Raw genomic sequence first — 483,001 nt, forward strand, 5'->3', positions numbered from 1 at the left:
CCCTGGGAGCCGCCAAGACCCTGGCTGGGGCGGTACGACGGAGCGGGCGCGGGCTTTGACACGGCGGGACGCACAGGCGCCGGCGCCGATGACGAGTACTTGGAACCGCTCGACTCTTGAATACGCTTGTGAATATGCTCGGGGGTCACGTCGAGCTCCGAGCGCGCCTGGATAACGAGCGTTGCGTTCTTGAGGAACTTGTTCTGAACCTGCGCTAGGTGAATGTCTGTTGTTAGCTGGATAGAGAGAAGACGAGCTCACGGAACAGGCCCTTGCGCGACTCGGGAACGCCTTCGCCGCACCAGGCGATCAGGACGAAGCGGTCGAGCGAGCGCTAAAGTCAGACGTGTCAGGTAAAGCGCTCACACTAGGGTCCTGCACGCGTGCAAAGCCGTATTGAATACTGTTGTCAGTGCCGTGAACGGTGAACCTGGGCTTACCGGCCGTCCATGAACTCGTCCGAGAAGTCCTCGAGGCCCTCGCCGGTGGCCTGGACCTTGAGCTCGTTCCCGGACTGGTTGAAGATGGCCCAGTCATAATCAGCCGAGCCATCGATGATGGCCTGGTATGTGGGCTGCAGGTCTGGTGCTGTAAAGCTGACCGACATGATGGATGAAGGTGAGCGATGATGAGGAGAAGAGAAGTAGAAGAGTCGTGCAGTCGTTGGTGGTGCATCGCCCGCCACGCAGCCAGAAGGCCGGTGACGTCTGTACAGCATCGGCCTGTGCTTACGTAAATTCACGTGGGTTTCATAAGACGACGGCATGCAGCCAGGATCTCGATACGAAGCGCGCCATGACGACGTTCTCGGACGTTCCACAATCAGCGCGACAGTCGACCTTCCCCGGCTCCTCGTCTCTTACAACATTGCGCAGCTCACGGTCTCATAAACCGAGTCCTCTGACTGCTCTCCCATCAACCTCACAACCGCGGCTCCATCATGCCTCTCAACTACTCCAAGTGGGACAACCTCGAGGTGAGTCATAGCGAACCGATGAAAGGGGCCACGACTGATCCCAGCTCTCCGATGACTCGGACATCGAGGAGCACCCAAACGTCGACAAGCGGTCGATGATCCGCTGGCGCCAGCGCGACATTCACGAGAAGCGTGAACAGCGCCGCCTCCTCATCGCCAAGCTCAACTCGGAGCTGGAGCTCAACGGCGTGCTGCGTCCGCGCATCGTGTCGATCCTCGACGGTGTTAAGGGCAAGGGTGTGACGCACTACCGGGCCGTCCAGCGGCGGATCAAGGAGCAGCCTTCGCCTGAGAAGCCGGCGACTGGCGCGCCCAACCAGCCGACGTACGACATGATGATGGGTCAGCTGCTTTCCGACGTGTGGCGCGAGGCGGCGTGGCTCGTCGACGGCGAGGCCAAGGTCGAGAACGGCAACGTAATGAAGGGCGGGAAGAAGGTCGACGAGAAGAGTGGGGAGCCGGCGTGGGCGAGCGAGGCGACCGTGCCCGACTCCAAGGCGGAGCTTATGGCGCAGGCGCTAGCCGAGCGGCTGGACTGGCATGTCAAGGCGCTCGACAAGCGCGATGCCGACGTGCGCCAGGAGATCAAGAAGGAAGAGGAGGAGGGCAAGCGGAAGATCACGAGCGACGATATTCGGGATGGCTGGAGCAGCTCGACTGTGAACAAGCCAGCGCCGAGCCCGCTCGACAAGCCCAAGCCCAAGCCTAGCTCGCCAAAGAAGGAGACGGTGCAGGAGATCGAGGTGCTGAACCCGGGAGCATCAGTGAGTTGGTGCTATTCGACTGGAACTGACCGCAGTCATCTAAGGCCACAGCCCAGGCCTCAGTACCAGCGGAGGAGGAGGATGAGTCCGAGTACGGGACGATGACGCCTGCGCTGCGCAAGTTCGTCGACATCCCCTTGGGCGCGTTCGAGCAGACATACGCCTTCATTCAGAATGACTCGTCGGTGCTTACGGAGAAGGCGCACAACGCAGTTCTGCTCGAGGCGTTCGAGGCGGAGCGCAAGGGAAACAAGGACCTGGCGCGGCGCTGCGTCCACCAGAGCTTGATCATCAACTACTGCCGGGAGCTGGGACGCGACGGCGTGGGCCTCTTCTTCCAGCGCATGATTTCGCGCAATCCAAAGTCGCTCAAGATGTTCGCTGACGACTTTGCGCGCACGTACGGCCACATTGAGCGGCGGAGCGTTGAGCTCGCGAAGGAGGCTGAGGCGGACGACGGCGACCGGGAGCAGATCCAGCTCGTCGCCGAGGACCCCAACATGAAGATTGGCTTCAACTTGCCGGATGGGCCGCCGCCGGCCGAGCTGCGTGTTGAGGGCGAGGGCGCCGAGGAACTGGACATGGAGCAGGTGCGCGCGTTCCTCCAGCGCAAGTGGGAGCTGTTTGAGGCGTTCCCGCCGGCGCTCAAGAAGGCGCTGCAGACGGAAAAGCTGGACGAGGTCAACAAGGTCTTGGGCAGCATGAGTGTGGCCGAGGCCGAGGATGTCGTCGAGAAGCTGCAGGAGGGCGGCATGCTGAGCTTCAGCGAGAAGGGTGTGCGTGACATGACGCAGTGAGGTTGGTGTGTATTCTTAGTGCATAGTCGGGCGACATGAGCATGGATGTGAAGTTTAGTGGACTTGGCACGGTTCGATGTGGTTGGCATGCCTTCTCTTGGATCTGGAGATCTGGAGGCGACATCAAGGGAGAGGTTAGAGGAGCTCGAAGCCGAGGCTCGAGAGATGCGGCGTCCCCGACGTAAAGCAAGTCTGTGCGGCTCAGAATTTTGCGCCGTCGCTTTCGTGCGCCTCCAGGTGGATGGTTCGGTCGCTCAGACGCGATCAGACGACGACCGTGCTCTCGCCTCTAAATCTGAGCATCTGACTGTGGCGCTGTCGATGCTTCGTGGCGAGCTTCGCAGCCGCCCCGTCGGCCATTACTCACACGTCGCCCTCTCCCTCTCTTCTCTCTTCGCCCCATGCCCTCGCCCCACGTCCAGGCTATGCTGTCTCCCCACTCGCCCGCGATCGTGGCGCACGTGAGCCATTGTCCTGTCCGTGGCCTTGGCTTGCATGCTACATGGTTTGTGGCGCTGGCGATGGCGCTGGCGCACGGCGATTCTGGCTGTGAAGATCCCAATTCATGGCCGAGCGCACGTGACTCTAGTCATGGGCAGGGGTGCATGAGCGCACGAGCGTTAGGAGTTTGGGAAATGGGAGAAACGAAGCCACGTCCGAGCACACAGTTGGGCGATGGGCCATGGGCATGGGGCCATGGGGGACATGGCCTTGGCAACTAGTAGTCATTCTGTGACGCCGATGTAAACAAACTCGCCTCGCTACAGGGTTGATTGACGAGGAGCGAGACCCCGGGTCCGGGTCGGGGACCACGGGTGTAGCTTCCAGATACCGACTGCTTACAGTATAAGGCTGAGGGCGCAGGCTAGGCTGGTGAGGTGAATGGCAGTGAAACCATTCATGCATGCAGCATGCAGCATAGGAGCAGCGCTGCCACCTTCCCAACTGGGAGGTGCTGGAGGATTGGGAAGGAATCGAGACACAAGGCGTCGCAGCTCAGGACGCGTCGATGAGGAATGGGATGGACGCGTCTGCTTTCCCTTTAAGATCCCAATTCAGCTGCGTGTCTGCGTGTTTTTGGCGGGCACCAGTTCGGCCAATGTTTACTGGCGCCCTGGAGCTGGAGCTACTGTAGAGCCAGGTAGCGGACCAGCACCACAAAGTTTGCGGGGGACGCGTTCCGCGCGGATCGCGGCATGCTTATGGGCATCACAGCATGACGCGTAGAAGAGTAGAGTATCGAGCGTCGACGCCGAAGGATTCCAATGCCATCCAGTGTCGGGATTCCAGATGCTGTGCTCGAGCTGGGGGTGCAGTTCCGAGGATCCGAAACTCGATGCTGGGCGACGGGGGGGTGGGGGGGGGACAGGGGAGAGGGGGAGAGAAAGAGGCGGAAAGGGGTTTGGGTCGAGTTTGGAGAGGGCCGAGGGGATATATCGCATTGGACGGATTGTAATGAGCCCCTATCGCCACGTCTAAACACCAGGCACACGACCAAAACACGCCCCCCGCTCGACCCGTTTGCTTTTTCTCTCGTCGCGCGGCATCTGGCCCGCCATGAGATCAAGACATCAAGCATCAACAACCCTCACAGGCCTCAGAGCTCAGTCCAGAGCGTGGGGACTGGGAAATTGTAGGACAGGCTGCAGGGATGATGGTTCGAATGCGGTCATGGACTTTGGATGCACTACGACTGGAGCGTGCGCAGCAAATGGATCAGGACCCGAGGAATTGCTCTTTCAAATCAGTCGCGTCCGTCTCCGTCTCCTCTCAACTCTATGATCTCTGATCCCTCTTCTCTCTTCTCTCAACCTTTCAAACTACGGCCCCTTGTCCTCTCTTCTCCTTCTCCTCATTCTTTCATCATCCTTCATTACTCGATTCCTCACGTCTTCTGTACACACATTCTCTCTCTCTCGTTCTCTCTTCTTCATCAATCCCAACTCCGACGACAGTAACGCCTGCCCCTCCCCCAGACATCACTACTCCGGTGATCCCTCCTGCTCCTTGCCCTTCTCTTTTCTCCACTTCACGACAATCCTCCTCTCCTCCATCGACAATCCCCCACGCCGCTCGATAGATCAACCCCCGCCGCCCCCGCCGCCCCCGCCGCGCCCTCACCATGGCATCATCTCAACCACCACGACACGCGCCGACGCCCTCCATGTCCAGCGCTCACTCACACACGCCCTCATTCTCGAGCGCGTTTTCCACTCTCCCACCAGTCCCATCAAGTCACGGACACAGTCACTCGCCTTCCCTCACCTCTAACCACGCCCACACCTCTTCCCTCGGACATGGGCCTGCTCCCTCTACTCCGTTCACCCCCAATCTCGGTCATGGACATTCACCAAGCATCGGTCACGCCCCGCCTCTTACTCCCATCAAAGAACTTGCCAGTGCGCGCTCGTCTCCAGCGAGGCCACGCGCACCCTCAGCCGCTGCCGCGCATCAACGCGAGGCCGAGGAGAGCGGCGCGCCCACCAGCGGCATGTACGCGAAGAGTGGCTTCTGGGACGACGACAGCGACGAAGGCGACAAGGACCGCACATCAAGCTGGCGTGCCCGACTCAGTGGCAGCACAAGCTCCAACACCGGCGACCGTCGCAGCGTGAAGAGCACCAAGAGTTCAAAGAGCGGCGGTGGGCGCTCACGTAGCAACACCATGAGCGGGATGGTGAGCCCCTCGCCATCCGTCGAGGCTGGCCCATGGCCTTGGATGCGCAAGTCGCACCAGGCAGCTTCCTCTGTCAATTCCCCAAGCCACGGTCGCGGTTTTTCGCAGTCGCAAACTCACGTCCGTGGGCCCTCGATGGCCGACAGCGTCGGAGTGGCGTCCCGGCCGCAGAGCACACAGCGACCCCCAAGTACTCAGCAGCCCTTCCCGGCGGCAAGTCCATCCCCCGCCTTCCCCTCCCCAGGGTCCACATTTCCAAGCTCCGCGACCTACTCTTCTACCGGACTCCCCTCGCATCCTCCGTTGCCCGAGGTGCCGCAGCTCAAGCAGCGCAAGAGCAAGACACGGCTTCGCTTGCGTAGCAAGACGGCGCGTCAGAACGAGCAGGACAGTCAGGATGTGCGTTACATTGTTTTCCGCGGGTGACATGTCCCATACTGACAGCAGCTCAAGACACCCATTGCCCGTCCCCCGTTATCGCCGTTGATTAACACCGGTAACATCCCCAAGCGCGCGCCCACTCCCTTGGAGAACAAGGCGCCGGATGGAAAGAAGCAGTCGGCGTGGAAGCGTGGAATGGAGCGACTGTGGCGTTCAAAGTCGGCTGGCAACATGCGTGAGCAGTACCGCCACGCCGAGCAGGAGAACCTTCCTCCAGTCCCCTCCCTTCCTCTCGAGCACGCTCGCGACAATGCTCGCACCCGTCTCGCATCGCAGGCAGCGGCCCCAGCGTCGCGGCCCATGTCACCAGCTGCCCCGCCCGCGGCTCTCTCTCCGCCGCTTGCATTGTCACCGGACCAGTCCGCTTCGTATCTTTCCTCCCCCAGCTTCAACGGCAGTGGCGCGCTTGTCCGTGCACACTCGCATCGCAGTGACACCGGCGATGACTCGATACTCGCGCAGCTCGATGAGAAATACCCCTCATACCGCGCCCTTTCACCCAGGTCCAACATGCTTGGCGTGGATGACATGGAGAACGACCCTTTCGCCTCTGCTATTGACTACTCGCAGCCCCAGCGCCAGCGTCGCCCTTCCCGCTCACCGCTGCCGCAAGAATTCTGCGTCCTCCCCTCTCCTCCACCACTACTCGAGGAGCTGGCAGGGCCGCGGCACTCGCCCAGCTTGACCAACCTCAAGCAGTCTCTTGTACCTCGGCTCCGCAAAAGCAAGAGCATGGGGATTACGCGACGGCCCTCGAGTATACTCAGCGCGTTTCGCACAGGTGGCGAGAATGGGCGCGTGTCGCGGGGTGCCTCGCCCATCCCCTCCCCGGCTATGCGGCCTTCGCCTCCTGACCGCGTCCCAGCCCTTGACGAGTTGGTGGCAGTAGCTATGCGCCAGTCGCCGCTCGAGCCCCCCCGGCCCCTGTTCTATGACAGTTTCGACCTCGGCGATGACGGCAATGAGAAAGATGAGCCGCAGCTGTTGCTTGAACCACTTGAGCCACAGGAGTGGATGGATGCGGGGGACCAGCCGTCGACAACCCAAGTTTCGCGGTCGGGCTCTCCCCATGTGCACAGTATGCCAACGTCACAGGCACCAGACCTGTCGATCGACGTCACGGGCGGCGCGGCATCAGTCTCTGGTTCATCCATCGAGCTCATCACTCCTCAAGTCTCGCACCCAGGTGGCTGTGGACGATTCTCTCCCTCCCAGTCCTCCAGCGAGGCTCTCGAGCACAGTCGAGCATTCGACACGGATGCTCTCTCGACGCCGACTGCAGGGGTCCAGGAAAATTGGGGAGGACAATGCCACTCGCGAACGCAAAGCGAGGAAGCCTTGGCACGGGCGCTTGCCGCGCACAGTCGGAATGAGAACCTGACTCGGGATGATCGGTCCGAGACGTGTCCCTCAACGTTTGGAACTCAGTCTTGGGAGGCTGCAATTGCCGCATTCCCCACCATCGACGACCACGTCAACAACCACCCGTTCCACATCTACAGCGGCCCCGGCGAGCGCGAGAGCCTTGCTTCCAACGCTGCAGTCGCACCCACCGACTCGTGTACCCACAGCTTCGCTTCTCACACTCCCCTCTCCCGTTCAAACGACCACGCGGAATCCTCCGGTAACGACCCGGCTGCCGACACCAACAGCGTTATGTGGTCGTCCTGGCGCGACGTGCCCCACCGCCGTGCATCAGGACAGAGCGAATCGTCCCGCGGTAGCAGTCACGGCAGACGTGCGCGCACAGCGGAGAGCACTTGGGATGACTCAGACTCGGACACAAGCGAGAGCGAAGACGAGGACGTCCCCTTGGGCAGCCTGCACCCCGGTGCCGCGGCCGCGCAGCAGCAGCGCCTAGCTGACCAGAAGAAGCGCCGCGAGGCTCGCCGCGCACAGCGCGCTCTGCGCGAAGCCAAGAAGGAAGGCGAGCTGCGCCGTGCCGCGACTTCCGCTACCACCAAGTCGCGTCGTCAATGGAACGGTGAAGGTGTGCATCCGGACGCGTTAGTCGGGCAGCTCGAGAGAGTCGCGATCGGCAAAGCGCCACCCATCCCTTCGCGCGCTTTGCGTCCCCCGCCGTCCGAGCGCAGCGACCGCAGTAACTCAAACACGCCGTCGTTATCGCGTTCGACGACCGTGGGTCGGAGCACAAGCGGTCACAGCGCCCGTAGCGGTGCAAGTGGGCACCGCATCCCATCCGATGGCGACCGTTCGGCGGCACTTAGCCGTGCCACATCCATCAACTCATCCGCAACGCGCAAGCGCTCGCAATCCAATGCGGGGCGCATGCCAATGCCGTCTGCACCAACAGAGCCGACACCCGTGCGTCGTGCCACCGCCGTGCGCTGCCTCGTCACGCACGGCACGGACGTCCGGCCAATCAACCTGGACGCGTATCCCGAGACAACGGCGCGGGACGTCCTTGCCGGCGCGCGTGCGCGTGGCGACATTTCCGACGGGAGCTGGGTCGTCTTTGAAAGCTTTGCTGAGCTCGGCCTAGGTGAGCACTTCCTATTGAGAACCGCGAGCTGACAACAGAACGCCAGGTCCGCGAGCACGAGCTTATTCTCTCCGGCGTGACCAAGGGTTGGGACGCCACTGCGTCAAATGCGCTCGTCATCCGTGAGATGCCGGCGCACAACGTGTGGAGCCGCAACATCCCCGACACGCCGCCGATGGTGAGCGGTTGGGTGCAGCTCGAGACCAAGCCGGGCAAGTGGGCCAAGAAGTGGCTCGACGTGCGCGGCGGCCAGGTGTTTCTCAGCAAGAACGAGAAGGGCAAAGATGAGGTGCATATCAACACCCTCTTCTCGGACGTGTACACTGTGCGCAAGAGCCGCCAGGCGCCAATGCCATACACGTTCGCGCTCAAGAGACTGGACGCAGCGGCCTCGTTCCAGGAGCCGAGCGAGTACATCTCCTTCTTGGCTGCCGATGACGCCACGGGCTGGAAGCTGCACAGCGCCATCTTCGCGAGCCGCTCCTTTGCAATGGCGCAGGCCGACCCCGGCGTGCGCGCACGCCTCAACCCGTCAGCACACTCCCATTCGCATCCCCACACACCGCCTGCCCCTGCCATCCCCATGGGCCCGAGCCTGGCCAAGCACACCGGCCTTCATCGCTCTCCTACCGGTCACACCACTCACGGCGCCCACAGCTCGCGGCCTCGCCCCCGCCTGTCGGCCGGACATGGTCCCACGGGTGGCCAGCCCTTGGTCGACCTCAAGGCTGAACAGTTGGCCGGTTTCACCGGTCATGGACTTCTGCGTAGCAACCACCAACTGTAATATTGTGCTTGTACCATATGTATATCAGTCAGAAGATGTGAACACTGCTACTGCACTCGTGTGTGAAGGAGCGCACAACTCAGCGCTGCACAATTTGTCACATGGAGGAATGCATCTGGATCAAAAGCACGCTCCGCAGAGGCGGCCTGTACACTACTGGCCACCTGGACTGAACATACTCTGACCGTAGAACGGCTGCCCGGGCGCGGCGCCAAATGAGTTGGGCCCTCGGCGCTGGTCGTGACCCAGCGGCTGGTGTTGGGGAGGAGGCATGCTGCCGAAGCCAGGCGGGGGCGCGCCGGGTGCGAGGTCGGTCTGCCGCATCTCGCCGGGGGCACCGAGCATACTCGGACCGCCAGGCGCACCAAAAGGCGTCGAGCCACCGACGGCCAAGTTACCCATGCCGGACGTGACACCAGCCATGGAAGACGAGCCGTAGGCTGGAGGCCAATTGGAGGCACCTGTCCCCCAAGAAGGGTTGCGAGCAGGAGTGACCGACCACCGACCACCACCGATCGCTGCTCCTCCGATGGGGCCAGCCATCGGTTTGTTCCACGACGGCGCGGCGCGGCGCGTGTCTGGCACAACCTCGTCGCCGCCGAGGGCAGCGGAACCCAGCACCTTGTCGGGCTGGGTGGGCGACCGTCGTCCGCTCCTGATCGCGCCGTGAGGAGCCCCGGCGCCAGGCGCAGCGGCGGTGGCCGCTGGAGGGGCTTCAAACAGGCCTGGAGGCCGTGAGCCAATTGGTCCGGGAGGAGGAGGGCCGATAGGCTGCGCGATGGGTTCACGCGGCACAAAGTCGTCCTCGCTCGGCGAGAACAGAGCACTCGGTCCAGAGGCCATGCGCTGTCCAACGGCGCCCGCGCGGAACGGCTCGTCGGCGGGCGTCCGGGTGGGAGTTGCCGGCTTGCCAAGATAGCCCACGCCCAAGGCCTGGCGAGGAGGGTCAACGAACGCATCGAAAGCACTGTCAGGTGTGGCGCCGAAGCTCCGAGGCAGCGCAGAAGAAGGTGAGCCCGTCAACGAGGCCGGACCACCAAACATCTGCCCATTCGTCGGCGGCCCGCTGAATACGGGCGAGGTCGCGCGATACGACTGGCGCGTATAGCTTGAGCCGGGAGCGAAGCTGAAGCCGGGCGGAGGGGCCTGGGTCGCACGAGTCGGCATCGACGGCACAGGCTGCGCCTGCGGGAATGTCCCAAACTGCGGTGCCTTGGGGGTGAGACGCGACGAGAGAGGTGTGCGCCCGGAGGTAGGAGAGGGTGACTGGACCATAGACGAGCCTGGGACCTGAATGGGCGCCGGGCTCATACCAGGAGGGCTTGGTCCATTGCGCGCACCGGGTGGAGGAGGAACGGAGGTTTTACGGTTAGCTGCGACGCCGGGAGAAGGACGGATGGGGGTGGCCGCAGCAGCCTTCGCCCGCTCGGCGGCGGCGGCCTTCTCGGCCTTCTCCTTGTCCGCGGCGGCCTTTTCGCGCGAGGCCTGCTGCGCAGCGAGAACCTTGCGTTGTTGGCTCGCTTCCCGCCGCTGCTTTTCAAGGCGCTCTTCCTCAAGCTTGGCTTGTCGCTCCTTTTCAGCCTTCTCGCGCGCCTCACGGGCGATGCGCTCCTTCTCGGCCTTCTCCTTGCTGAGCCGTTCCTTCTCCTCACGTTCGCGGCGCTCCTTCTCCTTGGCCTCGCGTTCGCGTGCCTCGCGCTCCTTCTTGATCTTCTCCTCGCGCTCGCGTTTCTTGCGCGCGGCTTCTTCCTCCCGGGCGCGCTCCTCCTCTTGGCGCTTGCGACGCTCAGCCTCCTTGCGAGCAGCCTCTTCCTGGGCGGCACGCTTAGCAGCCTCGCGGCGAGCGCGCTCCTCCTCCTGCCGCCGCTGACGCTCTTTGGCATCCTCGGCGGCCTTGGCTTCGGCAGCCCGCGCCTCCTCGGCGGCGGCGGCCTCTCGTGCGGCACGCTCATCGTCCTGGCGTTGCTTCTGGGCCCTAGGCTGTCAGCATGAGCGATATGATGCCACTCACTTCTTCTTGTCGCGCTTCCGCTGCGCCTCCTTGGCCTTCTTCTCCTGTTTGGCTCGCTGCCCTTCCTCCTCTGCTTCGAGTTCGCGCAGGAGCTGTTCCTCTCGTTCTTTGGCAACGCGCTCGCGATAGGCGGTGAGGACGCGAGTCTCAAACATGCGCGCGGCGAAGATAGCGAACATTCGACGACCGTCCTCCATTCGCTGAGATTCGGAGATGTCATCCTCCTCATCATCCTCATCCGTCTCCTCCTGGAGCTCACGCGCGTTGAGCTCCTCGCGAGCTACACGCTTGACAGCTAGCTGCTCCATCATTTCCAGGAACTTCGCCCCGTCGTTCTTGAGCATGTCATCGGCAACCGTGATTATGCCCTTGATTGTGGCGAGGTTCTTGCCAAAGCCGAAGAAGTCATCTGACCCCTCGGGTCGCGAAGCATGCGCCTTGGGCTTGCGAGCGTAGTCAGTGTCAGCCTCCTCGGACGCAAGGTCATCCTCGTCGATCTCCTCCTCGTCTTCGTAGTCGTCATCCTCGTAGTCCTCGTCGCTTTCGTCCACGCTTGGATGATGTGACGAGTTGGGCGCGAGGTGATCGAGCTTGAGAAGTTGACCGCTGGGATCGATCTCGACACTTCCTGGGAATGGCCCCGCACCCGGTGGTGGAGGGCAGTCCTGGCTGGCCATCGCCGCACGTTGATGGGATGTGTACTGCTCCAAGTCGGCGTAGTAGCCGTGGTAGAGTTGCTCCAACTCCATCTCGATGTTAACCTTTTTCCGGCCGCACACTGCACATCCGCACGAATGGCGCTGCTGCTCCTTCATGCGCTTGAGCACAGATTCCTTCTCGAGCTGAAGAAGGTCTCTACGCTCCGCATCGCTCAACGCGAGCCAGAACTGAGTGATAGCCTCGCGTTCCTCAGGAGATGCAGCAGTCCAAATCTTTGCTGGTTGCGCAGGCGCCGCTGCCTTGCCCTTATTTCCGAGCTTGGGGGGCGGAGGGTGCGTGTGGTTGTGGTGCGTGTGCGGCGTGGCGGTGACGGGAGCTTTCCCAGCGGCACGCACAGATCGCGCCGGAGGGTTGGCCGCCGCAACGGGCGCATGGGTCATCGGCTGCTTGCCGGCGGCACGCGAGCTTGGCGCGGGCTGAGCGGATGGGGCAGATGCGACGGGCGGTGGAGGAGGATGAAGCTGGGGTTGAGGGAGAAGAGGTTGGGGTTGCGGCGGTACCGGTTGCCGAGGAGGCTGCTTGACTGCAGGAGGCGGAAGCGTCGCGGGGGGCGGTTCAACCGGCTGCGTCGCCTTCTTCTTCTTCTTCTTGTTCTTCTTCTTTGGCGCCTCGCCGTTGGGCTGGACCAAACCAGATTCGGGCTCCTCATCAAAGTCGTCCTCCTCATCGTACTCGTCTTCGCGGGCGGGGGCGTCGGGGTGATTAGGATGATTGTGGAAACCCAAGTCCTCGGCGATGCTGGACGGCATGTGCGCTCTACCGTTCATGGGGTTCACCGCCTGGAAACCTATTCCGTGGCTGGCAGCCTGCACGATGCGCTGCGCCATGGCGTAGAGGTCCTTTTGCGTCGCATGAGGGTCATTTGATGGGTTGCTCTGCCCGTTGAAAGGAATGGCCTCGCGTATGAACTGGCGCACATGCGTTGGGAGCGTCGACCAGTACGGGTCGTCGTCGCCGTACGAATCGTAGTGCATCCTGCGAAAGAGCTCGTTGGCGGTTTCCAAAAGCTCGTCGTGTCCTATGCCGACAGAGGGTGAGAAGCCGGTATCGAACGGGTTATCGCCCGGTGGAGGGCCGAGGGGATGATCGAAGGCGTAGCTGGCAAAGGTCAAGGGGTCGGGAGGAAGACCGCGGGTGCGCGCGGCGCTGGCAGCGGCGTTGGCAACGGCTGCGGCTGCGGGGTCAATGCCGAGCTTGGCGACAGCGTCTTCGTAGTACGGCTCGAGAGCCGCCGCTGAAAAGTCGGCAGCGGGATTGAGAGCAGGGCGGCCCTCGGCGAACTGGGCTGATGAATGCAGTTCGTCGTCAACAGCGGCGAGGGCAGCGGAGTCGAAGCTCTGTTGCTTTGCCGCCTTTGCCGCCTTCTTGGCCTTCTTCTTGGCCGACTTTGACAAGGCGGGAGGGTCTGCTGACGCTGCAGGGGCCTGAGAGGACATGCGCGGTGGAGACTGAACTTGTTAGCACGAGAGCGAGAGAGGCGAGGGCGAGGACCCAGCCGGACGTGGTCTACCGGCGGTGCGATTATGGCGCGGGCGCGCAGTGCACGGAGGGCACCTACCTAGCTACACCGTGTGCACCCTCGAGGTTGGGGGAGACACGGAAGTTGGTCGGACGAGCAGTCTGAAGATCGAAGGGTGCGTCGACCGGCGGGGGCAAGTGGCCAACGTGCGGAGGTTTAGGTGGAGTTGAGGTGTGTAAGGTTGGGTGACAGCGCACGCGGGGGAGGAGCGTGCGGGGCGGTCGAAGGAGGTCGGAGGAGTAGGATGGGGGGCTGGTAGGGGCGAGAAGAGAGGATGCCTGATGAAAGGCGAAGGTTAGGTGACTGGAGAGGGAGGAGGATGTGATGGTGAGGGAGGATGACTTGATCGTGCGCGACGCTGCACAGTCGTCGCCCTAGCCTTGCACTGCCGGACACCTTCCCCGCGTACGGTGAGCCCACGCCCAGCAGCTCTCGCCACCTGCTCCGGCGTTTTCAATTCTCCGCCACGTGGAAAGTCCTTACATAATGACCTCCACCAGCGACCTCCACCATTGAGTCCACCGGAATCTCGCGACTCTGCCCAACTTCTCAATTAGACGACTGTAGCAGCAACAACCATGCGCTCCTCACTGCGTCTAGCCCAGGGTGCAAAGCAAGCTGCGAGTTTTAGTGCTCAAGGGGCGGAGGTGCACGCAACGCCCGGTCCTTACGTCTGGCGCAGCGCTGCAACACCAGGCCCATCATCAGGTGAGCTGCGTCCTGGATCGCGATGTTAAGCTGCGCTAACAACAGGTCGGCTTTCCGGGCGTTCCATCGCTGTAAAGGACAACATCTCTTATGCAGGTGCGCCCACGACATGCTCGTCCCGCATTTTAGAGGGATATATGCCGCCCTACACTGCGACTTGTGTGCAGCGCCTCATCGATGAGGGCGCGCACATCGTGGGCAAGACGAAGATGGATGAGTTTGGGATGGGGTGAGGTCATACATGCGGGGCAGTGGCTGACCGCAGCTCTGAGAACACGCACATGCCCAAAGGTTGGGGGCCGGTACCCAACCCATCTGGTCCGCCAGGCGAACCTCGCTCAGTAGGAGGTAGCTCGGGTGGTTCGGCTGCGGCGGTGGCAGATGGCAGCGCATGGGCGTGAGTTGCGAATCTTGGCTTTAGACTAATCTCAGCGCGCTGGGGACAGACACGGGTGGCTCAGTGCGCCTGCCGGCATCATTCTGCGGGGTCGTGGGTTTGAAACCCAGCTACGGCATGATCAGCCGGTACGGCGTGGTGTCGTATGCGGACAGTCTTGATTGCGTGGGCGTACTAGGCTCAACGATCGATGTCGTGGAGGAGGTTTTCGGCGTACTGTCTGTTCCAGATGAGCGGGACATGACATGCGCGACCGCGGCAACTCGCGAACGCGCCGCAAGTATCGCCGCGGCCGCCCCATCGAGCATGCAGGGCCTGCGGATCGGGTTGCCAGTGCAGACGCACGTCCAGGGCGCGTACCAGCTCCCGCCAGCTCTGCTGGAGCACCTCAAGTCCCAGGGGGCGGAGCTGGTGCCCGTTGACATCCCGGCGCTCCGCCTTTCACTTCCGGCGTACTATGTGCTCGCGACGGCGGAGGCAGCGTCCAACCTCGGCCGGTTTGGCGGGTCGTGGTGGGGCTCAGCGTGGGAGCGCGCGCGCGACGACGAGAGCGGTACCGAGCGCCGGCGCCGCATTCGCTCCGAGGGGTTCGGGTATGAGGTCCGCAAGCGCATCATGGCCGGCACGCACACGCTCACGGCGGACGCATTCAACAATTCGTATCTCAAGGCGCTAGCGCTGCGGCATGATTTGAAGCAGCAGTACTCGGACGTGTTCGCCCTCGCGCATCCCTTGCGAGGAGAGGGGAGGCAGGGCGGCGTGCACGTCCTCCTCCACCCCACAGCTATCGGCCCGGCACCACGCCTTCACGATGACGGGAGCGGTGATGATGCGCGCTACGAGTACCTCCAGGACGTCCTGACTGCCAGTGCCAACCTGGCCGGCCTGCCCGCCATGAGCGTTCCGGCTAGTCGCGTGGACGGGTGGCCCGTAGGTGTGAGCATCGTAGGGCAGTGGGGCACAGAAGACGTGGTGTTCCGCGCAGGACGAGGTGTTGAAGCGTGGGTTCAGGCGAGCGCCTCATCATAGTCCACCTCCAGTAACCTCATCCTCCCGCTCCTCTCCAGCCCACCCCTACTATATCACTCTAGATGCACATGCATAATCTACACTTGCCGCTCGAAGAACGTCTCAAACTCGCCCTGCACGAACGCAAATACCTCCCTGGCTCCACGGAGCCCTAGCGCACGCGCCTCGTCAAACTGAAGTCAGCGCAGCGGCTCCTGATCACCCACCTGCTGCCGTGTGAACGTCCCCTCAGCCTCAATCCAGACGCTCTCGACCTCCTCAGCCTCGTCCTCCATCCTATCCTTGGCACTCGAGATACCAGTACCAAACGCCCAACCGAAGCCGAAGCGCGCATCGGCCGCAGCCTCCTCCTCCGCACTGGGGTCCAACACATACTCGCCGTCCACGAGAGCAACGCCGACGGCGAGAGGCACTGCGCGCATGCCAACAGACCCGGCGTGCATCGCAGCCAGAGAGGCGGCGTTGAACGCGGCCGCGCGCGGCACCATGCCGCCGGAGAGGGTCGGCGTCCCCTGTGGTGGAGGGAAGGTTGATGGGGGCCAAGATGTCGTTTTCTCTCCGATCCATGGTGGGGACGACGAGGCTTGGGGTGCGGCGGGAGTCAGGCTCTGGACGACGAGCTGGACGAGCGAGCGGGGGAAGCGGTTCAGCGTGAGAATGGGGGCGAAGGAGGCGCGGAGGGCGTCTTCCAGCGCGCGGGAGGGCGTGGCGCCAATACCGTCGAGGGGGCGGTGGATGACCTCGAGCGTGGCCGCGTCTACGCGCTCGTCGCGAATTCGCACCTCGATAGGTCCGGTGAAGGAGGCGAGGGCGGCGGCGGGACCTGTGGTTCAAATGGAGCCATAAACGGAGCGGCGGCGAGAGGAGGGGAGTGTCAGCTTCGTCACGATGGCAGGGCGGCTTCACTCACCGAATTCAAACCTCCCCGAGCCATCGGCGCGGTCGAGCTCGCCGATTGCCACACGCATGGGGCGGAGTTCGTAGTTCGTTCGTCCGTCTGGCCGCATCTTATGGTGAAGAATGTTGTTGACAGCATCTTCGTTGGCGCTGGAAATCGTGCACCTCCACCGGTGGAGGTCAAGCCACGTGACTCGGATGTGTCTGTTTTCTGATTTTATGCAATGGGTGGATTTTCGAAAATGGTCATGATGACGACGATTGCTAGCACGTCCATATATGTGAATGATTTATCGCATTTTGTCCAGGCTTGCTGTATTAACACCTAGCTTTGGACCCTGATTCCCCGACATAGCAGCCAGATTCCGCGATATTGCATCCGTGTTTTCCCTGGCCTCATCGAATGACATAAATACTGCTGTCTCACAACTGTGCTATGCACGACTTTGTTGCGACAGCCTCCACATACTGTTACCGTTCACTCCTCCATGGTTCAACGCCATTCGAGGGAACAATGTAGCTTACGCTCCACAGGCGCTGTTGGATCCATTTGGCATCGCCTCACGACGCCCCCATCACTGATTTGAAAACATTGAAATCTGGTGTGTGCGCCTTGGATGATACGATCTTTGTTCTTCGCTCCCCACTCACTCTCACTCTCTCACTGATATATTGCATCCCAATGGTCACCTGGGCTCGTTGATTCATCATCTAACTCCCCAACTCCTCATCTCACTCGCATCTCCCACTTCCCCACCACTTTCCATCCATCCATGGACGTCGACGACATCCCCCGCCCCCACCCCGCCTTGGTGGGTCGCCGTTCACGAGGCCGGCCTGCCGCGCAGTATCAGGATCGCACTACGCCTCCCATCGCGCAGGATTCAGATGAATGCCAAGACGTCGATGATCAGGATGACAGCCCTCCCCCCTTTGCCGAGTTCATCACGGACAGCGTTTCTCCCGTTCCTTTGCAGAAGACCAACCTCAAAAGGCGTCGCATGGCTGATATTGAGCCTACTCCCATTGCTGAGTATGATGATGGCCCCCTAGTTGTGCCACATGGCTTTCGCTCTGTGGTTAGGGCCTTATATCACCTCGACCGTGCCAGCTCTCACTCTTCGACGATCTACGAGCTTCACTCACTGCCACTGCAGTTTGACTTGTCGGTGAGTCAAGTCCCAGCAGGAACACGCCACTAACGCTCAGCCATGGGACTGGAACGCTGCCAACAACAGTGCAATCCAATGTGATGTTCGGCTTAAGTGGCAAACTTTCGTGGGTCTCTTTCCGACAGACTTTCGTTCGCGTCGAGTCGTCGTATCCGTGGCATCTGGATCATTCGACTCGTTTTCAGATGGGTCACTGATCTTGTTTCGAGGAAACTTTCGGTGCAGCGGCAAGTGCAAGGCCCTCCCTCCCACCCATTCTGGGACTGGTGACACATTCGAAAGTTTCGACCAGTACCGCGGGGATGGCGAAGATGTTGAGATGTTGGAGTCCCCACGCAAAGCGGGGGGAGCTTCTTTGTGCAACGCGATTCTTACTGTAAGCACCACGCATACGGAATGGCTGACCCCAAGATTGAGATGACCCTGGATAACATTCGGCAAGGGGTTGTTCAGTGGTGGGAGCCTCTCAACCACCCGAAGCCCCGCCGCAATGTGGAGTTGTCGATGTCGCACTTCGTTCGAGCTGCACTGTTTCATGTTGCGTCGTCGTATCGAATGACTACGTCTTTTTTAGCCAAGTGTAGGTGGGCTACGTTGCCTAAGCTGATTTCGTCGCAGGGTTCGAACGTTCCATCTCTGAGGAGCCTTACTTCAAAGAGCTACAAACGATGGCCCCTCATCGCATGCCGGTAATGAAGCACTTTAAGTCAGTCTGGGCGGCGGCGACTAGTCGGAGTCGCCTAGCAAAGCTTCCACTTGTTGCACTGGATATTATCCACCAGCGTAATCCAAGTAGATTCATTCTGTGAGTTCCAGTGCAGTTACGAGTCTGCGAATGCACTTCGCCAGCCCTCCCCCATGGTTCAGCATCCTGACTCTAGCTTCACTGTCATCCCGGCCACCCCGAAGACCAAGTTTTACGCTGAAGCCGCCATGGTCTCCAATTTTAGCCTTGAGGCCGCCATCATGTTCGCGCCGTGCAACGGAATGTTTTTGGACTCATCGTTCAAGAACAAGGCCGGGGGGAAAACGCCTTTGACCATGCTGGTGACTGTCAACCAGCATAACCGAATGGTACCAAGTGAGTGGCTTTCGTTTATTCGCAATGGGACGATAGCTGATCAACGAGTGGCCACTATGGTCCACACGAATGCGATCCGTCCTGCGTTCGTCAACTTTCTGAAGGCATTCGCAAAGGCAGTGCAGCAACATGCCCGTCGGATCGTGGCTCGAGAAGTCAACCATGTCCTCGTGCTCGACGCTGTCGAACAGGAACAGTTCCTGATGCGGTGCGACGACATCGCCGAAGAAGGATGGGTCCCCGCCTTCGGCATGATTGACGCTCATGACGGTGAACGCAATGCCATTGAGGAGGTGTTTCCGGGTATGCCAATCCGCCTGTGCCAGTTCCACCTCATTGCCGCAGTCCGCAAGAGGTTCCGGCGCATCTTCGGAGCAGTAACACCTCAGAACCAGGGCTCTTTCTTGGCGCTTCAAGCATTTCGCACCTTGCAACGATGTCCCGTCGAACAAGAGTTCGACCGGTACTATGGTATCTTCAGGCGCACCATTCACGACATCGACGACGACCCTGAGACTTGGGACCAAGTCGATAGGTATCTGCAAGGGGAATGGTTGGCTCCTCGGTGGCGCTCATATTGCATGGACTACGGTCTGCCGCCGTGGGTCACACGGGATGGGCCGTGGTCGACGAACAACTTCGTGGAGTCTGCGTTCAACGTTTTCGATCGAATCTTCTTGGACTGTCGCGCGAACAAACGGTGAGTTAGTGAGATGGCACACGCTTATAACAGCGTTGATCGTTTGGTTGACATTCTAATCACGGAATACTTCCCTTGGTACGAAGCGAATCAGCATAAAGAACCACGCTTCGACCGGATCCACGCTGCGGCTGTCCGGAACGGCCTCCTGCTCTGGCAAACAGATAGCATTCGTGTGGTCGATATGTCTATCGCGCGAGACCAAGGAGATCCAGCCTATTCCCAGGATCACCCCATCTACGTCGTTCAGGCCCAAGCAAAGAAGCTCAAGCTTGGTTCAGGCACTGTGGGGGTGGCTGCTCGCACTCGGGGCCGTGAGATTTGCTCGTGCAACAAGTGGAAACAGACGGGCAAACGGTGCATGCACATGTTCGCCGTCTTCAAGTACCGCATCACGGGGCCCTGCAATGAGTACGAGACCAAGATCGAGGCGGCAATGGAGCGATTCCACTTCCCAAAGGCGGATCTTTCCCCCGAACCTTTGCGGGATTTCGATCGGCCATATTCCAGTGACGGGGAGGCCAGCCCGGACGACGACCCCCTAGAACAACAGTGGGGGAAGTACGTTCATCACCCTAAACGACTGTTCGATTTTGACTTCGATGGTTCCCCAGTGACTTCGTTCCCTGTCAAAGAGAGCCGGCCTTCGCCTAGGAAAGGCGATCTGGTAACCCCCAAACCTGAACGCAGCGAGTCTCGAATGGACGTGGACGAGCCCGATTCACCCGCCGAAACACCGACCATGTCCCTCGAACCTCCCCAGCTGTCCGATGAGCACATTCTTGCGCTCGAAGAGGAAGAGAGGACACAGACGGAGCGCTACGGGCACATTCGCCGAAACAAGAGTGACATGGGGGAGCCTTTCGGAGTGTCTTCGGGACGACCCCTCAACCGTCATCCGAACCAACCATGGCGGACTGGGGATCCCACTCGAAAGCACAGTAAGCGTTATGACAAGCGACTGCCACGGCAGATGCCTTTCATCCCCTTTGCCGGCGCAACCAACCCACACGGACTGTCCTGCTATGCCGACACCATGCACATTATGCTGTACATGATTCCTCGTGTGCGGACTCGAATCTTGGCAATGACCGAGTCTGAGTTGAACCAGCCTTACCTTTTCGAACTTCATAATATGTTCAAGGGCTGGGACGCGGTCGAGCATTACAACCAGCCTGAGCTTCTGGACATCATGTCTAATACTATTTGTGTATACCCTGGTATGTGCATTCCAGTGGCGGCACTGACACGCTAGGTGGTCCCCTGGTTGACGACCCTGGGATTCAGCAGGACGCCTCCGAAGTTTTCCTCCGCGTAGTCACATACCTCACGCGTTCTCTGACTGGAATCGATCTGTGCGAATACCTGCAGGTTACTGCTAAGTCCACTCGAACGTGTCCTAACTGCCAATCGTGCGACGGAAGTGACCAGGTCGGATCGGTGTCGATTGGGCTGGTCCTCAGGGCCCCACCAGCAAACACGAAGTCTGCCTCGAGTCAGGATGGGCGGCTGAGTTTACTCGACCTTTTCGGCCTTCAAGACTCAATTATGGGTGACAGCGGAGCCCTTGTCTGTGGACGATGCAACTTCAGCGGACCGGGGTTCGTCATGAAAGACGAGATCATATCACTCCCAACGGACTACCTCGTCATCCATTTATCAAGGGGTTACGATTATCCTGCCACTTTCGACATTCCATCAGTGTTTACCGAACCGACAACCCAACGTTCGTTTGGAGTGGTTGCTATCGTTATGAGGGAGCACGTTACCGTCTCTCAGGGACATTTCGCCATTCTGGTCTGCGATAAGAAAAGCCAGAGCTGGTGGAAGATCAACGGTACTGTCGTCGTTCAGACCTTCGGTCCCAACGCGTCATTCGGACTCAATTGCTACCCAGTGTTCCTTCTTTGCGAGGCCCGCCTCCCGGTACCAACTGTTCCCGATCGCACATCTGTCGGCAGGAGGCCACCCGCGAAACGTCAACGCCAGGATGTCACGAGCTCCAAGGACACGGTGCTCTTCCCCACCCAATATGCCCAACCAACAATGGAATCGTTGTTGAAGTTGTTGATTCTGGGGAATAACAGGAAGGCTCCTCGATTGATCGACGCAACCCTCCGATTCAAGAACCTGCAAAGTCTAACTGGGCTGTACAAGCAGGTTGTGAGCCTCGGACAGCGGGGGCTTCCTCACAGTTACCTTGACGATTGGCGCAAGTATGCGATTACAGACGACTGGTACTCCAATATCTTCATCAATCACGTACTGCGGAACCTGGAGGCTTGCACGAAGTTCACGAACGGACGACCTCAAGGAAACCCCGAAGTCGAAATCGTCTACCAGGCATCGGGACTGCCTAATGGATGGTTCGTGGATAAGTCGCTCATGCCGTTCCATTCTGGTCCTTGGAAAAGTCTACCGTGTTCCTTTCTGGATACCGCAGGAGAATGGACCAAGAAGTGGTACGTGCTGCCTTTCCAACCTTTGGTCGGCCTACACTTTTGCACCGTCGCACTGCATGGTCCAGAACGGCTGCTTTATGTCCTGGATAGACTGCCGGGCCTGTCCTCTAATCTGAGCAAACCGACCCCCATGCATGTGAGCATTCGCGTCCTCGTCATGCCGTGCTGACAACAATAGACTTTGTTCGACTCATTCACCACTCGATTCCGCCACGAGAGGGACCAACTCCGACTCCAACCCCCGGATTTCACCATATTTGGCAATACTGAAGTATGTTTACGAGATTGAACCTCTACTGACTGACCTAAAGCAAAACCGGTCGCATATTCCATGGCCTGCCCAACCGGACTCCAGTAGCTGTGGTCCACTTTCCACGGCCGGAGCCATAATGATGTTTCAAGGAGTGAAGCCTGAGGGGACGACCATGAACGTCAAATCCGGAACGGCTTCGATGGACGAATGTCGTGGAATCCGTCACAGCATTGCTGCCTTGTTGCTGGCCTCCGAAGTCCTGATTCGGGGTGTCTCCCACTGGAAGCAGCTGGCCGAGACGATGAACATCCATCCTGAGGACCTGGAGGTGATTGAACGGTACTTAGAAATGATTCCTCAGATGTTCGGTATGTAGCATAACATGTCATTATCGTAGGTGTTTCACGTCCGTGTAAGAGAGTGGCCTCGATTGTCGTAGGTGTTCCACGCCCGTGTAAGAGAGTGGCCTCGATTGATACGATGTAGAAGGGTTGTCATCACAGTACAAATACACTCAGTCCAAGTCCATCTTGCCCTCAGGCGGTGCCGTGGCCAACTCCATCTCAGGATGTAGTTCCGCTCCTTCTTCGTCTTCCGAGTCTATGAAGACCTCGGGTGGAGGGGGCTCGACATCCTCCTCCATAGTCAACTGAGGCACTGGAATATCTGCGGTCAGTGCTAATATGTAGGTCACGTACGTTGTGCTTCGGGAAATCGCGCGCATACGGCGTGTCGGTACTCGAGGAGGCAATTTGTCAATGCAGTTAAGTGACGGCTATGATGCGACTCCCGTTGTTGCAAAGTGCTTTGCAGTTCGTTCAATTGCGTCTGGAGAGTAGCGACTTGATTGCCGTGCAACGCAGCAGCTTCGATCTGCGGACCTGAAGTGGCACCTGCAGACTCAGGTTGATTCTGCATTTGATGCAGCAGGTCCACCATGAAGAAGGTGTTGCCGTCGAACTCTTCGGTCACGGCCGCGAACTTGGTCTGAAGGGCTTGAAGTTTGGCACGGGTTTCGTTGTGAGAAGCCGACTCCGCTGCCAAATTGTGGAGGCAGTTATCGTGTTCGGCAGCCAGATTCGTGAGCTGCTTCTCGTGCTCTGCGGCCTTCGAAACGGCGGCATCGCGCTCTTGTCGAAGCCGCTTCATACTTTCGTGGTACGTGCCAAGGCTGGAGCGCAAAGATTGATTCTGACCAGCTAGTTGGGAACTGTATTCTTGGACCTGGGTCGCCCAAGCCACGGCTTCGTCGCGTTCGTGGCGCCTCTCTGCCAATTCGACAGCAGCTTCGTTGAGGAGGGACCCCATTTTGGACTCGTGGGCACTGTTGTTCGACTGATGCTCCTTCAGGACTGAAAGGCCCCGAATGTATATGTCCTCTGAATCCGCATCATCCTTAGATGCCCAAGTCGATGGCCAGGTCGGCTTATTGAGCGGCGCGGCCACCGATGCTGAGCCTTTGCGCGAGGAAGATTCGGGGTGCATCGGTGGCTTGACGGGTGGAACTACCAAGGTCGGCTCCTTGGATGAGTGGTATTCGGGGTGCAGGAGCGGCTTGGAGAGGGGTTCGGTCGCGGAAGTCGAGCCCTTGCGCGAGTGAGTTTCAAGATGCGGGGGAGCAGCTTGTTGCAGGTAGGGCTTTCGATAAAGGACACTTGCCCCCCCCACGCCTTCGGCTGTCAAGGATCTGGGTGGAAGCTTAACACCGCTTTCTTCAAGCCTTCGCAGGAATTGGGTGCTTGGAAGGCGAGAACCCTTTCGCGGGAACTTTGAACTAGCTTCCCTTTGACCCTCAGGCGAATGAGGCCGCTTCGGACGGAGTGATGAGGTGCCTAGTCCGATGTTGCCGAACTTCTTCATGTGTGTTGACCCCACTTCTGCGCGGCCTTCAATTCCCTGGATCGAAGATGGTGCCACCACCGAAGCCATCGGTGCAGAGTGTGCTGAGAGGTCTTTCGGCTTCAGGAATGATGAGGGTGCCTCCACCAGGGCCTTCGACTTGGGCGACGGAGCGCCGGTGATACCCTCAGGACCTTTTGCAGTGTCGACTGGTGCATTCGAAGAGTCGTCCACGGGTTTTGGCACGTCCGAATACAGCATGCTGTCATCCGAAACAAAGAAGGGAGCGCTCGAAACCTTCTTGAATGGGTCTGGGCCACCCATAGACACGTCCGAATCGTCCTGGGGTGCAACCGATGCCTCCCTGGGAGCGTCCTGGCCTGCCGTATACTTGGCTGCAGCGTCCTTGGTGGGGTGCGAATCTTCCGCCACGAGATCCGAACGTTCGGGCGGCGCTGCAGCAACCTCCTGAGGACGTTTCGAGGCACCCAACAGGGTATGGGATTCTCCCATGGGTACATCCGATTCCTGAACGAGCTCCTTCGAATGCTCTGGTTGAACAGGCACAAGGAGATCCTTCCCGGACTCCTCCATTATCGGTGTGATGGTCATTGACTGCACCCCCTGGACGATGGGGAGAGCGATCCGCTCCCTGATGAACGATGGCGCTGGAGGTGGAGGGGGGAGCACGCGAAGGTCCTCAGGCAGATAGAGATCGCTACGTTCAGGCGAGGCAGGGGGGTCAAGATGGGCAGGAGCAGCAGATGCCGATGTTTCAGTCGGAAGAGCAGCCGGAGGAGCCAAGCGAGCAGCAGGACGTGCAGGATCTGAAGGCGGCATAGGGGGCGCAGGCGGCGGAGGCGGTGGAGGAGGATGACGACGAGTGGGAGAAGTAGGGCCGGTAGGAGTTGGGGAAGCAGCTGGAAGAGGCGGTGGGGCAAGTGGAGCAGTGGGACGTTCGGAAGGAAAGAGGGCATGAGTCGGAGCTTGAGGCGGCGAGCCAAATGATAATGGGTCCTGTTCGGTAACATGGCCCAGGGGAGCCTCTTTGTTGGGTTCTGATTCGAACATCTCCGTGAAAGAAAGGTTGGTTGCACCTTCCATTACGACGTCCTCCATCGCCATGTCGACTTCGCCTTGAGGATCTAGAAAGTCGGCCGCTTCTGCAATGTCTGGGCCTGCGGGAGGCAGGCGAGCAGGTAGCGGGGAGGGACTTGCAGACGGAGAGGCCGAGACAGAGGGAGAGGCCACCTTATCGACTTTCACCTTGGTCACGCCGCACCCTGTTGAACCTCGGGTGTAGCAGCTCCAGCAAGCTTGGAGCAAAATGCCTGCCACCATGGGTTTCCACGCGTAAACGATGGTGGGTTGCTTAAATTTTGTCGCCAAGGGGCAAACAAGGCTAGGAGACCTATGCTTCAGCGTTTAAAACTTCGAAGTAACCTACGTGTAAATGAATGCGGGAATGCACCCAGAGTGGCATGTTGCACGTGGAGAGGGGTCTGGTTCTCCCGTCATGTCGGCCATCTGGCTGTGCTCGACCTTGTTCGGGCGACAGCGAATCATACGAGTGCCGGACAGGAGCGGCAGCTCAATGGGCTTGGATGGGATGTAGCGCTCAAGCCCGTATTGCCGCGCTTCCTGTGGATAAAGCCAGTCATGGCTATGATACCATGGCTGGACGGTGGTGAGGGGATCGTTGCCATGACCCAAGCGCGTCAGGTAGTCACGCAGAGCACCTTCGGATCGCCATACATCGTCAGTCGCCCAGTGGCTGTCGAAGAACTCTTGACCGCACTTGAAAAGGGAGTCATAGTAGCCCTTCTGGGAGGGAGGTAGCTGACCCACAGAAACAGGAAGGACAGGGTCGAGGGGTTTGGCAGGAATATTGGTGCCGGACTGAGATGCAAGTTGAGATGCAGCTGGGGATGCGGGCTGGATCGGGTTGGCCCCCGTCGCCGCAGTCTTGGGCGTCTTGGGCGTCTTGGGGGTCTTGGGGGTCTTAGGGGTCTTGGGGGCCTTGGTAATCGTACCACCTGCCGTGCCCGATTTGCCGGTGGCAGGAGAAGTGGGGGCGGCGGGCTGGCCAGGAGGCGAAGAGCCGGGCTTGTCAGAATCAAGCTCGTCTACGTCGTCGTCCCTCTGTCCCCCCTGTGGCTCTGGCGATGGCGAGAGCGACCAAGGTGCATGGGAAGGTTTGCGAAACCTGGGCCGGCTAGGACTTGGAGCCGGTGCTGTCGGTGCGCTAGTACTTGCCGCTGGAGCGGCAGTTGCGGCAGAACTTGCTGCTGCTGTCTTGGAGGTCTTGGCGGTCTTGGGAGCGACGGGCTTGCGGCGGCGAGGGGCCATGATGAGTGGGCGGATGGATGTAGGGGAGGTGGGTAGACGAAGGGTTGACCTTGGGGTGGTTATAAGGTCAAGCCGATGAGCGTGTGAACAATGTTATGAGATGAGAGAGATGACAATGGAATGCACCCGAGTCAATCAATCATGGTCAGCTTGTTCAATGATTGTTCGGGTAGAGGTGGAGCGGAGCGGAGCTGATTGTTCAGATCTGGGGCGTTCCGTGCCTAGACGGCTTCTGGGTGAGCCGTTCCGCATTCGGGAGGGCGCATCGTAAATCGCAACATTGCCATGACAGATACGAACCACGTCGAATAAAGCATAGCCAACACGGATGCCTGAGGTGAGTTGGGACATGTATAGGTGAGAAGTGTAGTGCATCTCGTTGCCAGTCGAATGCGCATGTGACGTGCTGGGGGCGAAAGGGGAAAGTTGGATCAAAAGGATTGGGATGTGACAATGAAGGAGGGAATGTGAGTGTGGAAGCTCGAGATGTATATTTGATGCGGTGGAGAAACACCGACGAAGTGGATAAATATCTATAAAAGCACTTTAAAAATTGTTTCGCCGATTGCTATATGTTGTGACCGATGTCGCTCATTCCATAGCACAGCAATCTGCATATGTACTACTTTTCGCTTTTTCCGTCTCTGACTGGACCGATTGCCTTCAGTTGTCGGCTTCCATGTCCATCATCATTGACTTGGGGGGGGGACACTGTCCCCCTGTATACTGTGTCATTGACAATGACATTGCAAGGGGGGCACTTGGTTCTCATCTTGCTCGAAGCCCGAGCAGTATTCGAGACAAACTGGAGGTCTACCGCTAATGGGTGCTCCATCGTTTGGGCAAATGCAAGGAGATGTCGAGAGCTCGGATCCCAGAAGTCCGCCCATTACGTGGACGTGGCAGTGTCAAAGGAGAGGGAGCGTAAGCGTTACTGACACTCCTGCCACTATCAAGCTAAGTCGGCATAGTGTAGACCTCCACGGCCGAGGCTGCCTCACCTCCACATACGCGTCAGTGACATTCGAACGATGCCGGCGCCCAGTCCTGGTTGTGCCATCGGCTACGTGCGAGTGTGGGTGGCAAGATGAATCCCATAATTCTACGGCTTCAATTACACAGGGAAATGGCGTTCACATTCCTTGAGCGCGCTTCTCGTCCGATTCGCTCGGCGCGATTGCATGACCTGCGGACACTGTGCCGCCCACCGTTGAACTGCAGCGTGCGGAGGACGGGCGCTGTCGGGGTGGGCTTCAGCCGCGGCGCGATCGTGGCGGACATCGCGAAGCGGCGGGGCGGGCGGGGCGGGCGGGGCGGGCGGGGCGCCGATGCCGCGGTGTGTGGGAGGGTGCACACATGATGCGAGGGAGGGCGGCGGGCTTGCGACAGGCTCCTGGCGGCGCTGGCTCGTAGTCTAAGTGCCTTTGAGATCAATTACAGAGTAGGCCTTAGATCGTGTGCCAAGAAAGCCTGTGGTCAGCCGCGACTTCATGCTTCATGTGCCGAAGCCACTCACTTGGACGGTTGGAGGGACTTGACGGGGTCGAAGGAGAGCCCGTCGACATCGTCTACCTCTATCCAGCGCTTGGCGCGCCGTAGGGCGTCGCCGAGACGCGAGCCCCGCGCTGGAATGCTGACTTCGACATCGTCGGTGAACGCCGGGATGTGGGGTGCGATTATGGAGACGGAGGACGCGGAGGGGGACGAGACAGCGGAAGGGCTGGGTGTAACGGCAGCCGTAGAGATGGTGGAAGGAGCGACAGGAGTGGCAGTAGATGTTTCGGCGCCGTGAGAGGAGGCGCTGGAGTTCGAGGCGGCGCTGGAGCGGCGGCGGAAGTGGAAGGGAGACATTGCGGTTCAGAGTTGGAAGGAGTAGGGAGGATGAGGCCGCGCACTCCAACCTCTCCTCTTATCTCTTTTACTGTGATCTGTACTGCTTGGTGGCGTGAGTGCCCAGAACAGCGAGGTCACGACGAAGTGTGATTCGCGGGGAGCGGGGGTGGAATGCGGGGCTCTGTGCGTGTGGGGAGTTAAGCGGTGGCGCAATCCTCTTGGCACTTGGCCAAAGACGCGTCCGAAGGGAGATAACAGCCGAGGTGCAATGAGGCTCAACTGATCACAGAGTACAATGGGCGACGGAGACTGCATTGTCATTCGCACTCTTTATGTGCTCGAGCCTTGGCACGTCATCTCACGCCCGCATTGAAGGCGGCATGACGATGCGGGCATGCTGGGCGGCAGGGGCGGAGCGTGCGGTTGGAAGTTACATGGATGTTGTGGGCCTTATCTTGTCGGCATCGGAGAACGCCGGCGAGTTGCCCCGCTAGATGCTCACGATTTCAACCGCCGAGTTGTACCCGCGGCCAAAGTTACAGCCAGACGTCTCTGCAGGAAGGACGTTTGTGTCGCGCTTCGCCGCCAAAGCCGCCGCCGTCGCCATGCGCGCCGCGGGCCATTCCGCGTTGTTCAGCGCGTTGTTGTTGGGATGTGAGCATGGCGAGTGGCTGAGCGACCTGTGCGCCTGCCTTGCTTCTTTTTCCCCGTCGGTGCTCGCAAATGTAATTATGGGCGGCCAGAGCCCTCCGACCTCGAAGACAACCGAGGCAAGCGGGCGAGGTATGGTGCGACATGGCACACGAGATCATTCCAGTCGAGTCTCAGTATTCCGGTGATCTGTCGAGCTGTCGATCGATAGAACAGAATCAAGCACCAGGGAGGAGGGCGATCTGGCGATCCTAGCGAGTGGAATCTTCGACAGCACGCATCGGCATTCCTCCCACATCTGTTTGTTCCGCTGATCGATCTCATCGCGATCGCTGATCGCATGATCGAGCTCATTGCTTGTGGATGCGTGCGTTTCCAGCATTCTCGTCACGTGACGGAACAGGAAGCACCTGAGTATGTATTTTCTGCTGTTTCCACACAAGGTGCCCGTGGGCGTAGATACGCCGACCATCGTCAGTGCAGATCGAGCCCCGGTTCGGACGTAAAAGAAGAGAAGCAGAGTCGCCCCGGACTCGAGCTCGACCCACCCCTCGCTTCCATTACAGTCGTATGCTGGCATCAACACTGCTCTGCCACGGCCCATGTGTGCGTTTCATCTAAAAGCGGAAGCGACCAAGCGCGCTCCGGGGATTTCTATGCCAGTCCGAAGAAGCAAGTGCTCCGCTTTATTATAGGAGCCGCGAGTGCACGTGGGCGATGGGAACAGGTAGCGGCCCCCCGCAACACCAACTGGAAGCTTGGTGACGTGCTGATATGAAACCCGGCGAGGGGGTGATTCACTAGCTGAAGCTAATCAGACATGCCGGCCACCTGCCGAGAATCTAGTTTCCCAAACGCACATCAGTGGTGGCGATGTCGCTCATTGTCTCCAGCTCGGCGACCGCAGACCGAAGACTGCCGTCCATGCCGCTTCGGGGACGGGCTCGCCGGACGCTGGTCGGACGCGACGTGATGCAGCATGCTATGCGGGGCGGTGTGCTGGCTGTACACTCTACACGAGGCTGTGAGTCAGCGAGATCGGTTGGAGCGAGCCGAGGGACGAGGGAGGGTGAGGAACGAGGAACGCAATTGATCATCTGATCACGGGATCACCAGACTGACGCGGGCACGCGGGACTGGGATGGCCTTGCGTTCGAAGTTATGTGGAGGCGGCAGTGGCTAGGCGTGGGCGTGGAGCGGCGCTACATTGCCGTTGCCGCATGACTTGGTGTACCGCGCATGCGGTATATCTAGACCGCGAGTCGAGCCTGGTCGAGCCATCCTCTCCACTACCAGAGCTACTTCCTCCTTCACATCTTCGTAGCCTACAATGACCTTCGAGACAGAACCACTCCTCGGCCCCGGCTTCGTCCGCCGGGCAGAAGAAGTCGAGAGTGAGCGCCGCAATTCGACTGCCTCCGCCACCTCCACACACTCGCGCACTTGGGGATGGCGCGACGACGACCCAGTCCCTGCACCAGCGCCCGAGCCCGTGCACGACACGGTCGGCGCCACGACAGTTGCTAAGAAGCCCAAAGGTCTCGCCGCGCTCGTCAAGCGCTTCAACGACATAGGGCGTGACCGTCGGCGCCACGAGAGGGAGTGGGCCAGGCCGTGAGTTTGTTACACCGCGCCAAGGCAACAGCGGCTGACGACAGACCCGTCTTCGGCACCGTGTACGGATTCTGCTAAAACCCGGCGAGCCTGGCCGACGGGCGAACCTAACCTCTGACGACCCGACGACTGCTGTACAACTTGTAGCCTGTTGATGTAATAATTGCCTTTGCGCTTGCTTGGCTTGAGGCCGCCTCTCTCCGTCACTGTTGCGGTCAGGTTGAAGCAGCCTGTCGATGCCTATGCACGGCCCATCACCATACCCCGGCCAGCTCTTCCGTCCGCGCCGACTAAGCTCTTCTGGCGCACATCTCCAACGAGACACGAAATAGCCGGATGCAAGACACTGCACATCGGCCTGCGCCGTCATTGACTCACTGTCAGACCGCCACTGATCGTCCCCCTCATGGCCCCGCCTTCTGGCCCTGCAAATACACCGATCACGCGTCAGCTGACGTACATTTGGCGTCATGCCTCTCGTCTGCATGCTTGCTGGCGCGCTCCGTGTCCAAGTAGCGTTCCAGATCGACGCCAAGTACTCGGCCAAGCATGACGCACCAGCGTGACTATTTTTATGCGGACTCATGCGCGGCCGAGTTACGGACGTCCGGTGCCTCATGCCATACAGACATATGCGAGGTGCTCGCTGCGCGCTGCACGCGTGCAACCATCCGTCCAGAACAGGCTCGGCGGCGTGCACATGACAAGCATATGTGCACTTCGCGCTTCGAAATGCAAGGCTGTTTGGTATTGCGTTTGCAACGGGAGCGAGACGGAGTCACCACCCAGACTGCCCGTGCTCCTTCATCCACTCCCCGTTCAGCTGCATCGGCTACTAGCGTAACCAGCTTGCCATTCTACACGCCAGTCTCGAGCAGGCCTGAGGTCAAGCCGCAGGCCACCTCGAGACGAGGCAGAAGAGCGCGAACTAGATCTGCTGACCGATGAGGACGGGCGTAAGACGCCGAGGTGGAGGGTGCCGAGAAGCCGACCACCTCGGACTCCGAAAGATCTGCTTTCGCGCCGTGTTGACACCGGCACTCCTTCTGCGACTTGCGTTGCTAATATCGCGAAGGGAACCGGGTGCGAGATCGCGAGTATCCACGCACTACATCTGGAGAAGGCCCTCCATTCGATGGCGGGCACGTCATGACCGCGCGATAGGTGAAGCTGGAAAGCAGAGGATGGCTTGTTTGTACCGCTGTTGGACACGGGGCAAGCTTATTCATCGGTGTAGAAAGGCCAGGTTACACGGTCTGTTGTCCGGCGCGGGCTGGGACACTGCCTCGTACTCTGGTCATTAGCACTGCGCGCAAGTATGGAATGGCTGGGTACTCGAAGTGAAGGCAGTGCAGAGGCGTTGTGCGGGTTTCACTCTGATAGAGGAGATCATATTATGCTCCCCGGAAGCCAGGATGTCAAGACAAAGGCCGCCGTCGTAAGTCGACTGTGGCGAACGAGCTGCCCGGATCGTCGTGGATTGAGGCAGGTGACCGGTGAACCATGAGTGCGGCTCGCTGCAGATCACTTACAACGATAGCTCGTTGCTCGACGTGCGCAGAAAGAATGTCCGTGTCTCCATCGGGGCCAAACTGGTGAGTCAAGGACCCTTCAGTAGGGAAACGTCGAGATGTCGACAGACGGCCCGCGAGTTGCCCATGAATATTAGCAGATGGGCTGGTTCAAGGCAATCGCAGCACAGTGCGACGTATATGCATTGAGGAGAGTCATCCTCATCGAGAGGCCCGAGTCGACGTAGTATTAATTTCCTGCAGCCTGGTCCCAGCGAGTGATCTTCCTTACGTAGCCGTGTGATGAGGTAGCAATGTATTGTGCATTGGCGCGGGGCGGTGGGGCCTTGCTACTGAGACAGCAAGCGATGTTGGCTGACCTCACTTAGAGCAGTCTGAGTCGCTCGAGGCTGATTCAGATGCCCACGTCTGTACAAGTGTGATTACATTGTCGCGGCGCCGCCTTCGGTACCAGCGATACCCACCATGTGACCCACACATCGTCAGCACTGAACTGTCATGTTCATGCAAAACCAGCTCATCATGTCATGCATCTTTGGTACTTCTGCATGATTGAATAAATCTGTACAGCCAATAGTATATACAGCGCTGTTGTTACCCAATAATGACCAATGTGTGTATCTCCCAGTCTCTTAGACTTGCCTGTCATCAACAATGCCGGGCCTTGCTGGACACGAGTACCATGCCCCACTGGGTGTAGTCTCTCGCCACAAGAAGGTGTCGCAGTGTTGCGGATGCCAGTCCGTGACACCAATTTGGGACATGGATGCAAGTGGTTGGCGTTGGGTATGAATCGGCGCCGTTGTTGAAGATGTGGCCGTCAAGCTTGATCTCGGGGAACATCTCTTGAAGCTGCCGTGACGTGAACCGATTCACATGCCAGGGCGGTCACATGGCGACGCCTTCGTGGACAGAGCTCTCCCGCAACACTTCAACACGCGAGAAGCCCTGCTGGCGTTGGCTTAAGAGGATCTTCAGCTGTCGTGTAGTTGATGTCGCAGATACAAGCCAGGCGGGATCCTGTGTCAAGCTCCTTGAGAATGCAGCCGACAGAGTAGATGTGACTCTCCTCATCGAGCACCGAGTATCCAGTGGCATCTCAATTTCCACGGCCCTCCTCCTGCATGAAATCACTGAGGCCAAGTCTGCAATGAAGATTGACGCATCAATCAGGAGGCTGTTCTCGGTAAGCCTGCCGATGCAGAGAATGTTGCCAGGCTTCAGATCTCTGTGCAGGACGTCGCGCTTGTGGAGTTCGTCTACTGCCTTGAGATCCGGAGGACGGTACACAACGTTGACCTGCTCGAGCGTACACGGACGAACTGCTTGAGCGTACACATACAAGTCTTGACAAGCCAAGGGAGAGCATGCAGTGATGATGTGTGAAAGAATGTGTAGGAGCCTGTCATATGGGGTGGACGGGACCTTGCGTTAATGGAGTCTGAACAGGAAGCCGAGGACGCAGTGATGGGCAGGACGGGGGTTGACCGGCCCGCATGTTTGGGCAACCCTTGAGAAAACATTAAATCACAAGGATAACAGAATCGACATGGGTGACTGGTCCGACTACAAGTTTATATTACTTCAGCGCCGTCTCCTCCCAAACATCCTCGCCTGTGCTGACAAGTACACGGTCGGCAGTGCCACACCCCCTTTCGCTAAGATGCCCCAGCCTCAGAGCGTTAATGGTCGTCCTCTCCACTTCAGCGGGAATGTTGACATGCTCGTCCCCACGCGCAAGGCTCTTTCGCAGTATCATCGGAGTTCGAGCCTTGCGATGGGTCAGAGGATGAGTACTCAACGGCCGCCACGCCACAATCATAGGGGAACAATGCCAAACGTTAGTCGAGCACTCATATACTTGCGCAACACCGCCGGACGCCAGCCGCGGCGTGCGCTCCACGCCCATCGCGGTGAACACCCCAGCCCCCTTAACCCCAACCGAATCCAGCCGTGCATAATACAACAGTATCGCCTACTTCTTCGCCGCCCTGCCGTCAGCGCCGCGCCGTTGGCCCGAGACTCACTCCTCGCCGCCCTTGTTCCTCATGATGGTAAGCTTGCCCGCCGACGCAGCATTCACCATCTGGCGCTCGATCGAGTTGTTGATTGTGCTAGACAGTTTCTGGGGTCAGCGTGTCTCGTCCCATGCCTCTCCTCGGTCTCCGTCTCGAGCTTGGTCTCGCTCCGTCGCCTGCTGCCCTCACACACCTTCTGCGTCGCACGCTCGCGCACATGCTGGATCTTTTTGGGCGGCGCATCGCGCTTGCCCTTCTTCGTGAGGCCGCCCTTCTTGCGGCCGCCGCTCGGCGCCTTGGACTTGAGTTTGCCTGCGCCTTGGGCCATGGTGGATGGTGATGTCGGAAGAGAGATCGAAATCCTTATGTTGGGTGGCAAATTTTGGTCCCGCATGCCGGAGGTGGAGGCGGAAAATGTTGATGGATTGAGCAGGGAGTGTCGTTGGAAAGACACCACGCATCATGGCGGCCAAGGCGGACAAGGGGTTCAAGTACATCATCGGTGCGTTCAGTGGGTGAGGCGCTGACGCCAGAGCACATGGAAGAGGATGATGCGGCGACGCGCGCGCTCCCCGAGTGGGTGCGGCTCGAGTGAGTAGCCGCGAGCCGCCTGGTCTGACAGCAGGTACGCGCACATGCTGCAGCTTGTGGGCCCTGCGTCTTCGGTGTGCTTTACGTCGCTGAGCGCGTCCTCTGTGCCCCCGCTCGAGGCCTACCTCAAGTCCAAGGCTGAGGGGGACAAAGCCGTGCTCGCGACGGAACCCGTGCTGCGGTTTTTGGAAGCGCAGAACCCACCGATCCCGCAGGCGCGCGTGTGCTTGCTCGATCCGCGCGCCGAGGCCGCCATCGCGCCGGAGGACGCGGACGCGTTCGACGTGTTCCTGTACGGCGGGATCCTCGGGGACGACCCGCCGCGCGACCGTACCGGCGAGCTGCGGCGGCTGGGCTTTGCCGGGCGCCACCTCGGGCCCGTGCAGATGACGACGGATACGGCGCTCGGCGTGACCAAGATGGTGGTGGAGGACGGGGTGCCGCTCGACAAGATCCCGTTCACCGACTTCCCGACCATCACGTTCAACAAGTACGAGAGCATCGAGATGCCGTTCCGCTACGTCCAGGACGGGGCGGGGCAGCCGATCCTGCCGCCCGGCATGAAGGAGCACCTCAAAGCCGACTTGAACCGGACGATTGATGACTTCTAGGCCGAGCTGAGCATAGATGCATGTACTAGTACTCTGTCTACATTCGCGCTTGTTGGCCCTGCGCGCTCTCGCTCCGTGTCAACGCGGCTACGTGCGCCGACTCACAGCCACCTACTTGAGCTTGTCGCTGGGGTCAGCACCCTCCACACCGCAACTTACGCAAGGTACTTGTCCCAGTCGTCCTTGCCGAACGACGACGACACAGTGCCGTCCTCGAGGCCGTTGAGGAGCACAGTCGGCGTGAAGTGGATGCCGTTCTGGCGCCCCTCGCGCGCTGCTGTCAGCCCGCCGCAGGACACACATACCGAGATACTTGAGGTCCATGAACATGGAGCTCCCGCCATTCGCCTTGTCGTGGACCTGGAGCTTGTCGATCCACTCGCCGGCGGCCTTGGAGCGCGGCCCGGCGGGCAGGCGGCCGTGCTTGTCGAGGATGTCGAGGGCCACGTCGACGTACGCTTGCTGGCACTGCAGCGGGGTCTTGTCTTTGACCTCTTTGTTGAACCAGGCGTCTTGGATGGCGAAGGCGGCCATGAGGTACTCCCAGAAGAGGTCGGGGTGTTGGTTGCAGAAGACGAGGATGGCTTCGCAGGGGAATGCGGAGAAGTAGTGGCTGGTGTGAGTGCGGCCACGCCGCCCGAGCAGCGAGGGCGGCGAGGCGGGTAGTCTGGAACCAAAGTGGGCGCAATACGGTCTACCAGTGAGGCGCGCGCGTCTCGTCGCGACAAGCACCTGCTTGGTGCCTGCGACGTCTTTGCCAATCTAGTAGCCTCTGCTCATCCAAAGCCTCTGCCGACATCTACCTCTCCTGCTTGCCCACTCACAAAGGCTGCGCATAAATGCGCACCACGAGCTGCAGCTTGCCATGGTACTTGCCGCCCTCCCGCACATGGGGGAGGACATTCGCCTCGAGCGACTTGGCCATTTTGTACGAGAACGGGCAGAGGGGCTCGAGGTATCTGTGGTCAGCATGCACTGTGCCGTGGCCCGCCGCGAGACACCACTACCGCCACCGCCGCTACTGCCACTGCCACTGCCACTGCCACAACCCGCCGCCACCACCCGCCAGCCGGCTCCGCTGCCACTCACACATCCAGCGTCTGGTCGCCGGTGCCTGTACGCAGGAACGAGAGGGAGGTGGGGAGGCCCATTGTGATCTGGAAAGTGTTGAGTGAGTGAGTGTGTGTGTGATCTGTGAGCGAGTATTAATGGCCGGTGTCTGATGGCGGATTGCGTCATAGCCGTTTTCTTCAAAAGCCGGATGTTCGGAATCCCACCCTTGCCCAACTGTCCCCAACAGAAGGGGGTACGAGATACATGGCTACAAGAAATCTACAGTCTATCCTGCTCTCCGGTGGCTGACCAGCGGCCTTCGACCAGCGGCCTTAGACCAGCGGCCTAGGACCAGCTAGAACTGGAAGTGGAACTTTTGCCCGCCGCCGCCGCCGCCGCCGCCGCCGCCTCCACCCGGGAACCCACCCTGGAACGCCTGCTGGAAGAAGAACGGCATCCCTCCACCTCCATGGTGCGCGAACGGATTTCCGCCCTGTCCGCCAGACGGGTCGTTCGGGTCGTCGCCATTATCGTACCGCTGCCGCAGCTCGGGATCGCTCAGCACCTCGTACGCCTCGTTGAGCGCGGCCATCTTCTCCTCGCTGCCCCCCACGTCGGGGTGGTTGACCTTGGCGGCCTTGCGGAAGGCCTTTTTGATCGCGCGCTCGTCGGCGTCCCGCCCCACCCCGAGCACCTTGTAGTAGTCTTTGCGCTTGCTGAGCTTGAGGAGGCGCTCGGCCCTCTGCAGACGCGCCATGATGTCCTGCGACCGCCGCCCCGACTTTTCGAACGCGGCTTGGAACGCCGCGACGGCTTCGTCCCACTTCTCGGCCTTGAGCAGCTTTTCGCCGCGATACACCAGCGCGGCCTCGTTCGTCTCGTCCATACCCAACACTGTGTCGCACCAGCTTCCGAGCTTGGACGCGTAGTCGCTCGCATCGACGAGCGCACGGCATCCGAGCGCATACACTTCGAGGCGGGTGGTGCTGCGCGCCCGCGCATCAAACTGGGGCGGGACGGCCCCCGCCGCCTCCGCCTCGTCGAGCATGCGCTCGAAGCGCGCAACCAACCCCTCTTCACCGCGGAGCAGCGCGATCGCGCGCCGCGCGTCCCCCGCCTTCCCAGTGGAAAAGTTGCGCGCCTTCGCGAGATCGCGCTCGAACCCGCGCATGCGCTTGTGCAGGGTGCGGCACGCGCGCGAGTCGGGGTCGTACAGCAGACACTTTTTGAGCTCGGCAACAGCCGTCGCGGGCTCGAGGAAGACGAAGGCGAGGTGCGCGAGCCGCACCCGCAGCTCCTGCGAAGCAGGGTCGAGCGCCGCGAGGCGGCTGAGGTCGGCGTATGCGCCGTCGACGTGCCCGCGCGCCGTTTCGCAGCGCGCGCGCAGCGCGCGGAGCGCGCCGCTATTCGGGGCGACTTTGAGCGCCTGCGTCGCGTGATCCACGCACGCGTCCCATTTCTGCCGCGCCGCGTCCGCTTCGGCCGCTTTCGACGCCGCGAGGGCGCCCGCGACCGCGTGCGCGAGCTCGGCGCTCGCGTCGTCCCGCTTGCTCTTGTGGAAGAGCGCGAGCTCGCGTGCCGCGGCGTCGAACGCGCCGTCTTGTGCGTAGATCTTGGCCTTTTGGAAATGGGCTTGCGCGAACTCGGGGTTCAGCGACAGGATCGCGTCAAAGTCTGCGAGCGCGGAGGCGTGCCGCCCCAGCGAGAGGTAGGCTGTCGCGCGCTTGTAGTAGTTTGCGTACGAGGGGTCCGAGGCTGGCGTTAGTGGCGCCGCGGGGCGCGTGGAGACGCACCGATCGCTTCAGAGTACGCGCGGGCTGCGTCGGCGTACGCGCCTTGCGCGAGGAGGGTGTTGCCCTCCGCCGCGGCTTCCGATGCGGTGCGGCCTGACGCGTCGGCCAGGGCTGGCGCCACGAGGGCGAGAATGGAGAGGGTGAGAGCTCCGACCCGCATGGCGGTATGTTGTGAGGAAAACGCGCGATGGGGGAGAGGGTGTGCGAGGTTGTCTGCAAGATGGAAACGGAGGATAGCTCGCTCGCTGGTGGACATTGTTGCCCTCCACCTCATCGAGTGGAGACGGGAGTATTTTTCCCACGGGCTGACGTGGCATCTCCGGGTGGCAATTCGACAAAGTTCGAGCAAATTGGAGTGTGGCGGCGAGGCGGTGATGACCAGGTTCGTCGGTCAACCTTCGCCCCGCGCTCCGCCCCCCAATCGCACTGGGAACTCTGATTCTGTGCATGACATCAAGAAATGAACAGCGCATGACCGCATCACCGTCATTCTGTACCTCGTCGACTCCCTAGCCGGCCTCCTCTCTGTCCGCGTCTCGCGCTATCGCTGCTCGCGGCCCGCCGCCGCATCTCGTGCCGCCGCCCACCCCCGACTAAAAGATGGAATGCATGAAACGACCGTTTAGGCACCGTCAGCCCAAGATGAAATGAGGACACGCGCACAGCCGGATGTAATGGTTTCTATGAGTCGTGTGCGCGTCGGCAGTGCTGGGTTGGGATGGGGGTAGATGGTGGGATAAGGTTTTTTTCTCGTTTATATGCTACTTCTATCGGTGCGGCGTGTGGCGGAGATCTTGCCGACCTCGCCGCCGCTGCCGCTGCCGCCGCCGGCCTACGCGTACGCGAGCGCAACGCTTACTTGTGCTCGACGCCCGAGTCGGACACCGCGCCGTTCTCCTCGATGATGCCGACCTTCTGCGCGACACCAGCGGCGTTGCGGTAGAAGGCGACGTCTTCGCCCGCCTCGATGAACTTGCAGTAGCGGTGGGCCTTCCAGAAGGACACGAACATGTTCTCGGGGTTGTAGTGGTAGTGGGGGCCGAGGAACTTCTTGAGGGCCTCGGTCGCCTCCCACGCGTTGTAGTGGGGGATGCGCGACGAGGTGTGGTGCGCGACGTGCGTCTCGGTGATGCCGTGGAAGAGGTAGGGGCCGACGGGGCCGAGGCAGTTGCGGTCAATGGTCGCCAGGGCGCCACGGGCAAAGGTCCAAGTCTTCTCCGAGTAGTGGGGGAGAACGGGGTCGGTGTGCTGCAGGAAGGTGATGAAGACAAGCCAGTGGTTCACCCAGAGGTAGGGGATGAGGTAGATGCGAGCCATCTCGGCAAAGCCACGGTAGTAGACAAAGACGCCGAGGGCGGCGGCGGTGAGAACAACACCAATGTCCGAAGCAATGATCTGCCAGAAGTGCGAGGGCTTGAAGATGATCGACGACGGCTGGAAGTGGTTGGTCATCTTGGGGTACCAGAGCTGGCCGGACGCGTTGCGGATGAGGTACATGGGCCAGCCGAAGAGCTGGTGGAGGATGGCACCGTAGAGCGCACCGATAGGCGACTCCTCGAGGGCCTCACGAAGCTCAGCCTGGCGCCAAGCGGGGACGTTGATGCCCTTCTTCTCCTCCTCAGTCTTGGGGGCCTGGATGCCGAGCTGCTCGCGGGTGCGGGGAACAAAGACCTCGTCACGGGTAAGGTGGCCGGTGGCGGCGTGGTGACGGCCGTGCGAGATGCGCCACGAGTGGTAAGGCACAAGAAGGATCGAGTGGAGGACCCAGCCGACGGCGTTGTTGATCGTCTTGGACTCGGAGTAGGCCTGGTGGCCGCATTCGTGGGCGATAACCCAGATACCGGTACCGACCATGCCGGCAAGGACCTGGTAGGTGAACCAGAGGCCGATCTTGGCGGCGGTGTGGGCAACCGAGCCAAGGTTGCTGCGATGTTAGCGGCTGGCCGCAGGAGCATGCATCAGAGACCCATGAGAGCAAGTCCGAGCATGATGCTGCCATGAGGGGGACTTGGGGTGGTGGAGCAACGATTGTGCCTACGGTTGCCTTGTCTTGGCACGCAGGCACGGCGAGGTGGGATGAAAAAGCCACATGATGGCTCCACTCGACCCCCGCGTCGCTGGATTCCCGGTCCCTCCACCGATATCTGATGGGAAATACTCACAAGCGGCTCAAGAAGGAGTCAATGTGGTAGGCGCCGTAGACGAGGGCGGCGAGGAGGACAAAGTCCTGGAGGACGTAAAGCGACGACTTGAACGCCGAGCGCTTGTAGCAGTGGGCGCTGGGGTGAGCGTGGTTCTGGGTGTAAAGTTTAATCGGACGGAATCGCAAAACGAGGTCCTGTGTCCGTCTCGTCGTCACCATGACGGCCCGCGGCCCACCGTAGTTGGCACGCGAGGAGCACCGCCATCAGGCGTCCCTTATCGGATTGATTAGAGTGATGGGTTTGCCACCGACGCCGTGGCTCACGCAAGCCATCCGACATCCGCCTCTGCGCCATGGGGGGGGGGCAAAGGGCACTCACGGAATGGCGTCCAAGAGCTGCTTGACGGTAAAGTTGGGCACGACAAACTTCTGGCCCTCGGTGAGCTCGAGGTCCTCGGCTTCACGGAGGAGCTCGGCCTTGTCGGCAGCACCTGGCTTGTCGACGTTACGCTGGCGCAGGGTGGCGGCAGACATTGTGGGGTGGGTTGAGGGGAGGGGGTTGGAGGGTGGCGGCGATGCCTTTTGAGGGTGAGGGGGGAGCGGGGGTGGTCGTGAGAGAAGAGAAGAGGAGGGGGTCGGGGGATGAGGATGGGGATGAGGATGGGGATGAGGAGGAGGAGGATGGAGAGAGATGGAGAAGAGGAGTAGAGGTCGAGTTGTTTTAAAATCTCGCGCGTGCATTCGATTCGGGGGAGGAGACTGCGCCCGGTCCCGGTGTGGGCCGGGCTGGACCCAGTGCCCAGTGCATCCTCCCACCCGGGATCAATTCTTGGCCGGTGCCGGTGGTGGACTGCCCCAAGACATTGTGCCTGTTGCTCCCCTCAATCCCCCTCTGCTCCTCCACCTCGCGTCCCTCGGGTCGTTCCCTGCGTCCCCAAAGCTGCCCGCCCCCTGCACCTCCCGTCGCTCGGCACTCGAATTTCACCGCACCCATTTTCATGGACCAGACGTGGGGCTCTGGCTGTTGAGTCTCTTGGTCTGCACGTCGCTACCCCGCATTCCTGCTTCTCAGCTCGCTCACGCTCTCGCTCTCGTGATACAGATCGTATCTACAGTACTACTGTAGCTCCGGCTTCTTGTATTCTTATATTCTCATGCCTCAACATGACTCCATGACCCATGATCCATGATCAATGATGATACCCGGTCACCGTGTCGAGCATGACCCGAGGCTATCCGATGACGAGTCGGGCTTACTTGCACTGCATAACAAGTCGGGTGGTGGAATACGCTTGTCATTCGCAAGATTCTCGATAGTCGTTCACCAAGTCATGCATATACATATGCAGTGTAGAAGAGGATGCAAGTGTGTGCTGCAACCCTGCAGCCGCCCATAATCATCATCAAGTTGATGCCCCCGCCCCCCCCCCCCCCCCCCTACTCCGTCACCACAAACTGGTTCCAGTCGATACCAGCAATCCACTCCGCAAACGACGTGACCATAGGATCAAATCCCTGCAGCTCGAACCCGGCCGCGGGCTCGAAGCCGCTGAACAAACCCGCCGACAGCGTGCCGGGGACCACCCCCGCGACCCCCGTCTTGGCAGCGACGGCTTTCGCGGTCGCGGGGCTCGGGCCGTCGGGGGTGATTGTGGGCCGCGGCGCGTGATTGGGATTGAATGGGCGGCGGACCAGCTCGGCGCGCCACCGCCGGATCGTCTCTCGCGCGGCGCCGACAGATGCGATCGCGATGCGCGCCGCCACCTGCCCCCCGCCCCCTTTTAGGCGGCGCAGCGTGTCGTCGACGGAACGCAGGAGGAGATTCCACACGGGCTCGCGGGGCGGTGGGAGGCGCCAGAGCTTGAATGACGTCGCGTGTATCTCCAGCGCCATAATCACGCCGCGCATCGCGTATGCAAAGGTCAGTGTGGTCGGGTACAGGACGTCCTTCGTGGGCAGGTTGGAGACGGCGGCAAGCATGCACTCGGTTGACTCAGCGTTCAGGGGGCCGTGGACGCTCATGAATGTTTGCAGCGATTCGCTGCCCGCTTCACCCGTGGACACGTCGTAAAAGTACTGCGGCGTAAAGTTGTCGCCGAGGGTGAAGTGGAGCACCATGCCTGATATCAACAGGTCCAAAGCGCAGTTTTCAAAGTCGAGCCAAGCGGCAAGTGGTGAAACAGACAAAATGGCCCCGCGTCGAGCGCACAGCGCCTTGCTGGCGTTTGTAAACTCGATGCGTGCTGTATCCATGCGGGCCAATTGCTTGGATTCGGGATCGCCGCTTCGCCGGGCGTCGCCCATATCGACAACACACTTCTTCATTACGATCCACGCTCGACACCGGAGAATGATGGCATGACAGCCAGCCTTGGCCTGATTTGACAGCGAGGGTGATGCGCCAATCTCAGCTTCCAGTTCGTCGAGCTCTTCCACAGAAGGTAGCTGGAGAGCCGCGCTCTGGACGTAAAAGGCATCATCGTCATTGAGTAGTGCCCCTCCGAGGAGTGCCGATGCGCAGACGCGACTGATTCTCGACTCAAACGTGTCGTCCTGCGCTGATTGAAGTGCCCTCGTCGCCAAGTCGCGGTATACCGTGTTGTCCGGCAGCAATGGCAGAAACCAGGCAGCGAGAAGCAGTGCTGCACTGAGGTATTCGCCTCTTGGATCGGCAATGAGCTGTCGGCAGTACCACGCTGTCCAGGTTGCTACCTTGTCTGCGTTTGTGGGAGAAATGGGGAACGCGGCATGCTGAAGGGCGAGGTCGCACAAAGCCGCCTCAAGGAAAAGAAGGGTGTAAGAAGTCGCTCCGGCGCGGCGTAGTTTCCGCACTTGTGCGATCGTCGGTGTGAAGGGCAGCCACCATGTCACATGATCTTGACACCTACAGTCAGTCACAACAGTCATGTAACTCAGCGCACCATTTCGAAGCGATTTCTGCATGCTCATCGCTAACCAAGTCATCGAACTGGACGTCTGGGACGTCCATAAGACATGGGTGCTTGGGAAGCTTGCCGGCTGTGCGGACGTAGAAGTCATTCATGAGTGTGAAAGGAAGGTAGCGGGGGAAGAAGCGCTGGTAGTCGTCGACGCTCTTTGGATGAGTATGCAAGTCGACTTTGACGGGCACATTGGGCTCTTCGGTGATTGGCATAATTGGCGGAGGCGGAGTTGGAGCAGTGGTGAGGGTGTGGAGGTGGGCATAGCGATAGGTTGCGTCGAGGATGCAGGGGACGTCAAGTCGACGGCATCGGGTGCAGCTGTCTTCTTGAAGGAGGGTGACGCCTCCCTCGAGACGCTGAGAAGAGGAAGGGAGTTCGCATCGACGTTTTCCGCGCTTGCAAGCGATGCATGTACGAGCTGCATGAGAGCGGGCGCTGGGTGCACGAGGCATGGCGGTGATAATGGGGTGATGATTGTTGTTGCCGACAAGTCGAGGAAGTTTTGGAGGGTGAAGCTAGAGATGTCATGAGAGGAGGAGCATTTAGAGAGATGGCAAGGGGTTGTAGAGTACCAGTGAGGGGGAATAGAGGATGAGTAATAAGAGTAATTACAAGGAAAGCGATGGAGAGATCAACTTGTGAGACAGATGGAGGCGGAGGGAGGATGATGGATGTCGCCGAGGTTGACCCCGATGACCGGGACGGCACACGGCACTCGATTTGATCCCGCCTCATCCCGCCTGGAGCGGAAAGCGGATCAGCAGAGGGAGAGGAAAGACCGAGCCGAGAGAGCACGTGACATGTACCTTTGGAGACCCACGTGGAGGCCATGGTTACGTCATTGCTTGTGTAATAATTAATGGGATAGGTTTATATTAGAGGAAAAAGATTCCGCTGACTTCCGCTCCTTGTACTGGTGCCCCACTTCCGCATTTCATTTCCCGCTTCCGACCGGGCGCCGAGAAAGCTCCCTGCTTCTCACTCCGCCTCCGACCTTGCCCCGGGCCATTCTTTCCACCCAGCCCGCTCCTGCTTTCGCTCGCTCTCGGCCCCCTCCCTCCGTCCTGCCTGCTCTTTCTTGTGCATTTTCTGCCAGTGGTCCCACGACGCCCATGCACATCAAACCTGTTTCCAAGACGATCAGTTAGTTGGTAGTAGGCCGTAAGGCGTCTCCACTCGGCTTGGGACTCTTCCAACACGACACCTCATTAACCTCGTCGAGCCCATCGGTCATCATCTACCCTTCGCAACTGTGCAATTCAACAGCTTTGCAGCGCAGCAAGAGGACACCACCCACGTCCCTCCCACCCGACACTCCTCCGACCGACACACGACGTCGCGTCATCACCATTTCGGTCCCTTAGTCAATATTCTTCTTTTTCCATCTCGCTCACTCATCCTCACACGAGACACACGAGACACCCGCATCTTGTTTTCCCACCCAACACTCTTCCGCATCCATACAATCTGTGGATCTGTGGTCCGTTCATCACCGAGCAGAGCTACAAAGAAAGTGCTTGAACGGCCCGCATTACTATCTACACATTCACTAGGATAATCGCCCACATTATCGCACAGATACCCGACAAACAGTCGCACAGACAAGCCCCTTCCGCAATCCGCCTCGCTCTCACCCGGCCAAGTCCGCCAAGGCTCCCATCCTCCGGCCCCTCCTGCAATCCCCTTCCGCGTAGCTCTTGCACCCCCCTCCGTCCCTCCTCTCTCGGCCGCTGTGCCCACCCCCCGGCCACCTCACATTGCATTCATTCATTCATCCTCCATCTCCTCTCCTCTCCTCTCCTCTCCTCTCCTCTCCACTCCACTCGTTGTCATCTCCCATCAACCACCCCCACCCTCTCCATCTCCCCCCCCCCCCCCCCACTCTCTCCCCCCATGCCTCGCTCACATGCTGCACGCACTTGCACAGCATGCAAACGAGGTAAACGACGATGCGAGCTCCCAACAAGCTCACAGCGTCTCGAGGGTGGTGTCCCCCTCGCTCCCAGTGACGCCTGTGCTCGATGCCGTCGTTTGAAATCAGTCTGCGTACTCGATGGCACCTATCGATATGCCCACCTACACACCCTCACTCCTTCCTCGGCATCCGCAGCAGGTGACGACGGGTCTCCAAACGGCAAATCTCACAACTCGTTAATGTCTCATCCCCGCAATCTCGAGGAATATGAAGGCTACTTCCCCCGCTTCCTCCCCCTCAGTCTCATGCGCGAGTTCCACCGACAGGCCCTCGAATCATATCAGCCTCCCCCCATTCGTGACCCTCCTCCCGAGTCCATTCTCGATGAACTCGTATCCGATGAGTTGGCACAGGAAGCAGCGATATGGTAAGTGTCAAATTGCGATCCCGCACGCGTGTTGGGCCAGCGCGCAAACGCGATGCGATTACTAACACCCAGGTGCTCTGAGCGCGTCCCCTTGTGGGTCCCATTCACTCCGCCCATCATGGAGCTACGACGACTCCGCCAGAGCGCAGGGGGTGCATCTCCCTCGTTACTCTACCTGGAAGCGGTCCAATACCTTGCCGCGGCAGAGTTTAGTGTCATTCCGCACCAACTGTCCGATCCCCTGTACACCCTTGTGCGCTCATGCCGCGCCGACCTCTTCCTGAAACCCACCGACATCCACGCACCCCAAGTCTTGCTCTTTGCAGCGACGTTTGTGGGCTTGAACGAATCCGTCTCCGACAGCCTCAATCCCCCGGCCGCGGAGATGGCCGCCTTGGCCCTCCGCTCGTCCAAGACGGTAGGGTTGCAAGGGCGAATCTCACGCGTCCTCGCCGCTACGCACGTTGCGGTGGGCTATCTCGGCGACGACGACAACTATTTTGCCAGGTATTCCAGTCTCGAGCTCCCTACAATGGCTGAGCTAGTGGCGCTTCAGGTGCAGGTGGAGGGCGCCAAATTGACGCCAACCCAACAAACGGGCTGTTTGGCTGTCGTCCTACGCTGCCGAGCATGGATACACTTCACAAGGTGTATTACGCAGTGCGCCGAAGCAGAACGCGACGAGGAACCCACGCGCCTCGCGTCTGTCGACGATGCCCGGTCGAAATGGAGGGATGCCTGCTTGGCACTCGACGCCGAACGCACAGCCTTGCTGGAGCACACTCCATCCATTCTTGCCTGGCTCGAGTTGGAAAATGCGGCGCTTGACCAGGTGTTGTCCGGTATCGCTTTACAGGTCACTCTAGGCTGGGGCTTTACCCCAGACTTTTTCCACGATGTCATCAAGAGGACGGCGGGCTCGGCCAATCTACAGGCCTTCATCGCCATTCATGGACCGACATTAGCCGAGACAGCAGAATGTGCGCTAGCCTCGACGTCCAACCTTCCTCGCGGCGAGCTATACCCCACGGCTCTGACGTGTACGTATGGAGTGCGCGCCTTCCTCACCGGCCTCGAAGTGCACGCCGGTTGCCTCAAATTCTGGGGAGTGGGGCCACCCCGCGAGGTTGTGTGGAGGTCGGTGATGCGCGGCGCAGCGGAGACGATCCGCCAACTCAAGGGGGGCGGCATGGTGGTACGCATCTCGAATGCCGTAGCGGCTGCCGTGCGCGAAACAATCCCGCGATGGAAGGCGCAGGTCGTGAATCGCACTCAGCACGCACCGAGACGCGCAAGTCCCCCGTCCGACGTAAAGATGGATGGGTCGACATATGGCTCCAACCACAATAGCGACGGCTCGGACCAGGCGACGGTCGCGTCGTTTGCCGAGTGGATCGCAGGTATCGACTGGCACCAGTCCAGCAACGACGTCGCCACGCCCATGTCGTTTGGAAGTGGCAGCTCCACGGGGTATTGAGAGGGAGGGAGAAGGAGGTTGATGTCGGGGATACGCCGTTTCGCCAGATTAACGGAGACCGGGGCGACATGGAGGAGACGAGGGAGGACGTAGCTTAGCAGTGTATATTTACGCGTAATCTGTGCAGCACACTGCGTCTCGGCCTCGGCGTAGGCCAGTTTTACGCCGGTGGACTGTGCGCGTCTGAGTGTCCACCATGCCCGCGTCGCAGCGTCGCTGACCATCCCCGGCCCCCGTTTCCAATCACCGACTGACGCCATTGACATCTGCCAGAACATCTGGGGTGCATACCAACTGGGCACACCGCCTCGCGTGGTCCGCAATGCTGCCCCACCTCCACACGATGGTGCACAACATCGTTCGAGCTGGCTGTCCAACCGCCTCACAGGGTGGGCCTTCACTCGTCCAAAGACATCCGCTTCGTAGCTGTCAAGCGTAATTCACACCCCGGGCAGTGCCGAGCGCGCTACAGTGTCGCGCTAAGCGGCGCTCGTCGAGCTCGCCTCGCTTGGGGCGCTTCCGCTCACGCACCGAGTCCGCGCCTGCACGACCCTCTGCTGCACTCTGTGCACCCCCGCGCCCGGGGTGGGCATGCTCCGATAGGGAGGGGCGATGCAGAGGAACCCGAGAGGTTCAGCCGGCTCCGACGTCCAAAGTGTCGGCTCCGGAGGTTTTCACGCCGCCAGGTACAGATGTCTAGATCAGGAGGTACGACTCTGCACTTCGCACTACGCACCTCGCAAGCCGTGTCGTCGATGCTGCCGTTCTCCGCTGGAGTCTGAGATCACAAGCTTTGTTAGTGCAAGTGCGGTAGTCACACGCTGCTGCGCCAACTGTGTCCCTCCGCTCATCACCTCGCACAACATGTGACCGTTCCTGTGGGCGACGCTATGCGTCCCCGATAAGCGGTGCAGAATAAATACATGAACTTTGCAGAATGGCTTGCACGCACCGATGCTAGATGCCACTTCGCAACGGTCGATCAGACGCATGCCACTGCCCAAGCTATAAATCAGCTATAAATCCACGCTCTCGTCCTGTCCAATGCATCCCACCCCCCAATCCCCACAATGCCACCCTCAGCAAAACGCGACTACCAAGCGCGCATGGCGCACACCGTGCTCATGTACTTGTACATGCTGCTGTTCATGGGCTCGTTAGTCGTGTCGAACCTCCTCGGCATCTTCAAGGCGCCATGGACGCCGTACCGCGCCAGCATGAGCCACATCAGCCCACAGGCGGCCGACGCCGCGTCCTACGCCAACTCGGTGATGGACGGCATTACCCTCGTCTACTGGTTCATCTTGTATGCCTCCGCCTCGCTCCGCTAACCCAGCTTTGTGTGCCAGCACACGCGCCGCGCGCTGCACGTCTGGGTGCAGCTGCTCGCGTACGCGGCCATCTGCGCGGCCAACCTCGGCCTGGGCGTGACGCTCGAACGCGCGGCGTTCGAGCCCTGGTTCCGCGCCGCCGCGGTGCTCGCGTGGGTCAAGGCGGGCCTCGCCGTCGTCTTCGCCATCAATGTTGCCACATACACCGGCGTCGTGCACGGCAAGCCGGGGTTCCGGCGCGAGTTCGCCCCAGCGTGGCGCGACGGCGTGCCGCGCCGCCCGCCGGCGGCGCGCGGCGCGCAGATCGCGCAGATCGTCCTCCTCTCCCTCCTTCTCGCGTACACCTTCGCCGTCTTCGTCTTGCAGTGTATCCTCGTAGACGTAATGCGGGAGGTACGCCGGCAGCGTGAGTCCCGCCCCAACGCCGCTGACAGCAGGCAACACGGCGCTGCTGTACGTGCTCCTCGCGGCGCAGGCCGCGTTCTGCGTGTATCTCGCCTTCTACCTTTTCCTGCGCCGCGCCGACCCATTCTCCCGCTTCGTGAGCGTGCTGGCCGACACGGCGGTGTTGGCGCTGTGGGCCGCACTGATCGCCGCGCTTGCGGGTGCAAGCGTCGCCGTCGTCGTAGCCGGGATCGACGGCGGCACGCTCCAGGCGATCCTCGCGTTCGTATGTGCCGGGCTCACCCTCGCCATCGTCGCGTTCGAGGTCATATACACTGCTGTGCGCGGCGGCCAGGGGAGGTGGCACAGGCGGTTCGCCACTCCGCCGGAGGTGGACGAGGTCGAGTTTGAGATGACGCGCACGCCCAAGCCCAGCCGTGAGACCAGCCCTCGCAAAGAGGGCGAGGGACCGCCGACGCTCAGCTACGTGTAGCTTTACCCACTTAGAAATGCGAGTCGGCCCACTATAATCCACTCGTAAAGCCAGAATTAGCCTCGCAGCTGAATCACTACAACAGTTTGTAGCTATAGCACACCTAATCAATCCTCCATACATACATTTGAAGACGCGCCAAGATGGCCGATGGGAGTTCCCGCAGCCAGTGTGGCGGTGGCGGCGGATGATTGGCGCCCTGTCCATCACTTGTACCTGACGCCTGGACTTGTGCTCACGGCATCACCAGGTTTTGGTTAATTACTAAATGGCCAAGCTGCTGCCTGCCACATGTTCCGGACCTTCTGGGCGTGCTGGGCATCGCGTCACCTGGTGCTCGTCTGACCAGACTTGCGCGGCCATCCCTGTATCCCCGGATCCATCCCAGTCCCGGGTACTGTGCAGATCACACTTGATATTGTTTGCCGAGGCTGTCGGTGCCAACAGCATACTTCCGGCCGTCGCCCAATTAGCCCACCCTTCGGACCAGTCACGGATGTATCACCTGTCCTTGACAATGCGGGGAGAGCTTACGCCAGGCCCGACCCAGTATGGGGTGCATGTATCTCTGCCCGTCATCTGGACACTCACCAATACTCATGCTCGCAGGTGTTAGCGGGCTGCCGACGCCCGACGCCGACGACGACTGCCGGAGCGCGCGCACGCCCAAGCCGGGCGAGCACGCGGCCTTCGCGACCCTCGAAGACGCTGGGATCGACCTCGCCGCGCTCCCCCTGCCTTATCTCGACGTGCGTAGCGCACGTCCGCCGCTCATCCCAGAATTACCCGTACCCCGCGTTCGTCCTCGTCCCCGGCGTGCCCGTCAACAAAGAGAAGCACGGCGGCACATTCAGCCTGCACAACATCCAGCTGCTGAGCCCGATCTGGAGCAATCCCTGCTGGCGCCGCATCAGCGGCGGGTGCGAGAACCTCCTCGAATGCTTGTCGGCGGAGAGCGCGCGCCGGCTGAGCTTCTGGCTCAGCGGCGCGTTCGGCGCGTTCACCAGCACGAGCTGGAGCGCGCGGCGCGCGGAACATGCCGACGAAAACAACCCCATGTGTGCGCCGCCGACGGTGACGCTCGAGTTCGAGCTCGGCGCCCGCACGCGCCTCACCCTCGCCAAGACGCTGTTTCCGCTCTACCAGACCGGCCCGGACGGGCGCAGCCTCATCTCCACCCACATCCTCGCCGTCATCACTGCGACGCCGCATGGGCGCCTCGAATTCGCGCCCCGGCCCCTGCCGTCGCCGGCGCTGTCGACTGACAGCGGCCCGACTTCAAGCTCCGCCGTTCCCGCGGAGGCACCCGCCGACGAGCAGGGCAAACTGCTGTACCTCCGGCACGACGGCAGCTGGGCGCCGCGCCGCCAGCGCACCGGGCGCGTCAGCAGCTGCAACTCCCTGCTCGAAACTAACGATTGGGCGCGCTCGCCCCTGGGCCCTAGGGAACAATGGCCGACCAGCCTGCAGCTCGTCGGTATGTTCAGGAATGAGATGGTTGCCCAGGCTCAAGCCATTGGAGGTGGTTCGGGCCGCAGGGCCGGGGGGCCGGGAGTGGGGAAGTGGGGGAGCCCAACTTTGTGCTGATGCTGACATCAGTCTCCTTCGTGATGAACATCCCGTTCCCCGGGTCGATGTGGTGGGGCGAGGACATGTGTCTCGTCTACAACCAGCTGTATGCCGAGGCGCTGCCAAACCACCCACACCCGTTCGGGCAGACGGGCACAGCAAGTTGGGCTGAGCTCTGGCCGGCGCTCGGCAGCCTCAGCGAGCTCGTGCTGAATGGTACCCCAGTCGCTAAAGAGGATGGTGGGTACACGTCAGACGTAGCTGAGACAGACCTCTGTCTTGTGGCCGATGCGGACGGCCATGTCCGCGAGATGTATCGCCTAAACATCTGGGTCCCCATCAAGAGCGGGAAGCGCACAGAGGCACTCATCCATCTCTGGGACGATCGCACCACCAAAGTCGTTTCTGGGCGCCGCGCCCTACTGCTATATACGCTGTCGGAACGCGCCTCGACCTGCCGCACAGTGGGGGACTTCGACCGTGCTGTCCTGGAGACGGTGGAGCCGAATCCGCGCGACCTCCCCTTTGCGCTCCTCTACCATGTTGAGCGGACCAAGACGGACGCGGCTGGCCCGCGCGAGCGTACTTTCGTCCGTCTGCGGTACGCCGGAGGCGTGGGCGTGCCGCACGAGCACCCCGCGGCGCCGCTCAGCCTTGACGTGCCCATGGCCTTGCCGGATGGCGAGGACGCCGGGAGCCCGCAGCCCCGTACGCAGACGGCTCTTGGTGAGTAATGGGCGGTTTGGTGTGGGGAACCAACACTGAAGTCTCAGAACCCTGGCCATTCGCGGAAGCCATCGAGACTGGCAAGCCAGTATTTGTGCCAGATTGCTCCGGCATTGTCGAGGGCTTCCCCGTTCGCGTGTGGGACGAGTTGCCGACGTCCGCCATCGTCATCCCAATAGTGCGGTTTACCGATGCCGATCTGCCCTCGACAGTAATGGTTGTCGGGTTGAGCGATCGCCTCCCCTGGGACGGGGTATACCAGCAATTCTTGCGAGAGTGAGTGTGCCCCGCGATTGTGCTGATGCAGACTACGCCTGGAGCTTGCGTCGCACTACGCCGCCGTCAAGACGCACGAAGATCTGCTCGCGCGACGGCGGGAGGGTGCTGCTCGCGCAGCCGTGCAGAATCTCTCCTTCGCGGCTCTGCGCCACGAATTGGCCGCGATGCTCGGGCTCATTGCCGGACCGCTTGATGACGCGCTGGACGCGACTGCCGACGGGCCCGCACGCACAGCGCTGGAGACGAGCCGACGAAACCTTCTGCGCTTTGCGCGTGGTCTCTCTGCGCTCACGGAGATGAGTAGCATCGACTCGAGGCGGATCAAGGGTTCTTTCTCGCCCGTCAACTTTGGGAAGCTCGTCGGTTCTGCCGCGCAGACATTCCGCCCGCCGCCCGATATTGATTACCTTATAGAGTGCGACACGGGGCCGCACGACGTCTTCGTTGATCGCGATAAGCTTGAGCGTGTGCTCTTCACGCTCGTTGGCAATGCGTTCCGCTTCACCTCCTCTGGTCAAGTCCGCGTGCGTGTGTTTTACGAGGGCCAGGCCGCGGTACTCGCAGTCGAGGACACCGGAGTCGGGATGGACGGCCGCACTCTTGCCCTCCTCAACTCGCCCCTCACTGTGCAAGAAGGCATTGATGCCCGTCTAGTCTCTCTCACGCACGCAATCACACTGGCGCGGATGCACGGCGGCAGCCTTCACGCCGAGTGCCCGCCGACCGGCGGGAGCAGGGTGACGCTCACCCTCCCTTTGGGCAGCGACCACTTGCCGCACGAATGCGTCAACGTTCCGCTCGGCCCGATCGATGTGCTCAAGGCTTTCCACCAGAGTGTGATGGATGATCTTGCGCACTGCCAGTGGGGCTGGGTGGGCAGTGCCGTGCCGCCTGATCCGGCTCGCAGCTTCCAAAGAGCCATCGAGGGTGGCGAGGAGCTGCCCGTGAGCGTGCAAATCGACCCTGAAGATGTCGTGTTGATCGTTGACGCCACACTAGAGATGCGGCAGTACCTGCGCGGCATCTTTGCACCGTTTTGCCACGTCGTCGAGGTGACGAGCGCGGCAGACGCGCTCAAGCACATGGAAGAGTCAGCCTTGGACAAGGCGCCTGACCTGGTGATCGCGGATGCCCACTTGTCCGGAGTTAGTCCTGTACAGGCTGAGCTGACCTCAGATGTCTGGGTTCGACCTCGTCGCGGCGCTGCGGCAGGGCAGCAGATTACAACAGATGCTTCCTGTGATAATGATGACAGGTTCCCGAGAGGAGGCTCTCCCCGAGGTCGCATACGGCGCCGACGACTATCTCGCGCGTCCGTTCGGGGCTCGGGAACTCATCACTCGTGCTCACATGCAGCTGCAACTGGGCAAAAAGCGACGTGCGCTGGAAGCGGCCTACGCCCAGCGAACACAAGAGCTGCGTATCCTCAACGACGCGATCCCCGTCGGCATCTACCGCACCACCGCCGACGGGTGGTTTGTGTATGCCAACGCGATGTGGTATGAGCTCACAGGCTACCCGCGTGGCAGGCAAGTTGTGAACTGGGGCGACTACGTGGTTGAGGCCGACAAGGAGACCGTGCGACAGCGATGGTCCGAGTTTCTTTCGGGCCCGGCCCGCAGCGTACACGGCGAGGTCCGCTTCGTGTCCGGGCGCGTGTGCAGCTATACCTCGCTGCGGCTCGATGGGATCGCTGGCGCACCAACCGGCATTCTCGGCTGCGTCGTCGACATCACGGACCGCATCAAAAACGAAGAGCTTCAGAAACAGCGCGTGGAGGAAGCACTCCGCCGCCAAGCCGAGGCGGAGGAGGCCAAGCGCCAGCAGGAGGAGCTAATCGACATCACCTCACATGAGATCCGCAATCCCATCAGCAACATGATGCAGTGCGCGAGTCTCGTGCGCGGCAATCTCCTCAAACTCCAGGGCGAGCTTACACGTATCGGATATGCCGCGCCCGCCCTCGCCGCCATAGAAGACGACCTCGAGGCGCTTCAAAACATCTATAACTGCGGACTCACGCAGGAGCGTATCTCGAACGATGTGCTATCCCTTGGCAAACTCCAGCTCGGCCGGCTCGAGATCTTCCACGTCGCCACCGACATAGTGCGCGAGACCAGCAAACTCGTCGGCGTCTTCCAGGCTGAAGCAAAGATGAACCTCGTTGATCTGAGCCTGGACATCGGGACAGGGTTCGAAGACATGGGCGTGCGCGCTGTCATGATCGATCCTGTGCGGTACTCGCAAATGTAAGTCCATTTACAGGCATACCTAATATCCAGTGTTACCAACTTGGTGTCCAACGCAATCCGGTTCACGTCCAACTCGCCCCAGCGGCGCGTCAGGGTGATGTTGGACATTGGCGCCTCCCCACCGGACGAGGGAACCACCACCAAACCGTCTCGGACGGCTGCGTCGAATGGTCCGCTGTACCTCTTCTGCAGCGTATCGGACACCGGGCCGGGCATGACGCCTGCGGAGCGTGCGACCCTGTTTCAACGCTTCTCCCAAGCATCGGCCAAAACGCACACCGTTTTCGGCGGATCTGGGCTCGGCTTGTTCGTCTGCAGGAAAATTACGGAACGCATGGGTGGGCGCATCGATGTCGAGTCACATGTTGGGCAAGGCAGCCGATTCCAGTTCTTCTTGCGCGTTGAGCGTGCCGCCGCGCCGGCTACCCCGCCAGGGCTGGTTTCCGGCAAGCGTGAGGTATCCGCACATGTCCTGGTCGTGGAGGACAACGTCCTCAACTGTAAAGTGCTGGACCGGCAATTTAGCAAGGTCGGCATTCGCGTCGAGAGCGTCGGAAACGGTTTGGAGGCGCTGGGCCGCCTCACGAAGAGCCAGGCGCCCGGCGCTACCGACGACGAGCGGTTCGACGTTGTGCTCATGGACCTCGAGATGCCTATCATGGATGGGTACACGGCCACGCGGCGGTTACGCGAAGCCGAGGCGGTAGGGAGCGTGCTCCCGACGGCGGTGATTGCATTCAGTGAGCCGGAGGTGGTATCGCGCTGACATCAGCCGGGAATGCGCGGCACGCGCAGATTGGCGAGAAGATGGCCGACTTTGATGATGTCGTGGTCAAGCCGTACCGGATTCACGAAATGCTTGATCAGATCGAGCGCGCTGTGCGCGAGGGTCCCAAGCGGCGGCCACTGCGGCATGCAGTCAACGGAAGAGCGTAGGGGCGGCAAAGCGTGGGTTGCGAGGGCGAGCACACTACCAATCATGACCTCAAGAGCCCCCTGCGCCAAGACTGGGCAGGAATTAGTGTTGTATTTCTATGTATCATATGGATGTACTTGTCTTATCTAGGAGCAGAGTTGGCAATGTTGTTTAAGTTACGACGCACTTGCTTATTGCGGCAGACCATCTTCTCATATCCCACGCTCGTCAAAGGGCGGCGGGGCCTCCGGCACACGACGCCTTGACATCGCGACGAGCGCGTGAGCGCGTTTGCTCCAGCATACCATCATGGTGGTGGGCAGAGCGGTCTCAACACGGAGACGCCCGAGCTCGGAGGTTGGTGAAAAGGCCCTTCGGACTCCTGCCCCAGTCCCAATACTATCATCACCGACCGGCTATATTGTCACCGACCCCGCATCCACAAATGTCACCCCGAGGCGGTGGGCATCTTCTCTGTTCTTGCGATCCACTCCTCTGAATCAACCTTCTATTCTCTCTCACTTACACTCCTTTACCATGCCCGCTATTCCCTACGCCCAGTGCTACGCCAACGCCTCGAGCTTCAAGGGCCGCACCGTCGTCATCACTGGCGCCGGGTCGGGCTTTGGCCGCGCGACCGCGATCGACTTCGCGAAGCATGGCGCGCGCGTTGTCCTCGGCGATGTCGACGAGAAGGGGATGCGCGAGACGGTCTCGCAAATCGAGCGCGCGCACGGTAGCAATGTCGTTGTCTCACGCCGTTGCGACGTCACAAACTGGGACGACCAAGTCGCTCTCTTCGCGGCCGGCGCCCAGGCGTTTGGCAGTATCGACGTTGTCCTCCCCAACGCCGGCATCAACGAGATGGGTCGCTTTGACCCTCGCGAGGACGGCGACGTGACCAAGCTTACCAAGCCCAACCTCAAGACGCTCGACGTCGACCTCACTGCTGTCCTGTACACCACCCGCATCGCGCTCTGGTACTTCGTCAACGACAAGCGCAGCGACCCCGGGGTGCGCGCCATCATCTTCACCGGCTCCATGTCCACCTTCTATGGCTCCGAAGGCGTCATGTACGGCGCTGCTAAGGCGTAAGTCAGAACGGGCCGGCGATCTACACCCTAGCAAGTGTCGGATAAGCTGACCTCAGGGGCATTCTCGGTATTCAGAAGGGCATTGAGAAAGTTGCTCGTGAACTCAACATTCGTGTTGCCACCGTCTGCCCATATTTCTCCAGTGCGCCAGCTTGTACGGGGTCCACTGACTTGCAGAGACCGCTATCCTCACGTCCGACTTTGTGCATCCCACCCCGAAGTTGGGGTACGCCAAGGTCGAGGACGTCGTGTCCGCGTTTGTCGCGGCCATCACAGACTCGGACCCCAAGACGAACTTTGGCTGCTACCTCATCCCGGACCAGTGGGGCGTGTACCGCATGAACTCGCACGGGCAGTTGTAAGTGGAATGCCGTCCGAGAGGCAACCAGAGGGGGCATTGCAATCCGCGCTACAATGGATCCCAGCTAACTTCAGTATTGGCGCCGAGGGCGCGCGTCGTACCAGGGAGGAGATGAAGGCGCTGTTGAGCAAGGGTAAGCTGTAGTTGTAGAGTAAACATGCAGTCACACAATATCAGGTAGCAGCCGAGCCGCTGGTCAAGTTCGAGTACCCGTGCGGTCAAGCGTGGCCGGCAGCAGAGATTTAATGCTCGCGCGAGCGATCACATAGCTCTGTGATATGCATGGCAACCTTTAGCTTCATCACATGAAAGACCGAGAGGTAAGAGCTTGGCCATCTTATCACGGGTATGGTGACCGTCATCTCGGAACAAGATGGAAATGTGGCGCCGATCATCTCCGATTTCCGATCGTCCACATCCTTATCAGGCAACGGCAGGTGGTGTCTCATGTTTCATCCACACATCGCTCTCGCTCCTTGCCACTACGTCTCTGCCGCCTCATCCTGAATCCCTTCTACTCGAAAGACTCTGCCACCGATCTCTGAGTCTCTGACGCTGTGACGCAATGAGTTCCGGCTCGTTAATCGCATCCGCACCTGGCTCACACGACCAGCACATCAACCCCCCCATTCTTCCATCACCGACGTCCGCCACCCTCTCAACCCTCGATCACTCTGCCTATCCGCACATATTTGAGGGCGTACTCAGCTACGCAACTCCCGAGACCCTTCTTGTGGTGGAGCGCACAGGCCGAGGCGTTCGCGAGCTTGTGCACCCACATCTCTATCGACACATCGCCTTGGAAGCTAGCGCACATGGCCGCGGCGCCGTTGTCCGATTGCCTTGCGAACCATATCGCGTTCTCAGCTCGTGGAATGACTTCCCGAAAAGAGACGAACGTGATGACGGCGACTGGGGAGATGAACCTTTGCGGGCGGCGTTGGCAATGACACAATGCATCGATCTTGGCGCGCCCGTCCGGTGGCAGACAGCACATTTTCCCGCCCCCGCACTCCAGATATTACGGACAAGCCTCGCCTCTGTTGCTTACTTTCCGCCATGGCCTCCCTCGCCTCCTCGTGCGGTCTTAGCTCCCAAAGGCTATCGGGCCTTCTCCGACTGGGAGCGTGTGCGCGCGCGGGTCTTCGTCACGCACATGGACCTCCACACATCGCCGGCTCAGCCGTCTTGGCTTTATGATCTCGAGTACAGCGACGAGGAAGAGGGATCACAGTTCTATGCGTCGCGTCCCAGCACCGTGCTCCAGGTGCGAATGCCTCCCGAAACACGACGGCTTGTGCTACACCTGCACTGGGCGGGCGCGCTGCGCCCAGGAATCGACATCCAGATCTCCCCGCAGGGCCTAGAGGAGCACGCAGACGTCGTGGTCGTCCTGCACCCACCAGCAGCGGAGAACACGGCCGACGAAAGTGCTGTCGACGAAGGGTGGTTCGCCACGCTCCTGCAGCACCTCGTCAAGGTCGCTGTGCAGCGGCGCGCGCGCATCGCGATCGTGGGCGTCGAGGCGTGTTCTGAGCCTGATTTGGGGATGCGCCAGCGCCCTAGTTATGTGCCCAAGTGGCAGCGCAAGCCGCACAAACCCCAGTCGCCCCGCCGCGGAGAGGATCTCGTCGCTGCTGTCGCTCGCCTCCTTAATGGCACGTGCGAGCGCGCATGGTGCGACGTCACCGGAGAGCAGATGGAAGCATGCCGGGCCATGTGGGCGCTCGGGGCATCTGATGTCGAGGGGCTGAGTGGCCAGATCCGCCTTCTGAGTGCAGAGGAGTGGGCTCGCACAGCCGATCCGCGGGAAAGTGCGCCAATGCCCATGGCAAGCCGCGTCGGCGCCGCGTCGCGTATGGAGTAGTGGGATGCATCTTCATAGTGGGCATGACATATTGCTTGGCAAGACACGGCCGGACCCGGTGCCGCCGAGGTGGTGAGCGCTGGCGACGCTTACGGCGTCGCGCATTACGCGTCGGTCGTCAGGCCGATGGTCACGAGGGATGCGAGGAATGAGTGAGGCGGACAACACCGAATGCCGCAGGGACTTGTTATCGCCTCACACCGGCAACCATCTACTCACATCCGGACGATGCCCACGGGAGAGTGGCATTCAACTACGGCGTTGACGCTGCATCCATCCTCTCATTGTTCTTCCTCCCAACCATCATCACAACAGTCCCCATCAACAATGACTATCGGCGCCCTTCCTGAAACTATGAAGGCGGTCGTCCTTGAGGCGCCGCACAAGGTTGCCGTCAAAGACGTGCCCACCCCCAAGCTTGAGAAGCCCACCGATGTGATCGTCCAGACCACAGTGGCGGGACTTTGCGGCTCTGACTTGCACATCTACCGCGGTCACCTTCCCATCCCCCTTCCCATCACAATCGGGCACGAGGTCGTCGGACGCATTGTCCAGGTCGGCGACGAGGTCAAGAAGTGGAAGGTCGGCGACAATGTCATTGTGCCGTTCACGGCGACATGTGGTGCGTACCCTGCGAAGCTGAGGTCCAGCCAGTAGCCCTCGCTGCCCCATATGCTGATGCCAGGCGACTGCTTCTACTGCAAGAAGGGCCTCATGGCTCGCTGCACCACCGGCATCACCTTCGGCACGGGCCGCGGCCTCGAGGGCTGCCAGGCCGAGTACGTTCGCGTGCCCACTGCCGACACGTTCGTCTTCCCGCAGCCGGACGACATTCCCGCGTCCACCCTGCTGCTCATGGCCGACATCTTGCCGACGGGTTACTTCGTCGCGTCGGGCGGCAAGCGCCTGCTCATGGAGAGCTTGGGGCAGCCGATGAGCGGCGACATTGTTAAGGATGTCGAGGCGAAGAAGGAGGGTGTGTGCGTCGTTATCGGCTGCGGACCTGTTGGTCTGTGCGCCATCTCGTCGGCCATGCGCATGTTCGAGAAGGTGTTCGCGACGGACCTCGCGCCGCACCGCCTCGAGGCGGCCAAGCGCCACGGTGCCATTGCCCTCCAGGACGATGAGCTCAAGGCCGCCATTATGGAAGCGACGGACGGCCGCGGCGCCGACGTCGCGCTCGAGGTTGTCGGCCACGCCAGCGCCATGACCAAGGCCATTGAGCTCGCGCGGCCCTTCGGCATTGTCTCGAGCTGCGGCGTCCACTCGGAGCCCATCACCTCGAACGGCTACATGCTCTTCCACAAGAGGTACGTCTGTCGAATCGCACCGCTCACACCAGCCTCCGCTTCCAGTGGGGCCAGTGCTCTGTGCCTACTTATTTCCCCGGGGCGTTGGGAGTGCTGCGCGACAACAAGGAGATCTTCGCTCAGTTCATCGAGCAGAAGATCGACTTTGCCAAGGCCGAGGAGTACTACGCCCTGTTTGAAAAGAACAAGGTTGGCAAGACTGTCTTCGTGCTCGGAGATGAAGGTGTCTAGTCTGGTCGTAGCGTCGCATTCAGAAGCTTTGGGGATTTGTGATGCATGCTTGTGGACATGTGAGTGTGAGCACAGTTTGGCTGGTCGTGGAGCGACAGACTTCTCTCCCCGACAGCATGTCGCTCCCAATTGATCACCGTGTTGAGCGCGTCGCCCGCGGCGACAGTCTGCATCAGCTTCATTCTCGCTCCAAAAGGGTAGGCTGAGCAACTGAATACTCTACTGACGAGAGTGGGATTCGAACCCACGTCCGAAGACTGCGGATGTCAACAAATGAACACCTGAACACAGCGCCTTAGACCACTCGGCCATCTCGCCGTGGAGGAATGTGCAAACCGGGAGTCTATGAGTCCTGCCGGGAGAGAAAGATGTGAGCCAGTCGACGACATGCATACCCTGCGCTGACGGAATGGAACTGCGTCGAGTCGGCGATCGGCGAAGCTGGCACCATGTGTCTCGCGCGTGCTGATTGGCTTGACGGAGTTGGGCGGTTGTGTGTCACTGTCAGCCGGCATGTTGTCGATAACCGGTGTTGGTCGCGCCCCTCATTCACCCACTGCTCCTCAGACTCGGACAATGACTGAGCACGCCGCCTCAACAACCGGGGGCAAGGCTACTCCCAAGGTGCTGGCGTTCGACGTCTTCGGTACCGTGGTGGACTGGCACTCGTCAATCGCACGCGAAGTGGAGGCTGTCGTGCCGGGCATTGACGGGGACGCGTTCGCGCTCAAGTGGCGCGAGGGATACGCACCGGCAATGGCCGCAACAATGGCGTCTGGACAGTTCAGAGTGCTGGATGAGCTTCATATGGACATCCTACGCAAGATCGCGCCGCGGGGCCTGTCCGAAGAGCAGCTGGCGGAGCTGAATCGCGCGTGGCATCGCCTCGACCCGTGGCCGGAGTCGGTAGCGGCACTCGAGCGGTTGCGCACACGCTTTGTCATAACGCCGCTGTCCAACGGCGGCATCGGACTGCTCACATACATGGCTAAGCGCGCCGGCTTGCCGTGGGACGTGATCCTCAGCGCTGAGGTATTTGGCGCGTACAAGCCCGACCACCGCACATACCGCGGCGTCGCGCGCGTTCTCGGCGTGAGCCCGGCGGAAGTGATGTTGGTCGCGGCACACCATACCGACTTGGACGCGGCGCAGGACGCGGGCCTCCAAACCGCGTACATCGAGCGCCCATACGAATTTGGCCGTGCGAGGACTAAGGACGTGACCCCACAGCCCCGTCACACCCTCCACTTCTGCGACCTGGCCGCGCTCGCCGATTACTTTGGTTGTTAGAATATTCCAAGCACGCTAAGCACGCTGTGTATGTATGAACGGGGCAGGATGTAGGCGGAGCCCTTGTGCATTGCGAGGAGGTAGTCGGGAGTAGGGGCCAGAGGAGGCGAGCTCAGCAAGGCAGACGTCACCTGCGCTCGCTTGAACGGTTGAGCAGTGTGCTGTGTCAGCACTTGACCGCATACCACATTCGAATGTAGCCCTCCGATCCTCCGGATGTTGCTGATGAGGCACGTCGATCCGCTCGTCTGATCTTCCGCCAGCAAGGCTTGGCAGCATCCGCGAATCAGGCACTCTTTTCGCGCTCTCCGTCGAACTCTTTCCCTCCCAAGTCGTCGCTAGAGCTTGAGCCACCAGCCAGCGCATCTCGAGATCTGGGGTGGCGAGCGATGGATCTTGACTCGAGCGTTCCGCTGGAGTGCAGCACTTGACTTGACACGTCGGACAAGCGGCGCCGAGGAGCCGTCTACTCGGGAGTATGCATCCGGTGATCAGATCGCCGCCGTATCTACTCACTTCAGCACTGCTTCTCTTCTCTTTTGCATCTTTCTCATCCCACTCTTCATCGACACGAACTGTCACCAGTCGGGATGAAGATTCTCGCCATCTCCTACGGCACCGAGGGCGACACCCGCCCCATGGCAGCGCTGTGCCGCGGTCTCATGGATGCAGGTCACGAGGTTATGCTGCTCGGCGACGCTCCTGGATTGGTGACGGCCAAGGCGCTGGGTGTGCCCAACATGCCTTTGCAAGGCGACCTCCAGGAGCTCATGCGGACTACGGCGGCGGATGCGACCGGTCCGAAGCTTATCCGACACACCGGAGAGCACACGAGTGCGTGGATGACTACCGCGCTTGCCCAGTTCCCCGTCGACCTCGTGCTTGCCGGCGGCATCAGCGTGTTCGTCGCTGAGTCCGTGGCCGAGGGCACCGGCACCCCAATTATCCAGACTGTCCTCACGCCGGTTGCGACGCGCACGCGCGAGTTCGTGTCGCCCATCATGGCTGGGCTGCGCCTGCCGCGCTGGGGGTGGCTCCACCTGATCACCCACTCCCTTGTGTGCTGGTTGACCTGGACGATCTTCCGCTCCGCCACCAACGCCGCGCGCAAGGAGCACGGAATCCCTCCAAGAGGAAAGCGCCGCACGGGCGATCCGCAGGTGTACGGGATTTCACCCGCCCTCCTCCCTCGGCCCGCCGATTATCCCGACAACGCACTCTACGCGGGGCAGTGGGTGCCGCCGTCCGAAGGCTACTCGCCTCCGCCCGAGCTCGAAGCCTTTCTCGCCGCGGGCGAGAAGCCCATCTACGTCGGATTTGGGAGTATGGCTGGCGTGAGCAGCGACTTCCTCGCAAAGCTTCGCGATGTCATCGGGGATCGTCGCGTGATCTTTGGCCGCGGGTGGAGTACAGTTAGCGACCTCCCTCCCAACTTCTTCATCGTCGGGGATGTCCCCCACGCGTGGCTGCTTCCACGCTGCGCCATGGCAATCCATCACGGCGGCAGCGGGACCACACACTCAGCTTGCGCCGCAGGCGTGCCGTCCATCATCCTTCCCACGGTCGCAGACCAGTATTTCTGGGCGCGGCACATGGCCGACATCGGCGTCGCGAAGCACGAGCTCCGGATGCACAACCTCGACATGAAGAAGCTGCGTGCCGCGATTGCATTCGCAGACACCGACGAAGCCCAGGAGCGCGCGCGGGCACTTGGCGAGAAGATGCGCAAGGAGGACGGAGTAGCCACAGCTGTCAAGGCCATCGAAGCTTTCGCACGGAAGTAGCACCGCGGGAAAGAGCCATGTGACGGCGCAGGCCGCCGTACAACATGATGCAACCACACATGTGGGTGAAGCGTGTGGAAATAACATTGCGTCGTCTGTAAGACCGGCCAGGCATCTATTTCTCTCTGACGTCCACTACGTGTCTCCTAACTCCGGGCAACCCGCATTTCGAGCGCGCCCGGGGATCACACGCGAAGGTTGACGGTGTTACTCTACAGTCGAACAACCGAGACTACGTGTGTCTTCCAGATCTGGAACTTACCCTTTGACTCTTAGCGTCGCAGGTACCGACATGCCGACTCGGCGATCGGCGATCGGTAACTGTCATGTCGTCATGCTCACTTCATCACATTGTGCGCTTCTCGTTTAAACCACATGCTCCTCTTTACCGCACCGCGCGTTCGCTGACAGAATTCATCGGGCAACGGCGGAGATGCCGTGACGCCCTTCATATTTGTAGGAGACTCCTCGACCCCATCCACCCCGCACCCCACAACAATGTCGCACGACGGTCTAGCCCTCATCCAGCCCGACGCCGCCAAGCGGCACCTCGAAATGGCGAATCTCCCCCTTCTTCCAGCCGCGGAGGACGCGTATGTCGTGGCGGTGCGCGCGAGCGCCGCCTGCCGCGGCGAGCTGGGGTGGGAGAACGCCGACCCCCACCTCTTCACGCACCGCCCGCAGCGCGTGCCCGGTCCCGAGGGCGCCGGCGTCGTCGTGACAGCACCCGCGGGCGCCGAGTTCCAAGCGGGCGACGAAATCATGTGGGCGCTCGACGCATGGGCGTCGGGCTCGATGCGGGAATACACGGCTGTGCCGGTCGGCGCGGCGGCGCGCCGCCCGAAGGTGTCGTGGGCCGAGGCGGCGGCTATACCGCTCAGCGCGGAGACGGCGTGGCAGGGCCTCTTCGAGCAGGGGGGTCTCAAGGCCGTATTTGACGGGCAGGCGAACGCGGGTAAGCGCGTGCTCGTGACTGGTGCAAGTGGGAGTGTTGGGTTGTGGGCGCTGCGCTTCGGCTCGGCGGCTGGTGCATACATGGTGGGAGTGGGGAGCGGGGCGCGTGCCGGCGAGATGCGCGCCAACGGCGCCGCCGAGGTCGTCGACTACACGACGACCAGTGTGGGCGAGTGGGCGAGGCCGGGGCAGATCGACCTCGTCCTCGATTGTTCGGGCATCGACCAGGTTGGCGCTTGGGCGGCGCTCAGAGACGGCGGGACATTTCTTTCCGTCGTGTAAGTCGTAGGCGGCTGTGAACGAGATATCTGCTGACGCCAGGACGGACCCCGTCGAGACGCAGCCCGAGGGCAAGAAGGCCACGGCCCAGTGGTACCTTGTACGTACACGCGTGCCGGAATTGGCGCAGATTGCCGACCTCGTCGACGAACGGGGGTGGCTTCCTGCTATCGATAGCGTACACGAATTCAACGCGTTTCAGGCCGCGTACGACCGCGTCGACGGTGTTGCGACAGGAAAGGTTGTTGTGTCGATTTCAGCCGACTCTTAGGAGGTTGATTGTGGCGCCTGCGTGAAGGCCTCTCCATTGTAAGGGCTCTATGTAATCTGTCCCAAAAAGCTCATGTCATACATGGATGGCATTGCTATCAGCGCGTCGTCTGTTTGCCCATCTATGCTCTCTACTGGCACTGCTTTGACTCTCAACGAATGGACTCCATCTTCCCCGCCCATCCAGTTTCCATGGTCTCAATTGCAGTACGCTCTGGGCCTAGATAGGCACGAAACTCGTCGAGAGTCATGAAAGTGATCCGAGACAAAGCCTCCAAAGCCTCCGGCCCCGCCATCCTGGGATTTCGCCCCATTGTGCTCCTGCAGAAGTGACGGAAGCGCCTGACAAGCCCGTCCCACACCCCTTCTCCCTCATTAGGCTCCCATCCTGGCCACCCATCAAAGATTTCGATTCCCGCCACAGTAGGACTATGTCCGTCCGCAATGTGCAGAGCGACAGCGTATCCCAGGATTCGGAGCATGTGATCGACTCCAGCGCTACGGCTTGCGTGGTCGACAACTGGAGTGTCGGCCCGATGGAACACCAACACCATTTCCGGCGCACTCACTGGGCACAAGGCGAATTCGTCGGGGCGAGTATCGTCCAGATGCACCGATATGTTGATGACCGCGCGGCGCAGGTCGACCTTCCCGGCGCTCGGCCATCTGAGGAGAGAAGGCGCCTGCCACTCGGCGTAGAACATGTGGGGGAGCGGGGTGAAGAGAACCGTGGTGTCGGGGCTGGCTGCCACAGCGCGTGTGGCTCCGACAAACGATGAGTCCAAGGCACGCTCGCCGACAAGATTATGCATGAAGCGCACGGTGAGGCGGGACGAGTCGAGCGACGGTGCGATAAAGATATCGCATGCGTCGGGAAGAGACGTATCGTAACGGGTGCACGAAATGCGACGTGGTTCGGGACGGAGCGTACGGACGCCTACGAGGTCCACAATGCGGACGCGGCTGAGGTCATGCGCGGCGGGGTTAAAGACCTCGCCTCGCGCCATGCCTTCGAAAGCGGGGATGCGGCCAGATGGCGAGGATACGATCACGGGCATCTCAAGACAGTCGCGCGCCAGCGAGTTGGTAGAAGAGCTTACGGTTCTCTCGTCGGCTGCAGAGGTTGCGGCGGCGATTATGATGCGGCCAGCGATGAGCTGCGTGTCCGCCTTGGCGCGGAACTCTTTTGAGGCTGCGCGGAGGCGTAGAAGCGCATCGCGTGGCGCGAGGTTGATCACGAGGTTGACTAGGTGTGGGTAGATGTCTGCGTCGAGCATGGCGAAGCCGAGAGGTAGTGAGGTAGAGGAATATAGGATTGTCGAGGTGCTACTGAGCAGCGGGAGGATGCGACTGATGTGAGCCGAATACGTTCCGTGGCAAGGCTGGATGCATGCACCCGGGCCTACTCTTTCCGCTCTCCAAACCTGCCAGAGTGGCAATTCCAGACAGAAGAGATCTGACGCGCAAGTAGTACCTGTGGGAAAAAAAAAAAAGCAGCAACGATTACAAATGCTACGTGTGAGCGTGTAGGCTGACACTGTGCTGTAAGCAGATCGGGCCGGGAAAGGGGATGACCATGCAAAAAGAACACCCAACGATTCCAGGTGTGTGAATCGAACGCGCGAAAGGCGGCATTTTCGTATTGGCACGACGTCATTGCATAGCAAGGAGGCGCCTCACCACGTGGCTCAACAGGGGCGATGGTTGTGTGTACGGGGAGTGTAGGATGTTTGCCCTGAATGCCGAGCCTTGCTTCCCCTCGTCCAGTTCCTCATCCCACACACCTTCCTCCCCCCCCCCTCCCTCAGTCAATTCACTCGACCCATCCCTCTTCTTCTTCTTCATCCTCCTCCTCCTCGTCTTTCATCTCGTCGTCAACATCACTGACGTCCTCCTCGACGCTCATATCACTTCCCCTCATCCTCCTCCTCCTCCTCCTTGCCCTCCTCTTCCTCTGCTATCCCAGCGCTACCCATTCTCACCCTTCTCCTCATCTCTCATCTTCCCATTCACCTTCCGCCATCCCTCCCCCTCCCCGCTACCTCAAACACACTCGTTGACCCTCCTCCTACCCAAGCCGCCATGACCCGCCCAACGGCAAAGGCGGCTATCGCGACTTTGCTCGCCTTGGCCGCCCCCGCCCTCGCCCAGCTCGACCAAACTAGTGGCTGTCTCTACCTCACTGGAAGCTCGCTATGCCCAGGCTGTACGCTACCGTTTCCTTCCTCTCGCTGACATGCAGTCGAGGGGTCGTACGTGGCTGTCGAGAACCAAACCGCCGCCTACCCATTCTTCTCTCGGGTTTACGACATGCAGGACTTTGATCGTCTTGGCCTCCAGTACATCAACAGCGTTGGAAGTACCAAGCTCGACGACATCATGGGTTGCAACAATGCCGACTCAACCGTGATTCGTTACGAACGCACTGTTCTTTGTGGAGTTTGGACCAGTTCTCCAGGCTCCTTGGCTTGCATTCAATACTACCGTGAGTTGAGGCAGTTGTCAGTGTTAGGGGCACTTGCCTTGCGAGGCGAGCAGCGAGTGGTTCCAGCGGGCAGTGTGACGCGGACGGAACGGGCGCAACGGTGGCAGAATTGCATCATGTTTGAGGTCTTGACGAGTGGGCCCCATGATCCTGAGAGCACAGAAGCGAGACGTCGTGCAGCCGAAGAGTTGTCGCTTGAAGAATGGACAAAGTCATGGGACAGTTTGTGTCGCACAGCGCTGCTCCAGCTCTGCAGAGTTATGCGGGGGTCTGCAGCATGCATGCTATGAGGAGTTTATCTACTTTGCACGGCTCCCCCGCCCAAGTACCTGGCTAACAAACAGAGGGACCGACGGCCGTTCTTCCTAAGCAAGTTTGCGCCACCACATGCGACCAGAACCGCCAGTCGATGCAGGATATTGCATCCAACTCGACTCTTTGCGGCAGGGACCGCACGGGGGGTGCGCGCGACAACGAGATTGCAAACGACTACGCTGCGTGCACCGCTGGAGCTTCCACCAACACCGCGACCTGTGTCTCCGGCGACATGAACGAGCACAACTGCGGCTTCGCCAGTTCATCTTCGCAGGTGTGCACGTTCTGCTCTACTACTCCCGAAAAGTGCTGCACTGAGCGTGAGTTGTTATGTGTGCCCATGGTTACCTGATCGACACTTCGGGTGCCTGTTTGCACTGCACTGGCCCTATATTGACGCTATCAGCCAGCTTTGACATCAGCGGCTTATGTGGTCTCGACGCAACCGCGTTGTCTTCCTCGGCTGCCGCCAACACTGCCACGGCCTCTGCCGATGCATCGCGACCGAGTACCGCGAGCAAGGGTCTTTCCGGCGGTGCTATCGCCGGAATTGTCGTTGGTGTCGTGGGCGGTATTGCCTTGGTGAGTTAAAATTTCATCCCTCCCAAGATACTAGGTCGTTGCTGACTTTCAGATCGCCTTCCTGGCATTCTGCTTTTGGCGCCGCAAGCGCAATAACACCAAAGCAAATGGTCGACTTCTCGCATCGCCTGAGGAGAAGAACCATGGCACTGGCTGGGGCAAGTCCACCCCCGACACTCCCGCCCAAAACTCGCCCGAGATTCGGGGCGGTACCATCAGCGAGGGTCCTATTGAGCGTTCTCACACCAACACGACTCTTCCTGCGGGTGCAGCCGCCGCAACAGGGGCGGGTGCTCTTGCGGCCACCAATGTTGGGCATGCTGCGCACACTGGCGTGCCGGCAGCGACCAACTTCTCCTCCGCTCCTCCTCCATCTGGCGCTCCCGCTACCGGCAACGTCGCTTCTCACCCATCTGTAGCCGGTTACTCCTTGGGTGTTGGCGCTCGTGACAATGAACCCCACGCTATTGGCACTCCTGGTGTCGGCTCCGTTGGCCATGTTTCCGGCACTCATGCCACTGGTTCGTCGCACGGCCACGGCGGTGCTCTCGCTGGTGCCGCTGCGGCCGGCGCTGCCGCTGCGGGTGTTGGGGCTCTCGCTGCCAATAAGCAGCGTCGCGATGCCCCGTCGCCCCCTACCAAGCGCAATTTCTCGCCTCCTGCGCCTACCAACGCGCCCCATCAATCGCTGCCTCAGGCGCAACCTTCGATCACTCCCACGGCCGATGCTTTCCCCCACGTCCCGTCCTCGCCCCCTAGACCTCTGCCCGCGCCCCCGACAAACACTTCTCCTAGGTCGCCTCAGTCGGCGTACACGCACACTCCGACGTCTCCTCCTCAGACTTCGCCACCTCGCGGCCCCTCGAGTATCTCCGCACCCAAGGCGGCACTCGCTGCCGCCCCTTTGATCGGCGCTGCATCCCAGCCGGCACCAGCAGTTCCTGCCTCTTCGAGCGCTGCCAATATGGCCGGAGTTGGAGCCGGTGCATCTGCTGCCGCTGCCGCATCTGCCGCGGCAGGCGCGGACACGACTCGCCTGCCTCGCCTCGAGCTTCCCAAGGGCAGTGGCGTGTGGATCGAGGAGGGCTCGCGCGTTGTTGCGCAGCATCCCTACAATGCTGCGCTCGTCGACGAGCTCAGCCTCGTACCCGGCATGCTCTTGATCGTCCACGAGATCTACGATGATGGGTGGGCGCGTGGTGTCGTCGACGCAGGCGGAGACCCCAACCAGGTGGGACGGATCGGCCAGTTCCCTACAGTCTGTGTTGCCAAGGCATAGACATATCGGACGACCCGCCTGTATCGAACGTTGTAGTCACGTACCACCTGCTCGCCTAATCTATGGACCTTGATGCGCCGCGACGAGACTGCAGTGTTGCATCTGAATGACTAACATTTCTACACGAATCGCCTCAGCACTTCCTCGCTTACTCCAGCACTGATACGCACCCGCTCCTCATACTCCTCCCAGACGATCTGTCTGCTCTCGAGCCCACGCAGCGCCCTTCCCAACGCCGGCGACCGCCAGGCTTTGGCGTTGGCGAAGCGAAAGTGTCGCCCTAAGCCGGTCGCCACATGCCCGTCAAACCACCCATCTCGACACGCCATGCTGCGCCACGCGGGAAGACAGTCCCAACCAAACTCCTCAGGTAGCACCAACACCGAGTCGAGGATGGTTCTGAGCATTACTCGAGCCGCTGCCACAATGTCTTCCGTCTCCACCCCTTGCAGATCCCGCGGAAGGGACAGATCACGCCAAGTGCACTTCTCCACACCGACAAGAGTGACGGCCACACCCTGTTCGATAACGCGGTTCATGAGTGCGTAGCAGAGGTTGCCGAAGAGGCCGTGGGCGCGCAGCGGGTCATGGTACGTGTCCGGCACATCGGACTCGGCGATGCTCGGGGTGCGTGTGTGCCCGATCGGAGAAGTAGCGGTGTGGCCGGACGAGCGGCGGGGACGCTTGGCGGGGCGGGTGGGACTTCGGGACAGGCGGCGGCGGCGGCGAGGGCTCGACGCCGGCCCGGTCGACCAATCTCCTATGGCTTCGACATCGTCGATCGGCGATTCCAGTACAGGACGGATTGGATTGAAGAGGACGACGATGTCGGCATGCAGCGCAACCTCGCCGATGGTGACATCGGCGTATCGCACCCGCGGATAGGTGGGATCCCACGACAGATGCAGCACCAGCCGCCGCGTGCCCTCCGGAGGGTCGATGTATAGTCCCGGAACGTCGTCTTCCTCGTGCCACCGTGGATGCGTGAGGTGGAGGTAAGCGACGTACACGCCGTCGCCGACCGGCTCCCACCGCTCGGGCGGCAGCCACTCCCCGCCTTGCTCGACTATGCGTGCGGGCGCATCGGGGAAGCGTGGCATCGGCCATGTGCGGTATGCGAGCGGGTGCCGCACGACGCGGAGGGAGGGAAACGCGGCCGGGCGCCCGTAGCCGTACGCCGCACACAGGTCGAGGACGCGCGTGTGCGCCAGGTGCCCGGGCTCCTCATCTGTGCATGGCCGCAGCGCGCGGAGACATGTGAAGGGAGGTTCGGGCGCCAAGACGTGCCCGCAAAAGCGGCCGGCGCGGAGCGTGACGTGTCGGTAGAGGAGCGGGGTGAGGCGCGCATGCAGCGATCGGCAGGTGTGCGAGAGGCGGCGCAGCGTGGATGAATCGGCGTGCGTGATGACGGCGTCTAGGAGGTGCGGATAGGCTGACGCGTCCAAGGCGCGCATGTCGGAGACGAGAGGGGAGTGGAGAGGAGAACACAGGAGACCGTTGAGGAAAAGGAGAGAGAAATAACGAGCACGGCAGGAAGCGAAAGAACGCGCGATGCTGCGGAAGATCTTTGGTTCCACGACATGATCGGCAGCGGGGTCTCCACAAACCCGATCCATCTACTCGATCTCACACTCAATCGTCCTCTCTCGCACGTGTCTGGTTTTAGTTACACTTGCTCTAACAACTCCTCGACGATTGACGCCGCAGCGTATCCGCACATCCTCGACCAGATCATCCTTTTCTCGCCGTATGCCGCGCTCATTGCACTGCGCGGCGCGTGTCGCGACCTCCGCCGGCGCGCCGACGAGCAGCTGCTGAAGCGACACGTCGTTGTCAGCTGTGGTGCCACGGGCGCTCCTTGGCAGATCCGCCTTCCGGTCTTTCGCGACTGGAATGGCGGCGCTATCAAGCTCGAGTGCGACGTTGTCGACCTCGTAGGCATCACCGCGTCCAGCCTCCTCCAAAGGTCGCCCAAGATACCGACTCTTCGGTTCATGTACAACACCAAAGGCGACCGTGATATCAAGATGGGTTCAGTGCCTAACAGCGCAATGTGGTTGGAGGTACCGATTGACACATTCGTTGTGTTTGCGCCGCTTCCTTACATACTCAGGAACACACTGCCCCGCCCCGCGCGCAGGCCGCTTCGTCGTGTGGTGCGCAACATTTCACTGCACCCCGACGACGAGTTTGAAGGCCACCCGAATGCTTGCATTGACAAGCTTAATCTGCTGGAAGAGTCGGTCTGGGTCTTCCACCTTGCGAAAGATCCCGTACGGGCGGCTTCGCCGTGGTCCGGCGAGAAGCAGAGGATGGGACTCGGCGCAATGCTGCGCCGGACCTTCGATTGTGTACGCGAGGAGGTGGCCGCGGGCGCCAGGGTCGTGGTCGTCGGGCTCGACTCCGTGCCGCCGTTCATCGTCAAGAAGTTCGAGAGGTCCGCTTTCAAGCTACTTGCCAAAGTCATTGGTCGGGATGCGGACAAGGTGGAGCAGCTTACCTTTCCTGAGTACCGAGCGCGCGTAGGCCTGGAGCGCGCGCATCTGGAGATGGAAGTGAGTCGATAGTGCCAGCTCGCTCTTCTCCTTGCGATCTAAGACTGTACTGAGATGGCTGCATCCGCCCCAAACAAACTGTACTTGATGCAGATGGTTCTAGCGAGGTCGACACTTGGGATAGTCACTCCCATGGCCGCTCGAGATCTCCGAGGTCCGCTGGGCGGAAGCTTTCTTAAGGTGCAGACACATAATGCAACAGACACTTGGCCCCGGATATGACTTGATGATAAACTTCCCAAAGATGTTCAATGTGACTCGCACGTCGACGTTTCCGCGAACCCATCTCCTCTCTACCGCCACCTATCTCTACCACGACCTATCTCACTCCGATCTCTCCACAAACGCAGAGACCGCCGATGGCCACAGGGCAAAAGGCACGGGCTCAGTCGTGACTTCGTGATCTCCCGGTCTCAAATACGCATGACCACTTTTGAAGTTGTGCAGCGTGTCGCATGAGAGCATTGAGCTAGCTGTTCTGGAATATGAGGGGAGAGAGGACGGAACCTGTTGAAAGTCGCTGTCCAGATACTACAATACGGAGCCGGAGTGGCAAAAGATTGTGCGCTGGCTTAATATAAAACGTGAGCCAAAGTGAGTGGATTGGATGCACGAGCCGTTCTCTTCAGTCTAAACTTATGTCTTCGCGTCCATCTCTCCACGCTAAAGAGTCTCTGCGACCCTCGGACAATGCCTGGCGGGCACACCGTCGCAAGTGAACATGGTCAGTTTTGTGATGGCGAGATGATTGTGCCATCCTCATTGCCAGATCGGCTATGCACACTTCACATCATCCTACATGGCGTTCTTCATCTCGCGCAGCTGGTGCATGACCTTGATCGGGTCATTCTCCCCCGTCGCCTTGCTATATGTCAGCTCATGCACACACACAAAACTCACATCTCCTCTGGGCGGTCGAGACGCATGAACACGTTCCACTCCTTTTCATCACCGATCGTCGACTTGCCCGTCGTGCACTTGTCCTTCTGTGCTGTCTCGTACAGCCTGAGTCCGGTCAGCAAGTGCTTAGTCACAGCCACCTCGTACTCACTGCCTCAGTTTGGCGTTGTTCGGCTCGATGGTAAGCCCGAACTTGGCCGAGCCGATGGTGTACTCGTGGCCGTTGTAAACGAGGGTGTCGTCGGGCAGGCGGCCGAGCTTTGTGAGAGCTGCGTGCATCTCAGCAGCGTTGCCTAATGTGAGCATTTGCGAATGTCATGGAACGAACCCTCGAAGAAACGGCCACAACCTGCGAGGAAAAGTGTGTCGCTGCGAGTCAGTTCGGCAGGTGGATGCACCGGCGGGGGAAGGTGCTGTGGGTGCCCACTGTACTACCTCCTCCATTCCACTCACCCCGTAAACACTCCCCGCTGCCCGGTCTTCTTGTCCTCGAGGAAGAACGCGATCGAGTCCTGGGTATGGCACGGCGTAGAGTGGCACCTGGGATCAGCTCTGTCCCCGCCTGGTATAGGACGCACGTAACGTTGATGTTGTCGCCGATGGTGAATTTGTCCCCGTCACCGACGATCTTGTTGGTGCCTGGCGACTTGTCCGAGCCCGCGTACGCCGTCAAGCCGGGGTTGAGCTCGAGCTGGTGTGAGCGACGCCGAGGAGTGGCATAAGTCAACACGTACAAACTTGGCGTTGCCGCCTGAATGGTCGGCGTGGTGGTGAGTGGTGATGAGCGTCGTGAGCTGGTGTCAGCGCGTTCATCCATCACCCACCTTCACGCCGTGTTCCTTCGCGGCGGCGGTGAGCTTTGGCGCGTCAAAGGGGTCGACGACGGCACCGGTCTGCGATGGCTCGTCAATCACGAGATACATCCAGTTGTCGGAGCGGGCCTGGACGGGGATGACCTGGGATTAGGTGGACTGCGGAGATGGCTCGCAGCGTACCTTCATGGTGGTTCTGGCTGTCAGCTACCACACCTGGGAGGCCGCATGTTGGCCAAACACACCTAGCTGATGTGGAGAAGAGACGCTTGTTGAGACGGGTGAGGGGACGGAGCATGGATGATGGTGCAGACACAAGACTGAACTGTGAGAGCGGCGACGTGTGGTGGACCTCCACTCTGCCCACATCCACTCGCAGTACGCCGATGACGAACCGGGGGCAAGGTTTCCATGTCACCCTCATCTTGCCCAAATTTGATCCCGCCAGACCGAATCCAGCGACCCCATCTGGGTCCAGGCACGACTATTCATTCCTCAATTCAATCGCGTCTCGCCCCTAATCCCCCCTATCCGGCTTTCCCAACACGCTGCTCCATTTTGTAATCTCTCCAATCTCCTCCATCTCCATCTCCCTCTCCCACCCATGCTCGGCCTCAAGAAGAAGCTCTCGGCCCTAGTTCCCACCGACGTGCGGCCCCTCTTCGCTATTGCTGACCGCAGGCGCGCTCCAGCCTCCAAAAGGCGCTGACGGTCGAGTGGGACGGGGGGCACAAAGCCGTGCTCGTCGACCTCGCGCCGCCGGAGGCGCACCCCGACGTCGAGATGGCCGGCTTGAAGAAGCAGTACGGGCGCCTGCCGGACGAGGACGAGGAGGAGGCCATGTTCCGCGCATGGGATGCGGCGGAGGAGGAGCGCGCGCGCCAGCGCGAGAAGGAGGCGCGCACCCGCCGCATGGTGCAGGAAGCGCTTGGGGCGCCGCGCAAGGCCGAGAGCGTGCTCGGCCTCGACGCGAGCGACTTCCAGCCGCCGTCACCACGCGAACCCGCTGCGCGTCCGGAAGAGCGCCGGAGCAACAATCCCTTTGCCGCGCCGTACCGCCACGACGAGGGCGTCGACGCGTACATGCGCGATCGGCGGCCCGCCGCGCTCGGCAAGACGTGGGCGTGGGAGGGGCGGAGCGGCGAGCCGAGCCCCACCACCAGCAGCGGGAGCCGCTCGAGCGGGTCCAGTGGCGACTTGGCAGCCCATCCCGAGAACCCCTTCCGGTAACGAGCGCGCTTCGCAGATCACTGGTGGCGATAGCCGAGCTCGGACCTGCTTGATGCCCCCCTCCGCGGCCCGTCCACAACCCCCTCCCGCGATCCCCCGGACACTCCCGCCTCCACTGATAGACGTGCACTGCACTTGGCTGCCTCGACCAGCCGCGCTTGATCAGATTTTCCTGTTGTACTCCATATTCTACTGTTTCTTGTTGCGTTGCAAAAATCATGCTGCACAGGGATTCGGCGCTCCGCGATCCGCGACACTCCTGACGGCGATCACCTTGCCAAGACCACTGCGCACACGTCCGTGGGACACACCTCGTCGTCCAGCCCCGTAACCAAACGTCCTCTCGCGCAACCATCGTTCCAGCAGTGCATGGCCTACAGCTATGGACCAATGTGCCATGTCCCACTTGGGCATTCGTCGCATCGGGGCGGTCGTCGCGTGTCGTGTAATCGCCAGCGAGAGAGCTCAACGCAGCTTCTTGTCCTCAAAGTAGACCTTGAGGTGCCGCATCTGCCACACGCCAGCCGCGAGCAAGATGCAGATCTGCATGATGACATACCACACCGCCTTGGTGTTTGTCGCCTCGCTCGCGTCACGGAACGTCGCTTCGACTTCGCGCATGTACCGCTGCTCGCGCTGGATGTCGGCGACCTTCTGGTTGAGCTCCTGCAGCTTGGTCGCGAGCGTGTCTGCGTGTTGCTTGTCCCCGCTGCTGTCAGCTGCGTCACGCACGCACTCACGATGCGTCGAGCTTGGACGACCCCACCGTGATGTCGAGGTACATCTTGATGTGCTCGGTGCCGGACATCCACCCGCCCGTCAAGTTCGAGTGCAGGCAGATGTTGTGGTCGGCTGGCGTTAGCGCCGAGGCGGAAGGGGCGCACCGGCATCAGACGAGGCAAAGGTGAAGCGGCCGGCGTGCGGCCCGCGCGTGTTGACGACCGTGTTGCCGGAGAAGAGGTCCTATGTGTGAGTGAGAGGCGAGAAGCGGAGCGCCGGGAAGACGTACCTCAACGTTGACCGTGATCCCGAGCTGCGGGTTCGTGGTCCACTGCTTCGTCGTCTCGTCCCACAGGAGTGCACGATAATGTCCTGATGTGAGCGAGGCGTTTGAGAATGCCAGGTGGCCACGATACTCCAAATTAGGCCATCTCCCGTCCCAACGCACCTTCGACAATAGTGTCCGACGGCAGCTCCTCGAGGAAACACCGCTTCTCGTTCGACTCGAAGTAGAAATGCAGCGCCTGCATGTGTGACGTTGATGATGATGGCGAGTGGAGCGACGAGCGATGAGCGACGGACGGCGAGAAAAGCGCAACACAAGAAAAGCATCAGCATAACAGCAACGGCGAAGCGTCAAACGCACCTGCACGGCAGACAGCAATGGCACGGCGGCCAGGAGGAACGAGGCCAGCCTCATGATGGTGGATAAATGGGATGAAGTAGATGTCGAGATGCGACTGACGCGTGGGATGGACGTGTCACTTGGGCGATCGTCCCACGTGGCTTTCATTAGCTTGGGCATTAAGAGTGCAGCAATAGGCCGTCAAATCGCAGCAACCTAATGTCTGATTAACGGAAATTACTCCTCCCTGAGCCAAACAACCGCAGCCATTGGACAAACCCTCCCACGCCCCCCGCCGCACTTTTGCGTGCACGCGTCCGCAGCCGCATACTCCTACATCGTGGTACAGATACAAGCGCGACTACAGTACAACAATGTCTCGTGGTTGTGGTGTGCGCGGACATGGAGGCGGGCGAGGAACATGGTTTCACGCCGGACGGCCAGGCTGGCAATGAGGTGCGGCTAGGCACCAGTACGGTTATGCGGTGGCGGTGGCGCATCGCCGTCTCATGTACTGTTGAGGCGGAAGCGGCGCTTGAGTGCGCACGCGCGAGGTTCGTGCAGGACCTCGACGGGGCCGGCGGTGTCAATGCCGGTGTCGGCCGGGAGGATGGCGCGGGCGCTGGCGCGCGAGCGCGACGCGACGCTACCGAGGATCCACTCGTGTTCGTGCTGCTCGGCCTCACGCATCCACTGGAGACAGCGGCGGTCGATGGGCGCCGTAGGCGCATGTAGGCTCGCGGCTTTGGGCGTCAGGTCGGATACGAGGGGGGTGGGGGACGGGGAGGAGGCGGCGTCGATCGAGGCGGCACGGGCGTGGCGTGGTCGCTCGTATTTTCGGAACCAGAGGTGAGCTGTCGACATAGGGGAGGGGGAGGGTGCGGTGCTGGGGCTCGAGATCGAGCTCGAGCTCGGCGTCGAGCTTGAAGAGCCGGGAGAGTAGCGCGAGCCTGAAGACGAAGTGGATTGGAGGCTTTGTAGAGACATGGAACTTAGGCGCCACGACGAGGAGAGGTAGGGCGTTTGGTCAACGAAGAAGGGGTGGCTGGAAAGGCGGGGCGCCGAGGTCGGCGGCGACGGCGCCGCCGCCACCTTGGGCGTGTATGGGTACGCGTTGTACGAGGGGGAGTATGGCCTCGCCATGGCGGGGTGCGAAAGAATTACAGGATTCACAGAGAAAAGATGCAGGCGATGGCCAGCTATATTACTCTACTTTACGCTTGCGCTGTGCTACGCGGCGCGGCTGCGAGGCTGCGCGCGTCGCACGATGCGTGGCGACGGCAACGAGCATTGTCCGCTGACCTTGCCGCTCGATCGCTGGCATACTGTAAAGGTTGTCGGTGGCAAGGGCATTGTCGGGTAGGACGGTGGACGGGAGGCGGGTTGCAGGAGCGTCGCAAGAATGACGAGAGACGTCCCGATGCATGTTTCATGTCTGATGTCGCCCAGCATGCCCAGCACGCCGGGGCGACATTAGTCTGGGCGTGTTGCCGTGCGGGAGGCCGTGTTACGGCGAGACAGAGGCGAGACAGAGGCAAGACAGACGGCATCATGCCGGCATGTATTGTGGCTCCTCGAAATGCCATCTGCCATCTCGCATCAGCGTGCGCATCGGATGGATGTCGGTCGTCGGGGCATTTCTCGGGCGGAGTGATAAACTGCCACTCGTGGAAAGTACACCTGGACCTGCGGGACTAATTTTGGCGTCTATCTTGATCAAAACGCGAATTACTCAAACCATCTCTTCTTTTCTTTCTCTACCTCCTCCATTCTCCGCTGTCATGTGATGGCTAGTCTCGGCATCCCCTCTTTGCTCGCCTTCACCACTCACACGTCATCACTGACTCGACGCGTCTGCGTCCTCCCCCCCCCTCTCTCTCTCACCCCCCCTCTCCTCTCCTCTTCTTTCCTCACCACGCGCATTTGCCTAGAGCCCACCTCGTTCACGGGGGGCCCTTACTAGTCGCCTGGAAGATCAACGGCTTAGGTCTAGACAACCTGTGTCGCGTCTGCTTGCAGGCGCGGCCGGCGGATCCTCGTCCACCCTCGTCTGCCCTCGTTCTGGGCATATGAGGACTAAACGAGGCGAACATCTCTTCTTCTGTCTTGCGTTTCTGTATGTCGTACTCTGGCTCCGTTGCATGTGTGCATGTGTGGATATGAGCGGGTGCGGAAATTTGCTCCAGGGTTGCGACGAGCTGTCGTGGTCGGGTAAGGGATGAGGCGACGACGCGCGGAAGCAGGGCGTATACTCTTGAGTGCGCTCCTGGCTACACTTTTCTCCGAGACTGGACAGCAGTGGATCAACCCGATGGTTCTCCTACTATTCGGAGCGTAAAAAGCTGTCCGGGATGAGATTGGGCCCGTCGGGACTGCTGCCGCGCAGATGCCGCGCGACCACGCCTTGGCCTCGCAGTATGCGTGGCTGTGAGTTTTCGGCTGGGGTGCAGGTGTTCGATTACTCTGAGCAGATGGGAGAGGTGGACTCACACCTGCCTGTCTCAACGCTTGATGTGCATGTGTGTTTATGTGATCGCTGTCGATTCGACCATGTGGCCTGGTGGCCATGTGTCCATTTGGCAAGGTCTACTGTAGTGCTACATGGTTTGGCCTACTCAACTTCAGACGCGAAAGCGATAATAGACGTGACAGATCTGCACTGTCACGACGCGACTGATCTTCGCCCCCAGTGCCGGTCCCTCTTCCCCTCGCGAGCTGCCGGCCAGCGTGACTAGGTCAGCTCACCGTACCACCATCGATTCGTGACACCGTCTTGAAACCGGCCCGGTCAGAGGGGAAACAGGGAGCTTGCTCCGCGCTTCAACAGAGGCAGAGCCAAGAGCCAGAGTGAGGGATCCAAAGACTGGCGGCAACACGCCACCGCACGCACGAACAGTCACATACAATGCATACAATGAGTCAATGAAGAAAGAAAAAGTCGAATCCCCATCCCTAGTCCTCCCCCAGCAATGTGCGCCGCGTCTCGTCAAACCACATGCGGCGCTTTATGTAGTGCACAACCACCGTGCCACCCCTCAAGTGGGGATCGCCGAGGTATCGTTGTGCGAACGTCGGCTTGGCCGCCATGAGGGCGTCAACGCGCTCCGCCATGTCCGCGCGCGTGTGCGCGTGAAGCGTGCCAGCCTCGTCTCGCAACTTGCTCATCGCCGAGCCCTCGACGAGCGCCTCAGCCGCCTCGTCAAAGCTCAACCCGCGCAGTGGAGGACGGTAGTGATGTCCAAAGTGCGACACGGTGCTGAACGCGTCTGCGCTAGCTGGATACGGGCGGCGATCGGCTTCAGTCGAAAAGCTCAGCGAACGCTCAGCACGCACACGCGCCACTTCGTCGGGGAATAAGAAGCCGTGGCTGTACACCGTCCCCGCCTTGGGGTGGTCGTAAATCCATGTGCGCTCCGAGAACCACAGTATCTTCTCCTTGTCCGGGTGTGTACGTAGCCACTTTGACACGAGCTTGTCCTCCTTGCCGTGGATATGGTCGCGCAAGTCCTCCGTGTCACGGATGTACTCGACGAGGTCGCGCGACAGAGCGTAGCACTCTCCTGCCATGAAGCGCTCGCGAACGAGATAGCCCCAGTAGGTTTTGTTGCGCGGAGTCACGCGCAAATGTCGTTCCAACTCGCCGAGCATGATGAATGCGTCGTCGTCGGCCTTGGCAATGTAGTCAGGCTTCTTCTCGCCGCGGTAAATGGGCATAGGCTCCTCGCCGCGCTCGCGCTGCGCCGCAAACTCCAGTGCGCTCGCCTCAGACCGCGGGTACGACGGGTACTCGTAGTCGGGAACCGTCGCGTTGTCGGCCGCCCAGGAAAGGAAGGTGTACGTCTTTCCCTGGTTCATGTTCTCGTCCGTGTCAAGGATAACAATGTCCTCGTATTCTAATGTCAGCGGCACTGTCACGGGGGAGCCAACTCACCTTCCACCTCCGCATCAACCATATGCTTGAACTGCGGTCGTGGGCGGCCCATGATGAAACGGAGACGAACACCCTCGGTCCCCGGGGTGCGTGATCGTGGATGTGAGGCGTAGCTTTGGCGGATGAGATTGCGACGATCCACACCAACGTCGTAGGTGAAGACGGCGACATAGACCGTGGTCGGCTCGAGGTCATCAACGCGCGGACCACCATGCAAGTTCTCGCGATGCGGCGCGTAATCGTAGCCCGGATATGGCCATAGTTCGTGTTGGGCGGACAGAGGCTTGACCACCGAGAGCGGAGGAAGGTAGCCCCCAAGCGCGTCATTGTCCCAGTCGGCGTCTTGGATTGAGAAAACGGTCGGGTAATCCTGCATGGCGTACTCACGCCACGGCAAAGCGGCCTTGTCCGGATCCAGGATGTATTTGATGCTGCAGCCGAGGCAAACGGCGAATATTGCGAACACGAAGAGGAATAGCACGACAGCCCATGGCTCGTTCTGCACAAAGTCGGCGGCCTGCGCAAGGTATTCCGACCCAAAGACGGTACGAGGCTTTCGTCGGGTGGTGGTAAGGTAAATCCTTTCCCGGTCGTAGCCGCCGCGTTTCCTGCTGCTGCTGCTGCTGCTACTGCCGCCGTTGCTGCTCGCGCCGCCGCTCAAAAGCGCCGTGTACTCGTACTCGCGAGGGTTGGCCATCCTGTTGAAAGGCGCGAGAAGCCAGCCCCATCTTCGTATCCCAAAGGGCAACCTGGACGGTGCTTTGCGTAACATTGGCCGCACAGGTGGTGGGCGCCCGTGAGCGCGCCACCACCATCCTGACGTCGTTGTTGGAGAGTCGTCGTCATCACCCGCCGAGCTGTCAGAGTAAGAGCGGGTGCCCGTGCCCCAGCTCATCTCCTCGCTTGCCGACAATGAGGTTCGCGGTGTGCTGCCGTGGCCGCTAGACGCGTGCCCGACATAGTCGAGGGATTCGCGGAAGGAAGGGGGAGGAGTCGAAAGAGGAAGAATGTGATTAGGATCTTGTGGGAGGGGCAGTAGTTCTGAAGGCGTGGCCGATGTGGGCAAGACGGTGGCCGGAATGGGTAATGGAGAGAGGACTGGGGGTATGGACGCGCTGTGCGCCCGCGCGGGCAGAAGACGTTCTGGGGCCTCGTTGTTAGCCGATGATGGCGCGTTTGTGGATATGGATATGGACGCGGGCATGGCGCTGCGAGGGTGGAGGTGTTGATTGCTTGCGGGTGACGCAGTCGAGCGAAGCGGCGCGTCATCTGGTTCGCGCTCGTCGTCACTTTTTGACCTCTTGCGTTCCTGCTGCGTCGACAGCGCGCGACGCGCGCTCAACCAGTCGACACCGCTGGAACCAGTGGAAGGGGAAGGTGGGGGATGGCCGTTGCTGCTGCGGCGAGTTGAGGAATTTGATCGCGAATCACCCGACATTGGCTCCTGCATGAGCGAGGAACGGCGACGAGTTGGATTGGACGTGGAGGTGCGACGGCGATGGAAGGCCGAGAAGGCGGCGCCGGGGCCTTCATCAAATGAGGCGACAGTTGGCGAGAGGGCAGAGGTGTACGAGTCATGGTCGGGCGGGGAAGGCGCGGCACCCCCGCCGCCGCCTCTGACGGCGCTGGGCATCCGAGGAGAGGACATGACCGAGGTGTTGTACGAGGTACAGGCCTGCACCGGACCCGGTGAGGAGAGGACCGAAGACTGGGAGTGAGAGCTCGCGGCGGTGGGGTGTGGAGGGGAGGGGACGGAAAGGGTCAAGGAGGGGCGTGAGGTGGTCGATGGAGCGGTCGCGGTGGTAGTCGTAGCCGTAGTCGTCGTGGTGAAGGATTAAAAGGGGGCTTAGGAAGAGAATGGTCGAAGTGAGTGAGCGAGTGTGTAGTAGTGTTTGTGTTTGTGCTGCGCGGAGATGGCGATGGCGAAGAGCGACCAAGATTCGATGATGAAGAGATGGAGAGATGCGAGTTGGAGCAGTTGGAGGTGCGCAGCAGCAGCGGTGCAAAGGGAATCCGCCCCTCGCCCATCCCCGCCTCGCCGCCTCGCCGCCTTGCTCCCACCCCACCCCACCACTCTGCCTCCGTCACTGTGCCTAGCCTCTCCACTCATCCCCATGCCGGCCCCAGCCCCATTGCCGTCTACCTCGGCGTTGCCTGCAACTCGATGGCCATCGAACAAACGATCGTGCAGCACGTGCGGGATGTGCATTGTGTTTGGCCGGCGTCCAAGGGAAGCCCCGGTGGCTGTCGGCTGCTCTCGCGCTCTCTCACGAGCTGGTCCAATCGCCCAGCATGCCCAGGGCGCAAGGGAGGGCTTGAGCACCATGCGGCAGACGCCGTCAAACCAGTATCGTGGCTGATGCGATGGACGATACGAGGTGCTACGGAGCGCACGGCCATGACCTGAATCTCTGCCGTTCTGCACGTCGTCGCTGCTCACGATCTCTCGGGCTCTCGCCGTCGAAGCCTTTGTCCATCGGTGTGTACCATAATGACAGCGCGCACCCCGAGATGGATACCAGTTTGTCCCTGAGTGTTCCTCCAGGCCCAAGGCCCAAGGCACGCTCTTCCACATGCACGCTTCGTCCAATCCATCCTCTACTAAATAATGCACTCGGACGCCGCAAACCCGCAGACTCGGCGAGCCTGGTGCAGGTGAGAGAGTCAGCAACGCCAACTGCCGGGCTCCTATACGGACAGGACAGCCTGTACGGACTGTGCAGCGAAATAAGCACGCTAGTTTGCTTCGCGCTGTGCCTGTGTGCGTGTTTAGTCAACTTTCCTGGCGAACCCAGGCGTGACTTCGTCGAACACCTCAACACCTTCAGATCCACTTCACGTCTATCCCTCGAAATCCACTTCCAATCCTTCACGTCTATCCCATACATTGTATGCGTCTATCAACTTAAACAGCGACCTCGAAGCGGTCGGCCGCAGACTCGTTGCCCTCCTCCCAAGCGGCGACCTTGACGGAGCCGTTCTTCTGGACGATGACCTCGAGGATGAGCTGCTTGCCGTCGGCGACCTTGACTTCGACGGCGCCCAAGCACATCTTCTTCTGGAGGACACCTGTCCTGACCTCCTCGGGCTCGTCGTCGCTGAACTCGTCCTCGTCGTCCTCGTCCTTCGGGGGCGGGTCCATCTTCTCGACCTTGACGGCGTCCTTGCCCTCCCAGACCTCGACGGCGACGCGGCCAGCGCCGGCCGCGACGGGGATCGCCACTCGCCTCCGCGCGGGCAGGGGCGCGCCGACCTCCATGATCTTGACGAGCTCGTCGCCCTCGGCGCCGGGGAGCGCGAGGCCGATCGGCGCGGCCGAAGTGGGGAGCGGGTTGGCGGCGAGCGCCAGCACGTCCTCAACCTTGAGGCGCGAGTCGAGGTGCGCGAGGTGCAGCGCCTGCAGGGCACAGCCGATGGCGATCACCTCGGACGGGTCGCACGCGGACGTGACGGGCACGGTGGGGGGGACGAGGTAGGAGAGGTGCTGCTGGAGGCCGGGGAAGAGGGTCGAGGCGCCAGCGAGGAGGACCTCGTCGATCTGGCAGAGCTCGAGGCCAGCCTCCGAAACAACCGACTTGAGCTTGTCGCCGACCTTGGAGTAGACAGACGAGACGAGGCCGTCGAAGCGGATGCGGTTGACGGCCGTCGAGAGGTCGTAACCGTCCTTGAGCGACTCGACAGCGCAGGTGGCCGCACCCGACGAGGCCGAGAGCGAGCGCTTGGTGTGCTCGATAGCGAGGCGGAGCTTGGCCTCGGCGCGCTTGTCCTGCGCCGACGAAGACTCGGAGCAGGGCAGCTCAAGGGGGATCTTGGTCTTCTTGGTGAACTCCTTAGCAAAGTGCTTGATGAGGTGGTCGTCAAACTCGCGGCCGCCGAGTTTGTCGTCACGGCCCTTGCCCAGAACGGTGTACTCGCCGTCGGCGACGGCAATCACCGAGATCGAAAGCGAGGTCTCGCCCATGTCGAGAACAGCAACCTTCTTGTCGCGCACCTCCTCCTCGCCGGCGTTGCCCTCCTCGGGCGAGCCAAGGAGACCGCGCTCCTTGCGCTCCTCGGGCATGCCGACACGGTAGCCAACGAGCACGGCGGCGGCCTCGTCAAGAACGTCGATGACGTTGATGCCGGCCTCCTTGGCGGCGTCCTCGAGCGCCTTGGTCTGCTCAGGGGTGAACCAGGTGGGGGCCGAGACAACGCAGTGGGTGGGGGTGGAGCCGAGGAAGTCAGTCGCCGAGGCGAAGAGGTTCTGAAGGAAGAGGGTGGTGATCTCGGGCACGGTGATGGTCTTTTTCGCGGGCGTGGGCTCCTGGGGCACGGGGGTGGCAGTGCCCGAGGGAGCAGCCGAGGCGAAGCGCGAGGCCGGGGTGGAGGCGGGCTTCGGGGGAGGAATCATGATGTCGACGGTGTACGCGGGGGTCTTGGACTCGGGGATGAGGGGCGCGGCGAGGATGGCAGTGTGGTCGACCTCGTCGTAGGTGTGCCCAAGGAGGTTGCGGAAGCCCATGATGGTGTTGTGCCCGTTCTTGACGAGGTGCTGCTTGGCGCCGTTGCCAATGTACACCTGGTCCTCGACGTACGAGATGGCGCAGGCGATCTGGCGCTCGCCGTCCTCGTTGGCGATGCACGACGCATGGCCCTCCTTGTCAATGACGGCGATGGACGCGTACGACTGGCCAAAGTTGATACCGAGAATGACTGGCTCCGACCTGGGATTAGCTGCTGCGTGTATCGGTTGGCGCGAGCTTGTGCCATCGCAATGTCCGGGCGCGCGCGCGCGCGCGCTCGCACTGGGAGATGCGCGGACGAGCCGTGTTTAGTTGCACACACATTTTTGCGATGAGAACAGGAAGAGGTAGAGGAAAGAGAGAGTGGCGGAGAGAGGGGGATGGTCGCTCCTTGTGATGTTGATGCTGTGCTTGGCGGAGAGAGCCAGAGACACGAGCTTTTGGATGGTTAGAGGTGGATGAGGGTAGGGTGGGTCCGTTGCTCGGAAAAAGTTGTCAACTGCTTGTACCGCAAATCCGTCATTAGCATCACCACACAACCCTGTGAGCAAGTGCCACACTCGCAATCCCTCGGGTTTAGCATACCACGCGAGATTCACGTGCCGTGAAGTGGAGACCCCGCATAGCTCACTTGAGACCTGAGACGTGTGTGGGGGTTTGTTTCAGTGTTCAGGGGCAGGGGGGCTAAAGGGGAACCCGAGTGTCCAGGTTAGAAACGCCACTGTCATGCCCTTCATCCTTGTTCCCTTTACACTCTCTCCCATCCTCCATCATCATCTCATGCCGCTCATCCCTTCCATCTACGCACCACTCTCCACTGTCCATCACCTCTCTCGTGAATTGTGGCGCTGCACATGGGTGAATGATGATGGAATCAAGTGTGACAACGGGGGGAGAGACGGGTGAGCCCCTATGATCCTGTTAATCACGAGCCTGATGGCCTGATGGATTTGATCCATACGATCCGTCATCCTTGTTGGCGCCTTCTTTTCCTCCCTGGAACAATGTTGGAGGGCGTGGGATTGGTGCTCTGCCTCTTTCCACACCTCATGTCATGGCGCCATGTCTCGGTGCCCTCACATGTTGCCCGCAGCCCGCTCGGATCACTCGGAGGCTAGCAGTTCACTGGGTCGCACATCTGGCACATCTGGCACATCTTGGTACGCCAAACACATGTCTATGGTACCGAGAAGTGCGATTCCCTGTGGTGGCCCCCCTGCGTTGGTATGAAGAGTAGGTCCGTGCTGGCGACGAGGAGGAGGAGGAGGAGGTAGAGGAGAGTACGGGAGGATGACAAGGCGAGGAGCGGTGAGGAGGAGGCATCTCACAAAGCCGAGGACCGAGCGCCGCTTGAACCGCCCAACAAGTCATCTGCTTCGCCGCCACCCCTGCCACCCTGCCACCCCGCACTAGCGTCCCGCACGCGCCTCCTCCATTCCCCTTTCCATCCCCTCCACTTGTCGCTAGCGGTTCACCGCCATCTGCCGTCTGCCATTCTGCTCGCGACACTCGCTCTCGCTCTCACTCTCGCTCTCTCCGCTCTCTCCGCTCTCTCCGCTCTCTCCAACTCTCTCCCTCCTCCATGGCCCCCGGACCCCACGACCCGCTCGCTCTCCCTCAATCCCTCGTCAACTAGCATTCCTTTGTCCACTTGACTTGCCTCAACAATCTCGCCCTCACTCATACATCTCTGCACCGTCCACCGTCCTCCGGCATCCTCCTGTCATCCCATCTTCAAATCTCCACGCCCCTCCCTGTCGACCTCCTCCTCCTCCTCCTCCTCCTCCTCCTCCTCCTCCTCCTCCTCCTCCTCCTCCTCCTCCTCCTCCTCCTCCTCCTCCTCCTCCTACATTGCTTCGTCAAAGCCGTGCCCTCAACCTCCATCCCTCCGAACACGTTGAGCACACTCAGCAACTCACTGGTCCACTTCACCTCCACCATCCTTTGCTCACAACTCCCCGGCCCGCTACGCCCCTCTCCTCCAACCAAGTCCTCAGTCTCGCCTCTCCTTCATCTCGACACGTTGTCATCACTTGCCTCTAGCACCTGTTCCCTCTGCTCTCTGACCCCTTCGGGCTGGTAGCTACTTCCGCACCCTCGCGAGCGCAAGCAGAGTGTACAGCGCAGAAGTAAGACATATCCATGTCGACTCCCCATTCCCCAGCATGGAGGCATACCAAAACCTTCCCATACGCGACGCAAGAGCGCACGGGCAATGAACCGTACGTGGGCAGGGTGGTATGGCAGAAGCGCGGCAGGCCCTACATGCGCGCAAGCTCACAGCAACAGGTCATTGCGAGAACGGCGAGGATTGGACGCTCTTCCCTCTCCGCGTCCGCCATTCTCCTACAGCCGTTCCGCCAACACAACTCCTCGGAGCGCACATCACGATTTGCACACCAGCGCCAGTTCAACGTCAATACGGCCTCCCCAGTCTCCAGCCCCCAGCCTCACCCCCAGCATGGCCAGCCTCACGCCGAGCCAAGCTCCCAGCTTTACGCCGAGCTTCACTCCAAGCTTCGCTCAAAGCACCGACTCGCGGCGGGGCTTATTCCGACGCACTCACCGTGTATCGACCTCCATCTCACCCCCAACATCGATTTCTATCTCACAGACACAGTGGCAACCCGCCATGCCCTCGGCTATACTGAGCGGGGAAGATCAGCGTCCTGCGGCTGCACCTCGTTCGGTCTCAGACTCTGTCATGCCCACGCTTCAGCTAAAGCCTAAACTTCAGCGTAAGAAGTCGAACGCCTCGCTTCTCTATCAAGGTCTTGGACGTGGCTTGTCACGCGTAGGTAGTGTTATGCGCCGTGGAGGTGGTGGCAACAACAACAATAACAACCCCATTGCGCCCGCCGCAGATCCGCAAACTCCCGGGTGCAGCACGGCGCCGAGCAGCATGGCATCGTCACATTCCACAGGAACCAAAGGTCGCAGGGCACCAAAACGCAGCGTCAGCACCACGCTCCAGGATTTGTGTGAGGAGGCGGAGAGCGTGCCCGAGAGAGACGCAGTCGGTAGCGAACGACCAGTTGCGGTCCAGCGGTCTGCTCCACTTTCAATCTACCTGCCACCGCCGCCTCCAGAGAAGGCAAACGGCGTCAGCCGTCCCTTTAACGTACAGGTGAGTGAAGCAATCGTCATCTGTGGCTGACCTTAGCATGAGCTGCACATCACACCAGAGCTCGACGGCCTCCCTGCCGAGTGGCTCGAGTCGCTCAAAGCGCAGGGTGTGACAGAGCACGACCTCCTTCTGATCACCAGTGCGCAGCGCCGCCAACGTGCCGTGCCTCGCCATCCCATCATTCGCACCGTGACTCCAATTGACACCAGCCGGCCTGCCTCGCCAGGGACACCCAGAATCTCGAGCGCAGCAACATCAGCTTCGCCCGTGAAGACGGAATCGTCTGCGTCCATAAGTCCTTCCAAGGGCGCAACGCCCCCCAGCAAAGGATCGTCGTCGCCCCAAGCTCGGACCGCAACCCCAGGGCGCACAACTTCTCCTGTGTCCGCTTCCTCGGCGCGAATTCCATCGTCGAAACTGACTGTCCCGGTACAGCAACCACGGGGAAGAGGCCGCGGAAGAGCCTCCAACAGCACAGCTCCACCGGTAGCGAACCGCCGAAGTCTCAGCGCACCTCAAGGAGCCACCGTCAAGCGCTCGGCGAGTCTTTTGGGCAAGCTCCTGGACGACATAGACTCGAAGAGCTCGAGGCCATCGAGGCAGATTTCTCGGGCGGAGCCGCTGTTTCCTCTCGCCGGAGAGAACGAGGAAGAGGTTAGCGAAGCCTCGTCGCGTCCGGCGTCTAGTGTTGACGATCAGCTGCAGCGACGTCTCTCGGATGACCTGCGCGGCTTTCACGATATTTCGATTCCAGGTGAAGATGGGTGGGCTGCCAGCATTTTGGCCGCTTGGGACAGGGACAACACACTTGTGCATGAGGTCAAAGGACTGGCACCGCCTGCCCTCGCGCGTCGCTTGACTCAAGAGGGCCCTCACCGGCCACAGCCTATGCCAACCCCAGAACCGGAGGCAGTAGCTTTCACCTCGGCACCAAGCCGGACACCGACGCCCGACGCCCCGAGCTACGTTGGTAGACTTAGCAAGCCGCGTTCGGTGTCGTCGCTGGCGATCCCGTCTGTGGATGTTGACGACGTAGATGACTCAGGCAGCAGCTTCTACATCCGCCGGCGGTCGAAGAGCTTTAACCAAGACATAGTCGACCGCAGCACCCTGTACTCCCCGCCCCCGCCGCCTCCTCATCCACAGCATGACGGCTCAAACGCTGGTGACACTCCACCTACCGCATTCCGCTCCCCACATGGGGGAAGACTAAGAGCCTCGCGGGACTCGTTTGGAGTTGCTCATTCCATAAGCACACGAAGCAGCTTCGTTGCCACCTCGATCGCCAGTCAGCGAAGCCAGGACAGCCGTTATCGTCGTCAAAGCGACGTGTCTTTGGACGAGCGCTTGCGCCCAGCAGACTCGCGTGCGTCTCCTGAGCCATCGCCGTCACGATCATCTAGCGAGCTCAACCTTGGCACACCGCCTACGTCCGATTTGCCAGCGGGTGGTAATGCCTCGACAACCCAGAGCGACTCGAAGGACTATTCATTGATCCACGAGCGCCTCAGCGTGGCTTCGGCGGTCGAAGTTGCCCGCTGCAGACCTGTGAGCATGCCAACAGCGCCGGCCGACCAGCCGACCTCCGTTCCCATCGAGCACCACGAAACGCGCCACCTCTCGCTCCAGAGCGACCGACATGGTCTCCTACGTGAGCACCCCGAGGCTCCTTCGAGCATCGAGTCGCCCATCTCGACCATGGTGCACCGGTACTCGCCGATCGACGAGGATTTCTATGACCAGTATCTGGGCGTGGGGTGGTGTGCAGCGTGCACCAGCTCGCAGAACCAGGGCATTGGCAACCTGCCGGCCGCAAGCTCGTCGGCCCTCGGTCTGAGCCTCAACACCCCGCTCGAGCATACCTGCACCCTCGGATTGGGGCGGCACGCCAGTGTGCGCTCGCAGGCGTCTTCGTACGGCGCCGACCGGGCGTCTGTCCTCAGCGTTGGCGGCACCAGCCAGCTCAGCCGCATGAGCTCCATTGCCAGCAGCACGCATTCGTACAACCTCCACGAAGTCACAGTACATCGCGCTTACACGCGGGTGCTCCGGCGCGTGCCCGAGCGCAGCGAAACGCAACACAGCTCCGATGCTCCCAGCGAGCTGGGTGGCTGTGGTGGCAGCGAGGCCGACATGAGCGCCGACATGAGCGCCGATATGAGTGCGATAAGCGCTGATAATTGGCACAGTGCGCGGCAGAGTATCCAAAGCGGCTCGAGCGCGATATCTGCGCTTGAGGAGGCGGCGTGGCGCGTCGCTATACGCGAGGGGTGTGTCTGATCTAGTGGTATTCCAGTCGACGACGATAAGACAGTGGTATTACAGTAATGGGAGGCCCGAGTCAAAATGGACCATGTTGGAAGTTTCTGTTTGTTCAAACGGATGTAATAGGGTATACAATGCATGTTGCTGCCAAAGGATAGAGGAAGATGATGACACTGACATTGCCAATCGTCAAACAGCTCTAACTAACGATGCTCTCGCGCGTACTCGACAAACTCGTCAATAGTCGACGGCCACGCGGCTGGCGTCAGCGCAGTGCCAGGTACGAACAGCGACTCACCCGACTCATCGTACTCCTTAAATTCGGCGTCGATAGTGCGCACGAAGTCGATAAATAGGCTCCAAGTGTCCTTGCTCACGGCCTTGTTGCGGCTCTTCTGGAAGTCGAGCCACAGCTGGAACCCGCTCTCACCGAGGAGGCTTGGATTCTTCGTGGCTGGTCCACTGGGCGACTGGCCGGCCTCGACGTGGCTCAGTGCGGACGGCTTGGCAGCCATTGCCGGAGGGATGAACAGCTGCCACATGCTGAGGGCTGAGGTCAGTGGCACGGATCGACGGAGAGACTCGGGATGACGCCAAAGAATAGGGCCGAGCACACCATGGGCTAGACGTACCAGTGTCGAGGGCGAGCACGCGTGCACCCTCCGCTTTGCTCAAGTCGAATGTGTGCATGTACACCTTCTTGAAGTAAGCTGCGTCCGTGTTGAGCTTCTTTCGCAAGTGCGGCAGCGCAGCCTTCATCTTTGTCACCGAATCGATGCTGCCGTCAGCGGCAGCTCGCCGACACAGAATGTGTCGCGGATTATGTGTCAAACACACCCGGGATCGATATCCGTCCAGCCCGACACGAACGGCTCTTTAGCAAACTCGCCGATCGACTTGGACCCGAGGTCGCTCGCAAGGCAGAACAGCACGATGTCACTCTCGGGATCGATGTCAAGCTCTTGACACAGATTCATGAATCCCTCAATTGTGATGAGGTTGCGGCTTGGATCTGGAGTGAGCGATCCAGCCATAACTGATCGGCACAACCAGTCAGGTTCTCCTGATCATCTTGTGGCACCGGCCTCGCTCGCCACACTCACCCTTGAACCGCTCCCAAATGTCGCCGACCTTCTTCGCGTTGCCTGCGGTCGAGCTGCTTGGCGCACCGCCACCAGAGTTGAAGTACTCATCGATCGCTACGTTGAGTATCCACCTGTACTTCTTGAGGGCCCGTTCAGCATCCTTAGCACTTCTGTTAGCTGAACTCAAATGTTCAGATGGGAATGCGTTCACAGCGGACAGGCATAGCACAGGTCCGGAACCACCCGAACGAGGCGTATGACCGCCAATGTGGACTGGCATGCTGTGCAAGGAAGATGCGACATGGCGGACTGGTGCGTGGTGCGAACGCGTACAGGGAGTCTTATCGGCCGCAAGTGAGACTCGATCGTCTCCGCTACCTCCTCACTATCAACCCTTCCCGGCGCATATACTGGCATACGGCACGGATATGCGCGCACTCACTTGGCACCCGTAATATCGCGGAACTCGGAGATGAGCGCCTTCTCCTGACTCTTGGTGAGGGCACGGGACTGGCGTCAGCCATGCTCTTTTGGTGTAGGAGAGACGGGCGCACCATGGTGGAAGTGAGGGCCGAGCCAGGCGGGGCGGAGACGGGGGTTGGAGATGAGGGGGAAGGCTGCTGAAAGTGCAGGCGTCGAAGCCAGATGACCACCGGGATGGAGAGGGAGAGGGCGAGTGCGGTGAGAAGTAGAGTGTCAAAAGAGGTGGTGGCCATCCAGATATGGAGGCGGACGAGATGGGGCAAAGGAGGAGATGGGGATGGAGAGACGAGGAGATGAGATGATGCAGCGGAGAATGCTCAATGATCGATGAGGTCGCTCGCTGTCCGCTGTCCGGCCTCCACCGGGCCCTCGGCGCGTGCCATCGCCATTTCATTATCTCTCTCAATTAATCAGGATTATTTATCCTCAGTATCGCGTGGTTATAGCGTGGCAGCATGGCTCAACGTTCAGTCCCGCGTGCACTTTGACCCTGAAACACCCCCCTGGTTTGAGGCACACGCCCACACGTCCCACGACCTCCACCCCTCCACCGTGGCGCGCTCTCCTCTTTCAGGCGCGTCCCCGTTGCTCCCCTTCCCTGGCGTGCCCTCCTCCTCCCTCCCCACTCCCTCCACGCTGCCCAACGCTCGACGCTCAACGCTCAGTGCTCTCCTCTCATCCTCGTCTCCGTCTTTCTCACTCGCTCACTCTCATCCACATCCTCACCATGGCCGCCGTCGCTCCCCCCGTCCCCGTCCCAGCAGACGACATCGTCGCCTCTTCCTATGTCGGCTTCGACTGTGCGTAGCCATCCCCTCCTGCCAGTGCCACGCCTCTTCCTCAAGCGCGTCTGCTTACACTCAGCTATCACGCGCCAGATCGAGCACAAGCTCCTGAAGCGCGGCTTCCAGTTCAACGTCATGGTCGTCGGTACGTGTCGCGCGTCAAGCGTGGTGGTGATGGAGACAATATTTTGTCTTCTGCGCCAGTGCAAGGAAGGAAGAGCGCATCTCAAGGGCTAACTGGTAGGCCAGACGGGTCTCGGCAAGTCGACCCTCGTCAACACTCTCTTCGCGTCGCACCTCGTCGACTCTAAGGGCCGCACTGAGCCGGACCTCGGCTCGCGCGCCACCACTGAGATCCACGTCAAGAGCCAAGGTGAGTCAAGAGTCGCAAGTTCACATCACGTCGAGCTCGGCCATGACCCGGCGGCCCGTGCATGCGCGGCACGGTGCTCACCGCAGCTATCGTTGAGAACGGCGTCCGCCTCAAGCTCAACATCATCGACACCCCGGGCTACGGGGACCTTGTCAACAACGACAACTGCTGGGAGCCGATCATCAAGTACATCAAGGACCAGCACTCGGCATACCTCCGCAAGGAGCTCACCGCTATGCGCGAGCGCTTCATTCCCGACACGCGCATCCACTGCTGTGTTTTCTTCATCTCGCCCACAGGCCACACCCTGAAGCCTGTAAGTTGGCTCGCTCGTCTCTGAGATGGAAGAAGCCACGCTGACAGCAGATTGACATCACCGTGTTGAAGAAGCTTTCGGAGATTGTCAACGTCGTCCCAGTCATCGCCAAGTCGGACTCGCTCACGCTTGAGGAGCGCGCGCTCTTCAAGCAGCGCATTATGGCTGAGCTTCAGTACCACCAGATCCGCCTGTACCCGTTCGACGGCGACGAGCTCGACCCCGAGGAGCTCGAGCTCAACGAGCGCGTGCGCGACATGCTCCCCTTTGCCGTTGTCGGCAGCGAGCGTAACGTTGTGATCGACGGCAAGCCCGTGCGGGGGCGTCTGCATCGGTGGGGTGTTGTCAACGTCGAGGATGAGAACCACTGCGAGTTTGTCTACCTGCGCAACTTCCTCACGCGCACCCACCTCCAGGACCTCATCGAGACCACGTCCCAGATCCACTACGAGACCTTCCGCTCCAAGCAGCTGCTTGCGCTCAAGGAGTCGTCGGCCCGCCAGGCCCAGCAGACCCCCACCCCGGGTGTCGCCTAGGCGTAGTAGAAGGAGGAGCGCGGTTTAATTGTTCGGGCCGCGGAAAACGTATTCTAGTAACTATTCGAGACACCCGGCGTGGAATACCAGTTTGTGTGATGCACTTATGACCTGATGCGATGTGGAATTGAGTGTATGTGCGTGTGTGTGTGTTGTGCACGGTGTGGAGTTGCGGCGCACCACGCAAGTGAGACGTCGCGGAAAGTGAGCTTAGATGTGTCGTCGCCAGTGGCATTACGGTGATGGTGAACAACATCTACAATCTGGCCTCTTTTACAAGTTTGAGTCCGCCTGCCTTCCCTCAGCCTCGGCGATAGCAGCCACGAGCCCCGCCGCATCCGGCGTCCTTGCAACCGCATCAACTCTCCACCCGCCTTCGCGTAACGCTGCCTCGGTCGTCTCTCCAATCGCTGCAACGCGGGTTCTCCCCTCCACTCCCTCGCGCAGCCTGAACCCCGCCGCCTCAAGGTGGGGCAGCACGAATCCGGCAGACGACGGCGAAAAGAGGGCAACCCACCCCGGCTGCGGCGGTAGGGCGCGCACAGCTGCGGCGAGGCCGGGCGCCTCGCGTGTCTCGTACACCTTGACGCGCTCGACGGCGCGCCCCGCCCCGCGCAGGCTGTCCGTGAGGAGCGGCAGCGTCTTGTCGCCCGCCAGCACGAGGTATGGTCTATACCCCGCGCCCACCGCGTCCCCCGAGCGCGAGGAGCGTGGCGGCGCTGCGAGGATAAGCGGCGCGAGCGCGGCGGCGCTCACGGCCGTCGGCGCGGGCGACGGGACGAAGGCGGGGGGAAGGGAGGCGTGCGCGAACACGCTGTGCACGGCGGGGCCGGGCGACCAGACGGGCACGGCGGACCATGGTTCTGGAATTAGAGGTAGTCCGGGGATGGCTTACCATCTAGCGCGCCTACGCTCGCGGCGACGGCATCGGCCGCGCGGATCCAGGCTTCGGCTGCGCGGCGCGATGTAATAATTACCGCCTCCCAGGCGCCGCCGCCGCGCGCTAGCACCGGCTCTAATGCGTCGGGAAGGAGCGTGTCCTCCAGTGCGGGAAGAGATGTTACTTCGTAGCCCGCGGCCGCGAAGGCCGGCATGTACGTGTCTCCCAGGGCTGGCTTGCGGAAGAGGAAGACGCGCATTTGTGAGATGGAGACAGAGTGTTAAGCCGAAAGGCGGCTGTCCAACCCCCACGGGACGGCCTGCCCCACGCTATCCCTGAAACGTAATCAATCAACCCCACTTTAACCTACTCTCTTTGAGCTCGGCGATCGGCAACCCGCGAGCCAAGCATGAGGCAACACAACAAAAGAGAGAGGGGTGTGTGGATGCCAAGGCCGTTAAAGGATGTCATCATGGAGGCGGGGTTTCCGACGGTCCAATCTGTAGTCAGGCACGTTTGTTTGCCACAGTGCATCTGAATTTACGACACGAAGCCGTTGAAATCTGCTGGTTGCAGACCTCAGCCGGGATTCGAACGCTCGAAGCGGTGAAATCTACTGGCTGCAGACCCCACCGGGATTCGAACGTCGTACCTTCAGATGACTGCTAGCAGCTCTAAGCCGCTTAGCTATCACCTTTGGGGGCCACACAACAGTGATCACTTTCGGGGCCATAAGTAGTGCATCATGGGTAAACAGCGTTCATGTCCACTTCATAGTTTGCTCTGGGCAAATCACCTTGCCGCACCACACTTGTCACATGCATGGCAAAATCGGGCCTCAATGCTGCTCAGTGCTGTCCAAGGACTTGGAAAATGGCTGTGATAGGCATGAGACCAACCCCAGAGCGCATACTGACCGCATCATGCAGAATGGCTTCAAGAGCAGGCAAACCCAGAGACACTTCTAACTATGGCTCCCCTTGCGGCGACTCACTAGGTCGGCAATCGCTGTCGCATGTAGTTGTGCCCTCTTATTGCACGACTTGGCGTACTGTCAGGCCTTGCGTCGTATGGAAAGGCGGAGGCTGGGGAATGGTTGAGCGCAAAGGTGTCCGTACACCGGATGAAGCCCCACCACCCGATGACTCGAAGTCGATAACTGTGATAGACATAGCAATAAGCAATAAGACTATGATACATGACGGGTAGAGGACGAGGCTGGAAAGTCGAGAACGCTCTAGGGAGGTAACTCACCCTAGGCACTCGTCGACCTTCAAGGTCATGTCCACGCAGAGAATGTTCATCGCATGGCACGACGTCGCCATCGCGAGGGCCGTCGATCGCGAACTTTACGTGTTGTCCCCCTCTGACGACCAAATTGATGGGCTATGCATACATGCATGTACATACAATCCGCAATCAGCTGCCGTCTTGCGTGTCGATCCTTCTACTCTGATGCTCTATGGCTTGTCGACCCTGGCGCGCGCGGCACGCATTCGAGGGGTGCGCAACCGCGTCATGAGGCGCTGCATGGGGCGGAAGACGAGGCGCGCAAAGCCGGGTGCAGCGCCGACGCTCACAGCGACACGGAGGGGCATGAGAGCCTGGTGGTCAGCACTAGTCCGCTACGAGGTGTGGAGTAACAGAGATGATTGGGCATGCAACAGAATCCCGGTGGACTAGACACCAAGGCCCTCTTCCTTTCCACCGGCATCACTCGCGCAGCGTCTTCCGGCCGCTCTCACTCGAACTCACCTTGACAACAACATAGGCGGCGACCGCATCCGCGACGGCGCCGGCGGCTTCTCTCCCGAGCCCGCCTTCCACCGCGCTCCCCTTCTCGAAGCCGAACAACCCGTACTTGCGCCCGACCTTTTCCACGCGACGACTGCCCTCATCGTACCAGCCGCGCGTGACGTGCGCCATGCTTGCCCACGGACCCTCGACGTCCTCGCCTGTCGTCTTCTTGGCCATGTTGTGCAGGTAGTGGAGGAAGGCGGAGCCGGCGCCGAGCGCGCTGAAGATGTAGAAGAGGATGACGAGGGGAGCGAGCGCGGTGAGCTCATGCAGCACGAGGAAGGAGGCGAGGAGGGAGGGAAGGGGCACGCCGGTGCGCGCGCTGAGTCGTGCAAGGGTTGGCGCGTAGGCTGCGAGCTTGGAAGGCAGCTTGCGGCCGGCGACTATTGGTGGTGCGGAGGCGACGGCGGTAGAAGTGGAGGAGGAGGCCTGTTTGGAGGCGGTGGAAGGAGAAGAGGAGGTGGACAGACGCGGGGCAGGCGCAACGGTGCTCGCTAGTCGTGATGGGAAGGATGGAGAGAGGCGGGGTCGAGAGGCGACGACGGGGCGCGCAATTGCGCGGCGGGCGCCGAGCGCCAGAGTCATGCCTGGGCGAAGCATGGGGACGGCCTCGATGTTCCAGGGAGTGGAAAGGGGAGAGAAAGAAGGAGAGTAAGAGGCGATGGAGTGGGATGGTAAGTTGAAGAGAGAGCAAGTGGATGTGACGATGAATGATGAGTGTGAACAGAGAGTGTGGGCCTTGGGCCTTGGGCCAATCGCCGTGGAGGCAAAAGCGCTCTGCTGCGGTGAGTTTTGCCCACGCTCCACCCAGCATCCCGTGGAGGCTGGAATACCCGGCAGGCCCTGGATAGACAAACTACAGTTACACCTCGTCACGGGGGCCAACCACCAGAGCCCAGTTACTACGCCCACCACCCTCCCCCCGGCTTGCCCCTCCGTCCCGCTCTCGTCCGAAACGACGGTCCGCGCTTCGGGATCCTGACAGCCGGCAGACGCGTCCGCTCCACCCCGGCCCGCGGGAATGTCAGCGCGCTTCTCCCCCTCGTCCCGCTTTGTTTGAACGTTGAACTACTGCCGCACACAACAGTTCGATGACATGAAGATACTGTACAGCAAGTCGTACAAACAAACATGCAGCATGGCTGCTGACCTCGTCTAGTTCCGCAAAATGCTGGGCGGCAGCCGCGCACCAGCCATGAGAACGGCTTTGAGCCATCCCACATTCACGAGCTTGCCACTCGCTCGCTGCGATTTGGTGAGGGTACGGCCGTCCCGGTCTTCGACCACAACAAGGTCATGCTTGACTGCGACCAAGTCACCAGGTAGAGTCCCAGTGATCGTCACCCGCGCCCCCATGGCTCGGAGGCAGAACGGCAGCAGCGTGTTGATTTCATCATGTCCCTTCCAGGACGTGCGTGCGGGGATCCAAAGGACGCTACTCCCTGCAAGCGGCTGACGCACCGCCTGTGCAGTTTTCGGATTCCATGACGCCGACCCCCATGCAGTGTCCACCACCTGGACTGCTGGTTCGCGCAGGAGGGCAGATTCGCCTGGTGACACAAGATATGCTCGCCAGTCAACATGACCTTTGAGAGAGTCATCGACGTAGCGTGGCGAGAGTACCGGAACGCCCGCAGCGAGCGACGACATGAGTTTAGATGACACGGCGCGCTTGGGTCCAAGTGACACCAAGTAGGGAGTTCCTTGAGCACTGATCGCGTGCCCGTCTTCGGTGATGTCAAACAGGTCTGTCCAGTCGTTCGCAACAACACCGCCGTTCCGTTGGATTTTCTTGGCAACAGCGTCCTTCTCCTCAGAACCTGTCACGATGAACACCTTTCCAGCGAAGGCAGCAATGCTGTCGGGGAAGCGCTTGTCAAGCTCCTCACGAGGCACCCGGCGATTCGAGAAGCGGCGAACGATGTCTAGGCCGAGAACGAGGAGGTATTTGCTTTGGATTCTGTGCACCTTGTTGTTGGCGTTGACAACTCGTATATCACCTTGTCCATCGTACTGCTCCACTAGGTGGAACATGTGACTGGGGTTTTTCTCGCAGACTGGCTCGCCCGGTCGCAGCTCGAGGAGCCGCATCTGTTCAAATTCCACACACTCCGTGTGGCCATCATCGAACATGATGTGATGGCCACTAGCATCGCGGGCCACGACCGTGCCAGCGTAGAAATCGGTGCTGTCACGCCACTGCGCGAGCACGCGAAGTGGCGGGATATCTGGCGGCGCAGCCACAGCCTGAGCCCCTTTTGTACGCGAGGCCGAACTTGCAGGCCGAAGGGACCTGGGTCGGGCCCCAGCGGCGATCGTCCGGGTCCGCTTGTTGGGTTTGGGTGGAGGTGCACGAACAGAAGTGGACACAGCTTCCTTTCTGGGCCGCTTGCTCAGTTTGGGCTTTGGGGGCGTTGCGGGCGCTCTCTTAGCTTTGCCCTTCGAGGGACCGACCGCAGCCTCAACCGGGCGGTAGGTGGAATCCTCCACGTCCTCCGGCGCTGAGCTGCTAGACTCTGAGAACTCGGGAGATGAGGAGCGCGTCTTACGCTTGTCACGCACGGGGCGGCTTCCAGCTCGTGATGTCGCTCGCTCATTTGGAACTGCAGTTGTGTGTCGCATGCCTACAGGCGTAGACTTGCTGCGCGCGATGGGAGCACCTAGTTGTAAAGACGGCAGGGAGGTAATGAGTTCCCCTGCTAACGATTGCTGGTCCTCGCGCTCAAGTGTGCCGGGAAAGGTTGTGTCATCGGGATCATCGGGGGCCGAGCTGCTTGAGGTCGATGAGGTACGCATGGAAGAAAAAGGCTCAGCTCGCGGAGCGGACGATGAATCCGGTCGCGAGGCGTCATCGGCACTGGCTGCGGAGGCTGATGCTTCCTGCGTTCCAGATCCGCCATGAGAAGGCGGGCTGCCACCTTCAGGGTGCGACAGCGGAGTTGGAAGTGGTCCTTCAGATGCTTGCAGTTGGTGAGGTACGTGAACGCGAGATGATGGGATGGCCGATGGGCGATTATAACGCTTGCCGTACTTGTAGGGGCTACGGCGCGGCCGCTGTGCGGGGAGCAACGATTCTTTTGAACTTTCCGGCTCCAGCGGGCGCTTCTTTGTTGGGGTCAACATTGTTGTCGCTGTTTCTTCTTGAGTCCTGCAATGATTGATCGGGGCCGGCTGTGGAGCAGGAATCACGGATGTGCTGGCAGCTGCGCGTGCTGATCGACGGGGTCGCTCAACGCTTGAAGGAGGAAGGATTGGGGGAAAAGGGTCACTGGCTGCTGCTGGAAGTGACCCGTCAGAGACATGGCCTCCGGCGTCCACGAAGGTAGGCTCTAGCTCGCCATCGAGTTCACGAGGCATGTCAGTCGAGTCGCGACTCGTAGCGGTTGTGCTCCTCGCACAGTTGCCTCTACTCTCGGCCAAAGGAGACGAGGAAGGAACCGCACCGGAAAGCTGCCTGAATGGTGATGATGTGGAGGGAGGGAGAGATTTGACCTGCGTTGCGACAAATGTCTCATGTTGCGGAGACATCTGGCCTGGCGCACCAATATCCTCGTCGTCGGGCATGCTCTCCTCCCATAGCTCAAGCGAAGAGGGCACTGCTGCTGACCGTGCGTTGATGCTCGCAAAGTGACCGCGTGGGACGGGTGAGGACGGTGGCGGTCGATCGTCAGAGTTGAGCTGTGTCTGGGAGCCTTCCGAGATGACAGTGTTCAACTGAGTCTGACTGATGCCGGATCCTTGACCAGCAGCAAAGAGCCTCGGGGCTGTGGGAAGAGGGCTGGAGCTGTTGGGCTGCTCCGCCGTCGCGCTGGGGTATACCTGGAGGACTGCGGAGTTACTATCCTCAGCGACCTCCCCAGCATTCTGATTGGTTTTACCGGTCCCGCTGTGCTTATCACTGCCGGCCTCCTGTGTCACATTATGATCGTCCTCGTTGAGGAAAGTCGGTTCCTCTGTGTAACAGGCCGGATCGCCTTCAGCTGAGAAAGTCTGCTTCGGGGACAGCGATGTCGCCCTCATCGTGGTTTCAAAACGTTCGCGAGGCTTGAGGGGGCGGGTCGGCAGCATGTCGTCTGCAAAGTCACTACTTTCATCCGGCGAGGGGGAGCGATTTTGAGCAGTGCGAAAGTTACCAATTGGGCGGGTGAGAGGAGTGGGCGAGGGTGAGGGCGAGGGTGAGGGAGGGGGGCGAGCAGACGATGACGGGCTGCCGACCTTCGTGAGGGACGGAGTTGGGCGATCAGTGAGCTTGTTGGTCGGCGAAAGACGTAAAGGTTGTGTGGTCTTGGCGGGTGTGGTTAACATGGTCGCGTGTCGGGATGGAGATATAAGCTGGCGAGTAGATGATGTGATGCCGCCTGGCACCGACTGGGTAATGGGACGGAGGGGCGCGACAAGTGAGCGTTTCGAGGCGCGAGTCGGTGTGCTGGCCGCCTCAGGATTTGAGTTCGGAGGCGTGGAGATGTCAGACCCGCCACTACTTCCCCCGTCGTTGATCTCGCTCTGCGCCGAGTCAACCTCATCTTTCTGGGAGTCGTTTGCGAACTCTGGGGTCTGGGATACCAAATTGGTAAGTGTAGATGACTTGCCGGACGCTGGGGGCGGCGGCTGAGATGTCTGCGCCGGAGGGTGGGAAGAGGGGGCAGGCAGTGAACTCACGGCCTGGGGCTGAGGCTCCTCCTCGATATGACCCAGAGAGGAGCGACGGAGAGACGAGCTAGGTGGTATGGGAGCTGTATTGCTTTCCCATGCGATGCTGCCATCCGACTCGGGCTCCTGGGTGAGATCGGAGGAAGGTGCGACGAGCGGCGGATGGGGAATGATGGGCGTGGCGCGAGGGGTAGGGGCGGCACTCGGCCCGCTTGGAACGCTTGATGCGTACTGTTGCTGAAATTGCTCGAAGATGGCGGCGCTCATGTGCGCCGCCGACGTTTGCGACGACCCTGCCACTGGTGGTTGCTGCGTTTCGTCCTCAAGCGACATGGCTGCAGATGAAGGAGTCGATTTGAGCTTTCGCAGTCTGCGAAGCGTAAGCAAAGGGCTTCGTTTGAGCCAAAAAGAAAAGACAACGTGTAGATGTGGTCCACTCACCCAGTGGACCGCACGCCACTGCGGAAGGTAGGGACGGACATGACGAGATGATAAGAATGGACAGTGCGGACGCGCCCAGTCAGAGAAGTGTGCGGAATGTAGGAGTGCGCATTCTAAGACTTAAAAGCGCGTTAATGTCTTAATGTCGTAGATGCGGAATGCGGCGTTGATGAAGCAGAGTGAAGAGATGATTGATGGCGAGGATGAAATCGACGAGTTCAAGTGATTGATGATTGAGCGACCGACATCGAGTCCATTGGATCGGTGATCGTGTTGCACCCGTGTTTCACAACAACATGAGCGGACATTGCGGCATGCCCGCCCGCTATCGCCGCAGAGTGGAGGTGTACAGTAAATAATTGTGGCAATCTCTGCAACTGCCTAGCTAGCTAGCTAGCTATCTAGCTAGCTGCAAGGTGTCGAGATGTCAAAGTGTGAAGTGTGAAACTATTGGCGTGTCATACTCGCTGATTGCGCTTCCTTTCGTAGCACGCTCTCCTGCTCTGCTTCCAACTCCGCTCGTCTCGTCCACTGGAGCCGCGGACATTACTGGATCTCCGCTGTCGTGTTCATAATCAACAAGCGCGTCTCCATTTCAGCATCTCGAACATCTTGCCTCCCACTTTGGTCGTCTGGACCGCTTTCAAGACGTTACGTCCCACTCTTTTCCGCCGACTGTTACGCCCGTATAGGCTAAGGTTAGCTCACTGACACAGCTCTAGCTAACTGCAGCAGGCATCGACATACGCGCGCGATGCCCGCCGATGTCGCTCAGGACGCTCTCACATCCGCCGCTGGTGCGCGCGGCGCCGGCGGCAAGGTGCTAGGCGATCTGTACAAGTGCGTTGCTTTTGGCCGTCGCTGACTCAGATCGACGGGGAATGAGGCGGTCGACGCCCTCGCCTTCCTTCACATGCTAGAGAGACTCAAGGTAGCGTATGGCTGTGTCGCGTCTGACATCAGCTCGAGAAGCGTGCAGGCTGGGTCCGGGAAGGGGTGAGGCGGACACTGGTGGAGAGCTGACGGTCAGGTGAAGAAGCCGGAGAGGTGGGCTACTGCTTGCGATTGAGCTGATCTTAGCGTCTCCGATCACATGTGCCGCATGGCGATCATGGCCATGATGGTCCCGTCCACTGCTGAGCGGCCGCTGGACATCCCACGCTGTGTCATGGTACGTATTGCAGAGCTTCAGCGTCGGTAGGCTGAACTGACCGCAGATGGCGCTGGTACACGACCTCGCCGAGGCCTAGTAAGCTCCCTCACTCTTGCGGTCCCCTGATAGCAGTGTCGGCGACTTTACGCCTCTCGAGAATGTTCCGGGCCACGTCAAGGCGGAGCTTGAGGCGAAAGCCATAGACTCGTTTCTGGACGAGATGCTGTCTGGCGATGGAAATGCGCAGGCGCGCGCCCGCTTCCGCGCTCTGTGGGAGGAGTACGAGGCACGCGAAACGCCTGAGTCCAAGCTGGTCAAGGACCTCGACCGACTTGAACTCGCCCTCCAAGGCGTAGAGTACGAACGATGTGAGTTAAAAGCGCGCTCAAGCTGACGGGGCAGCCCAAGGTATTGACACTTTGCACCCATTCTTTGGCAGTTCCATTCGTGAGATTCTGGCTCGTGTCAGGCGCTGATCTCAGCGCACCTCGAGCATCCAAGCATACGGAAGTGGGGTGAGGCGCTTATGGAGGAGCGCAAGGCGTTGTGGGAGGAGCGAGGGCGGGGTGAGGAGGAGCAGCGCGAGCTGAGAGGTGCGCGTGTTGGCGCTGCGACTGATGCCAAGAAAAGGGCCAGTGGCAAGTAGGCTAGCGATCGAGAAGTGATCTCAATTCAGCATAGCATGCCCTGCATTACATCTGTTGTATCTACGGGCGTGAGCCATTGAACAATTAGCGTGCCGAGGCTGCCGGGGGATTATTAGGTGATTCCAGCCATGCGACACATGGCTATTAACTGATCTGCGATCTGCGAGATGCAGACCAGGTCACCACAACACCCAGCGCGCGCCACCGACTTTGTGCATGACGATGGGTTGATGGATGGTGGAAGTCGGGAGTCGGCAGACCCGAGCCCGGACCGGGATTAGGGATTAGGCAATATGGCAGAACCGACGATGCAGATGAGTGACGATTACACGTGCTCACGATTGGCCGACGGTTCGGTCATGTCATGTCTTTTCCTGGCCCGAGGGAGGTGGGCGATCACTAAGCTCACCCAGGCAAAGTGACGTGTGTTTAACTCGGTCAAGCTTGGCACGTAGAACTGCATGGAAACTTTTTCTCTCGTGTTTGCAGACATCAGACATGGCAGTGATGAACAGCAGCGACAGTGACGAGGATGGGGATGATGACAGCGCGGGGGTTTGTTATGATGGCTGAGACGATCGAGATGACACACGGGGAATGCGTTGGAGAGAATGCCGGATGGGGGGATATAGCGCTTTTCTGATTGGGGGGAGACGACCTCCACTCTAGTCTCTGGGCGGGACCGGACCCCACTTGACCGGGCCGCCGTGGGTCTCTCTGTGGCGCTCTCTCATACTCTGCGGTGGGCAGCTCCCACGTAGCGACCACTTCTTGAGTGGGCATTTCCACTCCTCACCTTTCTGTTTCCTCTCTTTCTCTCTCATCACCACTCACAAAGGTAAGCTTGTCCCTACACCGTCCCTCTCCCTCACCCCTCCCTCCTCCCCCACGGTCACCGGCATGATCACCTTGCGCCCACCTCATCCTCATTACCAACCCTCTTTGGTCACCCATATCGCGCCGGCGGCCTCGACATCGGCTCGTGGTCGGTGGCAGCGCCACCGACACTTCATGACCAACATAGCAAAGATACTGACACATAGCAAAGATGTCTCTTCGTGCCACCTCTGCTCTTCGCAACGTCGCGCGCCGCGCCGCGGTCGCCCCTCGCGCCGTTGCGCCCGTCATGGTCGCTCGCCGTCACAACTCGGGCGTAAGTGACACTCTTTTGTGCCCGGATAAGACAGACTAACGCGGCAGCAGGCTCCCCCTCCCCCTCCTCCTCCCAAGTCGGGCGGTAACGGCATCTTCATTGCTCTCGGTGTTGCGGCCCTCGCCGGCGGTGGCTACTACTTCTACTCGCAGCAGGAGGGCGGCGCTGCGGCCACGGCTGAGAAGACCAAGGAGGACTACCAGAAGGTCTACAATGCTATTGCTGCTGGCCTCGAGAAGGAGGGCTACGATGATGGCTCGCTCGCCCCCGTCATCCTCCGTCTCGCCTGGCACGCTTCGGGCACCTACGACAAGGAGACCAAGACTGGCGGCTCCAACTACGCCACCATGCGCTTCCCCTCCGAGGCCGGCCACGGCGCGAACGCCGGTCTCCACGTAGCCCGCGACTACATGGAGAACATCAAGAAGCAGTTCCCCTGGATCTCGTACGGCGACCTCTGGACTCTTGGCGGTGTCGCCGCCATTCAGGAGACTGGCGGCCCCACCATCCCTTGGCGCCCCGGCCGCATTGACGGTGTCGAGGTCAACCAGACCCCCGACGGCCGTCTCCCGGACGCCTCGCAGGGCTCCAAGCACCTCCGCGACATCTTCTACCGCATGGGCTTCAACGACCGTGAGATTGTCGCCCTTGCCGGCGCCCACGCCCTTGGCCGCTGCCACGTCGACCGCTCCGGCTACGACGGCCCGTGGACCTTCTCGCCCGTGACCTTCTCGAACCAGTTCTACGACGTGAGTAGCCGACCGGCCTTTTGAATCAGCTAACCTGCAGCTCCTCCTCAACGAGCCCTGGCAGTGGAAGAAGTGGAAGGGCCCTGCGCAGTACGAGGACAAGGTGAGTTTGCTTGTTGAAAGTCATGGAGTATCGAGGAGAGTAGGGTGGCATCGAGTAGGGTGGTATCGATGGAGAGTGGGGAGGAGCGGAAGCAAATTGGAACGGAATTTCGGCCAATTCCGATTCCTCCACCTTCACCATCGTCCTCACCATCATTGTCCTACCCTTTATCGTCCATACATGTCTTCCAACCATCCACGACGCTCGCGCGCAAGTCATGCTGACTAGCTAGAAGACGCGATCCTTGATGATGTTGCCTACCGATATGGCTCTTGCGTAAGTACGGACGCGCCAGCGGCCACTTACACGCAGCACCGACCCCAAGTTCAAGCCTGTCGTCCAGGAGTACGCCAAGGACGAAGAGACGTTCTTCAAGGACTTTGCCAAGGCCTTTGCGACTCTTCTCGAGCTTGGTGTCCCCGAGGAGCAGTGGAAGGGCAAGCAGCCCATGACCATCGACACGGCGTAATCTGTAGCTATACCACCGGTGTCTGAGATCATGAGTGGATAGCATGTGGATCAGTGCATAAACGTACACGTGTCGTAGGTTTTTAGGAATAAAATGGATAAATGAAGTATGGACGTTCCGGAACCTCCAGCGTTTAGATGGCGATGTGTTTTTACATCTCATGCATGTATGCATGTACAACTCGCCATCCTCTTATCCTAACTCGTCGCCAAGATGGATGGATGCCCACCCAACATTGTAGTGCAAACAGTTGAGTCCCGGTAGTATAGGCAGTCCAGAATCTCAACCTTTCCGCTTCACGCCACCCACCTGTAACATGACTCGACTACTCTTGCCACTCGCCGCGTAGATGCTAATGTCTGATCCTCATATCATTCACGGCAACGCCAGCTGACAGATGCAGCGCCATGGCCACACATGGAGGCTGATTGCAGGAACCTCCAAGCTAACAAGACCCAAGGTCGCACTGGCGGAGAACGCAGATCAGCAGAACCAAGCACTACCAGGTCAAGTGGTAGTGGACGAAATATCTCCATGCAGACGATGATATTTCCAGGTTTTCATCCAAAACCAAGCTATTCTCCCCATGCACACTTGACAATCGTCCAGACGCACACAAGTTTCAGCACGCGACTTGCGCACTCGAGCACACATTTCATTTGACGTGTTTCTGCCAACGTAATTCAAGAGATGCAGCGTCAGGCCACATTGCAGACCAAGCTGCAGTTGGACGCGAAAACGTCAAGACTCCAATTTCGTCGCTCGCCTGCCCGGGTAATGTTGTTTGGGGTCAGGAAAGTGCAGGAAAGTGAATCCCGCCCATCCCGTAATCTCGGCACCGGTCCATGCCGCGAGGGGAGCGCGTCCTCTCCTGCTGGATTGGCGCGGTGCTACCGTGCTCTGCTTGTTCCACCTGCTTCGCTCCAGCTCCTCTTGCATGCATTGAACACGCGAATGCGCGGCGGCTCGCTCACGGCTTTCCTGGCTGGATCATGACGGGGAGCACAGGGTAACTCCAACGAGGGAAACGACGGGTAGGAAGCTTGGTGCCCCGTCGCCACGCCCACCGCTGCTGCTTCCGTCATGCTCTTCTTGTCCTTGTCATTGCTCGCCTCGACCCTCCTGTTCTCCCCCCCCCCCCCCCCAACCTCCCCCGCGTCTCATTCTTGCATCCGACGCCGCGCCTCATCCCAGGCGGTGTCTCAGCTTCAGTCCGCACTCCTCACCCGGAAGGACGCGCCGCCGACACTCTGTTCCAGCCGCCGGCAGTGCGCAAAACGCCATTCGCACACACTTGCACTTCTCACTTTCTTAACCTGTTCAGCACCGCACGCTCGCATACACACGTCCACGCCTACGCATACGCCCACGCTCCCATACACGTCGTCTTCCACGTCCTCTCCCACGACCACGCCCCCCCTCCGCTTCACCCCCCATGCACATTCCTTTGCTACCAAAGCACCCTATAGTGCGGCCAACAGCAACATTCCTCTTTCTCGCACTTATCCTTTACTCTCTTCTCGCGCACTGGCAGCAGCACGGGGGCGGGAGACCAATGTTTGACGAGAGCCTCGAGCACAATGCTTATGTGCATGAAGAAGACCGCCCGCCTCCAGACACGCAGGTCGGTGCGGTCGAGACACCTCACAAGCCCATGACTCCGGGGGGAGACACGCGCAAGGTTGTCGCGCACTTCATGGTAAGCGATCTTCGACGAGGGCTCTAACAGCAGCTCGGTAACACGTACCCCTTCACCGCGTTGAACTGGGAGGAGACGTTCGATCTAGCCGAGGAGAGCGGGCTGGACGGGCTCATCCTCAATCTGGGACGGGAGGAGTGGCAGTTCCGGCAGGCGCGTGCGGCCTACCTCATCGCCGCGAAGCGCCTCAAGGCGCCCGTTCTGGGCCGCAGCCCGATCCGGCTTGCGCTGTCGCTCGACCTCAACGTCATGTCGTCGAGCGAGTGGAGTGACGCCGTCGCCCTCACCACCAAGATCGCCGGCCTCATGGGCTCGCCCGCGCAGCTGATGCACAACGATCGGCCCGTCCTGACCGCCTTCGATGGCCACGCAGCCAGCTGGGGTGGCAAGGGGTGGAAAGGCTTCTTCGATGAGCTGCACCAGAAGATGAGGTTCCATGTCTCCTTCTGGCCAGCGTGGTTCCAGCCGCCCGACGATTTGATCGATAACATGCTCATCGACGGGCTGTTCTCATGGAATGGTGCTTGGTGAGTACATTAGGTCGCGACGTGCAAGAATGCTGGAGTGGAAGAGATTCCATGCTGTCTGTGAGAGACAGCTTCTCAGCGCGGTGTCCACCTTCCTCCTCTACCTCCCCTCTCCCACCCCTCCCCGGCACACCAACTAACTCCAGGCCCATGGGCAACCGACACATTTCCCTCTCTCACGACGACATGGCCTACATTGCGTCCCCGAAGCCCTTCATGGCGTCCGTCTCCCCGCTCTTCTTCACACACTACGGCAAGACTGGCGAGTGGGCCTTTGATAAGAACTGGATCTACCGCTCTGACGACCTGCTCTACCCGAGCCGGTGGGCATCCATCCTCGCCTTGTCGGACGCGCGGGCTCCCGAGATTGTCCAGGTCATCTCGTGGAACGACTATGGCGAGTCGCACAACATTGCGCCCGTGCTCGGCGCCGAGCCGGGCAGCAGTGCTTGGACGCGTGGCATGGACCACGTCGCGTTCCGAGAGATGACCGCATACTTTGCGCGGCGGTGGCGCGACGGCGAGCCTGAGGTCGCTGATGAGCTGGTTGTTTGGATGTGGTATCGTACCCACCCAAAGACGCTGGAGGCATCCAACGACAGTGTTGGGCGGCCGGATCACGCCAACTGGGCGCTCGACCTCATCAACGCCGTCGTACTTGTTCCTGCTGGGCTGGAAGACGTTGAGCTTATCGTCACGAACGGGCCTTCGGGCCATGGCGGCAAACACGCCAAGCACCTCAGCTCCGGGAAGTCCAATGCTGTCACCATCCCATTCCAGGCGGGGAGCGTGCACTTTGAGGTCAAGTCGAAGTTGGGCACACACATGCGGCACGCGGCGCACGAAATCTACCGCAAGACAGAGCAGTACAACTTCAACATGTGGTCCGGGGCGTGGCGGGCCAAGGTCCCGCGGGTTACCAAGGAATGAAGGAGGAGAAGGCGGAGGCATCGGCGCGATGCGGGAGCAGGACCACAAGTCGGCCGAGGCGATCTCAGCATGTCGGGCATGACGAATGATAGACGTTAGATTGTAACACTGTATCATTGCATTGAAGGTCTGAGCTATCACACGCAAGCTCTAGTTCTCGAGAAGGCGCCACTCCTTCGTAATCGCGAGCGGTACGTCGCTCTCCACTTCCTCCGCCCCCACTCCCTCAGGTCGGGGAATCGTGCGGACGCTAACACTCCCATCATCCACACGCACGACACGCGCGAGCACGACCCGCAGCTCGGGGCTGTACGTAACCATATTGAGCTCGGTAGCCTTGTGTCAGCACGTCCCTACTCAATGCATACCTTGTACGCCGCGACGTCGCCGACGCGAAGCCGCAGCGCGGGCGGGAGCGCATCGAAGGTGCGCTCCGCGCGCGCGAACAGCGCCGCCGCCGCGGCCTCCTCTGCCGTCCACTCCCGCTCCTCCTCGTCCTCTTGCGCATACACCGGCGACGCGCGCGTCGCCTGGTGGCGCAGGCTGCGCCGCGCCTTTGCCTCCGCCTCAGCTAGTGCCTGCACCTGCGCCCTCTGCGCTTTGGCAACCGCGGCCGTCTTGGCCGCGCGCGCGTCGGCGCGCCGCCGGTCGTCGTCCTTCTTGAACGCAAACTCGCGGGATGTGACGAACACGTTGCTTGGCAGCGCATCCATCTCGCTCGGGGGCACGAATCGGCGCTGCGTGGGCATGGTAACGCGGATGGGTGTGGCGGGGGGCGAGGGCGTCGCGGGCGCCTGCGCCTCGCTCGTCGGCCCCGTCTCGCGCTTCGAAGCCGCGACCTCTCCCGGTCCAGCCCCTGCTCCTCCAGCGCCCGCTCTAGCTCCTGCCCCGGCGGCGGGGCTGGCGCTGCTCGCGTCGTCCTCGTACACCACCCGCGTGGCCGCCACGCCGAGCATAGCGTCGCGGAACCCGCGCTTCTTATTGGGATTCGCGATGTCGCGGGGCACGAAGGCGGGGTCTACCCGCGTTGTCGTCACTTGCACGGCGGCGGCGGCGTTGGCACCAGTTTCGATCGGAAGCGCGCCGGCCGGGGAGGAGGGAGCGGAGAGAGCGGCGGCAGCGGCGGCGGCGCGCTCACGGTCGCGCTTGATGCGCCGCCGCACGTTGCGGTTGTGCGTTTTGCCGCTGCCCTGGCCTGGTGGGGCGGTGGGGATGGGGCGAAGAGCCGTGGGGAAAGTGTGGGAGATGGAGACCGCTGTCGCCGAAGTGGATGACGAGTCTGAAGTCAAGAGCGCATTCCGCGACCTGAGACGGGGACAGGGGGCAGCAGCGGTCGCAGATGGGTGTATTCCGCTTGAGCTGGATGACTTGGACGATCTGGACGATCTGGACGAGCTCGATAACCTCCACGGGCCGGACGAGGTGGATGGACTCGAGCTGGATGACACCGAGCTGGAGCTTGATGAGAGGGAGCTGGACGAAACAGAGCTAGACGAGACGGAACTGGACGAGACGGAGCTCGAAGAGGCAGTCTCCGTGTCCGAGTCGGACAACGATTCGCTTTCGCTTGAGCTTGAGCTTGACTCAGAGCTCGACACGGACGAGGACGACACGCTCGAACTCGAAACATTTCTCGTCTGGCTCCTGGACCTTGACCGCACACCGCCGTCAGCTTTACGTTTGCGCGGCGAGTCGCGCTTGGCACTACGCTTGCGCTTCGCCCCTGCTCCCAGGCGCACGCTGGCGTCAGCTTGTCATCCTCCTGGGCACAGCACTGGCTACACACACGCTGTCGCGTATGTTCCCGGAATGCAGCCAACAGTGCACACTTCTTCGAAGCACATGTACTCACGTCACGATGTCGTCGGGGTTGAGAATATCGGCGGCCGTGTCGGGCAGGAGCTCGAAGCCATCGATCTCCAGGAGTAGATCGGTGCCGCGCACCGCGCCGCCGATGAGAGCCAGCGCGACGCCTTCGGCGAAGGCGCCGATCGTTACGCCCGGTTGAAGTGGGAGCACGACCTTGCGCTCGGGGAGAGGCGGGAGGATGTGTAGCTTCACGCGCATGGTGTGGATGTACAGTAGATTGCGAAATTGAAGATGTTGACATCCAAACATTCCATGGGGCCCCGTGCTATTGGCCGTGCTTACAAGACAGAATACAAACGGCAACAAAATCGAGGAGGCCAAACCGGAGGGACCTGATAAAGACCTAGGGTGAGGTCGTTCTGCATTCGGCGCTCGAATCGACACACCTTGCGAGCCCGCAAACAAATGCGCCTGCCTAGGTGCCCGTTCTTTCACTAGACGCATCGCCTATGATTTTGTTACTATTTGGGTAAACATTGATGTCAATCCCCTCCATGAGTTCGTAATACAGACGGCTCTGATGGTGATTATGGGCCACGCCACAAGTAACCTACAGCTTATGCTCAGAGCAGCTTCCGCGTTTATCCTGCTTCTATTGCGCAGATCCTCAATCGATGGTGTTACGTGCCAACAGCCTATCTGTGAATACAGTCAAGCAGATTCTGCTGTGGTAGGTGTCCTTTGATATTGGGCTTACGGGATGAATGAGGTGTATCGATTGCGGACGCAGCTGTTGAGTGCAACCTCCTGCGTACGTGGGTTGCGTGTGCACGGGCTTTGACACCACGCGGCGGGTGAGAAAAGACGTGAGGCCACTAAGAACTTTAATGCACTTCTCACTGTAGCAACTCTCAATTGCTTGCCAGCAGCGGCTGCAAACGCTACACCCGGGCCCATAGCTGCTACTCAACCCTCGATCCTGCGTCGATCTTTTATTACTTATTCATTGCGGCGCTTAAAAGACACGGAACCTTTGATTGCTCCAAAAGACATGGTGTCTTTGATTGCGATGGGCAGGGTTCGCAAATTGTGTCACCATACTCGAATCATAAGGTGTCTCTGACCGGTATCTCTGAACGGTGTCTCTGAGCGGTGTCGGAAGCGCTCTGAGCGGGTCTCAAATACGTCGGAATGGCGTTGAAGCGATTCAAAATGCCTCGAGGTGATCCGACATTTGAGCTGGAGATCCGAACCACCTCGAACTGCCTCGAGCCACCTCGAACTGCCTCGGGTGGCCCCGAACATGCGAGGCACCAGCTACATGCATGCAGTGCACTTTTCCAGCAAGCGTAGCGAGAGGGAAAATTTCATGGTGGAATAGTCAAATTATTCAGGGATAAAAGGTTGTGCCCTCGAGATAAAGATCGAGTTGTTCGACCGATAAGAATGGGCGCGAAACGCTTTGACGAGCCCCTCTCCCCATTTATACGATGCGTCGGCTTCACGCAATCAGCACCCGCGTCGCACAATCATGCCCCGTTTCCAATTACAATGGACAGCCATAACAAAACGACATCAACCAGGAGACGGTCTGACATAACGTAGTATACATAATACAAGCCCAATGTCACTCCCCTGCTCAGAAGTACACGGTCGCACCGACAGTGGCTGAGAGCCCGATGTCGATGTGATTGCGACGAGCTAAGCAGAAGGAGGCCATATCCTCAGCCTCTTCCTCATTATGACCTGCCCCCACTCCACTGTATCCGTTGAAAACAATGGTTGCAATGATCAAACCCGACTCGCAGGTCGTAATTTCCGGAACTAATGCTTTGTAGCGGTCCCCTGTTACCTTGATACGGCTGCGGTGGACGCCCATCACGCTGCGCGCGGTGCGACCCGCCTCGCTAAGGTAGCTTATGGCGCTTCGTTCAGCCGCCGCCCTCGCAGTTGCCCTTTCCTTGGCCCACCCCCACCCGATGGTGAGAGAGCCCACGGAATCCGTCAGCTCCAACGAGGCCTCCCAGGAACCGTGCAGCGAGCGCTCGGTGACCACGAAGCAGCACTCGTTGCGGGAGGATAGTGCGTGTAGAAGAGCTGTTGGACTCTGGAGCCGAGCGGGGGACGAGGAAGAGGGTCCTCGGTAGGAAGCGCCCCACGCAGGAGGATTGTCGAGGAAGTCCAACGCCATGTTGCGCTGGGGAGATCCAAAGCGAGGTGCATCTGGGCTTGAAGAGACGGCCTCCAGAACCGAGGGAACAAGAGGGAGCAGCGCGAGCGACAGAAAAGTTGTCAACGCGTGAGCCTCCAAGAGGCAGTGAAGGTGATATACCACCACCTCCAAAAGCCCTGCTGCCATGGACGCGGAAGACCAGTACGCGCGTTCTCGCTCGACGAGGGTGTTGAGACCCATCCTCCTGAGCAGCCACGATTGGCACGAGTTGTGGATTAAGAACTCGTTAACCGCGTCCAAGAACGAGCCGTGGGACCCGTGCATCTTTTGATCGCGCAGTGGAAGAGCGCGCTCAAGGATGTTGTAAGCGTAGAGATCGTAGGCCTTGGACCCAGGCTCTTCCTTCGGATGCTGAGGGTTCGACGGGTTTCCTCGCCAACCTCGGAACAACTGGGCGTAGTGTGCCCCAGCAACGGATGGCAGGTAGGGGACAGGGGCGTCGAGGATGTTGGGCAGGTAGAGCGTCCTGCACCAGTCATACCGAGTTTTTGTAAGTTTGTTGGAAGAGTTCCTCGTCGTGATATCCTCAGGCTTCTCTCGGTGGTCCCACGCCACTGTTTGCCTGGTGTACCAGGGCTTGGGGTGCGTGGTGAGGAGCTCCACCGGGCTCTCCTGCGGGAGGGGACTTGGCGGGACAGCGCTCTGCATGGGGGCTGCGGTGCAGAACGCTGGGTCAGGAAGAGCTTTGAGGCGCCGCTGGAACTCGGACGACGTCCAATCGGGGGAAGGTGTCCTAGCAGGGGAGGATGGCGCCCGCGATGGTGACTGGTTGGGGGCCGGGTCGTTCACGTCGCTCGCAGGCGGTGACAGGTCGGAGACGGATGAGAAGGAGGAAGGGAGGGAAGGCGTCTGCGACTGCCTCAGTAAAGAGCCGGACTTGTCGCTGTGTCGGGCGGCCGTCGCCGGTTGGGGTCGACAGTATGGAGAAGAACGCGGCTTTGAGGGCCCGCGGTCCACTACAACCGCAGGACAACTGGGCAAGAGCTCACGCAGCATGGCATTCGCGGCGCCTCGTGCCCGCCAAATTCTGGTCTCCAGCGGCAGCGCAAGATCGAGGCCGGAAAGGACGTTGTGGTGGAAGGTCTCGTACACGAGGTCGATGATCTCCTCTGTGCGCTGCACCGTGAGGTGGGCCCTAAAGCTGTCAGCTATAGCTCACTCAGCAGATCGCCCAACATCCTTTCCGTTACTCACTGCAGGACCCGATCCGTGATCTCCAGGTGCTGTTTGGCGAAGAGTTCCGCCCTTTTCGTCCTCTCCGCCTCCTCCGCATCTGCATCTTGTCGTGCTTCGTCCCACGGCGCGGGATAGTCGAAGTGGCTTGAGTCTTCGGAGAGCGAAGCCGGCAGAAAGGGCGATGACATTCGTTGGAACGGAGAAAGACAGGAACTGAGAGAGGTGGAAGAGGGAGGAGGGGTGAAGAAAATCGACAGGTGTGATGAGAGATGAGAGATGAGAGATGAGAGATGTCCAGAAGAAGGAGGAAAGAAGAGCAAACGAGTGTTGCAATGTTTGTTTGGGAGGCGTGGGCGGCCACCTTCCTCGTCTAGGAGTTGCGACTGAGCAGCAACCATACTTTACTGCTGCTGGGCTGCCTCAGGTCCTCGCAACATAACAGGTAATAATTAGTGGGGAGTTACGGGAGATACAGGGCGATGGAAGGGAGCAGCAGCGACGAGAGCAGGGAGCAAAGCCAGTGATCAAGGGATGGACGAAGGCATCTGTCGTACCTTGGATAAGTGAGCATACGGCTCGCGCACCGAGTGATGACGCCAGTAGCCGGCGGAACTCAATCGCGCCACTCAACAATGTGCCTGCGCCGCCGGTCTTCCGCAGTCCACTTGCTAGCTTGCTAGTATGACGGAGGGCATGATCTGCGCGTCAACTGGGCATCTCAGCGCCACACAAAGCACGCCGTGAGCTGCAGGAATGCAGTGGTTCACCCTAACCGGGCAGCATCAGGCCACCTCCGCCAGCTAGTACCTTGGCTGTGTAGTGCCTTAAGACGACTCCCGTTCACACACTCAGCTAACACCAAAGGAGGAGCAACTAAGCGGGAGAAGATCAGACTGGGGAGTGATTGGGATAATCAGGGGGAGGAGAGCACCGGTCCTGTGTGGCGGCCCAGTATCAGAACAGCCACACTTACCGGGCGACACGTCAGGCTCCGCCACGATTACGGACTTGGGTCAGAGACGAAGAGAAGCCAGACGCTTGCGCTCTTCCCAACTCACGCACTCCGACTTGTGCAAGACGCCGGAGTGAGGATGGCATTTCGGGGAGCGGCGTTTTCGGGGAGTGTCAGTAGTAGTGGCAGGGGCCGCAACGACGTCTAGCGGCGTGCTCGCGAGGGATCGAGAGAGCGAAATCAGCTCGGTTGCACAACATTTCCCTGGCGTGTGCTGATGAAGGATGATCTCGTGTTGCATGTATGTCTCGACCAGACGGAGAACAGGGAAGGAGCTGTGAATCTCTTGAGGAGCCATGGGACATGATAGGCATGGTATGGTCAGGCATTAGGTTCGGGCGGAGGGGTGTGTGCGGAATAATGGAACATGCGGCACGCGGCTCCCCCCCTTGTACGTCCAGCGGTCATCGCTGACTGGAGCGAAACAGATGCCGGGTGCTAGTTTGAGGTCCGCCCCATCGCGGTTTATGCACCGCTCTGCTCATGATCAGCACACTGAACCGCTGAACGACCTCGCACGAGTTTCACTATGTAAAATAGCAGTTAGCGAGGAGAAGACGGGGGTTATCAACTTTGTAATATGTGAAGGCGAGATTCCGACGTTGTGGGCAGGCTGATCATGCCACCGGCGAATCGTCTTGATGAATTCTGGAACGATGATGGTGAGTGAATGGACGTCAGCCTCGGCAGCGGTGAGCCTCCTCCGCAGCGAAGGTATCTCCACCGTTAGTGACAGCTGCCTCTTGGCTTGGTTGGTCAGTAGCAAATTAGACCATGTACTTTGTTGGAAGTCTATGAAGTAAAGTCCACCGAAGTTTGCGATGATGAGGTGACCAACGATGGGTGCCAGAAAATGTCACGTGACATATCAGGACATGAAGAAGGAAGGAGACGTGTAGAGTGACCATCAAGCAACAAGACACTGGAACGGGGGGAAGCGGAGAACGATCAGCACGATCGACGCGGAGGCCCCAAAATAAAATGGGGAGGGAATCTCACTATCTACTTCATGCACGCATGTGATAAGCTCTATCCCGTGATTTTTGCTGGGTGTGATGAGTGAGAGTGGGGAGCCACGCATGTACACTGTCGTTCGGGTATGTGGTAAGCTTGCTCGTAATCTCACAAGATCGCACACTCTCGAGCTCCCAATGTATCAAGGAGTGGAATGTGGATACATCCCGGGCACGATCTGCACCGATGTCAGTCGCATTCCCTGGCCGGCAGCCGGCCTCTGCTGATCTCCTTCCCCGTCGTACCGTTGTGCGCGTCGTGCACAACAAGGATCTACGATCCCCTCACCCCCGCTCATAGATCCCCGAGCCCATGTACGATTCGAGCAGTCATATTTCATAATTACTCTATGCGCTCCACCGACACAGCAACATTGGTCTTGGAAGTGGCTCCAGGAGAGAGGGCCGTCGAAAGAGGCTGCTTCCGGCATCGCAAGTACTATGTCTGGGCCAGGCAACATCCGGGTCTGCGATCTCGAAGTGCTCTCTACGCTCTGTATTTCCTCGGTTGGAAGGAGCACATTGTTAGATGTGACAATCACGATAGCCTCGGCCAACGAAGTTGCCAGCTTGTACAGAAGCTCACTCGGCATACAGTACCGAATACCATCCTTGGATGGAAGAGGTAGTGATTGGATGTATGCGGTAGTGATTGGGCTTATAGACGCCGAAAACATGTTCTCACCAGGAATGCAATGATAGCCTAGCTTACTGGTCATGACCCAGTCCATCGCGGCTAGATCTTGCATGGTATTGACAAAAGTCCGAGGATCGCCTGTCATCATCTGACGATCGACATCAACATGCCACTCCATTCGCCAGCTTCGCGCCTCCGTACCTCGCTCGCGACATTCCTACCTCGGCCAATGGTACATGTTGGTGGCGATAATTTACAATGGTATTATTGTATCAATGCAGGGGATATACGACTGGCACCGTGCCAGGTCCCGTCAAGTCACCACATATGGCCAAGGTAAGCAGAGTCTGCCCACAGTTGCCTTGCCGCCTATCTCGCCGACACGACGGGCGCAGAAAGTGTCGGTGTCGCGGGCGATCGCACAGGCGTCGAGGCCGGCGCGTTCTTTGCAGCCGCGGCGGCAGCGGCCTCCTCCTTCTCGCGCTGCATCGCCTCAGCCCATGCGTCGTATGCGTACTCGATTGGCTTCGCGAGGTACACCTCGTCAGCCGTTACCGAGTGATCGCTCGCGGCGTCCGATGTCTTCTTCGGCGCGCCGCCCAGGAACATCTCATTCGGGTCAAAGTCGTCTGCTGTCAGCAAGCTCACACCGAGTATGAGAACACTCACTGTCTTCATCAGGCACTGCGCGGCGCTTGCCGAGCGCCTTGCGACTTGGTCGAGGTATGCCCTCCTCTCCACCCGCAACGGCGGCATTGCCGTTGCTCGTCGGGATCTCGCCCGAGCTTCCACTTCCGTCTCGCGCGAAGGAAGCCCTGGAGCCATGCTCATTTGCAGCCAAAACAAGGTTGGGATTGCTGTTGACCGACCGGAACTGCTGCGCACCCGGGTTGGGGAGCGGGCGCGGGCCGGGCACTCGTGCTCCACGGCCAAGCGGTGAGCCTGAACGCGGAGGCGACTGGCCCGCGCCGATCTTGGGCGGCATTGGGAGGCTCCGACCGGGAGAAGGCGAGCGCGACCGTTTTGGTTCGAGGGTCAGCGCAGCCACATGGGCAGCCATAGCGTCAACGTGGCTGCCGTGCGAGCTGTGGCCGTGGCCAGAGTCTGTGGTCCTCGGGGAGCGGCCAGTGTCTGGCAATGCCTTGCCCGCCCTGGACGGTGACGGTGAGCGCGACGTCGTCGCAAGTCCCTCATTAGGGGCCGCAAGCATGTCCATCTGTTGGCGTCGATCCATGCGAGTGTCTGTCTTGCTGCGCTCCTGAACCTCGCGCATTTGACGCTCCTCAATGCACCGCTCTGAGAGATCATCGTACTCTCTAAGAGTGTCCGAAAGGTGACTGTGCGCTTTGAGAAGGATCTCAAGGGCAGATTCCTCCGGAGTAGCCAACGTCCCCTGCTCGGCTCTGGGGATCGAGTCTGCTACCCGGCGTGACTTCTCCGCCTCTGATTGTGCCCATCCCATCTGGCTGTTAAGCGACTCCAACTTCTTGAGGGCCTTCCGCTGCATTTCCTAGACATCAGCATCTTCAGATCTCGACCAAGCACTCACGTGTAGCAACACGTTTGCCTCAAAGTTGTCAGGTCGGGTGAAAACGCATGCCTCATGAAGTTTGTTGGCTGTAGCCAGCGCCCTATTGCACTCATCAAACAACCGGCGCATGTCGTCGTCATGATCCGGCAGAACCGAGTAAGGAACTCCGCCGAGCTGTGGCGGCGAGCCACCCGGGCCGCGTGCGCTGTGCTTGCCTCGCGACAGCGGCTCCGATGCAGGTCGGGAGAGAACAGAGGGTGCAGGCGACGGGAGCGGGGATCTCTGACCAGGGGCCATCGACGTGATGACGGGGAGAGGGAACTCAGTGCGCTCCTGACGATCGTCACGGGGACGGCGATGCTCGGGGGTGATTGGAAGATAGTCGTCAGGCAGAGGTGTGCCCTGCTATGTTAGCATGGCCACCGAGCGCACTCGACGAGCATTGCACTCACAAATTCGGGGTCTCCTGGGCGCTTGACTTTGTTCCACAACTCGAGCAGATGTTCGCAGCTACGGTTGGCATGGTACGTGTAGGTGACGCCGGAGACAATCTCCATGGTCGTCTTATACGTTGACTGAGAGACGGGTGGATCAGCCTTCTGCTTGAGAATGCGCTCGATCGTGTCAAGCAATTTGCGGCTGGTGGCATGTCCTGTTGGTGTTAAACACGGGCGGGTATGAGCTGCGGAGACACTCACGATGGAAGTCCTTCGCGGAGATGTTGCCCATGGCAATGAGCCATACTCTTGACGCCATACGGCGCTCACTGTCGGTGCCATTCTTGAATACCTTGCGGATGCTTCTTGCGGCTTCGCGGCCTACCGCATCATTGTGCTCCGAGCCATTGATGCGGTCACACAGTTCCAGGACATCAGGAAAGGTCGTTCCACGAGTGCTGCACAGTCTCCCTAGCGAATGTCAGCACAGACCGCCCATCCTCTCTCGTTGGACAAGATAGTGTACTCACGGACAGCGGACGAGACGTCGTCGTCTTCGGGGCCATCGTCGCGTCGCAGATGAAGATTAAGATCGAGGCCTCGGGAGCGGAGACGAGAATCCTCGAAGCCGTGGCCCGTCGAGCTGGCGTGGCCAAGGGCCGAGGGAGCGCAGGGCGCGCCGTGAATGGACGGTGGCTGTGCATTGCCGTGAACAGACTGTGGGGGCTGTCCATGAATCGAGCCCTCGGTGAACTCGTCGCCGCTGGGACGCGCAACGTTTTCCATTGACGCTTGAGGAAACTGGGTTAAGAAGGGCGAAGGGACGCGATCCAAAGCGGCAAAGGTGGAGTCCTTGTTCTTAGCCTCTTTGGCGTCTTTGCTCTTTCTATCCCCCACGCGTTTCCAGAAGCTCTGCTTCTCCTTCTTGGGTTTAGGGGGCTCCGGAAGCATGGGCTGCGGTTTGCTCATGTCGGACGAGTAGGACTGCACGAGAGGCGATGTACGGGTCTGTGTAGGTTCACGAGGCTTGTTGAGCATTCCACCAAGATGGCCCGGACCCCCTCCCAACCCCCCAACCGCCGTGCCAAGGGCGCCACCGCCGCCTTCGTGGTCGGAACCGCGGCCGGATTGGGACGCCGAGCTGTAACCTCGTGTTCTGCTGGGTGCGTACGCGTCGAGGTCAGCTCCATAGCCTGGGCCTGGGCCTGGCGGTGGCGGTGGTGGTGGGAGGGTGGGGATACTGTGAAGACTGTTCTGGCTCATGTGACTAACGCGTGCTGGAGGTGTCGAAGCACCATATGCGGTGGGTGAAGGGGGGCGGGCGCCAGGCGGAAGGCTGTAGAAGTGCTGCTGCGACGAGGGTGGAGTAGGCTGCTGCGATCCATAGGGGGAGGCGTAAGGGGGTTCCGGTCCCGGCGCGTTGGCAAGCTGCAGAGCGCGCTGGGACTGTGCGCCCGCGAGCCATCCGTCAATCGAGCTCGAGTCGGTGCCTCTGCGCGATCGTGACGCGTAAATGGGAGCGGGATGGTCGTTATCGTCGTATGGATTTGCTTGCTGCATGGCCTGGATTTCTGCAAGAGTTGGTGTATGAGTTTGTGGTGGAGCGCGTGTGTCGCGGGAAGGACGAGGTGGAGGGGGAACGGGAGGCGCAGCAGCACTGCCATGAAGTGGCGTGACCGATGTCGGGGTCATGTTTGCTGCTGCCGATGCAGCAGCGTCGTCGAGTGGAAGTTGATGAGAATGGTGGCGGCCCACGTCGACTGGGAATGGAGTGACATTGCTATTGTTGTTGACTAGGTGTCGTCTGCGTGTTGGGTCGTGGTGAATTCGACTTGGCTGCGGTTGTTGGAGTGGCGCAGACGGTGGTGGTGGGAGAGAGTCTGGGATGGGGAGGGGGTCTATGCCAGTGGGCTTTGAGTTGCGGAAGAGCTTCTTGAGGCGGCTGCCCCCAAGCCCGTCAGCCATGTTGAGGATGAGTTGGGGTAGTGAATGACAGTGGATGTGATGATGATGGTGAGGATGATGACAGTTGAAGAGTGAGGATTGTGAGACTGCGAGAGTCGGGGGAGTGGGCGAGGTGGGCGATGTGGGCGAGGTGGGGAGGGAGTAAGGAGAGCGTGAGGAGGAGAGGGGGGAGTGATGATGGTGGTGGAGATGGAAGTGGTGGTGGCCGAGGGGGTTGAGAGAGTGAGAGTGAGAGGAGGACGAATGACGACGAGGTGTGAGAGTTGGCTGCAGGCGACGACGAGGGAAGGTGGACATGTCTACCTACCACTCAGCGAGGCGGTGCCGCGCGCCGTGCGGGGCGAAGCCTCGGACCCCAGGGCTCAGAGGGTGGCCAGGCCGAGGGCGCAAGGGGCGCAGGTCAGAAGGACGTGGCTCCTCTATCTTCCCTGAATCTCTCAGACTCCCCTCTACGCTTAAAGGGGGAGGCGGAGAGCTTGATTTGGTACTAATCTCCAGATCTTGCATTCTAATCGATTCAACTCTCCCAATTAGAGTTGTATTACATGAAACTCGCATGAGCGGAGTGGGTCGCTGCACGTGATGCAACTCGACGTACCATGTCACGTGACACTCTCACACTCCACCTCCAGTACCTCAGTGCCGCAGCAACCTCGCGAGTGAACTCTACAACACATGCGCTCAACTGCTACCGAACAACAAAATACGACGAAGTTCTCTTTCCAACCGTGGAGATACTCTCGTTGAGTATGTGACCACCGCTGGGGATGTGACCACCGCTGGGGAGATCCATCACTCACCCACCGTAATCACGAAGACGCTTCGCCTGCGGCAAGATCAGCCTGCGCACAGCGCCAGGTTCCCGGCTGCACATATTAACAAAGGGGATTACGCGCCTCTTCTCCTCGCCAACTACTTCTTGCAGAGTGAGACTGGCGCGTATTTGTTCAGCGATCCAGTGTGCTGCATGTGCAGACCGTGAAGAGGCCCACAGAGCGGTGCATAAACCACGATCAGGGACACGGACCTTAACTGGCACCCGGCATCTGTTTCGGCTCCAGCCAGGCCAGCCAGCGATGGCCGCTGGCCGCTCGGGGGTAAGCCGCCTGCCGCATGTTTCATCATTCCCCGCACAATCCGCTCCGCCCGAGCCGAATGCCAAATGCATGCCCATGGTACGCAGACCATGGTCACCTGCTCTCGACGCTGAGTAGTTGTTCCTCGCCAGCTCCCTCCCCTTTCTCCGTTGGAAACTGCACGCAACGCGAGATCATCCTTTATCAGCACGCAAGTGGAATGTCGTGCAACCCGAGCAGGTCCCGCTCTCTCCATCCCTCGTGGGCACGCCTCTTGATTGCTGGAATTGCCATTCTCGAGTAGCTGTGCCCCCGTGCCCGTTCCTTCTTGCGACTTCCACTGCCACACTGCCACTACCATGATCGACTACCCTTTATCGCCTACCATCCATTGGGTATGCCCAGACGGGCCACCCTCGCCCCCGCGTCCGTGCAAGTCGGAGTGCAAGGTTGGAGAATGCGCAAGCGCCAGGCTTCTGTTCTTCTCTAACGCACTAATTCTACCGGAGACCGATGTTGAGGCCGAGACTGACGAGACGCCAGCCACGAGTGGCGGTCTAGCTGATGTTCAAAGATTGTGCTCACGCGATGGGGAGCCACAAATGACCAATGCTCCCCCACTTGTTCCCCTCATTTCGCCCCAGTTTGAACCTCCCCCACTGAGCTTCTCCTTCTTCTGTCTTAACTGAATTAAGAACGGGGTTTAGAGCGCAAGTACGACCGGGACTAGACCAATTTGTTCTGGCCAATCTGTTCTTCTCTAACCCATAAACCTCGACAGGCCGAAATGCATTTAGAAAGTCGATTCCGATTCCCGCTCAATATCGGCCCATTCGACTTGAGCGCCCTCGCTACCGCTGCAAGCAAGCTTCCATGGCTCAGTCTGCCGTCCTTTCCAAGTTTCGGCGCCATCAGCCCCTCGGAAACAGATCAAACCTCCCCGCAGCCAAGAGCCATCACTCATACCGTAGCCCCTACCACCAGTGACTACGCTCGGGACGGCTGCGAGCGTAGCTGACATCGAGGGATCTGACTCAACTGACTCGGAGGCGCTCACCCCGTTCGCCGCGACTACATCACCGTCGAAGCGTTCCATGTCCTAATCAATGCAAGGGACGCGTCGCCGCTCGCGTCGTGGCGCGAGCGTGTCCATCACCACTGGGTATATATCAGAGCGTCCTCACTCTCCACTTACAGGACTCACTTCAACACTCACTCTCATACTCTCTCGCAACAGCTCACAATGGGTCCGCGCAAGCACGCCACGGGTGACAGTAAGCCCCGGTCCACCGACAACACTAACATAGTACCCGTCATCAAGCATATCCACAAGAGTGGCATCGAGCCGGCCGACCTCGGCATTGATGGTGACTCTGTGCACGATCTCGGCTTGAGTGAGTCGACAACATGCCACGCTAATAGTAGCCATTACCCCAACGCTCACGATCACCAACGAGAGCGAGGGGCCTCTCTCGCAGATCGGCGAAAGCAGCGCCAGTGCCACTACTTCGGATGCCGCCCCTGCCACGCCTGCTACTTCGACCAACGCTGATGCTGCCACTGACCCTTCAGTCACTGCTGGCATGGCCGTCGCCGCATTTACTCCTTTGGCCCAAGGCTCCACCCGCCCCCTCTCAACCCTTGACATCGACGCTGGTGTCCCTAGCTCTGCCCCAGTGCCCACCGCGCAGTTCGTCCAGGCCGACGCCCACAGCCTGGTCCCATCCCGCCTGCCTATGGGCAACGACTCGCTGGCCGGAACCCCGGCCCTCTCCTCCACTCCCGGTAACAGCTCTTCTCCTAACAACTCCTCTCCTGGAGCTACCGAGGGCTCCTCCAGCTGCTTCGGCACTCCTCCCGCCATCCGTCTGAGTGCACCTACTCATCTGCCCTCCAATCCGCACGCCAACACGGTAGGCACGTCCCGCCGCTCTTGGCGCCGCAGCCATGTCTGGGCTTCCCCAGTGCTCTCAGCGACGGAGGAGGAGCCGGCACTCCCCACTGGTTCTGACTCGAGTCCCAGCGCTTACTCCGACACCAGCCTACTCCGCGGTCACCGCAACACATCCGAGGACCGCGGCCCGGGGCCCGTATACTTGCCCCTCGGCTCGCGCAGCACACTCTCGCTTACGCCCTCGGTGAGCATCTCGAACCGCGCCAACTCAACGCCGTCGCCCTCCCATTTGTCCTCGACCCCTCCCATCGACGCGGCGCTGGGAAATGCCGACGAAAGCTCACACTCGCTCGCTCCTTCGGCGAGCATCTCGACCCGCACGGCTAGCTCGACGCCGTCGCCCTCCAACTCGTCTTCGCCCCCCCGCTCCACCGGGGCGACGTTTGTGACCGCTGGGAGCTCAAACTCGCTTCCTCCTTCGGCGAGCATCTCAAACCACGCGCCCAGCTCGACGGAGGGCCTCACGCCCTCCCACTCGCCGGGGCACTCGTCGGCCGCGACATGCGCACCAGCCGGTGGCAACTCTGTCACGCATACCTCCGCCGACATCGAGACCCGCCACAACGCTCAACAAGCGCTGCGCGACCTAGACCCCGTCACAGCGGATCTTCTCCTTACGCGATCCATAGGGCGCCAGAACTATGCCGACATCGGGATTGGCTTTCCGAGTGCCCCGCCCTCTGCGCCCGTCGTGGAAACGCGCGGCCGCAGCGGTGGCTCGCGCGACCTCTCAACGCCAGCGCGCATCCTAAGCGACACCCTGGAGCGCAGTCTTCGCACACCGGCCGCCACGCGTCTGCTCGACGCGGCCGACCTTGCCGCCGCGCTTGAGGAGGGTGCAGCGCTGCGCCACTCGCCGATGAGCGAAGATCAGCTTGCGGCGCTCGAGGCCGATCTGCAGCGCGCGGAGCGCGCACTCACCATCCACGAGGGCGTGGATATGGCACACGCCGTCACCGAAGAGCTCCTCCACCTGCGTGCTGAGGCTGAGGGCGTACGCCTGAGCCCGCCTCACCGTGCGTGGCGGCACAGCATGGCGCGCCTTCTGCCGGCGCTGCTGCCGCGCGAGTGGCGGCACCCACGCGACAAGAAGGGCAAGAGCAAAGGCAAGAGCAAGGGCAAGGGCAAGGGCAAGGGCAAGGGCAAGGGCAAGAGCAAGAGCAAAAGCAAGGGCAAGAGCAAAGGCAAGGGGAAGGGCAAGACCAAGGCGCGCAAATCAATTATTCGCGTGCAGCATGAGCATGAGCGCGCGAGCGCCGTGGTCGCGGCGCAGGCGGCGCGCGGGGACGAGCCCTCTGGCACAGACAGCAGTGACGAGGAGTACGGAACTGGCAGCGCCGATGTGTACACAGACAGCGAGGACGCCGATACGAGCTCAAGCGCGAGCGTGTCGGACGCCGGAGACAGCGAGTGGACAGGCGCATGCTCGGGCGACACGCATGGCGTCTTTGACTTCGAGTTCTCCGAGGACGAGGACGGCTCGATTCCGCGTCCCGCCGCGCACACCACCACGCCGCCCGGCTCGCCGAGCCTGCATGTCTCTGACTCCCCGGGCCCTCCCGATACACCGACGCCGCCCTCGCGTAGCCACATCCACATGCCCCGCCCGCTGACAGCGGGCGACACCCTCACGTCCCGCATTCCCGCCCGCCCGCCCACCGCGCGCTCAAACCGCGAAGACCGCAGCTCGGCGCCTTCGCCCCCGCACCGCGTGGCGCACCGCGCCGTGTTTCCGCGCAATTCCCCAGGCCAGCCGCGCCGCGCCACGCCCACGCCCAACTTCGACGCGGACGGGATGTACTGCCTCACACGCCAAGTCACGCGCGAATACGACCCGCTTACAGGCCAGCGCATCCGCACGCACGTCGCCGAGCAGAGCACGGCCGCGCACACCGAGCGCTTCGAGGCCCCCGGCGGATCTGCCGCGCCGTTCACCGACCAAAACCTCCAGGCGCGCAACACCCACAGGCCGTTCGGCCACCCGCTGCGCCGCTCGCGCTCCTCGGGCGACGAGTTTCCTCGCGCCTCCATGCTCTACGTCCCGGGCGTGATGCGTACGCCCCCGCCCGCCGCGTTCCTCCGCACCGATGCCGGCACGACGTCGCTTGAGGGACCGTGGGTTTTCCACAGCCCAAGCCCGCCGCAGATGCCAGATTTCTCTCCGCCTCAGGACTACGTGTACGGGAGCCACCTGTTGGCTTTGAACCGGCAGGGCCTGCAGAGGGGGGGCCAGTACCGCCAGCAGCATGTGCAGTGCCCGCACCATGAGCATGACCAGCAGCATGAGCAAGGTCAGAACGGTCAGAATGGTCAGCATTTCCAGCGCACCCATAGCGACAACGGCTATTACGAGCTTGCGCACGCCAACGAGGCCGAGCAGGTGAGCAACAAGAAGAGTCACAAGTTCAAGCGCCTCCGGATCATGTTCGACCCGCGCCGTATCTTGTCCATGTGGAAGTAGACAGAGCGCATAAGCAAACGAGCCACGACCACATACCATGTAGATAGCCGAATCCCACCCGACGCACACGCAGATCAGATGTACATGCATGCAGATGCTAGTTCTTGCCAAGGATGGCGGCCATGAGCTCGAGGTCGTCCATCTCCTCCTCGTCCTTCTTCGGCGTGCTTGCTGCGTCCGCCACGGGTGCCGCTGGCGCGACTGGTGCGGGCTGGATCGCGGAGAGCAAGTCGCCGGCCGCGACACCCGCACGGACAGGCGGCGGAAGGCGCCAGCGCGCAGCGTACGCCTTCCCTCCTGTGAACCCGCCCGCTGGCACTGACCCTGGCACGACGTCAGCCGTCCACACCTTGGGCTTGCGGTGCTTGAGCGTCGGCACGTGTCCCGTCTGCGTCGCGGTGCCGGCGCGCGAGGCCGCCGTCTCGTCAAGAATCCGCGCCTCCTTGTCAAAGGTCCGTTGCTGGGGTCAGCAAAGGCAGAGCATGGCGGGCGCCATGGAAAGACTCCTTCCAGTCTGGTCGCCGATCGCCACCAATCAATTCCAACTCACGTGTTCTGAGCGCTTGAACTCGGCACCGTACGCCACGGCCTCACCCTGCGCGGCCAGGGTCGCCATCTCGTGCGCGGCACGGAGGGCGATAAACTCGTCCGTCGCCTGCTTGTACGCATGGCTCAAGCTCAGCCCCTTGGCGTGAAGGTTGAGCGTGAACTCGACCGTGTCCTCGATGGTGGGGTATGCGCCGCGCTGGCTGAGCGCAGTCCACGCGGCGCCGTCGACGGCAGTCGACAGGCGGACCGTGTCGGCCTCGACAAGCGAGTGCGGGCGCAGCGCCTCGAACGGGAAATCGGCGAAGAACTGGCGCCGCACATGGTCCGCGGCATACACGATGTCGCGGGGCCGCTGCTTCGGCTCGCGCGTGTGGCGCGCGCGCGCGCGCGACGCATGCCCCTCGCGCCGCGCGTCGAACTCGGCGTCCGTCGGCAGGTCGTCGTACCCCTTGCCCTCGTGTGGCCTGTTGCGGCGCGTCGCGCGCCGCAGCGGGATCGCCGGCGGCGGGTTGTTGATCACAGGCGCGTACCATGTTGGCGGCTTAGCGACGAGCGTACTCGCGATAAGACGCGACATGGCCGCCGGGACCTGCGTGGGGATGTAGCGCACCATGGCTGAGGCTCGATGCTCGGTGCTCGGTCGATGTGTAGTAAAAGTCGGACGGAGACGCTGAAGCCAGACAAGAGCGGCCGATTGGAGAAAGTAGAAATCAAATGCGGAAACTAATCCACGTGGCAATCGTCACCATCGCCTGGGTGTACGGCGTGCAGGACGCGCGTTCAGTGACGCCTACGACAATCTCGCTGCTTCATCAACAATCACTCCTCCAGCTCCATTCTAGCCGCCATGTCGTTTCAACGGAAACAGGAGAAGGACTACACTAAGGAGGTCAATGACCTCGCTCCCGAGGCTGAGGCGCTTGCGAAGGTGAGACATAACCACTGGCAGAGCTGACAACAGGGCGGCAAGCTGAGTGAGGCAGTCGACCGCATCTCGGCGCTGGAGAAGCAGACGCGCAACGCCTCCGACATGTCCTCGACCGCCTCTTTGCTCACCCTTCTTGTCCGCCTCTGCTGGGAGCAGAACGACCTCGACACCCTCAACGCCCAGATCGCCATAATGTCCAAGAAGCATGGGCAGCTCAAGGAGGCTGTTGTGCGTATGGTCGACGAGGCCATCCCGTACCTCGACATACTGGAGGAGCGGGGCGAGAAGAGCAAGCCCAAGGGTGGGCGCTGGCTTGAGCTCCTCCACACCCTGCGCGACACAACCGAGGGCAAGATCTACCTCGAGCTCCAGCGCGCTCGGCTCACGGCCCAGCTCGCAGCGTATCACGAGTCTCTGGCGGAGTCGGCGCCAAAGGAAGACGCCGCGCAGCGCGAGGCCCGGAAGAAGAACGAGGCAAAGGGCGATGAGAAGGTCAAGAAGGAGCCCGTGACGGCGGAGGATCACTACAACGCCGCAGCGGATCTCATGAGCGACATCCAGATTGAGACATACTCGTCCATGGACAAGCGCGAGAAGACAAACTTGTGAGTGCTATTTGGGTGTGTTTGAGCGGCGAAGCTCGATACGGAAGGAAGGCTCGGCACGGAAGAAGACTGACCCTCAGTATCCTCGAGCAGATGCGCCTCGAGTCGCTCCGCGGTAACTGGAACAAGGTCCGTGTCGGCAGCCGCAAGATCAACCGCGTCTACCTCAAGGACAAGGACGCGACCGACCTCAAGCTCCGATACTACGAGCTCATTGTCCACCTTGCCCTCCAGGAGGACAACTACCTGGAGGTTTGCAACGCGTACCAGGCCGTGTGGGACACGCCGGAAGTCAAGGAGGACGAGGCGCGCGAGCTTGGCGTGAGTTCGCTCTTTCTGACACTTCAACGCTGACACCCAGGTCATCGAGAACATAATTATGTATGTCGTGCTGGCTCCCTACAGCAACGAGCAGAGCGACATGCTGCACAAGCTGTATGCCGACCACAAGCTGGAGAAGGCGCCCTTGCACTAGTAAGTCCCTTTGCCTACCCACATCTATCCCGCTCCGCCGCTCCTGCTCACACCAGTGCGCTCCTTAAGTGCTTCGTGACGAAGGAGCTCATGCGCTGGCCCGGCATCGAGGACCTGTACGGCCCCGAGCTGCGCAAGTCGCCCGTCTTCGCGCCCGATACCACGCTCGGCGTTAAGACGGGGCCGCAAGCTGACGAGGAGCGCAAGCCAGACCGCACGGTCTCGCCCGGCGACGCGCGGTGGGACGCACTGCACTCGCGTGTGGTCGAGCACAACATTCGCGTCATCGCAGCATATTACAGCCGCATCACGCTGCAGCGGCTGACGGAGCTCCTTGACCTGCCTGCGCTCACCACTGAACGGACACTCTGCAAGCTCGTGACGGACAAGACGGTGTATGCGCGGATCGACCGGCCGGCGGGCATCGTCAGCTTCCAGCGGCCGCGCAAGACCAACGAGACCCTTAATGCGTGGAGCACGGACATCTCTAAGATGCTCAGTTTGGTCGAGAAAACGAGCCACCTCGTCTCCAAGGAGTATGCGATGCACGAGGCAGCGCAAGCGGGCCGCAAGAAGGTCAAGGCGTAGCAGTGTATTTTAGACTTCTAGTAGACAGCAGAGAGAGACGACAGACAGACAGACATGCATGCATAAGTGTACGAGCCCGTGACAACCGGAGACTAGTGTTACAACTGGAAAGCGCTAGCGACGTAGATGGCCCGCTGCGCCTCTGATCTGCCCGCCGACAGCGCCGACGGCATTGCCCACTACGCCTTTGAACTGTCCTGCGCCGACGCTCCCGGCCTTGATGTGGCCCTTGAACTGGCCCCACTTGCCAGGCTTGTGCAGTCCGTGCTGCCACTGGCTTACGTCGCCGAGGCCGAAGGGGGGCTCCGGCTCCAATTCGTCCTCATCTTCATCTTCGCCCGAGTCAGATGGAATGTGGGGCTGGCGCGACGCCATGATGCTGCTTGTACCCTTATGGCTGGAGGATTGGGCCGCAAATGCGCGCGCCTGCGCCAGACCCACGTATCGCGGCGTGCCCTCCGACAGGCTGAGCGAGGTAGCGCGCGACAGGTGCCCGTTGCGCCGCGGCATCGAGGAGAGCATCGTGCCATGCTGCGAGTTCCGCGGCGACACACTCGACGGCACTCCTGCCTTGATGACCGCCATGGGCGAGGTGCGCGACGACAGCGAGTTCTTGCGCGAGCGCGTCATATCCGACACCATCGGCAGTGGGCCGGAGATGTGCGGATTTGAGTCAAGATCCTTGGGACTGGAACCTATCGGATCGGTCAGCCGCCTGGGGTGTGCTGCCGCAGCAGACGGCCCGGCGGTCAGCCACATGTCGCTGGCCGATGTGGCTCGAGAGCGCGAAGTAGCGCTCATAGAGCGCTGGTGGAATCCATGCATTGTCGATGAGGTAGTCAAAGTCGACATTCGATCGCGGTACGCCGATTCGCGGCGCTCGTAAATGCGGCTGACAGACGAATCCACAGTCGGCGGTGCACGTGGGATGAAGCCAGAACTGCCGCGGTGGGTGACCTCAGTCCCGCTGCGGCTCGTTGTAGACCCCGAGCTCATCGCACTGTGCCGTTGAGAGGAACGGCGGTCGGACCCGCTGCTCACTGAGCTCATGCCCTCGACGCGCGCGAACTCCTCTGCTAGCGCGTAACTCTCGCCGTACGCTGCCAGCTGATCGGCGAGCGTACGACTTGACAGTTCAGAGTTGGGAAGCTGCGCAATACTCAACACGTCTCGTTCGTCCTGCTCACGTGCGTCACAGGCCTCTGCATGATTCGAAATCTTGCGCTGTGGTGGGCGAAGAGGCCGTCCCTCGTGAATCGGTCCGTCCAGCGTGGACCGCTGGGAGGATGACCGCTGCGATGAGGACCGTTGCGACGCCGAACGGTGTGGTACGCCACGCGGTGGGGTCGGCGTAGGCGAAGACCTCTGTGAGGCCGAACGCTGTAGAGGAGACCGCCGCTCTGGTACATGCGAAGCTAGGAGTCTCTCCGACGGCAGAGATGAAGGGCCTGCACGCTCTGAAGGCAATCCGGAGCCAAGGGCGGCCATGGTCGCCGCCTTGATCGAACTCTGTCGCGTACGATTAGTCTCAGGAGTATCGGGCAGCAGCCCAAGAGATCTCAAGTCAGTGTCGGGAGGTACACGGTTGCTGCCGGAGCCTGGAGGTGTCATCAATCTTGACGACGGAGGTGTGGAAATGGAGTCGGTGAGCTGCGAGCTCACACTCCCACCACGGAAGTGGCTGAGATTCCCGTCGGACCCAGGAGGGAGGAGGGTGTCCGCGGTGGAGTTGCGGTTGAATACAGCATTGCCAACTGGCATGGCGCCCTCGCCCGCGGTGGGCGATGGTGGGGCGATGTCCAAGGCATGCGGAGGCGCGGTAATGGTCACATCGCCCTCGTCCTCGCTATCCTCGAGACGAGCTTTGTCTTCGAACGGCGAGGGTTCCGTGGCAGGTGTGGTGCTCACACCAGCGACCTCATCAGATTCACCTAGTGAAGCGCTGTCGCTAGATGGCCCGCCGAGTTCACCGGAGGTGTCCGTTGGTGGTGAATTTCCACTGGGGACTACCCTAGATCTTCGCCTCGCCGCTGTCGAGCCAGGCATGGCAGGAAGGGAAGGCATGCGGCGTGGCGCATCTCTCGAGATAGGCTTTCGCACCACCTCGGTGACACTTCGCCGCACGGACGCCTTCCGCGCATCCTCGTCACTCTCTTCTCCCCATGTGTTTGCCAAGGGACTGGGGCTGATCACCCCACCGACGTTCCTGCGGCGCGAGTCCCAACCTCGCTCATTTGATGCAGGTGGCGGTGGAATACTCGTTGCTGGACGTTCGGAAGACATACTGCGCGAGGAAGGGCTTGTGGGTAGATCGCCAAAGAAGCGCGTCTTCGTGACTGGCGCGGAGATGGAGGCTGCAGCCTCGAGCTGGTCACCAAGCCGTAGGACGTCCGTGGCCATCTGCATCATTTCAGGATCCATGCTCGCCCTTTTGAGGCGCGCAATGCTCTCCTCCAACTGCTCAGTGGGAACTGGGCGAGGGAAGGACGGTTCTTGACGCTTCGGTGGACTAGGGCTACGGGAATGTGGCGACTGCCCGCGTCGGAACAGCTTCAGTAAAGCGCGCTTCTGCGACTTGGTGCGCTGTACCGTCTCCGTGGTCCTGTTGCGCCCTCGGCCGAAGATACCAGACGAGGGAGTGATCGGTGACGTCAGGTCTGATTCTGTGATGGACGGCGAAGAATCCTTCTCGGTCTTGCGCATCGCCGTGCGGAATGCTACACCAGGGTGTGCGGCCTTCTCGAGTATGGAAGGGAGGGACGGTCTTCTTGATGACTTTAGAACGTTGTAAGACGAAGATGGGGACAGGGTTGGGTTGGACGGAGATTCCTGATCGGGGACGGGCGTTTTGATGCCACTGCCGTTGGGGAGGCTGGGTCCTTCGTCATCCACTATGCTGTTGGAGGCTGGCGATATGGGGGATGGGGATGGGAGGGCGCAATTGGGACCATCGACGTCAACGGCTGGTGTTGGCACCAATGACAGTTCTGGTCTGCCGGATGGGGTAGTTGTGCCATCGCTGAGGAAGCTGGCAGCGCGGGTAGTCGAGCTGCTGTCGTCTGGCGATGGAGCACTGGTCCTTCCTCCTCGGAAACCCATCTCAAGGCTGGAGCGGAACAGGCGAGCCTTTTCGGAGGCGACGCTGACCATGCTGCTAGCCCGCTCCTTGCCCTTCCGCGATACTAGCACGTCCGTTTCGGACGCGGTACCTGCGCCGTTGATGCCCCCCGCGTCCGCTCCGTGCACGCGCGCAGACGCATCCGGTTCGGAGACAGCAGACATCGAGGACCCAGGCCGCTCGTGGACGTGAGACCATAATCGGATGGCGTGTACAATCTCGTTATACCCGCTGATCTCTGCCAAGTCTTCCGGTGTCAGGCCATTCTTGTCCAGCTTGTCGGAGACAGCGCCACACCCCAGAAGAATCTGGACAACGGCTTTGTGCCCATTGGCCGCGGCAAAGTGGAGAGGAGTCGAGCCTGCTGGTCAGTGCGCCGCGCGCCTGTCACCGCCAAGCGGTCACTCACCGACTGTTCCAACGGCGGGAACGTTGTTCCCTCGTTTGCCGTTGTCTGAGTAGCGTCGGGGAAGACGAGGGGCGTTGACGTCTGCGCCGCGGTCGATGAGCATACGCACTACGCTTACGCTGCCGCCCGAGCACGCCGCATGGAGGGGGAGACAGCCGTGCAATAGCGAATTGACCGGCTGGCCGTGCGTCAGGGCGTAGTGCACGAGTCCAAGGTTTCCGCTCGCGGCAGCCGAGTGAAGTTCGAGATTTGGGTCTGGTGAGCGCAAAGGGGGAGCATGGTAGTGAGGAGCGACACGCGAGGGGTTGATGGCGAGCGATTCAATGTCAGTTCATGAGACGGCGCGCGGAGGAAGAAGAACGTGTGAATGGTGGCAAGGGTGCTGGGTACACGGGGTAGGGCACATGTTGGCTCCGAGGCCGGGCATCGCCGTCCCCATTGCCATACCCGAAGTCTCGGCGATGCTGCCGGTCGATCGGAGATCGGCGCCAGCCACTTGGGTCTCCTGCAGCGTTGCCGAATCGCTGGCATCTCGCCGTGCGCATCCTTCTTCGGGTCCGAGAGATCAAGTCCAACTCACAGTCTAGCACGACGTCGTACTTTGCTTCGACCTTCTCCGATTTTGTATTGCTGGAGGGCATCCGGCCTCGGAGCGCTTCTAGCTTTGTGGCCGTGTTGACCGTAACGCGCTCGGCAGCCGACTGTGAGCCGACGGCCGAGCCCCCTACTGGGGGCATGGCAAGTTGAGAGTGGGCAAGGAGCGGTGGACAATAGGGCGCCGCGCTGCGTGCGCTTCAAGTGCAGCAACAGCAGGCGGCGGCGAGAGTGGGATGGGTGGGGGAAGGTGGCGGGTCGGCGTGCTGTGTGTATGTGTGTCACGAGCGCGAGGTGAGAAAGATGGTGTGGGCGATGCCGGGAGTCTTGAGAGCGCCGAGCGAGTGTCGAGAGACGAAAGAGATGAGAGTTGAGAGTTGAGAACGAGAATGTCGGGGGTGATAGCTGGCTGGCTTGATCACTCTGCGGTGTGGCCTTGGGCGGGATGGCCTGGGTGGCTTGAGCACGGATACTAGAGTGACAAGGGGAAACCGTCTCGTTTGACGAAATGGACAGGCCAGTGGCGTTGGGGTGGTCAGGTCTCGTCGACCAACGTGGCGAGGGGGATGGAGGGTGCGATGAGGAGATGGGTAAGAGTGGAGAGGAGAGACAGAGAGATGGTGGCCACGAAAGGTATGGGGCTGGGGATGCGTCTGCGAGTTGATGCCACCCATAGCCGCCCAGAGCCAGGACGCCGGGGGTGCAGAGTGCAGAGAGGCCGGCGGTCAGTCGAGTCTCCTGTTGGATCTAATGTGTGCCTGGCGAGCGACGCCCTTCACAGTCACATTTAGCCCTCCTCTTCATCATTCACCGGATCACCGGATCCACTGGCCACCCCATGCCCCATGCCCACATCTCCATTCGCCACTCAGATGTCCAGAACATGCACAACACCACTTCACAATCACAGATACATGTCATGCCGTCTCCTTCATAGCTCATCCCACTCATTCTTGCTGCACCTCGTTTCGCAGCGGGAGGCCGTTATCGTCATGCCTCAGGGATTGTTCCGAGGCATTCTCGTTCCCAGACCGACGCCGCGCCGCGCCGCACCGCGCCGCCATCATAGATCAGAGCGCAATGGCGCGGCGGGGGCGTGGGACTGCTATGATGCATGTCTTTTGCATCATGCCCCGGGCCCATATGTCCCATGCCCCATGCCCCAACGCCCATGGGCCATGATCTAGCCTTCGTCGTCCGCCTGCACGCCTGCCAGCTACAAGCCTGCAGCCTTCGGAGGTACGGAAGTGCGTACGACGCCGTAAGCTTAAACGAACGTGGGCTCTCGTCATTCCACCATGATCACGGGATGTGGGCTCGACTCCGTCATCCATGCATGCTCAAAGGCTACTAACTGCGTAAGAAGGCACAACACATGCAAATGCCTGGCTTTTATCATCCACGCGTGCTGTAGAATCCTGCTTTCGGAGTTCCGAGCCCAGAGAAATACTCCGAGGCGAGGATGGGGACTGGCAACGCACTTCAAGATTGCCTAAATCTTGTAATGTCTTCGGCGTGACGAGCCTCGAGGATGGACGTCGTCAAGCATCAGGTCCAACTGTCAAGATGTCACTTGACGTGCGGCATGCTCGCCTCACGGCAATTCTGTTTCTTTTCCAGCGCCTAGGAATGAACAAGGAGCCTAGGCGCCCCAGCCGTACCTACGGCGCTCGCTCGATCGCTCGGCTGGGTTAAATCCAGCGATGGAGATCTGCCAAGCCTCACCATAGCACCCGTCAGTCCATCTTGTTAGTGCCTCCTCTGACAATCTCGCCAAACGCCCCTCCGCACTCGCACGCCAGCTCGTGTGCAGCCTCGACTCGGCGCTGGCCTCATCAGGCGTTTGGCCCTCCCCGCTGCCACCGACCTAACCCAGCCACCCCCAGGCCAACCTCCCCCACCCAGCCACTTCCAACCACTACCACCAAACAAGTAGCTAGCAGCCGAAGGCAGCTGGGGAGGGAGATCATTGCCACAAGGGCAGGCCAGACGGGGCAGCAGGGCTGGTCGTGCGGCACCTACGTCTCACACCTGTCCTCCACAGCCCCGTGCGCACAGATCGTCATGATAGGCCAATGAAATGATACATCCCGCTCCCCATGCCATGCTACGCTTAGCGGGCAACAATGCCGTCGAAGCGCTGCTTGAACCAGGCGACGGTCTGGTCGGGCTTGACCTTGTGGGTGGCGCCGACGCGGCCGCCCTTGGACTTGCGGCGAGCAACGCGCATGCCGGGGCGGCCCATGATGACGTAGAAGTCCATGCCGAAGATACCGATTCCGGGGTCGTACTTGATGCCGAGGTCGATGTGCTCGTCGATACCGAAGCCAAAGTTGCCGGTCTCGGAGAAGTTACGGCGACGGAGCTCGTACTCCTTGACCTTGAGGGCGCGCTCAAGGACCTCCTCGGCCTTGGGGCCACGGATGGTGACGTGCACAGCGATCTTCTCGTTACGACGGATGGAGAACGAGCGGACGGTGTAGCGCGCCTTCGAGGTCACAGGGGTCTGACCAGTGAGCTGCTCCAGCACCTTGGCGGCACGGGTGAGACGGTCACCGGACTCGCCGACCGAGATGTCTGCCTGTCAGCGGGGCCTCGCAGGGCGCGAGGCGCAGCGCCGCGCTGCGCTTGGCGCGCGCGAGAAAACGCACTGATGACGAGCTTCTCGATGCGGAGCTCCTTCATCGGGTTGACGGCGGTCTTAGCGTCGGCCTGGATGTGAGTGACTACTCAAAACTTGACTTTGGTTTCACTTTGGTCTTCGAGGTTGCGCGCGCGTCCAGTCTGTCCTCCAGCCGTCCTCCATCGTCTCTCTCCCCATCACTGAACGAGCGAAGGCCTCGTCACAACTGGTGCGCAAACCAAGCTATGCTCGCTCGTACGACGGCACTCCTCTCGTCCAACCAAATCCGCCACCCTTCCCTCTCCACAGACTCGCGCGCAACCTTCGATCGGCCCGCGAGCGTCTCGCGCGCATACGCGTATCGCGACGTACCATTTTGAATACTGGGGTTAGTGTGATGCAAGACGAGGGTTGTGCGTGCACTTGTACTCACTGTTCTTGAGGGGATGGAAGTACCAAATCGCTGCTCCCAGGCCAAGTCCGCCAGCGTCGGCCAGCCAGGCAGGGTCGGCGGAGGCGCAAAAGGCTCCGCAGGGTGGGTCCTCATTTGATTCCGTGGATAGCTTAAACCCGAGCCGATAGTTTCGATAGTTTCTGTGCCTGAGGCGGATGTTCGCCGCGGGCAATCTCCGGCTTTGAAGTTGGTGGCAAATGACGTTTACTGAGTGCCTGATCGCCTTGCAATCCAACCTGCATCTCCATCTCCCACATGTCCTGGACGTCACTACACCCGCCTCGTCCGCTTGCTCACCACTTTGCTTTCGAGTTAAATCAATATAATGGTGCTATAGAACATGAGAGGCCGTCACGGTAGCTCTCGGGTGTAGACCGCCTCGTATTTTGCATGACACGGCTCCTACACTCTCAAGCCGGATTGTACGCAACTGGCCCCGACAATCCAATGCCCCGGCACACAGCCTTTCCAACTCCAGGCCCAGGTCGCCTTAAGCGCGAGTACACCCATAACATATTGAGGAACATGATCGAGTGATCAGTCTGTCGAATTGTCATGCTAGCGTGTTCTGACGCCTCGAGTAACGTCGAGACCATCTAAGAACTCTTCAACAGCGAGGGAAGGACCTCCACCTCACCTCAGAAATTCATTTCGTCATCACTCCCAACCCCTCCCAGACACGACTCTACCCATCACACACCATGGCGTCTCCTCCTAGCAGCAGCAAGGGCAAGGGCAAGGCGACCGCAGCCTCCGACACGGACGAGTACCAGCACGTGCACGAGTCGCACCACAGCATGGGCTCCGAGATCCCGTGGCCTGTGGTGCGCGCCGAAGAGATCGCCGACGCGATGGAGCACCGCGTCCACTTTCTCGACGACACGAAGGGACGCACACAGGCGTGTCTGAGCGAGATGGGTGCGTGTCTTCGTATCATTTACATTGCTGACGCCAGCCGGCATCGAAACAGGCATGGGGATCCACAAGGTCTCGCTCGCGCCACACACCGAGAGCACGGTGCTTCACAGCCACGTGGGCGAGAGCGAGTGGCTGTACATCCTGAGCGGGAGCGCGACGCTGCGGCTCGCCCGCAGCGTCGGGGACGTCGAGGACTTGCGGCCGGGGCCAGAGGGCGGCGTGCATGTCGAAGAGACCGTGCTGCACGCTGGCGACTACGCCGGCTTCCCCGCCGGCAACCCCAAGGAGCGGTGGGCGCACTCGCTGCGCGCTGGCGACGAGCCCTGCGAGTACCTCCTCGGCGGGGAGCGCAAGAGCATCGACGTGATCACGTATCCGACGCTCGGGAAGACGTTGGTTAGCCACGAGGAGAGCGGGGCGGAGGCCATGTTTGTTGGGCGGAGCGATTAATCAGATGGGAATGTACAGTCACCTGCCATGCCCACCAGCCATGAGGTCATGGCTTGCCAGCAGGACAAGTAACCCACATTATCAGCCACTGAAATTGACATCGACTTGTTCTCCTTACTTGCGTTCTTGCCTTCTCATCTGCTCAACAGTAACACCAACACCTCGTCACCATGACCTTCAACCCCCTCGTCAAGGCCGCCGACATTCAAGCAGGCCTCAAACAAGCCTCGCACTTCCTCAACGACAACGTGTCCAAGCGCACTCTCTGCCTCTCGGAGCTCGGTGCGCACGCGCCCTCCAAATCTCACACCAGCGGGCATGACCGACCTTGGGGTCCACTTCGTCTCCCTGCCCCCCAACAAGTCCGGATGCGTGCGTCGCTCTGACTCTCTAACCCCCTAACATCCTACAGGAGCTTCATCACCACTACGTTGACTCAGAGTGGTTCTACATCCTCCGCGGCAGCGGCAGGCTCCAGCTCGCCCCCTGTGTCATGGAGTCTTCAGAACGCAGCGGCATGGCGCCGCTCCCCGGCGCCGTGGAAGTGCGCGAGGTGGAAGTGGGGCCGGGCGACTTCGCGGGTTTCCCCGGAGCTGTGGCGGGCACGGGGCGGGCGCAGGGCGAGACGCCACTTGCGCACACATTCGTGGCGGGCACCGAGGGTATGGATTACCTCGTGGGTGGGACGCGCAATGCGTTCGATGTGTGTGTGTATCCGCTGTGAGTTAGGAGGGGAGGTGTGGGCGAGCTGATGGCAGCAAGGGCAAAACGCTCCTGCGCGATGTTGTCGGCGGCGCGCGTGCGATAGCGGATTATGGTGCGCTGCATGATGTTCCTGCGGCTGCGATGGCGGCGGAGCAACCGAAGTAGGGGATGCATTCCTCAGTACGATAGATTGTTGTGTGGCTCTGGGGCAGCACTCGCAGGCTCCCGTTGGCACGCAGGGGCTAGGTTGGCAGTGCCTCATACAGTTGAGAAACAATTCCCACATTGCGCGTCCACATGGAACAAACCGCGTACTGTCGGGTCCCATGGGCGCGACATTTCGCATAAACATTCCACTGTTTTAGAATGTGCGGCAGAGGGCACCGGCAGGTGGGACACACCGAGTTGTGTGCGTGTGTCGAGGGAGCGCCAAGTGCACGGGAGCTGAAGCAGGGCTGCTTGCTGACATCCCCCAATCGGTGTTAGCTGTCATCAGCACCTCCTGGCAATCAGTATGCGAGACCCGCGTGCGAGGCAGCCACTTGGCTTGGCCGACCCCTGTTCAGTGCAAGCACCATCGACATAGAACCTGCAATGACTTCATCCTCTACGCCTTGCCAGCCTGCTGGCGCGCCTCGTCACCGTGGACGAGGACACAGGGCCCGCCAATAACAATCTCCTCGGAGAGGTTGTGCTTCTTAATGAAGGCCTCGATCTCGTCGTTCTCCGCGCCGGGCTGGAACCAGATGCTGTGCGGCTTCTTGGCCGGGTCGGCGTAAAGCTTCTGCAGGTACTCGTAGCCGAGCTTGGGCGAGATGATCATCGAGATCGACGTGTTGGTGAGGTCGGGGAGCGCGGTCTGCGATTAGCAGGAGGGCGGGGTTGCAGGGCACCAAGACACAAGGACTCACGGGCGACTCAACAACCTTCAGGCCCTCGACGGGCTTCGAGTTGTCGAAGCGGTCCGAGGCCGGACGCACGGGCGTCACATCCATCTTGCGCTCCTGGTACCACTTGATGAGCTGATGTTAGCGGTGGCAGAAGGAGTGTGTGTGAGAGATGCGCGAAGGGATGGGCGTATAAGTCGAACGGACAACCCCAGGCCCAGCTCGTTTTTGGCCGATGTGCAATCCATGCAGTAGATGTACCACCTCAAGCAACTTTACTCCCCGCTGATGCATCTCGGCCTCGTCGGCTCCGCACTCACCTTGTTGTCGAACTTTGCCGGGTCCTGGAGCACACGGCCGACGACGGCGTAGCGCTTGGCGCCCATGAAGCGCTTAGCGGCGGCGGGGATGATTTTGATGGTGTGGGGGTCGACGTGGCCCATGGTGCTGTTTTGTGGTGTGGGTGAGGTGAGGAGAGGAGAGTGAGGCGGATGAGTAGAGTCGAGGGACGAGAACGAGTTGCGGGATGTGCTGGCGTCACCGAGGATGGAGGCGGATGAGGCCCCACCGGGTATGGCATTCGGCCTCGCCTAAATTAATTCCGGGCTGCCGGTAAGAGGACAGCTGTCACCATCGATTCCTATTAGCATTCGGAATTGAGAGGGCCCTTGGCTAATCAGTGGTGGCATCGTGGGAAAGTGTCCGTAACAGTGAGAGGGGAGCTTGCGATGCGAGAGCGAGAACGAGAACCAGGACGTTCAAAGACAATGGCAAGCAGTCAGCCACGGGAGAGTAATCTGCTGTAGACGGGTATGATACGAAAAGAGGCTTGGGTGGGGACATGACAAGATTGAAGGTAGACGGAGTGGGAGGCGGTAAAGGCGCCATGATGGAGAACCCCATCCTCCGCGGTCGGGTCGTCTCGAGATCGGTAAAGTCGCTCTCCCCTCACTGCCGTGCAATGCGTCGGTGGCTGCGCACTGAATCTCGCTTGGGTGTTAGAGTTGACCCGGAGCTGTGACAACCCCGACATCCGTTCTTGAGGCTCAGACCAGACCGTGTGGAAGCCACTACTTCGTGTGGCATGCGGACTGGAGGTACTACCAGTCTCACGCTGCGTTCTCATGACGATGCAACTCCTGCTTTCTGCCCAATGCCAAGGGCCCCGGTTCAGCCATGGCGATATCGCGTGCAGGTCGGCCGGGCAGCACGCGGATCAACGTCCAGTTGATCCTTCCATCCTCCGTCTGTGCCTTACTAAACTGACATCAGCGCGCCGTACCTCTCGATCAGCAAACATTCTGCACTCTTCCGCTCCGAACACACCAATGATAGTCGTCGTCGGCGAGACAGCTGCGCAGGTTCATCTGGATGTGTAAGTCAAGGAACCGAATATGCTTCAGCAGACGACATCGGATGGCTGCCCCACATGTGGCTACCGCACAAACATCACCATCCTACAGTCACTCCCGGATGGAATCACGTGCCGAACCCCATCCCCAGCGCCTCCTCGCGGTGCTAACACCTCACACCAAGAGTGGATGCATTCATGCCTCGCAGCCCCCGATGTCATGCCAGAGTGCCACCGCCCTCGTTTCAGAACCAACCTTGCTTGGAAGGCCGGATCTTGCCCCCGACAGTCCTGAACTCGCCATGTGGACTCAGGTCGGCGCCGGCGCGGGATTTGATAAGATTTCTTGGCGGTGGGCCCCCATGTGGTTTCTCAAAGCGCAAGAAGCAAGTCCTTAGCCACGTAACTAAGCCAGCCCACTCAACGGCGACCCAACTAATGAACTGTACATCGCCAAGACAAACTACATGAGGCATGACGTCGTTTAGCCTGCTGATGGACGGTTCCGCATGGACACGGCTTGGCGACGACGAACACTCGTCTGTTCAACGTTCTGCCGCTACTCTAACCATTGACATCGAGCTGGAGAGAGCAGGCACCATGTGGTCTCGTCTTGGCGGTGGGCGTTGCGCCTAACGTCGAGTGATGTCTCGGTCACAGCAGCGCTCGACGCAGCTCACGGTGCCCCTGCTCCGGGGAACTCTGAGCCCCATCCCAATGGCCCCAGTGAGCCCCAGTCCACTCAGCTGCCCATCTCATCCGGCGAGCCGGCCCCCGCCCTCCTCGGCCCACTTGATCTGGATCATTCAGACCAGACATAAAAGGAGGCGAGCGCTCTCTGACTTCCCCATCCCTCAACACAATGCGCATCGCCTACTTTGCTCTCCTTGCGTCTCTCGCCTCGCAGGCTGCGGCCTATGCCCCGGTCGACGAGCGCGGCCTCGCCTCGCCCGTCCTCGACGTCCGCGCCCCCCACCTGGACTTTGCCCCAATGCACCTCGCTCGCGACAATGACGGCAAGCACTCTTCGCCCCAGACCAACATGTACGCGGCCGCCGACCCTAGCGGTGCCGACGCCGCCATCTTCGGCGTGCAGAGCACCGAGAGCGGACCCAAGATTCTTGCGACCGGCCTCTCCGACGAGCGCAAGGCTGCCATTGAGGCCCTTCTCCCCGCAATGGGCGTGAGCGGCAGCGCCGGAAGCATCACCGCTATTCCCGGCGCTGAGGGTGACCCAGCCAAGGTCCTCATGCTCACTGGTGTCGGCAAGGAGCTTAATGCTGAGGCTGTCCGCCGTGCGACCGGTGTCGCGACCCGCACTGCCGCCGGCACCGCCAAGGTGGCCGTCATGATGCCGATTGACGACCCCGAGCTTATCCAGGCCGTGGCGGAGGGTGCGTCGCTCGGCGCGTACTCCTTCAACCGCTACAAGACTCAGGGTGCCCGGGACCCAGTTTCCGAGATCGTCATCGTCACCCAGGGCAACGAGGACGCCGTGAACAAGGCCGCCGTCCTCGCCAAGCACGTCAAGGCGGCGCGCGACCTCGCCAACATTCCGGGCGCCGACCTGTACCCCGAGACGATGGTGGACCGCGTCAACGAGGCGGTTGCAGGCTTGAACGGCGTCCAGGTCGAGGTCTGGGACGAGAAGCGTATGGAGGCCGAGGGCATGGGCGGCATCGTCGCCGTCGGCAAGGGTTCCACCCGCCCACCCCGTCTCATCAAGGTGACGTACAACCCCGCCGAATCGCGCGGTCACGTCTCCATCGTCGGCAAGGGCATCACCTTCGACACGGGCGGTATCTCGCTCAAGCCCTCGGCGGGCATGTGGGAGATGAAGGGCGACATGAGCGGCTCTGCGACGGCGCTGCACGCTGTGCTCGCGGCGGCCGAGCTCGGCATCCCAACCCGCATGACGGCGTGGATGTGCATGGCCGAGAACATGCCCGACGGCGGCGCGATGCGCAACGGCGACGTCCTCAAGTTCTACAACGGCAAGACTGCCGAGGTGTGGAACACGGATGCCGAAGGCCGCCTCGTCCTCGCGGACGGCCTGTCGATCGCCACCACCGAGAACCCCGACCTCCTCATCGATGTCGCGACCCTCACGGGCGCGCAGGTCGCCGCGCTGGGCTCGCGTACCGCCGGCCTCATGGGCGACAAGAAGGCCGTTGACGCTGTGCAGGCCGCCAGCACCGCTACCGGCGAGCCATTCCACTTCATGCCCTTCCCCGAGGAGATGTTCGCGGACATGGTCTCCAACACCGCCGACTACCGCAACATCGGGGCTGTCAGCAACGGCGGCATGCAGAAGGGCGGTATCTTCCTCAGCCACTTCGCGGGCGACGCCGGCAACTGGGCCCACCTCGACGTTGCTGGCCCCGCACTCAACTCCGGCGGGCCTTGGGGCTTCACCTCGGCCGAGGGCACTGGCTTCGCCATGCGCACCCTTGTCAAGGTTGCCGAGCAGCTCAACGCTTAGGCTGGCGGTTGAAATTGGAGATGCCGGGAGACGCAGTCTGAAGTAAAGGATTAGAATAGCCGCTGTTATAGTTCATGCACGGTAGTGTCATTTTACACCAGCGGCTACGTTGAGACATGATACGTACATACTGACGGATTTTACCAGCAATATCCCTCCACCAACTATGGCCCCGGGCACCCATTCCCTCGTATCCTTAGGAATTCACGGAAGGGGGGAAGCCGTGCTCGGAACTGCTGTAGGTCGGTTCGAGGGCCTGCGTACAGCCTGGAATCCTACACGAGGCGCTTGTATTCTGCCACGCCTAGGAGAGCTCCCAAGATGGAAGCTCAAGTTCAGCGGGGCAAGCTCTGAGTCGTGCTATCGGTAGGATAGGATACAGACGAAACAATTGTTACAGTACGTCTACAAAGTAGAGGTATTATATACAAGTTGGTACGTCTAGAAAAACTGCAGAACTGCAGCACAGTGAAGAGGCTCAGTGTCATGACAATGACATGTACTTCGATATGACTTATTTCGACATGTCGTGACAGATTCCGGGCTGCAAGAAAGGCAGTAGATGGCAATCTTGGAGGCATCCGGGCTGCCCGGGGTACGGTAAGCTCCGGGTAGTGGTTGTAGCGTGGCCTGCTCTGCGATTTTCGTACGGCCCTCAGATCCCATCACCTCGTACGAATCTGTCGCCCTGGTGATCGCAACGATTACCTGGAAGGAACCGTAGAAATAACGCTGCTGGGCGGCGAACTTGGCACCAGCGGTACCCATATCGGTACCGCCTGTCCAGTATCGTCACATACACTGGCGACGTTGTGAGTGAGCATACTGACAAAGGAAGGTACACAAGGTCAAACCACTCAAGCGTACACGGACAAGTCTTGATGAGCTGCAGAAGAGAGTGTGGTAATGCCTTGTTGAAGAATGGTAGAGGAAATGCATGACAGTGTACGAAAGAGATATACGAGCAGTACAATGCAGATATAGAGATCACTACCGAGTCTGCTAGAGCGATCCCCCTTATGTAGCCGTCCTGTGAGGTAGCGGCATGACGTGCGTATCGCGGAGTCTACATTCGGGTATCCTCCCAGGTAAAGTCTTCCTGGCAACAATTCGATCAAGCCTAAGCCGGCGACACTCCGCAAGCCGGTCCCCTTCCTTGCCCGGACTCCTCGATACGTGCAATGGCAAGAAAATGGATGGAACACCCTCTTGCCTGTCGTCGTGGCGTCCTCGGTCGGGTAGGCTCGTCTGCAGTCCACGAAGCTACAACGTAGCGAACTTCTGAGCCTCCTAGGTAGAACGTTGCAACGAACACTGATTGGCTGCAGTGGGTACATTTTGCAGAGCATCGAGAGCTATCATAGCCCCAGAACACTGCAGCCCCTCAGCTATGGTGTTGGCTCGCAGGTTGCCAAAAGCATCCCACCACAATGCCGATCGATTCTGCAAGGCATCGCAATCAAGATTCAGAAAGTGTGAAGAGTTAGAAACAGCAATTGACATGACCTGCATTGGCCTTGTACTCCCCTGAGACCCACACAACCACAGCGTAAGCCATCCGTCCGTCCAGTTGCTCGTCCAATCTCTCCAACAAAGTTGGGCAGGCTCGCTAGCACGGATGTAGTGCGGGGGATGCCTACCGCCCGATATCTGATGATAGATCAATCTCGCACGCTCGCATTACCCATTTAACTCGCGCTCTGGTTCCTAGCACGTAAGTAGTGCACACGACGGTTAGGCGTCATTGATCATTGAGGCTTTCACATCCATTGTACAGTATCCTCACGATTGCCGATCGTCGATCGGCAAGGAATGTGGGAAATGTGGGGCGCACGTGCAAGGGCCGTGTGGCGTGGATCGACGAACGCAGTGGATTTGCGGGTGCAGATCGACAATCACAGAAGTAGAGGAAAGGGGCTGGGGAGCTGGGGCGCTGATGTACTCCTTCCGCACGTTCGATCGACAGTTGGCACGGGGCCGGAAGATGTGCGCGGCGTGCGACACGGAGGGACCTGAGGAGGAGGACTTCACGACCCTACAACCCCACAACCCCGCGACAGCGTTGGGGTCCGCCGCGTCCATTCTCCCACGGCGGCAAAAGCGAAGCGCCTTCTGGCATCAGGTCGAACTGGGAGTCGAACCCAGGCTACAAGAACTAATGAATCAGAATCTTGTGTACTGACCGTTATACGATTCAACCGATGGTCATGACGGGAGATGAGCCCCAGTGCCGCCGCCCGGCGGCAGACACGCGAGAGATGGGCGGCGACGATGTGGCGGGCGATGAGCTGGTGCATCGGACAGCGGGGCGCTGACGGGGAGCGGGCTGCCAGAGGCTGGCCAATGCAAGCTGGGCGTTACCGAGTGTTCATTCCGTAGTCGAGTCAATGTAAGCCTTTACAGGTGGCGCAAGGCGGCTGGTGGAGTATTATCTGCGGCGTGACAGACAGGCGCACCGATGGCTGCGGCACGCCTGGTGCTGAATATCTCGCGAAGACGCGCTGGGCAAACGGCACAGCTGATCACGTCATCCCATCACGCGCCACTACGCGTTCAGACGTGTTTTAATCTGGCGACATGAGCAGTGCCGAGGCGTCACGACCACGAGCTGGTCAAGACACTGCACGCCGTTTTAGACCGTTTTTGCCTCGCTCTCTTCGCCTTATGTCTGACGACTTCGACTTCGGCAACGCGGCCCCTCGCGGCGACGACTCCTGATGTTTCGTACCCTGTGGAAACTCTGTAGATCGGCAGCGGCATGTCAGTCCATGCCGTTGCTTACGCCAGCACAGGCGGATAGAACAATGTCGACGCGACCGCGACGCGGCGCGGATATGGCATTCCGTCAACCCAGGAAAGACGAGATGCCGCGCTCTGTTAAACATGAGCGGAGGATGAAGCGAACTCCGTTCTCGTCAGCTTATGAAGTGTTTCCACTTTTGTGCTGTGCTTCCGTACTTGGCCCTAAGCCGGGGTCGCGTAAAAGACTGACTTGCAGGACTCCAATGAACACGTCCAGATCTGCGTACGCCGGGCAGCGCCGGTTGATGTCCCGCCATAACCTTGTTACCCTGCAGCGATCTGTCCTGGTGCTGGTCCTTACCATTGAGCTGGCCCAGGGTGTCGGAACGCTCCGGCGTCGCGTCGCTCACGTACCTCTCATGTACCTCAAGTCACGTCCGTGTCCCGATTCCAACTCCTTAGGGCGAGCGAGGAGGGGGAGGGAGGGATGAGGAGAACCAAGCTGCGTCGGGGAGCGTGCGCGGTAATGAGGTGCGAGTTACACCGCGCCATCTCATCATTCGCGCCATCTGTGCGGGGCGCTCGCCATCAATCGACCATACGAGCCACTGACGCACCAACCGTGCAAGTACCAGCCGTTTATAAAAGACCCCCAAACTGCTCACACGAGCATGTGACCGCTGAGTGCAGACCCCATTTCTCGATGCTGTGGGGACGTTTCGCGTTTTGGAGGATGTCTTGCAGTGAGGTTTACGTTGAGGAGGAGTGCACATGACCGTGAGGAGGGCAGACGATGCGGTCATGGCGCAAAGGCGCGAGAGGGAGAGTGGAGAAGAGCCTCGAAGCGGGCCAGAGGCTGGCTGGGCCTCTAGGAGAGGCAAGGGGGAGGGAGCAGAGCCGCCACAGAGATGGATGTGGATGATGTTTATGATGAACTGATCGGAGGTGGCAGATTGGCAGAGGCTAATTCCGGTAATTGCAGTGCTTTGCTAGACACGTCCCATGGGACTCGGTGGCGGGCGGAACCAAACAACTCACCCCGTCAAAGAGTTTCATCCCTGTCTAGGACCCTGAATCCAGGGCAGTCACCTGCGGGCGCTCTGTGGGAGCTGCGGGCTGCGGACGCAGACGACGCGCTTGCTTTTCCTTTTGCTCCCTCCTCTTCTCCTCCGACTCGGTACTCGTACTGCCAATGTCGTCGCTCCACTCCCATCGGTTGGTATGCACATGACAGCAAGCCCTCGCTCTCTCGCTCTCCGGGCAACTTGCCCCTCACTTATCCCTCGCCTGCCCCCTCCCCCGCTCGGAATCTATCGACCCAGCATATGTACTCGTTGTAGCAGGCCGGGTTGTACGTCGAGTGAACAGGCAACAGTGGATGGTGGGAGGGGTTGGAGATGTCACGGCACGACCGAGAGTGACCTTTTCCCCTGATCTTGTCACTTTGCTCTCGTCGCTGTCACTCAACAACCATTTCTCTTGCCTCTTGCTCATACACCGCCTCACGTCTCACACGTCTCACTCGTCTCGCTGCTCAACCTCAACTGTCACCCCTCGCTCACTGTACATATTCCCATTGCCACCGTCTCCGCCGTCCGCTTCGCCCCTTGCTTGTTCATTTCGCAACAAAATACCCCTCTACATCCACTCCATCTACTCCATCCGCTGCATCCGCTCCACGCACTGGCTTGCATCATCTCACGATCTGCATTCGCCAGCGTGTGTATAATAGTCGTCGAGTGCACGGCCCCCCACCCCCCCACGCCACGCACACACACTCCACTCGACTCCACCTCCACCCCCTTCTCTCGGCAATCAGCGCTGGCCGCTTTCGTCAAGCAAAACAACCTCCTTCTGAAATACTCTCTCCTTCACAACAACACAATATCCATCTCATCCTCTGCCCTCGCTCCACTGCTCTTGCCCTGTCCGCCCACACCGCCCGCCCACTCCGGACAACGCACGCCGCTGCTCGGTTCGACTGACGCCACCACCCGCCGTCTCCTGTCCGGTTGTCGCCCTCGAGGTCCGTGATCTCCACACAGACCTGCAGTGACAACGACGAATCTGTGCCTCCCGTTGCGCAAGGACGCAAGAACACTGCTTCTCGCTCCTTCTCCCTCTCTCTGCCCCCCACTGCCCGCCCCCCGCCGCCTCCCGGACGCCTACCGCCTGCCGCCGGTCTCGCTACTCTCTCCTCGATCCATTCCTTGCACCACACTTGGTTGATACCTCTGCGAGCAAAAGTTTCTTGTCAGCGCGCTCCACAACAAAGACAACGTACCACTTCAACGTCCGGCATACCGGTCACCTCGACAACCCATAAAAGTCTTCAGCGTTACAGTCACAGTCAAGCTCTTCACCTGCTTCAAAAGGCCTCCTACCGCACACCAGCACTATAATGGTCGGCAGGTTCTCGCTCCCGAGCCTGCCGAGCATCCCGGCACTGTCGGATCTGCTCGATACTTCGCCCCAGGTCTTCTATCCACCCTCACGCCCCGCCTCGCGCTCCTCGACAACCGCAACATCCACCGTCTCCTCGTCGACCGTCTCATCATGTCCATCATCGCCCCGCCGGCGACCGGTGCCGTTCCCGGATGACCGCAGCGTCCCTCCATTGCCACCACCGCCGTTCTGGGCTGGTGCAGCACATCCGCATACGGACGCACCACTTGGCGCGCGCGAGAAGCCAGTCAGCCAACTGCCTCGGCGGTTGTCGTCTTTGGACCCAGCCGGCGAACAGCAAAGACGGCCGATGCGCCCAAGTCACCGGAGAAGTCATAGCGCCGCCCCCACGTCCTTCACGTTTGCACCTTCCACAGCGCCACCATTGCGCGTCGAGACGCGCGGATTACACCCGTCTGCGTCAGCCGCCTCCCTCCCAACTCTAGCTGAGGACGATGCCGCAAGCGCAAGCCCGAGCGTGCTTATGCCTCCACCACCTATCGAAACTGAGCGGCCAGCGAGAGGACACAGCAGACGCTGGTCGTGGATGGAGCCGGCGCCTATGGAGACTGCGCGCCGTCGAGCCCAGTCGAGCGTGACAATGACCAGCGTTCCCGGCATTGGGACTTTCGTCGAGCCCCCGCTCCCAGAACGTCTGCGGCGGAGACACTCGCAGATCGTCGGCCTCCCGAGCGCCCCGGTTCTATCGAAACCTCCGACACCAGTGTGCCCTCCGACTGTTCGCTCACGCCGCGGCAGCATTGCTTCTATCACATTCCCAGACGGGGTGGTGGCTTCACCAACACCAGTGCAGTCCTCTATAAGCGTGAGCGACGTGGCGGCGCTCGCCACCTGGTCCGAGGAGCCGGTGTCGCCGAAGCCTTCCCGGCGGCGCGACTCGGTCGCCAGTCCCAGCGAGAGCCTGCGCGCACGCCTGCGCACACTCAGCAAGCTTGAAGGACGAGAGTGCCCATCCACGCCACCACGGCGGCGCAACACCCTCGCGTCACCGCACAGCACAAACGTCACCCCCGGACACGGCACTCCCGCGACGCCCGGCAGCTCGACGCCCACGACAAGCTCGCACTCACACATGCCGCCGCCGTCGCCGACGCCGACACGCCGTCGCATCATGCATCGGCACACACTCTCGCTGCCGTTCGGCGAGGACTCGCGGCCCACGACGAGCCGGCTGCGTCAGCCCGCGCAGCTTTCCATGGCGCCGGGACTTGAGGACCTGCCGCACCGCCCCCGCTCGCGCCCCGTGAGCATGCTCGGCCCGCCGTCGCCCCTCCTCGCCTCGTCCCCCGGCAGCCTCGTGAGCGACACCGGCTCGTCCTCGCCGACTGCGAGCATCGAGAGCCTCACCCTCTCGCCCGCGTGGCTGAACCTCAACCTCACGCTGTCGGCACAGCAGAAGCGCTCGAGCGTCAGCTCGGAGCGCAGCCGCGAGCGCGAGCGTCACGCGAAGCGCAGCTCCATTTCCAGCATCGCGTCTGCCGCGTCACGCCGCGGATCACATGCCAGCGCGTACGACTGGCGCCGGCCGCCGCCGTCCGTCGCCCCCCGCCCGTCCGTGTCTGTTTCGGACGAGGCTGAGGGCGAGCGGTTCCTCGACTTTGATGATATTTAAATTGCGCTTCCTGTCCATTTCTTTACCTACACGCACGTCACGTTGTTGTACATGACCCCCACGATTGAATGCATGTTTGTCACTCGGCAGAAGGGAGGATTCATACATCTCCGTGGGCGCACAGACGGCTGACCCCGCCAGAAGTCAGAAGCCAAGCGCGGACACGTGTGAAGCGCTACTCACTTGAAAACATACACACACGTAGACAACACTACAACGCGGAGCAACGTAGGGCAAGATACACAGCGACTACTTCTTGGGCGATTTGAAAAATGAGGTGATCGACTTCTGCCCGCCCTTGTCCTCCTGCGGTGCGGGCCGCGCAACCTTGGTCTGTCTCCCCCCGCGGCGCTCAGCCTCACGCTTACGCTTGCCTGGAGCGCCCTGTGAGCTCTGCGAGCCCGCCAACTCGGCGTCGACGTCAATCACCTCCGGTGTGGGGTTGACGTCGAGACGGGACTCGGGCTTGGCCTCGTCCTGCGAGGCCTCGAGGGTAGGCTTGGCGTCGGGCGTGATGGTGGGCGAGGCGTCTGCCGCAAGATCTGGCTTCGCCTCCGATTTGATGTGTGGCTTGTCCTCCTCCTTCGTATCTGGCTTGGCCTCCGCCTTGACGTCCGGTTTAGCCTCTGCTTTGACAGTGGGTCTGACCTCCTCCGCCTCTCCCATCAGGTCCGCCCTCGTGACGGGTTTCGGTGGCGGCTTTCCTGGCGCCGCCGATGCCTTCTTTGGCGACTGCTTCGCAAAGAAGCTCTTGATCCCGTCCTTCCTCTCTGCTACGGGGAGTATGTACGAGGGGTCGCTCTTGCCGATCTTCCCTACCTCTGGGACAACAGGATACCTTTTGTCAGCTCTAGACCACACGGCTGGCAGAGACTCACGCCGTAATGCCCTTGTAGCTGACAAGCAAGTCGGCCGTGCCGCCCTTGCCCTCCTTCCACCCCTGTGGCTCGACCCCGAGATCCAGCCAGCGTTCCACATCCTCCTCACTCGTGAGGATGCACGGCATCCTGTCGTGCAGCCAGGCGATGTCGCCCGCTGGTACCGTCGTAAGGATCGTGAATGTGCTCAGCGGCACGGGGTTCCCGGTGGGATAAGGTTCCCGGTCGTCGTCTGGCCCCGGCACGAACTTGGACGGTACGGGGTCGACGTAGGTGACGGAATCCCACAGCCCAGCGAAGAAGAGTATTGGCGGCTCGCTCGCCTCGCCACCTTCGGGAAGGGGAAGGCGGGCAAAGTGCGCGACCTTGGAGCTCCCCTTCTTCTGCCACTCGTAATACCCCTGTGCCGGGATCACGCAGCGCTTGTATCCTTTAAGCGCGTGCCACATCCCAACCGACGACGGGTCGATGAGCGCCTCGGAGCGCGCATTAATCGTGTTCAGCGGCCCGGTTGGTGGGTGCTTGGTCCAGTGCGGGATGAGGCCCCACTGCATGGTCTCAATCATCGCCCCTCCAGTCGCGGGGGTCGCGGCGGAGAACGGGCGCCCGCTGTCGGGGAGCAATGTTGTAGCTGGCGTCAGAGCTGAGAGAGACAGGCGGAACTTCACCTCGGCCAGAAGTCACGTTCGCGCTCCCACTTCAGCCCACAGGTGCAAGCCACTTCTCCTTCCGGGCCGCCGCCTCGCAGGCGCATCGGGCGTGACCCTTGACCGCCGTCGTCATCATGGCCGTCGCCGTCGCCGTCGAAGCGCCGGGCGCGGAAGAGACGGCCATACTGCCCCTGCAAGTCGTTGAGAAAGGCGAGGTGCGCTGCGCCCATTGCGTAGCGTCCGCACATTGTGAGTGTGAGTCAGTGAGCTTTGAGCCTCGAAGGGAGATGAGAAGGAGGAGGTGCCGACATTCCTCGACGCGTCCGGTACAGTCACCCCAAGTGGAGGTGCGGAGAACGCGGAGAACGAGGATGTCCACTCCGCCCACGTGCAACGTCATTCCAAGCCACGGCGTAGCATGACGTCAACGAAGATGTGCGCACACCATGCTCCACTCGTAACGCTGACGCCGAGCGCCGAGGTCATCGAGCTGCGCTTTCGAGCAGCCCGCTCGCCACTCAGCTAGCAGCATATATGGTGAGCGCACACAGAACCTCGATTCCCATCTCCTCTCTCATCTTCATCTTTTTCTCAATCTCTCATCAACTTTACTCAACACCAACCAAGCACCATGTCTGACCTCGGCCGCCGTGACTTTAAGGACAAGGTGGGACTACCTCCTCATTCAGCACTGACTCCAGATCGCCGCCAAGCTTAAGCCTGAGAGCCAGAAGACCTTCACCGAGAGCGCAGGCGACAAGGCTGCCGGCAAGATGGACGCCGCCGCGAGCCGAATGCAGCCGCAGCACCACAAGAGCCTCACGCAGAAGATCGGGGACGCGTTCACTAGGGACAACTCGAACCGCCGTGCGGTCTAAACATGTGCCGCGTCTCGGCAGTCCCGTTATGCTCACGCCTGGTCGGTGGATCTGCGGAGGATAGTAGCGAGTCGGTATAATCGCGGAGGATAGGTCCGAGGACGACAGTTCGTTTCATGTCTATTTATGCAGATTGAGTTTTACGGCCTGGAGCCCATCACGACCTATCTCGATGAGACGGGTGATGCTGATGGCGAGCGGGGCTTCTCTGCGGCACGAATGGCGGGGAGGGGAGAGGGGGGAGTTAGTGATAGGAACGGACATGGCTAACTATACCACGATGCCCGTCAACGACGCAAGCGAGTGCCGGGGGAATCGCCGAGGCCCCGAGGGATAGCCGAGGGATAGCGAGCGAGGAACCGGCATGGCGAGCAACATGATGCACGGTAATGCGGTAGTACGGGTGTTCGGTGCAGGGATTAGACACTAGTAATATGGGAGGTTGGCAGCTATATTACAGGTGTACAGACAACCGCGCTATACCCAGTGTCCGTGTGATCGCGTGTGCCTCGTGTGACTCGGCCTACTGCCGGACATGCCGTGCACGGGGTGCGGCCAACCGTGCGGGACTTCCAATGTTCTATGCACCGTACATCCGGTAGATCGCCTGGCCGCGTCCAGACCACATCATCAGGTGATCCACATCCGTGCCAGTCATGCCAGTCAGCCATAAAGCCATGGCGCCGCCGGATCCCGGAGCAATGATGCAGCACTTGTTTGATCCACCTCATCTTTAAACGCAGCACGCGGCACGCGGCAACGCTCGCGCCCTCCTCGCCTTCCCCGTCGTTCACACTTCGCCCCAGCCGCCCCGAGGTCGAGCATTCCATATATTGTCCCACCGCCGTGAACTGGCCATCCGTCTCTCTTTATCGTCCTCTCTCCTTCTCGTCCTTTCCTCGACTTTACGATGGCAGACTACTCCAACGCCGAGATCTCCTCCCACACAAAACCCGCCCTCATCAACTATGTCGCGGCCATCTTTGCAGCCATAGGCTCGTTCCTCTTTGGCTATGTGCGCCCAACCCCCTCCCTAACAAGGCTGACAGCAGGACTCGGGCATCATCGGCAGCGTGATCAGTGAAGGCTACACCCATTTCTGGGACTACTTCAACCCCAGTGACAGTGTGAAAGGCGCCATCGTCTCCGTGTTTGCGGGCGGGGCATTCTGTGAGCTCGACTCAGCCGGTCTCTTCCATGGGCCGACCGCTGATCCCAGTCGGAGCACTAGTTGCAGGCCAAACCGCCGACCGCATCGGCCGCAAGCGCACGATCCAGCTTGGCTCCCTTATCGCCATCATTGGCTGCACACTCCAGACTGCGGCGATCAACAACGCAATGCTCATCGTGGGCCGTCTCATTGCTGGCCTATCCATCGGCGTCCTCTCGATGATTGTGCCCGTCTACCAGGCAGAGCTCTCGCCACCACACGCGCGCGGCCTTCTCTCAGGATGGACCCAGTTGATGATCTCGGCGGGCTTTTTCGTTGCCAACTGGGTTGGCTTCGGTTGCGAGAAGATCAATGGGCAGGCCCAATTTCGTGTACCTCTTGGCATCCAGATCGTCCCAGCAGTATTCCTTCTCTTGTAGGTCTTCGTCTTCTGACCTCCTGGGAGTCCACTAACACCAGGGGGATGTTTGTCCTGCCCTACTCGCCCCGCTGGCTCGCCTCCGTTGGCCGCACCGACGAGGCACGCGACACTCTTATCCGACTGCACGGCGGGCGGCGGAATGCGCGCCTCGACGTGGTCGAGGCCGAGGTTCAGAAGATGCTCGCTCAGATCGAATGGGAGCGCGAGAACGTATCTACCAATTACCTTGATCTCATTCGCAACCGTCCTAACCTTCACCGTACGCTCTGTGGCGTCCTTGTCCAGGCCATGTGCCAGTGGACGGGCGTTAACGTGAACAACTACTACTTCTCGACTATCTACGGGATGCTCGGCTTCAGCGGGACGCAGCAGCTCATGATCTCTGGCATCTCGGGCGCCTGGGGCATGATCGTGACCTGGATCTTCATCACATTCATCGTCGACCGCATCGGGTGGGTGATGCTTTTGAGCTGAAGTTAAGAATTCGAGGCTGACTCCAGACGTCGCAGACCGCTCATCATCGGTTCAGTGCTGCTTGCAGTCTGCATGGCGCTGCAGGCCGGTACAAACGCGCCGTTCTCGAATGCCAAGTCGCGTGGCGAGACGTACGCCAACAAGAGCATGGGCATCGCCGGCATCTGGGCCGTCTTCATGTTCTCGTGGTGCTTCTCGTGGTCCTTCGGCCCCGTGAGCTGGATCTACCAGTCTGAGATCTTCCCCATGCACATGCGCGCGCTGGGAACAAGCGTGTCAACGGCCTCCAACTGGTGAGCACAGCGCTGATTAGGAGCGAGCTGACAGCAGGCTTAACAACGTTATCATCGCTCAGATCACGCCCTTCGCATTTGCCAAGCTCGGCTGGCGTTACTTCCTCGTGTACGCGTGCACCTGTGTCAGCAACGCCATCGTCTCGTACTTCCTCTTCCCCGAGACCAAAAACAAGACGCTTGAGGAGATCGGGTTGCTGTTTGTGAGTTCCCCTCGATCTTTAGCGTGGCTGCGCTGACAATCAGGGCGACAAGGACGTGTACGTCCATCGCCCGACACTGGAGAACGAGAGCAAGTCGTCGGTTGAGCATGCCGAGCACATCTCTGCTTGATGGACAACCTGAAGTGGACATTAGTAGCGTACATTGTGATCATGTGTGTTTTTGTAGTGCAGAAGACGTAGCGTGTGAGTGCATTGTGTGTGGTGGTGGGCATCAAATCGCAGTGGATAGCTCCACGAACTTGCCGTGCTTGTCAAGCTCTGGCCCAGCAGCTGACAGTTTGGTGTCACCAGTTGCTGTATCGCCGGATCGCCGGCACGCCAGCCGCATGTTCTTCCGATAAACTGCATCCTTACGGTGCATAGCACCCCCTCAGCTTCGACCGTCCTAGAGCGCAGCCTCAACGTCCGAGACCTTGGTCGAGCGGGCAGGGAACCACTGGATTTTGCCTCCAGGCCGAATGAGGAACTTGGAGAAGTTCTAGCATGAGCTCCGTCCTGCAGCATTCTCACCCAGTCGATGTCCTGGACGGGCGGCTCGGCATGGCTCTTGAGGTACTGGAACAGCGGCGTCGCCTCGGGGCCATTCACGTCGCCCTTGCGCGCAATGGGGAAGGTGACGCCGTAGTTCCCCTGGCAGAAGAGGAGGATCTCGTCGTCCGTCCCCGGCTCCTGCGCCTTGAACTGGGGTCAGCGCCTCCGTCTCGCCCCTCTCTCTCGAACACGGCAGCACCCACCTGGTTGCATGGCTGGCCGATGATCTCGAGCTTGCCGGCATACTTCTCGCTGAGCGCCTGCAAATCCTTGTATTGCGGGGTGAGGCCGCAGCGGCTCGCGACGTTGACGATGAGGATGTTTTTGTCCTTGTGGTCGCCGAGCTTGAGCTCGCCCTTGGACGTCTGGAGCTGGGGTTAGCGGAGAGAGCGCTGCAGCGCACAGAGTACGAGTACACGTCGGCCATGGTGCGGTAGGCGCGGGCGAGGCGGGATGGGAGGCGTATGGATGGGCGGAGAATGGCGACGGCGAGTGCTGAGACAGTGAGCGTGATGAGCGGAACGCACGTCATCTCTGCTCATGACATGAGTGACCGCCGGTGGAGGCCGAGGCCGAGCAATCTGCCCCCGGCCGGAGCCACGTGACATTATTTGAGCTGCCACGCCACGTCCCTGCCCGTCCCAATATCGCGATCATCTCAACCTCCGTCTCTCCATCATAATCACCATGGTACGTGCCGGCGTGCGCGACGTAGCGACGGCAGACCGCTTGCTGATCCCAGGCCGACGTTAAGCGCCCTACTTCGCCCGGATCCGCCGCCTCGGGCTCGGCCTTTGCCGTTGCGCGCCCGCACGGCGCCAACGCCGTCCGGTGAGTCCTAGTCGCGCGAACGCGTGTCGGAGTAGGAGTCGATGCTGACGCTGTCCTCTTCTGATATCGCACTGCGTTGATTGCTGCACCCCGTATTCCTCCACGTCTCCGCCTTGCCTTCGTCGTCTGGTCGCATGCCGCGTCCGTCGCTCGCCTTCGCTTCATCACGTTGTGCCCTCACTCGCGCGCCCTCGACGACTCCAATCCCCGCGTCATTCGCGCATTCGCGCCCCTCGAACGCTACCCCCTGCTTCGGATCCGCATGCAGTCGCCGTGCCCCCGCTGCCCCCCGTCCAACGTCGGCGCGTGCGGCCGGCGCCGGCGGCTCGAGCAACACCATGCTCAAGCTTTACACTGACTCCGGCGATGTTGGCCTCAAGGTGTGAGTGTTGTGCGATACAGAGAGAAGCCACTTCTGCTGCCAGTCCGCTCCCAATTTTGTTTTCCGCCTTGCTAACCCCAGCGACCCCTTTGTCGTCATTGTTCTCGCACTCTCCTTTATTGCGTCCATCTTCTTCCTGCACATCGCCGCCAAGATTGTGCGCGTTTTCACGAGCTAGATCTGGGTTGTACATGCATTCGTTTCGTGGCTTCTAGACCACGGGGTACAACGTTGTCACAATCTTTGACGAGCTGATTCTCTGATGACCTCTAGGTCTATCCTCTAAACGTCGTCCGCGATCCGCGAGCAACTCAGCGGTTCATGACTTGCTGCAGCAAGATGCCCGCCCCGCGCAGCAATCCTCGTTCCCCTTCAGGCACGCTGTCGTCGATCTCGACACGCCGGTTCCAGCCCATCGCCTCGGCCTCGCCGTCGTCCTCGTTGCTCTCAGCCATTGTTGCGAGCGGCCCCTGTGGCTGTACCACACCAGGAAGAGAGTGCCACTTCATCTCGGGAGACGTCGATGGCGGTGAGCGGATTGTCTTGCCGGGGTGAACGCCCAGTCCCAGCCCCCGACCCCCATGGTACATTGACGCCCCAGCGCGGGGCGCGGGCTGCCCAGAGTGGGGTACAGCCGCCATTAGCCGATCGAGGAAGACCGACGACGATGGGTCGCTGGGCTGCCAGTCTGGATGCGTGGCCTTGAAATGCAGGAAGCTCTTCTCCATTTTGTTGTCGTTAACGTTGCGAGCAGGCGCGGGAGGAGCTGTGGGCGGGGCGGCCGTCGCGGGTCGAGCGCTCAATCGCCTCCCCATACCAACAGGCGTTGTCTCCTCCACTGCAGCGGCTGCCGCAGCAGCTTCCGGCCCGATGTTGCCAGGCCGATGGAAGTCGAAGACGGCAAAAGAACACACAAAGCCGAGGTCCTCGACGTGCACTGTGAACTCACGGAAAAAGTCGATGATTGCGCCGCTGGATGGTGCCAGGCTGAACCAGAGGATGAAAGGGGTCAGGAGGACCGAGACAATCTCCTGGACAAAAATCATGACCTTGAGCGCAAATAGCTGGCCAAAGTCCGCCAGCACAGTCGGCGAGTGTAGTTTGCCTTCCCACTCGAGTGGAAGGTAATGCGTGTATCGAACAACTTCGCGCATGAGATATTCCGGGTCGAAAACAAGGGTGTCCTCGGGAATCATTCCGCGGGCAACGGCCATGATGATCCCAAAGATGCCAAGGTAAAAGACGACAGATCGGTGCGGCGTGATCTCGAAATTGAGCGCCAGGTCGGTGTCGAGGATGGATACGACAGCGAGCACGGCGGCAAACGCGCCTGCAATGAAAGCGACAAAGCTGGAGTCAGTCAGAGTACCGAGCCGCGCACTTACCGCATCACTAATGCGGTGCGCTCCTTGGGGAACTGATCAATGTACTCCTTCGCAATGGGGTAGCTCTGGTTAAGGCGGCGTTCAAAGAGATGAGGAAGCTCGTTGAACTCGCGGAACTTCCACTGCGCGTAGAGGGTGTACTGCCGGCCGCCCATGGAGGAGGGATTTTTGTGATACTCCTGCACCGTCAGCCCGATGGAGAGGCAATACAAAGCTTACCTCGAAGTAGCGGAAGAAGGAGTAGACGAGGATGTACAACACGATCACCGGCGCGAAAAGAAGATTAAGCACGCCCGCAAGGGCAAAGCGGCGTTGAAGACTATGGTCAGCTCCCGAGAATAATGCCTTAGCTCACATCTTGACCAGATCTTTGCGGCCCTTGCCATGCACCACCTCCTTGCGCACTTCGCCCGTGGGCCCGAAGAGGAACGAGAACAAGCAAACCCGGAGATTGTGCTCGAGGGCTAAAGTGAGGACGTTCCCTCCGAATGTCAGGTACTGCATCTCGTCCATTCCGGCAGTCTTGGGAAGCGTTGCCTGTGGAGGTCCTCGAAGGAGGGCAGGCGGGAGGACTTTTCGCACGGATGCGGGCAGCGGGATGCGCACGCGTAGATCCAACAAGTCCTTGTTGAAAAGCGCGATGAGGTAGTTCTCTTGACGCATGACACGGCTGGTATCAGCGCACGGCCCCTTGAAGAGCTCACTTGGCGATGTCATGCGCGTCTAGCTTGGCCTTTGGCTCCCCGCGGCCTACCATAGTCACCAGTGCATTGGCACCGCCATTAGAAAGCGAGGTGACAGGGTTGTCCTTCTTTACGTCGTTGATAAGGCGCACGATCGTAGGCCACGGCACGGTCTGGATGTCGGACTGGCATTAGCCAACCATTGTGGGATTTTGGGCTTACATCTTCCACGCCGAGCAAGTAAGTGTAGAAGCGCCACAATGCGTTGAGGCGCGGGATGTTTCGGATAAAGAACATGAGGCGCAGCACGAAGAACGCACACCCGGAGATGAAGAAGACCCAGTTAAAAAAGCCGCCGCTGTCGTCAGCCAAGCAGCTCACTATTTCCGCTGCTCAGCTTACCGTATCATGCACCGGCTAACAAGGACATCGTTGAGCCGCCCATGCTCGCCAAAGTCTGAGTGAAAGCTGAGCAGCCGCCCATAGTCGACGCAGCTCGTAAGAAACTTGAAGAAGCCGATCACGAAAGCGATCGTACTACTGTCAGCTGGTTCGACTATGACAGCTCACATCAAGTTGAGAACCTGTGCGAGCACGATGCACCAATACCCCTTGTTCTTGTAGTACTCGTAAACTTCCTGGAGGAAGGCATCGAGGTTAACCACATTCGCCCACGCCCACAGCGCCTGATTGTACTCGCTCAACCCTGCCTTCCTCACGCTCGGCCTTGACCGGTCAGGCTCGCCGCTGGGCACGGAGTAATACTTGTGCTTTCCTCGTCCCTTAGCCCGCCTGGAGGGTCCCGGAGTGGGCGGAGTGGGAGGATGAGGTGGGGCGGGGTCGGAAGTGCTGCTCGGAGTTGGAGGCTCGGTTGACACCGTGGCGGTGGAGGCGTGTGACTCGACGCGGTGCAAGTCCTGTAACGGCGCTTTGGGCCGCTCGGGTGACCCTCGCCGGCTGGGACTCGAGCTACTGGGACTTGGCCGCCGTCTCCATGGTCCCGGCGAAGGACTTGTAATGCGCCCCTTCCCCTTTATGGCACTCGCCTGGAAGAGCAGCGACCGCGGCGGTTCGTCGTCGCTGCTCGTGTCCTCGGCGGGATTCCTCCCAAAGGGGTCGCGCGGCGTCGGTGTCGGTGATGTCGGTGGCGAGCGAGTCACCGTATCACTCTGCAGTTCACGGAGCAGTTCTGTGCTCGGCGAGTCCAGGGGGTCAAGAGGGACCCTATCCCTTGACTGTGAGCGGTCGCGGGGATAGGATGACTGGGCGACGGAGGCGTAGGGGTTGAGGAGATTGAGGAGGGAGTTTGCCGGAGGGCTGGGCATTGTCTCCTCGTTACACGGGCTACGGAGCGGTCGATGGATGGCAGATGACGAGAGGGATGGCGCTTGGTGGCGTGGAGAGACATAAAGACGACGCGACTCGGTGGCCACGCTCGCGCGGTTGCTGATGGTATGGATGGTGACGCACCCCGCGGGGTCGGGTGGCAAATGACGCTCAGCTCACGCGAGGTTAGGCGTACCAGTCCCTTTCTCATCTGCGTGCCTAGATTGATTAGGCGTCCGACGCGTCGCGCGAGATGAGCTGGATGACTGTATGCGCGTCTGATGATTTGGTCTTGACCTTCCTTCAACTCCGCTCACATCGATCACATCTCGAGTATGACAGAAGCCATGGACATCGACGAGCCCACACCGGCGCCGGCTCCACCCGCCAACGCCATGGCAGCGCTCATGGCTGGTGCTAAGGCTAAGGGCAAGCAGAAGGAGACCGCGGTGGACGCGCGCGAGGGCCTGCCATGGTGCGTCATCACATTGACTGGGCATCGGGGTGAGCTGACAACAGGGTTGAGAAGTATCGTCCGGAGAGCCTCGACGATGTTGTATCGCACCAGGACATTACTGCTACATGTGAGTAACTTTGTGACGACATGGCTGACGACAGTGGAGAAGTTCATCGAGGCCGGCCGATTGCCACATCTCCTTCTCTATGGGCCACCAGGTGAGATCCTCAGCGACTAACGAGGCTGACAGTCTAACGGTAGGTACTGGAAAAACGTCCACGGTGCTCGCACTCGCACGTCGACTATACGGCCCAACATTCAGGAAGCACATTCTTGAGTTGAACGCGTCCGACGACCGCGGCATCGACGTCGTGCGTGACCAGATCAAGAGTTTTGCGGCGACCAAGGTGCTCTTCTCGTGAGTTGTCCTGTGCAACAGCGCTAACGCCCAGCAAAGGTGGTTTCAAGTTGATCATCCTCGACGAAGCAGACATGATGACCCAGGCTGCACAGGGCGCCCTCCGCCGGGTCATCGAGCAGCACACAAAGAACGTGCGGTTTGCGATCCTCTGCAACTACGTGAACAAGATCACACCGGCCATCCAGAGTCGTTGCACGCGTTTCCGCTTCTCCCCGCTGCCAGAGAAGGAAGTGGCGCGTAAGGTCGATGAGGTGGTTGAGAAAGAGGGCGTCACCTTGACAGCGGACGGGCGGGCAGCGCTGCTGAAGCTGGCGCGCGGCGACATGCGCCGTGCACTCAACGTGCTCCAGGCGTGTCATGCTGCGTATGACAACGTCGACGAGACGGCTGTGTACAACTGCACGGGCAACCCCCACCCAGAGGACATCAGGGCGGTTGTAGAGAGCATGATGTCTGACGAGTTTGGGACAGCATTCTCCCGTGAGTTACTGCTGCAGCACTCGCTAACAGAAGGCATCACGGCTCTCAAGGCCGAGAAGGGTCTCGCACTGCAAGACCTCATTGCGGGCGCTTACGACTTCCTAGAGACAGTTGAGCTGCCCGTTCAGTCGCGAGTGTACCTCCTCGACCATCTCGGGCAAGCAGAGTACGTTCCCTGCGCCGGATGCGCTGACGCAGACATCGCTTGTCTCTCGGTGGCTCAGAGAAGATGCAGCTTTCGGCATTGCTTGGCGCATTCAAGGTCGCCGTCGAGCTATCGCAGAAGAAGGCGTAGATCCGGCTTCAACTGTATATGCATGCACACTGTAACGTACAATCGACCTCATTACACAATTAGGCTGGCACTAGAACAAGAAGTCGTCGTCGTCGACCGTCGCTAAGAACGATGGCGCACTGTCGTCACGGAAAAGACCGCCGCTCCGAGGTGGGGCTGGGCCAAGCGAGCCCATACCGCCGAGAGAGCCGCGGAACTTGGAGAACTCCGATTGCAAGTCGCGGTTGCTCCCACGCATGCTCATGCTGAGCTTGCTGAGACGAGTGACCTTCGGCCCAAAGTCGGCGTCGAGACTCTCCCGCGCGGCTTTGGGGAAAGCCTCAGAGTCCAGCGTGGGCAAGTCGTCGTCCTCTCCTTCCCCTTCTCCTTTTAGCGCTTCCGAGATCCACTGGATAATGGCATTGACCTTGGCCTCGGCCACGTTGCAACGCATCGCCATGTTCTTGTTGCTCTCCGTGAGCATGCGGCAGTTCTCGTCGAGACGCAGCGCATACACCGTCTTCACGCGCATCTTCTCCTCGAGCCGCTGGTACTTGTCTGTCCACTCGCGCTCGACATCTTGCTTGACCTTGCGCGACGGTTCGCGCAGGTGTCGCTCGTAGTCGGCCGCAATCATCCGCAGCTGACTGACCTCCTCTTGTAGTTCGAGAATTTTGGCGTTGGGCTCCACAGGCCGGGCGTCCAGAGCAGCCTTCAGTCGCTCGATCTCCTCAGCCTGTTCTTGGGCCTTCAACTCCGCCTCATGCAGCTGCTCGCGGAGGATGGCCTCCGGTTGCGCCATATCGACATGGTACTTCAACTTGGCAGGGCTGAGAGGTCGTGCGGCGGGAGTGCCGGGCACGGCCAGATTGTCGACAGAGGACGAGGTCAGAATCAAGCTCATCAGCTCGTTGAGACGCGATGACATCTCCTGGCTCTTGGCGTTGTCGCTCTTGCTGGACATGGAGGGGTTGTCAAACTCCCTCTCGCGCAACTGTGATTTGAGGTCGGCGATCTCGTTCTGGTACTGTTGAATGAGTGCCTCGGGGTCTACAACCTCCTTGCGCTGCGCCGAGAGCATGACGCGTTTGAGGCCTTGGGCAAAGTTGAGGGTGGAATTAGACTCAGCCATGTTGATAACGGCAGGCGAGATCGTGCAGATGACAGAGATTAGAGCGTCGCCCGAGAGCGATGGTTGCAGCAGACGAGTGCTGGTTATCAGCCGAAGATGTGTACATAAACTTACAGCTTGCTGTCGCGGTAGGGGACGTGCTTGACGTCGCGGTTAGACGCCATGTCTGCAAGCTTCGAGATGACCAGCTTCAGCGTGAGCAGCCTGGTGTTAGTCACGTTGCGACATCGCAGCTGCAGCTTACGACTGGTTGATGTGCCTGCCCTCGACATTGCGCTCTTTGGAGCTAGTGTGCTTCTCCGAACCCGCCAGGTCGATGATCGACAGAGTGCTGATGCGGGTCGCCTTGTCGCGGCCCGGCGTCTTGGATCCGTCCATGCCCGTACGCGACTCAATAGTCATTCTGAACACACAGTGAGAACGGGACGAGCGTGCGTTCCAGTCGGTGCCGCCGACTTTGCGACGCTCCTCGCCCATGCGCAGAAGTCTGCGCACCTCGTCTTCTGTGCGCACACCGCACTCCGTAAGACCGTTGATGACAACCTCGCCCTTGCGCCGGCCTTCGCTGAGAGTGAGCTCCCGGCCGTCAGGTGAGAGAAGGTCGATGATCGTCTCATTGTACAGCTCGAGGTACGAGGCGCGGAGGAGCCATTCACGGTCAGGGGAGGCGCGGATCTGCTGGAAGAGGTCGGCAATGGCAAGCGGAATAATGCCGGGGCTGTGCGGAGCGCCCGTCAGAGTGAATGTCTTGCCCGACGCCGTCTGTCCGTATGCGAAGATGACGGCATTGTAGCCCTCCATAGCAGCTAAATGTCAGCGTGTAGTCACCGTGACAACTTACAAAGGACGTGCGCTCGGGCCGCCGTCGCGTACGTGCGCGCGTTATCAGTCTCAGGATCGATAATACGGTCTGTGATGAGCGTGACGACCAAACAACAACACACCAAAGAACCACTCCTTCTTGTCGCGGGCGGCGTCGCGCACTACTGCGGGCTTGATCATGCGTAGGTCGTATGCTGGGGTGACCCATGCGATCTGAGAGCTTTGTCGAAGCTCAGCCTCCGAGGGCGGCCGCACACTTACGATTAGCCAGCGTTTCCTTTCCTGCTTGTGAACTTACCGGATAGACACGAGGACACGCTCGCTCTTTGCAAGGCTTGGGGTCGGCTCCAGGTTCTGTAGCACGTTGGCAGTGTGGTTGGACTCGTTGGTCCACACATCCTTGGTGTCAATGGGAAATGGGATAGGTCGCCCCTTTGACGGCCCGTTCGATGACCCAAGCCCCGACGCAGGTTTCGGCTTGACGAGCACCCGTGGCCTGGCCTCGGGGGTGGTGGGGGCCTTGACCTTTATCTTGGGGCGATCCGGCGCGGGGCTGAGCATAGAGGAGGGAGAGTCGGGAAGGTTGTCGTTGTGCGAGCCCAGCGCGGCTCGGGTAGTGCCCAAGACTCTAGGAGTGATGGCCGACCTTGGACGAGATGACATCTTGACCTGTGGTGATCCCGTGGGCGTTGCGCGTGCAGAGACGAGGGACGACATCGTCGATGCAGTGAATGTGAGATCGGAGGGTGGGAGATGTGTGATTGAGGAGAGATGGAGAGATGGGGAGGGCAATGTAGTGGAGTGACCAGCCACCTGTGTGGACACAAGATGCGAGTGGGGTGCGAACGACAAGGCACTCTGAGATGGGCCCGAGGCGAGGTAGAGTTGGCGACGAGAGGAAAAGAGCAATGTCCAGAGATCCAGAGAGCAGTTGGAGCGGCGAGAGCGAGCGATAGAGGCCAAAGAGAGGAGAGAGAGTGGCCAAACAGAGTTTGCTCGGGTGTTGGATGGACGTGACTGCAAGACGTCAAGCCCCAGGGATCCTCCGGTCAACTCCATGTTTACGTTCTTCTCCTCCCAACCCTGTGGAGAATTTGGTTCCGTCAAATCATTCGCGTCCCGCCTCAGGCCCTGGACTCTTCACCACCATACATGGACTACATCTGGGCTTGGAAATGCATACGTTGCTGAAACAGTCCACTCACCATCATCTGTGGACTTGTTCATACGGGCACATCCGCGCTCGCCGTAAATGGTGAAGTCGCGTCCGACTGAAGAGGCAAGTGCGCGCCTGCTAACCACGTAATGACCATCCCGCCTTGTTACGGCAGCGCGCTCTCCGATATCTGTCTCAAACTCTCCTGCCCGAGCAACTATACCGGCCTCTGCATACCCCTCATATTGCGCACTGCAATGTCTGGGCTGGGCGCAACACTGTAGGGAACACAGTGAGGTTCCCAGCAGAGGTAGCGGGAGAATGATGCCGTCAACAAGCGACATATGCAAGAGTGTTCAACGATTAGTAAATGCTGGGCATCCTACTCCATCATCATATTACGCTGCTGGCTATTGGTAGTCTTGGATCGCACGTTTCGACTCCTGCGACATTTTAACTACGTGTTTAAAGAACTATCCAAGATCTCGGAGGTGAAAGGCTGTTCTAATGTACCAGTCCGCCAGTGGGATGGAAGCACGAGGCTTCCAGTGAAAGAGGTCATGAACCAATCTTGTGGCATACCTGGAGGCCGATCTGGGGTGTCGCCCGCTGGTCAACATGCTGCTTGGCACCTGTTCCACGGTGTCGGAAGATTCACACCTTGATTGCAGTGGCATAATCGATGGAGTCACCGCACGGTAAACGTAGACTCCATCTAGCTGTCGCATGTCGGTCGCATGTGACATGCTACCAGTCGTGATTTTCCACATGGGCGACGTCGCTCGGCGACCTTCAACCACTGTCCGTACACGTCAAAATTTACGTCTCGCAACTATTGAATGTTCTCATGACGTACACGCAACGCCCGCAGACGTTAGTCACGCACAGTTGCTGTATAATGCTGGCTATCTTCGACACGCTGCGCCTTCGGTCTGGTGGTCTGTAACCCAGTGGGAGACTGATAGGTTGAGAGATCAAGGTGCACACTACTTACACTGCTCCCCGCGCTACGTTCAGTTACCGCTTCAAGACGTCACGCTTTCATCTGCACCAAGTGCCTCTGTCATGCATGTGCCTCCTCGCTTCCATCATCTTAGCGTTGCGGGGACAGGAACCCGCCTCGGTCACTGGACTCTGTCGATGACGAGTCACTCGGTGACAAGTAGCATGCGTCGCCTTGTCTTATCTGTTGGGTGATGACACCGGGCCATATCGGCGATCAAGCGCGTAGATCCATCGGCACGAGGGCTATCTTCCCAAGCCACGGAATTCTGCTGTTTCAGCATGCCCTTCCAGATTTCCAGAGAGGACTTTAGATCTGAGGGGTACGATACTGGGCCAAACGTCTTGTCCGGGCGTCCTCGCCCAAGTACGACCGCAAACTGGGCCAGCTGCCAATGGGGTGCAGCGTCATCTCACCGCCCAGGGGGCTACCACTCAGTCAGGTCTCAGCCGTCTGCTTTACCCTCTGGCGGTCGGCGACAGCAGACACGTCCGACGTCAAGTGCCACTTCACCATCCAGGAAAACGCACCTTGACCTCATTCTCCGCCCACCACAGTGGGATGAGGGGAGCGCCAAGCGCCGGTCCTGTAGCCATCTAAGTATGCTCGAAACCGCAGGAGGCGGAGGCAGCTTCCAAAGCTAAGACGCATAGCCCCAGCTCCCCAGCACCCTGGAGCCCACCCATCAACTCTGATCTGAGGCCCTCCCGTCCCCACCTGAGAATTTCATTTCCCCACAGACCAGATGAGCGGTACAAGGCCCGACCTTGTGTCCGAGTCTCTGCCTAAACCTTACTGCTCCGTTAACTGCGTCATTGTCTTTAGCCCATGCCAGTACTAGTCTCAGGCCAAAAGTTCTAGACAACATGACGACGCTGGCGGACACTCGCCGTGACCCTGGATCCATCGGAGCCGCGCCCGCAACTAGCTTCGGAGGGGCCATGCCGCCGTTCATCCCGACGAGGGGGGCATGAATTCTTGAGCTAACTAATTCCCTTCGTGTACAGGAGCTTCAGTTAGCCCAGCCCTTCCGTCATGTCCAGCGCCAGCGGGCTGTAGCGATGTGAGTCGGTTCGCTCGCGACATGACGGCCGGCATCTCGGTGGCTTCGGCAGTTTCAGAGTCAGAGGTCACCGACATGCCGACAGGGCGCCGAGTTTGCATCCGGATCAATTTGGGGGTGCAAGCGGGGCGGATATACACAGCGCCTTGTGCTTGTAGCTCCCGGATCCCCGGAGGCGTGGAGAAACGCCGGCGCACAGGGCGGAAGTACAGTGGAGACGGGGTGGGGGAGAGGTGGGGCGGGCGCCATGCGGTAATGCGATGCACGAGGGTTTGAGCTTGGACGATAACGTTGATGGCATGATGCGCTACCGAAGGTACCGAAGATTACGAGAGAAAGAATTGCCAGAATCAGTCGAAGCAGAAATTGTCGCCGAGATATGGGTGGGGCCGCTTTTGGTGGGCTTGGCAACGACCGCGGCCACGGCATCAAGCAAGCTTGTACGCATGAAGAACTCTGCCTATGGGCGCGACAGCATGGGGCCAGTGACGACTGTTCGCTTCAGAAAGGGGTCGGTTGAGCACTGCGACCTCGGGAGCAGGGGGTGGAATGAGGATTCCCGTTTTGTGCGTAAGAGAACCGAAGGGAGACGCCACAGTGCACAAGTGAGGAGCACTAGACAACCGCTTCCAAAGAGGCGTTCGAGAGGCCGCAGCGCGCAGCCTGCTACCATGGCCAGAACGCTGCCGACCTGTCACCAGATCTTGCTGATTCACGGTGAGCGCGTGAAGCCATGAGGTCTCATCAGCTCCCCGATTCAATAGAATAGCTGCGGAGAAAAGATTATCTCAGTCCAGGCCCCCATCAAAGCCCACCTCCCTGGCACCAGAAGCCCGGATTAGCCTTTACCTGCAAATGCCTGGGCCCAGGTGCCATGCCATGATGGCCTAAAGCCGCAATGGCGCATATGCTTACTCGATTCTCCGACTCAGGCCCCAGGCCCAGCGCAGGGCGGTGAACGACCTCCGCCCTATACCCCACCCCCGTTCCTTATCTGTCCCTTATCCATCATTTTCAGTGCCCCCGGCTCGGCTCAAGTCCGTCGGGCCCGCATTGTGCGTTTCTGAATTTGTGCTAGTTGTGCATGATTAATCGGGGGCCAGTGCAGCGGAGTGCGCCGCGGGCCTGGGCACGAGGGCAAGGGCGAGGGACGGGCACCGAAAAGGTATCCCAAGCATGCCGCCGGCACGGTCACGGCCCAACATGCCTCCTCCAGACACCCCGAAAAATCTGGGCGTCCAACGCTGACGCTGGCGCACCACTGCTGCCTAGCGATCCCTAGCGAGCTGAAGAACGTGCAGATGTTGCGGTGGCAGTGGCAGGCATGACTGGCGTCCCGAATGAGATATAAACCCCGCTCGAGACCGTCGAGAAAGGCCATCACCATCTCAATCTCGGACTACCACACCACCGCTTGACGCGCCACAGTTCTCTACACACCAAGCTCTACAGCACCCACCACCAACCAACAACCAACATGTTCGCTCTTGTCTTCGCTACCCTCGCGGCTCTTGCCACCGCCGCCCCCATCTGCGCTCCCGCCGCCGAGCAGTCGCAGGCCGCTGCTCCCGCCCCCGTGCTCGCTGCCACCGACGGCAACACCACCACCTCGAGCACCACCGGCTCCTCTACTGGTGACGCCACGTACTACGCCGTCGGCCTCGGCGCGTGCGGCTGGACCAACACCGACTCGGAGATGGTCGTCGCCATGAACGCCCCCGACTGGGCTGCCGGCAAGCACTGCGGGCAGTACGTCCAGATCACCGGCCCCGCCGGCACTGCGACCGCCAAGGTCGTCGACCTCTGCCCCGGCTGCGCCTCGGGCGACCTCGACATGTCCCCCGTCCTCTTCGAGGCCGTCATCGGCGACAAGGGTATCGGCCGCGCCAAGATGGACTGGAGCTTCACCGGCCAGGTCGACTCGGCCGCCGCCCCCAACGCCCACGCCCTCGCTGGCCTCCAGTAAGCGCTGAGCGCTTAATCGACCGCTGGACGAGTCACTTTCGCGCTGGACGCACCGCGCAGGACGCATAGCGCTGGACGCATATTTCGCATCTCACCCGGCCCCGAGGGCCTATCTCTTCATCATTGCACTTCTCACCAGGCATTAGAAACTAGACGCGCAGAGCGCACACCACACTCGTTGTACCCATGCATTTATAAGTGTATCGCACGATATTTGGTGACTGGAGGCGGTGGGTGGAAACGGTGGAAACCGGGTGCACTGACACTTACTTCAAGTGATTTCACGCGGAGGAGTGGACAGCCGAGGCAGGGGACTCCCGTGGTGGGCGTGATCCGCAAATAGATCAGACCACTGCTCACCAAGACGAGGGATGTGACTACAATACACCGTCTCGGAATTGATATGTGTTTCCCTTGTTTTGTTGATCGCCGAGGTGCTTAGAATATGGCTGGATGATGGATGAGGAATCCGCCCAGGCACGGACCGTAGTCTCCGCAGCGTCACCACGCGTGACATGCTGGATGCGCCTCCTCTCATGTCGACGCGTCGCAGCGGGAGCGGCGTATCCTGCACTCCTACTATACTGCGACACTGCGGAGAGGAGGGCATCAATTCATCCCCAGGGCCCCGACGCCATGTCGCGCCATGTCGCCGCCACCCTGTGTTTCTGCTCTTTGACTCCCTCACCTCTGTGCAGTACGCCACTGTCATCGTCCCGTTAGTGAATTTGCTGACCGGTCCTTCTACAGAGCAGCGCATCAGGTCTGTGAGAGTCAGATCGGCGAAACCTCGACTTGGGCTGTGCTCGGGTGTCTTATCCTGATTATGCTGATAGCCGGATCAGCCGGGGTCCGCGGTATGAGAACGCGACGCGTCGTGCACGGCACCACGAACCAGAATTCTGGAATGCGTGACGCGTCTCACTTGGGTTCGGCTCACCAGCGATGAGCAACAACCACTGGCAAAGAAATGTCAGCCCCAGGGTGCATGCTGCGTGGTGGAAGCTTCTTGTTCGTACCGCACGCCGTGTGAAATGCGGATCGGGACAGGGCTACCGATACAGTGCATAAGATGTCAATGCAAGGTTTTGCTTTGTGAGGTGGTGTTTGATGACGTTAAGGATGTTGAGCAGCGACAGAGCGGAACGCACGGTCGAGCCTACCTTCTTCGCTTTCCCCGCTCGCCCATCTACTTTGCCTCGTCAATCTTCTTCTTCTGAGCGTCGGTGCAGTCCCACAGCTTTTTGAGTGCGCCCCCGCATTCGGCTTGCACCACCTCGTCCGACTTGGATCCGTGCTTGTCCAGACAGGTGCGATACGCCTCGATGTGAGTAAAGCATGCTCGCTTCATTTCTGCGAGGTAAGGCACGCTAGTGTCAACTGGGGACTGCATGATGTCTCGACGTAAGTGAACTACTAACCTCTCATCGGCGCACTTGGTAAGCGCTCGGCCCTGCTCCCTGCAAATGGTTCCCCAGTCGCCGTGCTGGTTTGCCTGCACGCACTGAGGTTAGTATTTGATGTGAGAAGATGAGTTTTCTCACGTTCTGATACTGCGCCATTTGGTGGGCGCACTCTAGCAAGTTAGCGGAGAAGTATATACTTAAGGCAGCTCACTGGATGCCACTGCGTCGAAGGAAAAGTCCATTGCTAACGTTTGCGTGTACACAGAATGGAGATTGAGGCGGCTGAAGATGGAGCTTGACCGGTTGATGGTGGTGGAGAGTGAAACACGGCGAGGTGAGGAATGTGAGACTGGGGCGGTGGAGGCGGATAGCGGGAGCAAAATCAATTAGGCGTGCAGAGAGCAGGCAGTTACGTGAGCCTAAATACGGAAAGGCGGGCGGACTCAGGGCCCATGAGGGCGCGTGTCGTGTGTACCCTGAATGTGGGGTGTCATGGGTGATGAGGGGTGCGAACTTGGACAATGGTCTATTTGGACTTGTATTAATCTCAAATACACTTGAATAGATATCTTGAATTGCCTCCAACTAGTCCACTCATCTGATCTCCCTCTTCCATCAATCCATCCACTCGATCCTCTCCTACTCTTGTTCTCTTAACGCGCACAACTCTCTCTTCTTCTCGCACGTCTCCCCCCATCCGCTCATCTCCTCTCCCTCATCTAATCCATCTTCAAGGTCGTTTACCACTGCACTGCTGCCTTGTTCTTGTACCTCCCTCTCTCAACACCCACCCACAAGGAGCGCTGGGCCACCGCTCCCTTGGACGCGTCCTCACCATGAGTACCGCTCCACTATCCGTGTGCCCTCGCAGTGGTGTCGATGCCGCTGCGGCTTCCGGTCCTGCTCCGAGTAAGGCCGTCCTCAAAAGCTCTCGGGCCCGCCCGATCAAGACGCAGCGCGGCTGGGGCAACCTTCCAAGCCATCCGCTCCAGTACGTACCTGATCCGAATCGCCACCACCAACACCATAATCACCACTACCATCATCCGCTTCCAGCGCCCGCAAGCACCGCTGACAGGCTGACTGATCCTCACTGAGGCCATCAAGAATCTCAACCTTGAACATGCCCATCGTGTACCAGAGACGGCCCATTTCGCTGCGCTCGCCATGGTCCGTCGCAATTGGCTCTCGGAGATGCGGCTTGTCTCGAGCGGATGGTCCCAGACCGGTGAGCTTAACGTCCAAGATCCCACTCAAGAGGGCTAACGAGCTAGTAAAATCGCATCCTTTCTGGGGAGAACTCATCACAACGATGCGTCCGGAGTTGGCGGGCGTTTCAGGCAGCCCGACATTCCACACCGCGCACATGATGACCAAGGATGTCTGTTTCGCCTGTCGCATCTCTTGTCCATCACGCCGTCATCTCAAAGCGTTATACCGCGTCCCGGCGCTAAACATGCGGCCTCTCCCTACATGCGATGTCCACTTTGGCCAATTCTGTTCGCAGTGCCTTCGCGTGCAGAATGCCGACTTGCGTGCCGAGCCCAACCATTTCCTCCGCCGACCGGTCTATGGAGACGTGGACGAGCACGGCATCCCTCGCAACTGTGAGGGTTTGCTCTGCGCCCCGTGTCGAGACATCGCCTTCAATGCGGCGCTTCGCCGCGACCTCGAAGCCTGCTCACGGGGAGGCGCCGTTCGGGGACTCGACAACCCGTGGATGCAAACAGTTGCCTACAAGGAGCACGTCTTTTTTGGCGTTGGCCGCTCCGACTTCATGGCACGCCAGGCTGTAGATGACTGGTTCCTCCTGCAGCATACGCCATACAACCAACTCGTTCAGGAGATCGGCACCGTCCAGGCCATTCTCCGCAAGCAGAAGGTCTTGCTCTACGAAAGTAGAGTCATTCAATCGGCACCACTAGAGCTGGCCCAGATTTCGAGGATCGTCTGGAGCGTGTTTGACGAGGAAGACCAGGTCGCTTTCGACCTGTCACGCCTGTGTCGTCTCTGGGTCCTCGAGATGGAGAACAAAGCCTACGGTGATTACGAGTATCGCCTCGACGTGGAAAGGATGAGGCACAACATGAGTGCCACCGCATTATGGCCGTGGCTTCGTGAAAAGGCGGTACAGCGTGCTGTCGAGCTTTGGGCCCAAGCCCGCTTCCTCAACGGGTACTGGGTCATGCCCTCGGACGAGATTGAACAAATGCTCGACCCCAGCCAAACCGTCCACACGCCTCTTCATGAGATCGCGTGCAATGTCTCCCGAACGTCGGAGTACGGCAATCCACTGGACCGCTGGCATCACGGGACTGGCCGATTCCGGTACCACTCGAACCTCCCCGATGCGCGTCACCGCGAGCGTCAGATTGCCCAACAGTTTCTTCCTCCAGATCGCCTGTTGCAAATGATGAACATGCGCTTCATCGAAGTCGTTGCTCTGCGGATGGACGCCGCTTTGGCGGAGGTTGTCAGGCCATTCACGCGCCTCCCGTATGATGAGTTCGATCGCATTGAAGCACACCTCGATACTTTCACAGTGCCGCAGATCATCACTTTGCTGGAAGAGCCGTACCCTTGGTTCGAAGCCGAAGACCCGACGGGCCGGTGGCCCATCACGATCTTCCCCCTTCCTCCCGCCTCTAACGTGACCGCGGCATCAACCATTTCCGAGGAGGAGGAGCCAGAGGAGCAAAGTCTCGCCAAGGAGGACGACGTGACGTCTGAGGGGCAGCAGCGTGGGGCAGGCAGCGATGTCGACAACAAATCCCGCCAAGACGATGGACTCCCAAAGCCAAGCCACCAAACCGAGCCTATTGTCGAGGTCGTGGCCAGCACGGACGACCTTCCGAACTGTTACGGAATTGTTGATGGTTGGAGCACTACATCAAACGAGCACGGCGAGTATGGCGCAGTCGAGGACCACGAGGATTGTGTGAGCGATCGCAGCGGACTAGAGTCGGCTGCCGATTGGAGCAGTCCGTCCTCCAGGCTGAGCAGTTTGAAGCAGTCGGATGATGAGGCGGCCTCGCACGCGCCTGGACAACGGAGTAGACTCGGGTCTGGACAGACATCGCATTCTGGCGGCTCGTCCAACACTGCGTTAATTACTCCGGACGATAGCCCCCCACTGCTCGCTCACGAGCGCATCCGAGTCGCAGAGGACGACGACGCCACAACGGATACGACTCCCATCGCTTCGTTGAGGGTTATCACGACTTCACCAGGTAGTTCACCAAGACTTGGTAAGCGCAAGTCGCCCGACGACGACGACTTGATTCGTCCGCCCCGTAACGTCGCGTCGATAGGCACGCCGTCCCGCCCAGATGACTGGAGCAGTCGTGATACCGCCTCCCCGGCTACATCACCGAGACTCGGGAAGCGCAAGTCGCCCGACGATGACGAGCTGGTTCGTCCGCCTCGCAAGTGCGGATTGAACGGCGTGCGGTCACGCTCGGCCAGCCCGAGCAGCTGCGATGACACGGAGGAGGATGGTGTGGAGGGCTCTGACAAGATGGAGCAGCATCAGGGAAAGCCGACTTCGGCCAGCACCGAAATTTCAGGCGTGGACCAACCGGCGGTAGATGCTGCCATGAACCACGGGATGACCAAGAACGAGGCGAAACTCAACGCCGACGCTGGCAAGCGAGACTCTGAGTCGTTGTCGATCAAGGACGAAGGCCTTTCTGAGGCGCTCTCGTCGGCCCAAGATTCACCTTCCGGCGTCGTTAAGGTTGCCCGCGCAGTTGGTGTCCCGGAGGGGGCCTGGACTCGCGCTGAGTCGGAGTGCTCGGAGCTTTACGACTCACTCTCCGAGGCCTCTATGGACTCCGACAAGTTGGCTGAGGTCCCGTCTGTCCCGCCACCGTGGGCCAAGCTCGGCCCGGGCGTCGAGGACCTTTTGGAGAGCACGTGGTACCGCTCGCGTGAGCTGCTGCGGATATGTCGCTGTGGCATCTGCATGCGTGCGAAGTATGCTGCTGAAGCGATGCGTCAGAATTATGATGTGGAAGACGACATTATGATAATGCCCCCCCTGCGGATTGCGTAGGTCTTAGGACGGAAACTTGGGCATGTGTTGTTTAAGCTGTATGTTATATACGTGATGCACTTGCGTAGAAGTGCACTGTTGACGAGTCCTATGGCAGTGCAAGACTTGAACTAATCGCCTCTGCGTGCGCGAATCGAACGGAGCAGTGCAACGGCCGTGAGTGGAGGTGCGGGGCCAAATCGACTTGTGACGATTTTGTTTTCGCGCAATTCTTAAATGCTGCCCGCTGGTCGTTGCAGCTTGCCAGCACAATACACATCCAGTGTCTCCGCTAGTCGTCTCCATCCCGGCCGTTTTTTGAGACCCCTCAGCTCGCTGTTTTTCGAGCTTTCCGGACGACCCAACCGACCCCGTCGAGCGTATCCTCCGGCAGCTCTCCTCTGCGCTACGAAGCTACAGCCACACTCTCTGGTCGACTCTCCGCTCCATCCCATTCACTATGTCCGACGCCGAAGCACCCGCGAAGCGCCAGCGCACGGAGGAGGACGCGATGAACGACGGAGGCCCCAGCACGCGCGGCAAGTTCCAGGGCGGCCGCGGGCGCGGCCGCGGCAAGAGCTTCGGCCAGCGCGGCGGCGGATACAAGGGCCCGAACCGGGGGGAGCGGATGAAGGACAAGGGGCGCGAGCGTGGGCGGTTCCCCAGCAAGCCGAAGCTGGTGAGTCTCCGGCTCTTGTTCTCTGCGTTGAGGAAGGTGACGGTGAGGGACTGACACCAGAATGAGGAGGAGATGATGAATGCCGAAGCGCCGGTGGCTAAGACGGAAGAGGATGGCACGCCCAAGGAGAAACGGCTGCCGAAGAAGCGTGCGGCCGTGCTCGTCGGGTACTGCGGCACCGGGTACCACGGGATGCAGATGTGAGTCGCTGGAGGCGCGGACGCGAGTGTGGGCGTGCGCGAGCACATGGTGTGTGTCACCGGTCACGCGCCGATGTGGCCCGCCGCAAGAGTCCGAGCCAAGAGCGAGATGGGAGAGAGGAAGTGTGCGGGGCGATTGCTAACTTCCAAGCCAGCCCCACGACCCCCTCACCATCGAGGGTGACATCTTCTCGGCCCTCGCCAAGGCCGGTGCCGTGTCGCCAGAAAATGCCGTCGACCACAAGAAGGTCGATGTGCAGCGTGCTGCACGCACGGACGCGGGCGTGCATGCCGCCGGTAACTGGTGAGTGTGCAAAAGAGCCTGAGCTGGTTCGGGAAGTATCTGTGCTGCCAGCGCGCCAGCGCCAGCTCTGCGCTGGCAACGAGTCTTCAGTTACGGAACGTTCCTCCGTCGATGTGTTCACTGCTAAACACTCAGCATCTCCCTCAAGATGATTCTTGACCCGCCCGTCCCGCCTGAGTTCCCAGACCTTACGGCCTACGTCAACTCGTTCCTACCCGCTCAGATCCGGATGTGGGGCTTCGTGCGCGCCATGAAGTCCTTCCAGGCGCGCACGGCCTGCGACTCGCGCGTGTACGAATACCTGCTGCCGTCGTACTGTCTCCTCCCGCCCGCCTCGACGGACCCCTTTGCCCAGACGCTCGACGAGACGTCTCCCGGGTGGAAGGAGCCTCTCAAACAGGCTCTCGAGTTCGTCGACGCCGCTCCCCCCTTGACCGCGGGTGCGGAAGGGGAGGAGCTTGACCCAAAGCTGCGTGGCGAGTTTGAGCGCCGTCGCGGGTGGCGCGTTGACGAGGAAACGCTCAAGCGCTTCGATGCCCTCATCCAGCAGTACAAGGGCACGCATAACTTCCACAACTACACTGTGTACAAGGCGTTCGACGACAGGTCTGTCAAGCGGTACATGATCCGGCTGGACGTTCGTCCTCCAGCTGTGTATGGCGAGATTGAATGGATTTCGGTGCAGATCCACGGACAGAGCTTCATGCTTCACCAGATTGTGAGTCTTGAGATTAGATCGCATCTTAAGAAACCGCTAGCTGACATCAGCGTAAAATGATCTCAATGGCGATCCTTGCCTGCCGCACAGGTACACCCCCTTCGCTCATCCCCGAGACCTTTGGCCCCAAGCGCATCCACATCCCCAAGGCGCCCCCTCTTGGCCTCCTCCTTGAGCAGCCGCAGTTCAAGGTGTACAACGAGCGCACGCGCTCGATCCCGAACCCCGACGGCGAGCCCCGCGAGATCGTCGACTTCAGCAAGCACGCCGAGGAGATGCAGGCATTCAAGGTCAAATGGATTTATGACGCGCTGCGCCAGACCGAGCTCGAGACTAACACGTACCACAAGTGGCTCAAGCAGATCGACCACGGGAGTACCAAGGACTTCACGTACCTCAACACCCGAGGCGTGATCCCGGACGAGGCGTGCCAGAACCTTACCAGCAAGAAATACGGTGGGCCAGGCGGGCAGCCGGTCAAGCGCTCGCTTGAGGGTGAAGCCGAGGGCGAGGAGGGAGGCGCCAAAGAGGAGGTCGACAGCGATGACGAGGACAAGGAGATTGACCGCAGAGCGCTTGAGAGTGGCGAGTTTGACAGCTGAGCACGCAACTGTATGCACTATTGTTTCCAGGATACCTCGGATTCTCGCGAGGCTTTTCGCCCATCGGGTCGCCGAATGCCTACGCCCGGCCAGCCGGACAGACGTCTAACACTAGTCTACATACTGGTAAAATCGACATGCCTAGTCTAAACTATCTACGCGACAGCGCCAACACGCTCAACCTTGATCCCACGTCTCCGGCGCCACTTCTCCAGTCCCTCGTTCCAGGCTGCCCGATCCGTTCCTCGCGTAATCAACACCATAGTAACCCCGAGCTGCTCGACCTCGAAGTTACGGTGCTCATCGTCAAAGAACAGCTGCGGTCAGCTCGGCCCAAAGCCTCACCTACCATCTGCTCGTAGGGGATGCCTGTCTTGCGGTGGATCTCGCGGAAGTGCCGCAACTTGGAGCCAGGATAGATCTCCATCTACATCAGCTGGGCCTCGGAACAACGCACTGTATTGAAGTAGCTCTGAGCGCGGACGACGCCGTTTTCGGCGGGGAGCAGAAGAAGGTTGAGCGCGTCACGGGCGCTGGTGTCAGCTTCATGTGGCGCGATGACCCACAGCTCAGGAGTATGTGTACGTGATGCCGCCGCGACGTGAATTCGGCGCTCCTTCAGCTCGGCGAAAAGGGCGGGCAGTTCGGGGTAAAAGCAGAGTGACGATCCACGGCTGAAGTCAGAAGAGCTTCTTCTTGAGGGCGGGACGACGTGCACGACTTACCGGTCCGTCAATTGATTCAGCTCGTCGCCCTTCCGCGTCAGCGGCGGGGTGATGTCTGTCTATCGTCAGTCCTGCGGCAAGAATTATACCGACATCAATCCAAAGATCCCAGCAAGTGTAGCTATATTGGTCAGCTCAAATTCCTGGCCCGGTAGCAGGAAGCAAGGACGTACTCGAGGTCGAATACCGCGGCCAATGGGTAGGCGTTTGGGTCGTCTGGAGAGAGGACGCTCCAGCCCCCAGGTGGCGACTGTGGCTCCGCTGGTTCCTTTCGTCGCCTGGGCATCCCAGTCAGTGTCAATGAAGTTGGTGAAAGCTTGGAGAGATGGCAATCGCCGAGAGAGAATGTAATCTGTGAAGACGCACATGACGGGGCAACAGAGCCTCATGTTCGGTTGACCTCCACTCGTTTTGGACGAGGTGGTTTGTCACCGAAATGGAGATGACGCACCTTGTGGCCACGTGGTGCTAAATTACGTGGCCACTGTGTCGCTCGGAGATGGGCGGAATGCCCTTATCAGTCTCGGCATTTGGATTGGTGGAGGCGGAGTCGAGTCAGATTACAACCCAGGGTATACAGCGTGATAAGGGTAATAATACATGAATACGGCCGCACTCCGGTTCAAAGTCGAGTCGCGCGCACCGGTCGCTCCGCTCGGCCATTCAATAAAAGTCGCCAGCGACTACCTCGTTTGTCAACTCTCCCTCCGCATCCACAACAATCACCATGGGAGACCACCCAGACTCCCAGGCCAAGCTCCAAAGATGGGCCAAGCGTCTCGGGACGCTGCCCAGCCTCGCCCTCCCCACCGACTACCCGCGGCCTAGTGAGCATTCAAAGGACCAGCGAAGCCGCAACTAACCCCAGCCCCGGCGCGCTTGGTCGAGTCGGCGCAGACCGTGTCGCTGCCCCCCAGCCTCGCTCCGGCCCTCATGCACCTCACCTACGAGTTCTCCGAGCTCTTCCCCTCCTCGGGCCTTCCTACGCCGTACCACCTTCTCCTCACGGCATTCGTGATTCTCCTGTTCCGCTACACGCCTGACCCGTCCATGGTCATCTGCACGTCGGTGCCGGGAACCAGCACCCCGATCCTCCTTAAGCTCGACATCACGCCTGAGATGACCTTCTTCGACGTGCTGCGTCAAGTTATGGAGCGGGAGGCTGAGGCGGCCGCAGACGTCGTCCCCCTTTCCCAGCTGATTGACCACCTCAAGCCGGAGGGCCCGCTTTACCGCGTCCGCTTCTTTGACTCGACCCAGGTTGAGAGCGACCCCACCGCTGGTCTGTCCACCGACATCACCCTCTTCCTTCTTGCTGAGCACACGGACGTCCAGGCAACCCGCATGGCCATGCCCAAGCTCTATCTCCGCCTCGTGTACAACTCGCTCCTCTTCACTCAGAGTCGCGTACAGAGCACGATCGACTCGCTCCTTCAGCTGCTCAAGTCGGCGTCTAGTAACGATCCCACTCACCCCATCGGCTCGCTGCCGCTCCGCACCGAGTCGCAGGCTGCCGTTCTCCCAGACCCCTCGGCGGACCTTGACTGGTGCGGCTTTGTCGGCGCCATCCCCGACATCTTCTCGGCCAATGCCAAGGCCCATCCTGACCGCACTTGTGTTGTCCAATGCGAGCAGGATGACGACCACAACGACGGGCCCTCGAAGGGAAGAAGGACATTTACCTACCGCCAGATCGACGAGGCGTCCAATGTCCTCGCTCACTCGCTGCTTAAGAACGGCTTGCAGCGTGGTGAGGTCGTCATGGTCTACGCTGCCCGTAGCGTCGAGCTTGTGGTGTGTGTCATGGGTATTCTCAAGGCTGGCGGCGTCTTCTCGGTTGTTGGTGAGTATTCCGCTCGGCGGCAATCTCTTGACGAGCCGGCTAATTTGCAGACCCCGCATACCCACCAAATCGCCAGGTCGTGTACCTGCAGGTCTCGATGCCCCGTGCACTCCTCGTTATCTCGAGTGCCGGTGTGCTCGCGCCCGTTGTCTCGAAGTACATCAAGGAGAACCTTGACCTCCGCGTCCAGATCCCAGCCATCTCGGTGACTGAGAACGGCATCGCTGGCTCGCCGGCTGGCGCCAGCGAGGACATCCTCGCCCAGTACCAGCAGTACGCGCAGACCGCGGCCGGCATTGTTCTTGGTCCCGACTCGAATGCCACTCTGTCGTTCACCTCGGGCTCGACTGGTATTCCCAAGGGAGTCAAGGGACGGCACTACTCGCTCACCCACTTCTTCCCATGGATGGCCAAGACGTTCGGCCTCAGCTCCGAGTCTCGTTACACCATGCTGAGTGGTATTGCGCACGACCCTATTCAGCGTGACATCTTCACGCCGCTCTTCCTCGGCGCGTCGCTGTTTGTCCCCACCGCCGACGACATTGGCACCCCCGGCCGCCTCGCCGAGTGGATGGACGACAACAAGGTCACCGTCACCCACCTCACCCCTGCCATGGGCCAGCTTCTCTCGGCCCAGGCCACGCGCCAGATCCCCTCTCTTGAGAACGCGTTCTTCGTCGGTGACGTTCTTACCAAGCGTGACTGCCACCGTCTTCAGTCGCTTGCCAAGAATGTCTGCATCATCAACATGTACGGCACTACCGAGACGCAGCGCGCTGTCTCTTACTTTGCCATTCCTTCGGTCAATAAGGACATGACGTTCCTCTCGACGCAGAAGGACCTCATTCCCGCCGGCCAGGGCATGATTGACGTGCAGCTGCTCGTCGTTAACCGAACCGACCGCAACATCCCGTGCGCTGTTGGCGAGATGGGCGAGATCTACGTCCGCTCTGGCGGTCTCTCTGAAGGCTACCTTGACCCCGCCGCAACAGCTGAGAAGTTTGTCACCAACTGGTTCACCGAGGGTATGGAGCGCGAGGACACGCTCGTTGAGAGCAACCCTGAGGCTGCGAAGTACTGGTTCGGTGTCCGCGACCGTATGTACCGCTCAGGTGACCTTGGCCGGTACCTGCCCGACGGCAGAGTCGAGTGCACTGGCCGTGCGGACGATCAGATCAAGATCCGTGGATTCCGCATTGAGCTCGGCGAGATCGACACGCACCTGTCGCGTCACCCGCTCGTGCGCGAGAACGTCACCCTCGTTCGTCGTGACAAGGACGAGGAGAAGGTTCTAGTCTCGTATTTCGTGCCCAACGATGTGCCTGAACTCGCGGGCATGGCAAGCGCCAGCGAGGGTGACGGGGACGAGAACGAGGTTGACCTCAAGTCGGAGATGCTTCGCGGTGTGCGCCGCTACCGTCGTCTCATTCGCGACATCCGCGAGCACCTGAAGAAGAAGCTGCCTTCGTACGCAGTTCCAGCAGTCTACTTCCCTCTGCGCAAGCTGCCGCTCAATCCCAACGGCAAGATCGACAAGCCTGCACTTCCCTTCCCGGACACGGCACTTGCCGCCAAGCCCACCCAGACCTCGGCAACAAACCTCACCCCGGTGCAGAAGACTATCCACGACATCTGGCTCAAGCTTCTGCCGTCGCCGCCCTCCTCGATCGGCATTGACGAAAACTTCTTTGACCTTGGAGGCCACTCGATCCTCGCGACTCGTCTCATCTTCGAGCTGCGCAAGACGTTCGTTGTCAACGCCCCGCTTGGCCTCGTGTTCGAGAAGCCGACGATTGAGCTCCAGGCTGCGGCCATCGAGGACCTCTCCTCCGGCGGTGTCACCGTTGCGGAGGAGACGCCAGCGAAGGAGGCTGTGCCTGAGGTTCCCTACGCTGAAGATGTTGCCAAGCTCGCAGCCAAGCTGCCCGCCATGTTTGCGCCCCTCCCGTCCGACTTTTCCACCAAGAAGCTTACCGTGTTCCTCACTGGTGCGACTGGCTTCCTCGGCGCCTTCATTCTGCGTGACTTGCTCTCGCGCCGCACCGCCAAGGTAATCTGCCTTGTACGCGCCAAGACGCCTGAGGAGGGCCTCAAGCGCCTGCGTGACTCGGGTGAGGGCCGTGGCGTGTGGGACGAGAACTGGGTTAAGGAGGGTCGCGTCGAGGCCGTTGTCGGTGACCTTGCGTCCGAGCACTTCGGCCTCAACCAGGCCGACTGGGACCGCGTCGCGGCGGAGGCGGACGCTGTGCTCCACAACGGCGCTGTGGTGCACTGGGTGTACCCCTACGCCAAGATGCGCGACGCCAACGTCATCTCGACACTTACCTGTCTCGAGCTCTGCGCCCAGACTAAGCCCAAGCTGTTCAGCTTCATCTCGTCGACCGCTACGCTCGACAACGAGCGCTTCGTGCAGAAGTCGGATGAGCTTCTTGCCGAGGGCAAGGCTGGTCTGAGCGAGGAGGATGATCTTGAGGACTCGCGTACCGGCCTTGACACTGGTTACGGCCAAAGCAAGTGGGTGGCTGAGAAGCTCATCATGGAGGCCGGCAAGCGTGGCCTTTCTGGCTGGACTCTTCGTCCCGGCTACGTGCTCGGCGACACTACAAGTGCCGTCACAAACACCGACGACTTCCTGTGGCGTATGGTCAAGGGATGTCTCCAGCTCGGCCTTACGCCTGACATCAACAACACGATCAACATGTGCCCCGTGGACCACGTCGCATTGCTGGCCTCGCTCTCAACCCAGTCATCCGAGGGCTTCAAGGTCCTCCACGTCACTGGCCACCCTCGCATGCGCTTCAACGACTTCCTCGGCGCCCTTGCGACATACGGATACCCGGTCAAGCGCATCGAGTACATCCAGTGGCGCACCAAGCTCGAGCAGCATGTTCTCCAAACGCAGGACAATGCCCTCTTCCCTCTCCTCCACTTTGTTCTCGATGACCTCCCCACAAGCACCAAGGCGGTGGAGCTCGACGATGCGAATGCGCAAGCTCTCGCATCGTCGGCCGGCGCGCGCCCCACAGCGGGCATTACCGAGGACCTGTGTGGGCTGTACCTCGCCTGGCTCATCCGCGCGGGGTGGATGGAGGCCCCGCCTTCTGGCCAAGGCAAGCCGCTACCGACACTCCAGGGCGGTGTGTCGCGTGCTATTGGGCGGACGACGGCCGGCGTTGCGTAGGTTGAATAGAAGATAAAACGAGTCACCGCTCGTGTGTTGACATTAGTGGGATGAATGGTTTCAGCTATTGATTCATGAGACCCTTAACGCTAGTAAATCGGTGTTGGCTAGTTGCCCTTAAGCGAGCATAGGCTTCAAAGTTATGGCTAAAGAGAATCACCACTGCGAGCCATGCAGGCTCTTCAGTTGCTAGCTCCGAGCCTGACGCTGTACAAGCCGTTATCACACAGCTGCGGCCTTGAACATTCATGTGGACGCGGGTAGTCACTGCCAAGTGCCGACCGCCTAAGTGCACGTCATATCACCGCCTGCTAAGTCCGGAGACCGACGGCATCACGCAGTATTGCAGCATTCCCAACCATTCTCCATGAGACTTGAGACACGCAGCAGTGGCGGCGAGGGGTGTGGCGCCGCCATGGCGTGTTGTGCGGTTCGAGGCCACTCCTCGATCCCACTTCCCTGGCGCCCAGTTGCGGCCCTGCTCTGTGCGCTTGCGCCCTCGCAGTCGCTGCGTCTCTGGCGGCTCTGTCGCTTCTCGCAACTCATACCCTGCACAAACTGCAGCTGCAAATCGTTCACATGGCCTGCTCTTGCCATTTACTGCCGATGCATCACGGGTAGTAACCACGGTTCAGTGATCGTGGTGGGATGATTGGCCACCTCGCCGAAGGCGTTGGGTAAATAGATGATGAGGCGCGGAGTGTGACGGGGATGAACTGGGGCATGGGGGCGCCGAGGATAGGATGGTATGGAGGAGAGTGGGGGTGGTGGCGCGCGGCATCGCTCAAAGGAGTATTGAAAGTCGAAAGCCGAGATGGACGGTTCAACAGGTCGAACACAACAAGCACAGTGATGACAACGAGCCAGAACGTGGAGCGGCGCCGTGACCATTGTTGCACTGCCCCGCATCACATCAGCCGACCATTGCGTCGAGGAGCAGGGTGTGAGTCCAACTCCGACGTCGTCGGCGGCTGCATTCAATCATCTCATCGCGTCGCATGGCCCTGCATTATCAAGCGTTCAGGCGGCTCTCCAATGTCCACATCGGGCCGCGGCGGAGATGGCTTTCCTTGTCCTGAGCAACAGCTTCATAGGAGCTATTTCGAGTCGACTTCCAGACCAGCCTGGCGTTCTTCCAGGCCTGCCAAAACCATATGTAGATCGGCATCTGTCGAGGCAGAGGAAGCGATGGAGGTGAGCCAAAATGTGTTGTGAGATCAGTGGCGTACTTCACACGTCTGAGGCGAGCGCCTACGTCGCATTGTTCGATGAGAACTCGGGATGAGAAGCTATTGCTATGTGAACAAAGCGTTTACTGGTCGATGCGTGACATGAGCAGCTTCTTGACGGCTTCCCACGGGATCGAGTGGGACGTTGGGAATGTGTGGTGAAGACAAAACGACAGTGGACGACGTGAGACCTTCTGAAAAGGTAGAGGAGTTCCGCGGCAACGTAGTTTCGTGATGGTTTCGAGGCACTATGGGTGGACCTCGCCGCCGCGGGGTGCCACTGTTTGAGATCGACGCTGATCTTCCCGCCACACACACAGCTCAAACCCGAGCATCTCCGCCCTCACTCTCCCACAGACAGCGCCTGCCACTCACTGGGTACACCAGGCCTGTCACCCGGGCCTGGCATGTGCGTGCCGGTATGGTATCGTTGTCAGCGATGGGAAGCGGGCAAAGCTTCGTCTCCAGTTCCATGCTGAAATCAACATCGGGAGCTCCTCCTTCAATGATCAATGATCACGCGACTCTCGCGACGTCCGGTGGCCTCCATCGATGCCAACACGTCTTTGTCAAGATGTTGAGCAACTGTGAGAGGTGGGAGTTCGCAGTGGGGCCTTAATAGTGTGAGATGGTGTGCGGTGATGAGATCGTGGGAGCGCGAGATTGTGCGGAAATCCTGCCTGGAAGAGGCACAACAAAGGCTCTCGGCGTCGAGTCGGGGACGGGCGGCGCCATCGGAGAGCCCCTAGCCATTCTTCGACCAAGGGTTGCCTGCATTGTGGGTTCCTTCAACTAAGCTGTTTGCTTCTCCACGGCTCCCCAGCCCCAGCCCTACCTGTCCGGAGGAACAGCGGGGCCTCGTACGAGAAGTAGCAAAGAGCCCATGGGCTCCCACCGAGCGTCTTTGTTGACGTGAGAGCCACACATAAGAGCGGAAGGCATGCAGGACGCCCAGCGATTACATGCATCCGCCGATACAGCTCAAGTACTGGGAGCGGCGTTGGGTAGCGCGCCACCCACCCGCAGGAGAACAGCGGCGGAGCAGCCGAGACAATGCTCAGTGGTATTTGCCCATTGTCCCTTAGGCGCTGTGGATTTTCTTTTGTTCTCAAGACCAGTTTGGCTCTGCTACCCTGGCCAGTCGATTTGTCGCCATTCCTCCGAGGCGACGTGCGCGCACGCACGGCAGGTGTAGCGAAGGTGTCAGCATCGCAATCGACTGCGGTCAGCTGACAACACCTGCCTGATGCATGTCACAAGAGGTCACTACCGCGTCCCGTCATCGGGGGCGCGGGCGTGTTTGAGCCAGACCACATGAACCCACCTCCGTCTCGGCTGTCGCACCTTTGTCGACCATCTCCACGTCCTCCTGTATGCATGCACCCATCCGCTTAATGGCGGAGCGGCTAAGAGACGGCTGCTCGCTAGCTTGCTCGCTGCCAACAACGCGCTCCCTCGGCTCGTGCTCAGGAGTTGTCAACCCAACTGGGACCGAGAGAAAGCTGGTTGGTCGGATCCAGGTACAATCAGGAGTCGAGCAGATGCTCGAGCAACCTCTGCCTTTTGTTCTCTGGCGCATCTGGCGCACCCGCTCTCCTCTTCGCCTTTATGCCCCCTACCCTGATGACGCCCATGCTGCATGCAGGAATCAATGCGGAGCAGGCGGAGAGGCAGCGCAGCACCTCCGGCAGCGTTATTGCATGCGGCATGGGTAAGAGCATCCGCTGCGCTATGAAGCCACATGATACGCGCAGGACAACAAGACACCAGGAGTAGGGAGAATAGCCAGGTACACCAACGATGTAGGAAGCAAATGGCCGGTGGACGTCGTGCTCGGTCGTGCGGGGTCAAGCGGCGCAGGTGAGTCACTAATCTCAGAGTCAATCAGCAGAAGCCCTGTCGCGCCTGTCGCAGCCTCTTGTTTTCCCCTCTGGCCCTCTGGACTCCATCCGGCCCTCCGGTCGTCCCTTCGAGCCCCTGCGACGCCAACAACCCCCGGGGTCCTCGAGCCCCCATCCCCCAGTTCCAACAATGCCACTGCTGATGCTGCCGTGTTGTGCAGTCTGTGTGGTGTGAGAGCAGTGCGCGAGCAGGTTTTATGAGCAGGCATCCCCGTGCCGTCCTTGTTCTGCTATTATCCTGCCTCAGTCAACGACGACGATCGTTCGCGAGCGCGCCCTCGAGTCCGCCCAAGCTCAAGTCGCCACTAGCCTCAAGTGGCGAGCTGTGCTCGTTGTTCTTGTCGTCGTCTCCTCTTCTCCTCTCTTTCTCCTTTCTCCTTTCTCCTTTCGTCTTTCGCCAACTCTTTCTCACAACTCCTCCCGCTTCAGTCTCTCAAGCAACGACTACTACCGCGTTGCGCCCGGCACCGACGATCATCACATCAGCAGAGCACGCCGAGACCCGTCTTCGGAGTGGACGCGCGGACGTGAACGCGACGACCGAACGCTGGCGTGGAGGAATGGCTAGTGGGGCAGCCTAATAGAGACAGCTGCGTCGACTCCCTCTCCCTTGGCACCCTCGGTACCTACCTAGCTTGCAACCTCCAACCCCCGGTCTTCCGGCCTAACCTCCGGTCCAACCCTCCAAGCCCCCACCCCCCCACCCTGCACCCAATCGATCTCTCGTGCCCCTCCCCCCTCCCCTTTTACGTACCCCACCCAGCAGAGCTGCTGGCCGCTTGCCTGACACCACCCACCCCGGCCTTAGGCCAGTCGAGAGTTCCAGCCTCGAGTCTCTGCTTGCCCGCCGGCCTCTCGCCTGCGTTTCCCCCGATCCCCGCCTAGCCAGCTAGCTTGCGAGCCAGCCAGCCCACATTCATTTCATTGATTGATCGGAAGCTGGACCAAGACATGCTCTGCACCCAGCCATCACCCAACATCTTGAGCGAGCCAGAATACTCGTCGGTCTCACCACCATCCGGTGCTTCACACCAACCCTCTCCCAACCTTGCATCCCCCTCCTCTGACTGCATCCATCGCCAGAATCCGTCACTCATATTTCCCCATCACTTGGACCCCGCCTACGACCCAGACTCGCAGTGGCCCGGGCGCGCGCCCCTCGGCTGCCTCTCCCATTCTGCGCGCCAGCCCGCTCCCGCTTTCCCACCCCGCCGCGCCGTCTCGACCACGAGTTTGACTCCTGCACACACCCCCATCGTCACCCCCGCCCACGTCCACGTCCCACTCTCGGCGACGACATCGTCGTCGTCCAGTACCTCGTCTCGTAGCAGTACCACGACATCCACTTCTACCTCTACCTCGGCGTACTCGTCGGGCTCGAGCTCGAGGAACAATAGCACTCTGCCCTTCGCCATGTCGCGCATTCCACAAGTAGGGCATGCGCCGGTGAGCGCCGCTCTGCAGGCTCAGGCGCTGGAAGCGATGTACGAGCGACCCTCTGAGCGTAATTCATCGGCTTCGCCGCCACCAGAGGGCGCCTCTAACGGGCCGAGCGCGGGCGCTGGGTCGGGCTATGGATCCGCGGGGGCGATGAATAATGGCATCAGCAGTCGGCGAGCAGGCGCTTCGCATCGTCGTCGATCGCACGGGCACGGGCCGATGCGCACGCCGGTCCGTCCGCATACTCCCGGCATGTCCCCGCACGGTGGGCCCACACCACCTGGTCGCAAGATGCCCGGCGCAAATCCTACCCCAGGCATGTTCAACCAACCCACCCGCGCCTTCGTGCTCGAGCGCCTCCACGAGTACGCCCCGGCGGCTCTATCGAATCCACGCACCAGCGACGTACGCATAGGTAAGTGTCTAGCTGTGCAACTTGTTGTGAGAGGGAGAGCGCGAGGTTGAGCACGGTCATTGCATGCTGCAGTGCCGTACGACGGGGCCACCGAAAGGCTCGTTCATGCGAGCGGCGACAACAATGGGTGGCATTTTACGTCCCCTGAAACCGTGGCTGACGCCACAACAGTCGTCCCCAGCAGGCCCAAGAGGCAGGACCAGCCCCCAGATTCGCGGCGCGGCACCCAGCCGCCGACACCAGAGTCGACTTCTGCGTCCGACGCGCAAGGCAGTACGCCCGTCACACCCAGCGGGGTCGCCGCACAGGCCCCCGCAGCAGCGCAGGCGCAGTCCACAATGCCCGTGCGCTTCTACGCGCTACACCGTGACTACCTTGTGCCGCAGAGCGCCTTGTTCCGCAACATCTTGACCGGGGGGTTCAAGGACGGCTCGCCCGAGGCCAAAGGCTGCAAGCTACTGCCCTACACGTCGCTGCACGGCCCGCGGCCCGTGTTTGTGCCACTGCCAGACCCCGAGAGCTTCGACGCACTCGTGCACTGGATGTACTTCGGCGACGTGGCCAAGCTAGAGAGCCAACTCTCGAGCGGCGAGGTCAAATGGCGCGGCCTCATCCGCAACATTCAGTACTTGGGTTGCGACGAGCGCACGCGCGCGGTCGTCGCAAAGTGGTGGCAGCGATGGGCGCAGGCGGACCGACGCATCGGCAGGCCAAAGGACGAGAAGAAGGAGAAGGAGGATGACTCAGATGACGAGCACGCCGAGGGACTGCCCGTGCCGCGGCGGCGAGGGCCGCGGCCCGTCGTCGACGACGATGACGACGGCGAGCGTGAGAGCAGCTACGACAATACCGACGACAAGCTCAGCCCGCCATGGCCCTCCGCCGAGAACCTTAGCTACTCGGTCGACGCGGACGAGATGACCCGCCGCCTTGGTGGGCTTTAGGAGGGACGTATTAGCTTACTGTTGTACACTCAGTACCATATGCACTGCTTGAGTTAGAGCAGGGGCAGCGGAGCGGCGCCGAGCGGCTGGCATTGACTGATGACGACGATCGCCGATCAGTGATGAATCTTGGGCAGAATTCCATCAGTCTCGCCGCAGTCAAATCATATCGCGAACACGCGACTCTCCGGCAAGCACTGAGCAATCTCGGACCCCCTCGTCTTGTCTGTTCGGGAGAGAGAGAACTTTTGCTTCCTACAAAGTACAAACATTACATACCCATGCCCACACCGTCCTGGAGCAAGGCCATAAGGTCGACGTCGCTACCGAGCGGCATCGTATTCTGGCTAAACAGACTGTGGATAAAGTCGTCGAGCGTCGCGTCGCTCGCACTCCAGGGGTGTTCGAGCGTGGTCGGCGAAGGGTTGGGATGGTCGCGCGCGAGAGGCACGGTCCACAATTGCGCGGCGGGGTCAGGCGCATCCGTGCTGCTCTGATACTCTGCGACGAGCTCTTCAAGGATGAGCGCTTTCTGCGCGGCCGCGTGCCATGTCTCGCTGGTCTCACGCAACATCGCCAGCATCTCGTTGCAGTGCGCCAGCGCCGAGGAGGCGTGGGTTGCGTCCGCGGCTTGCGCCGCCGCAAGGAGAAAGGACGTGCCAGCCGTGTATACGGCCTGTGCCATGGTTGGGGGTGTGAAACGCAGCGTATGCTGCGCACGGTGGAGCTGAGCGAGGCGGTGGATCCGGAGCGCCGCGCGGTGACACCTCTATGTTGTCAGCCGATGATTTCCGGAGAACTAGGGCTAGTAGGGGGCAAGAAACCGGGAGGGATGCAGACGCTGGGAGGAGCTCACCGTCATGGCGTATTTCCCGAAGTCGACCTCCTCCTTATCTGTCACAGTGACCTGCGAGAAGGGTTGGAAGAGGAAGATCGCAATCCACGAGCATCCTAAATGGAGAAGGATGATGTGAGGCAGTGCAAGGTCATTCTCGTCTTCGCTCAGCTGCAAGGGTGCGGGTAGACTGTTGAGCCATGCAGTCAGCTCGTCGCTGAACCGCTTGACAGTGCCGTTGTGCACGAGCTCGGACTTCTGATAGCGACCCGTGTAGCTGACGTTAGCACCAGTTGATAAGGTGATGTAAGCAAGCGACTACCCACATGGTCGTAGTAATCTCCGTTGCGATTCGCATCAGCGCCGTTGTGTACACGAAGCATGTGGAGAGATACGTCTTTTGTGGCGGTGCGCGGCTGTCAGGCCACGTCCACTCCCAGTTGTCAGTGACCAGGTCGGCGGACGGGTACGGCACGCTGTGCCACTGGGTCATGAGCGGCGTGCGGCCCATATAGATTGCCCACATCTCTTCTTGGACATAGCACGACCAGTAAGTGACGCAGCGCTGTGTGTTCTGCTCGACCGAAATTTTGCCGCGTTCCACAAGAGGCGTAGTGTCCACGTGCAGGCCGAGCGCGAAACACATTCGGGTAGCCAGCCCGTTGTAGATCCACCCGACGCTATAGTCGCCCACCGTACTTGAGAAGGAGCTCCTGAGCGCCAGGCCTTGCACTGTCGCGAGCGAAGGGTTATTGATCTCGGCGTCCAGCCGCCGATTTGCTTCCTTATGAAACGCACGCCGTGTCGTGACAGCCCGCAAGTACCCTTCGTCCGCGTACGCTAATCCCAGCGAGAGGATGACGTTGTGCAACACCGGACTGTAGTTGGGCGCGAGGAGGGGGATGTCTTCTTCTGGGAGGTCAAGGGCAATCTCCATATCCCGGTAGAAGAGATGGGGTGTTGTCCGCTGGCCGAACGCTGAGAAGTAGCGAAAGAAGCGGTCCACTGCTGTGTCGTGTGCGTCTCGTGTAAGGTAAATTTCAGGTAGAAAGCGGCCCCACCGCTTGTCGTCGCCACGGGCGCTCAAAGGGTTCACAGAGGGTGGGTGTGTGGGTTTGGCGCGGTGGAAAGCGCTAGTGGGGCCGAAGAAGCGCAGTGTGCCATCATCGTCGTGAAGCTGGGATGAGCTATGGCCGACAGCGAAAGGGGTGCGCTGACGACAGGCTGCGAAAGTGTAGTGCGAGGGCCTGCCTCTCCGGCCCACATCATGCGGTTCTTGTCTCTCTCAGACCCTCAAATCCACAGTTCTCTATGTACCGCCCAGGTCGCATGACTCACCACATCTTCAACATCATCCTTATGTCGCGGCGGGGCGAGCTTCTGCGGCATCGGTGACCGTGTACTGCTCTCGATGCTCGGCGGCGCGCGCTGGATCGAAATGAGCTCCAACCTCGTCTTATACTCCTGTACAAGCCCCTCAAGCTCGTCCACCCGCGCTCGCAGTGCGTTCGTTTCACTCCGCGATAATGGCTTGCGCCAGTCGTCCTTGCCCCCCCATACGCACTCGTCCTGCCGTCAGCCTGGCCTTGCAACAACGCACCTTGTACGCGACACATGTCGCACATGGCTGGTTGCCGTCACATTTCTTTTTCCTGCTGTCAGCCTGGGGACCCCGCGACGGAAGAGGGGGCAGTGGTCACTGGGGACAGCGATGTCCTTGCGGAAGTCGGGCGGCTGCCCCATATGGCTGCGGATCACTCACCTCTGTCGACAGTTAACACATGCCTGGCTCACGTTCTGCCGTGAGCGCTTGTGCGCTCGCTCGTCACCCGAGCCCGACATGAGGGATGGTGGACAGTGGAAGGTCAATGAGCGTTGATGTTGTGTTGAGCATTTTGTGGATATGTTCCGCTGGATTCCGACTTCCCCTCCACCGAGTCGGAAGTGGCGTCACGCCTTATCACCGAGAGCTGATCTCTACGCTGGCACACTCGCGCCACTCTCCGCTGCCGGTGTCCACTATGCATCCAAGAGGTTCCATACGGACGGCTTCTGTGTAGCTTACTCGGCTCTGATGCACGTCGGGACGGGAGAATGTAACCGGCTCTGGCGTCCGCTTGCCGAAAGGAGCCGGCTCGGCGACGGAAGCAATTCATTTTCAGAGTGGCACAGCCAACCACCGCTTGCGCTCGGCGTGTCAGTCGTCACTCCTGTGATCACTCGCCTTTTGCCCCTGCCGCTTAGAGTTCCAAAAAGTTCTTGCCCGGGATCGAACCAGGGACCTTGCGATGTACTGGATGCGCATGCGCTCCTTGCAATCGCACGCTCTAGCCACTGAGCTACAAGAACGTTCGAGAATAGCATTTATCAAGTGATTACAAACACAAGCGGCGCTGACGGCCATACGATGAAGGCTGATGATGTCTTGACACCTGTCGCTGCGCTTTTTGTGGAAAACGAACGTCCATGGGGGAAATTGGGCCAGAAGATAGACATCAATTTACTTACGGGCTGGATCGGTTATGCTCACCGGACCAGCTATGTGGCACTGAGCGTAGATCCACCTGTGGAATGTGAGCATGACTTTGCACGGGCAGTTCACTTCCGATTCACACCCGCCATATCCATTCCCGTGCAGCGTCCACCGGACGCCGCGGAGCTGTAACCAGGTTCTAGCCAGCAAAGGGCATATTCTAGCGGGCGCGGGAATCTTGTTATCCGGCTCATCTTACAAGGTAGGAATGGTAGGTGACGCATAATGACCGATACGTGACGACTTTTGCACAGCTGTCGTACCAGTACCTCGCCGCCAGAAACTACACGTCGCGCGGAAATGCTGGCACGCACTCCAGTCAGTAGACAGTCCATGAGAGCATTTGCTTAGCCCAGTGAGCGCAGCAAGGCGACTGATGGAGGGGAGTGTCATGAGATGTATGGTCGTCTGGCTGCCCTCAGCTTATCACATGCAATGCAAGCACTGGCTGCACACAAAACCTTTTTGCCGGATAATAATAATACTGTAGTCGCGCTTGGCCCTGCCCTCCGGTCTCATTTTCGTCTGAACACCGTTCCTTCCGAACTATCGAGTCGATCATAAATCACGGAGGAGCCGCCCGCGGGCACCAGTTCCAAGTCAACGCGCTGCTGGCGACGGTATGTAAGCGCCGCGGCTTTGCCGGTGTTTTGTGTTAATGGTGAGTTATGTGGGCTTGCCATCATGAGTGTCGGGCCGCTCAACCAATACTAGTACGGAGCGTTCGGTGATTCCACTGGGCCAGGGCCCGGAATTGCGGTGCATTGCGCATTGGATGTGATCGATTCCCAACGTGGTTGCGCTGGAACAGTGGGGGGACCGAGCAAGCTCCAGTGCCCCTTGGAATGGGAGATCGGGAGCATTGTCGGAGAGTGCACGCCACCCGATGCGCACTGGAGATGAGAGGCGCGTTCGTTCGCGCCACAAATCGCGCATCATTGCCCGTGCACCGACTACGCCCGCACAGAAGGCATCCGTCGATATCTATCTGGGCAGAATACATCAATATGAGCCAATCTTTTTTTGTGGTGCCAGGAATGTGCGGCTGCAGAGGGGGCGGTGGCGTTGTGTAACATATTCCATGTTAGTTCTCGTGGCACACCGACAACTCCCCGACAGCCCCTCCGTGTCACAAGCTGAATGATTCATCGGTGCCACCTGTGGCTCGCCTGGGCATCTCACCCAGCTGTACCCGGGGAAATATTGCTAGCCGGCGTTTGCTCGGGGAGATGACAGCCAGGTCCCTCGTGCTACACTTCATCAGCTACAACCGGTCCTGGGCCAGGTATTATGGGGCAAACTATAACTCTCGCATTGAACAAATTGAAGGATAATACATGCGTGTATGAGAAGGATCTAAATTTGAGCAATGGGTAATTGCCAGCCAGCATAACCAGGGGGGTACGTGTATGTGGGAACCAGGTCTGCGTTGCAAGTAAGGACAGTGCTGGCGCCGACGTTGGCTTTCTTCCAACCTTTCTATTCGGTAGTGTGCACTGTCCTCTTATCCTCACGGGATCGAGAAGAGCGAGGTAGGGGAGTTGTGCCACTTCGTGTCGGTACGATTTCCTTGTCAAACCACGGCCTCCTTAGCGGTGGGGTATCCTCTACTGACTCGCGGGATTCTTGCCCAGAGTTTTCCGAGCGTGGTTTCATGACATACTCTTCGTAGAAGGCGGTGGGAGGCAGAATCGAACCTCGGCCGGCGGGAGGCGACAAACTGGTCAAAGGGGAGCGCGAACTGCCCTCGCTGACGTCGGGATTCGAGCTTCTCAGAGGCCAAGTTGAACGCTCCGTAGGAGTTGTTGACCGCGACTGAGGGACAGAAGGCCAGTTTGACGGACGATGACGAGGCAGAGGCGGTGAGTCGCAAGAGACGGGGCGGTCGCGACGGTAAGCCTGAGCGTAGTTCATAGGAGGCACTGTTGTCGTATGCTCGACTGAAGAAGAATACCGGGATGGATTGGGGTGAGTGGATGGGGGGTAGGAGGGGTATGAGCAATTGTCGCTCGGCCGCCAAGGCCTGTGACACCGGGGCTCAGGCCGAGCAACTAGCGGCGGCGGGCCCAAAGACAGCTTTGTCGAATTTGCGTGCCGCTCACCAGCGGGGAGTCTCGAACGTTGGGAGTGGGAAATGTCGATGTGTGAACGCTCGGATGGGAAGTAGTGGTAGGAAGTGTCGTCAGAAAAGTGACGAGGCCCAGGATGTTGATGATAGGCTGCTGGACCTCGTTCCGTGTGCTGAATTTGGGAGGGGTGTGGGGTGCTACTGTCTTCCAAGCCGACAAGGTCAGCACGGTTGTATAACTGCGGGAGCGATCGTGACTGAAACGGTGTTGAATGGGACTGGTAGTCGTGAGAAGGGGTGTGGGACAATGCTGAGTCGCCCAACAACGAGGAGGGGAGAGGCCCAGAGTGAGGGAAGCGAGAGCGATGCCGCTTCACCCTCCGCTTCGCGTTTCCCACCTCCTGGCATCAGCTACCAGCCCTCACAAAACCAGGCTTCACAGGTGGCTGGAGAGGAGGGCGATGGGGACAAATAGTGTACAACACGCACCTTTGCTAGGAGCTCAGCCTCCTTGAGGAGCTCAAGGACTGTTGACCAGGGCGGGCCGTCACCGCCAATTCCGCAGGGCGCTATCACTCGATAAGTGTGCTTAACGGTTTGCCACAGCTGAAAACGAATTGAAAATAGATCCTCATCGGTCTCGTTCTGTTGTTGTCAGCAGGCAAAAGACGAGGACAGGGAGAGAGTGGGGAACAGACCAGAGCCTTATTCGCAACAACCCTGCTAATGAGCACGGTCCCACTCACCGTCTGGAACACCTCTGCGAGCTGGTACAGATCCTGCAACTCAGAGAAGGGTGCGCCTCCTTCTCCCAACTTGCGCGCGACGCGTCGGATGTCGCGAATAAATCGGGTTACCAAGTCGAGCTTGTCTTCCTGGCTTGCTGGGGAATCCATGTGAGTGAGCGACGTGGACAGTGCAACGTCAAAGTAATTCGCGGGGCAACGGTAGGTGCGAGCGCGAGTGTGTCGGGTGCTCAGAGTGGGTGAACGATGCGGATGCGGACCCTCTCCTCGCCGATAACACGTCGTGCTGGCCAAGTTGCCCGACCGAATGTACGTGACTTACCTTGCGGCCATGCCCCGACATATCATGAAGCTACATTCCTTCGCCACCGCCACCGCCACCAGCCATGCCCGCGGGCGCGACTGCCGATGGACCCGTTGCCACCCCCGCCCGTACTAGACACATGGGTAACAGTCGGGCCGTCCGGCGCCCTCTCAGCCGTCGTTCCGCACGGTTTTACATGGTCGAATGTGCTTTATTCCGGCCCTGGGCTGATGGGGGAAGGGCTCAAGCCAAGGAATGACGGTATTAGTTCTTTTGAGGGAGTGATGGAAGAGGAGCCGACAGCGACTGGTCAGTCCGCAGCATTCTGTGCAGACTTTATGAAGTAATCTATCTCCAGCCTCGCACACTTTCATACCCAGGGATTTACGGGGAGTATCCATGTCAGGCGAAAGAAGCGAAACAAGGAACCGACGTAGACAGCTGCTCCAAGTATGGGCAAGGTTAATTTTTTGCATCAAGGATGGCCATGACGGATGACAGGACATCCAACGTGAAGAGTTCTCTCAATGAGGGAGCCCCTTGACGTTTCGACGGCCAAGTATCAACCTCCTGAAGCTCTCTTTGGCACGCACCAGCACGAATATGGCGGGTCAGGGCTGTTGTGAGTACTGAACATGCGTTGCCCGATATTCAGCAACTGAGCTCCGCACTTGAGAGTGATGAGCCGGAGACAGAGCGGCACAATTGCTGCTATTGCTGGAGGCCAAGTCATATCCTGCCAAGTCCGGCAGAGGCGAGGTGGGGTTCCAGAATGTGGCGTCGCCCACTGCGGAAGTCTTCAGAGTGAGGCCCGGTTCAGTGAGTTGCCCTTGTGGCCTTGTAGCGGGGCCCAGTGGTCCATCAACTACAAGGAGAGGATCCCAGGAACAAGGATCGAAATGCAATCATGAAGCAGCAACACACGGCAAGAAAGAGATGGAAGGTGTGGAACAAGAGCAAAAGAAAGGGCAATGCTCGCACGCTGAGTCGAACAGCGGTTATGTCGGATGCTGTAAAACCACAACGACATGTGATAACCACCTACACTATACGAGCTGGAAACCCTGAAACTTTGACAAGGCTGAGCGTTTACTTGAACGTTCAGAGGTTGGTGCTCGCTGGTCCCCTGTCTTTTCTTCAGCTCTTCCATAACCCAGAGTAGATGCTTCTCGGTTCGTTTGGTATCTTAGAGAGCGCAATTGACTGCTTAGAGAACACCCATTGCCATCCGCCACGCCCGCCACGCTCAAGGGGGTGCATGCGGAATCCGGATATGGGAATACGCGAACCCGCACCGCATGAGGTTTCCCACGGCCGCTTTTGGTCTCACGTTGACCCACTCCTGGTCCACGACCCGGCGGCACGGGGACACGAGGCCGCGTATCTCGAGCAATCGGGCCCTGGCGCACGCTGGTGCTCCATCTGTCCGGCCGGCGATGAGGTCACACCACTCCCGAAGAGCGCGGAGCCGAGCCTGCTACCAATTGAGATTCGCCTCCACTCCGTCCGAGCACCAAGCAGAGCGACAAGGCACAGCTTGGTGGACATCGAACCAAAACGCTGCAACCGCGTTCTACGCCTGTCGAACCAACTCTTTCTTCCCGGCTATCTGACACGTACCAGCCCGGCGCGCTCTTGTTACCGTTCTATCCTCTTATAGCCTTGCAACTTACTCTTCACGCCTTCGACTCGTACGCCTTAGACCACCTAGAACATAGACAAGATGGCGTTCCCTAGGCCCAAGCCTACTACGGTTCGTTTGCTAAACGGATAGGAGCTAACGGCAGATGGAGACTCTCGCGGTTGTGAGCCGCCAACACTGACGGTGCTAACGAACAGGAGCGCGCCGACCCCCCCTTCAATGTTCGCAAGATGGCTGTTGCCCTGCACGGCTCAGAGGAGGCGCTCCAGCTGAAGGAGAAGTTCATGGCCGAGGTGAGTGAGCTCGCAGGACGGGCTTGGTGGTGGCGCGGACGTCGACGTTGTTAGCAGTGGCGAACGGTCGTCTGACCAGGTGGTTGTCTGTTACGGCCAACGATGCCCCCCGCCACTGGTTTGCCTTGGGCAAACCCTTACATCTATTGAGACGAGCTTGCACCACCCTCGTCGGGAACTGTAACTGACCGTAGATCGCGAGAAACCCCGCGTTCAAGAACAACGATATCCATGACATCTCGAAGGACGAGATCCGTGAGCGGACGATGGAGAAGGTGAGTGGCCGGCTCTCAACAGTCAGGACATTCGGAGTCTGTGCTAACGCAAGTTTGGCGCCATGGTCGAGTTTGTAACGTCCGAGAGCATCGAGGTCTTTACTCAGCGCATGGCGCTCGTCGGCATCGCCGATCCTGCTTTCTGGACGCGCTTTGGCGTGCATTATGGCCTCTTCCTTGGCGCACTGCGTAGTGGCGCCACTTCCAACCAGATGAGTGAGTGATCGGCGGATCGACGAGGCACGATCGACCTTTACATTATATCCGGCTAACGCACAGGCTACTGGGTCGAGAAAGGCGTGCTCGGCCTCAACGGTGTGATCGGCTGCTTTGCCATGACTGAGCTGGGCCACGGCTCGAACGTGGCCGGCCTCGAGACTACCGCAACCTTTGACAGCGAGAGCGACACCTTTATCATCAACACTCCTCACCTTCGCGCCACCAAGTGGTGGATCGGCGGTGCCGCCAGTTCGGCCACCCACGCAGCTGTCTTCGCCCGTCTGATCGTTGACGGCAAGGACCACGGCGTGCAGACGTTCATCACCCAGCTCCGAGACACCAAGACATTCCACACAATGCCAGGCATCACCATCGGCGATATTGGCAAGAAGATGGGCCGCGACGGCATCGACAACGGCTACATCCAGTTCACTTTCGTCCGCGTGCCACGTGCGCACATGCTCATGAAGAACACGCAAGTGTCGCGCGACGGCACGGTAACCAAGCCGCCCCTCGCGCAGCTCGCGTACGGAGCCCTCCTCGGTGGTCGTACCTCGATGGTCGCGGACTCATCCAACTCTGCCAAGAAGGCGCTCACCATTGCGGTGCGCTACGCTGCGATGCGCCGCCAGTTCTCGTCCGGTGGCAACAAGCTCGAGACTCAGATCCTCGACTACCCTATTCACCAGCGTCGCCTCATGCCCCTCGTCGCACAGGCCGTCGCTATTGGCTTCACCGCCACCAAGCTCCAGGAGATGTACGAAGACATGACGCAGTCGCTCGACCGCCTCAAGCCCACCGACCCGAACCTCATGGAGACGCTCGCAAAGCTCAAAGAGACGCATGCGACGTCGGCAGGTCTCAAGGCGTTCTGCACCTGGTCGACGCTGGACACGATTGAGAAGTGCCGCCAGTCGTGCGGTGGCCACGGCTACTCTTCTTACTCGAACCTCCCTGCTCAGTACAACGACTTTGCTGTGCAGTGCACGTGGGAGGGCGACAACACCATCCTGGCACTGCAGGCTGGCCGTGCTCTCGTGTCCTCGTACATTGGCGCGACGCAGGGCGCCAAGCTACCCTCTGGTGTTGCGTACCTGTGCAACGAGGCCAACCTCACTGCCAAGTCGGATGGCTCGCTTTCGCTCGACGACATGGAGCGCGGGTGGGACTGTGTCGCGGCCAATGCGGCCAAGAAGGCTGCTTACGAGTACGCTGGCTTCCGGAAGCAGGGCAAGAACAAGGATGAGGCATATGAGCTTTGCTCGCAGTCGCGCTTCATTGCCGCCAAGCTCCACACCACTGGCTACATCTTCAAAATGTTCAAGGCTGCGCTCGGTGACCTGCCTGATAGTTCCGAGAAGGCCACGCTCACTACGGTCGCTAAGTTGTACGGCGTGTGGCAGGTAGAGCAGAACGAGGGTGTTTTCCTCAAGTACGGCTTCCTTCAGCCTGAGCACACGGACGAGGTGCAGCGGCAGGTCGACGCATTCTGCGCCGAGGTGCGCAAGTACGCCGTGCCGCTTATCGACTCGTTCGCCCTCTCCGACCACATCATCAACTCGCCCCTCGGCAAGTGGGATGGCTCAGTCTACGAGTCGTACTTTGAGCAGGTGCGCGCGCAGAACCCGCTCCCGAAGGAGCACCCGTACTTTGCACGCCTCATCAAGCCGCTTCTGGAGCGCGAGCCGTTCGCGCATGAGGATGTTGAAGGCGAGATGGACCTCGACAACGAACTCCAGGAGATGCAGGCCAGGATGGCCAAGCGCAAGAGCAAGAAGCCCACCGCCCAGAAGCAGGAGTAGTGTATCACCACTGTAAATGTTAAAATGTAGACTCGTGCTCGGCAAGCTTAAGGTTGCGACAGTGTGATCTTGCGGCAACGGGTTGCACCTCCCGCGGTATGCCTGGTGAGCAAAACGCTAGGTGTGAGCGTCAACTCTGCCAGTGCCAGCACCGCAGACAAGATTTAATCTCAGCGCCGCATCGTCATGCTTCCCGCCTGTGCTCCCGCTCACTCGCTACACAGCGGGAGAGCAATACAACACCGTATCTCGGTGACTCTGTCGCCTCATAAGGCAGTAGCATCGCGGCTCATGCTCTCAATGCCCACAATGCCATCCTCCGCCCGCGCGTCCTCCTCTGCTGTCCTCGCTCTAGGTGGCTCACTTGTGGCATCGGCTCTGCTGGCTGCCGGCTACCAGGCAGCCTGCATTGGCGGCGTCGCGTGCGTGCACAGCAAGTGGCTCTTTCTCCCGATAGTCCCGCTGGCAACCATTGCGCACCTCATGTCATGCGCGGCCGTCGCGGCAGACCGCGCCACTTTCAAACGCAAGTGGTACCCGCGAGCATCGGTACGTCGTGTAGCGAAGGCGCTGATTTCAGGCTGCAGCGCTGTCCTTGGCTATACTTGCGTTCATCGTGTCTTTCACTGAGTGGACCAAGGTCGACCTACAGCCAGCATTAGCACAGCGGACCGGATATGGGGTCATGCTTATCGGGCAAGGAGCATGGGTTTCGTTCCTCACGTAAGTCCGCGGACCCGGAATGGGGTCCGTGAAAGATGCCACTGGAGGCTGTCGTCATTCCCTCGGTCACTGCACGGGGTGACAGAGCACGCTGATCCCAGGTTTCTGCTTGGAGACGCTGTACCCAGCGAAGGGAAGTATACGCTGCCCTTGCGTGCGAAGAGGGACATGCGGCCTAGGTCATGGGGTCGGTGGGGCAGTTTTCAGTGGAATTAGGTGGAGGTAGATTCAGTACTCTTCATAGTGGCACACACGCAGATCATGATGCCCATCACTCAACTGATCAGATACAGGATGCACGGGCGTCAGCGTCGCGACTGACCTCGTATGCATGTTTGACTCCAGACAGTGTCAGAAGCGTCTGTCGTTCATACCAGTGAGTGCTGGAAACTTGCTTGCGGAGGGGCACGTGGCTAGACCGAGGTGCTGACCAATATCTGCCTGGGGTGCGTCGGTGCTGAGCAACGGTTCCGCGCTTGACATACACTTTGTTTACGTTCCTCGGTGGTTCCTTGCGCCGTCATGTATCCATTACCACATCACGTAGGGACCAGCTCCGAACACCAGATGCAGATCGGTTCACATATAACGGCGTCGGCAACGCTTGGAGTGTCTCACAACATTTCATGTTCCCCCAACTCCCCCGCCAGCTCTCGCTCATCGCACCGCAACTTCTCCTCCTTTCCCGCAATTTCACCGCCATGGCCCCGAAGACCATCACTGTGGACATCACGGTGAGTTCCCAACCACTTGCGACTCGTGCTGACCCCAGTCCGACACCGTCTGCCCCTTCTGCATTCTGGGCATCTCGCAGCTCAAGCAGGGCGTGGAGGCGTACAACGCCGAGAACCCGACAGCGCCCGTGACGATTCACCACAAGCTACACCCATACCAGCTGCGCTCTGAGATGGCGTACGAGCCCGTGGCGCGCAACGCCGACATGGACGCGCGCTACGGCTCGGGCGGCCGCGGGCCGGTAATCCGCGCCAACCTTGCGCAGCAGTTCGCCGACGCCGGGCTCAAGTACGCGCCCGATACGTTGCTCGCCAACACGCACCGCGCCCACCGCCTCGAGATGCTCGCCCGCGAAAAGGGCGATGAGGTATCGTGGGACGTTGGAATGGACCTTATGCGCGCGTACCAGATCGACGGGCAGGCGCCGTCCGACCCCGCCCTGCTCGCAAAGGTTGGCGTCAAGCATGGGTTGTTCTCGTCCCAGGAAGAGGGCGAGAAGTGGGTCCTCTCCAACGCACTTGACAAGGAGACCAAGGCTGCGTACGCCGAGGGCCGTGGGAAGGGCATCAACGGCGTTCCCAACTTCATCTTCCAGGACAAGTACCAGACTTCAGGCGCCATTGGCAAGGACGGGTTCAAGTCTGTTATTGCTCAGATCGTCGCCAAGGACGCCTAATTCAGCCCGCCCTGTAGCCATAGCATAGTTGCAATGTGACATTAGCTCCACCGTTAAAGAATCTGGGAGTAGCCTATATTAACAGGCGAGTTTAGCTGAGAAGCCACGCCGTGATAGCCCCTACCCCCCCTCCAACACCGCATAGGTCGCCTGCCCCACCGTTGATGCCCTCTATCGGCCACTTGGCGCCTGCGCGAAGTGCATAAAGCGCAAAAACGCAACCCCCGCCGACCAGCGCTCCAAATCGCTGTCGTCAGTTTGTCAAAAGCATCGAGTACTAACAGCAACAGTCACTGCGCGACGGCCGGAGGCGGCGAGCGCGGCCAGTGCGACCTCGGCGACTGCCGCTGCAATTAGCGATTTGTCCTCGGCCGGAGCGATGTTGTAGTTCAAGGGCAACTCACCTATCGGCAGCAGCATCAGATACCGCTGGCTGCCATCTAACAACGGCGAGCGATATGGCCACAGACGGGTGCATCCTTCAGGCGTGCAGAAGCCGAAGACGCCGAAGCGGACCCACGTGTCTCCGGACACGAGGGTGAGGAGCGCCAGAGGCGTGTGCGGCGCCGACAGGGATGCGGCGGTGCTGTTGTCAGTCGGTTCGCCGGAAACGGGTCAAACGCACAGGAGGATGGCGCTCAGCGCCGCCGCCATCAGTGCTGGAGTGAGCATGGCGAGTGTGGAATGCCAAGATTGTGACGTCTTCAGGCTCATCTTCAGGCCCCAGATCCCGCGAACGCCGCGCCTGTTTTGCTTTCCTTGGCCCTTGTTCTCAGGTGTTGGCGTTCCGTTCTCGTCGTTATAGGCCCCCACAGTCAAGGCTCGAGCGAGACAGGAGCTCTTCCAAACAAGAGAACAAGCTATGCAAGCTAAAACCACCACTTGTGATCAGCTGACCTCCTGCTATCTTTTCTCAGGGCCGAGCGCTATCTCCATCGGAGCATCGGAGCGATGCCGCGATACCGCCCATTTGCAGGCAGGGCAGCCGGTGACCCGACGCCGATCCAGTGTGGCGTTGCCAAGAGCCGCATCGCACAGCATGCTTTGGCCGTGTGCCAGCAGAAGCGCGGGTCCGAGCCCGAGCTCGCTACATGAGTTGCGTCTTGCGATCTACCTCTTGCATTTCTACTCCTCCCACACACTCGTTTTTATCGGCGTCTGGCACGCCCAGCCAACTTCCTTATCTCCGTATCTCTTGGCCCCCTCTCACCCCCCTTACACACACGATGCCTTGTCCCGGCGATGCCGATGGTGACGGCGCAGGCGGTACGTCTGAGCTTTTAGCCAAGCCAAGTTCCAATGTGGCTGACAGCAGCCGAGTGCGCGTGGCGCAGCATCGGCGTCGACGAGTGGGCATGCGCCTACTGCCGGCGTCCCTACGTCGTCGAATAGTGTACATCTCACACCACTTACACATTTCTACTCCTACACTTTCCACTGCAGCGCAGTCCTCGTAGCTGGTCTACAATGTTCACATGCAAGCGCCCAAGCGCGCCTCTCATGGCACATTCTTGCACGTCCCCTGCCCATCAGACGTGCACGCGCCAAGGTTCAGTCTGGCGGCGAGCCGCCCCACGTCGGCGTTGTGCCGAGACACGAAACCACGAAGGGTGGCGTGTGCACTGCGTCCCCAGTCGAGTTCGTCGAGGAGGAAGCGCCAGAGGGCGAGGAGGGACGCGTCAATGCGTGCCGCTTCCGGGGTAGAGATTGTATTAGAAAGCCAGGCGAGCTGGGAATAGTAGGCGCCCACGTTGATCGTCTCAGATTCGAGGGCGATGGTGAAGGACTCGGTAGACAGCTCGGAAGCTGGGGTCGATGTGGTGGAGGGTGAAGGCGACGTCGAGGTTGAAGCCGTCGCCGAGAGTGAGAGTGAGGACTGGGGTCAGCCAGCTGGAAAGAGCATCGACTGACCTGCGGAGACATTGTCTGTGTAAGAGACATTGTGATGTGAGGGATGTGCTGGTCGTCAGCGCGTTCATTGGTAGATGTAGTGCATCTGCTGATGGCTGAGAAGCACGGTAGCAGGTGGTTGACCGCTAACAAGCAGACTGAGTTGCACGGAACGGATCACTGCAGCTTGCACCAGAGCACCGCAAGTGCTCCGTTGCGGAAGACGGCACATCGCACTGTGTCAGAGCGGGCGGCCGAGTGATCACAGCACGGCAGAGTTAGAAGAGGTCAATTCCGTGTAGCATACAGGACGGGGCACCGCAACTCCCGGTCCGTGCGGGTATCGGTCGGTCGAGGGCTCTAAGAGCAATTCAAGAGCAGACCAAAGGGAGGCGTCTGCGCTGAGCTTCGGCCGCGGCGCCGCGTGCGTCATAGAGGTGGCACCAGTCTGTGCTGTCTCTCACACTCACGCCGGGGCACTCATCGGGTGCGGAAAGGTACGTCAGCAGGCATTGAAGGCTTGGGGATAAACATTTTGGCACCAGTCCTCCACAGGCGGACAGAATCTGGTGGCAGTACAGCTGTGTGGCGCGCAGGGCACCCACCCACCCCAGACCACAGCACTGGTTCAGGTCTTGCATGATCGAATGATGCCTATACGCGACGGCAGATTACAGGCCATCTTGTTCTCACAAATTGCATAACCCTCGGTTCTCCCCGCCTACTCGTCAGAAGACCTTTCCTTGCTTCACGGTGGAAGCCGTGGGGAGCATCAAATTGACCAAATATCATCTAAACTAATCTCCATCTCCCTGGTTGTCCCTACTATACATCCTATTTCTCTGTGTTGCCTTCTCAGTCCGTCCTCGACATGGCACAATGGCTCCAGTGATACACATCTCACGGCTTTAGCCCATTGTTCCGGGACGACGCTCCTAGTGGAGCTTTTTCATGCCTCCCCCTCTCCCTCCCACTCTTGTCATCTGTTTGATTAAGAAATTTATGGTTCTCTCGCGTCTCGCCTCCTGTGCAGTTTATACCGCCCATGACCCTACGGCACCATCACATCCCCCACGCTACATTATCTGGTTTTACTACACCCCGGGGTCAGAAGGTCCGCTTTGCTCGCAAAATTACTACTGTTTTGTCATCGCGAGCTCATCTTTCCAGGTCATCGGCCATATGGCCTCCGGTGGTTGCCTCTTACACATGAGTGTTGGATCGGATCGTCTCGGTCGGTTTTGACCTCCCAACCACCCTTCTTCTATGGGTAGTTGTCTCACCTGAAGGTCTCGCCGAGTAACTGTGGCATACCTGACTATATCTTCTGTGGCCGCCTCCGCACTGCAGCTTGCAACTGGCAAATTGGAGCAGAGACCAAAACAAGATTGCTGCAGCATATCAGTCGATGCAACTCGGGAGGGACACATTAAGCATCAGTCGAATCGGCACCGCAGTGACCTTCCTCCCCTCTCCTCAACGACTCTTCTCAGTCACCCAGTCTCGACTCTGTGCTTTCGCTCTTGTCCATCATCTCTCACTCCTTTACTCTTCTCGATTCTCGTCCTCTACCTCTTCCTCTCTCCTCTCTGTCACCCTCCTTCCCATCGCCCTCTATTCTACAAATCATAACTGTTTCCCATGGGTAAAGGCAAGCGCCCACAAACCCGTCTCCGCCATACCAGCATCACAAAGCAGAAAGCTGTCGAGATCATCAACCGCATCCGCGACGCTCTTCAGCCGCCCTCGCCCTCCCCGGCCAACGCCCAGCTCGAGGCCCTCGCCGCCGCTACCCGCGCGCACGAGATGACGACGACGCTCAACCCCGACCATCTGGGCCTGGAAAGCGCCATCGAGCAGCCGCCTACCACTAACCCCTTGGCAAACCTTCCTCCCGAGAACGCACAGCTGTGGCTCTCACAATCAATGGAAACGTTGCTCGACTCGCCCAATGTCGACTCCGATCCAACTCCAACTTCCAAGTCTGTGACCCGGCATGTTCGCGAGCAGGCGCCTTCCTCAGAGCTACCTGATGCGCGTAAATCACCCCGCCCAGATCGCGGCCGGTACCTTGTGAAAACTAACGGCCTCCAAATCAACGTTTTTCCCCCCTCGGAAGGCAGTGACACCTCGAGCTCCTCCATAGCCACCAAGGGTAACGATGCCGGCCGCTACAGCGATCGCCCTCTCACCTGGAACGAGCTTTGGCAGGCTTGGCCAACTCTCACCGCTCAGGAAATCAAGAGTATCCGCCAAGGGGATATGCCCGTGCAGACTATTGCCTGGTCGTATGCTCCGCCACGCTCTGAAGATGACACTGACGACAGCGACCATTTCAATCTGTACGGGTACTTCACAACTGTGTAAGTTGATCTCAGCCTTCCCTTGTCTCGCCTCACTCCTCCACCACAATTCCATCCCACTACCACTGCACGCTGACCCTAGCGATGCCCCGCTTAGCATCCATCCACCCCAGCGCACATCTTCCCACCTCATGTCACCATGGCAGATCGCTAAACTCTGGGTAACCCGCGGAATGCACCTACAGATCGTAGTGGAAATCTACAAGCTACGCTTTGGCGACGAGCATCGCCGAAAGCTTGATGGCATCATGGACTTTGTCAGGAGCGTCAAGGAACATCAGATCGAGCAGCGGCTGCAGTTTGTCCGCAGGACGTTGGCCGCCGGTAAAGAGTGTGTAATATTTGCTTGTCCCGCTCACACTAAGAAAGAAGGCAAAGGAGGATTTTGTGCAAACTCTCGGCCAGTACGCCAATGCCATTTTGTGGACACTTCCCTGGTTCGACGAGGCGGGCCCGTTTTGCCCCGACATCAACACCCTCATTGTGCTGTGCGCTACCTCTTTTCGCTGGCGAGGCTGACCGTAGACGTGGGCAGTGCTTTGCCATGATTGCCCGAGCCGTGGGCCTGCACTGTTGGCAGCCGACTCCGCTTATTCCTATGGCCAGCATCGGGTGGGATGCGATCAAGGCGGTTCTCTGGAATGCGCAACGGTACCCAACCTCGATCGTTAAAGCTACGTGTGAGTTGGCGCCGCCATACGAGATGCTGATTCCTTCAGGCGACGCTGCCGGCCTCGTGAACGACTCACTCCCCATCTCCCGTCACAGTAAACCGCGCGAGCAGCACGCTGCTTTCTTCACGGAGCAGGCAAACTTGCTCAAGCAGGCCACGTGCGAAATGTTTGTCGATGTCCCGGACCACCTGCGTTCTCCCTTCTTCCGTTTCAACATGTGGAACGAACACCACGAGGGATGCTGATCGCTGGCGGTCCGCAAGCCTCATCTCCATTACTTCCCTACTGTCAGTTTGCGCTTTACACGACAAGGAAAGAGATTCCGTAGACTGTTCGCTCAGATGGCCTGATAAGATGAGTTACTTCTGGTTCGTAATATTGTGTACCTGCCATCCTGTACGGCAAATGAAGATAGTGCACCTGTTCTACTCGGCTCTGCCTGTCACAACTATACTCGGCTCCCCATGTAATTACGCCTCAATCTCCTGGTTCTCGCGCTTCTTGAGCACAAGCTTCTCGCCCTTGATGCGCTGCCACACGTCGGCAACATCGTCTTCATGTTAGCCCCAGAAGCGCATCTGCCACTCACCAACAACCGTCTCGAAGTGCGAGGTAGCGTCGTACGACTTGGTGATGCTGATTATCAGTCGCGTGACCCGGACGCTGCCGACGGCAAACTCACAAGATGTTGTCGGTCGAACCGTCGGCGGTGGGGGCGTAAAGGGGAAGGATCGAGACGAACTTGTCCTCGACCTTCCCAAGGAGCTGAAGACCGGGAAGGATCTCACGCTCAGGCACCGAGGTCTCGACAATGGTAGAGACGATGGCAATGTACACGCCCTCGGCAGCGACGTTGTGAGCCGATGACACGGCGGCGATGTAGATGTCTTGAATCAGCTTCCAGCCCATGTAGCTGCCAGGCTCGGCACTCACCGTTCTTGCGCCCAACCTGGTTCTGAGGAATGATGATCTGGCACGAGTCGGCGTTCTCTGTGCCGGGAATGGGGTGCTTGAGAATGCAGATGGCACGGACGACCTTGCCGGTCTCGACGACGCGGATCTTGCCGCCCTCGGCCTCCTGGCCGGCGCCAAAGTATGAAGGGTCACCAATGACGCGCTTCGCCTTGACGGTCTCACCGTCCGAGGTGACGCTCACAAACTTGCCATCCTCGTCGACATTGACCGAGTCGACCTTCTTCGACAGCATGTAGGTACCGCCGTAGACGGCCGACAGACGCGAGAAGGCCTGGGGCAGTTCTCCGAGGCCATACAGAGGGTAAAGGTAGGGCGACTTGCCGTACCGTGCCATGGACTCGGCGTAGAGACGAATGCGCTCCATGGTCGGCTTGGCGGGCTTGGTCTTGTAGCTGGGGTCAGCGTGGACCGATGTTTCCTCCTACTCATCGTCGAGCCACAGAGCCATGGCGTGGCCGATGAAGTCTTGGGTGCCAGGCTCCAGACCATACTTGGCGAAGAGATCGGTCATGGTCTGAGTGTCCGCGTCAAAGCCTATCGACGTTAGCGCTGATCTGACCGCGCGGGACGGGCGCGCAAGGTCCGCCGCCCGGACCCAGACCCAGACCTACCCTCGTGCGTGGCCGGGTCGTCCGGGTTCCACCTCTGGAGGTAGCCAAAGAACTTGCGGGCGCGGTTCTTCTCGAAGAGCCCCATGAGCGACGAACGGATAGCCTCGCTCTCATTTGAAGGCACCTTGGCGATCTTGCCGTCACGATACACGTACGACCCCGAGATCTGCTTGAAGTCGAGGTAGCGGGTCACATCGGTGTGTACGAGGATCTTGGTGAGCTCACCCGATGCGAGGATGAACTTGGGAATAAGGTCGACGGCGTATGAACGGTCCTTGCCAAGGTTGAGCTCCTCGGGAGGCGCGCTTCCACGGAACTTCTGGTAAAGCTGGGATTAGCTCGGCGTGCATGCCATCGCACCTGGGTGAGGTTCAAGGAAGCGCTCTCGCCGCCGTAATAGTCGTTGCGGTCCATGTGGAGGACCTTCTGGCCGTCGACCGAGAGGAGGCCCGAGAGAATGCACTCAGTGAGGCCAGTGCCCTGTGCGCGCGGTCAGTACGTGTCATGTGTTACGCGTGTCGTGTAGAGCCCGGTAGACTTACGAGAACGATAACCTGGGAGTGTCAGCGGCAGCTCATAGTATGGGGAGGCAAGGAGAGGCTAGGGGCTGGGTTACTTGTCGCAAATGCTTTTGGCGACGGGGTGTAGAGGGCGTGCAGGAAGGTGCAACTCACATCATACTCCTCGTCCATAATGAGCTAGTGTCGATGGATAGTGAATGCAGGAGGTGAAGGGGGTGGCGGAGCGCGAAGAGAGATGAAGTGGGATGCTGAGGAGGTGTGGAGTGACGGTTAGAGAGTGAGAGATGAATAGAATGAGAGAGAGAGAGAGAGCGAGAGAGAGGATGGATGAGATGTGAGGAGAGAGAGAGATGGTGGACGGGAGCCGCAGTGGCAGTGGTGAGCTTGACACGCACGGCAGCCAGCAGCCAGCCAGGCGCGCGTGCCGGCGCGCGCCACTGCTCCCGCTGGCCGCTGGGGTCATCGCCACGTGGATGCCTCCACCTGATGATGCAACGCACTTGCCATGTGGAGGTCTGATTCGTGCCTGATCGTGGGGGTGAGGAAGCCGTACGGTGAGGAAGCGTACGGTGAGGGAAAGGATAATGCCGGGTTGTGGCAATCTGCGGCCTGCGGGCTGCGCTGCCCAGGCATGCAAGACATTCAGTGCCGATTCCGTTCAACAACTCGTACTCGTCCTGTCCTCGCTTCCATCATCACCCTCCGCGCCCACCCCTTTGCACACCACCTGATACAGCGTCCACATCGTCGTCAATTCGTCAACAATTTCACTGCGGCGTCTTGCTCCTATCCTTGCCTACGCGTTGCTCGCTTGATTTAACTGGGAGATTGGTACTCTGATCTGGCAAGGAACGGCGCCGACAGCGTCACAGACTCAGACATTACCCTTCACAACCCATCCTTCCCTCCACCCACCCGCTCACTTCATTACCATGCCACCTGCACAAAACGTGTACAATTACCACCCCCTTGGCTACACGGCCCAGGAAGAGGTGGATGATCTCGAGCTCTGTGAGCGCGCCTGTCCTCGAACGGGCTTGATAGATCACGCGAAGGGCTGACCCGCAGATTCCCCTTCAGATGGCTCGTCCGAGGAGACCGACTCTCTGGCGTGGATTGTAAGTCCTTGATTGATGACCTGGACTTACACAGACATGGTTCACCACTCACATCCCCGGCCACGACTATTTCTGCGAGGTGCACGAGGACTTCATCGAGGATGATTTCAACCTAACTGGTGCGCAGCAGATTCATGATATCCGGAACTGACGTGACAGGTCTACAGTCCTTAGTTCCGTTCTGGAAGGAAGCACTGGAAATGATTCTTGACGTGGAGCCAGGTTAGTTCGCGCCATGCCGACATCGTTGACAAACAGAGGAGGACTCGGCCAAAATTCCAGACGTGTCCATCGTCGAGTCGTCAGCCGAGTTGCTGTACGGACTGGTGCACCAGCGCTTCATCCTTACCAAGCCAGGATTGTCAATGATGGTGAGCGCCGCGCCTCTATGTGACTAACCGCCAGTTGGAGAAGTATGAGCAGGGTGACTTCGGCCTTTGCCCACGCGTGTACTGCCACTCCACACATGTGCTGCCCTGCGGCAGGTCTGACATGCCTGGCATCGATACGGTCAAGCTGTATTGTCCAAACTGCGGCGACATCTACAGCCCGCCGAGCAGCAAGTATTCACAGGTTGACGGTGAGTTGCCAGCGTAGTTTTGGTCTAATGCCAGGCGCCTTCTTTGGGACGTCCTTCGCGCCGCTCTTCTTCCAGACGTATCCCGAGCTGCTGTCTGCGCCATTCGCCCCAGTCGAGCAGCCACCGACGTCGTCGTCGACACCCAGCAACCGTTCATCTCCGTCCAGAATTGCCGAGTCGATTGTTAACCCGAACGCCTATGGCGGGCAGCGGGCCGCGCTGAACAAGGTCTACGCGCCGCGCATATTTGGCTTCAAGGTGTCGGAGCGCGCGCGCAGCGGACCGCGCATGCGCTGGCTGCGCGAGCGGCCGGAGCGATATGACGAGCTCGAGGACGTCGACTGGAAGGGACGGTGGAAAAAGGGCAAGGGCGTGGTCGCCGACGACGATGAAGGGGTCAAGGCTGAGGGCCGCAATGGGCGTCTGTTTGACGAGGACGATGATGACGATGAGGAAGAGGAGGAGGAGGAAGAGGAGAATGCCGGCGCAGCGGCCCCGGTGGCTGGGCGAGTGCGTTAGTGTATTGTAGCGGCATGTCCCGTCTGACATAGATGCGTTGCTAGCATCAGAGCGCGCTTTTTGGCTCTGTTCTGTCTGGGTTTCCGTCAATGTAACCTGCATGACGAGATTATGAACGGGCAGCATTGAGGTGAGCGGAAGCGGAAGCTTTTTGTCCAGTCCAAAAGTTGGAAGGCCGGCGATGTAACCAGTTCGCAATAATACACTATCATGTTCCGCCTCGCACGACTTGCCCCAGTGCGGCCGCTGCAGACACGGAGCTACACCGGGGGTGCGCTTTACCCGACGTCCTACCTGTTTGCCGGGGCGCGCGCACGTCCGACATTCACGCCACGGCAAGCCGGCGAGGAATCTGGTCCGAGGAGGGACAGCCGGTCTTCAAGAGATGGAGATGGGCGACCCGGCCCTTCCAACCGCGACCGCGCCCCGCGAGACACGCGATTTCCCAGAGGAGACCGCTCGTCCGCGCCCTGTGAAGGATCGCGGAGCGGCTCGTTCTCGCGCGGCGCACCTGGCGCCGTTGCGGGCGCGGCGGCGTTCCGCGGCTCGCGGGGTCGTGATTCGAACCGTGACGCGCGAGGTGACCGTGACCGCGACCGCAACTCGCATCGCTCGGCGGACCGTCCCGCGAGGGAGTGGAAGGTGCGCGGCATGACGCCGCCCACGTCCACAAATCCGTATACCCTGTCGGAGCGTGTTAAGAAGTACCTCGCGCGACACCCGGACAGGATGACGAGGCCCCAGATTGACGAGATGCTTGCTATTGTCCGGAGTGCTCCGCCGTCTATGTCGACTGCGCCGGTGTGGAACCTCGTGCTCTCGAGGATGGGGCGGGACGGGTATCACACTGCCATGTGGAAGGCGTTTAATGAGGTGAGCCCAACTTGCCGCCTGCCACCTGGGTGGACATGGTGCTGGGGCGTTCTCTAGGCTCAGCCCGCTAACCTCAGATGAAGAAGCGTGGTACACATGCCTCGTCGCGCACCTTCACTGTTCTGTTGAACGCGTACGCAGGAGTCGCCCACTCTGGCATGGTGAATGAGACATTCTCTCCCGCGCACCGACCGGAACGTCTAACTCTCGAGCGTGTCCGGCGTATCTACGACCTCAGCCAGGCTCACATCCGCAAGATGCTCTCAAAGGCGTCCAGGAATGAGGGCAGCCGGGACGACCTCGGCGTCGCCTACCCGGAGGGCGAGGAGGGTGAGGCACCCATGCTCCCCAGCGAGGAGGTCAGCGTCTGGCCGACCAACGCGTATCTCAAGTTCCTCGGCCGCTACGGCATGTGGACTGAGATGGAGGCGGTCTTTCTCGCTATGGACAGGGAGGGCCCGCTCGCCCCCGATGCCGCGACTTACTACACTATGCTGAGCACGGCCAACAACGTCGACCACTACCGCCGCTCGACGAAGGAAGATATTGGCCTGCCCGTTATTGAGGTTGGCAGCGTCGGGCGCGGATACTTCGACCAGGCGGTGCGCACGCTCGGCGGAGACCTCGACGAGCGCCTTGCGCTCGCGGCGCTCTCCTGTTTCGCGGCCGGCAGCCCCTCCGACCAGCGCGTGGCGGAGGAGCTCGTTCCGCGCCTCTGGAACCTCCCCGCTCCGGGGCAGCCTGCGTCGGCCACGGGCGTCAAGGGGAAATACACCCTCCTGCCTCGGGCATGGGCGACTCTCCCGACTCTCAAGCTGAGCGTGCGGTCAGCGACGGCCCTCCTTTCCACCCTCAGGCGGATGGGCAACAAGTCGCTCGTGGCCCACTACACGCGCCTCGTCGCCGAAGGGCCGCTGGCCCGCGACGCCGACCTCGCGCTCCTCCGGACGTTTGTGCACAACCTCTCGTTCGCGGGCGACGCCGACGGCGCCAGCGCCATCCTCGAGACGTTCCAGCCGCCGAGCGGCCCCGACGGCTGGCCCGCCGACGTGTACCTCTCCGTACTGGGGGCGGCGCGCTGGGCCGCGGACTGGGACATTGCGCTCTCCACGTTCCGGCGGATGGTGGCCCTCCCTCCCGCGGCCGAGGGCGGCGCAGGCAAGTATGTGTGGAAGGCGCCGAACGGGCGTGGGCAGGACGTGCGCGGCCGCGCATGGGTCCCGCCGCGCCCGCACGACATCTCGGCGCCCGCCATGGGCCTGCTGTTCAAGACGGCGCTCGCGTGCCTCAAGCACGGGATCAGGCCGCTGCGTGCCGCCGCGGACATCTACGACTTCTTCGGCCCCGACGCCTTCTTCGAGGTGCGCACGTCGGCCGGCGTCGTCGACATGAATGCCGGCGAGGCCAAGCACTGGGATCTGAGCGGGCGCGACTACCGCATGATTGGGGAGGCGGTGGACTTTGCGCGGGAGCTGGAGCTCGTGGCGGAGCGGCTGGTGGAGACGCCGCGCAGCCCCGAGGACAAGGCGAAGCACGAGGGATGGCGGCGGGACGCGGCGCGCATCGTGCGTATTTGGGGCATGAGGGTGGAGGAGCGGGGAGATAGGAAACCCAAGGCGAGGTTCTTGCGCTCCCTCGATTAGACACATTCGCATTGTACCACTATTCATGCACACATCGTTCCAGGCTGTCAGAGATGTCGCCCAATGCACATGCATGATGCCAACCACTACTGCGTCTAAGAGAAGTCCTGCGCGTCAAGCTCGCCGAGAAGCATGTTCGAGTCCTTGGACCCGGTCAGGATGATCGGTTCCCTGTCCGTCAGCGTGGTTCATCGTGCCGTCTGCGTCCCAACATACCGAGGATGCAGGTCCACACCTGTGACGGCGCCCTTGTGACCCGGGAGCTTGTACAGGATCTTGCCCGTCTGCACGTCCCACACCGTCACCGTGCGGTCGCCGCCGCCCGCTGCTATCCGCTGCCCGCCGTCGTGCTTCGACCACGCACAGCGGATCAACGTCTGCTCGAAGCCCGACGGTGCGCCAGACAGCGTGCGGTAAACACGCATGGGGTCGGATGAGAAGGGCCGCACGTCGTAGATGATGAGTGCGGAGTCAAGCGAGTACGTCGCAAGGTAGTGCCCGTTAGGCGAGAGCGCGAGGGAAGTGATCTGGAGTTAGTCTGCATTGGGGGGAACACATCGGACCGGCGACGATCACACAAAGCAGAGCGAGCGCTCTGCGACGCCCCGCTCCCCTCCTTCGGTTTCTCGGCGTCGTCGCTACAGCTGGAGCCATTCCAATGGCACTCACGGTATCCGTGTGTCCCTTCAACGAATACAACATCTTTTCTGTCCGCAGATCCCACACCTGTCGTCAGCTTCGTTGGTCCGGGAAGCTCTCACCTTCACTTCGTTGTCAACGCCGCCCACGAAGCACTGATTCCCGTCGGCGCTCCACTCCACAGCCGTCACTGGGCAATCGCGCTCGTCGTCAAACTCGGCCACTGGCTCCTTCATGCCGAGCGACGGGTCCCAAACGCGCGCAATCCCGTCATCGCCCCCCGTCAGCACGAGCTCATGCCCGCCCGAGATCGCCACAGCAATCGAATTCAGGGGGCCAAAGTGCGCCGCATACTTGGCTACGCGCGCCCCATCCTCGAGATCCGTCGCGATGAGGTAGCCGTCCGCGCCGCCCGAGTAGAGCACCTTCGAATCGAGGGAGAACGCAATGTCCAACACGGCTTGCTTGTGCACGTGTGGGATGAGACCGTAGTTGTCATGTGGAGGATACGTCCTCCACAGCGCTGCGGGTTAGGCTTGCTGACCACATACGCTTACAGATTGCGCGGTCGATGGAGCACGCCGCGATTGTTTCTCCTCGTGGGTCAAACTTGCACGCCGTAATCTCTCCCTGCGTGTCAGTACGAGAACTCTTAAGGTGCTGTCCAGATGGGACTGGCATCATGACACCTTCCTGTGTCACTTACTCCGTGAGCTCCCGCCAACGACACAATCGGCGCCTCCAGCCCACTAGTACGCTTGATCGTGCGCACCAGTGCGTTCTTCCGCTGTCCTTCGCCCGACGACGCGACCGTCAGAGTCATCGTGTTCTCTTCCTCGTCATCCTCTACGCGCGCGCGCTTCGCGACGGCCATGCCAGGCCCAGAAGGGGGAGGTGATTTGCGAACAGACATGCTGCACAAAGGATGGTGCAAGCCCTCCGGAAAGAAGGTGCGAGGGTGGCGCAGGTGGCGCGGAGAGGACGCAGTTACTTTGCAGCTTAGATGCTGCGAGTGTAATGAGGGCGGATGGCTGAGCAAGTGCTGAAGGCGAGGAGGAGAGAGAGAGGGATGGAGAGTTGCTCTCTGAGTCTTGCGAGTGCCAGTTGCCAGTTGTTGGTGAGGAGTGGAGAGATATTCTTATGGGGGTACTGAATAAGGTGTTATTAGCGGAACCAAACGATGGATTGTTTGGGTGGGATGCCGGCCTGGGCGCGAGATGCGTGTGTGGACGCCATGCATCAGCACCATCCACCGCTTCGGCGGCAACCACCACCACTCTCTTTCAACATCTTCCGCCCCTCCTGCCCATCAACGTCCACATTTATCTATACTCTTCACTTGGCCCATCGTGGCCGGACGCGGCCAAACTCCCGCCATTCACGCGCGCCGCAAATCTAGCCGCCTCGGGGCAGCGCGAACATGGCCACGCCCACGCGTAGAGCCGCGTCGCGTTCCGCTCCTTCCTCGTCGCGCAGTACCAGGACGCCAACGCGCACCCGAGGCGCCGTGCAAGGCACTCCTACACCACGCAAGCGAGCGACTGACGATTTTGCCATCGACCCCGCATTGCTTGATGAACAAGATGGCAGCGTGCAGGAAGACATCGACGCCGAGGGCGAGGTTGATGACGGGGTCGGCTACTATTTCGCTGTAAGTCGCGCGATATCAGTTCGCCCCGAACGAGGCTCTGACTGTATCAGCCAGAGGGATACTACTATCCTCCCGTCGCAGACCCGGCACTGGAACCACCCTTCGTCGCCGCCAGTGCGCCCCCCGCCGTTGAGAACGACATTCCTCTCAGCGCTGACCCCTTCATGGAATCACATCTCGCGTCAACCTCGACCCGTCACTCGCTCCCCCCTGCCGAGCACACTCTCGGGTCCCTCCACAACTCACTCGCGCCATCACCAATGCCCATGACTGCAGGCAACGGCCCCTCGATGAAGCGCAAGAGAGCACGCTCCCGCAAACACCCCATAGAACCAATCGCGAATGGTAGCGACGCAACCCCCAAGGCCAAACCTAACGGCAAGCTCGCCAAGGAGGGCTCGACTGCACCGCGCGCGAACGGTAAGACGTCCAGCAAGGCTCTCATCGTCAGAGAGGAGGTGTGCGGTTTCTGCCAGAAAGCCGACTTCAAGAACGAGAACGGACCCAAGGAGAAGCTCCTCAGTTGCGCGATGTGCGGTCGCAGCGGGCACCCTGTATGCCTGGGCTTCTCCAATCCGCAGCTCAAGAAGAAAATCATGAGCTACCCTTGGTGCTGCATTGAGTGCAAGCCGTGTGAGACCTGTCGCTCACAAGGCGATGATGTGAGTTGTTGATTGTGGGACGGAGAGATGATTGACGCCAGAATCGCCTGCTGTTCTGCGATGGCTGCGACCGAGGCTGGCATAGCTACTGCCTTGTACCGTAAGTCCACGAAGTGCTAAGCGCTGACGAGAGCAGGCCACTGAAAGGACCACCTCAAGGGGTATGGTACTGCGATACTTGCGCCGTCGATTTCAAAGTTGAGAACAACAAAGCCTCCACCTCCACCGCACGCGCACCCAGGACATCCACTCCTGCTGCAAGGCCCACAGCCCCGTCGAGGAAAGGCAAGGAGCGCGCCGTGGAGACACCGCTCGTCGAAGTGCAAGCTCCCACACCGCGTGACCGGAAGCGCAAAGCCAACACCTCATTGTCCCGCGACGACTCTCCTCTGAGCGAGCCCCCACCTAAGATCCGTCTCAAGGCCAACGGCCACCCAAAAGACCGCGATAAAGCTCGACGCGCCCGCGATGCCTCAAACCAAGACACATCAACAGGCACATCACCCGCAGGCGGTCTCGTTCTCAAGCTTCGCGTTCCCAGCGCTGCACGCCGCGACATTGAGGTCGAGGAAGAGCCCGAGGAGCAGGTGCCATACGGGGGCGTCATTGAGGGCGAGGACGCAGACACCTCTGGGACCACGATCCTCGCGTCCGACAAGGCGTTATTCGACAAGAGTCGGAAGGCAGCTGAGAACAGGCTAGGCGGGCCACCACTACCTCTGTGGGACCCTCAAGCCACGATAGCGTCGCCTGTCCCGTCACGGCCATCAACGCCCGGACCAGTCAAGCCGGGGAAGGCTCACTCTAAGGCTGCGCCAGCAACGCCGACGCTCTCAACACCCGGATTCGCCACACCCACTTCCACCTCGACTGCCATGCGACCGCTGCGCGATCGCGTCCTACTTCATCAAAATGCTTCGTCGAGCAATGTGCCCACTGTAAGCAGTCTCACATCATCTATCGCTGCGTCCGCAGCTTCTGGAGGTCACCCCGAGAAGATCAACAAGATTCGCTTCGGAGTGTACGACATCGACACCTGGTATCAGGCGCCATATCCGGAGGAGTACGCACAGGTCCCCGATGGCAGGCTGTGGTTGTGCGAGTTTTGCTTGAAGTACATGAAGAGCGGCTTCGTGGCTGGCCGGCATAGAGTGAGCTCAGCTGAAGGAGGGTTTCCGCTGACTTTAGATGAAATGCAAGGCGCGCCACCCACCAGGCGACGAGATCTATCGTGACGGGAACGTCTCCGTGTTTGAAGTTGACGGACGCAAGAATAAAGTAAGTGGTTCTACTGTGCGTTTGCTGACCGCTCACAGATCTACTGCCAGAACCTCTGCCTTCTTGCCAAGATGTTCCTGGACCACAAGACGCTTTACTACGACGTAGAGCCATTTCTGTTCTACGTGATGACTGAGGTGGATGACCTTGGAGCCCGGTTCGTTGGATACTTTTCCAAGGAGAAGCGCAGCCCCGATAACAACGTGAGCTGCATCATGACGCTCCCTGTGCGCCAGCGCAAAGGTTGGGGTCAGCTCCTAATCGACTTCAGTGAGTTATCTGTCTTCCTCACGAGACTGACGTCAGGCTACCTGCTCTCCAAAAAGGAAGGGCGGAGAGGCTCCCCAGAGCGACCTTTATCAGGTCTTGGTCTGCTTAGCTACCAGAGCTATTGGCGCAACACCGTATTTCAGTTCTTGCGGAAAACCACTGGCCGCATTCGCCTAAAGGGTGAGTCAAGGAGTTGACCACGCTAAAGCGCTCAGACATTGCCGCCGCGACCTCGATGACATTAGCAGACATCTTTACGACATTGCGCGACCATAACATGATCAATGTACTGGAGCCCCCTCTGCAGGTGGCAGCCTCTCGACAGAAGTTTCGCCGCGGGCGGCCTCAGAAAAACAAGCGCACCCTTCCCGATCAGCCGCAGTTCGAGGGCAAAGAGAACGCAGTCGTCATCCCAAAGCGATATCAGATCGTCCCTAACCATGAGGTTATCGAGACGGTCCTGCAGAAGTTTGAAGCCAAAGGCTACCTCAAGCTTCGTCCGGAGCGCCTCAAGTACACGCCGTTCCTCACCACACGCGACCCTGCATACCGCTCGCTCCTGTCCACGACAACCGCGGGGGAAGAGGAGGACAGCGACGACGAGTCTCCAACACCATCGTCCAGCAAAGAGATTATCTCTACACCGGCCGATCTTGATCCTAGTGATGCCGAGGATACGCCAGACAAAATTGCCGCGGGCGAGGATAAAGCCACACTGCAGCTCGTTGCAGCTCTCACGGCTTCTCCTGTCCGCTCTCTGAGAAAACGGTCAATCAACAGCAGTAACCCGAGCCCGGAGCACTCGAACAAGGCGCTGCGCCGCACCATATCCGCGAGCCCCGCGAATGGGCGCCGAAGGAGCCAGCGGGGAGACAATTCGAATAGGGGTTCACCACAGAAAGCTGCTGCACTTCCAGCACCACCACCGCGCAAGAGACTGATTCTGGAGAGCGATGACGAAGAGCAGTCGGATGAGGATGCAGAGGGAGAGGAGGACGCGGAGGGGGAGGATGAGTATGAGGATGAGGTGGACTGAATGTCTGTAGCAACCATGAGCTCCAAGCCCGATGCTATATCATGTATGCTTTCAAAATCAGTCCTAGACTTGATAAGCTCTGAATACTAATCAGATTACTATGGCCGCGAATTTCCGGCCGTGGCACTCAGGCACTCTCACTTTTCACCGCGACACGACTCTGTTGTCCACCAACCACGATACCCATAACCACTCCAACCACCATGACCAATTTGGATCTCTCAGATTTCTCAGAAGAGGAGCGCTACGAGATTGAGCTCGAGCTCAAGGATGGCTACGCCGACATCGAGAAGGAGTAAGTCATACACGGGCGCTGCTGGCCTAGTGGTCACGACACCGTGGGTAGACGCTGACTTCTAGGTATGCCGTGGACTCGCAGAAGGGCTTTGAGAATGTGCTCGTGGTCGACAACGTTCCCATTGTTGACGAGGCAAAGAAGGAGAAGCTGATCCTGCGTCTCTGCCAGCTCTTCCAGAAGGCTGGTGCTCCCATCGACGAGGACCACGTCGACATGCCATGGGACGACAAGGCGGCCACGTCCAAGGGTTTCATTTTCCTGTCCTACCCCGATGCCGCGCAGGCTGAGAACGCGCTCGCTGCCATCGACGGCTCCAAGTTCGGCAAGAGCACGCTCTACGTGAACCGGTTTGGTGACATTGAGCGCTACGCCAACATGTCCGTCGGCGACGACGAGCTCCCGCCTGGCTGGAAGGAGCGCCCGTACACCGAGAAGGACCACGCGCGCTCGTGGCTCGGCGACCCGGCCGGTCGCGACCAGTACCTCACCTTCCGCGACAACCTTGTCAGCCTGTTCTGGAACGGCCGCAACTTCCAGGAGGAGCCGGTCAAGACTCCCGACGGCAAGAACCTCACCAACCCTCTTTGGGGCCAGTACTACGTGCAGTGGTCGCCCCTCGGCACATACCTTGCGACGATCCACCTTCCTGGTGTTGCGCTCTGGTCGGGCCCCAAGCTCGACAACATGATCCGTGTGACCCACCCGGACGTGCGTCTCATCCAGTTCTCGCCCTGCGAGAACTACCTTGTCTCATGGTCGCCGGAGCCCCTCAACGTCGCCAACCCTTCGCCCAAGGTCGAGAAGGCTGTGCGCGACACTTTCGGCCCCGAGGACGAGGGCTCGCAGTTCGTCATCTGGGACGTCAAGACTGCTCGCATGCTGCGCACGTTCGCCGGCGAGAAGCCTGACGAGAACGGCCCGCGCGAGCGCAAGTGGCCCGTGTTCAAGTGGTCGCCTGACGACGCGTACGTTGCGCGTTGCGTGCCCAACGAGGCCATCCAGGTCTACGAGCTGCCCGACATGGGCCTGCTCGACCGCAAGTCGATCAAGATCGAGGGTGTGCAGGACTTTGAGTGGTGCCCCATGGGCGACAAGGACTGGGAGGACCGTAAGGCCAACAAGCCTACCAAGCGCGAGTGCATGCTCGCGTACTGGACGCCCGAGGCGCAGAACCAGCCGGCCCGTGTCAACCTCATGGGCATCCCTAGCCGTAACGTCCTTCGCGCGAAGAACCTGTTCAACGTTACCGACTGCAAGTTCGCATTCCAGAACCAGGGCGACTACCTTTGCGTCAAGGTCGACCGCCACGCGCGCAAGGCCAAGAACAAGAAGGCTACGTTCTGCAACCTCGAGCTGTTCCGTCTCCGCGAGAAGGACTTCCCCGTGGAGGTCATCGAGCACAAGGAGTACGTGACCTCGTTCGCGTGGGAGCCGAATGGACAGCGCTTCGCGATTGTGTCGACCTCGGACCCCAACTTCGGCCAGAACATCCCTGGTGTTGTCATCAAGTACAACGTCTCCTTCTACGAGCCTGACCCGAAGAAGGGCGACTTTACCGCCTTCAAGGTTCTCGAGGGCAAGGTGTGCAACACTCTCCTCTGGTCGCCCCGTGGCCGCAACGTTGTCCTCGCGAGCGTTGGAAGCCCTACCAAGTTCGACATCGAGTTCCTCGACGTCGACTTCACGTTCGACGACACCCCGGGCAAGGTTGCCAAGGACACTGAGAACCGCGGTGACAACGTCCAGTCCCTCGCGACCGGCGAGCACTACGGTATCACCGACATTGCTTGGGACCCCAGTGGACGCTACCTCGCGTCGTGGGCGTCGTCGTGGAACAGCACCCCGGAGCCGGGCTTCATGCTGTGGGACTTCAAGGGCCAGAACCTCGGCCACCAGGGCCAGGACAAGTTCAAGCAGTTCCTGTGGCGCCCGCGCCCGCCCACTCTGCTCTCCAAGGCCGACCGCCGCAAGATCCGCAAGGAGCTCAAGGAGTTCTCGCGTGTCTTCGAGGAGGAGGACGCTGCCGCCATCAACGCCGGCACGGCAGAGGTGCTTGCTGCCCGCCAGCGCGCCATCGCCGAGTGGGACGCCTGGCGTGCGCGCAACAACGCCCGCCTCCTTGCCGAGCGCAAGGCCCGCGGCAAGCTCATCGTCAAGCCTTGGGACAAGGAGGGCGCGGCCGAGAAGGTCGAGGAGGTGTTCGAGGAGCTCATCGACGAGACCGAGACCATCGAGTAAGCGGGAAGTAGGAGGGCACACAAGGTGGAGGGCACTGCACCACGCGACTACCACGAGCATGTTATTGCTGGTCGGACAAAACCGGGCACAGCATTCGTAGATTGCATTTCATGTATCCGTCGCCTGCATACGTGTTGAGTCTGTGAGTCGAAGGGAAGCGGTTGAATTAGTTTGTTGCCATGGGGTGGGGAGTCGGGTGAGAAGGCAGGCACGTCGGTCACTCGCAGCCGCATACCTCGGGTTGCACCTCTCACGTTGAGCGCGTTGTACGCGATTTGCATCCCCATCGTTTCCAGGAGTTACCTGACACGTCGTCCCACTGCCACACTGCCACACGGTAATGACACCCGAGTGCTGCCTCCATTCCGAGTGGCGTCAGCGACTTCCGACACTCTTAACATCGCCAAGTCCTCCAATCTCACCTGATGAGGCATTGTACGCCTGCAGGGACGGAGCGGGCATGCAGATCGGGGGCGTTCCCGCCATTCCATTGCCGCATGGCGTGGCGATCACGATCGCGAGGATAGCGAGACGCCTCTGCGCTGCAGAAGGCAGAATTAGTCCACTCGCGCAATGTGCGAGTTTGGATGCGGACGAGTGCGCCGGCGCAGATCACCGAAGAAACGGCTCGCGGCATGCCACAGGCTCCGGCGAGCGTCGGCGGCGGCCCGCGGTGTGCCGGGACTTGGCGCATTTGGATGCGGGCAGCGGGCAGGGACAGACGCAGTCAGGGGCTAACTCCGCCGCATGGTGTGCGACTCAAAGTGGCACTTGCAGGTGCGACAGGCATGCAGGCTCAGCGACAAGGGAAGCGGGAGCACGGATTACTCATTACTCTACATGGTGGTACACTACAGACTGTCCGTATCTAGTCGAGTATGAATGGTTTTGTAGGGTAGGGTTTCTGCATGCCTCCGACCTCGGCCTACCTCGGCCTCGGCTACGCTTCGCCGCTTCCCGCGGCTATGACAGCTCCATGCTCAGGCCTTCCTGGCGCAGTTTCTGCGGCGCGTAGGCGATGAGGTGGCGCAGCAGCTCGGACGAGACCGTGACGCTGTGCTCGCCGCGGTCGAGGGCGAGGCACAGGCTCCACATGTTGTTGACGGGCGTATCCGAGTGCCCGTAGAGCATTTGGAGAGGCTTGTCGGTGGTGGCGAGGGTGGCGAGCGAGTCAGGCGTCGCGTGCTCCGTCGTCACGGGGAGAGTGGCGGAGGCGCTGGACGCCGAGCTCGTCGTTGAAGACGGGACGCCGCCCATGCTCGCGAGCCAGTTCTCGAGGAGACCATGCTCGGCGGCGTCGGAGCCCGTGACGCCGGAAATGCCGGAGACGCCGGAGACGCCCGATACGGGAGCGAGGCCAGACAATGGCGCGTTGGCGACGTCAAAGTTGAAGAGGTCGAGTGTGGGCGGGACGGCTCCGAGCTGCGGCAGGTGCCAATCGTGGTCGTGGCTTGGTACGTGGGCCGTCGAGTGGTGGGGAGGGTGCTGAGGCTGGCTCTGGGCTGCCTGGGCGAGGAGTAGGTCGACGTACGCCCCCTCGGGAGAAGAGGCGGGCGAGGAGCGGGCCGGGGTCGAGGCGATAGACGTGATCGAAGGAGCAGCGGCGGCAGGCTTGCGGTACTTCCTCGAGCGGTTGCGACAGGCAATCGGAGAGCGGCCGGGGAGCTGCTCTGCAATGGCGGTCCACTTCGGGCCCTTCTCTTCAAGCAGCGCTAGGAGGAGAGCATCCTCCTCGTCGCTCCATGGCTTCTTGCTCGTGAGCTCGGGAGCGAGCACGTCGCGCCAACGCTTCGACACTTGGTCGTCTTTGCGGCCGGGAATGCGGAGGGCTGTTTGCGGAACAGGATAGTGGACAATGGGATGCGGTGGGATGGGGGTGGCGCGGGCAAGCGGCAAGCGAGGTGCGAAGATAGGAGGATAGCGTCAGCATTTTGGTCTGTGCGGGTATCGGAGGGGTTTACGCACCAATTGCCTTCCACTGGGGGCCCAACTCAGCGTACAGTTTGCGCAGAAGCTCGTCCTCTTCGGGCGACCAGCGACCCTTCCGCACGCGGGGGTCGAGGCTGTGGAACCAGCGCTTGCGGCAGTCCTTGGCGTCAGTCCATGTACAGGTGTGCGAGCGAAGGGGCGATGAAACAGTGTGCACGAAGAGATAACAAGGGGCCAGAGCCATATCGTCTGTGTGGCCGTGACGGCGTGGCTGACGCACACAATGCCACAATGCCACATCGCCACATGCCCAGCTCCGATTCGGAACGCACTAGCCACTATGTCGCCATCTCCGCCGGCGGCACGGCCCGCATACCGTCGCTTCCCATTTCGCACCGACAGCAGCTCGACTCACCTTGTTGGTCCGGCCGGGCAGGCCGGCCGAGATCTTGGACCACTGGCTGCCGGGTCCGCGCTGCGAGCCGTACTTCTTGACAGCCGCGATGAGGCGCGCGTCCTCGTCGGCGGTCCAGCGGCGACGCGGGCGGTGGCCCTCTGGCGTGGACGTGCTCTCCACCGGAGTGGGAGCAGCGGGGGGATGGGACAGAATGTCCATGTCGCCAAGTGGGTTAAAGAGAGAAAGCGTGGCCGTCATGGTTAAGTGGCGGCGGGGCGGCAATGGGATGCGTGCGGAGAAGAGTGAGGGGCGCTTGGGGCTAAGGAGGCTAGCGCAAGCGTGGCGGAACGGGTTTGTTGAGACGGGACGTCTGGCGGAAAGCCATCACGGCGTTGGCGTGTGCAGGACTAGGGGGGTTGTGCTTTGTCTCGAGTTGAACAACAAGTGTGAATGTGTGAGGACTCTGGTACGGTGGACGGTGGGGGACCGATGGGATTGATGGGTGTGGCACGGAAAAGGCCGAAGTTTATAAGGCAGATGACACGGTTCAGAAAGGAGCCGTGTCAATTCATACAATTCTAGTCGACGTGAAATACTCGCACTCAGCCGCCGCTTGATCTCTCCCTCCAGCCTAGGTTGCCGACCGATCTATGCATAGCCCAGCCCTTGCCCCTGCATCCCGTGGCTCTGCGGGCTTCGCGCTCTGCGGGGTCTGCGGGCTCTCGTTCCATGCCCGCTCCGAAAGCCCAGTCCTGATCATAGAACCCCGCTCGGTACCTGCCCGCAGTTTTCTGTCGGCATGCCAAGCCTTCTGGCGGCTCTGCACGCCGGAGCGTATACGGGGTGGCGTGGAGCGCTCAACCAAGTTCCCCCTGCGTCCCTGCACAAGACTTTCCCGGCGGCAGACGCTGAGCGGAAACGGCGGCCAGGGGTGCGGAGGTGGAGGGTGGGGGCGCGGCCAAGTCGTGGCCAAGGCGTGGCGCCCGAGGACAGGCCGAGGCCCGAGGCGGCCGGGCGGCCGGCGGATGTGGGTGGATGATCACACCGCAGATGAGCCTGAACCATGGGCTCATCCGCCCGCCGGCGGCGTGCCGTCAGCGGCACACCGCCTAGCCCGGCATGCAGGCGCGCGCGTGCCTCGCCATGAACGTGGACATGGGCGTCGTAATGGCCCCAAGCTTAGAAACCGAGCCTTGGCATCGTGCGGGGGATCTCACGTACCCGACTCTGACAGAGCGGCGCCGTCGATGCAGCAAGCCGTCATGGGCTAGGATAGACAAGCATGTGACAGCTTGCAATGTCGGCCCCACATGCAGATCTCGTTTGGAGGTGACTAGCCGCCGCAGGCCCAGCCAGTGGCCACGTCACGCTTCTCAGCTTGCGTGTTACAGCGTCAGGCGAGACAACCTGAGTATACCCCCTCCGCCATGACCGGATCATGGAGCTCGAGTTACTTCCGGGGCGGCTCATGCACATGCGCGAGAGAACGAAAGGCACCTCCTAATTCTGTGGTGCGAGACGGAATCTCCGATTGCGGAGGCCAAACTCACCGGTAGCCGTATCCGGCAGCGGAGTTCTGCGCTGACTTGGTGTCCCGCAGCGTGGAGAGAGCTGGGGTGAGCTATTCAGACATGTGAAAGTGGCCTGGTACAGATTGTAGAGAATGGTGTTGGGATTATCTCGGTGGTTGGGCCACGTTGCATTTCGGGTGAACAAGTCCATCAAATATCAGGATATTTACAGGTAGTGGACGCTGGCTGTGGTGGAAGGGTGAGGAAGCAGTCGAGATGCAACGAACTACTCCTCTACAGAATTATCTTCGGCAATGCTCCTAACGATCTCAGCGTTCTTAAAATAACACACGATGAGATGCACAGGTACGAGATAACGGCCTGGTGGATGCACGTGAACATTGACAGAGGCGCCGAGACTGACCTGTGTCACTTGGATGGGCGGAACACCATCGACACCGGCCAGCTCCAACGCCGAGATAAAGAATCGACACCGGGCATGCCATGGAACTGCCACTGATCATCAGGGCGCGCTGTCAGTGGTTGACGCGGAAAAAGCATATGTGTTCGGTTACTTTTTTCGTGATTGTGATCGTCATGATCATCTTTTTGCCGATTGCCGATGGTGTTACGCATGGACCGCACAGATAGTGTGTGTGTGGGTGTGGGTGTGTGGGTGTGCAGAAGCGAGACTTCGAAAGCTTCTGCCGAGATCAACGGTGATCTCTGGCAACTGACGGTGGTTGAGATCGGCGCGAATGATAAGGAGTGAAGTACGTGACGTGAGACACAGAGGCTATGATGTGAGCAATTCGCCACCCGCCCAGCCAGTGAGTGGCAGTCATCTGGCGTGTTGAGGGTTCGCAAGCAGTTTCAAGCTAGCTGGGTGCAAGTAGCTGCATCCAGCGCTCCTCCTCCTGATGCTCTTTGCTCGCACTGATGTGCATTGGGCGACGCGAGGCCATGAAGCAAGAATCCGCAGGTGGGCAGGCATAGCATGGTCGACACGCGACTACCACACGCCTTCCACGTGCTGTTCACGCGACATTGTTCGGAATCGCAGAGTGATGTCGATTTTGGTCGCCTTGGGTGGAGGGATGATTTGTGGTGGTGACCGAGCACGCCATTCCTCACCCAAGCGATGAAATTGTGACGAGCCCTCATTCTCTCCTCCCAAGCCTTGGTCAGCATCCTCTTGCGGCATCGCACAAAACCCAGCACCACCCTCCATATTGCATCTCTCCCATCTCTCCAACTCGTCCAGCTCGACTCCGCCACCACTCCTCACCACGCCTCACCGCTCGCCACCTCCCACAGCCCCCAGGTGCCTGCCACACTCCCAACCTACATCCCGAAACGACCTCCACCATGTCTCTCCGCGCCGCCACTCTGACGCGCTCCCTCGCCCGCTCTGTCCGCCGCGGCGGCTGCGGGTGCGGCCGCGCCGCTATTTACACGCCTGCGCGCGCCCTCTCCACTTCGCAGATCCACCGCAAAACCTCGAGCCCCACCATGGCAGCCGCTACGCTGCTGAGCCACCACCCGAGCCCGCTGTCTGCGCCGCTGTTCAAGGAGGCGCGCGACACATGGGCCCGCGACCCCATCATCGACTACGACGAGGTCAAGCAGCTGTCGCAGCAGCCCACGGACGACGTGCTGCTCGTCGACGTGCGCGAGCCGGACGAGAATGCGCTCGGGAGCATCCCCAGCGCTGTCAACCTCCCCCTGTCGCGGCTTGACGACGCGCTCGCCGTCGGCTTCAACCCCGGTGCATTCCAGCAGGTGAGTTGGCCAGAAATGGACAGAAATGGACGCGGTGCGCGAACCAACTCCATAGGCACGCCGATTGAACTTGCGCTTGCCCGCCAGAGTTTGCCAGCCATCGCGCCCCACCCGTCGTGCCATTGCTGACGACGTAGGAGTTTGCGTTCCCCAAGCCCGTCAACGGCCAGAACATCGTCTTCTACTGCCGGTCAGGCAAGCGCTCCGCCACTGCCTGCGAGGTCGCGAACCGCCACGGATACCTCAACACGCGCAACTACGTGGGGTCGTGGCTCGAGTGGTGCGAGAAGGAGGGCATCGACAACAACGAGGACTAGATCTGCATGCTCCGCGCCCCACCACCACAGCCATAGACTTTGCATAGACTTGTAACACGATCCGCACGACCTTCATGTATTCATACATTGTCCGAGCCTCCGCCCGTCTTGGAGCTGTCGCTCGTGGGGGCTGCGCCACTGACGACACCAGAGTGGCACACCGCATCCCGGGGGCGGTGTCGCTTACTCACTTGTGTGCTTGCGTGATAGTTGTGCGATCTCACGTTGACGCTGACGCACTCTTCGCTGTGTTCCATCCATTCCTCGCCGGCGGCAGATGACAAGCTTCGGAAACGAACAGCACTGACGTGCTTGAATCTACTTGTATTCCGAACATCACGTCTCGTGCTCAAGTTGCAGTGTGGAATGTACAAGTGACCGACGCTTGCGGTCACTAAAAGCTCGCATCATCAGGCCCCATCTCCCGAATACATCCCGTTATCGATGGCGACGATATGATGCACTCTGGCTCCATGCAAGCCTAAAAGATGGAATACAATGCAGGTTGTCTACTCAAAGCACGAGCTTGGTGGACGCGATTCGTACGTGGAGACACAGGCCGTCAGACTTCGCGTGATCTTCGTATATTGTTCTCCCTTGCAGCGCCCTACGAGCGACAGCGAGTCCGAACACACCTCTGGCATGACACAGTTCTCACGCCATAAACTGCTTGACAGCTTTGTCGACGGCGCTCTTGTCCGTCGCGTCCAGCGTTCCGGCGTCCACGGCTTCGATGATGCGCTGTAGGGCGATTGTGCCATCGATACTGGCTGCTTTGAACCACACACGTCCGTTCAGTCCAATCGCTGTCTCGAATGGGATGTGCGCAGCAAGGAACGGGAGGAGGGGGTACTTTGGGCCAAGCAGTCTGAGGTGAGCAGATAACCCAAGATGGGGACGGGGCTGGAGGGTGCCGTAGGCCAGAGGGCATAGGTACGATCGCCCTATAGGATGTGGCGGATCCCAAGAAAGAGCTCTCACTCAATATCACGGCTATCCATGCGCTTAGACTAGCCGTTGCGTGACACGCCGAGGCACAACTGGTCAAGGCGCCAGCACCTTCCGCTCTGACAATTGACTCACTTGCGACACAGCTGCAGCGAACACGGCACCATCAGGCCACCCTTGAGCTCGCCAAAGCCTTCTGATCGCCCGGTCGCGGGATCGACACATTCCAGCTCGGGCTCCATGTCGCGGTTCGCGAGCGATACGCGGGCATATACAAGCGTTCCAACCTGGTGTCAGCGCAAATACCTTAGACACTGGACATCGGCTTGGCGAAGGGCAAAGCTCTCGTAGCTGGTCGCTGACCAACGCAACGCCCGACCATCAGCCTCTAACCTACCTTCAAGTTCGGCTTGCTCCGCTTCGTCGCACCCTCAAACGCCAGCCCATCGAGCGCAGCCGGGTGCGCGCTCCCAATTTCGACGCGGTACCCTTCAGCGTGCCGCGCTATGATGGAGCCGAGCACGATGTCGCGCTGCGCGGGCACGTAGCGCTTGCTCACGCCCTCGACCCACAGCGACTCTCCTCGGTCTGCCGCCTTGCCCTTGGCGGCGGAGGAGAGGAGGCCGACGCGCGTGGAGGTGTACGCGGGATCGGTGGACAGCGGGTCCGCGCGAGACGGGGCGGGCGCGATGCCGGGCCCAAGGGTGACGCGGGAGGAGGAGGGGAGGGGGATCTGGGTGCCGGGGAGAACGAGAGACATGGCGGCGGATGGGAGGTGAGCAGGGCGATGGAGAGGAGCTGAGGGGGGGATTAAACCTCGAGGAGTATGCTGCCGAGGGAGAAGTTGAGCGTTTGTGTGGCGTGGATGATGACAGCTGAAGTTGAGCCTGCGTCAGGTTGCGGAAATGTTGACATGGATTTGGTTCCGTGCTTTGAGCCTCCACTCTTCAAGTGGTAATTACCGTGACATTAGTCTGTTGCTCAACGGCGAGCATAAACACGCATAATTACACTTGCATGTCGCGGAGTACGAAAGGATATGTGACTAGTCCCACTTTGACGCCCGCCGTGTTCCGTCTCTCTGCTTGGTGGAACTCCTTCACTCCCCGCCTCTCCTCTTCGGATCCTATCCCCAGCCGCTCCAGGATCTCAGCTACGGCGGCATACAGGATGTCCATGTTACCGTCCTCAACCTTGACCGCAATCCCCATCTCCCGTCCCGCGGCACGCACCCCGACACCGTAGCACGCATCGGCACCGACCTTGCCCACGACGCCAGGTATGCGGGCGACTGCGGCACAAAACCGCCCCGTCCCGGAGACCAGTAAGGGATGATCGTGCATTGCGTCGAAGACACGCGCCATCTCCGCCTCCCTCCCTCCTCGCGAGGCGTCAGCGGCAGCGAACGCAGCGTACATCGCCGCGAGGGAGGTGAGGGGCATCGCCGGCGCGGGGAGGTTGCAGCCGTCCACAGCCCACTTGACTTCTCCTAGGTGGCTGATTAAATCTTCCACCACGCCCGTTACGCGGAGCTGGACAGGGTGCGAGGGGAGGTGGTAGTCTGTGTCGGCGGCTAGAGCGCGCGCGGCGGCAAGCATGCCGGCGTGCTTGCCGGAGCAGTTGTTGTGGACCCCCTCCGGTGTGATCCCTTGCCTGATCCAAGCTTCGTTGACGCTCGTCGAGATCGCGGGATGGCCGCCGCATTTCAGGTCCGCCGGGGAGTTCCCCCCTCGCTGCAGTAGCGAGCAAGCGTGGGCGAGATGCCGGTCTTCGCTCGAGTGCGAGGCGGACATGAGCGCGATGTCTTCGGCCGTGAGCGAGAAGTTGGGAGGTAAAGTGGAGTCGGGAGACGGGGACGCGAGCGCCTCGAGCACCGCGACGGATTGCGCGGGTTTGGCGGCGGAGCGGATCAAGGTGAGGCGGCTGGGGTCACCGACAGCGTAGAGTAGCTCGCCGGTGGCCGTCGCCACTGCGGCGTGAATCAAGTGGCGATTTTCAACCACACCGCCGCGATCCTCGACCACGCAGTCGAGTGGGACGTTGGTCATAATGAGTTGGGAGAGTTGGCGAGCTGGCAAGGGGAGACGTAAGGAGAAATCGGTGAGCCATATTTATGGACCGGAGAGTCTGTAAGTAAGGGACGGCGCCGGGCCGGTGCCGCAGCGGCGATCTCCGAATAACGCGTATGCCTCATTACACCGTGTTTCTGCATGTCGACATCGGGGGGATCGCATGCAGGCCGCGAATGGAGATACCTGGAGGCCGCTGTGTCTTGGAGAACACATTAGCTGCAGCTTACCGCAAACCATGTGTTACGCTGGGCGCAGATGAGGCCTCATAAGGTCCGCTTGCAAACAATGGGACACGACGTGGAGTCGCTTTCACTCCTTGCGAGTCGTAAAACTCTAAGCAGTGAGCGACATCAAGAGGCCATGCGGACCTTCTCAGGCTCCATGGTGTGCCCGGTCCTCACGACGAAAGCAGTCTGCGGCAGGAAGTAGGTCGTGATGACATGTTCTGGGGTTTGATAAGTACCTGCGTGGAAACGCCATGAGCAATCATACGCCACAAGAATAGCTCTCCTCATGTCGGCTTCATCATGAAGTCTCGTGCCGATGCCCTGATGCCCTTGGGTGCTCTCGGTCAGCGCACCATGCCGTGCCACTGCATGGCTCGGAAGCTGGCGCAGCGCCTGCAATCCCTCCCAAACATCCGGGACTCCATGGCCGGACAATGAACTCATCCCAGGCTCGCCGAGTCGTGATGGGTGATGCATGCAATCATGTAGTCTTCATAAAGTTGGTCGCCTTGATGTTCGCCCTGTTCCTGCCTGTCAGCGTATCCTGCTCTCCAAATGACCCGCTCTCAGAGTCAGGCAGCTGCAGGAGCAGGATGGTGGTCGAGCTAAGGCGAGTCCCACGCCTGGCAGCTTCCCAGCACTTTTGGAACCTTTTGGAGAGCTCGAAATGGCTCCCTCAGCCGCTGGTCTGCCTTCCCCAGCGCCACTATGCCCGCGCCCCTCGTCCGACTCACCTGTCGCGCATCGCCTTGCGCTCCGCCAAAAAATTGCGCTCCCCTGGAGCAGCAACTGGTTGCCCCTTGGGCTTGTCGAGCAGCGTCCACAGCCACTTCGGGTACTGGTCCTCGGGTAGCGAGACTGGGTCTGGCACGTCCTTGAACACGGACAATCCCTCCATCTTGGTGCCGGCCTGAAGCGAAGAAACGACTGCAAATTAGCAACTGCATGAACTGGAAGCAAGACAGCCAGGTGTGGACCGGCCGGACGTGTTGCATTGATTGCTCGGGGGAATGGCGCGCGCGGAACAGCACACTGGATCCTCGCGCTTGCAATTCGACCGTCTCGCTGGCGGTGCTCAAAAGCGACTCACTAGCCTTGCCTGGCTTTGGAGCTCCTCGCAGAGCCGAGGTCGAGAAGGTGCGCGCGCTGGCGGCTGATGGTGCGCGGAGGGCGGCGAGCATGGTGGGTTGAGCGATGCAGTCGGTCTCGGAGGTCACGAAGATGGACTTTTCCTTTGGTGACAACCACGTGGAATTACTCCCGCCGCCACCCAAGTGATTGTTGACTTTCGAGATATGGACAGCGATTACAACATCCGCCCATCTTCCATCTCTCACCCCACCCCCCTCCAGAGTCTACAACGAGCGATGCGCGTGAGTGACGGGAAATATAATCAGCTGATTCCAGATTGCGGTGCAGGGCTGCTCGCACGGCAGCCTCTCGGCCATCTATGACACTGTTGCCGAATACACCAAGCGCAAGGGCGAGACAGTGGATCTGTTGCTGCTATGCGGAGACTTCCAGGCGCTGCGCAACACGCACGACTTTGCTAGTCTCGCCGTCCCGCCCAAATATCATGCGCTTGGCACGTTTCACGAGTACTACTCCGGCGCGCGAGTTGCGCCGGTGCTCACCCTTGTGATTGGGGGCAACCACGAGGCCAGCAACTACATGTGGGAGCTGTACCACGGCGGCTGGCTCGCGCCCAACATTTACTACCTGGGATGCGCAGGGAGTGTTATGGTCAACGGTCTGCGCATCATCGGTGCCAGCGGTATCTACAAGGAGCACGACTACCGCAAGGGTGAGGCATTGGAGCTCCAGAGCTGACACCAGGCCACTTCGAGAAGGTGCCGTACACGCCGTCGACGCTGCGGTCGGTGTATCACATCCGGAAGTACGACGTCGAGAAGTTGAGTCACCTCCCTCCCGGGGTGCCGACGATCTTTATGAGCCACGACTGGCCAGTTGGTATCGCCCATCACGGGAACACTCGCGCATTGCTGCAGCGCAAGAAGTTCTTCCGCGAAGAGGTGAGGCTCCTGGGAAGGGGGAGCTGATGGCTAGGTGGAGAATAATACACTAGGGTCGCCACCGCTTCTCGAACTGCTCAAGACCATTCAGCCGGATTACTGGTTCGCTGCGCATTTGCATGTCAAGTTTGCGGCATTATACGAGCACTCCCCAGAAAAACAGAAGGCAGACGCGCAGTCGGTGAGAAAGGAGATCACGGAGGTGAGGAAGGAGCTGGAAAAGGTTGAGGTTGCGGAGCCCGAAGAGGAACGAGGGTCGGGGTACGACGGCGTCGACGTGGGTGGGAGACATGCCAACCCCGACGAGATTGCGATCTCGGACGACGACGGCGACGTTTCATCACCTACAAAGCACGTGGCGAACCCAGACGAGATCGCCATCTCGGACGATGACGACGGCGAGTCACTGGCCAAGGACGAGGGCAATCCCGACGAAATCGCAATTTCAGACGGCGAGGGCGACGGAGGCGAGACACCAAACGCGCCCAGGGAAAATCCCGACGAGATCGCCGTGTCGCTGTCAGACGAGGAGCTAGAAGGCGAGCTGGAAGCGGCGCTCGCGCAGACGTTATCGCCAAGCTCACAAGATTCGGCAACACGAGAACGGTCTCCAGCATCCACTTCCGCGGCGCCAACATCACCGGCTGAGCCTAAACCACCTTCGACCACCCGCTTCCTGGCGCTGGACAAGTGCGGGCCAGGAAAGGAGTTCATCCAGGTAGGCCTAAATGCTTCAGTTAAACTAACGCAGTTCCTTGACATACCCGCGCCGCAGGAGCAGTCACCGCCACGCTTTACATACGACCCTCACTGGTTGGCGATTACGCGCGCCCTCCACCCCTACCTCAGCCTGGACTTCTATGGCTCGATTCCTCCACGGGAAGAGCAGGAGGCGCTGGTGGCCGACGAGCTCGTCCGCATCAAGCAGGAAGGCGTGCTTGTGCCGGAGGAGTTGGAGGAGGACGACCTGATGGCTGAGATGAGCGCCGAGTTTGACGCACTCGAGCGGCGCGAGAGCGCGGCGGAGCGCGCTGCTGCTGGGTTGCCGGAAGAAGAAGAGCCGAACGGCGAGCCGAAGAGCGAGTCAGATCCTCTACCACATTGCACGCCGCTCGACTGGGAAAGCGCGGACGATATCGAGGTCGGCCGCGTTCAGCAGTTCTGGCCCACTGCGCCGGCATACCCTGGCGGCGAGCCTGGGCAATGGTATACCAACCCGCAGACGGAAGCGTTCTGCGGCATGCTTGGGATACAGAACAAGGTGAACCCACGTCCAGTGCTGCGATAGGAGATGTTACTGTCCCATGCATGGCGCGCTCGAAGTGAGAATTTACCATGATCAACCCTGACCGCCTGTGCAAAACATGCATATGCCTAAACTTTAGATGTTTCACTGCCTACACCAAGCGTCGGTCTCCCGAGTGCACCTGGTCGGCGAAGGTGTTCTTCGGTTTGGACGGCTGCACCTTCTCGACGGCCTCGACCTTCTCGATCTCCACGACAGTAGGTGCTACCTTCTTGTCGGCGGGGATGATGGCGATGGCAGTCTCAGCGACAACTGCGTCTGGTGTGGGAGAGGAGGCAGGAGCAGCCTCAACGACCTCAACACCGGCAGGCGTCTCGATGACAGCGGAGTGCACGAGCTCGCGCACGGCGTCCTCGGGAAGACCCGTGCCGTCAGCGGACAAGGTGGCGGCGTTCATGGCCGCCAGATGAGCGAGGGCCTCGTCCGCCTCAGCTGCGAGTCGCTGCGAGTCCATCTTCTCACGGATCTCGGTCAGGACGTTGCCGAGCTCACGTGCCTCGGCGCGCAGCTTGGCACCCTCGGCGGCCACACGCGCTGCGTCCCACTTCATCCCTGCGGCACCTCCGTAGTCGGCACCGACCTGCTTCTCCCAGCTCGCGCCGGGAGCGAGCGTGCGCGCGATCTCGTCCTTGAGCAGTCGCGGCGTGCCTACCCCGCGGTACCCGAAGGCAGTGTAAACCTGGACCATGGACGCACCGGCGCGGGCCATGGCCAGCGCGTCGGCGCCGTCCCACACTCCACCGGCGCCGATGATCGGTACATTGGGAGGCAGAAGGGGGCGGAGCGTCTTGAGTGCGGCGAGCGCGTACGGGAACAGGGGGCGACCGGAAAGGCCACCGGTCTCGCCCGCGTTCTCAGACTGGAGACCAAGCTCGTCACGACGGATGGTGGTGTTCGAGACGATGACGCCGTCAACACCCGTCGTGCGCACAGCGCTGGCAACGTCCGCGAGCTCCTCCTCGCTCAAGTCGCAGGTGACTTTGACGGCAACCTTGGGGAGACCGTTAACGGCGATAGCATCGCGCTCGGCGACGACACCGCGGAGGAGGCGCTCAAGTGGCTCACGGCTCTGCAGGGCGCGAAGGCCCGGCGTGTTCGGTGACGAGATGTTGATGACAACCACATCGGCGTAGGGGCCAAGCGTGCGCACGCCGCGAAGATAGTCGTCATCCGAGTCGGCAGGAGACGTCTTGTTCTTGCCGAGGTTGACAGCGAGGATATGTCCCGGTCGAAGGGAGCGGGGGAGGCCGGTCGGAGGCGCCAGCGGGCCGTTGGGGAAGAGGGCCGGGTGCTCAGCGGCAAATGCAGCAAGACGCTTGCGAAGCTGGCTCAGCGCCTGCCCGTGACCTTGCGAGTTGAAGCCATAGCGGTTGATGGCAGCATCGTCCTCCTCAAGGCGGAAGAAGCGGGGGAGGGGGTTGCCAGACTGCGGCTGAGGGCAGACACTCCCGACCTCGACGTACGCGAAGCCGAGATCAAACAGGCCGTCGATACACTGCGCGTCCTTATCGAAGCCGGCGGCAATGCCCACAGGGTTGTCGAGCGGCATGCCCATAAGCTCGGCCTTGAGAGCCGGCCCGTCCTCTCCCATGTCCTTGGGCCGCGCCCAGCTCGGCGCCGAGAGCACCTTGACGGCGAGCTTGTGACCCTGCTCGGGGTCCGCAAGAGCCCGAATGACGGGCATGACAACGTGCTCGTGGGCGACACTCCTCGAGTCGTAGTAGTACACTGCGCCGACAAGGGCAACGGTACCAATGAGCAACGACGAGCCAATCCAGCGCCCCGGGTGCGTTGTGCCGCTCGCGTGCCGTACTCCGCCTACGACGGGAGCGCGTGCAGAAGCCCGCAACGGCGCGGCGAGGGGGCGCGAGAGTGTCCCTGGGAGCCGGCGGAGCATGTCTCGTGGATGATGCAGTTGTCGTTTTGCTGCTCGCATTGGACGCCGTCATTGAACGAGCCGGAGACGGAGATATTGCCAATGTCCAGCGTCGCTGCCCCACTTGGTTGTCACTCGACCCCTGTCAGAGCGCGCCAAGAACGGGCCTCTTCACACCTCACACTCGCTAACTCTCCTTCACCATGTCCTATCGCGATAAGCCAGAGGATCTGGCCGCCGCTGCAGAGGAGTACGAGCTCAATGCTCGTGACAACGAGCCGCTGCTTCCACGGTACGAGGCCGACCAGCGCCAACCCTCGCCTTCTCCAGCCTCCGGAAAGCGGCGAGAGCGGCGACGCCGCTTCCCCTTCCTCTGCCTAGGAGTGAGCGTCGCGTTCGTGCTCCTCTGCTTCGCGGGTAGTGCTGTGTACTATAAGAATGGAGGCGACCTGAGTGCCATCGAGGACAAGATTCCTGCGCCCGTTAAGAGCTGGGCAGACACCATGTTCGGCGACGAGGGTTCGTTCAACGACAATAAGAACTTCCCTACGGAGTGAGCTCAACGCGCAGTGTCCAAGCTAACAGCAGCATCGGATACGCTGGGCCGACGCCGACCGGCGCGGAGTGAGTACCCGCGTCTTGTTGGCCTGCGCCACCGCCACCCATTCCTGAGTGCTGACGCCCAGGGCTGCTCTGGTTGTCACGGCGCCCGCATTCCCGCTGTACAGCGGCGTATCACCGCTGGTACCACCCACGACCGACCGCGAGGGCTTCGACATGATGCGCCACTGGGGTAACTTGAGTCCGTACCGCTCCGTGAAGAGCCACGGACTCAAGCATGCGTCTCAGGCTGTCCCTGATCATTGCGAGATTGAGGAGATGCACTGGCTGCAACGCCACGGCGCGCGGTATCCCACCTCAAGCCCTTTGGGTCCTGCTGGTCTATCACAGCGCCTCAAGGAGGCTGGCAAGTGGAAGGCAACGGGGGCTCTCTCCTTCCTCAACGACTGGGATTACAAGTTGGGCGCCGAGCTCCTCACGCCCTTCGGCCGCAGCCAGCTGTGTAAGTTGACCACGGGTAGCGACTGCTGACTCAAGACAACCTTGGTGTCGCTGCCCGCATCAAGTATGGCTTCTTGCTTGACAGGATGAAGGACCGCCTTCCCGTGTTCCGCACCGAAAGTCAGGATCGCATGCTGCGCTCCGCCCAGAACTTTGCAGCAGGTAAGCTGCCTACAATAGTGAGGGCTGACGACAGGCTTCTTCGGAATTCCTGCGGAGGAGCAGTACAACCTCGAGGTCATGGTCGAGTGGCCTGGGTACAACTGCTCGCTGGCACCGTACCACTCGTGCCCGAACGACCTCAAGGTCTACCCTCTCGTGCGCGAGAAGCTCGCCCAGTGGGACAAGAGGTTCCTCAAGTCGGCCCGCAAGCGACTTCAGGAGCTCATGAATGGTTACGAGTTGACTCTGCACGACGTAATCAACATGGTGAATGTCCTAGCCATTCACAACTGACCGCAGATGGATCTTTGCCCGTATGAGACGGTCGCACTGGGCCACTCAGCCTTCTGCTCGCTCTTCACTGAGAAGGAGTGGCGTGGCTATCAGTACCGCAACGACATCTACTGGTGGTACGCCGCATCGTTCGGCTCGCCTGTGGCACGCGCCGAGGGCCTGGGATGGATGCAGGAGCTCACGGCGCGCCTTACACACACTCCTCTCACGCAGTTCAACTCGTCAGTTAATTCAACGTTGCACGACGACATCCACTTCCCGGTTAACGAGCCCCTTTACGTCGACTTCACGCACGACACGACGTTTGCCCAGCGTAAGCCTGCTCATAGTGCGTGTCACAGCTGACACCAGTGCTCCCAACGCTCAACCTGACAACGTTTGCGTCGCAGGGCCCGCCTCCACTGGACCACATTCCGAAGAACTGGCCCTTCGTGTCCTCCAAGTTTGCTCCATTTGCGACCAATCTTCAGGTGCAGGTCCTTTCGTGCGCCACGCACAGAAAGACGTCCGTTGACGACGACGAGAAGGAAGGGTGGTGGCCGTTCAAGCCGGCCGACGAGGAAGCCACTGTGGAAACCACGTACGACAAGCGCGACGTTGACGACGGCGAATCCGATGTCGAGCGCGAGAGTGATGATGAGGCCGAGAAGCAACCAGAGGCGTCCGACAAGGGCCGCTTCGTGCGCATCATCCTCAACGACGCACCGGTTCCGCTCACAGGCATCCGAGGGTGCGAGAAGAACAGCGATGGCTTGTGCGATATCAGCGCTTTCGTGTCGAGCATGCACACCCTCATCGGCGAAACTAATTTCGCGCAAGCGTGCCACGAGGACTATGACTTCCGTGACGAGGTCATGGATGGGCGCCCACTCTAGCTAGATTTCTTTTCCTAGCCCTTGCACGCCCTTGCACCTTGAGTTTATGTATTATGCAATGTTGCCACCTTGCTGTTTGCTGTCGGAGTGCGGGAAGCAAAGAGTAATTGACGAGATACCAGAGTGTTGCGGAATGTAGGTCAGGTTCGGGCCGGAGTTGCCGGCCTTGCTGGACCACTCACACGTCATGGCGATCTGGCGAAGCGCAGACCTCTCGACTGAATGCTTGATCTCTCTCACAGCTCCAAACCGCTTCACTCATCTCTCCCTCGTCACGCACTGCTATTTGCTGCCCATCTTTCTCCACGATGAGCACCGACAACATCCAGGCTAGCCTCTTCGCGCGCGACCCGCCGCCACTGGTACCCAAAGCCCCCTGGAACGACGAGCTCAAGAAGCAGATCGCCGCATTGCAAGAACATCGCTACATCATTGCCGGTGAGTCATTCTTCATTCCTGCTAACACTTAGCCCTCCACCTCGCCAACGACGACATCTACGCCTGCCACGACATAGTGCAAGCCGACGAGGGCGAGCCCACCGCCGACCTGATGCACGCGCTCCTGCACCGCCGCGAAGGCGACACGTTCAATTCGAAGTAGTACGTCGGGCGGTGCTTCACGGGCAGGAGGGCGTGGGAGGGAGGGGGAGGGCTGACAACAGCTGGTTCTCGCGTATGCGGCGGCATGCGCTGTGCCCCGAGCCGGCGGAGGCGAAGCGCTTCGTCGACGCGTGTGAGCGGCGCGAGGCGGGGTGTGAGGAGCGGCAGTGGGACGAGCTGCGTGAGCTCGTGCGATGGACGCGGGAGACGTACAAGTCGTCCGCGGACCCGTGATGCGCGCGACACAAGGCTGGGCTCGCGGCCACTGGGCTGTGAGCTACAAATGCTGTGGACATTGCGTGGCGGCCGCAAGTGCCACGGGCTTAGTTGCGTTCGTAGATCGGGACTTGCAATCAGCTGGACGCTGCGGATCGCAGAAGCAGCGGTGCGTATCCTGCGGCCTGCGGTCGAGTCCTCGAGATTTAGTCGTCGACGTCATGCATCCCCAGTCTCGTCCACGTCCATCATCCTCGACACTGCTCATGACGTCGACAGCCTCCTCTTCGCCGCCATCATGACGGCGAGCCGCTGTCCTACTCACATGCTGGGGATGGTCTTCCAGCGTCTCGACTACAATCAATCAAAGCTGAAAGGGGAGCTCCGCTTGACACGCACGCATGTCAGTACTGCAGTGCTTCGATGCTCCAGTGCGCCTCCCACTGGCAGTGAACGATCTCCAGCCAAGTGTTATTTTCCAACCCGTGACACACCTACCCACTTCACCACTGTTTTGACCAACAACACCAGATGACACTTCGCTGTGCGCTACACATGTACGTACATTTCCTCGCGTCGACCACATCGCTTTGACGGCCCAGTTAGACCCCCCTGCGCCCTCGCAATCCTCAATGGGCATCATAATGGATTCTCCAAGCCCTCCCATCAGAGAGCGCCAGCCCTCTCCTCCACACCCGCCGAGCACAGACCGTGAGCAGCGCCTGTTTCCACTCATCGTCTTGAGGAAGCGATGGCGAAGAGTCGTTGCAGAAACGGAGGCTGAGCGTTACTGAAATGATTTGCCGGCCGGTCCACGGATATACCACCCATGGTGTTCACACGCATAGCCCCGCTAGCTCAGTAGGTTTAGAGCTTCGGTCTTTTAGAAATCCTCGGGTTATGAAGAACCGACGGTCGCGGGTTCGACCCCCGCGCGGGGCTATATTATGTGTCGCAGAATCGTTTTTGAAGGGTGGAGGAATCTTCCGCGCGTTTCAATCCTGCATGGCCACGAGGCCTGCATGGTCACAACGAGGGGGTTCGAGCAGAGGGGAGGCTTGGATGACTGTAGACGACGCCGGTTAACCGGGGTTGGAGTGATGAGGGATGAAGGAACGGAAGAACAGGTGGTTTAAGCATGCGGAGACAACATCGCCGCAGCCGTGTTTTAGACAGCAGCGCGATTTTCTAGAGGAGCACGAGAAAACACAAAAGGACACTGCTTACAGAATGGCACTCGGCACATGATGCACATGAGCAAGACGCGCCGCGCCGTGAGCGTCTGATGTCAACACATCGGCATGAGGGACCCAGGGTTCAAGTTGCACCGGGTCGATCGATGTATAGCGCAAGGCGCGCAAGGCTCGAGTACTTCGCATCATTTGTTGTGCTTCTCTCTTGCACTCCCGGACATTACGCATGACGCATAACGCATGGTATCTGATGCGAGGTCTAGCGATCTAGATCCTTGGAATGTAGTGCGCTCGAGGTGGATGGCTTGACGTGACTGCTTTTGGGGGATGGGCGGAGGCAAAACATGACTGAAGGGGGAGTGGTGACCATGCGAGAAGAGGGACCCTGGTAACGCCCATCCATCAGCACATCAACATCCTCTCTCTTAACAACACGCTCCATCGCGACACCTCTCCATCTCGTTGTCATCCTCCAGTAACCTGTCTATCCTCTCCACAACTCGGTTACAGCCACTGGTCGACACTCCTCCAGCTCTCTCGCTCACCAGCCAGTTACCAGTCGCTGGCGCCATGTCGGTGAGTCCACTGTTTGGCCCCCATCTTCCAATTCCCACCACCCCCGGTTCTTGGCGACCACTCCGTCGTCGTTTCCTCGTCACCTTTTCCTTGCCACCCTCCACCCATCGCTCACCACAGATCGACAATATCCGCCGCCCCGACCTGAAGCGCAAGCTCGTCGTCGTCGGCGATGGCGGTGAGTTAGCTCCTTTCGCATTTGCCAAGCTCACACCAGGCTGCGGCAAGACATGTCTTCTGACCATGTACGCCGAGAACCGCTTTCCGGAAGTGCGTCCTTTCCGTCGTGCTCGCGTGCACCTCCAGCTCGCCACTGACAACAGGAATACGTCCCTACCGTCTTTGAGAACCTCGTCACCAATGTGCCGCATCCCACGGACCCTGGGAAAACAATCGAGATGGCACTGTGGGACACCGCTGGACAGGAGGACTTTGACCGCCTCCGCCCGCTGTCTTACAATGACACGGACGTTATCCTTATCGTGTTCGCGTGCAACCACCGGCCAAGTCTGGAGAACGTGTACGACAAGGTGAGTGGTGTGGCGTGTGTGATGGCTGTGCAAGGGTGCTATGATACCGCCAGCGGGTAATACAGCCGGCTCGCATCTTGTCACCTTGGCTTTTCACTGCGTCGTCTCGCCATGATGGCCACCGAGCCGCATGTCCTGCAACAGCTGCGGCATCACAGAGACCTTTCTTTCGTCTCGCTTATCTGTTCCCTCCTACTCCCATCACCCTTTCCCTGCAGCATCGCGCTAACACCTAGTGGTACCCCGAGATGTCGCACTTCTGCGAAGGCGTCCCGCTCCTCCTTGTCTGCACGAAGACCGACCTGCGAAATGACCCGACGACCAAGAGCCTCATGGCGGCGCAGGGTGTAACGCCAGTGACGCCCGCCGAGGGCGAGAAGGTGGCCAAGGAGATTGGAGCGCGCCGCTACCTCGAGTGCTCGGCCAAGGAGGGCCGTGGCGTCAAGGAGGTGTTCGAGACGGCCATCCGCGAGAGCTTGCGCAAGGGCGCCGCCGTGTCGCGCATGGTCAAGAAGAACGGCAAGAAGTGTGTCGTGCTGTAGCGTGGATTCTTTGGCGAGGAGTGTGCTGTTGTTCATTTAGCATTATGGCATCCGGATTCTACTAGAGTACGCGGTGGTGCAGCGCTGGAAGTCGCATGAGCAGGCGGCGGCATGGCGATTGGCGACAAGACGCCGGGGTCAGTGCAGGTCGGTGCAGAAGTCAGGCGCGTGGACGAATTTGCTTCCGCTCCAGCTTCTCCATACCGCCCTCATCACCGAGAATACGGTCATCACCACAACAACACTCATCCGCTTCCTCGAGTCTCCCGCATCGCGACTCCTCCTCTCCTCCTCAGACCGCGACAGCTCGCGCCAGACTCCTGGCGCCATGTCGGCCCTCGACGGCTTCCGCGACCGTAAGTTGCAGTGCTTGATGAGGGCTGTGATTGTGCTGACGGCAGAACTCGTCCAAGTCGTCCTCTTTGATGGGCGCGTAATTGTCGTGAGTTGCGCGGTTGGGGCGGGTGTACCCAATTCTTCTCACTATCGCGGTACGCGGTGCGGCGATTCCTTCGGGTCGCGAGGGTGGACAGAGTCTTCGTTCGCAAGTTTCTTGTCGCACGCTGCGCAAAGCGCACAGCGCCGCGCAGATGCGCCGCGAAGTCTGCATGACACTGACTGTGCTCTCTGACTCCTTTGCGAGTAGAGCACAGCGATACCCGGCGCGCAATGAGCGCCCGCCTAATCCGTTTCGTTAGAGTCCGGCACCATCGATGTCCACTCTTCCGCCATGCGCACGTCGTCAACAATGCGCGGCTGCTCTTCTCAGCGCCGCTCTATTCTTGCCGCGCCCCTCTCCTTGGGCCTCCACTCCTGCAACCTATGTTCCCCTTCTCGCGCTCATCCTCCCCCACGCCTCCTCACCCCTCTACATCCTCGACTGACCCCAGGGCAAGCTCAAAGGCAGCGACAACTTCTGCAACATCATCCTCTCGGACAGTGTTGAGCGCGAGTATGCTCCGGACCGCGGCGTCGAGATGGTCCCACTGGGTCTGTACATGATCAAGGGGGATAACATGTGAGTTGGTGGCGGTGGGCGGTGGGCGGGCAGGTGGACGGGCAATGTCTCTTGCGTATGGAGGAGCCTTTAGCCCTGTACTGTTGCTACGTACGCCTGGCACACTACGCTCGGACATGCGCTGACTCTAGCGTGTTCGTGGGCGAGATCGACGAGGATAAGGACAGCAGCCTCGATTACTCGGAGATCAAGGCGGAACCGCTCCGCGAGGTGCACTTTTAGATCGGCGGATAGACACGCCGGCAAGATGAAGAGCTCAATTGCAGGCGGCATATGTATCGGGTACTCGTGTGTTGGCGTGTGCGGGGTGTCGAGGCCAGTCGGCGTGCAGCGGGCCAGTTGAGCGGTGATGCAGCCGTGGACCGAGCAAGATGCTACCGGACGAAGCTAGTCAGGTGGGAACTGTCCCTGCGCTTCACTCTCGTCGGGACGCCACCTGCCTTGGTAATGCACAGCCCCAGACAGTCCTCCGTCGCTTTCATGCATGCACAATAACCTGTTGCGCTGTCCAGATGATCAGAGGATCGGTTCCCCCTCACCACACGCAACCTCCACCGCCGAAACCGCTGCCCGGATTTTTCCATTTGCTCCCGCTCTTGCCATCCAACTTCGACTTCGAGTTAACTCATCTCAGCACCATCAACCATGTCCGCAACAAGGGGAAAGGTGAGCGACTGCGCCGGGTTGGACGCGGAGAACACAGGCGAAAGGGAATCGGAACGCGTGCTAGACCTCGAGAGGGCACGCGAAGCGCGCGACACCAGTCGTCCATCTGAGGTTCGCTCCTCCGACTGAGGTCTGCGCTCTCTTGGACGGTCGCATGGCCGCGGCACGCGGCAGAGACTACAAGAGGACAATTCACGATACCATACTTGAGCGCGGCACAACTGCCGCGCTTCGCGTCTCCATCGCGCTGCGTCCCGACTCCCTTCATCACCCCACGCCCGGTCACACTGCGCGGCCTCCCGCATGCCTGCCCCGCTGACACCAGACCGCGCTGGCGCTCTCGCGCGTGTGGCACCACACGAACGCGCAAGACCGCGTGCTGGGCAACCTCGCGAGCCGCATCGCCTGGGTCCTGATGGGCAAGCACAAGCCGACCTACGATCCTGCGGGTACGTTGGGCGGTGGCGGGCGTGGTGTGGGGCAAGCTGATGCCAGTCGACGCGGGAGACTACGTCGTCGTCTCCAACGCCTTGGGCGTGCGCCTGACGGGCAGCAAAGCCACGGAGAAGATGTACTTCCAGCACTCGGGGTTTATGGGCGGCGAGAAGTTCGTGCCGATCACGCGGATGCGTGACAGGCGGCCTGAGGAGGTGAGTTGGGAGGTGGGGGGTTGAAGGGGAGGTGGGGACGCTGAGGGAGGATTGGTTGAGAGCGAGGAGGATGGTTGAGATTAGAGCGAGGAGAGGGGCGGGACGCGGCGAGAGGAGAGGGAAGATGATGGAGGACGGAACGCAGAGCTCCGTACTCACCCCAGATCATCCGCAAAGCCGTCTCGGGAATGCTGCCCAAGAACACGTTCCGCGACCGCCGGCTGGAGCGGCTCAAGATCTACGCGGAGGAGGCACCCGAGAACGTCATGAGCAATGTGCTCACGACGTGGCGCGACGCAGCGCCCAAGCAGTAGGACGACACATAGCATGCATACCCATTGACCAGAGTGGCAGGGGTGGGGGTGGGAGTGGACGATGATTGCTAGGACAGTAGCTGAGGCAACGAGTGAAGGATGCATTCACTCATCCCCCCTCCTCCCTCAACATCGGTCCGCCGAAGGGTACAAGTAAGCCAAAAACCACATCCCCCCGCCGCCATGTGTGTGGACGAGTTGGAGTATAAGCCCAAATACCCAACCACCACCCAACTCCAATTGGTCCGTGGTTCGAATACGGTTGCTGGCAATCGGCCAAAAGGGTGCAAACCGCCGGATGAGAATCACCTCGACACACATGCTTGGGAACATCTTTTGTAGTTGTCTCTTTTGTATCTCCCAGTGCTCTCTTCCCCTCTCCTTCTTGTGCAGAACGCAGAGCTTCAACATATCACATCTCATTCCTTCTCAACTGCATACGAATAGCTTAGTTGTCCGAGATGCCGCTGCGCGTCAGCATATCATCGCACAAATCACTCACATGACACCGCAGGCAGCACGGCCGCCGGCGTTACCAGTCTTGAGCGAGTCGGCGTGGCCGCCCTTGCCGAGGTCGTCCTCGCCGGCGTGGACGACGAGCGAACGGCCGAGGATCGAGTAGGGGCCGACAAGCGAAATCTGCGAGTCCTGGATGTTGACGTTGGCCGAGCCCGAGCCGTCGGTCTGGACGTTGCCGAGGTCACCGGTGTGGCGCTCCGAGTCGGTGGGGCCGCCGTGGTTCTTGCCGTGGGGGTTGAAGTGGGCGCCGGCCGAGGTGCAGCCCGACGAGAGGTCGCCGAACTGGTGGACGTGGAAGCCGCGCTTGGCGTTGGCGTCGAGGCCCTCGATCTGGGGTTAGTCAAGCTGCGACGAGCTGCGACGAGCGGAGCAAGGAGCAGCGGTGTGCAGGAAGGGAGAGAGTTGCTCGAACCGCCGAGACGTGCCAGCTTCGCCAGTGACAACCAGACGGAGAACGCGAGCCAGACCAGAGCACGCCATTCGTCGCCAACACTCACCTTGCCGGTGACGGTGACGGGGCCGCCGTTGTCGTCCTGAGTGAAGGTGATGGTGCCGGAGACCTTGGAGTCGCCCTTGAGGACAGCGATAGCCTGGGAGAGCAAGGAGCAGAGATGTGTGCAGAAGTATGCCGGAATGAGGCATTAAGTGGGATGGCGTCAGTAAGGAACGGGGACCCGGCCGGCGGTGGGAGAGGACCGGTGCGGTCGATACGCTGGAGAAGGAGAGGAGGGATAGCGAGGGGTAAGGAGGGGAGGGGAGGGAAGAGGAGAGGAGAGGAGGAGGAGGACGTACCTTGACCATTTTGAATGTGGTAGCGATGAAGAGGTAAGTGATGGAGAGGAGAGAGGAGAGAGAGACTGGAGACGCTGGAGTGGGAATCAAGTGCCGCAGTGGGGGGGAGGGGCGAGGAAGCTCAAGGAAGGTGGGCGCCCGTCGTCCAGCTCACCCAGGCAGTGACCGAATCGCGTCATCCCCCTCCCCCTCCGGATTCCTCACACCCGAATATACTCCCGCTCTTACTCAGAGTCGGCCTCGTCCACCCCGCTCTTCACCGAGGTCTGCCTGTCTATGTCGGGCTGGACGGCTAAACCACACCTGGTTAATGATCCTGCATGCACCGTACACTCTACGCACAGAGTAGTCTATGCACATCTAGACCTGCAATACAATCTACTCACGCCTCCGGCGCTGCATCACCCTCGTCCATGCCCTTGCGCCGCCGGATCGCCCCAAACATGCCCTGCAGCTCCTGCACCATCTCCCCGCTCACCGCGCGCAGCCGCTCCGCCTCGAGCTGCCGCTGGATCTCCACTGCCCGCGCCGGGTCCTTGGCGCCCTCGAGCTGCGCCATCGTCATGCCCCGCGCCCGCGCTTCACGCTGCAGCTGGATCCGCTCCTCGCGGGAGAGCGCGGAGCGTGCACGAGTTGCTGCGGCCGGGATATGAGCCTCAAACACCTCGTCCACTCCAGCTGGAGGGAGGTCGGGCGCCGTGTCCGCCTCGTCGTCCTCTTCTACGAGGCGCTCAATCTCCTCTGGGCCCGGTCCGGGCTCAGGCTCAGCCCAGCTACGCGCAAACTCGGGGATCCGGGGTGGGACGGGCGTCTCCTCGCGCTCGGGGCTGTCCGCGTCCGTAGTCGCCTCGAGACGTAGGCGGTTACGGTCGACGTGGCGAAGCATGTTGCCGATGTCGTTGCGCATGTCGGCCCAAACCATAGACAGGTCCGACTCGCCATCAACAATAAGCCCGCGTACCTCTTCCGTCTTGGCCCATACCCGGGCAAGCAGGTGCTGCAGGTCGTCCATGCTGCTCAAAACCGCCTGCTCGGTGCTATCGCGTGGCGCAAAGTCCTGATTGCCTAGAAGCGACATGAGGCCGCGCTTTGGCGGAGGCGTGGCAGGGTATGATTTTGAGGCTGCGGCAGCGATTGCCTGCGCGGAGGCAGCCTCACGCTCAGCATCTGCTCGTAGTGCCTCCAAGCGAGCGATGGCCTCGGACATCGTGTCCATCACCCCGCGTAGCACGAGATCCACCTCATCCCAATATCCGCTCTCTTCGGGCTCCCGGAAGCGCAAGCCGAGTAAGCAGCACGCCATGCGCCGCCGCTTCAGATGTACACCCAGGCATGAGGCCCTGAGGCCACCAAGCGTAAGAGGTGAGATCGAAGCACCTCTTTGCATCGGTGGCGGGCGGAGAGGCGAGCGTCCATAGCCGAGGCTTGATGCGTCGCGGGTCATGGCGTCGGGGAAGAGGAGGGATGTCCGCTTGGAGCCCGGGGTACTCGGTATACTGGGTCTTGTTCGGTCCGAGAGAAGGGACAGTCGCCGAAGACCGCTGGGGCTATCAGGGCGCGTGGTATTACTCCCAGGCGACGTGCGCATTGAGGAAGCGGCGGTTTGAGCACGCTGCACTCGAGCAGTATCAGAATGTGGGAGCGAGCGCGTGCGAGTGAGGTTGGAGCTGGTAGCCAACGCGACGTCGTCTCGTGTGTAGTCGATTGCGGGGTATCCGGCCCCAAACGGAGTCTGCAGTGATCGGCGCTTATCGCTCGACATCGAGGTCGTGGCCCGAGCAACAGCCAAATTTTGGGCCTGTTCATGGCTCGATACCGGGGGAGATGGTATATATGCAATGTCCTGTAATGACCGGCGGAAGGGCGACTGGCCGGGTGTAGCGCTGATGCTGTGGAAGGAAGGCGTGGGCGGCTGCCTTGACCACTCGGGCATCTCTAACCGCGCGAGCGTCTGGATGAGCGGCGAAGCGCGCTTGGGTGTGAAGGGAAGTCCTTTCAATACCAGGGGCGGAGATAGTGCACCAGCAAGCGACCTGTCGTCGGGAATCGACGCAGGCATGCAGCTGCTCTCAGTTGATGCGGCCGAGAGCACGCTGTCACTACCCTCCTCGCCGTCCGAGCGCACGTCCGTCTCTGACCGAAATGGTCGTTGTGGACGCGCGTTCCAATCGACGCTGTAGCTCGTGCGATTGAACCTCGGAGACGCGCGGCTCGGGAGTTTTGTGAACCGATCGTTCGCGTCGAAGGGTGGCGCGAGGGCGCGGATCGGTGTTCTCGCATGCCGAGCAGTTGGCGACAACAAGGAGGCGGGGAGAGACGCCGGCGGAGACATGGGGCCAGACGAACCCGCTCGTGGACGATTGTGCTTGTGAATTGCGGACGGGCTGGCGTCCTCTTCATCGCTGCTCGACGGGCGTCGTCGACGCTGCCCGCCCACCAGCTGCACGTCGTACATGTTGCTCAGCACGGTCAGCTCGCTGCGGTCGCACATGGTGGTAAGCGACGAAGTCGCCGTCGCGAGACTGTCCGTCATGTCTTCGAACAATCGGTGCAGCGCGATGCGGAGTTCGTGCGCGTGGTCGGTATCATCGGGCCGTCGCGCAAGGATCTGGAGTGCGGCAAGAACTGTCTGGTCAAGCGCCTTAGACTCGTCAAGAAGGCCTTCCAGCCCGCGCATCACGCGAGCGCGACCTGTCGTGTTGTGAACAGCGCGCTCGGGAGCCGATGATTCGCGATTCGCCTCTGGCACATTGCCTTCCTTTGCTGCGCCCTCAGTGGGGGCTTCGGCCTTGGACGTCAGCGCGGGGGGACGCGCGGAGCCGCTCACAATTCTTCGCGCATATAGCGCGACGCCCGTGGCTAGCGCTGTGCCGGGAATCACGCTGCCCACGGGGCCGAGGATGTACACGATCCCCGCGACGACCGCCGCGATGGCAGCGATGATATCCCACCGCAATAGCTCGGGTATCCCTGCAGCCCCGGGAGCGTCTGTGTGCGAATATGATGCGACAGAGGCCTTGGAGGGCGTAACGTCGACATCTGTTGTTCCCAGACTTGCGATCTGCGTCTTCTCCAACAACCCGCTCGATGCGACGAGATACTTGAAACGCTCGGCGAACTCGTCCCGCGGTGGCGAGTCTATCCTCGCTGGCGACGCGAGATGGCTCGGCCCTGCCTCGGCATTCTCAGTGTCAGACATGGCGCTGGGGTGCAATGTCAGTTTCCGGGTGGTGGCAAGTGGCGCGATGCGTTCGCGCGAGCGTGGCCGCCTCCGCCTGATGGTCGTGTCGTCTGCCGGTGGCGAGTCGTCGAACGACTGCTCGGCCTCTGTAGAGTTAGTGGGCGGCCAGTGGGGGGACGAAAAGGGCGGGGCCGGGCCCCCCTCGTGGAGAAAGGGGTTGGATGGCACGAGCGGGGCAGACGTACGGGCCAAGTAGTCGGCGAGGGGCGAGGAGTCGGCGGCGTCGGCGTCGGGTGTGGGGGATGCTGGTGGCGAGGGGAGGGGGTAGTGAGTAGCCATGCTGCCGATGTTGGCATGACCGGGGGGGATAGAGAGATGAGAGATGAGAGATGAGAGATGAGAGATGAGAGAGAGATGATGAAATGGAAATAGCAAGAGTGTATAGGCTCAATAACAAACGTCGACGCGCCCAGGAGCAAGACGCCACCTTCCCTCATCGACCTCATCCATCATCCTCGCGATCCGCGCTCCGCCCCGCCCCACGTGGTGAGCTTATTACATAAATCTACTTCATGACACTTTCTTGGCGCGTCGATCGCTCAACAACATCTGGCTGGGCCATGTCCCATTCATTCATTAGCGCGCAGTGCATTGTCATTGTTGCGAACAACTTGTTCCGCATACAGACGATTCACACTAGCCGCTTCTTGCAGCTCGATGGCTCATGTTTGCACTACGTTTCGCGCCCACTCAGAGCCCAGGCCGCGCGACCCTTGATAAATGATGGTGCGTGACAGAGCCACATACTCGCTGCGTCGCATGCGTTGCGTGCGTAGGTCCGTTACTCACCGCTGCACCGCCTTATCACGTCCGAGGGTGTCAACTGCTCGGTGTCCAGCCATTCAGTCTGTCGGGCTAGTTGTGGACCTGCAGCATCCAACCACAGGAACACCGCGGGTCCGTAACCTCTCGCTGCTTCCAAGCCCTTGGTAAACCCAATTAATGCATGATATTAGGATATGCTAGTGCTGTCTATAATGTTGCTTGTCTAGATTACTGCCCGGTCGTAGAACGGGAGCGGGAGCGCGACACGGAGCGCGTAAAGGACATGGAGCGTACGGGGCGCGTGCGGGGATCGCTGAGCTCCTCCTCCATCGAGATGGAGCGCTGGAGGTCGAAGAGTTCCGGCGAGTCGAATCCCGCTTCGGACTGCACGTCGTCGTCGTCGTCGACGCCCCGGACGTTCTTCTCCGCGTCGGCGCCCGGCGCCTGCGCCGCCGCGGCCTTGCGCGCCGCAATGATCTGCTGGTAGATCCGCGCGGCCTCGCTCGCGTACTTGCACTTTTCGCGGATCGCGCCGCCGTACTTGTAGAAGAGGAAGGGGAAGGGCGCGCACGCGAGCGCGAGGAAGCCGGGCAGCGCCGCGGCCCAGTGCACGCCGAGCTTTTCGTACATCGGCTTTGTGAAGAGGGGGAAGGCGGCGCCGAAGAGGGAGCGGAGCACCGAGTTCGCCGCGAGGACGGACGCCGCGTAGATCACATACACGTCCACGAGGTAGCCCATGCACGCGAGGAAGAGCATGACCATGCCCATGCCGAAGGGGACGCCGAAGATGATCGGCGCGATCCAGTGCGTGTTTGGGCCGTCGGTGGCCGCGAAGCCCGCCAGGCCGATGATGATGATCACGCCACCGGACATGGCGGGGACGAGGCGGTCCTCGGGCACAGGGTAGCCACGCTTCTTGATCGTCTTAATGTACCGCGGGTTCGTCCAGACAATGGTGACGATGACCGAGAGAATGGCACCGATCATAATGCCCAGGAAGGCGAGACCCGAGATACCGATCGACCAGCCGCGGCCCTGGCTGAAGACGATGGGGTACGCCGCGAAGTTGAGGTAGAGGATGCCGTAGACGATTGCGACATAGATGGAGAGAACGAGCACGATAGGCTCCAAGATAAGGAATTTCCAAGGGCGGACAAGTGACGCCTTGAACAGGTTGACGATGTTGAAAGGCTTGGCAGCGTCCGCGCGGTACCGGTAAACCTTGCCGGTGACTTTAGATAGCTTGTCTGCGCGCTGGCGCAGCAGGAGGGGTGCGTACGTCTCGGCGCTGAACAGGAAGAGAAGGACGAAGACGAAGCCGCAGAATATCGCGAGCATGCCGATGACCCAGCGCCATCCAGCCGCTTCACCGAGGAAACCACCAGTAATGGGGCCGATGGCGGGACCGAGGAAGGGCGCGACGGAAAACAGCGCCATGCCCAGGCCCATCTGCGCAGGGTCGAGAACGTCGGCGATGGTGCCGCCCGCGTTGGCGAGGGGGGAGGAGCCGAAGAGGCCGGCAAGGCCACGGAACACGAGGACCGAGCCGGGGTTGGGCGCGGCGCAGGTCACGGCCTGCCAGAGAGTCAAGAAAAAGTAGGAGAAGAGGTAGACGCGGCGGCGGCCGAACACTTCTGAGGCGGGCGCCCAGAGGAGCGGGCCGAAGGCGAAGCCGAGGACGAAGAGCGACACGCCGCCAGTCCAGAACAGCGAGTTGGGCTTGTTGAAGTCCTCCATGAGGGAGGGGATACCGCCGGTGTACGCGGACGAGGAGAGGGCTACGGCGAGCGTAGCAAAGGACGCCACGACGATCTGGCTCCATTTCCACAACTGCGACCAGCTCTGCGGGTCCTCAGCGTCCTCGGGCAGCCAGTCGATGATGTACGGGTCTTCGTCTGTTCCGCTGCCCTTGTACGGGTAGTTGAGGATGGTTTCGAAGGGCGTGACGTGTGGTCGCCAGGGGCGGCGAGTGAGAGTGTGGGCGCTGAGGGGCTTGCCGTCGTGCGCGGCGGGGTGCGCCGTCACCGACGAGGCGTCGGACATGCCTGTTCTGTTAGCCATGAAGAGTGGGCGGATGCAAAGCTCCATCGGGCCATCGATCGGGATGGATGCTGATGACCGAGAAAGACCCTACACTTACTGGGTGGTGTGGAGGTGGTGGCGGGTATGTTGTGAAGACGGATGATCCGATTGGTGCTGTTAATGTTGGCTTTGATGTTGCTGCTGGAGTTGCTGATATCGATACAGTTGCCACGACCGAATGCACAAGACAAGATGGGATGGAAAGTGAGAAATGAGATGCGAGAAAGAAATTACATGCAGTGCTAAAGTAAGACGGCTGAGCGCTGTCCTTGTCGCCGCCGCTGATGTTGCGGCCGCCGCGTGACTGTCTGCACCACTTGCCCGAGGCTGGTGACCCTTAGAATCCCGGCACTTGGAACGGTACATGGTGGCGTGCCGCGGGGCGCTGATGCAATTTTTGCCGCAGGCTATTACGGGCTCTCACTTCCACTTCGACCTCGGTGACTGCCTGGACCACCGGCGTGGCGGCGGTACGTCATTAGCTAAGCCGGCGGGCAGAATCCCCAAGCGGAGGGCCGGAGCGCGCTGGGCAGCGAGGCATGCGGGATGCGGTACGGCCGTCGGTTCCGTGCCTGCCCTGTCTGTGTCCAGGTGGGGAGATGGCGGAGGGGTCAGAGATGGTGACACAATTTGTCCGTCATGATTGGGTGCTGCGGAGTACTGGCGGATATAGCCGCGCCGCATCAGTGCCGCCCGTAGTGTCACCGTGTCAGCATGCCTGAGGCGCGTTATCAAGCATGTTCGGAGAAACTTTGGCGATTCGGTGGCGATTCCAGCATTCTCTGCCTGCATCTCCGCGTGGTCAGTCCACTGCCGCCGGCTGATGTCAGCTGGGGCCGCGATGCCTCACCCTCGAGACCAGCGCACGGACGTGGAGCTCCGTGACATGACGCAAGGTCGCGGTGGCGATGAGTATGGCTTTGACCACGTCGCCGCGATAAGGAGTGATCGGGGGCCGGGGGCGCCTGTTCACCGGGCCGGCCGGCAGGACGAGGTGCGAGGCGAAGTGCGCAGCTGGGAACGTGTGGGAAACCGGGGTAGTGTCGTGCTTTCGCCCGAACACGCCTCGCACGCCAGTGCGAGATTGCTGAAATTGGATACATGGACTTGTCTCTCAACACTTGTCTCGTCCCCTCAATCCACTGTCCACACGTTACAGCCCCATCTCCATTGAACCAATAATGTCGGGATACAGCACACTCAGATCGAAGCTCATGAGATCAAAGTCGATAATGTTCTGGCCTGGTACCGCGTGTCCAGGCCACAGCGCCTCAGCAAGATCGGTATGTGCGTCGGCGTCGGCGAGCAGCTTCTCGCCCTCGGTGATGATGAAGCGTGCGGCGCGGCCGAGCGTGCGCACACTGCGCGCCGCGTCGTCCAGCCGCCCACCCTCGATCAGCTTCGCGTCAGGGTACGCCGTCGCGACGTAGCGCACGCTGCGCCTGAACACGATGACGGCTGCGGCGGCGATGAGCACGGCGTACTCTGGTATGAGGGCGGTGTCGAGGATGGGTGAGGGCGAGTCGCGTGCCGGCGTCACGATGTCCAGCACCGCAGTCATGTTGCGCGGGAACTTGCGGAGGCACTGCAGGACGGTCTCACGCATGTCTTTCAGCGGGGAGGGGAGCCACGTGAGAAATAGGGCGATGCGGATGTGCAAGGTGAACTCGATGATGCGCGCGTCCATGCCGATGGAGGCTGAGGTCAGAGGTGACAGGTGGTGGGGTGACAGGAAGGATGGGCACGAAAGAACACTCACGGCTTTGAGGATTCGCAGCCGCCACATCAGCTGCAGCGTCCTTCGCCTGGTCCCATGCCGCGACCAGATCGCGCATATCCTCGTGATTCCACTCGCTCTCGCGCTCCACGGCAGCGAAGCGCGTCACAAACGGCGTGAACGCCATGACAAGGTGTGCCTCGCTACGGAGATGCACATTAGCCGCCTCGAGCTGCTCACGCACGAGGCGTGGGAGACGGAGGGCGAGGGGTGTGGGTGGCGCAGGTTGCGGGTACATCAGGCTGAGGAGCGCATAGCGGTTAGACACGGCGCACCACTGCAGTTAGCTTTGACTTTGAGAGCGAGGACGTACCAATTGCAAAAGCCACAGACTGTCGGCCCACACCGCGTCGTTGAGTTCCTCGCCCTTCCGCACAGCCGCGAGCGCGCGCGCCTCCAGCCCCATTGCAAGACACATGCTCCTGGCGAGTGATACCATGCGCCATGCCGTTGGCGTGATTGGTGCGCCCTCGGCCCCGTCATCCGGCAGCGGCGGGGCCAAGCTCATTATTAGGAGAGCAAGCACCACGTCGACGCTGGCATGACTGCCCATCGCAAGCGCCATACATTCGTCGACCAAGCCGCGCAGTGCGCGCTGGTCCTTGACGAGCGCGGGGACGTGGTGGAGTGCGGCGAGGAGCACGAACCCGTGCCCCGGGAGCGGGGTGGACACGGCTGTAAAAGGCGGGATGGGGAGGAGGCGGGCGGCGCGCGCCTTGAAGCCGTGCCAGGCGAGCTCTGCCTCGGCGGGCGAGAGGAGGCCGCGCCCCACGGGATCGGGGTATGCGCGGGTGCAGGCAACGCTCCAGAGTGTCTCGTCGTGCCCCTCGAGCTGGAGAGCGGAGAGGCGGAGTGGTCCAGCGAATAGAACGTGCCTCTCCTCCTCCGGGATGCGGTAGTGTGGATGATAGCTTCCGCTGGTGCTGGTGCCCGCCCCGGAGACGCGGGCTTCGAGATCGGCGAGGGCGCGCTCAGTGCGTGCCAGCCGCGCTTCAGCGTCCGCTAGCCGCGCACGCACATCCTCGTCGGCTGAGGACCCAGCTGAGCGCCCCACTGCAGCCGCCGAGACCGGCGCAGGCGTGCTCACCCCGCTCAGGTTGTTGTCGAAGCCGCCCACCACGGCTGATAAGGAGCACGGCTTGCCTCGGCGACGGCATAGCGCGCACCCGCCTGACGTGACGTCTTCGCAGCGTGTCTTTGAGGACACGCATGCGGCGCACGCACGGAATATTTTGGGCCGCTTGCGCGGAGAGGGGGAGCGCGAGCGGCGCGACATGTTGCTGATGGTGTGGTGGTGACGGAGATGGAGAGATAGCGAGGGAATCCCGAAGTGTCGGGGGCGGGGGATCCGGGCGGTGGGCGGAAGCTCCGGGGTCACGTGACGGTGTATCGGCACAGCCGGCGGTCTTCTCCGCATTCTCACAGGAGATTAGACCAGATCGACCAGAGCCGATTTGTCACATCCATGCTCAATCCGCACGCGAGGGACGCCGCGCCGGAGCACCAGCGACATCTGATCATGGTCTACTCGCGTGAACAGAAGTCTCGAGCCATGCCAGACGCAGTCTTCGGTCGAATCCAAATGATACTTCTCGACAGAGTGGAGGTCCAAACGTGATTCATACCAGTTGCCCGCTTCTTCACTGCTTGACACCATCCACCTCGCTTCGTTGCCGGAAGCATCGCACGGACCACTCTTGACAGCGCCAGGAGGCTTTGGAGGCTTGCATGCTCCTGCAGGCTTGCGGAGCTCCTTACAACTCACCTTCCAACCCCGATCGATCACACGATTCGAAGTCGATCATGCCAGAGGCCAGAGGGGCGAAGGGGTCGGCACCGTGCGTTGCACTGCAAGGAGTGGAGTGAGTAACATCCTGTACAGAGAGAGTTGTGTGAGTGGCTGCGTGTACGCGTGCGGCGGGACCAGTGCCGAGAAGGGCGCCGCGGAGAAACGAGAGAGAAGCGAGGGACGCGCCCAAGACCGAGGGAGGGAGGGTGGGGAGAAGGAACAGGCAAGGTGGAGGTCGACCGCGGATGGTCGAGTAGAGAGGTCCGAGCTAGGATGAACGTTGGCGACTACGCCACCCACAGCCCCCGCCCCGGCTCCCCACTCCCATCCCATCCCCCCCTTGCTTTGCCTTGCTTGCCGCATAACCCCTCCTGTCTGCTCTTCAGCCTGCTCACCTGCTCGCTCTCACTGCAGTGCTGCAGCTGCCGCGCAGTTGGCTGGCGCCGGCTCAAGTCGCCGAGATGAAGCGCGGAATGAGTGAGGTGGTGGAGGAATGAAGGCTTGGAGACTCGTAGGAATCATGTGCCGGGAGAGGTCCACGCGCGTGTCGAAGAGGAGTACAACGACAAAGAGTTACCAAAAGCCATTGAGCGTCACCATCATTCTTCGAGTGGTGCAAAAGCACTTGGCGACACGCAACACAGACAACACACACTCGTCGTATCCCTCCTTGCGTCCTCCTTGCCATCTGCCCATCTGCTTCCCAACCACCCCAGGCAACTCGCTCCCCCCTCGTGATTCCCCTTCTTCCCTCGTCAAGAGAGAGGCCGCGTACGCCCCCTCCTCTAGCGTGGTCCAATCACCCTCCCACTCTACCACCACCTTCCCCCCCCCCCCCCCCCCCCATTGCCCCAGTTATCAACCACAACACCTCCCTCCGTCTTTTCTCTTTCACTCACTTACTCACTCTCTCTCTTTCTCCATCTCTCTCCCTCTCTCGACTCTACTCCAACACCCAGCACCCAACACTCCACCCTCCTTCTCCTCTTCTCTAATCCAACCCCCCTCCCCCGTACTCCCTCCCTCATCAACATGTCGCATGACCCTCCAGCAGAAGCCCCGGACGACAACCCCAATGCCACTCCCTACACAAATGGCACCCCCCGCCCTCGCTCTCTTGGTGAGTACCTCGCCTCTTGCCGGCTCGGCCAAAGCCTTCACACGACCCCTCGTGCCATCTTTATTCCCCCTAGCCACCAGGCTTCTGCCCGACACGCCCCAATCACCTAAAATACTCAATCTAAACGACACCGCTAATCGCAGACGCACTGCCCCACATCCTCCGCGTCAGCCCTGAAATTGCACTAGACGTCCTTACCGCCTCCAAGGCCACTCACGACATTGTAGCCGCTCATCTTTACCACAACATTGATGTAGCAATCGCCCTCGCCGGCACCCTAACTCCGGCGTCGAGCATGACTGCCGCACTCGACCGCCCCTGCTGTCCCAGTTCCCGCGAGCAGCTCAAAGTTGTTAGCGCCCTTCGGTGCGTCGCTGCTGATACTTCTCCTCTGACTCTACAGCAACTTGGAGTATGCCGCCTATGTACGGGTCATTCGGTTTCGCCACCCTTGCCCCACACACGCTCCGGTTACAGCGGTCAACGACGTCACTCGCGAAAATGATCGTCTGGACGCTTGGGCGCTGGCTAGAGCCCTGATCATGCACTGTCCCCAAGTGCAGCAGGTAACTTGGAAGACAGGCTTTGGGCTCAACGACGAACTCTGGACAGTGAGAGATCACCGATCTTGAAATGCTGATACGAGGCAATCTCCAACTTGACAAGTCTGCAGCGTCTTCACTTGACATACCCTCAACCGCACCCAGCAATCGTCATCAATCCGCTGTACCCGCGCTTGACACCTGTGCTCCAGCAATTCGGCGAAAACTGCGCTGACAACGTGTTTCTGGCCGAACGTCCCATTGTCCACGCCATCGGCCGCGAGGGACTCGCCCTTGGCGTGGCCTGGGAAGGCCTTGAAGAGCTCAGCTTAGAAGGTCTCAGTGTGCAGGGAGTGAGTTGACTAATGTATGTGTGTATGATGCAGCTAACCACGAGGCGTGGACCATCGCCAGCCACCTGGAGCTTCTCGCTGAGCAGCACGACTCGCATCAACCTCCCCGGCTGCACACACTTTCGCTTGCGACGCACTTCCTAGACTTGCGACTGTGCCGAGCGGTGGCAAACTTTGGTTCTCTTGGTAGTCTCAAGCACGTTACGTTGTCGACGACGGGTACCAAACTCAACGCGGAGTGCCTCAAGGATCTCTTGACGGGATGCAGCGCGCTTGAGTCTCTGAAATTGACAGACATCGAAGGTCAGTTGATTGAAACAACCGGAGCTGATTAACCTAGGCCGTCTCGATAAGAACACTTGGGGAATGATTGAGAGCTGGCCTCCAACTTTGACATCTCTGGTGCTCGAAATCCGGGAGAACGGCTCGCGCCACTCCTGGGTGATGAACCATATCTCGTCCATTGCAGAAGTACCTGTGGGACAATTGAAGCGCTTCGTGGTCAAGCGCGTTGTACATCCCATTGCAACACTCCCCTTCCCTCCACTAGGCGTAATTGTGCCGCAACCCGACGCCACGCACAACAAGGAGCCCATCCCGTACGAACTTTTGGAACTCATTCGCAATGGAGGCGACCTCCTGGAGGACCTTTGCTTAGATTGGTGGGACATTAGCGGTCTCGCCTTTGAGGCGATCCTGCTCGCTTGTCCGCGTCTTCGCAGGCTTCAAGTCTCGATCCGCGCGACTGTCCTGGACATTGTAGGCGCTTTTGTGGGCTCAGCTGACGGTAGATTGGCATGACCACCGCATTTGCCAACGTGCCAGACCTCGCGGAGCTGAATATCACTACCGACCCCAAGCTTGCAACTCCGGCTGCGATCAAGGTCAAGGCGAGCAAGAAGAAGCAAGTTGCATGCTCTAACCTTCCACCATTCCTTGCAGAGAAAGTCGCTGAGTCTGACCCCGCACTTGTCGAAGTTCGCGACCTACGCAAATTCGCTCGGCGGCTTCCCGAGTTCAAAGTTCTCCGCTGGATCGGGCGACAGGGCAAGGGCGAGTGGCGTTTTACGAGCTCGAAGAAGGCGACGCTCTCCCCAGTCGACTTTGTCCATTCAGCTGAGCTCACCAAGGAGATTTGGATTCAATGCCAGCTCGAGCCACCTTCGTTCCACTTCGCAGAGGATGTGGTAGGAAGTCCGCAGCAGCTTCAGGTCCCTGTGTCGCCGGAGCGGTTGGCCGCGTCAGAGTTCCCAGCATTGTCGCGCTCAACGACCGCGACGTCTCTGCTGCAGTCGCCCACCACGCCAAGCGCCCCGGTGGTACCATTAATGCGTCGCTCTTCGAGCACAACTTCCGCCAATGCCAACCCTTTAGGTCTCGAGTGGGACCCGCTGCCACCAAACACCAAAACGGCATCCCCTCCTGCCACCTCGCCGCGTAAACTTCCCAACGGAACTGCAACAGTTCGTCTGGACATTTCGCCTTCCAAGTGGGGCGATAACCGTAACCGCGGCCGCAGTCGCCGCGAAGCGAAGGCGCACTTGACCATAGGGCCACCGAGTCCTTCCAAGGAGCCGCGCCATGTTCCGGGCTCGGCCCCCAAGAAGCAGTCGTGCCCGCCAAGTCCTAGCAAGATGGACCGGGACGGCAAGCGAGAAAAGGAGTACAAGGCGCGGCGCGGCCCAGTGGACGAAGGGTGGACGACTGTCGGCTGCGACCGGGTTCGGAAGAAGTAGCGTAGCCTACCCAGATCAAGGCAGGCCGGTGCCGCCCTGTGCAAACGCCAACTCGAAACCATCCCGAGACGACATACGAAAGTCACGGCAGCCATGGTTTGAGACGGGCTTGTGAATGTATTATCTGTTAAGTCCGGGGGCTCTATGTTGATTAGGCGGTCCGTTGGTCTGGGCATGCTGGGCATTGCGTGGGAGTAGGTGACGCTGGTGTGGTGAAGCCGTGGAGCACCCTGGCGCATCGCCCGTCAACCCTGGTCACTGCGTTTGGACGATTCGTGTCGAAGCCTGTGTCAAGGGGACATGCTGCGCTTTCAGCAGAGGACTGACTCTGGCTTCAAGGCGTTGCTGGTGAAGGTTGATCAATACAGTCCTCAAATAACCGGTTTCTAGGTGAATGGGTACATCCACCTCTGCGCACGCATTCCACTCCCACTACCCCTCCTATCGTTACAACGCACGCTGCGAGTGTCGTCTGCATCTCGCGTCAGCCTACATGGGATTCTGGTCAATGTTCGATACAAAAAGCTTGGAGGAGTGGAGGATTGAACTCCAGGCCTTCTCAAGAAGGTCGTAGTCGAAGCCACGGTGCAAATGAGACGCTCTACCACTGAGCTACACCCCCTGAACAGGGATGAAAACTGGCCTGTACCGCTGCGTATGGGTGCTGCTATCCACATCTTCAGCCCAGTGTCTATCTTGTCACTCCCTTCCTGTGCCTCCCATGCCACAAGTTATTGGCGCCACAGCTCGTCAGGCAGGTCCCTATCGTTCAGCACAAGGTCATACATTCATATAGCCCTACAAGTCGCGCGGATCAAGCCGCATCACCTCGCCCGCCCCGGCACCCACAACACACTCCGCCTCGATCTCAAGCAGCGCCTCGGCGCCCACGACATACGTGAGCCCCCCGACCATCGTGTTGGTCGGGAGGACGCCGTGGCGCGCCATAATCTCACGCTCCTGCACGCGCCCGACGGCGAGCCAATCACGCTCGACGTCAGTGTAGAGGATACGGGTGCGCACGACGTCGGCCATGGATCCGCCGACGGCGGCGACCGCGCCGCGGATGATGTCGAACACGAACGTGGCCTGGTCCTCTGCGTCGGCGCCCACGACGCCGCGCCCGCTGGGGTGCGGCTTCGTCGTCGTCCCGCTCACGACGATGCGGTCGGCATACCGCACCGACCGGCAGTACCCGACCACAGGCTCCCACGGCGATCCTGAGAGATACTCTATGCGCCCGCCGCGCGCGAGCGTCGCGTCCATTTGCGCACGCTTCGCCGGCGCTTCCCACGCCGTCTGGGCTTGGGCGGGGAGGCCGCCCGAGGCCGTGAGGAACGGCGCGAAGCGCAGCTCGTCCCCACACCCGCCGGGCAGGCGGGCGAGTTTCTCGGTCGCACACGCGAGGAGACAGCGGTCGTCGGCGTCCAGCGAGAGAGTGAGGACGCCCGCGACGGGCGAAGGGAGGATCACGGCCGCGACGCCGGCGTCGAGCACGTGCCGCGCCGCGACAGCGGCGCAGGACACGCCGTGTTTCTTCGCGACGGACGACACGGCGGCAAGGACGCGCTGGAAGGCCGCCCAGCCCCCCGTGGCGTCGATCACGCGCTTCCATTTTTGTTGGTCGCCGTGCAGCCCGCTCGGCTCCGCCGCGCCCACCCACTCCTCGCTGATCAGCCCGCCGAGCGTCGCGCCGTACCCGATGATCGTGATCTCGTTCGTGCGGCAGTAGTCGGCCATCTCGGCGTACCGCGTGTCAAGGAGTGACGCGGACACTGTGTTCGCGACGATCGGGTATCCGCTGCCCACTAGAAGCTTGAGATGCGGCAGGTCGAAGTCCGCGACGCCGACGTGCGTCCCTCCCTCCCCGGACTGGAGGAGGCGGCAGAGATGGTACAGGTTGTCGATGTACGTCGGGGAGTCGTACCGCCACGCCGTGTAGGTCAGGAGGTCGAGCGGGCCGAGGTCGGCGATGGCCGCGGCGCACGCGTCCGCGCCGACGACGGACGGGGAGGGGCGCCAGTGGCCCAGTTTGACGCCCGGCTCGCCGCCAACACTTAGCCGCTCGATGGCGGCGCCGCTCTCCGCGTGCACTAGCACGCGTGGGAGTCGCAAGGGGGTCGGCGTGTCGGCACCAATCGTCGCGTACTCGTTGTTCTGAGTCATGGTGAGTGGGTGAGTGAGGAAGTGGTTCGCAACACGTTGGGCTCTCGCTACCGGTCTCAGCCGCATCGATACTTGAAGCGCCCCGGAATGCTCGGCTGCCCCAGACGGGTATACCACTTTACCCGGCGCCACTGGGAACATGCCGTCTGGGTTGCGCAGACGAAGGGGGATGAGGAGGAGGGGACATGAGGGCCGTTTGCGCGCCGAGCTCGTCCGTACAGTCGTGTCTAACTGGGATAGCTGGTGGGGTGGCGTTGAATACGATGATGCTGTTGCGACGAGACCATCGCATGGCTTGGGAGGGCGGAACCAAACAACATGTTCTCGCCCCTGGCGGGAACAAGGCGGCAAACAGCGCGACTGACTTTGGCATCCATCAACCTTCCACCACCCACAACCATCCCACAATGGACTTGGAGCCCGGACGCACCTGGAGCCTGCGCGACTTTGACATCGGCAGGCCACTCGGCAAGGGTACACTCTCTCCTCTCCGCGCTAACCCCAGGCCACTTCGGCAAAGTGTACCTCGCGCGTCTCAAGTCGTCCGACTTCATCGTCGCGCTCAAAGTCCTCGACCGGGCGGCGATTATGGCGAACGAGCGCGCCGAGACACAAGCGCGCCGGGAAATTGAGGTGATGCGCGCGCTGCGCCACCCCAACATTGTACGGCTGTACGACTTCTTTGCGGAAGACGACCGCGTCGTCCTCATGCTCGAGTATGCGGCGCAGGGCGAGATGTACCGGCAGCTCGCGAAGCGGGGGCGGTTCAGCGAGCGGCGGAGCGTGAAGGTGCGTGGGGAGGAGGCGGTGAGCTCACCCCAGTACATCCGCCAGGTCGCGGACGGGCTCGCGTACCTCCACACGCAGAACATCATTCATCGCGACATCAAGCCTGAGAACCTGTTTATCGGGCTTGGCGGCGAGCTCAAGATCGGGGATTTCGGCTGGAGCGTGCACTCGCCCACGGAGGGCCAGCGCACGCTGTGCGGCACGCTGAGCTATGTCTCGCCCGAGATGGTGCTCAACCAGCCACACGGCAAGGCTGTGGATATCTGGGTGAGCAGCGGTGCCTTTGGAAGGGGTGTGGGGAAAGGGGCGGGTGGCTGGCATGCTCTGATTGCTGACTCCAGGCCCTCGGTGTGCTATCGTACGAGCTTATTGTTGGCGCCGAGCCGTTCGCGGCCGATACGAGCACCGGTCCGCGCCTCGTTCATCAGCGTATCTGCCGCTGCGATGTGCGGTTCCCTGCCTTCGTCTCCGAGGGCGCGCGGGACTTCATCATGAGCGTATGTCGAGAACAAGGCTCCGCTGACGCCAGCTCTTGCAACTCAACCCCGCAGATCGACTACCACTCGAGCGTGTGCCCGAGCACCAGTGGATCGCTTCGTACAGCTCCCACTAGCTTCCCCGCTCCCATTATTGTGTATTATCGTTCGGCCAGAGAACCGACCGGTGCCCCCGCGCTCTGCCACCAAGCTCCGGACCTGCCGCAGTCGCACCGCGCACAGATCTCGCACAGCTGTTGAGCCACGCCGCGGCTCGTGGCGCGGCATGCGGATCATCTTGGGCCCGAAGGCTCGCCAAGCGCCTGCGTCACACCTCGCTGTTCCCCTCACAACCTGTAGAGTATAATGGGAGGCACGGAAGCCGGCAGAGGACCCCAATATGGTTGATGCCACAGATGCCTCGTGGGAAGTAGGAACGGTGCGGGGCAGAAGTAACTTCCGGCAGAACTCATCGAACTGTACAAGTGTTCAACATGTCCGGGGGTCGTTGCAAGTGCTCACAACCCGGGTTTCCCATCTTTGAAGGCGCGAGCGCGGCCTGCTTCGCGTTTCGCACCAGCCTCCGCGGAGAGCCCCGCACTGGAAGCCACGTTGCTTTTAAGTTAGAGCTGCAACCAGGCCCGGCACGCTTCTTGATGAAGCAGACAATTCAGAATGGATGCGCCATTGTTCACCATTTTGCTGCTCGACAGCCGGCATTGTGTCTATAAAGCGAAAAGCGACTGGGACATGAGACACGGGACATGGGGAGGAGTATCGGGATATTTGCCGGACTTCGGAGATGGATTATTTAATACGCCGAGACCCATCCGCAGCCCTGCAGTCCGCAGTCGCGGCGCACGCGGCGCAGTCGCAGCATGTCCTCATGCTTCGGAGCGACGAAGCATGCCCATGCGGCGCCGAGCGTGTCGCGCTCACTGACGCTCCCAACGCTGGATCAGACGGCGGCCGTCGGGCATGACCGCATGGAGTGACGTCAGTGATAAGATCCTGCACGATTGCTGTATACGGAGCCTGCAACAGCCTGCCAAGAAGGTCCGGCGACGCTTGTATGACGCGATCTCGGGGTACCTTTTCTCAGTCTTCAGTCCCCAGTCCCCAGTTCCCAGTTCCAGTATCTAGGCAATTATGCTGAAGGGTTTACGATCACGAGAGGAGACTTGGAGGCCTGGACGCAGACGACGGCTCGAAGGGGCGGAGGAACAGGCACCCGCCTGCTCCAAGCCAAGCCTGCAAGCCGGCTGATTTGTTAGTGCAGGATCGCAGGGTTGGGCATGGTCATTTGCTGGTCATTTGCATGACGACGTGAGCATGAGCACGGGGCGAATGGAAGATCGACTTGAATACTCTAGCGCGGGGCAAGGTTCGTCGTGCTGGGCGCACGTCATGGACCTCTGGCTACCTCCGGCCGCATTCGCACCGGTGCGTCTAGTAAGTGTACACAGCTGGTGGGGTGGAAGAGATATAAGGAGGCTTGTGTGAGAGGGGACTCGGTATCCATCAACATCATGCTCGCCATCTTCACTCTCCTCACTCTTCTGGGCTCGACTCTTGCGACCGACTGGAACAACGGCGGTGACGGCGGCCACGGCGGCGGCAACGGCGGCGGCGGTGCGCCTAGCAACGACAAGAAGCCCGTGCCCGCCACATGGGACGGCACATGCTACTACCCCCGCCCCGACCCCTACTTCGACCTCGACACCTACTACGGCCGCTGGTACCAGGTGGCGGGCACCGTGTTCCCGTACACGGAGGGGAGCACGTGTGTGGCGGCGTTCTACTCGCCCAACGACGACGGCACGGTCGCCGTCAACAACACGGGCCAGAAGGCCGACGGGTCGTACAACGAGGCACTGGGCGTCGCGCGCCCCGTCGCACCGTGGTACGGCGCCGCCGGCGTGTTCCAGGTCTCGTTCGACGGCGTGCCCGGCTCCCGGCCCAACCCGTGCCCCGGCCCCGACTACATCGTGCAGGACTACACTGGCGACTGGGCCATCGTGCAGAGCCGTAACTTTAACACCCTGTTCCTGCTCAGCCGCAACCAGCACCCCGGCGACGAGGCGATCGATGTGAGTGGCCTCATAGAGAGGAAAGAGGAGAGGAGACAAAGAACTGACCCCAGGCTTGGATCGCCCGCGCAGGCCGTCTCGGCTCCGACCTGAGCGCCGTTGTCAAGACCGGCCAGGACAACTGCAAGTACCTCTAATGTATTTGTTGTACTGCATAATGCTCGTTAGTGAGCCATATAGTAAATGGACAATGTCTAGACCAAGTTGGTGCGAGCTCTTACTGATCCCGTCTACTTCTTCCCCTTCGTGTGCTTGCCATACCAGCTCTTGACGTCGTCCGCAAACGCCTTGTCCTGCATGAAGCGCGCCGCGACGCACGCCATCCCCGCGGCAAACTTCCACGTGTAATCGTGCGCCTCGTCGGTGCGACAGGCATTGCGGAACGCGACAGTATGGTTGCCGCCCTCTGGGGACGCCACGCCGTAGTGCGGGTGCGCGGCCGGCATCTCATACGTGACCTGATGTCAGCCACCTCCCTCTCCCGCACCGCACATTACCAAAGTCCGTGCTCCCGCCCGCGACGCTCCAGTCGTCGATGCCGACATATGTGGGCAGATGGAACTCCTCGCCCATCGCGGCAGCATACTCCTCCGCCAGCGGCAAGTTGTTGCGGAGGTCCATCATAACCCGTTCAGTCGTATACTTGACCTTGCACCCCGTCGCGAGCGCCGCGCCATCAAAGCACGCGCACACGCGCGCAATGAGCGCCTCGACGCCGGCCGCGCTCTGCGCGCGCACATAAAACTTCATCGCTGTGTAGTCCGGGATGACTGCGTCAGCCTCTTCACATCATGCACGCACTATTCGGCGCGTCCCCGCCGCGCAAGATGATGCCGTGCACGCGCTCGGTGGTGTGGATCTGCTGCCGCAGCGCCGAGATGGACGTGTACGCGATATTCGCGGCGTCGAGCGCATTGACGCCGTCCCACGGCGCGCCGCCCGCGTGGGCTGTCCGCCCGAAGAACTCGACGTTGACCGTATTGATCGCGAGTGTAGGCGTCACGGCGCCGCGGCCGGGCGCCGCGCCCATGCCCCCGACGGGGTGGATCATCATGCATGCGTCCACGCCTTTGTCTGTCGTCAGCCAGTCCTCGCACTACCCTGGCAGCCGATGGGCGACTCACACCCGCCGCGCTCGATGAGCACGCCTTTGCCGACGCCGCCCTCCTCCGCCGGCGTGCCGATGAGCACGACCTCCCCGCTCAGTCCCGCTTTGCGCATGCCGGCGCGCACGCCGAGCGCGGCCGCGACGCCCGACACCGCGATCAGGTTGTGGCCGCACGCATGCCCGATGCCGGGCAGCGCATCGTATTCCGAGTTGAAGGCGAACACCCGCCCGCCCGAGCCGTGCTTGTAGGACGCGCGGAACGCCGTCGCCAGCCCCTTGTATCCCCGCTCGACGGCGAAGCCCGCGTCTTCGAGGAAGGCGGTCAGGTGCTTGTGCGCGTGCACTTCGTGGTATCCCAACTCGGGGTGGTCGGAGATGTAGAGAGAGAGCTTGGTGAGCGCGGGCGCGGCGTCGTTGATTGCGGCGACTATGGCGGCGCGGGCCTGGTGTGAGATTTGCGGAAAGGGGGAGGGGAGGGGGGAGGGGAGGCTCACGTCAGAAGAGAAGGGCGCGCGCGCAGTGTAGGCTGGCAGCTCGGCGTCGAGCTTGTCCCACGCACTGGCGCCGGAACACTGGAAGCATGGCTCGAAGTGTTCGTGTGCGGCGGGGAGGTGGGGCTGAAGCTGTGGCTCCGGAGGCGGAGGCAGAGCAGCCTTCTCGCGCACAGGCTCAGATGCCTTAGCTTTGGTTTTGCTCAAGAATGCGAAGCAGCCTGGTGCCATGATGAGTGATGGAGCGAGCGATATAGTTGCCTCGGTCATATATCTCGGGAGGTGGGCAGGACCATGCGGTTAGCGACGGCAGGCAGGTGGGGGATCGGCGCTGGCCGACTCGGACTCGGTGAGCGCTCAACGTCTAGTCAAAATGCATTGATTAATTTACAGTGTAGTCTACGTATATGGCGATCTAGATGCAAAGCGACGCTAGAGACGAGCCTCGACGGCGCGCGCGGCGACGAACCCGAGACCCATGTTGACGATGTAGCTCGCCCACCCCACGAGGGGAGCGCGCACATCCACGCCGCGCAGGGCGTCGACGGCGAGCTGGCCGCCCGTGACGACCGCGGGGCCGGGGCATACGCCGCCGAGCCCCCATCCGGCGCCGAAGACGAGTGCGCCGAGGACGAGACGCGGCGTGATGTCGCGGCGCGAAGGCACGTGCCACTTCTCCCATGCAAAGAGAGGCTTGGGCGCGCCTGCCGTGCGCGTCTGCAGCGCCATCCACTGGATCATGTTTGGGATGACGCCACCGACCACGATCATGGCGAGCGACGGGTCCCATGCGTCCAGTGGGGGCGGGAGGCGGAGGAAACCCATCACTTTGAGCGGGGATACCATGCCGGACACGATGAGGCCGAGCGAGAAGGTCAGGCCAGAGAGGAGGTAGGGTAGGAGCTGGGCGGGGGAGTAGCAGCTCTCTGCTTCGGAGGGTGGTGTGCTGGGTCGGCAAGCTTTGGGGAGGAGGGCGGCGAGGGCGTTGTGCGCCAGCACGGCCGCGAGGAGGAGGCCGCCGAGCGCCGGCAATGCCGCCGTCGCGGGGTAGGATGGCGCCCACGCCGGCACGGCGTCGACGAGGTATCCTGCCGGCACAAGCTTTGCGACTGCGACGGCGGAGGCCATGAACGTCGCCGTCGCGACGAGGGAGCGCGGCGAGAGCCGGCTCGCCCCGCACAAGAAGTGGCCGGACGTACACCCTGATCCGAGCTGGTGTCAGCTTGGGCCTTTGCTCCACTCACCTTGGCTCCGAAGCCGATCATGGCACCGGCGAGCGCGAGGCGCCCGGCTGGCGCTGCTGCCCACAATTCTAAGCCGTTAGGCGGGAGGGCGGGGGCAAGGCCTGCCGCTGCTACAAGCGCCGGGCCGGAGACGAGGCCGGCGAGGATCGCCCAGCGCCACCGCGCGTGGTCGCCCAGCAGCGCGCCGTCGGTGACCCCCGAGATGCCGAGCACACGGCCGGTCTCGGTCATCAGCCCGCTCGTGGAGACGTGCAGAAGCAGGCCGCCGACGAATGTCTGTATGGGCGTGAATGGCATGGTGGGTAATTAAGGTGAGACAGGTAGAATGAGTGTAGATTATTATGCGCAGAGTGGCGCGATCGATGGGGGGATATGAGGCGCAGGTGAGGCTCGAGAAGTGGGAAGAGGGGAATGCAGAGACCAGACAGCAACGTAAGTATATATATCTATGAGATCGGGCGGGGGCGGCGGAGGAGGAGGATGGGGCCGTGTTTCCGAATGATGACTAGCTCGACGAGCGTGGCGAAGAGCAAAGGCCGGAGATGGAGCGATGGAGGCGACGGGGGGAGTCGTTTCAATCACCGAAATCGACTTTGCCTCAGGGTTCCCTCGCTTCCAGACGCCGGGCTCGAGGCAAATGCTAATTACCTCATATCCTCCGACCCGACGCTCGTCGTACGTCGTACTCGTCTCCATAACAAGTCTCTATCTTGATATCTTGGTAATACTACTCTTGACAATCTTGCTCTTCTTCCGTCTACTGCTCCAGCAACCGTACAAGCAGCGGCATCTGCAACCCCGCGTCCTCTTCGCCCACCACACGCGGACGCATCACAATGCTGCCGTCAGCCACACCGCCTACACCCCACTCACGACGACTTGGCCTCGTACTCGGGCTTGCTCGGTAGCTCATCAAACTCGAACGACCGCATCAGCACAAACAGAATCATCTTGATCTCGATCAGGGCGAACCGGTATCCACTGCCGTTAGCGAGACCCGATTCCAGCTTGAGAGCAGGCTACGAGGCCCAGCCCGCCGCAGACGCCGGTGCCTTGGGCGCCCGGCGCTATGGCACGACCCAGAATACAGGCCGCCGGTTCCGCCGGGTCTACTCCGCCCGCGCCCGCGCCCGCGCCCTCCCCTCACTCACATGCAGTTACGCGCGCCGCCGAGGAATGTGAGCAGGTTACCAAACACGCCTGGGACGTGCTTGCGCGGGATGCCGCCCACGCTGAAGCGGTCGGGGTTGAACTTGTCCGCGTCCTCGCCCCAGATCTCCTTGCTGCGGTTCACATTCATAATCGCTCCTTGTCAGCATCGGGAGTCTGCACAAGTCGCAGTCTACGCACGCAGGAAAATCGTCGTCCCCTTCTTGACGTGGATCTCGCTCATCATCTTGCCGTCACGGCCCATCACGGGCTCGGACAGGGGAATCACCTGGTCGCTGACGGCCTCGCGGATCGTGCTTGCCACGGGGTTGTCGAAGCGCAACGACTCGTGCACGCACTGGTCGAGGAACGGGAGCGCGTTGATCTCGTCCATGCTCGGCCGGTCAGTGGGCACCGCTTGGCACTCGGCGCGCAGCCGGTCCTGCACGTCCTTGTGCAGCGCGAGGCGGTAGAGGAGCCACGTCAGGGCTGTCGACGACGTCTCGTTACCCGCAAGCATCTGGTGTGAGCGCAAGCATGGCGCAAGCTGTGCAGGCGCGGGTTTCCACTCACGAAGGTAGTGATCTGCGCAAGTACTTCGTCATCGGTCAACTGCTGGTCCGGACGGAGGTCGGAGGCCATGTTGGCCTTGATGACGAGTGAGAGGAGATCCTTGCCGATGTCCGAGCCCTTCTCAACTTCGCCTGCGAACAGCGCTCGAACCGCCGCCTTCTTGTTGTCCATCAGTTCCTGTGGGTGAGCTGGGGATCCACGTGTCCAAGAACTCACCTTGCCGATGCGCACGGTGACAGCACGGCTGCGGCGCGTCGCTTCTCTAGCCTTTGTCGGCTGTCGTTAGGTACCTTTCACAATCACACAAACTCACGACAAACTGGAGAATCGGGATAAAGTTCTGCAGGATGTTCATGGCCGACGGGCTGGTGCCAGCGGAGAACATGGTGCGGAACGCCTCGGCGAGCTCGTTCTTGTTATCACGCAGGGCATTGAAATCGTAGTCAAAGCCAGCGAGGCCGATCACATCGAGCGTCGCCGCGCCCATGTAACGCATGACGTCGATCTTGCGGGCGCCCTTGACCACATCCTCTGGCTTGGCGGGGGTTGGCGCGGCCTGGTCCAGTTCCGACGGCTCCTCGATGAGCTCGGCGAGCTTGCGCTGCAGCTCGTAGCTCTTGTCGTAGAAGATTGGGGTCATGTCGCGGATGGCGGCGAGCGAGAACGCGGGGTTGAGGACGCGGCGCTGGCGGCGGTGCGCGGCGTGCTCGGCGATGAGGACGCCGTTGCCGAGCAGGCGCTCGAGCATCTCCTGCGCGCGGACCGGCTTGATGAACTCGTCGTTGTGTTGCAGCACATAACCGATGAAGCCCATGTCGACCGAGGTGAGGCGCTGCGCGCCCATGAGGAACTTGTAGCGAATGACATTGCCGTACGTGTTGAACCACTGCTCGTGCATCGCATTTGGCGGCGCCTTGATCACCTCCTGGAGGTTGCCCCAGAAGAGGTGGGGGTTGGGGGGGCCGGGGACGTTGTGGATACCATAGCGGTAGTCGCTGTAGGGGAAGCAGTAGATGTATCCGAGGACGAGGGTGAGGAGGACGGCGGTGATGTAGGGGTGAGCGGCGAGGGTGGACACGACTGGGATGTCGGCTAGTTTTGCCACGAACGGGATGTCGGTGAGGGACGACATAGTGGACATGTCGGAGTTGATAGTGATGGGGGATAGAGGAGGACGCGTGGGTGAGACAGCGAGGAATATAATGACGGACAGCGGTTATGAGCGCGTCCGATGCAACGGCGACGCAAGCGCTCGGGGACGGTTAGACGGATGCGAGGAATAGCGAGCGCGGCGAGCAGCGTGGAATGTTTGAATGACTCGTGACTTGGAAGAGCGTGTCCATGAGCGCCCACGCTGTGCAACTGGGAAGAGAGATCTGGAGAGAGACGAGGCCGGCGGTCTTGGCCGGCGGTGTTGGATGATTGCTGATGACGAGTGAATAGGAAATGTCGCAGTAATAAGCCGATCCATTATCAATTATCAGCTTCATCATCATCACCCATATCAGCCCGTTGACCCTGACACTCGCTCGCCACGCGCACAGCGGTCGCCGCCGGGCACGCTTCTCTCATCCCGCCACGGTCAGCCTGCTCCGTCTTGGCGATCGGAGATGACACGGTCTCCGTTGAGACACGTGGAGTGACATCAGAACACAACAATCTGGCATCCACGCTACTACCACGAGACAACCATGTGGCGTTAACTGGAGGGATGTATTAAGTGCCAAGAGCCGACACTCGAACCACGGCCCCAACAACGTCACCGCCCCCAAAGTCACCCCTGAGCCCAACACGTCGGTCCTTGGCCCTCTGGCTTCCGCCAGTTGGCCCGCAGCCACTAGCCCGCAGCCAGCATCCAACGGCCAGCCCGTAGCATTCAACCATCGCCCGCCACTCACACTCATACAGCGAGCACAACTTGAACGACATCGTGACTCCCCTCTTCTTCATCTCTCCTCTCTCACTCTCAGCTCTCGTCGGTCGATCTCGACTCGATCTCGACTCGATCTCTCCAGCAACTGTTTCTCCTCTCTTCACTCTGTTTGCTTGAATATCCCTGACGTCGCTCTACCAAGTGGTCAATTCAAGCACTCGTCATCATCGATAACTTGTTTCTACTTTCCTCCCTCTACTCGCACTACTAGTCACTAGCAGTCGTCGTCGTCGTCGTCGTCTCTCTCTCTCTCTCGACTCTCTCTTATTCTACCACAATGTCCAACACTCCCAAGGAAGAAGGTACGCGTAGTCACCACACCAGCCCCCCTCCCCCCCCCCCCCCCCCCCCCCCTCCCTCGCCTTGTTTCCCGTGCGCCCCGGAACACTCGCGTCCCAGCTACTATGCATCCCGAGCGACTTGGACTGACACCCGCTACATCGCGACATCGCGACAACGCACCATCTCTGCTCTTTCACCTTTCTGGTCAACATTATTGTCGTCTTTCTGTTTCATTCCTGACCTCGACTCGTAAACAAACATCAACATTCACCACCAATACTCCACTCCTTCACTTGGCACGCCCGCATCTACCCCCCCACAACATCTTTCACCATTACTCTCTTACACCTTCGGCACAAACGCGCCCGCCGCTCATCTTTGATGGGTTCAAAAGGCGCCGACGTCCCTCAGGACCAGAAGGCAGGATGGGCGAGCTTCATCAAGAGCCTCGCCCACATGACTGGCGACCTCAGCTCAATGACTGCCCCTCCATGTAAGTTCCACTGTTGCCCAACTCGGCCCACACTGCACCCATATGCCAATGCTGACCCTCTTTCTTATTGTTGTTGGCCTCACATCCTCGTTCCACGTCTTATCGCACGGCTCACATTAACGCTTCGTCTCCTGGCGTCTGATCGTGCCATTGCTCCCCCCGCGTCTGTGCGCCATGATCACAACACAACATTCTTCACCCCGCTTGGCAACCCCTAGTCATCCTCTCGCCCACGTCGCTTACCGAGTTCCCCGCTTACTGGGCCGAGCACCCCGAGCTTTTCGCCGACATCTCGGAGGGTGAGACCGAGGAGGACCGCATGGAGCGTGTCCTTCTCTGGTTCATCGCGACTCTCAAGGGCCAGTACACCGTGAGTTGTGCAATGGAGCGTGCACTTCTTGGCGGCACGGCATCATCCCCGCTTCGCTGAGGCTCCGGCTAACATCAGACTCGTAACGAGAAGATGGGTTCGGAGAAGAAGCCTCTCAACCCCGTTCTTGGCGAGCTCTTCTACGGGTCTTGGCCCGACGTCGAGGGTCGCGGCGAGACCATCTTGGTCTCGGAGCAGGTGTCGCACCACCCTCCTATTACCGCCTAGTGCGTCGCAGCAGATGAACACATGCTGACCCACCCCAGCTACATCGAGAACAAGAAGGCAGGTGTCGCCCTCCAGGGTCACTCGGGCCAGAAGACGTCGTTCTCGGGCACGTCGATCCACGTCAAGCAGTCGGGTCACGCATTGCTTTACGTGACTCCCAAGAAGACGGGCAAGCAGGAGATGTACCTCATCACGCTTCCCAAACTTCGCATCGACGGCATCGTGTGGGGCTCGCCGTACATTGAGCTCACCGACTCGTCGGCGATCCAGAGCAGCACTGGCTACGGTGCTCAGATCGATTACAAGGGCAAGGGATACTTTTCGGGCAAGGCACACATGTTCAAGGCCAAGATGACCAAGGGGTCTCGCACCGTCCAGACCTTTGAGGGCGAGTGGACTGGCGTGTCTTATGTTGGCTCGACCAAGGGCCCCGTGTTCTACGACGCCGACACACCCAAGGAGGAGATCACTGTTCGGCCCATCACCGAGCAGGGCCAGTGGGAGAGCCGCTTCCTGTGGCAGAAGGTGGCCAACGGCATCCGCGGTGGCGACTTTGAGACGGCTGGCCGGGAGAAGAGCCTTATTGAGAACGAGCAGCGGCAACGCCGCAAGGATGAGGTGGCCGAGGGCACGTCGTGGAAGCTGTGGAACTTTGAGCACGTCGACTCTGACCCCGAGTTCCAGAAGCTGGTCGCGATGATGAACGACAAGACGCAGCCAACGACCGAGGATGCCTACGTGTACAGAGGGCACCACTACCAGCAGCTCTTGGCGGGTGCAGGTGCGGGTGCAGGTGCGACTGCGGGCGCGGGCGCGGGTGCGTCTGCTCCGGTGGCGGCGTAGAGTAGTAGACATGTACACGATGACTAGTGGACGCGGAGTGGTTTGGAGTCGGAGAGCGGACCGGCCACCTCCACCGGATAGCCGATTCGGCCGGGCCGAGAGTTTCTTGACCTTGCTCATCAACCTGCATCCCACGTCCCGCCCACCACAAACACCATGTTCACTGAAATCCCACCCCACGCCGAGCACTTTATGTCCGCGCCACGGTTCGCCGTCGTCGGCCGCGTGCTCGAGGACGACTCGCGCTTCGACTACAAGGTCTTGGAGTGGTACACGGACAGGAAGCTGCCAGTCACAGGTGTACGCGCGCCGCGCGACGGCTACGACAATAAGAAGGGCGTGCTGGGGCAGAAGGTGGTTGATGATGTTGTGAGTGTTGATCGGGGTCGGCTAGGTAGCTAGGCAGGCAGCAGCAGAGAGAGAGGTGAAGGTGTGAGAGCAATGGATGGGGGCGTTTCCGTCGTGCGACAACAACGCCTCTTCTGTCACCTCTCTTGCCGTTCTCATCACTCCCACCACCCTCCTCATTCTTTCTCCCCTCGTCAACCTACCCCTGCACCTTTGCTCCCCATCTGCTCGCACCCTGCCCCTTACTCACACCCCAGACCCAGCTCCCCGACCTCGCAAACACGTCCATCAGCGTGATTCTGCACCCAGCCCTCGGCATCAAGATGATGCACACGCTCTTCCCCGAGCCGCGGCGGCCCGAGGCTGAGCCGCACGCCCTGTGGTTCCAGCCGGGCGCGGAGAGCGACGAGATCTGGGAGTTTGTCAAGGCGCGCGGCATCACCGACAAGGTCGTGCTCGGCGACCACGCGTGCATCCTCGTCTCGGGCGACGACGCGCGCAAGGCGCCCAAGGCAGCGCTGTGAGCGCTCGACGCGTGGCGGGGCTGATGGCAGGGCGGGGTAGATGCAAGTAGAGCTGAGGCGAGATGCATATGTGACGCGGCTGCTTGCATTCCATGATTACGACGACATTCAAGTGGAGGTCGGTCGGTGGCAACTCGCCTCCTGTCCATCCACCATGTCCCTACCCCCCTTCATCCTCTCCGCGGCCCACAGCCGCGCGCACTATACCCTGCTAGCGCGGCTCGACGCCGCGCCCCCACAAGCGGCGGACGCGGCGATTGCGGCGGAAGTGGAGCGCTGCCGCGCCGTGCTCGACGGCAACGCGAGCAACGTGAGCTTCCTGCGGTGTCGCTAACTCCAGTCCAAGATCGCCGAGACCCTCATCATCCTCTTGACCTGCACGACGGCGAGCACTGTGCCAGTCGACACGGACTTCGCCCTCGTCCCCGCCCTCAAGCTGGCGGAAGCGGGCGCCGCCCACCGTCGCACAGGCTACCGCTTCCTCATCGAGCGGCTGCGGGGCCACGACGTCGCGCTCCTCCTCATCAACACGGTGCGGAAGGACCTGGCGAGCACGAGCCCACCACACATCCTCATGGCGCTCGCGGCGACCATAGCCCTCCCCAGCACGGAGCTGGCGCCTGCCGTCCTCCCCCTCCTGGGGCCGCGGCTGCTCGAGCACGACATGTGAGTGTGAACGGAGCTGTCTGACGCCAGGCCTGCTGTGCGGCAGCGCACGCTGCAAGCCCTCCGCGTGTTGGGCGCGCACGTGGGGCTGAAGGAGCTTGCGCGGCGCATGCGCCGCGAAGAGGACGTGGGCGTGCTCGCGTCTGTCGTCAAGAGCTTCGCGGACGCGCTGGAGGTAGGCCGCCGCGTGGCGCTGGGCGCTGCTGACGGTAGGCTGGGGTACGGGAAGAGAATCCTGATCGGCGGCGGCGGCAGTGCGATACGCTGTTCGCTGCGACGGCGCGGCATCTCGTCCCGAGTCCGCTGCTCATGCAGCTTATCCGCGCGCTGGGAGCGCTGGTGACAACGCTGACGACGCTGTCTGCGGACGACGGGCTGGACTTGAAATCACACGTGATAGAGCGCAGCCGCGCGCTGGCCGACGAGATCGTAGAGGTGGTTACGGCTCCCGGTGCGGGCGGGTGGGCGCATGGTACGTCCTGCGGTCTTCAGGCCGAGCTGACATTAGCCTGCCTCTTGGAAGTCTGCACGCTCGTCACGGCCCTTCACGCTGTCGACGGTGAACCGGTCTCCGAGCCGCTACTGGAGCATCTGCGCGGCTTGCTGTTGACAAAGGGGAAAGGGAAAGAGCGCCCATCCAGCCGCTCTAGCCTTTCCAGTCCTCGCAAATCCGACAGGCTTGAGCCCAAACCCGCCCCCAACACTCGCGTGCTCGTACTACGGTGCCTTGCCTCCCTCCCGCTCGTGTGGCAAGAGGGGCTGACGGAGGCGCACATGGGCGCGCTCATGGCCGGCGTGGACTCGGGGGATAGCACCGTCCGGCGCGAGGTAAGCCCCGCCGCAGCGGAGCTAACAACAGACCCTTCGCCTGCTCGCCAAGGTCGACGCCAACCTCCCGCGACTCACAGCCAACAGCCATCTCGACGCCCTCTCCTCCGCCCCCGACGCCGTGCGGAAAGAAGAGATGGCACAGCGCGCGCTCGAAGCCCTCGAGATCGCGTGCGAGTCCGAAGACCCACCCACGCGCGCACGCACCCTCGCAACAAGCTTGGCACGCATCACGCCCCACTTCGCCCACGTATGGATGAAGGGCGTGCACGCCGCGATCGGGCACGCGTCCCCCGCGTTCATCGACGGCTTGGCCGACGCGCTCCTCGCGCGCCCGGACCCCACGCTCGCCGTCGCGGTCGCGACGCTCGCGGTGGAACACGACCGGCCCGCCACGCCCGCGCTGCTCGCCGCCCTTCCCGCCGCCCCCGCCGAAGTGCAGGAGCTGTGCGTGCTCGCCCTCCTGCCTCTGCACGGGGGACAGGAGGCGGTGCGCACGCTCCGCAAGGTTGCGGAGGGCGCGATCCCGCACATCGCGCGGCGGTGCGAGCAGGTCGCGACGGTGCTCGAGGCGGGGCGCGCATGGGACGTTGTGGGGCGTGCCAAGTCGCGCGCGGTGAGTTGCGATTAGGGCACTTGGTTGACCCGTTTTGGTGAGGTGCGAGACGCTGATACCAGCTCACCGACGTCCTCGATGCCCTCCTGGCCGTGCACGCCGAACTCGTGCTGCCGGCCCGACCGTCGCTCGAGGAGCGCGACTCGACGCCGAGCGCGAGCACGATCCGCGGCAGCTCCGCGCTCAAGTACCACTACAGCGGCGCGCTCGACCGCGCCGCGGAACTCGCAATGGGCCGGAGCACGCTCGTCGAGTCCGACGACGTGGCCCTCGCCGAGCTGGCACACAGCACGGGCCGCGTGAGGCTCTAGCCCCCTCTCCATACCCGATCCCAAGACCCAAAATGCATGTTGTACTGTCTATACTCATGGCGGCGCGCCGCTCACACAGCGACCGCGCACCCACACAGCGCCAATATCCCTGTCGTCGCCGGCAAACAGCCACTTCTCAAAGAGCGCGCGCGTATCCCCGCCCGCCCAGAATCCGGGGCTGCGCGGGCGTATCCACAGCGCGTCAAACTCGCGCCCGGGCTCGAACGAGCCCGCGTCGACGCCCGCGATCTCGGCGCCTCCGCGCGTAGCGAGGTAGAAGAGCTCGGGGATGCTGAGGCCGCGCTCGGCGCGCCCCTCGAACGCGAGGATGCGGCTCATCGCGTCCGCGCCGCGGAGGGCGGGGAGCACGCCGGTCCCCGGCCCGCCGGAGCAGTCTGAGCCGAGGCCGACGCGCACGCCCGCGTCGAGGAGGGCGAGGACGCGCGCGGCGCCCGAGTTGAGGTTGACGTTGCTCGTGGGGCAGTGGGAGACGCCGGCGCCGCGGCGCGCGATGAGCGCGACCTCGGGCGGCGAGAGGTGTACGCCGTGCGCGAGGATCGTGCGCGGCGTGAGCAGGCCGAAGGCGTCGTAGACGCCCGCGTAGTGCGGTGCGGCGGGGAACGCTTTGCGCACGGCCGCGATCTCGGCGCCGTTCTCGCTGATGTGCGTTTGGATCGGCAGGTGCTTGGCCTCTGCTAGCTGGCCGAGCGCCGCGAGCAGCGGCGGAGAGCACGAGAGCGCGAAGCGTGGCGTCAGGATCGGGCGGACGAGCGGCTGGTTGGATGTGCCGTTCGACGACCCGTTGAGCGGCAACGGCGTGTTCGCGCAGAAGCGCGGGAAGAGGTCGAGAAACTCGTGCGTGGATGCCATGGACGCGGCGCAGTCCGCCTCGACGTAGTCCGGCGGACTGGCGCGGTCCATGCTGCAGCGACCGACGAGGGCGCGCTGCCCCGCCTCCAGCGCGACCTCGGCGAGCGTCAGCGTCGCGGGCACGTGCAGTGTGCCGTAGTAGCAGGCTGTTGTTGTCTGGGGTGAGCCGCGTTCCGGGGCCGTGACTCACGCCAGCGGCCAAATTGCGCCGCACGACCTGGCCATATACCTCGCGGGCGTATTCGTCATCCGAGAACTGCTTCTCGAGGGGAAATGTGAGTTCGTCAAGCCACTCCAGGAGCTGGAGCGAGTGTCCGAGCCCGTTGTTCGGGTACTGCGGTGCATGCTGGGGTCAGCACATCCGGCGGGCGGTGGCACACCCACCGTATGCGTATCCACCATGCCTGGGCACAGGAATCCCTCGTCCACCACCACGACGTCTCGGAGCTCGATGCCGCGGCGCGCCGCGGCGGCGTCGGCGTGCGCGCGCGCCAGTGAGGGGAGGCGCTCGAGCCACGCCACACGGCCGCCGCGCACGGCCAGCAGCGCGGGAAAGACGTCGAGCTGCGTGCGCGCAGGCGCGTGCACTATCGGCGCGAGGAAGAGGGCTTGCGTCAGCCGCCACAGAGGGGTGGAGGTGGATGTCACCGGCTCAGAGAGTATTGATTAGCATGGCTGGCGTGTCGGCATGTCCCGGAGGTGTGCGAGCCCCAGCGTCCTCATCATGGCCGCGCGACGACTTACTCTGATGCAAGTGGGACATGGAGTGGTTGACAAGAAAGCGCGTCGAGGATGCTCGTCGCTGTGCCGGAGGGAGTGGGCGTCACGTGTGGAGGTCGGGCTGTGCCTGTCGTGGCGTGTGATAGGCGCGAGTTTTAGCGCATTTCCGCGCGTATCTTGCTCGGCCGATCGGCGCAGCGGCCTCCGCGTCAGCAAGCGATCAGGCGAGATAACAATGCCGAGGCTGTGCCTCGCCGAGGGTAGTGCCGATAGCTTGATACGATCTCATCGGACATGCCTACTGTACTCGTACTCTGTCCAACCGCGCAGGGGCATGAATTCATACCCAACAACCAATGTCCCAATGGCAGACAGAGTGAACTATACCTGAATCTACATCGCCGGCGCCGCCAGGCGCGCGATCTACTCCTCCCCCCGGCCCCCGGCCCCCGCCCCGGCCATGCAATGATGTGGTGCACCGCCTCCGATCTCCCCTCCTCCATCCTCCCGCCCGCACGGCTTAACCGCTGAACGCCTTGGGGTACGCCCCGAATGCCTTGGTCGCCGTCTCCGAGTTGTGGATGCCAAAGCGGCTCGAGCAGTCGAGCAGAATACGCAGGCCGTTGCGCGCGCGGATGCGTGAGATGTCCGTGTGTGACTCGCGCGTGGGGCGCACGGCCTCGGTCGCCTTCTCTCCGCCAGGGTACGGGAACGACTTGCTCAGAAGCTCGTAGCACGCAAGAGTGACACCGAACTGGGGCGACGAACGGATGACACGCGCAAGACCACCCTTGAAGAGAGCGCGGGCCCCTTCTTCACGGGCAATGGTGACAAAGCCGTCGATGACGCCCTTGTACACCGTCTGCCCGGCGCGCGCCTGAGTCTGAAGACGCGTCTTGACCACGTCGGCAGGGGTGGTGAGGTACGCCGCGGGCATACCCGAGATACCGGCCGCGAGGAGGAGCTCGCCGAACGAGAGCACCTTGCCGCGCTTGCCCTCTCCGAAAAAGTCCTTCTTGAGGTGTGCGTAGGCGGTGAAGTAGATCATGGACTGAGGTTAGCGGGGCTATCGCTTCTCTCTCTTTGCGGAAACTCACGAAAGGAATGTCACGCCACAAGCAGGCCGCCGCACCCTTGTACAGACCCACGATACCCAGCTGCTTGACAACGTGGATAGCCCCACGCGGTGCCGCGCTGCCCTCGATGCGTGCCATCTCGCCGGCCATCTGCAGACGAATCTTGACAATCTCAAGGGGGTTGGTAACAGCGACCTGACAACCACCAGCAGTACCACCGGCGACAAGCTCGGCCCAAAGAGGAATGCGGCCTGTCTCGGGGTCGGTGAGCTTTTTCCTCACAAGCTCGTTGACGGTAATCTTGATGGCCTTCTCGGGGGCGACACCGACCAGCTGAGGAAGCACACCACGGTAGAAGGCGCGAACACCTCCTTCAGTAGTGTACACCTTCTTGATGCAGTCGAACGCGTTGCGGTACATGACCTCGCCGACAACGTTCGAGCGCTGGTTCTGAAGACGCGTCTTGACAAGGTCGATGGGGTACACGGCAAAGGCACCAATACCACCAGCGATACCGCCGAGAACAAAGTTCCACGTGCTCTCGCCGAGCTGGTGAGCGAAGCCACGCGAGGCCTTGAGATCAGAGACGACGTTTGTTGGTGGGTTCCACTTGGCGTCGAGGAGCTGCTCAAAGTCGGCCATGGTGAGACGCTCGCTAGCGGTCGCGAGGCCGCCACCGCGCGAGGCAAAGTGCCAGATAATATTGGCCTCCATCGGAGTGAAGCCGCCGTAGCGGAGGTTGGCGGCGCACTCGTTGAGGAAGTCGGACACGCTGATGCGACCGTCCTTGGACTTGCGCACGGCGCGGTTCAGCAGACGCTCGACTACGTCCATGTCACGGATAACTGCCGGGGTTAGCATGGATATCGCAATTCCCGACAATGCCGAGGCGCCCACCGACTACTCACTGTTGTTGAACGCGATGACCTCAGAGTAGCTGATCTTGCGACCAGGGTTCAGTGTGCATAGCGTGGGCAGACGGGTAAGCACCGACTCGGACAGCTTATGCCCAGCGATCTCGGTGATAATGTGCTGGAACTCATCGGGGCTGATGTACCCGTCGCCGTCCTTGTCAAAGAAGTGGAAAGCCTGACGAAGACGCTCGCCCTGGAAGCCCTTGATGAGCTGAGTGAACTGCGAGTAGTCGAGCGTGTGCGCGTTGCCGCGCTTGCCAAGGTACAGCTTGCTCCAGTCGCAATCAAAGTTGAACGCTGTTGGGTCAGTAAGTGCCAGGGTTCAAAAAAAAGGTGGGCCGGCTACTGCCGGTCGGAAATACCCACGGATGCCACTGTCCTTGATGTTGTTGCCCATGACATTTTTGAACTCTTCATAGTCGATCGTGCCCGACGCGTCGCTGTTATGAGTTCACTGCCTTTGTTTGAAAACTTACGCGTCAAAGACCGAGAAGGCGAGCTGGTAGTCGGCATCGGGCTGATGATGTTAGCAAGGGCCCCTGCACTCATTCCGTATCGGACATACGCGTTTCAGCACTGGCGTCAGTTTATCGTCCAAGCAACCTAGCATGCATGGTTTCTTCCGCCACACTCACGCGTCTCAAAGAGCACAAAGTCGTTGAAGGAGACGAGCCCGCGCTTTTTTGCGTCTGCGACCTGGAAGACTGTGACGGATTAGCGCATCGGCCGAGAGGTAAGGGACGGGAAGGGCCGGTAGTCACCGGCAGCGGAAGCGACTTGGCGTGTCTGGTTTTGCTTGCTACTCACGAACGTTGTACTGCTGGCGCTTGATGCGGTTGAAGCCCTCATCTGTGGGTGCAATGGCGTTGATGAACTGGTCTGCGTTGAGGAACCTGGGAGCGGGGGTCAGCCGATTGCGAAGGATGCTTGTGCAGAGGGGGGGAAGGGCCGGGTGGTTTGTTGCCGCCGGGTGACGACTCGTAAACGAATTTTCGGCCACCGACCGCCCCGAGCACTGCCCGCGCGTCTTTTATCGGCGCGCCGTCAACCATCGAGCAAAGCGTCACCGCTTGCCGCCGCACTGTCTGCGGCAGCAGTGGGGTGCACTTGTACATTTGCCCACATGGTCACTCATGCATGCCCGTGCACGCCAACCTGGGTCATGACACGGCACCCTCGACACGTAGCGTAGCCAGGGTTGCGTACCGAGCAAGCAACCGCGGCGTCATGGTCACAGTGGCGGCGGGTGCTGCTGCAAGTCGTGCATCAAGATTTGCTCGATGGCGAGACGGCTTTCAGAGAGAGAGGCCAGTTTGGCTGTGGACCGCGTTGGCGCAGTCGCTGTTGCAAGCTCGCAGTGTCGCCTTGCTTGGGCTTGGTCCAATCCCCTCCGCATTCTCGTCCTAGCAACTCACTTCTCGCCGTTGACCTCGACCCCGGCGTTCTTGTCAAAGGTACGCTTCCAGCGTTGGAGCTCGGACTCTCCTGGCTTGATGAGGGCGCCTGCGGTCGAGGTGATCGCGCCGATAGCGGAGGATGATCCCTTGTCAGAGGACATTTTGGGTGGGGGGGGGAGTGGGAGTGGGAGGGGAGGGGTGGATAGGGGAGGGGGCGGGGGATGAGGAGGATGGTGTGTCTCGAGAATGGAAAAGACGAGAATGAGGATGAGGATGAGGATGAGAGGATGAGTAGAGTAGAGAGGATCAGATTGTTGTTGCCAGCTCGAACTGCACACACAGCTGTTAATTCAGGGTAATTCTATTATGTCTGCCAAAATGACACGGACCGGACATCCGGCATCCAAAAAATCGCTCTCCATGCTGGCATCTTGCAAGCGACGCAAGCGGGACGCCATCCCTCGCTCTCTCTCGTGCTCTCATGCTCTCATGCCCATATGCCCACCCGTACCCGCACCCTCACCCGCGCCTGCACCTGCACCTGCACCCGCACGCATCAGCGAGCTAACGCGTCATTCTGTTGCCCCCGCCCACCGGCCCACTGACACCTTGGCACCGGACATGCTGGGCCGACAAACCAGCTTGCAGCATGTCTTGTGCGCCTCGCCTCGGCCCTCTCCGAGCTGCGCTGCCCTTCTGCTCCGTCAGGATATCACTCAAAGCTTTATCCCGAGATTCGGGCGGTGCCGCGCATTGCATTCCGACGCGCTGTCCTCGTCAACCTCCACTCTGCCTCTCGGAAATCAAATTCCTGGTCTGGGACGTGTATGCATCGTGCGTTGTGGCGAGTGGCGACTATTCCATGCATCGTATCTGTTCAGATCAACTCTTGCCGTGATCAAGACATGCACGACGTGCATGTAGCCGTGTCAGAGCGCATCATGCATCGCCAGAGGGCAATGCCAGAGGCACTGGAGGCACAGCTAAACCCGCTTATCTTTTCCGGCCCAAGCCGTAATTTATCCGCTCCCCTCTGTAAATATCCGCGTCTGCATCCTCCAATCGTCCCTCTCCTCGGCATCCATCAACCATCATCTTCCGCCTCCGCCGCTTGCTTTGGCCACCCACCTCCTCCTCCGTTCTCTCCCCCCCTCCCCTCGCCATGGAAGCCTTCGACCTCCCCATGTCCTTCGGGAAGAAAGGCAAGCACCCCCAACCCCAACCCTCCCGCGGACAACCCAGCACCCGAGGCCCCCGCGGCACTGTTGGCGCCCGCCGCCGTGCCCGCCCCACCTCCCCCGAGGCCAGTGCGCCCGTCTCGGGCGTCAAAGTGAGTGATACAGCGCTCGGGCCCCGACCAAGCCAGGCAAAGCCAGCCCAGTCAGGGCCTGCGCCGCGGCGAATCACAGCCGCCGCACATTACCGGATACCGGGCCTTCTGGTATTTGGTTTGGCTGTGTGGTTTGGTTTGGTTTCGTGTTCCAGACGTGGCTGACATTCAGAGGCCGTGTCCGACTTGGCCCGCGAGCGATCCCCGCGGCGGAGGGGGCGGGGGTGCGGGTGTGGGCGACGGTGTGGGCGAGGGCGTGGGCGCGGGGCCTAGTGGAGGCGATGGACGGGATTGGGGGCGTGGGCGTGGGCGCGGGAGGGGGCGGGGTAGGGGGCGGGGTCGAGGGGGCGGCGGCGGCGGCGGCGGCGGCGGCGGAGGCTTCGGACAAGCAAGGCATGGTCATGGAGGGTCGCATGGTGGCCACGGTGGCCACGGTGGCCATGGTGGCCATGGTGGCCATGGTAACGGTCATGGCCATGGCCATGCCCATGCCCACGGCGGCGGAAACAGAGATGGCGGTGCGCTGTGGCGCGACTCGTTCTGCCAAGACCCGTGGGCCGAGCTCGAGCGTGCGCGCGCCCGCGCGTGATTGTCACTGCTCACTACTATGTTGTACTTTACGTATCTCGGAGATGTGCGGCTCGATAATGCTGGCGCGGCGCTCGGATGCTGTCGATCTGCAGGGCTGAGTATAGTGTCATCAGGCGCCGCCGGCGATGACTTTCTCCGGCGCTCAGACCTGTCTCGCTTCCGCTTCATGTGGCGCTGGGCCCGGCGGATTATAGGCCATGTGGGGTGGGAGGGGGGGCGGGGGTTAGGCGGGGAGGCAGGAAGAGAACGTCAAGTCGAGCTTGATCAGTGAGATCAGTCTGGAAGAGTCAGAACATGGCCTTGGGTGATGAATACGCGACAGACATCAGTCCATGTACAAAGCCAAACGCAGTCGCGGCCAAGCCCACAACGATGCCGCTGCGCACACCGACATCGAGCAAGTGGATTGAAGCCCGAGTCAAGCGTTATTATTCTCAAATCTCCGCCTTGATATGAGGAATGCCGGTGGGATCGGCCCGGTGCCACATCACTCTCCACCCAAACCCACATCCACCTCCTCGCCACCTCTCCCACTCCCATCCCCATCCCGCCATGCCCACATCCCGCGAAGGCTTCGAGTACACCCGCCACCTCTTCAAAGAGGTGCTGCCGTCCATGACGGGCGGGTGTCACGCAGACGTGTGGCTTCCGCTGCCCGACAAGATCAAAGCCGGGCGTGTCCCCGTCGGTGAGCCCCTGCTCCCCCCCCCTCCGTCCGCTCACTCAGGCATCACATACCACGGTGGGGCATTCACGACGGCGGACTCGCAGCACGTCTTCTCCGGCCACCTCGCATACCTCCTTGAGCGTGGCTTTGCCGTCGTGTCCCTCGAATACCGGATGTGTCCACAGTCCGTCCGCCCCCCTCCCTTCTAACCGCAGCGTGCGCCTGCGCGCAATCCGGCACGACTTGCTCGACGGCTACCGCTGGGTCCTGCACGACCTGCCGGGGCTGTATCCCGCACTCGGGCTCGAGCCTGAGCGCAACTTTGTCTTCGGGGGCAGCGCGGGCGGCACCGCCGCCATGTTGGTGGTTCGTCCCCCCGGCGCGTGCGCTGACACAGTCCGTCGACGCGGCCACCGCCGGCCTCCCTCTCCCAAAGGCAAACTACGTCGCCTACCCGCTCGCGGATCTCAACGGGCGCATTTTCCGCGACTACACGCCGTACGAGGAGGCGATTGCGGCGCTGCCAAAGTGGGCGCGGCGCAAGATCGATGCCCTCCTCTTCGAGCCCGTCAGCACGGCGCACGACGTTTGGTGCGCCCCCGCACCGCGCAGCTAACCGCAGGAGCGAGGACGGCTCGTCGCCGCGCGCGACGTGGGCGAGCGCCGTGCGTCCCCCTCCCCCCACCCGCAAGCTGACGGCAGGCAATCAACTCGGCGTCGCTCAACGAGTTCATGACGGGCCACGCGCCGCCGTACCCCGACATCCAGAATCCGGTGCGGTTGATGGACGCGTCGTTCCCGCCCTCGGTGTGGGTGCTTGCCGCCGACGACGAGCTGCTCGACCCGCAGCAGACGCGGGACGCGCACGCACGCCTCCGTGATCTCGGGGTGGAGAGCAAGCTCGTGGAGGCGGAGGGCATGCCGCATGGCGCGCTCGAGCCGGGCCCGGGCAAAGACGGGTGGGAGGAGCGCTTCTGGCCGTATGCGCTGCCGGCGCTCGAGTTTTGCGTGCGCAAGTGCGAGAAGCGCGGGTGGTGTTGGATCCAGTAGCAGTCGGTGGTGAAGCCGAGGGCACTCGGAGAAAGCGAGTTGTTTGGTTCCTCCTCCGTCCCTTCTTTCATCTGCGAGTTGCCAAGATGTCACGTCTGTGCGATGATGGTTCACCGCGTCCATAGTGGCGCATAAGATGACATCTGAACGAGCAACGCGAGCCCTCATGCCCAGCTATGCATCCCGCACTCCACAACTCGAGTGCAACATCCATCATCGCATACAACACAACAGCCGCGGACCTCGGCGAAAGCAACTCTCGGCGCGCAGAACGCCGGTGCGCCGGCTGTGTCTCATAAACCCACGCCCCCCTCTCTCTCTCCAGCCACCATGTCCATCCCATCAACACACACCGCCTGCGTCTCCGACGAGATCGTGCGTCCCCCTTCCGCTAGCACTTGCCTCGCTGACACCAGGGCACCTACCCCACCCTGCGCGCCGTCGCGACGCCGCAGCCCGCCGCGCTCGGGCCGGGCCAAGCGCTCGTCCGCCTCGCCTTCTCGGGCGTGTGCCACTCCGACGTCGCCCTCTCCATGGGCGAGGGGACGCACGCCCCCGTCGCCCCCATAATCTCGGGGCACGAAGGCGTGGGCCACGTCGTCGCGCTCGGCCCCGGCGCGCGGTGCGCGCTCGGCGCCCGCGTCGGCGTCAAGTTCATCGCGGACACGTGCATGTCCTGCCCCGCCTGTCTCGACGGCGACGACATGTACTGCGCAGAGGTACGTGCGGCGTGGCGGCGCTGACGGAGACGCAGGTCTCGATCGCGAGCATCTCGCGCGACGGCACGTTCCAGGAGTACATTGCCGTGGCGGCGGCGCACCTCGTGCCCATCCCCGCGGGCGTGCCGCTGCACGTCGCCGCGCCCATCCTCTGCGCCGGGCTGACGACGTACAAGGCGCTCGTGGGCGCGGGGCTGCGGCCGGGCGCGTGGGTCGCCGTCCCCGGCGCGGGGGGCGGGCTCGGACACCTCGCGGTGCAGTATGCCCTGGCGATGAATCTGCGCGTGGTCGGCATCGACTCGGGCGACAAGCGTGCGCTGGTCGAGGGGTATGGGGCGGAATTTGTCGATTTCCGCCACGGAGGCGTGGTGCAGGCCGTCAAGGCGGTTACGGGGGGTGGCGTGCAGGCTGCGATTGTTACGGCGGGGGTTATAGAGCCTTATCAGCAGGTGAGAGGAGAGAGAACAGTCAGAGTAGACTGACACCAGGCCCTCGAATACCTCGCCCCCCGCGGCGTCGTGGTCTGCGTTGGCCTTCCGGCCTCCGGCACGATTGCCGTCGACCCATGCCGCATGGTCACTGAGGGACACAGGATCATCGGCAGCGCCGTAGGCAACCGCCGCGACTGCGCCGAGGCGCTGGCACTCGTCGCGCTCGGTAAAATCAAGGTCGAGCTCGAGGTGCGGCCCATGAGCGCCATCAAGGAGATATACCAGGAGCTTGAGAAGGGCGCGATCAAAGGCCGTGTCGTCATTGACATGCGGCAGCAGGCTCAGCCGTGGTAGATATCTGTACAACGCTGTAGCCATGTTACAAGATGCCGGGAATTTCTTGTGCAAGGTATTAGTACAACGCTGCATGTATTGTTACATATGTAGGACGGTCGTCGTTGCCTCGCCTGGAGGCTCCGCCTACGACCCAAAGTCATCCACGTGCCGGCTCGCCTTGCGCCCCGCACTCGACGCGCCCACCCCCAGGCCAGAGACCATCTCACGCTCCCGCCGGAACTCGTGCGCCGAGTACACTTTGCCGGCGTAGTCGCTAGCGCTCCCATGTGCCGCGCGCGACGCGGGTATGCCGAGCGGCGGCGTTTTCGCCGTCGAGAGTGCGCCAAGCAAGCCGGGTGCAATGGCAGCCAGCAGTTCGGCAGGCGTGGGCGAGAGCAGAATGGAGCCAGAGCGTGCATCCAGGCAGCGCTGGACGCGCGACACTGTAGCAGGGGAGATCTGCGACTCCTGTGGCGGGTCGACATGTACAGTGGGCAGTGGGGATGCGCGAGGCATTGGGGAGGCGCTGGCGCTGGGCGCATAGCGGAGAGCTGATGGCTCCCACGCCCGCCGCAAGGGGTCATGTTTGGATAGAAGTGGGAGGAAGGGTGCCGCCAGTACCTGCGCGGCGGGTGCGCACGACATACCCGCTGCCACGGTGGCGGTGGCGGGCAAGAGGGCACGAAGAACGACGCGCGCGTCCAGAGAGGCTGGCAGAGATACTTGTGACCCACGGGTGACCGCGTTCGCGACGAGGGGTGGGAGAGCGCGCGTCAGCCGCGCTGCAGCTGGGCCTGATGGATGTGCCTCTAGAACAGCGAAGAGACGTCCGATGGTGGTTGCCAAAGCTTCTCCTGCCCGAGGATGCGTGCTAGCCGCTTGCGCCTCGGCGAGACGGAGGACGCGGGCCAGCGGCGCCTCTGTTAAAGGGTAGACTGTACCCCACGGGTTGGACGGAAGGGCGAGAAGGGCGGCGAGAGATTGTTGGGATCCATGTGGTGTATCAAGGCCGAGAATTGATGCAGATGCGGCCTCGCCTCCCTCTTCGAGAAGACTCCGAATGTGTGGAGATGCCAGCGCGGCAACTAGTGTCCAGTCCCGCTGGGCGAGGAGGGCGAGTGCTGCGAGCGCGCGACGTTTCCCGTCTCCATCAAGAGATGAAAGAGAGGCAAGCAGCGTGTCGGGCGCAGCGAAGCGCAGTGGACATGGCTTCAAGGCCGCGATAGGCGAGTGTGCTCTTGCCGTGGGCATAGGCGTCGCCTCATCCGCGTGTGCGTACAAACTCAGCGTAATGCGGCGTGCCGGCGCACGGAGGACCACAAGGCGGGTCGCAGTCTGCGTTCAGCCCAGTCGGCATGCGAATCTTACGCCTTCCGGCATGTCGAGCGCATACTCCAATGCGTGCGGGGCGGCAGTGACGCGCGCAGAGGTGCGCGCGAGCGCATTCACCGGGTCTGAGGGAGCAACGTTGAGGAGGATTTCGAGGGTGAACTCTCCAGGCGAGGTGTGACTGGTGTCAACTTGGTGCGTCGCTGGGCAGACGTACCCGACGCCACCAGGACACTCGACGCCGTCGGGGATGACGCGCAGGCTGCTGAGGCGTACGGGGGCGGAAAAGCGCACGGCACCCATCCGCCCGTCGCCTTCGGCTTCTGGATAGAGGGTGGGTGTGCCGTGGTAGACGAGGGTGGCCATGAGAAGAGATGTGGGAAGTGGAATGGCAGTTGGAGGACGAAACGCGAAACATGACCCTCCAGGCTCGCTGAAGGCTGCCCCACTCCATCCCGCGCGGAATGACCCCGGTCCCCGGTCCCCGAGGCAGTATCGGATCTCGGGTAGAGGGCACAAGTGGAGGCTCACCCGACTCACACAGAACCACACAATGCTACTCTCTCCATTTCCACTCCATCTCTCTCATGGCTTCAGACACTGACCAAGGCCCATCAAAACGCCCACGCTCCGAGGCAAAGTCTGGACGCCGCGCACTCTCTTGCACAGAGTGTAAGCGGCGCAAGACAAAGTGCTCGGCGCTCGGCAAGACGCCCTGTGACTCGTGTATCAAGCGCGGCCGCCCCGGCGACTGCTACTGGGAGGATGCGCCTGAGCAGTGAGTCACGCCAGTCTTTTTTGCGGCTTACGCAGGCCCGCATACGCTCTCGCTTCCGATCTTGACGCACTCCGCGCCGAGCTCCGCGACCTACGCGCGCTCGTCTACTCACAATCGCACACGCACTCTCACTCGCACACGGGGCCGAGCACTCACCACCCTAGCCACACAAGCAATGGCGGCTCGACCGTTCACTCGCCATACACTGCGCCCAAAGGCCCGCAGCGTCGCAAAGATGGAATCGAGGTCACGGTTTCCACCCTCGAGGACACCATCGTCGGCGTCGGTCCTGGATCTCGACCGAAGAAGCGCAGTCAAGCGCCCGCTCCATGGGATACGGCCGCGCAGCGACAGGTGCTCATAGATACGGCGATCAGCATGCTCCCCCATCGGACGACGTGCGCGGCTCTGCTGGACGAGTTCTTCACCGGACCAGTACATCTGTGCTGGTACGTCATGGACGAGCGGACTTTCCGGGAACGGCACGCGGCGTTCGAGGCAGGCGAGGTCGATGCGTCGTGGCTTGCGCTGTATCTCATTGTGAGGGGGGCAGCGGTGCGTCAGCTGATGCCAGGTACTGGCCATATCGACCAAGATCAGCCCAAACATGGCAGCCCTCTTCCCAGGGTATTCCGAGAGCGACATGGAACTCATTCCGCAGGCGTTGTACCAGTCGAGTTTGAATGCCCTCGAAGCGGCAGAGTATCTGGCCGTTCCGCAACTACGCCACATTCAGTGCGCAATCCTCTATGTTGTCACTCTTTTCGTGAGTCCAGTTCGCGGCATATCCTGCCGTTTGTTTAACACATGTGCCACTGCCCAGCTGACCACAGCACTTTGGAGACGATGACGACGACGTCAAGCGCCAGAACATTGTGCTGCGGCACTTGGATGCGGCGGTGTCTACGCTGCTCTGGCTTGACCTCGACATCATGACCGACGACTGGAACACTGCGCCATTGGACGATCCGGCGCTTGCGGGCTTATCGCCGCACGCCGCGCATGAGTTGTGCAAGCAACTCGCGCACATTGTTCAGTTTATGGACACGACGATCCCGCGTCGCCGTAGCATTTGGCGCTTGATGAACAGTACGTGTATAGTTTGTTGCGTCCTTCTGACGGCAGTGACGACGCCGATTCCTGCGAATCGCAAAGTTCCATCCGACGTCGACTACCCAGAGCTGCCAACTCACGTCGTCACACCCGCGGGTCTGCCACGGGTGCGTTCCGACTTCCCCGCTCTGAGCTCACACACAGTCCGCCAACGCATTCTGCGTCACTTTGCACAAGTATCACAACGACTCGGCCGAGCTCACGCACGAGCAAACGATGGAGTACGACCACGAGTTGCGGCACGCCCTAGCCCAAGTCCCGCCGCCGGCGTCCCTCGAAACCTCCTGGATGCTGCACATGGTAATCACGAGCGTGAACAACCGCATCCTGCGCGCCCACCGCCCTTTCCTCATGCGCTCCGTCAACGACCCCTCGCTGGAAGTCTCGCGGCGCGCATGCGTCGAGAGCGCGCGCCGCATCGTCGAGGCGCAGCTGGTGTTCAACGCCAAGCCGCGCATCCGCCCGCGCTTCGCCGTGCGTTGGGTCCTTGGCGCGGTCGTCGTGCTCGCCATGGACTACGTCCTCGGCAACATGGACAGCCGCACGAGCCTGCTGCAGGCGCGTGACGTGTTCTCGAGCGTCATTGGGCCGAGGAGTAAGCACTGCGTCAAGGCGCTCGATGCGCTCGTGTACGCTGCCGACGTCAAGACGGGGACGGTGCGCGCCGACACGGACCTGTGCTCGTTCTTTGAGCTGGTGAAGGAGAAATTGGCGAATACGGATGCGCCGCAGGGCGCCATGAACATGCTCTTCCCCGGCCTCGACGAGTTTGATTTTGAGGGCATGCTGAGCGTGGAGATGTAGGTTGTACACGGCGGGGCACTTGTGCACATATGTATTCGGGGCTAAAGCAGCGCGTTTGCTTTGCACAGCGCCAATGAAGCCGCTACGACGACTCTATGCACCCCAAACGGAACGCCTGCCAAAGTCGAACAACACGCCCAGGCACCCGCCGGGTGGGGGCACGTGTTCACAGTCCCTGTCAGAATTTCGACAATCTCATCCCACCAAATATCACTCGACTTGTGCTTAATAAATCTACACCGCGCGCAAGCAACTCCAATGCATGAAGCTCAGAACAGCGAGCAAGGCGACATGACAAGCCCGCCTGCACACGGCGGCGGGAGGCTGGCATGCTTTCGTAGTCGACTCCGACTCGACTCGCCGAGATCCGTCCTCGGCGGCTAGCTAGCTCCGGCCCTTGCCCTCCATGATCCATGACACTGATGAGACGCAGCCAGTTCTCGTTCTTTACTTCGCCATGTCCTTCGTCCCGCCCGAGCACGACGCACGCAGGATACCGAGCCCGGCCGCCGCTGCGGCCGGTCCTCCCTCCATCACGGCTTCGATTCCGAACGCAGACGCGAACGAAAAGGTTCTCGGCGCGGCGCCAGAGGTCGGCACGCTGCACCGCTCCCTCAAGAGCCGGCATGTGTGAGTGGCCGCGCCTCTTTCCGCTTGGGTGTGGCTGGCCGCTGGCTAACCGCCCGGCCGCCCGTGTGGGCCACGCTCCGCCGCTAACCACAGCCAAATGATCGCAATCGGCGGCGTCATCGGCACTGGTCTGTTCATCGGCACCGCGACCAACCTGCAGAATGCGGGGCCTGCTGGCCTGCTCCTCTCGTACGTGCTGATGGCGACGCTGCTGTACTCTGTCATGGTAGCCCTCGGCGAGATGATCTCGGCGTTTCCCATCCCCGGCGCGCAGCTCGCGCTCGCCGGCCGCTTCTTCGCGCCCGAAGTCGGCTTCGCCATCGGCTGGCTCTACTGGTACTGCTACATCAGTAAGGCTCCTGCGTGCGCGCTCACCCAGTCCTCCTCCCCGCCGAGCTCTCTGCCGCCGCGGTAATAATCACATACTGGACGCCGGCGGGCGCCGACCCCACCTGCCGCGCCGGGGTATGCAGCAACGCGCTGTGGGTGAGCATCATGCTTGCCGTTGTGATCCTCGCGAACGTGGTGGGCTCGACGCGCGTCTTCGGCGAGATCGAGTTCTGGGCCGCGTCGATCAAGGTCATCACCATCATCGGGCTCATCATAATCTCCGTCGTCATCACCTCCGGCGGCGGGCCCACCGGCGCCCCCATCGGCTTCCGGTACTGGCACGAAACGGGCGGGTTTGTGCAGTACAAAGACATACCGGGCGCGTGGGGCCGTTTCCTCGGCTTCTTCTCCGTGCTCATCTCCGCCGCCTTCGCATTCATCGGGACGGAGATCACGGCCGTCGCCGCGGCCGAAGCGGGGAACCCGGCGCGCACGGTGCCGCGCGCAATCCGCAGCGTCTGGCTCCGCCTCGCCCTCTTCTACGTCGCCAGCGCCTTCCTCATCGGCCTCCTCGTGTCACCCTCCAACCCCGACTTGAACCTCGGCAGCACGGCCGCCAAGTCGCCCTTCGTGATCGCGATCAAGGGCGCGGGCATCCGCGTCCTCCCGAGCGTCATCAACGCCGCGCTGCTCAGCAGCGCGTGGAGCGCCGCCATCGCCGACCTCTACATCTCCTCGCGCACGCTCTATGGGCTGTACACGCGCGGCGCGGCGCGCGGCGCCTGGCTCGGCCGCACGCGCCGCGACGGCTTGCCGTGGGTGTGCGTGCTCCTCTGCGCGCTGTTTACGCCGCTCGCGTACTTTGCCGCGGCGCCCAGCCGGAGCGCGGGGCAAGCGTTCGGATACTTCGCATCCATGTGTGCCGTGTGCGGCATGTTGTCGTGGAGCGTCATATTGCTGACTTCTATCCGGTGGCATTATGGCTTGCGCGCACGCGGGATCGACCGCAACTCCCTGCCGTACACCGCTCCGTTCCAGCCGTACCTCTCGTACTATGGCCTCGCGCTCAGCGGTATCGTCATCGTCTTCTCGGGCTTCACGGCCTTTATCCACCGCTTCGATACGAGTGCTTTCATTACTACGTACTTTGGCATCCCGTTCTTCGCCGTCCTCCTCGTCGGATACAAGGTGTGGAACAAGACCGGTCTCGTGGCCTACGAGGACATGGACTTTACTACTGGCTACTCGGGCACGGACGAGTCCAAGGGCGAGCGCAAAGGCTGGCTCGCAAAGCTCTCGGTGTAGCCACCCTCCCCCTCCTCTCATGCATCCCATTTAATGTGTGCCTCTCGTACATCCCATCTGACGCGTGCCATGGTATCAAGTGCTAATGATGCATATCTATACTGCTAACAGTCTAATCCTCGTCCATCCCGTCGTCGCTGTCATCGTCGTCACTGTCGCCCTCCGCGACCTTGAGCGTCTCAAGGTCAAAGTCCTGGTCTGCACCCGCGTACGAGTCGCAAATGAGGTACAGCTTGAGGTCGTGCTCGCCTGCGGGCAAGTTGAACTCGAGCTTGGCCTCGAGCCGCGCCTTGACCGTAACCTTCTTGATCGCGTACAGCGCCTTGCTCTTGTGGTCGCCGACCACAAGCCACCACTGCACCATCTTGCGGTGCGGGAACAGCGGCGCGTCCGCCAACATGTCGTCGGGGTTTTCCTCGTCCGCCTCGCGGTCGAGCGTCACCGACAGCGTGACGGGCGTCGCGCTGTCCAGCTCGTCCTTGTCCTCGACCTCGTACGCCACCTCAATGTTCGGGTACGAGTTGACAAACTTGGCCACGCGCGCCAGCTTGCGGTCGTCCATCTGCAGCAGCTCGTTGCGCTCGTCGTCCTCCAGCTCCATGATGTCGTACACCGAGTCCCGGTCCGCCTTCTTGAAGCGCGCCAGCACATCCGCGTCAAAGTACGGCACTTGCTTGAGGGGCGAGTCGCGGTCCCAGATGCCCTGCACGCACATCTGCGACAGGTCCATCGCGCCCAAGCAGTTTAGGAACGACTTGGACGACATGACGTCGACGCACGCGCTCAGCAGGCCAGTGACCTTGCCAAGGATGGACGCCTGGTCGATCGTGAGGTCGGCCGGCAGGTGCATACGGCTAAAGTGCGCCTGGAGGAGAAGGTACGTCTTGAAGTAAGGCGAGTGGAAGTCGGGCTTGGCAACCTTGACTGGCACACGGTCGTAGATGCGCTCAAGCAACGAGTCCTCGTGGTGCCGGATCGGAATGCTCTCAAACTCGTGCGCCGACGAGACAATCTCGAGCAAGCCCTTGAGCTTGGTTGTCTCCTTTATCGAGGCCGAGAACGTCTCGACCGTCACATATGAGATGTAGTAGAACGATGCGATCATGCCGAGATTGTTCGGCAGCAGGTCCATGTCGTCTGGTGTCAGCTTTGATGTGTGCCCAAACTCACCCTGTACGATGATGCACTCGCTCTGCTCGAGGTCGTTGACCGTGCTCTCGACCAGCTCGGACAGGTACTCGGCAACGTGTGTCGGCGTCGTACCCTGCAAGTTGTAGAAGCCCGGGTTGTGCGACAGGCGGCGGTAGAACCATGTCCACGTGCACCAGTCAACGGCCTCCTGCTTGTTCTCGATGGTGCGCGCGACAATTTCGGCATTGAAGTGGTCGTGCAGGAACGTCGGCAGGCTCGACTCGACAGGAAGCGCCTCGTTGATGAACTTCTTGAAAAAGTCCTTGCGCGTCTGCTGGCACATGAGGACACATCGCGACGACGAGTCGATGCTTGGGCGGCACGCGCGGCCCATCATCTGGAGCACGTCGGCAATCGCATAGTCGACGTAACGGTGCTCCTGGCCGTCAAAGTATTGCACGCCCATGATGATGACCATGTAGCTGGCGACGGGGAACGACCACGCCGTGTCCTTGGACGCGACGAGCACCTTGATTGCCCCCGAGTCGAAGAGCGCAGTGACAATCTTCTGATCGCGCTTGGACAGCGCCTCGTGGTAGAACCCGATACCGTACCGCAGCGTCTCCTTGAGGTCCTCGTCGTCAAGGCGCTCGAGGTGAGGCTCAAGGTCCGCGCGGTCAACGTTGAGGAAGCGCTCCTCGTCCTCGTCCGCCAACACATATGTGAGGATGTCGTTGGCGGTAAGCTTGGTCTGTTTCCTCGACGCGACGAAGCAAATTGTTGGCCGCCCCTTGGCATTCTCGACCATGGCGAGGTATGCGGGTTTGGCCATTGCCAGCATGAGCGACGGGAAATGAGGCACGTTGAAGCTCTGGATGTGCACCTCGAGAGGCAATGGGCGGGCCGAGGGCGAGAAGTTGAACACGTTCTGGTTCGACACACCCATCCAGTCGCCGAGGTCGCGGGCGTTCGACAACGACACCGCGAGCGCGACGATACGCGTGGGGATCTCGGTCTGCTGGCTGACGTAGCGGGTACGCGAGACAATCACCTCATACGTCGAGCCGACATCGCCACCGATAAGGTGGAGGTCGTCGGCAATGAGGAGGCCGATCGACTGGACATCCTTCCGGGTTTTCCAGCGGCGCGAGAGCATGTCCCACTGCGACGGTGTGCACACGACAACGTCGGCCTTGCGCAGCAGCGCAAGGTCAGCAGTAGACTCGCCCGTGAGCGCTACCACCTCTTTCTCGAGCCCGCCGAACTTGTTCTTCCACTCGGCCACTCGCATGTCGACCATCTCCTGGTACGGCAGGATGCACACCGCACGTGGTGGGTCCTTCTTCATCCACAATCGCATGAGCGCGAACTCGGCGCAAATCGTCTTGCCCGAGCCTGTTGGCGCGCCGATGAGCACGTTGTCATCGGTCGTGAACAGCGCGGGGAAGACCTGCGTCTGGATCTTGTTGAAGTCCTCGAAGGGATACAGCGACTCGAAAGTCCGATTGTTGAGCTTGGACACGGGGAGCGGCTGGAGGTCGAGAAGCGGGGTGTGGGGTGGGAACGGCTCGGGCCGGATGAGGTGCGCAAACGACACTGGCAGACGCGTTTCAGCCTGCAGCCAGCGGTCCGAGATGACCGAGATGTAGTAGTTGGGCGGGACAGGGTCCGAGATGGGTACGGTGATGGTGACGTAGTGCTCGTCCTCGGCGAAGCGCTCGCGCAGCACAAACGAGTCGTGGAACAAGATGCGTTCGCCGTCAACATCCTCCACCAGCAGCCAGAAGAGCTGGCCGTGGCCGTGGATGTCGTGGTCCCACTGGAAGTCTGGCGTGATCGTGACGTTGATCTTAAGTAGGGAGCGGGTGAGAGGCAGCACGTGGGCCTGCAGGTCGAGGCGCGGGAACTTGTCGACGTACGACTTGATTAGCATACCGCTCTTGGGCATGCCGAGCAGCTCGCCGAGCTCGGCCGCGTCGAGGTCGAAGTAGCGGTACCATGGGAACTCCTTGCGCTCGGCCTTCTGCACAATCTCTGGGCGGATTCGCGGGAACTGGCGCAAGGGGGTCATCGACTTCCACATCCTCCGCTCGACCATCTTGCACATGTCCAGGAGCAGGTGCGTTGGCTGCGCCCAGCCCTTCTTCAAGCAGATCTCGAACATGGCGCGGATGATACGGCCAGCGCTCTGCTGGACAAAGACCATGTCAGTGACGACGTCAAAGCCCGTAAGCTTGAGATTGGAGATGTACGCCTGGAGGAGGACGTTGATCTTGGCAACTGGCTCGTCCACACTCTCCTTCACTGGGATAGGCACACGCTCAATGAGCTTGGCAAGCTCAAGCTTCTCCTCCTGGCGGACGGGAATGAGCTTGAACTCGTTGGACAATGCAAAGACACGGAACAGGTCGATGAGGCCAAGGTTGGCCTTGAGGTGCTTGTTGTACGTCGCCATCGAGGTGTACGCAACATAGTAGTGGGACGCGATGCGGCCGAGGTCAGTGCTCTGGAACACCCCAGTCGCGCGGTCGTAACGAATAAGACCGCCCTTCTCGAGGAGCACGGCTGCGGAGTGGATGAGGTCGGCGCGTTTCTGGACCAGCGCGTCGTCGCCCTCAAGGTAATCAGCGTCAACGTTGTACAGTGCTGGCGAGCCCAGCATGCGCACGTAGAGGTACGTGTAGCCGAGCCACTGTACGCCCTCGTCGCGGTTGCGGACGGAACCCAGGACGATCTCGGCGTTGAGGTTGTCGACCATGCGCGAGACGAACTGCGACTCGATGGGGAGCTGCTGGTTCATGAGAGAGGTGTAGTACTGCAGCTCTCCATGGTTGGTGATGATGATGCCTTCACCGTACGTGTCGAACTGGGGGCGACCAGCACGGCCAAGCATCTGCAGGACGTCTTGAGGCGACAGCTCGGACCAGCGACCCTTCTCGGGGTTGTACACCTGTGTGCCCTTAATAATGACAGTGTGGGCAGGAAGATTGACACCCCAAGCAAGAGTTGCGGTACACACGAGCACCTGGATGTGGCCGTCCATGAACAGGTCCTCGACGGTGGTACGGTCCTCGCGGGTCATACCGGCGTGGTGGATACCGAAGCCGAAGGGCAGAAGATCCTTGAGATTGAGATCCTTTGCGTCGCCGGCCTCGTGGATGAGCACCTCGCGGGACGCGCCCTCAGGGTTGATGAACTGCGAGAGCGTCTCCTTCTCCATTGCCATGTCGCGGAGGAACTTGGCCGTCTTGGCCGTCTCCTTACGCGAGTGGACGAAGACAAGGGTCTGCGACTTGCCGGCTTGGTTAAGCACCTTCTCGTAGCACACCTCGTTGATGGTCTGCAGCCGCTTGATAGCCTTCTTCTCTGTGACACCGATGAACTGTTGCTTGAGGCCGACCGGGCGGTACGAGGCATCAAAGTAGAACAAACCCCTCTTCACGTCCACGCGCAGGAAGGCAGCCACATCCTTGTAGTTTGGAAGTGTGGCTGATAGACCAACAACACGGACAGCATCGTGGGTCTGGTCCATCTTACGGATGGTACGCGAGAGGATGGACTCGAGGACCGGCCCACGGTCGTCGTGGAGCAGGTGGATCTCGTCAACAATGATCAGGCGCACAAGGTTGGTGTACGAGGCGTCGGTAGCCTTGCGGGTGATGACGTCCCACTTCTCCGGGGTCGTGACAATGATCTGAGTCTCGGCAATCTGCTGCTTGGTAAGCTGCGAGTCGCCTGTCAATTCGGCGACCCTGATGTCGAGCGCCGCAAAGCGCTTGCTGAACGCCGTAACTTGCTCCTGCACCAGCGCCTTCATGGGCGACACGTAGATGATCTTGAACGCGTCACGGTTGATGATGCCAGTCTCAGGGTCGCGCGCATTGTGGATTGTGCGGAGCATCGCGAGAGCAGCGCAGTTGGTCTTACCCGCGCCAGTCGGGGCACAGATAAGCATGGGCTCGTCTGTCTCGAAAGCGATCGGGAACACCTTGCTCTGAATGGTGTTGAGCTTGGTGGTGTTGACGCTTGCCCATACCGGCTGCGTCCAGTTGGGCATGGTTTTGACAGACACCAAGTCGCCGGGGACGATCTCGCGGCGCTTTGGTTCAGGAACGTGGATCTCCTCATAGCCCTTGAACTGGCGCTTGAAAGAGCCCTCGGGAAGCTTGACCTTCTTGCGGGACATGAGGTGGCCGCCCTCCGAGAAGATGAGAGAGTCGATGTCGATGACGCGCTGAGGCTGCGCGACGGAGCCGGGCGCGAGCGTCGCTTTGGTAGGGATAGCGACGGGCTGTGGCGCAGCCTCGTCGGCCTTGCGTCCGCCGCGGAGCTCCCGAAGAATCCACCCGACACCCTTCTCGCGCATGGCAACCTCGATATCGTGGCGCTCGTCGTCGCTCGAACGCGCGAGCTTGGTGCACCAAACGATGACGTCGCGGTTCTTGGTCAGGGTGGCGACAAGATCGAAATTCTCGTAACCAAACAGCTCGGCGAGGTTGTTCTCGAGGTCGCGCAGCTCCGACTCGGTGCTCAGCTGGTCAAGGGCCTGTTGTGTCAAGTCGGCGGCCTGGACGGGATCGGGGTAAGCAGCGCCGATCTGGCGCTGCAGCCAGAAACCGTCGACGTCGAGGGGTGACAGCTTGTCGTCGGCTTTCCCTTTTCTCTTACCACCCTCTCGCCCAAGCACGACAGCCTCGTCTGCTTCGTCCATAGGCTCATCACCGCCAGCGTCTTCTTCTTCCCGCTCCGCGGCGTCCGCGTCCTCGTCTTCGTCCTCGTCATCGGACGCGCGATCTTTGATCTCAAAGTCCTGGTCTCCGTCCGAGTCGTCATCCTCGAACAAGACAGCAACACCTTCGTTGTCGACGGCGCGCTCGCGGTCGTCGCCCTCGCCACCCTGCTCGTTCTCCTCGGAATAGTCGGTGATCTTCTTGCTGAGGTTGACGAGTTGCTGCCATGCGTCCTCGTCAAGCGGGCTAGTCACAGACTCGACCTCTTTGCGCTTGTCGAATTCCTTCATGTCCTCGTCCTTGAGCGTCTCGAGGATGGTGTCGGTGGCGGAACGCACAACCTCCTGCGTTTGGTCGCCGAGCTGACGGTGGACTAACCCCAGGATGAGCTCGTACACCTCGCTCGTCTCGGCTGTCCGCGGCCTGTACCGCAAGCCCTCCATTTCCGCCACAGACGCGAGCACGTCGGCGGCACCGAAGCGCGCTGTCGAGACCTCCTGCTGCCGTCGAATTTGCCGTTCAACCTCGTCGGCCTGGGAGCGCGCGGCTTTCTTCTTCTTCTTCTCGAGGTCTTTGGGTGCCTCGCGCGTCACGCGCGAGCCCATGTCCTTGACATTGATGCGGCCGACCAGCGACTCGGGCTGGCCGGTAGGCTCGTCGCTGCGGATGACCGAGCGGTCTGCGGGGTCAGCGTTGCTTGGCATGTAAACATTTGAGTGACTCACCCTGGTTGACGACGAGACTACTGATGGCACCATAGTTGAACTGGGACAGGTCCTTGCCCTTCTTTGCGCCCGACATGTTGACAAGAGTGGAGGTAGAGAGTGGGACGAGATGGAGGAGCAGGGGCCGACGGAGGATGTGTAGGCGCGGTAGAAGGTCGTGTCTTGCGCCGGGCTACGGCCCCGTTTTAGAGAGAAGGAAAGATTCCCTGCCGCCCGCGGGGTGGTCTAAAATGTCCTCTTAGTCTTGATGCCAGAGTAACGGCAAGAAGAGAGGAGGCGGTGGTGGGAAGTGTGGATGGGTAGTGGGTGTGGGTTGGATGTTGTCAATTCAGTAGTCTTTTGCTCGAGGTCGTTGAGCAGGAGTGATCAATCGACTGTCGCTGGGCGCGCGCATTAAACGCATGCCTACTTCTGAGCACGCCTAGATTACACGTGCGCTCCACGCTACGCATCTTATATCTCCCCCCTTCTATGGGAGGAGGAGGAGGATGCGCCCAATTTGCAAGAGCCCGTGTGAATTACGGATTCGAGAGTCGAGTGGATGCGAGGCAGGTGACGGGCGTTCGATCCCTCCTGGATCCTTGGGTCTTGTGCCGTCTCTCCCGTCATTCCGATCTCTCCAGCGCCCACGGCTGGAGACGGAGGAGCAGGGCACTTTTGCAATTATTCCATCCTTGTAACAGGAACGCGCCCTCGCCCTCCCCTCGCTCTCCCTCCCTCCCATCCTCTTCCTCATCCTCCTCCCATGCCCCTCTCCTCTCAACAAACGGTCTGCAGCGGCCTGAAGGGTTGCGGGAGATGCATCACGGGGCATGGGGGGGGGGAATCACGCAGGCGCACTGAAAGTGGATGATTGGACTCTTGTCATTGGCTCCTTGGTGGGAGGCCTAGGCAGGGTGGCAACTTTGGATCGACAATTTCGCTCTTCCTCTTGCCTCTCCTCGCCCATCCATCTCTGCTCAAGCAACCTGCCAAACACCTCTTCATCATCACCACCACCCACATCCGCCATGTACTGTACAATGGGCAAGCAGCAGGGGGAAGAGTGAGTCTCGCAATCGATGGCAGCAATGTATCCAGTCGCATGATGGTGAGCACTGCAACGCTCTCTCGCAAAGGCAGAAGAAGAACGGAGATGATTTGAGGGGCGGCGGCGAGGGAGCAATTCTGCGCCCGCATCCTGTTCGACTTGGGCGCCTTGGGCGGTCCAGCCAGCCAGCAAGGCTTTTTTTTTCCCTTTTGGACACGCACCACTGTGGCCCTTGCCAGCTGCCAGCTGCCACCTGCCACCTTCTGCCTTGGGCCGGTCAACATGTCCCTCACACTTTCACCAACACCCACTTTCCCTTTGCTCGCTATCCATCCTCGCGTCCACATCATTCACCTCGACTCACAACCCACAACAAATCTACATCCCCTCCCCCCTTACCTCTCCATGTCCCCATCCCTCAGCGCCCACTCCTCCTCCTCTTAATCCTCAGAGTTGGCCACATGCTTTCACACGTCCCGACCTCCCGTCTTCCACCTCACGCCCCTCGCATCCGATACCCACCTTTCCTTACGGCGCGCGCGCCCGTCCACAACTTGCCATCCCCCTCTTCTCAGTTGAGCAGTTGATCGTCCTCGTCGAGTCTCCTTAACTGGTCCAACTCGTCGTCTGGTCGCCGTCAACCTCCTCCTCCCCTCGCCACTCTGTTGCCCATACATTCAACCTCCTAATACCCCCCATCCTTTGCTTGATCAGCAGCCTGCCCAACACTGCCCCCTTCCTAACCCATCCCATCCCATCCCATCCCATTCCCATTCCCATCGCGTCGTCAACTTGAATCATCGACACGTAGGCACCCCACACTGCTCAACGTGCTCAATTCTCTTCCAGGTCGACACCGTTTCTCATTCCATTCACCTTTTCTTTCCATTGCCATCGACCCTACCTTCGACTCTCCCACACCCACGTGTACGGCCTTCCACGTCCTCTCGGCCCTCGTTCAAGGTCCTCCAGCGCACGCGGACGCGTTGTTGAATGAATCGCGGGGACGTACTCGTAATGGTCCCAGATGGTGGTACGGGTCGTCTCCCGCCACCGCCAGCCCCAACGGCCGATCCTCTGCTCAAGCTACCCCGCTCCATGGCGTCTGAACGTGGCCATGCTAGTCATGGCATAGAACTGGCACCTCTGGAGCGGGGCGTACGCGGGACTTCCGCGACTCGAGGAGAACCTTCTTCTCTGGCCTCTGCCGTCGCAAGCAAGCCAGTCGTCGTGGCTCGAGCGTACGGAGAGGTCTCGTCGGCAAGAGATACCATCAACAGTGAGAGGGAGGACTCCTACTCGACTCCACCCATTGCACCACTCCGGCGCTCACCACCAGGCTCGGCACCGTCAGAAGAAGCCGCCGCGCTGTTGCTTGGCATTTCCGCTATCCACGAACCTTTGCCCCCACCCGTCACCAAGGAAAGCGCTGCTCCTTACCCCAATACTCCTCCCCTCGACTCCCCTTCCAACTTGGCCCGCCCTCAAAATCCCCCTTCCCTTGCTCCCTCCTCTCCCACGGGCTTTCCCACACCATCCGCCCCAAGCCCCGAAACCTCGACAAGCACGACTGCTGCCACCAAGCCGAAGCGTAAACGAAAGCCTAGCAGCAACAATGCAGTGGCCGGCCCGTCTCGACACTCTTCGACCGAGGCAGTTGCCGTACCAGCCCATTACATGGGTGAAAACAACGCCAGCATCCGTTGCATCTGCGGCATCGAGGATGACGATGGATTCACCGTACAGTGTGAAGCCTGTTACGCATGGCAGCACGCAAAATGCTTTGGCTACCCGAACGGCGACAATCTTCCCGAGGTCTATTACTGCGAGATGTGCGACCCTCGTCCTTACGATGCTGTGGCCGCGAGAGAACTTCAGCTCAGGACACGAGGTCGTATTGTTCCCCAAGGCGAGCCGGCCGAACCCAACAAGCGGCGACCAAAGACGAAGCGATCGCGCGTCGAGAGCGGAAGCAGCAACAAGCCAGAGGTTGCTGGCGAAGCGACAGACGACTCCCGAGATCCCATGGCGCCACCGGCAAAGCCGAAGCGAAAGCCAAACCCGACCAAACCACGTTCCAAGGACTCTGCACAACCAGGCAGAGATGGCGACGAGGACGACTACTTCCGTGTTCAACCTTGGGAGCTCGAGTATACGCCTCTCAAAGACAACCTTGTCCGCGGTATTGTCGCCAGTCGAGCGATCGCAAAACTGCGGAAAGAGTGGATCGACGAGGATGAGGAACCGCGGCACAGCAAGCCCTCATATCATGAATCAGGCCTCCCGTCTCCAACGGAAACGGGTGATATGAGACAGACACCAGAGGCTGGCGTCGATGGCGCGGATTTTAACATCCTTGCGCCTCCCTTGCCTCCCGTCTACCTCTCTGGCTCAGATCTGGAGAGTCTCGCGGCCCAAACGTACCTCCGGCCTGTGGACGACCCCTCCAGCGCCAGCTGCTATCTCCCTCTCAAGTATATCGAGCCAAGCCAGAACATATACGCCCGACCTACGATCTACGGCGTCTTCGTTTCCGAGACAGCGCGGCCTGGGACTTTCCTCGGGGAGTACCGATGCGAGGTCCTCGACGCAGCAGCCTATCGCAAGGACCCCATCAATCAGTACGCGGCCCTAGGCATTCCCAAGCCATACGTCCACTCTGTCGGCCCCCCGGTCAACCTGGTACTCGATGCGCGGTCATACGGCAATGAGATGCGCTTCGTTCGGAGTGGTTGCCACCCAAACGCCGTCATTCGTCCTGTCTTCTTTCGAGCATCAGATCCTCCCAGACAGAGGCTGCACTTTGGCATCTTCGCGGCACGGGAGCTCGGCAAGAACGAGGAAATTGTTCTTGGCTGGGAGTGGGACGACCAACACGTTGTTCACACTCTTCGCTCGGTCATCGACTCGACACTTACTAAGTCGGCCAGCAAGCCGCCTGTAACCATTGAGGCCGACACTGTCGCCCATTTGACGTCCAAGTTCGACGCAATTCTCACCAACATCTTCAGCACATTCCAATCATGCGCCTGTACCGTCAACACGGACTGCGCATTTGCTCAAATGCGTAGACAAGTTACGGGGCAGACTTTCCACGGTGTGAGCGGCGCGCGTGCTCGCAAGCGCATCGATCTAGGAGAGCTCATCGGGGCCGTCCGCGGATGGCGCAAGCGGGAGATTGAAGAGATTGATGCCTACTCGAGGGCCAAGCGCTTTCGCAACGTCGGCGAGTGGGACCTTTGGCGTGCTGGTCCGTCCAAGCCCATCGATGACGAGGACGATGAGGAAAACAAGCTTCGGTCGCGCCCATCATCTGAGCGTCACGCATCACACGCCCCGGAAGAGATGCCGGCCGACGAGGAAGCGCGTCCTAGCGATGAGCAGGTCGAACAAATGGATGTCGAGCCGCACGCATCCTCCGTGGAATCCGCTGTTCCCTCGGGGCCCGGCGAGCCAGCTGCCCCTGTGGAGCAAGATATTCAACCGCCGCCGCCAACGGGCGATGCCATGGACGTTGACGAGGTGCTGAAGACGGAGCCTATCGAGGACGATGTCAAGCCGGCAACCCTCGAAGAGTCCGTCGATTCGAATGTTCTCGACCAGCCTCAGCCGATCTCTGGGAAGACCCAGGAAGACATTGATATGGCAGAGGTGCCTCGCACACCAAATGAACCTCAACAATCCTCATTGGCGCCTCCATCTTCGGCGCTTTCGTCTCTCCCACCCGATAGACATGAGCGTCACGAGGAGGGCGAGGACGAGATCGACGACGGCTACGTGTCCAACGCCACGACTGTCACGGTCGCGTTGGGCTCCGAAGGCGAAATGTCGTCACCGACGAAGCAGACAGCTGCACACCGCCGACGCGTTGTTTCGCCCGGCCCTGCGCAGCGTAAGGACAAGTCCAAGAAGAAGGCCGCAGGTGCGCCCGATCGACGCGCAGGCAAGGCAATCCAACGTCGCAAGATCATCCGGTCGAGTGATGAGGAGGCATCTGACAACGAGCCCGCGACTCCGAAGCCCGCTCCGAAATCATCACCGCAGAAGCCGAAACCTTCCAAGTCTGCTAAGCGGCCTTCAAAGGTTTCCAAGGTTGCCGGCAGTGAGTCGGATGATGAGGATGACACACCGGCCCGCAAGCCTGCTCGCAAAGCGACAGGCGACCGTGCAGGAAGGCGCAGCAAGGTGGTCAAGGACAGCGAGGACGAAGATCACAGTCCCAAGGCAATTAAGATCAAGACATCAAAGCCCGAGCGTCAGCCTACACCGCCGTTGCCCACGACACTGGCACAAGACAGCGTGGCTCCCGAAGTGCTCAAGCCAACGCCCGAGGTCAAGGCTGCTCCAGAAATTGCGAGGGCGCCTCCTGAGCCGATCAAGGAGGAGCCAGTAACGCTCTTGCCTGGGCCGGATGAGCCCACGCGCGAAGAGCAGACCATTGCGCCCTCTGAGACCGAGCCTGTGGCAGCGCCCTTGGAGGCCGCACCCCAGGCCAAGGAGGCCACACCGCCCGCCCACCAAGAGCCACCAGTAGCCGCTAAGGAGTCACCCCCGCCACCGAAAGAACCGACCCCGCCACCACGGGCGCCAACCCCACCTGTTCCTAAGAAGGTGTCTTTGAAGGACTACCTTGCGAGTCACAAAATCCGCAAGAAGGAGAAGTCACCGGAGCCCAAGGTGGAAGAGGAGGTTGCTGTCAAGGAAGAGGCAAAGGAGGAAGCGGTTGCAGAGATTGCCGCACCGCCCCCTTCCGCGCCCCCTATTCCCACGCAATCAGCGCGTCTCAACTTCCTGGAGCACCTCCCTTCGGCACGCAGCGCCACTGCCACGCCTACTGGTACTCCATTTACGCCTTCGGGTGCCAGTGCCGCGGGGGACGCGCCGCGCAGCTCGGCGTTTGTTCCTCGCTCGGAGACGCGCCCCGACTACTTCAACAGCCAGCCGGTAGCCAGCAGTGGCGGCCTGGCCAATACCCCGGCATTCGTCCCACGCCCAAGTCCGAACTTTGTTCCCCGCGGTTCGATGGACGACTCAGCGCGTGATCCCGTGCCGGCGCCGCCGGCGTTCCAGCCCCGCCAGCAGGACAATGAGTCTTCATCATTGAATCCTGCTGTCTCTCGACCTTCCCTCCCCCTGCAGACGCCTCCGAGCAGGTTCCAGACTTTACCCGAAATCCCTTCTGCGCTTCCCGTACGTGACGGGCCTCCCCACCACGGCCGAGCGCCTCCGAGTGGCCCCCGCCATCCACCGACAGGACCGCGCGGCAACTGGGGCGGTGGTGGGCCGAGTCATGGGCCTGGCACTGGCGCCAACGCTGCTGGAGGACCTGTTTCGCCAGTAAACAGCATGCGTGGAGGTTTTGGGGGAGGCCGAACATTCCGTGGCGGTTTCGACCGCGGCTACGGCTTCCGTGGGCGCGGCGGCCCTCCCCGCGGCGGCCGAGGCGGCCGCATGTAAAATGTTGTGTGGATGGGAGGAAAGGAGACACAACTGTTGATGAGTGTACGAGTCACATATTAGTAGTGGAGGAGAGTGGGCGTTGCGCATCTTTCGATGAGCTTTTGCTCCCATAATACACTTCGCTTCGCTCTCTTCTATTTTGTAGGCAAGCGCAGCGCCCATGCAACCACCATTCAAAATTTCCTGAACGGTCACAGTGACAAATCGCCATGACCTAGTACATGTATTGTATCTAAAAACCCTGTGTGCAGCATCATCCCGCCATCTGATCCGCCCGGTCTAGAACGCCCATAGCTCGCTCACCGCATCGCGCTCGCCCTCGTGCCCTGCCGAGGGGAACAGCGGTGCGATGTCTGCAGGTTGCCCGAGCTCAAGTTGCACGCTGAGCGCGGGCGCGTTTTTGATGCGACGTTTTGTTTCTGTTTCGAAGAGCTGGAGTCAGCAAAACTATCGAGTGTTCCACTCACAGTGCCGTATCCGTGGTCGAGGAAATCTTCAAGGTTGAACTCTGGCTTTGTGAACTGCTCGCTGAAGATCTTAGCCATGGTCCCCACGCTCGCGAGATAATGGTTCTTGAGCGCGGCCAGCTCCCAGACCGAGCTGTCAATCGCCTTGGATTTACCAGGCACGACCTCGTTCTCATCATACGGGTCTCCCTCCATCTCATCCGGCAGCCGGTGGAGCATGCCCATCGTCCCCGGATGCCGCTTGAAGAGGTTGTACACGAAGGGGATGACGAGGACGGCGCCCGCGGGCGGGGCGGCGAGCGCGAGACGCGCGAGGCGCTTGATGAAAGCCGCGACGAGCGCCGCGCCAAGCATGGGCGAGCGCAAAAACGTGTCGAGCAGACGGAAGAAGCGCGCGCGGTAGCGCGCGTGCAGCACCTCGCCGTCGAGGAGCGCGTACAGGCGCTCGTAGAAACGGGGGTAGTCGAGGTTGTACGCGGTCATGAGGACAAAGAGGCCGTTCATGGCGAGCAGGGCGTGCGCGCCGCCCGCGTCGACTGTGCCGCCGAGCCAGTCGGCGAGGCGGACGCGGCGCGCCGGCGCCCAGTGCGCGAGCACGCCGCGCTCCCCGTGCAGGCCTGCGAGGACGCGGCGCGTCCACGCCTCGCTGAGGGGGCGGGAGAGCACAGCCTCCCATGCCGAAGTGTAGGCGTTCGTGTGCGCCGCAAGCGAGTGAACCGCCGCCGCGGTGCCGAGCGCCGACGTGCGCTTGCGCTTGCCGCCCGCCGGCTCGTCGTCGGACGACGCCGAGTCGTACGTCTCCATCCACTCCGGCAGGGCGTCCAGCTCCTTGTCCTTGCCCTTGCCCTTTTTCTTCGCGCCCGTCTTGGCCTTCTTGCTCTTCTCTTCGCCCGCTTCGAGCCCCGGCACGAAAAACGTGTTGATGTCCTCCTGCTTCTTCGGGAGGTTTGTGAGCGGCGCCAGCTGCGCCATCACGGCCTCTTGCCCGACCTCGTTGGCGGCTACGAGCGCCGCCACCTCGCGGAAAAAGAAGAGGCGCAGATCATCGTATGCGGCCCAGTACTCGTCGACGACGGTCTCCACCACGTCGGCGGGAAGCTCGCCGGCCCCGTTCTCCTGCGCCTCGGGAAGGATCTCCCTGCTCTTCCCCTTGCCTTTTGCGCCGCGCTGGCTCGGCTGCGGGAGGAGGAGCGCGCGCACCACCATCCGGAAGTACGGGAGGTGAAGGGGCACACGCGCGGCCGCGCTCAGCGGCGGGAGGAGGCCGAAGAGGAGCTGCGTCGCGGATGCCTGGAATCAGCGCGATATTACGGGTACTCACGCGCAACGACGCTTCCGAGTCGCTCAGCATGCCGCCCAAAATGCCGATAAAGTCCAGCAGGCGGTCGCGGAGCCATGCGCGCGCGTCCTTTGCTTCGCCGGCCGCGCCGGGCTCGCCCGTGATGCCGCCCACGCGGCCGGCGGCGAGCTGCGCCCCGAAGACACGGTAGGCCGCCCAGGCAGCTTTGTGCGCGACCTCGGGGTCCGCGTGCCGTGCCGCCGCGAGGAGCGGGAGGAGCGGGTTCGGGTCGGACGGGGTTTCCGTCAACGCCTGCTCGAGCTGGGCGATCTTGGAGAGCGCCGACATGGTGGTGTGGTTGATGTTGATGCTTTCTGGCGTGCGGGATGTGCATGGCCCAACTCCACTTCAGAAATCTCGCCAGGCACGGACACCGTGGGAGAGTATGCCACGCACAGTGGCAAGATTAGTAGACGCGCCTAATCTCTTCTAAAGAGATGCCCGAATGTTATTTGGCCCCTCCTTCGGGTCTGGGCGTTCCTTCGTCATCACCTCTGGCCATCTCGCTATCGTTGTCCTCTCAACCTCCATCTCCATCTCCCCCCGCTTTGTGCACCACCTCCCGCTTCGTCTCAGACACACCATGCCCCCAACGCGTCCCGGCACGGGCACCGGCACGCCGCCCTACCCTACATCGCGCCCGACCTCCAGCAAGCCCGGCACGCCACTGAGCAACACGGCGAACAGCTCCCTTCTTCTCCGCAAGCAGCTGCGTGGTGAGTACATCTCGGGTGAAGAACGAAGGCGTGTGGCGGTTTGCTCGGCGTGGACGGCTCGCTCTCCGTGCTCGCCTGTCTGCTCTGGGACTGTACCCTGGCTGTGCGAGGGCGGTGCGGTCACGGCGGTCAACCCAGTCCCGAGACAATCGCTGACCCCAGATCTCCAGAAGAACCCCGTAGATGGGTTCAGCGCGGGCCTTGTTGACGATGACAACATTCTCGAGTGGTCCATCGTCATTATGGGGTGAGTCGGGGCGCTGTGCACATGCGTACATGCGCGCCACTTCCCGCGATGGGGCTGACGCGACTTGCATTTCTGCGGCTTCGGTTTCTCCACCACTCTACCATCTTGCCATCGCCCACGATCGTGTCACTACCTTCACCTTGCGCACACCTTCCCCCGCACAGCCCCTCCGACACACTGTACGAGGGCGCCATCCTCAAAGCACGCCTCATCTTCCCGCCTGTGAGTCTGTTCTCGAGACATGTGGACGGAGCAGAGCTAATCGTAGGAATACCCGATCCTCCCGCCCAAGATGATCTTCGACACTGAGATGTGGCACCCGAACGTGTACAACTCGGGGAGCCGCAAGGGCGAGGTTTGCGTGTCGATCCTCGTAAGTCTGCGCCCTGACTTCGCTGACCGCAGCACGCACCAGGCGAGGACGAGTGGGGGTACGAGGACGCGAGCGAGCGATGGCTCCCGGTCCACACTGTCGAGAGTGTTGTGAGTTGAGCCTCGCTGGCAGAGCTGACGTCAGCTCATTTCTGTCATCTCGCTCCTCTCTGCGGACGTGCCAGACCTCAACTCGCCTGCCAATGTCGACGCGGCGAAGCAGGTTCGCGAGGACTACGATGGTGAGCGACGGCGCCGATGGCAGCTGACGTCAGGTTACAAGAAGAAGGTCAAGCGCCTTGTGCGCCGCTCGGCGGAGGAGGCCTACGACTAGGCAGCCAGAGGGCAGGGGAAGCAGTGACCTTTCCGCGGGCACTGCGGCACATGCACGCACGGGGCTCCGTGCCACTTACAGCAAGGGCAGTTAATGTACAACATGATGTTGCTCTGGGCGAGGCGAAAGAGAAACGCAGGGGGCGCATCGATTCGACACAGGCAAAAACGTGTGCCGGTTGTACATTGACTGCTGATACAATGACATACTATTAGACTGCATATCGCCAGCACATTCATCCTCCTACTGCTTGCCCTTGCGCATCCCAAACACACGGAAGTGGAGGTACTCGAGCCTGCCGCTCGGGCCCGTGGCATAGCTCTCAATCGTCCAGTCGATGAGGGGCCGTGTGCGCACGCCATCAAACCTTGCACCAAGGAGGACATTTTCGGCCGCGGCCCTAAGATCGACGAGGCGCCCGCGAAGGCGGCGCACTTCCTTCGGGTCGGGCGTGAGCGGGGGAAGAGGAGGGAGGACGGCGGCGGCCGCATCGCCGTCCAGGACGACATCGAGTTGGCCCCCGCTTTCGCCCTCGAGCGTGAGAAGCATTTGCCAGCGCACCTCGGCGTGCTTGAGGCTCATGTCGTTGCAGCTCAGGCAGTGGGCTGAAGGGAAGTTGTTCTTGCAGCGCCTGCACCACAGCATGGCGAGCTCGCCTTTGGACACGGCACCGGCTTTGTTCACACTTGCACCTTTGGGGAAACGCGGTGTGAGAGCTAGCACGCGCGCGAGCAGGCGGAAGCGGTTGGGAACCGTCGTGTTGGCAAGGATCTCGGAGATCGTCGAGCGCGGGTGCGCCGCTTCGTCTGTGTATCCTGTCATGAGAAGGGTCGATATGGGATGGACCGGCGGCGGGAGGGCCGCGGCGGCGGCGGCGGTGGTAGTGGAGGCGGAGGGCGGTCCGGGGTTAGGGGTGGAGATAGCTTCGCCGCGCGTGTGCGCTGCCTGCATGGCCTTGAGGCGGCTGCCGTCAGCACTGAGTGTGCCAGCACTCACGTCTCAATCTCGACCGCTTCGGGCTGGTTGGGGTCCACGAGGCGGCATGCTTTGTTCTTCCAGCCCGCAGCGAGTTGCTGATCCGTCACTGTCTCGCTCCATTTGAGCTCGATTGCGCCCCGGTAGTACTTCGACCGGACGTTCTTGAAGTGGAGGATGGCGCCTTCCTCAAACAGCTTCTCGGCCTCTTCCGGCGCGCTAGAGAAGATGGTCAGGCACATGAGCGCGCCGGGCGGAACGCCCATGTCGATGTTGTGGAAGTTATGCGTCGCTTGTGGGTTGACGGTGCCGTCGCAGACATACAACTCATACTTGGGCGAGAAGTCTGAGCCCATCGTCCGGTTCAGGCGGATGAGGTGCACGATCTTGACGGTTGTGTCAAAGAACTGATCACCCACGATCTCCCCGAGGGTGCGGAACTTCGTATTTGATAGAGCTTGTACGGATGTACCTTGCATCGGTGCGGGGACATCGTCGCCGCCGCCTTCACGATACCACCGCTCCAGAGCTTGGAGGCGCATTATCTCGTCTGGGCCGATAGGCGCGAGATTGCGCTGGCCACCTGGCAGGGCTTTCTTGCCGCGCAAAACGTACCACTGACTCAGAGAATCATTGAAGGCTTGCCCCTTCGCGCGGCCGTTCCACGATGTAATCTTGAGTCAGTGGACGGCTGGGCGAGCAGCTTACCTTCAAGTGACGGAACAGTACAGGGCGACCCACATCGAAGTCGTGGGCTTTGAGATCAATAGGTCCGCGCATGATGGTCACCTGTCGGTCGTCGCTCGCTCGTCCATCGGTGTGGGTGGTAGGGTCGGCGATGATGAGCGTGAGGGCGCAATCCGCTGGGAGGTCAGCACTCGCGGGCGGAAAGCAACAACACTCACGACCTTTCGTTGGCCTGATTTGCCTTACTTCGACCACCACACCCATGACATGCTGGTCCGTCTTCATATTTGGATTGAGCATGGCCAGGGGTTTGTAAATCCATTTCTGTTGTCAGCGCCGTTCTTGCAAACGCTCACCCCTGACGTGAACGGCTCCTGCAGCTTCGACGCCTCAGCGGCTAGACGTTCCTCCTCTTCCCGTTGTTTGGCGATTCGTGTAGCATTTGCCTGTCGGACACGCTCCTCCTCCATGCGGCGGATGCTGATGACTGTTGCCGCTTGTTCTGCGCGAGCCGCAGCAGACGGAGGCGGATAATCGACTCGGGCCCCTAGAGCCGGGACCGAGGCCCCTATATGATCGCCTCTATGTGCCTGCGCAACATTACCGCCCTCGCTTGGATGTCGGTTTCTGAGTGCTGCTGCCGGCTCACTCCCGTCAGCATCACACTCAATTGGCAACACCGAGGATTGTTCTCCCTCATGTTCCTCTATCCTGAGATGCTTGGGGTTTGTTCGAAGCGGTGAGGCATTGTGCTCGCCTTCGACGACAGGGTTCACTACTTCGCCGTGCGCCTTGATCAGTCGCGCACGCTCCGCCGCCAGTCGTTCGCGGCGCTCTTGTTCCTCTAAGTCACGCAGCTCGGCAAGAAGGGTGGCCCGACGTGCTGCCCGATCGGGGGCAGCTGACGAGGATCTCCGGCTGTGTGATATCGGCCGATCATGGGCTTCTTCGGGGTCATCTTCACGCTCAACATCGACGGAAAGCTCCTTCGACTCATGAGTCTGGGGCGGTTCCAAAGGTCCGCGCGGGTGGACCGAAGCTGAAGCTGAAGGATGGGGATAATGGCAAGGGGCCGGTGCCGAGGTAGGGGCGGGTTGCGGTGAAGAGGCCGCGGACGTCGAGGGCGTGGAAGGGTGGGTGAAGTCGATGAGGTCAACAACAATACTCTCTTGCGTCAATGCCACCTCAAGAGTGTTGCGGCTGGCTATGCACGTGGACGGCGAGGGGAGGCTTTGGCGTCCGGTGGCATTGCGAGGAGAAGGCACGGCGACAGCGTTCCCCAGGTCGAGGTATTCCGTGTGGGGATCAGAGACAGGAGGATGAGGGCGAGGAGGGCGCGCCGATGTCGGGTGAGGGAAAGGGCGCGCAATCGCCGGTGCCCCTCGTGTGTCATTCATACGGGACGGCCCCGCCTGCGCAGCGGCAGAGGGTGGCTCGGCCCGCAAACGCTTCTCGGAGCGCATCTCCAGATCGTTTCCGCCTTCAGCAGGCCGCTTGAGGCTCTTGAACTGCAATGCGTGTGTCGAAAGCGGACGAGGTGACCGACTGCGCTGCGGCGCGAGAGGCACAGGCTTGGCCAGGCTCAGCCGCGGCCCCTCAGGAGTGTCGAGGGGTGTGGTAAGGCGGCCACCTGTGCTGCCTGTGGGCCGTGGCTGCTGCCTTGGCGGGGAAAGCTCAGCAGACGTTTCTCTCATCCGTTGCCTCGGATCTGGCCGACTGGGACGTTGTGGCGCTGGTGAAGGCGTGTAGAATTGCCAGGTCGGACAGGTGCGGATGCGTGATCCTGCCATTAGCCACTCCACTTTCACCGTTCCACATCCTAGACCGCGACGTCAAAGCACTCACTCTTGCGCAGCACCTTCTTGTGGTCACGCACGTTGAACTCCCGTGGTCCCATTGCACTGCAGTAGACGTTCCGCCTGTTGTCCTCGCTCACAACACGATTCACACGCAGCCCGCCGAGCTGGACCGAGGCATTCTGGCCAGCGCACTTGTTTAGCCACTGAATGTTGTCTCGCGCCTCGGCATCGGCCTCTGCGCCCGAGCGTATTGGCAGGACCTCGATTATGAGAAAGAATTTGGCCTTCTCACTGGCGGCGTAGTCCGAGGTGGAGGGGATGCGGATCGTGAACATGAACTTGACGGTTGGGGCAGCGGGGTCCAGGGCGAAGACGGCGGAAAGGCGGCCATCCTGCATGACATCGGGGAGGGTGGCGCCCTCGTAGATGTCAGCGGAGGTGAGTGCCATGGTACGGGCATCCGTTGTGAAGTGTGGTGAAGAGATGAGAGCGATGGGAGGGGCATCGCGCGCGCCTGTATTTGTTATTGTATTTGCCGCGTATCGCGGAGCGCGGTCCACTCAACCGGACGCCACGTGCCGTGCCTGAGCGTGGTGGCAAAAGTCAATGGACCAACTACTAATTAATGAATAGCCATCCTCGCAACAACATCTCTGCATCGGCCATCGAGCGATTGTGCTTTTCTCAGCCTGATCATATCTCACATTACATGCATAGCGTTTCCATCACGCTCTCAGACCCTCGCAGCCGCTGGCCCCGCCGCAATGCCGCCCGGTGGGCAAGCGCCCATGGTGGTCCGTGGCTTCGCTCTTACAAGTCCTACGCAACGTCCGAGCGAGCAAGCGTGCGCGCACGACCCACACTCCTTCTCTCTTTGCACTCCCGATAGCGTGCCAACCCGCTTACTACGACCTACCCATCACTCCTGCCTCACGCCACCTCACCAGCTCCACTCATGCCAGCGCCACTTCCCATCGTCTCGCCCCCGGTCGTCCACCACGTCAAGTATCTCGAGCGGCACGAGGTCGTCCTTGCCCTCAAGCGCGGCGCGTGGTCCGCCCCCCGAGGCGACACGGTCGAAATTCGAGACGCCGAAAAGGGCAGCCTGCTGTTCACATTCCGGACTGACCGGTCTAGCCCATGTGCGTCCCCTTCACGTCCATGTCTAGCTGGCTAGACAACTTACGCAGGCTTGTACAACTCATATGGCAATCTAATCTTCTTCTTCCCCCGTCGTGTGCGCGATGGGGTGACCGAGATCAACGCGCACGACTCTAGCCGGCGCGCCGACATGCGCGTTGCGGCGCCTGGTGAGATGACCTACGGCATGGGCTGATTCGGGCGCCGATGGCACGCTCAAAGCGTCTCTGGCCCTCCCGTGTGGCACTGAAGCTCGTATCTCCCTTACTGGCGGCATGTTTGGACCCAACGGCGACGGCAACGTACTTCTGTTGGATGAAGGCGTACCCGTCGTCTCGACCTCGGCGACGTCTCCACCTCGCCTAGCATCCAGCGTGATCGTCAACAAGGACACTGTATGCCGGAGTTTTGGCGTGGCTGACGGAAGTACTTCATCACTGTTGCGCCTGGGTTTGACATCTCGCTCGCAGTCGCCGCCTGCTTAATTTTTGAGCAGCTCGGGAGTTAAGCTCCTAAACCGACATTGATAAACTGATCTGGAAGTAGAGGCATACAGGCTAGCGCAGAGCCGACGTAGAATATAGGGTGCCCCAGATCCTGCACTGCGATGAATGGCAGAGAATGTGTCCATGCTATCGTGAACAGTGCAAACACGATGTAACTCTCGGATCGTCGGCGACAATGGCACACCAATATCGGGCGTGTCACACTTCCACTGATTCTTATGACAGAGAAGAGCGATGACCCCTTACAACGCTTTACCCGCTTTCGGTGTGTGCATGCAATGACTGTAGGAGAGTAAATCGTTGGCATCTTTACATCCACATCGTTGTGGACACGCATATGAATCAAAGATAACACATCGCTACTGCACTTGCTTCTCTGAGAAATTCAAGCGATGAGGTGAGAAAGTTCTGTGTCTAAGCATCATCGAACGGCAAACCCTTGAGGAACATACCTCATGTCGTCCTGCGGAGTCCTCTGAAAATGTCATCTCCTTTTCGCCCCGTGCGTGAGCCCGTGTCCTGCACGGTAGTCGGCCCGTGCTTGGTTTGTCTGCTTTGTCCTTGACTTCTTGAGTGGCCGCCGTTGTACTTATCATCAACGATAATCATCGAACTTCTGAAGTGATCTGACGTCAATTGTTTGCCACAGCCGTTACAGCCCATCCAAAAACAGCCCTCCTACAACCTCGTTCATCTAACTATGGGGCTCTTCACGCCTCCGCGCACCGTCGCTCTTGCCCCTATCCACCCTCCCGTAGCCGTCTTCCCGGCATTCATCTCCCACGGCCCCGTGACCCTTGTGCTGCGCGAGCAGATCTTCTCCCTCACCGGTGACGACTTCAGCGTGAAGGACGCCGCGACAGGCCACACGATTGTGCGGTGCAAGGGCAAGATCATCAGCTTCCGGGAGCGAAAAAGTGACTCGCCACCCATCTCCGCTGATGTTAGATGTGACGGACGCAGCGGGCCACCTGCTTTTCAGCATGCGCGACAAGCTCATCGCGCTGATGAGCACGTTCGTGGCCGAGGATGCAAACGGGCACGAGGTGTTTCGCGTCAAGCGCAACATTGCGCGTGAGTGCCCGCAGACAGGCTGATGGTAGTGGGGACAAAGATGACAGCGACGTTCCGTAATGCTGTGACGGGGCAGAACTGCGAGCTGAGCATCCGCGGGGACATGTTCGGGTTGGGCACGACGATCACGCTTAATGGCAACATCCCCGTCGCGCAGATCAGCCGCAAGCTTTTGCACCTGCGCGAATGGATTGCGGACAAGCAGACAGTACGTCGTTGGTGGTCGGAGCTCACGCCAGTACTATGTCACCGTGGCACCAGGCGTCGACCTCGCGCTCATCGCGGCGATTTGCATCGCGTTCGATGAGGTCAAGAACGAGAAGGACTGATGATGGCGGGTCAACTTGTTTACGGTGGTTCTGTACAGGCCGGGGTTAATAGAGTGCATTGTGGCGGCGGCGCAGATCCGATCCATCCGATCCATCCTTTGTTTCATGCCTCCGCCTCTCTGCATCTCTGCATCATCTATCCTACGTCCCATACGCCTTACATACCTCAACGACGCTCACACGCCACACACTGACGAAGCTGACCACTGTCGTCACCATACTCACCATCTGCGCCTCCTCCTGGCTTCGCAGGGGCGAACTGCTGACCCAAGGCTGCAGTACTTCAGAATCTCTCTCCCGTCCAATACCTCTCGAGCAACCAAATGAGCGGGGAGTGGGTCCTCGTCAACCAAAACGGCGCCGAGCGCGCCAAGGCCATCCCGCTTATCCCCCCTAAGCCTCGCAAACTGAAGAGTCCAAATTCCGGCATGTCGAAACCCACGAAACGTCCCAATGGAGTGAACGTCGGGGCTGACACGGACACCAACAGCGAGGAAAGCTTCGAGGCGCGTTTCCCGTCGGTCGCAGCATGGGAGTCAGACTGGGAGAGTAACCCCCACCACTTCGAGGACGGTGGCGAAGGGGTCACCTTCGCCGAGTCACGCGAGGACAGAAGCACCTCCGGCTCCAGCTCAGGTAATGGAGTCATCAAAGACCGCCACCTCTCCGATGTCTCCGCAACATCGGCAGTCTCAGCCGCCTCCGGCGCCAGAGCACTGGCCTCGCATGACCGCTACCTCACGGCACCTCCGATTCACGCCTACCCACCCCCGCAACCCACGCCACCCCACCAAACCGCCGCAACCCCCACCAACCCCATTCCGCACCGGGGGGCGTGGGAGCCACGTCCAGCGCTACGGCTCACCACGCCCCCCGTGCCCGCGCCCCCCCCACCTCACCACCGCCTTCCCGCCCACTCCGCAGCCGGTGTCTCCGAGCCCAGCAACTCCTGCTACCCGGGCCAAGCGCCCTCCTGAGACTCCGAAACGTTCTCCAACGAGTCCAGGAACGTACACGTCGTGGACCCGCGCGGTCTCCATCGGCTCGGACGTGCTACCCGGCCCGCCGCCGCCCACTCCGACTGACGGACCCCCGTCCTGCCCGCATCCACAGGGCGTGCACCCTCCTCAAGTCCCGTTGTCGGAGATACATCTCCCGACGTACGCACAACCTGCACCGACGGAAGCAGACGCTGCACCCGTGCACGACCTCGTCGCTTCGTTCGAAGCCATGTCTCTTAAGGGCGCAGCTTTCGACCCTTTTAGTAGATCTACCACCGACAGAGCGCCTGCCTCCGGCACTTCCCCAGCATTCCAGCTCACGCCCCCGCCCACAGCAGGCCTCAGACCGCCTGACCCGCCCACGCCCTCGCTCGTCCCCCTCGAAGCCTCCGCTGATGTCTCACTTTGGGGCTCTCCCGGCCTCGCGCTCGGCAGCAGCCCCTCTCCGTCCCCCATGCTTGTCCCGCCCTCGACGCCGCTCAGAGCCCCGTCGTCGTACTCGCAGCGCTCCGCCTCGTTCCCTTCACCGTCCCCCGGTCCCGACCGCCCGACGATATCGCGCTCAGCTAGAACCACGCCGTTTCAGTCTCCCTTCGTGTCGTCGCCTAACTCGCCGTTCTTCGGTCCACACGCGCCCGCTCTCCCCCGCCCATCTGCGGAGATAAGAAACAACCCATCGCCGGGCCTCTCGCCATGGTGTCCAGCGCCCGATAGCCCGCCCCTCGATCCCATCCCCCTGCCCCGCACGTGGCGGTGCTCCATCTGCACCCTTTCGAACACGAACACGACATGTGAGGCGTGCGGCGCTGTCGCACCACAATGGACTTGCCCGCAGTGCACGCTGCACAATGATCACCATGCGGTCGAGTGCGGCGCGTGCGGCGCCGCCAATACGCTCTTAACTCGTCCTGTGTCCCCGCAGCAATTGTCTCCCACCTCTCCTCTCTCGCCGCTTTCGCCTCTCTGCCGAACTCAAGCTAAGAGAGTCGAGCCAATCGAAGGCGTGGGCCTAGGTATCCGTCGCGGCGACACAGACCGTGATATCCCGTCTGCCGCCACACCGAATCATGGAAGCTGGATGTGCCCGTTGTGCACGTACGGTAACGAGCCTGTAGATAAGTGTGAAATGTGTAACACGCCGCGTCCGTAGGTGGTCGTACTCTGAGGGTGGAGCGAGAATGCAACGGAATGGTCGCCTCGGTTTGTGACACTGACTCGTCGCGTGCAGGAGAGGGACGTGCGCGACTCCTCCTTTGAGCCCCTCTCAAAGTAAAAGAATCGACAATGACCCGACTCGAACGGGCGCTCCCGAAGGAAATTGATTAGCTCATTCTAGTCAATCGCGTTAACCACTCCGCCACATTGCCTGGGTGATGGTCAAGAGAACGTCCGGGTCCTGACGGAGCCAGGGTGATTCCTGCATCGCTCTAGAGAATGGCCTGCGCGTTGGGCGGCGACCCCACCCCGCCCTCAATGTTGAGCGCCATGGTCGTCAGGAAGAACGTGTACTGGTTCAGCTCGGCGCACTTCTCGCTCAGCTCGCGCAGGTCGAACAGCTCGCCGAGGGGCAGGCCCCAACCACCGAGGAACACCTCGTGGACGCAAGGCGTGATGGGTCCGCGAGCCTTGGGCGGCCACGCCTCGAACGCGAAGCTGCTGTCAGTTTGCAAAAGATGATAAACGCACGCATCAGAGGCCACGGCCGGAATTCCCGTTTCCCAGACCCAGCGCATGAGCTCAGGACTGGGCTCGACGCCAATGGCGCCCTTCATCGGGTCGTAGTCCTTGTACTTGTCCTCGGGGAGGTTGTACACGGCCTCAGTGAATCCAGTGCGGATGATGAGCACGTCGCCGCTCTCGAAGGTGACGCCGGTCTCAGCCGCGCACTTCTGAATCATGTCGAGCGTGATGGGCGTGTTCGTGCTCAAGTGGTCGAGCTTCACGCCGTGCTTGTCCGCCCACCGCGCAATGTCAAGCAGGTGCGCGCGCGTCGTCACGGGGTGCTTCGCGAGGTCTACGTCAGCGTGTACCACTCTTGCCTTACTGTGGATTCCGAACTTGGTGCACCCGCCCAAAATGTCGTCGTGCGTCAGGCCGCCGTGGTATGTGTACTTGCCGGCCTCCGGGTAGTTCTGGTACGGGACATGCGCAAAGCCGTCCCACTGTGTGCTGTACTGCGTGTTGAAGGTCACCTTGTCGTCGAAGTGGTTGTTCTTGTGCAGGAGCTCATGCTGGATCGTCCCTCGGCCGGGGTTGATCGGACGGCCCTTCATGGGAAGGCTGATGTCAGCGGTGCCGCGGAGCAGCGGCGCAACGCAGCCGGGGAGCGTGAGGCCACAAGGTCTATAGAAGCAGGCGTCGCGAAGCAAGGAAGAGATAAACTCACTTAAGACACACAGGAATGCCATGCTTAACTGCGTCGCGGCCGCGCTTGACAGCAGCCGCGTCGATGAGATTGAGCTGCCCAAGCTCGTTGTCCTCGCCCCAGAGGCCCCAGGAGTTCAGAGGCGGGCCGGAGCGGTTCTTAAGGTCGTCGAAAGAGCAGGGCTGCGGCATAGTGTAGGTGTTAGCAGAAGAAAGGCGCGGGCGCTCAACTGCCCCGGAGCAGTCTTAAGACCGGACGAGGCCGGCGCAAGGCTTACATGAGGGGCGGAAGTGGGCAGCCGGCGCGGTAGTTGCCGACGGCGTTGTGAATGACGTTGGCGGCGGAATGTGGATGTACTCTCATGGAGGGCACACTACTGCATTCCGAGCGACTGACCATGCAGCCCCGTGCTGTCAGCATTAGATTGTGCAGACGTATCATGCATCGTGTGATTGGCGTTTGCGTTCCGCTGTTAAGATGGTGTGGTTCTAGACCAGCACAAGTCACGTGATAAGTCTCTCTGCGCGTCGCGACCTGGACCCCGTGTAATGTCGTGGTCGTGGTGCAGCCGTTAGTGGCGCCATGACAGTCAGGGCAAGCCAGACAAACAAGAGCTCTAAGTTAATTTCGGCTGCGTGCCTCCTCAGAATTGTTGAAGGGCATCTAGTCAAACGTTACAACTATCAAAGAAGTGGGGGGAGACGAGTCGCCAAAAGACAAGTCTATTCGGCACAAACGTGCCAGGCCGAGCTCCAGTACTCACGGAGAGCGCGAGGAAGGTGATGATAGCGACTCGCTGTCGAATGCACCTGGTGAACGCCTGGGTCCACACGCCCTTCAGCAGATCGCGCACCGACTGGGAGTTGATGACCGGCTTGTGCTGCACATCCTTGCAGAAGCCGCGTATCCCGGCGACATCAAGTGCGACGTCCTCATCAGGGTGCGCTCCTTGGGGGTGATTTTGGAGGGCATGATGAGGTTCCAAACTGCACAGAACTGTACCCAGTACTGCTTCATATGACTTGCCGTTGGGATCTTGTTCACCTTCTTCCGTCGCCGCTCATACTTCTTCGCATGACTGAGCATGATGTTGCGAATAACGTGTAGGGGGGGGAAATGGAAGATTCTTCTCCGCGTAGTTGGCGAGAGACGTGATCTGATGACCGTAGATGGTAGGCCTGGCCCTCGATAGAAGAGCGTCAACCTCGGCCTGAAGCGCGTCACTGCGCTTGATGGTTCTCGCCTGGACGTAGCGGTAGACCGGAAGGCGAAATTCCTTGTAAGCCGCGACTAGTTGCTCGTCGGAATGTCCACGTGCAGCTTGCAGGGCGTCGCGTTGAGCGGTACGAGGACCACGGCGACCACGGAGCATGATAAGGGGTGGGAGGGTGGGGGAATGAATGGGGCGCCGCTGGGCGGTGTGTGTGCGTGAGGGCGTGTGTGCTCGCCTTGTGAGCGGATGAGGGGCGTGTGTGCTCGCGTCGTAAGCGGAGGAAGGCTGACGGAGTGAGATGAGGTGGTATGGCGGTGATGGCGGACTAGGTGTTGTGGATAACGTGGAGAACCAGGAAAGAGATGAGGTACAGGTAGCTGGTAGCAGGTAGAGAAGGAAGGGAGATTTATAGTGCGGTGGCGGGTGGAGTCACCGAAAAAACTTGCCTTGATCCAGCTAACCCCAGATCACGGTGTGTACTGATGCCTCCACACTTGCTACTGTTTAGGGCTCCGCCTTAAGTCGGCGCCGAGCAAGGCTGGGACGACCAGCAAGCACTTGCCGGTCGCGTCCGGTTCAGTGTGTACAGTAGTACGAGGCACGCGTTGAATTCTGGTCGACTTGCATCGCTCTAATGCTACACGTCCTCAAGCTATCAGCTATCAGCACGCACACCGAGCAGCCCCTGGCTGCCAGCTGCCAGCGCTGCCCCCTCGCCCATGCCGCCCATGGCCTCTCAAGCTCATCATGTACATTCACTAGTGGTGGCGGCATGGGTGGAAGCCCTTCGATCCCAAACCCTGTATTGTTCGCTAGTACCCACATCCTGCAACTCGTTCGTCCTACCTACCACCGCAGCATTCACCGCTGCCGTTTCCTTGGCCGTTGCTCTGGCCGTTGACGCTGCTGGCGCCGTTGGCGCCATGGCTGCCCGGCTTGCCGCCAACAAATGCCTCGTCGGCGTACCGAGACCGCGGGTCGGCTGTCGACGGAACGTCCAAGCAGGGGCTCATCCGGTGGAAATTCAAAGGGCGGGCGGCCCATTTCAGTACCTCTACTGGCATTAGGGGCCAGTCTTCTGCGCGGCAGATGTGGGAGTTGCCGAACATGTTCCACACAACACAGTCCGTGTCGGACACGTCGTCCGCGCGGTCGACCCACTTCTGCAGGCCAAAGTCCTTGTGCCCAGGGTGCTGGTTGATGTGGAGCTCAGAAGGGAAGATCTCGTCCTCGTGGTAGCGGGTGACGAAGGTATGGTGGCGGGCCCAAGGGGCGCGGTTCCACGCCAGCGAGCCGGGCTTGGCAAACATCGGGGGCATGTCCTTGCACACAATCTTGTACCCGATATTGCTCTTGGTCGCGTAGTGTTTCTTGTGAGGATTTTCGATTACCCACGCGCGCGCCTTGGTCGAGTCGTAGTCAGAGAACTGGTCCGACTTGGTGAAGGGCGTCTTGACGACGTGGTAGCCGTTGCCGTAGAAGTTTTCGGGAGAGCCGACGTCGGCCTCGTCCGGCACCGAGTCGACGGTGACGAGGCGATTGCGGAGGCCGTCGATCATGGGATCGACGCGCATCGAGAAGAGGTGCTGGTGGTGCTGGGCTGCGATGCCGGGCGCGACCTCGACCTCGTGCGCTGGGTCGGGGTGCTCGCCCTCGCGGAGGGGGTAGGCGTTGACGATGCCCGTCGCCTTGACCTCGAGCTCGATCGAGCCGTCGAGGTAGAAGTTGAAGTAGAAGCCGTACTCGTAGTTGGCGACGGTGCAGATGGAGGAGATGACGAGCTTGCGGTTACGCGCGACGTGGACCTTGTTGTCGCGGAAGTCGGTGTGCTTGTGCAGGATGCCGGCGTCCTCCTCGTGGATGCAGATCGCGCTCTTGATGTGCTGGATTCCGCCGGCGCGCGTGATGAAGTTGGCGTCGAGGTACGTGATGGAGCCGAGGCAGTCGCAGCCGAGGGCGAGCGAGTTGGAGAGGGCGCCGATGCCGTACTCGCCCGTGTCGAACGCCTGCTTGCGGTGGTGCGGGAACGTCGTCTTGGCGTAGGGCACGACCATCTCGGCGACCGAGATGCGGTAGAAGAGCGGACGCTCGCCCTGGGCACCGTCATTGTACGTGATACCGCTAAGCACGAGGCCCTCGCGGTAAGTGAAGCCGATGTGGCACTTGAAGTTCTGCCACTCAATGACACGACCCGTGAGCTTGTAGCTCACGCCCTCGGGCTGAATAACATGGAGAGGCTTGAGCGTGTCGCGGAGCTTGAAGTTTGGTTCGTCGAGCACGATCTGTTCAGGAAGGTAATTTGCAGGCGCCGCGGGGGGCGGGAAACGCTCGCGGGGTGGGACCTTGGCATGTGCCTCGGCCGAGGACGGCGGGTGCGGCTCGCCCGGCCTGGCGTTGCAGTGGGGGTAGTCGATGACGACGACCTCACCCGTGTTCGAGTCGATCACCGGGATGAAGTCGCACGGGTGCGCGTACAAGTTGTCTCCGGGGCGGAGGCGGGTGAAGCAGAAGCACTGCTGGAGACGGCGCTCGGGGAAGCGTTCGTCATAGGCGATACACCAGCCGTCGACATAGAGATCTTCCTGGCTGATGCCGACGGCATCGCATGCCTCCTTGACGAGCGGATCCTTGCGGCAGATCTCCTCGGCCCAGAGCAGCTCCTCGGTCTGGAGCGAGGGCTGGATGTGGCGCCCAAGGAGAATCCACGAGGACACGGTGGGCTCGGACACCGCCGCAACGTCGTCGCCGGCGGGAAGATTTGAGGGGAGGTCGACAATAGCCTCGAACGAACGCTTAGACTCGTTGCAGATGATGTGGAGCTGGGGTCAGTGCGAGTCGGTGAATTAGTGGCCGCTATTGCGGGCACCTGGCATGAGACACTCACGTCGGCCTGACGGCGGATCGGGGCCGGCTGCGTGGTTGCGACCTCCGCAATCTCCTTATCGGAGAAGAGACCCATCCAACGCAGGACATCGACCTTGGGGGGCTCGCGGAGGCTGATGGTGTTGAAGAGGGGAGAGGCAGGCTCGCCGTCATACCCGCCCTTCTTGACGAAGGCGCGGATGGCAGCGACGGAGGCGCGGATCTCGTCCTGCGTCAAGGGGTCGAGGGGGTGGGCGCCGAGGGCATGATTTGGCTTGGTGCCGTTCGCGGGGTTGGTAGTGGAGACCATGATGTGTGGGGAGGAGGTGGTGGTGAGTGAGTTGAGGAGCAAGTGGTGGAGCTGCGAGGTTATGTAGTGCCCCACGCCCACTTGAAGGATGGACGGAGAGTCAGCTGCATCCGACAATGTCGGCTACGGAGGCCAAGAGCGCGTAGGGCCAGGCGACGCAGGCCCAGAGCGGGAGTGGCAGCTGGAGGCGGCAGCTTGCGGAGATGGGCTTCGGACTGTGCAGAGTCAAGTGGGCGGATGTTTGCGCCAGAGATACGGCAACATGCCGATGTGCCTGGGGATAATCTTTCCGCCTGATTGAGAAGGGCCGTATATCCCCCTCCCGTTCATCCCTTCGGTCAACTCGTCGTGCCCGCATGCATCGAGGTCATGAGCTGCGAGAGCGCGCGCTTACGCCCCACCCCTGCGCAGACGCGGCTGACTTGGTGACATGGTGGCGTTGATCCGGACGTCGCGTGACTGTGGGGCGAAGATCCCGTATGTGTTGGGTTGAATGCCGCCCGCCCAGCCACTGGGCCAAGCCACCAGATAGAGAGATACGCATCACTCCGGCAAGATACCTGTCCTCCTCCCCTCATCGTCCTGCCGCGGCTGCACCACATGTATCCACAGTCTACTTGACCACTTGACCACTTGACCACCTGCCAAGCATCGGGATCGCAAGCGAAGTAGGCCATCTCTATCAGTCTGTTGTCGCTCTCCGGAGACTGAAATATTCAATTCGGGCATGAACTCCACTCGTCACGAGATCTCAACCTCGCCCTCGACATCTTCTCACATCCACCACCACAACAACCACCACAACTCTGGCCAACACACCGCACTCATGGAGGCCACCAAAAACGGCCCGTCGTACAACACGTTCGGGATGGGCCCCGAGCCCCCGCGCAACCGGCACCTGACGAAGGATGACCTCGGTCTCGAGGATCTCGGGTATCGCCCGGAGCTGAAGCGCAACTTCTCCAAGCTCGAGACGTTCGGCGTCGCCTTCAGCATCATGTGAGCAGGACAACGGCGCAGATCGGCGCTGACGTCAAGGGGCGTCGTGCCCTCCATCGCAAGTACGATCTGGTACAACCTGGTGAGTAACCTCCCAACCATACCCCCCCGCTGACGCCAGCCGTACGGTGGCCCCGTATCTATGATCTGGGGCTGGCTCCTCTCCGCCGGGCTCATCAGCTTCATCGGATTCGCGATGGCCGATCTGGCGAGCTCGATGCCGACTTCGGGCGGCCTGTACTACTGGACGCACCGGCTCGCGCCGCCAAAGTACCAGAACTTCCTGGCGTGGTTCGTTGGATACAACAGTTTCCTAGGCAACGTTGCGGCGGTGTCGTCGCTGGCGTGGGCGTGCTCAGGGATGTTCTTTGCCTGTGCGTCTGTCGCGAACGAAGACTTCTCGGCCTCGATCGGCGCCCAGGTAGGCCTGTACATCGGCATCCTGGTGTTCTGCGGCGTCTTCTGCGCGTACGGCACGACGGTCTTTGCGCGCCTGCAGACGCCGAGTGTGATTCTCAACGTCGTGCTGGCGCTGGTCACGATCATCGGGCTGCCGATTGCGCGGCGCGGCCAGCTCAACTCGGCCAAGTTCACATTCGGGGGCTGGGCGAATCTCACCTCGTGGCCTAATGGCTTCGCATTCCTCCTCTCTTTCCTCGCGCCGGTATGGACAATTTGCTCGTTCGACTGCGCAGTCTCGATCTCGGAAGAAGCCGCGAACGCATCCATCGCAGTCCCGGCCGCAATTGTAGGCGCCATCTCCTCGGCCGGCATCCTCGGCACGCTGATCCTCATCATGGTCGCGCTGAGCATGGGCCCTGACGTTGCCGCGGTCAACGAGAGCGCGATCGGCCAGCCGCTCGCATACGTCTACCTCATGGCGTTTGGGCAGAAGGGCTCGCTGGCCATCTGGTCCCTCATCTGTGTCTCGCAGGTGAGCATGACGGCATCCCTCGTCCTCCCCTCCTCGCGCCAAGCGTTCGCCTTTGCACGCGACGGCGCCCTCCCCTTCTCGAACTACTTCCACCACGTCGACAAGTGGACCGGCACACCCGTGCGCACGGTGTGGCTCGTCGTCGGCGCCGCCGTGCCCCTTGGCTTCCTCGGCTTTGCGGATCCCGAGAACCAAGCCGCGATCAACGCGATCTTCGCTTTGGCGATCATGGGCCCGTACGTCGCGTACGGCGTGCCGATCTTTGCACGCATCTTCTGGAAACGCACGTTCGTCCCTGGGCCATGGTATCTCGGGCGCGCGAGTGTGCCCGTCGCATGGGTCGCGGTCGTGTGGATGATATTCGCGTTCGTCCTCTTCTCCTTCCCAGGGGACAAGAACCCGGCGCCAGGGGAGATGAACTACGCTATCGTCGTCACGGCAGCCGTGTGGCTCTTCGCCACCGTGTTCTGGTTCACTAGTGGGCGGCACTACTTCACCGGCCCGCGGACCGAGGATCTGTCCGACGAGATCGCGGCGGATTTCGCAACCCAGGCGGGCGTCAAGCCCACCGAGGATCCCAATAAGAAACAGGCGAGCGTCACCGTGCTGCCCGTCGACGACGACGATGACAGTGGCAAGGGCAAGAGCGTCAGTGTTGTCAACTAGATGTTGTGTGGCGAGGTCCGGTCTTCGCCCGCGTAGTATTTGCTGTAGTTGTCCTCATTGAGGCTGGCTGGTACCACTTGTTGGTCTTGCTCGTTCTACACGTTGGTCTTTGCAAGTCTTAGTCATTGTCTTGCTCCCTCTAACTCCTAGTCATGCAAAATCTTGATCCTGATCCTCGTCCCCGTGAGACGCACGGACCACGCCCACCCCACCACCGCCGCGTTCCTCATCGTCGCCACATACCAAGATAACGATGTTCCTCGAGTTTCGGATCCTCCTCTGTCCCCAGATCCACTCTTCAGATCCGCCCCATGCATCGAGATCTGCCCTCAGAATGGGAGCGCTCACCGGACTGTGCAGCGCCCATCTCGCTTGCCTCGCCTGACCTGCTGTGGTCCGATTATCCATGAATACCCGCCTACGCGCCCTACGCACCTGCACCACACCTCGCGTGAAGGCGGCAGGCGCTACTGTCCGGAAGTAGACGTCGGCGGGTGATTGCGTGAGGATTGCGGGTGCAGGATGGCCGGCACGACGTTGTAAAGTGGCTGAACGGATCAGTTTGGCTGATTCTCCGTCGTATCGTGGTCAGTCCGAGCCAGATTCGGGAAACGCCGGACAGATCTGGTTATCTTGATTATCAGCCGCCTGATATGTCTGATATCAGCTTACTGATCAGCACGGGTTGTCGCCCAGAGGAGGCTGGGAAATTTGAACGGAATGCCAAGAGTTGATGCCGTCGCCACAACTCTAGGTGACTTACGATGTCACCCTCTTTGGGCTTCTAGAATGCCGCGTAACATGGCAACTGCCACTAAAAATACAACGTGTACAACAATCAGTGGCTTTTCGCTGCCTCAACCATGAAACTCATCAGTGCCGAGTATATCGCCGCCTGGTCCGAGCCCTGCGGGTTCGGGTCCATCGGCGGCTCCCAACCAAACGCCCCCGGCCCCGTACCTCCCGTACTCGGCGGATCGGAGGGCGCAAAGCCCATCCCATCGAATCTGCCGTTGACGCTAAAGCTCTCCGGCGTCTGCCACTCCGGCAGCACCGAGCCCGCGGCGTCGGGTGACAGCAGGTCGAGCCCGAGGTTTGGCACGGGCATTTGATTCGTTAGGTGATTCCAGTACAGTTGGGGCAACTGGAAAAGGTTGGAGATGCCGCCCTGCGGGAGAGAGACGCGCGGGAGGTCGCGCTCGCTCGTGCTTAGGTTGCGGCCGACGGCGCGCAGGCCTTCGGGGAGTGAGGGCGAAGTCGCTACTTCTGGGCTGCCGACTGGTGCGTCGCCCGAGAGTTTGAGGCCACCCTGGATCAGGCCCTCGAAGAAGAGCTTGTGTGCGCTCGCGGCCGGCCATGAAGCACTGCAGTCACGCAGCCAAATGCAGCACTGCGCAAAGTTCATCTTTGCACGATCGGCGAGAGCTTGGTCAGCGTCCGAGCTGTCAAACGCCTCGAAGAGGGTCGCGAGGGAAAGAATGTGGATGATATCCGCGGAAGTGTGGTTCAGTAGCTTGTGTCGATCCAGATACGCGAGCAGCTCGACAACTGCCTCAGCAGCAGCCGAGCATGTACGATGAGCGCGCTTGCTGAACTCTGCCTCAGCCTCAGTAGGAGGCAGCATGCTCCGCCGCTTGATGAAGCGCGACAACAGCAAAATCTGCGCCGTGTAGTACCATGACACGCCGACAACGTGGTGCGGGAACGGGCTGACGTTGCTCTGAACCATGACGTCCACGTCGATGGAGCGCGGAATGGTGCTGCGCCATACATCTAGTCGATTTGAGAGCGTCTCGGCACGTCGGATGAGCTCGTCTCGGTCCTGTAGGCTGTTGTCCACAATCCTGGGATCTGTTCCTGGAGGAAGGCCTGGCCTATCCATGTCGAGTATATCTTCGACCACCATGCCAAGTTGGCAAGTCCAGACAAAGCACGACATGACGTATCCGCGCCGAGGGACGATGTGCCTCACGCTCTTGGGCAGTGGCAGACTCGAGGTAGGCAGTGGGGGCCATGTTTCGAACTCATCCGCCTCGCTCATCGACGGTAGCGGCGTAGATGATCGGCGATACGGCAGCAGGAATGATCGGCCGGTTTCTTCTGCGAGTGTCTTGTCGAGCACATAGCAGTTCCAGTACACGCGCGATCGAATCTCACACTCGGTCTGATATGAGCGTGCGCCCCGAAGTTGAGCGAGCGACTTACCAGAGACTCCGAGTTCGCTGGCGACAGGTTCAATCCCAGGTTGAGCGCCATGCAGCATGCGCGTCCGGCGTACGAAAAGGCCATGTGCTTATCGCCGCACCCCGTCTGGCGCAGTGACAGCAGAATGAGGGACTGGATGAGGTCTATTCTCGATTCCATCCTGCAGTGGTGCATCTGCCGCTCAGCCATGTGAAAGAGCTTGTCGGTGTCGACGCCATGTACGGAATCCGGTGGCGCAACGCAGCTTGCAATGGCCAGCATGGCTAGGAGCAAGGGGGGAGAGGTCGTCTGGATATGGAACAGCGGCTTGTAGATGAGGGGCCAGACATTCTTAGAGGATCAGCGGCAGCGAGATCAAGGTTTACTCACATGGACATGGGTGAAATAGACGGCGAGCAGTTCGTCGACGAGCGCAGTGGATAGACCCATCAACGGGCCCTTGGTATGTCGCCGTGTGGCCTCAGGAGAAGGCGAGGTATCTCTTGTTGTGGCGGCCGTGTCGGCGAGCTGGTGGTGGAGCAAAACAGAGGAATGGGAATTGGAGGTGGGTGGAGGAAGGGGGAGTTTGGTGTCTGGGCTGTGTTGCTGTCCGGATGATGAATGGTGTGGATGTTGAAGTACATGCTGGCGGTGACTGGGAGATGCCGAGCGCGCTCGCTGTCGCCATCCGGGCCTTGGACCGCTGGACGTTAGGAAGAGTTGAGGAAGAGCAGGAGGATGAACAAGTAGCGCAAACGCACCGCTTCTTAACTGGGGCATCGAACTTGCAGTCTTCCCTATTCTCGCGACAGACCTTGCACGAGCTGCGGCCGGAGGTCTGGTTGACGCGTAGGTCTTCGCACTTCATGCGACGACTGGAGGGGGTGGTTAGTGGGGGGGGCTGACAGGGAGGAGTGGGTGATGGGTGACTCACTGTCGACATCCCTGTCAGATGCGCGCGAGAGTCAAGAGTCGAGAAGAGGATGGAGATGAGGAGAGGCATGTCAGTATATGTACTCTCCGAGGATAGAAGAGAAGAAGAGAATAACATACGTCGCATGCTCGTAAAGTGCGCTTCCTGATCTCTCGTGGTTGGTCGTCCATGACGATGGGGGAAGGAAGGTGTTAAGGTGATGAGGGATATGATGGGTGGATGAGGGAATTGAATAAATCGCGCAGCAGTTGACGAGGATTGACGATGTTGTGTAGTGAGAGAGGGAAGGTGGTGTTGAGTACTCTAGTGACTTGAGTGGAGAGGGGGGCCATTCAAGGCACAGGCCGAGGAGGAGATGCGGTATGCTATTCCAGCTGCGGTGACGGCGGCAACTACCGCCCCCTTGCCTCTCGTTACTCTCCCTCATCATCTCTTCATCTCTCTTCGCTATCTTTGCATCGCTTCTCTCCAGTCAAGGTCTCTTCACGTGTCTCCTCAGTCTCCACCTCCTTCCCATACTGACTGACCACAGGTAGTCCCCGGCCACCCGCTGAGGGCGCGACATCATGGTCCCTCTAAGGCGGCCATGAGAAGCAGTCACCGAGCAGCCACCGCCGCTGCCAAACCAGAATAGCAACCCGCAGCCATGCGCCTACCAGTCACCCGGTGACTCCCGCGTGGCGCTTGGCACCTGGTGAACGCTGCCCACCATCCTCAAATCCTTCAGCCCGTATTCAGCCATCGAGGCGCCCGCATTCTCTCGTATGCAGCATCCACGCGCGCGACGCGCGCGCCGCTTGCTCCGCCCGATACCGATAGCCGATACATCTATCATCCGCTCTCCGATACCGATCAGCTATCAGGGCACTCAGATAGCGCTCTAGTGAACGCATACCTGACCCGCGTCTACTTCATAGTTCAGGCGCGACCCCCCACTGTTTTGTCACTGGCACGGAGATGGGTGAGGAGTGCGCTGAGACGAGGTGCAGGGGTGGGATTGACGAGGGAGACGATCTTGACGCGACTGCAAGCGACTGAGACGAGGAGGATGGGACGGATAATTGAGTCGTGGGAATATCCTATTGGAGCGCTCGGGTGAAATGCTCGGTAAGAAATGCCAATCATAGGCACGTGATGGGCCTCCACACATGACATACCCCACACCCCACATTCTGTGGCTCGTACAGTGGTACGGTGTACGCGGTGACATTCCCAGGCATTCATCGCCGTATCACGGTTCTCCCGCCCACCGCCTCGCCTCCTCCCCCCACAGCTGCCGCAGAGTATACATAGCCTCTTTCATCTCTCAGCAACCTCCTGTCTCCTCTCTCAGCTCTTCCCACCCCAACCTACCTTCACCATGACGCACACCGAAGTCGACGTCCCCTCCCTCGGCAAGGTCTCACTCCCCACCGGCCTCTTCATCAACAACGAGTGGGTCGCCCCAAAGTCCGGCGAGACCTTTGACACTGTCAACCCTGCCACTGGCGAAAAGCTCGTCGCCGTCGCCCACGCCGGCAAGGAGGACGTCGATGCGGCCGTCGCAGCTGCCCGCAAGGCCTTCAAGACCACCTGGGGCCGCAAGGTCGCTGCCGCTGAGCGCGGGACGCGTGAGCTCTCCCACGAGGCAGAAGCTAACGCCAGTCCTGAACAAGCTCGCCGATCTCCTCGAGCGTGACGCCGCCAAGGTCGCCGCCGTCGAGTCGCTCAACTCGGGCAAGGGTGTGCGTATCGCGCGCGAGGGCGATGTTGCCGACTCGGTCGCCTGTCTCCGCTACTACGCGGGTCTCGCCGACAAGATCTTTGGCCAGACAATCGACCAGTTTGGTGACGAGAAGCTCTGCTACACCCTCCACCAGCCCATTGGTGTCTGTGGCCAGATGTGAGTTTATCTAAACACCTTGGCGGAATCTGACACCAGCATTCCCTGGAACTACCCCCTCCTCATGTGGGCGTGGAAGGTCGGCCCCGCCCTCGCTGCGGGCTGCTGTGTAGTCATGAAGCCGTCGGAGCTCACCCCTCTTACGGCGCTCATGCTCTGTGACCTCGCCAAGGAGGCGGGCATCCCCGCCGGTGTGATCAACACTGTGCCTGGCCTGGGTGCGACGACCGGTGAGGCAATTGCGCGCCACCACGACATCGACAAGGTCGCATTCACGGGCTCCGTGGTTACCGGTCGCAAGATCTCGGTCGCCGCGGCCGAGTCCAACCTCAAGAAGGTGACTCTCGAACTCGGCGGCAAGTCACCGCTGATCATCTTCGACTCTGCCGACCTAGAGGAGGCCGCGAACTGGACGTCGCTCGGCATTTGGTTCAACTCGGGACAGGACTGCTGCGCGTCCTCGCGCATCTACGTGCAGGAGAGTGTGTACGACAAGTTCCTGGAGGTTCTGAAGCGGCGCGCAGAGGCTGCGGCGATCGGGCAGCCGAGCGACGAAAAAACGTCGTTCGGGCCGCTCATTTCCGCGGGCCAGCGCGACAAGGTCCTCAACTACATCGACAGTGGGCGGTCGCAGGGCGCCCGCATTGTCACGGGTGGCCAGAAGTGGCCCCAGTCCGGCGGCGGCTTCTGGATCGAGCCAACGATCATCGCCGACGTCAAGCCCGACATGAAGGTGGTGCAGGAGGAGATCTTCGGCCCCGTCATCGTCGCCGCCAAGTTCAAGACGGAGGAGGAGGCGCTCGAGCTGGCCAACAACACGACGTACGGTCTGGCCGCGGGTGTGTTCACCAACGACGCGAAGCAGATGACTCGCGTGTCCGGCGCCCTCGATGCCGGCACTGTCTGGTGCAACCAGTACGGCCTGCTGCATGCTGGCGTGCCTTTCGGTGGATTCAAGCAGTCGGGTATTGGTCGCGAGCTGGGAACCTACGGAATCGAGGCGTACACTCAGGTCAAGGCGGTGCACCAGAACCTGTCGCAGGCGATCGAGTGGCCTCTGTAGACGGAAGAGCGTTGACTTTGCTTTGGGATTGCAGTCTATGTAATATAGTCAGGTGCACGATGGCAAGGGGAGGGTGTCGCAGGTGAGGTTCACCTGAACGTGCGAGCTAAATTGACACGAAGGAAACTCACGGACTAACGGATGAGCTCGGTAGTCTGGCGGCGGGAACTTCGGTGACGGGCGGAAATAGCTTCATCGACTCAGCTGGAGGCAGCGGCAGCAGAAGCATTCCCGCCATCCCCGAATCCGTCGGACTGCGTCGCCGTGACGTCGAGATCGACAGGCGTTGCGGAATGCGGAATATGTGAGCGGCGGTGGCGAGGTGCGAGGTTGAGTGGCGCAAGGCTTGTCCCACTCACCTCCAACAGCATTCACCTTGACTAGGCCCCCGTGTTCTTCTCGCCGCATACTTAAGTCTACGTCGGCTTTCCTTTATTCTCATCCATCTCTCCACCATGCTCGCCACCATCGCCCTGCTCCCGCCGATCCTGGCCCTCCTTGCCGCCGCCGCTCCCTCGCCCACCGTGCCCCCGCGGTCGACCATCAAGTGGGCGGGCGCGCCGGGCCTCTTCTTCGAGTTCGAACAGATCTTCACTTCTCCAATCTACACGCCGACGCCGATCCAGAACGGCATCAAGCCCTACGTGTAAGCCCCACATCGTATCAGCTTACACCAGCGGACCCGACGCGCCCAAGGTACTGTACGCGCCCGGCATCCTTACCACAGTTTTTCTGCCGCGCGTGGCAGATCAGCGGCCAAATCGCCGTGACGGGCACGCTGGGCGAGCGCAAGTGTCTGGACGCCGGCGAGTGTACGCCTCCCGTGGAGGAGGGCTGACAGTAGCGCCGGGAAACGGTGCGCGCGTGCACATGTGGGACTGTTACGACGGCCTCACGCAGCAGCAGTGGGTTGTGGAGGGGAGCCAGATCCGGCTCCGAAATTATGGTGCGTCCGGCGGCGGCACGGCGCTGAAACAGATCTCTGTTTAGATGTCCCGGACGGTCAGCCTGGTCGAAACTTCGTCCAGGTTTGGGAGTGGTAAGTTTTGGCGGGGTTGGGCTGAGTGTAGTACTTGCGGCCCGAACCAGCAGTGGATTGTGGCTCCTATCTGATCTCCGATCTGGAGGCCAGGCAGCATGGTGAGTGGAAGGGCCTGAGTTAACATGACCTTACACCAGGCTTCAACAGGCTGCAACGCGATAAACGGACGATGTTTGCGAGCAATGGTTGTGGACATTGAATTGAGGACGCGATGTAGGAGTCTATGGAGCATAAATTCGCAGCTGGACGTCTCCTTGTCCGAGAGCTCGATATGTATTGTACAAAGCGCGTTCAATCACGCATCATTCATAGCCAGCTACTGTACACACGCCACTACCCCCAATTCTGCCCGCCTACCCATGCTTCGCATCGTCGAACTTACACTCGTCGAAAATAATGCACAGGGCGGTCATGAGCGCCAGATCGACCCCGGCGGCGACCGTCAGGCGGTACAAAATATCAGCCCGCCCATCCTGTCACTTACAGACTTGGAATTCCACATCAGTCCGCGTCCCCACCCCTCGCGCTCAAACACCGCGAGCACCTGCCCGTCCATCGTGACCTCGGCGCTCCGCATCAACCCGTATCCCAATACGACCAGGGTGTGCTGAAGCCCGGGGGATGAGACCACGAGCTTCGTGCCCCCTGCGTCAGCGCTGCTTCCCTCGACGTACAAGACCACTTTTTCTCGGCGCGGAACACTGTCCCCTCCGCATCCATGCCCGTGAACGCGCGTTGTAGGGAACCCTGGTACGAGGCGGTGATGTTGCACAGCCCGGCGCCGGTAATGTCTGTGATGCCTTGCGTCAGCCTCACCACCTCCACGACGCACGCGTAATATTCTTCAGCCGCAGCCCCCCCGCCGTCGCGTGGAACAGCACCCTGCTGTCGTCCAACACGTCAAACGTGTCCTGCGTAAGCCCCGACGCGGCACTCCGCACCTTGCCGCCCACCGCCTTCACGCTGAACGTGAGCGTAGTCTGCGCCGCACGCGTGGGGCCGAACGCGACGAGGGGCGGGTTGATAGGGTCGAGGAGGCGCTGGGCGCTCATTGTAGACGGGAGTGCTGGTGGCGAGGGATCATGGGTGCCGGATGGACACCGGTCCCTATAAGATCGACGCGGAGATCGAAGCGGAAGCGGTGAGCACAGGCACCGTTCCGCGCCCAGCCGACCGAAGCGACGCCGAGCGGTGGCGGTGCTCGCCAGGACGCCGGGGCGCAAGGGCCGCAAGGGCTCCACATGCTTGGCGGCGCCCGAAGCCTGATTTGTTTCGGAGGTCAGCGCGATGACAGCCGAGCTCGACATCGCCGTCAGCGTTGATCTTCCTGGCGATCAAGCTCAAAATTAGTAAGCCCCATTCCGCTCTAGCATCTGATCCCTCGACTGTTAGATCGAGTACGGTTGCATGAACGTCGAATCGAAGATTCATCTTGAATACTCCTGCCTGCGCACGGGCCCGCATGCGTACGACTTTGAGTCCCACTACACCCTCCGCTACTGACAGCTCACGTTATGATGCATGGAGTCCATCGAGGCACAATAATGCGGTAACGAGTATTGAGAGAACATCAATCGGAGAACAGCGCAACTCAAATTCAGCAGCAGATTACAGGAGAACAGCGACTACAGCTCCCGCGACCACCGCTGCAGCCGTGGAGAGGGAAGCGATGTAGCCACCACTAGTAGGCGACGCGGACTGAGCACTTCCGGAAGGGCCCACCGTGCCCGAGGTGCCGTTGGCCCTCGCGGCGAGCCCGGCAATCTCAGCGGCCTTGGGCATGTCCGTCCCGTTGCCCCTGATCTCAAACAGGACCGGCTGGCCATGCCTGAACACATAGCACTCGCGGCCGGGCATGGGCGCGCTGCCGCGCACCGATGCTAGGTGGCTCTCGGCATAGTCACACGCCACTCGTGGCGCCTTGCCGATGGCGCCGTACTCGGTCGTCGCCCACAACTCATACCGGCCAGGCAGGACATCGTGAGTCATCGCATACTTGAGCGGTACGACCGTCGCCTTGTGCATCGCGTTCGCGTCTGCCGTCAGCCCTAGTGATGTCTGACGCACGGTGGTCGAGGAGCCAGTAGGCCGTTGAATTAGGCTCGGGGTTTGGCACGTCGAACAGAGGGACGAGGAGGAAGAGGACATCTTTCGTAATGTTTGATGGACCCGTGTAGTCCCACGACACGGCGGCTGTGCCATTCAACACCCCTGTCGTTAGCGAGACCTATCGCTTTGGACAGAGTCACGCACAGTAGTCGGATGCCTGGGGCCAGGTGATCCTGGCAGAGTACTCGTTCACGGGTATGATGGGATGGTACCCGTTCAAGCCCGTCTGGGCACGGGCGGGGAGGGCGAAGAGAGAAATGAGCGTGGAGATGAGCATGATGGGGATGAAGAGGGACGCTTGCTGCAGCCCGGCTTATGTATGTCCCGCTTGACTGTGTTCCCGGTGCGCCCTATGGCTCGCGCGCTTCGTGTGGATGCTGAGGCCAACCGGACCTCGGGGGGGCTTGGCGGCGACCCTCAACCAACCATTGCCCTGATTGCCTTGCCTCCCGACTACTGTACTATGTATAAGCAATCTCAAGTCCTACGCATTGTCGGCCCACTGCAAACGGCGAATTGTACGACAGACGTGCATTTCCGCTGCAGACAAAGTGATAGTGTGATTATGCTATCCCCACCACACACAATCTTGAATCGCGGCCGCACTACCACATGCCCACAACGGACCCCAGGAGCAGCATTGCGGCGGGTATGCGGAGGGAACCAGCCGCACTCGAGGAGGTAGCACTGAGAGGAGCGACCGCCGGGGTCGGGGATGGCAGACCAAAGGTCCCAGCCTTGATCGCGGCTACCTCTGGCATCTCCACCCCGCTTCTTCGCACCTCTACAATTCCCCATACGCTCGGGGTGGCTGTGTAATAGCACGCACCACCGCCAGCCGAAGCATCAGCTAGCACGCCGGCTGCCGTTGTGCAGTGGTCCGGCCCGATCGGGCGGGCAAGCAAAACGCGGAACTTGCCCTCTCCGAGCCATTGCCCCGGCAGCGCGAACTTTAGTGGGAACACAGCGCTACGATCCGTCGCACGCGCACCTTCGGTCAGCCTGAAATTGAAGATCCTCACTGGCATCCAGCAGTCCCTCGAGAGGTTTGGGCGTCTCGGGGTGCCAGTCGTGCGTGATCTCGCCGCCGCCCGGGAAGGCGCGGAGGGCGAAAAGCAAGTCTTCATCGGCATTGCGTTCGTCCCATGCCCACACCACCGCCGCGCTTTCCGTCCCTGTCGTCAGCGTTATCGTCGGAGGAGGCTCACACCAGTCATCCCCGGTGGAGCGGGGGAAAGTCATGTTTGCGTATGTGGTGGGGTGCGTACATATCCGCGCTGAATCGGGTCCAGTACACACATACTTCCCGATGGCAGTGGCACCAACGCCCGTCGCAGCAGCGAGCGTTAGGACGAACAATGAAGCGAGCATTTGGGGTCCTCATGCAGTGAGTTGCGATGTAAATCGAAGACGGGACTCTTAACTACTTTCAATCGCCCGGAATGCTCGGACGCTCTTGAGGTTTCATACGCTTGGGCCGCACGGCCATTGACGGAGCGGCCTTGCCCGTCTCAGGCAACTAGGTGTCTCAGGCGTCTCAACTCAAGCGCTGAGGCAATCACGCGCCAGGCTACCTAGTGATATTGTGGAGCCGTACATGGTCTGCACAGCACATGAATACTTCTGAACAACATTCAGTGCCTGGAGCCAGAGCTGATCAGTGCTGAACAAGCTTAATCCTGGTGTCAGCCGGAGTGATATCGCAAGATCTGCACTCGCAGCTCCCAGGAACCAAGGCATGCTAACGGGCCTCATATTTGTGCGGATCACATGTGTGCAGGTCCAGCTGTGTACACAACTACAGTGCAGGTGGGCGGGTCGCTCTGACGCCCCAGCACGATGTTGCATGCTTTCGCTCTGGCATCGGCTCCTTCCAGTAAGACACGCCGAGCCGGAGTGTTTATTATTGTTGAGCACTAGATTGCTGCCATCCTCCATCTAATGTCGTCGCGCAATTCGAGCTTGCTCCTATTGGGGACTCCATCACCCCAAGTGTCTTTGGGCTCAGTGCAGCAGGCACGAAACCGGCTTCCAGATTTGAGGATTGCGTACAGCCCGTAGGTCTCGCACAGCTGAACCCCAGTCACAAGGAAGCGTGCACACGGCGTTGATAAGCGTACTGCAAACCGGCCTGTGTGCCTCTTCAATCACACTATGGGTGATCTCAAGGCGGGATTAAAGGTCAAACTGGTCGATTAATCCTCAACCAATCTAGTCATGTTCGAGCATGACCAAGGCCCACCCCGCTCCCTCGTCCTCCTGGACAGTCTATGCGTGTACATCATGACGCTAGTATCTATGTCGTGTCTGCCAATCACACCTAATATACAAGAGTTTCGTGTATTGTCCGTCGCGTAAGCGTTGCGCGTGTTTGGGGCGTAAGGGGTGGATTTGTTTGAGCCTTAGACCCATCGGCCAAGAATGGTCATGGCGAGAATGCCGAGGAAGAGACAGAAGAAGGATGCAAATAGTCTCTTCTTGTTGGCGTTTTTGAGAGGACCGTCGACGTAGTCGGCGGCGAGGAGCTTGAATGAGGTGTACAGCTGGGTGTTAGGTTGTGAGGGCTGGGGTGAAGCACAACGTACCAGAATACCGGCGGATGTTGAGTCAAGAACGCCGATGGAAATGAGAGCTGCTGTGCCATTGGCCGAGAATGATTTACGGACTCCGATGCCGATCGCGATGCCAATGGGGGTAACGATCTGGCGTTAGCTCGGCAGTATGGAGTCGACCGCTCACCATAAACATGGATGCCTGAAGGAAGGAGTGGGTCTTGCTGAGCCAGTGGAGGAGGGCAAGCCGCGCGCCGAGGGCGGCACCTTCGAAGAACTGGTGGAAAATGATGACGATAAAGAGAGTGGTCCAGGAGGAGGATGAGTCGGCGCCAAGGGTGACACCGATCATGACGCTGTAGTGAGCTTGCGCTGAGATGTGCACGTACGAGTGGAAAATAATACCGGCCTCAAGGAGGAGTACGCGCCAAAGCTCCTTGTTCTGCCAAGCGAGAATGGCGGCCTCGGGGTCAGGGCAGCAGCCGTCGTGGGCGTGGGAGGTGGTGGCCTTCTCAGCATGGCTGTGGGTGTCGGCGACACTGTGGTGGTCAGGAGTTACGCTGACGGGCGACGGTGAGTTAAGACCACCAACGCCGAAGCGCTTCTCAGCTGCATGGGAGGCGACGAAGTCAAGGGCGAAGGTAATGAGGGCACCGACCATCGCAATTGTCGGTGCTACCGGCGCGAAGAGGAGAGTGCCAAGACACCTGTCATTCCACATAAGGAATCCGTGGTAGAGCAGGTGCTGGGGTTAATTGAGACTGCTGCGAGTCTTCCTCAGGGATGAACTTACCACAAAGGCGGTGGAAATGATGACGCCCGTGCCGAAGTGGCGGACGAGGAAGAAGACATTGCGCCAGAAGCCGTATTCGCGGCCGAATGAGGCAGCATCAAGGTGTCCTACAGACTTGGCGCCATTGGAGTCCTTCACGAACCAACCGGCGATAGTGGGGAGGTAGACACCCAGAGCAGAAATGACGAGTACGATGAAAATGGAGGCGACATGCATCGGCATGTTGAATTCGCCGAGAACGACTTCGCCACAGACGGGAGCGCCGGCGGCCAGGTTGGTGCAATTGCCGTGGCTGTTTGTTAATATTGAAGGGGTATTGGACCAGTTAGTCTTACCGAGAACCGTCTGACGTCAGCTACAGAACACGGAGTCCCAAAATGTGATGGAAACATCGGGTCACGCCAGCCAGGAGCAAACTCGATGTGGCGTGCAGGGTGCGGCTTGTGATGTAGCTTAGAATGGAATGCCGCGACTCACCCTCAGGATGAACAAGACATTGGCCGACAGCGTATGCGAGGCGAACGGCCTCGGCCTTGTCGGCAGCGTCAAAGCAATCCCAGTGGTCGCCATCTGGCGTCAGCGTGGTCTAGAGTCTGCGCACCCCAGGCGCAGTTCTCCGATGGGGCACTGGGTTGCGAGGCCTGGCGGACCCCGAGGCTCGGGGTCCGCCCAGCAAGCGGGATCGAAGCTGCGAGCGAGAGGGCGGGCAGAGAAGTTGCAGTAATGAGTGTGGAAAGCTTCATTGAGTTGTGGGAGAGGGTAGAGGTTGGAGGGGATGTTGTGGGGGTTTGGTGGAGTAGGGAGAAGCGGGATGCAACCGCAATATTTATCGTGCACGGGATGAGATGGGAAGCGGGGTGGGAGGAATGGCGCACCAGCTTTGCCCCGCGGTCCGAGCGCCCTGTTTCGGTTGCGGGAATCGTGTGCTGCGGATTTCGGGCGTCGCGCTCGCGCGCTGTGTAACCGTTATTAAACGAGATTCTGGCTGTCGGAGCTGTGCAGGTAGGCGCTCTATTCCCCTCTGCTCCCAACAACAGTGCCAGCCGATCCCATGTGTTCGGCCGAGGGTGTCACGGACTTTCGACAGATGGACAACGAGCGGACGGGGACGTCGAAGGGGAGACAGGACGAGGCTGTCTGTGCGGGTGGTGCAGAAGGGCGCAAAAGTTATCAGATTGGGCCTATCAGATACTCTCGGCCGACGGTAAATCGGTGATCCGTGCACTTCTGTTTTCGTTAACATCGTATGAGACGGGGCATGGGAGCAAGGAGAAATCGGCGCAAGTGGAGTCGTGTGCCTGCCCTTTTGCGCCGCCACTGCGCCACTTTCACCCCATCGATCAGCCGAGGCTGTGTGGCGCCACGCCTTTCTCGTCATTCTCTTGTTTCCGAACATCTGTGCTCTCCTCTCACTGCAGTTACAACCCCCTAGCTCTCCTTCAACGCCCCACTCACGCCGACCCGGTATATCTACCCCCAACTCCTCTTCACACGAGGCCAAGCCAGCGGGCGTGAGGACGCGCTTAGTCACAAAGCCCGACTCCCTGCTTGCGAACGACCAGTTATGGTCCTGAATGGCCCAGGCCCATCAGCGCCATCCCTCGTCACACCCACAGCTTCTCGGGTCTAGAACCTCACCAACAACAACGTCACGAGGAGTTGCGACCGCTGTCAGCAAAACGTCTTCGGGGGACGAATGAATCGTCAGGCTTTTAGCCGCCCCGAGAACGCGATGGATCTCAAGAGACGACAAAGCGTTTGACGCTTGGAACTAGTTCAGCCAGGCATTGACTCAGCACCTGCGCTCGCGTCTTGCAAACTTCCGACCAAACCACATATTGTGGAGACCGCCATTTGCCTTGCCTCCCGTACTGGACCCGTGAATCACCCGTTGCCTCTTTAACCTCAAAGCCGGCGTGAACGCGTTCCCTGCAGTGGGGTACTATAACTGACGCCTTTTCCAGAAGTCCATCGACATCAGACGGCATTGTGAATCAGGATTATACAACGTGGCTGGGCTCCACAGTACTGTTACGACTCAAGCCTTCACCTACAGTAGTTTGCATACCCCCAATTTCTGCACTGCCATTTCTCCTTCATGGGCCCTTCGCCTGCCGCCTCGACCGACTCATTCCCAGCGATGAACGCTGTGATCGACGCGTCGCTGTTTAACTTCTCTGCTTCCGGTGGGCTTTGACACTCAAAGCATAAATTAGAGTTGAGAGCCTTCCCATACGGACGGCAGTGCTTTTCGAGTCTTGCATCAAGCGGATGTGCACCGTGCAGCAAATGCAGACCTCCTTGTGGAGCGGCTGCCGCTTAGCAGCGTTATGCGTGTGCGAAAAGGTCCGATGCGGGATAAAGCTTACAACAACGCGTAGAAGCCGTGCGTGCCGGTGTCAGCGGCACATCGGCCCAGCTTCCACGGCATCTTATCGTGAACTCTAATCAGCAATGCGACCAGACGTGCGTTTCAGATCCAGGTCAAGGTTAACGCGTCTCTGTACATATCTGCTTGACAACAGCACCAATGCATGCGATCTCGCCGGATGCCGAGTGCCTGCCCGTTTGCGCGCATTGTTGTTCTCGCTCGGCCGCTCACCATATTTAAAACGCGACACGCGCGACGTGCTCCCCACACCAATACACTACCATGCGTGCTCCCCTCCTCCTCCTACTAGCACTTGCGACGGGCGCCGCCGCGCGCCCGCACCCCGTCGCCAGCCACGACCTCGTCCCAGTAGGCCGCGACGTGCAGATGATGCGGTCCGTCGTGAGTCGCCCGCCTGACTGAGCCCCGCTGATATAGCCGCCGATGGAGGCCCGCCTCCTGGCCCGCGCAGTGGGCACACTGGGCGCGGGGGCGTACGCCGGCTCTGACGCGGACGCTGACCTCATTCGCGCCCTCCAGCATCTTTTGGGCGTGACACCCGACGGTATCTGGGGTCCCGAGACGGCCGGCGCTGTTACGGCCGCCCAAGCTGCGCGCGGCCTCGAGGCGGACGGCATTCCCGGCCCAGCGACGCTGGGCGCGCTCGTCGAGGTCGTGTCGCGCGGATCGTCCGGCCCCTCTGTCGCGGCCGCGCAGGCCGCAATCAACGCCCGCGTCGCCGACGGCCACGCAATGCTGGTCGAGGATGGCGAATTTGGCGATACCACGTACGGGTCAATCTTATCGTTCCAGGCCGTGACGGTCTGGATGTTGACGGGATCGTGGGTGTGCTCACTTGGAGCACACTCTTCAACGGCTCCGGAGTGGGAGGAGGAGGTGTGGCCAACCCTCCCCCAGCCCCCCAGCCCGCCCCCGAACCCGCCCCTGAGACAACTCCAGAGCCGGCGCCAGAGTCGTCGTCGCCTCCCACTCGCCCGAATAGCTCCCCCGACATGACGCCGTATCCTGATCGCACGGGGCGCTGCCCAGCAGGCCATGTACCGGTGCAGAACGACGTTCCCATCGTTCCCAATGGGTGTGGGCGTCCAGGTGGATTCCCGGTTGATGACTGGATTGTTCTTGATTGTTGCAACGGCCACGACAACTGCTACTCGACGTGCAGCAAGAGCAAGAACACGTGCGACGATGAGTTCCACTCCTGTATGAAGGCCCGGTGTGCTGAGGTGCATGCGGACAGTCAGATGGACGAGAATTTCTGCCTCGTGCGAGCGCAAACATACGCAACTACTGTAGTGATTCTTGGACAGGGCGGTTTCGACACCGGCACGGAGAAGCACTGTAATTGCCAGGCGCAGTGGGACCCAATCGTATAGAAGTAGATATCCAGAATTTGAGTACCTGCGAACGTGGACCGTACATACCTCAAAGTTGCTTTATGTCTGTGAGCGGGACACGATCGGGTGCAGCTGGTTTGCTGATGAGACATCAATATTGGGCCCACCACGTTTCTGATCATCCAACATGAAACGATGCCAAGCTCCCCGTCATCTTCCGCCATCTCCGGTTTCGGAATCGGCCCTCGGCCATCTCCAGCACTCCACCTCGGCTTCGCCTTGAGCGTCTACTTTTTCATGACGCACGTGGCTGCCCGCCGGGCCTGCGAGCCATCATTTTCGTAGCGACCACTGCCGCATTTCTCTGTTCCCCCCTCGGCACCAGCCTCCAGGCGCTCAGCGCAGATCTCACAGCCTCATGCGCGCCTCCCTCCGCGCACTCACATCACACGCATCCGCGTCCCGCCCATTCCCCATCGCCACTCCCTCCATCGCACCATCCGCACGCAACATCCTCAGAATGTGGTGTAGTACAGAGACCCCCGCCGTGCCCCAGGTAGCACTGTCGCCTGAGGCGGAGCATGTACGGGGCGAGCATTGGAAGGGCGCGACGCCGGACGGGTTCAAGAACCCGTGGCCGAGCGCGAAGGCTGAGCAGAGCTTTCTCGAGGCCGCGAAGGTGAGTGTGGCGAGGGCTGCGGTAGTGGAGGAATGGAGACAAACAGGGGGTGTAGGTGTGGGGGGGGGGGGGGGGGGGGGAGGGGGGGGAGGGGGGGGGGGAGGGGAAGAAGGGAAGCAACAGAGAGAGCTGACAGCAGTTTGTGTGGTCAGGTGTGGGGAAGAAGCGCCCAGAGCTCGCGGACGGATGCACGTTCGTGCCGCGCGCCGAGTGTGATTTCACGCCACCGGCGACGGGCGTCAAGTCGACATGGCTGGGCCACGCGGCCGTGCTGATCCAGTACGCGCCGTTGGCGGGGCAGGAGCGGGGGCTCAACATCCTCTTCGACCCGGTGTTCAGCGACCGGTGCGGGCCGACGCAGTGGTTCGGCGCCCCGCGCCGCTTCACGCCCGTGCCGTGCGGCGCGACAGTCGCCGAGGCCGTCGACGCGCTGCCGCCGCTCGACATCGTAGCCATCAGCCACAACCACTACGACCACTTGGACATCCCCACGCTCCGCGCGATCTTCGCGAAGCAGGCTGCGACACCGCCGGCGCTCCTCATCCCGCTGAACACGCTCCGCCTCGTGCGCGGTATCGCACCCGACGAGCTCGTGCGCGAGGCCGACTGGTGGGAGGAGATCGCGGTGAGCAGCGACCGCGGCGACGCACACTTCACATATACGCCCGCGCAGCATATGACGGCGCGGACGGCGTTCGACATGGCTGCGAGTCTGTGGGGCGGGTGGTGTGTCAAGACGAAGCGGGACGGCGGCGCGCAGACCGTGTGGTTTGCCGGTGACACTGGTGAGTTTTGGCCGGCGGCGGGCGTGGCGAGACGGTGGGGTGCGTCCGGGAGCGCAGGTACACCTGGGTGGCGACACCTGACATGGTGGCGTGGGGTGGGAGCTGACATCATCCCACGGGTGGCGATGAAGGAAGCGAAGCGCAGATAAAGAGTGTGGCACCGCCATTGTCGCTGACACCAGGATACTCGGCTGTTGACACGGAGACGTACGAGATCGATGAGTCCCGGCCCGTGTGTCCGGCTTTCAAGGAGATCGGCTCGCGGCTGGGTCCGATCGACCTCGCGTTCCTCCCAATCGGCGCGTACTCGACGCGCTCTTTCTTGAGCACCGTGCATTGTGCGCCGATTGATGCGGTGCGCGTGTTCAAGGATGTGGTGAGTGCGATCATGGGATAGGAGGTGGGATGGGGAGAAGGGAGCAGGAGGCCCGCTGGGACGAGGAGGAAGAGCGGAGCAGGGCGCAGCTGCGAACCCAAGGCTGTCATCTGCTGCCTCTGCACCTCTGCTTCCTTCTAAACATGCTCCCCGGCCCCCTCGGCCTTCTCGCTGCGAAGCAGCACTGACTCCAGAACGCGCGCAAGGCTGTCGCGATCCACTGGGGCACGTGGGACCTGTCGAACGAGCCGATCTCTGAGCCGCCACGCATGCTCGCAGAGGCGCGCGAGACCGTCGGCCTCACGCAGGAGCAGTTCGACATTTGCGCGCTGGGCGGGAGCGTGAGCGTTTAGAGTGTAGCGCGGTATAGTGTTGTGACATGTAAGAGCTGCTTTGCGGTGTGGAACGGTGGGGCGCTGAGCCACCGATGCTATCTCACATCTCAATCGATCTAATGCAATGACACAATGCTACAGACCCTCCCTCAAGCCATGCCCTAAAGCACCACAGCGACAGCCGCCGCCGCCGCCGCGCCCGCGGCAATCAGCCAGCTCGCGGCGACGGCGGCCGCGGCGTTTTTCATAAAGCTCACGTTCCACCCCTTGGACCGGTACTGGCGGATGAGCTTGTCGACCTCGGGGTCGTTCGGGCCGTGGTCGTTGAGCTGGAACTCGTCGGACGTGAACACGTTCGTGTAGTTGCACACACGCGAGGCATTGTATCCCGGCCGGTCGGGGCAGTACTCGGGCACGGCGATCTGAAGGTAAAACGTCCCGCCGTGGCACTCGATGCACGCCTCGCCGGGGTCATAATATTCGATGGGGTAGAATGTCGTGTTGCCCTCGTCGGCCATGATAGCTGGTGTGAGCGGACGGCGAGGGGGAGACTCACTGTCCTTGCGCGTGCGCAGGCGGCCGAAGGGAATCAGACTGCCGTCGCCGGGGTCGCCGGTGCGGAACGTCTTGACCTTCTTCGTGTCGTTGCTCCAAAGGAAGAAGTGAAGTTCGTCGTCTCTGGGCCCCTCGTACGTCCACCAAATGGCGCCGGTCGCCTTGAACGACCCTGGGGTCAGCCTTGTCCATCATGGTGTGGGCGCGACGCACAGAAATTTCCCTTGCGCGGCCAGGTGATGTTCATCGGGTAGCGCGTGTGGTCTGCCGTGTCCCATGGCCCCTCGGCGGTGTCTGTGGGCGTGGGCTGCGGCTGGTCTTTGTTATCGTTGTTTGGGTTGGTATCGGGGTTCGTACTCGTGGGCTTGTCGCCGCTGGTGGGGGGGTTGTTCGTCGAGCCTGTCCCCGTGTTGCCAGTATTCCCCGTGTTGCCAGTACTCCCCGTGTTGCCTGTGGAGCCGGTGTTGCCCGTGTTACCCGTCGATCCAGTATTGCCCGTGTTGCCCGTGTTGCCTGTGTTGCCAGTGCCGCCGGTGTTGCCAGTATTGCCCGTCTGGCCATTGCCGGTCGAACCTGTGCCGGAGCCAGTAGTGCCCGTATTGCCGCCTGTGCCGCCACTATTACCAGTGCCACCAGTGCCCGTTCCGCCACTGTTGCCTGTCCCACCAGTGTTTCCAGTTCCGCCAGTGTTGCCTGTACCGCCTGTGCCAGTTCCACCAGTGTTGCCCGTCCCGCCAGTCCCCGTTCCTCCTGTGTTGCCAGTCCCACCCGTATTGCCACCAGCACCTGTCCCGCCGTTGCCGCCCGTCCCTCCGCCATCGCCTGTACCCGTGCCCCCGCCTCCGGCGCCTGTTCCGCCTGTCCCGCCTGTCCCGGAGTCGCCCGTCGCCTGGCGCACTACGAGCCCAGAGGAACCGGCGGGCGCAGCCATGACAGGGCAGGCGAGGAGGGCGAGGATGAGTGTTGATGGTAGCATTGTTGTGGGGAGTGAGGAGACGAGTGGAGAGGAGGAAAGAGGAAGGAAGAAGAGCGAAGTGGCGGGGAGGAGGAGAGGAGAGGAGAGGAGAGGAGAGGATAGTGTAAGTGCGAGGGAGTGGGTAAGAGAGGAAAGATGCGAGCACGAGTGAAGTGGAGAGTCGACAACGACAAGACAGTTACATGTCATCGCCCACAGAGGGCGGTGCGGCCGATCAGAAGCTGTACGAGGGCGAGGGTGCTCGGACCTCAGACCTCATACCCCTTCTTCCCTGTCCAGCATGTCTTGGCCCTGTCACATGTCGTGAGTGGACACGTGCGGCGAAGTGCGGAGTGCGGAGTGCGGTGTCGCGGTCGGGGTGTCGGGCATGGTATGGGGCCATGGCGGCGATGCAGGCGAGGAGATGTGAGGAACGTGAGCGAGAGGCGTCGAGGGAGGTGAGCAGGGAAGTGGGTGGCAGAAGGTGGAGGTGGCAAGCTGTGCGGGCTCCGAAAATCTCGGCTGCGAGGTTCTGGCGCCGACGAGCTCGAAAATGGAAGCGTAGGTCGCTGGAAGCATGGAGCAGAGGCTACGCGTGCGTCGCTCACAACGAGCTCAGTACTGTGCACGCTCGCGCTCGCCGAGTTGCGTGGCGACGCGGGTGGACGCGAACAGTCGCGACGTACGACGGTGCCTGGACAAGTGACGAGATTCTGGGGTCGCAAGATCGCCAGCGCCAAGCTTGTTCGCTTTGAGGGTTAAGGGTTGAGGGATCTGGTCTTGCTCAACATAGCGATGCAGGGAGATCGCGCAGAGGCCATGGGCGCGGCTTCAACACCAACATCACAACCATGCGCCAGACTATACTCTACAATTCCATTTATATACGGGCAATTTCATCCGTGCGCAGTGAAAGGGTGCAGGACTTACGGAGAGTAGTACTCACTACTCACCGTCGTCTCGCTCGCCACCGAATTCGAACATCGCCATGCGATTCCCACTATGTCGTCGTCTAGTCATGCCATGTCAACATCGTCGTCGTCGTCAACTTCGTCCACGTCGTCCTCGGCATCCTCATCATCATCCTCCCCATCCTCATCCTCTTCGTCGTCGTCCTCATCCTCGTCAGAGTTGTCCTCGTCACTGTCAAAGACGGGAGGCGGCTCGACCTCCGTGTCTGCCGCAGCGCTCTTGAACATCTCGCTCCGGTACCGGCGCGCAGGCAGGGAGAGCTCGCGCGGCTTGTACGCCTTCTTAAAGATGACGGGCTGCCCGTAAATTCCCGGACCCGTGCTCTCCGTCACGTCAGAGAGAAGAAGACGGCGTATTCCGCTTCCCTCAAGACTCTCGAGGAAGTCGGCCCACAGCCCTTTGTCCTGGCTCTTGGGATGGTTGAGTTGCACGCGGCGCAGGCTCAGACTGCGGAGGGGGAGCTTGGCAACAATGCCCTTTAGCACCTCAGGCGAGGTCGTACACCCGCCCAGCTCGAGTGTGTCGAGCGGCAGGTTGAGGGGCGCGATGGGCAGCCCCTCGTCCTTCTGTGTCGCGATGGCAACAGCCTTGGCCCAATCGTCCATGGTGTCGTTGTTGCATGGCGTGCCGAGCCACTCGAGGAACGCCTTGGGGTCGAAGTGCCGGTCGAAATAGTTGACACGGAGCCAGGTGACATTCTTGGCCAGGTGGAGGAAGTCCTCTAGCTCCTCGGGAGCCGAGACGCGCAGAACGAGGTGCAGTTTCTTCAGCTGGCCAAGGTACTCGGCGACTGCAGGCTTGATGGCGGGTGAAACGTAGAACGCGTCCTTGAGTGCCACACTGCGCGTGATGACCTCGAGGTTTGGCGCGCTCAGCTCAGCGCGGCCAGCAGCGACGACGACGCCCTGAAACACCCGGTCAAAATCAATGTGAGCCGAGCCTTGTTGAGGGCGAACTCCTGACGCCTTGTATAGCGTGGTCGAGCCATACGAGTACCACTGGGCATTGGGGCCGTCACGGAAGCGCGTGGCACTGCTGAAGTCACGGATGTCGATGGTCTCCAGGTTGGGCAGCTTCTTGAACGCCTTTGTGAGCATTTCGATCCACACGCCCGTGTTAAGAAGGTAATCTTGATCTTGACGCGCTCGCCTGGTCACGACGGTGTTGGCCACCCTGAGGTATCAGACGCAGTGCGGGATGTAGAAACAAGGGGCCACTCACGTAGCTGTATAGACTTCGACTGCGCGGTCTGTCGCGATACAGACATGCTTGAGCATCGGCCCAAGGTGTTCATGCTGAGCAATGTCCAAAAGCGTCTGGAGACTGAAAGTCGAGATCCAGAACTGGCGCTTGCGGAAGAACTCGTGCGACCAGGAGGCAAATGTCTTACGCTCGATGACCTTGCATGTCTGGCGGACGGCCGACAAGTCCACGGTCGGTATCCATCTAGTGATGCGAGTGAGGACTTCTGCAGGTAACTGAGCGAAGGGGGAGCCAGCCTGGATGTTGGGGGCGGGAGGGAGGGTCATGGTGAAGTGGATGGAGTTGAGATGAGATGGGCGATGGACAAAGTGGAAGGAAGAATGAGTCGTGGTACCGTGGTGGATTGGACGCGTTCCCCGCGTGTCGCGAGATGCGGAAGCGGGTGATCGGGTGAGCGGGTGACGCCGGGTGACGCGACTCCACCATCCCATCCCGTCCACCCTATCCGCGCGTCGGTTCACATCCACCTCACCTCATGTCACTCCATGCACTCCAATGGTGCTGTCGGGCGCTAAGCATCCTCGCGATCGCTCCTCAGCACTGCCCAGTACTGCAGCGTCTGCCATGCGCCTTTATGCCAGTCGACCTCGCGCGCCGTCCCCTCCAGCGCAAACCCGACTTTGCGCAACAACCCCCCCACAGCAGGATTGTGCACGTCGCTGCGCGCCGCAACGCGGTGCGCGCCAAGACGGAACAGCGCGTCGAGGAGGGCTGAGAGCGCCTCGGCGCCCACGCCTGTACGGTGCGCGGCGGGCGTGATGGTGATCCCGATCTCGTAGGTATTGGGTTGGTGGGCGTGGGTGTGGACGGCGAGGTCGCCAAGCAGGACTGAGGAGGGGGAGGACGGGGTGAACAAGGAGGAAGTGGAAGTGGCAATGGAGGACGAGGAAGGGGAGGAGTGGATGGCAAGCTGGAGCCACGCGCCAGGGGGAGGAGGGAAGGTTGTCGGCTGGCCCGCGAGGAGCGCGTTCGCGGCCTCGACCGTATACGGAACGTCCCAGCCTTGATGTCGGGCGATGTTCGGGTTGTCGCGATACGCGACGAAGGCCTCGCGGTCAGCGGAGGTGAGAGGGGAGATAATCAGCCGCTGGGTGCGGAGCGGGAGGAGATCGTGGGCCATGGAGATCGGCGGAGTGTGTGGCGGCGAGCGAAGACACAGGTGTGGACGGTGATTTCAACCCGTCGACGCGAAGTAGGGAGATGGAGCTATGGAGAGTGACGCATGAGCTCGCGGGCTCGACGTCTTCCGCTCCGCACCACATGGGTCAACCTCCTCCTCTCCAATGACTCAAAAAGCATTCCTTGCGAACACCATGCTCTCTGTCGGAGAATTGAACTCCGGTCTCCCGCGGTCACAGCAAATGACAAGCGAGCATACTAGCCACTATACGAACAGAGATACATATTCCGATGCGGGCGAGGTTGCATATTAGCACAAACAACGCCACGTCAGCCATGACCAAGCTACTTTGCTGCGCGGACCCTTCGAGGACGGGCTCTTCACATCGTTCTTCGCATCGGTAAGTCCATCGTCTACGACGTCTACGAACTCCCTCCCAGTGCCATCAACACCTTCCAGGACAGAAGGTCCCCATCGCCGCCTCCTCCTCAAAAGCGTGCTTCGCGACGAGCACGCCGTACTCTCCGTCCGGCACAACATACTCCTGTCGCTCAACGTCCCAGATCGACACATCGTACCGGCTCAGCGCAAACTCGACGGTCGTCGTCTCCCCGGGGTCGAGGTTCACGCGAACAAAGTCGCGGAGCACGCGCGGCGGCTCCCCGGCCTCAGGGGGATAAACGAGGTACAGCTGTGGCACTTCGCACCCATTGATCCCGCCTGTGTTCGTGACGTCGGCGCGCACCGTCCAGCGCTTGCGGTGGAGGGCTCGGGTCATAAGGCGGCCAATTTTGACGGGCTTCTCGGACTCGCCGTCGTCCTCCACCACGCGTTTGCGCCGGTCCATCACTTGAACATTCGAGATGGCGAATGAGGTGTAGCTCAGCCCGAAGCCGAAGCCGAACAGTGGCGTGATATCCTCCTTCAGAAAATGACGGTAGTCCACAAACAAGCCCTCGGTGTAGTTGACATTCGTCTGCGGCGGCTTGTTGGTGTTCACGTACTCGATGGCAGCGGAGTAGTCGGTGTACTTTGCGGCGATAGTATACGGCAGACGGCCGGAGGGGTTGTAGGCACCCCACAGAATGTCCACGAGGGCATTACCACTCTCCTGCCCTGGCAGGCCGGCCCATAGCACGGCAGTAATGTTCTCATGATCGACCCAGTCCATACTCATGGGTCCAACGGAGTGCACGACAACGACCGTGTTGTTGTTACGCGCCGCCACGGCCCGAATGAGCGCATCTCCGTTGTGCCAGGCCGACAAGTTGTTGCGATCCCCAATATTTCCGTTGACAGTGATGTACTGCTCCCCCGAAACAGAGTTCACGCCGACGAGCGCGACATCAGCCCCCGACGCAACCTTGGCGGCGCCAGCGAGGTCCCAGTTGTTTAGGTGCCAGTTGAGTGTCGAGCGATCCTGCTGCGCACGGAACGAGATGGCCTGTAGCGGGTCGACCAGGTAGGGGAAGTTCGTCTGGTGTCAGCTGGGAGCGCTGTACAGCTCACAGTGCCGGATCCCCAACCCATGGCGAAGGTACCGGAAATCCCGCCCCGGTCGGGGAAGCCGTTAGGCCCGTTAGGAGCTGGACCCATGTCCTCGCCAATGAGCGCAATCGAGCGCGGCTTCTTGAGCGGGAGCGCCCCGTCCGTATTCTTCAACAGCACGGTGGAAGCAGCGCCCATAAGCCGGATAAGCTTGTAGTGGTCGTCTTGAACGTCGACGTGCTCGTTCTGGCCTTTCCACGAGTCAAAGTTGACGTCAGGGTACCCCTTATCCTGCCCGACAAGATACCACGCCGCGACAATGCGCTGCGCCATGTCGTCGAGGCGATCAACGCTGACGCTGCCGTTGCGCACGGCCTCCGTAAGGTTTGGCCCGAAGTAGCTCGTGAGCCCGCCATTCATCCCAATGTCACCCGGCATGTCCATGTCAAGTCCTGACAGTACACCGTGAACGCCAGAATGCGTCGCGTCCCTGTCATCAGCGCCGCAGCGCGCCACCTCACCAATCAGACATGATGTACCCCCCATATCCCCAGTCGGTCTTGAGAATGCCGTTAATCATCTTCGAGTTCTGGCTCGCCCAGCTCCCGTTCACCAGGTTGTAGCTGCACATAAACGCGGCCGAGTGTGCCTGCACCGCACGCAGGAAGGGGTGCGCGTAGATCTCGCGCATCGTCCGGTCGTCGATGTTCGAGCTGCTCGTCGTGCGATTCCGCTCCTGCTCGTTGGCAATGTAGTGCTTCGTGCTACGGTCAGCTCATGTTCTCCCCGAGCTCACGTCGCCTGAACGCCGGCTTTCTGCATTCCGATAATGGTCTCGTATGTCGCAATGCCGGAGAGGTACGGATCGGCGCCGAAGCCCTCCCAGTTCCTGCCGCCGGCCGCGACGCGGCCCATGTTCGTCATGGGTCCGAGGGCGACGTTGATGCCTTTGCCTTTGAACTCCTGGCCCATGGCGTATCCGCGATCGCGCAAGAGTCTTTTGTCGAAGCTGGAGTCAGAACGCATCAAAGTGGGGAAGGTCAGATGGTGGACCACCTCCACCACGCCATGACGTCACAGATGGCACTCACGTCGCAGCGGCGTTAATGCCGGCTGGGAAGGCCGAGACATAGTCGGCGAAGCGCACGCCGAGCGGCGAGTCTTGGAGACAGAGGCCGGTCCAGTTGCGCGCGGGGATGGGCTTGGTGTTGCCAACGCAGCGGCCTTGCATCCATCCTGCGCCAGTGACGATATCGACCTTCTCCTGCACGCTCCAACCGGCGAGGAAGGTGCGAGCTTTGCGGTGCGCGTCGCGCCAGCGGGGTGGGAATTGGTCGGCAACGTGCAACGGTGCGGGCCAGTCTTCGGCGGTGTAGCCTGGTGGGACGGTGCAGAATGTGCAGTCGGCGGAAGTGGTGGAGGAAGGTGCGATGGAGGAGGCGGCGGAGGCGGTGGTGTTGGAAGCGACGGAGATGGAGGTAGCGGAGATGGAGGAGGAATTATGCGCGATGCCTGAGACTGCCGAAGTCGCTTTGGCAGCGGGTGTCGACGCTGAGGTACCGTTGATCATCGATGATGCTGAGGTCGTGTTGGTTGACGCAGAGGAGGCAGTGGAAAGCGCGCTCGCCGCTTGGGAGGATTCCCCCGACGGTGCGGGGCTGCCCTGCGCGCCATTTTGCGCATGCGCAACCGCGAGCAAGAGGAAGAAGAAATTGATGTTCATGGTCTGGTGTGAGCACAGATTGTACATTGCAGCGGAGATGTGACAATCTCACTTCTGCGCTGTGACCTGGACGATGGGACCGAGCTTGTATTCCCCAGCTGAGCGTTTATATGCCCCGAGCTGAGCCGCGGCGTGTCTAGGGCGAGGGGCTGGCTACCTGCATGTGTGGTTTGAATGGATGGTGAAGTGGATTCGAGTGCAGTAGATCAAAGGAGAAGTGGGAGCGAGAGATGTTTTGTGCTGTGCCGATGTGCCTGTGATCAACAATGTGCCGGGGTGGTGCCGAGGTATGCTGCTAGCATGTTAGTGCGCTAGGTCCAATTCTCACGGCGATGGCGGACGTTCATTGCGGCACGGTGCATGCGGCACGGCAGACTACGCATGCTAAAGCAGTCGCGTGCGGACATCTCTGCGGACATGTGGCCGTGGGGCGTGGGCGTGTTAAGGCCGGCGCAATCATATGAGTTGTCCATCTCTGACGCAATGTCATCTTAGTCTCCAGCCAGATCTTCCAACACACTAGCTGGCCTCAAGCCAAGCCAGCCACCTCTGGTTTGAGTCTAACTCTGACATGTGCATGTGATCATCGCCAACGACCGCTGTAAGTCAGAGCACCGCACCTGAGAGTCTGAGGCTGCTCCGAATAGTGAGTACCACCATAAGCGTATCATCTGAGTTGGGATCTCGGCGTGACTAGGCCCTCTTCCTGTCGCCCGCCTACACGCTCCAGCAGCCTCTCCTGCCTCACATACACTCGCAGTCATTGGCCATAGGCCATTCATACCCATCATGGCGCGAGGCGCTTAACGCTCCACTCAGATTTGATGTCCGGGCGGGTGAACACAAATCGGTCGTGCAGGCGGCTCGGCTGGCCCGCCCAAAACTCGACTTCGCTGTCGTCAGCTCTCAACTCTCCCTTCTCTCCCTCCTCCACCTGCTCTCATTCCTCTCTCTCTCTCTCTTCCCCTTGTCCTCGTCCCTCCCCATCCCACTCACATAGGCATGACCCGATACCCGCCCCAGTGCGGGGGACACGGCACCTCACCCGGATACTTCTCCTCGACCTCCTTGACGCGCCGTTCCATCTCGCCCTCGCCGACCGCCTGGCTCTGGGGACTGGCCCACGCGCCAATCTGGCTCCCGCGCGGCCTGGTGGCAAAGTACGCCTCGCTCTCTTCGCGCGACACCTTCTGCACCTCGCCCACCACGCGTACCTGCCGCGACACCTCGCGCCAGTGGAAGCAGAGCGCGGCGTGGCCCGTCAGCTCGCGGCCCTTGCGCGACGTGTAGTTCGTGAAGAAGACGAAGCCTTCGTCGACCTCCTTGAGCAGGACGACGCGCGAAGAGGGAATGCCGTTGGCGCAGGTGGACAGCGTCATGGCCTCGGGCTCGCGGACGGCGGGCTGGCCGTGCGTTGGGCGCAGGGCTTCGTGTAGCCACAAGCGGAAGAGGGGAAGCGGAGCGGGGGGGAGGTGGGCTGCGTCGAGCCGCGTCGCGTTGTATTGATTGTGCGCGGTGAGGCGGAAGCCTGTGGGCGTCGCGATCGTCGCGGTCGCGTCGGGAGCGGAGGCGGCAGCGGCGGATCGCGCAACGGGAGAGAGGACTTGGTCGGGCATGGGGAGAGGTAAGGAGAGGGAGTTTGGGGGGGAGGGGGAGAGAAAAGCCGAGGAGACTTCGGGGTTATTGAGCGAAAAGGTTGGAGAAGAACAAGGGATCGGGCGGTGGATCGAGGTGGAGAGGCGTTTTCCGATCGTCCGAGTCACTGCGGAGTATGACGATCGTGGTGGAGTGGAGGTGGAGTTGGGCGGGTGCATTTCGGTCAATGCCGAAACCGATTCAGTAGAGTAGAGTTCCAATGCGAAGACCACGCTCTGTACATCACAAGCACTTCGATATCCATTTTCCCAACAAACATATAGAGCAAAGCCGAAGGGGTATACCCAAGCAGAAGAATCGAGAACCTCACGCACACTACGTCTTGACACGGAACAGGTAGCGCAGCTTTACCTGGTTGACGTCGTATGTAATGTACTCGTTGTACATGAGGTACGCGCCGTCGACGTTGGTGTCGCCGGGTGGGGTTGTTACGTCGGGCTACAGTCAGCACTGCTATCCAAGTTAGGGGCAACTCACCATCTTGATGCCCTTGAGCGACTCATGCGCCTCGCCCGCGCACTTCCACTTCGACGGGCCGACCCTGCCCTGGCCCCAGGTCGAGTACATGCCGCCAGCCTTGGCGCTGTCGCCGGCGTTGTACGACGCGTTGGTGAGCTTCTGAAGCGGGTCGCCGAGCTCGGCCTCGCAGAGAAGCAGAAGCGCAGTGCTATCCGACAGGTAGGAGCAGCAGTAGTTGACTGACTTGGAGGACATGTCGGCGAGGTAGATGCCCTTGCCGAACTGGGGTTAGCTACGCCGCACGATATCCTCACCATGTAGCCGGACACTGGTGCTTCGGGGGGAGCGATGCGGAGACCCTGCGACAGGATACCGCCAAAGTTGGTCGCGCGCGAGCCGTGCCACAACAGACGGCGATCCGATGGGATGGTCGGGTAGATGCTCTCGTCGAAGCGCTTTGTCTCGCCTGCGCGCTCGATGCGGAAGATCTCCTCCACCTGATAATTAACATGGTGGGTTGCTCCTTTCGAGTCAACGAGGTACGCGGCAAGCTCCTTGAACTCCTTCGAGGCCTTGTCCAACACGGTCATCTCCTCCATGCCGAGCGAGTTGAACTGCCGGTCGTAAGCGTGCATGGTGTCCTTGGGGCGCTCGGCCTTCATAATCGCCGCCGCCTCCTTCATGTCGCCGAGCGACTCGAGCAGCTCAATCTCCCTCTTGAGCAAGGCCTCGGAGGCAATGATTGGCGGACGGTTGCGGCCAAAGTCGTGGGGAATGTACGAGTAGAATCGATTGGAAAGCATCTCCACAGCGGACTGGTAGGCCTGACCGTGAACCGACTGGGCCAGCGAGTGGTCGTCAAAGAGCGAGGCGAGGTCCTTGAGAGCCTGGAAGCCCTTCAGAATGGTACTCTTTGAAAGCTTGCCCAGAGGCATCTTCTGCGCGTCATAGTTGAGATCCCTCATTGCGTTGTTCATGTACTTGGTGTTGAAGATGAGGGCCATGAGGTCCTGAATTGGCTGCTCGAGTTTGGACTCTGGCGGTACCCACTCCTCCTCCTCATCCTCCTCCTCCTTGACGTCATTGTCCGCGCCTTCGTTGTCCGAGTCATCGTCGTAGCTCTTCTCGATAAACGTGTACTTCTTGGGCTTCGGTGGGTCGTTGCGCTGCGCCCAGTTCAGGCCAGACTTGTCCTTGAACTTTTGGTTGAAGTTGGCAATGGCATCCGGGAGGGTGCCACAGCCGAGAAGCTTGTTTTGACCCGCCTCTCCGACACGGCCCCATCGCGTCCATGTCCTATAGTTGCCGCCATTATAGAGGATCTGGCGTCAGCGGGGTTACTGGTCGCCTATTGGGCTCAATTGCAGCTACTCACCTGCACGCGGTAGAATTTGTTGTTGTTATTTCCAGCATTTGTCTGGTTGAGGTTGGCGTCGTAGATCATGCCATCATCATCGATGTAGACTTTGTAGTTGACCAAGTGGCAGTACTCGTCAACGGGGACGTTAAAACCCTTGGTCTTCTTGGCCTTTTGCCCGTCGAGGTCGCCCTTGCTAGCGACCTTGTCCGCCGTGTCCTGAAGCTTGGTGGAGGTGATGGCGCCTGCAGCCTTAGATGGGCTAGGAGGCGCGGGTTTGGCTGATGCGGGGGCTGGGGTCAGCACCAAAGTCATCCCATATACGATATCTACGATGACTCACCGGCCTTCTTTCCACGCTTAGCAGGCTTGACGTCCTCCTCGTCATCGCTCTCCGCGGCACGCTTCTTCCCGTTGGCCGCTCCGTTGGCTCCGCTGTGGCCGTTGGCGGTGCCATTGGCAGCGCCGTTGACGCTTGCCGCCAGGGCGACATACTTGGCCTCATCGACGAGGTCACCCTCCTCCTCACACGCCTCGACCCAGCGCTCATCGAGGATGTGGACGTTGTTCTTCTTGGCTGCGGTGATCTTGGGCGAACCCGACTGGATGTCCGCCGTGTTTGCGATGAGGTGCGTGACTGTCTTGGTGACGTTGTTGGAGACTTTGGCGCCAAGGCGCATGACCTGCTCGGTGAGGTCTGTGCCGAGCTTGCCGGGGACGCCGATGACGATGCGGGTGCCCTTGAGCGGCTCGGTGTTCTTGAGGACTGGAGGAGGGGAGGGGGTGGGGGAGGGGGAGGGGGATGCGGCCTTCTTGGTTCGAGCGGCCCGCTTCTTGGGTGCAGGGGCGGGAGGGGGAGGTGGGGGTGTGGCAGCTACGGCGGCTGCGGCCCTTGCTGAGCGGCGTGGAGGCATGTTTGGGGGGGGGAGGGGTGGTTGAGGTGTTGACGGAGGTCTTGTTGATGATGATGTTGAGGAGAAAGAATGATGAAGTGCGTGCTATTTGAAAGGCGAGCGGGAGCGGGCGTCGATGTTTGTGGGGAGGAGGAAGGTGGAGGCCGTGGAGGGAGATGGCTCAAGTCGCATCACCCACTCAAAGGAAGGAAGGAGGGAAGGTGCATATCCCGCACGCACCAGTCGCGTCAGCTCCGGCTCATCCTATTCCCTGGACCCTTATCCCTCGGATCACCACCCCTTGGCGGCCACCCGTCCAGCACAGCCGCGGCGTGTTCCATGTCCCCCGCATCGCCATTGTCGCCATTGCTTGCATCGCCCTGGACATCCCGAAACGCGCTCTTGGCCAATTGCAGAGCTGCTCACAGCCAAGGAGCAGGGCAAAGCAGGGACTTCGGGGAGACATGGAAAGGCAAAGGCTATGCATGTCGTCTGTCTGCAATCCAGTCATGCATCATGTTTGGTCCCTGAGCTATCTGACATGGTTCGTCCGACGCGTTCTCGGAATCCGCGAGGCACAAGGTACAAGCACCCAGAGTGCCCTCCGGTTGACGCGACTGGATCGGCTGGATCGCTGGATTGATCGTCGCCACGTGTCGAAATAGATCTTTATTCATGAAATCGTGAACCATGAACCATGAGCTCAAAATCTCGTCCCGTCACAAGCACATGAGATAGAATTACTTCTGAACGACTACATGCAGCTTGAACTGACACATCTGACAAGAAGTCCGTCGACCGTCGACAGTTGACCGTCAACCACAGCTCCATTACCATCCCGCACAGACCAGACATTGATTCATTGCTCTTCTGCGAAGGCTACATATTGTGGCTACTAGAATAGCGTCCGCACCGCCTTCTTAAGCGCCTCCACGTCCCCACCCTGCGCATGCAGCCACGTCTCCGCCTTCTCCTCTATCATCACCCACTTCTCCTTCGCCTGCGCGAGCTTGGCGTTCAAAAGCGCCACCGCGCACGCAGTAGCTACCATCTCGGCGGAGAACCCCGGTGCCGCTGCCATGGCCTCTTCAGCCTTGATGCCCAGCGCATATTCGAGCGTCGGCGTCCACCTCCAGTTGCCTTCGAACAACTGCTCATTGATGAGGAACATCAGGGCCATCACAGGATTCCTTTCCCCGCCACTAGTGTCCGCAGGCGCGGAACGTCGCTCAGCGTAAGAAAAATCATCCAAAGGAGAGTAAGCAAGACGCTCGAACGCGCCGGTGTTGTCCTGGCCGCGGCCGCGAGTTTGGGCTATCAGGGTCACGCCGCCGGGGTTCGTGTCCAGCGCCACCGCTTGAGGACACGGAGCGGCAGGCGGCGCAGAGGGCGCATACGACGGCGCCTCCCTCATGGAGCCGGGGGCGGCGCCTCCCGTCGACTTTGTAAGCATCGCCGATATATGCCTCACGGCGCCGCTCGGCGCCGCCATGGGCTTTGCACCCCCCATCGACTTCTTGGGCATTGCGCCTCCCTTCGACCGCTGGGGCATTGCCGATCTCTTCGAGACATGTGCTCTCGAGTTGGCAGCCGAGCCGTAGCTGCTGCCACTGCCACCTGATAAGTCAGCAAGGTTATCATGCGGAGGGGGGGCTTGCGGGCTCTCACGGCCCAGCCATGCGACGGGGACCATCGAGATCATGCAGGTGAGATCCACTTACCATGCCTGGATACGTTCTGAGCCTGCATCTGCATCGGAGCAGGCGGAGGAGCTTGTAAGGGGATGCCGTAAGGAGAGGCGGACATGCTGCCTTTGGACATGTCCATGTGGTCTTCGATATTGCTCTCGTTGTACTCGGGCGGGATGTCGACCACCATCTCGTCGCCGTTGTTACCCTTCTCAACAGCGACAAAGCTGCACCACTTTCCGCTGACCTGGAACTTCGTTCCGATGCGCACGGCTTCGCGCTCAACCATGTCGCTGTATCGACCCGGGTACTTGTCTTTGAGGGCAACCGGACCGACCTTTGCGAGCGATACCCACCCCCGACCCTCCTCGAGCTCCTTCATCTCCCTGCGAGCGGCAAGCTGATGGATGGTCATCCCTGGCTCCCGGAGCACCGTGACAGGGATCTCAAGCTCCAGCGGTCCTGCAGCGCTGGTGGCGCGGAGGATGACCGCCACTGGAGCGGAGGAGGGGCACGTGTCCGAAAGGAGCACGTACACCGTCGTACGCGAAAAGGGGAAGAGCGGTGGAATAACTCCCGGAGTCTGCAGGTAGCGTGGCGCCGGGAGGGCAGGAAGAGGCGCGGCTTCGGACTTGGGCGGCGAGTCGTCCTTGAGGTCTCGCTGGAACAAGGAGATGATGCGCTTCGACGGGCTGCGTCTGGTCTTGGCAGCCGTTTCGTTGTCCCCAATCAAGAGAGAAGAGTTGACCTTTTCGACAAGCTCAAAGTCGTCGTCACTTTCCTCACACTTGCCGTACTTGATCTCGAGCGAGTAATCGGTAATGTGCGGGAAGAGTGAGGCGCGCAGCATGCGCAGGATAGCTACGTCCATCTTCTCGCCATCATGAACATACTGCGCAAAGCCGCCACCCCCCCGTGCAATGCCGTTGACAAGAGAGGTCGATGCACCGCTGCCAATGCCAAGGCTGAAGACGCGGATCGCACCCTTGGCCTTTTCGATTTGTTCGTTCATCATGGCGAACAGTTCTTCCTGCGCCCAGATCTCACCATCAGTGATCACAAACACCTCCAAGTTCATATCGGTGAACCGCCGCTTGAATGTCTCGAGGATCTGCGATTAGCACCGTCACTCTCTCACTGCGCACCGGATTATACATCTCCGTGCCCCCAAAGTTGGCCTTGAACGCAGCGACGTGTCGTGAGGCCTCGTCGAGCGTTGCTTGAGTGTAACTCTTCGACTGTTTCCAGAGAAACTTGAAATCGGTGCCAAACGAGCAAATGTTGAACTTGACCCCAACAGGAAGGGACTTGAGGAAAAGCGTGAGCGCCGAGATGAGGCTGCCAATGTGTCCAGACATAGAGCCGGAGCGGTCGCAGATGAACACAACCTCGGGCTTCTCAGAAGGCAGCGCAAACTTAGGAACTAGAGTGGTCATCAAGGCGCGCTGATGAGGGATCGTGGAGTGGGTCTCGAGAAGGGCAGTAGGCTCGCCGAGATTGGTTGCGACGACGTGAAGAACGAAGTCGGTTTCGAGCGAGGTCGAGTTGAGGGTAAGGCTAGCTGTCGCCTTCTCGAATGAAGGGTCGGCGTTGGGAGCTTTGGAGGTGTGGCCGACCGATACAGCGATGGGGTGCGATGGGCTCTGGACACTCTTAATTGCCGACGCGGTGGGCATCTCAATGTCGATGGTGACGCTGATTTCACCACCCTGGACATTGCTGGAAGCGCTGTCTCCAAACTGCATGGAGCCATAACGGGGCGCGACCTGGGTGGGAATGGTGAACCGGAGGCCGTCGATCTGAGCATTGTGCTCGAGCTCACCGAGATACGTAATGTCGACAAAGACCTTCTCGCCAGCGGGCACATTGCCGATGCGAGTGGTGAAGACATCACCAGCGCTAAGCGACTCCTCAAGCAGGCCGGCCATGTCGCCGCGGTCCGTCGCTGCTTTATAGGTGGCCTTGGCTTGGTTGCGCTCCTGGACTACGCCCTCGATAACGCGGCTGCCGATGGTGCACCGGAAGCCCACGACGGACACGCCATCATATAGCGGGAAAACGTATTTTAACTCATCAATCTTATCCTTGGACTTGTTCTCAAATGTTTGCCGTAGCACAGTGCGGGAAGAGGTGCCGATGATAGTTGTGTGAGCGCTGATATCAACTTGCGGCAGGTAGTAGCGGTCATATTCGACTTGGAAGAAGCAGCCGCACAAGATGTCGGTTGAGTGCCATGCGTAAGACATGTCGGTTGGGCGAGTAGTATGGTAGTTGCACCCGTGTTGTACCCTTGAGTGTATTCACGCTTGTGACGTAATAACAAGTGGTCAGAAGACGCGAGGGCTTGATTACTTGAGGTGGCGAGGTCAATGGCAAGGCACGGCGACAGTGAGGTAGTGGTTGAAGCCACGTTGGTTGTAAAGACGAATGAGGGTAGGAGGAGTGGGTGTATGGTGGCGACAGAGATGAGCGGAAGTGCTGCAATCTGGATTGCCGGAGAGTGAGGTCGACGAAAGAGGACGATGGGCGAATGAGAGGATGAGAGAAAGAGAGGAGAGAGGGTGCCGAGCGCTGGCCTTTATAGTCGGCGACGAGGGTGGCGAGGCGATCCCGGTCCTTGTCAACAGTGGAGATTGTGGAGGAGTGGAGATCGGGGCGACTCCATTCCTCTCCGCATTCCTCACTTTCCTCAATGCGATGCCCCTTAGTCCTTTCGTCAACAGCCGTCCTCTTCCCGTTCTTGGGCATCTGCACCCTCTAAGTGCCGTCGCAAAGCAACGCTCCACACTCGTCACCTGTCCTACCTTGCATGCATCTCATTGGCGGCCAGATTGTCTGACAGCTTTTGTCGCCTTGTTGTGTTCCTTAGTTTCTCACGCATAACTTCATTAGACTTGTGCCTCTCCCGCACGATCGCCGATAATATCACGTGACCCAAAACGCGAGGAATGTTATCCATCGTACTGGCAACCCTCGGGTGACACACCCTGCTGCAACGAGGAGGTTGGGAGTCAAGGCACATCTGTCTACTGTATTTCAGCCTAATGGGGCCTCTCTTTCATGAGCGTGGAAAGCGGGTCAGTAGGAGGGGAAGGTTGTAAAGCGAACACATCTTTGGGGAATCAGTGATCTCATCGAGTTTTCCGAATCGGTAATCATTATTGAGAATCGGCCTCCTAATCGGCAATTGCAGAGGAGGCCTTGTGGCTCCCACGCCTGCCAAGATCGTGCCATCCGAAGATGTACAGCCTCGGTCGCACCTCACACCTCGCAGCCAACCGCTCGTCGGTCCATGAACGGGCTGAACAACGCGCATCGCCATCGGGTTGCGGGAAGAAGACGAATCTGCCCTGGACGACAGACAGGGGCGGCGCAGCTCAGGCCTCCACCGTAGATCGCCATGTCAAGCCCCAGATCTGGTGCCACACCGCGTCGTGGCACCCGTCTATTGGGTAGCCTCGATGTATTTGGATGCCTCACGAGCCTCGACAAGACTGGGCTCAACTCAGAACCGAGGACGGCCATCATGGGTAATTTGGTCGTGTCGTGGGGGTCCTTAGCACATTGCTTTCAACACCGGTGATGGAGTGGGGCAGCAGTTTCGAGGCGTGGGCGACTATGGCACCCTGCCCCACTCACGAATTTGGTATCTTCACGTGGATGGCAGCGCCATAGAATCTTCTCTTATTGCTTTGGAGACACGGAACATCATCCCGACAAGAGCATCGCTTTCCACAATGCGCCTTTGGGCCTTGTATGAGCAGGTCTGGCTGTGCAGTTTCTGAAAAGCTACAGCCGACAGGAACCGCGACGCCCAAACTCATCGTGCGAACGGATATCCGGCAGATATCACGGCACAACCTCGCTTTCCTTATGGACATTCCGGCGACACAACCAGACCGTCTGCAGATTGAATGCACGCCTTAACGCCTCGTCGTTACGCCAGCCTGAGAGCGCCAGACCGCGGCAAATTGTCTCACGTGTTTGGCACCGACTCGGCCGAGTCGGCATCTCACGGCGATAACCGACGTCGTATAGTTGACTACCTCCTCCCTCTTTTCCATCTCACAACATCATTATGCGCCGCGCCCGCCCCCTGCTACCCAGTGTGCACAGCGCCGCGCGCCCTCGACCCGCGCGGCGGTACTACTCGACTCCATCCGCGCCTCCGCCCCCTCCCTCGTCCTCTCGATGGGCACTTATGGGCGGCCTGGCAGGCGCGGCGCTCACCTACGCCGCGCTGAGCCTCAATGCGAGCGCCGAGCCCGGCCCCGCTCCAGCTCCCGCTTCCATCCCCACCCCCGCTGCTCCCAAGCAGGGAGCTGCGCGCTTCGGATCGCCCGACGACTACCGCGCAGCGATCGCGGAGATCCGCACTCTCCTCCTCGACGACGTGACCACCGACGAGAGCGACCGCGAAGCGCACGCGGCCAACGAGTGGTTCTACGGACCGCAGCAGGCGCCTTGCGCCGTCGTGTTCCCGCACTCGACGGCGGACGTGCAAGCCATCGTGCGCATATGTGCGAAATACCGTGTGCCGATCATTCCTTACGGGGCCGGGACGGGGCTGGAGGGGCATTTCTCCGCGCCGTTCGGCGGCGTGTGCGTCAACCTCGGTCGGCATATGGACAAGATCGTGGCCGTGCATCCCATGGACGGTGATGTGGTAGTGCAGGCGGGCATCGGGTACGAGACACTGAACAAGGCGCTCGCGGACGCAGGGCATGCACTGTTCTTCCCGCTTGATCCGGGGCCGAACGCCAGCGTCGCGGGCATGCTCAGTACGGGGTGCTCAGGGCCTAATGCATTGCGTTATGGCTCGGCGCGCGCCGAGTGGTATGTTGCGGTCGAAGGCCGAAAGCGGAGGGACTAACATCAGGTTCATTAACGTCACGGCCGTGCTCGCCGACGGGACCGTCGTCAAGACGCGCCAGCGAGCTAAGAAGTCTTCAACTGGCCCGGACATGACCAAGCTCTTCATCGGTGCCGAAGGCACGCTGGGTATCGTCACGGAGGCCACGCTCCGCCTCACGCCCAAGCTGCCCACGCGTGTCGCGGTCATCTCCTTCCCCTCTGTTGCTCATGCGGTCCAGGCCGTCGTCGACGTCGTGAACCAGGGTGTGAACGTGCAGTGCGGTGCGCCATGTATAGGCAAAGCTGATACGCAGCCGAGCTACTGGACTCCCTCTTCGTCCAGGCCGCAAATCATTTGGGTATCGTGCCGAACCCCCTACCGGAGAAGGACACGATCTTCTTCAAGCTGCAGGGCACAGATGCCATGATGGTCGAAAGCGAGCGGCTCATCCGTGAGATCGCCGAGAGAAATGAGAGCATCGAGATGCGTATGGCGCACGACGACAAGGAGAGTGACGCGCTCTGGGCCGCGCGCAAGGGCGCGTTGTATGCGGCCCTCGCGCATAGCGGATACGAGAGTGGGTCGGTGCAGAGAGGCTGAGCTGACCGCAGCACCGATGCTGTACGGGAACGACGCATGCGTCCCTCTCTCCGCGCTTCCCCAGTTTGTCGCCGACTGCCAGAAGGAAATGAAGGATCGGGGGATTTACGGCCCAATCGTCGCGTGAGTTCGCCCCATGCTTTGCTGATTCCAGCCACCTTGGAGACGGGACGGTGCACAGCACAGTCATTTTCAACTCGCACGACGAGCTACCCGCAATGCATGAGCTTATCAGCGGCTTCGTCAAGAAGGCTATCGCGCTCGACGGCACGTGTACGGGCGAACACGGCGTCGGGCAGACCAAGAAGGTGCGTCGCTGCAGCGCATGACTGTTGACGGTAGAAATACCTTCCTAGCGAGCTGGGAGATGGGACATGTCGGATGTTGAGGACCATCAAGGATACGCTCGACCCGCTGGGAATCATGAACCCGGGCAAGTTGTATCCCGACGAGCCGGATGCGCCGGGCCAGGATGCCAACTACGCGCCGCCACCGCCAGCCTGCTGTGCATAGGTTAGCGCAAGGCAGACAAGGTAAAGTGTGCGTGAACTGCAGGCTTCCACGCACATGCGACAGACGTCGCCACTGGCAGTAGACATGATACATCTATTTTAGACATCTATAGTTGTACACGGGTCTGCTCTAAGCACTGTCGACGATGATGAACTGCCACGAGTGCTTGCGCACCGTGTGCTTGCGCTCGGCCCACTCCTTGGCTGAGTACTCGGTGATCTGGGGAACGAGGGTGTCGGGCTTGTCCCAAGTGTTGGCTGCCGACAGGTCGTCCGAGTACATCTCATGGACGGTGACCTTGGCCACGTCGATGCCGTTGAACTCGATGTCGCTGGCGTCCCAGTCGAGCGTGGGGTGGCGGTTCATGACGGACACGCGGACGCTCTTCTTCCCGCCATCCTCCTTGACCATGGCCACGAGGTCAATGTATCGGGGGTTGGCCTTGACATGCTGGATGAACTTTGGGAACGTCTCGCCATCGTAGTAGTCCGGCATAGACGGTGTCTGGAGGAGGTAACCATCGCGCATCTGCTGCGAGAAAAGCTGCAGGACGTAGAACGTACACTGCTTGAGGATTGCGTTGTTCTTCGTCAAGATCGGCGCGATCACATTGCAGCTCTGGGCGATGCATGCGATGCCGATGTCCCTGGACTGGCGCACGAGCATGTTGAGCCACGCAATCTGGCCCAGCATGTCGGTGTAGTCGTAGATCTGCTCGAGGTTGTCATCGACGCCGGCCTTGGTCTGGTCCCAGACGTTCCACTCATCGTAGCAAATCTTGACGTCGTGCCCCGCGACCCCCCGCCATGTGTTGTCGATGTTGACCTGGTCGATGATGGCTTTCGTGATCTCGATGCCCTTCTCGGGGCCGGCGGGCCCGAACACGTTCTTCTCGTAGTCGTTCCCCGGCTTCGTGTAGATCTCGTGGAACAGCGTCGAGTAGAAGTGCAGCGAGTGCATGTCCACGTAGGGCACGACGTGCTGCAGCACCTCGCGGTCCCAGTCCGTCCAGCCTGTCTCGCCCGACGAGATGAGGATCACCGACTTGTCGACGAGCTTGATGCCGTGCGCCCACTGCTTGGCCTTGAGCGCGTACTCCTTGGCAGTGAGGTTGCCGACCTGCCACGGTCCCCACACTGGTCGTCAGCACATGTTCAGCCGCCACCTGAGGCCTTCCCGTCCTACTCACTCTCATTGCCAAGCCCCCAGTACTTGACGTTGTGCGGCTCGTCGCGGCCCGTGTTCTTGCGCCGCAGGTTGGCCCAGTACGTGTCGCCCGTGCCGTTGCAGTACTCAACCCACGCAAGCGCCTCCTCGTACGTGCCCGTGCCCATGTTGAGGCAGATGTACGGCTCCCACTTGTTGGCGCGGCACATGTCGATGAACTCATCCGTCCCAAACCTAGCGTAAGGGTAGGCAACATCCCGTGCACTCACTGGTTGCTCTCCGAAGTCAACCACGCCAGCTCAATGCGCTTCGGACGGTCCTCGACGGGCCCGATTCCGTCCTGCCAGTGGTAGTTGGAGACATAGTTGCCGCCGGGCCAGCGCATCATGGGGACAGCGAGCTCACCGTCCGCCGACAGGATCTTCTGCACGTCCTTGCGCCACGCCGCGCGCCCCTTGCCCTGCTCCTCGAGTAGCTCCTTAGGACTCGGGTCCTTCACGTCATCAACGATGCCCCCGTAAATACAGCGGCCGAGGTGCTCGAGGAAGCCGGCGTACAGGAGCGGTGTGACGGGCCCAGCGGAGGCATCCGCGCGCACGCGCGCGTCGATGTTCACCGGCATCTTCGTGAACGCCTTGATGTGTTCATAGCCCTTGGTGTAGACGTTCGGGTGGAACGTCTGCATGTGCTGCAGGTGCGAGAGGGTGCAGTGGGCCGCCATGGTGGATGCGAGGGTGACAATGTCGGCGGACGGAAGGGAGATCTAAGTAGTATTGTAGATTGTAGAGTGCTCGGCTCGCCCGGATCCGATGCGGCGGCGATAACCAACGAGTCTCAGAGATATGACCTCGGCCAAGTGCGGCATGCGCCACGAACGGGAATCTTGAAGAGAGGCCGGTGTACTGTAGTTGGCAAACCTTGCATCGCAGAACGGGAGGAATCGACGCCTCATGTGCTATGCAGCGTGGACGGGGCGACGAGATGCCGGCCGGTCCGAAGGGCCGAGGCATCGGCACCCGACATTGCGTCGTTTCGGCACAAAGGTCTTCCATCACCCTCGTTCCATCCCTGATCTCATGCTCCTGGCCTCGTGACTCTGGTCCGCCGAGTGCATTCGCTAGCGTCGTGTACCCCACAGGGTGTCGTGCGCATCCATGGGTGGGCAGAACGTGAAAGTTCCGTTGTGAAGAAGCAGAGATGATGGAAAGGGCCGAAGGAAGTCGCCGGCCCGCCGGAACCCCGGGCTCTCAACATCTATTTGGTTCCAACTCCAACGGATCTTGTACCATGTGGACATCACTTCTAGCACCTCCATTTCCGGTGAAAGCAGGCTAAGGCAGGGCATATCAGGCTGGGACAATGCACCTGCCGCTGGATATCCTGCAGATATTTTTCTCTCATCTCTATCCTTTTCGTGCAGACAGACGTTGTCAAGATGACATTGATCTCAGCCAGTTCATCGGATCAGGGATGAGGGTAGTCGGCGAATTCAGCCAATCAACAGATCGTCGTAAGCTAGGCACCGGAACTCTCCCGCTCGTAGATCCGATTTCCGTGTCATCCGCGAGGCCTCACATCATCCATGACTGACATGCCATTAGCGCGACGGCAAGAGCCCACTCTGGTCGCGAATGAGGTGATCTACTCCGTTGCAGCTGCCCACTATCCTTTGGGATCTAGGTACACAGTGACCAGCCCGCTTAGGGTATCGTAAGAGCAGGACGATATGCGCATGACATCCAGCACCGAGGACGATCCGGTAGCAACTCCAGCGACAAGCTCTCAGCACATGCCCTGAGATGGCAGCAGCTTCTCCGACGAGAACGGGGTGTGAACCTGAGCATCTGTGCGGCAGAACTCCGCCACCTAGTCAGCTGTTCAGGTGACTCCGCCACTTACGCAAGCCACCGCGCGAGACCTGCTGGACTCGCGGCGGGTTCCCCTTCCCCCACCCGCGCACATTTGATCTGCATGTCACATCGACGGCGACATTCCCGTTCATGTTCTACGCGGAAGGCGGCGATTCACAATACACGCGCAAATTCCCGTTCGGGCGTCACGAGATTCCCGTTCGTTCTGGATATCCGCTGCGCATTATCGCGATTTGCCCATCGCACGCGCACGCCGAGTGCCGAGAACGAGGGCCGAGACTCTCCGCTGGCCCACGGGGCTCGCACGTCGGGGCTCGGACTAGATTGTGCCCCAGGTTGCCGAGAGACTGAGACATATAATGTTAAGATGGTAGGTCGTGCGGATCCCCATCTGCCACTTCTGACCTTTCTCCAACATGCCACCAGCTCTGCAACCGGCGTACGCAACGATCGAGAACAACACGGCCTCGAAATGGTGGAAGGACCCAGGTCTCAAGAAGATGATCTTGGTCGTGGTCATTCTCTGGGGTAACTCGTTCAGTGAGTACTCATCTGGCATGAACCCCCCCCCCCCCCCCCCCCCCCGGGACGCAATGATAAAAAATGGAAAGAAGAATCTAACCTCAGCCTGGGGATATGACGGCACGCTACTCAATGCGCAGCAGGCCATGCCTCAGTGGATCGAGGCGTTCGACGACCCCAAGGGCCAGGTCCTCGGTCTCATCGGCTCCGTCTTCTACTTCCCAGCGGTTATCACACCCTTCATCGCCTCGTACTTCGGCGACCGCATCGGCCGTCGCCTGACGCTCCTGGTGGCGTGTCTCGTATCGTGCGCCGGTGCTCTCCTGAACACATTCGCCAAGTCTCGCGCTGAGCTCATCGCCGCCCGGGCAATCATGGGCGCCGCCCTTGGTGTTCAGTCCACCATCGGCCCTCCCCTGATGCAGGAAATCTCTCACCCGCGCCTTCGTGCCGGTTGCGCTGCGCTCTGGTTCACCTCGTACCAATTCGGCACTATTGTTGCCGCGTGGGTCTGTTATGGCACGCTCGACTGGCAGAACGAGTGGGCATGGCGTCTCCCGACCCTTTTCCAGTGCCTCGGCACCGGTGCCATCGCCATCTTCACTCTGTGCGGCTTCATGCCCGAGTCACCCCGCTACCTCGTTAAGAACGGCAAGGAAGAGATTGCCCGCAGGACGCTCGCGAAGTACCACGCAAACGGCGAGGAGAAGGACCCTCTCGTCGAGTACGAGATGGCGGAGATCAAGCACGGCCTCGAGATCGATGCCAAGACCAGCACCACTTACATTGACCTCTTTAAGACGCCTGGTAACCGCAAGCGTCTGTTCGTACTCTGCTTCATCGCCATTTCGGGTCAGTGGGCTGGTAACGCCCTCGTCTCCTACTACCTCCCGCTCATCCTCAAGACGGTCAACATCACAGACCCTCACCAGGTGCAGGGCATCAATGGAGGCCTTGCCATCTTCTCTACTATCAACTCCGCCATTTGGGCTCAGTTCACCGAGCGTTGGGGCCGCCGCCCTCTCTGGCTGACATGCATGGCTGGTGTCCTCGCCTGCTTCGTGGTTATCACCGCTCTCTCCGGATCCTTCGACAAGACCCAGAACAAGGCCACGGGCATCGCTCTCGTACCCTTCCTCTACCTCTACTTCATGTTCTACAACGCTGGCTGGATCACCTGCGGTGCCCTTTACACCACCGAAATCCTTCCATACGGTATCCGCACCAAGGCGCTCTCCGTCTACGTCACTGTCCAGACGCTTTGCATTGCCTTCAACTCCTACGTCAACCCTGTTGGCATGGAGAACATCGGGTGGAAGTACTACATCGTCTTCATCGTCCTCGACTGCATTTGGGTGGTCATCTGCTACTTCTTCATCATTGAGACCAAGGGCTACACTCTGGAAGAGGTCACCCGTCTCTTCGACGGCAAGGAGCAGGCCGACAACACCGTTAACAGCGGCCACCAGGAGCTGGAACGCCGCCTCTCCAACGCGGCCGACATCGACCGCAAACTTAGTAAGGGCGACGACGCGTCGCCCAAGTTGGACCACGATGATGGCAAGTTTGTCGAGTACAAGCATTAAAGCGGCGTTACAGTGGAGGGGATATGTGGGAGAGGTAGAGAAGTAGGCTTTGTTCGTATTATATTGCCCATGAATCAGACTTTCTGATCTGCCGTTGTCGGTGCTCTGCTTACCGCCTACGTTGTTCATTTTGATGTTTAGATACGCCGAACAGTAGCTGGATACTGATTGCCTCGCGACAATCGGTTTTCCATTTACCTCGGATTCGCGCGTTCTTACTTTTCCCTTAGTCCTGGCTCGCCCATCTTCGCTTTTCATCCTCGCTTGTAAGACATCATTAGGATGCGCAGGCAACGCCTCACGCCAGGAACAGCCTTAACTTATCTCGCATCGCCATCTTATCGTTGTCGATCATATGCGCCGAGATACCCGATGAATTCCCGGAGATTCCAATTCGACACGTACTCGAGAGAGCTCTTGTCCCTACCACGTGTGTGCGTGTGCATCAACAGGGGGGATGTGGTCTGAATTGCCTTGAGACTTGCGGCACTCTACGTCTAGGTTACCTCAATTCATCCCGAAAACTACAGTACTGACGATGCTTCCCTACAGTATACCTGCTGCACAACCAATGCACTCCGCACTCTGTTGCACGACCCTCCCTTCTTTAACCCTGATAACGGAAAGCCGGCGAGCCCTCGATGACGACCAGACCCCGGTCAGCCCGGCGGTTCATCCACTTGAAGTAGAGCATGAGTGACATGCTGAAAAGCACGACACAGGTGTTGAGCGCCAGGGTTAGATACACTCCAGTCGGGTAACCCTTCTTGGCCTCCTTCTCCATGAATGCGACACCGGAGAGAATGCCTCCGACGCCTCCCCAAGCGACAATGAGAGCCGACGCAAAGCCGCGCTTCGACTGCCGACGAATAGAAGACTGCGCCCACGCGAGGATGAGAGGGACGTTGCTGTTGCATCCGCCGATAGCGAGGAAGATGCCAGCGTAGCGGGCCGCCTTTTGCGCGTGAGGCAGCTGCGAATACATACAGGTGCCGACGATGAGGCAGATAGCGTTGAACGAGACACCTGCGGCGCGCATGCGGGTCCTGTCTGAAAAGATGGACACGGCCACACAGGGAGCAATGCACCACACGTAGGGCGGAGCCACAAGGATTTGAGCGAGCGCATTGCTGAAACCCATTTGCCCGAGAATGCCTGGAAGGAAGTACGCGAGGGAGTACGAGCCCAGCGTCGTGGAGCCGAAGAAAAATCCGAAGAGCCACAGCTTGAAGTCGGTAATGTACTCCAAGAACAAGGGCATGGTGAGCTTGTCCACCTCGGCATCACCGCGGTCGCGTTGGATACGTGTGATGATGATGTTCTTCTGGTGGTCGGAGAGGAAGTGGGCCTTGTCGGGGAAGTCGGTGATGAAAAGATAGCCCATGCAGCCAACAAAGACTGTAAGAGCACCCTGGATGATGAAAATCCACTGCCAGCCGTGGAGATTTTGCCTCTTGTGTAGCTGCGAGATACCCCAGGCCATGATTGACGAAAGACCGGACAGGACGATCGATAGGCAGTAGAAAAACGAGTTACGCATCGCCATCTGGTGACGAGGGTACCAACAGGAGATGAGGAAGGCCGCGCCTGGGAATAGACAGGCCTCGAAGACACCAAGGACGGCGCGCAAAGCCACAAGCGACTGCCAGTTCTTGACAAAGCCCATTCCGATCATGACAAAGCCCCAGAGCACGGTCGCCGTCCCGAGCCACCACCTAGCGCCAAACTTTCGTAGACCGAGCTGAGAGGGTACCTCAAGAATGCTGAACGTCAACGAAGGCCACTCCCATTAACCTACATGTAAGGAATGAAGAACATGATAGTGGCCAGGCCGTAGCGGTTTCCATGCGAAGAGCCGTCGGCCTTGGCAAGGTCCAGGTCAATGTTCATCTGGAGCTTGTTGGCTGCACGTGCGAGCGACAGATTCGTACGGTCGATCAGCGAGATGCAGTACATCGCTGAAAGAATGGGGATAAGCCGGAAGTCGACCTTGCGCACGGTGCTGTTAACCTCCATGGGGTCGAAGCCGTGGTCGATGTCGACCTGGCGCGAGCGGTGATCTTCGAGGTCCTCCGGCCGCTCCTGGTATGGGTCGGGGGATGACCGATCATCGCGCTCCGAGTGGTGGATCTCAGCCTTGGCTTGCTTGTGAAACTCGTCCTTCTCGCTGTAATGCGACATGGTGAAATCTGTGAGGGCTTAGAAAAGGCAAGACAGGAGTGGGTTTATATCAACGGCGCGCAAGCGCTGCCACCGTCGCACTACCTGTCGTCCCATAACCTGAACTGCATGAGCGCCAACCGGCGCGGCCGGGTTTGCGGGGCAACTACGCTCGTCTAAAAGCGGGCCCCGCCGTGCGATACCGGGGCTAGCCGCAATTCCGGAGGCCCAGACCGGCGACCCGCATGCTGTTTACCGTCGGTGAGCACCGCTTCCATGGCATATCGACCGCGGCGCTCAACGCACTGAGAACCCCCGGCCATGGGGTTCTCAGGGGACGTGTGACATAGTTGTGTAGCTGCTGACGCTGAAGTGCGTCCCGGCTCTCGTTAAGCTGAATTTGCGGCGGTCCTGACAATCGACAGCACATGTGGACCCACGACTCAGGACAACGTTGAACCAGGTTCCCTGGCAGAGCCATTTCTGGCTCACGCGACATGCCAAGCGGCAACTCTTCAGGCTTTCGGAGGTTGAGCCCATCGCCGAATTCTATAAATGGACTGTCCAAGTCCTTCGAGGCACCTAGCCAAAACCCGTGTTTAAGTATGGAATGTTACAGGCTCTACCTCAGGCAAGCCTTACGCGGGAGTTGCCTGGCTCTGCAATTGTTGGGAGGATGACAGGAAGCGTCCCTCCAATTTCAGGTGGTGTAGAGCGGTGCCCAGCTAATGTTTCGACTGCTGGAATGAACTCACAGCGCTACGTTGCGTGGTGTTGTAAGAAGTGGGCCGTGCAGGTACGGGCGGGGGGAGAGTGGGGCTTACGTGAGCGAAACCTCCAACTACCGGTCCAACGGCAGAGGACATGTATCTCACCGAGAAAGCCAAGTGACGCTGCTGTACATGCGGTTACAGTCGCAAGGGCAAACCGAGGTTGCGGGGGAAGATTAGCATTCGCTCGGTCATTCCTCATTCCATAATGAGCACTCACGTGCCGTACAAGCCCACATCGCTGCTAAGCCCGCACATGAGGCCCTACTCTGCTCTCGACAGCCAGCCGGTCTCGGCAGTGGGCATGATAACGCTTGCAGGAGTTCTCAACACAAAGAGTGGCGGTCCTACTTGATTTCTGGGGCACGTGTGGAGCCCACTTTAGTGAGCCCAATCCTATCGGCGACCCGATACGGAAACCTGCGATGTGTGCTGTGCTGAGATCCTGTCGCGGCAACTGCGTTGAGACAATGTACCCGACGCTCAGGGTGATCTGGAAAACTGTAGAGCAGGCATGAGAGTTCATGGACACATCAGAAATAGTTCACGGTTGACGATGTTCCGACTGGAAGAATCGGGAAGCAGCCACCCTGGTTACGGCCTGCAGAGGTGTGGGCATGTACCCGAGATCTCGGAGCGCCTGGGTTGTGGTCGCTTCTTTCTCCTCACTAGCGAAAAGTTTGTCTTACTCTACCCCCTCACATGGGTTACCCATCCCAACAAGAGCGATGCGCTTCGACACCAACCTCTGACGCCAAAGCAGGAGATGTACGGTTGGAGTTCCAGAAAGATTCGGCAGCATGTGGTCAGTGCAGATCCTTCTGCTTGCCAGACAATGAGATAGGCTGCTCACCGACATCGCTTGTGAAGCGACGCAGCCGAGAATGCCGCCGAGGCTGTGTCGTTAATAAGCATAAGAGTTTCCCGGATCGTCCCCTTTACTCTCCGCACGAATCTGTGTCGTCCGGCTCTCTGCGCCCTATTTGTCCAGGCTAGGAGCGCTCTCAGCGAGCCGACCGGTCTTGGGTCAAAATCCAGACCGACAGAAGGATCGCGCCGTGGGATCAAAACAATCAATCCAGTCTGTAGATATACATATATTGGGTAGTGCTGGCACATGTAGTCTGTCCATTGCTTGCGCGTCGATGTCAGTACCATACATACGAGCTATCTCATTGCATCTATACAGCTTAACATCGACCTCCCTTTCACTTTGACTGCGGCTACCATCCGAAAGTCTCAACGTAGAACTCGATAGGCACCTGCCCGTTGGCTACTGCACCCGCGGAGTTGACGCGGCAAACCGCGCGACGCGCGTCCATTGCGAGGCTGGTGGGCCCGCAAACCACAACGGCCATACCGCCAGCATCTCTGGGCACATCAGCGATGTCGGAGCGTGCAATGGCTTCGATGTCGGCGCGACCGCGCTGAACTACCAGAAGACCGTTGTGGCTCTGGTCGGACAAACCCTCCTTCTCGGGGTTCGATGTCGGCGAAGCAGGATGTCCTCCCTCCTTGTGCTCCCCAAGTGCTGGCTCAGTGGGGTCGCCAGACCCATACGATGTGAGGTACACATCGACGCGGACATGCAACCCCTCTGCCGCGATATCACCAAGCATAGGCGAAATCCAGGAGATTGGGTCATCACGCTCGCGGACATTCCACACTAGGCGAGCGGTCGCCACGGCGCTCTTGCCAGCACGCGCGCCCTTGGCAATGCCGAGCAGGTGCGAAAGTGCATATGTAATGCCCGTGCCGCCGGCCACGAGAAGAACGCCGGCGTAGTGGTCCAGCATGGGCGGGAGGCCGTATGGCCCATCGACAAAGCACTTTACTTGGCCCTCAGAGGACTGGAGGTGCTCAACTAAGCGTCGCGTGAAGCCTGTGTGGGCACGGACGATGAAGACGGCCTCTCCGGTTTCGCTAGGCACGTTTGCCATCGTGAATGGATGGCTTTCCAAGCCGAGACGTGCGACAGAGGGCATGATGAGGAACGCGTGTTGTCCTGCGCGCCACTTGAGCTTTGGTGCGTGGGCGACCACACGGACGGCATTGGAACCCAGCAGAGTGACGCTCGCCTGATCGCTTTTACGCCCAAGATTGGCGTACACCGCTTTCGCGAAAGATACCGCACGGTCAAAGCCCCAGATGACCATGCTTGCCCAGATCCAGTGCCTGTACATGGGGCGGTGATAATAGAGGGCCACGAGGAGAGCGATGCCCATGCAGATGTGGAGGGCGATGAAAGCTTCGTAAGCCAGACGGCGGAAGACGCCGAAAGAGCTGAGGAACATGAGGGAGATGCAGGTAAGAGCGAGGATACCGGTCGCGGTGGTGAGGTTCTTGGGGTTGACCACCGGCTTGCCAACTTGACCCACCATCGCACCCATGTGTGTCCACGCTGTAAGAACACAGGTGCGTCCAGCAACACGATGGAGCCAATTCAGCTTCTCGTACGAGATTCCTGTGAGGAGGCTAATGAGATTATTCCGCCCCGCCAAGCCAACAATGAGCGGGATCTGAGATATGGACTGCGGTCAGGGGCCGTGATGTGTTGTGCACTCACCGCAAGACCAAAGACCCGCGTGTAGTTCCGTTTCCCTTTGTATGTCGCTCCCCAGAACGTGAGGCCAATGACGAGAGCGACGTACGCTGCCGTCCAGAACCACTCGCTCACGCTGTGGTTTGGGAAGAAGTACAGCGGAACACGGACATGCGTAAAGTTCGTCCACGCTGCACGCATGGCGTACAGTTTTGCCATCGCACCCGCGCGGGGGGTGGGCGACTCAATCGCTGTCGACCGCGCTGAGCCAGGGCTGGGTCGAGCAGCGCCGCGCTTGCGTAGCCTGAGGGCCCGCACGATACGGAAGGCTTGCGCGATGGCCAACGCACCAACGACCCCGGTCAGAATCCACCATAGGATGTTGAAAGCGACGCGCGAGTGCAGCTTCGGCAGCCAAACGATCCATGGAGGCAGGCCTGGACCAGCGGGCTGCAGCATGGGGTCCTTGGGCTTGGCCGCGTTTCCCCCCGCACCACCAGTGCCGGCTCCACCCTGCTGCTGCCGAGGAAGCAGATACTCCATTCTGAGGTGAGCTGAGGTATTCGCGTGACTTACGTTTTCCTTTCTACTCTCTCGTTGAGGAGCGCTCGCGAATACTCACCTTATGATATATTCCTCTCCCACCAGTTGTCGGTCAACTCCACTTTTCTGCATCTCCGTGCAATCATTGCGGCCGTATTGGTGCACAACTGCAATTCACAAGGTTCCCCATGTAGTGCTGTGTCGCACCCTTTCCGGCCCCGTGCCCATCGTGCGTGCGCCAAGAGGACAGAAACACCATCTGATCTGGTATTGCGTTCTTAGCGTGCCGCCATCTGCCTCCATCAGGCACAAGGATGAGCCGATGAGTTGCACGTGTCGGCCGAAATTGGCCATGAGGTTCAGTAATTTGTGGGTAGTTCGGTCTCGGGCTGATAAGAACGGCGTGCCAAGAAGCCAAGACAAACGCTAAACTCAATTAGGAGCACGAGGATGGAAGGTTTCAAGTTGGTTCGGAAAATTGAACACCTCAACCAATTCGCGATGAGATGGTGTTTGAAGTGCATGTCAGGAGCGCATGTGGCCGACAGCAGCACGCAGGGCTCAGATCCGCAATAAAGCGGGGCAACACCGTTGGACCATAACGCCGGTGTTGCAGAGCGTCTGTCGGGATGAAGAGAGGTTCACCATTTCGGAGCGGAACATCGTTAAGCGGAGATGGCAACGACGTTGGGATGGGCCCAGCGGAGTGTGAGTACATGGGTGGAGGTCACAGGGACAATTACCAGTGTGTCGCAGGACGCCGATTGCCACCAATCCGATGTCGGGCCTTGTGGACAATGCATCTAACCTAACGAAAGCTCTAACCTGTGTCCGTTTCTATGTTCTAATGTCCTATGCCTTTCCGTTTACATCTCAAAGTCCTCGGTGTACAGGGTGACGTGCCCACGCGAATCGCCCTTACGCAGCTTGCTGGGGTCGATAGCATCGGACACAAGTGAGCGAAGCGCAGTACCCAGCGCGGCGGGGCCACACGTGCCGACAATCATGGCGCCCTGGGCGTTGCGCAGCTCCTCCTCGACGATCGACGCAAGCTTCGGCCGTCCCGTCCGTGCATTCTCCGACAGGATCAGCGCTGCGGCGTAGTCGGCCTCGTCGATCCACAAGTTATCGGCCCCAGCGCGGCCGCATCCCGCGCAGCTGTGGCCCTTCCCATCATGGGTGTCCTCCAGGAGGACCATACTTTGCGTGCGCGACGACAGTGAGAAGACTGTGTTGCGCACGCTCTCGTCGTCAAGGCTGGGCGCCGGGGAGGGGCCTCGCTTGAAAGGCTCGAACCGCTCCACGCTGTGGGTCGAGAAGGAGGAGCTGGGGCGGTCGTATGCAGACCCCGGGCGGGTTGTGGCCTTGAGCCGGGGACGGGGAGCGCCGACCTCGTCTGGATCCGGGTACTCGGGGCGATCGTGAAGCTGCTCAACTTCCGGCTCGCGGGGGGAGGGAAGAGGACTGCGCTCCTCGCCCGGCTGAATCAATCGTTTCCTCAACTTGCGGGAGCGCGCGCGGCGGACTCGGCCTTCACGCTGAAGGGCGCGAGACAGCGTGTCTTCAGCCGCGTCGTCGACATCGCTCTCTCCCTCGAAATTCGTTAGGTAAACCACATCATTGTAGTGCACACGAGTCTCGGGGTCGACGCCCTCATAGAACCCGCGCTGCGGTGCGGTCGTGCCCTCTTCTTCGCCACCGCCACCGTATACTGATGTAATGCTGTCGGTCGAGTCCTTGCGCTCAAAGGGGCGGCGGGGTGGCTCAAGCTCGACATCGCCTAGCTTCTCCATGAAAGTGTTGTCCCGGCTCATCGTGCGAGAGTGGGTGGAGCGCGGCATGGGGCGGCTCTTCTCACCGTTCGTCACGTAGATGTCAATTTGCAAGCGATCGGGGTCTGGAAGAGCGGCCTTGAAGCGACACATGGCACCGGCGCACCAAGTGATCTCGGCGTACTCGCGGACGATCCAGATGAAGCGCACCCTGCACAACATCCCTTGGCCGTCGAGCTTGGCCATCTCTTGCGAGAGCCAGTCAGTCATAGCGAGCCCGAAAGTGACGCCGGAGCCGCCGCACACCAGGAGGGCCGTCGAGTATGAAAGCCATGGCACGCGACCAGCACTTCCCATCGGACCGTCGACACCAGCGCGGATGAGAACGGGATCCAAGTGGCTTAGGCGCGGGAGACTCGCGTCAGAGTACACCGAGGAAGCGCGAGAGCTGCGCTGAGTCGGGGCGGCACGGGCCTCCATGAGGGCGAGAACGTGGTTGTACAGCTCACGGGTGAGGCCCTTGCGTGCCTTGATGATGAGGACAATTTCGTTTGGGTCGTTGTTGCTGATTGTGAATGGGTGAGTCTGAAAGTGGCTAAGCTCAGGAAGGTGGAGCAGGATGCTCTGGCCGGCATGCCACTTCATCGGACGGGTGGTGCGGATCGACACGCGGACGGTGCGGCTAGGAAGGAGCTGAACGTGCGCCATGCCGGGAGGGATGTTGACGGGGCTCCGGAACATCTCGGGGTCGAGGTCGACAACGCTCGGTATACGGCCGTCGACAAGCGTACCCGAGCTTGCGGCGGAGGCAAGATTCGGCGAAAACTTCTGCGTGGCGTGGGTCTTGGCTCGTCCCGCACCGTTGATGTACCAGTATCGGATCATGCGCCAGAGCCTGTCACCCAGCCAAAGGAACAGAGCGATGCCGACCCAGTGCGCGATGCTGTAGTGATGCACCAGCGCGCCGACCATCATAATGAACATGAGCACGCAATGAGACCAGTAGAACAGCTCATAGCTCCTGTGTCGCACGGGGCGGAGCGAGAGGGCCATCGCGAGCGTCATGGCTGTGTATGCGGTGATGCCGAAGCGGAAGCGGTAGACAGTGAGCATGGCAAACCACATCGGCCGCCCATCATAGTAGTCGTCAAACAGCTTGACGGTCCACACCGCCACGTGGATGGTGCAAAGACCCCACACGACCCAGCCACCAGCGCGGTGGAAAGTTCCCACCTTGTCCCAGTGCAGCCCTGTGAACCATCGCATGGTAAAGATGCCGAAAGGCGACGACTTGAGAGCGAGCGTAACGATGAGTGGCATAGCTGCAAATGCCATGAAGCCCCATCGGTTCCCTTGTGTCCATGTAGCCTTAGCGACTTGCCAGCTCACGTGGGTAGTCAGCTCCTCGACGGTGTTATCGGGCTTGGGGGCTCGGCGTATCTTCATCCCTGCGGCCTCTTGCTGAAGCTGGGCAAAAGTGTCTATTGCTCGCTTGACGATGCCAGTGTCGCCCATATTGGTGAAGTCCATAATGCCCTTTGCTTCAAGCACGTGATCCGGGCCAAGCACCGACAGAAGAATGAGCGAGAGAGTTACAGCCCCAATAGTGAGGAGATATGAGTTAGAGGGGAGCACGAAAGCTCGCCCCCATGATCGGGGCCACAGGCGAATGCTGTGCCGCCTCATTCCCCATTTGTTGTAGGCTGCGCCTATGCTCCCTCCACTGAGTCGCAGGTGGTGAGCCAGGGCGTACAGTGACGCTATACTTCCAACGATAATCCAGAAGATATAGATGTAGCGGTACTTGGGATGGCTGGAGTTAGACTGGGGCGCCCGAAGGTGGGAGATACGCACTCTGGCCACGACTCATGCGCAATGATGTATTTCCAAGCGAGATCGTGTGGTGAGAGGCTAGACGAGGTGGGCTCGGGGCTAGCGATCAAGGTGATAGTGGGGGCGGTGGTGATTGCTGTGGACACTGCGGTGGTGATGGCAGTGGAGACGGCGGTCGTGGCTTAAGTCAGCGGTGCCGGAAGGGAGTCTCACTGATCACAGAGGGCGTAGCTGTGACGGTGACGACGCTCTGGAGTGAAGACTGTGCGCCCGAAGTTGAGGTGGAGGCAGTCTCGCTTGCACCCGATGATCGCTCCTCAGTTGAGGTCGGTGAGGGTGTCGTTCGTGTGCGCGTCGACCTCGCTCGTGTGCTCGTCGAGCTTGCTCCCTCCCCATCTTGCCGGCGCAGGCGCACAGCCGACTCAACTGTAGCCATGATGAGTAGCGGATGAAGGATGGACTCGTCACAGTCATGTGCAGCTCATATCTGACCGCGAGACGGAGTTCATGACTGACATGGTCATGAACATGTTTGCCGCCGGGAAGGAAGCGCCCTGCTGAGCCCTCCTTGATCCTTTCTCAGGTCGTGGCGAGCCCGCTAGTTCGGTTCGGGATGGCGACGATCCGCATCTCGGCATCGTAGCCTTTGGCCTCGCACGCTATGTGGCTCTTAGACACTTGGAGAGGTTCTTGCACGAGCGCTGCGAGGGCTGGGGAGCAGTGACGGGACTGTTCCGGAGGATATTGAGGAGGGAGTTAAGTCCGTGTTACGATACGGGCAAGGGGCCGCGCGGGGATGGGAACTTAGCGCTCGAACGGAACGGGAGGGGTTGGAACCCGAGAGATCCACCCACGAACCCACGTTCGCTCTGCTGCATCAACTGTGACGGATCAGTAACTCCTTGAGGTTATAGGAAAACACAAGGACGCGAGCGGCACGGAGATGGCCGAGGAACAAAGGGAGATGTGCAAAGACGTGCGCGGGAGAATGATCTTCGTGAAGTCTTGAGCGCCTGTGTTGCATTTCAGAAGTGTAGTATTGATTGCCACAGAATATGGAGTTCCAAGAGACGCGGCATGCCGGCATTTGTGCCTCTTTCCTGACCCTGGTGACACGAGCCAGCCTCCCCCACGTGCTCTTTCTACTCGACATTTTCGTACAGGCAATATCTGCGGTTTGTTGCTTGCGCGCGCAAATGGACAGCGAGATGTGCGAAGATATGTAGATCGCAGCAGCAGAGCGTGCCCTGCAATGCCGAACATACGGAGCATGCGTGCGCGATGCCTATCGTTCCGATCCAGATGGTGGAACGAAATCCAGGACCAAACATGAAACGCTTATTGGCGACCAAATGTCCCGTAGGGTTCGCCCCACCTTGCTGTTCTCTCATCAGCTGCCCTTTCAATCTCACTCGGACTTCGGCTTGCCTTTTCGGTCCTGAAGAAGATGAGGAGATAACGCGATGAAAAGCACACGCCAGTGCGGCCAGGGCAGGCGGAAGAGGCTGACATAGGGAGTGTATCAGGTTGAGCCTTCCCGAGCCCTCTGGTCTGCGCTCTGCGGGTGAGCATCTCTAACGCGTAGCTCGCTTGTAGTGGAGGTACGTACACATGCGCACTCGTGGACAAAACCGATGCCGTAGCAGATGATCCCCCGAAAACTCCCTCTCGGCATCGGGAATCGGACCCTTCTAACGGTCGCCTCAGTGCTCTTGCGAGCGCTCGCCGCGGCGCGAGCAAATGGTCTTCAATCTCAGTCGAAAATAGATGCCTCAGATCTGGGATGGGAAGTGGTGATCCTAGGGATTGACGTAGACATGGAATGGCGTTACCCTCGCTGGAAACGAACATGCATGCCTGGTGGCGATCGCCGCCATCTGATGTGAGACTTGGCTTGGAAGTGTGTGACCTAATCGCTGATGCCATGGGTTTGTGCCACTCAGCTTTTGTCTCCGTGCCTGTTCCGCTCCGCTAGTAACATTAATGTTACAATAGTACGTTCCCGATGCGTTGTCGGCAGTGACCCAGACAGGCAAGGCTGCGACCGACACGATCAGCACGGTGTACTCAGCGCGGGAACGCTTCTTGCCAGAGGGGTGCCTTCATAGTCATTATGCGTCGTAAGCCTTGCAAACAGGAGGCGTGACGCATTGTCTTTATGTGTTACTTCAATTAGGCAAGTTCGAGATAATTTCAGGATCCCTTACTCGTTCTGCTGCCTACGAGACTTCTTGATGAGGTAGTTGGCTCAGCCATAACACTGGCTGGAGAGAAACGTGGGCTGGAGATCATGGCGTGCATGGCCCGTTGACCTCGCCGACCACTCATCATCCCTCTGCCCACTGCAAAGTAGTGGTTAGCAACACCAATCTTTGGCTGAACCCCACGTGACCTCGGCGTTCACCGACTCCATGCCCACTTATCTACCCCGCATCACCTGGAATGCGCTTACATCCATTGGCTTCTCCACACCACTCACATATCGACCATGCCAGTCTTTCCACAGACGTACACGTCAACCATCTCACACTGGCAGGCTACGGTGGGCTCTATTCAGACGGTACTGACGAAAGAACCGCGGCCCGGGGGCTCTGTGGGATTATGGCCGTGACGCCGTGCTCCCCGCCGACGCGGACATTGTGATCGTCGGCGCGGGGGCGACGGGCGTATCGCTCGCGTATCATCTAACGAGGCCCGGCATGGCTCGACGCAAGGTTGTTCTTTTGGATGCCAAAGACGTTGGATCTTGCGCTTGTGAGCCACCTTCAGAGCTACTACGCTAACGCAAGCGGGACGGAATGGCGGACACATTGCCCCCCACGCGTGGGAACTGCTGGGTAGCCTCACCGCCCCACTTTCGGAAGGTGGCGGAGGCTTGACGGAAGAGGATGCGCTTGATGTTCTATTCTTCGAGCAAGACACGCTCGACTTGTGCGAGCAGATCATTCTGCGCGAGCGCCTGGATGTTGATTTCTGGCGAGGATACCGCCTCGATGTGGCGACCACCCCTGAGCGCGTCGCAGAATCCAAGCGTACGCTGGATGCGTATCACCGCGCCATGAAGCGCAGCGCGAAGCACGGGCACAAGCGCCTCGACGCCTGTGCTCTCTTTGATGCCGCCGAGGCAGAGCGCGTGTCCCGTGTTAAGGGCGCCCTTGCCATGAAGTGGACTCCGAGTGGAAGCTGGCATCCCCACCGCGGCCTCACTGCTTTGCTGAAGAAAGCGCTGGAGAACAAGGATCTTGGCTTCTACTCGTGGGCGCCTGTCTCATCTCTCAAACAATACCGTGGCGGTTGGACCGTCGACTGTGCAGAGCGCGGCGTGATCCGCGCCAAGCAAGTCGTTCTCGCTACTAATGGGTACACCCGTCATCTCTTCCCGGACGACCTGGCTGCTAACACGGGGATTGCAGCGCAGTAGGTCGAAGTTGTGAGTGTACTCACGCAAGCTTGACGCCCTACCGCGGCCATGCTGGTCTGGTTGTTCCTCCCGTGACATATTCAGGCAAGAACGCCCTCGAGGGCTCGTACGGAATTGAGAATGGGCCCTACCTTATCCAGACGCCGCACGCAGGCCTTGTGCTAGGGCCGTTCAACGCAACAGTTCTCAATACTTTCGGCTCGCCTCGCGACCTGTACGGCATCGACGACGACTCAGTCGTTGTTCCCATGTTCCGCGAGTGTGAGTCACCCCGCACGGGGCTACACTAGCAATGTCCCGCTCGAGGTTGCCCTTCCGGGGCGAATTTCACCGAGAACTTGGCTGACCACAGGGCTCACGAGGTACTGCCGGGAATATTACGTGGGCTGGGGTCATGAAGCTGAAGGCGAAGGCCTTTCTCGAATTTGGTCGGGCATTATGTGCCACTCGGTCGACTGGCGGCCGCTTGTTGGCGAGGTGCCCGGCAAGCCGGGGATGTTCATCGCTGCTGGCTACAATGGTGAGATTAGTGGGACGAATTACTAGGCGGGTAAACACTAATCTGTCATTAGGCCACGGCATGGCGACCATTGTCAACATCACCCGCTGTCTGGCGCAGCATCTCGTAAGCGGCGTCCGCGACGATCGCCTCCCACGCTGCTTCGACATCACCCAAGAGCGGCTGGACCGCGCAGCGGCTGAGTGTTTGCCCCTCATGTAAGACCTGTATAGTATGGCGCTGATTGCAGTCCCCCTGAGCCCAAGCTGTAGAGTCGAGACATATGAACAGCCGGACGGGAGAGAAAAGGAAAACCTCTCGGTTGAGGCCCACTTATTTTAACCACAATGAAATTGAAATGTGAAGGGCGTGTAGCTCAGTTGGTAGAGCGTGTCATTAGCATTATAAGGTGTTCTTGACAAGGTCTTTGGTTCGATTCCTAACTCGTCCACACGATTCATCTTTTGCTGTATTCTCGACTCATCTGCCGGACTTCTTTCATTTTGGTCTGGACTGCGATCCACTGCAGAATACGTTCGGCGATCAACCTGCAAGAACTTCCCAGCTGCAATATCATACATATTGTGATTACACGATAGCAGCGATGGCGATAGCGACAACCGCACCCATCACAACAGGAGCGCTCGCACGCACAGCACTGGCAGGCTTGGCATCCCACGGCTTGACACCCTCCGGCAGTTGCTGCGCGCCCTTCGGTCCCACAGTAAATTCGGGAGACGCAAGGAACATGTAGGGTTTGGTCTGTGCGTCCGCACCGTCTTCAATATTAGCGTGGATGACAAGGTTTCGACCCACTGTTCTGCCAGCCGAGTACGACGCGGTACCCCGGCCCTGCCTTGATGCCCGTGTCTCCGGGTGGCTTCATTGGACCGAAACTTACGCTGGTTTCATTGGCGAGTACAGCTGCTGTAAGTGATCTATTTGCTACGCGGTAACAGCCAGCTGGTCACTTACACTCCTTTGTGTCGTACAGGCCTTTCCCGCCCAGGCCGGTCGTCGCGTCCGGCGCGTGGCCGGCCGCGTGGAAGACAGTAGTGTTCTTGTTCGTAAGAAGGACCATCAGCTTGGGCGAGGACTCTTCCTTCCAGTCCCATTTCACGTAGACGGTGCCGTTGAGGGGGACTGCTGTCAGCGAGAGGGCGCAAAACAAGGAGAAGCCGAGCGTCACTCAGGCGGGCGCATGACTGTAGTCTTCCGTGTCCCCTCTTCATCCTCAACGTACTAGTGGTGTCCGCGGTAGGCCAAGTAATCTGGCTGCCGGCGGCAGTCGTGTTCATGAGTTCGAGCGCATTGCTGGCGGCACCAGCCGCGCGGACAGCGGTGGCAGCGAGCGCTGTGGTGAGGAGCGACGTGAAGAGCATTGTGTGATTAATGGGAAAGCATGGGAGCACCAGGAGATACAAATAGGCGACGGGCGCTGTCGGTCGTGAGGTGGGGCGCCGAGGATGGGATGGTGCTATTCGCCGACGCCGCAGGCCGGAGGGGGGCCGCAGGCCGGAGGGGGGCCGCAGGTCCCAGGGCAAAGGGGTTAGAGAGGCTTTGACCAACCCCGCTATCTGATGGCGCCGCCGGCGCGGGGTGGATAAGAGGAGCGAAGTGGTGGCGTCGGCCCCACACACGCTCAGGCACTCTCCCTCTAGGCCTGACGCAACTCCCGCGATTATGTGCGAACACTCCTCCAAGCTGGCCTGATGACCAACGCTTGCGGGCCATTGGTTTGCGCGCTGCATCATTTGCTGCTGATCTGCTGATCGGAGATCGCAAGACTTCCGGAGCTGGATTACGTGAGGGTAGAAGCTGGCGGCTTGACAACTCCTCTGCCGCTCACGAGGAGCCCAGAATATCTGTACATCCATAATGCTACACCTGTAAAACTCCGCCCAAATTAGCTGTGCGTCGAGTCTATTGATCCTCTGGATCGCCCTTCCGATACCGAGACCGCCTTATCCGTACTGGATCTGCTGGCTCTGCGCCCCTCAAGCACCGCGGCTGTCGATACCGGTGGCGCAATGCCGATGTCATCCCAAACATCCTGCTCGCTCTGGTCGGTTGCGCGAGAGATGCGGCGAGCGAGCGGCTCACCAACATGAGTAATGCGCCGTGACAATGGCTCCTCGAGGAAGCGCGAAAGCGACCCGCGTCTGATTGGGCTCGGCGGAACCGGATGGTCCTCCACGGCTTCCTGCACTCGTTCCATCACAATGCGTGACGGACGTGGTCGCTCGTCGCTTGTGAAAGACACCCTCCGCTTGTGGGTCCGCACCGGCGTTTCCGGCACGTCCAGCTTGCCTGCGAAGCCTGGAATACTGGACTCGGGGCGCTCCGTCGCCGTACGTGGACGAGTATCCCCTGGCGAAGCTGTTGGCGTTATGGGCTGCATCGCCGAGAGAAGAATGGAGGAGCCCTGCCCAGGCGAGGTAGTGCGGTAGAGTCCAGAGCGGATGGGCTGGGGCGAGGAGATCGCACGGTAAAGCCCAGTCGTATGAAGTGGCTGCGGTGCGGGCGTGACGGACACGGTGGGAGAGGTTGGCTGTTGATTGGCGTGCGAAGTTGTCGTTGTAGTGTAGGATGCCTCGGACTCCGGGCCCTCGCCAGCGCTCATGCCAACTGCTGGCGAAGCACTCGTGGATGCTACGCCGTCACCCCCGCCCCAGTCGTATGCATGGTACGTTTGCCGAGTGCCCAAATAGGCCGTGTACGCAGCGCGCGCCTCTTCGTCTTCGGCCTGTTGACGCTTCTTGCGTATCCAACAGGCTCGCAACACGGCGATGAGCGTTAGGAAACCTATGCCGCCAACCTGAGGTCAGAGTCTCTCGCGGATTCACTCACGACACCACCTAGAATGCGCGAAACGTGGATCGCCGCGTTCTGGTCCCAGGTACCCTGCGAAGCTGACTCATTCGCAGCTAGCTGCATATTGGAAGCAAGGCTGCCGTTAACTCTTGCGAGCGTGGGGAGACTTACATAATGGTAGAGGGCAGGCTCTCAGCAGAATAGAACTCGACGCTTCGCAGTCCCACTGCGCCATCCGCCCGGAGCATGAGTGTGTGCGCCGTGTGAGGATCCAAATGACACAGGTAGAGCATTGTGAGAGCGCTGAACCAGGCTGTCGTGTTGATTCGCTCATTTTCGACTGGAGGTTTCCACTCGACCACAAGTTCTCCTCGCGTTGGTCCCACTGATCCTTTCACGACGACAAGGGAGCTTCCCACCGGCACAGGTACGTGAACGGATGCGCCGCTCTCTCCAACAATCTCCCCTTCATGATCGGCTGGCGTCAGCCACTCCTGTCTCGCCAGTCCAAACATACCCAAGCCGCTCTCATGAGCCCAGCTGCCAGCCCACTTGAAGGCCTCGTAGGCCTTCCCGTTCTCAATGAAAAGTAATCTCGTCTTGGGCACGCTATCGCTCGTGTTTGCGTTGCTGGCAAGGTGTGTATATATGGTGGCCCCGCTGACGCTGTACGCCCCTGACGACTTGTCGTCGATGGTCACCTCCACCCGTTTGAATGACGAGTTCCGCACATCGACTAGAGTTCCATCCGTCGCGCGTGCAGACTGCAATATGCGCCCGGCGTTATCGCGAACAGTGATGGCCGACGCGGAGGGTGATGGCGGGTCGCGCGCACCATATAGCACGAGCCCGGTGCCCTCGACAGCGAGCTCCACCGAGGCGCGCGCGGGTCCTTGCGTTGTGTACACCTCCCTTCGCAGTGTGTCAGACCAATCTGGCTCCCACGCGCCGTGGAAGCGTAAGATGGGGCTGGTGTTGTCTATGTCGAAAGAGATGGAAAGGTTCGAGATGGGATGTGCTAGTGCGAGGGATCTTGTGTCGGACGGACCTCCACTCAGGCTGGTCGCAGCAGCCCTCAACATGGTGGACCCCAGCAAAGCAAGGATCGCGCGCACATGCCGCATCCGTGGTGTGCTGGGATCGTTTCTTTCGTGTCCAGAGAAGCGAACAATCTTGTCTGGTTCGGAGTGTTGTGGAGAAAGTGTTCATGGGCGTGGTGGTGAGTTTGTGCCGGCTCTGCCGGGTGTCGTGCACCGCACGAACGGGCGGCGCTTTCAGAGAGGGACTGCGCACTGTGGAACCAACGAGGTAGGCATTGCGTACGTATTCCGGCGCACCAGGCGAGGCGCACCGGCGCAGCCAGGCAGAGCGACGATTCTCGCGTGCGTGCCCCAACCCCCTCCTAACGAGCCACGCGCTTGGCTCGCTAGAGGGGGGTCGGTCACCTGCCAGCGCACCTGACACGGTTGGCCCGATGCTGTCATCCAACAGAACTGAGCAGTCGAACCCCTCTGAAATGACACAAGGCACGCCGAGGGCGGGCGTATTAAGGCCTCGCCTGTTGCGATCGACTTTGTCTCCTTCGCCAAGCAAAAGCACATTTGGAGCGTGACACGGCAAGGAGCAGCCTGAGGTGGGGCCAATCCAGTTCCCCACAAACATTGACATACCCCACACCCGGGGTGCTGTTAGGGGCAACGTCCCGCACAAGTACGAACCTGCAACGGCTGCAACCTGCGAGTTCGGCAGCAGCCTCAAGTGCAAACAAAAGGTAGGACATGCGCGGGAAAACGACGCCCCACATCTCCACACCTCAACTCGCTGTCTCAAGTACGTCTTATAGCGTCTCTGACACCGGGACCTGAGCTTCGAACATTGGAGGGGGTCGTGCAATGGCCAGTATAGACATCGGCGTCTGTCGGGATGAACGATTAGTATGTTGGTTGTGAGACCAACATTCGCAGCCGAGCGCAACGCCTCAAGACCGTGTTTCAATAGCATCAGGCTTGCCGTTTTGATGACTGCCCAAGCGCCAAGTGACTGACTAATGACATTGCAGCAAATGGCAGTATTGTGCATAATGAGAACGATAAGGTAACTGACTAAAGCTTATATCCCATCACGAGTTTGACGTTTCACCGTCAAAGACGCCACAGTTACTTGGACCCGATTGGGGGCGTCGGAAGTGGGCGCCTGCTCCTCGGTGTTGATGACAACGGCACGTCGTTGACCGGCGTAACCTGCTCGGTTAAGCTGGGTGGTGCCGCTTGAGGGGCTGGGGCCTCTGGATGTGAGCCAGGGTCGACTGCGTCTCGAGGCGGGGCCGCGTTGAAGCCTTCGAACGTTCCAGTAAGATAGGGCTGCTTGTAGTCGGCCAAGGCGGCTGTTGTGACCTTGGCTGATGTAGCCTTGGGCTGGGGCTGAGGCTGGGGTTGAAGGCGTTTGAAGAACCCGCCCGTCGGCCCAGCAAAGCCTGGACTCAGCGGAGCCGCTGATGGCAGCGCAGGCCGCCCACGAGGTGCGGCCCCGGACAATGTATCAAGGCGCAGACGTGAGGACCATTGTGGGTTGTACGAGGGAGGGAGAGTGCGAAGGTGCTGAGAGGATGAAGCAGAATGAATTGAACCGCCGTCCACCTCCCGCATGTATGGGGAGGTGCGGTGATCCAGGTCGCGCGGCGAGTCAGCGCCCGCCATACTTTGACGCCGCCGACGCCTCCAAAAGAGGGCTAGAATGGCAGTGAGGACAAGGACGCCTAGCACCCCTCCGATCTGGGCTTAGCTCTGGCGCTAGTGAGCACTCACCGCCCCGCCGATGACTTTACCACGGTTATTCTTCGTGGCTGTCACAGTTTCGGCTGCAGCAACCGTTGATTCCCTGCCATCAGCTTGCCCTGCCAAAGACGCACTCGCTTGCCCAAGCGGAGTAGTACGTGAGCATATGAAGCCCAATGTTGGTCACGTTGTACAGTTCGCTACTTAGTGTCTGGATCGTAAGGTTGTAGACCACATCGGGATCCAGATACTTGGCATACAGCAGTGCGGGGGCAGACCAGCCGCAAGTCGCAATGAAGTACCATCCCTCGGAGGGGAAGTCGGGTGGATGGGGATTCCACTTGACCAGCGCGTCACCCCTGTCGGGGCCCACAGTACCATTGAGCAGAAGGTACGTTGTGCCAGGTGGAACGGGGATTGTGACCGTTGACGAGTTGCCAGCCACCAGCTCAGTGACAATTGCTGGACCTCCTACGTGTCAGGCCATCTTCCTCCCCCCCTCCAAGCCCACAAATCCCAAACATACCATTCACAGATGTTCTTCGGTTCTCTGGGTGCCAGTGGGAGGTGTTGGTACCCCCATAGCGAAGGCGTGGGTTGGGTTTTTCATCAACCACAAAAGATTCGTAAGATACGGGAACTTGACTCCATGAGGATCTGATGTAAGTTCCGGCCAGTGTGGACACTCACGCGTTCGACATTATTTGAGTCCTGATCGCAACCCCGCGTACAGTGTAAGTTCGCGCCGGGTCCATGGCCTTCATAACGACGGTGCGCATGCCCCACTTCAGGTCTTGCAGTGACAACAAGGAATCGTTTGTTGGTGCTGGCGCGACAGAATCGGGACTCAGGTCTGTGTTGAGTTTGTCGACGCTATACTCAATCTCCGTGGCAGACCCTTCGGCCGCGGGATCTCGTGAGCCGTTGACCCGCACTCCGGTGGTCTCCGTGATCAGGACGAGGCGGGGTGGCTCTGCTCCAGGCTGCGGCCGAACACTGTGATACGAGTCTCCCCAACCCACTGGACCGGTGTAGTTGGAAAACGAAGTCCACGGGGAGTAGACGGAAGCTGAGTAGGCTGAGGTGACATTGGTGAAGTTGGTAGCCCATAGTGGATGGAGCCGCGGGATGCCCCATTTCAACAACGGCGAGATGTCGGTGATGTTGTACTCGAAGGAGAAGTACTTGTACTCCGCACAGGCTGGGCGAGCGAGACAAACAAAGGCGATTGCCAAGAGGGATATATGAGCCAAGGGTAGGCGCTCCGGTGGGCGCTTGGACGCCACCATGTCGCTACACCTGAGAGCGACTTCAATGGACGGCGCGTTGTTCGGACGGAGGATGGCTACGCTCAAGCGAGTAGTGGAGTGCACAGCAGCAAAATCAAGGTGGGGCGGGCGCCGAGTGCATCCCACTGAGCGAAGAAGAGTCGCGGGCACAATCATGTATCATCAGCCAGCAAGCCGGCACTTTCGGAGGGTGCAGATTGAATCCCGGTGTAAGGCACAGTGCAGATCATCCATATGAGGGGGCAGCTGACATGAGTCTCAGCCGACCCGCCCATGCCGCCGAGCGGGCTCGGTGGCTAGCTCGCAACCGAGTAGGCGCCAGTGGTCTGGCTCACAATGAATCGCTATCATCTCGTCCCGGCGGCGGTTCGCCGTGGAGCCAAGCCAGGCTTCGCCGGCCATGCACGTATATTGCGCGGGCTGGTGCAATAACCGCGCTGATCACGTCCATTTTGCCGTCTTGGTCGCGGCATCAACCTGCCCGCCCGCCGCATTACAAGGGTGGAGAAGAAAGCGTGACAGTGGGGCAGCCTCATGAAGATGAGTGATCACCATGAGAAAGAGCTTAGTCCAAGTCAACCAGCATGCGCCTTAACCTCGCGTTCGCATGGCTTGGTAAGTGTCAGCGAGCGTCGAAAGCTGACCCTAGCATTGTCCACCACGGCCGTCTCAGCTGCCTCCAGCGTACAGGCGGCTTTGGATGTCCTCATCTCTGTGGCCGGAGAACTGCAAGTTATGAGAGAAGAGGCGCGGCATACAAAGCGCGCGGGGATCCCTATGGACCTAGGGCCGTGTGAGCCGCGTTGCGTTGAAGGAGATGGCGTGTGGGACGATTGCCTTATCTTCGTCAACTTCACGAAGTGCCTTCAGCACTGCTATGTGCGCCCTAGCAAGGAATCGCTGACCTTAGCAGAAGTGGAGCGAAATCGCGGACTGCTTCCACTGCAACCAGGAGAATCGGCGGAAAGACCACCGCATCTGGGAGTTGCAGTTGGGCGAGGCGTGCGTCAGGTTCCTCCGGGACCCCACGGCGGATCCCTCATGGGTGGCTGGCGATGGGCAAGCTTATGGGGCGACTTTCACATACGGGCAAGCACCAACCCAGTCAGCTGGAAATAATTCAAGTCTCCCTCCTATAAGGACGATCACGGTGGGCAACGCAGCGTGAGCAATGCGTCGGTGACCGCTAATGGGCAGAGCAACCAATCCTTCTCAGTCTAGCGCTGCGTCGTCCCGGAACCTTGGTAGAGCGGAAACCAGGCTAGGGGTGTTATTATTAGTAGTATCTTGCTCGCTCGTGATCGATAAACTTTGGACGTAGACGGAACTGGACACATGTATGACTGCTCAGCTAACTCCCATGGCCCGAGGATTCGTGGTCATAAATCATCTCCGCCTCATTAATCCGACGTACACTGAACCCCATCCTGCCGAACTCTACCACCTTAGACGCCCCTTCTCATTCAGCTGCGCCACCGATATTGGCGAGAGTGGTTCCGCGTTCCATTGTGGGTCGTACGCTGGAGGCAGTGTCACTTCGTCTATCTCGAACCGCTGTTGTGGCTCCCTAGTCTCCTCAATTCGTTGGATGGTGTGCCGTGCCCGCTTGCGCCGCCACCCGCAGCAGTAGAACACCAACGCTCCGAGCGCAATGCAACCGATGACCCCGCCAACCTCTCGTCAGCCGCGCACGTGTCATACTCACAACACCGACAATAGCCCCGACATTCAACTTGCCCGGCGAGCTCACCGCCTGGGCATTGCTTGGCAATGGGACGGTCGAGGGAGAACCAGCCGCCTGTGCTCCACTGGGCACAAAAGCGTCGCTTGGGGGCGTACTGAGCGGGGACTGCGCGGTTGGTCGTGGCCGAGGATCAAGTCCTGGTCGAGTGCTGACTGTCGGCCTCAAAGGTTCATCAGCCCTTGTCGCGTCCCCTGTTGCTGTTCTGCCGTGAGACAACAACACCGATGCCACTCACGGCCGCGCTCCGGGCCAAGATTCGCTGGATTCGAGCGCGCTAATGAGAGCCTCTGAGAGGAGCTGGCCTGCTTCCATCGCCGCTGTATCGGCAGTTGTGAACAAGTGGACTGAGGTTGACCAGTTCCGTTTAGCGCACAGCCGCGGTTCGATACAGCTGACATCGCGACAGCGGGTGGGCCTGCGTCAAGTGACCGCTTGGCAATCGGGCGGCTGCCAACCTTCCGTGGCAGGTGACCTCGGCCGTTCCTGTTGCTGTCGCGGAAGCTTGATGAAGACGATTAGAACCGTACTTAAGTTAAACCCTATCTCCCCTTATCTAATGTCGTTTTTCGTCGAAGACCTCATCTTGGTACATACACATAGGCTATACAACCACATCTTACTATGGGTCGGGGTTTACGGCGCGCAACATGGCCTCACTGTACCCGTCCTGGGGGCTTTGCTTGGACTTCTCGCTGAATGCGCCGGCCGTTGTAGTCAAGGTCTGCTCTGAGGTCCCAGTGGTGGAGGTCCTCTTCCGGAAAAAACCTCGTGGACCAGACGTTTCTGTGGCACTCGGTGCGCGACCGAGCGGAACACCGCCATGACTCTCAGGAAGATACGGCCTCTTCCAGTCCGGCACCACGGACGGTGACGGGGTTGAGAGCCCAGAGTGATCTGTGTACAACTGCTTTTCGCTTGCGGTTCCCAATAAGGGTGCGTCGCTCTCGCTGTTGGTGCGCGGAGCGCTCGTCTCGCGGGGGAATGCGCCCGCCCACGCCGGGTCATAGCTTGGCGGAACAGTGTTGATGTGCGCCTCGCTACCAAGTTGCGGCTGGACGAACGGCGTGAAGCGCGAGTTCTCGATGTTGGCCTCGCGCTCGGCTTCTTCCCTTTCCTTCCGCTTTCTGGGCCTCCAAATGCACAGGTATACGGCCACAAAGGTCAGCAGCAGACCTCCCACCACACCGCCGACGACGCCGCCGGCGATGGCCGCGGTATTGGACTTGGCCGCAGTCGTGGGTTTATCCCCGCTAGCAAATCAGCGCCGGAATAGGTGGTGTAGTCCTTACGTATCGAGTCCATAGAAGTAGGTGATGCTGTGAATGCCAATATTTCCCTTTTCCGAGGCCGCGGAGCGCACACTCAAATTGTATTGCACGGTCGGATCCAACTCGCGCACATACAGGATTGTGTCGGCGGCCCACGAGCTATTTGCGGAGTTGAACTGCTCGGAAGCGATGTCGGAAGGGGTCTCGTTGCTTCGACCGCGAGGGAGTGGCGGCAATGGTTGGAACTCTGCTGCCAACACCCCCCTACCAAGGCCCGTAGTTCCATTGATAACCAAGAACGATGTACCGGCCGGAACTGTAAGCCTACAGCTGGTGTCATTGGAAGCAGACACAGCCTGCCAATAGGCACTTGGCCCAGAGTCTCTGACGGGGCCGGTGAGCGGCTGCGTGGCAGTGGCAGTGGGAATGGGAGATGCAGCAACCTCCATCACATCCGCGACACCTTTTTGAACGCGCCAGCGTGCTGATGGGTCTGTGGTGTGGTTCTCCCAGGTTAGGCGTGGATTAAGAGCCCCATCCGTAATGAAATACTCTGTGACGCGAGGGATTTGATCGGCAGAAGTGCTGATATCAGCATCTTAAACACGGTGAATAACGACACAACGTAGAGTTCCCATATGATAAAATTTCACTCACAAGTTGGTAGCAATGCGCGAGGTGTATTGGAGAGCGTCAATGGTGAGTACACCTTCACCTTCCGCCGCGAAGACATGGATCGACGAAATGTTGGTCGAGAGATCGATGCTGATCGCTGAGCCATTCTTTCCCGGAGCGCTCACGCCGGTGGAACTTGCGACGTCGTTAACAATGGCACGGAAGATGTCTGTGGCGTTGGGGAGTGAAGGTGCGCGCCCACCGTACACCCTCAGCTCACTCCCTACGAAGGGCGAGATGATGAAGCCGGTAGCGTTGATATCGCCCTGACGTTCAGGCGGGACGTCCGCGGTATTGAGAATGCGCTGAGAGGCTCCCCATCCCACTTGAAAGCGGGAGGGATTGGTCACACCCCCGAATGCCGGCTTCCACAAAGGTGACCATAGAACCATTGGTGACATTGGATCGATAGTGAAGGAGATGGGCTGCCATGAAGGATCGGCGGCGTACGCACTGTCGACCAGTGCAAGCACCGCGATGCACACCTGATACGACCGTCCGAGCCTCATGATGAGCTTGTTGATCTTTGTTTGACCTGTTTAAAGCGAGCGTGGGGTGGCGATGGGGAGGAGGAAGTTTGACAACGTCGAGAAGGTGAGGTGATAGTATGTTGAGCTGTCAGGGCTGCGCTGCCCTGTCGAAGGGTGTTCACGTTCATTCATTCCTTTGTAGCATGTGAAGTCGGAGCGGATTTTCTGTGCGGCATTGACCGCTCTGTGTAGCTGGCATTGCTGAGTACGTATGTGCTCATATTTTGTACATCATCTTGGTATCCGGCCATCCGGACACGACTGCGTAACGCGGTTGTCTTGGCATCGCTCAATTGCATTCCTGGTTCTCTGCATTGTGCCAGCCTGCGCCAGAGCTGGGGTCTGCCTTGGCGTGGTGCTTCGACCCACCCTGGATTGCGGTGCCTCCCCTCAGATGCCCTTATCACTGGTCGGGGGAGGGCAATATGTCCCCGCTCCAGCTCCTTCGGTGACACTTACTTCACCCCCCACATCGACACCACTGGCATCTCAAGAATTTCCTGTCGCACTATAATCCTCTGGGTACCGGCTTCGCTTGCGCCCCCGCAATGCTCGCTCTACTCCTTGCCGCTGGCGTGGTGGCAGCAACGCACAACGTTGTTCCCTTTCAGCTCTCCGTCACGGACCAGTCCCCCCTCGTTCAGTTCACGCCGGCTGGTCCCGGTGGATGGAACTCGTCCTTTAGTCAATCAGCTTGGTCCACGTATACTGAGGGTCAGCCGGGTATAGGGGAATCGTTGCATTACATCAACACCTCAACTTGGGAGGGCGTCGTGAGGCCCAGCTTCTCCGTTGGGCTGTCCGCGTCGGATGTTATCGTGATGGGCGATGTTAATGGGTCGCCGCCTGCCGACAACGCGATCTCCGCTACGGTCACGGTGTACGAGGAAGAGGCCGGCAAGGGGCCCGGTGATGGACAAGTCACCAACGTCACCGCATCGCAAGGCCTCAAACTGTCCTCCGGCCAGCTTGCACGAGTCAGCAACCTCAGCGCGGAGCAGCCGCATCTGGTCGAGTTTACGATCACGGACGCGGCACCGAGTGTATACAACGTGCGCAATGTTATTATTACGACGGCTCTTTGGAGCAAGGCGTAAGTCTAATCTCCGCCTTACGACATAGAACGTCCAGCCGTGCTAATTGGGGACAGGAACAGCTTCGACAAGGTGCCCCAAACCGCAACTCCTTTCGTCGTGGATGGCAAGCCCAACCCCGAGTTTCAGGTGGATTCTTCATCATGGACTGTCAATACCTCGACGGTTTATGGCACCAGTATGTCGTGGTAGCAGGGGGTCCTGTCGTGCTGATGACAGTGTTCCCAAGCAACCTGACGGAGCTCTACGCCCCACCAGGGGAGACGAGAGCCAATGTGACGATCCAAATACCACCCGCGACCGCTTTCATTCTCATCAGAGGAACAGTCGGCCCCGGTCGATCCTTCCCGACTTATCAGTGGACTCCTGCACCTCCAAATGGGAGCTTGAGCTCGGTGAAAGGCGGGAGCGCGGACAGCCCTTGGGTATCTGAACAGATTCTTTACGCGCAACGATTAGATCCCGACCTCGACTACATGCTCGATATCGCCCAGTCGAGGCTCGGCGCTGTGGCTTTAAGCTCAGTGACGTTCTACAGCGCCAACATGTATGCTAGGAGCGCGGCCCTCTGCTGACGACAGAACAGAACCGACACAACCGCCTGTCTCAGACCCAGGCCGTAGCAAGACCCCTGTTGGAGTCATTGTTGGCGCTATTGTGAGTGCTTAGCATTCGATGATAGTTCGGAGGTGGAGAGAAGATCGGGCGCATATATACACTGTGCGGTCTGTTGGGGCTAACGTCAGCTGGCTGTCGCCGGCCTGACTATCCTCGTTTCGGTCGGCTTCCACTTCCTCGTCCGTCGCCCCCGCAAGCGTCGCGAAAGGGAGGAAGCCGCGGCTCTCGCCGGGCTTAACGCTGGCTTCGTTCCGTTCGGCACTTCAGACTACAACACGCAGCCGCCGCCCATGCAGGAAACTGATGCCGGTGCACTCGACCCTCCGCCCCAATATCAGCCGGAATGGAGTACCGACGGAAGGTCTGCGACGACGGGGTCGACCAGCGCCCTAACACCGCTCGCGCCGTGGAAAGAGCCGTACATCAATGGGACGTACACTCAGCAGGAGGCCCCGCTGAGCGCGTCTTCCACCGCGAACGCGACATTGCAAGGGGCAAGCTTGCCGCGAGGAGCAGCGCCAGCGCAGACTCCTGTTTCGAAGTAGTCGCGCCGGGGGTCGCAGCCCCGGCGCATCGGTATCCACGACCGCAGAGGTAGAAGAGCCATTATAATGTACATCTACGTGTCTTAGTGAGCCTGGGGTGCAGAGCGCGAGGTTATGCATCAACGGAGGGAGGGTTTCCGGTATGGGCGCTAACCCACTGCGCCAGCCCTGCCATTGAGACCCTGCAGACAACATTACATGACATCGTGCACTGCTATAACGCGTCTCATCACCTATAATACCCAGGGTTGTCACGTCCGTGAATATGACAATCAACGTCTCTCATCTCGACAACCCTCCCTCGCCGCATACTCTTCCCACTGTCCACATATGCCCCATCGAGGGGCAAAGGTCACAATCCCACAGCCATCGCCACTATGGCGCCGACGCTCGCGCCCCACCGAAGTGGGGCGAGGCTGAGGCCTCCACCACTCAAAACGGCAGACTGCGTCGGTCCATTGGGCGGATTCCAGTTGCTCATAGTTGCGTTCGCTGGGTACGCCGACACATCAGCCGGAAGACTGTCTGCTCCATCGGCACGGATCTCGAAGGGCACAGACCAGGCGAACTGGAGCGGCTGAGTGGTGTCGCCTATGTGTCAGCGCGTCGATCCGCAGATCAACACTCCGCAAATCTACACCCCTGCCACCGTGCTTCGCCTCGTCGCCGGGGCACGAGTCCGGCGAAGGTCAGACAATGAGCTTGCAAAACAAACTCCCACACACACCTGGCCTTATATGCCGCCTCACCCAACCATACACGAGTGCTGACGGCCTCTCCATTCAAAGCCGAGCCTCCGTGTCTTTCTGCACCCTCCCACTCACCAAGACGGTAAGCCACGCCGACCTTGAAGCCCGAGCCCGGCTGCACATCATCGGGATTGTCGCCGTACGCAGGAATCCACTTGATCCAGTATGTCCCGGTTCCAGCCGGCTGCGCCGTCGATCCTGAAATCAGCGCCGTAACTCTGAAGGTCCACCACCGTGGACACAACGTTACAATGGCCGTAGGGCGCAGCCTGGAGACAAAACTTACGGATCAGCCTCTGAAACACAAAGTAGGACTTCAACTCGTCCAAATCTGAATTGCCAGCCTTGAGAAGCGCCGAGTTGTCGTTGGAGAGGACGTAGACGATGCTCTTCGGGCTCACACCGTCGGGCAACGAGTACTTGAAGTACGCCGTGCCGTTGTGGGACCACGAGCTATCGGCGGAGGGGAAGATGACAGCGGCGCTGACTGTGGGAGACGGCGCGGCCTGAGGCGTCGGAGTGGCAGGCAGAGATGTAGCGGCTGAGGCGATTGCGCCCTCGTTCGCCGAGTACTGCGCACGCGCGAGCGCAGCGCACGACAGAATCAAGGCGAAACGCATGGTGAGGTGAGCATAATTGAAGGCAACGGGCTGGGAAAATGGGTTGTCACCGAGCGCTGGGCTTGGGCGACCATCCCACTTACATGACCATGGTGGCTGGGCACTGGCAGCTGGCCGCATGGCCGACTGTTGGCAGGCTAAGTTCAATGCCGGCGGCCCTGGGGAAATGAGAGATCTGGGTGCACGGCTAGTGCGGGCCTGTCGATCGCTGCCCACCGTATCGGAAGCCTAAGGATCCCTAGACTGGCCCATGGGATGGACCATACGGCGAAATGGCAGCAGATTGCGAAGCGAGAGGCAGGTCGAGGACGGCTGGTCGGTCAAGCTTACGCCCTGTGACGTAGATCAGCGCGGGCAGAAGGGCGGAATTGAGCTGAAATCGCCCTGAAGAGGTGAACGAGCTGAGGACCGAGGGATTGTCAACCGCCTCCATTTCTCCTGCGGCCAAGCATGGCACACTCTAATCGACCTCACAGCTGACTGGAGAGGAGAGGGCGGTCGCACTACAGCGTGAGCCAATGTAGAGTTCAGCTGCATAGGCATGTTTGTCGGTGGCATGGATGTTGGACAAATTTCATTTCGGCCAGCCTCGATGCGGTGCTCTTGTCTTCTCGAGATCTGACGCAAGCTTTGTCCTTGAAGTTGGACACGCGCACAGCCATCTGTGCATCACAGTTGCTCCTGGATGATCCCGAATACAGCTGAGGATATATGTTCCTCTCGTCACCAGTTAAGTAGAGTGTTAGTGTAGTATACATGGCCCGACCAAACTATTGTTCACATCTGAGCAGCATCCTTGTCATGCTGATTGGCCTCAATTACAGCTAACCCCAGCGACTCTCGCGAAGCCACGCATGGGAAGAGGTCGCAAAATGGAAAGTAAGGGCGGAAATTACAGGGAGACCTCTCACGAGTCGCGTTTTCAACCAGCTTTCGCCTGGTGAGCAGTAGCTGAGCAGCGCTTTCGGATTACAGACGCTGCGATCTGTTGCTTCCTGACGTCCACAGGCTGACATGACCTCGCGATAAGGGCTCAGTGTGCTGCCCCCCTGGCGTCGTTGTTCGTTAGATCCTTCTCAATGGATCGGCAGATCGGCCCCGAGGAGAATTAGCCTGCATGACAAGCATGACGTGAGAAGCATATCCCTAGATGAGGCCAACAATGCGTCGGTCTCTTATGAATCAATGAATGGCACCGGTCCAGGTACACATCACTCCAGCCACAGTAATAGGAAGCTGTGCGAAGCGCTGCAGGACGTGTGAATGTGACCGAGCGAGTCGCGTGATCTCAATAACAGACGCCCGATGACAAGCCTCCACCGGCACATCCGGGAACAACAATTACCCCTCCCAGACATCACAAGTTGTTCATCGCTCCATTACTCTCAAATTCGTGCACGGCACCTCCCCAGCTAACGCGAGGCACAACAACAGCAATCATGAACATCGACCGCTCCCAGATCCCGATGCTGTACCCTGCACCTACCCAGCTTGAGGTCGTGCCTGGCTTCGCAATCGGAAGCCAGGTGACGCTGATTCTGAAGGAGTCGCTGGTGAGCCATGCCCCTCCATGCCCCCCTCTTTCAGTCCTAACGCGCATAGGACAACTTCTCCATTCGTGACATCGACAACCAGCCCGTTCTCAGCCTCAAGAGCCGCTTCGGATTCGCTCGGAGAAAGGGTAGGTGCTTATTCGGCAGCGCGTGGTCTGCGAAAGTCGCTTCCCTTGCCCTGGGCAAAGCACTAATACAAGATTTCATCGACAATTATGGCCATACGGTCTTCAGCTTGAAAGAAAAGAAGTATGCCTTCACGGGGCTGGACTCGTCCCAGCGTGAGGTCTTGACTGTGCACAGCCCAGTCGTGACGGGTGAGTCGATGCGCGAGTGAGGCTTTGGACATCCCCGCCGATCTCACGGTCATGGCTGTCGAAGGGGCCAGTGGATTCTACAGCTATGATCGGCCCTTTCTCCCCATATGCTTGTGCCGTACTCACCACAGCCGACACCAAGCTCGATGCGACTTTCGTTAACACCTTCACGCACACCCCCGAGACGGTCACGATCCAGGGACGATGGCCAGGCGACATCGTCGAGGTCTTCTGGCATGGCCACCTTATCGCAGTGATCATGAGGCGTCTGACTAAGCGCGATATTCTCGGACAAAACACTGTACGTCGCACTGGGCTTGCCGGTTCGTCATTTGTACTGACGTCAGTACATCTTGACGATTGCGCCAAACGTTGACATCTGTCTTATGGCAGCGCTGTGTATTTGCGTTGATGAACGTCGCGAGGCCACTTGATTTCGGTTTCTCAGCTCCGACTTACACCGTGTAGCCCTTGTTGTACCGCCTATAAGTCCATATTTGAGATGTCTTGCCACAGACGACCGACACCCTTAATTACAGCGCATCAGTCCCGCTAACAGTGGTGAAGAGCTCCCACAATATGCCAGCTTGCGCATCCGCACATAAACCCATTTGGCCGAGATTGAACCTGCACGCCCTCGGTTACAGGCTCGGTGGACAGTGTTTACGTTCCTCGGCCCTTTGGGAACTACCATATCCGACAACCGATCAATTGATTACCGCCCTGTGCTCGTTTTCCGCTGGATGACCACATGATGAGCCGCGTGCCCGCATGTATTGTTTAGATACCCCGCACGAGCAGAATCATCATCCATGTCGCCCTCACACCACCTTGACTATCTCCTCCTCTCCATAGCTCTTAACACACCATGGCTCCGTCCTCCCTCGACGTTCCAACACCCTCACGTCCCACCGTCTTCATAAACGCCAACCTCGTCGGCCGTCCCGGCGAAGGCCCGGTCACCGTCCGTATCGCTGATGGAATGGTTCAGCACATCGGCACGGAGGTCGACACGAAAGGTGCCGAGGTCGTAGACCTAACGGGAAAGTGGATATCCCCTGTATGTGATGACCTGCCCATGGGTATCGTGAAATTGGTCAACTCGATGTCTTGGATGGACAGTGGAGAGCCCAACTCGAGGTTGCTCGTCGCTGCCCCGACCATGGCTCAGTCTTTCCGAGCTGTAACCCCTCGCTTTCTTCGCTAATTCAAGGGCCTCATTGACTGGCACACCCACTTTACGATGAACTCCGTTGCGTCGCGGCGACTGAATCTGTACCACTGCACAAGCGTGGCGGGCGTGTTCACTCGCGTGAAGGAAGCCCTATCGGACTCAAGGCATGACGAAGGGGGCCGGCTCGTGTGTATCAACCTCCGCCTCGGAGCATGGGGGGATCGCGACAACCTCACACTCGAGGCGCTCGATGCTCTCTCGCCGAAGCCTCTCATTATCATCGCGAACGGTTACCATTCAGGGTACTTGAACACTCCGGCTCTGGCAATCGGCGGGTACACTTGTGCCGACTATCCGAATGGATACTTGGAGGAGGAAACTGCGTTCGCCATGTGGGGAAAATTGCAGGATACAGCCGATGTCAAGGTGCTGGACGAATGGGTCGCCGACGAGGCTGCGGCAGCCGCTCGTCTCGGAGTGACGGAGATCGTCGACCTCGAGATGGAGCACAACATCCCCGTTTGGCAGCGCCGCGTCGCGGCCGGCTTCGACAAGCTGCGTGTCCACATTGGTTTCTATGTGCCCCACCTGGACGATGCAATTTCAGCGGGCCTGAAGTCCGGTGATGTGGTACCAAAGACGCGCGGGCTGGTGCTGGCAGGCGCACACAAGCTCATCACGGACGGCAGTCTGGGCTCGCAGACAGCTTACTGCTGCGACCCATATCCGGGCACGGAGAACCGCGGCCTCTTCGTGTTCACGAAAGACAAGCTGGCGGCGCAGATGGCCAAGGCGACGACGCACGGATTGACACTCGCGGTGCACGCGATCGGGGACAAGGCGATGCACTTGATCCTCGAGACATTCAAAGCGGAGTCTGACGCAGGCCGACAGGCTCTACCCGGCTCGACGATCGAACACGCGCAGCTCGTTCAAGAGTCTGACATACAATTGTTCGCGGAGCTTGGCCTTATCGCTTCTGTACAGCCTAGACACATGGTGGACGACCGTGAGCTTTGCCACACCTTCTGGGCGGGGCGCGAGGGTCGCACTTTCCCTTTCAAGTGGTTTGTGGACGCTGGCATTCCCATGAAGTTCGGGACCGACTGTCCTGTCGCGCCGTTGCAGCCGTGGGAGGCGATGGCCGTTGCCATCAGCCGGGCCGGGGAGGGCGAGAAAACCTTTTGCCCTCAGCACCTGATTGACCTCGAAGTCGCGTACCGGGCGTCTACCCACAACGGGCGCCTCGATATTGTGGAGGGCGATCGCGCCGATCTTGTGGTGCTGGACCGCGACCCGCTCGCTCTCGACGCCGCTGAGTTGAGACGAATGGTGTCCTGTGGCACCATGCTCGGCGGAAACTGGACGTACCGGAAGTAAAGAGATGCCAAATGATTGCCGTGGTAGAGTAGCACAACAGACCCAGGTTGACATTCCAGGTCGCGTAGCACTGTCAATCAAACACCCACTCAATCAGCTGGAAAGGTCATTTCAGAACCAAGTCCATCTGTTACTGTATTTTAACTACTGGCCGCCGATACCATACTCGGCCTCGGCATTCTCGCCCTTCTGAATCTCCGGGGCTGCAAAGCGGCTCATGCCGCCCGGCGCAGGCTGGCTGCAGTCAACCGAGTAGCCCTGGATGCTGCTTCCCCAGACGGAGCCACAAGTCCAGCCCCACTGCCACACAAGAGGGTTGAGGTCCATGACCTTGTTCTGGCACTGGCCATCACGGTGGCGCCAGTACAGCGAGAGTGTGCATCCGTTCTCCTCGGGGACGCCGCCTTCGATGGGGAAGCGCTCGAGACGGCACGACCGCATACTGGGCGGGAGCTGGGTGCAGGCAGTCGTGAGGGTGTTGTTCACGTCGAGGCGGTAGGCGGACCCAGAGTCGGTCTGGGGGCAGCGCGAGCTCGTGTAACACGTGACGCGGTACCACGGGGCATCGTCGGGGAGGCCGGGCCACCAAACCTGGCGCTCGGTGGGCGCAGCGCCGACGGATGCGGCTAGAGCAGTGGCAGCAATGAGGGAAGTGAGCATCTGTGTGAGCCGGGTTCGACGGTGTACTAACTGTTGGGTGCTGACGACATATGCCCATAAGCGACACAAATGCTGGCTTATATGCTGCTCGAGCGACCTGCCACGCGTGAGGGATATGGGGACCCCCGCGACACCCGTCTCCCCGGAGGCACTAAGCCGTTCACATTGCAAGACGCACGCGGGTTGGCGCGGCGTCAGCCATGGTCCGACTGCTTCGCCTTCTTGTATTACGAGAAGCGTGAGGGCTACGCGGAGGACGAGACAATGTTCCGATGCGACGTCGTGGCCGCGCATGTCTGAGGGATACAAAACCTATGAGCGACATGAGCCACCAGGCCCCGGGAGTCGGGAGCGCTTTGGTTGAAGTACGTGATTCCGACGCAAGCGTGAACTGGCCAAACCTGGACGCGTGGGGAGAAGATACGTTCAGGATGGAACGATATGACTGTACCCTCCCGAAGCATGGGGCAGAGGTTTGTGAGAGCACGAGATGCTACTCCCACGGTCGAGATTTGATCCTCTCATTTTCGTACAGCATCAGTCGACCGACCAGTGTCACACGGGCTGCCGTCATATCGCAGTTGAGCCTTGGATACGCGACATTGCGGGCGGTGCCTGTACCTGGGCCGATACTGTAATCCTGACAACAATCAAAGCAAAGACCTCCTCATGTATGGCGGGAATGCCAGCTGCGACTTGGCAAGTAAGGTCGGTCCGTGGTGCACTCAGTGACCATACAGTATAAGAGGGGGAACAGGTGGCTCGGAGGGGTAAGAGTTCGGAGATGGGCCAATGGGCCAACAGAAGTTGATTGCGATTGCTGCGAATTTGTGAATTGTGTGGCTGGTTTTGGAGACCCTTCTGATTATGACAGTATGACCCACGCTTGATGCAGATCATTGTTCACCGCTGCTTGGTGGTGGAAATAGCAGCCAGCGTCTCTATATCGGTTATCCCGAACATATCATAAGAATCTGGAAGCGGATACGCATTTGAATCAGGGGAAGACCCATGCCGCCACCGCTGGCAACGATTCTACGCTACAATTTAAACATATGTCTAGGCAATGAATGTGGTCCTTCTTCGATCGTTCATCAAGTCGCTCCTTATCCCCCTCCGCACCTCCGTGTCTAAATCTCACCTATCTCTGTCTAAGCCGCACTGCAGACCACCTTCCACCCTGATGCAACCTGCCCCACCCCCGGGTAAACGCAGACGCCTTCTACTCCGACGTCCGCGACGCCGATCTCGCGTTCACAGTTTGCAGTAGCGTAGATGTGGGCTCGGCACGCGCGCGGCGGAAGATCGCCAGCTAGGAGTACGCGCATGCTCCCGAATCCTGGACCGCGCGTACCGAGGCATCCTGTGCTGCTGGTGTTGTAGGCGCCGAAGAGCATGTGTGCGCCAGTGCAGGCTCGGTCGGAGGACATGCTGACGCTGAAAACTGCTACCGCTTCGGGCGCGAGGGGCCGCTGTGGCTCGTCGATGACCAAGGGAGGGTTCACGTCCCGCGGATCGAGATCGTGTAGCGGCCGCGCGAGTGCAGTGGAGAGGAATAGAGCAACGGCGACGAAAAACCGCATTCCAGGTGAAGTTTGTTGGTCGGCGTCTATGACGGGTGCGCCCAACGCAGCGAACGCTCGGGGTGGGGAAAACCGCTTCTGGAAAGTGGTTTGCGAGGAGCGCTGGGAGAATGAAGGCGCTGCAAGGCTTGTGAGATGGCTCAGTTCGAGATGATGAATATCTCGAGACAGCACGTCGGTTGGGACATGCGCAGTGTGCTCTCAACGTTAAGTACGGTACATGTCATGTCTGTGCCAGCTCGTTGCGACGACGAAGGAAGTGCGAATCCATCTTTCGACAAAATTGAAATGGCGATCAAGCTCGTGTGTTCCTGATGTCAGTCAGCTGTACGAAAGATGCATCACGACCCGCCGGAAATCGCCTCACGCCAGCTGCTGACACTGTCATTGCTCTACTAGAGCATCAGCAGCGATCTTCCGGACATTAAGGATACAGGGCGGCATGCCAGCGGATTCACCATGCCAACTGCATGAGGCACGCCGGGGTTGATGTCATGGCTGCCATGTGTGCGATCAGCCATCGCAGTAGATGTTGCTACCGAGCAGTTTCCTCGCCAGCCACGGGCGGTTGTCGCTGCGTGACAGGTTGTCCGGAATCACCGGCAATAACCTGCATGCTTCTGAGGCAAGTAAGGTGGTGTCGTTAAGCGTTAAGATATCTGCCACCGGTACCTTCGCACCGCCGACAGCCTTGGTGATAAGCTGGGCAGCCGGCAGGTGCGCTGAAACCTCCGTCGACCTTTCCCTCACACACATACAATATCCTTGGGCAAGACTGTGCGTTTTCTGCTGAAGTCGGAAGGGTCAGTATACCCCAGTGAAAGTCGTGAGCATGAAGGCACCGAGGGGAACTCTGTTGCGATAGGCCAGCAACACCGTCCTCTGAGGAAGCTAAGTCCCATAAACCGCATGTGATACCCGCTCTGGATAGTGTAGCAGTGGTGATGATCTCTCCCAGCAAAACCGGAGGCGGACAGTCGTCAAGCACGATTCGCCGACTGCGGCACTGCGAAACAGCCTGCACGGGCAGTGGTGCAATTAATATAGCGGAGCAGGGACGGGTTTGGGCCGGCAGCGCAAGTGTGTCTCGTGTCGATGAGTCGGCGCTGAGCGCTGATGACTGCGGGCGCCTTGCATTGCGAGCTCGAGGGCACGCCGAATCACCTCCGTGCTCTCGTGCGCAGTTCTATGTTTGGCAACAAGCCGTGCCAAGCTCACCTTCCTCTGCTTGGACTGGATTCCGCGCCGGGCGCCGACGGCCTCCTCCGACGATGCACGTCGGATGTGGCCGAGGGGGAATGGAATACAACGACTCTTGAGTTTCGCTGACGTCTCCGCTATGGCCCCAGACCAAGACTATACTCCGAGCTTTGAGGTCTTGTGATCTCAGGTCGTCTCCGATAGTCAAATGCATTGAGAAATCGGCTTGGTGGTTGCGGATAGCATGTCTCGAGGAGTGGACGACAGCAGGTATCCAAGCCAGGCACCACACCGCTGACCTGGCGGCCGTGGCAGCTGACCGGCGCCCGGCAAGTAGCGCTCCGTGCATCAACACTACTCCCAAACATGCCCACTGACACTCTCAATGCCGGGCTCGGCCTCGGGGCAACTGACAGCTGCCAGCTCATCATAACGCTCATGCTAACACCCGTCATTTCTTCTCCTCATCTGTGTTCCGCCCTCTCCAATTCCCCACTCTCCTTAGCTTTCCAGATATCTCGCTCGCCTCCCCCTCATCTCTCTGACCGCTTTCATGGTCTCAACATCTGAGGCGACGTCACTCAAGCATGCTACGCAGGCCTCGTCGGACTCGTCCGCCTCCACAATGCCATCGCCAGACTTCACGCTGAAAGTCCGCCCGTGGCGCCGCGCCGTCACGTCGTGGGCCGACATCCTCTCCCACGAGTACAAGGGCGCTGGAACTGCTGAGGACCCATGCGTTGTGACGTGGCTGCCAAATGACCCCGAGAACCCGCAAACCTATGGCCAGGTGTATAAGTGGTCCGTCACCATGCTGGGTGAGTGCTCATTTATCCCAAGCTGGCCTGGCTTGATCCCTCCGATAGGTGAATGGGAGGTTGACAGCAGCCGCAACCGGCACGCTCGCTGTGGGTTTCGGTTCATCGATGCTTTCTGCTGCCATCACAAACCTAATGCAATCGTTCCCAGGATACAATGAGATGCTGTACATCATGAGTACGTGCAGACGACGGAGGCGCCCATTCGTCACATTTCTCTCGCCATGAGAATGCGTCGGTGATCGAACTGACCTCAGTAACGGGCATCTTTGTTCTGGGCTTTGTCGTTGGTCCGCTTCTGTGGGCTCCCTGCTCTGAGGTGTTCGGTCGCCGCGCCATGTTCATTTTCACCTACATCCCGTACACAGCTTTCAACGCCGGTGTCTGCGGTGCCAAATCACTCAACGTCCTGCTCGTCATGCGCTTCTTCGCCGGGACATTTGGCAGCTCGACCATGACCAACTCGGGGTTAGTATGTGGCGCGACAGAGCTGACCCCCAGCGGTGTCATCGCCGACATGTTTGCCGCCAAAGATCGAGGTCTCGCAATGGGCGTCTTCTCCGCGATGCCTTTCCTCGGCCCAGCTATTGGCCCCGTGGCTGGCGGTTTCCTCTCCATGAAAGCCAAGTGGCAGTGGGTGGCAGCTGTCATTGCCCTCTTTTCGGCTGTTCTCACGTTCGCCGGCTGGCTTTGGCTACCCGAGACTTACTCACCCGTCCTGCTGCGCGCACGCGCGCGCAAGCTGAACGCCGCAACAGGCAAAGTCTACCTTTGCGAGCAGGACGTGCGCAAGCCCCTCAAGACCAAGCAGCTCTTCTTCAACCAGCTCCGTGTCCCCTACATCCTCTTTTTCACTGAGCCCATCGTGCTCTTCGCATCACTCTAGTGTGTAGCTCCACGTCCTCGCTGACCCCAGTATGGCCGTCATTTTCGCTATCCTCTACATGCAGTTCACAGCATTCCCCATCGTCTTCCAAGGCTACCGCAACTGGTCTCCCGGGATCGCCGCACTTGCCTTTGTTGGCGTCACTGTCGGCGCGTTCTGCGCTCTCGCGTACATTATCTTCTACGAAAATCCGCGTTATGCACGCGGTCTCGCCAGCATGGGGTATCTGCCCCCGGAGGCGCGTCTTCCCAGCACAATTCTCGGCGCTAGCCTGCTTCCGTGAGTGTATCCGCTGTTTTGCCTAACTCAAGCGTCGGCCTGTTCATCTTCGCGTGGACATGCGTCCCCACCACTATCCATTGGATTGGCTGCATCATCGCCACAATCCCATTCGGCGCCGGCACCGTCATGCTCTTCCTCGGCATGTCCAACTACCTTGTTGACACGTGAGTCTGCCGATATCGTCGACTGACAGCCAGTTATCTACTGAACGCTGCCTCCGTCCTTGCAGCCGGCACAGTGGTCCGCTCAATTCTTGGTGTCGGTAAGCTGATAGCACTCCTGAGCTTACACAAGTCTTCCCACTGTTCACCTTCGAGATTTATGATGCACTCGGCCCCAATTGGGCAGGCACACTCGTCGCGTTCCTCTCACTCGCCTTCATCCCGTGTCCCATGTGAGCACCAGCGCTTGGCGCAGCTGACAGCAGTATCTTCTACTACTTTGGCCAGCGCATTCGCCGCATGACCAAGCCCGGCCGTGAGGCTGACGACCTGGGTCACATGATGGCCAAGATGATGATGGCGCAGATGGCCGGCGCCGCGGGCGGAGCGGTTGCTGGTGCCGCCGTTGGTGCTGCCTCCGCGGCAACACATGCCGAGAAAACTGAAGAGCTGAACGAGTACGGCATGACCCGTGCGCCTGCCTCCGACGAGGAAGCCGTGCTCGACGGCCGACCTCAGTTGTATCGTGCTACCACGGCTGCTACCGTGCGCTCCATCAGGTCGATGGAGGAGCTCGGCGAGCTGGAGTACGCCCCGGTCGCGTTTGAGCTCAAGTCTGATGAGGGAAATCGCTAGCCTGCCATCTTGTCCTGATAGAGCTTTTGTGTTCGTTTTTCGTATACCCACCCATGTCTGGCACCATCCTTTGCATAACTATAGACATTGTATGTCTGCAGCTTGTTCTCAGTCCGCGTAGCTGCAAGCCGAGTGCGACCAGTCCAATGCTGCGTCGTCTAAAGCTGCGTGCCGCGGTTCTCACCGATAGACGCCCAAATTCCGGCTGTGATGTCACTCTGCTGGCATGAATGCCGTAGGAGGCGTCGATCGCACCTACTTCGGCTTGCGCTGCACCTACTTCGGCTTGCGCTCAAACTGTTGCACGATGTATCACCGCCTCGCAAACAGATCCACACGCGGGTTACCAACAGAATATTCGGTGGGCTTCGAAAACTGGGTTGGTCGCTTGAAGGTGCACCTGCAAGCCGCTCAGGCGAAGAGTCGCAATGTCGATTGCAGCGTGGCAAATTAGGCCGCGTTTCAGTTAGCCCCCTCTGTCCGACTGTCACTAGGCCCTGGGACAACGGCCCGCACACCACCCTCGGCCCTTGCGCACTGCGCAGCAAACCTTGAGGTTGCCGTCACTGGCCAGCCTGGGCGCCAAGAATAAACAATCAACTTCAAGCCGGAAACCCTCTCCGCCCGGCAGCATCCTAGGCGTTACCTGTGAACGCGTCCCGATTTCGCACTTTTCCATCCATCCACATCCTCATGAGCGCCCAGGAGTACTACCAGAACTCGGCGCCGCCGCCACCGCAGAGTGCATACCAGCCGAACCAGTATGCGTTCAACGCGCCGACCGGCGCACAGGGCGACTACGGCATGAAGTCCTCGCAGCCGTACGCGAGCGCTGGCTCGTATCCGCCACCCGCCGGCCCGCCGCAGGGCATGCAGGCCCAGCCATACCAGGTCGACGCTGAGAACGGGGGCAACAAGTATGGGGACACGGCGCCGTTCTCACAGGCGACGGAGAAGACGGGCGCGCGGTTCCGACCCAAGTCGCGGCTGCGCGACCCCATATTCCTCTTCCTATTCATCGCGGCCATGGGCGGCTGGGTCGCGCTGTCGGTTATTACGCTGCGCACATTTGTGTCGCTCGACGGCCTCGGCGGCGGGCTCGGCAATCAGCGCCAGGGCCAGACGGGCACGGCCATTACGCTCGACCGGTACGTCTGTGCACTGCGACGTACGCTGATCTAAGCCACACCGCGTATCTTCTCCTTACCGTGTGCGGTCTCGCGCTTGTGATCGCCGCCGTGTGGCTCGGCCTCGTGCGGATGTTTACCAAGATCATCATGGAGATTACACTCGCGCTCACTGTTTTGCTCAATATCGCCATCTGCATCTGTGCGTGCCGCGTCGGCATGGCTGACACCAGACTACTTCTACATCAAGTACTGGTCCGGAGCGATCATCTTCCTCGTCATCGCGCTCATCTCGGTCATCTGCTATTGGAGCATGAGGAAGCGTATCCCACTTGCCAAACTGCTGCTGCAGACGACGATCGACATCACCAAGCACCACCCGTCGGTGTACGTGGTTGTGTTCCTCGGCCTGCTCGTGCAGGCGGCACTGAGCGTATGGTTCTCGTTCACCGCCATCGCAATCTACGTGAAGTGGACACCAGGAAGCGAATGTGAGTCCGCGCCAGGACGGAGCTGACAGCAGCGTGCGCAACGACGTCGTGCTCGAGCGGCAAGGTCGCCGGCCTTATCTTCTACGCCATCTTCGCGTTCTACTGGGCGTCCCAGGTCGTCTCCAACGTTATCCTCTGCACGCTCGCAGGCGGTGTTTTCGGCGGGTGGTACTACTACGGCCCGCGGATGAACGACGGCTCGGGTTTGCCGAAGAATGCCACGGGCAAGGCGTTCGTGCGCGCATCGACGCTCTCACTCGGCTCGATCGCATTTGGCTCGCTGATTGTCACCATCCTCGAGATCCTTCAGACCCTCTTCCAGGCCTTGCAGAACTACAACGCTCAGCAGGGTGACACGGTTGGCATGATCCTTGCATGCTGCGTAAGTTGTCCGTCTTTCCCACTGACCCCAGGCGACGTGCTGTGTCTCCTTCATCCGCTGGATCGTCGAGTGGTTCAACAAATGTGTGTCTTCGCTCCGTTCCCGCTGACACTAGACGCCTACATCGAGATCGCGCTGTACGGCAAGGCTTACATCGAGGCGGCCAAGGACACTTGGCGTTTGATGAAGGACCGCGGCATCGACGCCCTCGTCAACGACTCGCTCGTCGGCACGGTCGTCCTCTGGGGAAGTTACATCAACGGCTTCCTCTGCGGCCTCTACGGCTTCCTGTACCTCAAGTGTAAGCGGTTCTGCATACCAAGCTGACAGTCAGTCACCGAGCCCTCGTACAACCGCGACGGGCAGTACACAGCCCCCGTTGTGTTGTTCGCTTTCGCGATCGGCATCAACTTGTCCTTCACGATTGGAAGTGTGCTCGACGCCGGCGTGTCGACCATCTTCGTCGGCCTCGGCGAGGACCCCATGGTGCTCGGGCAGCGCGCCCCCGCCCTCTTCGAGCTCATTCGCCAGACCTACCCCCGCGTCGTGCAGGGTATTCCAAACGGCCGCAATAACCTCTACTACTAATTCTGCGAGTCGGTCCTACAGTACACGTACTTGATAATGACACACGACTACTTGCCACGGAGGGCAGCGATTGCCTGGCCAGATATTCGGGTGGGTAGACTAAGGGCTCCGCGGCGCAGACGAAGAATGTGTACGAGGCTTGCCCCGCGCCGACGGCGCACGCAGAGGTTCCAGTACCAGCCGTCAGAACTGACCAACCGCGAGCCTTTGCGCTCAAATGTGCGGCGCGGAAGGCGATGCGTATCAGAGCGAGATACGCGCTGATCTGCCCGATCACAGCATTTAGTCGTTGGGGTGACCAAGCTCCCCATCATTCATCATTGAGGACTCGTGTCATCGCGCGCGACCCGGGTTTGACTATGGATGAACAGGTCGCATGCTTCCAGCGTCCGAGTGATGCCAGATGCAACCAGCCCTCACTCCTTCCACGCACACGTTCTGCCGAGGACGAGTTAGGGCCGCGAAGTCCGCGCAGCGGCACAGGAGCTGTTCCCATCCTTACCGCAATGTCGTGATTAGTTCGTGACTTGTATTCTAACGTTCATGGAGCGCATCCGAGGCCCAAGTGGCGCGGTCCGCAGCAGCAGGCTGACTTGTTAAGCACACGTTAATCGTGCCAGCTCGCTTCGGACCGCGACATTGGAGCGCTACTGAGTCAGCATTGTAGCACGACCTCGCCCATCAGGGAGATTTTACTCGATGCATCGCCCAATGGTCATCGGCCAGCTTGCCGCACATCTTCGGCACCACCGTCCTCTTTCCCCCTCCCCATCGCATCGGCCCCCTCCGCACCACTGACATGTGGCAGAGTACACTGGCCCACACCCCGGAGTTGTCGCGCGGGCGGAAAGCTCGTTGACTTCACACTAGCGGTTTGCTAGCGTTGGAGAGGTTATGGTCGTGCACTTGCCACGAGAAGAGGCCACGGCGCACGGCGCACGCGACATGACGACCCCTCCTCGCGCGCATGACGTTATACCTCCCGTGGAGTCGGCCCGTAGTCTTCCTTGGTCCCCCCAGGCAGCTTGCGGAGAGTAAGAGCCTGGTGCGGCCGCGACGGCGAAGCTTGACTCGACACTTGCGCTACGGCCTGGCTGGCCGGTCATCGCAACGAGGACCAGAGAGCGGTAAGATGTCGAGATCGCATTTATGTCTGTGCTGTGCACACGCCATATTCCATGGGCGAGAGGCGTCGAGGAGGAGGCTAGGCAAACCGCAAAAGTGCGGTAGTATACTTGGTCTGATCAAAATGTATGCACGCATGAGGTTAAGGTGCCGCGTGAGCGGGAACGAGCTCCGGCGGGTCGATGATGACGTTGGGGATGTTGGGCGGCGGCGCGCTGATTTCGGGGCACACGTCGGCCGCCCAGTCGCCGTACGCGATACACACCAGCCTCTCATCTTCCGGCTCGAGGCGGCAATGTGCCAGCAGCGCGCCGCGCACAGCCTCCAGCGCGTCCTCCGTGTCGGGCACCCCGAAGTGGCGTGCGCCGAACCTATCGACGCCCACGAGCGTGACCCGTGTCCCGCCCGGCAGCGCCATCATAAGCGTGACCCGCAGGCCCTCGACGACCTCGCGGACCGCCGCGTCCTGTGGTACCGCTGGGAGAACGAGCACGAGCTCCCGCGTGTAGCGCCGGCGGACGTCGAGGACGATGCCGCGGCGTGGGGGTCCGTCGTATGCGAGGTGCGCGACGAATGTGCCGCACTCACCGGCGGCGCGGACTCCCGCCCCCAGCGGCGCCGTACCCGTCGCTGTGACCGCGAGTTGCCGGAACCTGTCCCACTGCCGCGCGACGCCCTCGTCGTCGTCTGCGGGGCTGAGGGATAATGTCTGTACTAGGACGTGTGCCGGCAAGCCGGCGGCCGAGGAGTTGCACCGCCGCACGAGGGGGAGGGAGAAAGAGGGGAGGTCGTATATCTTTGAGGTCGCTGAGTCGAGGATGCGTATGTGGTTCATGTTGCGACGGTTCGACGCCAGGTGCGCGGCAGTTTGTGGATCTTTAGATCGGGGGAGCTGGCGTACGCTCGGGATGCAGGGGAGTAGACGGTGCAGTGCGTCGGGAGGGGCAAATCCCACGCCAGTCTTAGCGCCTGCGTAGCGCGGCGCAACAGCCACGAGGACGACGTGCTCAAACAGGCGCATATCGATGCGATCGCGCAGCCGCCGGCAGGTGGCGCGGAGCCGGAGGAGCGAATCGAGAGGCGCCAGGTCGACGATGCGCGAGAGAATGTGCGGAAACCACGTCTGATCGAGAGGCGCACGCCGTGCGCCGAGACGGCGTGTATCGCTCGAGTCAACGTGCATCGTGCGAGGAGTAAGATTGGAACAAAAGTTGACATCCTGGAGAGACCCGATGTCACGAGGTGAAGTTGACATCATCTGGCTGGGGAATAGGCTGAACTGGTAAACTACAGAGCCACTTCCAAGGCAGCCCTTCTAACACGGGGCATCATCGTGCAGAGACAATGGACATACATAGTGCTGTGCGATAGCTGCACATGAGCTACATAGCCGTCTCGCTCTTCCGTCTTGGAGGGCTCACTTTGACGCTGGCTAGCTACGCCTCTCTCAGCACGCTAAATAGTAATGGCGGCAGAGACACAGCCTACTCCATTCCGCCGCGGAGCACGTCCTTGCCCCACCGGCGTACGCACATCGCAACGCCGACTGGACCCACGATTGTGCAAAGTACGACGGCCCAGACGACCACGAGGAACTCCTCCTCGTCAAGCAGAGGACGAGGTGTGCCGCGGGCGATTTGTGCGATCCTGCCATTAGCATGCCATCCATAACAAATGGACTTACAGGAGGCCGATCTCGCCTCGAGCCACCATAGCCCCGCCGAGGAAAACGGCTGCCCGCCAACTCTTCCGACGGCAGACCCACGCGCCACACAGCATCTTACCGAGCGCCATGAGCACTGAATATACGATTCCCCGCCAAATGACGCGCCCGCGGAAGAGGGGAACGAATGGGATTGAGTAGCCGATGCTCCCGAAGAAGATAGGCAGGAGGAGGTACGCGAGCGGCTTGGCGGCATAGCTATTGAACGCGGATATGAGGGATGGCTCCGACATGTCCGACTCTGGAGTCGAGCAAGGGGTGTCACAAATAGACTCCATCTCCGTGCGTGGAGGCGAACGCTTCTCTGCCTCAACGCTGCAGAGGTACGCGACGGAAAGACCGGCGACATACGCGCCAAAGAGAGGCGATGTCCCACCGTAGCCGGCCGCCGCTACCAGAGCAATGAAGCTTAACGCGTCGAAAAGAAACATGAGGCCCTCTCCACCCCACACCGTGTGCTCCCAAGCCCGGCGTTTGATAACGGCGCCGTACGCAGGCTTGAGAATGAAATGGGTAATCGCTCCCCAAGCAATGCCGATCCCGACGGTAACCCCGAGCGTGCGTCCAATCTCGGCGCCTAGGCTACCTTCGCCGCCCACGACAGAAATAACGCGGGCAAGGATGAAGGCCACCACATCGTCCATTACTGCCGCGGTGAAGAGCACAGAACCGAGCTTAGTCTGTCGCAGGTCAAAGCCAACGGATGCGGGGTGCAGGACGGTGAGGACGGTGCCGAGCGAGGTGGAGGCGAGAGAAGAACCGCCGGCAAACGCGTGGACAACTGGGAAGCCCATGGGAACGAGGAGGAAGGAGAGGCCGATGGGGGCAAGAATGCCGGTCAGCGCAACGGTGCTCGCCAGAGGGAGGATACGCGCGAGGTGCGCGATGGAAGAGTGCATCCCGCCTGGCGTTAGCCATCTCAGGCAGTTACCGGACAGGAGCCCTTCCTGTCTCTTGGCCGCCTATGCGCCGATTTCTTCGAGTCAAGAAGCCGCGACTCACCCTCAAACACCAGCACGAGCAGACCAATGTAGCCAACCGCGACAAACGCGTCCTCCCATGTGTCTGGGAGCCATCCCGCCAGCGGAGTGCCGAATACTACGCCGATGAATATCTGGCCCAGGAGGCCGGCGCCGATGGTGAGCTGGACGAACCAGCCTGCGAGGTTGAGAAGATATAGGAAGGCGAGAAGGATTAGGGTGGCGCTCGTGGAGGGCTCATGGTAGGCGAAAGAGGACCACATAACATAGCAGACTTCAGCACGGGGGTGACGATTGGCGGTCGAAGAGTTGCGAGAGCGGTGAGCGGGTCGGGCGATGAGCGAGGAGGGATCGAGGGGAGATGAAGAATCAGACGGGAGAGTCTATGGAACTGGCTTGTGTTGAGTTGGGGGTGGTGGAGGGGAGGTGGAGGAATCTCCAATCATTTCCTAATCGGTACCACCCCTAATAGGGCTGAGAACTCCGCCCCACTTGCTCGTTCCATCATTATCCCACTATCCGACGCCGCCGCGCTTGCCTCTGTATCAGTATCGGGCTAGAACTGAGTTGTTCTTTTTCAGCGCTCCACTCTGTAGGGGTAGCCGTGGATACTAAGATGGTGCAGTCCGCTTAACACTATCAGCGCTTGGTCATTAGACAAGCCCGGCGTTGCCGAGGTTGCCCAGTTTCTAAAGGCGTCTGGGATGCCACTCACCTGCGAGCTCACACCTCTCCGCTCCGCCGTCCCCATCTCTAGCCCGCCTACCTCCACAGTCTGCTGGACGCGTCTAGAATCACATCTACGGTTCCGCACCCCGACCCAACAGCTGCTCTGCGCTTATCACGGTCTGCCCACCGCGGCTCGGCCAACTCCGGCACCGGCTATCCGCTCCTTCAGACGGCCCTTCTCCCCACTCCCGTAAATATCGCGTCCTAAGTCTGTCATCTCGCAACAACCCACAATGCCCCGCGACGAAGAAGGATACGCCGGCAGCGCCGGCGAAGAGATGGCGCCCGAGACGCTCGCGCTCGACGCGACGCCGCCCAAGCCCGAGGGCCGGATCGTGAGCAAGCGCATGATCCCCGCCACGGAGGCGGACACGGAGCACACGCGCAAGATCCTGCGACGCATGCCGTTCGCGGGCGACATGTTCGCGCCGTACGTGCGGGCGATCGAGGCTGAGCCGATCCCGCCCGTCAACTCGCGCGGTGGACGCGACGTCGAGGGCTGGACGGCGGTGTACGAGGCGATCGTGCAGCCCAGTGAGTGACGGCGGGCGTGGAAAGCAAAAATGCAAGCTGATGGCAGACTGGGTGAATGGCGGCGGAGGCCTGCACGGAGCTGCGGCGGCGTGGCTCGTTGACATGTGCACTGGTTCGAGCTTCAGCCGGCTCCGCACCAAGACATGGAACCCCGGAGGTCCCTCCATCGCAATTGACATGTCGTATTACAACCCGGCGCCAGCGTGAGTTTCCAAAGAGTTGACACCAACGAAGAGAGGGTGCTGACGACAGCGGAACACGTCTCCGCGTCACGACGGTCATTGACCGCATGGGCGGGCAGCTGTCGACAGCCCGCTGTCTCATGAGCGAGTGGGATTCGGGCAAGGCCATCTGCTCCGGGATGCACACGACCTTCAAGAACCCGCGCCGTAAGACGCCAGGAAGGGAGTTCAAGATGGTTGAGCAGGCGAAGCTTTGATAGAAATTACACGTTGTAGAGGTAGCAGCAGCATAATGGCATCCATGGAACAATTGTGAGATATGGGTGCTTGTGATTGCCACGGCCGTACGTCAGGCAGCGCTCAAAAGTTCTAATGCTCCAAGATACATCCCGCATCTACCACTTTCGCTCGACATCCTCGGCAAACCCAATAACATTCTCGAAATGCACCACCTCAGAGCCCGTGTTGAAGCTCCCGCTCCAGTAGCCAAAGCACTGGTCGGTGCGCGAGCTGACTATTTTGGCGTCGGTCTGCGAGAACTTGTCGTAGAACGGGGTGAGCGTGGCGTCAAGCCCCGCACCGTGGACGCGCCACTTCTCGAGCGGCTCTTTGATGTCGTAATCCCACTTGAGCTTCTCCGAGATCTTGTACAGCCTTCCAGCGAGCATGAAGCTGTTCTCGGTGCTCCCCGTCCCGTCCGTCCACTGGTCGCCGAACTGCAGCCCCATGACCCGCCCATCCGTCGCACGCCCACATCCAGCGCCCCAGTTCCAGGTACACGATGGCGGCCAGCGCCCACGCCCGTGGTCGAGCACGGCCCAACTCTCTCCCTCGACCAGCTGCGTTGTGACCCCGCCGACCGTGACGGTTCCCGAGGCGGGCCGGGACACGTCTTTCACGGTGTACTGGAACAGCGTGTCGCTCCATGGCACGACGACAGCGAGGCGCTCGTGTCCCTCTGGGCGCGCAGCGAAGACATCGAAGCCCCCGCCGTCCGCAGACGCCCGGATCCGCGTCCCACCCTCCACCTGCTCGATGACGACCTCGACGCCGCCGCCGACGTAGCTCGCCGTCCCGCTCTCCACCTGCGCCGGGAGCGTGGCGGCGCGGCTGCCGTCGTCGCCCAGCGCAGCGGTGCCCTTCTCTAGCACCGGGGCGTTGGTTGCGCGGTCGAAGATCCACACCTCGGCGCTCGCGAGGAAGTCGAGGCTCGCCACGGTACACGCGAGGAGGTGCGTGGGCGTCATGACGCACCAGTACTCCCATCGCTTGTTGCTGCCCCAGCCGGGGTTGTCGTCCTTCCTGTCATGGATTCCCGACGTGTCCACGATCGGCTGGCGCGCCCATCCGTGGGCGGCGCGGTTGAACTTGTGGTTCTGCGTGAGTGAGACGGGGGCGGTGAGCTCGTTCTCGCGCATGGTGTCGTAGGTTGAGCTGGCGTACGCGTGCGCCGTCGGTTTATAATGCGCGCTGGCCGGTCATGCAAGTCAGGTGGGCCTGGAATGCTTCGGCGACCGCCGTCGTCTCCGGATCATCGATTGACAGACACCGATGTCGGCAGGGATGCCCAATCGGCGCCCGATGAAGCGCGTGTGACTTGTTACTCGCATGGGCTTTGTCGGCATCATCTCGGGCCGATCATCAGATGTCGGGAATTAGGTCGGGATGCACAAGATGTCTCTACTTTCCCCACTTGGTCTGCACACGACCACATTATTGCCCCCCTCTACCATCATACGTTGGGAGCTGCGCCCCTCTCGTAGCTGATGTTAAATCCAACTGTCATCAGATGCTGATCTCGCCTAGCGGTCACCTTGAAAATCACACGCCCCGAGATCCGGCCCACAGTCCAGATGTTCTTACGCCCTCCATTCTGACGTTCTGCACGCACCCCATTAACGGCTACGCACTTCATCATGGGCTACGCAACGGGGTTCGTGACAGCGACGGCAAGGACGGTAACGACGGACCGTAGACGACACTCAAGGCCGCCATGCCTAAGTCACACAGCTTCGAGCTGAGGAGGGATCCGACCTTCGCCACGGCGCGGACGAGCCTCTCCGAGCCCGGATGGGCGTTCGGAAGGAGGTCCTACCCTGGGCGAGAGGACGAGCTTGGAGCCGAGCTGACGCGTCGCATCTCCGCGCGGGTGATCACGCCGATGCCGCTCCCGAAACCTGATCGCTTCGCAGACTACATCACCGCCGCGGACGACGCCGCCCTCTTCTCCTCTCCGCTCCCGACAACAGGCGTGCGCAGGACCACAACCCGCGGCGAGCTCTACGTGCGCCACCTGCGTCAGCACTGACCCCAGAGCTGGTACATCTACTACGTCGGCAACTGCGGCCTGGGCCCCTTCAACTTCGCGGTCACGGCATGGCACAACCTCCTGCATCGCGCGGGGTGGGATCCCACCCTCGGACACGCCTCGAGATGCAGTGATGGCCCGTGCTACCTGCACGCTTTTGGGGCCGAGCGGAGCACGCACTCGACGATGCTTATCACGAACGCCATCAGCTTCGGCATGCAGGCCGCCGTGTACCTTGTGCTCGGGAGCATGGCCGACTACGGGTCTTGGCGGCCGCATATCGTCACAATCGCAACCGTCGTCGGGTGGGGCGTGAGCTTTGCATGGCTCGGCGTCACGGCGCCGCCGCGATGGCGCATCGGCACCTCCCTTTACGTCTTGGGAATGTTGTCGTACCGCGTTGCGCTGACGTTCTGGATGGCCGCGTTTCCGGGACTCTCCCGTGACACACCGGAGATGCACAAGAACGAGAGGGGACTTGCAGACGGGCGTATTTCGTGAGCCTCTCGAAATAGCATGTGGCCACCTAATGATACAAGGAGGGCCGAGTTTGAGCGCCGGGACATGTTGGCGCGGAACAACCTCGCACATGTCTCTTTCTTCCTTTGCTCGATCGGGGAGCTGGCGGTTCTAGCCATCCTTTGCGGCATCATACTCTCCATTGCTCGGGGCGACGACGACAGCAATGCGCGCGCCCTCTCCATTGTCTGCGCGTACTCCGGTGGCGTGTGGAGTAAGCCCTTCCATCTGTGAGCTTACGCAGTGTTCTGCTCCATCCCATGGATGTACTACGAGCAGCACAGGCCCGGACACCAGCTCCCGCCGGGCACGACGTACTGCACTGCGGGCGCGCGGCAGATCTACCACGCCTTCACGCTGTGCCGCCGCCTCAAGCAGACGTTCATCTACCTGACCGCCCACTTCTTCCTCGGAGACTGCTTTAACACCACCGGTATGGTGCTCGCGAGCTTGCTGACCAAGCGATCCTGATCAAAACTATTCAGGAGGAGGTTGCCGACTTTCAGGCGCTCACGCTCAACTACCTCCTCATGGACGGGATCGCGGCGCAGGCGCTGGGCATCGGTGTGTTCTGGGTGGTCCAAAAACGCTGGTTCCTCCAGACCAAAACCATGCTCCTCTTCGTGCGTCCGTGCCGGCGTGGCTAACGCAGAACGGCTTCTTCCTCCTCCTCATCACGGCGTGGGGCTGTCTTGGTATCACGCAGTCGTACGGGTTTCATAATCTTTGGGAGTTTTGGGTATACCAAGGTACAGGGGGCGTGGCAGCGCTGAAGCAGGTTTCTACGGAATTTTCGTGTCGCCCTTCCACGCGATCAGCCAGGCCATGGTCTCGGAGGTCGTGCCGCGCGGCAAGGAGTTTATGTTCTTCTCGCTCTTCGCGATCGTCAGCCAGACGAGTGTCGTGGGTCTCGTCGTGGCGAAAGCCATCATCGACCGGACAGGGAACAACAATATGCCCTTCACGTTCCTCCTCGGCCTCGGCGTCATCGCGATGGGCATACTTTCCACAGTGGACATCAGCAAGAGCCGCTACGAGTGCCGGAAATACCTCGAGGAGGAGGCGGTAAACGTGTATATGATGAGGCATGGCGAAGTGCGGGAAGTAGCTGATAAGTTGGCACTGGAGGAGAAGCAGAGGCGGCAGGAGGCAGCCGACCAAGTGTAGCGCCATGGCTATTTTTGTACCAAGTACTCAATGATAAACTTCATCCAAGTAGCATCACAGAAACGCTACATCCCTTTTGGCACTCAATTTTAGAAAACAAACACCGTCTTGCCGATCTTGTTCTGCTCGAACTCCTTGTAGTACTCGGGCGCCTTCTCGAGGGGCACCTCGTGCTCGATGAAGTCGGCGAAAAGGCTCTGGTTCTGGCGGAGAATCTCGAGCGCGGCAGGCGTGAAGGTGAGCACTGAGCAGCGGCCAAACTGGAGGCGGAGACTAGAGTCAGCGCTCGAGTGGGCATGACGACTCACTTCTTGCCATACAGCGTCAGACCAGGAATCTTGACGTCGTGCGTGTGCAGGCCACAGCTGGAAAGCACGCCCCAAGGACGGAGAAGGTCGATGCCGGTGTCGAGCGCGCTCTGGTGCCCGACGACCTCGATGGCGGCGTCGGCGCCACGGCCCTCGGTGGCCTCGAGCACGGCCTTCTTCAGCTCCTCGCCCTGAAGCGCGACGGCGCCGTGCTTCTCCGCCTGCTTAAGGCGGTGGGGCGCGAGGTCGGTCGCGAACACCTTCTCAAACATGCTCAGCGCCGAGGTGATGGCGCACAGTCCGACAGGTCCGCAGCCAATCACGACCGCAACGCCGCGCTTACCCTCAGGCTGCTTGACGGCGCCGACCTGGAAGTCAGACGAGGGCGCCACCTGGTGGTCATCCAGAAGGTGGCGGGCGTTGTAGGCCGCGCTGTAGCCCGTCGGGAGGATGTCGGCCATAAGGAGGAGAAGCTTCTCGGGGATGTCGTCCGGGGCATGGGAGAGCGAGGCCTCAGCCTCGGGGATGCGGACGTACTCAGCCTGCGCGCCGGGGTTGGCGGCAGAGCCCAGCAGCTGGCCACCGCCGTTGCAGCGCGACGTGTACCCCTGCTTGCAGTAGTAGCAGCGGCCTGGTGTCAGCTCGGCAAGTAGGTCAGCCCCAGCCTGACGCGAGCATCCTTCTCACCCTCGCTCCTCATGGCCTCCTTCTCGTTCCCACGCCTTGCGCGCCTTCCGCTCAGCCTCCTCGCGCCTGTACTCACCGCAAGTGGTCGCGAACGGCGCCACAACCTTGTCACCGACCTTGAACTTCTTGACGCCAGGGCCGACGGCAGCGACGATACCGACAGCCTCGTGGCCGATCACATAGCCGTATGGGCCCGGCTGGTGGCCGCGGTAGATGTGAAGGTCGGAACCTGATGTCAGCTTCAGCGCTACCAAGGTGACAAGGCAGAACCCAATTTCACAGCCTTCCACCACATCCCGACGCACCACACAGGCCCGATGCGGTGTTCTTGATGATCGCGTCGTTGTCCTCCTTGATCTGAGGAGTAGGCACATCCTTGACCTCGATCTTGTACGGCTCGACAATGACGGCGGCCTTGGAGGTGGCGGGAAGCGAGTTGCTGGTGGTCATTTTGTCTGGCTGAGCTGCAAGTGTCTGTAGTGTGCAGTTGAGAAAGAAAGGCAGAGGGCATGGGGACAGCGCATGAGACAGAGGTGGGCACCTAGTCTGTTGGTTGCCGGATTACCCGCCGAGTATGGGGTCTCCACTATTTCCGGCTCGGCACGTACCGGCGTTCAACATGCCGACAGCACGGCCGAGAGTTGCAGGCCCTCCTCGAAAGACGATGCGATACGTCGAGGGAACTGTCGGCATGTCTCGGCAGTGCTGCGAGTGGCTTGCAGGTGGCACCGCGTGCAACGCCGCTGCATCAGCTGATGCCAGACGCGCAATGTGGCGCCCGAGCTGGGCCAGCTAGTTGCCGACCCAGTGTCGGTGATCACACTATCCTCGTTCATGTGTCATCGGTGATTGTCATCAAGCTTCATAACTCCATACTATGCCTACAATGTCGACGATCAGGGAAACGAGCAGACCCAAACAATGCAATCCTCGTGCGTCCTCACCGCGACTCCTCTACTCTTTCAATATCCTTACGCCGTGGCGGCGTACGACGCGGCGCCAGCGCGCTCAACGGCGTCGACACCGACAGACTGCTGCCCGCGCTCGACGGAGAGCTTTGCGACCTCACGTACAAGCACGCGCTGCTGGGCCTCGGCGCGCTGCGAGATCTCCTCGACCATGACGCGGTGCTGGGGCTGCAGCGCGCTGCGGTCGATGCAGGCCTCTGTGACGATCATCTGCTGGAGCACAGCGTCGAGCTGGTTCGGGAGCCACGTAACGATGGGCGAGCCACCTGTTGCGACGGGGTGCGCCGTGCGCTTGATGATGTACTCCTTCGTGAATGCCCAATGCCGGTGACGGAACGCGCGGATCTGGTCGAGGTTCGCAAGGTACATGGCCGCGCTGGTGGCATCCTGGAGCGCAAACTCGCGGATGCCGATCGCACTTGCGCGCTGCTGCACGTACGTAAGGAACTCTTGGTGGTTACGTGGGCGGTAGGTGCGGAAGTCGCGGAGAACCTCGGTGAGGGGGTTGGCGGGCATCTTGGAGGTGATCTCGAGGAGGTTGTCGCCGAGGGGCACCATCGAGTCGTTGGCGCCAGACTCGCCGCGCATCTTGAAGGGCTGGTCTGAGACGCCCTCGTACACAACACCGTTGGGGAACATCGGCTGGTTCTTGGTACCCATAATAAAGGTGCGGTAAGAGAGGTAGCCCTCAGGCTTGGAGCGGCCCCACATGGTCTCCATAACATTGTTGATCTGCTGGTACGTCGCGAGGAGGTCCTGCATGGCCTTGATAAAGCCGGGGCGGTTACCCTCGGCCGCGGCGTCGAGCGCGCGGAGCGTGGCCGAGGTCAGGTCGCCCGAGTGGCGCACCATCGCCACGTGTACGAGGATGAAACCGTACTCGTCGGGGTAGCCGGAGAAGGCGCGGATGAGGTCAAGGTTGTCGTAGTCGAGACCCTTGGACTTGTCGATCCGCTTGTAGTTGTACAGTGCGTACGAGAGGGCGTATTCCATGAACGGGCGCTGGCCGATCTTCTCAGCGGCCTGGTTGAGAGGGACGGCGATGTTGCGGGGGAGGACCTGGCGGCCGAGGCCGTAGGTCTTGTCCTTGCGGTACTGGATGTCACAGGGTTCGAGGAGATAGGCGGAGGCGACGAATGTGAGATCGCGGTAGAGTGCTGGGCCATCAGCACCAGGATGCGAGCCAGCGGAGGGCTGGGTTTAGGGCAGCCCTCAGAGGTACTCACCGGAGAGAAGCTCGCCGTCGTTGACTTTGGACACATCGTACTCGGGGAGGTCACGCTCAACGGCGGCCCCAAAATCGCCGGTCGCGAGGAGGCCCGGCGAGCCGTCCTTCTTCTGCAGGCGCATGTCTTCGAGGAGCGTCTCCATCGCCTCGTACTCCTGCGGGAGGGTCTCGAGGGGGTCCTTGGTGGGCAGAAAACCGTTCTTGGGCCCGACAGAAAACGTGTCACCCGGGAACGGGTTCGCCCATGCCTTAGCCTTGACGACGTGGGTGTCGGGGGCGTGAGTCGCAAGGGCGCGGGGCGCTGATGTCGCGACACCGCGAGAGAGCGGACGGATGGCCTGGGCTGCGAGGCGGGTGCGAAGCATGTTAGGTGATGAGGCGTGAGAGGATCCAATGATGGGGCAGAAGGGTGTCAGCGCGCCGAGTTATATACCTTTAGTGGCGCGATACGAGGACGACTGGTTGCCCCACAACAGGCAGCGCGGCGGCCCGCGGTGGCGTCAGGGAGACGTAGACGCTGCGCTGATCTGTGTCACGACGAGGGCGGCTAGTGGAGTGAGGTGAAGAGCCGCCGCGGCGTCACACATGCTCACACAGAGAGGATTGAGAACGAATGTCATTGCGAAAAGCGTCCGGCCAGGCGACGCGCCTTGCTCGAATGAGCGGCGCTATGCGCCACTCGCGTCCGCCGCGGAACGAGCAGAGATCCTGTCCCGTAACGAGGAGATGACTGCACGGGTCCCCACGGCCCCTCCGCATCTGCTCACCTCCCCCACCTGTAATGTCATCCCGCATGGCCCCATTGTGCGTGTGCACACGGGAGGAAGAGAGAAGGAGGCGAGTGGGATGATGTGGTGGAGGGGTGAATACGCGTCGGGTGAATACCTCGTTTCGAGGCAGGCACCGCGAGTTGGTCACCTCGTTACGGGGGATGCCCCCCCACACCCAACGAGCTCCGCCCGATACATCACCCACTCGTTGTCCGATCCAGTCGGCCTAACCTTAAACACAGGTCGGAATGGAATGCTTCGTTTCGGGCTCGCTTGCGTGCCGCAGGTCAGAGCATGGCCATACAGCGTGCCGTGAATGGACAGAGTGGGCACGACGTGTATCATCTATGCCTTGGGCCTGTGGGTCTTTGAACGTGCATGTCTCACACCTCGAAGCCAGATGGACAGCAGTAGTCTGCGAGTGCCGGACGCTGCAGATAAGCAATTGTGAGTTGTGAGACAATCGATAAGGCAAGAAGATGTCAGAGGTCATGGCAGCATCGTTTGGGAGTTCTGCGTTGGGGCATGTAATCGTGATGAGATCCAGCTTACTTGCGCTTGGCACGGTGCCTGAGCGTCCTCGGCATGCGGGTGGGCATCGAGGCGGATGAGGTGGGCCGGGGCAGCGGTAATGTGCGGACCTCGGCACCCTCGTTTCCAGCAGCGACTGCCGTGCAAACGGTCGGAGATGACGCCGAGCTCTGCGATCAGCACGCCGCGCCGAGCGGCCCGCAGATGCCTGCAGAACTACGTTCAGTCCATACACCATGGTTGCTGACGTGATGCTGTGAGACGCCTGCGCCACACCTTCGCTAGCAGGACATCCGTCATCCACTGATGGCGGTCACTGGTCTTCATCATACTACACACCTTCACTCAGGACCACGGGAAGCGAAGCGAAGAGCGCCTGATCCTGCGGGAACATCCAATCCTGGGTGAGATCGTCGGGAATGGTGAACATCTCCTGATCGCTGGTCCCGCTCAGTGTTGCGCTCGGCTGGGGCACCGATAGGGTTGGCGGCCCGGTGGGGGGCAGCGCGGGCCTGCTCTCGGCGTTCCGCGCGCCGCGCTGTGCGCCAATCGCATCTTGCAACATCTCCTGGTTGCGCCCGCTCGCCTTGGCCTGCATGAACGCGTCGATACGCCCAACGTGCTTGAAGAGCCGCTCGGCGATGCCGCCCGAGTATTTGAGGCTGCTCTCGTGATACGACAGAATGTTGCCGAAGGTGAGGAGTACCTGGCGCACATGAATGTACGCGCTCACCGTGAGAGGACCTTGTACGACACGTCCCAGGAGAGAGCCGACTGCGCCGAGCTGGTGCACGAATGGCGCCGACATACCCTGCATGTATGCGGGGGGGATGCTAGCCAGTGTGTCGAGCAGCTCGCCCGCGACTGCGCATCGTTCCAGCATCGACAAGGCAGAGGCGCACGCAATCGCCATGCGCACCGCCTGTTGCGTCACAAGTAGATTGGCCGCCGTATAGCCGTAAATGTCGCGATAAAGCTCGCCTGTCAGCGGCGGACACTCGCGCAGCTGCGGGGGTAAGGTGTCCACGAGCGAGCGCACCGCCGGCCATGCGGTGCTGAGACAAACAGCCGACTCCTCGAAGTCAAGTGGCAACTGCGGTGGGCCAGCCAGGGTCCGACCTGTCTGGTGTTCTTCCGTGTCGATGATGCGGTGGAGAATACGGTAGAGATCGGTGACGGTATTCCAGCCCACGATCCAATGTGTTGCCCCATCCACATCGGCACCGTCAAGCCGCGAGCTTGGATATTTTACGTGGCATTGTGAGGCGCGGTGCAGAATCATCCGTCCCCACAGCAGCGAGATGAATACGTCCGAAGTGTACGTTGACCAGAACTGCCATCAGCATCAGGTCAGGGGTCAAGCTCACCAAAGCACGCCGTTCCTCCCGCTGCCACTCCTCCAAATCTGCGGGCCAAAACCGCTCGTCATGGAACTTGAAGCACGCTGAGATGCCGTGATACCGCGCCAGGGAGAGCTGGACAAGCTCGATGTCAGCATTCTGCTGTCCGAGCACGTGCAGAAGGCTCGCGGCGCGCAGATCCTCAAACTCAAGGGGGCGGTGAGGAGGCAGAGGGACTAAAGATGCGACAGCCGCGGTGCGCAGAACATCCGGGTCAACCGGGATGTAGTTAGCAGCCACACGGTCGCCGGAAGCAACGTTGTACGCGCCGTCGCGAATGCGGGCAGCGGCTATCGCGCACATGACAAGCACCGTCGAGCGAAAAGCGTGGTCGTGCTCGTACCGCATCGCATGAACGTCACTGCGAAAGTGGGGCCACGAGAAGTAAAGGTACCTGGGGTCAGAACAGCTACCAAGAAAGACCTGGGCGTACATGGGGTACACGGTTGTGTGCCAGGCGTTGACGAGGTGTAGAATCTGCTCATGACCAAGGCCCTTTGGCAGTTCTTTGCATTTGGTTTTCTTCAGGTGTCGTAGGGCTTTCGGGGGAGCCTGCTATTAGTGCTGTCAATGAGCACAAATCGGCGTCTCACCCCGCGCTTCCCCTTCGGCCGATCATAGGTGCACTCGTCACCGTAATCAACGCACGACTGGCACATCTTGTCAGAACCCGGCAGACACTGGCGTAAGCTATGCGGTTGCGCTGGGAGGCAAACTTACCTTGCGGCCTAGTTTGTTGCAGCGGTCCTGATTGTCAGTCGCGCTCCACCGGATAGCTCACACATGCTCGCTGCCCGTTAGTTCATGAGTGCTTCAGCGGCGAAGTCGGCCATCTACTCACACTGATACGCTTGCGCTTCGCCCCGTACCCGAAGGGCAGCGACGAGACAGACGGCCCGGGCTCGCTGGCCTTAGAGGTTGTTTGAGGAGCATCTTGAGGAGGAGATGATGCCATGGTGGAGGGAAGACGGCGGCGGGTATTAGCAGGCAGACCCGTTTCACCAGGTAGAAGAGATTTCAATATCAGTCGAGAGGAGTGGCTACTGGAAGATTGTGCGGTCGCAGAGAGGTCGCAGACCGTGTCCAAACGTTGTCTGAGCAGACAAAATCAGAATGAGCTTTGGGAAGGATGAGGAAGAAGATGTTGACGAAGCTGAGGAGCCGTCGATCGGGGGCGTTGATGCATTGAAAGTGGTGGTGGCCTGGGTCCCGGCAAATGCATCCGCTAATACCAAGTTGTTATTGTTATCGCTCTAATGACTTGGGCCTCTCCATTGCGTCCAGATGCTTCAACATCTTCGGACTTCTCAGTACAGCAGAGGGGTTAGCAATCTCACGTCCACCACCTTTTCATCACACTGCCCTCAACGCGCAGTGCTGAACTTGGTGTACGCAGCTACATCACCCGTCTCTAGTTCAACTCATGTACCGCACTCGTAAGCTCCGTCCCCACCGCATCACCCGTATTCACAACCCCGCTCGGTTCGAACAGCAGCGCAGTCACCATCTCTGCGGCCCGCGGCCGGTGCTCTACCCCGCGGGGCACAACATATACGTCCCCCGGCCCCATCTCGACCGTCACCTCGCCGTCGCTCCCACGGACATCGATGCGCAGATGCCCCGAGAGCACGTAGAACAGCTCATCCGTGTCGTCGTGCTTGTGCCTTCCATCAGTGAGTGCGATGGAAGGACGCACCACACAAAGTCGCCGAGCAGCTTGACGGCCTTGAGCTCGTAGTTGTTGATCGTGGCGACACGGTGCGGCTGCCATGGGTGCGCAATGTGCTCGAGGGCGGCGTGGACGTTGCGGACCGGGTCGAGCATCGTAAGAGAGAGTGAGGTGTAATGGTGAGTACCGTGGTTGGTTGGTGTGGGAAGTAGCGGCAAGAGCGTGAGCGGGGGATGTGAGTGTGTCGGATTGCACGTTCCGCGATTGACTCGAAACTGAGCTCTCGGTTCCCGTCGCTCCCGACATAACTTCGGGCGCTGTTGACAAAGTATAAACAGATATAATAGCGTTGAACAGTCTTATAAGAAGTATAGGTATGTCTGCTCATCTCCTCACGCATGTTCTGCGCGTGTCCGTGACTGCCGCCAGCATGAGGTGCTCCGAGTCGAGAATTCCTCGATACGAGTCTCGGTGAATTCTGCAGTTGTACATCTGGGGACTCCGTCTCGCAAGGCACGTGTCTCGGCATGCACGGCTCGTTGAGCTCAGCTGACTTGCACGGCCCCATGCATGACGCTGGCCAAGGTAGCGTCTAGCCCACATTGAGAGGCTCTACAGTATTCGACGTAGTGAAACGGAGCATGTGGAGCTCGGCCGTGACGGCCTCAAGTAGGGTAACTCAAAAGTACTGATAAGGGTTGAAGACGCCGAGGCCATCAATGACGCACAGCCGATGTCATTCGGCGACGGCGAAACGGATACATCCCTTCGCCGCCGCCTCATGATGCGACCCAATGAGACTGGTCGAGCGCCGAGCGCGCCGAGAGCGCGGCCACAGGGGCAGGTAAGACCAATTCAATGGGCCTGGCCCGTGAGCTCATGTTTCGCCTGGGAAAGTGGGCTGGCATGATTGCTCGCGCCGACGTCAAGCCCACCAGTAACTTGGACCTGACCCTCAGTCGTATCGATGCATCACGTGCCGCGCGTCTGCGTTCCCACACCCACAGATATCAGACGATAAGAAGCAGGCATTCCCCTCTTGCGAGTATCTTCATACCCCACCGCAGACTACAATGGCACCCGAGCCTTCTGAGCCGCGCACCGTCGTCCACGTCGACCCGTTCAAGTCCGAGGTCGGGCAAAAGGGCCTGCACAACCGCTGGCAGTATGTGCATTCCGAAGGGGAGAGCTCACGCAGCCCCGACATTCCGGCGTTTTGCTCTGTCAAGCAAGGCGAGGTGTTCAAGGTCGAGTGTCACGACTGGACCGGCGGACAGATCAGCAACAACGACAACTCGGACGACATCCAGGTAGGCGGGGCCGGCGTCAGCGTTGACAGCAGAATGTGGACCTGACGCGCATCCACAATCTCTCAGGCCCGATCGCGGTCGAGGGCGCCAAGCCCGGCGACGTGCTCGTCGTCGACATCCTGGATGTGACGCCCTTCCCCAACATGCAGTGGGGTTACACGGGCGTGTTTGAGAGTGAGAGCCTTCACGACGGCGACTGACGTCCAGAGACGAATGGTGGCGGCCTCTTCTCTTGCGACTTCGACAGCAAGGCCGCTAAAGCCATCTGGGACTTTGAGGGCGTGTACGCCGTGTCGCGACACATCCCCGGTGTGCGCTTCGCCGGCATCCCGCACCCAGGCCTAATCGGCACAGCGCCTTCGCAGGAGCTGCTCGACAAGTGGAACAAGCGCGAGCGTGGGCTCGTCGCCGAGCACGGCGACCCCGTGCCCGAAGTCGCGCTCGTGCCTAACCCCAAGGGCGCGTACGTTGGGCAGGACATCCCCGACGATGTGCGCAAGCGCGTCTACGACGAGGGCGCGCGTACCATTCCCGGCCGCGAGCATGGTGGCAACGTCGACATCAAGAACCTGTCGCGTGGCTCGCGCTGCTACTTCCCCGTGTACATTGACGGGGCCAACCTGTCGCTCGGCGACCTGCACTTCAGCCAGGGCGACGGCGAGCTGAGCTTCTGCGGTGCCATCGAGATGGCTGGCATTGCGACGCTCAAATGCAGCGTGATCAAGGACGGCGTCAAGAAGCTCGGTGACATCAAGCAGCCCATCTTCCTGCCCTCTCCCATCGACCCGATGTACTCGCAGCAGATCATCTTCGAGGGTATCAGTGTTGACGTGCACGGCGACGGCAAGCAGTACTCCATGGACGCGACCGTCGCGTACAAGCAGGCCGCGCGCAACTGCATGGCATACCTCCGCAAGCTAGGGTACAGCAAGGAGCAGGCGCATCTGCTGCTCTCTGCCGCGCCCGTCGAGTCGCATGTCGCCGCCATCGTCGACGTGCCAAACGCTTGCGTCACCATGGGCTTGCCGACAGCCATCTTTGACCGTGACATTCTCCCGACGGACGAAGGCATCGAGACGCGCAAGTACAGCAACGCCGCACTCCGCTCCGACGGCGTGCGCTGCAACCAGGACTAGGTTGTAGGAGTAGTCAGAAGTGTATGCAACGTGCGGCTGAAAATGGAGGTCGCGGCAAGAAGACCTCCCAGGCCTCCAGCTGGGATCCTACTACGATGAGTTTGGTGCCTGTACACCGTTGAGGTAATACAGCGGGCCATCTTCGTCAGATAGTGCGCGATCTTCATCCCTGTACCACGGCGATCCTCACAATGGCCGTCAGCCTCTTCCGCGCTCTCCCTGCTCTTGTACCTCAGCACGCAACTGTTGATGGAGGAAAGCGTCGTCAGTCTAAGCGCAGACTGCTCGATGTCCCCGCGGTGCATTCGATAACTTGCAGGCATGGGAGATCGCAGCGTTAGAGTGGGCGCGGAAGTCGAGCTTCTTCAGAAAGGTCCAGTGAACGAGGAAGGCCATGGGAAACGCATCGAGAGTATGAGGGTGTTGAAGGAATATGTTTCCCACTCAAGTCCAGGGGTAACATCGCTCTCAGAGCTGAGACTGCAAGCATTACGACCTAAGCGGCAAGGACCAAAACTGCTGGAAATACCTTTGCATAGACACGCTTCTAAGCGAGACAATTAAAAGAAGCGTATGGACATCCCCCGTCACATACTCGTACTCTTCCTCAAGCTGCACGGGCGTCGCCGTAGTCACGTCCACCCAACACCTCATTATGCTCAATTGAGGTCCTCTTTTTGCCCTCCGAGGTCTCCTGCTGAGAAGTCACCGCGTTCGGGCCATCAAACACCGTCGCGACCTCCTCGAGGAGCAACCCGCGTGTCTCGGGGAACCAGAAGTAGATGCACACGACTGCGACGGCCTGCACGACGATGTAGACGGAATAGTACTTCCACGCGATGGCCTGGAGAGCGATGGGGTTCACGTACTGGTTGAAACAGAGAGCGACAGTGACCCAGAACTGGAGGATGGCGAGGCCGCGGGTGCGGAGCGAATACGGCAGGATCTCGAGGGGGTATGCGAGCGTGAGGCCTGTGAACGCGATGTCGTAGAAGCCGAAATACACAAAGAGGAACGCGAGGACGGCGGGGCCGGCGGAGTGCAGTCCGAGATCGTAGGCTGCGGAGCAGCCCATAATCACGATGAAGGAGAAGAACATGCCTACGGCGGAGGTGAGCCACAAGCGGCGCCGGCCGGCGCGCTCGCAGCTCAGCGAGCCCGCGATCGCCATGAGCCAGTTGTAGATCTGCAGGCCCCCATTGTATCCCTGCTGCTGTGCTTCGGAGGTGATCCCAACACTCTCGAGAATCGAGACGAGATAGTACGAGATGATCCCGTTGCCGACCCACTGCGAGAACAGGCCAACCATGATGAGGATCGCGAGGCGGTGCCGATTACCCGGGGTTTTCAGGAACGCACTGTATCCCACGCCTTGGGTGGCCGCCTTCTCCGCCGCGAGCGCCTCCTTGATCTCCTGCAGCTCGAAGAGGACGAGTGCGTCCTCGCGGTCCCCGTTGGCGTGGTAGCGTGCCAGTAGGGCGTGGGCCTCCTCGTACCGCCCCTTGGAAACGAGCCAGCGCGGCGACTCAGGCAGGAATGGGAGCGAGACGAGCTGGAACGCCGGCGGTACGACCTGCATGAGGCAGACGAGGCGCCACGACCACTCGTTGGCCCAGAACGACGTCCCGAACGCCGTCCACGCCGCGATGATTGACCCGACGTACCTGGCGTGAGTGGGAGAGGGAGTCGCCCGTGGGGCGGGAACGCGGAGTGGGGAGGGCAAAGTACGAGAGGACAGGCACGCCACAGTTCCAGCCAAGTGCAGTGGCACTCACCAACAAGTGTTTGTCAGCGCGCCAACCTGTGCGCGATTACGCGGATGCGCGATCTCCGCAGCATAAGGGGTTCCGGAAATGGATGCGATGACTCCGCCGAGCCCGACGATGAAGCGGCCGGCGAACATATGCCACCCGCCCGTGGTGAGTGCCTGCACGAGCCCGCCTGCGATGATTATGACACACCCCATACCCAGGGCGACGCGCCGGCCCCACCGGTCGGCGAAGTACGACGCGGGGAGGAGGCCGGGGAGCGCGCCGAGCGTGTACGCGGCTACGATGATACCGAGCTTGTTCGCGTCGGGGTTGTCGATCGCCGGCATGAAGTAGCGTTTGTTCGCCTGCAGACCTGGAATCAGCGGGAGAGAGAGGAGGCTCACCGGTCATGCACGAGCCGTCGTAGCCTGCCGAGATTGTGGATGCGAAGCCGACGACAATGGGCCACGCGAGCGCGCGCAGGCCTGGGTCGCGGAACCACCAGGAGGCCGCGTTGTTCGGGAGCGAGAGCGGGTCGATGGGCGAAGGCATAGTGGCTCAGGCTGATCGGTCTCGGAAGGCGGATCAACTATATACCATCTTCTGCCGGGATGCGACGTTACGACTCCGTCCACTAAGAGAGAGCTAACACATTACGAAGCGCATTGGACAGACTGACTGCGCCGCTGCGGAGCGCACGCGTCCCATTTCATGAATATCGCGAGTGTGGCGGCAAGATGCGGGGTACCGTGCGGACCGGCCCCACTTTGCTTGCGCAGGCTCTGAGGTACAGTAAGCTCATCCATAATATTGTGAGCACTTTTAGTAGGGAGCCCCTCTCGCGGCTTTGACCATACTCAATTCCTGCACATCGATCGAGCTGCGGAGTAGAATAATCTATCCGGGCATTTTCCGAGCCGAAGATTTTGCGGAAGAACCAGTCTGGAAATTGCTGCGGCCATCATCGTCCAGTCGTTTCCAGCCAAAGGTTGAGGTTGAGGACGAGTCACGCTTGTAAACGGGAGAGCGCGGATGACCGGCCGATACATCTCACGCCGGACTGCTATGCTTTGCGCAACACACCTCCGGGCTTCAATATGCCCCGCAATGACTTGCCATGCTTCGGCCGTAACTGGAACTTCCACCAACAACGAAGATACCGCGCCGCTGCACTCACCCGCCGCGTCGAAATGGCCGTGCATACAGGGAAATCTACCTGATCGTTGAAGCATGAGCTCTTCGTGTTGACCTACGCGCCCTCCTTCCCGTTGCTGATGGTGGTACTAATGCTGTTTACACTGTTATTCGTGCCATTGCTGGTGCTCCGCACATGTCCAAGCAGCGACTGACGGGCGGGCGACTCGCCTTCCGCCGCCTTGGTGCGAGCCGTCACCGACGTCGCGGTCACGGCCGGCTGCGGCGTGAGCGCCTGGTAGACCGCCAACTCGGGATCCGGGGGCGCGGACTGGACGCGCGCGGGGTCTGAGTCGGCGCGCGCAACGTCAGGCTTGGGCATGGCACTCGCGCCGACCTGGTCCAGCGCATCCGCGGACGACGAGGCTGGGTTGTGTCCAATGCCCGTAACTACGCCCGCGCGCTTGGGTACCGAGGGCACGACCATGCGCGCTGCAGGAGGCGGCGAGGTGCCGTGCGCATCGGTGACGGGGCGCGGGGGAAGGGGGAGGCGCGGCGCGCTCTTGATGGGTGTTGCCACGGCCGGCGCGCTCTTGGCCGGCAGGGCCTGTGAAAGGAGTGAGGAGGATGCCCCTGATGTCGTGTGATCTTGCGAGTTTGTGGAACTCGTTCTACGGTGAGTCGCTGAGCTGTCGCGCTTTGCAGCGACAGCATTGGCGTGCGCGGCCGCATTGAGACGCTCCTGTAGCGACGTGCGCGGACCGTGGTGTTGGTGCTGCTGGTGCTGCTGGTGCTGCTGATGCTGCTGATGCTGATGCTGCTGATGCTGGTGCGCGGTCTGGTGATGCGTCTGATGCTCCCGCTCGGGCGAGGGGGCATAGTAGGTCGAAGAGTGGTGAGCATGTGCCCCGCCATCGTCATCAGGCTGGTTAGGGCGGCGACGGTTGTTGACAAAGTTAACGCCCCACTTCTTGAGGCCCTCCTTTGCAATGCTGGCTTGCGTCTGGATTTGGGCCTTGTCGCGGGTGCGGACGGCCTCAATAAGGGAGGCTGTCGTGACACCAGCCACTGCAGCCGTGGGATCCCGGGGCTTAGTCTCTTTGGGTTTAGGCTCCTTGGGCGCGGCCGCTGATGGCTTGGACAGGTCGACCGATCGCGACAACTGCTCTCTCTCGTTTGGCGTGAGCGAGCGCGGCGTGTCGCTCGTTTCCTGGATGGATAGGATGGGCCCTCCAGTCAGGGACACCTGGGAAGACTCGGCAGTCACGTTTGCCGAAGAGTCAACGGCGGGCGCCGTGCTTGAGTCCGTGCTGACGTTTCGAGGCGTCTCACTGACCGAGCGCTGGGTACCGGTGGTAGTTGTGGCAGCCGAGTCGGTGCGAACAGACGACGGGCGAGATCCAAACAACTTCAACGACGACTGCGTCTTGCTACGCGTCGGCTGGGAAAGGGCCGGGGACGTTTCAGCGCGGACAACCGGCCGCGTCCCCGGCTCGTTATCAGTGTGCGGCGCGGCGGAACCGCCATTTTGATTCCTATGGCGTAAGCCGTGGTGCTTGTTGGAAGTGGCCGTAGACACCACGACGTCAGAAGCGTTGCTGTGCTGCGTCATTGAAGTGGAACCCGCGTTTGAGGTAGGCGCGGTCTGCATGGACTTGGCGGATTTATCCGATTTGGTGCTGGCCGAATCGGATCCGCTTTCCTGGGATTGCTCTGTCCCGTACTTGCTCGCTTCGTTGAAGATGCCACCGCGGATAGCCATGCCCATAGTCGGGAAGAACGGCAGATCGTCCATATTGGGCAGAACAACCGACTCGGTCATCTGAAGTCAGTCCAGTGCAAGAACAAGTTGCTCACTGCGTCGCGAATTTTCTTGTCGATGAATGAGAGGACGTAGCCCCAATTGAGCTGACGCGCGGCAATGATAGGCTCGATGACCATGTCCATCTTGGGTGCACGTGTGAATGCCCACCAGAGACGATTACTCGGAGGGGGCTTGATCATTACCTCTACGTCGCTGGACAGACTGGTGACTATCAAGGCAAGCACAGCTTTGAATCCAATCTGTGTTGCCTCAATCGTGATACGGACGCCATTCCCCTCCAGCTCGTCCGGCTGACTGTAGTCCATATGTGCCTGGAAGGAGATGGAACCATCCTCGTTGAGCTTCTTGAGCTTGACACGCGAGAACGTCGGCGGAATATGACCCAGATTGACCTCAGTAGCCACCAATGGGCCGAGCATCGGATGTGAGAGGGCCGTGAGCTTCTTCGTGATTCTTGCGCATATTGCCTGATGTTAGTCGACTGTGAAGAGAGATCAGACCTGCCTGCTCAACCAAGGCTGTGTGGGTGATGCCGAGGAAGATGCGGCCAACGAAAGCGTTGAGCCAGTCGAGGTTGGACGGGTCGTGCTCTCTCGTCTCCTGGACGCTCTTGATGAACCAATGCATGTGATCTTGAGACCACACTTTCGAGAACGAAGGGTGGGCGCGTGTCCGGGACAGAATGTTCAGGTACCAGTCTTCCGTTCTTTGCGTCAGCGAGAGGCTAGAGTGGTGCCCTACTTGACAGGGGTTCGGCATTGGAGGTACCAAGGCGCCACCTCCTCGTCGAGCGTCAACTGGTTGCTGGTGGAGCTCATGCCTCGGGCAATCATCGGAAGCCCCTCCTTCTCTTTGGACGACTCGTCAACAAGGCGAAGAACCATCGCGGATCTCTTGTTGAACAGCTTGCCTTCCGTTAGACCTGCTGCTCCATTCTTAGTCTCGATAGTAATCTTGTAGCGCTCCAGGTTGAGGACTACCAAGCTCTCCAAGTCATCGGGGTCGGGGTCAGGACCAAACGGCTGGACCTTTGCCTTGGCCTCTTCCTTGACCTGGTCGATAAACAATAATGGACCCCTTAGCCGGACAAAGTACGTGTCGCGAGGAAAGCTCTCCTTGGTTGAGGCATCGCGATAAGTGCGGTATGCCAGGGCGATGCGCGTTGTGACAGGGAGCTTGGAGGGATTGTGGTGATCGTTGACATTGTCGACCGCGTCTGGCGGGTTGTTGGTCAACGGCTCCTGGGAGTTGTCTGTATGATGTCCGAAATGCCGACGGACGGAAAGCCAGCCTTGAATTGCAACTGTGAGATCATCGTCGGTGAGACCATTGCGCTTCGCAGATGCCTTGAGCGACTCCTGCTCGAGCCTCATTCTGTCACGCTTCCGCAGATCGAAGTCTCCAATGGGGCTCGACCCATAAGCGAATGTGAGGTCTGGGAAGTTAGAGCGGCGCGAGAGACATGAGGCTTACACCAGGCGCAGCCGACGAGGATGGCGACGAAGCTGATGCCACCGAGGATGTAGCTGATGAGCCACTTGACGATGCCCAACATGGTTGCGGCCGTCGTGAGGGGGCAGGATGAACGGGAGAGAGATGTGATGCGAGAAATGAAGAGGAGAGATGAGGAGGGGTGGAGTGGAGGCTAGTACCTCGAGGCGTCGCTGCCGGCGGTGATGCGGGGCCGTGAGAGGCTTGTGCGTGGATGCGGCGAGGCCTTTTGGGAAACGAGAAAAGGGGGGGGGAGAAGTATGAAGAGATGGAAATGGAGATGGCGAATGCGATGCTTTATAGAATCTGTGGGGGGTGATCAGAGCATGGTGATGGTGATGTGATGTTGTGTATTGAACAATGAATGGGTCGAGCCAGAGTTGAGAGATGAGGGATGATGAGTGAGTGAGATTGCTCGTTTGCAGTGTGGAACAAAGTGACGTAGCCCTCCTCTCATCCGCCCCAGCTCCCGCTTTTCACAACCGTCAGCCGTCCTCCATTCAGGCGGTACATTCATGCAAGTTTGCTTGCACACGCTACACATTCTCACTCTTAATCCTCGCCAGCGCCGCGATACACTGAATGCATTGCTCGCTTCGACTCAGATGCAAACCACGGTGGCTCGACAGAGACACGAACGCGTGACGCGTTGTGCGGTGGGTGGCGACGGAGTTGGTGGGAGATGTCCGAGATGGTGCCTGAGTGGGAGCATGCGGTGGAGGTCGTGGATCGTGGAGGCCGAGGAGATGGTGTCTCGTAGACGCGATCGACATTCCCCTCATCTTGTATCTTGCATCTTGACACTCGTTTGGTCACTGGACATGATGGTGTCTTCGGCTACATTCTATACCATGCTCAAGGTGGGTGCGATCTTGTCCAACGCGGGGCCCGGGCATTGAGAGACCGCGCCTCGTCTGAGGAACTCGGGCCCCTTCAGCAACCTCGTGGAGCTCACAAATAGTATGGCTTCGGCGTGACCATCACAATACCCGTCGTGCTCGCTGGTGCGCTGTGGTGGTTTCAGCGCCGGCTAATCTATCCCGCCGACTTCCCCGAGGGATCACGGACAAGTAAGCCTACCTCCGTGCGCGCGCTGACATTAGTGGTGCCGAAGCCGACGGACGCAGCCATGCCCTACGAGGACGTGACGCTGACGACGCCGGACGGGCTGAAGATCCGGGCGTATGTGATTCCGGCGCGCGAGCGCATCGTGGCGCTGCACGAGCTGCGCGGGCTGGACAGCGCCAAGCTCAAGCAGCGGGGAATGGAGGAGGCGGCGGCATGGGACGCCGTCAAGGACACGTCCGAGGCGGTCGAGTACGCGCGCTCGCGCCCGACGGTGGTCATGTTTCACGCGAATGCGGGGAACGTGGGCCACCGCATCCCGCTCGCGCGCAAGTTTGTCTCGGAGCTCCACTGCAACGTCTTCATGCTCAGCTACCGGGGGTACGGGCACAGCGAAGGCTTCCCCTCCGAAGCGGGGATCAAGGTCGACGCGGCGGTGCGTCAGACCTCGAACTATCTGACGGCAGACGGCGATGGAGTATATCTCGACGCACCCGATCTTGAGCAAAACGAAGCTTGTCGTGAGCATCTCCCCAACCAAACTGACAGCAGCTGTACGGGCAGAGCATCGGCGGCGCCGTCGTGCTGGACACAGCCGCCGCCTTCCCGGACATGGTGTCCGGCGCGATCATCGAGAACACGTTCGTGAGCCTCGAAAGCCTCGTGCCGAGCGTCATGCCCATGCTCCCGCCGCTGCTCGTGCGCCTGCTGCTCAGCGAGCGGTGGGACGCGGCCACGGCGATCCCCAAGATCCGCAAGGACACGCCCATCCTCTTCCTCTCGGGCCGGCGCGACGAGCTCGTGCCGCAGGCGCAGATGCTTGCGCTGCGCGAGCTCCGGCGGCGCACCGGAGGCAAGTGCCGCTGGCGCGAGTTCCCCGAGGGTACGCACAACGACACGTATGTCGCGCCGTCGTACTGGGAGGAGATTGGGGCGTGGCTGCGCGAAGAGGTCGAGGGCGAGAAGGCGGAGAAGGTTTGATAGGTATGCGGTTAATGCATGGAGGATGGTGAGCAGTCTGGCCCGGTGCGAGGTGTCGTGTCGAGGGGTACATGGTCGACCCGAGTTGGGCACGAGGCTGAGAGCTGCACGTGCCTGTTAGCGCTCTCGCGGCTCGGCGGTGTCTACGCCCGTCAGCTCTCCGGCTCAGATCAAGGCGACAAGACAAGGGCGAGGCCGCGCATGCGGGCATGCGGACGCTCGCTGGGGCAGTGGGCACGAGAGCAATAGAATTTGGACGTGCAGCGGCAAAACATGCCTAGCAGCAAGTCTGCTTCTTTCCGCGTCCTCGTCCCTCGTCCCTCTCTCCGAGGGCGGAGCAAGTAGCGAGAGATGACGATGGCCCGCGAGTGGCTCTATACATGTACGATTTGTCGTTCATGTGGCCCAGCATCGCTTCTACCGCGCGCGCCACACCCGCCCTGATGTCCGGGCCAGCCCACAACTAGACGTTGTCGTGACCAGCCCGCTGCACTGACAGGCCGGACAATATCCACTGATACATTTGGTACAACATGGCTGAGGGTGGTGTTCGATCTGTGGGGGTGCCTTGGCCTGTCGAACTGTTGGGTAGATGCACGCCTCTATGAGGCGGCGCCTACGTCTCCGGCTCACGGGGAACGTGGCTCCCATGGGGCTACACCCCGTGCTGGCCGTACGCGAACTCGTCGTCCGTGTCGGGTGGCGCGGGCTCGTGCACGCCGCGGCGCGCGAGGTCCGCGCGCATGTCGAGGAACACGTCTTTGCGGACCTTGAGCATCTTGCGGTGCACGTAGTGCAGCGCGAGGAGGGTGACGAGGACGCTGAACCCGACGCTGGGTGAGCGGGTCCAACAGAGGCTTACACAGTGTACGAGAGGATGTTTGACTTGCGCGTAGGTTCGTGGCGCGTGACCATGACTGGCGTTAGGCGGTAGGTGGAGGTACTCACCTCCGACTGTTGTGAGTTGTGAGTTGGACAGGGAGGTTAGTAGACGTACGGTATACAGCCACGAACTGGGGTCAGCGCGAACGCCCGAGACCTACCTGCTTCGGGAGGGAGAGGAGGAGCGCGACGAAGAACTGCGAGTACTGCCGTCAGCTGGGGAGTTTCCGCGCGTACCGGAAGGCCGCACACGGCGAAGAGGAGCTGCTGTCAGCGCGGACGGCGCTTGGCGCACCGTCGAGACATGCGTCGGTATCGCGCTCAGCCGCACGACCCAGGCGATGAACAGGCCGCCAGACGAAATCACGCGCGTCAAACACGCATAGTTGAGGCTCATGTGCGCCATGCGGCGCGCCCGCCGGCGGCAGCACGTGCCGTACACGGTAAAACACGCCATCTCGCCGACCACCGTGCCGGCCGCGACGATGAGGAAGCCGGCGCGCACGCCCCACACCACGCCGCAGAGGATGATGACGACCTCGTTCCCGAACAGCGGCGGGAACGAGAGCACGACCATGATCCCGATCGGCACGAGCCAGCCGTAGCGCGCGAGCTGGATGTGTCGGGCGAACGGCATTAGCAACATGATCAGCTGGTGTTAGAGTGCAACGTGCGACGCTCACCTCGCGGTGGTAGAGCGCGACGGTGCAGACGCCCGCGGCGAGCACGCCGCCGAGCAAGTACCACGGGACCCAGGCCCAGCGGAGCCAGAAGCGCCAGTTCTTCGCGCGCTCCCATGTCAGCAGGCCGCGCTCGTACTCTTCTTGTTCGGCGTGCGTGAGGCCTGTTTCGGTGCTGAAGTTGGAGCCGGGGGAGCGGGGGAGGAGGAATGTGCGGGTATTGGGCGTGCGGGGGGAGGCGGGGGACGGCGCGGCGCCGGTTGCGCCATAGTGTGGGCGGTGGTTGGACATGGCGGCGGGGCGGGGCGGGGGGTGGGGAGGGGCAGCGAGGGGAGGGAGCGCAAGGAGAGAGGGTTGGAGGCGGGAGGCGGGATAGCTCAAGAGGTGTCGGCAAGAGCAAGCAGACGAGCGGCGGAGAGGAGAGAGATGTCGAGTGTTGTGATGAGTGATGGAGATGGTGGGTGACCACGTTTGATGGACCACTGACGTATTTGGCTCGCGCAGGGCTGGGCCTGATTTGCCACCGGTCTCACGCCATTTCAGTGGGGACGTGGGGACGGCACCGTCTGCATCGCCCGCGCCAGCTTGCCGTCTCCCTTTCTAACTAACAGCTGCGCATTGCAGTCGGCGGCGGCGACTCAGCGACTGGTCTACTGAACACCTGATGGCGCACCATAATCCGTCACGCCAGAGACACCAACGGCCCGCCGATCTATTGACATCGCCCAGCCATCGGCCATCTCCGATCATGTCCCGCAGCCAACCCGCGTCGCCGCCTCGCTTTCAGCACCATGCATCCATCTCCTACCTCACACCCTACGCAAGCTGGCCAAACAGATCGATCGAGTCGATGCGCGTCGTCTCGTCGTCCTCCTGGTTGTCTTTGACGAGGATGTGCAGCGTGTGCACCTTCTGGAAGCGGACGAAGCGCAGCTCGACCTTGTTTCCCCGGATGTCGTCGGGCGAGAGCACGAGCTCTTGCGCCGGCTCGTGCGCCTCGGCGTCCCCAAAGTCCATGTGGTTCTGGTTCACGTACAGTCTGACGGTCTTGGGTGCCTGCGCGGGCGACACTACCGAGAAGATGGACAGCGCCTTGATCTTGACGGGCTCGTTGAACTGGCGTCAGCGCTTGGCCCAAGTGGACCGGTGACGCACCTGCATGGAAATGAGAAGCTCGGGGTCAACGTCTGACTCGAGGTAGCTGCGGCCCTTGGGCCCGGCGTTGGGGCCCACGATCGAGCTGAGCGGGTGCTCCTTCGCTTCGCCGAGGCAGCTGAGGCCCGTCGCCGAGATGTGCGAGAGGAGGGAGCCCTCGGCGGGGGCGGCGGGGCCATCCTGCGCGCCGCCGGCCTTGGAGGCGCCGGAGGAGGGCGCGGCGCCAGCGTGCTTCTGCACGAGCTGGGTGAGCTGCGGAGGGCTGGCGCCGCGGAGCTGCCGTTAGCAGAGTCGAGGCGGGGCGCACCTCGTCAATGACCTGCCCGCCCTTCAGGAACTTGAAGGTCGGCATGGCAGAGATCTGGAAGCGGCGTGCGAGCTCGGCCTGCGCATCGACGTCGATCTTGACAAACTTGACGTGCGGGTACTGCTGTGAGCGAGCCCCTGCGGCGGCACACCTTCTGCGCGAGCTGCGCGAGGATGGGGGCGATAGCATGGCAGGGACCGCACCATACCTGGGGGTTAGTGGTTGACGGCGCGGCGGCATACGGCATGGAAGTCTGTGTGTCAGCAGAGTTGTCAACGGAAGACGTACCGACGACGAGAAGCTGTGAAGGAGGCAGCGACTTGACGATCTGGTCAAAGGCTGAGGTCAGAGCTGGCTTGACAGGCCCGCTTGCCTTGTGTAGAGCCGATCTCAATGATGCCTGGCGCCATTATGAGTGGGAATGAGTTGTTGAAGTGAGAAGAAGATGCTGGAGACCGAGAAGTGACCGACCAGGAGTGGTGGAGGGCGCGGATTGTCGAGTCCGGGTTGGTTACGTCAGGATTCGCAAGGAGTTTGTATTGGGTGAGATAGCGAATTAGCGCGATGCTCTGGCCATTAGAGCAGCACGTGGCACACGTGGCAAGGGAAAGTCAGTCAAGTCGGCGGTCAAGTCCAAGTTTGGGAATCAAGGCCTCGAGGAGCCGTCTCAGCATGCTCCGCAGACGTTTCTGGCAATTTGAATGCTTCATACGTGTCGTCGTCCTAACGCGACAAGGCAAAACGAGGAGCTTAGAGGAAGTCTCAATACTGACGCTAAGCACCAGCCAACCGCCACCGCGTCCTCGATCATCTCTCCAGCTCTGTAGATTATAGAGAGGCCGCGCCGTCCGCGTTAGAATATCCACTCTGACAAGCCCTCCCCTCTCCCCATCAACTCCCACACAGCCCTGATCTCTCGACACGAGCTCTCCCACGGTGACGGTGACAATAACGTTCATCGTCCTATCGTCGCAGAGTTCGCGTACGAGTGAATTAAAAGATGAGGCACAGGACGCGTCGGCACATCTGGGGTGTTTCGATAGAGTTGGATCTAGTCTTGATCCCTCGTGGCTGCTATTCTCATCTTGCCAGCATAGCCAGCGTACGCATCCAACGTTGGCCCAGGCATCGTGGCGTGTAGCTCATGGCCCCATGCCCCATGGCCCATGGCCCATGGTCCATGGCGAGGTCTGCGAAATGCGCACACTTCCACCCTGCACCAGTCCACCCAGTGCAGTCCAGACCCTTCCAACCCGATGCCGTAGCCGGTCCCTTCTTCCGTCCCTTTGCGCTCCTCCGCCCGCCGACCCTCGTCCTTCGGGACAGGTCCCATACCGCTCTCGGCATCGGCAGAAAACAGGGTGCGCGTGATCACTTGGGATTCTACAGTAGATGACGCGGTTGTGTTCAGGAGGGAGGTAGGCGATATTTTGGAACTGAGCGCGCGGGTGGGTGTGGGTGTGGGTGTGGGTGTGGGTGTGGGTGTGGGTGTGGGTGTGGACGGCATGGGTATATCCGAGGACACGCGCCGCCCACTTGCGCCCAACCGAGGGGTTGAGGGGGAATGGCATTGTCTACGACTGTGACTTTGAACGCTTGAGAACTGGATCAATTGGACTAGTTGGAGAGGGGAGGAGAGAAGAGATCGAAGAGAGATGGTCGGGTCACCCAGGTTGCAGGTGGTCGTTATTATCAGTTCCTTTAGTGCGGCACTAGGACGGCCAAGACGGATGTCGGCGCCACGCCACGGCACGGGCCAGACTCTGATAACGAAATACGTTCCGCCGCCGCCCAGTGTTTGCTTGTCTGCATGGCTTGGCTTGCATGTCTTTTGCTCGTGGTTGCTGCTGCTCAATCTTCGTTTGCATGTTTGTGTCATGTATCCCGAAGGTAGCTTGCTCCGGGATCCGGGATCCGGGACGCCAGAGATCCCAGAGACTAGTAGTCTTCAGCTGTTTAGACTCTGTTAGCGACGGGCAAGTATACTGCAGACCCAAAGCATGATGTTTCGCGTGTCACGCGTCACGCCGTGCCGGGGCGCCTGATCGCCGATTTGATTGCCTTGCGCTGCATGGCTTGGATGCGCTGCGCTGCGCCCCCTCCCCAATCCCCGATGCACGTCAGTCCAGCTAATCCAGTCAATCCTACTAATCCTACTAATCCAACTAATCCATATATAAATCCATAAAGGACCACAGAAGGAGGAGGATCGTGACGCCCCCGCGCCAATCTCCCCGTCGACGAGGATTGTCGGATCGCTTCTGTGCGGGTGTGTGTCTGTCAGGGCACTACGGGCCGTCACGGCTGCGGGATGACTGGATAGAGTGGGAGTCTCATAATCTCATAACCGTCAGTGGCGTGCCTCCATGTTGTATCATGTCGACAAGTCTTGCCACCCATCACTAGCAATCTCTTCTAGGGCCTCACTCCCCCGTGCACAGTGCTCCTCACCAATACGCACAGTGCCTCGAAATACAACCGCAACCAAATGGGACGCGGATAGCGAAAATAATCCACCACCCCTTTCTAGCCTTCCACACCCCCCCCCCCCCTCTCCCTCCCGCCCGCCTGTTTGGACCCTGTAGCCCTGTAAGCCCTGCCAACGGTCACGGACACGATCGAGCGCGAGCACTCGGCAGCGCTCAAGTGATTGTCCGTGATCCTGAGGATTTCCTTATTCCGCCCTGAGAGCTTGGTGCAAGGTGTCGCAATGGACGGTAATTCGGTCAAGCATGGACTGTTGTCGCAAAGTGTCAGGGAAATACAGTGAGGGGGCGCACGAGGGCAGAGGCACGAGAGTGAGAGTAGGAGGGAACCCGCCGTGTCGCGCTGCTGCAGGATGCTGATGCCGCACCCTGATGCCGCTTTGCTCAGCGCTCCCTCCTTGCTCCTTGCTTCTTCTGCCAACGGCCCACCCGGCCACCCGCGGCCTCCCTTGTGCCGTGACCTTCCCTGGGCTGAACGAGGCCACCCACCCCACGCACCCACCCAAAGGCCCAAAGGACGACAACCCTCTTTCCATCGCCGCACTCACTCTCTTCCTCGCCGTTGATCCTTCCTCCCTCCTCGTCCTCGTCGTCCTCCTTTCTCCTCTCTTTCCATCCTCCTCCTCCTCCTCCTCATCCTGATCTTTCTCCAAAACATCTTCTTCCATTATCCCATTACCATCTCTCCTCCTCCTCTGCTCGACGTCCGACCTCCTCCTCCTCCTCCCTCCCTCCCTCCCTCTCGGCCGCCGACTCTTTTCTCTAACACTCTCCTCCTCAGTGCGCGCCGTGCCGCACCCCCACGCTCGTTCCGCTTGCCGTCGCCAGCACACTCGACTGATTCGTCAACGCTCGGCACGTCCCCTCGACACAGTCCTCCTCGCTTCCTGTTTCTTTGACTCTCGCACCTAGTCGCCTGCCTGCGACCCCTCTCTCTCGCCCTCGTCCTGGACGCTCGACACGCGACGCTCGACAATCTTCAACACACTTGTCGATCGCGTCCTCCTCTTCGACACACAACCCCCGCCCTTGTTCGTGTTTGCTTGCACTCACGCTCAAGGCAGCTTTCCGTGTCGCCTTTGCTCCCCCTCCCCCAGCCAACGCGCGCGCGCATGTTCTTCTAGATCTCGACGCGAGCTTGTCGACCCCCCTCTTATTCTAGCTCCTGTCAACTGTAGATTCTTCCCAGAACATGTCCTCCGGCCACGGCCGCCGCCAAGCGGGCGGTAACCGCCGTTTGCTGGCCGCCCTCCTCCTAGTCGTCATGATGCTCTCGCAAGTCGCACTAGCCGACCTCCACGTCCGAAACAACCGCGCACTCCCGGACCCCCGGCGATCCCGCTCCCTCTTCCACAAGTATCGCCGCCAAGACAGTGAGTGCAGAATGGTCACACACGCGCGCGCGCGCGCGTTTCGCTGAGCATGATGCTGACCCTCTTTGCAGACGGTACCGCTCCGGACCCAGTCGCTGTTCCATCCCCCTCGCCCGAGGCTCCCACCCAGGACTCGGCGACCATCCCTGAAACCCCTGTCGCAGACAGCCCGACGCCCACTCCTCCCCCTCCCCCCACCGAGCCTCCTGCACAGTTGTCGTCGTCGTCGTCGTCGTCGCAGGAACAGCCCCCTTCGTCTTCACAGGAGCAGCAGGTTCCCCCCTCCTCCTCCTCATCATCGCAGGAGGCGCAGGCGCCGTCCTCTTCCTCCCAGCCGGCGACGCCGTCCTCTTCTTCGCAGGAGGTGACCCCCACCAGCTCTAGCTTCTCCCAGGAGGTGACCCCTTCGTCCTCATCGCAGGAGCAGGAGCAGGTGCCGTCGTCCTCGTCCTTGCAGGAAACCCCCTCCTCTACCCCTCAAGAGACCCCAGCGTCTTCCTCCTTGCAAGAGACTCCCTCGACATCTTCTCAGGAGCAGCAGCCCTCTGGGCCAGCCTCGACTCCCGAGCAGACACCCTCCTCGCTGGCCCCAACGGACGTGAGCCCGTCGTCGTCCTCCTCGAGCTCCCCGGAGCAGCAGCCATCCTCTGCCCCCGAGTCCACCCCCGTGCCCGCCTCGACATCTTCCACCGAGCAGTTGACATCGAGCACTGAGCAGTCGGCCTCGACTAGCCAGGAGTCCCCGTCGTCGGCCCCTCAGGAGTCGGTTCCCGTGACCTCAGAGTCGGCCTCAACTACCGCTGAGCAGTCAACCTCAGCGGAGACCTCGCCTTCGTCGGCCCCTCTGTCTTCAGCGCCTCTGTCTTCGACGGAGCGTTCGACTGTCTCCGAGTCACCTACGACGGATCAGACCTCCTCTGTCCTGCCCTGGTCGCAGCAGCCCAGTTCTGTTGAGCCCTCGTCCAGTACGACTGAGCAGGTCACCTCGACTACTCCTCCGGTCTCATCGCAGGAGCCCAGCTCTGTCGAGTCATCCGCGAGCTCGTCCGAGCCGATCCCCTCGTCGTCGCTCTTGTCGTCGTCTGCTCAGCAGTCGAGCTCTGTCGAGTCATCGTCGAGCACGGCTGAGCCGGTCTCTTCGACTCCCCCGCCCTCGTCTCTGCTGTCGAGCTCCGTGGAGCCGTCCGCTAGCACTTCAGAGCAGGTAACCTCGACTTCTCCTCTGCCCTCGTCGCAGCAGTCTGTCTCAGAGTCGACCTCGAGCACGACTGCGGATGTCTCCTCCACTCCTATCCCGTCGTCGCAGCTCTCGAGCTCTGTCGAGTCTTCCTCAACCGAGCAGTCGGCTTCCGTTACTCCTCCTCAGTCCTCGACGGGCGAGTCGACCTCACCTTCGGCTTCGACTGTCCAGCCTTCCTTGGCTCCTACCCTGCCGTCGAGCCAGCAGTCGAGCTCTGCCTTGACGGATCAGTCGATCTCTACTCCTGCTCAGTCGTCGAGCCAGCAGTCGTCCGAGCTGCCCTCGACCTCTGCTCAGTCGTCCACATCTGAGTCGCCTTCTTCCGCCCTCCCGGTCTCCTCCGATTCGCAGGCGCCGTCAGCCTCTTCTCAGCCCTCGTCGAGCCAGCCTGCTCCCTCTAGCCCTCCTCCTGTTGTCTCGGGCTCCTCCACCTTCACCGAGCGCTCGACTGACTCAGGCTCCGCACTCTCCTCGGACTCGTCGGCTGGCCCCTCGAGTTCCGAGTCCCTGTCCGGATCCTCCACCTCTCCCATACAGACCCCCACTTCGTCCCCATCGTCGAGTGTGGTTCCCCAGCCGTCGTCCTCTCCCTCGACCTCCGCGGAGGCTCCGCCGACGACCTCGGCTGTTGCACCGCCTACTTCCGCGACCACGACTGACCTGCCGCCTCCGTCATCGCAGGCGCCAAGCCCGGCTCCTCCTCTCACCTCGCAGGACCCGACTACCACTGTGGTACCTCAGCCGGACACGACGTCTGTCGTCCCCCAGCCGGACACGACTTCGGTAGTTCCCCAGCCTGGCACGACTTCGGTCGTTCCTCAGCCGGACACGACTTCTGTTGTCCCTCAACCGGACACGACCAGCGTCGTTCCCCAGCCGGACACGACCAGCATCGTTCCCCAGCCGGACACGACCAGCGTCGTTCCTCAGCCGGACACGACCAGCGTCGTTCCCCAGCCGGGCACGACCAGCGTCGTTCCTCAGCCCGACACGACAACTGTTGTACCACAGCCGGACACGACGACTGTTGCTCCTCAGCCCGACACCACTGTCGCCCCGCAGCCCGACACCACTGTTGCCCCGCAGCCCGACACCACTGTCGTCCCACAGCCCGACACCACCGTTCAAACTCAACCCGACACAACCGTTGCGCCCCAGCCTGACACGACTACCCCCGTCCCTACCCCCGACACAACTGTCGTGGTTCCTCAGCCCCAGACCACTACTGATGTTGTGCCGCCCGAGACGACTGTCGCCCCCCAGCCCGACACCACCGCTGCTCCTCAGCCCTCCCAGCCTCAGCAGTCTTCTGTGATCGTTCCCGGGACGGAGCCAACTCCGGAGCCCACTCAGGGTCCTTTGGAGTCGGAGCCGCCGCAGGTGTCCACTCCGGTGGCATCTCCTGCGACGGAGCCAACACAGGCGTCCACTGTCGTGAACCCCCCTGTGTCGGAGCCAAACCCGGGTCAGACTACTACCCAGCCTGCTGAGCCGTCTACGGGTCCTACTGGTGTTCCACAGCCGTCCGGACCTGAGCCCAGCCCTAGTGTGACGGAGCAGCCGGGGTCTACTTCAGTGCCACCGGGTCCTTCGGGCACGGAAGTACCTCCTAGTCCCTCGGTCTCGGTTCCCCCCGGTCCATCGGGCACGGAAGTCCCTCCTAGCCCCTCGGTATCAGTGCCTCCTGGTCCATCGGGTACCGATGTTGTTCCCAGCCCTTCGGGTGTTCCCTCGCAGCCCCCCGTCTCGGGCTCCGAGCAACCTGGCCCATCCGGCACCGATGTGATCCCGCAGCCGTCGGGAACTGCGTCGCCGGCCCCTGGGTCTGAGACTCCCACAACGCAGCCGGCTACCGGTCAACCTGCTCCCACTGAAACAGCTCCTTCGACTGGAGACGCTCAGACAGCTTCTCCCGCCGACTCGTCTCCCACGACCACGACGTACATCCCGTATACCCCGACTGCCACGTCGCTCGTCATTGCGGCCCCGACTGAGGAGGAGGACAAGCCTTCGCGCACAATCGACCCGACTACGCCGTACACGCCAACGGCCGCGCCTGTGCCTACCGACATTCCCGGCTTCATCTTCCCTCCTCAGGGCGATCTTGCCAGCAACCCGAACCTGGGCTCGGGCAACGAGCTGGACCCCGTAAAGGGCAAGACGCAGGTGTCTATCCTTCTGTCGCTCTCAGGCTACCCATGGCTCTTCACCATTCAGAACGACCAGGCGCAGGGACAGCTCTTCAACACCTTCCCCACGCTCATCGGAAAGGCTCTCAACATTCCCGAGTCGGACGTCGTCACCTACGGCCTTCGTGTCTACCAGCCCGCTGACGGTCCTACCCTGGGCACGCAGTGGATTGGCTACGTGCCTACCGAGGACTTCCCTACCCTTGAGACTTATGTGTCGACCAGCAACTCGCCGCTCTACAACCAGCCCGGCATGGCCGGTGCCCTTGCGGACCAGATTGACCCCACATACCCCATTGCGGCTGCTGGTGGCTCATCTGTCCGTGCCAACACCAGCTCCAAGTCGACCGCGGATGGCGCGCGCAAGCGCAACATCATCATCGGCGTCTGTGTTGGTATCGGTGGCGTGCTCTGGATCATCCTTGTTTACTGGATCTACCGTCGGGTCAAGCGCGCCAACGAGCGGGCTGTCAACAAGCGTCTGTCGGAGCACATGTCCATGTTCTCTGGTCGCAGCAACGACAACCCCTTCGGCGACGACGGCCGCCGTCACTCGACGACGCCTTCGATCGCAGCGTCCGAGATTGACGACCGCCCGAGCTCGTTCTATGCCTCGCCTCTCGACAACTACCCGGCGATGCGCCGCCGCCAGGTCGACTCGATCTACACCGACCAGGCTGGCGGAGGCGACCAGTCGCCGACCTCGTACGTCAACTCTGTCTTTGGCACGTCGTGGTTCCAGACGACGGGCTTTGGTGGACAGGGTGCAGCCTACGGGTCGCCTTCTCAGGGGGCCCAGCGTACGAGCCAGAACCCCTTCGACGACATGTACGCTCGGTCTGGACCGTCATCTCCCCGCATGTCTCAGCGCCCTCAGCGTCGCTCTGTGCAGAAGACGATGATTTCTCAACCGACGCTACAGGGCAATTCGCTCGAGTTCAACGAGTACCACTAGGCGGTACTTTGTTTCTAGGCGAGGCCTCGCCTGTAAGACGGACATTATTAGCACGAACCATACATCCCCTCCCTTCCATACCCACCAGTCCTCTCTCCCCCCCATATCGCGTAGGCAGGCGCGACCCATTGTTTTATTTCACTGCATGGCTGGCCATCGTAATTCCTTCCTGTAGGTCATTTTGGTATGATGCATTCGTGCGTCGTATTCAGTGTGGCGCGCGCCACAGTTGCCGCCACGCCACAACACCACGCGACGCCAGGGGTGGTGTGTCTCGGGTGGCGCATCCGGGACAGGTGAAGCGCCAAACGCGCCCAAACAGGCGTCGCAAAACACTGCAAAACCTTGTTGCAGTGTTGGTGCTGGTGCAAGTTGCTTGTTCCTCGGTGTAACGTCGTCCATCAGACGGATTGCGTGACATGCGGCGCGAGGCGCTGCAAGTCCCGGTTCACATCTCCCTTACATCCCTGCTGGCGTCAACGCGTCCGCACTCATATTCCTGACGCGTCGGGACGAGGCCAGTGCCAATGAGCGACGTGTGTGCATCGAGCTCCGCGTGTAGTGGTCCCGCGCTGACGCAGGTCGGGTGTCGGCCCCACATCCTGGTGCTGTTCTGGGCGTGACCGAGCGCGGTCCGGGATCACTTGTGTCATGTCATTGCTACAGCAGGCGCCCGCGCCTAGTCTATGGTCTACAGTTCTATGAATGGTTCAGTCTCTAGAAAGAGAAAATACCAGCGCCGCGCCGCCGGCCCCCGCCCAGCGGGTGCGTGACGACGGCCGCGACGAACAGCCCCACCGTAAGCCCGATCGCGACGGACACGAGCTGCTCAGCCACCTGGAAGCCCTGCGAATACTGCGTCGTCGTCGTCCCGGATGTGCCGTTGCTTTCGCTGATTTTCTGGCCCTCGGCCGCGAAAGAGAACAAGCCGCCCTGCGAGAGTCTGGTGTCAGTGTGTTCTCATCGCAGCTGGCACTCACCCGGAAGGCAGCTGCATCAGGATCCCCGTCACCATGACGGGGAAGCTGGCGCCGTTGCTGAAAAACCGGCCGTAGAGGTTGCCGATGATGCCGACGCAGAACGAGCCGATGGCCGACGTGATGTCGGAGCGGTTGCGGAAGACGGGGCCCGTGAAGTGGTTCGCGCTCCAGCCCGCGCTGCCGACCGCCATCATTACGAGTGTCTCTTTGCGCAGGATCGGCTGCCCGTTGCGCAGCGACAGGCACAGGCTGTACATCGGCACGCAGAGGTAGTCTGGTGTCAGGGGCAGAGAAGAAGAAGAGGACAGGACGGGCAAGAGGCGAGAGGGCACACAAGGCAAGAACGCTCACACCAGTAGCCACTCGGCTCTGCCATGTACCACGGCGCGCCGGGGACGTGGGTCGCGGCGCACGTGTAATCCGCCGCGTTCTTGACTCCACGGTGCCGGATCTTGAAGTAGATCTCGCCGCCCATCGAGATACCGAAGCCGAGGAAGAGCGAGTAGATGACGGCGTAGCCGATGCGGACGGAGCCGGCCGTGATGTTGCGGGAGGCGAGTTCGAGGGCGCCAGTGAGCACGATGAAGCCTGGGAGGATGAGGACGACACCACCGGATACGAGGGCGGTGTAGCAGAACTTGTTTGTGTCGGAGAGCACGGCGGCGATGAAGCTGATGAGCGTGGCGATGACGATCTCAAACACATTGCTGAACATGTCGTTCATGACGGCGAGCATTTGGACGACGGCGAGCAGCCCGCCGAGCACGGCACACATGAGCGCGTCGATGAAGCTGCCGTAGAAGGCGGGGACGACGATGAAGGCGGAACACATCATCGAAATCACCACCGTCTGCCAGCGCGAATACAGCGGCTTGCTCGTCATGAGGCCGTCGAGGTCGCGGCTCGCGTCGTCGACGCTGCACCGGTCATGCACAACGTTCCAGTACACGTTGTGCACGGCGAGGAGCTTGCCGAGGTCAAGCCCCGTCGACTGCTTGAGGAACTTTGTTTCCGAGGTGTGCGTCGCGTCGTCGCCAAACGACACGAGCATCGTGCCCGGCAAATACACGACTTGGGCGTTGATCTCGAGCACGCGCGCCGTCGCCTGGATCTGCGTTTCGAGGCGGTGTGACGGGCTTCCAAACATCATGAGTGCGCGCGCGAGCTTGAGCAGGAACTGCTGCCGCGCGAGGATCGCCGCGACGTGCTGGATAATGAACACCTCCTGCTTCTTGCGCCGCTCCTTGGCCTTCTTCCGCCGCCGCTTCTCCGCCTCCCACTCCTTGCGCTTCCGCTCCTCGTCGGTGAGCGGCGTGCCTGCCGAAATCCACTTTTGGGCCGAGTGCAGCGCCGCGCCCCCCTCCTTCCTCAACGCCTGCAGGTTCAAGGACGAGGACGGCTTCCCCCGCTTCTTCATCATCACGAGGTCGTCCGTGCTCTTCGAGGACGCGTCGTCCCGCTCCCCCATCTCGCTCACGCCCGAGACCATGCTCGCTGGCCGCGAGCGCGGGCTGCGCGGCGGGCTGAGGAACTCCTGCGGCGTCCCCGGCAGACTGTACCGCGTGAGATGGTAGCCCGTGCGCTTGGCGGCGGGCACGAGGGTTGTCGAGTTCGGCGCGGCGCTAGCCGCCAACCCCCCCGTCGCGCCGATGAGCGCGCCGAAAACGCCCGCGTCCGAGCGCGCCGCTTTCGGCCGGTCCCCTTGTCTCCATGTATGCGCCGCGCGCTGGAACTTGTTCTTCAGCCCGGGGCTGGGCAGCGGGGAACGCCGGTCGGCAATGCTCGTGGATGATCGGTTCGCGTCGTCGTGGGACCTGCGTCCGAACTTGTCCCCCTCGTCGTCGCTGGGCACCGGTGTGTTACTTGCACTCGTCGTGAGGCTCGGCGCCGCCGAGTCGTGCTGGTGCCGCCCGTACAGCGCTAGCAGGGAGGAAAGCACCGACGTCCCGCCCGGCATGTGTGGCATGCCGCCCAGCGGTGGATTGATCGGCGGGTTGATGGGGGGGTTGAGCGGCGCGTCGACGGCCGTCGACTCGCTCGAGCGCCGCTTCTCGCTGTCGCGTCGCGGCCGCTCGTTCTCGACGCGGTCGTACTCGTCTCTCCCCGACGTCGGGCGCTCTGTCTGGCGCCGCACACTGCCGCGGTGCACGCGCCGCCGCAGCGTGCTCCACTTGCTCGTGTGCGCGCGCACGAGGGTCTCGGCCCGGTTCTCGCTCTTCTCCGGTTGCGACGGGAGGGAGGGGAGCCCGTCCGTCTCGCCTGGCGGGATGTACTGTGCCGTGTGATCGTTGAGCCCGTTGTCAAAGACGTCGCGCCGCTCCTCGTCCGAGTGGTGGTCGAGACGATAGTCGTAGTCGTCCTCGGCTTGCTGGGGAGGGTAGCGGTGCATCATGTTCCGCAAGGGGTGGTGGTGGTGGTGGTGGTGGTGGTGGTCGCTGGCGTCCGACGACGCCAGCGAGGCCACGCTCGCCGTGCTCAAGTTGGAGGGGCGGTAGCGGTGGCTACGGAAGCGCTCAAGGGCATCGTTTACCTCGTTGATATTGGTGTCGCTCAGCTGTGACTCGCGGGTGTCGGCCGCCTCGAGCGGGGGGAGGTTGACTATATGGTCTTGCGTCCACTGCACTCTTCTGGGTGTTCTCGTGCCCGTGCCCGGGCCAGTGAAGGCGGCGGGTGGCGCAGTAGGCAGATCCTCGGGCGTCACGTAACTCCCGCTCGCTGTCGCCGGGAGGTCGCCCTCGCTCGTGACCCGCAGTATGGGGGAGGGGATGTGCGCGCGCGCAGGCGGGCGCGGCTCGTGGAACGGGTCGTCGGCGACCATGGTCAGTGATCGAGGATGGAATGGGAGAATGAGCAGTTATGCAGCGGCTGCTGTTGGCGCGTGATGCGTGTCAGGCCATATGATGGCGGTCGTCAGCGACGCGAGCGACGGCTGGTCCCCGGACATTGTGATCTTATGGGTGTGGGGAGGACGAGATAATCCCTGGCTGGCGTCATGTAGCACCCCCGTATTCTGTACCCTTCAAGCTGGGGGGTTATCTCGCGGCTTGGCGTCGGGACAGACTGCCATCGGCGGAGGTCAACTGCCGCCGGCTGCGCTGCACGTGTTGCTGGGCACCCTACTTCACGAGTCTCGACCATACTCTTCTGCGGCTGCGCGCGCGCGGCATGCACAGTTCCCAGCCTGATGAGCTGCTGAGCTGATAAGCTTGCGTGCTTCACGCAATGCCAGGACGCAGGCTCGCGCGCGCTGGCGCAGATCTGCACAACCCCAGTCGCAGGCGAGCTACTGTAAGCACTGTGCACACCTCGATGTGCCGTGCCGCTCCACCTATGCACACCCAGGGTTTGGGCGACGGATGCTCGCCACTGCGCGCTCCGGCATTGGGTCGCTTAATCACCCCGCTAGACGTGGGAGGACACCCGAATGGAGCAGGGTGATGATATCATCGACGGCGAAACGGATTGTAGAGGCCCGATAGAAGGCTTGTCGCAGCCTGCCTGGCACGCTGACACGTCTAGCAAAGTCAGTCGCCGGCCGCCGGTCGTTGCTGTATGCAAGTCGTCGTGACGCATCGAGTGGGAGTGCTGACGCTGTATCACTGGGCTCAACGATGATGGTGTCGATGATCGATGACAATGTGCAGTGGAGCGGGGCATACTCTCCGCCTGGGCCAAGGATGATTAGGCACCCAAACACCACTCTAGGCGCCCCACCACGTGGCCACTCCACGCCACGTTTCATCGATGTTGACACGACATGTCATGACCGACGAAGATGATCCGCGCTCGTCACGCTTCCGCATCTTTCACCTAGCACTCATCCCGGGCTCGGACTCGGACTCGGACTCGGACTCGAACTCGAACTCGACTCTCGGGCTACACGGCGAAGGCTTTGACAATCGGACAACATGTGGCTGAGCGACAGGCAAAGTGCGTCGCGGAGTCTCGCGGTCTCGCGGTCTGACGACAGAAATCGGCGTTGCGCTGGTCGCGTTTGGCGTCTTCTTCATGTTCTTGGGTACGTCGTATTGGGTTCGCGGTTCGCGGCTCGCGGTCCGCGATCGGGGCGCTTGATGCAGCGCTTTATGGTGCTTCACCATCCGGCACACCCGCACGAGCTGACGCTCGCTCGCGCTCTCTGACACCAGGCATCATCCTGTTCTTCGACGGCCCGCTCCTCGCGCTCGGCAACATCCTCTTCCTGACCGGCTTGCCGCTCATCATCGGCCCCACGCGCACCTTCTACTTCTTCTCGCGCAAAGAGAAGTGGCGCGGCACCATCTGCTTCTTCCTCGGCATGTGCGTCCGTCCCGGGGCCAGCTCACACCAGCGTGCTCGTGTTCGTCAAGTGGCCCGTGGTTGGGATTGCGATCGAGCTCGTCGGCTTCATCGGCTTGTTTGGGTGTGTGGCCGTGTGCGCCGAGCTGATCCCAGGTCGTTCTTCCCCGTTGTGTTGCAGGCGCTGCGGCAGATGCCGATCATCGGCACCTTCCTCTCGCTGCCGTATGTGCGCGGGGTGAGTTGCGGTGCGGGCGCGCTGACGATAGGCTGCGGACAGGTTTGCGGGCGTAAGGCAGAGCGCGGTATAGGTAGAGCATGGATTTATGGTGCTGTGGAAGCGGGTCGTGTGCAAGCGGCGAGGCGGCGGTGCCAATGACTGACAGCTGACGAGCTCGGAGCGATGAGGTCATCATGTTTCCTGGTCCCCTGGCCCAGAGGGAGCGGGAAGCGTCCAGCTGCCTCGCGACGATCGCGACACGGGCGTGCCGCTGCGAGCGGCGACCGACGCGGGACCCGATACGCAAAGCCAGGCAGTTTGCGCGCCGTCCACGACCATTGACACTGACAACTATACCCGACATCTGCGATGCGCGTCGTGCCCGGCGCGTCTCGTCCATCTTCTGTCATCCCATGCCAATACATGGTGGAGAACAACCCGAAGCCAGGCCGACGTCTGTGCGAATAGGAGGAACGGTGCTATAAACGTTTCAAGTACAAAGAACAAAAGTCGGCGGCTGCAACGACCGACGTAAGACATGCAGCTATTTTTCGTCGCGCAAATCCGCGTCGGCTCCGGCACCGGGTATGGGACGAGGGACGAGCCCTGGTGTGGCGTGAGACGATGGGCTGCAGAATGCGCAGCGATAAGCGAGGGGAGCGTGAATTGGGGAATGAATTGAAAGTAGGCAACATGAGGCAACAACGCGCTTGCACGCGCTCGCACTCGCTAGCACTCGCGCTCAGCTCAGCCTTCGGCCGACTCGCCACACATTTGCATCGTCTAGCAGTCTTCGGTATGACATGAAGGATTATACAGAATCAGGGTACGGTCGGCGTGGGGATGCGCGTCGAGGATCGACGATTGGTGGTACAGGCTCTAGGTACAGTCGTGTATAGCGGACAGTGTCTGTCGGGGAAAGAGAAGAGAGAAAAGAGGAGGAGCGTGGCCGTGGTGGTGGCGTGGGGCGCGGGCGGGGGCACGGGGAGCGGGCGCAGGCGCAGGCGTCGACGCACACGCTGGATCGTACATGCCATGGCGCAGTTATCGCGCAAAGCCCTGATATGGCGACTTGGGCTGCTTGTCCCACAGAGGGCGGAAAGCGTCCTGCGAAAAGCCGGCCGTCTCGAGCGGGCTCGCGTTCGAGGGAAGGACGTCGTCGTGGTGCGGCCGCTTCTCGGGGGGCGGGGGAGGAGTGAAACCCGTGGTGCGGTTGCCGGTGAAGGTGACTGGATTGAGAGTCTGTTGCGAGACGGGGGCGACCTGGCGTGGCGAGTTGCCCATGCCACCGTTCCAGTTGTTACCGCTCAGGAGGTGGATCGGCTGGGGCTGGGGCTGGAGGCTAGCGGCGTCGTTCCACGACGACACTGGGGCCGGGGGCGGCACTGGGCCGTCGCTGTGGGGGCCAAGCTTGGTCGTGGGCGGAATGGGGCGGTGGGTCTGTGCTGGGCGCTGCTGGAGAGTCTGGGCGAGTGCGGCGTGAAGCTCCTTCAGGTCGGCTGCCTGCTGACCAACGTGCATGCCGCCGTTGAGCGTCGAGATTAGGTCATCCATTGACGCGGCCATGGTGGGTTGCGAGGAGTGGGTGGTGTTGGATAGAGTACGAGTTGTAGGATGATGAGGAGATGAGAGGAAGAATGGGGCGTGGATGGGCGCCTCGTTCTTTAAGAATGTGGATGCGGGGGGCCGGCGGCAAACGGTCGGCTAGCTGGCAGGGTGGCAAGGGGTGCGGGGAAGGGGAGGGGGAGAGGAGAGAAGGGGGGGTTGTGGGAGATGGGCGATGGTGCGAGAGAGGTGGTGTGGATGGCGTTGGGAGGCCTTTGAGTGGGGGAGGGAGGAGGGAGAGTAGAGAAGGATCGATGAAGAGAGTGACGAGACAGAGGAGGATGGAGGATGGATGATGGATGATTTGTTGTTGGTGATATGGAGGTAGCGGGGCAAAAGAATTCCATTCTGCCGGCACCGGCCACACCGGCCGCATTCGCCGGTGACTTTTTGGGCCTCGTGGCATGACACGGTGTGACCGGTGTGCGGTGTGCGGTCTGCGGTTTGCGCCGTGTGCGCGCGGAGTGAGCGCCGACTTCCCTCTCGCTTTCGCCGCCGTCGTTCGGTCACGGCGGATCTTTCCGGCTACGCAGCCCCGGTGCCGTAAATATCCTCGGTGTGTCTCCCATGTCTCGATCATCGATCACCCCAGCCGGATGCACGTGTGCAGAATCATTAGCGTGGGGCAGCAAAGCAGGTGAGGAGGTGGAGGTGCAATTTGCTTCCGTGTGTACCTTGGGTGATCACGATGAATCATGGGCTGGCGTGGTGTCACCTCCTCCCTCTCAAGCGCTCTCCTTCTCCTCTCGTCAACAATCCTACTCTCTCTCTCTCTCTCTCTCTTCATCTCTTCATCGCCTTCAAAACCCCTCTCCTCTCATCTCCTCTCATTCTCGGCCCTCTCTCATCCCCCCCCCCATCGACACTCGACGTGCCGCTGGCTTTCATACCTAGCATCGTTACCCACTTATCATCTCCCTCACCCTCACCACCTCCTCATGAGTCCCCTTCCTTCTGGCACAAACGGTGTCATGTCGCCTCAGGCGTCCATTCAATACAACCACCGCGTCGTCCTCGCTGGCAACTCGGCTCGCATCCTCTGCGTCGCCGACATCCGTGGTGACTGTGAGTTGTTGTGCGCGCGGGCCACGAACCTCGCCCAAGTCGTCCAAAAGACGGCGTGCACGTTGGCATGGCGCAAGGATCACTCTCCTAATGCACAGACCATGAGCTCAACCGCCTTATTCGCGAGCACGAGGCTACCGCGGTGATTCATACGGGCGACTTTGGCTTTCTCAACGCCGACTCGCTCGACCGCATGGGCGACAAGTAGGTCGTGTGCGCCCCGTACTCGCGCTGATCACGCGCAGGATCCTCCGTCACCTCCTACAGTACTCACCTCTCATCCCCCCCATCACACGCAGCCAGCTCCTTTCCATCCCGCCACAGGCTGGACGCGCTGCTCTCCTTCAGCAGCTGAACAGCTCGTCGATCCACTTTCCGCTCTCGCAGTTCCCCCACCTTCTCTCTGGCGCCATCACCTTTCCCGTCCCGGTGTTCACCGTGTGGGGTCTGATTGAGGATGTTCGCATTGTGGAAAAGTTCCGCACGGGCGAGTACGAGGTCAACAACCTCACCGTGATTGACGAGGCGTCGTCGGCTTTGATCGAGACCGCAGGCATCAAGCTGCGCCTGTTCGGTCTGGGCGGTGCGGTCGCTATGCACAAGCTCTGTACGTCAAAATTGTCTTTGGGGTAATACGCTGACACTGCGCAGTTGACAATGGTATGCGATGCGAGACTCTCGCTCCGAGGACATTGCTAACAACAGGCGAAGGATACGCAACCATTGCTGGAGGGCAGGGGACCATGTGGACGACGGCGCTGCAGCTGGGCGAGCTACTTGACACAGCCCAGAGGGTGAGTGGCGCGCGGGTGTCAGCGGGTGTTGATCCCTAGAATTACGACGCCACCGAGACTCGCATGCTGGTCACGTCGGCACCGGTGACTCGCACTGGACTGCTGTCGCTGTTGACACTTGGGGTCAAGGCTGATCTGACCACCTCGGGAGGTCTCCATTGTGAGTGGCATTCCTCACCGCTTTGTGCTGACGACCAGTCCGGTATCCTGCCTCGCTCAACGACTTTGCAGTCAGCGGCGATTTCGATACTTACCGCCGCAAGCTCATCTCTGCGCGTGACGGCTTCCTCGGTGTCTACGACGTTGTCAAGGACCGTGTGGACAGCGTGCTCAAGTGGGTTGGGTTGAAGCGGCAGTGCTGACGTTTGCAGCGAGCAGCAGCAGGTCTTGTTGAAGAGAGTGATGGGGATGGTGCAGCGCATCCCCACGACCGACGACAACTCGTGGACCAACACCTGGCACTGGGTGCTCTCGTAGGTTTGTTAGCAAGCATCTCGCTTACAACCAGGGACGCACTCTGCGGACACCTTCTTCTGTCGATTACTGATGGACGTGTGTCGGCCGAGATTCGTAGTGCTGGTGAGTTGCTGCACGCACGAACTAGAAAGCTGACAACGAGGGCTCAACTTTGCTCATCGCGCGAACCAGGGCTCTGCGCCACCCTCAGCTCCCATTCCCTCTCTCCCCCCACAACTTGCGCAATCTGTTCGTCCGCCGACGATGGCTGAGAAGGCCGGTGTGCCTCCGAAGCCGATGGCGTCTCCGCTGGCTCCCAAGGCTATGCCGCCCAAGCCGATGGCGGGAGCGGCGGGGGCCAAGCCGATAGCTGGTCTGCTGAAGAAGGGCGACGGCCCTGCTCCTGGCTCGGCTGCTACGGCCAACGCGCTGCCTGCGGGGCCGCCCGTGACGCGCGGGACTCGCGGCGGTCCTGGACTGGGCCCGGTTTCTCCCACTGTTGATACCAAGTCTGAGAAGACGTTGACAGCTGGCAAGGATGGTGCACCCAAATCGGCCAAGACTACGCCCAGCACCACACCTGCGTCCTTGCCAAAGGACAAGGACGTGAAGAAGACGGGCAGCAACGAGGAGAAGGGCGAGATGGACGGTTCTGAGACGCCGAGGACTGGCACTCACACACCGAAGCGCTTCTCTCTGTACCTCAAGGGTCTGCCGATTCCGACGTCAGAGGCTGAGATCAAGGCGTTTTTCAATGCTGAGGCTGAGAAGGTGGGGTTGACAATGAAATGGGTACTGACGCTACTAGATTACTGCGGTCAAACTGGTGTTTGACCAGTTGAAGCGGCAGAAGAACTTTGCCTATGTGGATTTTGCCAACGAGAATGACCTGCAGGACGTGCTCAAGGCGCACTCGAGTGGATCTATTCGCGACTCGCCTATTACTGTGGAGATTTCGAACCCGCCTGTGCGCGGGGTGACTGAGCGTGGTGGACGTGGCCGGCGTCGTGCTGGGCGCGGGGGAAGTTCTTCGTCGAAGGACGCTCCGAAGGGCGATGCGACTCCGCGGGGCGATGCTTGAGGCTCGAGAAGGGTTATGAACCTAGAGGGTTGTGCATTAGATGGCATCTGTCATATAGTGGAGTATATCATGCACTCATAAGTTTGTGTGGAGGAGTATGAGGGGAGTGTGGGCTAGCGCTTGCGGAGGACGACGACGTCGGTGTTGTAGCGGTATCTGAATGTGCCGTTCTGGTGTGAGCTCGAGTGGTCGCATGGTGCGGGTTCTCACCGGCTGGTCAATCCACTCTTTGTCGCTCTGGCGAATGATGCGTCGCAACTGAGCGACGACCTCGTCGTGCTTGTCCCCGAGCATGGTCATATAACTCTTGCTCATGATACGCGCGACGACGGCGTCCTCGTCGATGCCCACGTCCCACGCAAACCGGTGTTCCTCCTTGGATGCAAAGAGGTCGTGATACGCGGGGGTCTCAAACATCTGGCGCCACAAGCCGCGGTAGTACTGCGGCGAGCCGAGGTCGTGGGCCTGATAAGCGGCGCGGAGGTCGCGGTGGAAGGCGTCGGCGTCGCTCTCGAGGTTCCAGATGAGGACGAGGGGCGCGTGGGGTTTGAGGTAGTCTGCGATTTCTGCCTGGGTGTTGGTGCGACTTCTCCCTCCTCATCCCCTCCCCTCTCCCGCCTCCCGCCTCCTCCTCCTCCTCCTCCTCCCAGCTCCTCCTCCCGTCTCCCCCACCCAAACTCACCAGCGCCCGATCATAGTCCATACACCAATGCCACGCCTGGGCGATGATCACGGCGTCGGCTTCGGCCTTGTCGCCGCGCCCCCATCCGGTCCGGGAGAGATTGTCGAATCCGCCATCGACACAACGGAGGTCGGGTTTCCCATCCTGCTTCCCCTCAATCTTATCCCCCTGTTTCTTCCCCGCCATCTTCTTCCCCTCCCCTTCCCCCTCCTTGTTCACCTCCGTCCCCTCCGGCCCCTCCATCCCCACCATCCCCACCCCCACCCCCTCCCCCTCCCCTCCCACCCCCCGCATCCCCCGCGCCCACGCCGCCCGCATCTCGCTACTAGGCTCAACAGCCACGAGCGCGCGCACCCCCCCCTGGGCGAGGAGACGCGAAAATATCCCCGTCCCCGCCCCTGGCTCGATGACGCGCGCGGCGGGCGGCAAGAGCGCGCGGACGAGGGCGAGCGCTGCGGGGGGGTAGGACGGGCGCGCGGCGTCGTACGCGTCGGCGTGGGTGAAGCCTTGTGCGGCGACAGCGTGGACCGTGCGGGCGAGCGGGTGGCGGGCGAGGCGGAGCAGGGGACGCGGGGTGAGGCTGGGGAGCATGATGATAGCACGATGGAACGACGGAACGACGCAACGACGCAACGACGGAACGTGGGTTACTCGGGGTATGGGTCGGCGGAGGCATGACGTATGTCCTGCCACGCGGTCAGCCTTCATGCAAGCTAAGGATCAAGGAGCACAAACTGGCCATGGCTCTGGCTGTGGATGAGTGGGGATGCATGATGGAGATGGCCAGTGGCTGATGCGATGGAGCAGAGCGCGGCAAAGTTGGCGTGCGTCAGGCCAGATCTGGGGAGCCATGACTGTTGGGCTTTGGGCCGCCGTGGCGTCCGCCACCAGGATGTCCGGCCGAGACGACCTGCTCCGCTCCGCGCTCTCCGCTCTCCGGATCCCATTGGCGATGCACCAAGTATCGCGCGAGCGGAGTAAGCTGAGACGGCACAAAGCAATGGATGCAGCATGCAGCGTCGTCGGCGATCAACATATGCCAAGAGATCAGGATGGTACTTGTCTGTGGGATGGACTGGAGGCCTGGAGGCCTGGAGGGGCTGAGAGCCGATCACGGCGGGACAGGGCGATGAGGCGGAGGGACATGTCTTGGCCCGCCGAAAATACAGGAGGGGGGGTGACGGCGAGCTGAAGCCAAGAGGCCAAGAGGATGCATGGCTGGTACAGTAGGCATGGCAGGGAGCACAGAGTTGGATGCAATTCAAGAATGGATGCTTGGCAGTGGGGAGCGCGACTGATTTGTGCTCCATGCTCCATGATGATCATCGTTGATCGCCCGTCGCATCCCCCTCCTCATCATGCCCATCACCCCACCCAGGCCACCCACCCATGCTCTCATCCAAACAGTCTAACAGTCTCACGCCGCGCGAAAGCACCCGCGTAGCATCCCCTAGACGCCCGTTCCGCCCCGCGACAACAATGACTCTGGTGCACTTGCAGGCTTGTCCCACTCCCAGATCGTGGCTCACGCCGCTCACGCGCTCAAGCTCGACGCGCGACGCGGCAGTTCCTGAGCCGCTCTCAAGGATCACCGTTCAGGGTCCGGAGCCGAAAGTCAACTAGCTCCCGCCTGGCGCGTCTGGCCGCTGGCCGCACTGCCTGCCTACCCTTGGGAATTGCGCCCTCCTTCCCTGGCACACACACCGGATCGGAAGCCTGTGCGCGACGCGTTGCTCAAGCCGGGGAGGGGGATCTAACACAGACCATACTCGTATAGGAGTCGCCCAGGAGTCGCGTGCAGGAGGAGCAGATGCAGAAGAAACAGAGGCATGGCATTGTTCTGCGATCTACTAGTGCCTTGTACTGTATATAGATCCATGTTCCACCGCATGCTAATACCCATCAACCAGTAGCACAACTCGAGTCACGCCAGGACCCAAAGTACGGGACCCTGACGTGTCAAGTGCTGCATTGGGCAATTGGGCCCGCGGTGGATGGTGCCTCGCGTGCCTCGGCCTCGGTGTGGAATTTCAGGGACGCGGTGAACGCGGCTGCTCTTAGGATCTTTGGATACGTCCCTCTTCTCCTCTTTCCCTGGCGCCTTCCTGGGTACCCTGATACTCCTCCTGGGTCACTCGGTCAAGGTGGTGCACTCATTCAACAAGAACATCCCCCTCGTCGTCGTCCTCGTCGTCTCTTTCTCTTTCTCTTCTACTCTCTCTCTCGGGCATCGACTTACATCGCATCGCATCTCCTCATCCTCTTCAACTACTCACTCTCCTTTTAATCGTCACTCTCTTTTTTTTAATCATCCTCCTCGTCGTAACCCCCTCCCCCCCCCCCCTCCCCCCCATACTAAGGGTCGCGCCGTCGCACACACCTCTCGCTCGATTCCCGTCAACGTGTTCTCCTCCAAGCACCAATTGTTCTTGACTCGGCACATCAAGCACCAACGCTCCACGCTCCTTGTCAAAGCACAGCCCACGCCCACCACGCATCGCCTCCAGACCGCCCACGTTCGCCATCCCCTCACGGTCCCTCGTCGGCCTCGTCCTCGCCTTTGTGAGTCGGTGTCCTCTACACTCTACACACTTAATCCCCCCCCCCTCTTCCCACCTTCTCACCTGCCCCTTTCCTCTCTCTCTTTCTGTCCTTTCGTCACTCGTACTCGTCTTGGGTTTCCGCGTCTCTCCCTCCAACTCTTTTCTCTCTTTATCCCCTCTCCTCTTCGTCTCATACCATCGCCATCTCCTCCTCCTCCTCCTCGCTCCCCCTCCGCCCCCTCCACCCCCTCGCCCCCTCCCCCCGCCTTCAACAACCCCCCTAACCCCAGCCACACCATGCTCCTCTCCTCCTTCGTCCTCCTCGCCTCCACGGCCTCGGCCGCCTCCAACCACCACCCACACCCACGCAGCGGCCGCCACCGCGAGGTCATGCGCCGCGGTGCCTCCTCGGACATTGACTTTGACAAGAATGCCCCAGCTGGAGGTTTCCGTCTCGTCGGTGATTCGGGTGTATCGGCACAGATGATGTTCCTCGGCACTAAGAACACCGTCTACATCCTCGACAAGACCGAGAACAACAAGATGAGCATTACTACCAACGGCGTCACTCACCCTGCATGGGGCACTTCGTACGACCTACGCACCAACGTCGCAACTCCCATGGAGGTTACTTCGAACAGTTTCTGTGCAGGTGGCTTCAACCTCGGTGACGGATCGTTTGGCACATGGGGTGGGTCTTTGGGCTTTAACACACAAACGTCCTAACCATCAGGTGGCAACCAGCCAGTCACGTACAATGGCGTCGCCGTCAACGACAAGATTGCCAACCCCTCCGGCGCCGACCCATACAAGGGTACCGACGGCGGTCGGGCTGTCCGTGTCATCTCTCCCTGCGATGACGGTACTTGCGGCTGGCAGGAAGGCGGTGACGCCTTGACAATGGCCAAGAAGCGCTGGTACCCCACCATTGAGGGCCTCGCCGAGGGCAACGTCATGGTTATCGGTGGCGATGAGAACGGTGGCTACGTTAGCACCTTTGCTCAGAACACGCCTTCGTGGGAGTACTGGCCCAAGCAGGAGTCGGGCGCCATTCACATGGACTTCCTCAACGACACTGTCCCAGTCAACCTCTTCCCTCTCACCTGGCTCCTGCCCAGCGGCAAGGTCTTCCTCCAGGCTGCTTACCGCACCATCCTCTACGACATCCCCACTCGCACCGAGTACAACCTCCCGGACATGCCCTACGCTCAGCGCGTCTACCCCGCCTCGGGTGCAGCCATCATGCTTCCTCTCACTCCAGAGAATGGCTACTCGGCCGAGCTTCTCTTCTGCGGTGGCTCAAACGTTGACCTGAGGAACTCGTCTGACGGCGGTGCGGGCTTTGATGTCACAAAGGTCCCTGCCGACAACACTTGTGTTCGCATCCGCCCCGACGACCCCAACCCGGTGTACACCGACGACGACAACCTTCCTGAGGGCCGCAGCATGGGCCAGCTCATCTACCTCCCGGACGGCAAGATGTGGATGGGCAACGGTGTTGCTATGGGCACTGCTGGTTACGGCAACAACAACTTCTCCATCGGCCAAAGCTATGGCCAGGAGCCGCTTTACATGCCCGCCGTCTACGACCCCAACGCTCCTTCGGGATCTCGTTTTGACCGTGCTGGCCTCTCCGCTTCGGGCGAGGAGCGCATGTACCACTCGACTGCCATTCTTCTTGCCGACGGCGCTGTTCTGATCTCGGGCAGCAACCCCAACGCCGATGTCACCGATGTCCAGTGGGGCACAAAGTACAGTGTTGAGAAGTGGTACCCTACGTGGTACAACAAGAAGCGTCCTCAGCCCAGCGGTTTCCCCAAGTCGCTCTCCTACGTGAGTTTTATCGTAGTTTAACAACCTAACGTTCAGGGTGGCCCCTCGTGGAACCTCACTTTCACCGACAAGAAGGCCGACCCCAGCAAGGTCAAGGTTACTGTTGTTCGCACGGGCTTCAGCACGCACGCCATGAACATGGGCCAGCGCTACCTTGAGCTTGAGACTTCGTTCTCGCACGACCTTGAGACTGGCGAGATTACCATGATTGTTTCGCAGATGCCTCCCAACCCGAACGTCTTCCAGCCTGGAGCTGCGATGATCTTCCTGGTTGTTGACGGCATCCCCTCGATGGGAGAGGTGAGCCCTTTTTGTGTGCCTCGGTGCATCGACTAACGCGCAGATGGTCATGATTGGCAACGGCAAGATCGGGCCCCAGCCCGTCCTCGGCCGCACCGCTCTTCCCGAGCCCCTTGTGCTCGCTGCTCCCGAGCCCGTCGCCACCACCGCGGGCACATCCAAGCCCTCGACATCGAACGGCGTGCCCGACATTGACTCGGCGGCCAAGAAGCCCGCGGCGTCGTCGGCGTCAGGCCTCGCCGCCTCGCTGCTCACGCTGGCTGCCGGCCTGGTGGGCTCGATCGCCTGGATGTAACGTCCACACCTCTCATAGCATTGTCCGCGTACCCAGGATACACGACCACCAACCATTTCCTTCATTTTCCGTCACGGTGGTGTTATGTGTGTCATACAATCGATATCTCAGCCGATGAACAATAATTGTCCTTTTCTGCTGTGCTTGGGGAGAGCACAAGGGCGCTGCGAGACTCGCTGTCAGAAACACTGCTCATCGGTGCCACGGTGCCACGGTGCCACGGTGCCATGGTGCCACTTTCCAGAGCCTGCATCTTGGGCGACCGGTGGCACACTGCGCACCATCCGCGTGTCAGACGGGCGCTGCGGTCGCAATGGACATATCAGCCCCGACGATACCTAATCATGCACTTTGGACCTATGAACCCCCGCGCCGACTCACCCACATCGAGAGCATACATACTGGCTCGACGCTGCGTCCTTGTCCTCGAACGCTCACCCTCGCCATGGGAACGAAAGACTTGGCTAAAGACGCTGCGCCACTCGCCACAGATGTGAGGCGCCGCGCTCGGCGAAACAGCGCACAGGCGGAGACCTCTCGGACCGAGCTACAGCCCGCGAACTGGCACCAGAAACTCTGCCAGTCAATGACGACAGCTCTGACCCGTATAGCCACGAGACAAACTCGACTCGAGGACAACAACACTCAACCAGAGGACAAACGATGCACCAGCTAGAGGACAACGATGTACCAGCTAGAGGACAACGATGCACCAGCTAGAGGACAACGATGCACCAGCTAGAGGACAACGATGCACCAGCTAGAGGACAACGATGTACCAGCTAGAGGACAACGATGCACCAGCTAGAGGACAAAACAACACTGCATCAGCTGATAATACAACAGTAGCGGCGGCGATCTCGCCGCGCCGATCACGCCGCGCGGATCGCGCGCGCGCGTGTCCTCAACGCCTCCTTCGACTGCGCGTGGGAGCGCAGCACGCGCGTACACGCCGGCGGCACGTTCTCGGCGTCGTGGCCCGGCGGCACGGACAAGGCGTGGTGGTGTGCGGCGCCGCGCGGATCGTAGAACACGCGGAACCCGGGATCGTGCAGCGCGCTGCGGGGCGCGGGGGCGGGCGCGGGGGAGGGGGCGTGGGCGTGTGATGGTGCGTGAGCAGGACTTGGGGCGGAACTTGGGGCGGAACTTGGGGCGGGACTTGGGACTAGAGCAGGTGGTGGTGCGACGGAGGCGGAGGCGGAGGCGGAGGCGGAGACGGGCTCGACAAACAGCCGCCGCGCGGGGCTCTTGCCCGTCCCCAGCTCGTCGGAGGAGAGGTCTATGCGTGCCCGCTTGGGCGTGGCGCGCTTCGAGAGCGGGGAGGGGGGGAGCTTGGTGCTGGTGCTGGTGCTGGTGCTGGCAATGGCGCCGTTCGGTGGCGGGAGGTAGTGCGCGAGCGGGAGCTCGGCGAGCGGCGCGCGAGGCATTGCGGATGGCGGAGGAGTGAGAGCGAGAGTGAGATAGATGATGACGGATGTTGACAATGCAGGAGGTGCGCAGGTGACTGTGTCAGCGGGAGCAAAACCCGCCATCGCTCGTCACGCCACTTTATCCCCACTCCCAGGATTCGGAACGGACCCCCGCGTGGCATGGAGCTTACTCCATCATCATCGAATTATTGGAGCTGGCCGATGCGCCGAGCGACTAGACGTCAGGCTTCTCCATCTCCATCTCCATCTCTCCATCGCCATCGCCATGTCTCGCCACCCCCGGCCAGACCTCGCTCTCGACCTCCCGGACGCTATGGAGGACCTCGACTTCTGGCCCGAGCCGGAACCCGGGCCGTCGCGCTCCGCCCTCTCGGACTCGACGTTGGCGCCGAAAGCCATTGCAGCGATGACGGGCGCGCTGTCTACGTCTTTGCTGAGTGCGTCTCACCTCCCTATCGCTCCACTCCCATCCCTACCCCTTAACCCCCGCTCACCCCCGCTCACCCCAGTGACACCCTTCGACGTCCTCAAGACCCGCCTGCAAACCGTCCAACCGCACATCCCGCTGCCCATCGAATGCTGCCAGACGCCGCTCCTCACGCCCTCCGCCGACGTGACCTGCGCGACATCCACCCTCCCTCGCGCGCCCCCACGCCCGCAGCCACAAGCGGTGGCGTACGCGCTCGCGGCCCCCGAGGGGTGCTACCACCCCTCGAAGTGGGCGGGGATCTGGGGGGAAGCCGTGAGCTTCGAGGAGGCCATGACGCGCGGCTTCTTGCGGGGGTACGCGGACGAGCGGCCGCGCGGCTTCTGGAGCGAGCTGGCCGCTGTGCGGCGTGACGCGGGCGTGCGCGGTCTGTGGAAGGGCGTCGGCACGACTCTGTAAGCATCCCGCACGGCGACGCTGACGGAAGCACGATGGCCGTGCCGTCCTCGGCGATCTACATGCTCGGGTACGAGTACTTGCTCGCGCGGCTCGGCCCGGTCTTCGCGGGCTCGGGCGCGGGCGCCGACGCGATCCTCACGCCCGCGCCGCTCATCGCGGGCTCGCTCGCGCGCACGCTCAGCGCGAGCATTATATCCCCGCTCGAAATGTTCCGCACGCGCCTGCAAGCGCTGCCGACGGACGGGCGGCCGTCGCCGACGTACGCGTCCACCGGCCGCGACATGCTCGCGCTCGTGCGCGCCAAAGGCCCCGCGATCCTCTGGCGCGGCCTCGGGCCCACGCTGTGGCGCGACGTCCCCTTCTCCGGCCTGTATTGGGCCGGGTTCGAAATCATCAAAGCGCAGCTCGCCGCGGGCGGCGCGCCGCTGTCGCCGATCGCGACGTCGTTCGTCGCCGGCGCGACGAGCGGCACCCTCGCCGCACTCGTCACCCAGCCGTTCGACGTCCTCAAGACGCGCAGGCAGGTGTTCACCCCCTCACCCGGGTGTTCGCCCGAAGCGCTGCGGCATCGCGCGAGCACGTTCCCCCTCGCACTCCATGTCGTGCGGACCGAGGGGTGGGGGGCGCTCTTCGCCGGCGTCGGCCCGCGCTGCGGGAAAATCGCGCCTGCGTGCGGCCTCATGATCGCCTGTTATGAGGGCGTCGGGCGATACCTCGAGGGAAAGAAGGTGGGGATCGCGTAGTGACTCCCCACGGCGCCCGCCATCCGCAATACCTACGAGACTCGCGGCATTGATCGGCCGACTCGAGTCTGCTCTCCGGCCCGCGTTCCTCATGCACCGTGACGCGCGTCGGCAGCAGCATTGCCCGACGCTACGCCCACAGAGGTACTATCTTGGACGACACCGAATCATCCCAATCAGCTCACCAGCTGTCATGTAGCCACCACAGACCCCGCTCCTCATCATAATAGACATCTAGACATCAGATGACAACAACACAATGCATGGTATACAACTCTCTAAGGGTGCGACTTGGTGTCTAGTGTTAGAGTCGAGCCGTCGCGGTCTCCAATGACCCCGACGACTACGGAAATGTCGTCCTTTTTGCCTCCTACAAAGTCGATGCCCTCCTCGATCGCGCGCATCATAAACGGCGTAGTCGCAGTCGTCTGCTCCGAGATGGCCCGCGCGCGGTCCAGCAATGCTTCAGACACAAGCTGCGGCGAGAACGCCGGCAATGAGCCGGGCTGGTTTGGGGGTGCGAACTCGGACAGCGTCTCGAGAATGTCTTCGTCAAACTGCCGTCAGCGCGAGACACAAGGCACCATCTCACCAGATTGTCCATCAGGCCGTCGCTGCCAACAATGACGACATCCTCCTTCTCAACCCCAATGTCGTAGCGCTTGGCGTCCTTCATCGGCTCGTCGCGCGAGTGCGTGCCGAGCTGGAGAGGAAAGTTGAAAGCATGCTGCATCTCCGATGTGCGGAAGACGACTTCGCCGCGGCGGATGATGAGCAAGCTACAGTCGCCGAGGTTGGCGACCAGGAGCGTCGAATGGTGTAGCAGCGCGAGGATGCACGTCGAGGAACCGTAGATTCCCTGCTATTAGCCTCTTTCTTACAAATCCGCCCTCACCTCCTGTGCAGCGCAGGCCAAACACTTCTCGTACCCCTTCTGCATGATCTCGACAGGATCGAGGGGGCGGCGGTGCTTGCGCTCCTTGCGATCCTCCGACCCGCGCTTCCAGGCGCGTGCGGCCCACCCGGACACATCATCGCCCGTGGTCATGTAGTCCTCGGCACCAGCCCACCAGCGCTCAACTTCTTCTTCACAAAAGTGAGTCAGCAATCGCGCCCAGCGCCCGGGGTCTCCTGGGCCCTTTCCAGAGCGCGACCAGCCTCCTACTCCATCCGCGACGCACACGCCATCGACACGTGCAAAATACGAGTCCTCGCCAACGCCGACGGACTGGAGCGTCGCGGGAGGCGACACGTCCGGCAATGGGAATGACCGCTGTCGTGGTGGAGGTGGTTCGACAGCCCTCTTCCGCGAGGGCGGAATGTGGGTGCGCTCTTTGGGCGCACCACTCGAGCCGAGGTGGAAGATGAGACTCGACGAATAGAGATTGAGGTTGTTTGGGTCAGGCAGCGTCGCTGTGGACTGGAGATCGATCCCGTCTGACCGGGCGCCAAGGTACGTGAAATGGGGATTGGGGGCGAGAGTGGTGGTGTTATTCAGCTGCGGCGCAGGAGCTAGTACAGAGTGGACTTCGGCTGGCCTGGCCTGCTTTGCCGGGTGCGGCGGAGAGGGAACGCGGACGATCGCTGCTACGGCTGGGGGCGGCGGTGGCGGCGGCGGGTTGGGGTTGACAAACTCGTTGAAAGTCTGCCTGGGTCGATCAAACAAGAGCGATGGGGGCAGGTACTGCGGGAGCGAGAAGACTGCCTCGACCGAGGCGCGGAGGGGCGACGCGGACGACACATAGGAGCGGCGGCCTAGTTCTGGAGCGTCCCAGAGGGGAATCTGCGCGGTGTGATGCTGGACGACTGCATGGGACGAAGACCATGGCGCGGCGCGGGGGAAAGAGTGGGTCAAGCGCGCAGGGTTAGTGGCCACCGAGGGGAGAGTGACGGGGTGATGGATGACGGCGGCCGATGGCGCCGACGAGGCCGAGTGGGCGGCGAGAGTGCGCGCGAGGCCTTTGCCTAGTCCTGCCTTTGGCTTGGACATTGTCGGCGAGTGGTGCGACCGGGCACCTCGGGGTGTGGGCGGGTGAGCTAGAAGGTAGTGCGGAGGTCGGGGGGGGAGGTTGGCGTTAAGAAACGAGATGAAGGAAAGAGAGAATGGACGAGGAGGAGGAGGAGGATGTTGTTGAGAGTAGCGAGTGGATGGAGTGGGAGTGGTGAGGAGAGCGAGAGGAATGGGGATGGAGGGGAAAGAGGGATTCCATTAATACCTCATTACAAAATGCACCCAGCTTTTCTAATGGCCATTAACGTGGGGGTGTAATGCGGTGGGTGGCGGGACAGGTCCAGGGTGGGGCCGATGCGATGGATCGGCAGGCCAGGGTAGAATTGATCCCGCTCGGCTCTGATGCCGCCCCTTCGCTTCTGCAGCCAACGAGGAATTGCCCAATCCACCTCCCCTGCTCCACGTGACCCCCATATCCTATTACGTAATAGCACATGCATGCACAGCCCTACTGTAATCTCAACCAGCAGGCACTTGAGTACTACTTTCCAGCCCTGTCGTCAGCCGCGCCACAAGCCGCACTTACATCGCTGCAGCAGTAGGCTCGCCACATGACTCCGCTCCGTGATCAGATCAGCCTGCCCTTGCCCAGCCTGGGGCTGAGGTAACTCGCCCTCGGACGGTGACCGGGCCTGAACCCTTCAGGTCAGCAACGCCAGCACGTCACGCACCGTTGCACCACAGCATCAACGATCTCGCGCGCCAAAGTCGGGTTGCTCACGCCCAGGGCCGCGAACCCAGCCCGGATCGCACTCAGATCATCCCGCGACCCCGGGTGCCGGTGCGCGACCGAGTCGAGCGCCGGGAGAATGACTTGGTCGACCAAGCTCTCGGGCTTGGGCGGCCGCGCCTTGATTGTGTGCTCGCGCGAGCTGGACTCTGGGCGTGGCGGGTCGCGCGGGGGCTTGGTAGTGGCAGGCGCCTTGATTGTACTCGACGCCGACGCTGTCGATTCCTGTCGTCAGCCACGAAACATACCACCCTCATCACCATCGCCTCGAGACTGAGCTGCACCGGCACGCCCTTGAGCGTCCCGCGGATGGTGTCGTCAAAGTCCCACTCTGTCTTGACTGTCCCGCCCATGATCGTCGCTGGGTCTGGCTTGGACGGCGTCTTCCGCTTCTGGTTCGCCTTGTAGGTCAGGTATCTCCGCACGAGCGACTCGAGGTCCGACGTGGGCCCAGCCCGGCGGATGAAGGGGTGCTGCAGCAGCGCCCTAGCGGTAGCGCGCTAAACATCAGTGCCAAGTTGCAGAAAAGCACCCACGTTCTTGGGGTCCTTTTGCAGACACGTCTCGACAAAGGACCGGAACTCGGCGCTGTACGTCGCCTCGAGGCGCGGCGCGTCGAGCTTGGGAATCTGAAACAACGCCTTCATCGGGTGGAAGTCGGCCATCGGCGGCTCGCCTTTAGCCATCTCGATGGCAGTGATTCCCAACGACCAAATATCCGCCCGCGCATCGTATCCCGCCTGCTGAATGACCTCGGGCGCCATCCAAAACGGGGTTCCGACAAAAGTATGCCTTTGGGACTGATACGCCGAGAGCTGCGCGGCGACGCCAAAGTCGGCTCGGTATCAGCAAGCCCAACACAGCCCTCGCTCACCAAGCTTGACGTCCCCCGTGGCGGAGAACAGCACATTCGCCGCCTTGATGTCGCGGTGGATCTTGCCCTGCGCATGCAAGTACTCGAGGCCCAGCAGGAGCTCGCGGCACACCGTCGCGATCTGCTGCTCGGTGAACACGCCGGGCTGGAGCTGGGGTCAGCGCGCCCGCGGTGCACGCACGAGATCCTGGCAGCTCCCGCCTGCAAGGTACTCCATGAGGATCCACAGGCGGTAGCCCTTGATGAAGCTGCCGTAGTACCGCGTGACCTTGTCCGACATGCATGTGCGCAGATGCGCGATCTCCGTCTGGATCTCGTCGAGGTCGTCCGTCGTCGTCTCGAGGTCTGGTGTCAGCGCCGAAGCGGGCACACGCACTGATGATCTTGATCGCAACGACCTGCCCCGTCTCGTTGTGTACCCTAAAGTCAGTCGCGTCGGCACGCGGCGCACGGCACACGTACGCCTTCCACACCGTGCCGAAGCTCCCCATGCCGAGCTTCTCGAGCAGCGTGTACGCCGACGCCTCGTCTGTGAGTGACCCCATGTTCTGACGCTGGGTGGCTCTGGGAGAGGATAGGTAACGCTGAAACCGAGCGATGGAGAACAGTGATGTTTGTTTTGACCCTCGCAGCCTGCCAAAGTGGAGGTGGACGTTGGGTGGCAATTGAAATCGCGGAAGCAAAAAGTGTGGGGTAATCCTCTTATGTACGATGTCGCCATTGCAGTCGCACGTTTCTCCACCACATCTTCCACATGAGGGCATACTACTACGACGACATCCCGTGCGTGTCCGCGTTTCCTCGCTGACGCCAGCGGCGACCAGCGCCTGCCGCACGACTCTGGCGTCGCCGTGTCGCCCCAAAAGCTCGCGGACCTGGGCGTGCTGTACCACACGATCCCGATCGATGCCGCCGGCGCATGGCAGCGGGCAATCGACGACTTCGCCGCCGCGCGGGGATACAAGAACGTGCGCTTCCCGTGCATACCGACGCCGAGCTGACGCCAGCGCGACCAGATCAACGTGACCCCGCAGGGGCTCGGGGAGGCGTACGAGACCAAGATCAAGTCGTTTTTCGACGAGTGCGTGCGTCGTGGGCGCGCTGACAGCAGGCACCTGCACGACGACGAGGAGATCCGGTACATCCTCGACGGGTCGGGCTTCTTCGATGTCCGCGGTGCGTAGGGGGACGACGGGGCTGACGGCAGGCGGCGTGGGCGGCGACGAGCGCTGGATCCGCATCCATCTCGAAAAGGGCGACCTCGTCGTCATGCCCCCTGGGTAGGGCATGTGCGGGCGCGCTGACCGCAGTATTTACCACCGGTTTACGGTTGACGAGGGGAACGACATCACAGCCATGAGGCTGTTCCAGGACGAGCCGAAGTGGACACCGTACTCGCGCGCCGAGGGCGGCACGGACGAGCGCGAGTCGCGCCACGAGTACGTAAAGTCCGTGGCGGTGGCGGCTTGAGAGATGATAGTTTGGAGGTTCTTGCCATTAGATGGCTTTTTGGATATGCACACTTCGACTCTGCGGTGAGTTACGGGGCAGCTAGAGACCAAGCAGCCGTCCACCTCCGCACCGTATCCTCTCCAATGTTCCGGTCCTGCACATAACCTCTCATAGCAGACCGACAGCCAATGACGCCTAATGCATTGCCACTCTCTCACTCCTCCATCGCATCCACTCCCTCCACCTCACCCTCACCCTTCTCCGCCGCACCCTTGTGCGCCTGGTCCTCCCCCTCGGCCGTAAGCCCCGTCTGGTGCCACGCCGACGTCTCCTGCCTCGTGATCTCGCGCAGCGCCATCGTAGCATACGACGACGTGCCCAACGACCACGAGATGATGAGCGCGCCAAACTTGCCCTCCGGATCATCCTTCGCGGGCACATTGAGGCCGAGCAGGCGGTCCTCGTCCGCCTGCGTGAGCGGCACATCGGGGTCCGTGTACCGGACATGCGCCCACGTAACGTTGGCCGGCTTGTGCACAATCTTGCGGTAGCTCCCCGGCAGCGAGTACTCGCTGGCGTCAGCGAGGCGTGGCTTGCACGGCCTGCGCGGCACTCACCGCTGCTCGCGCCTCATCTTGTGCGGGTTCAGCCCGTCGGCGGCGAGCACGTCCTCATACAGCTTGCCGAGCGCGCCGCCGGGATACTCAATGTGCCAGCCGGGCAGGGGCATGACCACGTCCGTGAGGCGGTAGTTCGCGACGTCGGCCTCCGTCAACTGCTTGACTTCGCGCGTGGCGGCGGAGCGAGCTTTGCCGTCCTCGTCTTCGTCTGGTGTCAGCGCTGACGCCGCGAGAGCCTCACCGTCACCGCCGTCGGCGTACACTAGGTCGCCGGGGAGCGCGGACGTGTTGGACATCTTGATGCGGGCGGACACTACCAGGTTCCAGATATAACTCTGGTACGCGTGGACATACATGCTGCGCAGGTTGCGGGGGATCTGGAGTCAGCAGTGAAGGCCTATGGGACTCACCGCGGTCAGCGCCCCAAGCTTGTCCTTGACAAGGTTGCCCTTCCTCCAGTGCTCCCAGATCGCGCGCTCGGCGACGGAACGGCGGGGCATAATCTCCAAGGCCTTCTTGTAATCCTCGTCCTCCAACCATGCCAGCCGGCCGCGCGTGCACTCGGGATGCTCGCCTTCGCGCAGCGAGAGAATGGAGTCAACGGCATCGCCCCACCGCTGCTGCAGAAGCAGCAAACCAGTGACGTGCGTGGGGACCGTAGACGTCCCGAAGCGCTGCATGCCTATCGTCAGGACGGCGAGGGGTTTGGGCTCACCGTAATAGTTGATGAAGCCATTATCCCGGATCGACTCCATGGCGGCGTCGACAGCCGCGGGATCTCTGGTCTGCACGTTCCTGCCATCAGCTTGCCATGGGAGCGAACACACACCGGAGAGTAATCGTGAAGTGGTTACCCTTGAGCATGCCCAAGTCGAGCGGCTTCTGGGCATAGCAGAGGTCGCCGATCCGGGTCCCGCGGTCTCCGCGGCGCGTCACTGCCTCCTCCTCTGTCCTCCGTCCGGCCTTGACGCCATTGACGGCCCTCCACACATTCTCCAGAGTCCAGGTTCCGCGCTTGAAGGACACACGCTGCACAGTGACCGCACGCTTATCCTTTGTCCCGCACACGCTCAGGTCCTTGTTATGCACCTTGAGGACGCGCGAAATGTGGCCGAGGCAGTCCATGGTCTCGCGGTTCGTCTTCTGCAACGTAAAGTGGATGTAGCGGGGCAAGGTGGAGCGCGCTAACATCAGCGCCGCCGGGAGATGACTCACGCTTTGCGGGCTGCCGCTGCCCCCCCTGGGCCCAGCGGATGACGATCTGCTGCCCCCCACTGGGGTCGTCGCGCGCCAACGACTCGAAGCGGCCCTTGAACAACTCGCGGATCGCTTTGTGCGCGGCACCCCGCGCCTCCTTCTCGGCGATGAGTTGCACGACCTCACGCTTGTTCACTCCTCCCCCGCCGCCTTGGCTCTGGCCGCGCCCACCTTGTCGCCCGCGGCCACGGTCACGCCCCTGCCCTACGGTGACGTTCATCGCCTCCTCCTCCTCGGTCATCTTTATCCGCGGCCCGCCCCAACCGGCATCCAGGGGCCGGCGCACATCCTTGCCCTCGACAAGAAGGGTATGGAGGGCTGCGATCGTCTCGTCGGAGAAGTGCTCCCGCAGCGCAGCGGTGGCAGTGGCGGGCCAGTCCGGGTGGTCAAAGGCCAGTCCCAGAGGACCTTCCGCCTTCCCTTCCGCGCCTTGCGCGCCTTCGCCTTCCGAGCCTTTGGGCTCTGCAGCCTCGGGCTTCGGGTTTGACGGGCCAGCCTGCGCCTCGCTCTCCGGCGCACCAATATCGACAAGGTGCACAATTTCGCCAGCCAGCGAGATCTCATTCACGAGGAAGTCGGTGAATCTAGTTTCAGCGGGCTCGTCGGCGCACCCACCTCTGCTTGATGACACCTTGGATGCCCGCATAGGCGGGATCGCCGAGGTACGCGAGGATTCCGACCTCGGGCTCGCCTACAAAGCCTTTGCGCGCGGACAAGTCAGCTTTCGTGCCCGTCGCGAGCTCGAGCGACGACGGGAGGACGGGGGGCTGCGGCGTCAGCCCGAGGCGCGACAAGGGCTGTGGCAGGGCGTGCGTGCCGGGAGACGCGCGCGGGCGCTTGGCAGACGGCTCGGGGGCATACGCGAGCGCGCGCTTGCCTTCTTGATTGACTTCCATCTGCAGTGGTGAGCGAGGAGCGTAGGAGTTGGTGGATGTGGGGCGTGCGGAAACTTTGGGAGCTGGACTGGAGCGTGAAGTGGAGGTCTACCGAGACACGACACGCGCGCCACGCGTGCGTTTACGTATTGATTCCTTCCGCTTATCCCGGGAATTACCCGATGGCACGTGGCGGCGGAACCCGGCTCTGCCGTGCCGGCAGAGGCAGCCGACAGCCGGAGCGCGCATCGGTCGCCGCTGTCAATCGAGTCGATATCAGAAGAGCCTCGGCACACTTCGGTCGTACATAGGTGCGGATCGCACTGCATGCGGAAGAGTAGTGCTTGGTTTGAGATGATGCATGGGCTGACGCAATTCCCGCGATGTGGTTTGCTCCTCGCACCTCTTAAATCCCTCTGTCGACATGCATGTGGGTGCAACGCGACCAGTGCGCGATCACAATCACGCGCGAGAAGCGGTGGTCATGGGGGTGTAACTCGAACGTGCGGAGATGCTAGGCCGCGCTGCGGCATGCAAAACACGTCAAGATAAGACAAACGAGCATGAACCGGCCAGGTGGACAGAGAGTAGTTGCCGGGACTCGCGCGGATCACACAGAGACCGGGAGACCGAGGCGAGGCGGGAAGAGGGGCATGACAAGATCAGTGTGCATATCTGGTCCATGGAGATTCCGAGCGGATACAGCGTCGCCCACCCGTGTCAGGTGCCGCTCGGAACAAGGCCGCAGAGGCCGCCCCGATCACTACACCGACGACTTGATCACTCGAGCTGTGGCTCTGGCAGACGCGTCATCACGGAACCCCGTGGAGCCTCGGAGGTTGATCAGAGGTCATGAGGCGGTGGAGGCGGCTTGCCCTGGATCCATGGCGGTGGGGCCGAAGCCGTCTCGCCGCGACCTTGGATTGCGGCTTCAAGTGGGGCGGCGGACCTCGTCCTGGTCGCGTGTCGACGTCTGTCAGCTGCTGCTGCTGGTAGCTGTCAGCCACGCCCACGCCCAGCCCCTGCCATGGCCAGAGACTGGACAGCGGAGCGTGCGCCCAAAGTCATAGGCACATAGCTCCCTCCGTGCGCCGATCACCGGCTCGTACCTTGGACGCCCGGAAGCTGTACATGAGAAAATGGTACGGTCAGGCGACCACTGCGAGTTTCGGCGTGGGGCGATGGCGTGGAGCGCGGCGCATTGTCAGCGTCAGCAGTATAGTTTCGGCGTTGAAGGAGATGCATGGTCTAATGTCTGAGTCGACGATTTCGGCGCTACAAATCCGAAAGGGTGGTGAGGCTTTGATAGGCGACGGGGGAGCGCGACGAGGTAGAGATGGTGAGTCGAACACGCGCTGAGTCGGTCGGTCGGAAGGCAGGGGTGGGGTGGTGGCCTTGCCACGGTCACGGCTTCCGAGGACGGCTTACGAGGACGGCTCACGGCCCACGGCCCACGGCTCACGGGAGTAGACCGGATGCCGGAGGCACGTAAGAGCGAGCCATGGGTCGGGCGAGCGAGCGAGCGAGCGAGTGAGCGTCATACGCAAGCATATACGCGGAGGAGGCGCAGAGGGGCAGAGGGGCAGAGGAACGCAGAGGACGCAGAGAGTACTCTAGAAAGAGAGGAGGAGGAGGGCCGAGGGGACGGGCTTTAGGGGGAACTAAGAGGGCAGTTGAATGTCCGAGTAACTCCGGCACAGTTACCACTATCGCCACCCGCCACCCGCCACCCTCCACTCATCCACCCTCCACTCATCCACTGCACTCGAGCGTGTCGAGATGAGCGAGAGAGCGCGAGAACCCTCTGGCAACAGTGTGAGCATGCTTGCGAGTGCGGCCCTTATGCAGAGGGGGCAAGAGGTAGAGAACAGTGGATTTGTATTCCCAGGGCCAGGGGTATCGGGAAGGGCTCGCTGCAGAGGCGTCCGGGTTGTTCCAGTACCGGTGCGCGGCTTGTCGGCACCACAGAGTAGCCGAAGGGCCTGATGCAACATTTCGGTGGATCTTTGTTGGAGCACTGCCCGTCCGCCGCTTCTCACCCGACACGGCCTGCTCCTCTTGTCGACCTCTCTGCTCTAGCTCTCTAGCTCTCTAGCTCTCTGGCTCTCGCGCTCTGCCCCGCTGCTGCTGCTCTCTCTCTCGTCTCACAACTCGATCCATTAAAGACCCAAGCTCCAGCTGCCTCCTTGCTTTTCTTTTCCTCCTCATTCACCCCTCTCCCTCCCAACCCACAAAAACACTTTGGTCCACACAATGCAGGACGAGATCAAGACTTTCCAGAACGAGGTCAAGGCCGTCGAGGAGTTCTTCAAGGTTAGTCTCTCCTGCTCGTCTCTGCTCGTCGCTACCTTGTTCCCACGACGCTGACCCATCCAGCTCCCTCGCTTCAGCAGCACCAAGCGTCCTTACACCGCTGCCGATGTCGTGTCCAAGCGCGGCACCATCCTGCAAAAGTACCCTTCCGACCTCACCGCCCAGAAGCTCCACAAGCTTCTCGAGGCCAAGTACCGCGGTGAGGGCGGTGGCTGCTCGTTCACCTACGGCGCGTGAGTTTGCTGGAGGACACCATGTCATGGAACGCGCCCCCCCCCCGCTAATCAATCACAGCCTGGACCCCGTCCAGATCACCCAAATGGCCAAGCACCTCGAGACCGTCTACGTCTCGGGCTGGCAGTGCTCTTCGACTGCCTCGTCGTCGCTCGAGCCTGGCCCGGATCTTGCCGGTGAGTCGCGCGATTTCAGCGAGATGCAAAAGCAAACGAATCGCATAGCATTTTGCCGAGCTCTCTCTCGCTCTCTCTCCTATAGCCATGGCCCATGTCTCTAACCTAAAGACTACCCCTCCAACACCGTCCCCAACAAGGTCGCCCAGCTCTTCACCGCCCAGCTCTACCACGACCGCAAGCAGCGCTACACTCGCAGCACTGCCATCGCCAAGGGCGAGGACCCGGGACCTTACATCGACTACCTCCGCCCCATTGTCGCCGATGCCGACACCGGCCACGGTGGTCTTACCGCCGTCATGAAGCTCACCAAGATGATGGTCGAGGCCGGTGCCGCCGGTATCCACATTGAGGACCAGGCTCCCGGCACCAAGAAGTGTGGCCACATGGCCGGCAAGGTGCTCGTCCCCATCTCGGAGCACATCAACCGTCTCGTCGCCATGCGCTTCCAGTGCGACATCATGGGCACCCAGAACCTCGTTGTCGCCCGTACCGACTCGGAGGCTGCCACGCTCATCACCTCGAACATTGACCCGCGCGACCACGCCTCGATCCTCGGCTCGACCAACCCCAACCTCCGCCCCCTCGCCGAGCTCATGAACGAGGCCGAGGCCGCCGGCAAGAACGGTGCCCAGCTCCAGAAGATCGAGGACGAGTGGACCGCCGCCGCCAAGCTCCAGCTCTACAACGACGCCCTCGCCGCCGCCCTCAAGGCCGAGGGCATCAACCCCGCAAAGTTCCTCCAGGAGGCGGAGGGCGCCTCCAACTCCGAGTCGGCCCGCCTCGCCAAGGCCGCCGGCCTCAAGAAGCTCCCCTTCTGGGACTGGTCCGCCCCCCGCACCCGCGAGGGCTACTTCCGCCTCCAGGGCGGCACCAAGTGCGCCATCCGCCGCGCCATTGCCTTTGCGCCCCACGCCGACCTCATCTGGATGGAGACCAAGAGCCCCATCTACGCCCAGGCCAAGGAGTTTGCCGACGGCGTCCACGCCAAGGTCCCCGGCCAGTGGCTCGCGTACAACCTCTCGCCCTCGTTCAACTGGGACGCCGCCGGCCTCGGCACCAAGGAGATGCAGTCGTTCATCTGGGACCTCGGCAAGCTGGGCGTAAGTCTTTACCGCTCTTTCCCTCTTTCCCTTTTCGGTTCGCTAACCCCAGTTCGTCTTCCAGTTCATCACCCTCGCCGGCCTCCACTCGAACGCCTACATCTCGGACCTCTTCGCCCAGAACTTTGCCAAGGAGGGCATGAAGGCCTACGTCGAGCTCATCCAGCGCCGGGAGCGCGACATCGGCTGCGACGTCCTTACCCACCAGAAGTGGAGTGGCGCGGACTACGCTGACTCCCTCCTCATGACCGTAACGGGCGGAGTGAGCTCGACGGCGGCCATGGGAGCTGGAGTAACGGAGGGGCAGTTCGCCGCCAAGCCCAAGTTGTAGACTATATGTATCATGGTAGGCAGAGAATTGTGGTCTGAACAGTGGAAACCAAAGTCGCAGAGTAGGTGTGGAACTGCCACACAAAGACGAATCTGTGCCTGATTTTCATTGGTGGCGCCCCTTCGCTTTATTCTTCCGCTGATTCTTCCGTTCTCCGTTCTCCGGCCTCCGCCATGACGTTAGGTCTTCGTCTCTCCGAACACACCGGTCCCCCAAGCGCAAGTGGCGCCTCATTGTGATGCCACATCCAAGTTGACCAGCTGACGACCCAGGCGTTTCAAGCGGTGACCGAGCTTGTGTTCCCTGGGCGCGAGTGACCTTTGCGAGGAGGTCTCGCGGGGCGGCCTCTACTTCGAGTAGCCCTTCGCCTCGCTTGAGATACCTCCCTCACCGCGCTGAGGCCGCCGCGACCGTATCTCGGGTGACACTTAGCCAGCTGGTACCGAGGCTTACAACGCAACGAGCAGCGCGCGAGTCCTCCAAACTCATGCCCGCCCCATCACGCGTGAAGCCTTTAGCCTCCATACGCTCCAGATAAGCCCACTCACGCGTTCAACAGTCTCCGGCCGCAAACTCAGCTCGCATCGTCGGTCTGCAAGAGATGTTGACGGCTCAGCTTCTGCGTCAGGTCGTGCCATTCCTGGATGTGAGGTCAGATCAGCGGCCTCACCACCAAGAGAGGGTTACGGCCTGCGCCGTCGTGCGGCGGCTAGACGCTTCTCTGGCTCGGCTGAGCGTGACCGAGCCACTTCACCGCACCACAATCAGCACTTGAAGCTTCGCCGAGATTGTCACAGGGGTCTCCGCACCGCCAATCTCCGACCGCGCAGCTCCTCGGCAGCGTCCACCTCCAACGTGGGCCCACTCGTCTCCAGCTCACGACATCGGCCAGTGTGCAAGAAGCATGGCGCGCTTCTTCGTTGTCGTACGGCAACCATGTCGTACAAGACCTGCATGCGCTGGCGCTCACCCGCCCCGCACTTAACCTGGGCGAACGCACTCTTGCAGCACGCATCCACTGATATCTCTCGACGCTGGAAGCAGCTCACGCCAGACCACCACGCGCTTTCCTTCCATCTCCACGGCGACCTCTACGCGATGCACCTCGGCCTCCAAGTGGCTGCGCCAGAGACCAGATGCCGTAAACGGAACGCCTTAAACAACTTATGGCCTCGGCTCCCGGCACCTGCTCCTCTGGCCCTCGTTGTGTCGAGAGCGGTAGACGGGCTCCGGTACCTTGCCGGTTTGCTGTGGAGTATCCGAACATGTTGGACGCCTCAGATTATGAGAAGCTGGACCAGTCGCCAAAGGCTTGGTCAGTCGGCAGGTCCTCTCTGTCCACATTCGACATTGTCACCCGGCGCCCTCGCCCACCCTCGCCACTGGCGCTCCGCGGCCGCGTCCTTCCATCATGTGATGACAAGGCTCGCTGCGCCGCGCCAGGGCGACGACTCCGAGCCGATATCACAGGTCCGCACGGTCCTCAACAAGATGAAACAGTCCCTCGGCCGCAACCACTCTCGTGGGGTGCTGGAACCGCTCTCTAGGCCGGACAGCGACCCTAGTCAACATCTCATACCCCATGGACCGATGTCCGAAGCCGGCTTGGGCCACAGATTTTTAGCTCGTGCAAGTCGCGTTGCACCGCCGCAGCGCGACCTCATTCTAACGCGCCAGGGAGATCCCGAGGTGCTCGCTCACCTAGCGTTACCACCCCGATTCGACTTCGTGACGACAGCGTGCCGCCCTTTCTCCCAGCTGTCCTACCTGCCTGCTCGGGCGCCCAAGATCGCTACCTTGACATGAGACGGCGATCTGCACCGCAGACCAGTGCCGATGCGCATGGGCCAAGCCGGGACTGCTTCTCGCCACCTCCGACGCGACACGCGACACAAGTACGGACGAGACACGCGGTCGTCCGCACGCGCCCGCCCTCCCCCACCGATGCCGGATAGACCGCGCGTACCGCCTAGCAAGCACGCCGGCCGGCGTACTGCGTCCTGGTTCGGGTGGCGTCCGCACATGCGTTGCAGCCAACCGAGGGGTAATGCGCATCAAG

At 60.6% G+C, this 483,001-nt stretch overlaps 203 protein-coding genes across 203 annotated transcripts; 95 read left to right on the forward strand and 108 right to left on the reverse strand.

Annotated features, from left to right (window-relative positions):
• Nucleotides 1-940: 940 nt before the first annotated feature.
• Nucleotides 941-2,537, forward strand: COLE_03425 (uncharacterized protein; the record flags this gene model as incomplete). The annotated part of the gene is made up of 3 exons (XM_018426144.2): nucleotides 941-976; nucleotides 1,021-1,740; nucleotides 1,785-2,537. The coding sequence occupies 3 exons, from the start codon at nucleotides 941-943 to the stop codon at nucleotides 2,535-2,537; spliced, it is 1,509 nt and encodes a 502-aa protein (XP_018280542.1).
• A 3,289-nt stretch (nucleotides 2,538-5,826) lies between these two features.
• Nucleotides 5,827-8,945, forward strand: COLE_03426 (uncharacterized protein; the record flags this gene model as incomplete). The annotated part of the gene is made up of 2 exons (XM_018422516.2): nucleotides 5,827-8,158; nucleotides 8,197-8,945. The coding sequence occupies 2 exons, from the start codon at nucleotides 5,827-5,829 to the stop codon at nucleotides 8,943-8,945; spliced, it is 3,081 nt and encodes a 1,026-aa protein (XP_018280541.1).
• Nucleotides 8,946-8,992: 47 nt separating this feature from the next.
• COLE_03427 (uncharacterized protein) lies at nucleotides 8,993-13,112 on the reverse strand (the record flags this gene model as incomplete). The annotated part of the gene is made up of 3 exons (XM_065626286.1): nucleotides 8,993-9,755; nucleotides 10,492-10,920; nucleotides 10,957-13,112. 3 exons carry the CDS (start codon nucleotides 13,110-13,112, stop codon nucleotides 8,993-8,995), a joined length of 3,348 nt encoding a protein of 1,115 aa, XP_065482367.1.
• Nucleotides 13,113-13,773: 661 nt separating this feature from the next.
• On the forward strand, nucleotides 13,774-15,329 carry COLE_03428 (uncharacterized protein; the record flags this gene model as incomplete). Its single annotated transcript, XM_018425946.2, has 4 exons — nucleotides 13,774-13,903; nucleotides 13,949-14,132; nucleotides 14,169-14,300; nucleotides 14,336-15,329. 4 exons carry the CDS (start codon nucleotides 13,774-13,776, stop codon nucleotides 15,327-15,329), a joined length of 1,440 nt encoding a protein of 479 aa, XP_018280539.1.
• A 179-nt stretch (nucleotides 15,330-15,508) lies between these two features.
• Nucleotides 15,509-16,336, reverse strand: COLE_03429 (uncharacterized protein; the record flags this gene model as incomplete). The annotated part of the gene is made up of 2 exons (XM_018421237.2): nucleotides 15,509-16,152; nucleotides 16,240-16,336. The coding sequence occupies 2 exons, from the start codon at nucleotides 16,334-16,336 to the stop codon at nucleotides 15,509-15,511; spliced, it is 741 nt and encodes a 246-aa protein (XP_018280538.1).
• An 891-nt stretch (nucleotides 16,337-17,227) lies between these two features.
• Nucleotides 17,228-21,810, forward strand: COLE_03430 (uncharacterized protein; the record flags this gene model as incomplete). Its single annotated transcript, XM_065626287.1, has 8 exons — nucleotides 17,228-17,395; nucleotides 17,436-17,774; nucleotides 17,810-17,978; nucleotides 18,017-18,203; nucleotides 18,280-18,479; nucleotides 18,528-19,179; nucleotides 19,213-20,399; nucleotides 20,435-21,810. 8 exons carry the CDS (start codon nucleotides 17,228-17,230, stop codon nucleotides 21,808-21,810), a joined length of 4,278 nt encoding a protein of 1,425 aa, XP_065482368.1.
• A 598-nt stretch (nucleotides 21,811-22,408) lies between these two features.
• COLE_03431 (uncharacterized protein) lies at nucleotides 22,409-24,057 on the reverse strand (the record flags this gene model as incomplete). Its single annotated transcript, XM_018427094.2, has 2 exons — nucleotides 22,409-22,560; nucleotides 22,593-24,057. The coding sequence occupies 2 exons, from the start codon at nucleotides 24,055-24,057 to the stop codon at nucleotides 22,409-22,411; spliced, it is 1,617 nt and encodes a 538-aa protein (XP_018274763.1).
• A 1,119-nt stretch (nucleotides 24,058-25,176) lies between these two features.
• Nucleotides 25,177-26,082, reverse strand: COLE_03432 (uncharacterized protein; the record flags this gene model as incomplete). The annotated part of the gene is made up of 1 exon (XM_018427104.2): nucleotides 25,177-26,082. The coding sequence occupies one exon, from the start codon at nucleotides 26,080-26,082 to the stop codon at nucleotides 25,177-25,179; it is 906 nt and encodes a 301-aa protein (XP_018274894.1).
• Nucleotides 26,083-27,530: 1,448 nt separating this feature from the next.
• COLE_03433 (uncharacterized protein) lies at nucleotides 27,531-27,933 on the reverse strand (the record flags this gene model as incomplete). The annotated part of the gene is made up of 2 exons (XM_018425660.1): nucleotides 27,531-27,552; nucleotides 27,599-27,933. The coding sequence occupies 2 exons, from the start codon at nucleotides 27,931-27,933 to the stop codon at nucleotides 27,531-27,533; spliced, it is 357 nt and encodes a 118-aa protein (XP_018274895.1).
• Nucleotides 27,934-33,735: 5,802 nt separating this feature from the next.
• Nucleotides 33,736-34,058, reverse strand: COLE_03434 (uncharacterized protein; the record flags this gene model as incomplete). The annotated part of the gene is made up of 2 exons (XM_018420590.1): nucleotides 33,736-33,837; nucleotides 33,924-34,058. 2 exons carry the CDS (start codon nucleotides 34,056-34,058, stop codon nucleotides 33,736-33,738), a joined length of 237 nt encoding a protein of 78 aa, XP_018274896.1.
• Nucleotides 34,059-34,192: 134 nt separating this feature from the next.
• On the forward strand, nucleotides 34,193-34,932 carry COLE_03435 (uncharacterized protein; the record flags this gene model as incomplete). The annotated part of the gene is made up of 3 exons (XM_018424676.2): nucleotides 34,193-34,232; nucleotides 34,264-34,321; nucleotides 34,356-34,932. The coding sequence occupies 3 exons, from the start codon at nucleotides 34,193-34,195 to the stop codon at nucleotides 34,930-34,932; spliced, it is 675 nt and encodes a 224-aa protein (XP_018274897.1).
• Nucleotides 34,933-35,087: 155 nt separating this feature from the next.
• Nucleotides 35,088-36,083, reverse strand: COLE_03436 (uncharacterized protein; the record flags this gene model as incomplete). Its single annotated transcript, XM_018420591.1, has 4 exons — nucleotides 35,088-35,206; nucleotides 35,238-35,545; nucleotides 35,757-35,891; nucleotides 36,022-36,083. The coding sequence occupies 4 exons, from the start codon at nucleotides 36,081-36,083 to the stop codon at nucleotides 35,088-35,090; spliced, it is 624 nt and encodes a 207-aa protein (XP_018274898.1).
• Nucleotides 36,084-36,340: 257 nt separating this feature from the next.
• COLE_03437 (uncharacterized protein) lies at nucleotides 36,341-37,938 on the reverse strand (the record flags this gene model as incomplete). The annotated part of the gene is made up of 2 exons (XM_018421613.2): nucleotides 36,341-37,740; nucleotides 37,779-37,938. 2 exons carry the CDS (start codon nucleotides 37,936-37,938, stop codon nucleotides 36,341-36,343), a joined length of 1,560 nt encoding a protein of 519 aa, XP_018274899.2.
• Nucleotides 37,939-38,633: 695 nt separating this feature from the next.
• COLE_03438 (uncharacterized protein) lies at nucleotides 38,634-40,455 on the reverse strand (the record flags this gene model as incomplete). The annotated part of the gene is made up of 3 exons (XM_018424677.2): nucleotides 38,634-39,702; nucleotides 39,941-40,057; nucleotides 40,301-40,455. 3 exons carry the CDS (start codon nucleotides 40,453-40,455, stop codon nucleotides 38,634-38,636), a joined length of 1,341 nt encoding a protein of 446 aa, XP_018274900.1.
• A 903-nt stretch (nucleotides 40,456-41,358) lies between these two features.
• COLE_03439 (uncharacterized protein) lies at nucleotides 41,359-43,315 on the reverse strand (the record flags this gene model as incomplete). The annotated part of the gene is made up of 2 exons (XM_018424678.2): nucleotides 41,359-42,805; nucleotides 42,843-43,315. The coding sequence occupies 2 exons, from the start codon at nucleotides 43,313-43,315 to the stop codon at nucleotides 41,359-41,361; spliced, it is 1,920 nt and encodes a 639-aa protein (XP_018274901.1).
• A 1,441-nt stretch (nucleotides 43,316-44,756) lies between these two features.
• Nucleotides 44,757-46,682, forward strand: COLE_03440 (uncharacterized protein; the record flags this gene model as incomplete). Its single annotated transcript, XM_018426643.2, has 2 exons — nucleotides 44,757-45,205; nucleotides 45,278-46,682. The coding sequence occupies 2 exons, from the start codon at nucleotides 44,757-44,759 to the stop codon at nucleotides 46,680-46,682; spliced, it is 1,854 nt and encodes a 617-aa protein (XP_018279267.1).
• A 1,070-nt stretch (nucleotides 46,683-47,752) lies between these two features.
• COLE_03441 (uncharacterized protein) lies at nucleotides 47,753-48,890 on the forward strand (the record flags this gene model as incomplete). Its single annotated transcript, XM_018426642.2, has 3 exons — nucleotides 47,753-47,988; nucleotides 48,019-48,419; nucleotides 48,451-48,890. 3 exons carry the CDS (start codon nucleotides 47,753-47,755, stop codon nucleotides 48,888-48,890), a joined length of 1,077 nt encoding a protein of 358 aa, XP_018279266.1.
• Nucleotides 48,891-49,489: 599 nt separating this feature from the next.
• On the forward strand, nucleotides 49,490-54,652 carry COLE_03442 (uncharacterized protein; the record flags this gene model as incomplete). The annotated part of the gene is made up of 8 exons (XM_018426641.2): nucleotides 49,490-49,639; nucleotides 49,671-50,367; nucleotides 50,490-51,185; nucleotides 51,227-51,461; nucleotides 51,493-52,609; nucleotides 52,641-53,713; nucleotides 53,747-54,456; nucleotides 54,489-54,652. The coding sequence occupies 8 exons, from the start codon at nucleotides 49,490-49,492 to the stop codon at nucleotides 54,650-54,652; spliced, it is 4,842 nt and encodes a 1,613-aa protein (XP_018279265.1).
• Nucleotides 54,653-55,169: 517 nt separating this feature from the next.
• On the forward strand, nucleotides 55,170-56,231 carry COLE_03443 (uncharacterized protein; the record flags this gene model as incomplete). Its single annotated transcript, XM_018423064.2, has 4 exons — nucleotides 55,170-55,723; nucleotides 55,783-55,868; nucleotides 55,904-56,084; nucleotides 56,162-56,231. 4 exons carry the CDS (start codon nucleotides 55,170-55,172, stop codon nucleotides 56,229-56,231), a joined length of 891 nt encoding a protein of 296 aa, XP_018279264.1.
• Nucleotides 56,232-56,652: 421 nt separating this feature from the next.
• On the forward strand, nucleotides 56,653-57,954 carry COLE_03444 (uncharacterized protein; the record flags this gene model as incomplete). Its single annotated transcript, XM_018423063.2, has 1 exon — nucleotides 56,653-57,954. The coding sequence occupies one exon, from the start codon at nucleotides 56,653-56,655 to the stop codon at nucleotides 57,952-57,954; it is 1,302 nt and encodes a 433-aa protein (XP_018279263.1).
• Nucleotides 57,955-58,281: 327 nt separating this feature from the next.
• On the forward strand, nucleotides 58,282-59,495 carry COLE_03445 (uncharacterized protein; the record flags this gene model as incomplete). Its single annotated transcript, XM_018423062.2, has 3 exons — nucleotides 58,282-58,576; nucleotides 58,640-59,264; nucleotides 59,297-59,495. 3 exons carry the CDS (start codon nucleotides 58,282-58,284, stop codon nucleotides 59,493-59,495), a joined length of 1,119 nt encoding a protein of 372 aa, XP_018279262.1.
• Nucleotides 59,496-60,071: 576 nt separating this feature from the next.
• COLE_03446 (uncharacterized protein) lies at nucleotides 60,072-60,785 on the forward strand (the record flags this gene model as incomplete). Its single annotated transcript, XM_018423061.2, has 1 exon — nucleotides 60,072-60,785. One exon carries the CDS (start codon nucleotides 60,072-60,074, stop codon nucleotides 60,783-60,785), a length of 714 nt encoding a protein of 237 aa, XP_018279261.1.
• A 15-nt stretch (nucleotides 60,786-60,800) lies between these two features.
• COLE_03447 (uncharacterized protein) lies at nucleotides 60,801-61,151 on the reverse strand (the record flags this gene model as incomplete). Its single annotated transcript, XM_018427413.2, has 1 exon — nucleotides 60,801-61,151. The coding sequence occupies one exon, from the start codon at nucleotides 61,149-61,151 to the stop codon at nucleotides 60,801-60,803; it is 351 nt and encodes a 116-aa protein (XP_018279260.1).
• A 1,916-nt stretch (nucleotides 61,152-63,067) lies between these two features.
• On the forward strand, nucleotides 63,068-64,073 carry COLE_03448 (uncharacterized protein; the record flags this gene model as incomplete). The annotated part of the gene is made up of 2 exons (XM_018427412.2): nucleotides 63,068-63,801; nucleotides 63,845-64,073. 2 exons carry the CDS (start codon nucleotides 63,068-63,070, stop codon nucleotides 64,071-64,073), a joined length of 963 nt encoding a protein of 320 aa, XP_018279259.1.
• Nucleotides 64,074-64,224: 151 nt separating this feature from the next.
• On the reverse strand, nucleotides 64,225-65,349 carry COLE_03449 (uncharacterized protein; the record flags this gene model as incomplete). Its single annotated transcript, XM_018423060.2, has 1 exon — nucleotides 64,225-65,349. One exon carries the CDS (start codon nucleotides 65,347-65,349, stop codon nucleotides 64,225-64,227), a length of 1,125 nt encoding a protein of 374 aa, XP_018279258.1.
• An 805-nt stretch (nucleotides 65,350-66,154) lies between these two features.
• On the forward strand, nucleotides 66,155-68,733 carry COLE_03450 (uncharacterized protein; the record flags this gene model as incomplete). The annotated part of the gene is made up of 5 exons (XM_018426640.2): nucleotides 66,155-66,278; nucleotides 66,315-66,557; nucleotides 66,902-67,192; nucleotides 67,279-67,454; nucleotides 67,507-68,733. The coding sequence occupies 5 exons, from the start codon at nucleotides 66,155-66,157 to the stop codon at nucleotides 68,731-68,733; spliced, it is 2,061 nt and encodes a 686-aa protein (XP_018279257.1).
• A 119-nt stretch (nucleotides 68,734-68,852) lies between these two features.
• Nucleotides 68,853-70,187, reverse strand: COLE_03451 (uncharacterized protein; the record flags this gene model as incomplete). The annotated part of the gene is made up of 1 exon (XM_018425350.1): nucleotides 68,853-70,187. The coding sequence occupies one exon, from the start codon at nucleotides 70,185-70,187 to the stop codon at nucleotides 68,853-68,855; it is 1,335 nt and encodes a 444-aa protein (XP_018279256.1).
• A 126-nt stretch (nucleotides 70,188-70,313) lies between these two features.
• COLE_03452 (uncharacterized protein) lies at nucleotides 70,314-71,300 on the forward strand (the record flags this gene model as incomplete). The annotated part of the gene is made up of 1 exon (XM_018425349.1): nucleotides 70,314-71,300. One exon carries the CDS (start codon nucleotides 70,314-70,316, stop codon nucleotides 71,298-71,300), a length of 987 nt encoding a protein of 328 aa, XP_018279255.1.
• A 783-nt stretch (nucleotides 71,301-72,083) lies between these two features.
• On the reverse strand, nucleotides 72,084-73,111 carry COLE_03453 (uncharacterized protein; the record flags this gene model as incomplete). Its single annotated transcript, XM_018420816.2, has 8 exons — nucleotides 72,084-72,153; nucleotides 72,189-72,293; nucleotides 72,340-72,481; nucleotides 72,517-72,557; nucleotides 72,642-72,728; nucleotides 72,767-72,879; nucleotides 72,923-72,982; nucleotides 73,013-73,111. 8 exons carry the CDS (start codon nucleotides 73,109-73,111, stop codon nucleotides 72,084-72,086), a joined length of 717 nt encoding a protein of 238 aa, XP_018279254.1.
• Nucleotides 73,112-73,604: 493 nt separating this feature from the next.
• COLE_03454 (uncharacterized protein) lies at nucleotides 73,605-74,230 on the forward strand (the record flags this gene model as incomplete). Its single annotated transcript, XM_018425348.1, has 2 exons — nucleotides 73,605-73,649; nucleotides 73,682-74,230. 2 exons carry the CDS (start codon nucleotides 73,605-73,607, stop codon nucleotides 74,228-74,230), a joined length of 594 nt encoding a protein of 197 aa, XP_018279253.1.
• A 465-nt stretch (nucleotides 74,231-74,695) lies between these two features.
• On the reverse strand, nucleotides 74,696-75,650 carry COLE_03455 (uncharacterized protein; the record flags this gene model as incomplete). The annotated part of the gene is made up of 6 exons (XM_018423059.2): nucleotides 74,696-74,939; nucleotides 74,971-75,082; nucleotides 75,115-75,193; nucleotides 75,240-75,322; nucleotides 75,399-75,474; nucleotides 75,597-75,650. 6 exons carry the CDS (start codon nucleotides 75,648-75,650, stop codon nucleotides 74,696-74,698), a joined length of 648 nt encoding a protein of 215 aa, XP_018279252.1.
• Nucleotides 75,651-76,082: 432 nt separating this feature from the next.
• COLE_03456 (uncharacterized protein) lies at nucleotides 76,083-76,718 on the reverse strand (the record flags this gene model as incomplete). Its single annotated transcript, XM_018425347.1, has 1 exon — nucleotides 76,083-76,718. One exon carries the CDS (start codon nucleotides 76,716-76,718, stop codon nucleotides 76,083-76,085), a length of 636 nt encoding a protein of 211 aa, XP_018279251.1.
• A 1,809-nt stretch (nucleotides 76,719-78,527) lies between these two features.
• COLE_03457 (uncharacterized protein) lies at nucleotides 78,528-81,154 on the reverse strand (the record flags this gene model as incomplete). Its single annotated transcript, XM_018420815.2, has 2 exons — nucleotides 78,528-79,468; nucleotides 79,507-81,154. The coding sequence occupies 2 exons, from the start codon at nucleotides 81,152-81,154 to the stop codon at nucleotides 78,528-78,530; spliced, it is 2,589 nt and encodes an 862-aa protein (XP_018279250.1).
• A 4,996-nt stretch (nucleotides 81,155-86,150) lies between these two features.
• On the forward strand, nucleotides 86,151-87,857 carry COLE_03458 (uncharacterized protein; the record flags this gene model as incomplete). Its single annotated transcript, XM_018427410.2, has 4 exons — nucleotides 86,151-86,230; nucleotides 86,298-86,802; nucleotides 87,345-87,789; nucleotides 87,835-87,857. The coding sequence occupies 4 exons, from the start codon at nucleotides 86,151-86,153 to the stop codon at nucleotides 87,855-87,857; spliced, it is 1,053 nt and encodes a 350-aa protein (XP_018279248.1).
• Nucleotides 87,858-89,603: 1,746 nt separating this feature from the next.
• COLE_03459 (uncharacterized protein) lies at nucleotides 89,604-90,765 on the reverse strand (the record flags this gene model as incomplete). The annotated part of the gene is made up of 5 exons (XM_018423058.2): nucleotides 89,604-89,659; nucleotides 89,699-89,950; nucleotides 90,033-90,178; nucleotides 90,238-90,412; nucleotides 90,504-90,765. The coding sequence occupies 5 exons, from the start codon at nucleotides 90,763-90,765 to the stop codon at nucleotides 89,604-89,606; spliced, it is 891 nt and encodes a 296-aa protein (XP_018279247.1).
• A 930-nt stretch (nucleotides 90,766-91,695) lies between these two features.
• Nucleotides 91,696-92,978, forward strand: COLE_03460 (uncharacterized protein; the record flags this gene model as incomplete). The annotated part of the gene is made up of 5 exons (XM_018423057.2): nucleotides 91,696-91,768; nucleotides 91,833-91,898; nucleotides 91,998-92,126; nucleotides 92,213-92,442; nucleotides 92,493-92,978. The coding sequence occupies 5 exons, from the start codon at nucleotides 91,696-91,698 to the stop codon at nucleotides 92,976-92,978; spliced, it is 984 nt and encodes a 327-aa protein (XP_018279246.1).
• Nucleotides 92,979-93,251: 273 nt separating this feature from the next.
• Nucleotides 93,252-94,117, reverse strand: COLE_03461 (uncharacterized protein; the record flags this gene model as incomplete). Its single annotated transcript, XM_018426639.2, has 2 exons — nucleotides 93,252-93,841; nucleotides 93,874-94,117. The coding sequence occupies 2 exons, from the start codon at nucleotides 94,115-94,117 to the stop codon at nucleotides 93,252-93,254; spliced, it is 834 nt and encodes a 277-aa protein (XP_018279245.1).
• Nucleotides 94,118-95,318: 1,201 nt separating this feature from the next.
• Nucleotides 95,319-96,240, reverse strand: COLE_03462 (uncharacterized protein; the record flags this gene model as incomplete). Its single annotated transcript, XM_018420064.2, has 2 exons — nucleotides 95,319-95,462; nucleotides 95,614-96,240. 2 exons carry the CDS (start codon nucleotides 96,238-96,240, stop codon nucleotides 95,319-95,321), a joined length of 771 nt encoding a protein of 256 aa, XP_018279244.2.
• A 570-nt stretch (nucleotides 96,241-96,810) lies between these two features.
• On the reverse strand, nucleotides 96,811-100,787 carry COLE_03463 (uncharacterized protein; the record flags this gene model as incomplete). The annotated part of the gene is made up of 3 exons (XM_018427409.2): nucleotides 96,811-100,158; nucleotides 100,315-100,675; nucleotides 100,747-100,787. 3 exons carry the CDS (start codon nucleotides 100,785-100,787, stop codon nucleotides 96,811-96,813), a joined length of 3,750 nt encoding a protein of 1,249 aa, XP_018279243.1.
• Nucleotides 100,788-101,500: 713 nt separating this feature from the next.
• Nucleotides 101,501-102,545, forward strand: COLE_03464 (uncharacterized protein; the record flags this gene model as incomplete). The annotated part of the gene is made up of 8 exons (XM_065626288.1): nucleotides 101,501-101,586; nucleotides 101,617-101,677; nucleotides 101,710-101,747; nucleotides 101,815-101,917; nucleotides 101,964-101,995; nucleotides 102,032-102,267; nucleotides 102,302-102,346; nucleotides 102,382-102,545. 8 exons carry the CDS (start codon nucleotides 101,501-101,503, stop codon nucleotides 102,543-102,545), a joined length of 765 nt encoding a protein of 254 aa, XP_065482369.1.
• A 1,049-nt stretch (nucleotides 102,546-103,594) lies between these two features.
• Nucleotides 103,595-105,020, forward strand: COLE_03465 (uncharacterized protein; the record flags this gene model as incomplete). Its single annotated transcript, XM_018423055.2, has 5 exons — nucleotides 103,595-103,699; nucleotides 103,747-104,448; nucleotides 104,489-104,551; nucleotides 104,784-104,827; nucleotides 104,864-105,020. The coding sequence occupies 5 exons, from the start codon at nucleotides 103,595-103,597 to the stop codon at nucleotides 105,018-105,020; spliced, it is 1,071 nt and encodes a 356-aa protein (XP_018279241.1).
• Nucleotides 105,021-106,575: 1,555 nt separating this feature from the next.
• On the forward strand, nucleotides 106,576-108,176 carry COLE_03466 (uncharacterized protein; the record flags this gene model as incomplete). The annotated part of the gene is made up of 3 exons (XM_018423054.2): nucleotides 106,576-106,719; nucleotides 106,753-107,246; nucleotides 107,393-108,176. The coding sequence occupies 3 exons, from the start codon at nucleotides 106,576-106,578 to the stop codon at nucleotides 108,174-108,176; spliced, it is 1,422 nt and encodes a 473-aa protein (XP_018279240.1).
• A 150-nt stretch (nucleotides 108,177-108,326) lies between these two features.
• Nucleotides 108,327-110,243, reverse strand: COLE_03467 (uncharacterized protein; the record flags this gene model as incomplete). The annotated part of the gene is made up of 4 exons (XM_018425346.1): nucleotides 108,327-108,512; nucleotides 108,545-109,455; nucleotides 109,840-109,916; nucleotides 110,029-110,243. The coding sequence occupies 4 exons, from the start codon at nucleotides 110,241-110,243 to the stop codon at nucleotides 108,327-108,329; spliced, it is 1,389 nt and encodes a 462-aa protein (XP_018279239.1).
• A 1,381-nt stretch (nucleotides 110,244-111,624) lies between these two features.
• Nucleotides 111,625-113,582, reverse strand: COLE_03468 (uncharacterized protein; the record flags this gene model as incomplete). Its single annotated transcript, XM_018425345.1, has 2 exons — nucleotides 111,625-113,353; nucleotides 113,413-113,582. 2 exons carry the CDS (start codon nucleotides 113,580-113,582, stop codon nucleotides 111,625-111,627), a joined length of 1,899 nt encoding a protein of 632 aa, XP_018279238.1.
• Nucleotides 113,583-116,425: 2,843 nt separating this feature from the next.
• On the reverse strand, nucleotides 116,426-119,989 carry COLE_03469 (uncharacterized protein; the record flags this gene model as incomplete). Its single annotated transcript, XM_018420814.2, has 6 exons — nucleotides 116,426-116,685; nucleotides 116,726-117,566; nucleotides 117,606-117,989; nucleotides 118,040-118,239; nucleotides 118,286-118,495; nucleotides 118,555-119,989. The coding sequence occupies 6 exons, from the start codon at nucleotides 119,987-119,989 to the stop codon at nucleotides 116,426-116,428; spliced, it is 3,330 nt and encodes a 1,109-aa protein (XP_018279237.1).
• A 2,319-nt stretch (nucleotides 119,990-122,308) lies between these two features.
• COLE_03470 (uncharacterized protein) lies at nucleotides 122,309-125,480 on the forward strand (the record flags this gene model as incomplete). The annotated part of the gene is made up of 3 exons (XM_018425998.2): nucleotides 122,309-122,339; nucleotides 122,373-122,459; nucleotides 122,491-125,480. 3 exons carry the CDS (start codon nucleotides 122,309-122,311, stop codon nucleotides 125,478-125,480), a joined length of 3,108 nt encoding a protein of 1,035 aa, XP_018279236.1.
• Nucleotides 125,481-125,577: 97 nt separating this feature from the next.
• Nucleotides 125,578-126,642, reverse strand: COLE_03471 (mitochondrial 37S ribosomal protein mS23; the record flags this gene model as incomplete). The annotated part of the gene is made up of 2 exons (XM_018423053.2): nucleotides 125,578-125,940; nucleotides 126,031-126,642. 2 exons carry the CDS (start codon nucleotides 126,640-126,642, stop codon nucleotides 125,578-125,580), a joined length of 975 nt encoding a protein of 324 aa, XP_018279235.1.
• Nucleotides 126,643-126,876: 234 nt separating this feature from the next.
• On the forward strand, nucleotides 126,877-128,624 carry COLE_03472 (uncharacterized protein; the record flags this gene model as incomplete). The annotated part of the gene is made up of 5 exons (XM_018423052.2): nucleotides 126,877-126,957; nucleotides 126,991-127,562; nucleotides 127,643-127,883; nucleotides 127,924-128,036; nucleotides 128,093-128,624. The coding sequence occupies 5 exons, from the start codon at nucleotides 126,877-126,879 to the stop codon at nucleotides 128,622-128,624; spliced, it is 1,539 nt and encodes a 512-aa protein (XP_018279234.1).
• Nucleotides 128,625-128,738: 114 nt separating this feature from the next.
• COLE_03473 (uncharacterized protein) lies at nucleotides 128,739-132,254 on the reverse strand (the record flags this gene model as incomplete). Its single annotated transcript, XM_018427408.2, has 2 exons — nucleotides 128,739-132,103; nucleotides 132,152-132,254. The coding sequence occupies 2 exons, from the start codon at nucleotides 132,252-132,254 to the stop codon at nucleotides 128,739-128,741; spliced, it is 3,468 nt and encodes a 1,155-aa protein (XP_018279233.1).
• A 2,604-nt stretch (nucleotides 132,255-134,858) lies between these two features.
• Nucleotides 134,859-135,430, reverse strand: COLE_03474 (60S ribosomal protein uL5; the record flags this gene model as incomplete). The annotated part of the gene is made up of 2 exons (XM_018427407.2): nucleotides 134,859-135,322; nucleotides 135,397-135,430. The coding sequence occupies 2 exons, from the start codon at nucleotides 135,428-135,430 to the stop codon at nucleotides 134,859-134,861; spliced, it is 498 nt and encodes a 165-aa protein (XP_018279232.1).
• A 1,243-nt stretch (nucleotides 135,431-136,673) lies between these two features.
• Nucleotides 136,674-137,190, forward strand: COLE_03475 (uncharacterized protein; the record flags this gene model as incomplete). Its single annotated transcript, XM_018419967.2, has 2 exons — nucleotides 136,674-136,740; nucleotides 136,778-137,190. 2 exons carry the CDS (start codon nucleotides 136,674-136,676, stop codon nucleotides 137,188-137,190), a joined length of 480 nt encoding a protein of 159 aa, XP_018279231.2.
• Nucleotides 137,191-137,360: 170 nt separating this feature from the next.
• Nucleotides 137,361-138,060, forward strand: COLE_03476 (uncharacterized protein; the record flags this gene model as incomplete). The annotated part of the gene is made up of 4 exons (XM_018427406.2): nucleotides 137,361-137,472; nucleotides 137,504-137,562; nucleotides 137,603-137,910; nucleotides 137,949-138,060. The coding sequence occupies 4 exons, from the start codon at nucleotides 137,361-137,363 to the stop codon at nucleotides 138,058-138,060; spliced, it is 591 nt and encodes a 196-aa protein (XP_018279230.1).
• Nucleotides 138,061-138,502: 442 nt separating this feature from the next.
• COLE_03477 (uncharacterized protein) lies at nucleotides 138,503-139,225 on the reverse strand (the record flags this gene model as incomplete). Its single annotated transcript, XM_018423051.2, has 3 exons — nucleotides 138,503-138,754; nucleotides 138,807-138,917; nucleotides 139,103-139,225. The coding sequence occupies 3 exons, from the start codon at nucleotides 139,223-139,225 to the stop codon at nucleotides 138,503-138,505; spliced, it is 486 nt and encodes a 161-aa protein (XP_018279229.2).
• Nucleotides 139,226-141,175: 1,950 nt separating this feature from the next.
• COLE_03478 (uncharacterized protein) lies at nucleotides 141,176-142,615 on the forward strand (the record flags this gene model as incomplete). Its single annotated transcript, XM_018420353.1, has 1 exon — nucleotides 141,176-142,615. One exon carries the CDS (start codon nucleotides 141,176-141,178, stop codon nucleotides 142,613-142,615), a length of 1,440 nt encoding a protein of 479 aa, XP_018279228.1.
• Nucleotides 142,616-145,332: 2,717 nt separating this feature from the next.
• On the forward strand, nucleotides 145,333-145,848 carry COLE_03479 (uncharacterized protein; the record flags this gene model as incomplete). The annotated part of the gene is made up of 1 exon (XM_018427405.2): nucleotides 145,333-145,848. The coding sequence occupies one exon, from the start codon at nucleotides 145,333-145,335 to the stop codon at nucleotides 145,846-145,848; it is 516 nt and encodes a 171-aa protein (XP_018279227.1).
• A 1,910-nt stretch (nucleotides 145,849-147,758) lies between these two features.
• Nucleotides 147,759-149,435, forward strand: COLE_03480 (uncharacterized protein; the record flags this gene model as incomplete). The annotated part of the gene is made up of 1 exon (XM_018423050.2): nucleotides 147,759-149,435. One exon carries the CDS (start codon nucleotides 147,759-147,761, stop codon nucleotides 149,433-149,435), a length of 1,677 nt encoding a protein of 558 aa, XP_018279226.1.
• Nucleotides 149,436-149,684: 249 nt separating this feature from the next.
• Nucleotides 149,685-150,879, reverse strand: COLE_03481 (uncharacterized protein; the record flags this gene model as incomplete). The annotated part of the gene is made up of 2 exons (XM_018423049.2): nucleotides 149,685-150,273; nucleotides 150,314-150,879. 2 exons carry the CDS (start codon nucleotides 150,877-150,879, stop codon nucleotides 149,685-149,687), a joined length of 1,155 nt encoding a protein of 384 aa, XP_018279225.2.
• Nucleotides 150,880-151,594: 715 nt separating this feature from the next.
• On the forward strand, nucleotides 151,595-151,841 carry COLE_03482 (uncharacterized protein; the record flags this gene model as incomplete). The annotated part of the gene is made up of 2 exons (XM_018425344.1): nucleotides 151,595-151,630; nucleotides 151,665-151,841. 2 exons carry the CDS (start codon nucleotides 151,595-151,597, stop codon nucleotides 151,839-151,841), a joined length of 213 nt encoding a protein of 70 aa, XP_018279224.1.
• Nucleotides 151,842-152,751: 910 nt separating this feature from the next.
• On the forward strand, nucleotides 152,752-154,533 carry COLE_03483 (uncharacterized protein; the record flags this gene model as incomplete). The annotated part of the gene is made up of 7 exons (XM_018423048.2): nucleotides 152,752-152,856; nucleotides 152,894-153,011; nucleotides 153,061-153,427; nucleotides 153,472-153,885; nucleotides 153,934-154,200; nucleotides 154,238-154,403; nucleotides 154,447-154,533. The coding sequence occupies 7 exons, from the start codon at nucleotides 152,752-152,754 to the stop codon at nucleotides 154,531-154,533; spliced, it is 1,524 nt and encodes a 507-aa protein (XP_018279223.1).
• A 276-nt stretch (nucleotides 154,534-154,809) lies between these two features.
• COLE_03484 (uncharacterized protein) lies at nucleotides 154,810-155,382 on the reverse strand (the record flags this gene model as incomplete). Its single annotated transcript, XM_018425765.2, has 4 exons — nucleotides 154,810-154,902; nucleotides 154,935-155,105; nucleotides 155,159-155,326; nucleotides 155,359-155,382. The coding sequence occupies 4 exons, from the start codon at nucleotides 155,380-155,382 to the stop codon at nucleotides 154,810-154,812; spliced, it is 456 nt and encodes a 151-aa protein (XP_018279222.1).
• Nucleotides 155,383-155,920: 538 nt separating this feature from the next.
• COLE_03485 (uncharacterized protein) lies at nucleotides 155,921-156,346 on the forward strand (the record flags this gene model as incomplete). Its single annotated transcript, XM_018423047.2, has 2 exons — nucleotides 155,921-156,168; nucleotides 156,250-156,346. The coding sequence occupies 2 exons, from the start codon at nucleotides 155,921-155,923 to the stop codon at nucleotides 156,344-156,346; spliced, it is 345 nt and encodes a 114-aa protein (XP_018279221.1).
• Nucleotides 156,347-156,479: 133 nt separating this feature from the next.
• COLE_03486 (uncharacterized protein) lies at nucleotides 156,480-159,561 on the reverse strand (the record flags this gene model as incomplete). Its single annotated transcript, XM_018426638.1, has 8 exons — nucleotides 156,480-157,518; nucleotides 157,554-157,732; nucleotides 157,773-157,872; nucleotides 157,909-158,223; nucleotides 158,258-158,421; nucleotides 158,459-158,594; nucleotides 158,651-158,773; nucleotides 158,807-159,561. 8 exons carry the CDS (start codon nucleotides 159,559-159,561, stop codon nucleotides 156,480-156,482), a joined length of 2,811 nt encoding a protein of 936 aa, XP_018279220.1.
• Nucleotides 159,562-159,909: 348 nt separating this feature from the next.
• On the forward strand, nucleotides 159,910-161,215 carry COLE_03487 (uncharacterized protein; the record flags this gene model as incomplete). Its single annotated transcript, XM_018423046.2, has 7 exons — nucleotides 159,910-160,037; nucleotides 160,082-160,146; nucleotides 160,181-160,237; nucleotides 160,281-160,437; nucleotides 160,472-160,920; nucleotides 160,954-161,086; nucleotides 161,119-161,215. The coding sequence occupies 7 exons, from the start codon at nucleotides 159,910-159,912 to the stop codon at nucleotides 161,213-161,215; spliced, it is 1,086 nt and encodes a 361-aa protein (XP_018279219.1).
• Nucleotides 161,216-161,285: 70 nt separating this feature from the next.
• Nucleotides 161,286-163,865, reverse strand: COLE_03488 (uncharacterized protein; the record flags this gene model as incomplete). Its single annotated transcript, XM_018421345.2, has 6 exons — nucleotides 161,286-162,405; nucleotides 162,441-162,530; nucleotides 162,571-163,132; nucleotides 163,168-163,236; nucleotides 163,271-163,404; nucleotides 163,447-163,865. The coding sequence occupies 6 exons, from the start codon at nucleotides 163,863-163,865 to the stop codon at nucleotides 161,286-161,288; spliced, it is 2,394 nt and encodes a 797-aa protein (XP_018279218.1).
• Nucleotides 163,866-167,847: 3,982 nt separating this feature from the next.
• COLE_03489 (uncharacterized protein) lies at nucleotides 167,848-168,336 on the forward strand (the record flags this gene model as incomplete). Its single annotated transcript, XM_018423045.2, has 1 exon — nucleotides 167,848-168,336. The coding sequence occupies one exon, from the start codon at nucleotides 167,848-167,850 to the stop codon at nucleotides 168,334-168,336; it is 489 nt and encodes a 162-aa protein (XP_018279217.1).
• A 270-nt stretch (nucleotides 168,337-168,606) lies between these two features.
• COLE_03490 (uncharacterized protein) lies at nucleotides 168,607-169,095 on the reverse strand (the record flags this gene model as incomplete). Its single annotated transcript, XM_018427404.2, has 1 exon — nucleotides 168,607-169,095. One exon carries the CDS (start codon nucleotides 169,093-169,095, stop codon nucleotides 168,607-168,609), a length of 489 nt encoding a protein of 162 aa, XP_018279216.1.
• A 429-nt stretch (nucleotides 169,096-169,524) lies between these two features.
• On the reverse strand, nucleotides 169,525-169,983 carry COLE_03491 (uncharacterized protein; the record flags this gene model as incomplete). Its single annotated transcript, XM_018423044.2, has 4 exons — nucleotides 169,525-169,705; nucleotides 169,757-169,839; nucleotides 169,880-169,911; nucleotides 169,953-169,983. 4 exons carry the CDS (start codon nucleotides 169,981-169,983, stop codon nucleotides 169,525-169,527), a joined length of 327 nt encoding a protein of 108 aa, XP_018279215.1.
• A 594-nt stretch (nucleotides 169,984-170,577) lies between these two features.
• On the forward strand, nucleotides 170,578-173,795 carry COLE_03492 (uncharacterized protein; the record flags this gene model as incomplete). Its single annotated transcript, XM_018423043.2, has 3 exons — nucleotides 170,578-170,732; nucleotides 170,824-170,969; nucleotides 171,016-173,795. The coding sequence occupies 3 exons, from the start codon at nucleotides 170,578-170,580 to the stop codon at nucleotides 173,793-173,795; spliced, it is 3,081 nt and encodes a 1,026-aa protein (XP_018279214.1).
• Nucleotides 173,796-174,528: 733 nt separating this feature from the next.
• Nucleotides 174,529-176,277, forward strand: COLE_03493 (uncharacterized protein; the record flags this gene model as incomplete). The annotated part of the gene is made up of 4 exons (XM_018420355.1): nucleotides 174,529-174,653; nucleotides 174,805-174,957; nucleotides 175,093-175,675; nucleotides 175,726-176,277. 4 exons carry the CDS (start codon nucleotides 174,529-174,531, stop codon nucleotides 176,275-176,277), a joined length of 1,413 nt encoding a protein of 470 aa, XP_018279213.1.
• Nucleotides 176,278-176,432: 155 nt separating this feature from the next.
• COLE_03494 (uncharacterized protein) lies at nucleotides 176,433-177,288 on the reverse strand (the record flags this gene model as incomplete). The annotated part of the gene is made up of 6 exons (XM_018420352.1): nucleotides 176,433-176,594; nucleotides 176,627-176,704; nucleotides 176,735-176,951; nucleotides 177,003-177,061; nucleotides 177,096-177,123; nucleotides 177,176-177,288. 6 exons carry the CDS (start codon nucleotides 177,286-177,288, stop codon nucleotides 176,433-176,435), a joined length of 657 nt encoding a protein of 218 aa, XP_018279212.1.
• Nucleotides 177,289-177,729: 441 nt separating this feature from the next.
• Nucleotides 177,730-182,026, forward strand: COLE_03495 (uncharacterized protein; the record flags this gene model as incomplete). The annotated part of the gene is made up of 3 exons (XM_018426637.2): nucleotides 177,730-177,829; nucleotides 177,871-178,845; nucleotides 178,896-182,026. 3 exons carry the CDS (start codon nucleotides 177,730-177,732, stop codon nucleotides 182,024-182,026), a joined length of 4,206 nt encoding a protein of 1,401 aa, XP_018279211.1.
• A 711-nt stretch (nucleotides 182,027-182,737) lies between these two features.
• COLE_03496 (uncharacterized protein) lies at nucleotides 182,738-183,771 on the forward strand (the record flags this gene model as incomplete). The annotated part of the gene is made up of 3 exons (XM_065626289.1): nucleotides 182,738-183,220; nucleotides 183,262-183,348; nucleotides 183,631-183,771. 3 exons carry the CDS (start codon nucleotides 182,738-182,740, stop codon nucleotides 183,769-183,771), a joined length of 711 nt encoding a protein of 236 aa, XP_065482370.1.
• Nucleotides 183,772-184,043: 272 nt separating this feature from the next.
• On the reverse strand, nucleotides 184,044-184,634 carry COLE_03497 (uncharacterized protein; the record flags this gene model as incomplete). The annotated part of the gene is made up of 2 exons (XM_018427403.2): nucleotides 184,044-184,474; nucleotides 184,580-184,634. The coding sequence occupies 2 exons, from the start codon at nucleotides 184,632-184,634 to the stop codon at nucleotides 184,044-184,046; spliced, it is 486 nt and encodes a 161-aa protein (XP_018279209.1).
• A 1,935-nt stretch (nucleotides 184,635-186,569) lies between these two features.
• COLE_03498 (uncharacterized protein) lies at nucleotides 186,570-187,955 on the forward strand (the record flags this gene model as incomplete). The annotated part of the gene is made up of 2 exons (XM_018425343.1): nucleotides 186,570-187,011; nucleotides 187,183-187,955. 2 exons carry the CDS (start codon nucleotides 186,570-186,572, stop codon nucleotides 187,953-187,955), a joined length of 1,215 nt encoding a protein of 404 aa, XP_018279208.1.
• A 271-nt stretch (nucleotides 187,956-188,226) lies between these two features.
• Nucleotides 188,227-190,632, reverse strand: COLE_03499 (uncharacterized protein; the record flags this gene model as incomplete). Its single annotated transcript, XM_018423042.2, has 6 exons — nucleotides 188,227-188,724; nucleotides 188,812-189,067; nucleotides 189,117-189,967; nucleotides 190,129-190,359; nucleotides 190,391-190,442; nucleotides 190,553-190,632. The coding sequence occupies 6 exons, from the start codon at nucleotides 190,630-190,632 to the stop codon at nucleotides 188,227-188,229; spliced, it is 1,968 nt and encodes a 655-aa protein (XP_018279207.1).
• A 2,047-nt stretch (nucleotides 190,633-192,679) lies between these two features.
• On the reverse strand, nucleotides 192,680-194,485 carry COLE_03500 (uncharacterized protein; the record flags this gene model as incomplete). The annotated part of the gene is made up of 6 exons (XM_018424792.1): nucleotides 192,680-192,802; nucleotides 192,987-193,222; nucleotides 193,426-193,792; nucleotides 193,881-194,036; nucleotides 194,138-194,423; nucleotides 194,460-194,485. 6 exons carry the CDS (start codon nucleotides 194,483-194,485, stop codon nucleotides 192,680-192,682), a joined length of 1,194 nt encoding a protein of 397 aa, XP_018279206.1.
• A 1,679-nt stretch (nucleotides 194,486-196,164) lies between these two features.
• On the forward strand, nucleotides 196,165-198,672 carry COLE_03501 (uncharacterized protein; the record flags this gene model as incomplete). Its single annotated transcript, XM_065626290.1, has 5 exons — nucleotides 196,165-196,210; nucleotides 196,279-196,376; nucleotides 196,571-196,651; nucleotides 196,705-196,867; nucleotides 196,931-198,672. The coding sequence occupies 5 exons, from the start codon at nucleotides 196,165-196,167 to the stop codon at nucleotides 198,670-198,672; spliced, it is 2,130 nt and encodes a 709-aa protein (XP_065482371.1).
• A 309-nt stretch (nucleotides 198,673-198,981) lies between these two features.
• On the forward strand, nucleotides 198,982-199,302 carry COLE_03502 (uncharacterized protein; the record flags this gene model as incomplete). Its single annotated transcript, XM_018423040.2, has 1 exon — nucleotides 198,982-199,302. One exon carries the CDS (start codon nucleotides 198,982-198,984, stop codon nucleotides 199,300-199,302), a length of 321 nt encoding a protein of 106 aa, XP_018279204.1.
• Nucleotides 199,303-200,096: 794 nt separating this feature from the next.
• On the forward strand, nucleotides 200,097-200,806 carry COLE_03503 (uncharacterized protein; the record flags this gene model as incomplete). The annotated part of the gene is made up of 2 exons (XM_018421344.2): nucleotides 200,097-200,129; nucleotides 200,168-200,806. 2 exons carry the CDS (start codon nucleotides 200,097-200,099, stop codon nucleotides 200,804-200,806), a joined length of 672 nt encoding a protein of 223 aa, XP_018279203.1.
• Nucleotides 200,807-200,897: 91 nt separating this feature from the next.
• Nucleotides 200,898-201,478, reverse strand: COLE_03504 (uncharacterized protein; the record flags this gene model as incomplete). The annotated part of the gene is made up of 4 exons (XM_018423039.2): nucleotides 200,898-201,053; nucleotides 201,089-201,153; nucleotides 201,211-201,392; nucleotides 201,432-201,478. The coding sequence occupies 4 exons, from the start codon at nucleotides 201,476-201,478 to the stop codon at nucleotides 200,898-200,900; spliced, it is 450 nt and encodes a 149-aa protein (XP_018279202.1).
• An 826-nt stretch (nucleotides 201,479-202,304) lies between these two features.
• Nucleotides 202,305-202,747, reverse strand: COLE_03505 (uncharacterized protein; the record flags this gene model as incomplete). Its single annotated transcript, XM_018425342.1, has 2 exons — nucleotides 202,305-202,682; nucleotides 202,718-202,747. 2 exons carry the CDS (start codon nucleotides 202,745-202,747, stop codon nucleotides 202,305-202,307), a joined length of 408 nt encoding a protein of 135 aa, XP_018279201.1.
• Nucleotides 202,748-205,471: 2,724 nt separating this feature from the next.
• Nucleotides 205,472-205,978, forward strand: COLE_03506 (uncharacterized protein; the record flags this gene model as incomplete). Its single annotated transcript, XM_018423038.2, has 2 exons — nucleotides 205,472-205,733; nucleotides 205,809-205,978. 2 exons carry the CDS (start codon nucleotides 205,472-205,474, stop codon nucleotides 205,976-205,978), a joined length of 432 nt encoding a protein of 143 aa, XP_018279200.1.
• Nucleotides 205,979-206,203: 225 nt separating this feature from the next.
• On the reverse strand, nucleotides 206,204-207,733 carry COLE_03507 (uncharacterized protein; the record flags this gene model as incomplete). Its single annotated transcript, XM_018423037.2, has 7 exons — nucleotides 206,204-206,286; nucleotides 206,323-206,369; nucleotides 206,416-206,620; nucleotides 206,667-207,100; nucleotides 207,134-207,242; nucleotides 207,320-207,647; nucleotides 207,680-207,733. 7 exons carry the CDS (start codon nucleotides 207,731-207,733, stop codon nucleotides 206,204-206,206), a joined length of 1,260 nt encoding a protein of 419 aa, XP_018279199.2.
• A 1,425-nt stretch (nucleotides 207,734-209,158) lies between these two features.
• COLE_03508 (uncharacterized protein) lies at nucleotides 209,159-210,057 on the forward strand (the record flags this gene model as incomplete). The annotated part of the gene is made up of 4 exons (XM_018427401.2): nucleotides 209,159-209,180; nucleotides 209,217-209,329; nucleotides 209,364-209,538; nucleotides 209,573-210,057. The coding sequence occupies 4 exons, from the start codon at nucleotides 209,159-209,161 to the stop codon at nucleotides 210,055-210,057; spliced, it is 795 nt and encodes a 264-aa protein (XP_018279198.1).
• A 210-nt stretch (nucleotides 210,058-210,267) lies between these two features.
• On the forward strand, nucleotides 210,268-212,573 carry COLE_03509 (uncharacterized protein; the record flags this gene model as incomplete). Its single annotated transcript, XM_018423036.2, has 2 exons — nucleotides 210,268-210,930; nucleotides 211,008-212,573. 2 exons carry the CDS (start codon nucleotides 210,268-210,270, stop codon nucleotides 212,571-212,573), a joined length of 2,229 nt encoding a protein of 742 aa, XP_018279197.1.
• Nucleotides 212,574-212,668: 95 nt separating this feature from the next.
• COLE_03510 (uncharacterized protein) lies at nucleotides 212,669-214,125 on the reverse strand (the record flags this gene model as incomplete). The annotated part of the gene is made up of 6 exons (XM_018423035.2): nucleotides 212,669-212,744; nucleotides 212,790-213,100; nucleotides 213,243-213,299; nucleotides 213,335-213,735; nucleotides 213,770-213,842; nucleotides 213,919-214,125. The coding sequence occupies 6 exons, from the start codon at nucleotides 214,123-214,125 to the stop codon at nucleotides 212,669-212,671; spliced, it is 1,125 nt and encodes a 374-aa protein (XP_018279196.1).
• Nucleotides 214,126-214,632: 507 nt separating this feature from the next.
• COLE_03511 (uncharacterized protein) lies at nucleotides 214,633-218,109 on the forward strand (the record flags this gene model as incomplete). Its single annotated transcript, XM_018420813.2, has 8 exons — nucleotides 214,633-214,863; nucleotides 214,914-215,525; nucleotides 215,567-215,625; nucleotides 215,662-216,676; nucleotides 216,714-216,803; nucleotides 216,842-217,073; nucleotides 217,110-217,253; nucleotides 217,289-218,109. 8 exons carry the CDS (start codon nucleotides 214,633-214,635, stop codon nucleotides 218,107-218,109), a joined length of 3,204 nt encoding a protein of 1,067 aa, XP_018279195.1.
• Nucleotides 218,110-218,312: 203 nt separating this feature from the next.
• On the forward strand, nucleotides 218,313-220,645 carry COLE_03512 (uncharacterized protein; the record flags this gene model as incomplete). The annotated part of the gene is made up of 2 exons (XM_018426636.2): nucleotides 218,313-218,404; nucleotides 218,470-220,645. 2 exons carry the CDS (start codon nucleotides 218,313-218,315, stop codon nucleotides 220,643-220,645), a joined length of 2,268 nt encoding a protein of 755 aa, XP_018279194.1.
• Nucleotides 220,646-221,608: 963 nt separating this feature from the next.
• COLE_03513 (uncharacterized protein) lies at nucleotides 221,609-223,229 on the reverse strand (the record flags this gene model as incomplete). The annotated part of the gene is made up of 3 exons (XM_018423034.2): nucleotides 221,609-222,474; nucleotides 222,611-222,734; nucleotides 222,990-223,229. 3 exons carry the CDS (start codon nucleotides 223,227-223,229, stop codon nucleotides 221,609-221,611), a joined length of 1,230 nt encoding a protein of 409 aa, XP_018279193.1.
• Nucleotides 223,230-223,621: 392 nt separating this feature from the next.
• COLE_03514 (uncharacterized protein) lies at nucleotides 223,622-224,242 on the forward strand (the record flags this gene model as incomplete). Its single annotated transcript, XM_018427400.2, has 1 exon — nucleotides 223,622-224,242. The coding sequence occupies one exon, from the start codon at nucleotides 223,622-223,624 to the stop codon at nucleotides 224,240-224,242; it is 621 nt and encodes a 206-aa protein (XP_018279192.1).
• Nucleotides 224,243-224,820: 578 nt separating this feature from the next.
• On the reverse strand, nucleotides 224,821-224,988 carry COLE_03515 (uncharacterized protein; the record flags this gene model as incomplete). The annotated part of the gene is made up of 1 exon (XM_018423033.2): nucleotides 224,821-224,988. One exon carries the CDS (start codon nucleotides 224,986-224,988, stop codon nucleotides 224,821-224,823), a length of 168 nt encoding a protein of 55 aa, XP_018279191.2.
• A 1,006-nt stretch (nucleotides 224,989-225,994) lies between these two features.
• Nucleotides 225,995-226,581, forward strand: COLE_03516 (uncharacterized protein; the record flags this gene model as incomplete). Its single annotated transcript, XM_018420354.1, has 2 exons — nucleotides 225,995-226,264; nucleotides 226,402-226,581. 2 exons carry the CDS (start codon nucleotides 225,995-225,997, stop codon nucleotides 226,579-226,581), a joined length of 450 nt encoding a protein of 149 aa, XP_018279190.1.
• A 654-nt stretch (nucleotides 226,582-227,235) lies between these two features.
• On the reverse strand, nucleotides 227,236-228,289 carry COLE_03517 (uncharacterized protein; the record flags this gene model as incomplete). The annotated part of the gene is made up of 3 exons (XM_018423032.2): nucleotides 227,236-227,449; nucleotides 227,665-227,816; nucleotides 227,927-228,289. The coding sequence occupies 3 exons, from the start codon at nucleotides 228,287-228,289 to the stop codon at nucleotides 227,236-227,238; spliced, it is 729 nt and encodes a 242-aa protein (XP_018279189.1).
• A 247-nt stretch (nucleotides 228,290-228,536) lies between these two features.
• On the reverse strand, nucleotides 228,537-229,577 carry COLE_03518 (uncharacterized protein; the record flags this gene model as incomplete). Its single annotated transcript, XM_018427399.2, has 1 exon — nucleotides 228,537-229,577. The coding sequence occupies one exon, from the start codon at nucleotides 229,575-229,577 to the stop codon at nucleotides 228,537-228,539; it is 1,041 nt and encodes a 346-aa protein (XP_018279188.1).
• Nucleotides 229,578-230,309: 732 nt separating this feature from the next.
• On the reverse strand, nucleotides 230,310-231,009 carry COLE_03519 (mitochondrial 54S ribosomal protein mL54; the record flags this gene model as incomplete). The annotated part of the gene is made up of 3 exons (XM_018426635.2): nucleotides 230,310-230,355; nucleotides 230,563-230,755; nucleotides 230,919-231,009. The coding sequence occupies 3 exons, from the start codon at nucleotides 231,007-231,009 to the stop codon at nucleotides 230,310-230,312; spliced, it is 330 nt and encodes a 109-aa protein (XP_018279187.1).
• Nucleotides 231,010-233,258: 2,249 nt separating this feature from the next.
• COLE_03520 (uncharacterized protein) lies at nucleotides 233,259-235,064 on the reverse strand (the record flags this gene model as incomplete). Its single annotated transcript, XM_018423031.2, has 1 exon — nucleotides 233,259-235,064. One exon carries the CDS (start codon nucleotides 235,062-235,064, stop codon nucleotides 233,259-233,261), a length of 1,806 nt encoding a protein of 601 aa, XP_018279185.1.
• A 182-nt stretch (nucleotides 235,065-235,246) lies between these two features.
• On the forward strand, nucleotides 235,247-237,436 carry COLE_03521 (uncharacterized protein; the record flags this gene model as incomplete). The annotated part of the gene is made up of 7 exons (XM_018423030.2): nucleotides 235,247-235,596; nucleotides 235,632-235,667; nucleotides 235,730-236,106; nucleotides 236,142-236,267; nucleotides 236,302-236,534; nucleotides 236,568-236,874; nucleotides 236,913-237,436. 7 exons carry the CDS (start codon nucleotides 235,247-235,249, stop codon nucleotides 237,434-237,436), a joined length of 1,953 nt encoding a protein of 650 aa, XP_018279184.1.
• Nucleotides 237,437-237,744: 308 nt separating this feature from the next.
• Nucleotides 237,745-238,270, forward strand: COLE_03522 (uncharacterized protein; the record flags this gene model as incomplete). The annotated part of the gene is made up of 3 exons (XM_018421343.2): nucleotides 237,745-237,874; nucleotides 237,907-238,036; nucleotides 238,099-238,270. The coding sequence occupies 3 exons, from the start codon at nucleotides 237,745-237,747 to the stop codon at nucleotides 238,268-238,270; spliced, it is 432 nt and encodes a 143-aa protein (XP_018279183.1).
• Nucleotides 238,271-240,264: 1,994 nt separating this feature from the next.
• COLE_03523 (uncharacterized protein) lies at nucleotides 240,265-241,093 on the forward strand (the record flags this gene model as incomplete). Its single annotated transcript, XM_018423029.2, has 3 exons — nucleotides 240,265-240,291; nucleotides 240,345-240,551; nucleotides 240,788-241,093. 3 exons carry the CDS (start codon nucleotides 240,265-240,267, stop codon nucleotides 241,091-241,093), a joined length of 540 nt encoding a protein of 179 aa, XP_018279182.2.
• A 977-nt stretch (nucleotides 241,094-242,070) lies between these two features.
• COLE_03524 (uncharacterized protein) lies at nucleotides 242,071-242,333 on the forward strand (the record flags this gene model as incomplete). The annotated part of the gene is made up of 2 exons (XM_018423028.2): nucleotides 242,071-242,111; nucleotides 242,243-242,333. The coding sequence occupies 2 exons, from the start codon at nucleotides 242,071-242,073 to the stop codon at nucleotides 242,331-242,333; spliced, it is 132 nt and encodes a 43-aa protein (XP_018279181.2).
• A 423-nt stretch (nucleotides 242,334-242,756) lies between these two features.
• Nucleotides 242,757-243,741, forward strand: COLE_03525 (mitochondrial 54S ribosomal protein uL13m; the record flags this gene model as incomplete). The annotated part of the gene is made up of 4 exons (XM_018425764.2): nucleotides 242,757-242,777; nucleotides 243,103-243,226; nucleotides 243,273-243,427; nucleotides 243,592-243,741. 4 exons carry the CDS (start codon nucleotides 242,757-242,759, stop codon nucleotides 243,739-243,741), a joined length of 450 nt encoding a protein of 149 aa, XP_018279180.1.
• Nucleotides 243,742-245,434: 1,693 nt separating this feature from the next.
• On the reverse strand, nucleotides 245,435-248,572 carry COLE_03526 (uncharacterized protein; the record flags this gene model as incomplete). Its single annotated transcript, XM_018423027.2, has 3 exons — nucleotides 245,435-247,840; nucleotides 247,880-248,379; nucleotides 248,479-248,572. The coding sequence occupies 3 exons, from the start codon at nucleotides 248,570-248,572 to the stop codon at nucleotides 245,435-245,437; spliced, it is 3,000 nt and encodes a 999-aa protein (XP_018279178.1).
• A 714-nt stretch (nucleotides 248,573-249,286) lies between these two features.
• Nucleotides 249,287-251,101, reverse strand: COLE_03527 (uncharacterized protein; the record flags this gene model as incomplete). The annotated part of the gene is made up of 1 exon (XM_018423026.2): nucleotides 249,287-251,101. One exon carries the CDS (start codon nucleotides 251,099-251,101, stop codon nucleotides 249,287-249,289), a length of 1,815 nt encoding a protein of 604 aa, XP_018279177.1.
• A 1,192-nt stretch (nucleotides 251,102-252,293) lies between these two features.
• COLE_03528 (uncharacterized protein) lies at nucleotides 252,294-254,193 on the reverse strand (the record flags this gene model as incomplete). Its single annotated transcript, XM_018423025.2, has 3 exons — nucleotides 252,294-252,838; nucleotides 252,900-253,194; nucleotides 253,231-254,193. 3 exons carry the CDS (start codon nucleotides 254,191-254,193, stop codon nucleotides 252,294-252,296), a joined length of 1,803 nt encoding a protein of 600 aa, XP_018279176.1.
• Nucleotides 254,194-255,738: 1,545 nt separating this feature from the next.
• COLE_03529 (uncharacterized protein) lies at nucleotides 255,739-257,522 on the forward strand (the record flags this gene model as incomplete). The annotated part of the gene is made up of 6 exons (XM_018427398.2): nucleotides 255,739-255,826; nucleotides 255,970-256,192; nucleotides 256,230-256,437; nucleotides 256,473-256,721; nucleotides 256,766-257,024; nucleotides 257,062-257,522. The coding sequence occupies 6 exons, from the start codon at nucleotides 255,739-255,741 to the stop codon at nucleotides 257,520-257,522; spliced, it is 1,488 nt and encodes a 495-aa protein (XP_018279175.1).
• Nucleotides 257,523-259,188: 1,666 nt separating this feature from the next.
• On the reverse strand, nucleotides 259,189-260,623 carry COLE_03530 (uncharacterized protein; the record flags this gene model as incomplete). Its single annotated transcript, XM_018425341.1, has 2 exons — nucleotides 259,189-259,219; nucleotides 259,260-260,623. The coding sequence occupies 2 exons, from the start codon at nucleotides 260,621-260,623 to the stop codon at nucleotides 259,189-259,191; spliced, it is 1,395 nt and encodes a 464-aa protein (XP_018279174.1).
• A 407-nt stretch (nucleotides 260,624-261,030) lies between these two features.
• COLE_03531 (uncharacterized protein) lies at nucleotides 261,031-262,025 on the forward strand (the record flags this gene model as incomplete). The annotated part of the gene is made up of 5 exons (XM_018419985.2): nucleotides 261,031-261,097; nucleotides 261,129-261,412; nucleotides 261,446-261,679; nucleotides 261,754-261,909; nucleotides 261,942-262,025. 5 exons carry the CDS (start codon nucleotides 261,031-261,033, stop codon nucleotides 262,023-262,025), a joined length of 825 nt encoding a protein of 274 aa, XP_018279173.2.
• Nucleotides 262,026-263,417: 1,392 nt separating this feature from the next.
• On the forward strand, nucleotides 263,418-264,115 carry COLE_03532 (uncharacterized protein; the record flags this gene model as incomplete). Its single annotated transcript, XM_018426633.2, has 2 exons — nucleotides 263,418-263,978; nucleotides 264,032-264,115. 2 exons carry the CDS (start codon nucleotides 263,418-263,420, stop codon nucleotides 264,113-264,115), a joined length of 645 nt encoding a protein of 214 aa, XP_018279172.1.
• A 93-nt stretch (nucleotides 264,116-264,208) lies between these two features.
• Nucleotides 264,209-265,808, reverse strand: COLE_03533 (uncharacterized protein; the record flags this gene model as incomplete). Its single annotated transcript, XM_018421342.2, has 5 exons — nucleotides 264,209-264,436; nucleotides 264,471-264,748; nucleotides 264,780-265,052; nucleotides 265,103-265,529; nucleotides 265,581-265,808. 5 exons carry the CDS (start codon nucleotides 265,806-265,808, stop codon nucleotides 264,209-264,211), a joined length of 1,434 nt encoding a protein of 477 aa, XP_018279171.1.
• A 201-nt stretch (nucleotides 265,809-266,009) lies between these two features.
• Nucleotides 266,010-267,118, reverse strand: COLE_03534 (uncharacterized protein; the record flags this gene model as incomplete). The annotated part of the gene is made up of 2 exons (XM_018421341.2): nucleotides 266,010-266,789; nucleotides 266,822-267,118. The coding sequence occupies 2 exons, from the start codon at nucleotides 267,116-267,118 to the stop codon at nucleotides 266,010-266,012; spliced, it is 1,077 nt and encodes a 358-aa protein (XP_018279170.1).
• Nucleotides 267,119-267,578: 460 nt separating this feature from the next.
• On the reverse strand, nucleotides 267,579-269,675 carry COLE_03535 (uncharacterized protein; the record flags this gene model as incomplete). The annotated part of the gene is made up of 6 exons (XM_065626291.1): nucleotides 267,579-267,660; nucleotides 267,695-267,802; nucleotides 267,973-268,126; nucleotides 268,172-268,490; nucleotides 268,544-268,773; nucleotides 268,853-269,675. 6 exons carry the CDS (start codon nucleotides 269,673-269,675, stop codon nucleotides 267,579-267,581), a joined length of 1,716 nt encoding a protein of 571 aa, XP_065482372.1.
• Nucleotides 269,676-271,139: 1,464 nt separating this feature from the next.
• Nucleotides 271,140-272,692, forward strand: COLE_03536 (uncharacterized protein; the record flags this gene model as incomplete). The annotated part of the gene is made up of 4 exons (XM_018419880.2): nucleotides 271,140-271,251; nucleotides 271,470-271,621; nucleotides 271,700-271,848; nucleotides 271,888-272,692. The coding sequence occupies 4 exons, from the start codon at nucleotides 271,140-271,142 to the stop codon at nucleotides 272,690-272,692; spliced, it is 1,218 nt and encodes a 405-aa protein (XP_018275731.1).
• A 156-nt stretch (nucleotides 272,693-272,848) lies between these two features.
• Nucleotides 272,849-273,564, forward strand: COLE_03537 (uncharacterized protein; the record flags this gene model as incomplete). The annotated part of the gene is made up of 2 exons (XM_065626292.1): nucleotides 272,849-273,061; nucleotides 273,298-273,564. 2 exons carry the CDS (start codon nucleotides 272,849-272,851, stop codon nucleotides 273,562-273,564), a joined length of 480 nt encoding a protein of 159 aa, XP_065482373.1.
• Nucleotides 273,565-273,718: 154 nt separating this feature from the next.
• On the forward strand, nucleotides 273,719-275,985 carry COLE_03538 (uncharacterized protein; the record flags this gene model as incomplete). The annotated part of the gene is made up of 7 exons (XM_018426987.2): nucleotides 273,719-273,874; nucleotides 273,905-274,230; nucleotides 274,261-274,405; nucleotides 274,444-274,702; nucleotides 274,739-275,058; nucleotides 275,090-275,674; nucleotides 275,737-275,985. 7 exons carry the CDS (start codon nucleotides 273,719-273,721, stop codon nucleotides 275,983-275,985), a joined length of 2,040 nt encoding a protein of 679 aa, XP_018275733.1.
• Nucleotides 275,986-276,039: 54 nt separating this feature from the next.
• COLE_03539 (uncharacterized protein) lies at nucleotides 276,040-277,257 on the reverse strand (the record flags this gene model as incomplete). The annotated part of the gene is made up of 3 exons (XM_018424364.2): nucleotides 276,040-277,011; nucleotides 277,046-277,201; nucleotides 277,240-277,257. The coding sequence occupies 3 exons, from the start codon at nucleotides 277,255-277,257 to the stop codon at nucleotides 276,040-276,042; spliced, it is 1,146 nt and encodes a 381-aa protein (XP_018275734.1).
• An 838-nt stretch (nucleotides 277,258-278,095) lies between these two features.
• On the reverse strand, nucleotides 278,096-281,123 carry COLE_03540 (uncharacterized protein; the record flags this gene model as incomplete). The annotated part of the gene is made up of 8 exons (XM_065626293.1): nucleotides 278,096-278,626; nucleotides 278,673-279,496; nucleotides 279,560-279,862; nucleotides 279,932-280,005; nucleotides 280,042-280,082; nucleotides 280,190-280,269; nucleotides 280,373-280,458; nucleotides 280,981-281,123. 8 exons carry the CDS (start codon nucleotides 281,121-281,123, stop codon nucleotides 278,096-278,098), a joined length of 2,082 nt encoding a protein of 693 aa, XP_065482374.1.
• Nucleotides 281,124-282,124: 1,001 nt separating this feature from the next.
• On the forward strand, nucleotides 282,125-282,457 carry COLE_03541 (uncharacterized protein; the record flags this gene model as incomplete). The annotated part of the gene is made up of 1 exon (XM_018419881.2): nucleotides 282,125-282,457. The coding sequence occupies one exon, from the start codon at nucleotides 282,125-282,127 to the stop codon at nucleotides 282,455-282,457; it is 333 nt and encodes a 110-aa protein (XP_018275736.1).
• Nucleotides 282,458-283,435: 978 nt separating this feature from the next.
• COLE_03542 (uncharacterized protein) lies at nucleotides 283,436-284,600 on the forward strand (the record flags this gene model as incomplete). The annotated part of the gene is made up of 6 exons (XM_018420533.1): nucleotides 283,436-283,571; nucleotides 283,611-283,734; nucleotides 283,766-283,916; nucleotides 283,948-284,141; nucleotides 284,173-284,215; nucleotides 284,253-284,600. 6 exons carry the CDS (start codon nucleotides 283,436-283,438, stop codon nucleotides 284,598-284,600), a joined length of 996 nt encoding a protein of 331 aa, XP_018275737.1.
• Nucleotides 284,601-284,930: 330 nt separating this feature from the next.
• On the forward strand, nucleotides 284,931-286,104 carry COLE_03543 (uncharacterized protein; the record flags this gene model as incomplete). Its single annotated transcript, XM_018419882.2, has 4 exons — nucleotides 284,931-284,975; nucleotides 285,017-285,319; nucleotides 285,355-285,768; nucleotides 285,808-286,104. 4 exons carry the CDS (start codon nucleotides 284,931-284,933, stop codon nucleotides 286,102-286,104), a joined length of 1,059 nt encoding a protein of 352 aa, XP_018275738.1.
• A 126-nt stretch (nucleotides 286,105-286,230) lies between these two features.
• Nucleotides 286,231-287,718, reverse strand: COLE_03544 (uncharacterized protein; the record flags this gene model as incomplete). Its single annotated transcript, XM_018424366.2, has 3 exons — nucleotides 286,231-287,421; nucleotides 287,455-287,596; nucleotides 287,633-287,718. 3 exons carry the CDS (start codon nucleotides 287,716-287,718, stop codon nucleotides 286,231-286,233), a joined length of 1,419 nt encoding a protein of 472 aa, XP_018275739.1.
• Nucleotides 287,719-288,800: 1,082 nt separating this feature from the next.
• COLE_03545 (uncharacterized protein) lies at nucleotides 288,801-290,110 on the forward strand (the record flags this gene model as incomplete). Its single annotated transcript, XM_018424890.2, has 4 exons — nucleotides 288,801-288,959; nucleotides 289,027-289,282; nucleotides 289,319-289,413; nucleotides 289,451-290,110. The coding sequence occupies 4 exons, from the start codon at nucleotides 288,801-288,803 to the stop codon at nucleotides 290,108-290,110; spliced, it is 1,170 nt and encodes a 389-aa protein (XP_018275740.2).
• Nucleotides 290,111-290,837: 727 nt separating this feature from the next.
• COLE_03546 (uncharacterized protein) lies at nucleotides 290,838-292,375 on the forward strand (the record flags this gene model as incomplete). The annotated part of the gene is made up of 3 exons (XM_065626294.1): nucleotides 290,838-291,090; nucleotides 291,123-291,175; nucleotides 291,206-292,375. The coding sequence occupies 3 exons, from the start codon at nucleotides 290,838-290,840 to the stop codon at nucleotides 292,373-292,375; spliced, it is 1,476 nt and encodes a 491-aa protein (XP_065482375.1).
• A 112-nt stretch (nucleotides 292,376-292,487) lies between these two features.
• COLE_03547 (uncharacterized protein) lies at nucleotides 292,488-299,037 on the reverse strand (the record flags this gene model as incomplete). Its single annotated transcript, XM_018426988.2, has 3 exons — nucleotides 292,488-293,512; nucleotides 293,546-298,915; nucleotides 298,962-299,037. The coding sequence occupies 3 exons, from the start codon at nucleotides 299,035-299,037 to the stop codon at nucleotides 292,488-292,490; spliced, it is 6,471 nt and encodes a 2,156-aa protein (XP_018275742.1).
• A 2,631-nt stretch (nucleotides 299,038-301,668) lies between these two features.
• On the forward strand, nucleotides 301,669-305,448 carry COLE_03548 (uncharacterized protein; the record flags this gene model as incomplete). Its single annotated transcript, XM_018419971.2, has 3 exons — nucleotides 301,669-301,882; nucleotides 302,000-302,213; nucleotides 302,304-305,448. The coding sequence occupies 3 exons, from the start codon at nucleotides 301,669-301,671 to the stop codon at nucleotides 305,446-305,448; spliced, it is 3,573 nt and encodes a 1,190-aa protein (XP_018275743.2).
• Nucleotides 305,449-305,730: 282 nt separating this feature from the next.
• Nucleotides 305,731-307,545, reverse strand: COLE_03549 (uncharacterized protein; the record flags this gene model as incomplete). Its single annotated transcript, XM_018425850.2, has 3 exons — nucleotides 305,731-305,883; nucleotides 305,919-307,208; nucleotides 307,240-307,545. 3 exons carry the CDS (start codon nucleotides 307,543-307,545, stop codon nucleotides 305,731-305,733), a joined length of 1,749 nt encoding a protein of 582 aa, XP_018275744.1.
• Nucleotides 307,546-307,840: 295 nt separating this feature from the next.
• On the forward strand, nucleotides 307,841-308,926 carry COLE_03550 (uncharacterized protein; the record flags this gene model as incomplete). The annotated part of the gene is made up of 7 exons (XM_018419883.2): nucleotides 307,841-307,973; nucleotides 308,136-308,220; nucleotides 308,385-308,442; nucleotides 308,489-308,593; nucleotides 308,626-308,703; nucleotides 308,738-308,834; nucleotides 308,868-308,926. The coding sequence occupies 7 exons, from the start codon at nucleotides 307,841-307,843 to the stop codon at nucleotides 308,924-308,926; spliced, it is 615 nt and encodes a 204-aa protein (XP_018275745.1).
• Nucleotides 308,927-309,169: 243 nt separating this feature from the next.
• Nucleotides 309,170-312,836, reverse strand: COLE_03551 (uncharacterized protein; the record flags this gene model as incomplete). The annotated part of the gene is made up of 7 exons (XM_018426989.1): nucleotides 309,170-309,890; nucleotides 309,923-310,575; nucleotides 310,610-310,764; nucleotides 310,807-310,912; nucleotides 310,945-311,090; nucleotides 311,988-312,371; nucleotides 312,434-312,836. 7 exons carry the CDS (start codon nucleotides 312,834-312,836, stop codon nucleotides 309,170-309,172), a joined length of 2,568 nt encoding a protein of 855 aa, XP_018275746.1.
• Nucleotides 312,837-313,342: 506 nt separating this feature from the next.
• Nucleotides 313,343-314,035, forward strand: COLE_03552 (uncharacterized protein; the record flags this gene model as incomplete). Its single annotated transcript, XM_018426990.2, has 4 exons — nucleotides 313,343-313,529; nucleotides 313,578-313,697; nucleotides 313,750-313,922; nucleotides 313,955-314,035. 4 exons carry the CDS (start codon nucleotides 313,343-313,345, stop codon nucleotides 314,033-314,035), a joined length of 561 nt encoding a protein of 186 aa, XP_018275747.1.
• A 698-nt stretch (nucleotides 314,036-314,733) lies between these two features.
• On the forward strand, nucleotides 314,734-315,436 carry COLE_03553 (uncharacterized protein; the record flags this gene model as incomplete). The annotated part of the gene is made up of 4 exons (XM_065626295.1): nucleotides 314,734-314,950; nucleotides 314,982-315,093; nucleotides 315,126-315,315; nucleotides 315,347-315,436. 4 exons carry the CDS (start codon nucleotides 314,734-314,736, stop codon nucleotides 315,434-315,436), a joined length of 609 nt encoding a protein of 202 aa, XP_065482376.1.
• A 639-nt stretch (nucleotides 315,437-316,075) lies between these two features.
• Nucleotides 316,076-317,587, forward strand: COLE_03554 (uncharacterized protein; the record flags this gene model as incomplete). The annotated part of the gene is made up of 1 exon (XM_018426991.2): nucleotides 316,076-317,587. The coding sequence occupies one exon, from the start codon at nucleotides 316,076-316,078 to the stop codon at nucleotides 317,585-317,587; it is 1,512 nt and encodes a 503-aa protein (XP_018275749.2).
• Nucleotides 317,588-317,864: 277 nt separating this feature from the next.
• Nucleotides 317,865-318,993, reverse strand: COLE_03555 (uncharacterized protein; the record flags this gene model as incomplete). The annotated part of the gene is made up of 4 exons (XM_018424367.2): nucleotides 317,865-318,090; nucleotides 318,124-318,451; nucleotides 318,482-318,717; nucleotides 318,824-318,993. The coding sequence occupies 4 exons, from the start codon at nucleotides 318,991-318,993 to the stop codon at nucleotides 317,865-317,867; spliced, it is 960 nt and encodes a 319-aa protein (XP_018275750.1).
• Nucleotides 318,994-320,857: 1,864 nt separating this feature from the next.
• COLE_03556 (uncharacterized protein) lies at nucleotides 320,858-323,187 on the reverse strand (the record flags this gene model as incomplete). Its single annotated transcript, XM_018424368.2, has 2 exons — nucleotides 320,858-322,834; nucleotides 322,900-323,187. 2 exons carry the CDS (start codon nucleotides 323,185-323,187, stop codon nucleotides 320,858-320,860), a joined length of 2,265 nt encoding a protein of 754 aa, XP_018275751.2.
• An 868-nt stretch (nucleotides 323,188-324,055) lies between these two features.
• On the forward strand, nucleotides 324,056-325,786 carry COLE_03557 (uncharacterized protein; the record flags this gene model as incomplete). Its single annotated transcript, XM_018420534.1, has 3 exons — nucleotides 324,056-324,186; nucleotides 324,226-324,268; nucleotides 324,308-325,786. The coding sequence occupies 3 exons, from the start codon at nucleotides 324,056-324,058 to the stop codon at nucleotides 325,784-325,786; spliced, it is 1,653 nt and encodes a 550-aa protein (XP_018275752.1).
• An 838-nt stretch (nucleotides 325,787-326,624) lies between these two features.
• COLE_03558 (uncharacterized protein) lies at nucleotides 326,625-329,074 on the reverse strand (the record flags this gene model as incomplete). The annotated part of the gene is made up of 5 exons (XM_065626296.1): nucleotides 326,625-327,950; nucleotides 327,992-328,321; nucleotides 328,361-328,673; nucleotides 328,732-328,832; nucleotides 329,024-329,074. The coding sequence occupies 5 exons, from the start codon at nucleotides 329,072-329,074 to the stop codon at nucleotides 326,625-326,627; spliced, it is 2,121 nt and encodes a 706-aa protein (XP_065482377.1).
• A 1,190-nt stretch (nucleotides 329,075-330,264) lies between these two features.
• COLE_03559 (uncharacterized protein) lies at nucleotides 330,265-331,849 on the forward strand (the record flags this gene model as incomplete). Its single annotated transcript, XM_018419885.2, has 3 exons — nucleotides 330,265-330,514; nucleotides 330,549-330,786; nucleotides 330,826-331,849. The coding sequence occupies 3 exons, from the start codon at nucleotides 330,265-330,267 to the stop codon at nucleotides 331,847-331,849; spliced, it is 1,512 nt and encodes a 503-aa protein (XP_018275754.1).
• Nucleotides 331,850-332,304: 455 nt separating this feature from the next.
• Nucleotides 332,305-333,053, forward strand: COLE_03560 (uncharacterized protein; the record flags this gene model as incomplete). The annotated part of the gene is made up of 6 exons (XM_018419884.2): nucleotides 332,305-332,493; nucleotides 332,577-332,637; nucleotides 332,694-332,795; nucleotides 332,828-332,888; nucleotides 332,942-332,989; nucleotides 333,029-333,053. 6 exons carry the CDS (start codon nucleotides 332,305-332,307, stop codon nucleotides 333,051-333,053), a joined length of 486 nt encoding a protein of 161 aa, XP_018275755.1.
• A 1,446-nt stretch (nucleotides 333,054-334,499) lies between these two features.
• COLE_03561 (uncharacterized protein) lies at nucleotides 334,500-334,916 on the reverse strand (the record flags this gene model as incomplete). The annotated part of the gene is made up of 1 exon (XM_018424369.2): nucleotides 334,500-334,916. One exon carries the CDS (start codon nucleotides 334,914-334,916, stop codon nucleotides 334,500-334,502), a length of 417 nt encoding a protein of 138 aa, XP_018275756.1.
• A 2,486-nt stretch (nucleotides 334,917-337,402) lies between these two features.
• COLE_03562 (uncharacterized protein) lies at nucleotides 337,403-338,567 on the reverse strand (the record flags this gene model as incomplete). The annotated part of the gene is made up of 5 exons (XM_018419887.2): nucleotides 337,403-337,543; nucleotides 337,586-337,702; nucleotides 337,740-337,908; nucleotides 337,942-338,297; nucleotides 338,346-338,567. The coding sequence occupies 5 exons, from the start codon at nucleotides 338,565-338,567 to the stop codon at nucleotides 337,403-337,405; spliced, it is 1,005 nt and encodes a 334-aa protein (XP_018275757.2).
• Nucleotides 338,568-341,772: 3,205 nt separating this feature from the next.
• On the forward strand, nucleotides 341,773-341,943 carry COLE_03563 (uncharacterized protein; the record flags this gene model as incomplete). The annotated part of the gene is made up of 1 exon (XM_018424370.2): nucleotides 341,773-341,943. The coding sequence occupies one exon, from the start codon at nucleotides 341,773-341,775 to the stop codon at nucleotides 341,941-341,943; it is 171 nt and encodes a 56-aa protein (XP_018275758.2).
• Nucleotides 341,944-344,407: 2,464 nt separating this feature from the next.
• Nucleotides 344,408-345,966, reverse strand: COLE_03564 (uncharacterized protein; the record flags this gene model as incomplete). The annotated part of the gene is made up of 3 exons (XM_018426126.2): nucleotides 344,408-344,769; nucleotides 344,803-344,973; nucleotides 345,015-345,966. The coding sequence occupies 3 exons, from the start codon at nucleotides 345,964-345,966 to the stop codon at nucleotides 344,408-344,410; spliced, it is 1,485 nt and encodes a 494-aa protein (XP_018274831.1).
• Nucleotides 345,967-346,772: 806 nt separating this feature from the next.
• Nucleotides 346,773-348,257, reverse strand: COLE_03565 (uncharacterized protein; the record flags this gene model as incomplete). Its single annotated transcript, XM_018425668.1, has 2 exons — nucleotides 346,773-347,901; nucleotides 347,950-348,257. 2 exons carry the CDS (start codon nucleotides 348,255-348,257, stop codon nucleotides 346,773-346,775), a joined length of 1,437 nt encoding a protein of 478 aa, XP_018274832.1.
• A 245-nt stretch (nucleotides 348,258-348,502) lies between these two features.
• On the reverse strand, nucleotides 348,503-349,111 carry COLE_03566 (uncharacterized protein; the record flags this gene model as incomplete). Its single annotated transcript, XM_018427130.2, has 1 exon — nucleotides 348,503-349,111. The coding sequence occupies one exon, from the start codon at nucleotides 349,109-349,111 to the stop codon at nucleotides 348,503-348,505; it is 609 nt and encodes a 202-aa protein (XP_018274833.1).
• Nucleotides 349,112-349,556: 445 nt separating this feature from the next.
• COLE_03567 (uncharacterized protein) lies at nucleotides 349,557-352,169 on the reverse strand (the record flags this gene model as incomplete). Its single annotated transcript, XM_018420596.1, has 5 exons — nucleotides 349,557-350,588; nucleotides 350,621-351,089; nucleotides 351,121-351,363; nucleotides 351,396-351,608; nucleotides 351,691-352,169. 5 exons carry the CDS (start codon nucleotides 352,167-352,169, stop codon nucleotides 349,557-349,559), a joined length of 2,436 nt encoding a protein of 811 aa, XP_018274834.1.
• A 940-nt stretch (nucleotides 352,170-353,109) lies between these two features.
• COLE_03568 (uncharacterized protein) lies at nucleotides 353,110-353,938 on the reverse strand (the record flags this gene model as incomplete). The annotated part of the gene is made up of 2 exons (XM_018420070.3): nucleotides 353,110-353,215; nucleotides 353,319-353,938. The coding sequence occupies 2 exons, from the start codon at nucleotides 353,936-353,938 to the stop codon at nucleotides 353,110-353,112; spliced, it is 726 nt and encodes a 241-aa protein (XP_018274835.2).
• A 355-nt stretch (nucleotides 353,939-354,293) lies between these two features.
• On the reverse strand, nucleotides 354,294-356,474 carry COLE_03569 (uncharacterized protein; the record flags this gene model as incomplete). The annotated part of the gene is made up of 5 exons (XM_018421617.2): nucleotides 354,294-354,416; nucleotides 354,456-354,719; nucleotides 354,752-355,759; nucleotides 355,813-356,087; nucleotides 356,138-356,474. 5 exons carry the CDS (start codon nucleotides 356,472-356,474, stop codon nucleotides 354,294-354,296), a joined length of 2,007 nt encoding a protein of 668 aa, XP_018274836.1.
• Nucleotides 356,475-357,582: 1,108 nt separating this feature from the next.
• Nucleotides 357,583-360,621, reverse strand: COLE_03570 (uncharacterized protein; the record flags this gene model as incomplete). Its single annotated transcript, XM_018421166.2, has 3 exons — nucleotides 357,583-358,304; nucleotides 358,409-359,486; nucleotides 359,521-360,621. The coding sequence occupies 3 exons, from the start codon at nucleotides 360,619-360,621 to the stop codon at nucleotides 357,583-357,585; spliced, it is 2,901 nt and encodes a 966-aa protein (XP_018281438.1).
• A 1,955-nt stretch (nucleotides 360,622-362,576) lies between these two features.
• On the forward strand, nucleotides 362,577-364,343 carry COLE_03571 (uncharacterized protein; the record flags this gene model as incomplete). The annotated part of the gene is made up of 6 exons (XM_018420221.1): nucleotides 362,577-363,211; nucleotides 363,255-363,511; nucleotides 363,544-363,807; nucleotides 363,842-363,953; nucleotides 363,985-364,138; nucleotides 364,173-364,343. 6 exons carry the CDS (start codon nucleotides 362,577-362,579, stop codon nucleotides 364,341-364,343), a joined length of 1,593 nt encoding a protein of 530 aa, XP_018281439.1.
• A 129-nt stretch (nucleotides 364,344-364,472) lies between these two features.
• On the reverse strand, nucleotides 364,473-366,231 carry COLE_03572 (uncharacterized protein; the record flags this gene model as incomplete). The annotated part of the gene is made up of 3 exons (XM_018425716.2): nucleotides 364,473-365,479; nucleotides 365,533-365,744; nucleotides 365,780-366,231. The coding sequence occupies 3 exons, from the start codon at nucleotides 366,229-366,231 to the stop codon at nucleotides 364,473-364,475; spliced, it is 1,671 nt and encodes a 556-aa protein (XP_018281440.1).
• Nucleotides 366,232-367,797: 1,566 nt separating this feature from the next.
• On the forward strand, nucleotides 367,798-369,489 carry COLE_03573 (uncharacterized protein; the record flags this gene model as incomplete). Its single annotated transcript, XM_018421167.1, has 2 exons — nucleotides 367,798-367,921; nucleotides 368,009-369,489. The coding sequence occupies 2 exons, from the start codon at nucleotides 367,798-367,800 to the stop codon at nucleotides 369,487-369,489; spliced, it is 1,605 nt and encodes a 534-aa protein (XP_018281441.1).
• A 607-nt stretch (nucleotides 369,490-370,096) lies between these two features.
• Nucleotides 370,097-371,505, reverse strand: COLE_03574 (uncharacterized protein; the record flags this gene model as incomplete). The annotated part of the gene is made up of 2 exons (XM_018421168.2): nucleotides 370,097-371,252; nucleotides 371,288-371,505. The coding sequence occupies 2 exons, from the start codon at nucleotides 371,503-371,505 to the stop codon at nucleotides 370,097-370,099; spliced, it is 1,374 nt and encodes a 457-aa protein (XP_018281442.2).
• A 2,137-nt stretch (nucleotides 371,506-373,642) lies between these two features.
• COLE_03575 (uncharacterized protein) lies at nucleotides 373,643-375,180 on the reverse strand (the record flags this gene model as incomplete). Its single annotated transcript, XM_018420210.1, has 2 exons — nucleotides 373,643-374,950; nucleotides 374,986-375,180. 2 exons carry the CDS (start codon nucleotides 375,178-375,180, stop codon nucleotides 373,643-373,645), a joined length of 1,503 nt encoding a protein of 500 aa, XP_018281443.1.
• A 1,190-nt stretch (nucleotides 375,181-376,370) lies between these two features.
• COLE_03576 (uncharacterized protein) lies at nucleotides 376,371-379,545 on the reverse strand (the record flags this gene model as incomplete). The annotated part of the gene is made up of 4 exons (XM_018426383.2): nucleotides 376,371-379,089; nucleotides 379,131-379,290; nucleotides 379,323-379,359; nucleotides 379,525-379,545. The coding sequence occupies 4 exons, from the start codon at nucleotides 379,543-379,545 to the stop codon at nucleotides 376,371-376,373; spliced, it is 2,937 nt and encodes a 978-aa protein (XP_018281444.1).
• Nucleotides 379,546-381,597: 2,052 nt separating this feature from the next.
• On the forward strand, nucleotides 381,598-383,301 carry COLE_03577 (uncharacterized protein; the record flags this gene model as incomplete). The annotated part of the gene is made up of 7 exons (XM_018420693.2): nucleotides 381,598-381,651; nucleotides 381,683-381,863; nucleotides 381,899-382,526; nucleotides 382,559-382,791; nucleotides 382,883-383,050; nucleotides 383,103-383,247; nucleotides 383,280-383,301. 7 exons carry the CDS (start codon nucleotides 381,598-381,600, stop codon nucleotides 383,299-383,301), a joined length of 1,431 nt encoding a protein of 476 aa, XP_018281445.1.
• Nucleotides 383,302-383,617: 316 nt separating this feature from the next.
• On the reverse strand, nucleotides 383,618-384,411 carry COLE_03578 (uncharacterized protein; the record flags this gene model as incomplete). Its single annotated transcript, XM_018422138.2, has 4 exons — nucleotides 383,618-383,808; nucleotides 383,846-383,953; nucleotides 384,005-384,172; nucleotides 384,273-384,411. 4 exons carry the CDS (start codon nucleotides 384,409-384,411, stop codon nucleotides 383,618-383,620), a joined length of 606 nt encoding a protein of 201 aa, XP_018281446.1.
• A 524-nt stretch (nucleotides 384,412-384,935) lies between these two features.
• On the reverse strand, nucleotides 384,936-386,925 carry COLE_03579 (uncharacterized protein; the record flags this gene model as incomplete). The annotated part of the gene is made up of 4 exons (XM_018422139.2): nucleotides 384,936-385,847; nucleotides 385,880-385,979; nucleotides 386,015-386,321; nucleotides 386,361-386,925. The coding sequence occupies 4 exons, from the start codon at nucleotides 386,923-386,925 to the stop codon at nucleotides 384,936-384,938; spliced, it is 1,884 nt and encodes a 627-aa protein (XP_018281447.1).
• A 464-nt stretch (nucleotides 386,926-387,389) lies between these two features.
• Nucleotides 387,390-387,647, reverse strand: COLE_03580 (uncharacterized protein; the record flags this gene model as incomplete). Its single annotated transcript, XM_018422140.2, has 1 exon — nucleotides 387,390-387,647. One exon carries the CDS (start codon nucleotides 387,645-387,647, stop codon nucleotides 387,390-387,392), a length of 258 nt encoding a protein of 85 aa, XP_018281448.1.
• Nucleotides 387,648-387,952: 305 nt separating this feature from the next.
• COLE_03581 (uncharacterized protein) lies at nucleotides 387,953-389,396 on the reverse strand (the record flags this gene model as incomplete). The annotated part of the gene is made up of 6 exons (XM_018425925.2): nucleotides 387,953-388,203; nucleotides 388,359-388,614; nucleotides 388,648-388,720; nucleotides 388,752-389,088; nucleotides 389,144-389,274; nucleotides 389,308-389,396. The coding sequence occupies 6 exons, from the start codon at nucleotides 389,394-389,396 to the stop codon at nucleotides 387,953-387,955; spliced, it is 1,137 nt and encodes a 378-aa protein (XP_018281449.1).
• A 1,094-nt stretch (nucleotides 389,397-390,490) lies between these two features.
• COLE_03582 (uncharacterized protein) lies at nucleotides 390,491-391,227 on the forward strand (the record flags this gene model as incomplete). The annotated part of the gene is made up of 4 exons (XM_018422141.2): nucleotides 390,491-390,521; nucleotides 390,556-390,785; nucleotides 390,817-391,070; nucleotides 391,104-391,227. 4 exons carry the CDS (start codon nucleotides 390,491-390,493, stop codon nucleotides 391,225-391,227), a joined length of 639 nt encoding a protein of 212 aa, XP_018281450.1.
• A 116-nt stretch (nucleotides 391,228-391,343) lies between these two features.
• On the reverse strand, nucleotides 391,344-391,962 carry COLE_03583 (uncharacterized protein; the record flags this gene model as incomplete). The annotated part of the gene is made up of 3 exons (XM_018419708.2): nucleotides 391,344-391,580; nucleotides 391,612-391,852; nucleotides 391,886-391,962. The coding sequence occupies 3 exons, from the start codon at nucleotides 391,960-391,962 to the stop codon at nucleotides 391,344-391,346; spliced, it is 555 nt and encodes a 184-aa protein (XP_018281451.1).
• A 307-nt stretch (nucleotides 391,963-392,269) lies between these two features.
• On the reverse strand, nucleotides 392,270-394,102 carry COLE_03584 (uncharacterized protein; the record flags this gene model as incomplete). The annotated part of the gene is made up of 3 exons (XM_018422142.2): nucleotides 392,270-392,900; nucleotides 392,940-393,503; nucleotides 393,576-394,102. The coding sequence occupies 3 exons, from the start codon at nucleotides 394,100-394,102 to the stop codon at nucleotides 392,270-392,272; spliced, it is 1,722 nt and encodes a 573-aa protein (XP_018281452.1).
• A 569-nt stretch (nucleotides 394,103-394,671) lies between these two features.
• COLE_03585 (uncharacterized protein) lies at nucleotides 394,672-395,220 on the forward strand (the record flags this gene model as incomplete). The annotated part of the gene is made up of 1 exon (XM_018419709.2): nucleotides 394,672-395,220. The coding sequence occupies one exon, from the start codon at nucleotides 394,672-394,674 to the stop codon at nucleotides 395,218-395,220; it is 549 nt and encodes a 182-aa protein (XP_018281453.1).
• Nucleotides 395,221-395,429: 209 nt separating this feature from the next.
• On the forward strand, nucleotides 395,430-396,380 carry COLE_03586 (uncharacterized protein; the record flags this gene model as incomplete). Its single annotated transcript, XM_018425926.2, has 3 exons — nucleotides 395,430-395,764; nucleotides 395,799-395,874; nucleotides 395,964-396,380. 3 exons carry the CDS (start codon nucleotides 395,430-395,432, stop codon nucleotides 396,378-396,380), a joined length of 828 nt encoding a protein of 275 aa, XP_018281454.2.
• A 352-nt stretch (nucleotides 396,381-396,732) lies between these two features.
• COLE_03587 (uncharacterized protein) lies at nucleotides 396,733-397,749 on the reverse strand (the record flags this gene model as incomplete). The annotated part of the gene is made up of 3 exons (XM_018422143.2): nucleotides 396,733-396,971; nucleotides 397,205-397,327; nucleotides 397,416-397,749. The coding sequence occupies 3 exons, from the start codon at nucleotides 397,747-397,749 to the stop codon at nucleotides 396,733-396,735; spliced, it is 696 nt and encodes a 231-aa protein (XP_018281455.1).
• A 1,439-nt stretch (nucleotides 397,750-399,188) lies between these two features.
• Nucleotides 399,189-400,053, forward strand: COLE_03588 (uncharacterized protein; the record flags this gene model as incomplete). The annotated part of the gene is made up of 5 exons (XM_018422144.2): nucleotides 399,189-399,302; nucleotides 399,352-399,430; nucleotides 399,503-399,619; nucleotides 399,751-399,920; nucleotides 399,967-400,053. The coding sequence occupies 5 exons, from the start codon at nucleotides 399,189-399,191 to the stop codon at nucleotides 400,051-400,053; spliced, it is 567 nt and encodes a 188-aa protein (XP_018281456.1).
• A 434-nt stretch (nucleotides 400,054-400,487) lies between these two features.
• On the forward strand, nucleotides 400,488-402,173 carry COLE_03589 (uncharacterized protein; the record flags this gene model as incomplete). The annotated part of the gene is made up of 2 exons (XM_018422145.2): nucleotides 400,488-400,679; nucleotides 400,833-402,173. 2 exons carry the CDS (start codon nucleotides 400,488-400,490, stop codon nucleotides 402,171-402,173), a joined length of 1,533 nt encoding a protein of 510 aa, XP_018281457.1.
• A 144-nt stretch (nucleotides 402,174-402,317) lies between these two features.
• Nucleotides 402,318-403,127, reverse strand: COLE_03590 (uncharacterized protein; the record flags this gene model as incomplete). The annotated part of the gene is made up of 1 exon (XM_018426219.2): nucleotides 402,318-403,127. One exon carries the CDS (start codon nucleotides 403,125-403,127, stop codon nucleotides 402,318-402,320), a length of 810 nt encoding a protein of 269 aa, XP_018281458.2.
• A 3,114-nt stretch (nucleotides 403,128-406,241) lies between these two features.
• COLE_03591 (uncharacterized protein) lies at nucleotides 406,242-408,399 on the forward strand (the record flags this gene model as incomplete). The annotated part of the gene is made up of 9 exons (XM_018426384.1): nucleotides 406,242-406,434; nucleotides 406,505-406,612; nucleotides 406,692-406,902; nucleotides 406,936-407,319; nucleotides 407,351-407,599; nucleotides 407,632-407,766; nucleotides 407,800-407,864; nucleotides 407,897-407,996; nucleotides 408,030-408,399. The coding sequence occupies 9 exons, from the start codon at nucleotides 406,242-406,244 to the stop codon at nucleotides 408,397-408,399; spliced, it is 1,815 nt and encodes a 604-aa protein (XP_018281459.1).
• A 693-nt stretch (nucleotides 408,400-409,092) lies between these two features.
• COLE_03592 (uncharacterized protein) lies at nucleotides 409,093-410,987 on the forward strand (the record flags this gene model as incomplete). Its single annotated transcript, XM_018420223.1, has 7 exons — nucleotides 409,093-409,547; nucleotides 409,583-409,728; nucleotides 409,760-410,017; nucleotides 410,050-410,399; nucleotides 410,431-410,482; nucleotides 410,515-410,700; nucleotides 410,734-410,987. 7 exons carry the CDS (start codon nucleotides 409,093-409,095, stop codon nucleotides 410,985-410,987), a joined length of 1,701 nt encoding a protein of 566 aa, XP_018281460.1.
• A 1,267-nt stretch (nucleotides 410,988-412,254) lies between these two features.
• Nucleotides 412,255-413,295, reverse strand: COLE_03593 (uncharacterized protein; the record flags this gene model as incomplete). The annotated part of the gene is made up of 1 exon (XM_018425141.1): nucleotides 412,255-413,295. The coding sequence occupies one exon, from the start codon at nucleotides 413,293-413,295 to the stop codon at nucleotides 412,255-412,257; it is 1,041 nt and encodes a 346-aa protein (XP_018281461.1).
• Nucleotides 413,296-413,596: 301 nt separating this feature from the next.
• On the reverse strand, nucleotides 413,597-415,078 carry COLE_03594 (uncharacterized protein; the record flags this gene model as incomplete). Its single annotated transcript, XM_018422146.2, has 3 exons — nucleotides 413,597-413,759; nucleotides 413,797-414,739; nucleotides 414,838-415,078. The coding sequence occupies 3 exons, from the start codon at nucleotides 415,076-415,078 to the stop codon at nucleotides 413,597-413,599; spliced, it is 1,347 nt and encodes a 448-aa protein (XP_018281462.1).
• Nucleotides 415,079-415,777: 699 nt separating this feature from the next.
• On the forward strand, nucleotides 415,778-416,517 carry COLE_03595 (uncharacterized protein; the record flags this gene model as incomplete). Its single annotated transcript, XM_018426385.2, has 3 exons — nucleotides 415,778-416,078; nucleotides 416,125-416,281; nucleotides 416,331-416,517. 3 exons carry the CDS (start codon nucleotides 415,778-415,780, stop codon nucleotides 416,515-416,517), a joined length of 645 nt encoding a protein of 214 aa, XP_018281463.1.
• A 138-nt stretch (nucleotides 416,518-416,655) lies between these two features.
• COLE_03596 (uncharacterized protein) lies at nucleotides 416,656-417,678 on the reverse strand (the record flags this gene model as incomplete). Its single annotated transcript, XM_018426386.2, has 1 exon — nucleotides 416,656-417,678. One exon carries the CDS (start codon nucleotides 417,676-417,678, stop codon nucleotides 416,656-416,658), a length of 1,023 nt encoding a protein of 340 aa, XP_018281464.1.
• A 743-nt stretch (nucleotides 417,679-418,421) lies between these two features.
• On the forward strand, nucleotides 418,422-420,254 carry COLE_03597 (uncharacterized protein; the record flags this gene model as incomplete). The annotated part of the gene is made up of 7 exons (XM_065626297.1): nucleotides 418,422-418,544; nucleotides 418,575-419,065; nucleotides 419,108-419,317; nucleotides 419,427-419,467; nucleotides 419,550-419,710; nucleotides 419,743-419,865; nucleotides 419,898-420,254. The coding sequence occupies 7 exons, from the start codon at nucleotides 418,422-418,424 to the stop codon at nucleotides 420,252-420,254; spliced, it is 1,506 nt and encodes a 501-aa protein (XP_065482378.1).
• Nucleotides 420,255-420,343: 89 nt separating this feature from the next.
• COLE_03598 (uncharacterized protein) lies at nucleotides 420,344-421,699 on the reverse strand (the record flags this gene model as incomplete). The annotated part of the gene is made up of 4 exons (XM_018426387.2): nucleotides 420,344-420,527; nucleotides 420,563-421,193; nucleotides 421,326-421,478; nucleotides 421,555-421,699. The coding sequence occupies 4 exons, from the start codon at nucleotides 421,697-421,699 to the stop codon at nucleotides 420,344-420,346; spliced, it is 1,113 nt and encodes a 370-aa protein (XP_018281466.1).
• Nucleotides 421,700-422,220: 521 nt separating this feature from the next.
• On the reverse strand, nucleotides 422,221-423,810 carry COLE_03599 (uncharacterized protein; the record flags this gene model as incomplete). The annotated part of the gene is made up of 2 exons (XM_018426388.2): nucleotides 422,221-423,374; nucleotides 423,444-423,810. The coding sequence occupies 2 exons, from the start codon at nucleotides 423,808-423,810 to the stop codon at nucleotides 422,221-422,223; spliced, it is 1,521 nt and encodes a 506-aa protein (XP_018281467.1).
• Nucleotides 423,811-424,030: 220 nt separating this feature from the next.
• Nucleotides 424,031-424,531, forward strand: COLE_03600 (uncharacterized protein; the record flags this gene model as incomplete). Its single annotated transcript, XM_018419710.2, has 1 exon — nucleotides 424,031-424,531. The coding sequence occupies one exon, from the start codon at nucleotides 424,031-424,033 to the stop codon at nucleotides 424,529-424,531; it is 501 nt and encodes a 166-aa protein (XP_018281468.1).
• Nucleotides 424,532-425,077: 546 nt separating this feature from the next.
• On the reverse strand, nucleotides 425,078-426,494 carry COLE_03601 (uncharacterized protein; the record flags this gene model as incomplete). Its single annotated transcript, XM_018421171.2, has 2 exons — nucleotides 425,078-426,079; nucleotides 426,114-426,494. 2 exons carry the CDS (start codon nucleotides 426,492-426,494, stop codon nucleotides 425,078-425,080), a joined length of 1,383 nt encoding a protein of 460 aa, XP_018281469.2.
• A 176-nt stretch (nucleotides 426,495-426,670) lies between these two features.
• Nucleotides 426,671-427,101, reverse strand: COLE_03602 (uncharacterized protein; the record flags this gene model as incomplete). The annotated part of the gene is made up of 3 exons (XM_065626298.1): nucleotides 426,671-426,826; nucleotides 426,867-426,893; nucleotides 426,988-427,101. 3 exons carry the CDS (start codon nucleotides 427,099-427,101, stop codon nucleotides 426,671-426,673), a joined length of 297 nt encoding a protein of 98 aa, XP_065482379.1.
• A 456-nt stretch (nucleotides 427,102-427,557) lies between these two features.
• On the reverse strand, nucleotides 427,558-427,970 carry COLE_03603 (uncharacterized protein; the record flags this gene model as incomplete). Its single annotated transcript, XM_065626299.1, has 2 exons — nucleotides 427,558-427,810; nucleotides 427,843-427,970. 2 exons carry the CDS (start codon nucleotides 427,968-427,970, stop codon nucleotides 427,558-427,560), a joined length of 381 nt encoding a protein of 126 aa, XP_065482380.1.
• Nucleotides 427,971-428,888: 918 nt separating this feature from the next.
• Nucleotides 428,889-430,261, forward strand: COLE_03604 (uncharacterized protein; the record flags this gene model as incomplete). The annotated part of the gene is made up of 4 exons (XM_018421172.2): nucleotides 428,889-428,980; nucleotides 429,014-429,125; nucleotides 429,158-429,299; nucleotides 429,333-430,261. The coding sequence occupies 4 exons, from the start codon at nucleotides 428,889-428,891 to the stop codon at nucleotides 430,259-430,261; spliced, it is 1,275 nt and encodes a 424-aa protein (XP_018281472.1).
• Nucleotides 430,262-430,868: 607 nt separating this feature from the next.
• COLE_03605 (uncharacterized protein) lies at nucleotides 430,869-432,564 on the reverse strand (the record flags this gene model as incomplete). Its single annotated transcript, XM_018421173.2, has 3 exons — nucleotides 430,869-431,925; nucleotides 432,037-432,385; nucleotides 432,417-432,564. The coding sequence occupies 3 exons, from the start codon at nucleotides 432,562-432,564 to the stop codon at nucleotides 430,869-430,871; spliced, it is 1,554 nt and encodes a 517-aa protein (XP_018281473.1).
• Nucleotides 432,565-433,261: 697 nt separating this feature from the next.
• COLE_03606 (uncharacterized protein) lies at nucleotides 433,262-435,804 on the reverse strand (the record flags this gene model as incomplete). The annotated part of the gene is made up of 4 exons (XM_018422148.2): nucleotides 433,262-434,968; nucleotides 435,004-435,438; nucleotides 435,476-435,677; nucleotides 435,713-435,804. The coding sequence occupies 4 exons, from the start codon at nucleotides 435,802-435,804 to the stop codon at nucleotides 433,262-433,264; spliced, it is 2,436 nt and encodes an 811-aa protein (XP_018281474.1).
• Nucleotides 435,805-436,340: 536 nt separating this feature from the next.
• COLE_03607 (uncharacterized protein) lies at nucleotides 436,341-436,526 on the reverse strand (the record flags this gene model as incomplete). The annotated part of the gene is made up of 1 exon (XM_018422149.2): nucleotides 436,341-436,526. One exon carries the CDS (start codon nucleotides 436,524-436,526, stop codon nucleotides 436,341-436,343), a length of 186 nt encoding a protein of 61 aa, XP_018281475.1.
• Nucleotides 436,527-439,163: 2,637 nt separating this feature from the next.
• COLE_03608 (uncharacterized protein) lies at nucleotides 439,164-439,423 on the reverse strand (the record flags this gene model as incomplete). Its single annotated transcript, XM_065626300.1, has 2 exons — nucleotides 439,164-439,338; nucleotides 439,371-439,423. 2 exons carry the CDS (start codon nucleotides 439,421-439,423, stop codon nucleotides 439,164-439,166), a joined length of 228 nt encoding a protein of 75 aa, XP_065482381.1.
• Nucleotides 439,424-439,547: 124 nt separating this feature from the next.
• COLE_03609 (uncharacterized protein) lies at nucleotides 439,548-440,361 on the reverse strand (the record flags this gene model as incomplete). The annotated part of the gene is made up of 2 exons (XM_018420215.1): nucleotides 439,548-440,042; nucleotides 440,074-440,361. 2 exons carry the CDS (start codon nucleotides 440,359-440,361, stop codon nucleotides 439,548-439,550), a joined length of 783 nt encoding a protein of 260 aa, XP_018281478.1.
• Nucleotides 440,362-440,886: 525 nt separating this feature from the next.
• COLE_03610 (uncharacterized protein) lies at nucleotides 440,887-441,942 on the reverse strand (the record flags this gene model as incomplete). Its single annotated transcript, XM_065626301.1, has 6 exons — nucleotides 440,887-441,186; nucleotides 441,226-441,501; nucleotides 441,533-441,652; nucleotides 441,684-441,740; nucleotides 441,810-441,871; nucleotides 441,906-441,942. The coding sequence occupies 6 exons, from the start codon at nucleotides 441,940-441,942 to the stop codon at nucleotides 440,887-440,889; spliced, it is 852 nt and encodes a 283-aa protein (XP_065482382.1).
• A 641-nt stretch (nucleotides 441,943-442,583) lies between these two features.
• Nucleotides 442,584-443,039, reverse strand: COLE_03611 (uncharacterized protein; the record flags this gene model as incomplete). The annotated part of the gene is made up of 1 exon (XM_018422152.2): nucleotides 442,584-443,039. One exon carries the CDS (start codon nucleotides 443,037-443,039, stop codon nucleotides 442,584-442,586), a length of 456 nt encoding a protein of 151 aa, XP_018281480.1.
• A 6,034-nt stretch (nucleotides 443,040-449,073) lies between these two features.
• Nucleotides 449,074-449,775, forward strand: COLE_03612 (uncharacterized protein; the record flags this gene model as incomplete). Its single annotated transcript, XM_018424929.1, has 1 exon — nucleotides 449,074-449,775. One exon carries the CDS (start codon nucleotides 449,074-449,076, stop codon nucleotides 449,773-449,775), a length of 702 nt encoding a protein of 233 aa, XP_018281481.1.
• Nucleotides 449,776-450,492: 717 nt separating this feature from the next.
• COLE_03613 (uncharacterized protein) lies at nucleotides 450,493-453,573 on the reverse strand (the record flags this gene model as incomplete). Its single annotated transcript, XM_018421174.2, has 3 exons — nucleotides 450,493-450,718; nucleotides 450,756-451,029; nucleotides 451,107-453,573. 3 exons carry the CDS (start codon nucleotides 453,571-453,573, stop codon nucleotides 450,493-450,495), a joined length of 2,967 nt encoding a protein of 988 aa, XP_018281482.2.
• A 576-nt stretch (nucleotides 453,574-454,149) lies between these two features.
• Nucleotides 454,150-454,497, reverse strand: COLE_03614 (uncharacterized protein; the record flags this gene model as incomplete). Its single annotated transcript, XM_018419711.2, has 1 exon — nucleotides 454,150-454,497. One exon carries the CDS (start codon nucleotides 454,495-454,497, stop codon nucleotides 454,150-454,152), a length of 348 nt encoding a protein of 115 aa, XP_018281483.1.
• Nucleotides 454,498-454,663: 166 nt separating this feature from the next.
• Nucleotides 454,664-455,344, forward strand: COLE_03615 (uncharacterized protein; the record flags this gene model as incomplete). The annotated part of the gene is made up of 6 exons (XM_018420220.1): nucleotides 454,664-454,685; nucleotides 454,726-454,773; nucleotides 454,904-455,054; nucleotides 455,086-455,157; nucleotides 455,190-455,271; nucleotides 455,303-455,344. The coding sequence occupies 6 exons, from the start codon at nucleotides 454,664-454,666 to the stop codon at nucleotides 455,342-455,344; spliced, it is 417 nt and encodes a 138-aa protein (XP_018281484.1).
• A 953-nt stretch (nucleotides 455,345-456,297) lies between these two features.
• Nucleotides 456,298-456,819, reverse strand: COLE_03616 (uncharacterized protein; the record flags this gene model as incomplete). Its single annotated transcript, XM_018422153.2, has 1 exon — nucleotides 456,298-456,819. The coding sequence occupies one exon, from the start codon at nucleotides 456,817-456,819 to the stop codon at nucleotides 456,298-456,300; it is 522 nt and encodes a 173-aa protein (XP_018281485.1).
• Nucleotides 456,820-457,796: 977 nt separating this feature from the next.
• COLE_03617 (uncharacterized protein) lies at nucleotides 457,797-460,254 on the forward strand (the record flags this gene model as incomplete). The annotated part of the gene is made up of 10 exons (XM_065626302.1): nucleotides 457,797-457,923; nucleotides 458,022-458,127; nucleotides 458,169-458,539; nucleotides 458,629-458,717; nucleotides 458,757-458,877; nucleotides 458,916-459,051; nucleotides 459,089-459,190; nucleotides 459,226-459,296; nucleotides 459,337-459,944; nucleotides 459,982-460,254. 10 exons carry the CDS (start codon nucleotides 457,797-457,799, stop codon nucleotides 460,252-460,254), a joined length of 2,004 nt encoding a protein of 667 aa, XP_065482383.1.
• Nucleotides 460,255-460,367: 113 nt separating this feature from the next.
• Nucleotides 460,368-461,527, reverse strand: COLE_03618 (uncharacterized protein; the record flags this gene model as incomplete). The annotated part of the gene is made up of 4 exons (XM_018420205.1): nucleotides 460,368-460,424; nucleotides 460,465-460,824; nucleotides 460,937-461,110; nucleotides 461,222-461,527. 4 exons carry the CDS (start codon nucleotides 461,525-461,527, stop codon nucleotides 460,368-460,370), a joined length of 897 nt encoding a protein of 298 aa, XP_018281487.1.
• A 2,342-nt stretch (nucleotides 461,528-463,869) lies between these two features.
• COLE_03619 (uncharacterized protein) lies at nucleotides 463,870-465,907 on the forward strand (the record flags this gene model as incomplete). The annotated part of the gene is made up of 4 exons (XM_018420222.1): nucleotides 463,870-464,170; nucleotides 464,213-465,312; nucleotides 465,349-465,612; nucleotides 465,656-465,907. The coding sequence occupies 4 exons, from the start codon at nucleotides 463,870-463,872 to the stop codon at nucleotides 465,905-465,907; spliced, it is 1,917 nt and encodes a 638-aa protein (XP_018281488.1).
• Nucleotides 465,908-466,779: 872 nt separating this feature from the next.
• On the reverse strand, nucleotides 466,780-467,334 carry COLE_03620 (uncharacterized protein; the record flags this gene model as incomplete). Its single annotated transcript, XM_018422155.2, has 1 exon — nucleotides 466,780-467,334. One exon carries the CDS (start codon nucleotides 467,332-467,334, stop codon nucleotides 466,780-466,782), a length of 555 nt encoding a protein of 184 aa, XP_018281489.1.
• Nucleotides 467,335-467,650: 316 nt separating this feature from the next.
• COLE_03621 (uncharacterized protein) lies at nucleotides 467,651-468,966 on the forward strand (the record flags this gene model as incomplete). The annotated part of the gene is made up of 3 exons (XM_018420209.1): nucleotides 467,651-467,774; nucleotides 467,847-468,219; nucleotides 468,252-468,966. The coding sequence occupies 3 exons, from the start codon at nucleotides 467,651-467,653 to the stop codon at nucleotides 468,964-468,966; spliced, it is 1,212 nt and encodes a 403-aa protein (XP_018281490.1).
• Nucleotides 468,967-469,244: 278 nt separating this feature from the next.
• Nucleotides 469,245-470,956, reverse strand: COLE_03622 (uncharacterized protein; the record flags this gene model as incomplete). The annotated part of the gene is made up of 3 exons (XM_018419987.2): nucleotides 469,245-469,523; nucleotides 469,559-469,825; nucleotides 469,862-470,956. The coding sequence occupies 3 exons, from the start codon at nucleotides 470,954-470,956 to the stop codon at nucleotides 469,245-469,247; spliced, it is 1,641 nt and encodes a 546-aa protein (XP_018281491.2).
• Nucleotides 470,957-471,436: 480 nt separating this feature from the next.
• COLE_03623 (uncharacterized protein) lies at nucleotides 471,437-473,126 on the reverse strand (the record flags this gene model as incomplete). The annotated part of the gene is made up of 9 exons (XM_018422156.2): nucleotides 471,437-471,471; nucleotides 471,504-471,616; nucleotides 471,649-471,932; nucleotides 471,968-472,207; nucleotides 472,244-472,545; nucleotides 472,582-472,732; nucleotides 472,763-472,926; nucleotides 472,958-473,001; nucleotides 473,044-473,126. The coding sequence occupies 9 exons, from the start codon at nucleotides 473,124-473,126 to the stop codon at nucleotides 471,437-471,439; spliced, it is 1,416 nt and encodes a 471-aa protein (XP_018281492.1).
• Nucleotides 473,127-473,335: 209 nt separating this feature from the next.
• On the forward strand, nucleotides 473,336-474,051 carry COLE_03624 (uncharacterized protein; the record flags this gene model as incomplete). Its single annotated transcript, XM_018425717.2, has 6 exons — nucleotides 473,336-473,364; nucleotides 473,396-473,549; nucleotides 473,589-473,662; nucleotides 473,693-473,757; nucleotides 473,789-473,861; nucleotides 473,892-474,051. 6 exons carry the CDS (start codon nucleotides 473,336-473,338, stop codon nucleotides 474,049-474,051), a joined length of 555 nt encoding a protein of 184 aa, XP_018281493.1.
• A 196-nt stretch (nucleotides 474,052-474,247) lies between these two features.
• COLE_03625 (uncharacterized protein) lies at nucleotides 474,248-476,806 on the reverse strand (the record flags this gene model as incomplete). The annotated part of the gene is made up of 8 exons (XM_018419712.2): nucleotides 474,248-474,605; nucleotides 474,651-474,861; nucleotides 474,895-475,030; nucleotides 475,064-475,335; nucleotides 475,369-475,448; nucleotides 475,483-475,837; nucleotides 475,869-476,494; nucleotides 476,526-476,806. The coding sequence occupies 8 exons, from the start codon at nucleotides 476,804-476,806 to the stop codon at nucleotides 474,248-474,250; spliced, it is 2,319 nt and encodes a 772-aa protein (XP_018281494.1).
• Nucleotides 476,807-477,348: 542 nt separating this feature from the next.
• On the forward strand, nucleotides 477,349-477,855 carry COLE_03626 (uncharacterized protein; the record flags this gene model as incomplete). Its single annotated transcript, XM_018419713.2, has 1 exon — nucleotides 477,349-477,855. The coding sequence occupies one exon, from the start codon at nucleotides 477,349-477,351 to the stop codon at nucleotides 477,853-477,855; it is 507 nt and encodes a 168-aa protein (XP_018281495.1).
• Nucleotides 477,856-479,038: 1,183 nt separating this feature from the next.
• On the forward strand, nucleotides 479,039-480,942 carry COLE_03627 (uncharacterized protein; the record flags this gene model as incomplete). Its single annotated transcript, XM_018422157.2, has 5 exons — nucleotides 479,039-479,098; nucleotides 479,162-479,331; nucleotides 479,393-479,508; nucleotides 479,620-480,611; nucleotides 480,664-480,942. The coding sequence occupies 5 exons, from the start codon at nucleotides 479,039-479,041 to the stop codon at nucleotides 480,940-480,942; spliced, it is 1,617 nt and encodes a 538-aa protein (XP_018281496.1).
• Nucleotides 480,943-483,001: the final 2,059 nt, after the last annotated feature.

Source organism: Cutaneotrichosporon oleaginosum (genome assembly GCF_008065305.1).
Source record: "Cutaneotrichosporon oleaginosum strain ATCC 20508 chromosome Unknown ATCC20508_contig03, whole genome shotgun sequence".
NCBI classification, from domain to species: domain Eukaryota; kingdom Fungi; phylum Basidiomycota; class Tremellomycetes; order Trichosporonales; family Trichosporonaceae; genus Cutaneotrichosporon; species Cutaneotrichosporon oleaginosum.